This window comes from Chelmon rostratus, chromosome 3 (genome assembly GCF_017976325.1).
Source record: "Chelmon rostratus isolate fCheRos1 chromosome 3, fCheRos1.pri, whole genome shotgun sequence".
Classification (NCBI taxonomy): Eukaryota; Metazoa; Chordata; class Actinopteri; order Chaetodontiformes; family Chaetodontidae; genus Chelmon; species Chelmon rostratus.
The window spans coordinates 25,525,850-26,102,565 of record NC_055660.1 but is presented as its reverse complement, the minus strand read 5'-3'; the positions used below and the strand labels follow the sequence as shown (position 1 = coordinate 26,102,565).

The 576,716-nt window shown below is 43.1% G+C and overlaps 24 protein-coding genes and 2 non-coding genes across 51 annotated transcripts in view; 17 read left to right on the top strand and 9 right to left on the bottom strand.

Annotated features, from left to right (window-relative positions):
• LOC121604006 (axin-2-like) overlaps nt 1-16,708 on the bottom strand; it is a 17,594-nt gene extending 886 nt beyond the window's left edge. Inside the window, exons 1-11 of one of the 4 annotated variants that reach the window (XM_041933377.1) lie at nt 16,653-16,708; nt 14,029-14,972; nt 11,410-11,550; nt 8,560-8,662; nt 6,516-6,656; nt 5,493-5,914; nt 5,252-5,401; nt 4,916-5,149; nt 4,635-4,736; nt 3,883-4,008; nt 1-1,275 (exon numbers count right to left, since the gene is read on the bottom strand). The exon at nt 1-1,275 is cut by the window's left edge and continues 886 nt beyond it. In XM_041933377.1, the coding sequence (XP_041789311.1) occupies nt 1,149-1,275; nt 3,883-4,008; nt 4,635-4,736; nt 4,916-5,149; nt 5,252-5,401; nt 5,493-5,914; nt 6,516-6,656; nt 8,560-8,662; nt 11,410-11,550; nt 14,029-14,861 (2,379 nt within the window). In that variant the 5' untranslated portion in view covers nt 14,862-14,972; nt 16,653-16,708 and the 3' untranslated portion in view covers nt 1-1,148. The other 3 variants (XM_041933375.1, XM_041933374.1, XM_041933376.1) reach the window with 3 other exon arrangements.
• Nucleotides 16,709-148,804: 132,096 nt separating this feature from the next.
• Nucleotides 148,805-167,794, top strand: LOC121604441 (FERM and PDZ domain-containing protein 1). The gene is made up of 14 exons (XM_041933954.1): nt 148,805-148,923; nt 149,257-149,420; nt 153,549-153,651; nt 153,786-153,831; nt 155,129-155,233; nt 157,962-158,057; nt 158,534-158,659; nt 158,814-158,933; nt 159,615-159,751; nt 160,154-160,373; nt 160,516-160,698; nt 161,295-161,439; nt 161,544-162,872; nt 164,319-167,794. Exons 1-14 carry the CDS (start codon nt 148,805-148,807, stop codon nt 167,792-167,794), a joined length of 6,369 nt encoding a protein of 2,122 aa, XP_041789888.1.
• Nucleotides 167,795-172,640: 4,846 nt separating this feature from the next.
• On the top strand, nt 172,641-188,000 carry LOC121604118 (multidrug and toxin extrusion protein 1-like). The gene is made up of 16 exons (XM_041933534.1): nt 172,641-172,872; nt 173,638-173,739; nt 173,857-173,925; nt 174,072-174,220; nt 175,360-175,402; nt 176,757-176,801; nt 176,896-176,993; nt 183,661-183,758; nt 183,967-184,148; nt 184,893-185,001; nt 185,288-185,363; nt 185,817-185,886; nt 185,996-186,128; nt 186,225-186,319; nt 186,403-186,466; nt 186,597-188,000. The coding sequence occupies exons 1-16, from the start codon at nt 172,711-172,713 to the stop codon at nt 186,842-186,844; spliced, it is 1,743 nt and encodes a 580-aa protein (XP_041789468.1). The 5' UTR covers nt 172,641-172,710; the 3' UTR covers nt 186,845-188,000.
• Nucleotides 188,001-189,898: 1,898 nt separating this feature from the next.
• On the top strand, nt 189,899-197,159 carry LOC121604322 (multidrug and toxin extrusion protein 1-like). Its single transcript, XM_041933811.1, has 16 exons — nt 189,899-190,090; nt 191,360-191,461; nt 191,592-191,660; nt 191,874-192,022; nt 192,842-192,884; nt 192,967-193,011; nt 193,101-193,198; nt 193,785-193,882; nt 194,472-194,653; nt 194,808-194,916; nt 195,512-195,587; nt 196,194-196,263; nt 196,380-196,512; nt 196,630-196,724; nt 196,810-196,873; nt 196,954-197,159. The coding sequence occupies exons 1-16, from the start codon at nt 189,899-189,901 to the stop codon at nt 197,157-197,159; spliced, it is 1,731 nt and encodes a 576-aa protein (XP_041789745.1).
• A 1,421-nt stretch (nt 197,160-198,580) lies between these two features.
• Nucleotides 198,581-206,356, top strand: LOC121604444 (high-affinity choline transporter 1-like). The gene is made up of 9 exons (XM_041933956.1): nt 198,581-198,594; nt 201,652-201,836; nt 202,856-202,969; nt 203,180-203,335; nt 203,435-203,583; nt 203,817-203,960; nt 204,303-204,456; nt 205,415-205,632; nt 205,793-206,356. The coding sequence occupies exons 2-9, from the start codon at nt 201,653-201,655 to the stop codon at nt 206,354-206,356; spliced, it is 1,683 nt and encodes a 560-aa protein (XP_041789890.1). The 5' UTR covers nt 198,581-198,594; nt 201,652.
• A 16,281-nt stretch (nt 206,357-222,637) lies between these two features.
• On the top strand, nt 222,638-237,670 carry LOC121625905 (high affinity choline transporter 1-like). Its single transcript, XM_041964228.1, has 9 exons — nt 222,638-222,942; nt 227,244-227,453; nt 227,652-227,765; nt 228,760-228,915; nt 232,207-232,355; nt 232,808-232,951; nt 233,927-234,080; nt 234,271-234,488; nt 235,850-237,670. The coding sequence occupies exons 2-9, from the start codon at nt 227,270-227,272 to the stop codon at nt 236,417-236,419; spliced, it is 1,689 nt and encodes a 562-aa protein (XP_041820162.1). The 5' UTR covers nt 222,638-222,942; nt 227,244-227,269; the 3' UTR covers nt 236,420-237,670.
• Nucleotides 237,671-248,470: 10,800 nt separating this feature from the next.
• Nucleotides 248,471-248,544, top strand: trnai-aau. Its single transcript has one exon. It is a non-coding gene; the product is annotated as a tRNA-Ile (tRNA).
• A 296-nt stretch (nt 248,545-248,840) lies between these two features.
• On the top strand, nt 248,841-248,912 carry trnaq-cug. Its single transcript has one exon. It is a non-coding gene; the product is annotated as a tRNA-Gln (tRNA).
• Nucleotides 248,913-249,169: 257 nt separating this feature from the next.
• Nucleotides 249,170-252,987, bottom strand: exosc9 (exosome component 9). Of its 2 annotated transcripts, none has more exons than XM_041933876.1 (12): nt 252,832-252,987; nt 252,364-252,458; nt 251,935-252,054; nt 251,641-251,743; nt 251,410-251,547; nt 251,044-251,126; nt 250,812-250,944; nt 250,604-250,692; nt 250,332-250,478; nt 250,059-250,243; nt 249,796-249,868; nt 249,170-249,673 (listed from the first exon to the last, which is right to left on the bottom strand). In XM_041933876.1, exons 1-12 carry the CDS (start codon nt 252,895-252,897, stop codon nt 249,610-249,612), a joined length of 1,296 nt encoding a protein of 431 aa, XP_041789810.1. In that variant the 5' UTR covers nt 252,898-252,987; the 3' UTR covers nt 249,170-249,609. The 2 variants fall into 2 exon arrangements, with proteins under 2 accessions (XP_041789810.1, XP_041789811.1); XM_041933877.1 differs by having other exon boundaries at nt 249,170-249,670.
• Nucleotides 252,988-253,739: 752 nt separating this feature from the next.
• Nucleotides 253,740-265,608, top strand: clgn (calmegin). Its single transcript, XM_041933206.1, has 15 exons — nt 253,740-253,928; nt 256,548-256,814; nt 256,966-257,039; nt 257,207-257,265; nt 257,688-257,829; nt 259,404-259,485; nt 259,658-259,850; nt 260,242-260,431; nt 260,560-260,673; nt 260,791-260,947; nt 261,190-261,405; nt 261,581-261,697; nt 261,813-261,963; nt 262,110-262,261; nt 264,203-265,608. The coding sequence occupies exons 2-15, from the start codon at nt 256,548-256,550 to the stop codon at nt 264,275-264,277; spliced, it is 1,989 nt and encodes a 662-aa protein (XP_041789140.1). The 5' UTR covers nt 253,740-253,928; the 3' UTR covers nt 264,278-265,608.
• A 106-nt stretch (nt 265,609-265,714) lies between these two features.
• scoca (short coiled-coil protein a) lies at nt 265,715-273,744 on the bottom strand. Of its 4 annotated transcripts, XR_006006735.1 has the most exons (5): nt 270,002-270,117; nt 268,863-268,934; nt 268,680-268,760; nt 267,475-267,694; nt 265,715-267,338 (listed from the first exon to the last, which is right to left on the bottom strand). XR_006006735.1 is itself a non-coding variant. In XM_041933629.1 (4 exons), the coding sequence occupies exons 2-4, from the start codon at nt 268,879-268,881 to the stop codon at nt 267,552-267,554; spliced, it is 243 nt and encodes an 80-aa protein (XP_041789563.1). In that variant the 5' UTR covers nt 268,882-268,934; nt 273,598-273,744; the 3' UTR covers nt 265,715-267,551. The 4 variants fall into 4 exon arrangements, 3 of the variants coding, with proteins under 3 accessions (XP_041789563.1, XP_041789562.1, XP_041789564.1); XM_041933629.1 differs by lacking the exon at nt 270,002-270,117 and adding an exon at nt 273,598-273,744 and having other exon boundaries at nt 265,715-267,694; XM_041933628.1 differs by having other exon boundaries at nt 265,715-267,694.
• Nucleotides 273,745-294,659: 20,915 nt separating this feature from the next.
• Nucleotides 294,660-397,412, top strand: maml3 (mastermind-like transcriptional coactivator 3). The gene is made up of 6 exons (XM_041933760.1): nt 294,660-295,771; nt 344,336-345,082; nt 347,064-348,008; nt 391,437-391,703; nt 393,430-393,508; nt 395,070-397,412. The coding sequence occupies exons 1-6, from the start codon at nt 295,400-295,402 to the stop codon at nt 396,164-396,166; spliced, it is 3,507 nt and encodes a 1,168-aa protein (XP_041789694.1). The 5' UTR covers nt 294,660-295,399; the 3' UTR covers nt 396,167-397,412.
• Nucleotides 397,413-410,196: 12,784 nt separating this feature from the next.
• LOC121603816 (N-alpha-acetyltransferase 15, NatA auxiliary subunit-like) lies at nt 410,197-426,579 on the top strand. The gene is made up of 20 exons (XM_041933058.1): nt 410,197-410,341; nt 414,722-414,806; nt 414,908-415,012; nt 416,523-416,680; nt 417,441-417,575; nt 418,071-418,224; nt 418,490-418,609; nt 419,729-419,824; nt 420,094-420,200; nt 420,321-420,393; nt 420,697-420,866; nt 420,971-421,123; nt 422,231-422,359; nt 422,463-422,676; nt 422,834-423,027; nt 423,149-423,257; nt 423,371-423,469; nt 423,936-424,079; nt 424,637-424,734; nt 425,001-426,579. Exons 1-20 carry the CDS (start codon nt 410,288-410,290, stop codon nt 425,196-425,198), a joined length of 2,595 nt encoding a protein of 864 aa, XP_041788992.1. The 5' UTR covers nt 410,197-410,287; the 3' UTR covers nt 425,199-426,579.
• Nucleotides 426,580-426,663: 84 nt separating this feature from the next.
• On the top strand, nt 426,664-430,771 carry LOC121603817 (ras-related protein Rab-33B-like). The gene is made up of 4 exons (XM_041933059.1): nt 426,664-426,734; nt 428,116-428,591; nt 429,812-429,990; nt 430,114-430,771. The coding sequence occupies exons 2-4, from the start codon at nt 428,373-428,375 to the stop codon at nt 430,442-430,444; spliced, it is 729 nt and encodes a 242-aa protein (XP_041788993.1). The 5' UTR covers nt 426,664-426,734; nt 428,116-428,372; the 3' UTR covers nt 430,445-430,771.
• A 4,413-nt stretch (nt 430,772-435,184) lies between these two features.
• On the top strand, nt 435,185-449,007 carry mgarpb (mitochondria localized glutamic acid rich protein b). 4 transcript variants are annotated; one of them, XM_041933563.1, is made up of 7 exons: nt 435,185-435,348; nt 439,201-439,298; nt 439,956-440,028; nt 442,447-442,926; nt 445,159-445,965; nt 447,610-447,672; nt 447,977-449,007. In XM_041933563.1, exons 1-6 carry the CDS (start codon nt 435,276-435,278, stop codon nt 447,654-447,656), a joined length of 1,578 nt encoding a protein of 525 aa, XP_041789497.1. In that variant the 5' UTR covers nt 435,185-435,275; the 3' UTR covers nt 447,657-447,672; nt 447,977-449,007. The 4 variants fall into 4 exon arrangements, with proteins under 4 accessions (XP_041789497.1, XP_041789499.1, XP_041789496.1 ...); XM_041933565.1 differs by having other exon boundaries at nt 439,198-439,298; nt 442,507-442,926; XM_041933562.1 differs by having other exon boundaries at nt 439,198-439,298.
• A 428-nt stretch (nt 449,008-449,435) lies between these two features.
• Nucleotides 449,436-467,842, top strand: elf2b (E74-like factor 2b (ets domain transcription factor)). 8 transcript variants are annotated; one of them, XM_041964796.1, is made up of 10 exons: nt 449,436-449,826; nt 457,344-457,511; nt 457,677-457,899; nt 462,821-462,934; nt 463,424-463,612; nt 464,035-464,121; nt 464,227-464,422; nt 464,524-464,937; nt 465,062-465,239; nt 465,659-467,842. In XM_041964796.1, exons 2-10 carry the CDS (start codon nt 457,437-457,439, stop codon nt 466,262-466,264), a joined length of 2,082 nt encoding a protein of 693 aa, XP_041820730.1. In that variant the 5' UTR covers nt 449,436-449,826; nt 457,344-457,436; the 3' UTR covers nt 466,265-467,842. The 8 variants fall into 8 exon arrangements, with proteins under 8 accessions (XP_041820730.1, XP_041820755.1, XP_041820759.1 ...); XM_041964821.1 differs by lacking the exon at nt 449,436-449,826 and adding an exon at nt 452,843-453,067 and having other exon boundaries at nt 457,680-457,899; XM_041964825.1 differs by lacking the exon at nt 449,436-449,826 and adding an exon at nt 452,843-453,067 and having other exon boundaries at nt 464,230-464,422.
• noctb (nocturnin b) lies at nt 467,321-481,982 on the bottom strand. Of its 2 annotated transcripts, XM_041964864.1 has the most exons (6): nt 481,905-481,982; nt 477,489-477,766; nt 470,787-470,929; nt 470,510-470,663; nt 469,783-470,114; nt 467,321-469,694 (listed from the first exon to the last, which is right to left on the bottom strand). In XM_041964864.1, the coding sequence occupies exons 3-6, from the start codon at nt 470,919-470,921 to the stop codon at nt 469,176-469,178; spliced, it is 1,140 nt and encodes a 379-aa protein (XP_041820798.1). In that variant the 5' UTR covers nt 470,922-470,929; nt 477,489-477,766; nt 481,905-481,982; the 3' UTR covers nt 467,321-469,175. The 2 variants fall into 2 exon arrangements, with proteins under 2 accessions (XP_041820798.1, XP_041820790.1); XM_041964856.1 differs by lacking the exons at nt 477,489-477,766; nt 481,905-481,982 and adding an exon at nt 472,795-472,987.
• On the bottom strand, nt 479,288-481,504 carry LOC121626323 (coiled-coil domain-containing protein 175-like). Its single transcript, XM_041964776.1, has one exon. It carries the CDS (start codon nt 481,502-481,504, stop codon nt 479,288-479,290), a length of 2,217 nt encoding a protein of 738 aa, XP_041820710.1.
• An 897-nt stretch (nt 481,983-482,879) lies between the features above and the next one.
• LOC121604870 lies at nt 482,880-492,960 on the top strand. Of its 2 annotated transcripts, XM_041934513.1 has the most exons (8): nt 483,275-485,341; nt 485,459-485,556; nt 486,058-486,389; nt 486,575-486,639; nt 486,830-486,987; nt 487,095-487,610; nt 488,728-490,214; nt 491,573-492,960. In XM_041934513.1, the coding sequence occupies exons 1-8, from the start codon at nt 484,236-484,238 to the stop codon at nt 492,248-492,250; spliced, it is 4,440 nt and encodes a 1,479-aa protein (XP_041790447.1). In that variant the 5' UTR covers nt 483,275-484,235; the 3' UTR covers nt 492,251-492,960. The 2 variants fall into 2 exon arrangements, with proteins under 2 accessions (XP_041790448.1, XP_041790447.1); XM_041934514.1 differs by lacking the exons at nt 483,275-485,341; nt 485,459-485,556 and adding an exon at nt 482,880-483,169.
• Nucleotides 492,961-493,425: 465 nt separating this feature from the next.
• slc43a3a (solute carrier family 43 member 3a) lies at nt 493,426-500,387 on the bottom strand. Its single transcript, XM_041934202.1, has 12 exons — nt 500,198-500,387; nt 499,485-499,614; nt 498,324-498,370; nt 497,145-497,221; nt 496,922-497,014; nt 496,365-496,504; nt 496,140-496,261; nt 495,261-495,404; nt 494,591-494,698; nt 494,309-494,495; nt 493,758-493,881; nt 493,426-493,572 (listed from the first exon to the last, which is right to left on the bottom strand). The coding sequence occupies exons 1-12, from the start codon at nt 500,385-500,387 to the stop codon at nt 493,426-493,428; spliced, it is 1,509 nt and encodes a 502-aa protein (XP_041790136.1).
• A 6,679-nt stretch (nt 500,388-507,066) lies between these two features.
• Nucleotides 507,067-510,766, bottom strand: LOC121604602 (oocyte zinc finger protein XlCOF7.1-like). The gene is made up of 4 exons (XM_041934164.1): nt 510,476-510,766; nt 509,645-509,739; nt 509,314-509,398; nt 507,067-509,214 (listed from the first exon to the last, which is right to left on the bottom strand). The coding sequence occupies exons 1-4, from the start codon at nt 510,684-510,686 to the stop codon at nt 508,421-508,423; spliced, it is 1,185 nt and encodes a 394-aa protein (XP_041790098.1). The 5' UTR covers nt 510,687-510,766; the 3' UTR covers nt 507,067-508,420.
• A 2,112-nt stretch (nt 510,767-512,878) lies between these two features.
• On the bottom strand, nt 512,879-514,288 carry LOC121604688 (CD209 antigen-like protein E). The gene is made up of 6 exons (XM_041934262.1): nt 514,058-514,288; nt 513,874-513,969; nt 513,709-513,777; nt 513,484-513,626; nt 513,260-513,363; nt 512,879-513,142 (listed from the first exon to the last, which is right to left on the bottom strand). Exons 1-6 carry the CDS (start codon nt 514,233-514,235, stop codon nt 512,992-512,994), a joined length of 741 nt encoding a protein of 246 aa, XP_041790196.1. The 5' UTR covers nt 514,236-514,288; the 3' UTR covers nt 512,879-512,991.
• A 1,858-nt stretch (nt 514,289-516,146) lies between these two features.
• ctnnd1 (catenin (cadherin-associated protein), delta 1) lies at nt 516,147-543,179 on the top strand. Of its 7 annotated transcripts, XM_041934494.1 has the most exons (23): nt 516,184-516,214; nt 523,179-523,326; nt 526,954-527,028; nt 527,119-527,244; nt 527,493-527,779; nt 527,906-527,996; nt 528,200-528,390; nt 528,703-528,958; nt 529,776-529,847; nt 530,740-530,890; nt 531,081-531,282; nt 533,846-533,963; nt 534,466-534,622; nt 535,528-535,545; nt 535,841-535,906; nt 536,092-536,219; nt 536,953-537,103; nt 537,262-537,457; nt 537,620-537,813; nt 538,673-538,720; nt 538,908-538,990; nt 540,475-540,569; nt 541,002-543,179. In XM_041934494.1, the coding sequence occupies exons 2-22, from the start codon at nt 523,186-523,188 to the stop codon at nt 540,532-540,534; spliced, it is 2,811 nt and encodes a 936-aa protein (XP_041790428.1). In that variant the 5' UTR covers nt 516,184-516,214; nt 523,179-523,185; the 3' UTR covers nt 540,535-540,569; nt 541,002-543,179. The 7 variants fall into 7 exon arrangements, with proteins under 7 accessions (XP_041790434.1, XP_041790428.1, XP_041790430.1 ...); XM_041934500.1 differs by lacking the exon at nt 523,179-523,326 and having other exon boundaries at nt 516,147-516,214; XM_041934496.1 differs by lacking the exon at nt 540,475-540,569 and having other exon boundaries at nt 516,185-516,214.
• An 8,886-nt stretch (nt 543,180-552,065) lies between these two features.
• Nucleotides 552,066-555,794, top strand: timm10 (translocase of inner mitochondrial membrane 10 homolog (yeast)). The gene is made up of 3 exons (XM_041934096.1): nt 552,066-552,271; nt 554,554-554,751; nt 554,941-555,794. Exons 1-2 carry the CDS (start codon nt 552,201-552,203, stop codon nt 554,747-554,749), a joined length of 267 nt encoding a protein of 88 aa, XP_041790030.1. The 5' UTR covers nt 552,066-552,200; the 3' UTR covers nt 554,750-554,751; nt 554,941-555,794.
• A 97-nt stretch (nt 555,795-555,891) lies between these two features.
• Nucleotides 555,892-567,782, top strand: unc93b1 (unc-93 homolog B1, TLR signaling regulator). Its single transcript, XM_041934118.1, has 13 exons — nt 555,892-556,080; nt 557,281-557,397; nt 557,521-557,662; nt 557,820-557,973; nt 558,057-558,218; nt 559,823-559,952; nt 560,086-560,179; nt 561,127-561,251; nt 562,642-562,824; nt 562,967-563,240; nt 563,338-563,459; nt 563,592-563,714; nt 565,312-567,782. Exons 2-13 carry the CDS (start codon nt 557,281-557,283, stop codon nt 565,576-565,578), a joined length of 1,893 nt encoding a protein of 630 aa, XP_041790052.1. The 5' UTR covers nt 555,892-556,080; the 3' UTR covers nt 565,579-567,782.
• Nucleotides 567,783-568,840: 1,058 nt separating this feature from the next.
• Nucleotides 568,841-572,581, bottom strand: LOC121627788 (beta-crystallin A1-like). Its single transcript, XM_041966850.1, has 5 exons — nt 572,507-572,581; nt 572,301-572,419; nt 570,245-570,386; nt 569,871-570,013; nt 568,841-568,988 (listed from the first exon to the last, which is right to left on the bottom strand). Exons 1-5 carry the CDS (start codon nt 572,579-572,581, stop codon nt 568,841-568,843), a joined length of 627 nt encoding a protein of 208 aa, XP_041822784.1.
• Between the last annotated feature and the right edge of the window lie 4,135 nt (nt 572,582-576,716).

Sequence of the window (576,716 nt, the reverse complement as noted above, 5' to 3'; positions counted from 1 at the left end):
GTGTGTATCTGCAACTGTTTTCACCCCCCCCCCCCCCCCCCCCCCCCCCCCCCCCCCCCCCCCGTGCAATGCCTGGTTTACAAACAAAGGCACAACAAAAAAGATTGAGCTCTGTCTCCGGACTGGGAGAAATGGGGAGGGAGGGGGAGAACGAGGGAGAGGAAATACTAGTGTGACAAACTCAACGTTACAAACTATCAGCAGCATATAAGACTGGGATTGACCATCAGAATAGTGGAGGGAGTGCGCCTCGGACAAGACCACTGCTAAGGTTGTTAGTTTGGGTCAGACGGGGCTACAAGGCTATGGGAGGTGCTAGGCTAGTGTCACGTCCTTTGTGTAAAGTAAAAACAAACAAAAACAAACACTAAACAATATCACCACAGTATTCTCCCAACATTCAAAGCAGCTTGCCCATTGGCTGGAAATAGGGAAGGGGGGGGACAGGTTTAAGAAGAGTCAGGAAGGGACGATGGGGAAAGGAGTGGGTTGTTTTTTTCAATAAATACTTAATAAAAACTTTCAACTCATGACAAAAAGCATCTATGTATATAATACATGTATATATACATATATGCATGTATGTATATGCACATGTACAGACGTTTTTGTAACGATGCTGGAGTGTAACATTAAGAGCAGGTTGGTGGCACTGTATTCAGCACCTGCAAGTCCATTGCACTCGGCCGGGGAGCCGGCGTGAACGCACCATCAGTCTCTCACTACGTCACAACGAAACAGTCATCTACATCTTCAGTGGTTATATTCAAGAAGAGGTGGGGTCTCCCCCCCACTGGCCTCCAATCATCATCATCATCCTTGTATTGGTCTTTTAAAGTCTCTCGTGTCATTCCCTTGTGTTTCTAAGGCTGATTGGTTGATAAAGTCAGGGAGGGTCGGCACCTCCTCTGGGTTCGGCATACTTCATTGGCTCGTCTTCCTTCAATCACTCCTCTTGTGCTGGATATATTAACTCTGTTTAGCTTAATATTAAGAAATAGAAAAAAAAAAACAAAAAACAAAAAACAAAAAAGGAGTCCAGAGTGTTTTTTGTTAATTACAAAGAGTCTCTTGCTCAAGTTTGTAGGGACAGTTTAGCTTTTGGTTGGGCGGGGAAGGGCATTGGTCTGTTGGTAACAAAGTGGCTTTTAGTCCATCCTCTCCACCTTGCCCAGGACCTTGCCCTCATACATGGGCAACACGGTGGCATCCTCCCACACCTCCTCGAACACGGCACCACACTCAAACTCATCACTGGCTTTCTTGAAGTAGTACCTGAGGAGGAAAAACAAAGAGAGAGGTCTGTGATTAGAAAATGCTGCGCGTAGGTGTTCATCAAAAAAAAGAAAAGAAAAACAAAAAACCTGAACTCCAACGAAACAGAGTGGCAGCAGGAGTGCATCTGATACATTTCATCGTGTTTTAAACCGCTTTGAGGCACCTACACGACCACTTCCATATACAGGCTCGTGCACAACTCCCTTTAGTCCAAATCAAACACAAACACACACACTCTGAGAGCCAGAAATGGATCCTGCTCAAAACAACTTAGTCATAGCCTTCAATGCCATCCCTGCACACTTCAAAGGAAGAGCCTGACTCCACATCACACCGCTGCACAAACAGAGCTGAACCCTCCGTTTAAACACTCCCTGTGATAATTCAAGCTGCTAGAAACAGCCTGTGTGTGTGTGTGTGTGTGTGTGTGTGTGTGTGTGTGTGTGTGTGTTCATCCATGTGTGCTCGTCTCCTCATCCACTTGTTCATCTTGACTGCTGGCCATTCTACAGATGCCTATCTGTCCTGCAAGGTCTTATTAAAGTTGAAGGGTTAATTAGAGGCTGTCTTAAGGCCCCCTCCTCTCTTTCCTCAGCAGTGCCCCCTCCTCTCTGTGTCTCCGCAGCTTCTAATTGGGCTGGCTGTCAAATGAAGGGCCTTTCTGTCACACAGGTTGACATTTCAGGTGCCTGAGAGTCTGCCTATGACTGCAAGAACACACTCCGCTGCTTGCACACAAACATGCACATGCCCTATGTTTTCTCTCTTACACACACCCTCCGTCACACACACACACACACACTTCGGGCAGCTTTCCGATCACCAGCGGAGAACAGAGGAAAAAAGAGGGAACGGGAAGGGAAGAAAGCAGGGGGAAGCGGAGCACAGGCCTTCCCTGGCTCGGTGAGTGGGTGTGACGGATTGGATGCGGGCCGAGCCTGAGGGGCTTTATCCTGGGCGGGGGGAGGGTGGCGACTGCTCAGACGGTCTCCTGGAGGTCACAGGTCACCTAGCTAGCCCACTCTTCTTCTTCTCTCAAGCAGAGATAACTCCCAGGGTTAGCTTGGTCCCAGTGAATGTGAAGTCTCCTGGAGCTCCTAATGATTTCTCCTCTCTACTTTAAACCCAGCAAAAGATCAGCAGGAGGGGATTTAATGATAAGCTTTGTAATGGAAAAATGCCTCATTTTGCCCATGTGTGTCTGCTTTCAGAAACAAAAAAAGCTCTGTGTTTTATGAGCAATCGCTCAGCTTAGAGTCATTCAAACAACACATGTAAGGAGGGGTGTACAAAAACGTACATGTACAGTCTTATTTTCCTTGTTGATTGCAGTTACACACAAATGAAGGGGAGGCGGCGCTGCCACAGCTGCGGGGCTTTCTGCTCGAGTGTGCCGCGATGTGACAGAGGGGTGACGGTTTTATTCAGTGATATGGCATTTCAGCAAAGTTCTTCTGCGCTATCAGAGCTTTGCTGGGCAGGATTTTGCCTTTTCATCGGCATTAGTAAAAAACAAATAAGTGCATTAGCCATATCAATTTAATTGGCTGTTTTTTTCTGGGAGAAAATGCTACATTTTCACTCACAAATAGTTCAAAGTCATCACTTTGTTTCAGAGAGTGAGGCACAGAGAGACAGAAGGAGTCTTTCCATTGGAACATGTTTTATGTGGCAGGATTTTTCTCTCTTCACAACATCTGGCACCAATATCGTCTGGCAGAGCCACAGCGTACTGTTCTCCACTGTACCGCTGCCATGTCCAAATTAACCAACTCCACACATTCTGCTGCCATTGAAGCCAGACGCTTCACCCCCCCTCCCCCTCCTCCTTCGCTTGCTGAAGAGTTATGGGATAGCAGGGGTGCAATGACTTGTTTGCAGGCCTTCTTCTCTCTTGCCTAACAAGCAGATGTGGCTGTAACCTAATGTTGATGTCATGGGCATGCAGGCTTTGTGTGTTTTCAGTGGTGTACAGCCTACACAGCATTCGACCAGTTTCTTGATAAAGCAAGCCTGGACTTCTCAATTTAAATGACTTCAAACCGATTGGCTGTTTATATTTAAAATTATATGATAAGTCTTTACATTGTTCAGGAATTTCCCCTCTTCATCTGACACTGACAGGAGGTACTTTTGCTGCCTTAACTGCTATCAGTCATTAACAGAAGAAGGTGCTTGCGGCATTTGATTTTAATGCCTGATGCAATAGTGTGGAGGAGGAATTTGCAGGCCTCGCAATGGTCTTTGTGCACAAAATAAAATGTCCCAGGCTTCAAAGCCATATTTATTAAGGCTGCCTTACCATGGAAATCAGTACCAGATGTGAGAAAAAAATTCGCTCCAGAACCCCCCTCCTCTCCCCTCGCTCTGTAAGCCCTGACTACAGTGGATCAGCCCATTTTTTTCAACTACTGGGCTCCAGTATTTCACACTCCCACTCACCAGACACAGTATATACAAGTTCAATAACAAATGGACATACATACACAGATGACTAACCCTGCTACAGCACCAACACCAACCAAACAGCTGTGTAAAGCTATCTGTTCGAGCATGTGCTCCTGTACTGTGATCTGTGTGCTGCTGTCAGCTGCTCATATTTACCGGTAGTTGCCTTTCTTGCTAAGCTGTTCCTTGAAGTGTCCCAGGGTGAGGCAGTGGGTCTTCATCATGCTGCGATAAGGAATCTCCTCACCACAGAAGAAGTAGGTGACCACTAGCTCCTTCGACCTGAGAATGCAAAATGAAAACAGGTTTTAAACAGCTGTGCTTGTAGGAGAAGGGCTCCGATTGTTGAGTGTAGACAAAGAATCTTTGGAGTCTTATTAATTAAGGATGCCAAACAGCTGGCTCACCGAGGGTCGACCAATTAAAACTAAAAGAGGCCTCGCAGTCAGGTGGCTGTAGCTTAACATCAAACACCCCAACCCATTCAACAACAAATGTATGCAGGGCGCTGATAAATTTGAGTTACCAGGGGCTACTTAAAGCATCTTTGTTGGGTTCCAGTGGTGAGTGTGTGTGTTAGGAGACGGGTGGGTAGTTAGGATTCTGTATTAAAGCATGTTTAATCTTAAATGATTAAAAAGCGAGAGAAGAGGAGTTCAAAGACATAGCTATGCTGACTCACAACATCTCTCTTTGAAGGGAAGAGCGAGAAAATCTGTGAGGAAGAGGGTGAAAACACAAGCTTGGAAAGAGAGGAAACGCTCGAAAAAAGCGTCCGTGTGTATGAGGAATGAACTACAAAGCTAGAAAGCAATTAAGAAATAAATCAAGAAAAAATGAGTGAGAGAAACAAAGACAGGACTGTGTTATAGATTCAAAATGAGCGCAGTAAAAGAAGAGAGCCGTACTCGTCTGCTTGGAGTCCAGGGCTGGATAGAGGGCTGCCTCCAGTGGGGAAGGCAGCTGCTGGATGGCTCCTGTCTCTCTGAAGGCTGCTGGCTGCTGATTGCCTATCAAAAACACAGAGATCAATGACTGACGAATACTTACATCAATATGAAGAGAAACTACTGGACACCATTAAGAGTGTATTCCGATGTGGTCAGTCAAATGTGGAAGGTAGGGAATATGTATGATTGGCAGTTTTGGTTTTATATGTAGAGCTGAATGAGTGTCCAGGTTTGCCTACCTCTGTTTCGGAGGCTTGGAGACCTCTTCTAGTCTGCGGCAGGCCTCCTCTAGCTGTGCCAGGGTGTTGGGCGGGGGTAGGGGTGGCATGGCTGGGTCCTGGATGAATGGGTGGCCTGGGTGGTGGCCACGCAGATGAGCCCCACTGCCGATGCCGCCCCCACCCCAAGAGGAGTGAGTCCGGCTGGGCAGAGTCTTGGAGTCAAGTGGGTTGGACTTCTTTAGGCCTTGAGTGCTGTTAGGATAAAAAGGGTCAGTTTACAACAAGAGCCGGGAACTCAAGACACTCGTGTTGGTGGTACAGGTGATGCTGTGATGATTCCTGACAGACACTTACCTGTGTGGCTTGTGTTTGCCCTGCCTCTCACTCTCTAGGATCCACTGCCAAACATTCTGAGAGCGGTCGGTGGCATCTAGGGGAAGGCGCGGTGAGGACACGGCCTCATCGGTGGCCTTGACTGGCCGTCTGGACAAAGTGCTGCAGCGACTGGAGGAAGAAAGTAGAGCTGAGTTAAGACCACAGAGACAAAATTGTGGGGCTAATATACAATTCAGCACAACTCAGAAGCTACACTCACGCAGGGGTGAAGTCGGAATAATTGGTGCCCCCTGGAGGGCAGAGGCACTGCACGCGCTGAGCCGCCTCGGCCTCGATCTGCTCCTTGGTCTTGGGCCCAGCGTGGTGATGGTGGATGTAGTGGTGGTGGATGTGCTTTGTGGACTGCCTGCCTGTCATCAGAACCTCGGCAGCCCCAGGATACGCACCAAAGAAGGGCCCGTGGCCAACGGACACCATTGCACCCGTCCGATCTGGGGAGCTTGAGCGCGGTGAGTGCCGAGCCACACCTGGTGACTGGCAGCCAGGTGTCTTCAGGACACGGGACAGGTGCTCGTCCAAGATAGCCTGCGGGTCTTCCTCGCATTGGCTGCCAGATGGGAGCAGAGGGTGATGCAGGGAGGCGCTGCTGGCGAGGTCGCCACTCTCCTCCTTTTCCTCCTCCTGGACAGGCAAAAAAATATATATAAAAGTTAAGGCAATTGACAAAACATTCTTACACAGTCACATGTGGGAAAGGCAGCAGACAGAGGAATGTATGTCTCAACTTAGACCAACTTATATCTATCGTCCTCTGAAGTCAGTGAGAGCAAACGCCTGGATAACTTGATTTGAGTTTCCTTTTTGCCGCACTGTTATCTTCGCTAACAGGCTTTGGGTGCGCTTCATCTATAATGCAGAGTGTGCCTGTGTTTCACAAAGAGACTGGCACTACACATACTCAGCAAACGTGCCACTGGAGAGTAGCTAAGTACTAACTATTTGAAGGAACTTCAAGTGTGCCTAGAAACATAAGTTTGAAAGTTCCTCCAGATGAAGTAGTGTAGGACAGCGAGGAAAAAGGAAGTAGTAGCTAAACCAAGACAGACTTTCAAATCCCTTGGTCTTTTCCCTGTTCTTCGACATGCTAAAGCTGGCATAAAGGCTTTGTAGTGCAATATGGAAATCGTCCCAAGTTAACTTGGATAAAAGTTCCAAGTCGCAGCCATGCTGAATGTTGGTGGAAGTGTCAGACTGTTTAGAACAGGTTTATGTGCATCCGTACCTCTTGGATCTGCTGGAGCCTCTCCTCCAATGAGCTCATGGTATCCTGCTCTCGCTTCAGCTTCTCCAGCCGGGCTATGAGCTGGGCAGCAAAGGCTGAGGGCTCAACGGGGGTCATCTCCTTAGGCAGCCGGTGTGTCCTCTGCAGGGTAAACAACACAGTGGGAAGGACACTTTAGTGTGTGCATGAGTGTAACTGCTTAGTGTTTCTGACGGATGCAATATGTTGCATTAATCCACTGCCCTTGCCCTAATCCTATCTTGTTCCAAAAAGCCTGCTACTATTCCAAAAAGCCTAATCCAGATGCCCTTGCCCTCAAGCTAACCTGAACCTTCTCCGCCGCCCATCCCTCCCCAGATCTTCTCATGCCCAGTGCCCTTGGCAGTGCCAGGCTGCTGGGCGAGGGGGAGAGAAGGGGGTAGTGATGGCGGGGTAGCAGTTGGTCTCGCTCGGAGGGGAGGCCCCCTGCCTGCACCCTCTGTAGCCCGACCAAGCCATCAGCTAGGCAGCCTCTGAAGTCAGCACACTTCAAAGGGCCCTTGTCAAACATCAAACGCACACTAGGGGTGGGAGGGACACGCAGCTTTAAATCTCCGAATAAAAGCCAGATATCGACAGAGAAGAGAGAGTGAGGAGAGGAGAGGGGATGAGAAAAGGGAGAGGGGGACAAAATTAACAGCATGAAAAAAGAGGAAGAGGATTGAGATGTGCGTTAGTGAAGTGGCAATGGTGGTAGAGAGAGAATGAGACAGAGAAGGAGGGAAAAGAGGGAGGGAGAGGATAGAGGAGTCAAATACTGGGAAGATCTGAGGGGAAGTAGTAATTTATTTCCCGGCTGCATGCAGGGCAGCTCAGAGGTACTCTAGTCACATTATCCTCCTTTTTCTTTAACTATATGCACCGGCTTCTCTCTCTCCCTTTCTTACTTTTTTGTTATTTGGCACGCTGGCTTTCTTGATTTTGACTCTTTTTTTGTTGTTTCTCTCATGTCTTTGTAGACACGATGAAGGGAAGAAGAAGAAAGGCAAGCAGAGCTGCTGGCAAAGGAGCGCCAGCCCTGCACGGGGCCCCCGCTGCCTGGGGCTGGTGCATCATGGGAGACAGAGCCATCTCCAAATCAGGAGGGAGACATTAAAGGAGTGCAAGTGGGAAAGGAAAAGAAAGAGATTGAGAGGGAGAAAAGACCGAGAGGAAGAGAGAAAAAAAGGGGGAACAGACAACACTGTCAAATACATGCACAAACACACACACACACACACACACACACACACAACTCTTCCACATACACATACCTGTGTTTGGATATGAAGACAAAAGAATTCCACATTTCTTTTCTTGTCTCAAACAAATCCACCTCCTAACCTGTGTCAATCTGCTCTAACCCACTTCCTTAAACCTTCCCACAACAACTTCAGCAGGTCAACAGAATCTTGAATTCAAAGCACATCCACTGTATGACCCAAATACTAATGGGACCAGATATCAGGGTTGGAGAAGAGGGAAGTGGAACTGAATAGTGATGTGCCTCCTGCTCATCTGCAGGGATGTAGCTTTGGTAATCATTATCCAGTTCAAAGAGCAATCTTAAGGTAAATTTTACCATTACCACTGTGGCGATGTCTATTACCTATGCTATAATCACAGCTAACATCGATGCGGAAAACCCATAAAGCTATGACGCTTTGTGACATACTAAGGTTACTGAGACGGAATACAAAGACGAGAACACAAGTTTATATTTACAACCCTACAGAAGCTACTGGGACGGGGAAAGAAGGGGGGGCTTGAAACAGCAGCAGAAGAAGTGAAGTGGTATGCAAATCCCGCCTTTCATTTACCCTGGCTTTTATATGAAAACGAGCGGGGAAATGAAATATAGTATTCTGACACAACATGAGCTCTGAAATTTAAAATAAAATACAGCAGAACTCCTCGAGGGAATCAGGACCCAGTTGTCTGTCAGTGTGTGAAAGTTTGAGTTCAGCAGATTACGAAAAAAGGAAACCCTGAGACAGGAAGTAGAACTTAAGGAAGTAGGACTTACAGGAAAGTGGGGTAGCGTTATCTGGCCATTGATCTTGACACTGCGATGCATCTCTCGCTGGAGCTGCTTCTTTGTGCCCAGTTTGTATGGAGGGATTCCATCTCTGTTAAAAAAAAAACAAAGTTATTGCATTTATATTTGGGGGAAAAAACACTGTGTTGTGCGTGTGTGTGTCAAATGTTATAACCAAACAGCCAGTGGATGTTGTTTTTGATCATTTACTGCTAGTCATCAAGCAGGTCACAATACCTCCACACCAACTGTTGGTGCATTGGTGCCATTAGCCCATCTTTGTGCAGAAAGAGCTCTTACGAGGCAGTTCATCATTGAAGTGACCAACACAACACCACCCAGTAACCACCCACTAGGCACATTACAGCTAAATCAAAAGGCCCGGGGAGCCCTTGAAGCCAAGGCAACAAAAACACACATAACAAAACACACCAGGACAATGGGACAGATATGCTAAACATCCCACTGTGGGCTTCAAAAGAAGAGCCCCACTGACAAGATTACATCAGTCCTTGTCAACTCTGACAGTGGTTGTTTAAAAAAGCAGAAGACTTAGATCTGACCACAGTAGATAGTTAGAGTCGCAAACAGGCTAAAGCAGGCTGGCAAATGCTGCTTAAGTGCTGCTGGTTTTGTAGCTCTGATATATATTAATATGAAAATAGAGATGTAGCTAGGAATACCAGTAGTCTCTGGACAATTAAGCATTTATTCTGGGAATCTTATTCTCCATTTTTCATTCTGTGTCTGCTAGCTTTTCCAGTCAGCTGCCACTTAAGCTGGGCCAATTATCTTGGCCGTTTTGGCTGCTCAGAAGTGTCTGACCTAGCCCAAACGCTACTTTTTCTGCTGCCTCTTTGAAATCTCACACTCATGCACATATGCACCCGCTGCCATCTTCGTTTGGCAAGCGCTGTGCTGTGAGCCTCTGATCTCAGCAACATCAAAAGGCTGGTTTGTAAGATAAGGTAATGTTTGAAGTTGGTGCAGCAGCATTCCCCAGCGTCCAAGTAAATCCATAAATAAGATATAAGCAAAAAGAGAAAAAAAATCCCTCCACCCCTTCTTATATCCCCCCTTCCCAAATCCTCCTCTTCTTGTTCTTTATCTGGGAAATGAGATTCAAATTTGCAGTGTGCCTTTTAACCACTGTAAAAGGACACACTAGTCAAATTGTTCCCTCGAATGACATGATTTTATTAAAATCAGTTAGAGGTGGAGAGAGACGAGAGCTGGGGACAGGGACAGGAGAGATCTCTGTGTCAGAGACCTCGACGAGAACAACTAAACGAATGCGACTTGGACACATGACGCTGTCCAACGGTGAATCCATGTTTTCTTCTTTATTCATCTAAACAAGCTCTTCAACAGACAATTCAGATTGACGTTGTCAAGAAGAACGGACGATGGTGCCGAGCTGCCGATATCACCCATGTTACAGCGAGCCTTCTGTAAGTGGGGCCTAGCACCAAAATCAATGCTTCACAAACTGGACCCCTGAGACTACAAGCCATCATCCCTCAAGGCACAGGAAGAAACACAGGAAACTCTTCAAAAGTTAAACTCAACAGCCCAGAGGAACTTGGGTGCTAACTAGCACCCCAAACTTAGCGGCAAAACATCATTCCCACACAAAGCTTGCCAACTTCCCGATCACTAACTATGTTTTTATCAATCCAAAGTGTCCCCACCCGGACTAACCATGTGATGGCTGGTTGCATTGTCCAGGTTGGGGATGAGAAAACAGCCGTGGACTCTTTCATGGTTTCATGGGCCCTTACTTTATGGGGATCTCCTATTCAGTTGTGCAAGTCATTTTCAAAGCAGCCAGCCACCCTCTTATCCCCCTAAGCTCCCCTCACCTAACAATAGGCTGAAAGCGATTCAGTTAAGCCCTTTATACTCCATGCACTTTATTTTCTCACTCCCTTGCACTTCGAGCCTAACCACTCCTGCTATTGGCTCTGGAGGGTAGAGGAGAGAGGCTGTGGAAGGTTGGGTGGGTGGAGGTGATTTTTTTGGGGGTGCCCTAGCCCGGCCAGGGGGAGTTCCTCATGCCTCGTCCCAAGGTCTAGAAATGAGTAACCCCTGTGAAAGCCTCACAGACACATGATCTCAGCACGCCGCAGAGGCCAGTGGCAGGAAACCGACCCACCATGTGAGTAAGCCTCCTTTCATTTGGTGCCAGCATTTTTCAATGAGTTTGTCTTGAGGCCCGAATGGCCATTTCCCTCCCCCTCTCCTCCAGCTCTTCAAAGGGAAAAAGCGATTAGATAATATGAAAAAAACAAGTCTGTTGTGGCAGAAGGGTGGGTGGGATGGATACATTTCAACTTTGAGGAAAATGAGGCAACGCCCCCACCCACATCAAGACGCTCTCATTTTTTTCTCCCTTTTCTCCAGCCTGTAACGCATCAGAATAAACTTCAAAAGGTCTTCAGACATAATGACTTTCCCAGAGTTATCTCCCTGGAGGCCACAGTAACAACTACACATTAATAGAGTTACCTGGAGTCAATCATAGAGGATAATTAAAATACATTACAGACCATTATTTCGCAACAGTGCAGTCCCCTCGCCCCAAGAAAAGCTGAGTCTGTTGAACTAAAAGGCCAAATATTTTTCTTCACACCCGAGACTTTTTCCTGGAAAGGTGTAGACTGAACTCTGGTCCAGGCACGTTTAGATACTATGGAAACAATAAAATTTACAGAGCTTTGGCCGGGGTCAGCTGAATGGAAATGGTCCTTTTGAAGTTTCTACTTTATTTCCAAAGCAAGCTGGGTTGAAATAAAGCTGACTGACCAACTTTTTGATTTCAAGACCATAAACACTTACACGCTACTGTCTGTCATGGACATGGAATCGTCCGTCGTGGCATCACTGGAGATCTCGCTGTCGTTGGCACTGGTGGCGGGGGCAAAAATGTAGCCAGAGTTGACAAAGTAGGGGCTGGCAGGGTCTCCTCGGCGGTGGGACCTGTGAAAGACCCGGGGAAACATATGCCAAGTTTTAATGTGTGATGTGACGACAGGGAAGAATGTGACAGTTTAGTGCTTTGCTCCGTGTTTCCCTCTGTTGTTAATCAGATTTCAACAGCAAACGTGACGGCTCAGAGTTCGTTTGAAGGAAACATGAAACACTGAGGCCTGAGGAATGTGACAACCTTATTACAAATGGAGGTATTGCTTCTCTTTTAATTTCACCCCGTCCTTCATGTCCCTCCGCCCTAACATACAGGGGCTGTGTGTTTGGGGCACTGGGGGTGAAGTCCGGAGTGGGTGAAGCTTCGTTTTCTCTCCTCTGCTATCTCTCCACCCTTTTGTTTGGCCCAGGCCCGTGCTCTTGCACTTTTCCACTCTGAAACTCCACTCTCTCTTTCCTTGGAGTGTTTTCTCCTCCCTGCTCTCACACTTCTATCTGGCCCTCTCTCTATCATCCAGTCTGGGGCCCCTCCTTCACCCACTCTCCCCTGTTTTCCTTTCTAAAGTCTCTCTCTCTCTCCGTCTTTCTACTCTCTCCTGCTGTGTTGCATTCCTGTTTCAGTAGTGAAGGGGGTGGACAAGGAAGAGGGAGGGAAGAAGAGGAAGGGGGAACTTGAGCTTTAGAAAGGGAGGGAGAGGGAGAGAGGGAAAGGGGGAAGGAGGGCCCCTTTCTTTATGAGAATGCCTTCTGCCGGGAGTGCTGAGAGGAGAACCCCAGCATGACTAAAGCCGTAGGCCCCAAGCACAAACCTGACCTTTGGAAGGTCCGCGCAAAGAGTCAGGTATTTAGCACAGCTGGGCTCTCTGCCCCCCTCTCTTTCTCCATCTCTTTTCTTTCTTTCATGATCCCCCCCTTCCTGTCTTTCCCCCTTCCCCTCCTCTTGTCTCTCCCTGTCTCCCTCCAAAGCATGCTTAGTCTCTGTCAGACAGATTTTTTTCTCCCAAAAAGGAGAGATAAAAGTCCTGGATAGAACAGAAAGAGGAAAGAAAACACTGACACACACACACACACACACACACACACACACACACACACACACACACTCTATGGCAAAGTGGGATCAGCGGTTGAAGCTGCGGAACTGAGCTGAGGATGTTTTGTTGTTGTGTTTTTCTATCACTTTGGAGTTGAGTATTGGAGGTTTCTCAAAAAGAGGGGAAAAAAGGAATCTGTGCAGTGGCAAAATTAGTTCCACATGTTTGAGATGGAAATTGGTTGACCTAAAGAGATGGTGAGGGGCAGGGGGAAAGGGGGAGAGCGCGGGTGATGGAAGGGAGAAAGAGAGGGCTCTCTCCCTCTCGCTTTTCTTTTAAAAGAAAAACAAGAATGCAGGGGATCACACCAGGAAACCAGGAGATGCCCACATGTCAACAAACCCAGTGCTTATTGGTTCCTGACTCAACGTGGCCACTTTAAAGCAAACGAGTGACTGTGCTACGATGTTATCTGACATCTGCTCACATGAAGCATAAAATCCTCAAGGGAGTGTTTAAGTTGAGTCATTAGACTCGATCAACCAGTTTTTACACTATTATTAAAAATCATAATCCAGTTTCTCGTCTCGCTACATGTCAATGGTCAACTTGGCAGGGAAAGTGTGGATTATGCACAAATTGTACTTTTCGTACTAAAGTATCAAGACGTTGTCAAGCCTCTAAGTAACAATTGCGTCCAGATGTGAGGACAAAGTGGTTGAGTGAAAAACTTTTTGAAGTGCCCTTTGATGCAGGCTCATGCATAAAATCCAGTTTTTGAAAATGTTCCTGGCTTGAAAAGATTTCAGCTGTTGGACAATGTGTGGGACGAGCTCCTAAGATAAAAGCCCAAATGCTTTCCACAAACAGTTCTGCTTTCATCTCTGACCAAGAGAACAATATCTCCGCTTGGCAAAAGACTGACTGCACAAGTTCTTTTAACTCTGCATTAGCATTTCTTTGGGTTCAGGAGATTTTGTGACATTATACAGTAACTATATGGCTTAGTTGGTAGGGGGAAAAAAGAGAAAATCCAGCATAACTTTACAATAACATCATACTGTTTCATGTCGCTGTAACAGTCATGAGGCTCGGTGTCTGAATTTGTGCCTGAACCGGAGGAAGGGTTTCAAAGCACAGGAAACTTGAGCAAGCCAGCAGAGGGCTGCCTGCAAGACACCATTTACTTAAAAGGAAGGCTCAGATCCATTGATGTTTTGTACCCACCCCGCTCCTCCACCCCTCCAACCCCTTGACTAACTGCAAGGCAGGAGGGCACAAATATACAGGCATGTTCCTCTGAGACCCTTTGATCAAGTGCCTTTATCTCTCTCTTAGGCATTTGTGAAATAACTGCCAACTGCCACACATTCACTGTAGCTTAACTAATGAGGGAATGGTGATCAGGATGAGAGTGGCTAACGCTGCAAATAAAAACCAACATGCACTAAGATGTAATGACACGGGCATGCACGCTGGAGGTGAGCGCTGCTCTTACCTGCAACTGTTCTCCAGCACTTCGGCTGCTGTCCGGATGGTAGCAGTAGCCCTCAGGGTTTTCGCAGACAGTCCAACCACAGAGCCCAACGTTTTTGCCTTCAGGTCAGTACAACTCCACTCCTCTTCCTCCATGAGAGGAGGAAGGTATCCGCACATCAGCTTGAGGCTGCCGAGGCTGCCGTGGTTCATGTACGCCGCGTTCTCGCAGCCGGTGCGCACATATTCGAGGTATATGTCAGAGGTCAGAAACATCTGGTACGCGTTCTCTTCCATGTTGGACTGAATTTCCGTCTGTGCCTGGTCAAACATGGCAGAGTCTATTTGTTGTTTCTTAATACTATCCCTTATGAAGGTCTTGGTGGCGGGTTTCAGCTGCTTGGCGACAATGCTGTTGTTCTCGATGTACCGCTTGAAAATAACTTTGGCAACTCGCAACGTTTTGGTATCCTTTAAGTCCATTTGCCTGAAGCCGTTGCAGGCGAACCAAAAGTCCAAAGTGTCCACGCAATTCTCCCGCTCCAAAAAGGTCTTGAAGAGGTGCGCGCCGTCTTGGTCGCCCAGGAGAAAATGCAGGGACTTTGTCCACCGGACTAGGGGCGAGTCCGGGGACGCGCTGCCCTCTGGCTCCCCGAGACCATCCTCGTTCCTCCGCGGTGTGGAGCCGGGAGGCGCGGCGGCGGCGGGGGTGTCTTTAACCTTGTTCTGGGCTCTCATTTTGGCAGATCTGCTGGGGTTGTAGCATGACGCCTCTCCCTCCTCCCCCGGTACCGGAGGACGAGGAGCATCTTCTCGGAAGCTACTGCTGATGTGCTCCGTAAGCGCCCTGCTCATGGCTCCAGCTCCGGTTGCCGTGTGAGAGTGCCGTCGTGCCTCCACTGAGCTCCAGCCTAATCCTCCTCACTCTCTAAAAGCAGCGGGGGAGCTTCTCAGCTCCTCTTCACTCTGAAACACAAAGTATTGATCTAATCAAAGCCAGATCCTGCTGAACTTCAAAGAAAGACATCAAGTAAACAGTCCCTTTCAAAACCCTCGCCGGGTTCACAGAGAAAGGAAATATGAAAGGCTTTTTTTTCGTTTCATTTATCTATTTATAATCTAAATGAGAGATCAACTGCAGCCTACATTCTCAACGTGCATTGATCTGTCACATCAAAAAACATTTTACAAGAATAGTCATCTCGCACAGCCTCTCTCTTCACCAAAACCGTATTCTCACAACTGTGGCTTACACGTGTTTTCCTAACGAGTCCATGTCACAGGCTTCAACTCCAATTAATTCCCAATCTGTTTCGGACGACCGTACCCTACCCCTGTCTGCATCACACGCACAGACTCTCTTCCACTCGGAGCCCACACTTCTTGTCCTCACCATCCCAGAAACGTGCAGACGAGTGGAAATGCATCTGATCTGCACCACAACGACCTTAAACGCAGTAATGTATACGAGGGGTAAAAAGCCCCGCGGGAGAAGCCAGTCGCTCATGCGTAAATGTAAGCGATCAATCGCCCTAATATCTGCCGAAGAAGGCTATTACAGCACATTATTAAAGCCACAGCCCCGGCAACGTGTCTGAACCAGCAGCAACATGACAAAAAAGACTTGATATATCTGGAGCAAAACCTCAGCCAGAGGATGAGTGATTTTAGTCAGCGCAAAATCTAGAGACTTACCTGAAACGACAAGCGGCGAAAACGAAATAAACTGAGTGGCTGGCTGTTCCAAATGCAACATAATACTATATATACAGTATCGACAAGCAGTGTAACACTGCATCACAATAAAAGCGAGACTAAAATCCAATGGATGAGGGCTGAACAAACGTGCGTAAAACAACATACCATCGCAGAGCAGATCCAACCAGAGTAAAACACGTTAAAAAGTTGAGCAGTTACTCCATTTATAGCAGCCTAATACAGTCCAAAACTCTCCAAACATCAATCCAGCACATAAAGCGACGACGGACTATTTAAAGCCTGCGCCGTGCCACATGTGTCCTATCTCTCTGCGAAACAAGCGCTGCAGTTAGCTGTACCCTGTCCCATTCAACAACTGACCTCAGAGCAGGCAGGCTCAGTCCCTATGTAGATCACTAGGGGTGTCAAAATCTGGAGGAGGTAAAAGAGGCGGTGGAGGAGGAGGAGGGGGGGCTCTGATTGAAGAATACATCCCACTTTTTTCCCAGCTAGAAGACGCACCACCCGACAAATATTCGGTTTTTATCTGGGCTACACAAATTCTCTCTCTTTCTCTCTCTCTCTCACACACACACACACACACACACACGCACCCGCACACACACACACACACATAAGCTTCTTATCTATCTCACCGTATTTCTCGCCCACAAACAAGAAACATAGCCCGCATTTCTCAACTTCAAAGCTCAGCAGCAGCACATCAAAGCGGCCAAGAGAGGGGGCCTGTGGAACAGCTTTCCTACAACTTACCATCCATGTACCCGAGCAGCCTCCCTTTCTCAAAACGCTAAAGTAAAGTAGTCCAACAACAGGCTGCGCCTACAACCGCGCTGTTCTCTGTCCTGTAATGTCCTGTCACGTTGGACTATTATAACGCAGCCGCGCATGAAAGAGAGAAACGTCTCCCCCCTCCACTCCTCTCACCAGGTATGTTTCAAGAAGTCATGGCAGGCGGGAGCGATCCTCCGGGCTCTTTCTGAACCAACTGGGCTGAAGGTTTAACTGCGGACTTCAAAGTAAGGAACCGCTGGCCAGGTCCCGCAAGATACATAAAAAACACGGCGTCTCACCAGCGACATAAAACCAAATTAAACCATCTAGAACAGAGATAAAGGAATAGAAACAGCTACAGGTCCCGACAAATCTTCCATTCAGCAGCTTCCTGGTAGCAAACCCCTGCGTTTGCACGTGCATTGACGTTTAATGAACTTTTCTAGACGGGGAAAGGATTTACATGTATGCCAGGACCTTATCAAAGACAGGCGATCTCGAGCCAACTCCCCGAGGCTTCGGAGCGTCAGAAGTAAGTGATCCGCCGCGCCAATGGCGTTATCCCTCAGCCCGTCTGTTACTACACCAAGTTTCAACAGACACACACAACAAACAAAAGCGATACTTCTGTCGCCTTTGGCCTCTTCGAGTGACGGGAGCGAGTTCAGTGTGTTCGCCTGGCTGAGCAGAAGCCATTGTGAAACACTTTATAGTCATTTTACACTTCATCAGTCAGGTGGTATATGTTTATCTGCGAGATATGGCCTAATTTTTTTTTTTTTTTTTTTGTACGTTGGTTTTCAATGTATAGGAAGTCTGTGCACATATGTAATTCCACTAATGTTTCCTATTAATTACAGAATTACAAGCGCAAGGGGAGTGACAGCAAATCATTCGTGGTTAAATATAATTCTAAACAATGTCCACAACTACTTAAAATGTGTTTTAAACTTCTAGCCCCATTTGATAATCCTATAGAGTGTAACTGTCAAATAATTTACATATTAGTCACAGGCTTTTAGCCACAAAGATGTCATCCTAACACACTTGCCAGTTCCACATTCAGGGGAAATGGCACAGCATGACATTTTGATTGAAATTGGACAGAGAGCAAAGGCAAGAGCTGTTCTCTAGTCTTTTAATTCACATGACTCTCCTAATGTCATTGTGACAGAATCTTAAAGAGTGGGTTAGACAGTGATCCAATCCCATGGTACTTCAAAGGCTATATTGTCCCTTTGATGTTGGAAATCAACTTTAAAGGAGAATATAATTATATAAGTCAGAGGATTCAAATTCACAAAACTCTCATGATGGTACAGGACAAGGAAACTAATGAAATCCAACTTCTCTGAGGTCCCCGAGTGGTGATTAATTCATGTTGAGTTAAAAGCATGCTGTGCATCAGTTCCCATGTGGATTTACACTTGTGTCAGCATCCTTGTCCGTTTGTCCAAATCTTTGCACTCGGCCACACGGTTTAGGGTGACATGTAATCTCATCCAGGACTGGCACTGATGATTGCTGAGTAAGAATATTCAATGGCCGTATAGAGCCTTATTATTTTCATTTAGCTGCTCAATGTTTTCTCACTATATCCCGCAACCACAGTGGACACATGTTTCCAACTTGTACATTTCAGTTCTGACACATGCTGCTGAGTAATTTTAAGATCATCTAACAGTCAAAAATGTGCGATATAGCAGGCCTTTCTTGTTTTCTTGATTAAACAGAGGAGTCCAGTTGATCGCACTGACATCCTGCCAGCCACTTCCTGCATGCTGTGAGCTTGCCTGGTGATTGAGCCCTACTTATTTCAAATGTAATCTCTGAAGGAATTTTCACTGCAAGGTGTTATCACAAAGCCATATGATCGCAGACAGTACGGTCTCGTTCTCTGTCTGTCTCTGTGTGCGTGCACTTACGTGTGTGACAGTGTGAATATGAAGAGGTCATTCATAGCCGCTGTTTATACTGGAGGGCTCTGTAAGACAAACATTGTTGCCACAAATCCAAACAATTCAGCACCCACAAGGCACAAAAAGTGTCCAACACTTCGAAATGGGAAGTGCCCGCTGTCAGCGAGATGGAACACGAAATCACAAAACGGGTCTGCAGCGTTGGCACTGTGACGTTCAAGGGGCACTTGGCTGATCAGCGAGGCCCAAATTAAAGACATAAAACATGTAGCCATACTGTTATCTGCGCGCTAACTTCTTTAAAGTCTGCTTTGAAAAGAGAATTGAGATATAGAGGGGTTATAAAATGTAATTTTTGAAGTGCAGGACAATCTTAAAAGTGGGATATTCACATTCGGGATAAGATGTTATCTTCACTCAAATTAAATTAGGCCGCACATATCACTGATATCACAAGAGAAAAAAGGAGTCCACAGACAGTTTAATTTTTGCTGACAGGCAGGAAGCGTCGTTCATGCTTTCCTCAGTCTGCTTTTAATGACATGTAAAGTTCAGGCTATTCAGCGATGCAGGATGTCTTTGTTTTCAATGCATTTCTGCAAACAAAACTCCTGCGATCACCAAGGACGCGGCTAAAATACAAGCTGCTGACTTTTTTAAATTCATTTGGGAAGTGTCATGAGACACTGAACCCATGAGACCACACCTGTTGACCCTTGACTGCCCACTCTTGTGTTTAGCAGTGACAAAAGAGAGAGGGTGCTGTAAACCAGCCACAAGAAGCCCCTTTTTGATGTTGACCCTGCCCTGACCCCTTTGTTGGGGCCCTAACCATTTCACAGGAAGATCCAAACGCTTTAAAAGCACAATACAGGACGAGACTGCCACCACTGACTTGCTACGAAACCCCAATAAAACGAGGTGACCTGGAGGCTAATTGAGAGCTCGTGGTTGGGAAGAAATTAAAGGCATCTGGTGTATCACCAGAGATTGGAAATGAAGCTCCTCTTTACTTAGAACCTGCATTAAAGGCACAGAGAAAGTATGCATTTCACTGCTGTCAGTACAGGTGTCGCATCAGGATACACGGACCCAGACAGAGGATTTTAATTGTAGTGTGTCGGAAAGGCTTGTTAGAAAAAAATCTATCTATCTTTCTTTTTTTTCTTTCTTTCATTCTTTCTTTCTTTCTTTCTCCCTTTCTGTTAGTACTGTACTGCAGAAGTCTTTGATGGTGTATCATTAGTTGCATCAGTCAAACAGTAGGCCTGTGTTCTCCCTTTTTGTCGCTTTTTCATAAGAACTTTTGGATTTGCATCATATAACAGCCCACAGTATATGTTCCCACAATGCGAACAATAAATTCTGTACAGCCCGTTTTATCGCCCTTCCCTCCACTCGAATCCTACCCTTGTGCTAAAATAGCACAGAAAAACAGAGGAGAGGGTGGCTAATTGCAAATAACCCAATATTTTGGAGTTCAAAGGCTGTGGTGGGTTTGAGTGATAATGATGATTGGCTGAAGCATCACCATAAACACTAATAAAATTAAGTGCGTCGGAGTGAGGAGGGGGCGTGGCCAGGCGTCCCTTTGAACAGACCCTGTGATCAGTTCCCCTCTCAATTAGCGTATTGTCCACTTGTCCTTTAAGCTGGGAGGGAGGGGGCAGTCTCCCCCCTAGCTTCCCTTTGAAGTGATTATCCCTTTATCTCAAGCCTGAGCGAGGAATATCTTGGGGGACAATGGCAAATTAAAGCCCATATGGAGAGAAGCGTGAATGTCTGTTTGTAGGCTCAGAGAGAAACAGAAAAAAAAGAAGCGATAGAGAAATAAATAGAGTTGGGAGAGAGAGAGGAAAAGAGGGGCAAATAGCATCATTGTGTTTGCATGAGCTGAAGGGTGAGTGGTGGATGTCAACACTCATCCAAAAAAGTAATTTAGGGCTCGTGCCTGAGTTGACACTTGTAGCAGAGTGACTTTAGAAGAGCTAAAGGAAAGAAGACGGGAGGGTGTGTGGGGGGGTATCTGTCATGACAGATGGAGAAAGAAGGAGCGGGAGGAATGGAGAGATAGAAGGATGAGCATGAAGAAGAGAGAGGAGTGCAGTTGTCAGCAGAATCAGATGGCGGTCAGGCAGACAGGCTTGAAGAAGATACAATTAAAGTGTGGAGTTAAGACGGGCTTTGAAGTTGGACATGGTGCATAACACCCTTAAAGTTTGAGAAGCCAGCCATTCATCCGCTTGTTATGGCTTGTTAAGACCATTCCTTTAAAAAGGCCCAATTTGAGAAAATAAACTTTAATTTCAACTTTGGCAAAAGTCTAAATAAATCAAGGGTAACAACAATCAGGTGAGATTTTCAACAAGGTTAAAGGACTCCACTGAATGGTCATCTTTGTTAACCGGAGTGAGGGATTTGCTCAAGAAGGTGTGGGGGTGCGTGTGAGCACTGAGGATGAATAATTACTTTCTCTTCCCACTCTCCCTCTTTTTTCTCACAATCCTGTTTTTCGGTGGCTTAAAAGTTTAATAATGTATAGAAACAATGTCTGTGATGCTCGGCCTAATCCATTTGGGCTTGGCAAACCTTTGTGGTAACTGAAACCCTATCTGATGTGAGCAAATGTTTGCCGAGCCAGCATGTGCAGACAGAGTGTGTGTCTGATAATACAGCTGAAAAATAATATGAAGCAGCTTTCTGCACATTACACTACGTCATTTCATGAATGCAAAGAACTTTTAGTGTGATAAAGATTGTCTGAACACTGTACATACCCTAGTTTGCGCTAATGCGCTGAATGCTCCGTATAACTGCTCTCCCTGCAGTAATTCCACTAAAACAATTTCATGTGTATTAACTGTTTGTCAGTGTATCGTGCCTGACAAATCAAGTGATTCTTCTGATTGTGAGAGCGAGAGAAGTGTTCACTTTGAGCTCAGTTAGCGATCCTAAATGAGCATCAGACAGATGATACAGAAAAATGCTTGATATGAAGCAACAGTCAGGCCTATTAGAGGCTGAACAAACCTCGTTTTTGACCAATGCGGGTTTAAACTGACAACGACGCACTGCGGAGGTAAAAGAAAGGGCCTATTGAGCAAATGATTCAGTGCTCAGCTGTTTCACTATCGGAGAGGACGGCAGCATGTGACAACAGTGACACTATAAAACCAACAGACAGACGTGACAGTGGCTCATTGTTTTGTTCACAATCTTCACAGCCATCTGTTGTGATATCAACATATCCACATCCTGCCATTTCAGACACGTTCCAACAGAAAAGTGCAGGTGATTGCTATGTCCACACACAGTGTCAGGTTCTGTGGCAAAAACCAAACAATTCTGTGTGGTTAGAACTAACCACACAGGTATTTCATCACCTGTGTGAACTGATACACAGGATTGGTGTCTTTGTAAAACCTGTTTTCTATCCACATGTAGCCCTGCTCGCCTGGAGCCGCTTCCTACTGTTTGTCACAAAGCATCACAGGGCACAACAACAAAACTCCCAATCATAGGATTTGAGGTTGATGGGAGCATAAATACCAAAAGGGTGGACAAAATAATGCAAACGCCACACAAAGAGGTGGCTTGCAGATGAAAAAACCCAACTTTGAAGTAAGTGGACTGAAATTAGAAAGGCAGCGGCACAGGCAAATTAAGCTGGATGCCAATTAACAGTATGTGTCATCTTTAAAAGAGGACTGATGACTGACACTTTTGCTTTGCAAATTTTCAAAGGGGCAAAAAAGTTGGTGTCTGGATTATGAATGCGACTTTCACAAATATAGAAAACACAAAAATAAAGAGGCTGGAGTGTCAAACAAAAAAAAAAGTATTTTGGCAAAATATTCCAAATGATACAGTTTAGTAGTATACAACTACAGTAACCTATGTTTAAGTTTGGGGAAAAACTGGGTTATGGCAAATAAATCATTGTTAAGGTTAGGCCACTAAAACAGACATATTAGGAAAGGATTGTAGTTCTGATTTTAAAAAGTAGCATCAGTTGCGGTTTTGTGACAGAAGGCACACTTGTGTTTACAACACGCCATCCACCAGGCAATCTGCACAACATCACTGTCCACCTTGCTACGCACAGTGCACATGGTTTCCTGCATTGACACTGAACAAATTCCAAGCGTTGCTTCCTGAAACAAAAAAACTTCAAACTGAAACTTTTACGAAGTTGAATGACATTCTTCTGATCATTCTCTGCACCACCTGTTTTTAGGGCAATGTCATGAAGCAGGAAACACAGGAGTGAGCAATCCTTCCAACGGCTACAGTTAAGCTCTTGATCAATGCATTCATTCTCTAATTTTGCCAGTTTAATTCAATTACTTCAATAGCTGAAGACTTTAGCTTTGCTGGGCGAGACCCAGTTAGTGTATTGCTGTACAAAAGAGCATCTTTGTGAGTGTTCAGCAAAGTTTGTGGGGAAATCAGAAAACAAAGTCTGGTGATTCAGAGCTCAGACATGCAGAAACACGAGTCTCTGATTATCATGCATGCAGATGCAAATGGCCTCAGTGAAACAGGAGGGAACAAATGTGCTCTATAATAAAAAAATCTATAATAATTGTAGCTGTCAACTGGATGCTTTGGCATGTGCGATGATGACCTGCCAATCATGTGTGGTGATTTGTGTTTATTTATCCTAAATGTTACAGTACGTGCATGGCTCACTCTGCTCCGCCAGCTCCTAATTGATTAGATTTGAGAGCGGCTCTCCTATTGATTGTTTGAAACATGGCTCATTTACATAAACATGCTTATTCACACACATTACAGATACACTCTTTCTCATTTTTTCCTGTTGCTTTTGCAGAGCGTATGTGTGGAGGCTAATATGCATGAAAGCAGCATGTGCACGTCTAAAGGATGGTAAGTTTTACAGTGTTTTACTGATGTATACTGTACAATAAGCTTGATGTAACAGCAAAGTCAAAGTCAAGAAACACAACAACAAGACTGCTTGACTTTGGCAGTGAAGTTAACTAGTACTTACAGTATGCAGACTCTCTTGGTTTTAGTATGAGTCATACACATTTAAGGCCGTGCCTCACAATCTGACAGTCCCTCATACTAAATCAGAAACTACAATTACAATACAAAAATACATTCTCTCATTTGATGCAATTTTTTTAGCGGACAACAAGCATTGTACTTCTTTGGGAGTCACCTGTTACCAGCTTCATGTTTTTCAATTTGCACATGGTGTAGGCCTCCAAATCAAGACCTGTCCTGGTCATACAATGTGTATGTTTAGCATTTTCATGACAATCAGAAGGACTATGTCTGACTATGGCAGTTACTTCTTCTCGGGGTCACACTCTCTAGCCTAAAGGTTAAGATTGAGCTTTAGATCACAAGAAAGATGATTTACTTGAGACAAACATTGTGTGTCTGCTGATCAGTTGTGTTTACAAACTGTATATAAAAAGCTATCCCGGCCAGGAGGTTATAAAAAACCTTGCAACTATAGGCAGGACCGCAGTTTCTACAAAGAGTGTGCATGCATATATTACTGCTTATATGTACACAGCAGCGCTCAAGTGCATGCCCACACATAAGTTATGTGCATGCTTGCATATAATCTACTTCTGTTTGCCTTTATGAAGCTCTAAACATATACATGTGTGTTCTTGAATTTATTCTGCAAGCTTGTGATATTTTTACTAGCCGAAGAGTTAAACCCACCTACTGTGAATAAAGGAAGTCCCGGATACAGCAACAGAGAGCAACCGTCCAGGACCTCAACTCTGGCCAGCTGCATATTGTTCGTTTATTCCTGCGAGAGTTTCTAAATCCATAACTAAAACTAAGATAAAAGTGTTTTGACCCTATTGTGGGATGTTTCCCAGTGTCATGCAGCTACTCAGCAGGTGTGCAGAGGGAGGGTGAGTTTCAAAACACACTGCACAGCAGATAGGCAAAGAGGAACATCAACAAAGCACTGCTGTTATGCACCTCACTGACTGCTCTGACAACCGACAGGGAAAACATTCCCACAGAGAGAGAGTGAGAGAGAGAAAAGATGGAGAGAGGCTGTGGAGAACGAGAAGAGAGATGTAAAGAGAAAGACAGAGAGAGGAAAGAGGTGAAGAGGGTCAGAGAAGAGAGAGGAAGACACAGACAGACAATAAAGATGGATGACAGAGAGAAGAAACACATCTATGTCTTCTATTCATGTATTACTTCTTGTCTGTACGCCTTAACAACGCTGAATGGAGGATCACAATTTACGTGTCATGCCAGAAACAAGACAAGTGAAATTTTTAGGTGTCATAAGAAGGGAACGGCACAGAAAGGGAGGAGAGTGCAGGCATAAACACTAAGATACGACTGTGGAACAACGCCGCAAACACCTGTACAATCTACTGTTATCAGGTACAGCAGCTGTACAGCGAACACGGCATTCGTGAAGTCTGCGTGTTGAGGTTTTGACTGTGACAGAGATGTTGATGTAGCTCAGTTTGACAACATTTAACACTACAGTTTATGCTTTCATTTTAATTACCTTGTACTGTAAATGTACTCAGTAATACAGCGTAACATTACATTTTGTCAAGTGCAAAAAAACATATTTAGGTAGTACTTATTAAGAGTTTAACACTTGTAAACTCTAGTCATTAAAACTGAGTTTGTGCAGTTTGATCAGATTTGATTGACAGTCACCAAACAATCAGTATTTCAACTACTGGGATGTCCTAACAGTAGGCCAGGAGAATAAAGGCGACTGTGGGAGTGAGAGGGTCAACAGGGTTCACCCGGCCTTCCATTAATGAGGAGCACCACCTTGGAGCGGAGCAGAGGGGAAGGCCGCCAATCATCACAGCTCCCCCAGTGCTGCTGAAATGTGTCAACAAAGCAGAGAGAGAGGAGCGAGCGCCGCTGTTTGACCTCACACACCTGAAGATGCTGGGGTGGAAGGAGAAGGGTGACAGAAAGTAGGAGTGTCCCAACCCCCCTTACCACCACCGCCGCCACTCCTCCTCCTCCCTCAAAGAATAAAATCCGGTGCCATAAAATGTAAGAGCGGGCAAACAGCTCCTCCCCAGCTTGTCGGGTAGTTTGTTTTAAAGTGGAAATGAGGCTGATGGCGCACTTGGCGATTAGCCCCGCGGCTAACATGAAAGGAGAGGAAAAGACAGCTGCTAATTTTCTCCTTTGACCTTTGGCTCCCGCTGGTATTTCATACAAACGCTGATTTATGGAGGAGCCTAACAGCTCACTGCTACTGGAGGGATTACCGTAAGAGAGAGAGGGAGCGGAGGGGAAAGAGAAAAAAAAACAAAGCTGACCCCTAATACTCCCAGTATCTCGATTCATTCATTTAATCTTTTTGTTTCTATCTCCATCCTTTTTACTTCATCTGTCCTTCTCCTCTCTCCCATATCGCTTTGTCGATTTGCCTTTGTTTCTCTGTCTGCCTGCCTTAGTGGATTTCCAACTCTATCTTTTCCATCTTTATTTGCAGTCTGTTTCTGACTGCATCTGTCCTTCATCCTGTCCACCCCTCCACCCCTTCCTCTCGTGCTCCATCCATTGTGAAATAAGCATTTATGGCACATCAGGTATCTGTCCGTAGCTGCGTCCCACCCCTCTTAGATTCTCATTACAAGCTGGCTGTGGAAAAACAAACCCAGACATCCTGACGCCCTGTGGTGCAAAAGTGAGAAAGATGACACCCTTTTCTGAGCGGAAGCTCTTTCTCATCCACCGTGCAGTGCCCAGTTGTGAATATGAATACATGTTGTGTCCCAGCACTTTAGCTGCAGGGAGATCACATCAAAGTCAGTTTCATGCAAATCCCATGTATGGACGGCTCCCGTGTAAGGAGGCCCTGAAATGCCTCTGGGGCAGTGGGGACCCAGGAAGTGGAGATCCGGCAGCACATTCCCCTCTTGTCTCTCCGCTATTGCCCATCTATTGTTCGCTCAGTTTGCCAAAGGGGGAGAGAGCCAATCGCTGGAAAACCCCACTTCAGACATTCAGGTTGGATGTGAGCTTGAAGATCAGAGCACAATTTGTTCATGTGATTTGTCTTCAATCAAGGAAAAAGTTTGTTAATGCTGTTAAAGTGGCTCACTCTGCCCCCCCTTTGCCCTTCTTGTTTCAAAATGCCCGTCTGGACCAAAAAATTAATTTGTGAAATGATCGCTAGTTTTAGTGTTTGTTGCCACTCCTGCTGTGACTCTAACACACTGTCTAAACACGTCAGCCCCCATTTTAGCAGCTTCCTACTAATGAGCACAGACGCATCATTTCAGATACACCCATGCAGCAAGAAAATCACCATGAGTGCTGGAAACAGGTTTGATAATAATATTTTTTCCACTTTCTTTAATAAAATAAGACTTTAGAAGTCAGTAACAGACTAAACATGTGTAGTAATGTTGTAGCAACAGATGGAATGACTTGTTGAGATGGAGTTGTGCTTGTTGAAGGACTGGTTTATTGCTCCCAACCAAACAAATTCTTTTAACACTAAAATTCAAAACAAAGCTCAGTTTTCGGAGACAAAACACATCAGTAACATAGAAAATAAATAATACCGGGAAGTGACAGAGTCACAACAAGAGTAGCTCTTCAGCAGCCAGACACAACAACCATGCCACGACTTGGAGCACATGTGCAGCACGTTTCATGCAAGTAGAAAATCAGAGGAGATGCAACTGCTCTGCAGGCTAAAGGAGGAAACGTGTGCTCCAGCCAAGGTCGTGTCAGTGATGTGCGGAAGCTGTGACGTGTCCGCTGAACAGGAGAAACTTTTAATGGACAGTGGCCAGAGTGATTCGGCGCTGAGATGCTGTATCTTCTTGTTTTTCACTGTTGTTTTTCACCTTTGGCACACTGGTTTCCAGTTTGGGGAATTGTCCCAGATCTGAATTAAATCAACAAATATCAGAATAATCTACTGAATATAGTTTTAGGGTGGAATTTGGAGATGGAGAAAAGCCTTCAGTGCTGTTCTTGGCTCATCTTTCATCGAAGAAACACTCTCCGGTTCTGATGTAACTGGTGCTACAGCAGCATCTATGCCAACTTCTTCAGGAGCAGCTCTTGTTGTTTTCTAACGAACAGTCGCACTGTCGTCACACCTAAACCACGCCCGCCGGTAGCCTCCAGCGGCTCCTCACAGGATGCTTATTGGTCTGAACGACTGCTTCGCCACACACGCATAACCTGAAGCCTGGCAAGATGGATTCTTGTGTCATGTGATCTGGCGCAATCTTGATATCTTGCGAATCCACCTGCCTCACAAGTTAAGAATTTGTTTCTTTAAGACAATTAATTAATTAACTATTAATAAAATTGAAATCCCATACAATAATAACCTCAATGCTTTCTAACCTACGTATCAGGGTAATAACAGTGGGCCAAAATGAATCTTTGCAGTCATGCTCACACGCTGTCTCTCTCCCTCCCTCTCTCTCTTTCTCTCCACCTTTTGTTCTCACCCTCTGGGTTTCATTCAGAGTTCAAGCAGGTCATTAGCAGAGTGATTACAGTGGGAGAGAGGGCATCCATTAAGAAGATGCAAGTGTGTGTGTGTATGTCTGTGATCACCATGTGAATGTGTGCATGCATGTGTGTGCCGAACTGTGATCACAATGTGAGTGTGTGTGTGTGTGTGAGCGCGTGTGTATCAATCACTCCAGTGTGGGTGACTACGAGGAGCTGTTTGTCTCATAAAAGGGAAAGGGATCAAAAGGGCTGGTCTACCAGCTGGACCTTCAATCACACTGGGACAACATGACTTTAGAGCCCTGGGCAGCTGGAGCTCTGGGGACTAATGGCGCTCGTGTGTGTGCGTGTGTGCGTGTGTGTTTGTGTGTGTGTGTGTTTGTGTGTGTGTGTGTGTGTATGTGTGTGTGCTTGTACAGCTATCTTTGTGAGAACCAATTTGAGTTTTAGACCTTGGGAGTGAGGACATTATTGGAAAGTTAGGACATTTTGGCCAGTCCTCACTTTGGGACAGACCTTCAAAGGGCTGTTTGAGGGTTCAGACTTGGTTTTAAGGATTATGTTTAGAATTAGGTTTAGGTCGGGGTTAGGCGTTCAGTTGTGATGGTTAAGGTTGAGGGGTTATGGAATGCATTAAGTCAATGAGTGTCCTCATAACAATAGAGGTACAAGCGTGTGTGTGTGTGCAGGGTCCTAGCACATTTCCCATCTCCAAAATCCATGCTCATCCTCTACTTTAAACGATAATTGCGTGTATTGTAACTTATATTTGTAGTTTTGGCCATCATTTCTCTCACTTATGATAACATTGATAACATATCAATGCAGCTGTTGAGATCTGGCAACATCAGCACAACAAAGCCAGATGAGTCAAGAAATATGAGGAACAGACATCGTTGAAAAAAGACACATTTTAGCCAGATTATATAACCTCGCCTATTTCATCTGGAGATAAAACTTTACTTTACTTACTTTACTTTTATTGTTGATTCATCTGCCAATTATCATTTTTGATTCATTGTTTGTAGAGAAAATCAAGCCCAGAGGCCAAAGTGGCATCTTCATCTTTGTTTGTTTTGTCTGGCTGGCAGTGGTGGAAGAAGTAGTCAGATCCTTTGCTGAAGTAAAAGTAGAAACACCACAGTCTATAAATACTCCATTACAAGTAAAAATCTTGAATGTACTTGCAAAATGTACTATCGAAAGTAATTCATATTCATAATGTAGAATAGCTCTTTTCACATTGTTTTCCTATAGAATATCATATTATATCTGCTTGTATCACTAACAACTATTGTACGTATTGTATACTGTAAATATTGTATCTATGTAGTTCATCAAATTTCCCCAGCTGGGGATTAATAAAGTTGATTTTATCCCATGATTTAGTAGAGTATTAGTGTGGACTAGCATCACATAGACATATTCAAGTAAAGTTTGAATTTGTTAAAATTGTATTTGAGTAAATGTACTTGGTTACATTCCACTCAAAGCCCGAAGACCTTTCATTTGATATCATATACAACTAAGAAAAGCATCAAATCATCAAAATTGAGAAGCTGGACTCACAACTGAAATAGCTGCGCAGGAATGTTCTTTTTAATCAACTAATTGCTGCAGCTCAAGTTTAAAGTTTACCCAAGAAGTTGATCTGTAAACTATGATGGATGTTTACAACAGACAGGTCTCATTTTAATGTTCAACCTGTTTTTTTTTTAGTTTGTATACAACCTTTCTGTTCATCTGACAGCTTGTGGCCATTTCTCCACCATGTTATCACATTCTCAGCAACGAACTTGGTCACGTTGTTTTTTAGTGGTAGAAATGACGACCAGAATTCTAACAATAAGACCCAAGTTGAAATAAACTGGAATTGCCCATTAATTGTGTTCGGTAAGATGTTTGAGGATAACTTGACAGCCGGACTTTGACACTAATAGGGGATTCAAAACAGCCAATATGACTATGAAATCACTCCCAGGCTCTAGTCTGGGGGATGACCTTTGTTGCATGTCATCCTCCATCTCTTTCTTTACCTCCAACTCTTGACATTTCTCTACCGTACACCATCTACTAAAGGCAAAAAACGGGCAAAATACTTGACTTGTATATGTTCAAACTTAAAATCAAGGGGTTTAACAGTTCAGTGCAGTTCAGTGGGAAGTTGGAGGGAGAAATGGACTCTTTTGCCAGCGTGACTTCATCTATAAACATAACGTGTATTCATCATTCATGTACCATAAACAAGCTTTTCAAGGGAATGATGAACTGTCTGAAAGCAGGACTGACATAATATTACAATCAGTTTATCACAAACTCAGTCTGAACACCAAACCCTCCATTGACCCTTTGCTAAGCCCTAAGCCCTTCTCAGTGACTGCTGCTGCTCCTGTCAAGCATTGCACACATGGAGTTTACAGTGATAACGCTGGCAGATTTGCCTACTAAATTTGCAGTAATTGTTGAAAAACTTGGTCTTTGATTCCTCACAGAAGTCAACACAAACAGGCCTCTCATTACTAGCTGACATCCATGGATTTTGTCAGCTAAAATGATGACTCTTGTTATATAGAGTTTATAAGTCTACCTAACTAATGTGAGCTAATGCTTAAACGGTGTGAGTCAGCTGGGAAGTCCGTCTCCAGCTGATGTTTCCATGTGATGCATTTTAAGTGAGAACCCTGTAAAAAGGTATATGTGTCCAGTTGATGGCTGCGTATATGATATAATACTAAAAGGCTAACGCTACATGTGTGTAATGTATACAAGAAAGTATCACTGTGCTTTCCAGTGTGGAGCTTGTTTGCTGCATAGCATGGTATTAAAAATAAAGAAGAATAACACGTAAATAATAAAACATAGTTGGAGAAGCAATACAGTGGTTAGATTCAGGCTATACTACTGTCGTTAGGAAGCTGGTTACCCAGCTATGCCAACATTTGCATGTAACACTAGAGCAGACAAAGACAAAGTTTAATCCATTCCTCTTACGTTTGTATGTTTTAGATTTTTGAAAGTGTACAATGAAGACGCCACCCTCCAGACCTCACCTTCTTAAAGCCTCATGCACACTGCATCAACATGTAGAGAAATGCAAAGCTTGACAGGGCTGCTGGTGCCTAGTTCCAGTTACTGAGCAATGATTGGACAGTTGCTGTTCAGAGTAAGGGTTTGGTGAAGAGTGAAGGGTCAGCTTTAATCTGCTCATCGCACTTTAAAGACATGAATATGCACTTACCCATCGCTGCATGCAAGCTCTCCTCTTATGAAAATGTCGTGACCTGTAAGACATAAACAAAAAAGCTACATGATTTTCCAAGTAAACAAACCACACATTACAAATTTTATAACTTTTAGCAAGTTTCATGTATTTGTGCCAGCACAGGTTGTTCCCACATTCAAGCGCCCTTGTTGCTGGCTCTGTAACCCAGTGAGCTCCTGGATAATCTGTGATGCGGCACGGATTTGCGTGTTAAAAAAGTACTCGCTGCATGTTGTCGAACGAGCAGGAATGCGTGAGCTACTGCAACCAGAGTTCAGCAGCTACACAGATGAGGCGAGAGCTCAAAATCCTTGCACATTCTTGCCAAGACATTCCACAGACATAACTGAATATATTTCCTTCCAAAGCTCTAAAATGTCACCCTACTTGCTTTTCTGCCTGATATAAATCACCTCTTTGCTTCACAAAAGTGAGAGGATTTCACCTGCGTGTGTGTATGTGCAGTGTATGAATGTGTGTATACAGCTTGCATATGTACATACAACGAGGCGGCAAGATCAAGGCTGCAGGATCGGCACGTCTGCAGAGTGCAAAGATCTTAACAGGCCTGTTGTACCTGTCATGTTGACAGTTTTTGTCTGGGAGCTTTGTTCGGACCGTCCCTTGATCTCAGGCGACCATTCAACGAGCTGTGTTTGACATTTATTGTCTGCCCGTCAAACATGCAGATTTTTTTTGGTCACGTATGAACAATAAAAGTCCACTGCTACATGGTGACCGTTCATTTATAGCACTGAGAGCAAACGGGCTGGTTTCTCACATCCTCCTACTCACGCTGTGTTAGTCAAAGCAATGGCAAAGGAAAAACTGTGAAGTGAGTCAAATGACGCAATATTCATTGGAGACGATCATATTTCTACAGCATCAATGTTAAATGAATGTCTCATTTTGGTCAAGAAAATTGGTGATACTGAACTGGTGAACTTAACAGTTAGAAAATAGCAAGACATATTAAAGGAACTCAACTGCAACAAATCCTTAAAGTTGACCAGAAATTGAAATTCATTTCAGCTCTGAAATCAGTTTGTAGTTGTCTGTAGTGTTTATTCAGACTATTATTTGGTCAGTCTCGTTGGTAGTGTTCCCTACATTAGAGTTCTCCAGGGACGTGAACTCTCTGTACAAACTGATACTGTCATTGCGGGTAATTTGATCGGTACAATATCTGTGTTGGCGGACGCTAAAAACAGTTCATTGTATTACTTAAATTCCAACGACGCTGTTGCCTGATGCTTAGTCTTTGCACTCCACACTGAAGTTACTGGGCCACCTATTGCTGTGCTTTTTGGCAGTCTGGTCATTTGCCATCACCACTACTGGACCCATGACAGCTGATGCACTTTCTTATAATACAGGACGAACACAGCACTGAATGTGCAGCAACTGCAGGTGTTGAAATAACTGCACATAAAATAACATCGGGAATCAGTGCTAATGTTAGCAAGCTGGCAAGCTTGATGAATGATGGGTCCTCCAATTGTTAAATAATACTGTATAAAGGGACAGACGTCTTAAATCACTAATGCTATATTACCAACGCTATCTGGTCATGCTGGAAAAGGAAAGAATGCCTTGTTTCAGCATTCCCAGGCTGAATAGGGATATGACATGCTCAAGTTAGTTGCCCACCACAAAAGTTGACCATTCGCCTCCGAGAAATACCGGCCCTCAGATGTCATTCAACCGCTGTCAAGGGAAATGCCGACCCAGCTTAGATGCTGTTTCCACAAGTCCAAAAACAGTTTTATCCTCTTTTTAAAAATGGACGAACATGCACAATAACTGCAGCATCAAGCTACTTGGTCTCACACAAAAAGTGAGGAGAATTCAAATTTCAGCTCAGCTTTATTTCAACAGGGACTGTAGCAAATATTACAGTCAAATATTCTTCATTAGCTTATAATACGTGGGCCACCTTTTTTTTTTTTTCAATTTTTGGTCTATTTCAACATTCGGACATAACCGAGCTGGACTGGAACGTTGATGACCTAATAAGAAAAGCAGGATTGATTTTCTAAAGATAACACCAACAAATCTTTGAGGCATTTGTTTTTGATCCTCTGTCACACTGAAAGTAAGTCAACCTGTTGAGGACACAAGGAGTGGGTGAATCTTTGTCTTTGTGTGTCACTGACATCACCGAGTCTGTTCCTAGTCAATTCAAGGACTCAGCGGGTAAACAGGTTGTGAGACACGGTTTCAAAACCACAGATCAAAGGAGGAGGTGTGTTACAAATGAGGTGAATTACAGTGTAGGAAGGAGATAACCGGTGTGGCGACTGCACTCCTGCCAAAAACCTTTCTTATAAACTCCTTCAAAGGTGGAAGAGAGGTTGACGCAACGTCTAAATATGTTCCACTGTGTGTATATATAAGCAGCTCTATTGTTACCTTGTACAGTAGGCCTATGTCCAGTTTTAGTGGAGGATTGAGGGATTATAATATGTCTTCTATGGATTTAGAACATTTTTGAAGTCAAGGCTCAGACAAACCTTTCAAAGCCTGTTGTGTAATTTCAAAAATGCATGGTCACCAAAGCAAAACTTAGAATAGTGAGAAGTTGGTGGAAGGGTTTTGACCCCGCAGCAGTGATAGCTAAATGCATGGAAGCAGCTTGGGAATGGTTTCAGACACATTCTTTAGGCAGCCTTTTTTTAGTCCCTTTGGAATCTGAATGATATTTCAGTCAAAAGGCGAGAGCAAAAGCCTGTGGTTGTGTGGGTGAAATTCGGATACCATCCAATGTTCAAAGCCTTGAAATACATATGCCACACAATGTTAAAGCATTCCTTTTCACAATTTACAATGCATAAACATGATGGTTTACAGAGGCCCAGGGTGATTATTTGCACAGAGGTCTAGTTTCAGCTATTTCAGGTTTTCTTGAGGCTGCCCCACGATGCCGCCCCACAAAGTGATTCTTGAAAGTGTTAAACCACAGGCCCCCAGCCTTGGTGAACGCAAAACACCGACTGTTTAGACTCCAAATATCCAACACAGATTGTCCAGACAGCACAAACTACAAAGAGCGACTCATGCCCGTATGAAAAGGAAATAAACTATTTGGGCATTTATGTTGTTCTATGCCAAAAATGTTCTTGTTCATTCCTCCAATGTGACAGCGTTTCACACAGTTCTCAGTTTTATGAATGAGAGCGGTCTGCTTAACACCACGTCTGTGATTGCATGAAAGCAATGCAGCGTCTCTCATTAAATAAAGTCTGACAAGCTGCACTTTAAAACTCGACTTTGCTCTGGGTCATGCATTCATGGCATTGTGTTTCCGCACATACAGAACATGAACTTACTGTCAGCAGCTCTGATAACACAAGAGAGAATGCACCAATTTCTCATTTTTCAAAAGTTGTGAAAAACCTAAGCAGAGCAGCATCTCCACAAGGGCCCCACTGATGTATCATGAAAGACTGTGACTTCTCAGTTTGCATTTGATACGGTGTCTTTTTAGCAGCCACGCGAGAAAGCCAGTTATGGGAAAACTGCAAAAGGGAGAGACAGGACGCGCTCCTGGGCCTTCAGAAGTCTTGTCAAAAGCCTTTCCTTTCTATGCTTTGTCCCACCGATATTCATCTTGCCAGTTGAAAAGTGAAGACGGCAAAAACTTCGGGCTTGAAAAGAACTTTTCAACTTCTAAGAGACACCTTGCAACAGGACTGAGTATTTGAAAAAAGAAAAAAAACTGAAACAGTAGGAATGGAAGGGACTTCCAGACTGAGAGGCATGTTAAAGAATCAGATACCACGTTTGGAAAATGGAGCGAAGATGAATATGGCATTGTCCTCTGGTGAAAAGAGGAACCAGGCACATACAGAGTGTGTTGATTCTGGCTTGCTTTGTGTGCACACATCCCGAAAATCAATGTGACATATCCCAATAAACATATACTTAGGCTTTCTATATATTCAGTGTGAATGTGCCCCAGTGCATGTAGGAGACAGACACAGATAGATATAATAGAAAGAGAGAGATTGTGTGTGTGTGTGTGTGTGTGTGTGTGTGGTGATGTGCATATGTTTATGTATTAGCTACAACCATCAGTAACACCTTGTTAGACAGAATTCGCCTCAGAACTGTCGTTGTGCAGCGTGCTGTTAAAAGAAAAGTTTAATAAAGTCTGATCACCATTTATTTTATCTCAGAGATCAGTGGGGCCTTTCAAAATTTGCAGAGCAAAAACTTTCACTCCACATCTTTTTGCCTCGACTCCGCTCGTCTCTCAAAAGAAAGCTGACTTCATCACCGCACCTCGAGAGTTTGACGAAAATGAACGCTAAGCTCTTGAATCCTTTCTTTCTTTCGCTCAATGGCAAAATGAATAAATGATATTCCTCCCTTTAATCGACGCACTCAGCGATAACAAAGAGACTTTGAGACACTTTGAGGACACCTAACGATCAGAAGCATCAGGAGGTGCTCTTCGTTTTCGTTGACGGACAGACAGATCAAAAAGCAAGCCCCTTAAACGCTTCTACCCACTTCAGAATTATCTCGCCTTTTCCCTCTTTCAAGCACAAAGTGGGAAGAGAGAATGATCGTTTCATCTTTACTCTTTTCTCCAGTTTCAAAGTTATTTTGCCCGTGATAAAGCGCTCTGTATTGACGACTTCGAAGGTGCCTTGTCTCTTGAAAGAAGTGACATTTTATCTATATATAGTGTTAGAGTGTGCTTCAATTTAACTTCGTCTGGCGCGGAGCGTGTCTAGTGTTGATGTGGCTGACAGCTGCTGGTTGAAAGACACGGGGAAAGTACTGAAGATTCAAATGAAGTTTTGCCATGACGACAGGGGCTTGATGTATGCTAATCAATCGATGGGGTAGAAAATATGCTTGCTGGTGGAGAGAGGAAAAAGGAAAACGTGTGAGTGACAGAAACTTGTCAGACAGCGCTCACCGAGATATCAAAAAGTCACAAAGTTTGCGTCGCCACACAAGAGCCCAAATCGCATGTGGTATATGCTACAAAAGGTTTGACTTGAAACGCTTTGCATTTGATATAAAGGCAACGAAATTGGGACAATTCTCCATATGCTGTGGCAGCAAGCAAGATTCTTCTCTTTTTGACAAGGGAGGGGGGCAAGCTTTGTCTCTGTGACACCTACGGTGAATTCCTGAGAAAATTCTCTGTCTAGGTCTGTCGAAGCCTCCTCCATCGTTCAAAGGACACGGGCCATAGGATGTTGGATTTACATCACAAAAGATCCTGAACTATCTCAGCGAGTGGAGGTGTAACAGATGATCAAACGGACACATCAGATCAAACATATCAAGCATCGGCATCTAATAGAACAGATTCTGAACGATGGACAAGACGTCTGCTGTAAAAGACGCTCGGTCGAGGCTATAAATATTGTTTCGCTACAGTTTATCAGAGTTGTTTGGAGGCTTAGGAATATCATAGCCAGATGCTTACAAGTTTACCACCGTGAAGCTGCTCTCCAGGCTACCTGACACGGAGAGTTTGGGTAAAAACCACAACATCTGAGCTTCTGCTGTTCATTTCGGCTTTCAGCTCAGCGGCCGGAGCTTTCATAAACCAGTAAAAAATCCAGTCCAGATGTGGATCCCTATGGAATTCCAGGAAACGCACACTATCTCAACCAATCTGTTCTTCCAGGTGTATGTTTCATATGTGTCATACACAACAGGTTAGGATGACTGAGAGGGCAAAGTCAAACACCAGCGGATAATGGCGTAAGCGTGACTCTTGACTTCTCTCGTTTCATCTCTTCAATGTGGATTTATCAAAGCGTTTCTGGCCTCCTCTCTGTATGGAGGGTCTTAATTGCATGTTGTTAAGCCACTACATGTGAAGATTTAATCATGCGCCTCTGTGTTAACCATAAGAGACCCACATCATTAAGACCAAACAAACATGGGAGTGCCATAAAAATTTAAAGGCTACAGAGGAGATCGAGGACACACACACTTGTGAGCGTCAGAGCCGGGAATGCTCTTCCAAGCTCAATGTTAGAACAATAAATCCTCACAGACTAACAATCCTGCTCATGTACACAATGTTTGACTCAAATTTACTCATACAGAGTAGACTCACACACACACACACACACACACACGCACACACACACACACACAAACGCACGAGGCAGGAGGAGCTATGTTATCACCAAATGTGATTAACGCTGTAAAACGATTAACATCAGGGTATTTATTCAAATCTAGACATCAAACACATTCTTTCTTCTTTTTTATCTCCACAGATCACAGAAGTTACTGTCAGGGGAGAAAGGCGCCTTCCGATCAGCTCAGCGGCCGGCGCGGTCGGCCAAACAAGGCCCGCGCTTTCAGCACAACTCGCTCGCTCTCTTTCATCATTTACAGAGGGAGCGTGCCGCGCCAGCGCCGTCCTCCGCCAGGACAAGGCCGCTCCCTGTCAGGCACACAATGGACAGTAGAGCTGGAGGTGGCGGTGGACTCATCGTGACGGATGATGTCACCAACATCAGACCCTGACACTGCCAGACGCCGAGCGGAGGGGTCAGCGGGTCAAGAGCGAGGGTGGACGGCAGAATGGCAACAGCGACACAGGGCTGTCTGTGTGTGTGTTCATGGTACGGCTGAAAGAGTAAAATATATACAGTCATGTGCAGGAACAGAAGGAATGAAGGAGATCCAGACCAGACAGACAAAAGATGTGGAGCAGGGCTGCCATCTGATAAAGGAGTCATGTGAACTGTCAACACAGAACAGCAGTTTGGTCACCTCGTTCAACTGTGACTGCAGAGAAAGACAGTTACAACCAGGCCTCACAGCAACATATAGGGCTGCACCATGGCCTTTACTTATACACACAACGAGGCAGGAGCAGTTCAAAATGCAGTTTTCCTTTCCCCAGCTCCTCTGAAAGTTTAATTTCATAGTTTTGGAGATTTCGACCGAGAGCAGAGTGGGGTAAAATGAAAGTGTCAGATGCTCTCTAGTACCACAAAAAGCATTTTAAATTAGTCTATTAGGGGCTTCGGCTCAGCCTCAACTGGCATTTAACTGTGCCTTAACTGCTATTTGGAGGAGGTAAGGCCACTGGCCTGAAGCCTTTTAACACTTTGGATGTTTTACTCCAAGTTACAGGAGGAGGAAAGCTTCCCTAGTTACCCTTTGATAAGATAAGATAACCCTCTACTGATCCCTCAGAGGGGAAATTTGGATGTTACAGCAGCACAAGGACAGAAATGTACAGAAATACAGAGACCTTAGCAAGTGGATAATTAAAAGGTATACAGTAGAATGTAAAAATATGAATAGAACGTTATAGAAACTTTACAGAGTAATTCAGCTTTGCGGCTGAAGAAGCTGCATTCAAATAGAAGCAACGATGCAACATAGTTGCTGTGCTGCATGAGGTATGTCAGCTATGGAGACATCACATGTGTGTATGTGTGGGAGCATGAAAACAGTTTTAATTATGCCTAATCCTGGACTAAGATTATTTCTAATGGGAAATCTTCAGTGGAGATGCTCCGACTCAATTTCCATCTGGGATTATTGAACTCTTTCATTCACAGGCTTATATCTCAGTGTGGATAATCAGCCTTTAGTGTCTTGGCTTGCCATTAAAAAAGAAAACATGGAAAGATGATATATATGGTGTCAACACACACACACTGTTGTGCACGCACACATACACATACACACACATGCACCTGTTTATCTACTGTAATGTGGTGATACTGTAACCTTACTGGATGTAGCCTAGTGTGAATTTGAGATGTGTTCTTTGCTTTTTTGCTTTTTGGAAGGGAACATGAGGCCTAGGACGCCCATGTAGGTCAAAAACAAATCCTGCGCCTCAAGCTGGGAAGCCAGAAACTTCTTTGAGCATCTGAGGGAAAGGAGCAGGAGCACTGAGTTTCTTCCAGGTGCTGCTTTTCACAGTGGTAATCCTGCCACGGCGTGACTGTGATTTTTACAGAAAATCTCTCCAAACAGGGCCCAGATGGTGGGAGGTAGAAGCACACACATACACAGAAAGCACATTCATTCACAGACACACACACACACACACACACACACACGCACACAGGACTGTATACAGACACAGGTGTACACTTGTGCTTATAAAGTACGAAGCTCACGCACACACACTCAGACTAAAGGTGAGAGCTGACTTGTTGCTCCTGGGTGGTCTCTGTGTAAAGATAAGGGCAGGCAGGAATAAAGGCCATTGGTTACGTTGGGGCACACGTTTGGGACTGTTTCCCTTATTTTCCTCTTTTCTACACATGTGGAATGTCTGTGGCGGAGCAAGAGCTCGTTCCTTTCTAAGTTTAGCTGCGATTACAGAGAGTTTTCTTAATGACAATGAGTCAGGGCTGACGCTATATAAACCTCCTCCTCCTCGGCTCTATTTCCACTCTCATCAGCTCTGTTTGTGGAGGAGTTATATGTGTCCTAATACGGGAGACACCTCTGCTTTGTAGTGGTGTTGGTCAGGCGTGAAGATCCTGACAGTGGTTAGCATGCGGAGAATGTGGATATGGAGGACGTTTGAAATGAAGAGATAAAAGAGTTAATCTTCCACCGTTTCTAAACCGATTCCCTCCATAGCTCCCTATTTATGTACGAGGAAAGAAAGAAAAAAAAACTTGCTCCATCTCTCCCAGCCTTTCTCCATCTCTCCCTTTCTGTTTCATGTGGTTACTGGAACAACAATGTACATTCTGAGTGCTAGGCCTTTGATGTTGCTGCATTCACCGAGCCGTCTTAAACCGGAGGAGAAAAGAGAGGGCGAAAAAGACGCAGGAGAGATTCTGTGGTGTGCTTTTTCTCTCCCTCTTTCCATCTCTCTCTCTCACTGGCAAGGCATCTGACATCTCCCGGCAAAAGACAAATTCGGTTTCGCCTGTTAAGTCGTCAGTCAAAGCTGCGCAAGAGTTTTTTTTTTTCCTCTTTCCTGCTCTCTCTCTGCCTCTTTCTCTCCCTCTCCCTCTGTCTTTGCTTCATTTCCGTGGATGCGGTGTTGTGAAGGCCGCTTACACGCTTTTCAAACAATAACAGTTCACCCCCCCCACCGCAAGTTTCCTCTCTGCCAGATCCCTACACATGCCAGCACATCCTTTAGAGAGCCTTGAACCGACAACAAACGCTAAGCATTTTCACTGCCGAGAGAAAAGAGGGGCCCATCCGCAAGCCCCTGTGTAATTAAACTAGATCTAATACTGTTATATGTTTCTCTTAGTGAGAAGGAGCATTTCAGGGGCCACTTTCTCACAGCAGTGAATGGCTGTTTCCAGGTCAACACAATGCCCTGCGCTCAGCGGAATAGAGCTACAGGACGAGGGCATTGCAGGTTTTTAAACTTGCTTTTGCAGGCCTCAGAGAGCGAGAAGTGCATGATAGTATTGACCAAGAAAGAATGATGAACAATTATGCTTGCAATGATAGCATGTGCATGGATGCAAGGCTATGAAGGGCTTCAAAAACACATTGTCTTTTTTTTTTTAAAAGGAGGAGGAACAGGAGGAAATAAAGCATTTGTTGGGGACTACTTTCAGCTGCGGATTTGGTGCTCTAAGACACTCACTTATTCAGAATGAATGACTACAGTGGCCAAGTTCATGTCAACCAGTGCTAGAATGTGGCTCTTTTATGTGTTTTTACTAGTTTTTGGACAATGGAGCTGTATGGCACAGAGGAATAAGATGTATCAGGTTCTGGCAGCACAGATAGCATTTCTATAGGATCACTTCATTGTTGGTTTTGGTTTTCTCTGCATTTGCTGACAATAATAAAATTACAGACTATCACCAGCCTTATCCTTTAAGTAATCTGCTTATTCCAGGCTTTCAGAAGTAACCTCTAAAATGTCACGAAAATGAGAAAGTGGTTTCCTCTAATAGGTTAATGGTTTAAAAGGATCCTCTTACCGAGCCAGCTCTTTTCTAGCACATCCAGAATCACCCCACAGCCAAAGATTCCTGTCATGATGCTAATTGTACTTGAAATGGTTTCACCACCAGGGCCTTTTGCAACTCTCTGTTACATATCAGAAACAGCCCGGAGTGTCTGAAAACCAACATCCTTCCAGCGCCCCTGTCCATCACCTTGGCAGAAACACATCACATCTCAATCTGTCTCCGCTGCGGTAGTCCGCTCGCCATCGGTTCACCTCCACCCCGGCCTTGCTGTTCATACTGAAGGCGAGAGGAAGACATGAAAGAGACAATCAAACATGAGGCATCAGAGCTGTCACTAGCGCCTGCAGAATGCAAAGTGTTATCAGAAATACAGCTGAACCTGATCCTCTGGTGCGCTGTCCTTCCCACAGGCAAAGTTATGCTTTCAACTCGCTGTGGCTTTCAATAACACACAAACAAAAAATAACGCCTGCGTCGTCAACTTCAGAGATGGCTGAGTGTTTGAATATTCAGACATCGGAACACTGCTAATGGTGTGATATCTAATATCTGTTCTGAGTCATGCTGCTAAGGAAAAAGAAAAACAGAGCCAAACACTGAGAAAATACTGTATATGATTGTATTTTCACTTTACGGTGTCCTTACATGACTGTATTTTTAGTACATCCTTGTTAATTTCACCATAGAAACACTTGTATATGACAGTCGAGTGAAGTTGTTCACAGTGCAGTAGGCCTATTGCCTCTTTGAAACGCTGCACAGTGGCACTATTGTCACAATAAGGGGAGGTGTGAGGATATGCAGAGAGAATACCCAGAAGCCTCAAATACCCCACTGTCGGTGCAGATGAAAGGACCCCACCAAGCCAAATCACTTTATCAGCCTAAACAGCCTCTCTTATTGTGGGATGCCTCTCAGACGTCGGCTGCTGAGATGTCACACCACTAATTGAGAGTCACAACAAGGACCCTTGTTTGGCCCGTTCCACCGGTTGTGTACAGCTACTGTAATCACCACAATAATTTGGCTCCCCAAAACATCAAATGGTGGCGTGGAAGCTGCAGGAATTTGCATTGCACCCTTTGATCTGGGAGATTTAAACAAAGCGAGCTCTCACTCTGCGAAGGGCGTGAAGGTTACGATGCCCTGCCCTCCCTCGCCTGCCTGCCGGTCCCGCTCCCGCCTGAACCACCTCTATTGTTGTGATTATTTTGGCTACAAAAGCAACAAAGCGATAAAAATCACGCATTAAAGACAAATATAACCCAGGGTTAACGAATGCGTGTGTTTGTCTATTACACACAAACGGAGACAGACATCATCTTGGCAACGAACCAGCAACAGTCTGAACACAGTCTGTGGTTTACATGTTATAGGAGTAGGAGCTTTTGGGTGTGTAGTCAGTCGGAATTTATGCACATCAAAGCATCAATTATATATTATTCTTCTTAATTATGTATTCTCCAGTGGTGCTTTTAAAGAAATGCGAGCATCAGCAGGCTAACATGCTAATAATGACCACGCTAACATGCTGATGTTAACCAGGTATAATGTTTAGCATGTTCAACATCTTCCTTTGGCTTTTAGCCTTAAATCAAAGTCTGAGACAAAACCAACATTATTATCTTGGGGGAGATTTAAATGTTCAATCCAATAATGGTTTAGACATTTCACTAAAAACCACAAATGTCATCATGATGGCGCTAGAGGAAGAGGAGGAGAACTCATTAGCATTCGTCCTCCGTTTCATGGCAATCCATTCAACACTGCTGAGATCTTTCAGACTGAACCAAAGAGGTGGGCCGACCATCAGGCCAACATAACCCAAACAATCTGCTCATCTATAAATCAATAATTAACTGAGACACATCATGCAGCAAAATGAATCCTGCATGTATTCTTTAATCACCATGGTTACCTTCTTTTCTCCACGGCACGATACATTTTCAGCCTCAATTTTGAGCATAATTCCTCATTTACGCGGATAAAATACATTTACCATGCCCCGTCTACATTCCTTATCTGCTTCCCGACCAGCCAGACCCACCGAGGAGGAACACTTGACACTGATTCCACATCATTGTCTGTGAGCGACCTCTTCCTTTCCTCTTCTCCCTCTGTGGCCCCCTCAGTGAGATCTGTAAGCCCACTCAGCCATGCGTACTGACGTCTAATCAACAGCAATTAACCCTGGCCTCGTTCACAGGCCGCGGAGCTACGAGATAATGAAGATGCCGCAGTGTTTTTTGTTTTTTTTCACACTCTGCTTTTGTCACCCGGACGCTTCCCTCATGGCTGACTGACAATGGAATGTGATCGGCCAAGTCGGCGAAAGTGGACCCTCGATACCGCCGTGGCTGCTGGGTCAGGCTGTGATGTAGGAAAGAAGAGAGTGCTCAAAGTGGGAGGCTGTTTTGATTTCCAGAGAGGGTTGTGTGTAGAGTAAGATGTTATATACATGGGAGGATAGGAGCCAGTGCTACTGATGTGCGACGGACCTTGTTCTGGCTGTTTTAATTCCATTTCTCGTCCCTCGTTGCAGAGATAATGGAGTTCCTGGACCAATCCGTTGGCCGCATCTTTGGTCCTGCTTCAATCTCAGCCCAGACCTAGACAACAAATAGACACGGGACACATCCACACAGTGTTATGGTCTTTTGTTTGAGACAAAGGTATTTTGCATAACAGAGCTAGCGCGCAGATCTCAGATGGAGTTTTGGAAAGCACCTTGTAATCTTGAGCAGAAGGACGATTCAAGTGTCAGTCAATCTCCCCTGTGAAAAGCAGGCAGGCCGGTCGGAGCCTTCGATGCAAAAAATAGCATGGGAGATAGAGGACACCCCTGCTCTACCCCCACAACTGACCTTTGAAGAAAAATGTCTACATCAAATACGCTGAATTATCTATTCAAATGCCTGGAAACAATCTTTAGACAATGACACATCAATCAAATGCTCCCTGAACCGGGGACGGTTGTTTATATAAACGCTGTCCATCTGGGGGAGAGATCTCAGCAACGTTGCATCTCTTTTTCTGTGGGGAGATGGCAGAAAAAAGAAAGAAGGAAGTTCATAGAAAAAACTTAAAATTCTGCTTTTTTTTCCCTCCTCCTTTTTTTTTTCTCAAATCCCAGCGTGAATGTGTCGGCGAGCTCGTGGTATGCACCAAGATGAAAAGTAGAGGCCATCCCTTTGAAATCCTCCTCAAGTCAAAATTACCATTTCATTTCAACTCCAGCCAGGAAACGGAGAGCGGGGCCACTGCTAACTGCTTTGGGCATATCGTTATTTATTGTGTGTAAACTTTGGAGGAACATTGTTGCCTGGGAAAATGTGTTGTGTGGGTGGTGGAAGTGAGCAGTTGGAGCAACCACAAAGGGAGAGATCAGGCCTATTTTCTCTGTAGGAGGAACACATAAAAGTGAAAATAATGCCCATTATTACAGAAAAACAACATCAGTCTTCTTTGCTCATAATTTTCTAACAGCAAGCAAGCTACCACTGACGCTAAACAACCAACCAGTTGACCCTATTTAGGCAACAGCATTATCTTTTTTCCCCCCTGCTCTTTAATTAGTAAGTTTTCTGTATTAAGTGGGCCATTATCTGGAAGTAACATAATGGTTACATTAAGTCTATCATGTTGTTTTATTTACTTGGCTTTATTTACCTCTTCTCTGCAGGGGGTTAGCATTACCTGAGCTACATACAGTGGACCCGCTCACAGAGACCTGTGCTTTTAACACAGTGATGCTTTGATTAAGTCTTTTGAAGCAGCAAGACATCAAACGATTTTCGTCCTTAATTTGAGCCAGATAAAGCACCGGGAACATCTTTCCACATCTTCGCTATCTCCTAATACCGTGATGGCTGGGGGTTTATCGCTTCTTTGTCTTTCACGTTGACTTCACAGCACGTATTTGTTATGTATCCTAGTGAGTCACGAGGCACTCACAGTGGTGAGCCAAGCAATACCGCTAACACCTCGTCAGCTCGAAAAGCTGTAAGTGATACATTTGCAGGTTTGATTCATGTTTGTGGAAATGGATTCTAATAATGACAAGTTTTAACAATGCAACAGAAAAAAAAGAAAGTAAAACCCTTCTCACTCCACTTCTGCAGCACAATGATCTCAAACCTCACACAGACTCTGTCAAGCTTGAGCGGACACGTCTGCTGGTTTGCATACATCTGCAAACCACCTGCTCTTCCTGGTTCACTCATTAGCTTGACTGATGCTGCCCACCCTAAACAAGACCAATCATCTACAGCCGCACTAACGGCTCTGTCAGGCTTATTTAGGAAGTGCTTTGAGCTAAATGCTAAGGCATGCTAAAGTCTTTACAATGGCAAAACTAAAAGGCACCCTGACGGTCATTGCTCCTCAAGCGATTGCGTTTTTTGTTTAAGAAGTTCAGCAGCTAAATTCAGATTTTGTTTGTTTTTTTGTTTGCAGCCTTTTGCCTTTGTGTGATAGTACAGTTGAAGAGAGACAAAAACATGGACTGTGGGATTGAATCAAACCCGGCTGTTGCACTCAGGATGCAGCCTTAGCATATGAGGCACGCGCTCTACCAGCTGAGCAATCTGGGTTCATTATTTTAAAGCATTTATAAGATGAAAGGCCAAGTCAATAATCATGGTCAATAGTGAATGAGTGTAGTCGATCGGCATACTTGCCAACCTCCAGCCATCACGGCAACAGGAAACCAAAAGTAACCAGGGTATCTGGGGGTTCTCCCCAGAAAGTGGTTGATTTCAGATACTGTTTTCCTGCATTCGAGTGAATTTACGGAGTCATTTCGGTGTAGAAATGTGGAGTCGGGAGGACGGGGGGAAGGGGGCATTGAAAAATGGGGCTCTCAGGAGATTCTGGAGGGTTGGCAAGTAGTTGCATCTACAAACAGTAGCATTGTATGAAAAGTAAATGAGGGAGAAAACACATGTTCAAAGACAGTGGATCCCACAGGATGATTTTGTCCAGAAAACAAACAAACTAGAGTTTGTTAAACTAGAATAACAGCCTAGAAATTGAACAGAGGGAAAGAGCTCTTGGCTGAACTGTGCTGTTTGGATTTGATATTTTTTTCTGACTGATTTTGTCAGAGGTGCTTTCACACAAACACGATTCATTCTCTGACACCTTGGCAACTGAATTAAGGTATTAACCAGTGGTACTGTCTGATAAATAGTACATTTTGGATGACATTAGTACATGATGATGATTTGATGATTTGATTTTCAGATGTGTAGTACTCACCTACACATCTGAGTGGGTATAGGTGGCTACTGCGGGGTGTAATTAATCTAACCTAATCTGTCTTATTGACATTTAAAGTGATTTTTTAATGAACATTTCAGCTTGTCATACATGTGAAATGAGACATAACTCTCATACATGAAAGGTGTTTTTTGATGTTTGATGTTTCTGTCAACTAAAGCGACACAAACTGTGTGCTTAGGACCCTGGAAAGAAGCCTGATGTTCAGACTTTGTCCTGTGTGCACAGAAGGCCTATTTAACATTACGGCTCTAGGTTTTCATGAGTGGCTTTCAGGCTTCATCCTGTTTGGCTTTAAATTTGTTGCAGCACGCATGAGAGCGTGTGGGCAAAGCTGTATCATGTTAACCAAATGTAAAATGATGTTATATTATCAGACTTCACTTGTGATTTTGCATTACACTAACATAAAAACCTGAAAGTTTCAGAGCGACAGAGACACATAGCATCCTTGTAACCATAGTAACTCACTGTGCCTCCTGCCTGTGAGAGAGAGAGGCGTTGCACTGGGGCCAGAAGAGTTGCTGATTGAGATTATAACATGCATGGGAGTACATTTCAATATAATGCATTTGTGTATATTTCTCACTTTCCCCCTGATGGTCTCAATAACTACCTGCTGCACATGCACCCAGCGTCCTCTTTTTGCATGTTACTAGTTATGCATTTGTTTTTCACTGTGTGAGGCTCATGGTTAGTGCGTGAGAACTGGCAGCCTTGCCATGTCCACCATCTTAGTTTAGTGTGTTAGCATGCTAACATGTAGCTCTTAACACACACGAGAGCACATGTGGCTGATGGGGATGTCGTGAACCAACATTGCCATCTCTAGAGCCAGGCGATGTAAAGAAAAACAAAAAAACAAGCTGTTTATAAAGGAAGCAACAATCTAAGTGGCATACCTGCTACCTGTAAGCAAAGCATGAAAAGGAAACCAGACCAGATCCAGACCAGCAAAGAAGTCAGATGACGCCATCTGACCAATGGAAGAGCAGGGGGTGACGTTTCGAGTGAGCTAACCAATGCGACTGTGACCATATATCTGCAAAACATGACTACTTTAGCAACCAAATTGTCCAGCCCCACTTGTTTTCAGTGCTCAGGTATACATTTATCATGTACACTGATTTGACCATTTGTGTCAATCAATCAATGCATTGTTGTCAAAGCTGTTGCAAGTCTATGAATCACAGGCAAGAGTCATAGGCTATAACTATTGAGAGGCACGAATTAAACCTGTCTCATAAACAATGGATCAAATGTAATGTGAAAGGTGATGCTTGTAAGAACCCACAGATAATTACCACTACCTCTGTCATCCTGTTCAATCTACAGACGGTTGAACACTTTTTGACTGGTCACTGTTTTTCTTTATTTCGACCCATATTCAGCAGCAGCATGCAGCTGGTTTCAAAGAAAAAGCTTCTGATAAACCGACCGACCATGACCTCCCCTGTGCCCATCAGCAGACAGACGAGGAGAGCCAGCAGCTGGTGAACATGGGACTGCCTTTAGCAGCTTAAAAGCCAGATATATTCTGTTGTTGATGCAAGGTGACCAAATGAGAGCTGACACGAGAGTGAATATCAGACAAAAACATGACTTCAAATGAATGCTATGACATATTGTCCTATGAGCAATATAGCAATATGTGTTTCCAGGTTAATCTGCAAGTGGAAGTGGCACCCCTAGTGGCCAAAATAAAAACAGCCAATGTGGCTTTAAAGTTTGTTTGTGTGTTTGTTGGTTTGTTTCAGGATTAATTTAATCATTCCTAATTACCATTCACAGAGGATTCATACCACACAAAAACCTCACCACAGTCTGGCAGCCAGCATTGTGCTGCTTGAGTATAGAGCTACAGGTCAATGTAAAGAGAGAAACAGAGAGAGAGAGAGAACATGACACATATTAGCATTAAAATGTACCTCATCCTGTTCTTCTCAGGGAATCCACAGATTAAACCCATACCAGAAATGAACAAAACACATATTGTGTGAATTCTGTGTCAGTTAACATTAAGAAGAAAGTGATTCATACCATCATTCACACAGTAAATGTCTTATTCTTCACACATATGATAGCTGTGATCACAGTATTTAATAGAATTAAGACCACAAAGAGAGGGTGTGGACAGAGAACAGTTGATTCATGACCAGCGGGGAAGCAGCAGAACTTTGTTGACTGTGTTCTCGTCGAACAAAAAAGTACATCTAATCTTAAACATATGGCTGAAGCCGGGGATTCATGCATGACAGCGTGCAGAGTGTGGAAAAACACTGCTGTTGTCTTTTTTTCTCTCCCAGAAATCTACGTCCGCTCCTTTACGTCCAGGATGTTTTTACTCATTTCAGAAATGTGGACATTGCGCTACTTAAACTTTAGATTTTGGCAACGAAAAGACTGAAAAATCTGAAAAAAACACTCAGGTTTGTTAGAGAAAGCAACAAAATGTGACTGTTTCCCTTAAATACCTCGCAATGCATGACAAAGGGAGGGACTGGTAAGACCAGGCACTGACAAGGCTGCATGTGTGTATGCTGTGTGTTCTTAGCTCTATACAGCCCAACTGTAACACAGATGAGAACTATACTGGAAAGTCATAAGCAAGGGTCTGACAGAGAGGATATTTTGTGACATGCACGGTGGGAAAAGAAGGTTCTGTTCACATCCCTTGTAATTGTTCTGTAATTCAAGAGTCCAACAATCCCTCAGTAACATCGTGTTGGCTGTCCTCAGAGGAATTCTGCAAACGTGTCAGTTGAAGGAGCTGAAAAGCAAGCTGGGTGTTGCATATATATTTGGACTACGAGGGCTTGTTCATTTGTTTTATCTGTCCCACTTTTTATGTCCTCCACCTCAATTTATTTGTACTGGCCTCGGAGAAATCGGACTTGGCTGTGGCGCTCATATATTTGGACAAGGGCTGTTGAGGGTAGAGGGAAGTCTTCGACTAAACTCCGGTCAGGTCTTCTCAAACATTTAAACACAGTTCTGTCCGTGGGGGCAAGATGTTTACCTCAGCTGGTGCTTTTCCTGCTGCACAGGCTGCCAGCCTCCCTCGGATCTGCGCTCTGGAACGGCAAAAGACGAACATGGAAAGTCAGAGTGTGTGATAGAAAGGCGTAGAAAGAAACAAAAAAACATGGCAGTCGCAGGAAGTAAACAAACCAAGTGAGAGAAACACCGACGTAAGGAAAAGACAGATGGAAACAAAAGCGAGTCAGACTGGATCATCTTACAGGAAGCACCCACTCTGATACTTTAGCCACTGACCTCTTGTACACAGGGGTGGGGGTGGAGGCGACAGGGGCTCTGCAGGCCCCATCTGCATGCCTTGTCCCTGGCTATGTGGCCATGTGCAGCACCTGGCCCCACGCCAGCGCCCAACGCCCCTTTGTGGTGGCCAGAGTAGCCGGTTGGGGTCTGCCTTTGATCCCGGGCCAAGTATTCATCTCTAAAGGAAGAGGAAGAGCAAAAAAAAAAAAAAAAAAAAAAAAAAAAAGAGAGAGAGAGAGAGAGAGAGAGAAAGATAAACAGAAAAAGAGGGAGGGGGGGTGGAGAAAAAAAGTCAACCTCTGCTGCCAATTATTGGAAAAACATCAAGGTCTTTTCTGTCTGTGTAAAAAGAAAGAAGAGAAAAGAGGGAGGGGGTAGAAGAAGAGATAGCCGTTTGATGGCTTGGCTCTGTGTTAGTTGGAGGATTGTGGCGAGTAGAGGCGAGGCGAGGCAGAAGCTGACCTGCAGGAGGTGATTACAGGTGGAGAGAGGTGTTTGTCTGGCTGCTAAGACTTGTTTTTTGGTGTTTTCTTTTTTTTTCCTGGATGCCCTTTTTTATCTTTGCCTCTCTCACTATCTCTCTCAGACTCCCTCTCTTCCTCTTGTTGTTGCCATCCTTATCTGTGCCTTTCTTTCCGTTACCACCGCGTGCTGTTAAAGCAGTTCACAAGGACAAATAAAGGTCATGTCTTTGTCTCTGTCGAGTTGTTTCTGTCCCTGTCTGTTTGTCTGTCTGTATCTTTCTCTCTGTAGTACACACACACACACACATATATATATATTCATACACATACACATTAACTGTGTCACCAAAGCAAGAAGCGACCATAAATGACAGCCTGTGCGCTGAAGCGGCATGTCAGACAAATGATGAGGATGTCATGACAACAAACAGAAGAGGATTACAGTGTTGTCAGTAAGCAAGACACATTTTAAAGCCCGTGAAGAGCAGAAATAATCACATAAATGATGCAGGTTACACTTCCACGGCAACTCTAACTTGGCCTAACAGGCTCAAGGCTCTGTCTTTTATTCCTTTTTTTCTTATTCAGGCAGAGTTTGGCTCTATGTACATAAAAAAAATTCTGCTTCACATCACGAGTCAAAGCACATTTGCTCAGTTCAACGATACTCTATTACTATTGGCTATGTAGGCTCAAATAGCAGGGTTAAATTAATTGTTTGGTGTGTTGTTCTCATCACAGTATTTTCACCTCTCTAGACTGTGATCGCCTCCAGCTGTCACAAAGTAATGAATGGAGGAACATCTTAAACTTTAGGATTTAAAGGATCATTTTTATTCCGATTGTATGGTCCCTGTATGTGTGTGTGTTAAACCCCTTTAATCAGGCTCTCTGCACATTTCCATTTCACATGCTTATCCTGTACCTTAGAGAGCCATTTCTGCTTTAGCACAACTTGGGCCTCATTTTTGTAGTTTTGGCTATTATTTCTATTACACTTGATGCTATTATACTCACTCAAAGTATGAGCTGGGAACACGTCGCATCGGCCCACGCAAATAGATGCAAGTTTGCATATTGCCGTGATTTGACAATATTTGAGAAAAAAATGTGTGTGTGTCGCCAGGCTTTGCAGAGCGTTGTTTAAGGAGGACCAGGCTGAGTGGAGGGATAGAACTACTGCTTGCCGACAGACAGCTGCTGCCCCCGGGGAGCTCTGGCGGAGAGGCCGGGGACGCAGCTCTGATCATGAGCTGTTTGCGTGAGGACAGCTCACAGTTTATTTCTTAAACTTTCGGGATTAAAAACTGGAATTATCTTCACTCTTCACTCCCCTGAACCTGTCTGCAGCAGCGGGCCGCGGATGTGCCGACCTCCACTGTCGGGTGCTGCGTAATTAGGCTGTCTGTCCATGTTGACTGCTGACTGGAGGGGATGTGTACTGCACTTCATGAAGTAAGAGAGGAGGGGGGGGGGGGGGGAAGAGGGACTGCAGGGAAACAGAGCCGGTGTCTCTGGTGAGTGCTGAGTTCAGTCGGAGGCTACACTGAACACACACACACACACACCATCAGATACAGTCAGTGCCTGCTGTATCTTGCTATCTCACAGCTAATGTGCACAGGTATTGTGATTGTTTGGGGCGAATAAATACAAGGTTCGATCAGGTTGTGTTAACTCGTGTCTCGCCCTGCTGAACTTTGAGTGATGGCACCATGTTCCCAGGTCTCATCAATGAACTTGGTGAGTACGATTTTAATTAAATAGACACACTGACAAAAATGGTTGTAATGGACTAAATAATCCTATAAAGCTATGAGATGACTTAGAGTTTCCAACAAAAAGGAGGTGATGCATTTGAAGCCTGCAATCGTATTCATAAATACAGTACACAGCATGTCCTCTGTATGTCAGACAGACACTGCTACATGTTAGCAGCAGCACACTTACTTTTACACCCAGCTTGTGGTCAGGCATTTAGTAGAAGGGACCTAAACACTGTTCATATGCATCACTTGCCTGCTCTCCTCTGCCTTCGTCCTTGTGGACAAAGGAACAGAACAGACAATAGCAGATGCATTGATCACCAAGGACGAGTTTCTATCGCTCTCTTTCCCCTGGCCTCTTCGTCTCCCTCTGTCTCTCTCTCTAATTTTCCTTTCATGGCTGTTTTTCCCGCCGTCTCCAGAGACCTTCTCAGTCGACGAGAGAAAGCACAAACTGAACATTAAGACGCCCCACAGCCCTTTAAACACTTGTCATTTGTCCTTTGTATGAATCATGGCTAGAGTTGCTATAGAGACTGGTCTTTTTTTGTATTTTTTATGTACCAATCCTTGTTTCATTAAGTTTGCTGGTGAGACAGGGAGAAAGCGGGTGAGGAAAACAGACAGCGAGCGAGAAGACCACAGTCAATTATGAGTGCGGGGGAATGATCAAAAACGAGCCGTTTAAAAATCCAATTTGCCACGGGGGTGTAAGATGAGAGATGAGTGAAGGACGGTCAATGCACCGAGGATCTCTGTGGACATTGACCAACATGCAGCTCTTTTTTTCTGGGAGAAGACAGATGAAAGGGAGAGTTTGCTTGGATGTTTAGTCCACAGTTTAATCATGACGGATGAGTATGATTTTTCTGTAATTAGACTCGTATTTTCAGCATGATCTTTCTTTGTCTGTAAATATCTTTCCTGTATGTTTCCACATCTTGTCTCGTTGTTGAAGTGCATGCAGTGCGTGTGATTGCCTGTGTGAGTGCGTGTTCATTAGACTCCCAGTACCTGCGCCCAGCCATGGGCGTTTAATTCAGCGAGCAGGCAGGGGCATTATCACACACTACCATCACTAATCCCCATGGAATGAAACACCGATACTTTGATGTCTGCCAAAGAACACTGCTGTAGTATTTGGAGGCAAGACCGCGCATCACGTACAAACCATAATTAACAATCTATAGCTGGACTTGAGCCAGGCTGAGCGGTGGAGGTGCAAGGAGGGCGGGAGAAGAGAGAGAAGAGGAGAAAAAGAGAAAGACACTGGTGGTATAGAGCCAGAGGCAGGATGGTACAGCTTGAAAGGATGTGCTATATGTGTGTATGCGTATATAAATGTACATATATGGGGGTTGAGGTCAGCAATGGAGTGTAACTCAATACATTTACTCAAATATTGAACTTTTTTCAGCTACCTTTACTTGAGTATTTCCATTTCATGCTTATTTATTAATACAAAATATAAATCACACAAAAGATGATAAGTATTATATGTACGATTGTGGATTAAGTGACCAGCAGTATACTGTATAAAGTGATAAAATTACCCCCCCTGCATTACTAATTCTAATCCAGTGTATATATGTAATATTCTGGAATAGTCCATTCTGCACAGTGAATAAGATTATGAAGGAAGGATTTTACTTGTAGCAGAATCTTTTTACACTGTAGTTTAGTTTTGCTACTTTTACTCAAATGAAAGTTCTGAGTACTTGTGGTTGAGGTAGCTTGAAGACATACGGTCAGTGCCTACCAATGTGGAAGTGTTTCTTCAGTGATCAATGCTGGACTCACACTGACACACACACACGCACATGCTGCAACAGCAGTGTTGTTGTCTCAGTAACAACCTGCCCGGAGCTCAAAGAACAGAGGACGGTGAAGTGAATCCCGCACAACAAAATGAAGTCGAGCGGCCGGTGGGTATAACACAAACCCCTGGACTCTCTGTGCTTGATGAGGACACAGAGTGAAAAATCCAGGCCCTCCAACGGCAAACGGTGCAGAGAAAAGTCCCTCAAACACACGCGCACAAAGCAAGATTCCTCACGCCACCTACACAAATTCTGGTGAGAAAATGATATCACTGCGTGCCAGTGTTCATCACAACACGTGTGAGCGCACGCGTGTGTGCAACACACACACACACACACGCAGACTATAATACATACACCTCGTGTAAGAGGATAAAACACCAAAAAACCAAAGACTTTCATCAAAGCAAGTGAGAGAGGATGTCAGAGATTTTTTCTAAAGATGAAAGCGAGGGATATTCTCTCATTTCGGCTCATCTCTCCCTCTCTCACTTTCAAAATCCTTGAAGTATCAACCATGTTTCTACGACAAAGAAAGAGAGAGAGAGAGAGATTGAGAGAGAGAGAAGGGGGGTAAAAGTTATTTACGTCCTACGCTGTGTTATGTGGTCTGTCACTTCTCATTTTCTCCCAGGGCTGTCCAACTGGAAGACTTCAGTCAACTCTCTCCAAGCCTGTATTTGCTGAGGTAATTACAAAGTGACAGCTTCAAATCCTCTGCCACACACACACACACACACACACACACACACACACACACACACACACACACACACACCAAATATGGGTAAATATGGGAATATGGCTCTGTAGCCTTTCAGATTCTGAGCTCAGTCAGGAAAACCTGAGATGTGCATCTCTCTTTTCATTCTATCAACAACCAACATAACTGCATAGATGACCTTTAAATGTTCCATAGTGCACTCAGCAGAATCCCAAAAAAAGTATTCAGTGATCAATAATCCTGATAATTATATAAGCAGGAAACTGAGTATAATGTCGATGGAATTTTTGCTGGCTATCTGCACTACCCGTAAAACATATAGCATGTGGCATGCGAGCGCACACACTCAAACACGTCCACCTCCCATATTCACTTAGAGGTGATTGTAAGAACATCTTTGATCTTTTTTTCCTTTCTTCTTCAAGGAGATGCTTTGCCTGTACACGTAATCCATGACAGACATAATGTGATTTGGTAGTATCTCTAAATGGCAGGGAAAACCAGCTGACAGAAATTAATAAGTTACCGCGGCAATGAAGGAACCGGAGGAGGAGGGGTTGGGAGGAGATGGTGGAGGTGGTGGGCTAACCTGGCAGCAAAACACACAGATCATCAAATTATCTTTTGAGGCATATCGTCATGGTAAAAGTCACACAGGCGCGGAGCTCAACCTGCCCTATCTGCAGCTGCACACGACGCCGGTCTGTCGTCTCCAGTTTGGATCATTGCTCCAAAAAATGAGGACGGTGGAAGTCACACGCTCGATGCTGCGAACAAGCCGGCGACCTGTGGGGACCTCCGTGCCTCGCTTCTGTCAGCTCAGTCCGGAACTACAAGAGGAGGGCTTCCGCTCGATACTCTGAGCTCAGCGTCGGGCCTCGCGATTGAATGGGAATGTCCATTTCTGTATGAATACGGTATGTGTGTGTGCTGCCCGTAGGCTCTCATACAGGAACTGGAACTTGAAGCCATGGCTATGCAAACATGTGCATTGGTGTGTGTTTAAAGGGCACTTTCACTGTGAAGGTAGGAGCATGCTTGAAAGGAACTTGTTGTACGATGTGTCATTTAAATACATCCAAACACGAAAGTGACTTCTTGGTAGAGATAAACATGGAACAAACCAGTTTATTTCATCATAATCGGCCAATCAGTGGCTTCACTCCCTAACGTGAGGTACATAGCACAGAGCACTTTTCCCTTTTTTGGTGAACTTGTGACCACTTGGTCTTGATGGAGCTGACCTGGAGTATAAACTGCTCTACATACTCAGCAGTCAGTCATCGCAAAGGAGTGGAGTTGTGACAAACACGTTTTAACTGTGTTAACTGTACTGCTCAGGTCGAGTTCGCTTCAAGTAGTTTGCTTAAAAATGTACTAAAATCAATTTTTTTTTTCCAAACGCAGATATGGACGGCGAAACCTTACCCAAGTCTACCCGGACAAGGTTGTGTGAGATTGTTTCCAGTCAAACCGCGGTACAGTCTGTGTGCAGTCACAGTGTAATCCATTCTCCCTCTGGAAGAACTCTAATTGGCCCGTGTCACTACAACATCATTAGCACGCTCTTGTAGATGATAAGCAGAGAATGGCTTTCAAGCCTGACTCGTCACAGTTTTTGCTCGGATGCAGACGATGTCACTTCCTCGCCGGCCATCCAGATGGGTCCGCTCCCATCGGTCATGCTCATGTGGCCCCGCCCACCCCTACATTGTTCTCCATCTTCCCTGCGTAGCCCAGCATCGTTTCCTGGCAACAGGGCTATGCAGCTGCACTTTGATGGGGAAAGCATTACGTAAATGTACCACAAATCAGAAAAAACAGTAAACAAGTCTGAGAACAGAGCAGCGCGGTTACAGGGAGGGGGGACAGTTGAACTCTGGTACATACACTATCTGTAGGCTTAATTGCATACATATATGTCCACACCTGTGTGTGTGTGTGTGTGTGTGTGTGTGTCTAGTTAAGCATCTGTCTCCTGTACAAGTCACAACATCTGGATTTGGTTTGACAAGTACAGAAGACGCACAAATAAATAAACTAATGATACGCCAAACTTTATCTGTCTGCAGAAACATTTAGAAAAGTAAAAATATCTGGATCTGGAACATTGCACGGAAGTTACTTCACCATCAAAAAAACCCCACAGATTTTCAAGGTGGCAGTGTTGTTCATGTCCGGTGGGGAGAAGTGGGCCAGATGTGGCTTTATGGCTTGCTGCTGGCGTGGATGTGTGTGTGCGAGCATGAAGAGGGTGAAACAGACACACAGACGGACAGACAGACAGAGAGACAGAGGGATGGAAAGCAGAGAGAGTGTGAGGGAGGGAGGTATGTCATGCTCGCCAAACCACTCAGCAAGACTCTGATTTATTTGGCGACTGCTAGATGGTGGTCTGAGTACAAGAGGCCACCTACACCAGTGTCTGACCTTCGACCCAGTTCGACTTCTGGAAAGAACTCAGCTGTCCTTGATAAATCTACACCCAGACGGGAGGGAAGAGCTGTTTTGGGGGAGAGCATACACATACAAACATACCCACAAGCATGTGCTTGCATTTAGACCACAGCAAACACAGGTACAGGTGTGTGTGCAAGCTCACAACCACCCACACATGTGAATGCAACACTATCAAACATCAGATGAGGTGGAAAAAAACTTTACATTATGGAGACAGATGAGTGATGATGACTTTTGCTTGTGCTTTTAAAGCCCCTGTAAACTGTATTTCTCAATACTAAATAACCAAAAATGAAAGTTTAACACTTAAAATTTAATCAGAAGTGTGTGGGTGTGGTTTGGTCAGACCTGATGGAGAGTGGGGCAACACAAAGATACACCCCGCCATCTGTCGTCAGATTTTGTTTCAAACGTTGCTCAGCTGCTCCACAAAAGTTTGTGACGTCACCTTTTTCCAAAGTAGCCACGCCCACTTCAACCAACCCAGGAAAGCAAAGACAAAAACACAAATACAGAAGTCCATCATGTGAAACCTGCAAAAACTATTCTAACTTCAGCAGAACTTTGTGTTTCCTCATAGGATCCCATTGCTGATTCAGAAAATAGACTATTAGGTCCTTTAAATGGTCAGTTTACCAAAATTGCAGATATCTGTTGCTGAGATTTGTGCATCCAATAAAAAGATGAATGGTATTTCGTTTGAGGTTCTTACAGCATCGAAAATGTCCATGTATTAAGTTCACCAACACCTTTTTTTTCCAGGAGGTTTTTCTGCAGAATGCAACAGTTTGAACAGAGACTAGCTCTTCAGTGAAACGTTGTTCCTGTTCACAGTCAGGTCTCAGAGATACAGTTTCTGATGAGGCGAGTAGCAGTGGATTTTTTTTTTTTATGTCAATTTTCAAATCTCGCTCTTTCCATTTACCTCTATTACAAAGAGGTGGAGGTAGAAACCTGGACAAATAAAACTAAAACTATCTGTATGGAGAGCCACCAGTGTTCAGTGAGAAAATCTGTAAAAACTGAAATTTGGATAAAAGGACCCTTTAATGTGTTTTAGGCCTTGTCCTCCTACTTTTATCCTCCATCTCTCATTCTCCGCTTTCCCAGATGATTCTGGGCTGTGACCTTGGACACACACACACACACACGTCCATCTGCTGGACTCTCTCTCTCTCTCTCTCTCTCTCCCCATTTCTTGTCTCTTCCTTCCTTTGTCATCCCTATTGTTGTCTCCATGCCTTTGAAACTTAAAAATATCCCACCCCGATTTTGTTCTGTACATTTTGTTACCATGGTGATTGCCATGTAGAGCAAGTAAAATGAGTGTGTGTGAATGTGTGTGTGTGTTTGTGTGTGTGTGTATGCATGTAAAATGTGTGTTTGTGTGCCAGTAGCGGTGCTATCAGCCAAGCACAGATTCTAAAGCTATTTTCTGAGGAAACAACAATAAAAGGAGAACACCCACCATCCCCTGTCTGTCGTTTCTCTTCCCCTTTTCTCTCTCCTTCTCATCTTTCTCATTCTCCATCTTTTTTTCTGGCCCTCCTCATGCTCCTTCGTGCCTATCTCTGTCCACTGCCCCATTCCTTTCTCTCTCTCTCTCTCTCTCGCCCTTCTATCCACCCCCTCCCTCTTTGCACCAGCCTTCAAATACCCTCTGTCGCCCTGTCGCACCTCATGGCAACAACCAAGAAAGGTAGCGAGGAGCAGGAGCAACCTCGTATCACACCAATGCGAGTGACGGACCCACCATGTCACGTTTTGCCTCCATGGTCGAATTAGGAATAAATATGCAATGTCTGGTTAGACACTCAAAATAAAACTTACTGAGACATATTTCAGGTGATGGTTGCAGTTTGGTTTGGGCATCAAAACTACTTGGTTACATTTGGAAAAGATCATGGTTTGGGTTAAATTAACTACCTTAATTACATATACTAGTTATCTAAGTTACGTAAGTGTATGTTAAGTACCTGACCTAAGTTAAGTATAAAAATTACTTAACCTAAGTGACGGACTTAAGTACATTCCTTCATACATAACAGAACTTTGATAACTGGCATACGTATTTTTTGGCCTCACATGACATGACATGAACCCCAGTCTCATGTGTGAAAGTCCTGCGCTTGACCCCTACATCCATCCATCCCCACCTCTGCCATACTCAGACTTCTGCCTCTCTTTATGTTATGTTTGTCCATTATTGCCCGCTGCTGGTAATGCACCTTCAAACACACGTGTACTTTTCATGCCTTGGCAAGGAAAAACATGACTCCTCTGGTGGAGTGACGGGTCTATTACATGCCGTGGCGTGATACTGGACAGGGGGAAAGACAGAGGGAGGATGACAGGCATGGTCTTGTGGGAGTTGTACTGGAAGTAGTGAGACTGAGCGAATGGCCGGTCTCATCTGGCCGGCACATTGCAGCCCGCTGACGACAGCAGCATCACATCAGGATGTCGGCTTTTCACCTCATCACCACCTGTGGTCTGAGAAACCAACCCACACCATATTGTGGAACCAGTTTTAATGAGGGGTGCTCCTCTGTGTGTGTGTGTTCAACATTCCTACTCTAATTGTTGGCTTTCTGTGTGTTTATTTGCAAGCTGTTGTACTTGTGATGAATGGGGATTCATATTTTATGCTCTGATGATCTATCCTGTACGCACATATTTCAAGGTCTATGAAATATGTGCTTGTGTAACTATTTGGCAATGCTTCAGCACACATGCATCACTAAATGTGTACACACACGTAGTGATGGATAGATATTCCAATTTGTGTGTATTCTTGTGTGTCATCAGATTCGATTCATGTTATTCTGCCATGTGATGTTCCCTCCTGTTTTGTGTACATGTAATCATGCACATATGCAGTTTTCTGTGTGTTTGTCTATGTTTAAAGGCATGTTAGAGTTCATTCCCATTGATCAAGGGAGCAATAGTCTTTTAATGCAGGGGTGGTCCCCATGTGCATCCACCACCCTGGGCTGATCAAGGGCAGAGCAGCAAGGGAGGAGCAGCCAAAAAGGCCTGGTGGGTGTGCTCATCTGACTGAGTCAGCTTATAGAAAAGCTGGATCTCAGCAGCCTATTACACCTCGGCAGGGATTACCGAAACCACACAATGATATTGATTGATACATTTCTTCCTGGTTTCAGTCTGTTAGGTGATAATATACACCCTCAGGGAGTTATTTGAGACACACAACAAAGTGCTGAAACAGATTGAGAGAGAGAGAGAGAGAGAGAGAGAGAGAGAGAGAGAGAGAGAGAGAGGGAGGGAGAGATAGAGAGAGAGAGAGAGAGAGAGAGAGAGAGAGGGAGAGAGAGAGAGAGAGAGAGGCATCCACCAAAATACAGGAGCTGACGTTACTGCCTTGCTGTATGGTTACTGCCTTATGTAGATACCTTGCTAGGGTATTAAATGATAATTCTTCTTCTATTTTTGTAATTTTGACCATATTTATAATTAAATAAATATTAATTGTGCTCACAGAAGGAATGGCTGAGAACTAGGAGCAGGATGACTTTGTTCAAACTGTGGTTAGACAATCAAACTTGTTAACAAACCAACAGTTAAAACGCATTTATTTTGAGGTAAAACTTAACTTTAAACTATGATGAATGTTTACAATGAAAAGTTTAAGTAATAATTTCACAATCTGAAAAATAACTTCCCCATTAGCCACCATCTTCGCATTGTATTAAACTGGAATTATTCTTTAAACCTTTGTTAATGTTCAGTCTACTTGAGGACAGGACGTCTTAGCTGCTAAATGCTCCACTGTCTCCATCCAGTTTGTCTGTCAGTCCTCTGGTGTTACTCTGGCTTCATCAGGGTTCTTTCACTGAAAGCTGCTGCAGCTGGAGATGAATGAGAGCAGTACAGAACAGTAAAGTTGCCATAAAGCGAAAACAATGAGCTCAAAGTTGAGAAAATTGAGCGTCACGGAAACGATAGGTTCAGGATTCATCCCTACAAGGGACATGTTTCACAAACATCTGTGCTGTGCAAGCTCACACCTCACAAGAGCACAAAGTTCAGCTCAGTGGTGATCCTACAAAATATGATGCATTCCTGTAGATTAAACTACTCAAATTAGAACAATTTTAAACAACTGCAGCAGTAAAATGCAATATATCTTAACGCAGCAGAAATATTAATCTAAATCACGACTAACTGTGAAATACTGACAGGGACCGTTTTTCTGCACAATCAGTACTTTTGCTTCAGATAATTTAAAGTACATTTTGCTGACAATGCTTTTGTACTTTTACTCAGGTAAGGTTTTCTGAGTACTTCCTCCACCACTGCGACTTGTTGGGACACTAAGGTGGGTTGGACTTTGGAGGAGGAACTGTCAGTAATTTCTCACGATCGTCATTTACTCGCAGATATTTCCGGCTTTGTCTCATATTCGCTGCCGATGTGGCTGATGTTCGGATTTGTTTTTTTTAACCCAGTTCAGGCACAATTTGCATAGCAATATGATACTTTTTCTGTTGGAATCAGCACTGATTGGTTTATAAATCTCTGCCCACTCACACTAGCTATGCCGGCACGCTGGGCGCTGTAAAACACGGTGTGTGAGCGTTGTTAACTCTCGCAGGAGCTGACGATGCTCACGTTCATTAGTTGCAAACTGATACTTTCAGTTCACCGCTCACCCAAAACATGAGCTTTCACATTCATGCACAACACTGATAAACATAGTGACTTCCCTCCCTGTCAACATAAAAATATGGACTATTGGAGCTTTAAGAGAAAAGGCCAGACAAGGTGAAAAAATCAACTGTGGCCTGGCTTTTTTTTTTTTTTGGCATATATGAAACAGGAGATAAAACCAGGTACCCAACTGTAGAGGAGCAGCAGGCAATAATGTGGCTCTGTGCTGTCAGTCCCAGATTGCCAGTCACATTTAAGACAGTGGATGGTGGGTGTATTCTGATAAGCTTCTTCCAGGAAGTCCTGTGTTTCCTTGGTTAGTAATTACCTCTCCTGAAGACTGACCAGGGCAAGAAATAAACCTGGGCGTGTGTGGACTGGGTAATGGGAGATCGAGAGGGATGATGGCTTCAGCTAGTGGTAGAGGTGACTCACACACATACGCACACACACACATAAGCATGCACTCATGTACACATAGAAACACTATTCCTCAAGCTACCTATCTAGAAGCGGCGAAACAGGGATTTGGGACATGAGCTTTCTCCATAGCTAACTGATAAACTCCTGTTAGCAAGTCCTGCAGTCAAATACAGTCTCTAGCCTGCGTCTATGTGTGCGCAGCAGATGTAATGCATCCTCATTCTCTGCTTCTCTAATACTTGTAGCGCTGTGCAGCCATTAAGCTACTGGGTCTGATCACTTCTGATACCGCCTCTCTCTCCTCCACCTTCCCAATCCCCTCAAACAAACTTGTTTTAATGAAAATACATTCCTGAGTTTGGCGGATTTAGCGGATTTTCCTCCCACTCTCATCTCTCCTTCTCTCTCCAGGATTTTTGGGGAGGGAGAAAAGTGCTGAAGCTCCAGCTGGAGCAGCAGTGGCAACAGCCCATTTTCAGAAGTGCTGACGCCAGAGTGCAGAGCATTTCTGGGTGCATTCAAGGAATGAGGAATGCATCTCCAACCGGCTTAGAGAGAGGCAGAAAGAGGTGTGGAGGCAGGGTGTGGAGAGGTAGATAGAAAGGACAGGGGGAGAAAAGAGAGAGGTAGAAATTAAAGGAGATGCAGGGTGGTCGAGAGAGAGAAAGACGAGGAGAGAAAAAAGTAGGGAAGACTCCAAGTCATGCACTGTGTTGCACCTTCACCACCATCATCAATGCAGCTCTGTTGTGGTAAACAGTCGGGGACTCCCCTGTTGTCAATACCAGGACAACAGCAGACTACTGTATCCTGTTTGTAGACACTGGTACTGAGCGGAGCACAAACCCTGTGTATTTGTCCTGCTTAATGCAGGCAGGTCATATTTTTTTCATTTTGTTTCACTATGCTCAGCAGAAAGAGTGTGTGAAAACTGAAATTCATATTTGGTGGGTTATGCACATCATACAGAATATATCACAATTATTCAATAGGCTATAAGGGGTGACATATGGTGACAAAATGATGGGGACCAGATCAACCCACAGACATTCCCAGACCACGAGAATCCACAGCAGATGATGTCTGACACACACATGGTCCATGAGGACAGTGACTTTGATGGAAACCATTGCAGCCACACAGCCATCATCATTTCCTGTGCACTGATTGGCTGTACGTGCACCTGTGATGCATTTCTAATTACTGATAACATGCCTCAAAACCCTGTGAATGCGCCAAGTGGGTATTCTGATTTTAACTGAGAAAAATAAAATGTCCCATAATAAGCCAATGACAACCATATGCCTTTTGGTCGGTTAATGCGAGGAGTGACAGCAGCTACGGAAACGGCGACACATCGGGCCAAACCACAGCTCTCTCCTTCTCACGGCTGCTACACACACTCCCTCGCCCTCTACAAAATCCACAGCATCCATCCATCCGTCCGTCCGTCCATGCATGCATGCATGCATCGGCACTTGCCAAATCCTCAAAACCTCACTCGCAGGGATCGACGTGTTAAAGTGTTGACCTCCTACACAGCTGTGTGTAGCGGAGGAAACTCTTTCCAAGGATTGGTGAGGTAAGCCTGACAGGCCAGAGGTCTGTCAGCGACCGCCTGACGAGGATTAAGACCCTGGGAGCTGCCACTGATAAGACTGGCTTCACTAATTGAAAGCAAAAGGTTCACAAAAAGGAAAATGCTGTGGGATCAATATTTCAAATCACAATGAACTCAAAATGTGAACATTTACAGAAAAACGTGGGTAGTTGGAATGAGAAGAGGACAGAAATAAATAAATCGAAGAACAACATGATTAAAAGAGGCACTTACGGTATACACTTCATGCAGATATAAAAAAAAAACACCAACTTGCAATGAGTCGTATGAGGATTGGTGATTGTGCAAATGGGAAAAGGAGAGGACACTGAACATCACTCTGTGTCTCTCACTGTTGACTGCGGTCCATAGAGTCCTCCACTTCTCCAGCTGTCCCTTGTCATCCTTCAGCGTCCTTGACTCCCCACTTTGGGCAGCTCTCGGCCCCACGAGAGCCCTGGGCACTGCCAGCTGAGCCGCCTTCTCGGCAGCTCCCTCCCGTTGCCGGCCAGCGACGCCTTGCTTTGTACCCTGGAACAGACAGGAAGAGCACATCACCCCTGAAGATAAGCATGGGAACATTTCATCATAGGGAGCACAGGTGACAACAGTGGTCGAAGACAGGTAGATATATTCTATTATTCACAGCCCAGCAAGGGCGTCAGATCTCCCTGGCGATCGCTACAGAGGCCGGTGTCAGAGGTGACATCAAAAAGACAAGGGCTCGGTGACAGCCGCCGACTACAACCACTGCTGAGGTAATTCCCAGGTGCCCCAGCAAGGGTGCCTACTCTGGAGGCACCGGTGGGATCAGGAAAGGTCACCTGGCAACACAGGTCAAAGCTTTGATCCAATCAGAGGAAAATCCAGCAGGGAAGGGCTTTTATGAGTGAGGGGTAGAGGGAATGGTTGGCTGTCATTTTGTATTTCAGAGGCGAAACATGGAGCCAAAGGAAGGCAGGCAGCAGCCCCATCATTATTTAATACACAGCTCGCTTTAGATGCTCCTCGACTAAAACACAGGGTGGAAACAAAAAAGGACCCATGATAACCGTTATTATTAAACTGCATATTTTATGAGGCCCCTCCCGATTAGAAAGTCAATTGCCGGTTATGTATTCACGCAGGCAGTGAAAAGGCACTGAGAGAGTGACCCTCAAGCTTGACCTCACATGCTTTGAACTTTTTCTCCTCAGCCCCCCCCTCCCGTCTTTCTCTCTTACTCCCTCTCTTTCTGCCTGCACTTGGTCCCCGGGAATGAATGCTTTGATTCGGGCCGTCCAGCTGCATAAGTAAACCACATTACATTTTAGGAATGTAAATAGCAGAAAGTGCTTTTGTGAAAAATTCATTGGATGCTCCCGGCTGGACCACATAATTATTTAGAGAGCATATTTAAATACCTCTTATAATTATGGAGGAATGCACGCAATTTCCCTTTCAATGTCCAAACCGGTCATTTGGTCTGGAGATAGGAGGTCACAGAGACTGAGTGGGAAACTATAGAAATGCTGTGCGCTATAGCAATGAACCGCGGTGAGGGAGGTGATCTGTTCGAGAGTTTCAACTGCTCTTTGGACCCCAAACAAGAGTCAGTGTCTATTACTGGAGTATCATATACTGTACATCCACGCAGCATTCGGCTCCAGGCTGACACAGCTGCAGACAAGCCATGATATCATTGCAGTTGAATACCATTTGTCAGCGTTTTAAGACACAATTTGTCAGAACTGTCAGCACAACGCAGCGTCACCCTCCTCATTGGCTGAACAGACATGTTAAGCTGGAAGACGCACATGCGTTTGCGCACGTTAAATAAGATTCCCGTAAAGATAACTCTAACACACGCATGATGTGCTGAGCTGTGTATATTTTCGCTAAGATCAAGTGTATACTTTGCACTGTACGCCACATCTGCCATATGCAGAAACACGGCTGATTTCAGATCGGCTGCCATCGCTCATCACTTCCTCCTCTCTGCAAACTTCACACACAGACAGGGCTGACTTCCTGTCTGTCTGGAAGATTGCCTGTCTCTGGGGGAAGGGGACATGTATCTGGAGTGACGGGGGTGCTCTGGCTCTGTGTGTGGGGGTATGTGCATTCGTCTGTACAGCAAAATATACATTGATTCTGCTTTGCAAAAAACAATCACCTTCACACATCGAGCTGAATCCCTCCTCATGTCCTCCTCGTGTCCTCTACCATACATTGTGTTGTTATGCAGACTAACAAAGGTACCGACTCTGAATCTCCCCCACCCCATGATCAAATGCAACAACACTGACAAGCAAACATCTCTGCAGTGAACACACAACATCCCCAAAGGTAGGCTGATATGATGTGAGTGAATATGTGGATATCTGTGATCTCTTTCTCTGTCAAACATCAGTGTTTTCTCCCAAGACAAGAGATTGGTGACAAGACGCAAAAACACACTCAAACAATAAATGGTGTTATTGAGGACTTGATTGAGGAATAACAATTAATGACGAGCATGCAGCAGGACAAAGATGCTCTCCAAAGACTAGCCTGCTGTCCCCCAAGGGACAGAATGGGGCTTCAATTAACTGACAGGCGGACGTATTAGAATTTCTATCATGGGCCTTGGTGGGCTGGTGAGATGCAGGACTACAATGCTTTGAAAACCAGTGTGGTTTCCCCATCAAACACGTCCTCTAGGTCCTTTGATCTGCTGGGTGGTATGTGTCCTTGGAGATACGTGTCTACTTCCTCAAAGCTCTTTGTTGCCAGCACCTCATTTTCCTGCACTGAGTTTTAGTGCTGCAGCAACAGCGGGCTCAGCTGCATTCACTCTCAGACAACAGAAAGTACACATGCACATCATGTGACACCAGGTGATTGTAAATATGCATGATGAATACACCAGTGTGTGTGTGTGTGTGCGCGCGCGCGCCCGCATGCGCAGTGCAAAAACATGCAGCTCATGAATACAGGTGATATGACCATCTCAGAGCTGAACATTGAGTAGCTACTTTTGCTGAGATAGACACAGAAATGCAAAATCTCATTTGAACAAACCACATTCGTCTTGCAGAGTAGCTAGTCCTTTAGCTTTGATAAAACCACCAAGCTGGACTGCTTCCTGACCTCTGAATTGCCTCCCACATCTCTGATTTGTTTAGCAATTCATAGAGGTCTAATGTTGTGCGCAAGGATGGCTTTTCAGACAGCTGTAGGAACAACGGACCAATCAGAGCTTTGTGTGCAGGGTGAAGATAGCTAGCTTCCTAGCTACATCCCTTAACATAGCGAAAAGAAAAATTGCTATGAAAATTCTGACCAAATTGGACGACATTGGCACAGCTGTACGGGTTGCTGTGGTTCAACTTACACACAGAGCAAGGCCATACATTCTGTTTGTATTCTGTGACTCCAGGAAACCCTTTCAGAAGTTCAAAAAACTAACCCTGGATGGTCTAATGGAAGACACTATTGCGATGCATTATATGTATGCACATAATGTAGGATAAAATGTCATACTAGGCTCTTAAATTCAAGATGTCTCTACTCCTGCTGTGTTTCTTTTGACCACTCCTTTTTCATTTATTCATTCATATTCATTTTTTTGTAAATCTGTCTCTTTTGAATCCTCCAACTTTATGAAGTGCAATACTAATAATAACCACAATACTCCCTTTAATAGTGGATAGGATAGTGTGGCTTTGCTTTTCACCAGGCTTTGCAGTCTAATTACGACTAAACTGAACATTGTCCGCAAATATGCCGCCATCCAGGATACACATCCATCCAGCAATGATAAGAGGTGAAGGTTATGATGATGCCAATTTCACTAAAGAGCCAAATGGCAGAGTTATTTCTGTGCTTCTCTGAATTTCCAACGAGGAAATGGATAGGCTGAGTTGGTGGGTAAAAAATCTCAAGAATGGTCAAAAAAGAAGAGGATAAGAATATGAGAGAGGGTGGAGATAACACAACGCTACATTAATGTGTGATTGTTCATGTTCTGTTTTTAATCTGTAGCATAGTTAGCCGCTTTGTAACATGGACCTGCTTCATGCACAGTATTTCATTCTATGCTCTGCATTAAGCAACTCATACACGCTTACGTATTTAATGCAAAGGCCAAGCTAGACCTGCTACCATCACCTGGAAAGTATCAGGAGTGATAGCTTATGGGGCAAAAGCCAAGCGGCCTCCTTGCCTCTCCCAGAAACCCCCCACATGATCGCGGACGTCAGCAGACATTCTCACCAGCCGGCTCTCCCTTGAACTGCTGGGTCAGTTTCCTGTTAGGCCCCGACACAATATGCATGAATGCTCCATCTCGCAGCGCTGCCTCCCTGTGAAGTGGTGTTCAGGTTACATTTCTCCCAGCTACAGCCCTTGGCCCTCCCCAGCCACAGCAGATCTGTAAACTGTTTACACTTCACTTCCCACACCTGGAAGAGGGCCAAGGCAAACCTGGAACAAGGCCGACGAGAAGGAACCAACAGATAGGGCCTTAGATTTCAGCAGGAGAGGAGCGATTCTGTCTCAGGCTGGAGTGGAGTATTGACTCACCACCAACACCGCCTCATTCTCTCTTCTACAGGAAGAATAGAAGAAGAAATCTGGACTGGAGAAAGATCCATGTGTTCACCAGTCTGCAGGGCCACAAAACTAAGACGCAGTGTTCTCTCAACACACAAATGTCTCCTCACATTCAGTCTTCTCATAAACAATTTTTCTCACGTACAGCGACCAAACACATGTTAGATTTGGACGCTTCATTCATGCTGACTTTTTGGATTTATTTGGACACAGCAGATGTATGGGTTCTATTTGCATACGATGGTTGTTTTCCTCTCGACTCTCTTTCTGAATGCGATTAACGTTTCTTGGAATCACAGTAGCGAATCCACGACTGATACACAAGTGCTGCGGTATACGTCACTGCTTGAGTCCCACTGGGGATATAGCTAACTTGTGCCTAAGCCACACACCGCTTCTGCCATGTCAGTTTTCATGCGCACCACACCTCATGGAAATGCAAGTCCAATCCCTGTCATACTGTGCAAGTGTGATGTAAGTCTAAGACAGAGAGGAATCCTCTGCTCCCCTGGTGCTCACGGTGAAGCTCTAACAAGGAAAACAGGCAACAGAAAGAATAAGGGAGGACCCACTGCATGTGCTCTATGGTAATCAGAAAAAAAGTGTAATGTAACAAGGGCAGGGGACTTCAGAGGGTCAGACACAGATATAGAAATACACTGCAAGCACAAACTTAAATAGATCTATCTTACGAAGGGATATTATGCAAAAGTGTGCCATGTGAATAGCAATTATTATGTTTGATGATTATATTTACAACTGGACCAATGAAAGAGATGCATATACATGAAATCTACTGGGGGGGGGGGGAGGGATATCAGAGAGAGACCTACATTTTGTGTACAATAAAGCTCTCATGTAGAGAGATGAGGCTGTTTCCTATAAAGTCATCTACAAACCATACTGCAGCCTTTAACCAAGCAGTGAGGGGAGGGGTTACATCAAATCTAGTGGACTGTCTCAAAGCCATGCTACTTAATACAACAAAAATGGAAAAAATATGTCAACCACATTTACAGTATAAGCCTGGCCCAGTCTATTAATTGCCCCTGTGTCCAATTTGCTGTCTTCTTTGCAAGTGACAGTGGCAAAGAAAGGCATTTTCTATGACTGGAATTAGGGGAGGATGAGAGAGGGAGACATAGAGACACAGAACAAGAGAGAGAGGGAGAGAGGGAGTAAACCGTAGCCCCGAACTAGCATGTCCTGCAGTGACATGTATATTGAATACCAATCAGAGGCATGGGGCTTGCCAGCCCCGGCGCAGCACTCATTTCCAATGCACACACTGTAGCTCAATCAGTAGGGCCCTGGCGGATAAAAAGGGATCGCTTGCCTGGCTCTCTGAATATTAGCTAATGCCACATTTGCAAGTCGTCAAGAGCAAAGGGAGAGTGGGTGAGTGGGGGGCAAAGAGAGAGATGAGGGAGATATGAAGGGGTGGAGAAACAGAGGGATATGGGAAGGGGAAGATAAAGATAGACGTAAAGAGAAAGCAAGAGAGGGAGGAGAGAAATATTTTAAAAAAACTGTGGTCCGATTGGGACTGTAGAGAAACAGAGATTATTTCTTGAAATAAAAAAGCTGTGAATGGCTTTGTAGTGCACGGGCGATGGAAGTGATGCCTGGATGGGGATTATGCTCTTTTCATCATAAAGCCCCATCTGGTATACTAGCAAGACCACGTCTGTCCAGGCCTCTCGCCCTTTAAAGTGCCGGCTTGGGTTACACATCAATCCAGTCCAATTGCAGCTGTGCCGGGAAAATATGGCAGACCAGTCCTGCACATACATGGCAACGCACACGCTAGCATGCGCACACAGACACACACAACAAAATGCTCATCAATTACAAAAATGTGTGTACATATGCAAATAGACAGATGGATGAACAAGGAGGCAGACTGAAGGAAATACAGACAGAGAGATCTCGCTCGCTGACAGACACACACATACACCCCTTTTGCCCCCAAGCGCAAAGTCCCACAGAAACAATGGTAAAACACACAAAAAGGACAGCTCTGTTTTTGAAGCACGCCTAATTCTAACTTGAAAGAGCCAACCATAATTAAAACCAATGGGCAGCAATGCGAGATAAATGAATAGCAGAGCATTCACCAGACCCCTCCTCATCTTTTAACTAAACCACTGGTCCGGTGCCTGACAGATGTTCCAGCTCCGTTTGATGTGTGCATGTGCATGCCCGTGTGTGTGTGTATTTCTGCAATTGTGTGCGTCTGCACTGACTGGCAGGGCATCATCATTTGTCATTTCCTTCTACTCTTTTCTTTGGAGATCCATCATGGCCACTTACATACATAAACCCATCATGGGCTGATTTTCATAAGAACCAGATTTGCTTTTACTACAGTGGCTGCATGTGCAGCACATACAGTCAGATATGCTCTATTACAGTATAGAATGGCATTTGTTGTGACGATATCGCACCTTCTGTAGTTTAGAGTTGTAGCATCTTCTATCGAGGGATCTAATTAAAATACATACATATAGAGTATGTTCAGGCTTTTATCATCTTAACATTAGGCTGTTGGCGCATAAACCTTACATGTGTTTTGGGAATCCGTGAAATGGAATCATTAAATATTGAAAGGCGTACAGAGTTTAAAGAGCAATTAAATTGTTCTGCAGGGATTTATACGATGTAGAAAGCTGAAAACTAAATTGAATCATTAAAATTGTTTCACAGCTTCATGCGACGACAAGGAACTTTCAAATTGTGTTTATTTGGAGCCCCCCGTGGACAAAACCGCTATGAGCACAACCGCCTCGTGTTGTGAAGATCTCGATCTGGCGAGCACGTGAAGTCACTTACCAAACTTTTGAACAGCTGTTTGTAGGATGCAAAGCAATGAGGTAATGTCTATTTCTGGCTCTGTAAGTGATATGACGATGATATGACACGTAAAGGAAACTTCGTTTTAGTACTGTTCATACATCTAGGTAACGTGTAAGCCTACAACTAGCAGATTCAGTAGCGTTGGTAAGTGTGAGCTAAAGTTGTCAATATTCCTCACATCACGTTGCAAATTCTGCTTTTCTCTCGATCTGTTAAATGACCAACCGGTTCTGACTTGTTCTCACTTGAGCCCTATCACTGTCCCTTTTAGCTTTTTTCTTTGTACTGTGGTCAGTTCTTTTCTTTCTCTTTTGGCAACCAGACCTGGGAACAGGCATTAAGAAGAACTATATAAAAACAACCAATCTTCTCATTGATGGTTTGTTTGCTTATGTAGGTCACAGAGAGGCATTAGTATTAAATTGAGACTGTTGTATAACCAGTTCAAAACTCCTTGTGGTACGTTTAACTCCTGACAATAATGGAGATGGATTTAAATCAAACTACACCACCAGATCCTCCTTTTTACATACTTTCTTTAAAGGGGATGAGATTTGACTGATAGGTCAGATTTCTCCTGCAGATGTACAATCACTCTTTCTAGAAGAGACATCTGCCTTGCGGTCACAAATGATATTAGATGTCCCACATTAACTTGAAGGACATGATTCACTTTCTAGCTGTGCTAGACCTTTAATTCTCCTGTCTAAATTGGCTGGGGAGGACTGTTCTTCATCTCTAGACCGTGTCATCCTCACATTGGACCTCATCACTGGAAGAAAGGCCCACTATCATTATCTCATGATCTGCCTATTCCTAGGCGTTCCTAGACCAATAGGATATGAACAAAGAGGATAATATTACAGCTGGATGAAGATAAATGGAACTCAATTTCACTGGAATTAAAACAAGCTTTTGATTCATTTGAAAAAGAAGCGATAATAAGGAATTCAATTTGATTTGTTTGGCACTGAAGGTGGTTTGGGCTCTCCTTTGACCATTCTGGATGAAGAAATTAATGTAGCTTCTCTCTCAGTGCCTTCAGAATAATGAACAATGGAGAAAGAGAAAAAGAGATTGCGATAGGGAGGAGGGTAACGTTATGACTCTATTGAAAATTGTGCTGTTAACAAATTGGTGGGCCTCAGCTGTTTTCCGAGACTTCAGCCTCCAGGTGCATTTGTCTGCCTGTTTGTCTGTCTCTTGCTTCATTGTAATGCTTCTTTCAATGCCGGACTCTCAGTTGTATCCGGACAGCCCAAATGACAACGCTGCCGGCAAGAGAGAGGTAGTTGACGGGAGAGGAGTGAATAAAAGGAGCCCAAATCACCGCTCCCCCGCCTCCTTCCCCTTCCCCTCCTCCCCTGTCAGCCAGTCTGGACAGCCCGGGGGAGATCAAACCTGTTTGTAATCCCGCTCTTCCTCTTTATGTCTGTGTGTTTACAACCTGACCACATTGCTGCTGTACGCGCTCTCACAGCTCTGTCTGTGGTCCACGTCTCTCTCCATTAAATCACATGTAGCAAGGTAGTAAAGAAATGGGATGCATTCATTGTCCTTGGCTGACAGCTTCTCAGAGAGACACTGCTATTTTTTCTGCACTGCACTGACAACTGACGGGCAATTAATTTGCACCAACCACTCCCCCCATCTTCACATGGTCATAATAGACATTTCCATCCCAGGGCCTGGGTGAACAGTTTGCTGCATGACTGTCATCAGATGGTTTGTTCTAGTTCTGGTTCCTTCTTGGGAGGAATGCAGGCTGGCTGTTAGGAATGACATTTTCCTCTGGAGCAGTCCGGGGGCCTTGTTTCTTTTTCGTCCATGCTCGGGTTCTTTTCAAATGCAGTAATTTGCGGAAGGGGACCCCAGCCATAGATCACAGGATCTGGATCTGTGGGGTTGGTGGGCAGGGGGAACGGCCTTTGGGGTGCAACCCTGGAACTTCTTCAATGAAAACCGCATGGCTTTTAATGGGCAACCTCTGGGTGGTCCAATCAACCTCAACATGACATTTAGTGACACGTGTTTCTGGAGATTGATTTCAGCCTACGAAGCATCAGCTTACGATGCCTCTTTCTTAGATGTTTCAAATTGTGATTTATCTGGATGACAGTGGCAGCTGATTACATGATGCCATAAACGAATTCCAAGCAGGTTGTGTTGGGTTCCCCAAGGGCCTTTGTGGTTTCTTTGACATCTACATCAACCCCGCTTTTAATGCATTTTGGATCTTTGGTAAAGCCACAAACAAGAATCGAATAAACGCTTAACACATTTGAAGGAAGGAATAATCCTGCATGTGAACGTGTCTTTAATTCTTTCCTCAAAACACATCATTCATGTTCAGTCTACACCATTCACAGTGAACACGATGCTCTTTACAACTTCCCGAACCTCAAGGTCAGAAAGTAAACAGGACGGTGCAGAGCTCACCACATCTGACCCCAGTCACCAAAATGTTACTAATCTGCATCACAAGAACAGCAATCATCTCACTTCAGTGGTTTTCCTGCTACAAACCCTCTCACCCTGAAACAATCTGACATCATTGTCCGCAGACTCGCTACAACATTTGTGGCGTGTACTTTCAAAGCAATGGGAAAACCCCTTCCCTCCAACTTGGAAGTGACCGTGAATAAGCGACTTTTCACTGGGTTAGCTGGTTTCACATGGAAATTACTGTTTCTTGAGCAAAATTATGTCCACATCCATTGAGCTGCTTCAATGCATGAAGTGGGGCTCATTATCAGATCTTAAGCATTAATGAATGTATATAGATACATAGTTCAGTTCTAAACATGTATATTATTAATACACAGTCCATTAAATAAATACTGTCAAACAAAAAATTGAAAAATTTTGAGTCTCTCTGTGAGTAAATTCTCAGGGTTGCTATCAGCAGTTGATTCTACTACTTCCATCTTGGCTGCCCTTAGCTTGAATTGCAGTTGACTTGGGGTTGCACAAAGGTTAAACAAGACAAGCTGAGATGCTGATTGCTATTGTAAATTACATAATGGACCAGCAATCAGCTTGTAGCGGTGAGCTTTGTTTGGCATCTTTGCCTAAATCCAGTTTAGACCATTACGATGATGAAACACACACTATCTGCTGAGGCCAAATGGCTTCAGAATGTCACATCAAACTGGCTGACCAGGCCTCATATAGAGTTCTTTCATGTAATGTTCACTTTCTGGATTAAAAATGCTGACCTGGTGGAAAAAGTGACAGCCTGTCTGTGTTTTACTTTAAGCCTGGTATCACAAGTTCCAGACTCCATAACGCTGAATTTGCTGTTTTACCTTCAGTATGGAATCAGATATAGGGGCTTTTGCTGAAAACTGGAATGACAACTGACTATAACATGTAATATAGTCTGCTTTATTCCATGAAATACTTCCAACCATTATGTGTCTCATACTTCATCCCATTGTTAGTGGCTGAAACATCCATCCACAACAGAATAACCAACATTGCATAAAGCATTTTGTCAGTTGTGCTCACTGTCAACGAGGCCCACACTTACCACAGATTTAAATTTCTCTGCATTGTGTGAAACCAATAGTCTGTTCTGTGTTACGAAACACAGTTAAAGAAACTGGCATGAGACAAGAACATGGGCAATATTTTCCAGATATGCAAAATGTCCTCACAGAATAGAATATACTTCTACGTTATCAAATGGGCCTCGTCTTTAAAAAATGACAAAACTATTGGTTCACCAGTCTTTTGAACGCAATGACCTCAAAACTATCCCGCTGGGCTGATCATCTCACTGTGGAGCCATCACTTGTTAAAATGTTCAAGTAAAAGAACATTTCAGAAAGAAAAAACATCCAGCCAGGAGCTAATAAAGGTGGTTTTTCCATGCTGACAACCTACATTTAATTCTCAAGTTTGAGGAGTCAAACACAACCACTACTGGGGGTCAGTCTGTCGAATGGCATCCCACAGAGACCCCATCATAGAGGGACTGGAGCTGAGCGAGGGAGGGGTAAGAATATGGTAGAAGAGGTTTGGTGCTCAAATCAACTGCTTAAAGGAATAAATACTAATCATAATCATTTTATGAACAGGTCAGCATTTGGAAAAATTGAATCAATTAATTGTAGACAGTTACAATTCGATAGGTTGAAATAATAAGCTTAAGAGGATGATGACCATAATGGCTACCTGCAGTGCTTGGAAAAAAACCAGAGCGCGCCCCCACCAAGCCCTCCATCTTTCATGGAGTTACAAACAGCCCCTGCTTCTCCTTTGGTCAGCCGGCAGCAAAATGAAAAGAAAAATCCTCCCCTGGGTTTGAAATGAAAGGCCTGAATCAAACTAACACCAGGAGAGTTTTTCGTTCACTTTGCTACCTGCAGTTTCTGTATATTAGCCTCTTCTACTCCTAGTCCACAACCCGCAGTGAAATGAATGCAAAATTACATTTAAGTTAACGCTACATGACATTTACCCTCTTTTCAGATCATTTCCCTTGCTTTTTGTTGTGGTTCTTGCGGCTGTTGCACATTTGTAAAAACCACCTGCAGGAGTGATTTGCCAATTTGGTAAAGTGCACCTGAAGCTGTCCGATAGCTACGAGCAACATCCCGAAACACCATATAAGCCACATTAGTGGCAATGCTCAATAACTGCGTGCTAACAGCAAAAATAAATAATGCATTAATACTTTGTATTGATAGTAGCAAAGAATTGCAGCTCTAACAGCATCAGACATGACGGAGACCCCCTACCTGGCAGCCCCTGTATCCACGACCCCCGCTGTTTGTGTATTGTCGAACCATGGCAGCCCATTGACAGCCTCCCCCGGATTGCCAATTTCCCGTTGGTGGTCCAGGGTTTCGCCTGTCCTTTCTCAGCATTGTGCAACTGGAATAGGTGCGTCCTCCCCTGTTCACGCTGCGGTTGTAGCTCCACGATCTGATTGGACGGCGCTAAGCGAGACTTCATCAGGAGAACATCCCTGTCGTCATGACAACTTGCCAATATCCCAACAGGGGTGTGTTTGTGGGAGGGTGGGGTGGCAGAGCGTGGTTGCATTCTTGCCTCCGACTGGAACACGACAACGATTCATTTTGCATCATCGTTACCTCACTGTTTCCTCCTTGTCAGTCCTAGCAGGCTAAGCTAATCTGCCCAGTTTGCGATCTCGGAGAACGGATGGGCCGCTCTGCCACAGTCTGTGAGTGTACAACCAGCTGTCCCATCAGGGTTTCTTAGCCCAATGTCTCGCACCACAGGATACCAAATCAGCTTAAAACGATGGCCATAATCACTACTCCGCCACAAGAGATTCAGGCTCATGATAGCGAATAAGAGGAGGGACTTCTAAAGCCAACAAAAAAGTTTGGTGTTCAAACATTTTATGCTAATAATTTCAAATCATTCACGAAAAAAAAAAACAATAATTTTTTACCTAGGGTACTGCAGTTTGGGCAGGTTTGTTTGACACCATGAAACCAACTTGAGATAAACTTTGAGAAAGACATTTCTATCCCAAAATGGCCTTTGTTATTGTACGCAAACACTTTCCACCCGCACCCTACCCGTTAAAATCTGAGGTTACAACAGGCTAAAATGACTGTTGTATGAGTTTACCGTCCTGCTAACAACATACAGTTTAGTCCAAAGAAAGAAAAGCAAATCCCACAGAATCAGGCTGGAACAGAGCAAAAGAGATCAACAAAAGACGGAAAGAAGAGAGAAAAGAGGGGGAAAGTGAGAGGAAAGTAAAAGCAAGGCATTATCTTGTTGTCAGCCATGCTATCAGCGCCACAAACAGATGAATGTTTGGCGGGTGAGACACCTGCTGTGCTGCTAACCTGCTAGCCCGCGATTAGCGCAGAGCAGGCGGCTGGTTCCCAGGGTTCTTTCCCAGCTACCTCCTGCCGAGCTTGAGACGTTGACCTTGGCCACTGCTGGAGCTCTCCTCCCCTGCTAGGAGTGAATGGCGGGCTGGGACGGAGGGCCCTAGCCTCCGCACTCCTTTGATTGCTAATCCCTCAAACATTGTGCACCACCCGGCACCCTACCTGGCCTTCTAGCTGGAGGCGGCTTGGTGGTGGCCATTGAAAGTAGGTGATGAATGGGGCATAGCTGCTGGAAGCCAGGCTCCCTGGGTAGCGGAGGAGCTCTGCAGGGCCCACAAAGCTGCTTAAAACAGTCCAGTGCGGTTCTCATCTGTTTTGGTGGACTTCAGAAGAAAGAAGGATGCCCCCACTTAGTCCTTGGTATTTTAAGTCTTCATGACTGGACAGCATTTTCCAAAAATAGCCATATTAAAGAGTACTCAAAACATTCACAAAACATAAGAAACGTCTCGCACAACCCTTGGAGTGTGATACAAGATACCGTCAATAGATTTTCATATAAAACTATTACGTGGAAGCACAAGTACGGAAACACAAAAGCTGACAACTGACAAACAAAATCATAATACTGCTGCTAACCAGTGGAGCCGGCAAAAATTGATCAAGCGTGGTTTGGGAGAAGACGTGGACCTCTTAAAGCGACAGCATCCTTTTTACTCTGACCACCGCCCAGCATGGGCTGGAGCTTGAGCGTAAACCCGTGTCAGCGTATCGATAATGTGTAAATCTTTAGCCATTTATTCTGTGAGTAAAGTCACTGCTTTGACCATTTCGATTGTGACTATCGCAGGATATAATCTATGGAAATTCTGAATGACGTTCAGAAAAAAGCGACTTCCCATGAAAACTTTTCAAAAATATTCCTCATGACGGACTAACAAAAGCTGGATATTGTATGGAATTCACCATGACAAACAGGAACTAATACAATAACACTTCTCTCAGGGAAATGGCGGTAACACTCGATTCTGCCAATTCAGATTTTCACCCCAGTGACATGGAATCCCGAATCGCTCCCAAATACATTTCGGAGGCGGCAGCAGAAAAGAAAGAAGAAAAAAAAAGAGCGATGCCACAGAGTGAAAAAATGAAAATACAAACCTTCCCATTGTAACGTCAGCAGCATGTTCAGGAGAGACTGCTGGATGCCAGACTCTTAAGGGGACCGGAGCTGAATTCAATGCCTCTTGTCAGGGGAGCTTGATGTGATTATCGCCCCCTGCTAGGGCAGGGATAGTGAAGTTGTCTGGCGCTGGCAAGGACGCTCAAACAGCACTGCGGGATGCCCTCTCGCTGTCCCCACTCCAGGAACATCGCTCCGGACGCAACAGGGGGTGGGAAGCATCCACCATCTTCACCAAAGTGCCTGTCTGTGTGTACATGTGGCTGTGCGTGCATGTGCGCATGTGTGAATTAATGTTGTGTTGACATTATTTTTCTGCAGTTCCTCACTGTTGCTGCTGCTGATGCTACAGAAGCAAATGGGCCCCTTTACTGCCCCAGAAACCTGTGTTTAAGGTCAGAATGCTGCTGACTGCCCACTTATGGGCTTATAACTATTTAATGCATTACGCCTTAGTGTGTGAAGCAATTTTAAGCGAGTCCCTTGTGCGTGTACATATTTGTGTTTGCCTGTGAGAGAATAAAAATCATTGTTTGGTCCGCCTTAGGAATATTCCCCTCCCCCTTCTCTCCACTGACGAGTCCATCGCTCCCGGCTCGTATCGACAGACCCTCTGCTGACTATTGATCTATGAATTTGTACAATATGATAATAACAATATGTCTTTTTCAGTAGTGGGATCATGATGTGTCTGTTTAATTCTTTCCATCTCTGGTGTGTGTCTCTTCTCAAATGCCAGTGCAACATCAGTCAAATACAACAGAGAATGCATCTGAGCAGCGGCTTTGCACTGAAAACTTGAGGTCTTTTCTGTACGCTGCAGTTTTTCTTGTACTACTACATATATATGGATACACCACTCTAGGCTCAAAGCTATACAAGACTCACATTTAACTTAGAAATTATGAGAGCAAAATGTAAACAATGCATAAATGAATTGAGGGTAGAAAAGGCCTCGGGATAATTAAACTCTCTCCTAAGGACATGTTTATGCATGCAGAAAGGAATATGAGTACCACAGCTGGCATAAAAAGACAAATCAGACCACAAAGACAGGCTGTGCAGCATGTGACACAGTGACATACATATCAGATTGGAGTGGTGGATTTCCATGTGCTCTGACCACCCAGGCATGAGATCAGGAGAGCGCTGCCTTTTGGGTTATCAGGGCATTTCGGCAGATTTCCCCACATTGTACCACCCACCCCACCTCCCCCTTTGCTTTCTGTGCTGTTCCCCTGGAGGCAAAGGGGGCAAAATAAGACTTCAAAGCAACTCCAAAATAGTCCTGACACAAACTCATTTCCTCATGTTACATGAAGGGGGCTGGCAGGCTTGCTAGACTGCTCCGACTGGTATGTCTCAGCCTCCTACCCTGCACTACCTCATAACAAGCAGCGGTGACGGGATGCCATTTTGACAGAGCGATTATGGACAGTCTGACATTGACTTAAAAGGAGCCAGATGGAGGGGGTGGGGGGAGAATTTACAAGGGCCTATCTGTGGGTCATGCTGGGCTCAGATGAGATGAGGAAATGGGAGCTCATTTAAGGGGATGCTATTAGCAGTGAAGGACCACAAATGACTGCAGCTTGGAACTATATTAAGCCGAAGCAGCGAAGGGTGGGATCGCCTGCACATTCAGCTGTTAAAACTTATTCCTGACGTTTTGACCTCAAAAGCTGCTCGTTTGGAGGAGCAGTGTTTGTATTAAAAACACAGGTTAAAGGGTAACATATTTTAGCATCCTGCTGGACAGTTTTGGTTTTATACACTCTTTTGACATAACTGCATGTTAAACTTCAGCCACTACACCAATAAAACGGAGGTTAGTAGAATTTCATTTGTGTTGCTTAATAGGAAGTAGATCCTGTGCCATCTATTGACGGATAGGTTCCTCTCCACTGTAATGTATGGCGCCCTCAAAATACACTGCAAATTGTACTCTTTCATTTTGCATCGACAAGCTAAAAGATTACTCCGCCAATTTAGCATTTCACTCCCATAACACTGTCGGACGTACACTGGACAGTTTTTAAAAATTAACATTGATTCGACTGAACACATCTTTTTCATTCTTCTTCTTCCTGGTGCCTACGTTACCCACAACGCAACACAGCCGGCTACAGCTTGGTCAGAAATTCAGGTGTGTTACACTAGTCGTGGCGAGTGCAGCATGGAGCCACTACCCTCAAGCAGCAGTACAGGGTGGCTTTCCTAACTCCACACCTCCAGATATTTTCTTTTTCAAACTTGTAGTCTTCAGGCCCAACCGACCCCTCAAGACCCTTAAGTAGAATTTGATGTGTAAAATTGTTGGAGTTCCCTTTTAACATAATATCTTATCTTGACCATTTTCCTGATGTTCTCTGATTTTCACGATCTGAAACTGAAACTGAATCTAACACCAATAGGTGTAAGTGGATTTTTTTTTTTCTTCTGTTTTTTTTTCTGTTTTGAAGAAACACTCATGCTTCTTAGGGAACATAGAGGGCCCTTTATGTGGTGAGGAGCATTGTACAGTCCAGGTGTGGAGCTCAAGGTGCTGGATGGAGATTTTCATGCGAGGGAGCGAGGTTTGCATCCCATCGCAAACAACCAAGTTCATATTTGCTTTTTAACTAGCCCGTACCGCGATCTTCCGAACTTTAGCCAAGTGTTAGTTGCCAAAGTCTGACAATTGTTTTCATAACCATGATTCGTCCCTACCTAAATCATATCATAGCTGCCATGCACGGATATCGTAGACAGCAGGAATTTGAAAAACTGGCATTGTTCATGGTTGACTCTTCAAACAAATAAGATTGAAGGCAAAGGAAATGAGCTAAGTTACATACTGAACAAATAAAAGGAATTACTTCCTGTTAACAACCATTTACAAATACAAAAGCATAAAATGGTTGTTTGTGTGTGTGTATTTGCATGTGTGTGTGTGTGTGTGTGTGAGTTTGAACACATGGCCCAAAAAGCTGTGCAGATTTACATGGCCCTGAACTTGCCTTGGCTGAAAATCAATCCAGAATTTGACACACTTATTGCTCAGAAATTATAAACTGGCTTCAGATCTGAAGTATAATTTGGAAGGAGAGTACCCTCCCTGGACCTCTTCCCATCAAAGGGACTTCTTCATTTAAAAGTTTCTAAATGATTTTAGTCTTTTTTTCTCACCAAGTCAGGCAGGCTCACAGTGCAGTGGATAATGATATTCTGTCACACGGGCTGCACTCGATGGTTAGGAATGAATCTGTAGCTCGGAACAGATGCCAAAAGCAAAATTCGGCCAACAGGTATCCAGCTGTTGCTAGGGACTCCCTTCTGCTGCGGCGCCCAGATGGTGATTGGTTGGTGCATTTTGTCCAGTGTGGATGGGGCTGCTGCATTGTATACATGTCTAACCACACAGGCAGTGAGATAATGCTTCGGATAGGATTTTAATAGGGAGTTCTTCCTTCAAAAGAAACCATTTACCCCCAAACAATAGAACTGCTTTCTGCATATATTACTCAGAGTCATCTGCATGATATATTTCAATCACTGAGTGAAATGAGGTAAGATTATTAATCAAGATTAGGTGATACTAATATTAGATAAGTCCAGGATGTAATATAGCTCATATAATGAAAGTAGGAATGAACCTGGGTAAATTCACAAGATAATAATTGGCACAAGCGCTCAATCTGCTCAGAAAATTGATGCCGTCACATTAGCACAGCAGCACCCCCTCCACCATTACCTGCTACATATAAACACACCCAGATCTATGCATATACATGCCTGAGTTAGATGGGGAGGGGGAAGACATTTACAGAGTTATTATTCATAAAGCAGGAGTCCAGGAAATAATGAATGATGAATAAATGAATGTGGAAAAAATTGATCTCTCGTAAATGTCGTAAATTGCAGCCAGGCAGAACTGAGAATTTCTACATCACTCCGGACTAAATATAGATTCTATGAAAGCTATTGACTTTTTCATTGCTTCAGGATACATTGATTTTTCTCTTTGATTGTGTTTTCCACAGACACAGGAAGAGGAAAAGCAGCTTCAAACTGATGCGCAGATAGCACAGACGTTTCCACAAAGAAAGGATCCAAAAACAGATACCTGGCAGGACGGAGCAGCCGAGGACACGCAGTGAAACGCTGCAGAGTTAGAGGGGCGACACGGACCTGTTGAGCGACTCTTCCTCCCTCCTGCTCGGCTGCCAGGAGGAGGACACTTGCTTCTCGCGCGCAGGGTTTTGATCTTTTTGCATCGGCATCCGTTTCCACCATCTATAAAGGCCATGAAAGAGAATGAGTAATTCATCTATCTGTGTGCTATGCGAGTGTGTTAGGCTTGACCTATTTCCGCTGCGCTGACATGAGGTTGGCATTTCAGCCTCACAACTATAACTGCAGACGCCGGTGCATAGTTACATTCCTCATGTTGAAAAAGTTAATGTCAACAGTCATTTGAAAACACTAAATCTGTACATTGCAGCATTATCTTCATAAACTTTTATTTATTGTGAGTATGCATGGCACTGCCTCTCTAGCTATCACCGATCCTGTCACACGCAGACACGACATGCTTGTTTGTTGCTGTAAATGCTGTGCTTGCGGTATGAATTATTAGCGGGCATTTTTATCCTCCAGCATCAGCATCATTATGCAGTTTTATTTGATGTATCCTCGTGAAAGGAAATACATTTTTAAAAAAGAAAGAAAATAAATGACAATCAACAACGTTAGTGGAGCAACGAAGAGCGATGGTGGGCCGTCTGTATGGAAAGAAACACAACATCCACAACCGCGTTTAACAGCAATGTTATTTTCAACATGTTTTTTCTGTTGTAGTTCTTTTTAAGATGTTGCTCAAACAGAAAATTGCCCTATAGAAAACATCTGAATACCCAGAGCCAACTATCACACAGCATGGAGAGAACAAAAAATGAGATGAGAAAGTGAAAAACTCCTCAGCTTGTTTCTATTTGCAGCACAGTGGTGATGGATTTAGTTTTGGAACAGTGGGGTCATGCATTTTTAACACCTGCATCACAGTTATGGAGGAAGTAGTGATTAATACCGGCCCGAAAGTACCTTAATTGTTTTTGCCATCTCAATCTTTTCTATACACACGTGCACATGTAGCCAGTTGTTCACCTTGAGAACAGGAAAGAGGAAGCCTCCATCAAAGCTTTGATGTGGGAGTTGAGACTGAGGGAAGTTCAAAGGGCATGTTGAGGAAGAGAGAAACAGAGGGAGTGAGCGAGAGATGGGGGGATGACATGGGAAGACTCTCACCAGGCTACTCCAGGGGATAGCAAGGAGACTCTTAATAAGGACACCAGCTAATGAGGTCCAGGGACATTCGATACACACAAATGCTCTGAACGGTCTCTGTAACAGCTCTTCTCTGCCGTCCTGATATTTCACCATCGTGAGCAAAATGACACGTTCTTCACGATCTTATGAGAAACAGGTTCTGGACTTGAAATAAAGACCTCTAATAGGAAAAGCAGGGCCATGTGAGGAATATGTTGTTGTTTACCAGCGTGCAGTTTCCTTCATAGCGCAATGTTATTCAAAACAGGATGCTTTTTGAAATAATTATGGAGGGATGTTTGCAATTTCATCTGGCCATACAAAAACAATCCCTCTTTGCAACCAGATGGAACATATCAATTCAGAAGGCTTAAGGATGGAAAATTCACTGTCCCACTTCTTTTCTTTCTTTCTTTTTTTGTCAGTATCGCTGCAGTAAAAGCGTGGAAGATCTGCGGACATGATCGGGAACTGATTTGGGAAGTCTGGGATGTCAGTAGGAATTTCTTTTTTTGCATTTGAAAGGTTTGGCTCCGGGGTTCTGCGCTAGATCGCCGACTCAGGTGGAAAATATTAAAATTGTTTATGATTTTGCTAATGGTTGAGATGAACTTGTGTATGAATTTCGCTTTTTGGCGCCACGGGATGGAAACTGATTTAAAGAACACGTTGTTTCCTCCTTATCATTCTGAAAAAAGCCAACAGGGAGAAGGTGTGGAGTGAGAACCGGCATTCCTACACGAAACCCTCATTAAGCCAAGTGTAGAGGGAACGACTGGTTTAGATTCATGGCCATTCCCAACCTCCACTCAATTGGTGCATCTGAAAAGACCTTGTGATAGAAACAGCAAGCCGCAGGAAATTGAATGCAGCTGCATCACTGCTGTTTGTTGGAGTGTTATGGCTCCTTTTTTTCTTCTGCTTTTTCACACTTTTTTCAGGAAATGAGGGAGAAGAATTAAGCCCTCGCCTTCCTGATCCTGGGCTGAAGTAAAGGTTTTCTGCATATACTGTAAATCCAGTGATGTTTTCATGCTTCTGATTGGATGGTATCATCTGCCCTCCCCCCACCTTCAGCCCTCTGCGGGATTTTTGCAGAATGTCTTCGTCAGCCATTGGAGGGAAAACCAGGAATTTCGCAATCACAACCCGGGTCTTTGGAAGTGGATGTCAGGCTCAATCAGTGGTGCCTAAGTTTGATCTTCAGAGAAGTCGGAGGCAGCTTCAGAGTGTGACTAACGCTGCTGACACATTTCCCCGTTGCCCCCATTATATCTCAACCAAACCGCTGGAAGTCGACTTGTTTATGTCAGCTTTCACAAGTGGAATTTTTCCCATATCTATATATCCCTCTAATGCTCTTTTTTTTCCACTGGAAACAGATGATTCTTGAAGAATGGCATAGAGAGGGAAAAAAAATGCAAAAAAGACACTTCCATTTTGTGAAGTGTGTGTTCAAATTAGCTTGCATTTTTAAAGCCCTCCTCACAAAGCGTGTTGTCATCTCGCTTGATGTTTGACCTTCACTGCGCAGGATGACGCACGCGCAGAGTTTGACATCAGACGGCTGTTTTCACATTCATCTGCTGAAGGGGGAACGTTCCTTTGAGCTCGCCTGACATCATAACCAGTATGGAGGCCAGTTGCAACTTACACAAGGCTGATGTGAAGACCTGAAACCTCCGGCACTCCTGCTGAGAACCGACTTTTTAGTGGAGTAGAAGCTCTTTTTTACATCAAGTGGTAAACTAAAGAATCACATATGCATAGAGTCTGCTTGCAGGCAGAGGGAGTACATGTGCTTTTGAGAAGTTAAGAAAAACTTAACTGATTTTTTGTTGTGGAAAAACCATTTTAGACACAAATTATTATTCAATATTTCTCATAGTCTTAAAACAAGTCTGGAGGACCTTTAAGTAGTTTTCTTCTGTTTTTAGACATTCTCAAAACTTCAAGTAAAACTGATCCCTTCCTTTTTATTCTGAACATTCAGCCAGTTGGACTTAGTTTGCTTAGGTTTAGGTACCAAAACTTCTTGTTCAGGTTTAGGAAAAGATCATGGGTTAAAATAGGTACATTACTGTTATGTATGTGATGTAATGTACTTTACTCAACATTGACTTTTGGCTTCACCTGGGCATGAACAGTCCCCCATCCATCCACCCCACCTGCCTCCAGATATGGATTTTCTTGCTTTTTTTACTAAGTCACCTGACTTCCTCCTTTGCTCCCATCATAATTACTACGCCCTCTAGAGGTCGCCGCCTAAGAATAAACGTAAACATGGATCGTAATAACCTGCTTGCACATTCGACCTCTACAGATGCTGTGCTGGTGAAGATGGGCTGGATAAAATGGATTTTCTCATCCAGTAAAGTCCATCAGAAATTAGTCTGAAAGTGAAAGTATTCATAAGTAAATGCCACTGCATAAACAATGTATGCAGTTTTACACAGAGTTTTCATCAAAGTGTATCATAAATAGTCCGTCCAATCAATAGACTGGAAAGTGAACAGCAGCAGGACACTGGGGATAAATATATCTTAGCTTTGAACCTTGATTTGCCATTAGTCCATGAAAGGACAGAAGTCCTCAGGGCGTGAAAGGTCGTGATGTTAAAGTCGACCTCTCTGTGTCTGTCTGCACCCTCACAGTTAAGGCCTGGAACTTCTTCCTTCCCACCTGCTGCTGCTCGTCAGCTCCCTCACCGCCCAGCACACACACCTGCCCCATGCGGTTTCACTGCTGCTACCTACCTGCTGAGCGAACAGCTGCCCACACTTTCTGTAAAGCAGTTACTTCCCATCAACTACCTAAAGCCGGCCCGGTGGCTGCGAGTGCCGTCACGTCATGCATGTCTGGAGTGGCTCATTTGAGCTTTTATTTTTGGAGTTAAGTCAGTTGAGCTGGAACAGTGCCGCTGAAAGAAGCACCAAGTCACCACACCAATACTGGATTCAATGTGGGTCCTGGCCCTGGTCCTGGTGTACCTTTGCTGCTGAGCACTCTTTTCTGTTTATAAAGCATCCCGATTGGCCGGGAACAACCACACTGACCCACAATGCTATCACTAGCCCCCAACATCATCTAAGCTGTTACCACGTCACAGTGAACTGAACGGCTCGCTGTTTAGACAGATGGTGCCATTTCTAAAACCTGTGAACAACTTTCAGAAAGTTCTACAGCTCCCTGTTTTCATCAACAGCCGGAGTTTCATGATTACTCAGCCAAGCTATCAGAACAATAATGGGGGGGTTTGCTGTGTTAAATGCAGTTCAGTCAGTTTGAACACTTCCTGCAGCTGTTTCCATCCAACCACTCCAGGCTTTTACTGTGAAGCAACTGTTGCCTTTAACACCCATTTTTACCCCTGGTCCTGTAAAAGGGTACATTTGGATATTTTACCGCTTTCTGTGGGCTGATCAGCTGGAATGTTGCAGAGGAAAAAGGAAGATGCAACCACAGCTGGCTAGGTGAAGACCTGCTGGTGATTACTGCACGTAAGGATTGAACATATATGAGAGGACTGCAGCACTTTGGTACTAACTATCAGTGTAGTAAAAAGCAAGAGTGTTGTGGTTAGGGTGCTATATGGGCGTACACACTTTCCTTTAACTCTGACTACCACAGCATTTTCTCTGAAAACAGCTGCCTGCTGGGGGTGGAAACAAGGTTGATGAGAGCGATCAGAGCGAAGCAAAACAATGAGCTGAAACACGATGGAAGTTCTGTAGAGCAGAGGGAAGAGTGGAGGTAAATAAATATGTCACTGTGAGCACCTTTCACATTACACCTGCCCTTTTTTTCCATTGATGGTAGGAAAATGCAGATTCTGTGCAGCTTTAACTTCAACTCCCTGAACTAAACTTTAAACATTACAGCTGTTCATATAGGATGAAAATGATGTGTCTAATTTGTGTTATTGGCGGTAAAGAACTCACTTAAACTGAAACCAGTTTGTGCTCATTTGACAAAATGTTAACCGTGTGTCGCACAGAGAGCTGGATAGTTATTGTTATTTAGAAACTCTGGTGGAACAAAATGAACCCAAGGCAAAACACTGTGTCTGCTTACGCTTATATGCGAACACACCCAACTGGTATAAATCCGAGAGAAGGTAAAGAGTCTATCAAAAAAAAAAATAGTTTCTTAATTTCAGCAAGCCAGTGATGAACTCGTTCACCTATGTTACAGATTGCAATCAGATGGACGCCATATGACAGGATGTTCCAATAGATTCATATTGTTGTTTTTCCTAAATACAAACAGATACAGTAAATAAACAGAAGACACATCAAAACTGTCACAGCCGCTCCAGATGACTGTTGTGTTTTCAGCAAATATTGTACATCTGCGATGATGCGCCGACATCCGTCAAACAGAGGGCTCGCTGTCACGACTCAAGCACTATGTGGCTTTCCCTCTGTGTCGACTTGGCTTTGACGCCTCAGTTCCTGTTGTCACGGTTAAAGCACACAGTGCAACACTACCGAGCATTGTTTTTAAAGCAAAACAGAAGTCTTTCCATACTGACACCTGTCAAATTCACTGCTGCATATCCAGAGAGTGTGCAGTGGAGAAGCTGTGAGTACGGCGGGTTTAACACTCATCATGCCAGCACTGCCTTTTCTCACACCTTAAAAACTCCATTTCATGTCTCTACCGCAGGGAATGTGATTTGGTGTATGATTATGAGCGACTTGAAATAAATGCATCAGAAACTGCGGATTCTCCAGTGTTTTTGGTGTAACCTGCATTGGAAACATGATACACGCCTCTTGCTTCTTCCTGCCCATGAGAAAATACATGAATTCAGCCTCCACAGCACTGAGGCCATTAGCAGTGTCAGAGCAGCACAAAGAATTCAAATGTGAACAATTAGGAGAAAAGATGGATTCTCAACCTGAGATGTGAATCTTGAAGCAGCTCTTCATTCTTCCTCTCACATTTAAATCAAATCACGTTGCATGTGGAGTGCATGTGCTGAATATGCAATACATCACACATGTAGTAGATGACTAAAGCATCGACAGATGAGAGTGAATTATGTTTGCTGAGGGCGTTGCTATAGAAGTTTAGCTAAACTTCCCAGTAGTGTCGGGGACGTAGAGTCGTTGCATCACTTTCTTCCCTTTGAAACAAACACAAATGATTGTTACACACAACTCACCATCTGTGGAATGACCCAGCAAATCATTTCAAATGAATTTTGATAGCAATGTGTGGTCTATGGACAGGAATTAAGGGGAAACAAACAAACTAAAAAAATGTAGTTGTTGGAGAAAAGAAAGATGGTAGGAAGGTGAGAAATCACACACTCTTTATTTAATCACGCAGTGTCATTGACAGTAAGATCTATTTTGCAAGAGAGACCTGAGAACAAGAAAGAGTACTATAAACCCTGACCAGAACATATAATATTAAAATCACCTCACCTCCTGACCCCTTCTGAACTGTTGCCCATGTATTGGTATGCATGAAACTGCCAGTTTATTAGATAGTACTAATTTATTTTATTGCAAAGATAAAATAAAAATTGTTGTTCCTCAAAAATTACACCACAAAAAAATGCAATAGAATAAAATTAATCTGAGTAGCTTGTAGGTTTGCTGTTGGCCTTTAAAACAAAAGTGTTGCTTTATTTTAACTGCATCCAATGAAGAGAGGCCTGACACAGCTACAGTTCACAGTGGCCTCCCAACGCTGGCCGTCACTCATCACGCAAAGATAACATTCAGTTATATTTTGTTGTTGCTATTGGAAGCATTTTAAACTGATGTGGACCAGGCACTGAGTGCTGCGTGCTGATAATCCCGAAACCAGTTTCAACAACACAAGAAGAACGGAGGTACAGACGAAGCACAACCTCAGTGAATCTGAATGAAGGACTGGCTTTTGTCAGAAGGGATTTCCAGGATCTCACAGGAAACATGTTTAAATTTCAGTTGTGGTTGCTTTGTTTGTGATTTGTTGATATTCATTCAATATTATTAAAAGGGGATATGTAATCATCTGTGTTTGAACGGCCGCCCGTGGACAATCATTCAGTATTATACAAGGCAAAAAAAGTATTGGTTTTGTAAAGTACAAGACAGGAGAGACTGTAAATTCTCATTCCAATGATCCATGGCTTTTTCAGTTATAGGGAGTTTCATAGTCAAGCAAAGGAAAGAGCACCCTCAACCTTTCAATTACAGCCCATAATCATAACTCAGGGCCACGACAGCTCTGTCCTCCTATATTTGGCCGTGGTTTCTATTTATCCTAATGCCTCACTAAACAAACAACATCTCACAAGCTTATTGATGTGCCCAAACATGTAAACAGATGGACCAAATCCAGTGAAACATTATATATAGCTCCTTCTCATCTTCGGTGACATTGTCACAAAGAATAGTTGCCATGCCACTTCTCCAATGTGGCCCTCCGGGGGCAGAGCCTGTCTCTTTTAAGTCCTCCTTAATGCTTTTAATGCACTGCGAAACAGTAGAAAGCAACAATAACAGGAAACACTGCCAAGAGAGAGGGAGACAGAAAGAAAGACCATCTTTCAAGACCTTTCCTCGTCATCCTTTTTTTCTTTGTAATTTTGGTTTCTCTCATGTTTGACATCAAAGATGTTGAAATTGTTTTCCCCGATGTTGTGTACTCTGTAATTATTAATCTGCCTTGCAAGATGACTGCCTTTGGGGCAAAGTCAGACACAAAAGGCCCCTCTCTGGATCTCTGATGTGGAGCAACACACTAGGAAGAAAGGAATAAAAAATAAAAAGGGAGAAGAAAAAATGTGCAACGCTGCCACCAAACTAAAAGTGTGAACTTTCAGACAATAGTTGTAAACTTTGAAAGACAGAGAAAGAGAGTGCCATAGAAGGCTGGAAAATGAAAAGCTCAAAGTGAAGCGTGGAGGAAAAGGAGGTGAGGCGAGGCTTTAAAGGTGCACTGTTGTTATGACAGTGCCAGGTGACGGAATAGTGACTAGGTGCAGTAATGAGGTACTCATTTCTTCCAGGCTCACTCAGCGCCGACACTCTTCTTAACACCTTGAACTGATTAGTCACCATTCACAAAACTTCAGCCTGTGGATTGTGTGGATGTGGCAGCCAAACGCTGAAAGACTGTGGCAGCTTCACACTGATACATTTGTACACAAGATAACGGCAGCCTTAACTGCTGCTCCTAATCTGTTACTATAGACTGCGAGTTCCCAGGACGTCCGGCTGTACCACAGCGTGAAGCGTGAAGACAGCGTGAGCAGGAATGATCTGCATCAGCTGGGTTAGCAGACAGCAGTGTTGGGCACGTTTGTTGAAAAATGGGCAACACCTTACATTAAGTGTCCATATTTAGCATTTACAAGCAGCATACAAACATTTGGTGAAAATTGTTTATAATCCACTTAAATTTAGTTGTACACAGCTATTGGGGCATTTGAAAGTATTTGGTAAAATACATACCATATTGTCATTCATTACCTTACAATTAGATAAGATAAGATAAGATAAGATAAGATAAGATAAAACTTTATTAATCCCGAGCTGGGAAAATTTGGATATTACAGCAGCATGTAATAGCAATTGAAAAGAAAAATAGCAACAGAGAAATTCAAAAAACAAAATAAAAGTTGACTAAATATATGTAGATATTATACAAGAGACTATATAAAAGAAAAAAAATTAGAAAAAATATATTAAAAATATGCATTGCGGACATGGACACCTACAGAATAATGTGTTATAAACCATTTACATTAGTTGCTAAAATGCTAAAACAGGGAATTTAAAGTAAAGTCTTCTTACATTGTATTTACTGAATGAGCCGATCAGCAGCTAACATTAGCTTAGCACTGGTGACTGGCAAAGAACTCAGCTGACGCCTTACCAACCAAATGCATGCAAAGCTACAGCGGCTAGCTGGTGGCTAAGAGGACACAGCGTGTCAGTAAGACAACTGGCGTGAGCTACCAGCAGGTAGCTGGGCATCTCTCCCCGTGTTTGGTAGATGCTAACAGCCACACCTCCACAACCTGCGTCATGCTAACACTTCCTGCAGCAGTCTGTCCTCTGAACGCACGCAGGAGATGCTAGCTGTCAGCTCCTCTCTTTGTCTGTCTCTGTAATGGACTTCCTGGTTCACTTACATGACCTGTTCATTAAAAAAGGAAGTGCACATATTCGACAAAATGTCACCAAGTAGCATGTTCATGGCCAACGCTGCCGGGTAGGTTGTCACATGATCAGGCGACCTTGACAGTTGACTTACAGGTCGGTTTCTATTTGTACCTCCATCGCCCGTGAGTCACTCTTTGCTTTACAGTGTCTGTTTTTGAATGCTGCATTATGTTATGTTGAACGTCTTATGCCTTTCACAGTCAGTCTTCGGCAATCCAAGCCAAGCAGTTTTACCTTGCCTGACTGTGCGTAGCGCTACGGAGGAGGGAGAGCTGACATGGTGGCTACACTGAGGTGCTGATAGCGAAATCCCATTAGCTGCCCTCCCACTGACGCCAAACTGATATCAATAGGAAGAGCCAGAGCAGGTGGGTGGTCTGTCACTCTCTCAGCGCTCACTGGCAGGAAGAACCTGCTCACACACACACACACACACACACACAGCTGAGAGAGTGCGAACACATCGCCGCTGTTGTGCTGTGCCTGTCACTGATAGCGTCTGAGTGTGTGGAGTGGCATTGACGGTGGCGGTGGCGACGGCGGCGGCGCTGGGGTTTTGTGTTTGTGCACGAAGCCCACAATTTAATATGATGGACAATAATACAGAGCGGAAATAAATTCACTTTCTAGTTTCAGCCAAAGCAGAGGTGGAAGGAGACAAATAGAAATAAAAGAGCGACCGAGAAAGAGCCACAGAAGTGAACAAACCATTAAAAAAGGAGGAAAAGGGGAATGCCAGCTCCCTACGTGGCCACCAATTTAAAATGGTTTCTGGTCAGGGGAAGTGGCAGGAGTGGATGCCCAAATTAGAGAGGTCCCGGTCGGATCTTAGGAAACCCTGTTATCCTCAGCGTGCCGGCATTCCAGGGAGCGAGGAGCATGGGAGCGGGAGCCACCCGGACAATGTTTGGTTCAGACAAGATGGGAGGGCCCTGCTTCGTGGCGGATTTTCCAAACCTCCGAAACCACAAGGCACTTGGAAAGACAGGGGCCGGGAGTCTATCGATCACAGCCGGGCTGTTTGCTGTTTGCTGTCAAACACGCTGCCAGGGAGGTCCCCATCGACAGTCGAATGGAGTTGTCGCTCACAGAGATGAACGCGCTCCTCGACCTCATAAAGTTTTCTGATCAACATTTACACAAATTCCAAATGAGGCGCTTGGGTTGTTGTCTTTGGCGGAGGTCATGCTTTTGGATAACGGCGTCAGTTTTGATAGCACAGTAAATTCAACAGGCTTGCCCCATATTAGAGCGGCACAATAAATTGCTCTGCATACTGTTGAAACTCTACTTTCATTTTACCTCCTGTAACTTATTAGGCCGCTGTGTAGAAATGAAAGCAGCGTCGGTTCTTCTTTGTTAGACCCACTTCCTTCTGTTAGACGTATGAATGCGCTGCTTATCATCGTGAGTAAGTGGGAGTGAAATGTGTGTGGTTTAAAGTAAAGCGCATGAACATATGGAATTATATCCCTGATATAATATATATATATATTTATTTGAGCGTTTGTGGAGAGAGATTCATCCAGAGTGAACTCATCCAGATGGTATGACATTCAAACCAAAGCCAGATCAAAGCAAATAAAGGAATGAGAGAGGACTAAGAGGCAGACAGCTACGGCACAGTAAAAAGAAGAAAAGCGAAAAAATAATACAAAAATTATATATTCATTGCCATCAAAACAGGCTTTTGCTTCCGCCCCGCGAGACTACAGACTACCACTGTCAGCTCTGCAAGGCTCTCGCTTCAAGGCCCACGTGTATGTATGCACGCATACATTAGCCAAATGACAATCACAGCTATAAACAGGAGAGGAGAACAAAAACCCACAACAACCGCCTCTCATTGTGCGCCTGACAGCGAAGGTCAGGAGAGTCAAGATGAAATGTGACGCAAGCATAAAGCGACGAGACAGCTCGCCACAGATATTATATATCAGATGAAGAGCCGGGGAGAGAAAACAACTCCCCTTGTAATGAACCAAATCTTCTTCCTCTTGTTTACAGCTGAAGGGCCTTGATGTACCAGCGGAAGGGGATGAGGGCTGGTAATGGCGAGAGGGGGTGAGGCGGGTGGTGCGGGAGGGAGGGGGGGGTGCAGCGAAGGGGGCTTATGTTATCTGTTAGGCTTTGCCTGTCCAGTGCATTACGAGTCCTGCATCGCTCATTTCATGGCAAGTGTACTGGAACAGATTATCACCGGCTGGAGAGAGAGGGAGAGCGGGAGAAGGGGGGGTTAGGGGTGGCCAGGCCTGGTTTTGTAGTCAGAAGATGAGCAGCAGAGTGAGCAGCCTCCAAATCCCTGATTATGCACACCCCTACAATTGCCTCACATTATCCACCGATTTATTTACTTTATTTATTTACTCTGGCATTCAGCAGGTTTCTCTCTCGCTGTCCACACTCAAAAATAATTTGTGCTGCTGTACAGAAAAAAAAAAAAGTTTTCTCTGTCTGAATAAGCAATCTAACTTTTCTACACGCGCCATCAAAACCACTGAGACTGATTCATTTGCTTGGATTTTGGAGTTGCACCATTAACAGATCTCGCGCTCCTTCACTCTGCCGTACTGTGTCCGCATCGCCTGATTTTCCCCAAGACATTCCTCAAGAAAGCAAATTTCACCAAGGCATAACCTCAAAGTGCCGCGGAGCGCAGCATTGTATTGTGTGTTGTATGTTTTGAGGCTCAGAGGTTTACGATGGCAGGAGCCACACGGCCAGCTCAGGAGGAAGCCATTTTGTGGCTTTCCTCGGCATCTGTTGATCCCCGTGGACGCTTCCTGCCTCTTGAGTTCTATGAAAGATGAGATGACGGCGGACCACCAGGGGAGGACGGGATGCCTTTGCCCCAGGAGGCAACAACTGGAGTCATCTGGTGGCCTAAACTTGGCCAAAGGGCCTGGAGAGGTAATACAGTTGTTTGGGGGCAAAGGCGAGGATGACCTTTCACTCTGCAGCCATTCCCAGTCAGAGCCAACGGCTGTCCCGTATCTCAGATAACATGTCTGTTAGTCTTCACAGGCTAAACACACAATGCTCGAGTGCAGGACATCCACTGCTCATGCAATGAAGCCATGGAGTCTCCATGGTGACGACGTCAGGGTTTTTAAGAGTTTGGGTCGGAGTATGTGAACCTGGGTGAGCGGGGAACACCATTGGAAGATTTTTGAAAAATATTTTTGAAAGCATATCTGACCTTTGGTGCCGCTGCAGCATCACGAGAACTCTACGGTGGCGTTGCGGACCGCGCGAGCAGTTTGTCTCCCAGCTGGACCTGTGTGATTCATTTGTTTTCTTTTCATTATTGTTCAGCTTGTGGGATCCTCTAAAAGAGACACATGAGAGACAGAGCTCGTAAGGGAGAGGAACAGTTTCTGCATTTAATAATATTTCAACTGCTCAGCTATTGTCTGACTGCTTTTATTAGCTTAAAAACACAACAAGCTTAGAAACACTACACTTCAGTTTGGGATAAGTTGGGTTGTGGCTTTTTAAATGAAACGAAATGATGTGTTTCAAGAAGCCTGCAACCAGACAATCTGCCGAGCTCATGTTTTATTTGTGAATTAGTCTGGTGTTGAAGCTAAAATCCAAATACAACGCAGCTTTTTTTCTCGTTTTGGAGCTAAATTCACACCTCTCCGCTCCACTCTCGCGCTCTGGCTCAGGTCAGTCCTCACAATGTGCTCAGATCAAACATTAAAAAGCAGAGAACCTGCTGTGATCGCTTATCCCAATGAAAGCCGACGTTACTCTCTTGTCTCTATAGAATATGTTTCGTTAAACTGTTGTCTCAACGTTTTCCACTGACAAATTAACTTCTTATGAGAGAGTTTTCAATCAGTTAAAGGAACAAAGGCACTTTTTTCTTCAAACTCAGAGGCGCTCAGATGACAGGTAAATCTAGTTTTTCATGCCTCTACAACTGAAATAAATTAATTCATGAATAAACACAGTGTAGGCGTAGGACGTTCCCCTTAAACTGATGTAACATGCTGTGTGAGAGTGTATTAAATATGGTCCAGAAGGTACAAATTTAACATAGGGCACTTTTTGTATAGATAGATAGATGGATACTACAGTATTGGAAATATGGTGAGCTGATGTTTTAGATTGGTATCAGGGCCAATCCAGGCATATTTAATGGATGGAATCAGCTAAAATTCAATCCTTTCTTACTGGATTCTGCTGAGTTTTGTCCACCTCAGCCTGCTAATGTTGCGATGCCGCACTGCTTAAGGACAGCCAGGCTCTGTAGTGCAGCATTTCACTGCATATGCAAGACAGAATTTGAGTATGTGAATGTGAAAAAATGAGTGAACAGATTCACCAAACTCCAGCGCTGCTCATCATATATGTAGCACGGCGAACACGAGGGGCTCGGCTGACGTTGTCTTTTCCTAAACACTTCTCCTTGACCTCAGTGAAAAACATCATGAATTCAGGGAAAGACGTGAAGGAGAATTCATAAGGATGTAGGAGAATCTGCCTGCACTTACATCGAGCTACGCAAGTATGTGACGGCAGATTAGTTACTGACGTGGGTCTGCCGTGGTGAAACTACAGTGTTCTGAAGATGGAATACTCAAAGCACATCTTAGATACTTCACCCTGTGTGTTCCCACTGTGGTGCTTCATGCAAACGTGGACAAGCTGGTTTAAAATATTACTTCATTACCAAGGTTGGAGTTAAAATTAAAAAAGGAGTACAGGTATGTAAGGGGCAAATAAGGGTGCTGAGGGGGCCGCGGCACCCCCGAAGACCAGGCATCATCAGCTTCAGAACCACGACTCAGCAAACACCTTGAAACGCTGACTCCAACATGCTTTGAAGCCGTAATGGCTGATAGAGGCTGTAGGTGTGTAACGTGACATGTTGATTGTTTGTTGCCATCACGGCCGAAAGGTGCATCGCTTTAAACGTTGCTGCCTCAATGAATTGTGGGATGGCATCCTTTCCTTTCATTAAGGATGGCCCCGGGTATCCTACACCAAAGGAGACATGAAAGGACGATCTTATCATGGAGCCCACTTAGATACTACAGGGTCGTTTCTCTCAGTTAGAAACCTTTCTAAGCAAAAAAAACTAATTGACTGGCCATGACATAATTTTCCCAGTCAAGGTGAAACTCAGTCATTAAGAGGCTCGTGAAGCTCAGGTGTGTCACCTCATTCCTGCTCCTGTGATCACTAACATGCTTCCTCGATAAGCCAGAGAAACTCTTTGTCTTTTAATTAGGATTATTTGATTGCAGGGGTAAAGCAGAGGTAAAGCAGAATGCACCCTGAGATGCCAGCAATTTCTTGTTTCATTTGCACAGGGTCGGAACGGTCCAGGAGTAGTGGCAGTGGCCGGGAAAGTCACAAATGCACTCACGTGTCCTGATGTAGAAACAGGCTTGGCCAACGATGAATGATTACAAAATGGATTATATATAGTCCCATAATAAGCTCCACATTTCCTTGCCATTTAGCTCTGGTTTGGTGGTTCGGTCCTGGTTTGTGGGCTCAAAAGGAAAAGCAAAATGTGACACCGCAGGGGGTCATTTGATTTAGTGCTACGATCGACCAAACATCCTTTAACAGAGCTTTAAAATCTCCTTACACATGTGTTTAAAGGCCTGGTAGTGTGGTAAATAAAGCTTGCCTCATAGGCTCGCATCAGCCATTGTCACGGCCCTCTGTCTCTTTTTGTACGAGCACCCACCACAGGGGTGTGCCAATAAGACAGCTCGCCTCTTTCTTCTCCCCTTTCCCCCTGATCTGGCCGGAAGACAAAGCGTTCAAAGGAGAAGAAAGGTTCTTATCTGCGGCGGGGAAAAGGTTTTAACCCGAGAAGCCAGAGCAAAGAAACTCAGAGGTTGTTCAGCTTTTTCCCTCTCTCTCTTCTTCTTCTTCTTCGTCTTGCTGTTCCCCTCTCTCTCTCCCTCCTTTAGTGTTCCTGAGGGAAAGGCGCAGTGGGCCGCATATTTGTGTTGCTGTGTGCCCACTTTATACCACGCTCCCCCGCCGAGCGAGGCTACGCAGCATGGAGTGAAAGGCCATGCTGGAATGCCTATAATGCACTGTGGAAACTGTGACTGCTTTTGATTTAAATGGTTTCAGATGCGCCTTTTGGAGGTGCACAGTGAGAAACAGCTGGTTGCTGCGGCTATTGATATGCACAAAAAGAGTGTCGAGGCTGTTAAAGCAGCCCCATCGGCTAGGCGGGATCTTGCCAAAACATGGCTCTTATCCTCATGTATCATGTTTTGTTATGTAGATGGAAGTTGTCAGTAGATTATCATGATACTGATGTGCAGGAGTCCTTTCATAAAAGCGACTACCCAACACCCTGAACTGATACATATTATACTGTCAGATTACTATATGAAAATTACAATTAAGCTTTGAAGTGCGACAATGAGCGGCAGCCTATCTGCTGCTGAATTCCTTTAAGAGATTTCTTTGAAAAATCTTCTAAAAGACTGTAGATTGCTTTTGATTAAATGGGTTTTTAGTAGATATCCCAGAGGGGGAAACATCACATAATGGCCACTCTGAAACGCATCCTAGCAGGATTCTATATTCCCAATGCACTTGAAGGCACAGTTTGAACACAAGAAAAGTTTGTCGCTGAGTTTAAACCTTCTCGATGAGCACAAAAACAAGAAAGAAAGCCTGTGAAGTTTTTGTTTTTGGGGGGTTTAGGATTCAGTCGGTGGTGAGCTCCAGTGAAGTTCAATTTCCTTCCGGGTCCTTTGGCTTTGTCCACGGTTGGACTGACCCGATGTGATCGCTCTGACTCACGGCGTGTAACGCTGGGATTTGGAGGAAAAATAAGCAATCTGCCACAGAGAGAACAGCCATCCAGGACATAGTCCCACCCCATCATCTTTGATGGTTCTCCATCTCATGCTGCTCAGCTCAGCCAACGGAGCTCAGTCAATTTCAGCTCCCGACTGAGCCGACACGACTGAACACAGAGGAGAGGTTGAGCTTATTATCACCTACGGTACTGAGCATCTTATGAGATCTTCTTTAATGTTCATATGGCATCTTAACACAAAGAGGAGATACAACACTATGAAGCTATATTTGTCTTCAAATGAAAGGCTGTATGTACGAGCGCTCACTTTCAAGGACAAAGAAAACAGATTTGTTGTGTTATTTGTGTGCGTTGTGTGATTTGAACTCACTGTACTGTAAGTCTGCAGACATAGCAGCTGTTCTAAAAATTATTACACTTGAATGCAGTTTGTCTAAAGATACCTCTGTTTGATTCTTAAAACAATTGTGGTTTGAAATGCAGCGTGATGGGTTTAGAAACAAGCTGCTGCAGAGCGAATGACCTAAACCTTTAGCCTGATAATCACACAGAATCGCCTTTTAATTTCTCTTCATTCATTTCGCCGGGCAGCGTGTGTGGAGGGGAGAGGTGCTTTGTGTTGTTTTGCCCCAACCAATCAGTGGCAAGTGACATATGATAACATCATATTCAGCTGACATGGAAGCGAGCTTGACATCCATCAAAGACACATGTCCGTTTAAGGGTGTGTGTCTGCAAGTCAACAACAACAATGGCGTCAATCTCATCCACGATTGTTGCCATTGCTTTCCAGCTAGCGAGCTATGTAGCGAGATGACATCCCCATTCTGATTCCTGCCTATTTGACCGATTGGTCGATGTTTTGAAGCATTGAAGCAGCCATAATTGACGACAATATCAGACCTATTTGATCTGCAGAACAAATCTGAGACGTTGGTGTACATTTGGAGGTCTGGAACAGTCTACTAGAGCTGCAGTAACAAAGAAGAACATATTTCATTGTAATATCTGACCATGTGAACGTGTTTTCCAGAGTCACACAACAAACCTGCTGTTTTCCCTTTTTGTCTCCTCAGAATCATTTCACACTGTTCCCCTCTCTGTTTCGTCTGGCACACAAAAGTAATTTACTTCATGAAGAGGAACTATTGTTATGTTCCGAGCGCTGTGCGAGAGTGTTAGAGCTAAGCGCACATATACCCGCAGACACACACACACAGACACACGTACACAAACCTCCCTTGCGTCTACCTGCAGACAGTGTGGAGAAGAGATAAGGCTGCATCAAATGCGCAACGCAGTATTGATTTCCATGCCAACCAATCTCACCCAATCAAAAAAGGTCACGCTGTGTAGAAATCAAAAAGAGGCCTCTTTGTTTCAGAATTGCATGCTGGGTAGCCTTCAGGCAGACAGATCCAGTGAGTGAGACAGTTAGAAGCGTAACGTTTTTCATCTGTGGCTAACCACCTCGTGCAGCAGGCAAAATTGGAAAACAATATTGATATCTGACCAATGTAATGGCTCAGATACCAGTGTGAGAAAAGGCAATTTTTTTTGTCTCCTTTCTTTTCAGAAAAGTAGTCTGGGCTCACTCTCATGCATGGCGAAAGAACACCCATTACACACGGGTGTCGGTGTGAATCTGGTTTTGTCAGCCCCGTGCCATGCCTTCCAAACTCAATCTGCAGCCTTTGTCCGTCTCTGCGGTTCAGCGAGACACGATAAACAAGGCAACAATTCAAATCTATGGGGCCGGTGGGTGGATTTCACAGCCATCCTATGGCTGGGCGTGATGACGGTCAAGATGGGGGCTTTGGAAGGCGTTTTTGATGTGTTTGTTTTGTTCCGTGCTGGGTCGGGGTCACCCCTACATGCATTAATGAGCTGATGTAGCGTTTGATGTTGGCCTTCAAATCTCCTTTGGTTCTCTGGCCCTGGTGTCCACCCCTCTATCCTCCCTCTTTCTCGTACACAAAAACACTGGATACTCACTCATTTACATCGCCGGTACACTCTCCTATAGCACTCAGCTGATGGTGAAATGAGGAGGATTGTGCACCTATGTTTGTTTTCTTTGTTTGTATGAAAGAGGGAGGCGGAGACGGAGTATGTGACTAGTTAGTGTGTCTACATGCACATGTTTATGTGTGCTGACAGGATGACGGTGATAATAACAGTGAGAACAGCGAATGAGATGCCATGAAACTTTCTCCTGACAAAAACAGAATGATTTTCGCCTCTGCTTCTCTCTATTTTCTCCTCATGATTATTTCTTCTTCTTCTTTTTTTTCAGCGTGTTTTTTTCCCACTCATTCGCCAAGTCCCCCCAAAAACCCCCATTTTTGTTCAGGCAGCCAGCACGGCCTTCCAAATGCACAATTGCTTTCCTCTGTGAGCTCTCCTGTTTCCCGGTATGCTAATTTCCTGTGATGATCAGAGGGACGCAGGGATAAAAGTACTGTGCTTTAAGCACTTTGTAGTTTTTATATTGTTGCCATAGTAACATGAAACTGGAGGCCAAATCAATGTGGCTTCTCTCATTTGCATGGAGAAATAGAAACCTTAAACAGAAACCGAAGGGAAAGAGAGAGGGAAGAGTAAAAAGAGGAGTCAGTGAAAGGGAAAACAAATGCCATCCCACACTGCAGAGCATCACCCTTCCTTCAGTACATGCTAGTTTAACAAGAACAACCTCTATTTATGCATGGAAAACACTTCCAGGCCAATTGCTTATTAAAGTGCACTTGCAAGAAAAGAGAAACAACCCAATACCTTCTACTATCTGAGAGCTTTTAGCCGGTCTGTACAACACGCCCATGCAGCTCCCATTCTGCACTTGATATGCACCCTGCATGCTGCTCACTCCACTTTGAAGTTGTTCGCAGGGCTATGGAGCTATGATTATCCTGCCCCTTGCAAACCATCTACTCCGGCTCTGAACCGTGTGCTGCCGACTGCAGGAGCCACGGAGCTACGGCCGGTGCACTGTCCAAGCTACTCCAACCAACCGCAGCCCCGATCCCATTCTGATTCAGCTTGTGAATGCCTAATTAGTTGTTAATTAGCTCAGCTCCACCGTACACCGCTCGCTCTATCTCGTCATTTATCAGGTTCCCAGACTGGGCAGCTGTTAATGAATGGTGTAATTTATGCAGCCCAATCTGTTTGTCCTCTGAGCGCAGTGCTGCGTAAAGACTGAGCGTGTGCACATGCATGCAGTGATTAGGAAACATCTTACTGCGCTATCAGAGCGGCATGCTCAAAGTGTCTGCAGGTTGCGCAGACATACTCTCTTTCTCTGGATATTAACACCAAACCCTTCAGCCTAATTACCATTCATACAGGCAGATTGGAGGTGGCACCAAATACACACCTTCTGTCAGCGGTCTCCTCCCATTCATCTATCACTACACCCAGCTGACTCCAGGGGATGTTAGTTACAAAAAACAGTTTGACTGCGCCCGCATCAGCTTTATAATTCATCACGCAACAGTTGAGGTTAGTGACAGAAGGAGGTTGATGTCAGATCAGCGTTCGACAGGCTCCCACCCATGAAGAGAGCAGGAGGGAGGTAAGAGGACATGAGATCAGGAGGTTCTGGGTGGTATCTGTTGCAGAACTCTACTGGATCTCATTATCTCTGCGCATGGTCAAGGAGTCGTGCTTTCTGTTGGTTCTGGCATCCGACAGAAAGGGAGGAGCAAGAAACTCATTCAAATTCAGAATCCACGGGATAATCTTGTAGATATTAAAAAAGAGAGTCCTCTGGCCTAACATTAGCAGGGATCACATGCTGCATATCCCCCTTCAGGTTACAGCCAGGGGTTAAGTCATTTCAAAGAGGCAAACTAAAGCAGGTTTGGCTGCATCCCAAGGAAACGTGGTGTTCATAACGCTGGCATGTAATTACCTCCCGACAGCCCTCTGACTCCACTTAGCACTGGGCTTAATCTTTATAGGCCTTCATAATGCATGGCAGCCATTAGTCACTGCACGTAGGTTGTTTGTCATCTTGCAGCAACATGGAGCGCTCAAGCAAACGACAACAAAGAGAGGGGACACAAGACTGGAATTCTTACAGCAATAACAGACTTTCAGTGATCCCAAGAGGGAGTCTCTGGGAATTTTGTAGGGACTGAGACAAAAATTTGCAGTGAAAAGGGTTTTGGAATGGAATTCAGAGATGAAAGCCAGACCCCCTCGCCATACTTCACACAAGGGGCCAAATTACAGATGACGTCGACATTGTTTTCCGCGGCCAAACAGATTAGCCTTAAATGAGGCCCTGGCTCGGTGACTGTGGAATCCACTCATCAGGCCCAAGTCCACGTGGTAGCCTGGTGTGATATCTCTCGGGCAGGAGTCGAGTAAACACAGAGTAAACACTGACATCATCTATGGGAACCGATCAAGTGTGACATCAGTGGGAAATGTTCAAAAGTAGTGCCCAGCTTTAGGGTGGAATCTGTGTGTAGTCTTCTAACCTTAAAGGGAAGAGTCGCAGGCTGAACAGAGAAAACCGTTTAGGATTTCATTGATACAGAGTAGTGATTCAAACATTCACGTTGTAGCCATTCTTTTGTAGGTGATAGGAATTTGCTTTCAAAAAACAAAACAAAAACCTGAGGACATTACAGTCACAATGAGACACGCGACAAGCATCATCACAATAAAGTGTTCTCATTTCATTCTGTCATACATGATAGTAGCCTGGAACACACAGAAAAATAGAAACTGAGAGGAGAAAGCTTGATGCAGTCGAGGCTGGGGGGAAAGAATAGTGGTGGGGACCAGAAGTTGTATATGGATGGAAAATACAGCTGCATTTTACACTTGTGTTCAATGTAGCCACGCATCCCTGACTACCTCCAGAGGTGGTTTGGCCAAGTGAATCACAATCCGTCCTCAGTGCATCTTGTCTGCATTTCCACCTGGATCTGATTGCCCTCAGATCATCCAAAATGCATTTTAATGCGAGATGTAAAGGGGTCATAGTGGATTCAAGAGAGAGAGACTGAAATAGGACTGTACACTGATTTGCACTTTCGGCTTGTGTTTGCTGATGACGTATTATCTCTTTTTACAAGAAGTAAGAACACAGGACCAGTCTGAAGAGTCTTCACAAACAGATGAATGAGCCTGTGGACTGAAACTATTAAAATGGATGTCTGTGGTCCTTTCAGTCAAAGCGTCTGGCTCTGACAGTCCACTGCTGTCTGGGACAGGCAGTAGTTTTTGAATATGCATGGCAATCTATGAAGGTGGTGCAGGTATTTCTTTATTCTTTGAAGTCCTAAAGATATGATTTTTTAATCATGTTTTAGTCGCATAACCAAAAATAAGTAACTGAATAAACCCCAGTTGGAAAGAAAAAGAGTTTTCCTTTAAATCAACCATATGAAGAAGGTGAAGGGTGTGTGCAGGTGTCTTCATTCGAGGGAGAAGGCAGGTGTGCTTGCAAGCGCTGACACACACATTCACTCCTCAGTTACAGCTTAATTGACGCTGCACCCCTGGACATTGACCAGGTGTTGCCTTCATGCTGTTCACATACCTGTCTCCTCTCAGCCACCTGACTGAGGAGAATGAAAGCCCTGATTAATTTAGGCTGTAGCTTCCCTTTTAAAACCAGTCCGCCGCTCGCTTTGATCTGTTTGCTCTGCATTTGATCTTTAGTGGGGCTGTTAACAGCACCGCTGAATTAGACCGTTGGCCCCAGACGAAGTCCGTCCTAATTACCGTCCCCTCTACTTAACAAAGGCCCGGGGCCTCAGGCCTAACCAGTACACCTTCTTCAACAGACACACACACACACACACACACACACACCTTCATGTTCAGAGCAAGGCAAAGAGTGAGGCCACATGAAAAACACATCTGATGTTGCATCTGTAAATGTCTGTATATTTTGATTCATTACCGTTCATTTCATCAGAGGTTTGTGTTTTTTCCTCACTGCATCGTTTTTATACCTGAACTTGATTTTTGTCCTATTGCTTGTCTGATAATTTCATGGCAAAAACCCATGTTACTGATCATGAATTAATTGTGACATTCTGATATATTTATGCAGAAACAAGAAGTACCAGTTCGTATATAATGTCCATGTCCACACGCTATGTCTGCCGAGGTGTGTGTGTTTTTCACGGTTTTTCAGCAATTATACCATTCAGAGGCTGTTTCTTCCACTGCTGAGATCATATATAATTTATGTGAATGCATGTATACAACATCATGCTTCTACTCCATTGAAATGTAAATTCTATCTGGGCTGTCCATAATGAAGCCATTTGGGAATTTCCTTATTGGAACTCTTACCATTTCACCCGGAGGTCTAATTGTATTTCTCTATAGGCTGATGCAAACAGAAAGATAATACAACATGTTATTCAGTTACAACATCATCTGAAAATCGAAACCTAATTTCATGCCAATAACTGTGATTGTCTGCTCGTACACCTGTGCCTAGACCAGATCTCCTTCTTTAGATGAAAAACCAGTTTCATTGCTTTAGGAAAAGTGTCAGTTTGAAATAGCTGCTGCTTTCGGGCCGGCTATAATAAGCAGTCATGGCCTCTTAGTTGAAACCTACACATGTGAATCATGAGTCTTGCTCACAGATCACAGGCATGCTCTGAAGGCCTTTTACATCTAATCTGATTTTCTTTTTCAAACGTGGCCTTTGATGACTCTGCAGAGTAAAGTTGGCAAATTCCCACAAAACATCATGAGGGCAGTTGAAAAGGAGTAGCACACTCAGACCCACATTGTCTGTTCAACAGAAATCCCCCACGTTCCTGTGTGACTCCCACGAGCTGAAGGCACAGGGGAGAGTGGCAGAGCCGGTGTGGAAGCACAAACTGAAAGAATTAACTTCAATCTAAATTCTGAATGGAAATTAGATAAAAACTGTGTTACTCTAGTTTTCAAAAAAGACCTGCAACAGATATTGTCTCATTGCCCGACTGTGAAAAGTATTTCTCACTTTGCAGCCGACCCTGGTGACACTCATGATCATCAAAAAAAAGTGACTGAGATCATAAAAGACTTATGAGCAGAAGAAAAAGGTATCCAGGTTTGGTGTTATGAACAGGAATCCACAAGAACAAGATGGTGTGCGCCGTAATAGAATAACAGATTAAACTTTTGCCCAGAATACTGCAACAAGCAGGTCAACCTGAACAAGTTAAAAGCTTGTATGAGAGGCTCTGCCTGCTTATCCTCGGTGCTCTCTAGCTAATGTGCATACATGCCTGTAACTGATGCTTTGAAGCTGCACTCATCAGGAGTTTTATCTTAACAATCAAGTCAGATGACTCACATATTCTGCAGTTTCCCTCAGCTTCACAGCATTTTAGCAGCTTTTAGCGAATTGTTTTGGTTTCGCAGCATCACAGATTCACTCTTTGCGTTGTGTCCACAGCAGCTTTAAATGCCATTTAGCAGTCGCCTTATTTGATATGTAAAACTGATGAGCTACAGTAAATCCTAATATGGCTTCGACACAGTTATTGAGATTAGATTTAAGATCAACACAAAGAATAAGAACATTTTTGAGCCTAAATATTAGTGCCACACATGTATGAAGAGTGAGTACTTGTGTGGTGTACATGCTTGAGGTAGCTCTGCACCATCCGTCAGCACCTGCTGAAGCACTGAAACGCTTTGTTATTAGGATAGATAAAGACATTCCTTACTCATTGTTGTTTTGTCTTGGGGGGAATTACTGTACGTATTTCTTTTGTCTTTCGGTAGTAGTTGGTAATTTCCCTCTTGTGGTATGATCGTGAAGAAACACTGCCGTACAGGTATGAAGAACAGACTTACTGTTGCGCATATTGTTCCTGTCAGTTCTGCCTATGCTTTCTGTTGCCACAGTCGAGTGTGCCTCAGAGCTCTTTGTGTGGGTAATGAGGAATGCACCGTATGGGCATATGGATGTGATAGATATACATCCTGTGAACAAGGAGCGCATGCATAGCCTCGCACACAACTGCTCACAGGGGTAGCGCTTTGGAATGCAGAAGGTGGAGGTTTATACACCTGACGATGAAAGACTTATTTGATTAAGGCTTTTAAGTTCAGAGCCAAGAGTTGATGTTAATGGATGGTGGTGATGGAAGGCGAGCGCTGCTCCCTTTAAAGGAGGTTTTTTTTTTACAACCTGCGCCGTTCTGTTTCAGTTATGACATCTTTTTACACGCTAACTTAAGATCTGATATTAGAACAGAGGGCAAAGACGCGTGGTCAGACAATATTATCAGTTAGGATTTTTTAAGTCAGTGTGAGCAAGAAAGCTTTACGCACTCCACTAACGCATGCCTCGAGCACAAGCAGCATGCTTGTTCCTACATGACATCATAAGAACTAATTACACACATCACCAGTGCTCCACATATTTGAGGAAAAGGCTTCATCAGGCCACCAAAATGTATGGCAAGGAAGTACGAAGAAGACTCTGAATTGATTGAGGCTTATTTTTTCAAAGTTTTTCTTTGAGTTCATACCTGACCCCCCACCTAGTCCTTGTGTACGACGAATGTGTTGCTCCCTTGATTAAACCACCTTGTCTGCATGCCCTTGAGGAGCTTTCTGCACTTTCAACTCATCCTCATCATCACCATCCGCATGTGACATCACTGGCACTCTTGCATACCTTTGTTGCGTTTCCCTCCACGCTTTAATTCACAGCCACAAAAGATAGAGGAACCCACAGCATACCATCCGGCGAGAAGAAGAGCGCTGAAGAAAGAGCAACGCAAAGGCAAAATAAACAGATTTCAAAGCACTTTTATATCAAGACATCAAACGTCCCATGCGATGAAACAACATGCCGCAGCCTGTTTTAATTGACACATTGACAACCTCAAACTTATGATAAGAAGAGGCGAGTGGGGGCAAGAAGGATGGAAGGAAAGAGGGAGGGGGGGAGAGAGGGGCTGAGGAATGAAAGCGAGATCAGCCTAAACTAACAACAATAATGGAATGATAGAGGGGCTTAATTTTGCTTGACAGACGGCGCTTTCATCAGATTGTGTGCCTTGAACTGCACCTTGATTAATTATTAAATAAGGCGGCCCGCTCTCCAGCTCTGGCCCTTATTTGATGCTCCCGCAAATGTGTTTCTGCTGACAGATAGAGGTCCACTACTGGCCCCTGTTTACACATACCAGAATAGAACAGCAGGCAAGTCCCAATACTGTGTTAAAAAAGCATGACTGGAGCTTTGATGATATTACAGCTGCCTTAGGGAAGTTTTTACGTTTTGATTTCAACCTTACACATAGATATTCTTCATCGCAACTATGTTGACTATGTTGATTTATTTGTTTGCATATGTACATATGGGGAGATCTGAAATCAGTAAACTGTTTCTTATTTTCTCCAGCTTCAGTCACCGCTCACAAGGTATTAAAGGATGTTTTAATCACAGGCTGCAAAAAAGCATGCGGTCCTACTCCATATCCACACAGGAGGCAAATACAGCACATTCCCATTATGGTTGACTCGCTGTTATACTGCAGTGCTCGTGGTGGACAGTGAATAATGAAATAAACACACAAGTAGGGTTGGTCACACACTCACACACGACACAAAGTTATAGACGTGATCAAAAGAGACTTTAACACTTTTCAAAGCTAAACATCCTTGTGACGCTAGTCAGCACAGTTATGTATCAACATGTGTGGTATCAGGGCGTTCAGTTCCTAATTTACAGCCGTAAACTCATCTGCTGTGACTGTCACATGCTGTGGTAGATACATACAGTATTCCCTCTTCTAATGCAGACTGCTTTATGGCTCACGAACCTCGAAGCTGAACGCCGTTTGGCACACGTGCTGCACCACAGACGTGCACAGATGGAATAAGAGGACGATTTATGAACGCCCATAAATAACATCAGACTGCCTACGCTTTGACATGCTAATAAATGCTCCCTCCAAATCAATGAGACATGGGAAACAACAACCCAGCCCATCACTCAACGATTCAAAACCTTGTGATTTTCCCCGAAATGGTCACAGCCTTGTTCTCGCGCTCAAATCTTGCCCTCGGCCTCGATCGGACACAAGATTAGAGAAACAATGATGGAGTCCTCGTCCACCTTGTCTTTTTTCTCCCTGTCCCCTCGGTTTGGGAGCCCTTGTGTGCGGCCTGCGTCTTTTCAGCTCCTCTTGTTTGGTTTGGGCATATCTCGCATAGCTGCGGTCTTGTTAATACTTCCCCCAACTCGGTGCATCTGGAGAACGTCCTACACACCTCCTCAGCTGTATCACACACTCCAAACAGTGTCCAACTTCACAAACATATACAGTAAAAGACATGCAGTGGATATGCAGAGGTGCTCATAGCTTTGTCTCACTGACAGCAGGTTTGTCCTCAGATAAACTGTCTAGGCCCTGTTACATCTTCTCCTGCTGATTCCAGGTCTGAGAGGACATCTCCTGCCCATAAACTCACACCCACAGACTGAGGAGAAATTAGCACATATAAACAAGTCTTCTCAGAAGCAGAGGTAGTAGTATTCAGTAAAGCCTTTGATCCTGCCTTAACTAGATCGCTTTGACAAGTCCAATTTATGGCTGCCTCTCCCCACAATAGCTCATTGTGTAGAGAGCTGGAGATGATCTAATCACCGCTGCCCTCAGAAGTCTGAGTGAGGAGATGAAGAGGAAATATAGTGGAAACATTGTCATCCATCACTTTTGATGTGAAAACACATGATGGCTTCGCTTTATCTGATTTTTCTTCCAAATTAGTAAGACCAAATGAAATGAAGCAGATCAAACAAGATGAAGGAGTCATTTAATTGCATTACACACCCACTCTCCACTTCCTGCGGTGAACTGTCCTCTCCGTCTGCTGGAATGGACCTTGTGATGAATAGATGGAGAACAATTCTCCTGCAGATGATGGTTTGTTGAATGGTTCACACGGGTTTTATCAGTTGTTCGCTCCCCGTTCCACCCCTACAAACACAGCCTTCCCCAAAGACAGATCTCTCACACAGAAAGTGTCTCACACACACATTTTTCCAACTTCAAAATAAACCTGGTTACCAAAAGACAATCGATGTCCCCTTATCGTCAGCAATCCTGCACAAAGTCCCTTCGCTCTGGTGAGAGTTCAGATGTCAGCTACACACCCAGAGACAAAGCCGAGCACAGATACTGACTCGTGCCAACCACTATCTATGGCACCGAAAAAACAAGGCAGATTCTGAAATGCCACCTCATGACTTTCGGGAGGAGCTAATCTATTCTATTTAATGTAGTTCAGAGGGGCCCCGGCTCCGCACTGAAGACACAAGGCAGGATTAGTCCTCATACAGCGGTGGCAAGATGAAAGGAGATAAACCACTTAGCCTGGTTCTTGGATGACTTTATATATTTATTTCCCTCAAGTCTCTTCCCAATGTTTGAAAAGGGATTTAGCGACGAAGACACTTAAGTCTCTGGAAGTTAATCTTTTTTTCCTCTTTCAAATAAGTTGTGGATTTCTTTTTTTTTTTTTTGTGCGCTGTTGAGTTTTATGAACTTTTGACAGTAGTTCAGGGAGGGCTGACAGACAGAATTCCCTGTGCTAACTACGGCCTTTGTAATAGTAACAAAAAAAATCTTAAGCACTGCCTTAAAACTGTCATGGGAGTAAGTTTTTCTGCTGTTCAATCACAAACACAGTATTTGATGCAAACGGCTTTGACATTTGAATGTATTTAATAGGTCACTGAGTGCGTTTCTTCTCTCTGAGTCACACCTCTAAATAAATTTACTTGAATAACCCTCATCATTTAGATGCAGATTTCCCTGACCCCAGAACGTGTTGCACAGCCTTGATGTCTGGCTCAGAGTGTGACCCGTCTGCTCTCCAATATCTTCCCACTCCTCTATTGACTCTGCAGACCCCGCACTCCGAGCCGAGCCCGCTGAGGGGTGCCGACCCCGGGCTCTGGCCCCCGCACATGAAAGGCTCCTTATGGAGGATGTTAATATTTGCTCAGGTGCATCTCGCGGGTCTCCCTCTCTGAGCAGAGACTGCTCCGAGCATATAAATATATCAGAGGCCAAAGGGACGTCTGGTCACGCTGTCCCTGTGTGTGTGAGAACAGGGAAGGGGAGTGGATGACAGTGTGTGCTGTCGCCAAACACACACATACACACTCATATACATAGACTCCACCCCTCCTCCAGGCTCCTCCGGTCTATAGCCTGTATTTGAACCCCCTCGTCTCTCTCTTTCCTTTCTTCTTGGCGGCCTTTGACCTTGGACTGCCCTTCGGTCAGGAAGGACATGGACAGGACAGCTGGGGACAACAAGAGCCCTGTCCCAACCAGATCCCCTCCTGCCTCCTGCCTCTTCATCCCATGACCCGTGAATCGCCTTTGAACTTCTGCCGCCCGATGCTGAGGCCCTCCTGAGACGCCAACTGTTTACCCAACAATGCTACAAATAAGAGCACAGTGGCAAGATTAGATATAACTTTCCCCCACCCTTTGTTTGTGGCGCAAGACCCCCATCTCACATCTGCACCGATTCCATCTCAGTGTCACTGATTACGGCGGCTTACAGAATGCCTGGGCCCCATCTCCCAGCGTGGCTTACACTCCTGTTCTTTGGATGTCAGGTTGACTTGGCTCGCCACGACCGGCTTGTTTACGCCGAGCTCCGCAAATGAGATCTAACCCTCTGCAGCCTCTGTCGTCAGCCAATGCAGATAGGCAGACGTGGAATCTAGAAACTCCAGCGTCACATCAAAGGAGCTGGAAGCCAGTCAGCCCCACATCTGTTGAACAATCTGACTGCGAGACCGATGTGTTTCGTAACCGGCTCACTGACAATACACAGAAGACCTGCAGAACTGTTGCTGCTGCTGCTGCTGCTGCTGCTGGAGCACACATAAACAGGCCCCAGTCAACATGCAATACATGCCTGGAGTTTGGGATCCCAGGCAATCATGGAGTCCTGGTGCAGGGTGTCTTTGCTACAGGCTCCAGCAGAGCAGTGGCTTTTCGAGCAGTCCAATGCTCTTGACAAGGTTGCAAAATATAAACATTTAAGCAATAATAACTTATATGGAGTATTGCAGAGTACAATCATGACAATCAACAGCAAGAACTGACACACACACACACACACACAGAGATATATATATAGGTGAGGTGACACAGATTGTGTAGTTTTCTCAGAGCAAGGTCAGTAAACACTGTCCCAACGGCAATAAATTACTGTTGCACACTTTTTATCACAGTTCTGCATATCATGCTTTTTACTTTTCCCCAATGCCAGTGGCAGAAAATCCATTAATGGCGTGACTGTTGGTTCATCATCGATGTGGAAATGTTTAAAAAAAAAGTCTTTCGCAATGACTTTGTCTGTCCATCTAAAGTCAGCGCCGGTCCAAGGACGTGTGCAGAAGAAGATGTCATTCTTTGATGGCATTTTCCTGCATTGCTTTTGAATGAAGATAACGTTACTGAGCAAAATCAAACATTGAGTGTTAAATTATATAATATTGATCATCTGTTCTTATCAGCTGGGCCCAGTGCCCGTCCTTCCTGCTCATATTGTCCACTATGCTGGTAATCATTACTTTACCAGTGATAAAGATATATTTCAGGGCATTCATAGTGGAAGTTTAAGGTTAAACCAAAGCACAAAGAAACAGAAGTTCCACTTTAAGGGCATCTACTGCAAGGCTGGATTACCAAGCAAGCACAGTGGGCAACTGCACCAAACCTTAAGGGCCTCCTGTTCACAGATGGTGTTTGTGGTCATTTCATCAGTTGCAAATGTGTTTGGAAACACTGAATGCAACACTAAAAAGTGCACTGTAAGCTGAAAAATGCAGTTTGAAAGCCTTTCAGTTTATCTTCTGTTTGGTTACAATCTGTAAGATTTTTAGCATATTAAGCACAATTTCGATACTATTTATGGATGGCACTCATTAAATGTATTTACACTCATTAGTTACCTCTATATATAGTAGTTTGCATTGTCACTGGCAGAGTCCACCATTCCTGCATTGAATACATACACGAGGGATTGACCGGAAAGCCTGCATTCACATCATCAACACAAAGTGTTTTGTTAATTTGGTTGAAGTGACCATTTAATTTGTCTTACACTGTCTTAGTCAGTGATAAATAACATTACAGAATAATTCATTTTGTTAATGATGAAGAGTTCTTTTATTTCTCATTGGAATGTTTGACCTTCACGGCTCGCATGAATATAGGAAATAGTACATTACATAAGTTACTACTTTATGCAAATGCATTCTGGGCACTGAACGTATTGTTTTTCCCCATACCACTGGATGAAATGCCATAATGGGGTACATGTGTTGTAATTAGTACAAACTACACCCTTCAACTTGTAATCAAATATTCTCTTTAACATACTGAGGATTGGAGTGTGGGGATTTTCCGTGGGATTTTCTACCACACGAACTGATTTCCAGTTAATGAGGATACCACTCAAGAGTCAGAGGTCTAAAAATATCTTTACGAGCCCTCTTTTCCTGCGCCAATTCAGGTGGCTTGTTTGTGAGGCTGACCTTCCACTGAGGGCACAAAATACGAATACAACTTTTCTTCTCCCTCTCAGTTGTCTCAATTGAATTTAATGGGCACCCTTAATAATACATAAGAAATGACGCTAAATAAAACCTTCCTCCTTCCTGGAAGAAAACCACCACAGCTGCTCCTCAGTCGGCACTAAAACTGGGTCGACTGACAATAATTAGTAAAGTGTGGATAGGAGGGGGGGGCATTCTTGAAATCATGACAGGAAGGTGAAGACTGACCTCGTCAGTGTTATCAGTCTGATGTGTCATCGTGCAGGGACAAACATATTGAGTTGACTGTAATTAACATTGACTCCCAGGAAATTACTAAAGTGAGGGGACCATCTGTTCAGCAATAAGGAGGCAATTAACATGACATAAATGAAGCTGATAAACGCGCAGTGGGAGAATCTATATCCATTAATATTAAGACAGGGCAGTCACTAATAGATAACACATGACATATGACCTGGCACAAAAACTCCTACTTCTACTGGTGAAATGCTTCATTACCCAGAATGACTTTCAACCACCACAGAAACCAGTCATAAGCTTGTATGCAGCACTGGGGTGTTAGTGGATTCAAGTTGATACTGATGACCAAGTACGAGCAAGAGGGTGTTTCCAGTCAAGAGTCCTGCAGTGTTTATTCAAACCAGTTGAAACTGGAATCTGCTCATGCTACGCTGCATTTATCCGCTTTGTATATTCTAACTCTGGTGCAAAATGATGAATCTGGCAAAAAGCCGTCACTTTATGACTGCTGCCAATTGGGGGCAGCAGAAACGACATAACGCTGTCATATCGGTTGACAGCATTTTGAAGGAGACTGTCCTCCCAAGAAGAATGACAGTGCCAGTGTCCCAAAACAATGTCCTCACAGTATATCTATCTATCTATCTATCTATCTATCTATCTATCTATCTATCTATCTATTTAAGTGACAAAGCCCTCTAGAGGCTGGAATAATTGTGGCAGGAGCAAAGAGGAGGTCATGTGATGTTAGAAGGTGACAAAGTCTGTGTATGGAGGTCGGGATGAACGGATGGGTCAACAAGACACTGGACTTTCTGTTCCCTGGGTTCAACTGATATATTTTCTATTTATTTTATTTAAAGCGTGACCACATTTATTTCATAACCTTAACTGTGAAACATTAGCGTTTATGATTGTAACAATGACCTTTCTTACACTTTAATGTAATTTTAACCCAAACCACCATCTTTCCCTAAACTAAATTAAGCTGTTTTTATGCTTAAACCTAACCAAACCTGAACCTTTTGTCCACTGACACCCCAGTGCTGCATACAAGCTTATGACTGGTTTCTGTAGTGGTTGAAAGTCATTCTGGGTCAGATCACAAACCTGAGATTTTTTTCAGCTTTCATAGATTAGGGCTTGATGGACAGCAGTGTGATACAAGATATAGGGTGGTCTGTGCTGGGAAAAATAATAGGAAAGAAAAGATGATTGATGGTGATGCTGATATTATGACTCCATAGTTATCAAAGATCTGTCTACGTGATGGAGCATCTCAGGTGACCAGCCATCATGAAACATAAATGCAAATCAAATTTTTTAACAAGGCAGAGGTCACAGAACGAAACAAGCTCAGCAGGATAAAGCTGACTGTCAGGAAAGCTCGCTGACATATTGCACGTCACAAAGTCTCCTTGTCAAATATTCATCACATCCCTTTTCCCTCCCTGTTTCACTCCAGCTTCAATAGCAATAAATACATTAGTGGGTAAAAGAAAATCAAACCGGCTCCCGGAGGGAGCATGTGAAGCCTCACAATCTCCATGCTGTTTGTACTTGGGAAGAATCAATTAAAAATGTACAGCTGCCACAGATTTATTATTCATAGGCACATCTTTTTCAATTCATCGATGAGCCGACACATGTATTTGTCAGGCGGGTAAATACATCAGCACCGGAGGAGGAGAGAGGAGCTGGGCTCGTGCAGGCAGTGCTCAACTTTGTGATAGATTTGGAGAGTTGCACCATCGTCTGTGTGTGTGTGTGTGTGTGTGTGTGCGTGCGTGCGTGCATGCGTGCGTGCGTGTCCTTCTCCTGCCTTAGATTTATAACCTTTTAGAGAGTAATGAGTGTCCTTTTGCTCAACATAACTTTCGAAACACTATTCTATCTGTCTCCATCTGCCTGCAGTTCTATCAAGTCAGTATCTCCTCCCTCTCTTTCTTACACTCTGTTGATCTCGCTCTTTGTTCTTCCTCTGTCTGTCTGTCTGTCTCTCAAACTCAGAGTGCCTGTTCAGGTGTGCGGGTAAAAACATGGATTATTGACCGGTGCATTTTTGAATTTTTACAGATTCTTACCTGATATTTTATCATTTCATCCTTACCCATCTGCCTGCCAGTCAGGTTGCTGGTGCTATAGATCCCTTATGGCTCAGCCAAAGAAACCATTGAAGCTGTGCTATGCAACCTCTCCCCCTGCGCTTTGCTTATAGGATCCACAAGCAGACCTACAAAGACGCAATTGAAGTGAGAGTCAAGTCAATCTGAGCTCACTCACTGGCACGCACGCACACACACAAACACATGTGGGTGTTGCGTCTTGTAACATCTGAGATTCTTCAAATGTGCTTTTAAAAAAAGTTTCTCGCCAACCACATCAGTAGAGGCGAAACTTGTGAAAAGGGCTGCCAAGTAAGACACAAACACACACACGCATGCACTAACACACCTACCTTCAGGTTTCTCCTCCATGAGAAGACTGTCCTTTCTTCCTCCTCCTCCTCCTCGTCTTTCTCCTTATTGCATTTTTATTAAAAACATCAATCTGCGTGATGCTCGCCTGACATCTGTTCTGGTGAAAGTTGTGGAGCCTTAATGGGGGATCAATAGAAGGAAGATTACTCATGCCTAGGTGGAGGGGTGAAGAGTATAGTTTAGCAGATGTTCCATACAAAGATAAGTGACGTCTGTATGTGTGTGTATCAATATAAGCATGTGTCTGAACATGTGTGTGTGTTGTGGTATGTGTGAGATAGCAGATATAGAGGATCCCTGAGGGAACCCTCTTCCTGAACAGCTTCATCCTTCAGGCAGAAAAGCTTTGGAGGAAGCATTTCATACCTTTAAAATCACAAGCTTTGAAAAGTGAACGACTGATAGGCAGCAGCACTGAGGCTGAACTAACACCTTCGTTTAGACTTAATGTGTTGCCCTTGTGGGGCAGGATCTCTCCATCACGTCTCCGACTAAACCTGGAGTTTGTGCACACATCTTTGCCCTTCTGCTGTATAAATGTTGCTTTTATCGCCGAGATGTGTTGCCTCTGAGATAAGATGAGATCTGAGATGACTTTGTTGAAATTCGCAAACCAAAAGCATGGGGGTGGAAAAAAAAAAGCTGAGATGTTGAATGTTGTGGATATTCTCAGCTCCTTTCTCTGTGGATACAGCTGCTGTCACTTCACTTCTCCACCCCTAGAGGGCGAATTCAGCTCTATCTTTTCTGAGGATGTGCACAGGGTCACAGGATATTTTACTGCAGGCTGGGACCATCAAACATCAGCTGTTAAATTTTAACTGCGGCACAACAGAACATTTAAATGTAAAATATGCCATCAACCTCTTGGGTAGGGATAGAACAGTTTTTTCCCAATACATGACTTGGCTGTTGATGATCCTTCCCTCATCAAACAGCCTCTTTCCTCACATTCAGTAGGTGCACTGATGGGTCTGAAAATTTCAACAATAGCAAAATTATTGCAAGACAGATGGAAAGTAAAAAGAGTGAAAACACATGATGACCTGCTAAAGCTGCTTTCTGACACAATTCCTTCTGGCTCTTTGCCACAATTTCTCGCTGCTCCTCTCCACATCTGGCGGTGGAACATAAAGGGGTTTTTGAAGGCTGGAGATACTGTAGGTTACTGGATGTTCCTCCACCTGCAGGTTGCTTCAATCACTCTCTCTCTCACACACACACACACACACACACACACACACACAGACACACAGTAAAACAAGCTTTATCTGGTTTTTTAAAAGCACATCCCAGACACAGGAGGAGCAGCTTGGATGTTTCCAAAGGCGCTGTTTTAGAGAGACAGCAGGAAAGGTGTGAGGAGGAAAAAATATGTGGTCTTTGACCTCAAAGGAAGTGATTTATACAGGACTATAAAGCAAGCCCCCAGGATCAGTGCTGGACTATGATTTCTGAGTAGTGGCCACAGCCAGAATTGCAGGTGTACAAGCCCAAAACTACTTTTTCATATACAAATTACTGACTCTTTGTAGTATCACAATTTAAACCATTATGCCCAACAAAAATCCAAGGTGCATCAAAATGCCATATTAGTACATCATTATTTTCAGACAACTCACGTGTTTAGGAAGGAGTCAGTAGGAAGTCAGTCAGAGGAGAACTGTAGTGCACAAGATCTGTGGGACATTAAAAAAAACACAGAAAACTGAGGAAACCTGAACACCTTTCTCTGCATAATGCACCCAGCAAAGAACTTCCATTAAATGAATGGAGAATGCAGTATCCAGTTTTCTTAATTAACACTACTATAAAGTCAATTTATTTAAAGTGACAGTGACTTCTATGGGTACATTTTTCAGTATAAAACCTATATGTTGTATATTATGTTGCTGTTAATATGACAAAGTGCACATAAATCTACAACATTTAGCCCTAACATCTTTTGCACAAAAGCTTCTTAATCGAAAGAACTGAAATTTTAAAATTAGATACAGAAGCAGCTTAACAGCCAATACTGTGAGATAATGTACACAAAGCATATATGTATCAAGAAGAAGTAGTGTTTTCTTATACCTAACTGTTCTGCTCAGTGTGTGTGTCCTTGTTCTCATCAAGTGGCAACTGAATGAACCGGCTGAATTCTGCAGCCTCTAGTGACCGATTTACGTATCAGGTATGTACCTGATTGACAGGTATCTCAGCCTATCACGGGCCGCAGTTGATCCGAGTAAAGCTGCCACGATACTCTATCAGAACTGCTTGTCCGACACAACTATAAACACTTTTTTTGCTCAACATGTTCATACAAGATGTCGTACTTACTAGTTCTTTTTTAGCATAACCCGACCTTTACCCCTAATTTGGCTCAAGTAACTACCACAATGGCAACAAATGCATAAATCTAAATCCTAGTTTATGCTAATATGAGGGACATCACAGGCTGTACATCCATGCGCATGTCTGTGCCAGCTAACAAAACTGTATCACATTATTTTACTAGAAAAAACGGTTGGGACACACACTCAAGGAGGTATAGTTACTCATCAAGGTTTATTGGTGGCAATGTTGCACTTTACATCATTACTGTTCCATGCAAAGCAAGTTTAACTATATTTTCCATACACAAATTCACTGAAAGTACTTGATATGCAGTTTTAAAACATTACATCCCAGCCCCTCCAAAAAATATAACTGCAGCATATCAGTAATATTGGCTTTGAGGTCTTCACAAGTCCAAAGGTTCAGGTCTGCTGATGCAGTGACCAACACAGACCGCCAGCACGAGCAGTTACATGACGTGCCACCAGTTAACCTGCAGCCTTGGCCCATAATAGTACAAGCAGATGTGATGTTTCCCTTCACTTCACACTTCACAACCTCTCATTTTTTTTCTCCTGTGACGACTGTGATGCTCTCCTGACACTGAAGCATCCTGATCTGAAGAGTCCAGATGTAATGTTCTCAAATGCCTGACTGGGTACATTGTCATTAGGTGTGATTTACATGTACATGAATGCAGAAATGCACCCTCACATTTCACTCACCACAACCATACACACACACACCTACACACCAAGGCAATTGTAGCAGTATTAAGGAAAAAAAAATTGCCCTTTTTAGCTTGTTTTCCTTTCGCAGCATCAACCAAAGACAGTAAAGCTGAGAAATTCATTTTCCTGTCTCTATCTCTCTGTGTCCTGCCCTTGAAAAGGAAGAGGACAGCCTCAGACAGCCTGGGAACGGCTAACTACTAGAGGATCCGAGCAGCGCTACATCAAAGGCCACCCCATTTGCACAGCCGCTTACACACACCCACACATACACAAACACCGGCTTACATATTTGGGGTTGCTTTCTCTGAAGTTCATTACGAGTGGCAGAAATATTACCCTCTTTGACAGCGTGTGTGTGAGTCAACTACAAGAGAGGAGAGTTCAGCTCATACACAGTTCAACTTGGCCAAAAAGTTGGGGGGCTTTGGAACAATTCCTGCATTATCGTTAGTTTCCCCCTTATTTCTGGTTTGCGAGAGCGAGTCGACTGCCTGCGTGTGAAAATGTTTTATCCACAGATGCTCCCAAAAATGTGTTGTGTACAGTAAATAGCTTTCACAAGTCATTTTCCGTGACTGGTGGTTGAAGTTAGTGTAACAAAACAGCAAAAATCCTAAGTAGATGGATTAGTGGACATCTCCTCCCACATCCTCTGATCTCTTACTGCAGCCTCATGAGAAGGAAGCCCCTTTCCACAGTCATCTAGTACACTTAATCTGAAGTGGCAATATTAGAACCCTGTACCAGTGCCAAGACAAATGCAGCTAGCACACACAACTGGCTGTTCTCAGTGGTTCCTGGTGTACCATGTCGGAGAAGGGAGAGGGGGGATCCTACATGAGCGAATGGCTGGAGGAGAGTGGAAATGAGTGAGGGAGGGACAGGCAGATTAACGTGAGAACAGAGGAGGAGTGTAGCATGTGTGGGAGGGACAGATGATGGATACAAGATGTGTGAAGATCCTTAGGCAGGATGAAAGAGTTTGAGGAGTCATATTGAGTTATTGGACTAAGACTTTGAGCAATATGATAATAACAGCAGGGAGTGCAAGAGTGTAGGTCATCGTGACATCATTAAAAAGGGGATTAATGTGCAGTTTCACCTTAAAAGTTAAGGTGGAAATGGACTCTAATCTCCCTGTGGCCCGTTGTTACTTAAGTAGGCTGGAAAGGCTTAATTTCAGGCCAGGTCTGGTCAAAACATGAAATTTAAGACGAGATGAATCGGAGTCAATCAGGATGGAGGCCACGGTGGTTAAGGTGGACGGAGAAACTGACTTTGTTGTAAAGTTGAGCTTGCATTCCTCATCCACGGGCGGTTGGATGCAACTCGTCTCACCACATGTTGCAACCATTACATGATGTCATGGTGGTACAATTTCCCACCAGCGCCTGCATGTGTGAGAGGAAGTGATGTCATAGGCTCAGGCTGAGCCCTGCAGATGGCACTCTGATAGACCAAGGAAGATACTATCTAAACCTGTGTGTGTGTGTGTGTGTGTGCGTGTGCGTGTGCGTGTGCGTGTGTGTGTGTGTGTGTGTGTGTGTGGTCAATGTAATACTCATGTTGTGGGGACATAAATCTGTTTACACAGTCACATTGTGGGGACTCGTCTTCCTTACGAAGACAAAACGCAAGTTAAGGTTAGGGTGATTGTTAGGGTTAGGCAAGTAGTGGTTATGGGTTGTGGTAAGGGTAGGTCTGGAGGAAAATTAATGTAAGTCTATGTAATGTCCCCAAAAATGATGGAGGCATGACTGTGTGTGTGTGTGTATGTGTGTGTGTGTGTGTGTGTGTGTGTGTGTGTGCATGTGTGATTGTGGGAGATAAAGTTAATGAGACATGTCTGATACACAGATCATTGGGTTGATTTCTAAAACACTATCCACCCTAAGAATCTCTTTTTTCTAGTTTTTCTAATCAGTTTGCTAAATTAGTTTTAAATGGATCAATATTTCTATATTATTTGGATGAAATGACAATGTGTAATGTGAAAGGGCTCCCTCATAGTGACAAACCCACAGAAAATAACCAGCAGAATCTGCTTTTCCTCTCAGTTCTCAGGAGCTCTTTAGCTTTTTTGTTTTGTTTTTATGGTCCAAAACGTTAACTTTTGCTTCACTGCTTTCATCAGTGTCATTTCCAGCAGTAGCAGGCAGCTGTTTTCAACAGAACGTTCTGGTAAATTCACAGTTCACCGTGCTAAATGGCAGACTGACAAGGTTAGCAACCAGCATTAGCAGCTATGGAGGCAGGTATTTCCCTCAGAATCTGGTGGAGACCAAAAACAGAGCTAAAACCAGAATGAGTATTATGATAATGTTGCTTTTTGTCCGATAAATGTGCTGTTTTGCTTATTTGGCAGATACGATTAATGAGGTAATGATATAGTTATGAAGTGCTGCCCCCAAGTGGTCCAAAAATCAATTAATGGAAGATTAAGAGCTTGGTATATCCAGTCATTCTGATGAACACAGTGTGATTTTTCTTTATTTTTCTTTGCATCGCTGCCAATAAGATTCTCGTGGCTCCAAAGTATTTAATATAATGACTGGCACTGAAACAAAATAATATAATTACTACATGAATACCAACTGCAAGCAATACTTTCAAACATTATGGTACTTATCACACCTTATGTCATCTTGCAGCTGAAAATGACACACTCCATAGAGATCTTAAAACTGACCAAACTATTCATCCAGTGTTTTGCTGATAATTTATTTGATCTTTATGTAGCGAATTATTAAATTGTTAAAGTGTTAAAATAGTGCTACACAAGGGAAGATGCAATTATCACTGCCTGCAACCCTTTGCATTTCCATACTGATGCAGTAAATTGGAACTAAGCGCTACCACAGCAACTCATAAAACAATATACACAACCTCAAAAATCCCAGGTGTTCATTTGTTTGCATTTCAAACACATCTCTCTTTGTGTGTAAACTGGTTAAGCGCTTAATCACTAGTTTCAGGGGAAGGGAGAGAGGAAATGGAGTGGGACGGTTAAAGTGGATTATTTTGCGAAAGGGAAAAAAATTGGGGCTAGAAGAGGGAAAAATGGAGAGGGAGGCAGTGCAGCAATCGATGGTTTTTTCCCCCAGAGCTCCACGGGGATTTGCGCTGAGTGATCTGAAGTGGCGCCCTGCTGTGCAAACCTGAGTGCTTTGACTCCACATAAAACCATTCAATCACAGAGCACCATGTTCTACTAAAAAGCCCCTTATGAGATCATTACCAAGGATGAACAAACAGGCACTAATGAAAAAGCCAGAGCACTTTCCTTGTGTGAAGGGTATGGAAAATAAGATGGAAATTAGAATCCGAGCTATAGTCACAGAGTCACGAGTTTGAATTGTGTGTTTTTTTCCTGTTGCCAAGCTAAGAGATGTCAAAACTGATGTCCTGCAGCGACATATTTCATCTGGAAGAACCCAAACTTTTGTGCTATCACTTTAGGAGACACTCCACCCATTTTAAGATCAGCTTACTCATCAAGGGTTGCATTACTCAGGATGTGGAAACAGTTGCATGTCTTCTGTGTGTCTGGAGGAGCTTTAAAAAGTCTGGGAAAACAACCCTGACGATGTCATAGTGATGTCATCAGGGTTCCTGCACTTTCATCTTGGAGACTGGGGTTGCTGAGTCTGAGTCTGTGGATATTTTATCAGGTAGGAAGGGTGCCAATTTCCTCCTCTAAATGAGCCATATATATTTATGTATGAATAAATCTGTTGGGTGTCCCTTTAACCTGCTGATGTTCACAAGATTAAGTACAATTTTGGGTTGATGCAAGTGCTTGTGCTGTGTTAATGATGTAATGTTTTAGTGGTATTACTGATGTTTAAATCAATTCGTACTTAGAACAGAATCAACAAGGATGGTGTGAAATGCCAATTCAAGTGCTTTGAAAGCCTAATTTGTAATTAGTATGGCACTTCTACTGTATACATTTACAGGTATACAATAAAAACAAATCATTCAGCATTATGATCACATGCATTCTGCATTTACTTAACTTGCACTTTCAGTCTTCCAGAGAAAAGTTCCAAAATGCTACTACATCTGCTGTGTGTGTTTAAATGAACATTTCTCAATACTGCGTGTCTGAAATCAAACTCAATTGCCTGTCTAAATAAACAGATATAATCAAAAGACAAAACCATAACATTTAACAACAGACATGTACAAACTAAAAAATATAATACTTATAATAGGAACTGATTTCGGTAATATTCTAATTGTTAAATAGTATAAATGTCAAAAGCTGAAGTGCCAAACTGTCTCAGGCTCCAGCTTTTAAATGTGGAGATTTGTTAATTTTTTTAATCTTATGTGATAGTAAAGTGTCAAGAATTTCAGGGTTTGGGACTGTTGGTTGTTCAAAACAAGTGATTTTAAGATGTCACCTTGGGCTCGAGAAAATTGTGATAGTAATTTTTCACTATTTTCTGACACTGTATAAACAAAATGTTTGATTTATTAATGGAAATGAAATGATAAGTTTAATCAATAACAAAAAAAAAGATCATTAGTTGCAGTCCTAATGGGGAACATTTTCTGATGTATTATGTGCTTAAACATTACACCAGTGAAATTGTGTGTGCCCTTAAGCATCCATTTGCTGTTGGGAACCTGCCACTATTGTCAAATTCATCACTACCTGAGACACAGGCTAGACCCTGCCAACATCAAACAGACCAGGGGGCCCATTACAAATGAGCCTCAACAACTCTCAACCAAAACAGAATTCTTCTTTCTCTTTGTGGCACCGGGGACCTGAAACATGAAACCCGAAACGGTCGTATTGACAGGTCCTCCTGTTAGCACAGTCAGAAAAACAGTGTTAGGATAATGATGCAATCCATCAAGCAGGAACAGTAACAAGGGGCAGCCCCTATGCAAAGCGATACCACTGTGTTTTAAGGCCCCCATAATGCACCTGCTTGTTTCCACAACACAGGACAACTCCCTTTTGTGAGCCAGTGGCTCTTTTTACATATTGACCTAATGGCTCCCAACTCTGACTTGGCTGTGGTCATACTCAAGTAGAACGGAAGTGCCTCATAAATCACAAACATGTCCAAACGGGGCTGCTCAGGAGGCATCTTAACTATCAAAGTCCTGCTTTTATTTTTTGTGTTCTTGTTGGAATAGCTTCTGATTTCCAGTGTTATGTGAACAATTCTTTCATCGTGCCTAATAACATTAGGCCTGTCCCAGAATAAACGAGAACAGAAATTGTTATAAGTCAGCTGCCAGTTGTCGTGGACAGGTGACAGAAAATTTCTCAAAGCTTGAATAACACTACGTGTCTAGAGCACCGAAAGAAATACACATGTCACTGGTGGATTAAGTAGCCATGCCATGCACAAAGTCCTCCAACTGCAGACGTAAGCTGGGTGGAACCACATGAAACGGCCAGCAACAGCAGCAGAAACTATATCACAGGTCTGCCAGTAAAGAGTTCTTGGTCAGTGTACAGTGTGCCCTGTTTTAGAGCCACATGCGCAGATGAAAAGCTTAGGAACATTAAAGGGGTTGACCACCTGTCCCAGTCCTCTCTCTCAGGCCTGAATGAGACCACAGGGAGATCCTCTTCCTCGAGCACACCACCTGCTACCACTACCTCCCCTTTAATGTTGGGCAACTCTTTAAAGATCCCACAATGGCACTTTGTAAGAGTGCCCAGTTCGGCATGGAGACTACTTACAAAACCACATCACACTGTGCTGTGACTTGCTTTAAAATACAAAGTAATAAAGAGTTTACAATTTCTGAATTTTTGTGTTTTGTTCCCAAAAATTAACCTCGGTGGGATATTATGCCTTGTTGAAGCCGTTCCTCCAAATAGTGAGAAATAAAGCAAATAGAAATATCTGTTGCACAAGTGACGATGGTTTCATAGTTTTTCATATCTCACCTTAAAGGACTAGTGTGTAAGATTTTGTGGTGCAACCCACTGAGCAGCCCTCTAGAGTCAGTGTTTGGTTTGTCTGTTCTGGACTCTGTGGAACAAAACCCACTTTGTCTGTAGATATAAAGAGCTCATTTTAAGGCAAGGAGACAGAACTATTGTTATTTGCAGGTGATTACACACTAATGAAAACATAACTGTGAATGTTATATACCATTCTGCCATTTGATCCCGCTAAATCCTACACACTGGACCTTCAAGGACATATTTGGTCACCCTGCCAATATTCACTCAATGTAAATTTTGTATATTCAAGTCTATAACTAATTTTTCAGTTTTAGCAGGAAGAGGAATTTGCTAGCAAACAGTTCCCTCATTAAAAATCCAGCAGATACAGAGCAACATTAACAATCATTTGAATTTCTGGTCACCTCGCCAATGTAAGTCCGGTTTTCACTCGCCGTTTGGTGCTGTTTTTGGTCTCTACCAGCTCCAGTGGAAAATGGCTCTTAGTTGCTGAATGCTCCACTATGCTCACCAGCTAGTTGCTAATTCTGTTCGTTTGGTGTTTCTTGCTAAAAACAGCTGCCTACATGTGGCCGAACACAGCACTACGAGAGCAGTAAGACTGAACCAAAACAGTAAATTTGTGGGCTGGAAAAAACCAAAACAATGTGCTGAAAGATGCAAAAAGTCCTGCAGGACTGAGGAGGTCTGTAGGCTCAAAAAACTGTGGGTTTTTCAGTACAAGTGTCCACTTTTACATTTCATGCAGTGATTTGATCTGTTGTTAATATAAAGAAGTTAAAATTCTGCTGTCTAACCTATATTCATGACTAACAGTACTTGCTTCACTAATTTCTAAAAATATTTAAGTGAATCTGCTTGATTATTAATGCATGGAGTCCTTTTAAACGGACAGTTGTAAAGATAATCAGCATTAAAAGAATGAGTGTACTATAAAAACAACACTTGCAGTAAGTGTATGTATCTTGTAAGAGAGGCCGAGGACTTTGGCTTTTGGAAACTGATATGTGGGTTGAAGCTTTGGTACATGTATGACACGTAGTGTGAAGAATGAGATGAAAATAAAGTGCTGGTTGTGCAACTGCAGCCGTTAGAAGTCAGCTCCGTGGTAAAAGAAGAAGAAACAAAAACTGTGAGCCTGTTTCATACAAAGATCAGCCTCCCTCTCTGACTCTGTCTGCCTCTCTTTGCTCAAGGCAAACCTTTTCATCTTTAGTACCCACCCAAACAGGCATCCATGACACTTAGGAGTCCATTTAACTCCAATGGAACCATAAAGACTGCGAGTAGGAGCTGATCTCTCCACTAGAAGTAAATTACAGTAATGACGAGCAGCGTGGATTATATAAGATGTCTGATGGATCAGCACATGCCCTTTGATGGAAGTTTATCAAACTGAACACAGTGCAGCACTAACAGGAAAAAGAGGGAGGAAAAAAGGAGTTTTATGCCAAGTTGTACTCAGTGTTAGATTTAATGGTACAAGTCAGAAAGAGTTACATCAAAGGCCACTTTAAACAGTGGGTTGTTTTTTTCTTCTCAAATAAAAGACAAACTGTCATCATCATTAAACTTGGCCACAGATAGTTTTTTCTCTGTTTTGGATAAAGAAGAAAAGGTTCATCTCTCCTCCATTCCTCCCACTGCCATGTAGGTCAGTGTCAGTGAATCAGATGTAACATATATTAGGAGAAAAAATGCAGAGCTGCAGCCAGACCCAGACTGGCCATCTGGCAATTTTGGCAGACGCCTGAAGAGACAGTCCACTTTTGAGCCATTACTCACAGAAATGATTTAATGACGGATATTTGTAAAATACTGTACTATGAATGTGATGGGGTGTTTCTCTGAGCACCTCCACGGGATTTCATTGTGAAATCAAAACACTTGGGTGCACTCAGAACAAACTGCTGTCTTGGATCAAATTATTATGGTGTAACTGCAGATTCTTGTTGCTGTTGCGCATTTGCTTTGGAGAAAACCCTTTTACTATGGGCAACAGCTGAAAGAAAAAGTCCTGATGAAGACTGTGAAACTGTTCAATGAGAGTGAGAAGTTATATTGCACTGTTTTCTTTCATTTTAAGTCTATTAATCAGAATTAAATATAGCCTCTAAAATTGGTCTCCTAAAACCTGACCACTGTATATGGCATCTTATAGGGCCAAGCATATAGTCAGATATGTGTTACATGAGTGTTAGACTTGTATGTGACATAAAAATAGCCAAAAGTTCCTTCAAGAGTGGGGAGACATCAAATTTGTTCCCATTACAGTTTCAAGAATTTTGCAGCAAGGTTTCAATGTCTCAGCAAGCAGTTGCCCATTTCCACAGGGGGCAGACCCAGTATTCACCTCATGAATGTAAGTGTGAATAAGGGAAATAGTGCTTTATCTGCAAAATGCTAATCTTGTCGCTACCTTTGTTTTAGTTTTTGGTATAGTGAAGTAGCGTACTGTGGGTTTTACAGCTTTTCCACTGACGGCGGCAGCCTGAGGGTGGTGAAGGTGAATCAGAACGGTAAAGCTGCTGGCCATAAAACCAAAACAATGAGCTGTAAGAAGCTAAAAAAAGCTAAGGGGGAACTGCAGATCCAGGCGATAGTTCTCTGTGGATTCGTCACTAAGAGCCAGCTCTTTCACATTACATAGTTAACAGAAAAAAGTTGATTAATGCAGCTTTTTAACACTCAACACAATGGAGAATATACAGTTAAAAGTCTGATGTAGAACTCTGCATATGTATTTGGGTGCACCTCTTCACACACTGTTGTCTCACAGACCTGTCTTGGCTGCATGATTTATACTGTTACATTGTGATGTTTCCTCTGCTGGAGGTGCACATGTGAACCCAGTTCAGATCATCAAAGGAGGTGCAGCCTGTTCCCATGCTTGTTCCTTGGGTCTTGCTATTAAATATAAGAAGATCGGGTTAAGTGATCAAAGACCCTTGGTTTCTGGGGCTTAAGTGTTGCTCTATTTCATCAAAGGGTAGCAGTCTTTTTAACCTCCACTACCTCAAGGTAACATTAAACTAGCAGGTAATGGAGCTTTGCCTTTCCTGTAAATACTGTACGTGCCCTTTTCAGTGGGAACCAATATGAAAGAGGATATAATAACAGAAAATGGCAGCTTCTTTTCTCACATTCCTCCAACCTCCGACAACAAAGGCACCTGTCTCTTTTATCTGTAAAAAACAATACAGACAGACTTCAAAAGCATATCCGGCTGACACTTGGTTTTCCTCTGACCAAAGTGTTTATCAGACAGGCATATTATCAGGCCAGTCTGGGGCATTGTGTTGCCAGTAACCCGCTTCCTCCAGCCCCTGGTTAATTGTCACGACATGTGTCCTTCCAAACCACAACTTGGGAGCTATTAGTATCAGCTTCCTGTTGATGATGTATTCACATGGCGCTGTGTGGCACTCATTTCAACAGAACAGCAGTTAAACACATTTGTTTTGTGTTACTTGGCTGGGTAATAGATCAGATATAAATGAACAACTGAACTCTCTGATGCAAATAATAATCTTATGCACACTTTGAAGTTTTGCTGCAGGACAACAAAGTTTCTCATGGACGATAAATAGGCACGCTCTCATGCAGGAAATGGCACCAACGCTGTCCCAGAGTTCAGATCTTACTGAGGCCACCCATGTTACATTTATGATATTGTGTGTCACTCTGGATGACATCATCATCCTCAAAATGGCATGTTTACCAATGGCAGATAGATCAAAGTCCTACAAAGACTCTAAGGTGATAGCCAGGTGATCAGGTGCTCAAGGTGCTCATGTGCTTCTCCAGCTCGGGCTGTTTCATGGTAAAGAATGCCTGTTTTACTTTATCCATCTGCACGCCAGCTAGATCTTGACCAGATGGGAAGGAAAATGAAGTTTTCTTCTCTCATCTCGTCTCTCTCATTCTCATGTGTGTGAGAGAGAAAAGGCCTAACAATGTGCAATGAAGACAGACAGTCTCCTAAACATAAGGCCAGCACGTGTTGCTGTGCCGCACATATAGCTGTGTGTCCAACTCGAGCCCTCTTAGTATGTGCAGCAGCCACATCATCAGTCTGCTAATGCCACTCACTTTGTCTGTCTCTGTACAGCGTCACTACCTACAGACTGGTAGGAGGGTGCAGGTTAAACCAGCCCGTTCTAACCCCCATCACTCTCACCAAGTGCGTATAGTGCAAGTGATGGAGGCTACGATGAATGACATTTTGTGAAGCAGCTAACTAAGATGTTGAAATGTAAAGCACTGGTAGCATAGGAGAATAAAGTTACCCAACATGGATCATACTAGGACCGCTACAGTGAAATTGGTGCCTCAGTCAGTGCTGGAGCGCCATTAGATGTGCTTGTAGGGGTCAGAATATTTGCAGTCAAAATTCAATTTAGCTGAACTTTGGCTTCAAAATCTGGCGGAAAATCAAAGCAGTGCATGCCACTATGACTCAGCTGAAGCACTCTTTGGCAGCCCCACACCGCATTGTTCAGGGCAATATTGCACTGCAGGGTAAAAGGCGTCGGTACGTTTCACACAAAATGCTTGTCAGATTGTGGATAAGCGTTTGAAACTCCACCCGCCACACCATTTTTTCTCAAAGCATATTGCATATTAATAATGATAATGATTAGGTGGTAGACTTTTGACCAGTCATCTGGAAAAATATATACTCACTCCACACGCTTCATCTGCACTAATGAACACCTTTTTTTCCCTCTCTGGACATTTAAATGCTTTAACATGAAACATACCTTTGCTTTTCTTCCAGCTGTATCATTGCTGCGGGCCTCCACTACACTTTTTCAGTCTACTTCTCAGTCCTGCTGCCAGCTGGCTGGGAACCCAAGTCATGCTCTGTGTATTGGTAAATATTCCATACAGCTCTTTGGCCACGTTATTTCCTGACAGTATATTTGGTAACTTCACAGCATTAATCAGATGTCCTTTCAAGCTCCACTGACCTCACTTTGTAGCCAACAACAAATAACATGCACTTTTATTACTTGCTAGACATTTTGTATTTTTCCCCTAATCCTTTCAAGTTTGTCCTCAGCAGCACTGTATGTGCTATGATCCGTCTCTTCCTCCCTCCCTATCCCTCATCCCTCTCTTTTTCTATCTAATCCCAGACGAAAGGGAGTTGGACACTCATTCCAAAAGTTGGATTTGTAAATAGCTTGAACCACATCTAAGGGAGAGATGGAATTAGCAAGAAAACACCAACTCAGAGCAGAGCAAGGGACAGAGAAAAATAACATATTGTTCAGTATTCAGGCCCAGAAATCCTTTAATGCAAGTCCCATACAAGAGGTTGTGGGAGACAGAGAAGTACATTTTCAACAGGGGTTAGTCCAAAGAAAACCTTGGAGCCATGCACAATTTGCATCCTCACTTAATAAGACATTTTGTTTGTTCTCTCTTGCTCTGATGAAATCATCAAAGGTAATTTGATAGCTTTTTGTCCCATGATTGATCACTGACATAAACAATAATGAGCAAGAAGTGAAGAAGCATTCAATGTGGAAAGAACTCTGACAACAAAGTGACTCAAAGTGACCATCGCAGCACTTTCGGACTCAAAACTGTCTCTTTCATGTGGGTGACGTGTCCTGCCCGCTTCTCCAGGAGACGCCAGCGAGGCACCATGGTCCGATTAGGGAGCTGCTGGCAAACAATACCAGGGCCCAGTGCCATCTCCAGCTGCTTCCTCTCCACAAAGGCCCTCACTGGAAGTGGAGTGTACTTATTTATTCCTCTTTTATAAGGCTAACATGAAAGCCAGAGCTGTTTATGTGTGTTTATTATGACTTGGGTTCACAATATGAACCTTTAGGAAGACTCCCTCAGAGAATCAAAGTGCTGGTATGCGTTTGATGCTGGACCCAAGCGGTCTCGAATGCTGGGATCAGCTGGTTATTCTGGGTCCATTAGCTCTGCTGACATTCAGGCATTACGTGGCATGACCTCAGCATCTCCTTAACCCAGTACATTTGGAAAATCACGAAGACAAAAGGCAAAGTGGCACACTGATTCCTCTAAACCTGATAGTGACGACGCTTCCACCATTGTTGCACCAAGTACCTCCACACTCACTCAAAAAACTTGGCCATATCCCATGCGCAGCCCTGTGGGGAATGGCAAAGCCTCACGTCTGCAGCCGATTAGGGAGAGAGATTAAGGCCTGCCAGGAGAAACCGGGCCATTGTGGAGGTGTGGGTACTGGGAGAGATGGAATGAATAAAAGACGAGTTCAAACCAAATCAGGCCTGCTGGGCTTATCCACCATCAGCTGCAGAGTGGTTGGAGCTTCCTGATAAAGATGCAAGGAGCCACGTTGAGAAGAAGGAGGAAAAAAATAAAACGCTGAGCCATTAAGTTTACATAGGTTTCAACCCCCACCACCAACTGCTCACATGCTATCCAAAAATCTGCTCGCCCTTTTCTTCTTTCACCTTCATCTCATCTCTCACCCGATGTGATGGCTGCTTTGATTCTAGAGTCATGCTGGTGCCTTAAGCTCTTAACCAGCCAAAGGAGATTTTTCTGTCCTTATTGTAATTTACAGTAAGATGTTTCTCTGCATATATTGCATTCCTTCCCTGATGAGACCAAATCCATTTATGCATTAGACTCACTACTGACAGTTACATTTGGTCTCAATAACGTCTTCATCTGGAATCCTTTTCATCTTGGTTTAGAAAGAAAATTTATTCAATAATGTTAGTTTTATGATGTGATATCTACGGGATATTTTTGCTGTCTTTAAATGTTACTGGATGGCACTTGACACCAGTGGGCACTATGAGCATGTAGGGTAGAGTACGTTTCAAGTTAATGCCTTTTTTTTTGCATGATTCAAGATGGTGCACACAAGCGTGTTTAGACTGTTGAACTAAATCAGAGAAAATCGTCACATGGGTGAAAACTGCTGTATTTTTTTATCTTTTAGTCTTCTGCATCCAAAACAATGATATCCATGATAACATTATCAAACTTTATGTGGTGGCTAATTGAAATTTACCAATCAAACAACCATTCACAAGTGTTTATCTGTGCCCTTTCACCATAGCAGGCCCATTAAGATCTTTTTTTTTACTCTACTGCTAAAGATGCTGCTGCATGGGTCTAACCCTGAGCTTTTCTGACAGGCATAATATGTGGCAGGTAAACATGTAATATGTAGATGTACTAGAAGATTTCAAATGGTCTGTGTAGCTTGGTAATGTTTGTTAATACTGGAATGGAACAGACCCGTTTTAGGTTGTGATTATGTGTCTTACAATCTCTAATGTCTCCACTCTCCACTTCCAGTCAGTCTCATTTTGAATCAGGAGTAGTTCCACCATCTAGTGGTTGTATCTGAAACGTATCAGCTTTCTTCGCTCGCAATGCAACAGTCTCCAACATGGAACATAAAATAGCACTCATGTTGCTTCGATGCTAACACAAATAACTCCAAGCCAATCATTTGAAGTTCATCCATACTGTGCTAATGATGCTAATAAGGCTAATGACAAAGAGGATCCTCTGTTCCCCTTTCATGTCAGCCACGAAACAAGAACAACATCTCCCTTCCTTAGGACAGTATTGAATGGATTTTGGCTTCAGAGGGTCGCTCAATTCACTTTGAAAATCTAGGGGTTTTTTCATCATGAGAGAGGAGGCGACTGGAGCAAGTGAGAGAAAGCGGGAAAAGGATTGTTTGGAGTCAGAAACACATTTCAAAGGCTTCCCCAAAAACAGCCTGCGAAATCTGAGATGAAACCAGCTAATAAAGCGCCACACGGCAATAAATAATGCAACAAGAGGAAACAACATGAAAGATCTTTTCATCTCCATATAGAGACGAAAAGGGAAAGGAAGCAATGAGAATGTGTATACGCTCAGCTCTGTAGTCAATACAATAGTTTGTTGGACTTTGCTTTGAAACTTTGGTGCATTCGGTCAAGAGGAGAAATGTATTTCTTGTTTACCGTCTTGTTGGTGTGCTCAATTAATGTCACAAAAAATGAAAAAAGGAGAAAGGAGAGCAAGATGTTTTCATGAGGAGCATCGTAACCTTTGACTCGAGTCTCTTCTGCAGTGTGAACTGATCTCATGCGCCTCCTCTAGTGCTCTAATTTTCCCTTTATGTTTTGTAAGATTAGTGTTGAATTTATTTTTATTTCCCCTTTCTTCCATCAATCCATTCGGATAACATACTATCTTTTGCCTCATTTTTGTACTAGAATATACTTCTACTCGCACTGCAGCCCATCTCTCAAGTAAAAAAAAGTAGAGCCAATTCGTATGGCTCAGTACAATCTACAGGCCAAAAAATCCCCTCGCACCCACCCAAAATAGTTCTGTCCACCAGCTGACGGCCAAGGACAGAGATCAAACCGACCACAAGGCAGGGGGGTCGAAACAAGAGCAACAAAAGGTTTCCTCTCCTAATCTCTGTTAAATGAGAGTAGACGTGTGGGCTTCCGGGAGAGGATAAAGGGGCTTGAGTAGTGACTGGAAGTGGACTGTGTGGTTATGATATTATTAATAAAGTGCTAAAGCTGAATTTGTGTGTGTGCGTGTGTGTGCAGGAAAGTGAGACAGAGAGACAAAAACAGAGAGGAGGCAGCAGTACAGCTGTGCAACACTGACATCTTGAGGCCAGATGTGCAAACTGAGCTTTTAACTTCAAGTTGGACTACGACCCTGTTACGCTTCGATTTTCCTCAGAGGACTGCTGAACACCACAATCAACATAATCCACCTCACAAACATAAAAAGAAGAATGCATAACCCTCTAAATAATTGTGATGTTGTCGCTGTGTAGTCTGCTCTGTAAATTCAAATCACGACTTGCACATTCTTGACACATTCATTTACGACCACAGATTTTCATCTGATCATCACTTGTGCAGATGGCCAGGTGGTATCTCTGTATGATGGTATACATGTTTTACCACTGTATCATGATGATGATGGTCAGTGGGGTGATATATATGATAGAAATAACCAGATAGTAATGTGTTTTTGGCTGATCTGCCAAATGATGTGATAAATCATGGTACTTCATAACAGTGATAAGCAACTCCAGCTCATTGATTTGCAGTTTTCCCCACATTGCCCATCCCTTACTGCTACTGTGCAACTTCATTTTTGTTTTGTTTTATTTTGTTGTTTGTTTGTTTGTTTTTTACAATTTTTAGCAGCCTTAAGGTTAGACAAAAAAAATCCAAACTACTATAGATCAGTGGAAGCACAACCAAGCTTGACGGAAAAGTGTTTTCTGTTTTATGTATGTGCAGTTACCCTGTCTGAAAACCATCTCATTCAGGATATTGTCTGCATGAACGTCTTCATATCTGACTCCCAGATGCTGAGTGTGAATGCAGTGTGAGTGAATAACAGAGAGTGATGGACATACTGGTGTACACAGGAACCTTTTTTGAGTTTTTTGATCAGGAAGAGAAAATGTGCGTACAGTGTCTAATGTATGCAACACATCCTATTGTTCATCTTTCTTGTCTTTTTTTCTTTTTTTTTACAACTTTACAGCACTTTATACACTTTATTTCACCATATTAAGAAAACAGTTACAAAAATAATAAACTGGCACAAAGTGAACCTCGGCTGTTGGGGTGCTTGAGGGTGTGGGGCCCTTCCCTCCTGGGTAATCCTGTCTTGACTAAGTAATGCATTAGAGCACGCTGTAGTGCAGGCATCTCAAACCGGTTCCATAAAGGGCCGCGTGGCTGCAAGTTTTCATTCCAACCAAGGAGGAGCACACCAGGCTGGGATCAATTAATCAGCTGATCTCAGTCTTCAGCTGATAACTAAGTGATCCCTTGATGTTGATTGGTTGGCCTGATGTGCTCCTCCTGGGTTGGAATGAAAACCTGCAGCCACGCGGCCCTTTATGGAACCGGTTTGAGATGCCTGCTGTAGTGGATAGTTGTGAGTGGCAGTAAAACATTAACGCCAATAGGAGGCGACAGAGCCCAATTAACGGTCTATCTATCTATCTATCTATCTATCTATCTATCTATCTATCTATCTATCTATCTATCTATCTATCTATCTATCGTTTGTCTGTCCCAGGTGATTCTACATGTTTGTGAGCTGACCATGTGTAGTATTTTAGTTCCTAACAAAAATAAGATACTATAGTCTGTACCGGCTCTTCCGGTCTTCACGTAGCACGGACGCACGCGCACACACAAATCCGCACAACAAGCGGAGTGAGAGAGGCGCAGGTGTGTAAACATCAGCGAGGTCTCTGTCTCCACTGTTTGTCCTGTCTTTACGAGACGAGCGCTCATCGCTATTAAAACTTTATGCGCGTGTTTGTGAGAGTGTGCGTGCGTGTGTGAGAGAGAGGCTGTGTGTGTGTGTGTGTGTGTGTGTGAAAGAGAGCGAGAGAGAGAGAGAGATTATCGTTGCTTAAGCCGCGTGCGCCTCATCCATCCGCATCTCGCGCGCTCACCTGCGCGAGGACTTTATCAAACGCAGCTTTTTAACAGGGATCTCGAGCCACGCTCCTCGTGCTACCTAAACGCCAGGTGATGTGGATTAGCTGACTTCTCGCTGTCTGAGGAAGGTGCGCCTTTTTTTTCTCATCTTCTTGTTTTTTTTTTTTTTTTTTTTCGAATTTGTTCCACATCCAGGACGGTCGGGACGGCTCGCCCTGCGCTCAGGAGAGGATTAGAGAGGAGATACCCGCCACACGGTAAGGTCCTTACACCTCGTCTTTACACAGCCAGTCAGACTGAGAAACAACGAGACATAAAGTGTAAAAATAGATTTCTGTCTATAGAAATTAGATTTGTTTCCCTCCAGTGCCTCGCTGCAAGCTAGCAAAGCGAACCACGGGGCTTTGGCTCGACAAACGCCAAACATTTGTTATGTATTGTGAAAAAAAAGGAAAAAAGGAGAAGCCAAAAATTCTGCTCGAAAGTCTTTATTATTCCTCCAGATCACCATTATCCAGTTTTAGTGTGACAGATAACACAACGAAAACAAGACTGACAGGTTAAGCTTCCCAATGTCTGCCCCAAATAAGAAAAGTCACATCAACATTTATCATTAGAGCCTGACATGTAATGCACCACCTGCTGTCAGGTGAGCAGGTAACACCTGACTGACTCTCCCCAGAAGCACTCAGCACAGGTGAAAGTTACCACCCATTCACAACTCTACCTGTTTAAATCCATCTAATCGTATGATGTAGGAGGGCTGCACATGAAGGGGTGGAGGCAGGTTGATAAGAGGGATTTTTAAGCTTAGTAACACCCTGAGAGGTGGATTGTGTAGACAGGAAGATCAGGAAGGTGGCTCCAGTAGATGTTTCCCTTCAGTCAGATTCGTTACAAGCAGACTGAGGTATTCCCTGGCTCTTTCCATTCTCTTGATTCAGCTGCTGCTTAAGAATTGATGAACAGGCTAACAGTATGTCATCTGTGTGAAATCAAAATGTTTTACTAATGCATCGCTGCAACCAGAAACATGCGCACCACAAACAAGCCCTCATCATGTGCACGCAGGCACACTCAAACACACACGATGACATGCATTTTACAGTAAGATGTTGCTCTAGATATTTTGCTGCATCACGCCTCAGCCTCCTGAAACACAGCACGGTGTGTTGACGTGCTAATAAATGGCACGAGCTGCTGCTGTGTACGTGGCTCCACTCCATCTGCATGTGCCCATAACTGCGGGTGTGTGCAGTGTATGCATGTATCTGTGTTTCATGAAGAGGCATGAGTACAAAGTGAGTCCCGACACAGTGCAGAGTGAAACAGAAGAAGAAGAATATGAGGCCAGCTGCGTTCTGAAGGCCCTCCCAGGCTTTACTAATTTATGATGTTATTTTTAGGCTCGGCTACATTTTTGATGCTTCGTATTTGTCAAGTTTAATACTGAGAGAAAACTCGGGGTGTGTCTGTCAACCTCTTTGTACGTAGCCGCATGCACACAAACATACAGCACACACACACACTCCTGCACACATTCAGGCTTCCATGTGTGCAGGTGCTTTATTAGTAATGGTAATAGAGATAATTGGTGTAGCACTTGTCATAAACCAGAGTTAAAATAGTGCTCGACGTGAAACTGTTCACACTCACCCAGGCACAAGTGCACTGTTCAGCTTCAGTCCCTGATGTAACCAAATCTCCCTCAGCTCCCTCTTCAATGTCAGAGCCTCAAAGCTTTACACCCAGTGGTAAAATAAGAAGCGGCGTCCGATTTTGTTATTTCTCCAAACCAGAGAGTTTACTAATTGAACTTTCGACCCCAAAACTCAGAGTCTCACTTCAAATCGTGCTGTATCTGGGCTGCTTTTGACACCTGAATTTTGTAAGAGGTAAATCCCTTTAAAAAGCTGCACAACACATTTGAGGATGTGAAGGTGTCTGAGCCACAGGAGTCCCCCCCAGAGAGCAAAAACTGGTCCAGCCACAAAGAGAAAGTTTAGCTTTCCCTGACTTACAACGACACAATGGTGAAGCACTAACTGATGAGGACCTGCGCCAATGAGGTCTGAAGGGTTTTAGGTCAGCCGTAATCTCCTTTACCATATAGACAGCACTTTCAGCCAGTTTGGCTTCAGTCTGAAACTCCTTATTAAAGGGTTTTCCGACAACAGCAGAAATAGTTCTATAAGCGGTTTTCAGGCAGTTGGCCCATCACAGGCTATCCATCAGGTCTTATTGGATGGAGACAGAAGGTAAACTGATACCTGCCTGCTGATTCAGTAAACTGTCTATTATTACAGGTTTAACCTCCATAAACTGATGTGTGCCGGGGTGTTATTGGGAATTTGGGTAAATCTACACAGTATGAAGACATAGGAAGGAAAACACACACCTATTCTTCTGTGTACAAGCAGATATCAACACACAGGAGGGGAAAGCTGTACACTCATCATTGTATGTCTAAAGATAGGTGGGACTGATGACATGTACGTAAAACATATTTGGCTGCTGTCCAGTTGTCTGTCTGCATGCTCTTAAGCTACAGTATCTACAGTATACAGTATTTATAAACCCTAATGTCCACTCGATACTGGAGATGATCCGCTGCCAACGATCCACCGGATGTGTGAATGAAGTGTTCCACTTGCAGCTCCTCTCTGCTTTCTTTACAGGCTGCCTCTATTTTTGCTGAACCAGCTCACTTCTCTGAGGAGTGAAATTCACTTGAAAATGTCTAGAAATACTCATAGTTATAGACCACTGACATCAAATTATTCTTCCATTACACAATATTCAGGAAATACAGACACAAAGTAAAGGTAAGATGTTGTGTTGTGGAGCTGTTATCAGCCACAGAGTGTCTTTTACCAGAAATCAGCTGTAAATCTTTACTCAGTATACTTGTAAAAGACAAAAACCCTCAGACCAAATACACTCCAAACAATGCTGTAAATGGTGCTTCTGGAGAGCAGACTGAAGACGCTCTGCTTCCACAACACTATCAGAGGATATTTGAGCAGTGGACACTGAATGCCACACAGCCACATCCAGCGGACACAAGGATCAACCAGCACCAGCACACTCGCCTCTGTTCTTCACAGGCTCCATTTGAGCATCCCAACTTGACAAAGTAGCCAAATGACTCACGGAAGTATATTTAAAGATGGCAGCTATAGTTGTGCATTTGGCAGAAGACATATTAACTAAACCCATTTAAAAAACAACAACAACAAGACTGCATTATTGATCTTGAGTTAGCAGACACAGTCCCATTGCTCACACGTCAGTGAATTAATTACCAGACTAAACAGTAAAGCCAGTGGCTGAATATCTGTGTCTCACTGAGACAAACTTAATGATATTTAAGAGTAACTAATGGCACTTGATGGCTTTAATGTCTGTCTCTCTCTCAGTAGGATGGAAGTAACTGGAGATTCATGATCTAAAGCTGTTGTTATTAGTTGGTTTACAAAAGCATTTGTGAATTGAATAAATAGAAACAGGGCTTGCAACAATATGTGAATAAATATGATAGGACCAGTATTACCTCGTATCCTGTTTTCATATATTTGCCATAAACATCCATTGAACCTTTTGACTGGGAGGAGATCGACGATAAAGTTCCCTGAATCAGCGCCTCTGCTCCCTGAGGCTACACACTCATTGTACATTGCAATGAAATATGAATCAGCGAGAGGAAGGCAACATATCATCTAAAGCATTATTCACTGAAATAACTAATATGCTTTAATGTAGATTACATGTGTTGTAATTTACCTGTTAGCATGTTTGACTTGAGACAACAGACTCAAACATGCATGCAGTGTCATCCAATCACTGTTTGTGTGAGGCATTTACATGAGAAGGTCATTAGGTCACGAGGATCGTTTGCACACGTGCGTGTGTGTGTGTGTGTGTGTGTGTGTGTGTGTGTGTGTGTGTGTGTGTGTGTGTGTGTGTGTGTGTGTGTGTGTGTGTGTGTGTGTGTGTGTGTGTGTGTGTGTGTGTGTGTGTGTGCTTGTATGTCAGTGTCTGACTGTGATGTGAGCTGCTAATTGGATTGTGTCCCCTCTCTGCTGCCCTGAAGTGAACATACAATGTTTTTGGTCAAGAGGAGAACAGACGGGGAAAAGAAAAAACATGACAACAGAACAGATTTGCAAATGAATGAATCAAAGATAGAACATTGACCAAGAGCATCAACAGACACATGCAGCACAAAAGAGGCAAATCCGATTTCTCCATTCATGGATTCCTGCTTATATTTCAAAGGTTTGTACAATCAATTCCAATTTATTTAAAAATAATGTGCTGCAACACTTCCAGCACAACTTTTACATTTGTTTTTGAATGTAGACAATCAAAAGGCTCTCCCAGGAATACAGTTGAATTGATGTACTTTGCGTTTCATTAGCCACTCTGCATGAAGAGATTTACAGCGAGTAAAACAGAAATGTGAGAGGAAGAAAATGAAATTGGCTATTGTTCAAACAAGGTCGAAAGAAAGCATAGAGAGGTTTGTTAAAAAGAAGCAGACTACTGCTCATTTTATTTTACTTTATTTTCAGGTGAGTCTCTAGATAAGGAAGCTCAAAGCTCCCTCATACAGATCAGACATGGCCTAGCTTGTACAGAGACCCAAACAGCTGGATGTGTCTCCTGATTGGTGCGTTTCAGCCAAACAGATGCTACACTCTTTGACTTCGTGGCTCTACTGGAATCTTATTTTCAAAAAAGTCAATAACTTTATTATTCCACTCGACGCAAATATGATTTCAGAAAAAACTACTTGAAACATTCACCATAACGTACCCTTTTGATATAATCAGATCATCTAGGAGACTGTCTGTGTGTTGAGTAATATAGAGATTGTTATTACAGATTGACTTTCAATTGGGAATTACAAGTGAAACATCCAGAACAGGGATCACCCTCTCTCTCTCTTATTGACCAGGGGAAGCATTTATCCTGGAGCTGTCACACAAAGCTCAGTTGGTAAACATAACAGTGGTGTGGTCAGTTTACAGATGATACAGTAGCTCTGGGCGATGGAGACAGAAGTCCATAGCTACCTTCACACCTACTGTACAGAACAGTGCACCCACACAAGTGTGTTTAATGATGATTACAGCTCTGCTCAGGACTGTGTGGGCGTGTACAGACTGTGACTGATTGACATCTCTCACTGTCCTGTCAAGACATATTTCTGTTATCATTCTTATTGGTGCATAGGCTGTGTCTAGAATCACATACTAACATACTATCCCTACTCATCAAATTGAGTATGTGGTGCGTTACAGTTGCATAATATGTGGCTTTTGTGTGTGCAAGAAATACCTGAATTTGATTAGCAAGAATTTCTTAGTATGTGTTGTGAGCTCACTGGACATACTCAACTGCTCATGGTTCAAGTCTCTTTATTAAGTTTTATTATGTCTTCAAGCATGAAGGTACCCATTTAGATTCCCACTGTGTTGTCAGTTTATCCAGATAATGCCTGCATCACATCACTGTCTTGCTTGAGTGTGAACAGTGTGCTAATAATGGCGTATTTAATCATTCATTTAGTGGGTAATAAGCAGAACTTACTGATGAGTACGCAGGAGGGAGCAGGTTAGTATGTGATTCTGAACACAGCCATAGAGCCATCATATCTCCACCCAACTCCCAGTGAATAGAGGTCTCATCAGCCAGGGTACTAGAAAACACCTGTGTGTGTGCACAGGGCCTTTTATCTGCTGTTACAAAGGTTTGTTCTCTTTCGTTTTGAGTGGAGCGCATCACTTTTGGCTGATTCTCACACACATTTGATGTCTCCATGCATCCAGAAGTGGACATCTCATGAAATGTTTCTGTAGTAGAAGGTCAAGAGTAAAATAAGATGAAATACAGAGTAATCGAAGCATTTCTTTTTAAGAAAGTGGTTTATAAGAATGTTAAGCTGTACTCCTATTATTGTGGAAAAATTGCTTTTGCATACGCCTCCTCCACTGCTGTGAATGTGGTGTATTGTAATGGTCTGTGCTGATGTATGCACTGCACCTTAACTTTTGTACATTTTCTAAACTTTGACCCAACTGCCCTGACCTTCATGAGCACAGCCACTGGCTGATGGCTACTGCTCAAAGATGGTGGACTAAGCAAAAATTGAATTGTTTGAACAAATCATTACCACACAGAGACCAAACTAGAAACATTAACTGGGTTTTTATATTATGGCTTCAAAAGAAATCAGTCATTACTGTATATGCAAAATAAACAGACATATTCCCACACTTTGAAATAATGGGTTCTAGCTCTAAATTGGATTTCTACATAATCCAACATAATACACATAATCCTAATACAATGACAATGCCTGTCAGAATGTTTAGAGTTCTTGACATTCAGTTACTGTGAGCTAAATGAGCTTCTTGCACAAACGCTGCTCAAAGTGGGATAAAACACTGGGGACTGATCCCAAATAATAATTTGACACCCAGGTGTGACACAGATGTTCTTTCATGTTCTTTAGGTTTCACTACCGGTTATACCATCATTGTCTTGGTCCATTTTTCTGTCAGTCACATTTCCCTGTCTCATCTTTTCTCTCTGCGACCCCGTGTTTTCTCTCTCTCTCTCTCTCTCAGCCTCCATGTCTCTCTCTCCCCCTCATTCTCTGTCTTTCTCTGTGCGTCGGTATGCCTGTTAGTTGTTCCTGGTAGAGTGAAGCGGCTGCATTATCTAGATACATTATTGATGCACGCAGCACTCTGACTAACGCGCACACACACATGCACCCATACACAAACTCCAGCCACTCACTCACATAATAAAAACATACGTACACTCATAAAACACATTGTTGCACACAGACACGCACACACACAAAGCATGTGCCTCGATTTGTTTCTGAATGTGAGTGGATGCAACAGAGAGAGGGGGGGGGGGGGCGACAGCACACGTGCATGCTGTTACTTTATGGGTGACAGCTGATTCAGCCCAGCTCTGTTTTTAAGAAAAGATGAAGCAGTTCCCACTGTTTGAAACCCACAGGATGGAAATGAAGTACTGCAGTGTCAACCACACACTGAGCTAATAGGTTAGCATCGTGTACTTGCTTAACACCCTGTAGCACTTTAGGAGGAGCTGAAGAAACACGGGAGCTGGAGGAGACAATCAGCCTTTAAAAATAACTAAAGAGCCATCAAAAAAGAGATATTCAGAACAGCGGGAAAGACAACAGAAAAGAGAGTGAGAGCACAGAGAATTATGAAAGAGAAAAGTACTGAGCGGTGACAATTTGAGTGGCGGGGAAGGCGGAGGTGAGGGGAGCGCGGGGGGGGGGCGGGAGAGTTCCCAGCATCTCTTTTCCCAGGGCTTTGTAAGGGCCTCATTAAATATGGATGGTGTTTGGAGCAGAGCAGGGGCAAGTGGGACTCCACAAACAGCACAAGCAGCCCAGGCAGGCCCATCCTGCTGTGCTGGAGCCCTGCTGTCGTCTTCACCTCGTCTGTCTCTCCATCTTCCTCCTCTGCTCCCTCGACTCACTTCACTGGCTACAAACCTTTTCTTCCCCTCCTTTATTTCCAGTTTTCTGACCTTTCTCTCTCTCCTCCGTTACCTTTGTCTGTCTATCAACCGCTCTGATGACAAAGAGTGTATTATTCCACTGCTTGGCCTGACTGTTCCTGCCTTTTCCCTTTGCTAATTTTCTCTCTTTCTCCCTCTGATGATTGTTTGATTAGTACATGTGAATGAAGGGGGAAGGAACCCCTCCATTCTTCTCTCTTCATAGCTTTCCATTCATTTTAGATGAAAACTGTATGGTGCATGACTGATCCTCCTCCACTATCTGTCTGTCTGTCTGTCTGTCTGTCTGTGGACTTGTCCATCCAGAAATCTGACTGTTTCTGGCAATGGTAAATGATTTGAACTCTGTGATTCAGACTACAGCAATGTCAAATGCCCCACAGCGTATCCGAACTCTTAATTCTGATGTTGTGTTTGCCCTCAGGAGATGAAGACACATCACATCGGTCCACTGCAGCAGAACGATGGATGGAGAGAAAGCAGAGTGGGACTGTAACCGGCGCCTTCATGGAGCCCTGATACACAGGGCTGAGAGCAGGTGTGTGTGTGTCAGTCTTTCTAAGTCAGTAAATGTGAAACAGATTTTGTTTGTATGTGTACACGTAAAGATGACAAGATTAGAGGATTAAGAGAGTGTGGGATAAGGAGGCAGTGAGGCAGCGACGGTGAGAGGGAGGCGAGTAGAGAACCACAGACAGACAGTGTCTGTGTTATAGTTTTAGTCTGTCTGTCTGTTACCTTAAACAGACCTGTAAGGTTGCAGTGAAGCTCAGTCTAATCTGGCTCAGCGGGAGTGACGCACAAACTCCCTGTCACAGCCTGCAGACACACTCTGTAATCCCATTTGCCTGTTCTCTGTGTTAGTGTGTATCTGTGTGTGTGTGTGTGTGTGTGTACATTCAGAGCATTATACAAAAGGTGAGTTTCATGCTGTAAGTAATGAGCTGTATAGGCAGAGAGCATGTCTGGGTGGATGGATGGATGAATAAAGCAGAAGACAAGACTTTGCGACATGTGTCCCATGTGGGCTTCGGCTGCTAAAAGACTTGGTTAAACTGGTTAAACTTTCAAACAGTTACTGCATCCTATCTCATGCTTCAACTAAATGTTGGCCTCAATATTTTCGACCATGATCTTTTGTAATCGTTATCAGGTGGAAAACACAACCATAAAAACTTCACTTGACTGTGAACTTTATACAGATACAGTGCATTCAATAAAAAGGTTTCGTCATTTAAAAAAAAGATGAGAGAATTGAGTAAAACGACTTTTACTAAAACTGTAATATACATATACTACACACACACACACACACACATATATATATATACATATATATATATATAGAGAGAGAGGCTGATTAATCTCAGTGTAAACTGAAACTTTACTCAAACAAAGTTCTGTTAATCTGTGGTGAAACGCATTATATCAGCAGCAGACATGGCTGGGACAGCGACAACCTGCACAGCTCATTATTTTTAATAATGCACATGTGCTCTCTGCTCTTTCCACCTGCACATACTGTGATTATTACCAGTGTGATTATTACAAGAACATGTATGTGAACACACTGAAAGAGAGTTAAGTGTAAGGTTAGGGCAAGGCTAGAATACACTACGCTACTTTAGTGTATATCATACTACATTATTCCTCATACTAGTAGTTTTTTGTGCAACCCAGCAGTTTTCCCCTGAATTCACCTGGTTAGTTTGTTTCATAAAAAAACAGGTATTTAAAATCCTTTTGTGCATTTGTGAAATGCAAGGACACACAGAGAGAGGAGTATAGGTAGAGGAAGAAGAGATGATAAAGTAAATGAATGAATGTGCAAGAGAGCTCTTACGTGTGGGCAGTGAGGGATAATGTATCAGTGGTGCTGCAGCCCCACCAGTCAGCTTGTGTCAGTGTGTGTACTTCTCTGCAGCAGTTGTTACCCTGCCCATCCCCAGCCTCAGCATTGAAGGACAATCCATCCTAAAAAAACACCTCATTGATGGGAGATGACATTAGAGTTTCCTAAATAACACACCCCTCCTAGGCTTTAATGAAATCTATCATTTTAGAAAATAAAGCAGAGGTGTTCATTCTCACTCTGAGCAGTGAGTTGTTATAAAGAAGAGCACAGAGCCTCAGTTTGAGCCCTCACGTCTGGATGGAAGAGCTCACCACCTGAACCAGTGAACCATTTCCTAGACATGTTGGGATATTTCCAGTGCAGCTACAATGGCATTTGACAGGAGAAAAAAATCAACTACAATAGACGTGATGCTTCACACGAAAATCACAATTGTACAGTTATGCAGTTTTTTCCTCACCTGTGTCTGTTTGGTGTTTTGGTCACTTATTGTGAACCACACTAGGTGCAAAGTAGATGTTCTTGGCATTCCAGCAGCGCACCACAACTAGATAGGAAACAATCTGGGTAATACTGACATACTACTTTTCAGTGTTGCTGCATTTAATTGAATGTATCATCACAACAGTAAAATAATAAAAAACAAAACCTTTTTAGTTCCACCTCAACTCTTTTGTGTTGAACACTGGTGAGTCTTCCAGTTTTGTCTGGTTCCTTTAGGTTAATTTGCAGCTCAAACACTGGATGGGCCGAGACCACTTGAAAAGGAGGGTTTTAGTATGTGAATTCAGGGCAACCTGAACCAAACTCAAGACTGTGTGATAGTACATACTTTTAGCATCTATTCAAAAACTATACTGCTATTAAACTGATATTGTCCATTATCCATGCGCTGACTGTGAGAGCTGTCAAGGACATTGTTTAAAAGAATTCTGAAAAATTATTTGGCAACCATGGTAACACATATAGGTATCAGCACACGGTGTGTTATGGCACTTCCTCACTAAGAACTGCGTGAAACAAAGCACTCTCAAAGCGACTGCTCCCTCCCACTATTACAGTACAAGATGTCTGGTTTCATCTTGTTTCTAGCTGTCTGTCATTATGTAGCACATGTGAGGTCCAGTTGCAGACTAATGATGCCTCAAACCCTTTTTTCCAGAGATCAATAGATGCATAAGGTGATGTAAAGTATGACTCGTCAGACTCCTCTTTGTATCTTAGTTTGTTTGTAATAAGTCAGTTTCATCACGACCAACGAGCACTTAACAGCATGTCATTTTGCTCTTTGGTCTGGTGAGTGAACTGAACTTCAGCTGTTAAGGGCCGTCCTTTCCAAATTCTAGCTCATGGCTCATCTCTTATCCAAAGTAGGTGCCACAGTGGCCAAAAGAGTAGAATATGCCTAAAATCCCATCTTTCCATTATGGCAAAGCAAAATTGACTGCAAGAATCAGCCATAGATGCACTGAGAATATTCCTGAAAAGTGTAAGTTTGCGAAACGCGATGTGTCTCGTGATTGATGTGAGAGTGAAGTACAGTGTAATATTCCCGGCAGCCTCTAATGTTACACCTTAAAAAGATCTGCCAACATTTCCTGTCTTCATCTCTTCTCTTAAACGCTGTGGTTGCGAAAAGGGAAACGCTGTGCTCTCTCAACACTTTTTACCACTGAGCTACTTCATCATTGTAGTCAATCAAAGCCATTTAGGAAGGAAACATGTTCAGGGGATTAGAGGGGATTAGATGTGTATGAAGGCTTTCTCACTGTGTTTGGCCTTTGAAATGCACATTTGGCTAGAATTCATCCCTTGTTTTTTTAGAAGAAAATACATCCAAGATTTCAGAGATTCAGCGTCTTACTGTTTCTTTGTTTGTGTATGTATCGTTTTCACTGCTGAGATCACCATACTGGTGAGCTAGTTGGATTATTGCTACTGTAACAAACCAAAGCACACCTCTGCATTGTGTCTCTGTAACCTGAGAAGGGAGATACTGTGAGCGAAGCAAACAGGAAGAGAGAGCTATGGAAGAGGAGTGAGGGGCAGATACTCAGGGTTGAAAAGGAAGAGAGAGAAGCAGTGGAGGGGTATTCTCACACAGATGGATGGATAATGTGCTAATGACTCAAGATCCCCCAGGAGACATTGCTGTCTGGTTGTGTCACCCAGCACTTTCATCACTCAGCCCTCCTCCTCCTCTCTCACCTTCTGTCATACTTCTCTGTTTTCTGTCCTCCTTTCATTCAGTTTTCTTCTTTTGTCTCATCATACTGTACCTCTCCTCTCCTCTCCCCTCCTCTCCTCTCCCTCCATCCCCACGCTCTCGTTTTCTCTAATGGACGGTGATGCTAATGCCCATCATCAGCAATGTCCGTCTGGGGGAAATGCCTTCCTGCCTCTGCTCACTGAGGGACACTGCAGGCCCACTGAGCTCATTCACTCATTCATTCCATCCATCTATGAACTCATTCAATTATCAGCCCATCATCCATTTTCACTCATTTATTCTGTTTTGAGCTCCACCTTTTTGGCCATTGATTCATGGATCACTTGATAACTGTAACTGATTAATTCATTCATTCACCGTTTATGTTCATTTCCATCTGTTTTTCAGAGTAAGGTGATTCTACATAGGACTACATAACAGAGTACATAAGTATCCTTTTCCCACTCACAGTCTAGTAGATTCAGCCTTTGATGATGTGAAGGGGATATTAGGTAACGGCTAATGACCAAGTCTTTGTCTGACTGTCTCAGTCATCAGATTGTGTGTGTGTGTGTGTGTGTGTGTGTGTGTGTGTGTGTGTGTGTGTGTGTGTGTGTGTGGTGAGTGAGAGGAAGACTTTGAGAGCATATACTTGTATTCCGCAGTAATGTTCGGGCCCTTTGACGAACCTCTGCTACATTACTTAAGCAAATCCATAAAAGCGGTTCAACAGTAAACCACTCACTATACTCACTAATGTTGTTATGGAAATGTAATGAAATCCAAATGATACTTTCCTCATCCACGTGATTGTGCGTGGTCCAAAAGGCCACATAATGTAATTGTTGTTATCTGCTGATTCTGGATGCAGCCCCAAATTTATGACTGCACACACTATATGCATGGACTGCGTGTCCATTTCTTGTTTACTTATTTTATTATTTTATTCATTCAACTGCATTTAATTAATTAATGATAAATCAACCAACTATTTTGACAATGAACGAATATTTTCCTGTCATTTTTAAAAGCAAAAATTCAAACCATCCATTGATTTCAGCTTCTCAGATGTGAGAATTTCATGTTTTCTTTGTCATATATGACATGATATATAATGAGCATTAATATTTACAAACCTTTTATTGACAAAATCATCAGTCAGTTAATCGCGAAAATATTTGCCACGTTGATCAGTAATGAAAGTAATCATTAGTCACAGCCCTAAACACAAATGTGTACGTGTCAATTTTTCAGTATATGCAGCCCTTCAAGGACCACATTAATGTCTGTAGGCCTTTATGAGTGTGTGTGCGCATGTGTGTAAGATGATATGGCATTAGCTAAAATATTGCCAGCTTCCACAAAGACCCATTAGCTCACAACAACAGGTCCACGTATTAGCCTGACTAAACCCTGCAGACACCAGCAGAAACCCATGTCCATTACATCCAGCTCACCAGCCACCGCGGCCTGTCAGCAATCATTTATGGTGACCATCTGCCTCACAGCAAACACAACAGGGACCAATATAAAAGAGATGCCATCATTATTGATAATTAGGAATTAATGATTTGGATTTTTACTGAGAGTTGAACAACATGCAAGCAGCTAGCTCATAGCCCGGGCTAGGAGCCTATTAGGCTGCATGAAGTCACAAGTGACATCATTTTTGGCCTCAGCCCATGTCTACCACCCAGACGTCCCACTGCCAAGGCTAGTGTGTGTGTGTGTGTGTGCGTGTGCGTGCGTGTGTGTGTGCGCGCGTGTGTTTCTGCTGTGTCTCTGAATCATTGCATTTTGCAATTTATTTTCACTCCTGCGATTAACCTCATCATTCAACAACATCTTGTATTCTGATTGCAAAGATCTGATGGAGTTGGATTTTACATTCTAGTCACAACACTGAGTGACACACATTTCACGTCCCCAGCTGAGCTTTTCACCATTCAGGTGAATCTGGTTTTGATAAGTGTTTTTGGAACCAGAGCTCTCTGCTTCCTGTTTCATTTGCTTATATCTCCTGGTTGGATTTGTGCCTGAAATGTTTCATTATGGTGTTTTAGCAACGTAGACTATTTAATCAGTTGTATAACTCCTTTGCCCCCCGGTAGGTAAATGGAGGTGCAGGATAGGAGCCGCTCTCCATCCCGTAGGACCAGCCGGGTGGAGCAGGTTGTGGGACGATGGCTGAGGCGGTCCCGAGACTTAGGCAGCAGGTCCCACTCTCTGAGCAGGTAAACTTCTGTTTTTGTCCTTAGTTTGATTCTCCATTTAATCTTACCTGCATCTCTCTTGACCGAGGGAGGGGCCATTATGACAATATACAGTATAAATGTAATAAATATATCATAGGAAGTCCACATTGTGCACCCACCAAGCCATCTGTCTTCGCTTTTTTCAATGGAATAACAAAGAGTTTATGCTATGTATATATTCTTTCTCTCCTTACTTTTATAATATACAAAAATATAAAGTTGTGCACCACAGAACTGATCCAGGTGTTGGAGCAGAAATGCAATACGTAATATGCGAGATAAGATTAATTATTTTTGCTTGCTCCTCTCCAGAGACCGAGTTGCAGCGGATGGGAAGACAGCAGAGTCCGGTGGCTCTGATCAGAGGAATTACCCCTTCCGCTTCAACATCCAGATTCAAAGGGACCCGGACCTCAACTCTCATGGCCTCACTCTGTCCTCCCAGACCCCCATCCTGGTGCAGGAGGTCACCCCAGGTATGACAAATGTTATGAAGTGTAAACATAGAAGACGGAAAAAGCAAAGCAACATTGCAAAGGTCTGCATCTGCATCTTAAATTAGTGCAGACAAAATATGAATTAGTTATTAACAGCTAAGCCCCTCCTTCCCCCTCCTGACTGTTCTGAGCAGTTATAAAGCTGACTTGTTAAGCAAGCTGGCCTCATATTATGTATAAACCTTGTGCTTCTATCATTTGTCTATACACAGATAACACTCTTGTCCCTAAAACCAAGGCAGCACTTCACGCAGCACATCATGAGGAAATACAGACTCCTCAGTATCAGGGAGTTTGATTTTATAGCTGACACTACATGTTTAGGTGTCTAGTTGTTACCTCTCATCCTCCTTCATCAACACCAGCTCAGGCTCCCTCCCCTCCAGAGATCACATTCTGCGTGCCAGTTTCCTTTGCCAAGGTCTGCAGTGTTTTGGCCTGCTTTGTCACTCGCTCTTGCCCAACAAGCACAGCTGCTACTGTTCACATTGTAGGTGGTGAGTCCCTATGGCAGCAGCCCTGAAATAATCAGTCCCACCCATGGGAGGCGTTGGGGCCATGCAAGTGATGTTCAGTCAGTCAACTCCATCAAGTCTAATGAACTGAACCACAGCTATCATTGCTTGTAGGGACTGAAAAAGTGTATTAGTAAAAGCATCTATTTAACCTACGTAAATATTATTATTATTATTATTATTAGTGAAGTGCAGGCTTCTGTTAAGAGCTTTGCTGTTGATGAGGTTGACAGGACCGCCCTCCTTTATTGAATTATGGCATATCATAATTGGTAGGAGGGTGTTTAAATCAAATATATTCTGGTCTTTCAGAAACAGAGCATTTCTTTTTTGTCTCATTACGTCTTTGCATAGAGCAAGGCTCCTCTGCAAATGTAATAGTGGAACTGTGCCAGACCACTGCAGGCCTCTGGGCAGCATACAAAACAAACTGTATAAAGCGGAAACTCCAGGGAGCTGATGCTGTGTGCTCACACTGCATACATGAGCACAAAATCGCATTATCAGAGGAAGAGTATGTGGCACTAATCTAATGATGATGATGATTGGCATATTCATCAATAATGAAAATAATCATTATCTGCAGCCCTAAACACAAGCATGCGTGTGTGTGATTGTGTGTGTGTGTGTGTGTGTGTGTGTGTGTGTTTGGGTGGGAATGCAATATTACTATCAGTGTTAAGCATCTTCACTGTAATAAGGAGGCAAAACAAAGGAGGAGCTTTTCAAGGAGAGGGGCTTTTCTGCCCTTACTTGAGGCTCTCAGGCAGCGCTTTCTCACAGGCTGTGTACTGTCCTCAAAAACCTTTTCCAGTCAAATGCCTAATGTACTTTCTGTTACGCAACAGATGAGAAGGCAGGGATTAGGGCTGTGATTGGAGCCTCAGCAAAAGAGATGAGAAATGCATACAGCTGTGTGCCTGGGAAGCTTTATTCAGGGTGAACAAGTCATCATTTAAACTAATTTACAGGGATGTAAGGGTTTGTCAGCAGCTATGCATGTACTGTCACCTCTGCCAGATCACATGGCACAGCACCTCCTACTGGTCACAATGAAAAGCTTACAAACACATGGTTGTATGATTCTGATTTGCTCACACATATAAAGTACACTGCCCAATCTCCATTGATTGGCTGCTGTAGCTTTGTCACATGTAAAGGAGAGCTGCAGTGCTGCTTACAGTCCCTCAGTAACTTTCCTAAAATAGAATCATTCATCATCATGTACAGTATCTTGAATATGATCTACTTAAATGCATCATAGTTGTCATCCAGTTTAAGATCAGTAACCTTTTAAAGCTAATGCCAACTCATATGCTATGCACAGTAAACCATTCAGAGATGATTAAAATTGTGTTGAGCCAAATGTGCCTCCAGTATGTTTGCCCTGCAATGTTTATCCACCGCTCTTCTCATTGTTTGCAAAGCGGTTTGTGTGTGATGTGACCATTTCAGAATATGGCATTTGCAACTTGCTAGATAAGTCTAACCTTATGAGGTTCAAGAATCAAGTCATCATTGGCAACACAACACAATAGGTAATCACAGTGGGTAAAAGGGCAAAATAAAACCCTTGTTCCACAAAAGCTGGGATGCTGTGTAAAACAGAAACAAAACAGAATGTGATAACTTGCTATTCCTTTTTGATATAAACTCAGTTGAAAACAGAACAAAGACAGTATATTTAATGTTGACCTCATCAACTTTATTAACACATTTTTAACACATTTTCAAACAAGTTGGGACAGGAGCAACAACAGACTGGGAAAGCTGTGGAACGCTCCAAAAACTCCTGTTTGGAACATTCCACAGGAAGACAGGTTCATTGGTATACTACATATTACATATTACTCCATGGGCTCAGGAACACTTCATAAAACCGTTGTTGGTAAAAACAGTTGATTTGCAACGGACTGCATTCTGTTTTTATTTGTGTTTTTTACAGCTTCTCAACATTTTTGTAATCAGGGCTGGAGAGAACCGCGTGTTCAACACATTTCTGACTATTAATCCATTAGACAGTTTCAAAATCTGTCTCAGTTTTGTAAAATCAATCAGTAATATTGATCTTCATTCCCAATGAATACCTCATACACACATTCCCACAAAAGTTTTATGACTGACATCTGACTAAAAGTTAAACTATTACCTTCAAAATCATTAAAAACATACCGTAGACTTTCAGGTACAAACTGTATGTTACATGGTCCTTGTATGTATCTGTACTCTGAAGTGCATTTTGCTGCTGAGCTGCAGAGCCACAAAGATCTGAAATCCTCTGAGGTCCAGGGGTAGATTACCTTGCTTTCGCCTGTCTGGCTCAAGCCTGCTCTATCACCATCTGCTTCTGGTGGTCCCCCACACACACACACACACACACATACACACACTGTTGCTCATGTCTCCAGTGGCCCCACTAAGGCTTGGCTCAGTGTTTCCTCTCCCTCTGTCTCTGTGGCACATGATTCAGCCTCTTGACAGTGAAATACGAATCCTTTATTTAAAAGCATTTTCAGAGGTGTTGGTGTCACCTGCATCTGTCTGTGTTAATTTGATATAACATCAAGTAATAACTTGTGTTTTAATTGAATAGGTCAGTATTGGAGAGTTACCTGACGTTGCACAGAAAGTGAATAAGCTGAGGATGCTGTTGGTGATTGTTATGTGGAAGACGATGGCAGGGAGTGGTCTGTGGAAACATTGAAAAGTGTGACAAATGTCTATGTGTATAACAAACTGTTATCTTTCTTAACACAGTAGACATAGATTGCACACAGTTTATTGTACATTTGAATTTTTGATTTCAAACTGTACCTACATGAATTCACGCATGCTGTCCATAGTCAGAGCCATGAGTTTTCCTGGGCTGCTGTTTTCAGATTGCTTGAATTCCAACTTGTTTTTCAACATTTGTCTTGTGGAAATGACACTGACTTTGTGATGGTGCACAAAAATAAAATGTGCTTTTCTCCCAGGATATTAATTGCTAATAAATAGATAAAATATTCATAAGGATGATTTTAAATAAGAAAAGAAAGTAGCTTGTAAAGTTTTGTATAAATAAAACAAGTCTAGAGTTAGATCTGTCAGTTGTGCGATAAAATAAAATCTGTTCAAAATATTCAACATTTTGGCACAAAGCACAGGAAACATCCATTGCTGTGTTCTTCTGGTGGTACTTCTGGAAGAGCAACTCAAAAAGGTCAAGGCATGATATTTGATTTCTTGAAGAAATAATGGTGTTTTTTTTATTATGTTATTGTATGTATGTATTGAGACAGGTGAAGGAAAGCTGATGTTGATGCTGAACACTGAAATAGAGTCGAGGAAGGTGTTAGAATGCTAAATGAGGCAGAGATACAGTTTACAGTTGTTGGATACACCCTGAATTGGATGCACAGTCATTAGATTGCTGCAGTGGAACTGTTTGTTCGGTTTGGAGAGCTGTGTGAAAAATTATGCATCAGTGTGAGATGAAAGGGAATCACTAGAATACAAGCTCCTGCCTGTCATTAACCCCATTTGCAGCATGAATGCAGGCCAACTGAACCACCCTCAGGCATGACAACACAAGGACATTTTGTGTGTCCAGGTGGTCCTGCAGATGGCCGGCTCGTCCCTGGCGACCAGCTTGTGAAGATCAATAACGTCGCTGTCGATGACCTGACCCCTGAGCAAGCTGCTGAAATAATCAGGTCCACACCGACGGCTGCCTTCACTGACACACACACATACTGCATGCTTGATTATCGGTACATACACCGCAAAGTGCTCTTTAAAATGAAGCTACGTCACGTCTAACCTTACCACCCTTTGCTGTTTGTTTCAGGGAGAATCAAGATTCATTGACAATGACTGTCCTCAGAACGATGCTGGTGAGTGTGCTGTATCTAACTAACCACACACACACATGCACTGATGGCCACTTAATTGGATGATGACTCATTCACTTCCTGCAGTATTTTAGATGAACTTTTCGTATTTCCTCCTGTGAATACAGACGTGCACAGGCATGTGTGTGCACACATGCTTGCATGCTGTAGATGAACAGTGTCTCGATACACACGGGATTTTAAAAAAAGCTGTTGTCAACAAAGACATTAATCAGCATGTCAATGGGGCTTGGGGTCAAGCATCATTGCTAACAAGCTTCCTGTCACCAAGGTCCCACCACTACATCAGTGTTAGCAGTGACAGCATGTTGCACCCTCGGAAACTCCCCCCACAGACTCCGATAGACACACACTCTGTCATGATCTCTCAATCTGTGTGTGTGTGCGTGTGTGTGTGTTGGTTGTGTACCTCAATCTGTGAAGGTGATGTATGTGTTTGGACTAAGGTGAAGTAGATCGGTAAATAAATGGCTGTTCCTCAGCGATTCTCATCAGCAGCTCTGCTGATGGAAGCACTTTTAGCATCTGATTCATAGCCCACAGCTCCTCCAAGAAATCACTATTGAGCTTCAAGTAATTGTTAGTATTGGCCAGAAAATATTTATCTCTGCCATGCTTGTTGATGGTGACAAAACATCAAAACAGTTCTGAACCAGAAGATTTTTACTGTAATCAGTGATATGAGTGCAGGATGATTGTTTGACAGGTTAATCCATTGACTGTAACTGGTTTTTAAGTATTGAAGGCAACAATGTGCTTATCTTTGTTACTGAGCGCTTGTACCTAAGATGAATATTAATGCATAATGGACACCTCCTAAATGCACATCCCTTGATAGGACAACATGTATTTGGATGCTTGTGTTGTATTGAAAATGAAATTGTATTACTGTTACTATAATCATACATTTTTAAAGAGGGATACACCCAGCGTATAATAGCCATGTCTAATAGTCTCTTAGCTTTAATGTCAGTAGTGATATTGAAGTTGACAAGATGATTTTAAATGCTTTAAGTTTTAGTGCAACCTGTTGTAGTGGTCAACCAAAGATAGTCTATGTATTTATTGTCAAGCTATTTGAAAAAATAGTATGATTGGTTAGGCCTCTGTTTGCGTTCTTGGATGAAATGAAAAGCAAAAGCAACAGAACGTGCATCCTTTCATTTCCCTTATATGAACCACTGTGCTCCACTGAAAATATACCTTCATCACATTCAGTCCTGATTCAATTATGAAAAATACTATAACAGCTTGAGTTACTGCTTTGCATTCCTCCCAGGGCCCAAAGTCATCATTCATCACACCAGAGAAGAGGGCCAAGCTGAGGTCCAACCCTGTTAAAGTTCATTTTGCTGAGGAGGTGGAAGTCAATGGGCACTCTCAGGTGAGTGAGAACATGGGATGCAGCTATGCTGCACGCTTAATACAAACAAGTTACAAATCAGCTTTAGATTTCCCATCCCTCTCTTCAATGCTAGTTGATTGTTGTTGTTATCTGTTTGGTCGTGTTTCCTCAGCACAGTTGATGTTCATCACAATCATTAACAACTTGAAACCATTATGTTGAATATGAAACACCTCAAAATTTTTGTACAAATGTTATTGGCTGCTAGCTGACAAAAGACGCTCAATCACCACACACTATGCTTTTTGGTTATTGGACCTGAACTTATAAACAACTTGTCTTTGTTTAAAAGAAAACTCCACAGGTCCTGTTCAATCCAAACTGCTGGTACAACAGACAGTGCTTTAGAGTGGTATTTACATATTATGGGCGAACCTTTGCACAATGAGAAGGAGTGATGTTTTATACTTGGTCAGAAAAATTCCATAGTGTATGCAGTTTTTCTCTGAGAAGCTTGGCTCTGGTTGGTCAGAATTTCCATCCTGCCAGCGGATGTGAAATTAGCTGGATGAGGAAAACCGCAGAGGCTGAAGTGCCCATTACTAATCACAGAGAAAACACGGATCGATACCTGCCTCAACCTCCAGTCCTAATGTCTGTGATTACAGAACAATAAGTCTCAGATTAAGGAGAGCGGTAGAAATAGAGACAGAGGGAGATAGGGAGGACACGGTGGGGATGTTGTTAGCCACCATTAAAAGGAAGAGGAAACAAGAGAAATTGAAGATGGGAGGGTGACAAGGGAGGGGTTGTCTAAAATGAAATGAATGAAAGCTTTCTATTTGAACTTCAAGCATACATCAATGTTGCATTATATTACAGTGTCAATATAGAAAAACACTTTCCAAAATGGTAAGAGAACAGGGATGTGGCAGGGAAAGATGACTCACCACAGTGAGACAGAAACAGGCCAGAGGATGTGATGGGAAGAAATGCTCCGGGAGAAGAGCTGAAAATGAGACGACAAGGCTAATCTCTCTGCTTCCTTGTGTAAGCGTGTTGCAATGTGTAGAGCTATTCAGCTTTGTTAATTTGGCGTCCCAGTAATTCAGATTTGTGGAAAATTTGCGAAAAAAAAAGGTTTTGACACCTGGCTGAGGTGGAAGAGTTGATGTATCGATAAAAACAAAATGTGATTAAGTGTAATGGTAACAGGCATGGCAAATATATCATGACGTACACGAGGCATGTGACTGAAGCATTCACTGATGCTCCCAGTTAAGTGGTGAAATGGTGAAATCATCAGCTCTGAGTTGAATGATGAATGAAGTTCCTGAAATTAATACATCAAAGAATGTAATATTTCCATCATGTTTTCTGCATGGTTTTCCATCATTTTAGGTTTGATTGGTTTTTAATTAAATCTCATTGTGAGAATTAGTGCCAATAGTTGTTATATTCACATAACTGTAGTAGATGGAAAGTTAGTGGTTATTTTGCATTTTGCAGATATTCTGGAAATCTGTGCTACATTTGACCATGAATATCAGGGCAACGACAGAATTACAGTCCTCACATGGTCATTTTTATTTTCCCATAACATTAAGCCTTGTTAAAAACCAAGGTGTGCTATTTGATGTCATCCTTGAAGGTACAATATGTATGATATGGCCAGAATTTTAGTTTGAAAGGTTCAACAAATTCATGTGAAGAAGTATGGCAGAAGTCAATGTAGGTGGTACAGAAGCCCCGGCCCATCCTGTCTCGTAATACTTTGTGCCCGAGGCACGCCATGGTTTGTTGTGTCTCACAAGCTCTTTTAGCTTTTTAGTCTAAAAGTCAAAACAACCTAACAAAATGTCAAGAAAGGAAATGTTCTTACACCTATTTTCCATATTAAACAGAAAAATATATCTGTACACCTTCTGAACACGGCTAACAGAGCTAATGAGCTAACAGCAGCTAGTAGCTCCAGCCAAAGAAAGCTACCGAAAGATAATGGCGAGCAGCAGTTAGTGGTTACTCTGGTTACTATGGTGATGCCCCCCATGTGTTTGAAGCAACCTTTGACAGGTGACAAATTCTTACACATTGTATCTTTAAACATTTATGGGTTTCTGAGCTTCAGAAACACAGAATCCGTCATACGTGCTTTATTTTACTGACATTTAGTGAGAGCATGAAACTGTATGAAATGCAGCAGCTAGACTTGTAACAAAAAATATGTCTTAAATTGGCTTACAGTTCATCACAAAATCGAATTTACTGTTTTACCCATTACTTTTAAAGCACTTTGTGGCCTGGCCTCAGACTATATCACTGAATTACTGCATGCAGTAAGTACTGTATGCAGGCAGGACCCTGCTGCCTGTTCCCATGACAAGATTTTAGACTAAAGAGGACTCAGCTTTTGCTGTTATTCTGGGACAAACTAGCCTACCTGTCAAGCCCAGACAGAAAATCATTATCTCCTTTAAAATCACTTCTAAAAGCTGTTTTAGAACTGTTTGTGTGTATGTATGTATGTATGTGTATGCAGGTTGGTTCAGGTCTATATGAAATACATGTGTAACATGTTTGTGTATACTTGTCTTGTTGAAATTCACTTTGTAAGAGACAGGGACACAAACAGCCCTCTTTCCTTGATCCGTCTGGTACAGTGTCTGTGCTCTTCCTGGCTGTTACTTATACTCCTCTTGAATGAGCAGGTTTTGCAACACTTACAGTTTCACATGACACTTCCTCTGACCCCGTGTTCACTTTTCAGGGCAACTCGCTGCTCTTCCTGCCAAACGTTCTGAAGGTGTATCTGGAGAACGGGCAGACCAAGGCCTTTAAATTTGAACCGAGCACCACAGTCAAGGTACTGCCCTAAGTTACAGTCTTCCATATTAGTGTCCAGTCCTGTTGTCGTTACACTTGATAGTGGAGTTTGTGGATTCAGAGGTGAGGCTGAGGTTCATGACTAGTCTGTGTGATTTTTTACTGATGCACACTGTCAGAATATTTAGACTGTAGGAGTCAAGTCAAGGAGACAACTCTATAAATGTGAATTAATGTAATGTAGTGTCAAGCCTGCACTACTCATACTTTGACATAATCATATAACATTAAGTCAATATTTGGGTTGAATTTACAGTCTAATTTCAAAGCCACAACTAATGTGGGTCAGTCACTCCTTCAGTTTTTTAGCAATATCAGCTTCCCAGATTTGCCAACTACTCAGATGTTCCTGTGCTTCATTGGGACCTACAAACCTCAGCAAAACTCTCGTCAGCAATTGTGTTTCCAGATGTTATAAAATGTTGTCTCTCAAGATATTTTTTCTCCGTCCATCAGGACATTGTGATGACACTGAAGGAAAAGCTTTCTCTGAGCCGTATTGAACATTTCTCCCTGGTCCTGGAGCAGCAGCACAGCATTACCAAACTACTGCTGCTACATGATGAGGAAATGATACAGCAGGTACACACACACACACTATAATATCCACTATTTTACAGGCCTCCTCAGTTGGACTTATCTTCACTGCAGCTCTGTTTGGAAGTGGGCTTAATCTCAGACCGTACTAAAATATATTTGAAGCAAAGTGAGTATGTGTGTGTATCTGTGTGTTCAGGTGGTGCAGAAGAAAGAGGCCCATGGCTACAGATGTCTGTTCCGTGTTTGTTACATGCCCAAAAACCTCCAGACGTTGCAGCAGCAGGATCCCACTGCCTTTGTGTACCTCTACCTGCAGGTAGATTGATGACCCCCAACTCCAGGCTTCAGCAGTTAACTCTTCACTTTAATAATCAGTTGTGATGCTGTATTGGGTGTTAGGGATTGAACAATAATGCAATCAGCTGCTTTGCAAACTTCCGAGCAACATCAACAGAAGAAAGGGTCCTCAACAAGTCCCCTGACCTATGAGTTGATGTTAACTCCAATAAAGAAGCACTGTTACGCAGTCAGTCTGTTGGTGCTGCAGTGAACACATTTCACTATAATGTAAATCAGCAGACTGAAAGGTCGGCTTGTTTTGAAGTGCAGTTTTTCATCAAATCCCACCATAGTTTTATTCCTGCCCTGTTGTCACTTCAAATAAGGAAAACTTAAAAAGCAAAACCTGAATTGTAAATGCACCATGCTGCATGAGTGAAAGAACCTCTGCTCAGTGCTGACTTTTTGGCTCACCCTTATGAAGGAAAGCCATGACATCCTTCCAACAGTAAGTTCCTGTTAATTTTGAAACTAAGTTACCTCCTGTGGATCTGGGTATTTTTGCTTGCCTCAACAACAAAAAAGTAAATGCTGCAAATGAGTTAACCAACTACAGATGGTCCTGAAACGTGTACAAAACGTACCAACGTAATGTAACAAACAGATTTCTCCAAATGAAATGTTTATCTTTACCGTTTTCACTGTCTTTGTGCGTTAGGGAGTGAATGATGTGCTGCAGGAGCGCTTTGCAATAGAGATGAGGTGTAACACCGCCTTGAGACTGGCTGCACTGCACATCCAGGAGAGACTGGCGAGTTGTGGACAGTCACCAAAGACCAACCTGAAGATTATCACGTGAGACACACACACGTATTTTAAATGATAGTTATGACCACTGAAATAAATTGTAACACATTAACTTACTCCAAGTAAACACCCTTGAGCAAAGAGGGAGAGGTGGTCTAATGAATATACAGTATATACGTATATATATATATGTATTTTATTTTTTATTTTTTTCAATATTTCACATAGTTACATAAGTTGTACAGAACAACTGCAGTCTTGTAGCACTCAGCCATCAAGCATATGTTTCAAGATTTGGAAGTCATTTTGTAGTCTGCAAGAAAAAAATAGTTTGTGATCGCGGGGATGCGACTCCATTTATATGCACTGTAAATTCAAATCGTTCAGCTCTCTATCAGTGCTGTGCACGCGAACAGACCCTCTCAGTGTGGGTTTCTTTGTTTGCTCCAGGAAGACGTGGGGCATAGAGAACTTCGTGTCATCCACCTTGTTGAGGAACATGCGAGAGAAAGATCTGAGGAAGGCCATCGCCTACCATATGAAGAAGAGCCAATCACAGCACGATCCCAAGCAGAAGGGCCTGTCAGTCGATCAGGCAAGGATCAACTACCTGGAAGAGCTGAGTGATCTTAAGTCATTTGGAGGGAAATCCTTCAGTGCCACCATGATGGTTGGTTTGGACTGCCTACTGTATATTTCTACTCATCTTTTGTTGAGATTTGGTTGATTGAAGTCAATATTCTCATTCTCTATAATTTCTCCTCCTCCATCTGTCTGCCCAACGACCCCTCCCCTGCCCTCTCACACTTCAGCTCCAAGACAGGGAGTCAATGGTGACCTTGTTGGTGGGGGCACGCTACGGTGTGAGTCAGGTGGTCAACCACAAACTTAGCATCCTGTCCACCCTCACAGAGTTCACCAGCATCACACGCATCGAGCTGCTGCCTGAATCCGACAAGGTCAGCCTGGTCAAAATATACCTGCAGGACATCAAGGTGAGAAGAGCAGGAAGACAGACTACACACACATCATACACCTAACACACACAGGGCGAATACTGTAAACCTCGTCAGGAAGCACTTTGACTTTGAAGCAACTAAATCAACATTGCAAACACTGCTACAAAGGTGGGTCGTATGAGGTTGTGTGCCAATTAGCATTATTTATTCACCCTTTGTTGGTGCAGTTGGTCTTTTTCAAGACACTGTCTTGAAATACTGCTAACTAGCATTCGACTTAACATTTCTGTGTTTTCAAAGGTGATTTGTTACTTCAAAAGTCTTTTCCTGACTTTTTTATTACTATTCTTCTTCTTCTTCTTCTTCTTCTTCTTCTTCTTCTTCTTCTTCTTCTTCTTCTTCTTCTTCTTCTTCTTCTTCTTCTTCTTCTTCTTCTTCTTCTTCTTCTTCTTCTTCTTATTATTATTATTATTATCATCAATATTATTTCAGAATAAAAAGAAGGAGAATATTAAACCCTTTTGGGTACAGCAAGATTGCTGCATGCTAAGTGTTCTTCCACTGCTGAACTTAGCATCCCCTCTCCTTGCTTGTCTCATTTCAAACCATCTTGTCTCCTTTCTCATACAAAGCCCATCACATTGCTATTGGAGTCCGTGGCAGCCAAAGATATGTCCTGCCTGATAGCAGGCTACTGTCGAGTGTTTGTTGACCCCAACCTCAACATCTTTCCCTGGATAGATGATGCCAAGAAACATAGAGTGTCCGCTGAAGAAGGTGCAGAAAAAAAACACACACACTAACAGCAATGTGCAGTTCTGAAAATGGCACATACATCCAACGGCACACCATGTTGTATTCATATTGATGCATGTTTGCAGGTTATGTGTCGAGGTGTGGCAGCGACTCGGACAACTCCTCAGACTTGGACATGGAACCACTGGTCGCCAAGGTGTCTCGTGACGAGAAGCCCTGCCCTCGTGTCAGATCCTCATCGGACCCAGAGGGAAGAAAAAGAAGAGACAGAGACAGAAGGAGGAACAAAGACAGCAAGGAAAAAGGAGATAAACCCTGGGGGGAGAAAAAGCAAAAGGAAGAAAAAGATGTTGACACTGAAAAGGAAAAGTGTCCACTAGACAAGAATAGAGAGGGAAAGAATGAAGATACGCAGCACAGGGAAGAGACAGAGAGAGCGCAGGATGGTCAGCAGATACAGATCGAGATCACGGACAATGATTTGGGGAAACAACTGAAAAAAGTGGGAGAAGAAGTTAAAATCGGAGGCGGAGAAGAGGTGCGAGCTGCAGAGGAGCAGCCATCTGTGTCAGAAGCATCAGATTCTTGTCAGTCTGACTCTCGTGTCCTCACCAGCCCCTCCAGCGACTCCCTTGACGCTTTGGAGGAAGACGACTTAATTTCATGTTCTTCTTCCTCCATCCACCCCAATGCATCATCACAAACTCACGCCCATGTCCACTCTCCCCTTCAGCTTCATCCTTACTCTCATAAGCCCCACCTCCTCGCCCCTCCACCACTTCACTCCCATCCCCTTATCCACCTCGCAACTCACGGCAGAGGAGGAGGGGGCTGCAGGAGGTCGGGCGATGGAGCTGATCCCCAGCTGCTCGCACCTGTCTCCCCCTCTCAGAGCCTTCACCATGTCCAAAAATGTTCAGTTAACCCCTGCTCTGATGACAGCTCGCTTTGTTTCACTGAGCTCTCCCGCCTTGTGGACTTCCTACCGAGCCCTCCGGAGGCCAGCGAGGATGATGAGGATGAAGAAGAGGAGTTGAGGAGGAGAAAGATGTTGAGAGAAATGGATGAGTCTGTGAGAAGAGCAGGTGAAGGCGGAAGTGTGAGCGGGGAGGGTAGTTTTAAAGAGCATCCACTATCCCCTTCCCCTTCCTCCCCCTCCTCCCACATAGACTTTGTGTTTAACTTCGACCAAAGTGACGCTCGCTGCTACTACAAACTCTGCTCCAACATCACCCCCGACAGCGCTCGCAGCCTGCCCTGCCCTGTGCATCATAATGAGAAAGAAGACTGGGAGGGGGTGGAGGGAGAGCCGGTTCAGGCAGATGACCTGGAGCCTATCCCCATCCTTCAGCCACCTCCTGGCTTTGGAGACAGCAGCTCTGACGACGAGTTCTTTGACGCCAGAGATCGCTTCACCTCGCCTGAAGACCCAACCTCGGGGGCCATGCCAAGAGGTGATTTGGTTTTCATTGTGAGACCGATCAGATGACATTTTCAATCCCTGTGGAGTGATGAAAGCACAGGGGGTTAATTCTGCTTTGCTGCCATCTAGTGGTTAAGTTGTTACTCCACAAAAGTGATGCAACATTCCATTATAGAGCAATGCAATATAATTGACAGGAAAGCAGTAGACCAACACTTGTGACCACACCTACTGTGAAAGTGATGCTGGATGTTGTCCACTGTCTATGAACATTCAGACTACAGAGCCTTTAGACCAGGCATGTCCAAATTCCATCAAGGGCCGTGTGGCTGCAGGTTTTTGTTCCAACCAATCAAGAGGTCACCTAATTATCAGCTGAAGACTGAGATCAGCTGATTAAATGAGTCCAGCCTGGTGTGCTCCTCCTTGGCTTGAATGAAAACCTGCAGCCTCACGGCCCTTTATGGAATAGTTTGAATTAAAGTTAAAGATTAACAGTTGTTCCCAACATTTTTGGCATGGGGCCCCTCACAAAAAGGCAGTGTCCTGACGGGGACCCTTTATCAAATGATTCACATATCTAACTTTCACTAATTTCACATAAAAAATAAAGACAAGTGCAACAAATTAATACAAATTTGTGCAAAAGAACGTTCTTCTTTCCTGCCCCATTCATCATCTCACAACCACTCCAATTTATCCTGTGATCTTTAAGAGGTGTCCGACCCTTAGGCTTGGAACCACAGGATTTAACAATTTAATTGTATTAAAAGTAGGTAAACAAGCTGCATCTCGATCAGCTACAACAGCAGCTTACACATTAATGCTACAATATTTACTATGTACTAATGTATGCATATTAAACATATTATACATATTATAAGTTACAGGGGATTTTTCTGCAGAATACGTCCCTTTACTTGTGATACTTGCAGTGCATTTTGCTGTTAATAAATTAAAGTATTTTAGTTTCCTTCATAGAGACCTAGTACTCTGACATGACAAATGACAGGTGTTGAATTTCCATCTTTGCTACAGCCTGCAGGCTGCATACAGCCCCAGCTGCCCCCACAAATAAGATAGGCCACCGTATGTAGCCTGAGGGGTGAAACCCAGGGCAGAAAAGTCTCTTAACAGTGAGAGAAAAGTGATTTTAGTCAGCTAAAAATAAGATTTGGAAAAGTTGTCTCCCCTATTCCCAGTGGAAACAACACCCTTGGTGTCCATGGTGCCGTGCAACTCATTATCAAATAAATAAAGTAGATGGTGAAATCACAAAAAATGGTTTCAATAACAGTTACCCTGCCACTCAGCTCTTAGATAAACCTACAAGCAAAAGTAAAGTGATACAGAACAAGAGGTTATTTTGTCATTGAGTTTATTTGGATTACAAATTTGGATAATAGTATGTCTACTCCATGCTTCTGTGTACTGTTCACAAGTTTGGCTGAGCCTTTTTTTTTATACTATCTTTCAGATATTTGTGCAGAGATGAAACTGGACTTGCTCAGCACACTCAGCCTCAGTGACATCAGAGTCTCTGTGACTGATCCAGACAAAGATGGAAAAGCAGAAGAAGACAGAAAAGGAGGAGGAGATGAGGAAGGAGGAGGCAGAGAAACTTTGTTCCAACTCAGAAAAAGATCCCGTAAGCGCCGTTCCTTCATGGAAACTGATTACACCTCTAGGGTGTCATATCCAGAACCAGATCCAGAATCTAGGCAGGATCTGGTCTCTAATAGGCTTCACAAGAACTTTTTGGCAGAAGCCAATGATGCGCAGATGCTGAGTTCAGATCCTGAACCTTCAGAACAAACCCAGAATCCCAGTCCTACAGTTTCCTCCCTGACCCACTCTGAAGGGGAACCAGCTCAGCTCGAGTCAAAACCCATCCTGTCCAAACCACGCCCACATGGACCTGGCTGTCCTCGTGGTTTTGGGACTCATGAGCAGACCAGAGACCCACAGCCCCCCGCAAGAACAAGGAAGCAAGAAATGGAGATGGAACCTGATGCAATGGAATCCAAATCAGTCACAGATCTGGTGAAGGCAGCATCTCCTACTATCACCGTTGTCCGCTGCCGGGTGGATCCAGACGGGAAGGAGTGTGCTGATCGGAGAGGCGATGGAAAGGAGGAAGGGGAGGGACAGAAGGGTGAGGGGACAGAGGAGGGCGCAAAGGAGGAGAAGACAGGTGTGTCGGGAAATGGACCATTCACTAGTCATATGTTTTTGCCAGAAATAACTGAGGAGGGAGATAAGGGGGAAGAAGAGAAGAATGAGGGGGTGAGAGGCTCCTCATCCAGTTCAAAGAGGCAACTCATAAATGCTGAGAGGCAGCCAGAGGCCAACACACTGCCTACATGTCAGATAGATGTGAATAACAAGAGTAGTAATGGTCTTTTGGGAGCCCATGCAATTGCAATAGAGCAAAACTCATGTGTAGAGGAACATGTGCTTGAAGGTGTGTGTGAAAAGTCAAATCGTCCATCGTACTCACCACCACCGCCTCCACCCTCATCCCCTCTACCTCCAGTATCAGTTGTTCTCAAATCCCAAAGTGACTGTTTGGTGAGGGAAGAAGGGAGCAGTGGAAACACAGGAACTTCAACGCAGATATCTTTATCTAATTCTGAAGAGATGCCACTCTGCCACCAAAATCACACAAACCAAACACAATTACATTTAGAAGTCGCCACCTGTGTTCATGAGGATGAAGCTGTTGGTGTTATTAGTTCTAATATGACTACTAGCGATGAAGTCACTGACAGCACCAATTCGGATAATGTTTTTGATGATGATGAAGTTAGTAATTCCTTAAATTCTAGTTCAAGTGACAAGAAATATGACTGGACTATACCTACAAAGTATAGCTTCAGTGCTGATTCAGTTACAGCAATTAAGGGTGACTCTCCAGTGACTATTAAACCTCATACTGACACGGAAGCTCGGACAAGAATTCATTCTGCTAATTCTGATTATGCTCGTACTATAAACTCCATCACTGCAAAGCTTGGAGCTGCAACAAGTGTCACATCTCCCACATTTAATTCAGGTACTACATTGAAAAGTGTGGAAATACAGGAAAGTGCTTCATGTTCGAATCAGAAGGTAGACAGACGCAGAAGTGATTCCACCATACCCAATGCTGAAGATAAAGATAGTTTAGCCAGTCCTATTTTAGCAAAAGCTAACACGGCCACAATCCACAATCTCTCCAAAGACCCTTCCTCTCCAACTCACTTCCTCTTCCAGACCTGTTCCCCAAGCATTATGGGTCGCTTATCTGCCTCCACACTCAGGGGGAAGATTCAAAAGTTGCCCCTGTATTTATCAAGATCCCAGGAAACCCTTAACCAAGCTGGGGTAGGGAATGTAGTTCAGAATCCTGCAGAGGACAACAGTTGGGACAATGTCGAGATCACCATCACAGACGTTCATGACGTCACGCAAACAGTAGACTTTGATATGGGCACAACTGCAGAGTCAGTGGATTCAGACGATTCGGATACAACGGTTACAGGATCAGAGGTGGATGGGGAGTTTTTTGTCGAAACAACCTCAGCAAAGAGTTTTCATTCAGTGCCACAAGTGAAGGAAGTAAGCTCTCCATTGCCTGTCCAGACTGAGCCCAAATCCCAACACCAAAATCAGCTTCTGTTCACTGGAGCTATCAAAAATACACCGGGACCAATAACAGAGCCTCCAGCCTCCATAGTGAACAGCCTCCAAAGAGACACTTCAGGCTTAAAGATGGACACTCCTGGTCCTATAAAAGATGCTTCACCTTCTGCCCCCCCTCCAATAGTGGTGACAAGGCAAAATTTAAATGGGCCAGGACTCCCTTTTCATAGTCAGTCACAGAAAGTACGACGGACCAGTAGCGACAGGCCTTTGATGGGTCTTTGTAAGCCCACTGGGCAGAATTCAGACTCACCACAAACGCTCTCCTCTGGCTGCAGGGTGTTTACCATCTGTGAGGATCCACCCCAAATAAAGACCCCAGCTGAGGTGGGGACTACCCCACCCTTGAAGTCTGAGTTTGGCTGCAGTTCTGTGCTTGCATCTGGATGTGAGTCAGTTGTGGAAGGGATACAGATTCCACTGGATGCTTGTGGCTGCCCAGCTGTCTACACCAACTGCTTCAGCGGCGGGGACAGCTTCGATGAGGAGCTGACAGTCTACGAGTTCTCCTGCCGCACACAGAGCAGCGGTGTGACTCTGACCTCTGGAGCTGGTCTTCCTCTCATGACCTCTCCACCTGTTCCATCCTTTCTCTCCACCTCCTCCAACCACTCTCCCTCTTTCCAACACCCCATCCTTTTCTCCTCCTCTACCTCTGAGCTCAGCCCTCTCCTCTCACCACTCTCTGAAGCCGCTGACAGTTTCCTGTCTCAAACGCAGAAGGACACCATCAGTCGGCTAGGCCAGCAGTGCTACCCAGAACCGCCAACAGGCTTCCAGTTACTCCGCGTAGATGTGGACCAACTCCTTTCCATTCTGGAAAGTGGCGGTGCTGACCGAGCTGTGGCAGGCCATGGAGGTCGCCACCCAAGGGACACCTGTCCCACCCACTTTACAGAGAACAAGCGGGTGCTACAAACAGAGGCACGGCGGCTGATGTCAGGCTGCCAGAAGGTGGTGGGGATTGGTCAGAGCCCAGAGGAGATGCTTCACTCCCTGGCCGACAGTTTCCGGACCCTGGTGGAGTTGGCAGGCATATGCCTCTGGTTCTCCGGTTGTGACAGGTGTGACCGGAGGAACGCCGAGGCAGTTGCAGGTCTGGCAGATGTGGCCCGCTCATTCAGGGACTTCTGCCTGGCAGCGGAGCGAGCCAGCAGCAAACGTAGCTGCCAAGACCTGAGCACCAAGCTGTTAGCCAAACAGTGCACCGCGCTCACCGCCTCTGTGTTCTGCCTCACTCAGCTGTTCCGCACCCTCACTGCACTATGAGTGGACCACAACCTCTGAAGTCTTTGAAATGACCTTCAGGTAAGGTGTGGTGTTTAACCTCAGGTAGGTGAGGTCACCAGTGAGGCCACAGCTGCTGCAGGTGTGGGCAGAGTGTGACCCAGGACAGTCATGTTTAGGATGGGCAGTAGAGTGTGAGGTGAGGTTACCTCAGAAACACACTGGTGTCACAGAACTCCATGACAACTCAAATGATCACATCAAACTCAACATCACAGAGCCAGTTTGAGATCGTTGAGGCGCATGTGGTTACTGACTTACTGCTGTGCACTTACTGGAGCCACAAACCAATCAGCACCAGACTGTAGAGTGGTGCTGCAAAAGCAGACCCTGCTTGCATTCCAGTATTGAGGAACTGCTATACTTGAATGTATTCTATGTTATCTGTTATATTTGTTTATTTATTCATTTATTTAATTAATGAGTTACTACAGTGAGCAAGTAAGGAATGTAAAGACAAGGAAGGAAGACATTTGGAAATGTTTACAGGCAAAGCTTTAGACAGAGGAGTAGTGGTGTGTGAGAGTAGTGGGCCTTTTACACACATACATAAGCACACAACCTCAAACACACACAGCGAATCAGTAGTTGATTCCATTCATACACAGGCCTTTTGTTTGAGTGACCATGTGAAGATAAGAAACTCTGCAGTTTTCTGATGCTTATATATCTTTACATTGACAGTGAGGACTTCTTTGAATGTTACTGTTTACAAAACCAAAAACTAGAGTGGGAAATGATTTCGTCAAATCCTAGAAATCAAGCCTAAAGCTGTGTTTGCCATTTTATAAATCTAGTAGCAGAATGCTGATGTATACCCATTATGTGACTTTATGAAACAGTTTGGATGACGTACAGTCCTTTGCACATTCAATTTGTTGTCATTTTGCACAGACATTTGGTATGATTTATTGAAATGTAATACATTTGCTAGCTTTTCTCTCATTTATTTGTTAACACTCTCTTTCTCCACCTCCAGTTAAAACACTGAACCCTCCGGTGCATGGTGATGGGGCTGTCAACCACCAGTCTTTTCCATACATGTATTAATTTTTTACATTTATTACTAACATGTCCATTGAAAACAGGAATCTACATTCTATAGGAGACTTAGACACTTCTGAATACATTTTCATGGTATGTTCTATAGTTGTATGAGAATTTTAAGAATCTTAAGTTTCCAGCAATCTGCAAGCTTTACAAGATCATAAAAACCTGCACACCTCTTTCTGAGCTTTGGGGACAGTTAGGAATGACTTAGACGTCAATGTCCCTTACACTAAGTGCATTATTACTGCAGATCTCCCAGTATGACCACAAACAGTGGTAAACCAGTAACTGGACATGGGCACATAAGGCCAAAGCAGTGCAGGATTAAAGTATGCAGCGCTGTTTGCTATCTGTATGTGTTTTTTCAGCTTCTGATTGCTACATTGAGTGGGAGGGTCTCAGAGGACATCTGTTGAACTGACCCAAACATTGGTTGACAGCCCAGCGTTGAAGTTCCTTGAACTCAACACATTTGTCACAAAATCATGTACAACACTGACTTACGCAAAGCTTTTTATTGTGGATAAGCTGTTGTATGACGGCATTTTCACTTGGAATGTTTCTTAAAATAAAAAGGACTGATGCACACTGGACCTGCATGTTCACTGGAGAAATTAAAGTTATCTGAAATAATTTCACCACTGCAGTACTGGGAACACAATTTATTGCAAACAGTGTTTCTATATATATTTATAATGGCAACTGAAACACTTTATTTGTTAACTTGTCCTGTTTTGTTCCCTGTGGTTGCAACAGAACATAATTTCCTGTATTTTATTCCCAATTTGCAGCAGAGAAGATCTGAATTACTTTTACCTTGATCTCAATGAGAAAACTGGCCCAAACAAATGATGGAAACCCGTTTTTGAAATCATCATATGTGCTCACAAAGCATGCTGTAATAAGCCATAAAATGCATTGTTGTTTCATCAGGGATTTTATCTGTGATTGACTGAATGATGGCGTCTGCTCTTGCTTTGTAATGCTCAACCACTATTAAAAACAATGTCAAGATTTTGTCTTTGTGAGTCCTTTCTTGCGCATCCACTTGTACCTTCTTTGCTCAGTCAGCTAAACTGCCATCTAGACAGGTTCATTTACAATCACTCTTTTCTCTCAGCACAGCCACAAAGTCTTTAGTCTCCAGACAGAACTGGAAAGAAACTGAAACATTTTATGTTCATTCTCTTAGCTGTTCAAATTCTTTGACTTTTGTTGTAGGACATTAAAAAACATTAGTAAAATAGAAATTACACACTATGAGGTACAGTGTTCCTTACTGTTTTTATGAAGTGATACAGGCAACCTGTAGAGTTTCATGGTCCAACATGAGCAAAGTCAGACTTTTATTATCCTTTATAACATGTTTGCAAAGTCAAAAAGGAGTATTCTTCTATATGGTATAAAGACATACAGGGCATGCAATACCGAACTTGAGCCTGTAGAACAAAGCTCCTCACAGGGAAACCCACTGAACTTGGTGCATGTGTTGTTCATGGTAAATCATGTTTCTTCAGGTTTAGTGAGACTGCAGTTGATACATAATTTTTACACCCATGACACTATGAATAATTGTCAGTATGGTGGAAAGGAGTCAACCTTTTAAATTGCATTCAATTATTTTACCACTAGAGGGCAGAAACATTTAAAAACAAATCCAGCAATGACCTGTCCAATGCCTTCACCAGAAAAGCGCTGGTTCCTCAGTCAAATGATCTACAATTACACGTCAACTGGGCAAATTCATCTGCTGATGACGGTCATGTAATATGACTGAAAGCTCCAGAGCCGCTTCTAAATGGACCCTGAGATAGTTTTTTTCTACCTTCTGTGTGTTTGACAGAGAGAACGTCCAAACTCACAGCTGGCCGATGGATTTGATTCCAGAGCCTTACTGTAGGGTGGCACTGCTCACCACTGAGACACTATCCACCAAACAGGACACATGTTTCCAACATGTCTTTGCATGTGCCAGCAATGTACTGTAATATATCTTGTGCTAAATAGTGTATGCATTATGTACCAAATGTAATATTTTAAATGTTAAGTGTAAATTTCTCTTTGGAGATTAATAAAGTATCTATCTATCTATCTATCTATCTATCTATCTATCTATCTAAGAAATATGCACCTCTGTGAGGATTTGATTGCAACATTATGTCTGAAGTCCAACACACACAGGATTTCAAAATTATAGCTTTTTAAGAAGAAACTTAATTTCATGCTGGTTACTCTTGATGTTGACTATACAGTAAACTGGTGGAGAGAAAAGACACTGACAACATGGTGTAGCAGATGCATTTTACTGAGCTCAGCACATACACATGTTTACAGCAAAGTCCCGTCTTATCTTGCCTACATTAGTTTCTATACGTTTGTGACCGACACCCACTTATTCTGAGACGATGTCCAGCAAGGGACATCAGTTCACTTCAGGTCATATTCCTAACAACTGGTGTTGTTATGGCTAATGTGGCAGGTTATCATGACCTAAGCCTTCCTGTTATCTCTCCAAGGTCTGAACATTCACAAGGTACGCACTATTGAGTGTCCTGGTATTGCAAGGGCATCTTATCCTTAGCAGTGCATATTGCATAAACATAATCTCTCTGTCAGCTTGTGAACCCTCATATAGAAGGAAATTAATAAGTACATTAGTGAGTACAAAAAATAACATGTATAAACATTCATAGCACATTCAGATTACTGTTAATAAACTAATAATGATCCTTTAAGCAAGCATTTTATCTTGAGTTTACCCAGACTGAGAGTTCACAGCGAACAGGAGCGAGAAACCCGTTAGCTGCCTTAGAACAGGACATATCTCCCCCAGCCGACCGTCCTCATGGACATGATATGAACATTCAGCTTCATCAACAACGGAAAAACAGAGACATTGTCTCACTGATAAATGTGCAGAGAGGCTTGAGGCCTACTGATGACTTTGTCTAATAAGTAAATCATGTATGTTTAAAAATAACATGAATCAATGACTGAGTAAACAATGAAATTAATGAACGAAATACCAAAATGTGACAGCATTTCAAAGCTCAATAACTATGATGAACAAGACATGGAATCATCTATATGGAACACATGAAACGTGCCTGCTACAACTACAAAATTATATAAAAAAAATACAACAACACAAGAGTGTTGCATCCCTCTGAAAGACTTTTTACAATTTTTGACTTTTCAGAGACAGTTAAATCTCTTTTTTGCCTAATAATTATGCACACCATGATATAGGGTGTTGATCTCCTGAGGCTCCCTCTGTTCCCACCATTCCACACCTGTCTGTTGGGCAGGGCGGGAGTGGAAACAGGTGGGTGAGGTGAAGCTTGGCCGCTTGCTCAGGCGACAGAGAAAGCAAAGTTGTCATCTGTGATCGGGACTGAGATGATGAGGAGGACGCGCGGTACCAAAAGGCAACTCAGATAAGTCATGGCAGTAGAATTTTGACAAGTTTAACAGACGTAAATCTCGCGATGTTATCGTTGCCCTTCAGTGTGGCGACGTCACGGCTTTGAAAACAGGAGGAGAAGCAAAGGCTCTGCACTGAATGGATGCTCCATCAGTTACACCGCCCGTGTGAGACCACACACCGCCACAGCCCTGCTAGAGACTGTTGTTAAACATCACGTCCTCTTTTATCATAATGTCCTGATAACATACGTCAGATCCGTCACATCACATCCCGTTACAGTACGAAGCGCGAGGCGACCTCGGCGCACTGTGCTCCGAAACATCAAGTGTGATCCTCCTCTGGCACATGCATTGACCACATTTGCTTGACGCTTTTTCTGAGAGCACATGTGGAAACCAGGCCTGGTTGTCTGTTTTCGGGTATGGACGGTCTGATAGAACTGACCGGAGCCTCGGCAGCAGCTGAAGCGGCTCCCTGCGCTCTGGGCTCCGGCTGCGGATCCTGCCTGAAGCGCATCCGGCGCTGCGTCCCGCAAGACTGCCGGGATGAGACCGTACAGCTGGTTAAACTAGCGGGTCCTGTGGTGAGACTGAACGGAGCACATTTTCTCTACTACTAGATAAACTCTAAAGCTATTGTTTGCCACCTCGTTGAGTAACATAAGTAAAAGTGTCACTGTCGCAGTGTTTCAAACTCTTCGGACAAAGGAGTAACAGAAGGAGGAACAGAAACTATTCTCAGCACCATGGAAAAGGAGGAGGCTATAGATTCATTCAAGCAAACACACATGAAAATCACATATAACAATTCCAGCATGTTAAACCAGAATTCACCCATCATGTAACTAAGGATGACTTTGTCAGGCTGTGTATGCTGAGCATGCTGATGTCAAACACCACTGGTCTGGGTTTAGGATTTTATTTTCTCAAATCAACATGTGTATTCATGTAAAACACAGTGCAAAGCTGTCTGTTTTGACTTTTCTACCAGAAGTCCAAATGCTAGGACAGTAGTGGTGTTGGTTACGTATGCAAATGAATCCAAGAAGGCCTCAGTGCATCACACAATAACAAACCCCCATGAAATATGGTGCATAGCACTGAAGGTAACAAGGTAATCATTTAAGCCTAGTGTGGGCACAAATACACCAGAGCTGCTTTACCGCAGTCAGACTAACATGTAACCAAACGAAAAACCTTGAGCTGAGCGCTGACTCTCTGTTAAAGGAGATCTGCTCCAGGCTTTAGGCTTTTACATGGCGTGGTTTGAAGTGTGTTTGAAAACTTGTGTTTCAACCAATCTTTAATACAAACATGTATTTTTTTTTTTTTTGTGATATTACTTGCAGGTCATGTCCCAGTTGATGGTCTTCATGATCAGTCTCGTCAGCATGATGTTCTGCGGTCACTTGGGGAAAACAGAACTAGCAGCGGTATCTTTAGCAGCTGCGGTGAGGCGACCGGCCCTATCTTTGTTTACGCTGGCGTCCCAGCCTGTATGCTGTTATTGCCTTCTGTAAGCTTGCCATTGAATTTTTATTGATTGTTAATGTTTCTGCCAATTGCAGGTGGTTAATGTCTCTGGTATTTCCATTGGCACTGGTTTGTCAGCAGTCTGTGATACCCTCATATCTCAGGTAGTATCATCACTAGAGGTTCTTTCACCGTAAGCTCAACAATGAGCTTCTGTATCAAGTTTGTTTTCTTGGCCTTTTCACACCTTTGCTTAGTAGTGTGATCGGTGTTGTTCAACTCAGCTCGTTTGTCTACCTGTTTGATGCAGACGTATGGGAGCGGTAACTTGAAGCGTGTGGGTGTGATTCTCCAGAGGGGGATTCTGATTCTGCTGCTGGCCTGTTTCCCCTGCTGGGCCGTCCTCATCAACACTGAACCCCTCCTGCTCGCCGTCAAACAGAGTCCAGAGGTCGCCAGGTCAGTCCTGATGGGGAAGTATTTTTGCATAGAGGCGAAGTCTCCATAGGAGCAGAGCAGAGGGGAGGATGGAGTGTGTGATTGCATTGTTAACAGCTAGACCAGAAACAACAATAACATGTTGTTATTGGCATGTCTTAATCGCTTGTGGTGATGTCAGCTTGCTGCACAGGAGCCTGAGTGATATACTGCAAAGCAAGTTCGACATAGCCAGGCTTTCCTTGCATTAGCTGGCTCTGCAAAACCAGTCAGAGATACTGCGTATCACAACGGTGGTTATCAGCCTTCTTTGTTCATCCAGGTTTTCTTCATCAGGCTGTGTGCGTGCTCCCGTAAGAGGGGGCGTTTGGTGCGTATGTACGTCAAGTCTGCACAAAATGGACCAATGACATGCCCTCTGCTTTAGTCAAGAGGAAAAGGACGTTATAATGGAAAGCCATGAAGAACATCAAAAAATTATAACAGCAAAAAGCAACACTGCTGCTGCAAATAAAGCAAGAGAGGAATGATGGCTAATCGTGTAAACGTAGTAAGTTAACAAACAGCTTGTATTTTACAGTTTAATGCACTCTTAATGCCTCCCATAATGTAACAACTGCTCATTGTTGATCAGATTAAGTTGATTAAGATTGAAACAGCATATTTTAACATTATACTCAATAGTTGCATTTAGGTCTGACACTGTCCCCTGGTAAAATAACATGGAATTCACTTTAGATGTCGGCCAAATCAAATTGCAGTTCATTTTATTGATTGAATGTTATCCGTGGTAAATGCCAATAGACTAAAGTATTCTATCAGCTGCAATACCAGCCGTATAAAACAGACTGCCGTTTGCTCAAAACGACTGATTATCAGAAAAGTTGACAACTAGTAGCTTAATCATTGCAGCAACGTATTCCTTCAGCTGAGAATCTATATCTCGTCGTCAGAGAATGTCGTCAGGAAAGAAATTAGCAAGAGGATGGCAAAGGTAAGGTGTACAGCATAAGTTACCGTGGCGATCTAGCCACTCCAGTACATCCCTCAGGGCTGTTGTTGATTCCTATACTGTTTGACAATACATAGCCTTATGATTATAAGCTTGACAAGAGATGATAAGTTTTTCACGTACACATTGTTTGTCTTTCTGCATGAAGTCTCTCCCAGCTGTATGTGAAGATCTTCATGCCTGCTTTGCCGGTGAGTTTGGTGCCCTTTGTTTTTCATCAGACAGAGTGTGGCTGAAGGGAGGGACTGGGGCAGATTTTATGACACCATTTTTATATTCCAATACTATCATGATACAAATACATTTTGATAAAGTCAAATGAAAAACCATTTGTAGACAGCAAAATGGGAATGTCGGTTTCTGTAGTATTGAAGGCACTGGAGAAATCACAAATCATGATCCTCACAGCAGCCTTATCCAGGTAAGAGAGTTATCTGTGTAGAAGGTAGATGATGCTGTCATCCACCCCAGTGCCAGGTTGACAGGCGAATTGTAGCAGGTTCATTGATGAATTGACCAGGGGGTGGAGATAGACAAGGAGCAGCCTCACCAGGTCTTCGTCAGTTGTGATGTCAGTGCCACTGACTTATAGCTGGTGAGGTCCTTTGGTTGCGGAGTCTTACAGCTGTGGCACTCCCCCCACCATCAGGCTCAGGTTGAACATGTGATTCATTAGTTTGAACATGTGTTGAATGTGCTCCAGTACACAGGGGCTGCTGACGATGGGGGTTGCAGCAGGGAGGACTGGACAGGGGGAGGGGCAGATTACTGATGAAATCTGTTGAAGAAAAAGTTCAGATCATTCCTCCACTTTTGGTTGTCTGCTCCAACTACTCCTCCATCTCCCTCCTGTTTTTTGTCTCTTCCTGATCCTCTGCCACAACTTTGCCCCTTCTTCAGATCCTCTTTATTTCCTGCCTCAAAGACCGTCCTTTTCCTTGAGGAGCCTTTGTGTCAGGAGTAATCCAGGGTTTGTTGTTGGAAAACCACCATGCCTTCTTCATGGGTATGGCATTCTCACAGAAGATGATATAGTCTGTTATAAAGTGTGTGAGACTTTTGAGCATCACAAAGTGCTTACCACAGAATTGTATCAAAACAGTCTATCAAAGCCTCCTCAGCCTCGTTGAACCATCATTTCACTGTATGTGTGACAGCTGGCTGCCTGAGAACATCGGGTCTCTCCTTGGTAAGCACCGTCATGCTCGGATTTCCAAATGCGATTGGACACAATGCAAGCGTTTGTGTGTCCTCAGTGCAGTAAAGTTAAAAGAGTAGTTGCATGCCTAAAGTACTAAAAGAACACACTAAGTTAAGGAAACTAGAGTAGAAAGCTAAAGGTAAGTGAGAGCTGCTGCAACAGGCTGCCTCTCGTGCAGCTATCCAGTATATTGTTATATGATGTAACCCCATGTTCAACAGATCTAGATTTCAACCATGTTTTTGTCAATTTTTACTTCATCATTACTTTCAAGCGCAAATTTGCTCCTTTGCTGTTCCAAATTAACATTGTTGAAATTTTACTTGTCTGTCTTTCCTCTGCAGGCAGCTTTTATGTACCAGCTGCAGGGGAAGTATCTTCAAAATCAGGTGCAACACTACTCATGTGAAACTGAATAATGATTGAAGCACAGTTATTAAAATCAACATTGAAACCAACATTACGTTATGCTGTGGTTTTCAGGGAATTATGTGGCCACAGGTCATAACTGGAGGGATTGGAAATTTCCTCAATGCAGTCATCAACTACATCTTCCTTTATCCTCTAGAGTTGGGGGTCGCGTGAGTTTTTTATCATCATAATTTCAGCATGTGTTGGAGATGAAGTCTTATGTCTCTCACTCAAGCATTATCAAAGTGTTTTAATTTCTGCTAATGGCAGCTGTAATGAATGTGAAAAGGGTATCATTTTAGTCATTTACTTCTAGCTGTCCCAAATACTTGGTTCCAGAGTGACATATTGGTAATAGTTGAAATAAATTCAGAAATGGACAAAAAATGAATCCTCATGATTTTGGTGAAGCCCGGTCTTTTGAGAAGGTACCCTTAACTTCCCGACACCAAGTTCATCACATATGGATTCATTGGATGTCTGAAAAAGACAAATCCGCCTCAGCTCGCTCTCTCTGTGAACATAGCATGTTAACACTGGAAACATTGGCACACTAAGTTTGTGCCTATTGCGGGACAGCTGGACACTCGTTTGTGTTAAGACATCAAAATACACATTTACATAAAGGTATTGCATCTTACGTCCTTCTAGATACCAGCTAAATAAGCTAGATGTGTTTTGTGTCTGAGCACTGTACACATGCTGACATTTTACATGCTAAATTAATGTTAGCATTTCATCAAGTCTATGTTAGCAATATGCTGAGTGCAGCTGAGGTGGACATACACTGTAACCAGTGGGTCAAAATTCAAACTCAGCTTTAACTAATAGCACTGCACATCGCTGAATCGCCTTGTAGTAATTGCTGGAAGCGAGCTACCGTGTCAACTGAAGCGTTTTTTCTGGTGGTCTTCTGAACACAGCCATCTGGGATTTCAGCAGAGACACTTTGGTTGCTATGGTACACAATATCCACAGAAGTAATGGTTAATTTATATATTGCAGATAGTTTGAGTTATCAGCAAATAGTGAATGTAAAAATGTTTGAATGTTGATGAAGTCAAGGCTGAAGCACGTAGGGAGAGGGGACGGGCAGGCCGGTGTAGGTGGGTCCATGAGGGTTTCTGGGTGAGGAAGCAGATCAGTGAGTGCCATTGTTTGGTTCAGCAGCAGAAGTTGGGCCTCTTTGTGGTATTTGTCCTGCGCCTCCTCCACTGTGATTGAATGGCTTTGTAAAAAGTGGCAGTGATGAGTGCAGCATTAAACTTGAAGTTGAACATTTGTCTCTCTGCAGTCAGGAACAATGCCAACCTTGTGGTGCTCAGCGCAGCACAGACACTCAACGCTTCGTCTCGCTGCTGGCATTTGTAGACTAGTGTAAATATGCTGCGCTCCCATTGCAAACAAATTCTGAACATATGCTGACCTCAGAAAACAGTGCTTTGATGGACAGCTGTGATTTTCCTGCTTTGAAGAGTCAAACTGTCTTGATAAAGAAACAGTTGTACTAGCAAGGTTAGCATCAGGTCAGCAAGATTTATTCAGAAAGCAAAACAACATATAAAGTATGATATGGACAGACTCTTGAGAGGAAAAAGACAGAAAACTTCTTTCCCCCCAAACAAATGGCTTGTCTTTTCATCTTTTTATCTCAGCTTTGTGCAATGATTGTTACTTTAACACCTCCGGTAAACAAAACTTCACTTTTCTCGCCCCCCGAGTGGTAAGGATCTAAGAATAACCTTGAGTTTAATGAGGGCCTGCAATCTTTAATTGACATTGATGATGGCATTGCTTCGATGGTAGACTTGGGGGCTTGTGTGGTTGTGTTGTATTGGAGTGAGGTTATTTTAAAAGATGTTTCTCATATTCTTTATTTACATACACGGATGAAAAAAAAAACATTACAAACACCTTTCTACATAATGCAGTCATTAACAACATAAAACATTACAGACAAAAATAGGGATGCACGATAACTGTTTTTTAAAGCCGATACCGATAACCGATAACTTTCAGCTCCTAAAGGCCGATACCGATAACCGATAACACACACATATACCTAACATCATGACATTAATACCACGAACAAAACCAAAATCAGTTTTGACTCTTTAAATGAAGAGATATTTATTTTTCCAATGAAAAACTATTGGTAAGCCTCTCAAACATGTTCTTAAAGCTATCAAACAAACCTATTTGATATCTCACATCAATTTAAATAAGGTGCATTACTTACTGATATAAAAAATAAAGGCCCCTTGAAATGATGCAAATACATGCATCAGGATTACAAACTGAAAAAGTGTATTCCAGAAGTTTACAAAAAATAAATATACATAGAAAATTAATGCACTGGCACAAGTTAGATTCAAACATTTCTATTTAAACAAACTAAAAAAGGGCATTCCTCAATGACAACAAAAATAATGCACAGTGCATATTGTACTGACAGAGGTTAGAAGACAGCGTTCTTAAATACTCAATTCTGATTGGTCAATCGCGAAAATTCAGCGGTGTTCCTAACAGTAAGAGACTAAAGGGGCAATCCCTTAATGTACCAAGCTCAATTACAAATCGCCAGCTGATTTGAGTGGCATAATATGGAGCATTTTCCGTGCATTATTTTTAATTTGTTTGGAGAGGACCAAACACTTGGCTGGAGAATGATGTCCCCAGCAAAAAAAGACGAGAAAAGTAAAGAACAACGCTGGACCGACACAAAAGACTTGAGGACGCAGAGACTGACCAGATTGAAGCTGACAGACATGAAAAAAACACCAAAAGAAACACAGCATGGACGATTGGTCTGCTAAAAGACTGCTGAGTGGAGACAAAACTGGAGACAGATTTTTTAATGTCTGACGCTGAAAGCAGAAATCAGCTGATGCAGGACTTTTATCCATCAGTCCGAAAAAATAGCGGTAAACCAAACTCTGTCTCCAGCTACGTCTCTCTCAGGTCTGGGATATCCCGTCACTTCTCCACATTTGACATGATTTCGCTGAATATCTGTAAAGAAACGTTTGCGTCTTTAGCAGGCCGGGCGTCCTCATACGCTTTCCAAACTCCGTCAAAGCGGTGGTTATGTTTCAGGTGACTGATCAGGTCTGATCACACACTGACATGACACACTGACATCACACTGTGACATCACATCACACAGTGACATCACACACTGACATCACACGGTGACATCACACTGTGACATCACATCACACACTGACATCACACGGTGACATCACACAGTGACATCACACACTGACATCACACGGTGACATCACATCACACACTGACATCACACGGTGACATCACATCACACACTGACATCACACTGACATCACACACTGACATCACACACTGACATCACACACTGTGACATCACATTGTGACATCACACTGTGACATCACACACTGACATCACACTGTGAAATCACAGTGACATCACACTGTGACATCACACACTGACATCACACGGTGACATCACACTGTGACATCACATCACACACTGACATCACACGGTGACATCACACAGTGACATCACACACTGACATCACACGGTGACATCACATCACACACTGACATCACACGGTGACATCACATCACACACTGACATCACACTGACATCACACACTGACATCACACTGTGACATCACACACTGTGACATCACATTGTGACATCACACTGTGACATCACACACTGACATCACACACTGACATCACACTGTGAAATCACAGTGACATCACACTGTGACATCACACACTGACATCACACACTGACATCACACTGTGACATCACACAGTGACATCACACACTGACATCACACGGTGACATCACATCACACACTGACATCACACTGACATCACACGGTGACATCACATCACACACTGACATCACACTGACATCACACTGTGAAATCACAGTGACATCACACTGTGACATCACACACTGACATCACACACTGACATCACACTGTGACATCACACAGTGACATCACACACTGACATCACACGGTGACATCACATCACACACTGACATCACACTGACATCACACGGTGACATCACATCACACACTGACATCACACTGACATCACACACTGACATCACACTGTGACATCACACACTGTGACATCACATTGTGACATCACACTGTGACATCACACACTGACATCACACACTGACATCACACTGTGAAATCACAGTGACATCACACTGTGACATCACACACTGACATCACACTGTGAAATCACAGTGACATCACACTGTGACATCACACACTGACATCACACACTGTGACATCACATTGTGACATCACACTGTGACATCACACACTGACATCACACACTGACATCACACTGTGAAATCACAGTGACATCACACTGTGACATCACACACTGACATCACACTGTGAAATCACAGTGACATCACACTGTGACATCACACACTGACATCACACACTGACATCACACACTGACATCACACACTGTGACATCACATTGTGACATCACACTGTGACATCACACACTGACATCACACACTGACATCACACACTGACATCACACTGAAATCACAGTGACATCACACTGTGACATCACACACTGACATCACACTGTGACATCACACTGTGAAATCACAGTGACATCACACTGTGACATCACACACTGACATCACAGACAACACTGTGACATCACAGATCACACTGAGTAACCACGGTAACAGGGTTTAACATGAAATATTTCCAGTTTAGCGGAAGTGAAAACTGACAGGAAGTGGTTGTAACTTCTTTACATTTGATCTAACAGCTCAGTTTCTGTTTCTGTAACTCTGCCTCCAAGTAATCAAAGTAAAAAATGAAGTGCTTCTTTTCCAACATGTTAAAATAAACCTTCTGGACGCTGCAGCTTCACATCAGAATTAAAAACTGACTCAGATTCACTTTGTTCATTCAGGTTTGGCAAACAAACAGCTGTGAATCCACAGTTTTTGATCAGCGTGTGTGTTACTGACTGCCCGATTAAACCCAGTAAAAGCCACTCACCGGTTAGCTATGCTGAAAACAGGATAGTCGTGTGGGTGTCCTCTAGAGGCAGCTGGCTTCATTACTGATGCTTAGCAGCTACGTCTAATGTTTGCCATGTCCATCTTAGCTTAGCTTTTTAAGACTGCATGCTAATATTTAGCTAATTAGCAAAAGGTGCAGCTGAGGCTGATGGGAGTGTCTTTAGTCCGGAAGGTATTTGCTCCCTAGCACTTTGGTTTATGAGCACTAAAACACTGACCTGATGGTGGCACTGATGAAAAGGATCAATTCACTTATTAATATTCATCTTGAGGGGAACGTGAACTTCTGAACCACATTTATTAGTCATCACACATCTGCTGAGATGTTTTAGTCGTTTCCATGGCGGCAGCCCAATTTCGCTATAGCTGTAAAGAAATAAGTTTTCCTGCCGGCCTGCGCACAGTGAGAGGCGGTTGCTAGGCAACGTGCATGTTTACTTTCAGAGCCGATGCGCAGTGAGAGCAGTGACAGGCGAGAGTAGACACATTTTAAATCAATAAAATATGTTTTAATCAGTATTTTGTGTCACACTATTGAATTCTTTAGTAGTGAGCCATGTCCTAAGCGGGATAACGTAAAGTGAGCTGTTTCCTACGGAGAAGCGTCGCGTCGGGCTTCTATGTCATCCTGAAGGAAGATACATGATCCCTTACTTAGACTTATCTTTGTAAACAAACTGAAGAAGGGCAGTCCATAGTGAGTCAAGCACCATCACGTCCATGATTAAATCTTCAATAACCTTAGCCCGTGGGTCATCTTTGGCAAATTTCTTGGACTTTTTGAAAGCCTCGCCGACGCGTAAGTCCCGGTGGCTTCTTTGCAGCTGGCTTGCTAACGTTAGCGTCTTTAGCAGGCCGGGCGTCCTCATACGCTTTCCAAACTCCGTCAAAACGGTGGTTATGTTTCCGGTGACTGATCAGGTATTAAAGCTTGTGCCATTTCTCGCTACTAGTGGAACTCACTTGGAACATTTGTTACGAATAACCAGCGAACTGTCTCCTTCGGAAACTTTGAAGAAGTCTGAACTCTGTTTTCATAAGCACGCTGTGCCGCATGCTGCATTCAAGGTGTAACGTACATCCCCCCGTTCCCTCGTTTGCCAGTCGTTCTTTCGGCCTATTTAAGTTCATGTTTCTATTTTTTGTGTGTAACATGTGAAGAAATACTGCGAATGTTAATTCAAGTCAGCAACTAGCAAAATTATGACCGAGTTAACGAGTTGTTTTCTGGCATGAGGGGGTGTTCTTGATTTTTCCCAGTGAGAAAGAGTTTTTCTGATTATGCTAACGTCACTTGAACGCCGCATTCACTGCAGGCCATTTGGGTCTCATAGTGGGAGCGAGGCATTGCCGTGCTGACAAAAACACATATGTTATCCGGGCTGTTCGTCATGATATCGGAGTTATCGTAATGACGTCATAATTTCCTGTTATCGGCCCGATAATTATCGTGCATCCCTAGACAAAAATGATGATAAGAATCAACACATCTGTGACATTGAGTTAACTATTATTCTTACATATATTATAATTATTTCATATAGGCATTATTTATTCCAGGGTTGATGAATTGCATTAAAATGTAGAGAGGTTTCTATTATTCTTGTCAATTGTTGTAATATTATTTTGTAACAATCTTAATAACTGTGCAAAATATATATGAGGCATAGTAACAGCTGTCAGCAAAATGTGGATACAAATTTAAAGTTATTTCTACTTTTTGTTTTCTCTGTTCTCTTTCTAAAACCTTTTGGTTCTCCATGATGCTACTGAAGTGGTTCTGCTGCAGCCAATGCTATCTCCCAGTATTTGTTGGCTTTCTTCCTGTACTTTTACATCTGCTGGAGGGGTCTGCACAAAGCCACATGGGGAGGTCAGTTCTTTTTAGTTTTGCTGCGTTTGATGTTAAAAATGCGTTTGGCATCATTCAGTCTCTGCAGCAATCATTATGTCCTTCACTTTCATCCTGTTTTGTCATTTATGTCTCCTATAGCGCATTAATTGATTATCTTTTATGAACGCTCCAGTGTCTGATATTTTCATACATTTGCAATCTAAAACTACACATCTTTGACCCACAGGTTGGTCACTCGACTGTCTGCAGGAGTGGGGTCCCTTCGTCAAACTGGCCATTCCCAGCATGCTCATGATTTGTCTATCATGGTGGATATTTGAAGTGGGAGGCTTCCTGGCCGGTGTGATAAGTGAGGTGGAGCTGGGAGCTCAGTCCATAGCGTACCAGCTGTGCATCATAGCTTACATGGTAACTTCCCTTGTATTTAGAGATGCTTGTAGTATTTTGGTGATTGCTCCCGTGAAACAATCATTTAGGAAAGGGAGCTTTTGAATTTAGTTAGTGATTCTTATTGGTGCACCGAAACATGCATATTTTTCTAACGGATACCCACCCACTTTAAAGAGTGAGAAGAAGCCAGACAAAAAACAGAAATGCATGTGACATAACCAGAACTTGCAGAAAATGTTCATGTTGGACCCAACTGCTGATAGTAAGAAGCTAATTTCATGGCCTTTAAAATAGCTCATTTTGGTCTTCATTTTGATCTAGAAATGCTGATAAAAATCTGGATTTTGAGCCCTCCATATAATTGCATTTGAATGCTCACTCTATGTTTGGTTTTTCCTGTCTTTAGCTCAATGTCTTCCTGTAAATTGCTCTGTATCTAAGTACATTGTGAGCAACTTAAAAACTGCAATCAATTTCCTTGTATTTGTACACATTGCTGGTTCTGGTTCCTTTGCAATAGTTTTACAGTGATGAAAAGGCCAGGGGCAAATATTCATGCCCCATGTACTTTTTAATGCTACAGCATGGAAAATGAGAAACAAACTTAAGCTCATAAAAGATGAATAGGTTTTTAGTTCTTGTATTGCACTTTGTAGGGGTGGCTGTTTTGTGTATTAGATTGTGCTCTGCTGGCTCCCAGTAGCCTAAAATAATGTGCTTACACAGTAATAATCTATATCTTTAAGTGATTTTCCTCCATAGTGCCCTCTAGGATTCTCTGCTGCTGCCAGTGTACGGGTTGGAAACGCTCTTGGTGCAGGAAACACAGAGCAGGCCAAGCACTCTTGCAAAGTCCCCATCTTTTGTGCATGTAAGAACCAATGCATACAGGACATGTAGCCTGCATTAGAACTGTAGAAATTCATTCAGATAACCGGAGCACATATTTCACTCGGGCCAGTGGTTGTGGTAGTGAAATGTTAACTATTATTATATTGTAGTAAGAATATCTTTGATACATTAGACCTGGAGACACGTGCTCTTGTGCTCAGTGTTTGTCTTTGCACTTGCAGCATGTCAGCTGCTCTAACAAATCTTTCAATGTTTAACTTAATTAACAGCAGGTGTTGTTTTTTTGCTTCTTTTTCCCAACACAGTCATCGTTGCATGTTTTTTTGGAGGCAGTCTCAGCATCGCCAGAAATGTTATTGGATACATGTTTACCCCAGAGCAGTAAGTAAAGTCTTTGATGAACTCTCGCTGTCATGCACTGACTGAAATAAAAACAATGAAGTTCAAAATCTTCATGCTCGCTCACAAACTCTGAGCTGTGATCGGTTATGTTTAACAGATCTTTGAGTTTGTTATTGTTGACGCTGACTTTAACGCTGTGAAGAAAGCTGCTCATCCCATTTTCTGTCTTTTTCAACCCCTGCTAATCAAACAAAAAGCTGTATAGTGGATGACAGTGTCTTATTCACATGCATTTTAAATTTCAGCAAGCTCTTAGTGTCTCTCCATAATATTTATCAGTTGGCATGGAATAATTTATAATGCAGTTCCCTCACTAAAAAATAGTTCTGTCCCGTCTTTTATTTATTATTCATAACTATGTTTTATATTCAGGCGTGATTGTCAGTATATATTTTTGTATCTAACTAGAATGTCTTTTGACATCTTTTTTAGTGACATTATTCAGAGAGTTGCTGATGTGATGCTCATATTTGGTTTCATGCATATTGCTGATGCCACTGCGGTGAGAAACAATGCACAATTAACTTTTGCCTACATGTCTGTCATTAAGTCCATTTTATACAAACTGATGTAAAATGGGATTTGACCACATCTGTGTTTGATGTCGTCAGGGGGTGGCTGCAGGTGTTCTCAGAGGAGCAGGAAAACAGCTGATTGGTGCTCTGTGTAATCTAGTAGGGTTCTATTTCATAGGCTTCCCCATTGGTGTGGCCCTGATGTTTGCCGCCCACACCGGGATTGTAGGTAAAACCGCTGACGTGCATTACTGTGTTTTGTGCATCCTAGTTGTCAACTGACCTTCAGAAAAGCCGTTTAAACTCTTTTCCCACTTCTGTGTAGGACTATGGACAGGACTGACCATTGGTGTGGTCCTGCAGGCGATTGTTTTTATGACAATTCTGTGCAAACTTGATTGGAAAAAGACCACTGAAGAGGTGGGTAGTTACATCGCTTTGTATTGAGATGTGTCTGAAGTTAAAACATGCCATCAGCAACTGTTCATGATGTTCCTGATCAGGCTCTTGTGAGAGCAGGAGTCCAGATGACAGAAGAAAAAGACATGGTTGAGCTGGAACACACCGGTGAGTTTTAGACACCGCCTTAACTTTTCTACTCTCCCTGTCTACATCAAACTCCCCTGCTTTGAGTCTTGTGAGACAGTTTTGTGTTAATATTGGGCCTTCCTTCCCCAACTGTGCCTCATACCTCTAGACACAAATCAGTGCCAGGCCCAGGTCACCACTACTCCGTCCAGCTCTGTCAGTGCTGAGGAGCATGACGCTGACCTGCAAGTGCATCATTCAGGCCACAGTCCACTACTGCCCACTACCACTACAGTGGGACATGTTCTGTCAGTAAAGCAGCTGGTTTTACGGCGTGGCCTGTCATTGCTAATCATGATCTTCATCCTCGTCGCTGGAATTGTAACCAGCAACTTGCTGCTTAAACTGTTCAAATGACTCATCCTTTAAGCTCAGAAATGTTTTTTTAACATTGAGTGTCAAAGGGCTGCTCATCATCAAGAATCAGCTTCCCAGACTGCTGCATTGTGCAGCTTCCAGTCACTCTCAGCCTCATGTCTTAGCTTGCTGGTCCGTCCCTCACGTTCCCTCTTTCTGCTAATGATGGCAAGCCAAAGTGTATTGTCAAAGAGCCAAAGAGAACCAAATGCTGTATTTTTCTCAACTAGCAACATCAGGGATAAAATGCAAGTAAATTATGGACTTACAGCATGGAGGGCACTGCTGTTCTGGATACTGGATGCGTAAGTTACATGAGTTATAGTTTTGTCATCATGTTAGCCATAAGAACTTGTTAAGTTTGTGTAGTACACTGTATCAATGCTTGTTACTGTGAGACTGTTGCTCAGTGCTGTTTCATGGTAAAATCTGTTCATTCCCCTGTTTGTTTTAAAAGAGAACTCTATTGATTTAGCACTGGACGGCTACATTGTCAGACTCACAATATACAGGCCACTAGCCTCATGCAGAGATGAGGAGGGGGCTACAGAGGTCTGGTAAGCACCACTAGATTTTCTTCATTTTCAGACATAGACCCAATCGACATTGCCTGCATCACTTGAGGGAGGTTATCAAATTTCATGCAGCTCAAACTTCAAACATGTTTACATTTTAGAGACATTTTTATTCTTTAGGCGCTAAGTAAAAATATAGTGTCGAGATTCACCATGTAATACAAATCAGCGCAAATCACACTGAAACGTGTGGAGTTCTGCAGGGTTCAATCTTTGGACCCCTTTTATTTAATGTGTAAACTCAAGTTTAGAAAAAAGTACCAACAACTTTCTTTATCGTAGTTATGGTGACCCAAAAATGTCTTACCTGTACCGAAACAGTAGGTACTCATCTTAACTTACTGTCACTGAAAACTAAAACATATCAGAAACCTTGACACAGTCATGGATTCAGGTCAGTGGATTGATTCCAGGGTTAAATGTAGGCAAGCTGCATTTAGCTGCCTGAACATATCAGAGACACCATATAAATCAAAGTGAGAAACATCTGTTTGCTGTTGCTTTAACTACACTTTAGTGTTTACACATAAAGATCTGCTTTACTTTCTTTGTTTCTTGAATGGTCTTCCATGTATATTGAAAAGCACTTTGAATTATCATGTCTAAATATGTATGATGATAAAGATAATGTTTTTTGAGTAAACATTTGATTCTGCAGTGGCTAATTTGTTGTTATACCTGGCTGCTATTAGGTGTCAGTATGAGCAAAGCATTGCAGCTGGGACACCTTCAGCTCTGAGCTTCTTTGCCAAAACATTTGTAAAAAGATAGGTGATGGGTGAGATAGAAAGGTTTTTCATAAAGAAGCCTTAGAAGTCAGGTTTATTGTGAAAGGCCTGACTTGAATGAGACTAATAAACAAGTTTAAGGTGTTCTGATAAGCCATCTGAAGGTAGCTAAAGTGCCAGACTTTCAGACATGTAGAGATGGCCTCTGTGCCATTTAACTCCCCAGTCGTCTCAGTTTGTTTCCGTGGTTTCCTTGTAAGTTATATAAGTCCAGTGTGGGAGTGCGATTCTGTCATGGCTCACTCTGTCATGGCTGTTGAAAATTAATCTACATGTGAAAGATGCAAGACATTAACTCTGTGTCACGTAGGAAGGACCCGGGACAGGTTATGTATTATAATTAGCCTTTTCTAGCAATTTAAAATCTGTCACTTGGATTATGCTCCTTAGTTTGTGCAAGTGACAACTGTCTCCATGTGGTGGAAATACTGTGTAAATATGCTCAGATTGAAGTATTTTTGGACATGTCTATATATTTTTTCATTTTATTTACATTTAAAGTGAGAACAAATGGTGAAAATGACTCTGGCACTATTAGAGCCATAGGTCTACAGCATTTAACAGTTTTATTGTAATTAAAGTAATCATTACTCAAGTAGCCCAAAGCTAATTTTGTTTTCACTGAAATACTTAACAGATGTTCTAATGTCTAAGGTCTACATTTTAATTAGCACATAACTGCAGCATCTGTGTGTGCGTCTCAGATGATGTTTATTTTGCATGTGCTGCATTCTGACTGTTCATACTATAGCTATAAGGACTAACTGATTTCACTGATTAAGCCTGAAGTGAAGCTAAGCCTAACCAGGGTAGTCTGGATTCAGCTTTTTATTTATTTATTTATTTATTTTTAAAACTTGGTTATGCAGTTAATGTTTACAAATGCCATTGATATTTAATACTAGGGCCTAAGTCTATTTATATGTAAAAGTACAAGAGAGGCACTACCAAGGGCTGTGACACACACAGGTGCTGTTGCAGACAGTTGTGGAAGGAGTATTCAGACCTTATATATTTACTTTTTACATAAAATTACTGTTAAGTGTTATCATTAAAATATATATGTATTAAAATACAAGAATTCATGCGTTCTGCATGGCCCATTTCATACAGTTATAAATATATTACTGCATTGTAATAAACGGTGTAAATCACTGCTATACATACACATAACCTATAATATATCATTATTAGTTTGTTTATTTTGTATTTTAATAATAGATATCTACCAATAAACGAATAACTACAGGCATTAAATAAATGAAGTGGAGTAACAAGTCCAATATGTGCCCCCAAAATGTAGCAGAGTAAAAGTAGCATCAAATTGAAATATTCACGTAAAGTCGGCTACAAGTTTTAAGTAAATGTATATTTCCATCACTGGCTACATGTACTTATACACGGTACAGAGTACTATGACATATTCATTGCAAAATGTTCGTATAATTTCTTTAAACGACGGGTGTAAGTCTTAAGCAAAGTACAGCTGATAGTCTGCACTTGAATGCAACATTTGGCAGTGGCGCCACAAAACTGCTGCACGAGGTAGTCGGCCTCGCGGATGAAGAAACGTGCGTAACCCCTCCTCTGACTCGTGACGTGGTGTTCAAATATGGACTGCACTCTCCTCCTGTCACTTTGTCAGTGTCAGGGTGAAAGCAGCTAGTCGGGACACTGCGGCTCGCTCTGTCATGGACGCTTCCAGTAAAACACCGGTGAAATGTACAGAGGGGCTGAAAGAAGACTTGAAGGCGGGGGAAGCGGCTTCTTCTGCGCGGGGCTCCGGCGGAGGCTGCGGCTCCTGCCTGAGGAGGATGATGAGCTACATCCCGCCGGAGTACTGGAATGAACTCGTACAACTTTTCAAACTAGCGGGACCAGTGGTAAGAAGCACGGCAGCGCCTCGCGCTCCGTCTGTTATGTAACTTCTATTTGTGAGTGCGGACTTTTAATGTGCATGTTTGAAGGGTTTCACGTGTATCTCATTGTCTGCTTATGCAGGCTGATAACGCAAGCGTCACCTTAGCTCCCTTTAATTTCCGTTGTCCATCTATAATCATCAAACAGCACAAACATAACCAGGTAAACCAGAAGGCTTGGGGCCCCATAAGGGTCTGGGGCCCCAGAACACCAGTCAGCACTTACACCTCTTCGTCACATATGATGACAGTCTAATTACTTAGGGACTGTACTTAAACCAGGCTATACCTCATAAATGAGCTTACCTATTTAATTGGCTTACTTAAACTAACTCGCACGCTGTTGTCACGCTTTTGACAGGTGTATTTAACTTGTATCATATGATTATAGTTTTACTTTGTTATAGTTAATTACGTCGTCTGTCAGTGGTATTCCCTAATTTCTGCATTTCTCCATTGATATTTAGTAGTTTTTTTTTTTTTGGATCAAATTGGAAAAAACACACTTTTAAAGTTGTCGAGAAGCACAACAGCACATCCCTTAGATACTTGTTGTATTTGGGCTGAATATATTTTTCATGCACAAAATTCTTCATTAATCTGCCACGTTTGACGCAACGGAACTCCTTCCACATTTTCAGACTTCATTCGATCATGAAAATATTCAGCTCAGTTGGAATATTATTGCTATTACTTTTCTTCATCCTTACTTTTGATACTTTCCAAGATATTCATTGGGAATGTTCCTCATTAAATAATGGATCTGATGTTCAGGATTCACACATTTTCAGTTTATTATGCATTTTCAACACTTCTCTACTCATTTCAGCTAGAAACTCCATTGAACACGTTCAAATATTCCACATCTTTTATGAATTATGAGATTTCTTCAACTTTTCAGTCCAACTCATACTAATTAGACTCTCACTTTACAGACTATTAATGCTCCTCGGGCTGCTTCTCCATACAAATTAAAGTTGGCAAACCAGTTTAGCCTTTCAACAAGCCATCAATATTCCACATAAACATTATTTGTATTAGCAATGCAGTTTAGAGTCAGCTTTTCAACATCCGGCATTCACACCACAATTTCTCCAGAAATGGCCTTCTCCAGTTTATGTAGTAATGAGATCTCTTATTTTTATTCTTATGATACCTCGTGTTTTTATGTACCTGGCATTTATACAAAGAAGAACACGAGTAAAGGGTATTGTATTTGTTTTTGTGTTCCAGATCATTTCCCAGTTGATGATCTTTTTGATCAGTATCATCAGCACTGTGTTCTGTGGTCACCTGGGAAAAAGTGAACTTGCTGGAGTATCATTATCAATTGCGGTGAGGACACTTGCTCAAGTCCTTTCTGTGCGTGGACTGGTTTCCCAGCCAGCCTACCAGAACTGGCATTTGCAGTATCATTTAATATGTATGATTTTCCCTGAAGTCTTTTTCATTCTTCTTATTGCAGGTGGTTAATGTGACTGGTGTTTCCATTGGCACTGGACTGTCATTAACCTGCGATACCCTCATATCTCAGGTAGTCCTCACCAGAGGTTCTTTCACTTTATTTATCCAACCAAGACAAACAAAACCACTACTGCTGGGTTCCCAGGTTGTCCTGGGGTCTCCTTTAAAACAAATCAACAAAGAGCTTTGGTATCAAGTTAGTTTTCTTTGACCAGTCCTGCCCTGGTTATTGGTATGATTAGTGTTTTCTAACTCTGCTTCTTTATTGACCTGTTTCCTGCAGACATATGGGAGCGGTAACATGAAGCGTGTGGGTGTGATTCTCCAGAGGGGGATTCTGATTCTGCTGCTGGCCTGTTTCCCCTGCTGGGCCGTCCTCATCAACACTGAACCCCTCCTGCTCGCCGTCAGACAGAGCCCTGAGGTCGCCAGGTCAGTCATGATTTATGCCCAAAGCAACAGACACTCTGAGCAACTCATTTACTGACTGTGCTGGACTCATCTAGGCTTAATAATCTGTTTATACTTGTAGAAATTTAGAGATGAATAACACAATAACTTGGCACTGTTAATTATCAATACACAGTAAAATGTGCCAAAACATGGGTGAGCGTTCCTATGCAAACATTACAAAGGAAGCTGGTATTCATATTAAATGTTGCCTTTAAATCCTACTCTCCTCCCGAAACAACAACTCACCGCTGTTTATTTCTGCTAATTGACAGATTTGCAGTCACCTCTACATTAAACCTGCGTTAACTCCATTTTTGACCACTTGGGGGCAGCAGAGAGAAGATGTAAACACAAAACTGTCACCTTTTAAGTACAGATAGAAAATTTGTCAGCAAGTAGTTACTTATTTACACATCCAGCAGATACGGAGCAACATTAGCTTTCAGTTAGAGTCATGTTTCTGGCCGCCTGATGAGTACAAATCCAATTTTCTCTCTGGGAGGGAAATATCTGTCTGTAAATGCTTCATTATGTTCAACAGCTAATCACTAATTGTGTATGTGTCTGTCTGCTGGCCAGGTTGCTTCCATTAGTTTTTTAGAGCTTTTTCACTGAAAACAGCTGCCTTCTGTGTCTTTAAACAGCACTATAAGAGTGGTGAGAGTGAATCAAAGAAATAAACTTGCTATACGAATGAAGTTATTATTATTATATTTTATAAAGCCATTACATGTGCAATCATTTGTTTCAACTGCACACCTTCACATACATGTTTGTTTGTTGTTTTTCTGCATGAAGTCTCAGTCAGCTATACGTGAAGATCTTCATGCCTGCTCTGCCGGTGAGTTCAGTTACTTTTAAGCTCTAATTTGCATACAGTATCCCAAAGTGACACTAATTCAATTTTGTATTTCCTTTTTCAGGCTGCCTTTCTGTACCAGCTACAAGGGAGGTATCTTCAAAATCAGGTACAGCAATTCAAACACACTGATGTCAAAGTTAATAGCTGGACCATAATTTAATTGATATTGATACCGGGTTGTGCTGTGGTTTACAGGGAATCATATGGCCTCAAGTTATAACCGGTGCAATTGGAAATGTCTGCAATGCACTCATCAACTACATCTTCCTGTTTCGTCTGAATATGGGCGTTGCGTGAGTTCTCCAACATCATTTTGTAGTAGAGCGTTGTGTATTTATGAATATGTTACTAACACTCAGTTATGTCAGGAGAAACAGTGGTAGTGTGTGTTCATTTCTACTCAGAGTGATTAACATGTCATGTCACTAAACTGAAGTAAGTTGAGGTGTATTAAATATGTTATATCCATCACACTGAGTGAACAAAAAATGTTTTTATTAATGTTTGTCAATCAGTCTGTCTGTCCTAGTCTGATAATACGACTATAACAGAACTACAAATGTCTCAATTGAACAGTGATTCAGTTCAACAATTATTATCATTTGTCAGCCGCACAAGTGTCATTTTTATCACTGGATTGTATTGTTGGATGACATTTTACAGAGGCATATGTTTATCTTGTGTGTTAGTATTTAGTAACATCTTTTATAAGCATCTGAATGCCATCTGCACACAAAATGTACATGAAGCCTAGTTTTATAACCATGAACAGTTTTGTTAATATCTGTCACAGGCAAGAACTTTCCACTGTTTCTTCCTTCCTGCTCTGCTTTAAAGTCTGCATTATAATTATAATTTGTTTTGTTGTTGTTGTTAAAGTGGTTCTGCGGCAGCCAATGCTATCTCACAGTACTTGCTGGCTGTGGTCCTGTACGTTTACATCTGCTGGAGGGGTCTGCACAAAGCTACGTGGGGAGGTCAGTCGTTTCCTTATCTTTATTGAGATATTTGACCTCAACAGGAAATTGATTAAAATGTGTTTTTTTATGGGGTTGACTGCAGTGATTCACTTATTCTATCCACTGATTTCATCCTCTTCCCTCATTCAAGTCTCTGGTCTTTCACAACTTCTTAACTGGTGCTCCACTGTGACCTCTCCAGTGTAATGTTTGACAAAATTTGTTAATTAGTTAAAACACTCCATAACTGTGTAATGCAGTGTAGAGAAAATGTGACAGCGGTGATGCAGCTGACTCGAGTTAGGACTTAATTGTCTGAAGGCTGTTAATGAGCAATTATTTGGTGGTAGTAAAGTCATTCTGGCCTTTTTGTAACTTGAACAAAGGATTTGCACAATTATTAAATACTGAGTGAACCCTTTAAACCTTGATTCCGTTTAAACATTAAGTCCATATTGTGATTTCTAAAATACACCTGCAGCCTTTAAATAATTTAAAATAATAGCCTCATATGGATAGATTTTGTCATGCATAGATCACATGTCCTCTCACTCTCATTGGATTTAGCTCTAGCACAACCTACATCTTATTGATCTCTGACCCACAGGCTGGTCAATGGACTGTCTGCAGGAGTGGGGACCCTTCATCAAGCTGGCCATCCCCAGTATGCTCATGCTTTGTCTGGAGTGGTGGTTGTTTGAGGTGGGAGGATTCCTGGCTGGAGTGATTAGTGAGGCTGAGCTGGGAGCTCAGTCTATAGCGTATGAGCTGTCGGTTGTTGCTTACATGGTAACTCTTCTAAATGTTTTTCCTACCATTAATTATGTATTAATTGTAAATGCCAACCCTGCTTATGTGCTATCCATTGCTCCAGTGAACATATGGTTAAGGAAAAGTAGCTTTAATGCACTTTTAGTAATTACTTATTTATGTTTTTTCATAGTTCCCTCTTGGACTATCTGCTGCTGCCAGTGTACGGGTTGGGAATGCTCTTGGTGCTGGAAATATAGAGCAGGCCAAGCTATCTTGCAAAGTCCCTGTGATTTGTGCATGTAAGAACCAATGCATACAGTACATGCCTGAAACAGCTTTTCACATGGGCACGACACAAAAACCCCTCTTAACACTGACAGCAACACAGACCACATCAAATGAGATTCAGAAAAAAATAAGCAAATGCTTTGTGCACTGCATGCCAGTCACTGCAACATGTTGTGGTCTATTTATCTAAAAACCATACAGCATCAGAGTAAAAGTGACACTGACCCGTTGATGGGGTGATCAGGCAGTTGTCTGGGTCATTATTTTCTGCACCTGCAGAGGGCAGCTCTGTGTTCTCATGAGGAAGGAGATGAACTGAACATTTTGACCCATTATGAGAGGTCTGAAGGAATCTGAGAGAAAGCAACCCACAAATGGCAAAATCGGTCATAACACTTGGCATTTAAAATGAATTGTTGAAGCCAAAACATCTACAGTTTGGATGACTAAACCACAGCTTTGAGCTGCAAATTCTTACAACTGAAACCATGAGGCCATTCAAAGTGCTCCAGTTTCTTCTGTTCACTTTGTCCCTGCTACTTTTAACATGTTAGTTGGACACACTTTTCATGCACAGCTGCTTTTTGTTGCTTTTTCTCATGGCAGTCATCATCGCATGTTTTGTTGGAGGCAGTATCGGCTTCGCCAGACATGTGATTGGATACATTTTCACCTCAGAGCAGTAAGTCATGTCTTTGACACGGTGTCCTTCACGATCTTGCACTGGCAGAATTATTCGGTTTTGTGTATTTTAGTTGCAGTCCATGTGCCATAGCAGGCTTAGTTTCATAATGCTGTCCAGACTGTTACACATTAACTAAAGTCAACATCTTCATGCCAACTCACAAACACTGTACTCCTTATTGGCGATGCTACATCAAACACTGCAAAAACAGCGATTCGTTCCATTTCTGCAGAGTCTGCCGTACACTGTCTGTCGGTGATTACACTATTTCCCATTTTTTAGCGACATATAACATTCCTTATCCATAGAAGTCATTTGAAAAACTTTCAAAAAACAGAAAATTGAATCTTTGTAAAATGTGATAATTTGCGTGGAGTGGCACGAGGGTTACCATGTTATTATGTTGTGTTTCTTATTTCATGATGAGTGGGACGGTCTTGTTTACATGCAGTGTCCTCAGCCGTTCACTCTGTTTATCAGTCAGTTGGAGGCACTTTTATATACGATCACCTCACTAAAGAAGTCAGAATCCCTCTCTTGTCCCTCCCCTCGCCAGAACATGTTTTGGTTTCCATCAAGAATGTCTGTCTGCATGTTTTTCAGAGACATTATTCAGAGGGTTGCTGAGGTCACCTTCGTATTTTGTTTCACGCATCTTTTTGATGCCATTGCGGTGAGCAACAATGTAGTATTCAGTATTCAAGTGTACTTGAAGTGTACTCAGGATTTAAGTCCAGTACAGACATATACAGGATGCGATTTGACCGACTCTCTGTTTGATATCCTCAGGGTGTGGCTGGAGGTGTTCTTAGAGGAGCTGGAAAACAGATGATTGGTGCTCTGTGTAACCTGGTGGGATACTACATCATTGGCTTTCCTATTGGTGTGTCCCTAATGTTTGTAGCAAATATGGGCATTGTAGGTAAGAACAGACCATTAATGTACAGTTCTATAAATATTACTATATGAAGCCTTGTCTCCTGCCTGTCAGCTATTGTTCAGGAAAGTCATGGAAACTCTTCTCTCATCTCTGTATAAGGACTGTGGACAGGACTTACCGTCTGTGTGTTGATGCAGTCCGCTTTCTTTGTTGCATATCTGTGGAAACTCAATTGGAAGCAGGCTGCTGAGGAGGTGTGTGCATACATCCCTTGACCAATCAAAATTCTACATTTTGTTCTGAGATATATTTTAACAACTCTCTTATGTGACTGCTCAGGCTCTTGTGAGAGCAGGGGTCCAGGTCAAAGAAGAAAAAGAGATGGACAGAATGGATAGTACAGGTAAGGTCTGACCCACTAACTCAAACATCCTGGTGTTACGGTACTTTGTCGAAACTCAAGGTTCTCCCTCATACCTCCAGACTCTAATCAGAACCAGGCTGAGGAGGATCACACATACCAAGAGGTGCGTATTCCAGACCAGAATAAATCCACTACAACGACAGTGGGGGATACTCTGTCAGTTACACAGCTTGTTTTACGGCGTGGCCTTGCGGTGCTGGTCATGGTCGTCATCCTCATCGCTGGAATCCTAGCCAGCAACTTCTTCACCAGTCTGCTGAAATGAGTCTTCCGATGATTTAAAGCTGGAAGCCAGACTGATGAGTGTCAGGAGCGATATGATAAAGTTCCATTTAACTTTATTTACATGTGAACACTAAATCACCTTGTAGTGTGACAGGGTGACTCATGCTGTCAACGCACAAGGATCAGCGCTGGAGTCTGCAGCTCAATGCAAACTTTACATATTCCATCACTGGACTCTCTGACAGAGAGCTGATTTAAATAAGGTGATATGGGTGGATAAGGGTCTTTCATAAGACAAAGAGACTGGTATATTTTCTGAGGAGTTAACGGACAAAACCAGGGCAGACGTGATGATTCAGGCTTGTAAACAAAAAGAGGCTTTTGAATGGGATGCTGGTGTTCTGTTTCTATTCATGTTTGAGCAACAGCAGGCAGGTGTTTGCCTGCATTACAGCCACAACAGTTGATGAATGTTGACACGGTACTTTATGTCATGGCTTTTACTGTGATGTTGTTCAGGTGCCACCTTGTGTCCCTTAGAGAGAGAAAAATTGCTGAATCAGCTTTAAATAATAATTTGTTTTAGTTTGTCTCTGTGTCCAATCACTATTCAGTAGGTCAGGCAGAGTTCAAAAAGAAAATTACAACTTGTTTTGATTTTAAAAGAACATTTTGAGATGTTTATGCACTGTGCCTTGGGTTGAAATATTTTGTATATGTAAATGGATATAAATTGCACTGTAAGGTGGATGTATACTTATAGGCATTAATATGAGGTAAATAGTGACACCACATGGCCCACAATGGGTCAGCTGAGTCTTTGTAGTATTATATGACGATAGTATTCCTTATTTTGTTGATGTTGATGCCAAGACCAAAACATAAGAACTGATATTTTTTTATTCAAGTTCACTTTAAAGACAGTGCTACTCTTTGTGTCTTGGTCAGTTGTTGTAGATGTTGTTATATATACACTATATACATGAAGTGTAGATGTAATTGTTCCTGAATCAGTCTGTGGTATCAGTATGCACAGTCATTTCTTTTAGTGTTCATCTCAGCAATACATCCACTGCCCTTTCTTTTTTTGTGGGAATGCTGCCAAATACCAAATGCTGTAATCAAGGTAAAAATCAACAATACCAAAGAAGTTATTCAAAGTACTTTCTGTCAGTAGTATTCTCATCATTGTTATCTCTCAGTATAAATAAATAGTTAAATGATTGATATAAACCTGTTGTATCTGTGCATACAATAAACTCAAAACTCAAGACAGATCCACTCTCATTTTCTTAAGGCTGATAACTGTTTATTCTTTTAACCTAAAAGATTATGAGTGTTATGGTGCTATGATAATCCAGATGATGGCGCCCTTCATTGCGTGATTAACTTCATTATTTTATATGTAACGGTCTTTATTCACAAACAGAAATTTTGTCAATCCATCCCATAGGTGTGTGTGTGTGTGTGTGTGTATAGATATATATAGATGTAGAGATATAGATAGATAGATAGATAGATAGATAGATAGATAGATAGATAGATAGATAGATAGATAGATAGATATGAGCAGCTACAGCCAGTCCTGCCTCAGCAGCTTCTCAAGTAACACGAAGCTAACCAAGCTACCAGGACACCAGGCGATGGAGGTGAACATGTCAAAGTGATGGAGGCTAAGCTACACCTACAGCTATTACAGAACCCATCCTACTTTGTCATTTGTCCCTGTCTGCTAGTTTATCTGCTAGTTATTGCGTGTTAAAGGGGCTGAATACATTTGCTGAATAGAATTCCTCAGATCCTCAGTGTTGTGTAAAAAATGCTAATTCGCTAACGCTAGCTAGGTGTGGACCAATAATAGCTAACGTTAAAATGTCAGTGTTTTAAGCTCTTAGCTGACTTATTGTGGATGTATCAGGTCAATGTTTGCAGTATATGCTAATGTCAGTGGCTCAGATAAATTACCTAAATGAACTAACACCAAAAGCAGTCGTAGTAGTCAATGCCAGTAACATTAGGCAACATTAGCATAATGAACGAAGCTCAACAGTGTCCATTGTTTATTCTGAGGAAGTTAGTTAGCTACAAGTTGTAAACATTTGGTCCTCATATTGTAAATGCAACGCCGTATTAGTCCATGTTCAACAGCTAGCTTACATACTGTGTGACACCATCTAACCCTAAAAAACGTTTGGGTTTGAATGGGTTGAAAAACTTTTTGATTCAAGTTAATGTTGTAGCGTCTATGTTGTGCTTTAGTGGTGCTTTTACTGACCCCTGGTGGCGGTTGTAGTGGTGTGCCAGCAGGTAGACCTGCATTTTCATTACTGATTAATCCGCCTTTTGACTATTTTCAGTATTAACCCTTGTACGGTCTTCGCGTTTGGGATCCTCTGGTATCCCTCGGGTCAAATTGACCCGGGACATATTTGGGGTGTTAAAAGCAAGTACAAATCAAAATTTAATTTCATAACCCATTAACATACATGACCTTTATCTCAATTTCATATAGATAGATAGATAGATAGATAGATAGATAGATAGATAGATAGATAGATAGATAGATAGATACTTTATTAAACTCCAAAGAGAAATTTACAAACAACAGAGACAACATATGTGTTTATTTATTGCAATCACCCCTACGAGAACACAATTAAAAATGGAAGTTTGATTTGTTTTTTGGAATTTTACTATCCACTGTTACTGTCAAATCATGCATACCTCTGAAGAAAAGAAAAGAGATAATATTTTCATCTACATTTTTTTTTTAAGAAAACTGTCATGAAGTTGAATTTCAACAACCACTTTTATCTCATAAAATGCAAATGAAGAAGTGAGGCATTATCCTTGCAACAAAGGATGTTGGTGAGTAAAACAATACCATACCTCTTTACAAAACACATGCCTCACAAAACTTAGTATGCGTGCCACAAGTGGCCATCGCAGTGTTCTTCTTTGACAGCTGTCGCAGGCCAGCAGCTTGTCGAGGTTGTCTACTTCTCCTTCCTATTTTTGTGGATTGTTCCAACCATTGTCATCTTTCTTTTGAGAAGCTCCTGTCTCAGGTTGTGCGATGTGAAAAAGTTGTCACAGGTAATGTTGTGACCACTTATCTAGCACCACTCGTGTTCCCTGGTTTCTTTCAGCAGCTCCTCTTTCTGGCTTCCCTGTATAAATCTGCATTTGCACAAGATGCAACAGCATCACAGGCATCCCAGATTTTGATGCCATACCTTGCTGGTTTTGAGGGCATATATTGCCCGAAAGGGCAGCGGCCTCTAAACCCCACAAGTCGTTCATCCACTGTTACATTTGGCCCAGGGTTGTAAAGGCGGGGAAGCCGGTCCACCCACAAGTCCCAGATTGCTGCCAACTTGTTCCCACAGATCTTGATTCCCAGTTGTCAAACCTGATGACTCTTGAAAATACATGGAAGCTCCTCAGAGACATTGTGGCTTTAAAAATTGCTCTTCCTGTCTCAGCATCCTACAGACTTTCAGTTGACTCTCCTCTTGACCTGTAGACACCAGCAAGGATGAGGATGCCAAAGTAGGCATGCGGATGCATCATATCCACCTCTTTCCACTGCTCACCAAAAACACGTCTCCTCTCAAGATTGGTCATATCCAGAACAAAGATTAGACAGAGCTGAAAAAGCAGAAAATCCTCACATTGGAGAAGCTGGAACAAGATCAGGTTTGGCGTTTTTTTGCTTGAAAAATTACTTGACCAATCCACCACTAGCCACAGTACACCTTTCATGTGGTGATGAGTCAGTGTTGCGGTTCTGGCTCTTCACTCACTGCCCTTGACTGAGTTGTTGTTTAGCTACTGTTGGAAGAATGCAAAAAAACTTACATCATCAACACTAGGTAGCTCAGTAAAATTGACTAGATTTATTCAGATCCTCTTTATCTACTGTGCACACAAGTGAGCATATGTGTGTGTGTAAAGATATATACAGTAAAATGAGCGGGCCCCCTCTTGCAGGGTGGGGGATGTTCTAGAGGGGATCTGTCTGACCCACATTGTGCCAGCAACAGGTGAAAGCAATAAAAGCAAGGACAGAGAAGAAGGAAACAAGCAAGTCAACACTAAATGAAATGAAAATGGAGAAAGATGGAATCAAGAAAGGGAGAATAAAATAGAAATAGAAAAGTGAATTATACTCTGATTTGACCCTGTTGTCCTGACCTGTCCTGGTTCTGACCTGGCCGCTCTCTGTCCCACCAAAGATGCCCCTTGGAGCCTTTTTTTCCCTTCTTTCCTCTCTCTCTCACCCCCCTCTAGGATTAATATTAACCAATGAGAATTAAGTCTTTGCTTTGGACATGTATATCTTATCTCTTCCTTGTTTGCTTGTGTACTCGCAGGGTACGTTACCTCTGGTAAACTCAGAAGTGCTTCCTAAACATGGTTTTCAGGTTTCCGATTGTGACCTTTGCTCTTGCACGCCCTCTGTCCACGTACAGTATTTGTCATTGATTCAGCCCATCTGTCTGTCAGTGTGCCCTGTAGTCGCTGACCACCATGGCTCTGAACATCCCCGGTGTGGTTGCTGTGGTGCTGTTCTATATCCTGATTCTGGGGACAGGTGTGTGGGCCGCCCAAAAGTCCAGGAAAGCCGAAAGAAAGAGCCATGGAAACAGGACCGAAGTGGTGCTCCTCGGGGACAGGAATATCAGCCTGCTGGTTGGGATTTTCACCATGACAGGTATGTTGTTCTGTGGGGTGTTGTGAAAATATGCTGAGAATGACTGTAGTTATTACTTTAATCCGGTTATCTCAGTATCAAGTTCATTATCTCATTATTTTGAGAAAACAAAACTGTTTCTGCTAACAAGTTTGTTAGCTCATGATCCAAAGAAGAGGTTGACCAGGATCTCTATCTCTATCAAAAAAAATACTGTATTTCCTTGGGATCCAATAATGTCTGAGGGGCCAGATGAGTTGGATTACATGTTATTCAAGACATGGCCTGGGATTTCATGATGAAAGGCACAAATGCAGCATGTTCAATGCATACAGGGTGCAGCCTACTATTTTCATTGTAGTTGGCTGTGTGAATCAGTGTCGGATCAATTGCTACAGTAGCATTAACCTTATGGACATCTCCTCTCAAACATTTAAACCAGTGCATTTTTATTTCATTGCTGGTCAGTAAAATATAACAGCAGGGTAGCCTCTGTGCCACTTTCACTGTAGCTCACTGTTCTAACCAGCACCAGGTGCAAAATAATGGCAAAGTTTCAAGGCCACATTTTGTTATGTCATCACTTTCATTCCAGTTTGCCTGGAAAAGTACTGCAGCACATCAAGTAATGCATTTGGAATTGCTATGAGTACATCAGCTTCAATAACCAACATTATCATAAAGAAAGAAGGAAAAACCATAACACAGTGTTAGCCGTCTTGGTTAAATGTATTAATCACTTTGAAAAAAAAACAGAAAACTGTAAAACAAATTGTCCGTTGTAGCTCTTAGTGCATGTAAACACAGACGAAAACATCAGACACCATTTTGGTTTTACACTGTTATTTATTAATACAGATGCGGTTGCAGTGTGGATCATTGTTTTTAACCACATGCTATCTCCCACTAGTATGCACAGAAACCACTGGACTTCCAAAGTATTGGAGACATTATCTGCCTCCTGCAACATTTGGGCCCCTATATATTCACACTTCTAACTGTGCAGATACTGTGTGTGTCTGTTTGTCATTCTTCTGCAGCTACGTGGGTCGGAGGTGGTTTTATCCTCGGTGTGGCTGAGGCAGTTTACACTCCTAAAAAGGGCTTAGTATGGGCTCTTATGCCTATACAATACTCAGTGTCCTTCATTCTAGGTAAGTCATACACGATAGAGGCAGTAGGCTGTGCTGATCGTGATAACAAATATATGTTTATGGTTTCTGTGTGGCTCTGTATGGATCTGTATTATGTGCAGTTTACCAAACAGCTACAGTACAGTACTTACACAGTACAACACAAAGTAGAGTTTTTAATATATCAGATTGAATACAGCATAATGGTTAATATCTCACCCACTGCACAAGGTGGACTTTTCTTTGCCAAGCCAATGAGGGACAAGAAGTATATCACCATGATGGACCCATTCCAGATAAACTATGGCAAAGTACTGAGTGGTGCTCTCGTGCTGCCCTCTCTGCTGGTGGATGTGCTGTGGGTGTCCTGCACTCTGCTCGGCTTAGGTAAACTTACATGCCTAACAACAAAAAAAACATATATTTTTAAATTAGCGGACACAGTCAAAGCTTTTGAATTGCTGTCTTTGTGGGTTTCTCCGACAGGAGCAACTATGAGTGTGATACTGGACTTGCCCTATGCCTATTCTGTCTGGATCTCATCAGCTGTGGCCATTATTTACACTTTGCTCGGAGGCCTTTATTCAGTGGCCTACACTGATGTCATCCAGCTCTCTCTAGCTTTCCTCAGTTTGGTGAGTACAGTAGTTTAAATGTACAGTTTAAATATGTCCAGGCTCTGCAGGTGTGTATATTGACATCTAGTATAAAGCCAAAAAAAAAGAAGAAATCTTAATCCTGCTATAAAGCTTCAGACTTCACAACCTTTAACCTCTCAGTGGAAAGGGAAAAACACAGGAATTTAAGGCTGTCCATAAACCATCTGTATATCTTCAATTGGATGATCTCCATATTTATGTATTTGCAGTGGTTGTGTGTTCCCTTCCTGCTGCTCAACCCCTCAGCTACAACCATTGTCCAGACTGCTTTCAACCACACGTTCCAAGAACCCTGGGTCGGCTCTCTGGACCGGGACGACATCTGGATGTGGATCGACGACTTCTTAATGCTTGTGAGCTTAGTTTGCTTTCCTGGTTCAACCCATGAGCTCAAAGCACAGCTGCATGTGGTGGCACAGACCCCCCACCATCAATGCCTTTACATGCATGCCCTTAAGTAACCTAAACTCCTGAAAGTCATGTGAATGAGACCCTGTTTATGTAATTTAGGAAGGAGATTAAAGAAATGTTTGTACTCAGTATTAGACATGTGCACAGTCATGTTTCTTCCTGAAAATTGCCTTCAGTCTGAGGGAGAAATGGTCAATACCTGTATATCAGTACATTTCATTCTTCCTCATATTGCCTTGGTCCTCAACACCCGTCTTCCTCCTCTGCTTGTGCTCCTCCTCCAGGGTCTTGGCAGTGTTTCGTTTCAGAGCTTCCACCAGAGGACGCTGTCAGCTTCCTCAGCACAAACAGCCCAGTTGACCTGCTATGCTGCTGCCTTTGTCATTGTCGTACTGGGAATCCCTCCTGTCTTGGTTGGGGCTGTCGCTGCCTCCACAGGTAGGAATCAGTTTAGAGATGACAGCTCTTTAAAAGAGACACTTCCATTGTGGCCAGGAGCTGTTTGTATTTATGGTCAGTCATTTTGTAATATGACACTGAAGACAGCATAAGATTATATCTTTGTGGTAAATGCTGTTCATATGTATCTTGTATTGTCCTTTTCTTTATTTTACAGATTTTCTATATGTAGTTTGATGAAATACTGAATGTGAAGTGTTCTTGGGTTCCTGTAATTTGATGTGTTTCTGATTGTTGTTGCAGCTTGTGGCTGTAGTCTTAAGATTTTAGGGGGATTTTTCTTCATTTGAAAGTAATAACTGAAAATATAATTAAGTTCAATTTAAAGCTGCACTCATAATATTATTAGGTTGACAATGGATCAAATGTAATATGTGAAAGAGGTCACTCATAGTGCCAAATCCCCAGAGAAATATCTCCCAGCTTTGTGGCTTTCGTCTACAGAGGATTTTGATGTGATTCACTCTCACTGCTCCCAACAAGCCCATTTCTTGTCGCAGCCAGAGGCTGTTTCCAGTGACAAAACTCTGATGAACCAGACAGAGACAGACAGTTGTGACTAGTGAATATTTAGCATTTAGCAGCTAAAAAGATGACCAATATCCTCAGGAATATCAATTTGGTGGCAATAAATATGACTCCAAATGAATGCAGAGGTGCTCCATGTCTGCTGGATGTGTAAATAAGAGACTGTTTGCTAACTCTTTTGCCATTAAACTATCTAAGGTATATCACTGTTGCTTGTCCACTGTCCCCAAGGTTAAAATCATCAATAAATGAAACTTTGAAAATACTCCATCGTCATCTATGTGATAAAAACTGTGCAATTTTAATATTGAATCATAACCTTAGATATTATTTGTAGAGCTTTATGGTTCTAAAATTGTGGTGAGGAAATTTAAGAAAAAAGTATTTAACTATTATTGCTCTTGTCCAGACTGGAACCTGACGCTGTATGGCTCTCCATCTCCATACGTACGTGGGGAGCATACCTTTATCCTGCCCCTGGCTCTGCAGTACCTCACTCCATCTTACATCTCAATCATTGGAATCGGAGCCGTGGCCGCTGCTGTTATGTCGTCCACAGACTCTGGCCTCTTGTCTGCGACGTCTCTTTTCTCTTCAAACATCTACAAGAACATCCTGCGGAAACAGGTAAGGACTGTTGATGGTGGCAGCTCAGTGTGTCTCTAGAGATGAGGGTTAGGATGCCCCGTCATTTTCCAATTGTTAAAAACCAGAAGCAAATCAAAAGCTATCCGTTTTGGAAAACACAGGTATGTGAATCTCCTTTTGTATGACTCCATGTTCCTAGGCATCAGACTATGAAATGCAATGGGTGATCCGGGTCACAGTGGTGGTGGTGGGTCTGGTTGGGACATCCATAACGTTCTACACCAACAGCACGCTCGTCCTCTGGATTCTTGGAGCAGACATCTCCTACACCCTTATATTCCCCCAACTGGTCGCCGTGCTCTTCTTTAATGTGACAAATGGTTATGGTGCCTTGATGGGTTACATTATAGGCCTGACTGTAAGGATTTTGGTGGGAGAGAACGCTGTAGGTCTTCCTGTTGTTCTTCATCTTCCCGGTTGTGTATTGGAAGATGGCATCTATGTCCAAAAGGCCCCTGTCAGGGCAGTGTCCATGCTCTGCACTTTGGTAACCATCCTAGTTTTTTCCTCGCTGGCTTTGTTCATGTTCAACCGCGGCCTGTTGCCTGAGAGGTGGGACATCTTCAAGGTAAAACATGCTGTTGCTGTATCACCAGCGGGGGTCCTCACACAGAATCTCAAAGACGAAGCTGGAAGTGATGCTGAGTGTGACGAGAACAGAGATGGAGTAGCCTTACAGCCAATGTTGCAGAATGGATCCTAACCGTTTCCCTTTCGTTTTGTAGAGTTGCAGGCCTGAATTTTCTCGTGTTCTTTAGAAATGCGGATATTTAGAGAAACCGCACATTTGCCTGTATGTTAAACTGCTAACTGCTAGTAGTTGCTAATGAGGTATTTTACTTTGTTTCTCTGTTGTATCTATTGTTTTTTGTAACCAGGTTCCACACAAAAGTGACCAGGTAAAAAAGCAGATTACTCAAAAATGTAGGGTCCTTAAATGGCTAAATGGATTAGATTAGATTACTGTTTACTGTCTACTTTAGGAGGAGTTTGTTGTGGGAAACAGTACACATGTGCAGTCATGCTACAGTTAACACAGTATTACACCCAGATCTATTAACACTAGACCATACACCAAAAATCAAAACATAATGTGCAATGAATAATGGATGAGTATGAACATCGAGTATTAAAACATGGTAATCATCAGATTACATAACCTTAGTGGGATTTACCCGTGCAGATTCGGTTTTGTCTGCTGAGGTTTTGAGATCAGTCTTTGAGATCAAAATCTTCTTTTACATTGTTTTCATCTTAGTGGCAGGACCAACAAATGGCTGCTGTGTCATTCTGTCTTCACTAAAGCATGCTTTTATTTGAAAGGTCTAGATGTGGCCGGCTATAAATAAAGGACAAAAATTCAGTTTATTTCTGTGCGTGTAAAAACTGGTTGTTGAGCTTTTAAATCAAGATGAGCACAATGATAATTAATGCAACTTCTGTCACATCTCTCTCTCTCTCTCTGAAAAAAAAAACAAAACCCAAACTAAAACCCAACATGCACATACGCTCGCACAAACACACACACACATATGCACATCTAGTAAAGACGATAGAAGTAACTAAGAAGAGTTCATCTCAACCACATGTCAAGGACACAAAAGCTCAAAAGCTAGCAGTACATATCATCCATATGTGATCAATAAATGAAGCGTATAGAGGAAGAAAAAGTAATATATATGAAATTTAAAATATATGAAATTTAGTCAAACTGAGTCCAGATATTCCTAAAAGGGATCCCGAGATTCTTCCCATTTCTGTTCACATTTTAAATGATTAGATTGCAGCTTCTCCATGTGAATAACTGAAACAAGTTCATGCAACCACTCTCTGAAGCACGGTGGAGTTGGTGTCTTCTTCAAGATTCAAGATTCAAGATTGTCTTTGTAGTCACTGAGCATAACATGTCAATGAAATTTGCATTGCAACCCCCATGTTAGAAACAATAAGAAAAATAATAAAATAAAATAAAGATACTAGAATAAAATATAAATATAAAACATGCAGATAAAAATTTACATAAAAGCAATAAAAAATATACCAGAAATGAAATATACTAAGACAATAAGAATATACTAAAATCATAAACAATAAAATATGCGAACAGCTGCTGAAATATACTAAAATGTATATACTGAGTGCAAAATGGCTGATCATTTAGTTAAGCGTGTGTGTACTTAAATGTTAAGTACACAGATGGTGCAGGTGGAGGTAGAGGTGGAGGTGTAAAGTGCGGTGTGCAGTGGCTCATAGTGAGGGGCTGCTGGGGGTGATAGCTCTGACAGCTCTGGGGAAGAAGCTGTCCCTCAGTCTGTTAGTGGTGGTGCGGATGTTCCTGTACCGCTTTCCTGATGGAAACGGTACAAATAGTCTGTGGCCCGGATGGCTGGGGTCCGTGGCGATGGATCTCGCCCTCTTCCTGACCCGGCCTTCATATATAGAGTCTAGGTCAGAAAGGGGGCGGCCCACGATGCCCTGTGCAGTTTTTACCACCCGTGCCAGTTGTTTCCTCTCCTGTGCCATGCAGCTGCCATACCACACTGTCACACTAAGACAGAGGATGCTTTCAATTGTGGCCGTGTAAAAGCTGACGAGCAACCGAGAGGAGAGTCCAGCCCGTTTCAGTTTCCTGAGGAAGAAGAGCCTTTGTTGTGCCTTCTTCACCAGGCGGGAGGTGTTCATGGACCAGGAGAGATCAGATGTGATGTGGAGGCCCAGGAACATGATGTTGTCCACACGCTCCACCACTTCTCCGTCCATGAGGAGGGGGGTGTGATCCGTCTTTCTGGACCTCCTGAAATCCACAATGACCTCCTTGGTCTTCCCTGTGTTCAGCACCAGGTTGTTGGCTGAAAACCACTGGGTGAGCTGGTGTATCTCTTCTCTGTAGTGGGTCTCGTTGTTATCTGAAATTAGACCCACTACTGTAGTGTCGTCTGCAAACTTCACGACTGTGTTGGTGGGGTGGATGGCAGCACAGTTGTGAGTAAACAGTAGCAAATGTGTTGTCCAGCAACGCAAAGGTAAAGGCACGGTCGTGGCAAAATGCTTTATGTATCGAAATACTGTGGACTTTGCAGATATTGTTAATTTGAGTATTAATCTTTAGTGAATTTCTGACAACAAAACTACGTTTTATTGATTAAGTAGAAGAGGTACGATTTGTGAAAAGGAGGTGAGCCATATGGCTTTATTAAGCAATACATTCCAAACAATTTGAGCAAAAGTTTAGGATTTCTTTAGATTTTGATACATAAATATGTAATATAATCCTGAACCTTAACTGGGCAGTCCTATAAAAATGTTCACTGTTCACTTCGGGGAGCCAGCAATTGTATCAGGGTGGCTGCCCTGTCACCACCCCCCTTGGCGGTACCCCTGACTATACTAAATAATTAAACACATAAAGCACACTAAGCTCTGCATTGACCGGAACTGCTTCTCTTTGGTGAGATGTCTGATGTCAGATAGTGGTGATGATGTGATGTTGATGCTACTCTCAGCTGGTTTTCCAGGTTTGCGTCCGTCAGTCTTGCGTGGAACTGAGTGTTTGCAACTGCTAATAGGTTGTTGCCTTACAGCTCAATGATTTCATGTTGTAGGTTGTCAGACACATCAGCTAGTTCCACATTAAACAGCAGCAAGTATGTTCACTTGTTGTCCTGAAACCTCTCTCACACTCAGCAGGATATTCAGATGTCATAGCAGCTTTTGTTCTTGCAGGGTAGAAAAATGCAGTGTTTCCTCTTTCCAGGTTTCAACTTTTTAACTATTAGCTCGCTCACCACAGAACTGGCCTCTCTAATGCTGTCTCTGTCAGAGTGTGGTCTTGTGAAAGCTGATTGTTGGGCATCCAAACTCCACCAAAGACCATTAAGTTTATCAAGCACATTTGTCCTTGTAGCTCATCCAGTTCAGCATGTTTCAAGCTGTAACAGCTCTTGGCCTTTTTCATCACTGTGAACTCGTCCCCACAACCTAACTTGATGACACACTGATTTGCCTTTTGCTCCAACAAGAAACCAAAAGTTTGTCCATTTCTCTTTAGGAAAGTGCGAAACTCCACATCTACCTTCATTTTGTTGGGAGGCGCCATGATGCTTGATATAATATCATCTCCTCTGTGTGTCTTGGATTCCAGGACCACTCATAAAAATGTCCTACTATTAGTCTATTATTAATCTTATTTTCTGGATTGCTGAAAAAAGTAATTGCTTTTTTGTATTCAAGAATTTCCTCATGGGTCTAGTATAGAGGTTCCATTCCCCTGCAGTATGTAAATCATTGGCGTGCAGCGTCACTAGCATGCTGATGTGCCAGCTGGTATACACTTCATGTCAAGATGGCTTCTTATCCAAATTGCCAAAGGTTTTAAAGCTGTATTAAATAACAAAGGGGACAGGCAATCCCCCTGTACTACACCTCGATATAGACCACATGGCTCTGATGAGGTATGATTTGTTATGACTGAAGATTAAGGAGAGCGATAAATCATTTCAATCCAATCCACAAAAATCTCCCCAGTTCCAAACCTCAGCGTTTAAAATAAATGATGCCATTCGATCGTGTCAAAAGCTTTCTGGACATCCAATGTCATGAGTATCATGGCTGTGTTTTTACCCCATTCAGAATACAATGTTTTCAACAGGTGATGCACATTATAAAAGGAAAGCCTGCCTGAGATAAAACCAGCTTGATCTGGGTGGAAAATTGTTGCTATATGTTTACTTAATCTGCTGGCCTTAATACTTTTGATAAAACTTTGTGATCAGAATAGAGCAACGTGTAGAGCATTTCTCACTGTGTCTACTTTCCTTGTCCTCATAACCTGGCCTCAGTCACCAGGTGTGTTCGTTGGATTGTTTAGGAAAGTTTCAAAAGTCAGGCAGCAATCTGTCAGGCAGTTTGTGTGAAGCATACTGGCACCAACCGAGCTCCAGCTGACATGGGCAAGCAAGTATTGAAAAGCACTCCATGTATCTTACCTTAGGCCCCCGTGCCTTTAGGTATTTTTTTGACTCAGCCTGTCCAAATGACCAATGTCATCAGGCTAACTTGGACTCTGAGGGAACAGTAGATGATCATTGATCATGCTGGGCAATATTCATCCTTTCATGATAAATGAGGCAGGTTCACTGTTGTCCTTGCTCATACAAGTCGCAACTCCAGCTTACTTGTTGTGGTTTTGTCAATGACTAATGTGCACAGCATTCAGGTAGGTTTGTCATGTGTCTGCATCAGCACCTTTTGGTTACTAAACCTTTGCATCGATGCAACTCTGCTTTACATTAAGGCTGATACTGATCTTTATTTTTTTCTAATAAATAAAAGTTGTTATTGACTACTATTATTACTATACTGTAATAACAGTAGAGGCATTTACCCCCCGTGTACTATACAGACACCGATTGTCCTCTTGGAGTTATGTAATCATATTTGTTTTCCCAACAAATCATGTCAGTGAGCTGGATTTGCTCTTACATTAGTGCAACATAAGCTTTGAAGGGAAGATAATCTTCAGCAGCTGGCCTTGTGCTACTGTTGGCTCTGTGATTTTTAACAGGGCTGATTCAGTCTGCAGCAACCCAGTATGTAGATGATGACTGTGAACCTGCAGTATTAATCACTTCAGGGAAGCCCTGTTGGCTTAGCCGAATAAACTGTAAGGAGAATATAAGTTGCTTAGTGACATGTCTGGAGTTGACCTTTTGTCAGCATGAGGTTGTCACCATATGCTTCTGACACAGACGGATCAGGTTGTATGGGGCCTAAAAAGGCCGCTGACTTAAAATATGGGTCAATCTATTTTGGAACAGGAAGACTTGGGCCCTGATCATAAATTTAGACAAGAATCCCTGACGCACATTCTTCTTTGTGATGAAACTGGTATGATGAAGATCCCAACACCAACTATGTTACCAAAGCTGTGGCCCTGGGACACTACAGACAGCTGTTATTTAACAAACAACTTTAAACTTGTTTTCTTTTTATTTTCATGCCATAAAATGCCAAAATGTGTTGCAGCTGAGGCTCAGGAGGTAGAGCGGGTAGGCAGCTGATCACAGGGTCAGCTGTTCAATATGTGTTAGAGTGCACTCGAGCAAGACAGTGAACTCCAAATTACTCCCAAATGTCAGGCCAGGACCTTGCATGGCTGCCGTTAGTGCGTGACTGTGTGTCAGTGAATGAGTGAGTGGACTCTACTCTTACATTTATTTTCAGGGGCACTAAACACTTGATTCCACTATTTCTTTTTAAGGTTTTGAAATTAGAAGTGGGCTTTAAGAATTTCATCTAATCTGAATCCAGTAACTAATCCTCTTATTTAATCTGAATCCTGTTTCACTTTTGAAGCAGTTTCTGTTCAGTGTTCATCTTTTGAAAGTCACTAAAATCACACACCTTATTTTCCTGAAGGTACTTGCTCCTAAATCCTGAAGCTCCTTATTCAGAACTACAAGATAATCCGCTTCACTGATTCATATGATATGGATGACATTCTGACCCCTGAAACAGTCGTGATGCATTCAAAATGCGTTCAAAACTGTACAGAAGCTGGTTTCCGGGGACATCCGTAGTCAGAACTCAGATGTCGTTCACGCTGCTGCACCCAAATATTTTTTCACATTTGCACTCTCTAATTTTCACTTGGGTATGCGAGCGAGGTGTGGACACTGCAGAGCTTTGCATGGATGTCAGTACAAAACTTGACAGCACTCTATCCAGTGGTTGTTGAGATTTTCAGTCTGGACTGGTCGACCTGCCTGACAACAGACGCCAGTTTTCTCTACCTGGAAGTTAAATGTAAAAAAAAACTGTCTCTATAGATCAGGACTTGTCGCTGCCTCCTCCTGCTCCCAACAGCAGCTGTAGCCAAATCACAAAGTCATGAAAGTACTTCACTTAGCTTAAGTTCAACTATAAATCAGCGCTGGACTGCAGCTTGTCTCAACCGCTGCTATCCAGCCGCTGCTTACCTACGATTTATATTCCCTGCGGATAAGCTGTAGTTTCAGTTTAGGAGCAGTGGATAATATGGATTGTGGATTGTTAATGGATAGGAATAATAAATTAATCTGGGTGTGATCTGAAGTGATCCTCAGCCAGACTCAGCATCTGTCCTCTCCCCACCCCTGCCTGTGTATCTTTATTTTCAGCCCCAGCCCTGGCTCTGTGAGCCGTTGCCAACATTCTGCCTGTCTTTCAGTGCCTATGTGTGTTTGCCTCGTCCAGCCTCCCTGTCTGTTGACAGCTGCTGAAAGACCTTGCCCTGGTAAACTGCCTTTTAACTCGTATCTGCTGTGCATCACTGTCCGCAGTGGAGTCCAACTTCCAATGTGAGCTGCCTGGTTCGTGACAAGTTTAATGAGTTAAAGTAATCTGTATCCTATCTTGGACTTAGGCCCATCTTTCATCTTGAATAATTCAGAAGGTGCAGTGAAGTGTCTCCTAACAGGTTCGCTCTGCTATGAGCTGATTCTCTTTTCTAGAAACAACCACAATTATTAAGATGAACTTACATGATTAATTGAATTATTACATGTAAACCTGACATTGCTGGATAATCATACCAGAACAAAACATACTTCCTTTTCACTCATTCAGAGCGAAGTTCAAGCGAGGACTTTAAACTAAATGCTGGTGTGTTTTGGTGATGGTCCTTTTCCCATCGAGGTGGTCTGATGGATGACCATCCAGAAAAAGTTTTTATCCAAAACCCCAAATAAACAGATACTATGGAGGTTTGAATGTAAAAAAAAAAAGAAAGAAAAAAAAATCAGTTACATTTGCCAGCAGTTTTTAAGAAAATTATATCGACTCTTTGCCAGGTGGTCGCATCCCATCATAGTTTGATGGCACAGAGGAAGTTTTTAACTTCTCCAAACTAATTTGGCAAATTTTTGAGGTCTGATATCCTGTAGTGTGACAGATTGTCACTCTATGGCAGGTCTGGTCTGGTCATTGATTATGGGCAGGTCTTTAATCATCTTTCTGCAAGTAAAAATGCAAGTTCATGTAGGCTTTCACAATGAAATGCAGAATGACACAAAGGCAATCCTTTGAAGTACAGACTGACCAATTTTCCAGTCACAGAAACCACATGCACCCATTGCAGCCATTTAACTTAAGCCATCTAAAGCATACTTTTATTAATGTTTAGGTAGCTAGCATTAGCAGCATAGCTAGCAAGCTAGTAATAACTTTTCCTTGATTTAGGTCACTCGGCAGATTGAAGAATTAGCTCATTACCAAGCTGAATGCATTACTAATGTAACCAAAATAACTGTAAAAATCAATTTCCAACCAACAAAGTAATAGCCAAGATGTACATCCTCATGATTGCCTCGTCACATGACATTGTTTACAAAAACGTAACTTTATTCCGTTGTTTAGCCGGCATGTTCAGGAAGGGAGGGGCAGGTGTGGCCATTTGTTTTTGGGTTTTTTTTTCCTGAGGTGCCGGTGCTAGTGTGACATCTAGTGGCTGAAAGTCTCACCTATAGACCCTTTAAGGTTTGTGATTCAGCTCCGTCTTAGAACAATGGTTTCAAATATGTGTGGGCATTGCCGAGAGAGTGGAATGATAATAAATGGGAAGCTGGGGTCGAAACAATGAATGGGAGCCCTGTCAAACACCAGTTAAACACTGGCGAACAGTGTTTTTTGACTTTGCTACCATTGTGTCTTCAAACACAATGCTGCATTGTGGGAAAATGGACCAGAACATGACATGCAATGTTTAAGTAAACTAAACTACAATGACAGAATACCAAAAAACAAAATCTAAGAATATGCATATTGAAATAAATATTTATATATAGATACAGATGTAGATATAGATATGTGTGTGTATGTACACACAAACACACACACACACACACACATATATATATAAAACAATATTAAAACAAAGCATTAAAGCAAGGCAAGAAAGGAGGAATTAATGGTGCAAGCAGTGACATTAAAACAGCTAGAGGTTACGACCGTATAAGCATACTCTTTTAAATCAGACTTCCACAGAGGGCCACATATTAGTGGACAGCGATATCCCCGTCTGTCATACCAGCTAGATCACCCCTGGAAAAGTCCTGGAAAATGAGTGGGAACCATGTAGTATTCTGATGTAAGAGAGGAAATACACTACCCCCACACTCACACATTAGAGACGTCATGGAAAAGTACTCCACTGTGAGTGCCGTGGCGGAGTGAGCCAGCTGGTTCTCTGTGTTCACCACTGACAGGTATCATGCTGCTGCCATTATAAAGTTATGTTAGCCATTGGTCTCGCATGCTCAAATCTAAATATGGCCAAATAAAAAAAAGGGGTCATATCATGTTGCAGCCCTGTAAAGCCCATTGGGAAAATGTATGTGGCATTGCATGAATGTGTGCAGTATGTGCCAGGTTAGTACAATCATCGTGTCAAATTCTGTATCTGCAGTATATTTATTAATGTGCCAACTACCTTCTCTTTCCACATTAATGTTCATTGTTAGGTGTGTCTGCCAATCTTTGTAGTCGGGAGGGCTGGACAAACGTTTAATTTACTTTTTTAATGTGTGGTGTAAAAGGCAGTGTGTGAGGGTGGGTGGGTGGGTGTGGGTGTACATTAACTAAGAGTGGACATTTCAGTCAATATTTGGCAACAAACAAAACTGCCTCACATCAGACTGTAATTGTGATAAAACACTGGTTTCAGCGTGCAGACACAGTGTCTGTGGTTAATTAAACAGAATAACCACCTCAGCAGTGTGAGGCCCGGCTGCAGTGTGTAGGCAGAAGGTTTTTGCCATCATTTGGCTAAAATTCGATAATAATCTTTTAGCGTATTGAGATGTAAGTGGTCTTAGAGAACACTAGACGACTGTACCTCCTCTTGGCTCTCTTTTCAAGCTTTAGAAAATGGTCATTTCAGAGAGAGGGTGTTCCGATTCAAATGCAAATGAACGTGCACGTCCCTTCAGACGGTGAAAGCCTGATTCAAGTTTCCAATTCCAATGTCTAAGACCTCTTTGCCTACAAGGGTGCACGGTACAAAACACATGTGTGAACATGTCCCAGCTCCACACAGACCTTTGGCTTCATTATGTGCACTTCATGGTGCTCAAATCAGGGAGTGGCAAAAACGCATGATGGCAAACAGTGGGGAATGACGTTTGGTTGGGGACAGCGTGTGGTGCACTAGCCTCTCATTCCACCGCAAGATGCTGTTGCAGCAGCCTCTGAAGCTTGGGGCGCTCAGCCCTGGGGGGGCGTCTTCGGGAAGACCAGTTGCGACGAGAGGGACTGGGATGGTATTGGTGAGGCTCGCGCCGTGGAGAGTATGAGGTTTCGCCGGGCAGCCAACTCCCTCCGCTGCTATTCAAACTTGTGGTGGGAGGGGCTCGGCAGATTGATGCAAGGCAGCAGAGAGAGGTGGAAGGTTTCGCATAGGTTTGCACAGGTTTTGTCTGCTGCAGCTTTAACTGTACTGTAAACAGTAAACATCTTATATGGGCCACAGCTTATAATGTTGCAATACACAGCAACCGAAACGATGAGCACTTTCATAGTCAAGTAGCAGCTGCAAAATACTGAACATTGAAGCTGTAGTGGTTTACTTTATTATATATTGGCAGACATGTTGTTGCACCTCAACAGCACTCACAAATCAAAGGACAAATGACAAACAATCCACGTCTGAGAGGACAATAAATCATTTAAGCACTAATTTAATTTGATCATGATCATTTTCAAGTCATCTAATAGCAAAATGATAGCAGCAAAATCCAACCAGTGCAGTCACAATAAACCTGCCTACAAACACCAGCAGAGCTGCCTTGCTGCAGGTTGGGATGGCCTAACAGCTTGGGTGTTACACACAGCTTTTACACCTTGCTGCTGCCCTCTGCATGCAGACTTTGATCAGTATTGCACTGATGTGAGTTAGGTTAATAATTTGTAATTCAAGAATAAGCGTGTGTTGGCTTTTTTCCTGTGTTAATCTGCTCACAAACTGTTTTAGTCATAAATTATACAGCACATAGGTACAGTATGATGACATGTCAGCACTGAGTTGGTCTTGGCGCTGACTGCAATCCAGCAGCGAAGGCAGCTCAGGTCGCCTCTCTGGACGCAGCACAAGAATGTCATGAGACCGAAGTCATCGTTCACATCATCAGGTGACAAGGTACAAGAGGTACTGGTCCAATTAACCTCAGTTTCATCTTTAGACCTCTATGCCCTTCCAAGTCAGAACAGTGTAGCATGTTTTCCAAAAGTTGTTAGAAATAGGTCAGCTGGTTTTCTGTTTGTTTCTCCACTAGACTAGCTTTTTGTCCAGACAGTCTCATTATCAATGGTCTTGATGTTTGGCCTACATAGCCCTGTAGTCTGGCTGCCATTAGCTGCTCTGCCAGCCTTGTGTAGCAAATAACATATAATTACAATGGCTGCCAGTGGTGGACTGTCCTTTTTTTTGGTACTGGTGGTTCCTTTTTGTTTATCTTTGAGGGAAACCTGAAGCCCATTCCCTGCACTGGCTTTGGCAGCAGAATCCAACAAAAACTACCCCTTTGTGGCGAATTTTTGGGCAACTCAGTGCACATAGCACCAATTAGCTCTGCTTGTTGGATCCCAGTGACAGACAGAGTCAGAGACAGGGCCAGGACTGTTTTGTCTTTTGGTGGCTGCAGGGCTGCCGCTAGATGGCAAAGCGAGTTGCGAGCCAGCTACAGCAGGCTTGCTTCAACTCTGCCAACATGACATTAACATTATAAAATAAGAAGGAATCCATGATATCCTCCGTGTGTAAACAGGAAACTTGTTTGGCTTTCTGACAGACATTTCACAGACCTGTTGAGGCCCCTTGGCAAAGAGAGGAAAAGAAATCATCAGCCAAATCCTCCCCTCCACTGTCCATAATGACTTTATGCAATCGTCCTGTAGAGTGGTTCCCAAAGTAGATACTGTAGCACCCTGGGGTGCCTTTAGGATGGGTCAACGGTGCCTCAAGATTTACCTGGATAACTTCTTGTTTCCAACATTATATATGAGTTATCTGGCTCTGTCATCCCTGATACAGATGAAAAAAAAGAAAAGAAGAAGACAGAAAACCTCCTGTCACGGAAGTCAGACCCGCAGGTTTTGCTCTTTAGTATAATTTAATAATATTAAATCTCAGAGTGTTAAAAACCAATAAGCATCTCATGGTGGCATGACGAAAAAAAAAATGTCCTTTGAAGGGGATCCATGTTCTAAAACAGCCTGGAAACCACTGTTCTAAAGGGGAGGGCTCAATCTAAAGTTATGACTTTGTGTACCTTCAAGTTGGAGTTGGTATGCCGAAGCTTGTAAAACATACAGCATTTATTTAAAGTGTAAGTTAAATAGGTCATTTGCACACACACGGTGTATAAACACACACAGTGTAGCACTGTGTTGGTCAGAGAAAAGCACACAAGCTTTGGTTATGACATGTCAATCAAACTTTTAAAGGACTTTTCCGTGCCAAAGCTTCACATGGAGACATGTACTTATTGTCGGCTAAACTTTAACATGACTTAAAATGTAAAATTTTAAAATGTAAAATCAATTCATAAATAAGAGCAGAAAGTGCTGACACACGCTGATAAACAGCCTGTCAAAACAGCCAGCTCACAGGCTGGAACAGGTTCTGCTTTGACAAAATGTCCCTGGATTGTTTTCTCCTTCCTGGAAACAGTTTATGAGCTTATTAACATCAACAGCATGCCTCCCACACACACACTGCCTGTCCCCCCTTTCACACACACACCCACACACACACTTATCCTCTATGGCCCCTGTACATTATGTCTTATCATGCTGCCTACTCTCCTCTTTCTCATCCACTTTTGATCTCGATTGAAAACGTCAAGTATTCATAAAGATTTAGGAAACGACAACCACAGAGCCAGGAGAATCCAATTGCACTGGACATTGTAATTATGTGACGGAAGGGAATCATTAAAATTCCACTGGTGCTGCGTTCAGGTTTCTTGATGTGGATCTTACTTTGACGTGGAAATGATTTTATCTCGAAGCAAAGTCTAGACATCAGTTGGCATCAGTTATTTTCCTGCTGCTCATGTCGGGGTACACAAATTGTAGGAATTGTTTATCAACCTACTACGTGTTTCCTGGCTTCACTCTCCTCTCCCATCGCCATGATCTCATCATCCAAAAAGGTTTCTTGTCTCTTTTGGCCCATGATTATTCCTGACTAAGCCTTTATTTGTGCTGGATGTATACAAGGGGAATCTGCAAGGCAGGTGCTGTTAATTTCAGCTGTTTTTTTATGCTCAGCCTCTTTTATGAATCGAATGAAACCACATCATTAGAAATTATTGTGAGCTATGTTTTAAGGGATAAGCAGACTCTAAATGCCACACAGGAAAGAGTAGACAGGAGTGAAGTAAAGCAATTTAATGAATGTTCAACAAGCAAGGCACTAATGAGTCCAAACAAGTGCTGTGTTCACTAGAGCTGAGTCCAGAACACTACTGAGCCGGGTTTCCCGGGGGGGCACACAGACGAGGTTCAGACAAGGTGAGATTTGAACACCTGTGCACAAACACAAAAAGAGAGTCAGGGAAGCTGGTCACAAACAGGTAGCGGACTAACAGAACTGGTGGACTGACAATTCGACGAATACTGTATAGGCAGGTGGGTCTTGATTAAAGCATATATGTATATATATTTTGTTTTATTTTATTCAGTTTCAATTCAAATATTTGTATATATGTCATATGTGTGTATAGTATGAAGGGGCTGCAACGTTTGATTGCACAACGGTGTGTTATGAAATGACAATAAATGAACTTTGATATTCGAGGCCAGCTGTAATCGAAGTAGCAAATATCTCCGTTAGGTTGCCAGAGTGGCACTCACAAGAGCATGCATCGTGTTTTTGTTGTGGTTTTAAGTTTCACTGCCATGGAGATGAAATGTTGAATGACTTCTTAGAATTGCCAAGTATGAGATGACCGGTGCCATGTTAATAGGAAAACAGAGAGACGGCCATGTTACAGTATACCTGCAGATCACTTCACATTGTTACTGTGCTGGCTGAGACAGTGCCGAAATGAAGGTGGAGCTTGTTGGAGCTCTGTTGCTATGTACAAACGTGTATATATACTGTATATATGTATAATACAATTGTAACTGTGAGCACCAAGTTCATCCATCTTATTATCTGCTGACAGGACATTCTAGACAAATACTTGGTAGAGGAGGCCAGTTTGCAAATTTCCCTGGTCTGACCAGGACCTCGGCCTGCTTGGATGAGGAAGTGGGACAGACTTTGAAAATTTAACAGATTAGCTCATTAGCCTATGTGCAACCATTTCTCATTTGAACACCATTCAATCACAGAGACAGCTGTGTCCAAAATCTCACACATTGTTATTTACCAGCCACCAGGGCAGTTGTCCAGTTTCACTGATGAAATTGGACATGCTGTTGTCCTCCACCCCGCTGCATGACTGTCCACTCGTAGCCTGATATGAGCTCCACCTTGATGAACCACAATCAAATGACTTGATCTCTCTCCTGAGCCAGATTGTCGCTCAAATTGAAAAAGTTTCTCAGCTTTCCCCTATCATGCCACTGGGCGCCTGTTAATTCTCTGTAGTGCAGCAGAGCGCCAGGCTGCAGCACCAGGTCCCATTCACAATGAACATCAACCTATCACTGTTCCACCTTTTGAGCCTGTACGTGTATGTGGCCCATAATAGTGATTTTCTTCTATTCTGATAATTTTCAGTTATGATTACCTGTATTATTATTATGTAGTGATAACAGTTGTACACAATCGAGTCAATTATTCTTTATTCTTTATTTATTTGTATGTATGCATTTATTTTATTGCAACTAATGCAACTATTATTAGTAATTTATTCTTTTATCTATTTATGTCTGTATCTATTTAGTCATTTTTCATTCATATATATTCACATATATATATATCCAACATGATAATCAATATCACAAATTTTAAGTTGCTTCAGTGTCTGAATGATATCTGTTTGCCCTCGCATTTGAAATAAGCAATACATTTAAGTTCATGAAGTGAGTCACAACAATAAGCATCCATAACATACAAATAACATTTGAGGGTAACATCAGTATAATGTTGATGGAAATATGACTCTAAACTGGTACTTTTTTTGGTACTGGTACGTTTATCACAATATAACATACTGTAGCTTTAAAGCAGCAGTAGCAGATTTTTTTTTTTTGAACAAGTAGTGAACACGACACTGACATCACTTATACGTTGATAAGACGAACTTGTTGCTTGTTGTTGAACAGTTGCTTATTTACACTTTTAGCATCCCATGACATTATAGTTACAGGAAAACAGACAGACTGGAGATAAGGCTGATTCCCTGTGGTATTTAGTTTTGGGTTGTTTTTTTTCAGAATTTGGTCTTTTCTCTTTTTTTCATCTGTAAAAATCAGGATGCTGTTTTTTGATCTCATGACATTTACCAGGGTATAAAAATGCTACATAGACATAAATAGATGTTCTATATAGATGTTTCTGGTAGTTTATATTCTTGTGAATTGCTCTTGTTTTGTTAGTTGTCATTTTGACCTATTTTATGCTGGGTTGTGCATTTTATCTCTATTTATCTTGAAGGCTGGCAGCTGAATGGTAATTTTCCCTGAGAACGGCTCTCCTGTTGCTCTGCCACTACAGAGGAGGCAAGAATTCACACACGTTAGGTTTGTTGAATGTGAAATGGTTTCATTTTTCCCCACCAGTGTGAGAAACCGTCTGAAAATATTTGGCTTGAGGCTGCGTGTGTGTGTGTGTGTGACCAATAGCTGATACTTGGCTTCGCGTGGACCCTACAAAGACGCCTTTGCAGCTTTCTGTAGATCTCGGCAAACTTTGACATCCTCAAGTTCAAAATTAAATCGTTTTATATTGGGAAGTGTGCTCGTCGGCAAACATCAGCACAACACTTTTATTTTTCTGTCTATTTATAACCAAACTCATGCCTGTTTCTTCACTGCAACTTCTGCTTGCTACCTTCTGTCTGGCACATCCCACGTTAGTTACGAAATGCTTGATATACTAAAGCATATGGAAAGAACAAGGGAAGCTCTGTGGAAGTCCCGGGCAAGGGGGCAGTCGTGTACGCCCACACTCACACATGAGCACACACCAACAGAACTGAAGAAAAAAAACAGCGTAGAGAGGGAGATATTTTCTCCATGTATGCGTGTGAGGATCCTGTCTGGCGTGCTGTGAAACACAGCAGGTAGGTGAGATAGAGAGGCGCAGTGAAAGAGGTTTGATTAGAGAGGCTGCAGAAAAGGACAAAGTTTGACAGTGGCTGGGGAAATTAAAGGTATACTATGCAGGACCCCCCCCCCCAAAAAAAAAAAAAAAAAAAAAAAAAACTACCTATGGACTCATACAAAAGTAACACCTCTCATTCATCACTTATGACCCGGCATAAGTGTGTTATACATAAGTGTGCTGCAGAGACCCTGGTCGGGATGCACACAGGTGAGGTCGGGACTAAAAAGGTAGCAACCAGGTGTTAGACTCTAAGCAGTACGCATCCAAGAGGAAAGGACAAAAATGGTGGACACAGAGCCAAAAATGTACGTTTGCAAACAGTAACCGACAATTCCTGCATAGCGTCCCTTCAGAGAGGAAAAAAAGGGAAAAGAATGATGCTTGAGGTAGAGACAGGCAGAGCTGGACAGCAACAGTAATGAGCTGATCACAAGCAGCTGGGGGTGCCAGTGCCACCCTACAGTCATCCTCATGTGGACCAAAGCTAAACAGGGACTGGATCTGCCCCACATTCTGAACACAGCTAATTGGCTGAGGACACAACCACTGACGCACCCAGTAGGCGGCAGTAGGGGTAGCCTCCCTCTCCTTTGTATCCTGTGTGACCCCTCCCACCTTGTGAGGTTTAAAACCAGGGGACAAGTGAGTGCTGATTCTAGAGAGTTCCATCCTTCCTCACTGAACCAGCGTCATGAGCTTTGAATCAACTCCTCTCCCTCTTCACTACAGAGCACTTTGTTAAAAAAAAAACGCTTTAAAAACCAGATCTGACATAGACTTTTAAGAGACTGAAGATCAGCTGTTGTTTCTTTTTATTGCCCTCCATCTCTTTCACTCCCCAACACTGTGGATGAGTGTCGCATGAGTCTCTCTCCTCCTGGACTGAATTTACCACCTGGCCTGTTCTCTGTCCTGTGAGAATAGCCTCTGTTCCCTCTTCACATCATCACTAAGACACGTACTGTTAACCCTAGGTATGTATTCAACCATTCAATGTGCTTGCTTTAGTCTCCTGTGCTCAGTTTTTTTTCTTTCTTGTCTTGTTGTTTACTTTCTGTAGATCTTTTTGCGTATGTTTGCTTGTACAGTATGTGTGTGTTTTTCATTGAGAAAGCTATTTGAGCTGGTCAATTTGGGATACCAAGTGAGAGTGCATGCCTGTCCTAGAAATAGCACTGAGGGACGCTGCTGCAGAGCCAAGTGGGCTCTTAATCAAAGTCATCATCCTTGAGGGTTCTTCTGGTTTACCATTTGTGACTTCACCTTATATATATATATTTGCAACAAGCAATTGTCATGTATTTTTACCAAGAAAGTCACTGTAGATGCATCTTTTTTTGCAATTTTCCGGTTAGGGTTAGGGTCAACGATAGCAATGTTCACTGTTCCTCTGTATTTGCTCCTTTCAGCCCTTTATCTGTCATTCCCATTCCTCTTAGTCAAAGTTGTCGTGAGGGCTGACCCATCCAGCCTCACCTCCTCGTCACAGCACCTTGAGTGAACTAACGAAATGAGAAGAGATCAGCTTTAATCTGTCTTTAAAGTGATCTGTCTTTCATGTCCCTATGGTGTACTTTTAGCACATCCTTTTGTTGCCTACCCAACCTTTGATGCACTCTGTGTCCCATGATGGTGAAAATCTTTGTTAAAGGGGTTCCTCTGTGTCTCCAATCCACCAGAGACCTTAATAGAGTACCTCTATAGAATAAGTAAATATTTACAGCCAATATGTTAGAAAATACTTAATGTTCTTATTAGTTCAGTGCATTTAAAAACCTATGGAGCAGCATTAATGCAATGTTTACAGTAACTGCTACAGTATCTCCTCTTTGCTGTTGTCTTGGTTCTTGTTCTGCTTGTTGCGGCTTGGTGAATGATTTCTCAGAAACGTTCTAAATCAAGGCTGTGGCTGTTACCGAGAACTAATCTTGTGCGTGGGGCACAAATTCAAATTTTACTCATTATGACTAAAGAGAGGCGTTTTAACAAAGCAAAGGGAAGCAAAAGGATCTCTGTGTTGGTCCCTCCACTCTCTCTGTGAAAGATAACACACTTGTGTCCGCAGCAATGCAAGGTCACATTTCAGTGGCGCTCTCCATCTACCTGAAGTCTTGTAGCCTTATAGCTTGTGTGAATGTGCACGTGTGCAGATGTGTAGATTTGTAGTGAAAGTTACGAGTTACACTCAGTTCAGCGCTCTCCGCTAACAGTAGATGATAACGTCTTTTAGTGCTCTCTACATGGCCAGTTTGCAGGGGGTGGAGATGGAGAAGAGTCGGTCTGAATGGAAAAGTACTGAGAGGCAGAGAGATGGGAGGTATTGAAGGAGGGGTGGGGGTATTCGTAGAAAGAGTGTTGGAGCTGCACCCGTGCCAAGACACACTTCTGCACCTGTATGAAAGAGAATACCACATGGGATATTTAGACAGAGAAAGCCCTCATGTCCAAAGATACTGTGCCTGTTTCCCTCAGCCAAAGGTTGCATTCAGTCCCTGGAAAAAGGCCTTCAGGTGTCAAACCTGCAGTATATCTTCTGTCAGCATTCGATTCATTCAAGCGTTGTTGTGGGAGAACTCTTCGTACAGAGTCATGCTCTTCTGAATGGTCCTTTAAACTCAGGTGACTTAGCACATTGACAGCAAAATAAGTTGCTTGAGTTGAGACTGCTCCATAATCCAAACGAGTTCAAAAAGTTCAGCTGTCTCAAAACATTAGTTTTTTTTACCAGGTCATTTCACTGACCTTTCTGATTGAATGAGGAACAGTTAGCTTTTGTTGTTAATTGTCAGTCTAAACCTGTTGTGACCAGAAGACCAGTCGTAACCAGCATGAACAAAGCGCACAAGTTCAAATGGCTTCTCTGACTCATAGATGTACACTGAAAGCTTAGGAAACTTCCAAAATGCCACTGACAAGCAGAAAGAAACATGTTTTTTTTACCCACAGCAGGTCTGCCAGGTTAGCCTGCTGATGACAGCTGGCTGGCTGCTGAAGAATGTCTCATACGGCTACACAATGTACGTTATCTTACAGCAGGGTATGTTAGGAATGGGCTGACCGTAGGCGGTCCAGCTAACATCACTAGATGCACCTCAGAGACGTCTAGAATGAACAAATGAAAAACCAAAACATATGGGTTTGATTTCTTACACTAGTGTGGAAAGAATCAGAGGCAGAATCAGTCAAATCTAAACGATAAATGACTGTTTGACTCACCGTTGTCGTTTGCAGTCTGGAGTGGAGCCTCACCCTTTCTTTTACTAACCCGACGAGTAGTCGTCAAGGCACCCTGCACATGCACTTAAATATATTTGCTTATTTTATTCAATTTCATCACCACTTAGATATGATTATTTAATTCTGCAGCCAGTTTTTACAGTCTGAGCAGTACTCGAGCTGCTAGACAGAAGAGTGTATATAAATTGAGGTTAGGGTTAACCTTAAATATGGAACATATTTGATGTGTTCATTACATGTTAAACCTTGTCCTGCAAAGGAGCGTGTATCAACAGCTGTCAGATCATAAGGAGCTCTGAAATATGACAGGGAAAATGTTGGCGCTCTCATAATAAAGACATTTTTTGCAACCATTTTTTCCCCACCCAGTGTTCTTTGTATGCCACAGCGTGCAGATCTTGGTTTTCATTGAACCTATGTGGCTAAATGCTATAATTTAACATAAAGGTGCAGTTTGAACTCTGCATTGTATCAGTGGCTGTAGCAGTGTGCACACACACATGCAGAACAACATATAGGCCACGTGAGTGAGCTTTTCAGGCTTTTGTTGACTTTGGGCCAGAGCCGCCCCCCTCAGCCCCTCACCCGTTCCTTCCACGGCCTCTCATAAACACGTGTGCGCTTGCTTCCTACTCGTATTTCTCAGTCCATTCCTTTCACAAACGTTCCCTTTTTGCTCCATCTAAGTCACATATGTCAGACTGATTCCACAAAGGGCCGTGTGGCTGCAGGTTTTCATTCCAACCAAGGAGGAGCACACTAGGCCAACCAATCAACATCATGGGATCATTAGTTATCAGCTGAAGACTGAGATCAGCTGATTAGTTGATTCCAGCCTGGTGTGCTCCTCCTCGGTTGGAACATAAACCTGCAGCCACACGGCCCTTTGTGGAATCAGTTTGACATGCCTGATCTAAGTGGATATGCATACATTCTGTCTTCCATTATGATCCGAGCCAAAGCTTGTGTTTTTCAGTCCGATGGGTGAGGCCCATGTCTTGTTGTTTGATGACAATGGCTTGTTTATGATAAATGAGTTTCTGTCTATAATAAAGGAAAAGCTTTTCTAAGAAACTGCCTTACTGTGTTATTTTGGAGGGAAAGCTGTCTTGAGTCTTGAGTCACTTTACCTGGACCGCATTAACACAGCTGATACAGTGTAGTGGACATCAGCCATGTTAATGTGCAGAGTGTGTGCACGTAGGTGCAAACCAGCAGTTCAAGATTAACACTTTTTTTTAGAGACACAAAGATCATCTTTAATCCTTTAGAAAACCATCTGTCCAATGCACAGTTACAGTGACCACACACATCGACACATGTGTGTGTGCACACTAATGTGACTCTAAGCTGTGTTCACTTCCCAATGTATGGGGTCAAAACTCGGGCTGCCCAACCACTGAAGACGGGGGACAACAACTGTCCGCCATCTTTGTCAGTGCTGCCAAGTATTATGGTGAGACCCCCTTCCACTCTCCGACTCTCTATCTGTCCATCACTCATGCCCTTGCCTTCGTTTTTCCTCCTCCTCCACCCCAGCTCTTCTCCCCGCCCCGTCTCCTCGTCTGCTAAGCAAGCAGACCCGGATCATCTGAAATGCTGCTGCTCCTCCTTTCTTTTTTCCTCTGCAGCTTTTTCTTTCTCCACTTTTTTTTTCTGTTAGATGTACAGAGTTCCTTTTCCATCTCACTCGCCCTCCTCTGTTCACTGAGTTGATACATGCTTTTCTACTCATTGTAGTTTATCATTTGTGCTAAACAGCTTTCTGTGCATGATGAATCTCCCTTTTTCTTTGTCAGAATCATCTGAGATGACACTTTTGTGTCATATTGCAGTTTGTGTAAACTTGCCTCCCCCGCCCCCGTTGTCTCACAGTCCTACAGATACAGGAATAGAATATGTATTGTCATGTGATATTGTTTTATGGATTTTGACCTGTTGTGATTCAAAGAACCATTGCAAAAAACATGTGCACATTTCTTTTTGGAGCAGTTATCAACTGCGTGCAATCATGTTTCTTTATTCTGTCTCTCAACAGGAAAACACACGTAGAAGTAGTTGAAGATGGCTCTCAATGTGCCGGGTCTGGTGGTGATGGCAGGGTTCTACCTGCTGATCTTGGGCACGGGCATCTGGGCGTCCATGCGCTCCAAGAAGGAGGAGAAGAAGTGGTCAGGGGATGGCATAGAGATAACACTACTGGCAGGACGCAACATCAGCCTGCTGGTCGGCATCTTCACTCTGACAGGTAAAGCAGTCAGTCTTTCTGATGTGTTTCTGGCATTAAATATTAAGAATGATAATTTGTGTTTTGGGAAAAAATATTGCAAGTGATAAGTGATGTCTAGTAGTTGTTTGGTATGCATGAAGAAATCAGTGGAATGCAAACGCTATAGGTTACAGCTGCCTCATGTTTCTCCTTTTATGTGTGTTTGTCTTTCTGCAGCTACATGGGTGGGTGGAGGCTTCATCCTCGGTATAGCTGAGGCCACATACAACCCAACACTAGGTGCAGTGTGGGCTCTCATGCCTGTGCCTTACGTCCTGACCTTCTTCTTGGGTGAGTCGCACCACTGGCCCCCAAATGTTAAGCCATAAACCACGCAGCCTCAGCCCCGCCTCTACAGTCTTCACCGTCAGCTAATTGCCATCGGAGCCAAAGGAATTGGATACAACTGTGCTGATGAAATTGAGTTATTGGTGCATGTTATCCTCACACTAGAGGATGAAGTTTGTACATGGACAAAAATTGCATCCCCTGTTTTACACTCAGTCGCTAATCAAAGCCATGTGAGACAGTGACACTCGGGTACTGGCTGAGCAACTGTATCAGTATCAGCATATTAGTAACAAGCATCTATAGGATTAATACTTTCATCATAGCTAACTAACATAACTAAATCAGGAAAACTGTAAAATTAACTTTCCTAAAGTTTCTACACACAGTTTATTAAATCAGTATTAAAATGAACTTCACAGACTTTGGTTCCAAGCTTGTTGTTGACCAGTAACGCAGCTACCAAACTCCCATCCGACTCCACACACCAATAAAAGTGTCGCTCATGTTAAAAATAGGACCATGAGAAATCAGTTCAGGATTGTAACTTGAAGCAACAGGTGCAACGGGATGAGTTCGCCCAGAGACTTAGATTGCCCAGTTCTGAATTCACCAAACTGACAAACTCGGTGGTTTGTCTGTGAACATTCGTGACAGGTGAAATAATCAGCACTCAGGCCCCAGTGTCACAATGGCCTGCGTGGTGTGAGAGTAATGGGAACTGGAAAAACCTGGTCAGGAAGTATAACATTCTTTGTTCCGTTCTTGTCTATTGTTCACCAAACGAACACGAGTCCAGCTGAAGGTGTTTATTGTGTTATCTGGAGGGAACACTCGTCTTATCTTATTGTTCACACACACTCCTTCTTTCCCGTTCACCCTCTTCCTTTGTCTCATTTGGGTTTTTAAATGACAGAAATGTTGCCATGTTTTAAAATTGATGGCTTCATGATTTCCAGATTCTGATTTTATGCTAATTCCTTCCCTTCTGCTCCAGGTGGCTTTTTCTTTGCCAAGCCTATGAGAGAGAACAAGTATGTGACGATGATGGATCCCTTCCAACAGAAGTATGGGAACGTTATGAGTAGCGCGCTGATCTTACCCGCGCTGGTTGCCGATGTCCTGTGGGTGGCACGCACACTTGTCAGCCTGGGTAAGTTACTTCACACTGTTAAATTGTCTGGCACTATGAGATGTGCACACACATACTGGTGGAATCATGCAGGCACGTGCAGATCTGGGTACACAATGTGCACAAACACTAGAGTAGAAAAACAGTTGGGGGTTGATGTTTTTTTTGGCACCAACTCAATCATGTCCGAATGACAGATTACTGCAAGAGGGCAGGTGAAGAGAAATAAAGGGAGCACATGACAACATGATAAAATCACCTCCACAAACTACAGTCAAAACAGTTTTGTATCAGATTATATTTCCTTGTCAGGTGTTCATGTTATCCTGACCACACATTATATTTGGCTGCTGTAGTTCACTAGATCAGTAGATAGACAGCTGCACAACAAGAAGTATATATGAACCAAATCTGTGAACATGACTGTTTGCTATAACAATTGTTCAATCATAAGTTGGTAAATAAGGCATGGCTGGACTGTCCAGCTGTGGGTTTCTGTGTGTTGGAGCAGTGTCTATAGGGTGCAGTAAGAGATACAGTCTGTAATTTAACAAGATTTTTATTGCCTTAACAAAAAACACAAGAGCTAAAGGGTAAGGACTGGCTGGAACAGTGTGCTCGATAACTCCAGTGCAGCCGTTAGCATGTTCAGCTAACTAGTACCTACAGGCGGGACTGATGAGTACTTCTAACCAAGGAGCACACCATTAACTGACCTATTTGAAGAGCAAAGGCTCCTTGTGAGTTAATTATGTAATGATACTGTTATTTCTATTGAAATTTGCCACTATTAATTTCACTGTTTCTCTAATCTGTAAGTTGTGTGTATGTGTGTGTGTGCGTGCGTGTGCGAGCGCGAGCGCATGCGTGTTTGTTAATGCCCTTTGATAGTGGATGCAAGTGTGCATGTGCTCTGCAGTGTGAATGTGAGAGAAAATGTGCGTGTGTGTGTGTGTGTGTGTGTGTGTGTACATAATGTTTTCCTGTGTGTATTTTTAACGCTGTTTTCTTTTCCAGTGTTATTTGAAAAGGGGGGTTAAACATCGAGCAGCCTGTTGATTGTGAAAGGTGATCAATTATTTAAAGCAGATTTTCCATTGTTTGTGCCAAGGCACTGGCTGATTGACAGAGGGTTAATGCTACATGCTGAATTATTATTATTTTATTATTATATTTCTGTGTGTAAAAGGATATTTAAAAAGACTTCAAGGGAAACAGTGAAATCCATGACAGTGTTTGAGTCACCAAGGTAGCAGTGTACGCTGTGCTGATGCTCCACAAAAGGACTGGTAGGGAGGCAGGAATGCTCCTGGGACGTTTCTGTCCAACCCTATTAAACCAATATAGAATCAGGACCCCTCACTAGTCAGTAAAACCTCCTGCTGTTGTTTCTGGAACAGTTAAGAATACATCCCTGATGTGCGCTTGCATCACACGCACACACACACACATAAACACTTGACACTCTAGAGTGTATGCACTGATAATTTGAGCTACAGGGGCGTTGTTGCTGGGAGACCATTTATCTGTGTGTGTGTTGTATAAACTGAGCTTCATGGTCTGCTTGGGTGAGTGTGTGTGTGGTGGTTCAGAGCCAGAGAGGATTTAATATTAAAAAAAAACACTTTCCATGTGCTGTCAGTTAGCCATATAATATCAACAGCACACAGTCATGGTCAAATTTCTGCCGGGAAGGAATCGAGGACAGGACAGAAAGGTTGCAAAGGGTGTGTTTGTGTGTGTGTGTGTGCACGCTCACACATGCACGAGTTTTGAAAGTGAGACACGAATCTAAAAGGGACACAGGGGTATTTAGGCAGCGCTTTCCCTCTGTCCATCCCTGGTGCTGTCCAGTTAAGTCCCAGAGGCCTCTGAATCCCATTCCACATTTCCCCTCTCTAAATTTAGCACGGGGGGGGGGGGGGGGGGGGGGGCAGCACAGCTCAGCACAGATCACAGAATGTCTGGAAAACAGACCAAGCAGGAATTATTTACAGTACAGCGATGCCCCACCATAGGGGAGGTTACGGACAAACAAACAGATCTGGGTGACCTGTGTATCCAGATATATCCAGATCAGGTGGAGACGTAGCTGAGATGGATTTCAGTTCACACATGGCATCAGAATGCATCTCCACTGACCACCTGCGGTCAGAGTTCATGGTAACTTTTGTTTGATGAGCCGAGGTTTCTTATACAAAGTGAACTTTGCGCTTTGTTGTGGCCGTGTATAGATTGTGTCACTGACCACCTCTTAATGTATTCCCACCTGTACCTAGAGCGTATCTAACAGGATGCATTTTTGTGCCAAGTGTGAACAGGCGGTTAACAACTGTTTTACTAAACGATGGGTCAGTGTGTCTGTAGACAATTGACAAATCGGCTGGAAAAAAAGTTTCCGGGGTTACAGATCAGATTTCTAAAATGTCAAACACACGGGGTGGAAATTCAAACTGAAATGGTGAAGTGTGCATCGTCAAGATGGTGCAAAGGGTGGTGAGTGGCGATCGAAGGTGCCGATCTGACACTTCTCTGTTTAAGGGCATTGTTGTGGTGTGGCTGCAGGCTGCGGCTGGGGGGACCCTGGCAATGTGGCAGAAGAGACGGTGAAGGTAGTGACGTTTTGCTTGCCTTGTTTGAGTAACAAGATGTCTTTTTCTTTATTCACTTGTTTACATTTACTCATAAACGTAGTTTTCTCATTTTTACACCTGTGTTTCACTACTTGAAGACACTTCTCTTTACCTTCTTGATTACGAATAATCAGTAATAAACGGGTGATAATTTACCCAAGAGGGTGAAAAGGGAACATTTCGGTGTCACAATCAATAGGCTGCTTCTGTTACGTGTTTCTGTACAGTTTTGTGATAATCTCATCATTATCACTTTTATGTTGGCTTGTTGCTTTATCTAAGCTCTTGGATGCTTTTTGAAGCTTTAAACCAAAGCCACCCATGCTTAATGATAACTTTATTCTTGACTTAAATAACTGGAAATGTAATGTTTTTGCTTGTTGGTAAAAGAGTAATTAGTTTGTCTAAGTGATATGAACAGTATAACAAGACGATGTCACTGGCTTCGTAGTACACCTTTAGTATTAGTACATAAAAGTGGATGCATGTATATGTGTGTGTCTGTGTGAGAGAGGAAAGATTTAAAAGCAAAAGAGAGACTGAGAACCTAAAGAAACAAACAGTAAGCAGCTGCATGTGTCTGTAGCAACAAACACCTGTGCATTAGACGACTTGCTGACACTGAGCTCTTCGTCTCCGTCAGTCCTCTGATGCTCATCGCCCTGCTGTGTTGTTCCAGGTGGAACGATGAGCGTGATCCTGGACCTGTCCTACGTCTACTCCATCATCATCTCCTCAGTGGTGGCCATAATCTACACACTGCTGGGGGGGCTCTACTCTGTGGCCTACACAGATGTCATCCAGCTCATCCTCATCTTTGTCAGTCTGGTGCGTAACATCCGTCGACCCCCTCGCACAGCGGCCATTTTGAACAATCAGTTTGGGCTGTTTTGGAGCTGAAGGGACATCATTCAGGTGTCCTATCAGTTGGCGCAATCAAAAACACAGAGGAAACGCTAGCTGATTAAATTACCTGCTACGTAAAAACATGTACTGATTTCACTAGTTTATCTGACAACTATGAAGACCCAAATGAGTTCTAGAAGCTCGGTGACTTAGGGACAACTCGATGAACTACTCCAGCAGACAAGCTAACCGCTGGCACTGCAGCCAGCCAGGAACACACCCTTTTTATTTCCCATGTACTCTGTCGTTTACGCCCTTCAGCATCCTCTACCTCCAACTCTAGCTTCAGATTCCTGACGTCCAGTGACCGACTGAAAACCTCCCCCTCTGGGCCCATAATCAGCTTAGCTGTGTCCTTGTGTTTGTGTATACAGTGGGTGTGTGTTCCTTTCCTGTTGACCAACCCTCACTCTTTGGACATCTCACTGACGGCCTACAACCAGACCTTCCAGGCTCCCTGGGTCGGCACGGTGGAGCTTGATGAGGCTGGCAAGTGGTTTGATGACTTCATGCTGCTGGTGAGTGCAGTGTGTCATTACACACACAAACAGAGCGAAATGTCAGAATACACAGTTTATGTAGTATTTACTAAGGGTGTAGTAGTACACAAAATTCACAGTTTGGAATGTACAGGGCCGCGGTTCATTATGTTTTCGGTACAGCAGGGAAAACAAAAAGATGTAGAAAATAACATTTTTGTCATTTATTTTGAAAAATGGAAACATTCAACAGGGGCTTGTTGTCCATCATCTTTACTGGAGCAGTTAAATCACTCAACTACTGACATATAGTCAGCGAGAAAAAATAGATAACAAAAATAAAAGACACAGAAGTCAGGAATTCTCCATCACAAGGCTCTGACCTGCTGATAAGTCCTGAAACTGGCACTTGTTTCTGCAGGGCACTCATGAAGGCACATTATAGCAGGGCTCAAACACTTTGACCACATGCTTAAATCCTGTATTCTCTACAACTGAAGGTTGTACAACTGCGTATCTGCAGCAATAAACACTCCTGTAGAATTCAGAACCATCTTAGTCCATTTTCGCCATAATTGACTGGGAAACCACAGTGCTCCCATACAGTGAAGCTGCAGCCCTGCATGAGTTCGGCTAATCTGGCTAACCGGGCTAAGCCGGCTATGCTGCAGATGATAGACAACAACTGGTGTGCCAAAACTATCCAGGTAAAACTAGCTCTCTAGAGTTTCTGTTCCGTCCATGCGACATAAATAGACCATAGTAACAGTAATTGTTTGGATTGCAAGACTTATCGGGAAGTTGCACCATGAACGGCCTGTACCGAGCAGTCCGGGACAAATACGCTTGCTGTTACATCCCGGTACATTACATAATTCCATCACATCAGTTAAATTAAATGGGCTTATTTCATTAGATGAGCAAACAGCCAAGCATAACAACAACAAAGTCAAGAGTTGTGTTGCTGTACAAACTGCTTCCTGTCATCATGCCTGAACTGTGTGTTCATGCCAGGCTCTGGGTGGGTTGGCCTACCAGGCATTCTACCAAAGAATCCTGTCCGCCTCATCTTACACCCAAGCTCAAGTGACCTGCTTCGCCTCTTCAGCCTTCTGCCTGGTACTGGGTATCCCCTCTGTGCTGGTGGGGGCTGTGGCTGCATCTACAGGTACACACTTGACTTACTACTCTAGAAATTACTTAAGTCAGCTTTCCTTATCTTAGCATCTGCGCTGGGTTTTCTGATTATCCGCTCTGTTTATTAGATTCAACCCTGTTTCTTATTGGATTCATTCATTCCTCCCTGCAGTTTCAAAACATTTGTCTTAATTCAAGTATTCTCCTGTTCTTCCGTCCAGACTGGAACTCAACCAGCTATGGGTTGCCCACCCCATATGAGCGCGACCAGGCAGGCTCCATCCTTCCCATTGCCCTGCAGTTCCTCACACCCCCCTACATCTCTGTCTTGGGCATCGGCGCTGTAGCGGCTGCTGTCATGTCCTCCATGGACTCTGCTCTGCTGTCCTCTGCCTCATTGTTTTCCTCAAATATCTACAAGAATATTATCAGGAAGCAGGTGAGAATTTTTGAGACATACTGTATGTCAGCGGTGTGTCTCCATGAACAACAGCAGTTGCAGAGAGCAATAACTACAGAAACTGTGAAGTTGTATCAGGAAAGTAAACATTTTTTAGCCATTTAGTCTGATCCAATAATTGTCACAGACCAAAGAAATGTAATACTGCACTCTTATTTAAATACATATATGATTTAAGGATAGCTTAACCACACCAGATCGTGTGAACTAGATTTTCGTTGTTCTTGCAAATTTTACAGGCTGTTTTTTATTACTTTGTGAACGGCATATTTCTATGGCAAGCTAATATTTATATACTCAAACAGATAGCAAGCCAGCTTCTGGTCTTTGACCAAACCTGTATGTACTGACTACTGGGCTTTCCAGGGCAGAAGAGTCCTCTATGAAACCTTATGTTCAATGACAAAACTGCAGCAAATAGACTCTATCAGTTGTATAATGTATCCTGTTGCTCTGAGAGAACCCAGATGATGTCATCAGGGTGTGTCATGTGCCACAGGCAGATGAAGTAGTCAAGACAGGGTAGTTTCTCAGTCCGTGAAGAAAATGTGATGGAATTGCTTTTTTTCTGGAGAGCTGACGCACATTAACGCTGGCAAAGAGAACACTGGCATATACTTACAGATGGTCACATGTCAAAACACCACTAGTGTTTGTTTCCTGTATCATGACCTCTGCTGCTTCAATTTGGACCTTTTCCTATTTAATCTGTCTCTCACAGGTCATAGTAAATTTGCATGCAATGTTGTTATCTTCCTTTGATAATCTTAAATCTGCCTTTATTTACAGCAATAATCTACTGAAAATAAAAAGCCTATAGTGAGCATCATGACAAAATGACTTGTGTGGGTAGCTGTACAACACTGACAGCCCAGAGACTGTATCTCTATGCTGTACTCTCATAACATAAACTGGAGGCAGCAACAAAGTAGCTATTGACTTTTAAATACTGTACATGCTGTACAATATGCCTACTGTTTCAGACTGAGTCTTGTTTATGATGTTTGCTCTCTTATAACAATCATCTACTTCATTATTTCAGAGGAATGTTCTACATAATGAGCCTGTTCACTGTTGGGTATACAGGACCCTCATATGAGGAGGGCCCACAAGGATGCTAGAATGAATATTTGTGCATGTGAGGATGGGAATGGCCCATGAGCCCATAGAGAAAGGCTGTGTGCAGGGTCCAGAACTGTGTGTACTCCTGCTTATAGTGCTGGCATTGTGTCTTTGTCAGGGTACCAGATGATCTTTAGGTCCTTACGTTGTACAACAAAGTGTAAAGTGAAGCTTAGCTCTCTTTGTCTTTCTTGTTGTCATTCTTTCCACTCCTTCAGGCGTCAGACCGTGAGATGCAGTGGGTGATCCGTATCTCGGTGGTGGTGGTGGGTCTGGCTGGCACTGCCCTTACCTTCCTGGACAGCAGTGTCCTGGTCTTCTGGCTTGTGGGTGTGGACATGTCCTACACCATCATGTTCCCTCAGCTGGTCTGCATCCTCTTCTTCAAAGTGTCCAATGGCTACGGAGCCATCATTGGCTACATGATGGGAATCGTCATGAGGGTCCTGAGCGGCGAGCCACTCATTGGCCTCCCGCCTGCCATCAAGTTCCCCGGCTGCCGGCTGGACGACGAGGGAAAGCTAACCCAGTTCTTCCCCTTCCGCACTGCCATCATGGTCATTTCGCTTGTATCCATTTTGCTCTTCTCCTGGTTGGCGTCCATCATTTTCAACAAAGGTCTGCTGTCTGAGAGGTGGGATGTGTTCAAGATCAAACGCAAGCAGACATCCACAGCCGGCGGCCCAACCAGTGGCACAGCCAGTGGCACAGCCAGCGACAGGAGGACCAACTCTGATAACGAAGAAGGCTCCGTGGCCAAACAGTTACTGGACACCACCAGCTGCTGAAGAGGCTCAGGAAGATGGAGAGAAGATGGGCACTGGCTGGAGGCGGGCATGTTTGTTCATCTGCTAAGCAGGAGTTCACACAGGGGGAACAACGGCAAAGGCTGGACGTTATGTGCAGATTCTGTTCAGTGTCACAGTGCATTTGTGGCGCTGACATTTACTTTCACAGAGTGCAGTCTGAGCTCTCTGGCACCCTACTTCAACAAGACATTAACCAGCATAGAATATAATAAAAGATGTTTACATACATATCATATACATCAGTGAAATAGAAGCAGTCCACACAAAGAAGGCAAGTTCAAGCCATTTAAATCAACTTCCATTTCAAAAAACACAACAGGATTTTACGTTAAACGTATACAAAAATACAACTTATACCTCTTATTACTCAATAAAGAACAGACTTGTATTTTTACCACATTTTGAGGACTTGAGATTCCACCTTGAGGTTTCCTTTTTGAGAGACCTGAATTCAACTTTATGGAAAAAAGACACTTGCACAAGGAATTAAATTTGTCCCAAAAATTCAAATTAATCCATAAGATGATAAAATAAGTTTACAATTCACATCAACAAAACTTTATTATCTATTGAATTCTGCCTTCTGTAAGAGAGAGTGCATCACGCAACAAGCCACCTGCTTCATCCTTTACTGAACAATGATGGATGGAGCCGGGTGTGTCTCACCATGCCGTACTGTGTGTGCACCTCGCTTGTCTCTCAGCGTGAACCTCTGTTAATGATTCGCAGCTATGTGCAGCGTGACAGGGCTCTGTTTCACACCTCGAACAAAGAAATGCTTCCCTGACGAGTGCACACTCTGCACTGTTACACGGTGCATTCGTGAATTTCGTCATTGAACAGTTTGACTCTGATCTGATCTCTAGTTAATCTGCTGCCTCGAGCTCTTCCATACAGAAATGGTAATTCTTCTTGGCCTGCGAGTTAATAGTAGATAATCCACTTTCAATATTCTTACTCATACATACTGTCAACGCTTATACGCTTTATTTTACACGGACAGACTGTGCTGTTTTCTGACTTTCTGTTTTCTTTTCATTCAGTTTGAGATTATTGTCTTTTCCCACACTGTGACAAAGTTTGAAACCACCCAGCTGTGGATGACTTAAGTCTCCAGTGAAATGCTGGTGGCTTTGTTGTGCAAGCAGTGTTGAAAATCACAAAAAAAAAACACCTGGACAGCAGTGACAAAAAAACTATTTCACTTAATAGTTTTGTCCTGATAACTAACTTAATTGACCTGTTCTTGTTGTGAATAGCAGCAGGGAGGGACATCGCTGCAGAGCCATATCTCCCAGCATGCATCAGTTAGTGTGAGCCCATTCCCCCCATGTGCAATTTACTCACGTCATAAACAACTGAATGTAGCCGTTTTCTGCAACTGCACAGAGAGAGCGGCAGACATATCCCTCGTTTTCCTCCCCCTCCTCCATTTCCTTCTCCGTCCATCCGTGTGAGGTTTGTGCCTTTCAGTTTGTCAGCGACTTTGGACTGTTTTGGGTTTTTTTTTGTTAAATACTGTCTGCAAAGCTGTAGTTTACAGTGGGATCATTTTTTCCTCTGCGGTGGTGAAAATGTTTGCAGCTAAGATTCTGAGAATTTACATGAAAGTTTCACAACAGTGCAAATTTTACAATCTTTTAATAATTAGATTTTATTAGAAGAAGAAACTGTTAAATAATCATTGTTTTTTAATGTATATTCTGTTGTACTGAGCCTACATGGTAGTTTGTGGTGCAAAGAGATTCCTGCAAATCAGTGACAGTCAGAAATCCTTCCTCTACCACACTGTCACCTTTAATATCACTGGAAACTGGTTTCACTCCGCTGTCAGCGGTTATTTGCTCGTCATTGTAAAATGGGTGTGTGCTCAAACTGTTTAAATACCTCATTGATTGACAATGATGACTTTAAGTAAACAAAACTTCACCTATGATTCTGACTTCTATCCAAAGCATATTGTATGAATGATGATTTCCAAAGACTGATTGCACAGAACAAACTGGACACATGCAGGACACAATGCATCCATCTTTTTATATATAGTGACTGTGATTTCTACCTGTATTATACTCTTGTACTGTACAGTCTAATCATGATTTGTATATTTACACTTTTTATTTTGTATCAAAGTTGATCGCTATGCATTGAGTTGTAGAAGAGAAATGTGTATTTTCAAGTTAGCAACATCTCAGTAAAAGAAATTCACCTTGAGTTCTGCAGAACAATAAATGTAATTTCGCCTTCACACGTGTTCAAATCACTGTTCATTTATGTCAGCCGTGATCATCAACAGGTGTGCTTTGTACACCTCACAGGAAAAACATGCTACATATTGATGAGTGGCAGTAATAGCCTTTAGAACGAACACTTCAGACGTGATTTGATGGAGAAAACTTCCCAGCGGCAACACTTTGATAATGGAGCATATGTATTTTCATCACTTTTTGAGGAAAGATGTTCTTTTTTTCCATGTTGGGTTAGTCAAACACCATCTATGAAAGTCCTGGACAGTTGTTCTTGTATTGTATTTTCCTCTGATATGTATTTGGTTTTATACTATTATGCATGTTGGTTGCCATGAGCTGCGTTGTTTGAATACTGAACTTTTGTGAAGGCTGTTCTCTCTTGCCACTTGGCAAGGCCCTACTTTGTAATGGATTAATGTAAATCCCCATGGGGTGATGTTCTGTCAGAATAAAGGCTGAAACCAAATGACTGTGACTTTGCTGTCTGAACCACCTTAGTGCAAAGTTGACTCAAGCTGTAAATATAAACTGTTTTTCCAAACATTCTGAGAACTTTACTGGTGGATGATGGGTAAACTGCAGCCAGTAAAACAGAATAGAACTGCTGGACTGGGCTGTTTGTAGAGGGATATAGGTACCTAAACAGGTCCTTGTCCAATCGTTCAGAGCTATCAGACTGCACATTATCTATGAGATAGGAGACTGCCCCAGTATCCAGATACTTAGAGATCTTATTTCGATACAGCCAATCAAATCTTGCACAAAGCAGTAACATCAGGGTTCTACCAAAGCCAGAGCAGACAGCGTCCTTCCTATCTAACTTACAGACATGAACACACGTCTCATCCAGCACGTTAGCTTTTTGAACTAACAACCAAACAAACAAACATTCACCTGGAAAAAGTGTGCTGTTAACTTCACTTTGCAGGCTAGATGGCTCACTAGCTGCTCAGCTGCAGCACGCTGGGTCTGGTTATGACATGTAGATACAAGCAGGGGTGGTCAAACAGTTCAGTTCATACCCTGATTGAGGAGTCAGGTACGCACAATTGTTCTCCTAGGATGATGACATCATCCAATCAAAGCCCACCCCAGCACCTTACCCTAACCTTCTATGTTTAGAACAACGTGAGGTAAAAATTTGTGTTTACTAAATAAAAAGCAAATGCATAAGGGTCCATTTCTTTCATTTCTTTGGAACAGACAGTAGTGCGGGTGTCACAGACAAACAAAATTGTCCATACACTATTTTCATCATAAAAACAAGAATGATTTCAAATATTTCTGTTACACTTTAACAAACACTTTCCCAAAAGGCAATAGGTCACAATAGGCCATAAAAATATCTCTATGCTATGATATTTGAAAATTCAAATAAAAAGAATAATAAGAAATAAAACATCACCCAAACATATTACGTCTGTCTTATCCACTGGTGTTTATCAGCCAGGTCCTGCTGAGCAGTGGTGTGATGATGGTGCAGGAAGAACTCCACTGATACAAGCTTGAGTTGAGGAGAACTTTATTAACAAGCAGTATCAGATCAGACGCCGGCCATCCAAGAGAGCTTCAGAGCCAGATCAGAAGACTCTGCCCTTAACATACAGACAACACAATATATAGTATCGCGTTTTGTCTGGCTCCACCCACATCTTTCCTATCTCAAAGACCAGATCACGTTCTGTGAATTGTCCCACTGAGTAATGTTCTCCTCTGCTGTTACAGATTATACCTGTCAGCCAATGTCTACCTTCACAGGGGATTTACATCCTGATAGGTCTCTATGTTTACACCACCACATCTGGTTTCCCTCTTGCTGATCCAACCCTGAACTCACATACCACAACTGAGAGTGGTCTACATTTTAAACATCAGTTTACCTCTGATCATGCCAAATCTGACACATATGTGATATTTCAGTCATCTGATCATATACCTCACCACAACTCTCCCTCCATTGCTGTTGTAGCTGACTGGGAATTGTTCCCAAACGATGGATCTGAAAGGACGTTTTATCTGCACACACCATACTCTTCATGAGGCTGCATGCACCGTTTATTGTCATACAAACTTGGAAATGGAGAAACATGTTGATATTATTTCTGACTAAAAAAAAGAATGACTAAATGGATGATTCTTCTGTAATGACTGGGTGATCAGGTCCGCCTACGTACACCTAAGCACCAGAATATCAGCTTTCTTTTCATGATTTCCAAGGGTTTTTTTGTGGTGACATGGTTCTAGGGACGACAGTCTCTGTCTGTCTGTCCACCAGTTTGATCCAGACTAAAATGTATTTCCATGAAATTTTGGACAGACATTCATGGTCCCCTGGTGGTGCATCCTAATGACTTTCACTTTAGCACCACCAACTCTTTGACATTTGTGCTTTTGAGTTAAATATTTGGATTGATTGTTGCAAAATTTAGTACAAACAAGTTCCCCTCAGGATAGGCTGTAATAACTTTTATTTTCTAACCTTTCATGTAGCTTCATCATCAAGATAAAATCTGACTTTGTCCAATCCTTCGATTTGTTACCAAATACTTTCCCTCTCTAATTTTCAGCTGTACTTAGTGCCAGTTAATCCATGTCAGCATGCTGACTCTCAACTGAATTACTACATTAAGATAATAAACATGATAGACATTATACCTGCCAATCAGAATGCTAGCATTGTCATTGTGAGCATATTACCGTGTTGATGTTAGCACTAACTCAAAGCCCTGCTGTGCCTGAGAGCTGGACTCTGCAGCTGCTAGACGTATGGTTGTAGACTCTTATTTAAAGGCTGGCCCAGTAAGAAAGCAGCATACCACCAGCATTCAAATAGTTTAGTGGGTTTCAACGGAAGTTTGGACTCCAGCTCCTCTTTTGTGCTCTTCTGCCAAGCTGGCGAGTGCACAGCACGTTAGAGGGAGGAGCTGTGTTTTCACTGTAAGCCCCAGAAGAGCGACATTATTTTATTTCTATTCTGAGAGGTGATTTTTGCTGTGGCAGTCCAAACAGAAACTGTGGTCCACCAGAGCAGTCAGTGTGCAACATTCCAGAGGCCAGTGTTAATCACCACACTGTGAAGGCACGCAGTCCAGCGCGCAACATTAATGTCAGGTCGGTGACAGTTCCTGGTGAAGGGCTCCTCTCGGTTTCAGTAAGTAAAGGCAAACTTTCAAGAAGACAGCCGCTTTCTATAATTACTCTCTAGTAGTGTGCTTTTAATTCTGTGAACGTGGTGGGCAGTCAGAAAAGCATTAGAACAGTGATAATGCTTCATTGTTTTAGCTCTGTTGTCCAGCACACTGAAATTTAATGTAAAACTGTGAATACAAGGTTAAAGTGCTGACTTTCACCTTCAAAGCTGTGTTTGTTTTCTTTGGCCAACTGTTGTACTAAGTCTCAAACTGAGTATTTTGGTTTGCTTCCTGGGAGCCTGAGATGGAGATAAGTACTCACCGTGGCTCACCGTGATATGAATGCAAGAATGTAAAGGAGCCTGGCTCCTTGCAGTAGCTAACGTAAAGTCACAGGTGACACAACAAAGCTTTACAAGGCTGTGGCAAAGCAGTGGATCTGGTTGTTTTTTGCTTCAACCAGACGGTGGGTCCTAATGCTGTTTGCCAACTGCTAAACTGAGAGAAGATGAACCTTGACAGTTGGTTCAGTTCAGTCTGAATGGTGACTTCACAGAGGACATGGCCTGAGGCCTTGTTTCAATGGTTCCTCAAATAAGCTTTTCTAGCTACAAAAACATCTCAGCTCTGGTAATGTTAGCAATTCCCTATCTTAGCTGTGGTTTAATGGTTAAACTGGCGCTTTTAGTGATTTAATGTGAATGTCCTGTGAAACCAGCTCAGTTCCAGCTGAACTGCTGCAAAACTGCAAAGTATGTTGGAGCAGATCTAAGGAAATCCGATAATGCACAGGTGAGTGAAGTCCATGTGATAATTAGCTGTATAATCTGGTGTTTTCTCATTCAGCAAATGAAAAAACCAAAAATCGTCTTTAGTTTTGCAGATTATGTTACTACATTTTGCCATTTCACTTTTTCGCAAATGACATAATTATTATTATTATTATTATTATTTTAGATTACTGGGTAATATCAGCTACATTTTCAATGCATTCCCATTCTTAGGGCCTTTAAAATAACAATATGTTAATGTTTCTGTGGTATACTGGCCAATTTAGGGTTCCTGTGAAGACTAATTTCCACACTGGACAGGCTGGTCCATTCAGATGTAGTGACCTCTAGTGGTTCTAAAATCTACACTAAGAATAAACCACTGCAGGATGTTTTAACTGGCATGTGTTGAGAAAAGATCCATTTGGATTAAGAGATAGACATCATGCTTATAACAGCAAAAAACCCATCACAAGGAACCTCCTATAAGTGCATGTATTACCTTCTCTGACACAAAGACCAGCACTTTGACTGGTGGCCATCAACACCTCAAACAGAGCTAATAAAGTAGGATGCTTAAGTGCAAATGTTCTCGTATGACCAAGTTTCTGGCCCAACAGTTTGGAACTTGGACGACATTTGAGCTTGGGCCTAAACAACCAGCTATGTGGAGTGGCTTCACCAGGCATCGCCTACGTGACTGTTCAGTGGGACTGGCTGACTGGCTGACACTGGTGCTCACTCTGTTGGGTGGATACTGGGTTCTTCCTCTGTGTGTCTTCTTCAGCTAGATTTTGGCAACCCGAAGTCTCACTGATATGATTATTCTGACATTGTTCACTGTGAAACTCTGAAGGGAAAAAGTCCACGGGGCCGTGGTCCAGTTTTCAGACAAATAAGATAAGTGGACTGAGGGTTTTTCAGTTTTCTTCAGCAAAGAATAAAGGGCTATGAAATAATCTCAGCAGTTCTTTGATTGATTGGTGTGATGCTCTATTTGGCCACAAAATATAAACCTTTGTTTTAAAGGTGACTCTGACGTAATGAAAGAGAACATCACTAAAAACTCTCTGCAACAAAATTGCTTTCTACATCTAATGTACATCTTATATATTCAAAGTGACCTCTTGTTAAAAGAAAAATACTTAAAGCTGTTGATGAAAAGGATCATACTGTTAATCCCCTCACACTCTATTTATATCAGGTGGATGAAATCAAACTAATTAGGAGGAAGGAGCTCATGTTTCAAAACAAAGGATACTGTTGCTCTTAATTATAGCAGGTCCTTAGCTGACTGCTGTATCTCCTGATAGCTTCCCCGAAAAACAAATGTCACATAACATTCAAAAATTCTTTCAAGGCCTGGTTGACGGATAGAACTTCAACTCAAACTCTACATCATAAAGATAATAGTTAGAAAAAAAGATGGCCTGGCCTGGGCAAGAATATACATATACATTATACATTATATAAATGTATATAATGGTAACATCAGAGAATTGAGTCCTAGTACTGGAGTGTAAGTTATTGATTGACAGGCATAAACATTAGTATTGTGTGATGCAGAATGTTAAAATACTCAGTAAGCTGGATGCCGTTTAGCTAAATAAATCTTATTTAACGAACTAGTCAATTAATTATTTAGCTGCCTGACATGAAGGAATATATTACATTAGCTTGCTAGTCCTTCAGCATGGGCAGTATACTGTTTTGAGTCAGCTTCATGCAGCTAATGTCTATTCATGCTGACTCACAGTGACTTTATTACTCTGCTATTTTTATTTCTCCATGAGCAAAGGTCAGGCAACCATGTCCTTATGGACCAGACAGCCATGAGGAAATGTTATGGCCGGTCTACTCTTCTCACCTCTACTTTTCTGGTTTTCCTCCAGGCTCCTTTCTGGTCCTCTCATCTGAAAAAGTCATTTCCTTGGTGTCCTGTCTAAGTGATGCCCCTGTATCCCTGTTAACGGGTCTTCAGCAGCTGGTCTGAAATGTCACCCACCCTAGTATTTTGAGAACTGGCATCCAAGTCTACAGGCCAGGGAGCCAGGACTTCTTCCTGGAGAGGAGAGAAACACAATGATGCTCTCCCCTTCAGGAAAAATCCTTGTGGAAACGATGCCAAAACAGGCCTTATTAGTCACATTTAACCGGACCTTGAAATGCCATGGAATTTGTTCAAACACAGTCTTACGTGTTCACATGATGGGTTGTATTGCTGCCATGTGGTTTTACAAGTTTTTGCTGGTTTACCTAAAATTGTTTTCTCTACACTAAACATTACACTGGTGATTTTCCAAAGCAAGTTGTGAAGTGGTAATTGTAATGTGTTTTTTCAGCCTTGACATCAGCAGCGTTTAGGTTTCCATTCATACTACATTTGTAGTCTGAGCAGTATGGACCAGTCACGTTTCAGGAAACTTTGGTTGCATGCAGTCGGTCCGTGTGGAGAGCATTGCACACATCAGTGTATACTGACAGCAGCAGGAAGGAGGGACCTGGGGTGAAACAGCCTTTCACTAAAGGAGCTGACTGGTGCTGAGTGTGGGACATTTTGTCCATCCGGGATGATATCTTAGCCATCATTCTCCTTCCTCCTACCACTTCCACTGTGCACTCCAACTTGTCCCTCAGAAGTGTGGGCTATATGGTGTTGAAGGCATTGGAGAAATCAAAAATCAGGATGCTTTCCACAGCTGCTTCACCATTTCAAGATTCAAGATTTGAGATTCAAGATTTCTTTATTGTCACTGAGCATGACGTGTCAATGAAATTTGCATTGCAACCCCCATGTTAGAAACAAGATAATAAGAAAGATAATTAAATAAATTTAAGATACTAAAATAAAATAAGCCAACATGCAGTAAGAATATTTGCAAATGCAATAAAAATATACCAGAAATGAAAATATACTAAGACAATAAAAATATACTAAACAATTAACAATAAATATACCAATGAAATGTACCAAATATACTATACTATACTATACTATACTATACTGAAATATACTACATACTACATTTTCCACATTGTCTGTCTCTAACTTCTCCTCAGCAGCAGATGAATTGTCTGCACTAGCAGAATTAGCAGATGTCAAAAACCCTGCCATTTTTTCTGTTAAACATTTTTCACCATTATTGGATGCATATTGACCAGTTTGACTGTAATGGAGTTAAAGAGGCTAAGCCATTTTCTCCCTTCATGTTTTTTCACATCATTAAATGTGGTAAGTTGAAGCTTAATTGACAAATTTTGATTGAATTTTGAACCGAAATTGTTACCTCAGATCTAAAAGCATTCAAATCACTTAAACAAAGTAGTTTCTCCATTATCAGTTACTCAGTATCTTTAAGGCAGTGGCTGTCCTCTAATTTCTTAAGTGAAGTCAAGTCAACACTGCACTGTTTTTTTTGTGTGTTTGTTTTTAACATAATTCATTCCAAATCATGCTTGTATTTTTTTTTTTTTACATACACTTGTGTGCATTGAAAAACCTGTAAAAGAAGTTTTGTTAAAGAAATAGATGCCCCAGTGATATCAGGTCTCTGCAGAATTAATCTTGCTGTGTTAATTATAGCCTTTACAGCACTGCACGCTTACATGATGCACTGTGGTGGCTCTACTAACAACTCTGATCATCAATTGAGTGGTCAAATAACGAGTCTGATCACACGCAGCATCCCTGTATGTCATTTAATATGCAGAGGAGGCCACCGTGGTCCGTGGCTTTGTGTGTGGACCTGGTAATGGCAGTGATGAGGCTGGTGTGCAGCCTCTGCTTTGTCCAGTACTTTTCCATTGACTGCCGGGCGTGTGTGTACAAGTGCCTTGTGTGCCTGTGTAAAGAAAATAAAGCTGCACCTGCTGTACTTTATCAGCCAACCAGAAGGAGAAGAAAAAACTCTTAAACTCCTGAACTCTTGGGAGGAGACACATTCAGAGGCTTACACAGAACTGTACGTGTACAAATTAGGCAGCATTACTGAGCAGTTAGTCATGCATATCTGTTAAGAGGGGACGCCCGTGCCAACTCTGGCACCTCAGTGCTTGATATGGCTCCCACAAAATCTGAAGCAAAGGCAGAGGTGTGGCTGAGTGAGGGCTTTCGGCTCCCTCAGTGCAGAGCCATTCATGTGTTCCCAGGGTCCTGTCTTCCCAAGCTGCAAGGTTTCGGGGTTAGGGTTAGGGTTTTGACCTGAACACAATAGGAGGGTTAATGTGGATTAATAGAACATTGAAGAGGGGAACACAGGACCCTGGAAATGTACAGTAATGCACAAATGTGCACAAGATCAATCACAAATAAGAACATCCAAAAATGATGACACTGTAATATACTGACATTCATCAGATTTCCAAGACCTTCACTTCACTTTTTTAAGACAGCAGGCCACTCCACACTGTAGATAACTGTGATACCACTCCTCCTCTGTACACAGCCATATGTACATGCTCTGGTAGAGCTTAAACGTTTGTTGATGATACACTGGTCTGATAAGAGTCAGTATAGGACAAGAAAAACCACCCAGGCTTGTTTGGGTGTGTACCATACACATTTCCATGTAATGCCTCAGTGAGGAGTTAGCAGCGAAGAGATGTTGAAAGTAATACCTTTTGTTTTTCATTCCTTCTGTTGTATTATCACAGATACGTGTTGTCAATATACTTTGACCAAATATTAAGACACCTGCTTTTTATATGTTCACTTAAGACACATTTTGGTTCCAAGTGTGGACATCTCCTGTGAGACCAAGAGAATCCTGAACCTTCAGACCAGCAGTACACCTTAAATTAAATTGAATTTGCCCCGGTGGGTGTTTGTACTGGCAAAATGGCATATTAATGACACAAAGAAGAGCCACAGGTGTTTTTAATCACTGCAAAGTTGTCTTTTTTGCACAGCCTTGTTCATGCAATACTGTCACCCGCGATTGGACAGCAGCTGTCATATTACAGTTTGCTTTCTATCATACAGTGAACACAAGAGAATGTCACACAATACTGCCTGAATGCATGGTGCACACTTCTTTCTAGTTTTGTTGTCCTATGATTATTTAATGGAAAATGACTACAAAGAGATATAAATCATTCTAATTCAAAATTATAATCAAACTTAGAGGATAGGCTTCATGCATATAGGACATCAGTTTCTGGTAATGAATATAGAGTCAATGCAAAATACAAAAAAAAACAATCAAATAAAGAAAATTGACAATATTATTATAAATATAATACAGCTGGACATAGTCAAAGACTGTGTGTATAGGTGTCTTTGGAGACATCTAGAACAAAGTGTCACAAACTATAACTCCGTTATCACCTTGACATACCTGTGCATATTCTTAAAATTCTCACTGAAGGAGGATATGAATTCTGTTCACCCTAGTGTCATTGTGTGGTGTTTGTGTATGTTTTTTCTGTGAATTGGTTACATGGTGTCATTATCATTACATATTTTAATTTGTGTACAGTGTACAGTGCTCCTACGCTGGAATATTACACAGACAAAGATTCAGATACAACTTCAGGCTTTTGGGACCTATGGGGATGTGTTTACCTTTGCAGTAGGTGCTATATCTGTCATCAGTAATATCTGAGATCAGTTGGAAATTATCCGCACTTTTACAAGGTTAACATTTGGTTAAAGACTGCTATACTCAATAGTTTTATGTTAATAGTGCTATGTTTGGAAAATAAGGCCTTGCATGGGAAAAAGACTGGGGGAGGTCAATCTCAGGTCAGTGAGTCTTTTTCACAGTTTTCTTTGTTGTTCTCTAATTGAAGTGGCCTTAAACCCATCATAATATCTAATACGATATTGCAATGATCATATATGATCTACGACTTAGTGGGTGCCGTTTTTGAGTCGAACGTGGCCGGTTAGCTCAGTTGGTTAGAGCGTGGTGCTAATAACGCCAAGGTCGCGGGTTCGATCCCCGTACGGGCCATAAACTACTTTTGCCCACCGTGTTATACCTAGTTCGATGATATCTTAAGCAGCTATCCAGTTCGTATTTTTCCTGTTCATTACTTTCCCTAGTATATATGCTAGCTAACAAAAGCTAATTTGGTCCACTATAGCGGAGACTAGTTACTGTTCGGAAATCTTTTAACAGTCTTATGAGTAGTGACAAATTATAAATTGTTTATAAGCTTTCTATCTGATCGTGAATACAATATTTAAATCGTCCGAAACGTATGTATGTATACTAGTATTTGCTCACGGTTTACAAATGTCTGTAGAGGTTCCATGGTGTAATGGTTAGCACTCTGGACTCTGAATCCAGCGATCCGAGTTCAAATCTCGGTGGAACCTAACTTTACCACGCACTTTTCTTGGGAATCCACTTTTCTAGTAAGTATTTCACATACTCAACATTTTCAATCCGTCCATATGTGTTTCACGAAGTGAGTATTATTTGCCATTCCACGCTCAACTTGTGCTTTCTGGCACTGTAAACACTATAGAGAAGAAAAAAAACATCTTATACTGGCAGTATAATGTTAGTTAAATGTATGATTGGATTCAAACTAGAAACCTTACAAGAAACAAAGACATGTTTATATTTTACTTTTTATTTCGGTTACACTCACCCCCACAGATCAGATTTTTCCTTCGAAAAATATATAATTGTTCAAACTGAGATGTAAACGTCTGCAAACATCCAATCGTGGCTGAGAAGATTTTCTTTAATCACACCTATCAAAAACATCTGACATCCTTTCATCGTAAAAAACAAGAACAAAGTTACAACTTATTTTTTGTACATTTGTAAGCATGGTCTGTTTCTAAATGGATCTGAATGGCTACAAGCAAGAAGTAAACTTCATGTTCTGCGAGTAAGAAGCCAACACTGGGATGTGTCTCAGTACTGTAACATCAGTTTGATCCCAATTGTCAGCTATAGCATGAGGGAATCAGTTTAGCCAGGACAGGAGTCTTTATTATGAAGAGGTGCTGCAGTCGCTCACTCTGCTGTACATATGTAGATCTCTTACTGCTCAAGCGGAGTTCATTTTTTCTGTCTTTTCTTTGATGTTGCTGCCCCCTTCTGGCGGGTGCTGAGTCCTGCACTTCTGAGAGCAAGAAAAAGATGTGAATTAAAAAACAACCTGATAATCGTTGTGTAAAGAGTGCATACATCCTCTGTTGCTGACTACAACGTCCAATAAATAAAAGAGACAACTGGTGCACCTACTTGGCAGCTGGTGTCTCCGGATGAAGAATGACCACTTCCTCCTCTTCACTGTCAGATATCTCAACCACATCTCCTGCAAATCAAAACAAATTCCTAATACCTAAGATTACATAATATTTAAAGATGATTTATTCATATGATTCCTGTCAATTCCATCACTTCTGTCTGATATTTTATTTTGCTTTCACTTTTAAACTACTTTACATGAGTTGATGCTCATTCCTGTCTGTCTGTCCACCTATATAACTGCTAAATGTATTAACCTCCTCTGCTCTCCTCCTTTTCATGCAGTTCCTCTTCCATCTGTGATACTTTTTCCTCCTGTTCTTCACCACTGTTGTCATCATCTTCCTCTTCCTCCTCCTCCTCCTCCTCCAGTCCCCAGGTGCTCTGTAGCCCCTGCCCTACCTGACCCACACCTGGGACGGGCACCACAGGGGAAGGCACACTGGTATGTAAGTTTAAGGAACAACAGTGGATGTAATATAGCAAGCTGTTGGAAGATGGTGGTGTGATTCAGGCTCAGTAAAGGATACGTGTGAGGCAGGGCCTCGGCTTTCTGAACGACGTCTTTGGCTCTATCTGACACATCTGTCATCTCCACTGGAGTCTCGTCCGTTTTTAGTGCTGTGATTCGCTCCTGAGGCATAGACTCCGCAAAACCACACCTGCCACCTGCTTTTCTGGAAAATGTAAAACCACAGATTTTATCTTCTAACGACAGCACAGATAAAATTGTGGTACATATGTCCACTTCCACAGTTTGCTGTGGAGCACTGAAGTGTGGTTATGTGCTGTTACTGCTCACCTTGCTTTCTTGTCATTCTCCAGGGCTTTGTTGATGAGTTCTGTGATTTCAGACACCTTGACGCTGGCTATTTTACTGCATCTCATAACCTTGAACACCACACAAAAAGGAAATTGGTGATATGGTATGGTGGTATAGTGATTTTATTTTTAAGATAATTGATCTTTATGCCTCCAAAACTAAGCAGTATCATCTAGACTCCATTCACCTGCTCTTTAAGCAACATGATGCCCCCGCTGGACTGGATGGAGCAGATTTCTCTGTGTTTGTTCATGGCGATCATCAGCAAGCCATCCATCACCCGCTCCTCCCGCTCAGAGGGGTCCACCAGCAGGTAAGTCCTGCAGAGCGAACAGGAAGTAGAGAAGAAAACGTTCATCCAATCCATTCTCCTTTGCACAGACAATGATTCTGTCTTGTACTGAGATGTGGTTCTTTACCCTTGTTGGAAGAAGGAGAAGCTGACACTGATGGGCATGTGGTAGATACTCAGAGGAATGGGGTCTCTCTCCTCTGGACTGTACTGAGGGAGCACAGGAACAAACACAAAATTACAAACAACACAAAGTTTAAAAGAAATGAAAACCCTTCTGACATGAGCTACAACAGAAAAGCTGTGGTGCATCATAACTGTTGTTTTGACAATAACAAGACGCGTCAGTGAAAGCAAATCTCCTACATTATATCATCTGTAATCGTCAAAGAAATGCACAGAACAGAGCAGTTTTGGTGTTGGGGTCATCACACGTTTCCCGGCAGACTCAGCGAAGCGGAGACACCACCTGCTGAGCTTTTCGCTGACTCACCACTGTGACTTCATCCCCCTGGATGGCGACGTCAGGCCGTCTGAAGTGGCACAGAGCGGTGATGGCAGCAATGCTGGCAGCATCCATCAGGTTCCCGTCGTGATTCAACATGTGAACGTCCACTCTGATCTGCCACACCTGAACGCAGACACACACACACACACACACCATCACGGCACTGGAGACGCTGCTGTGCTGCTTTTCTTGCTTGCTTGCTTGCTTATGTTTTACCTTTTCTCCAGACACCACACACAGGGACTCAGTATCAATGCACTTGGAGTTCCTCAAGCATCTCTCCAGCTGTCTGTTTAGCTTCACTGACAACTCAGACTGTCTGGAGAGAAAGAAAACAGCACAGATGTTTTACACTCTCTGCACAACAGTCACCACATGAACCATGTTTCAGACACAGTCCTGGTCTAACACGTCCCTGAACTCCATTCTCATTTCTACAGCAACACATAAGCTGTCAGATGTTTTAGTAGACAAGTGCATACAAGCATGATCTCTTTAGTTCTTTCTCACCTGCCCTGCTCAAATGCTGGCGAGGCCATGGGCGACAGCTCGATGTTGAAGAACATGATTCCCTCGTTTGGCCGACTCTCTTTAGGAGGCACCAGCTCACACGACACCTGGGCCATGACCCTGAAGAGAACAGCACATTCTACTATCACAGAAAATATACGAATAACTTACGATGTTTTTCATGAATAGGAATGTTTCGTGTGAATTTCAGTGCCTTGTTTGAGAGGCTCTCTTCCCTTTAACCTCCCGAACCCCACAAATCCTTCGACCTTTACAAACTCATTTACAGAAAATAAGCTTTCATGCTGTAAAATAATGTTACAGCCAACTTTAAGGTTAATTCAGAAACACTTAGGGGGAGATTTGAGGGGAAGGTGAAACCTTAATGGGGTTACTAGATAGAAAAAACATATGTGGCTATAGATTCACCTGGTTTTCCCAAGCTCTACAAAGCAGCATCCATAGTCAGTCCCAAATGTGATCTTGATCTTTCTGTAGTCGTAGGTCTGTCGTCCATCCAGGCGCTGCAGTGAGAGGACAGGTGAGACTCCCACAGGCCCACAGTCCGCGACATCTTTCAGAAACTACTGTGTTTTGTATTGATTCCCCCCAAAAGCACAAATCCATGAGCCGAAGCCTCTACACAGAGCCACGTAAAGACACCGAAACCTTTGCGTTTACAATCACAGGACTTTGTGAGCCATGGTGTTTGAATGCAGGTGATCTTCCAATTATTGGATGAATCACAGAGAAATGTTCTTTATTTTATATCAGCAATAGTAAGTTACCTGTAAGTGTCCAAACACACTATAGGTGTCTTTCTGTGAAACATCACTTTCTGCACCAGTTTCATGAGTCAGTGCACAATGTGGACACACAGTGCGGAATCCAGCTCACCTTTTTCTCTGCGATGGCTTTCAGCAAGAAATCCCGCTCACAGTTAGACAGCGGCGTGTCCTTCATTCTGCGGGACTATCAGGGGTTGGTTAGAGTTCAATAATTTAATTCACAACTGCGGTGCCACTGCTCCAACAGGCATGTGTCCACCGTCAATGTTGTCTGAACTCTACCCCGGAAGTACATATAACATGCCATAGTAAAAGTGGCGGAAATATATTTGCTTTAATTTGACCCCTTTTTGAATTATTCTGAATTGGCCGTTGTGATAGTCTGCATGTCTTTATTTGATATAAACCAAATCTTCATTGGCAACTGTGCCCGCGAAGCATTTTAGTACAATTTACTAAAAATCTGCTTTTACTTTGCAACCCCGCTGCAGAGCGAGTTTCCGATGCCTCGTAATTTGGGGCTTTTCAAGTAGTAAATATTGACAGCAAGTACCTTTATTATTTGGGGGCAATTTTGAAATATGAATGCGTATAAGATACCCGTATGCTTTTGTTGGAACACTAACAGAATGGATCCCGTAGCTAAGGTAGCTTTGGGTGGCTGTGTTTTGAAGTCAACCGACAAACTGCCATTTTGTCCTGTGCATCATGCATGTTTATTAAAAATAGTATTTCATTACAACAAATTATGCTCAGTTATAGGTAAAGAAAGAAGTTTAAAGAAGTTTTAATGGTGTGAAAAGTATTGTAGTTGTTTCAGCAGCACATTTCATTCACTAAAAACGTAGCATGTAAAAGAATAGTTATATGAGTAGAAACTGAGTAGTGTGGAAACGTCGTTTTCCTATAACCGTCTGCGTCTGTGAAGGCACCATTCCCGCCCGACATCTGCAGCGTCGCCTCGCTAGCGCATGCCCATTTGCAGGGACACGCTCGCACTCATCAACCGTGCACCGTTATCCGGGCCAAGCTGTCATCTATGTTCCATCCTCTTCAGCCGACGACCGTGTTTTTTTCCCAAGCCTACACGGCGAGTCTCGGTGACATTGTCAGAGGGCCAAACGCACAAGATATTTCCTCGTTTTTTTCAGAGTGGAGAAGCAGCTTTTTTGGGGGAATTTTTCTGCAAGTACAAGAAGGCGAAAGGTTTGTTTTCGTGCGCTCATTCATTCTCTCCATCCCTCCCTGTGCGACATCACTGCTAATTTAGCAAGCTAACCGTTGCTATCTTCTTATTTCTGAAGTCTAACATTGTCAGCCACCCTCAGCATTAAAATCTTTTTTTTTTTCGTTTGTGTTCATAACGGCAGTCCATGTTTAATTAATGGGCCCCCTCTATAAGACTGTGAATTTAGGAGCTAAGCGTATGTTATGCTAATGTTTGCTGTTGGTGATAAGCGCGCCGTCCAGCTAGCTAGCTAGCGGAGCAGGTGCTGCAGCCGAAGCCATTCATCTAAAACAGTTTGGACATTGCAGTGTTCGGTGGCAGCCATGTTAGCTCCACAACCCTGTCCTATGACCTTTTCTCTATAGTTCCGAGATCTGCTCTGTTATGAGCTCATCTTATATAGTGATAGGAATAAAATAAGAGTCAAGCGAAGGTTGGTAAGCGATGTTACCCCAGTGCACTTGGGACTGTAACTGTGTTACAAAGGAGAACTGATGCTTAATGGGAAATAGATTTGCCTGTGTTGCTGACATATAGACAGAGTAGCTAGTTGGAGAATGGCCTCTTTATCGACACACACTGAAACTTGGATAAAGGAAATTCCGGCCACTCCTTTGCCGACACATGGCTGATAATGGTGAGCTTGTCTTAATGGATGGGGGGTTGAAGTGACTTGCCATAGACAGTGGCAGCTGTTTGGAGATGTACCTGTTAGTCACAACTTGATTCAATCTCTGAAGGGGGGGGGGGGGGGGGGGGCGCGCTTACCTATATTCCTGTTGGACTGATAGCAGGGAAGATGTTTGTGCAATGTCATGCATTTCATTGGCTACTTGCATGTTATGTCTGAATGCTGGAGGTGTCTGAGCTCCACATTTCTGTTGCTGAACCCTGTCTGTATTGTCAGAACACAAGGCTAAGCTGTGTAATAACTGCAATATTTTATTTTTTTGTATCTGTATAGGTTTATCTAAAAGTATAGGTTTATCTAAAAGTGATGCATCAACCTTTTCCGCCTTCATCACCTCCATAAAGTGGTAACCGTTGACCCATTTCACTTTCCCTGACATACTTAAAGGACATGTCATGTAGAACAGGAGGGCTGCTGGGTGTCACGCATTCAACCAATAGATCGTCAAACAGGTCATTTTACTGTTGTCATGATGCGCTCGCTGCCAAAGCCATGCCCACTTCTGTGAAGTAAAAGTCAGGGTAAATGCTCCTCTTCATGCTGAAGCAGCTGAAACTTACTAGTACTATGCCTCTAATAGGCAGTTAGTTATTTTATGGACACAAATAAAAGTCATTGGTTAGAATAGAAAGACAAGGCAAGGGCTTGTCTCTTCAGTTTTGACTCCTAATGTCGCAGGCTGAGAACAGCCTGCGACATTAGGCCACCTCTGACTCATTGTTGTTAGAGACAAGAAGCCAATCTATCGAGGGCTCTCAATACTCCACTGATATGAATACAACCGCTTAATAGCTTGACCAGATTTTGTGAAGCAAAAAAGTGTACCTACTTCGGAGACACTGTTGATTTAAACAGCTGCATCAGGCTTCTGATCTTTTTTAACCCACACATATTCGTATATTCTCAGATCAGAATCTGCTTTTTCTTGGCCATCTCTTCCAGTATAAAGTGTGGCCAAGATTTCTCACAAACTGTTGTGTTGCTTTAAAACCGAAGATGCAATAAGTGAGCAACATCTTGACGCTATTCACAATAAGGTAGTTCTGAATCGTGCTTCTCATTAATCATCTCTCCCTTATACTTGTCAGAATCCTTTTGATCCTCCTGCGCTCTGATGTTAGCAAATAGAGCAACAGCAGTATGGGAATTAAAGTTTATTAGGATTTAATGAAAGCGTGCTGCTGTGCTGTCTGTGGTGATGCTTTTCAATTGCTGCTGCTCACAACAAGAGTGAGCAGGTGTGGCCTGATCAATAGGAGGTCATTGAATCTGTTGTTTGCTGTGACAGATCTCTGAATTGCACCGTTATTCAATAGGATATCTTTTAAGGTTTCGAGTGCTTATTAGGACACACACAAAGATTTTAATCTGATGCATTTGCTGCTACAAATTAGGACTAGTGAGGATGTTTGACCAAGAGGACATATTCGACATTCAAAGGGCAGATGTTTCTGGCTTCTGCATACAAGGAGCCTGTCTGTATGATTTGTCCGTTTGAGATGCATTACAGCAGAGAAGATGCAGATGTGAAGGTTTTTTTTTTTTAAGGTAATATTATAGTGAAAAAAAGTGAGATGAGGATGTGATCTGAAGACACAAGCCCCACATTAAATATTACTGTGTACTGATGCCACTCTTGTTTTTCCTCCTTCCTTTTACACACTTGTGTACTCTATTTATATCATTGATGCCCCCCCGTGCTTTCATATACACATACACACTCCCCATTTCTCTCCATAAATAACTATCTCACTCACACCTGCCTCTTTCCTCTCCTTCAACCTCCCATAACACCCCCCCCCCCTTCCCCCCTTCCCCTCACTCTGTTCTCTGTTGCTCTTATCACACACTCTGTTCACCCTCCTGTAATCACCACACCACCGCTCCTATTTTTTCCCTTCTGCAGATGAAGCTGGACAGGGGTTGGATGTGGTGCCTGTTGCTTCTGTCCTCCCTGGCTGTGGCAGCTGTGGCAGCCCAGGACAAGCAGTTGGAGGATGATGTTTCAGACGCCAATGAAGATATGGGCTTGGACGAGGAGGAATTAAAGGTTCTGATGGCAGAAGAAGAAGAAGAAGAGGAGGAGGAGGCAACGGTGATGGATGAAGACCAGTCTGATGAGACGGCCACAGCAAGTGGGAAGGCTGGAACTGATGCAAATGTTTCTTTTCAAGTAAGAAATGGGTCACAGTGTATGTAAATCACTGGATGAAGGGAAAATGGCATTTATATATATATATATATATATATATATATATATATATATATATATATATATATATATATATATAGTTGTAATTTATGTTATGTTTTTTTTTCCCCAGGTAACATACAAGACTCCTATTCCCACTGGAGATGTCTACTTTGCAGAGACGTTTGATGATGGATCACTGGTCAGGTATAGCCCACAGCGTAAATGTTTGATGCATACTAGGATACATGAGCCTCCAATGGCGCTGGGTGACCAGGATGAACTGAGACCGTCAGTGGTTGTAGTGTGTTTGTGTGTGTGTTCAGCTTTTCTCGTGTGGAAGCTAAGAGTTTTGTGATGTTGATGTTCCACAGATGGCAGCTGTCAAAGACGGTCAAGGGGGATGCAGATGATGACATTGCCAAATATGACGGTTTGTTGCTTTATTCCCTTTCTACTAATTCAGACGTATGATTATAGCTTAAACAGAGGCAGAACTTGCTGTTCTCATCCATACCTCACATTTCTCATGTATCATGCAAATAAGAAATATATTTACAACCATAGGTCACATTTTTGTAGTTTGGGCCACCATCCTTCTTAGTTATGATAACATTTCACTAGGCAGCGTAATAGCTGACAAGTGAGGTCACAACACCTCAGCTTGAGACAGTGAAACAGTGTCTGGTGATGTTTTGTTGACAGCACTAAAGTCTCGAGCTCTGAGACCCTGCAAACAAACATCCCAGCAAAAAAAACAAAAACCAACAAAAACCAAATCAAAACCCACAGCATTGTTAGCATGACCCTTAAAAAGGTCAGGTTGTTGAATGTCTGTCCCTCTCCTCTCTGTAGGGAAGTGGGCTGTGGAGCAGCTGAAGGAGAACAAAGTTCCAGGAGACCAGGGTCTGGTGCTCAAGTCCCGGGCCAAGCACCACGCAATCGCAGCAATGATGGACAAACCCTTCGTCTTCCAGGATGAACCTCTGGTCTTACAGTGCGTTCAAACATGTACACAGGGGCGGATTTAACAAATTTGGGGCCCAAGGCAAAGGCAGGCATGGGGCCCTCTGAAATGAGAAGACAACACACAAAACAACAGGTCAATTAAAATAAACATTTTAACAGAATACGCACGCACTTTTTCTACCAGTAGGTTCTCTGATAGTGGTGAAATGTATTAATAATAATTGTAATAATATTAATAATAATAGTAATATTTACTCAATTGCTAACGTAGAAATTTGAGGATTTCAAGCAACTTCAATTTTGTCTGTATCTCAGAAGCAAATACTGCACTTTCTACTCCACTAGTGAACATTATTTACATTGCTGGTTATATATTTCAAACCCTTCTTGCTCATTGGAAACCAACCATTTGTGATAAACTTAAAGTCTTCCTTTGAGGGTTGACTTCTTAAGCCAAAACTCATCTTGGGCCAGCTGGAAAATGCATCATGACAAGGCTTAAAACAGGCTGCATGTCACAGGAAAGACTAGTGAATATATGACAATTGCTTAAACTGTCTAACAGTAAATTAATTCATTTAAAATGAGCTCAACCTTAAACATCTACAGCAGTAAATGATAACACATTAAAGCAATATTAATGAATATAAAGCTATAACACTGACAGGGATTATTTTAATGCAGTGAGTAGTTGTTAATAACTTCCTTAAGTTACATAGTTTCTATCATTTTGAATGCATAACTTAGCACATTAAGGACTAAAAACAACTGCCAAAATTACCTGTAAAACCTCTGGGTGATTTTGAAGTTTTCCTTGAAATTCAACACGAAAAAAAAAAGCCTACTAAATAATTGATTTCTCATCCTCTGTAGTAAATAGAAACGAAATTCAAAGCTGACTACAAAATGACACATAAGTTTCCCGTCTTCAATGGGATAAAGAAATACTTATTAATATAGCAGGGGTGGGGGGCATCACTCCTTCAACAGTTTTGATACTCACTAGTTGTTCATCTCCACACGTCGACAACGGACCCTCCCCAACAGGTGTCGACGTCACCGTTTCACTTGCCGGTTGTGGGTTCCTGCTGTTAGCTGCTGCGGCAGTGAATAATGCACTCACTTTGGGGGATTTTGAGAGCAGCTTTCTGCTTTCCTCCTTTTTTCTCCTATTTTCAGCACTGCTGGGGTAACTTCTTTTCATCTTCTCTTCTCTTCGCGCCGTTTGTTTTCATACGTTTTGCCGCTGTCTTACCAGATCCTTTCTGCACATGCACAATAAGATGGACTGATCCAATGTAGTGGAGACTGAAGGGGGGCCCCGAGACACACATAATACAATAAGCATTCTGCTGGCATTTTAGCGAAAGGATTTTAATCAAAAACATAATTAATGTGTGCAAATAAGTAATAACTATATTAACCATAAGTGTATGAGGAGTTTTATGGGGCCCTAGGCAACTGCCTAGTTTTGCCTAATGGTAAGTCCGCCCCTGCATGTACATGCATGGCTAAAATGTGTTACTTGCATTTTCAGTCAACAAAACTGTAAAATAATGCTGCCAAGACTTGTGTAATTGTTTTGTTGTGTTCTTGTTGCAGGTATGAGGTGAATTTCCAGGACGGTATTGACTGTGGTGGAGCATACGTCAAACTGCTTTCAGACACTGGCAGTCTCAATCTGGTTGGTCTACATGCTGTCATTCTGCATTTATCGAATTTTAATGTGTAAAGTTTTCATGTGTACAGTAAAATTGCACTTGTGTACGGCAGAAATGGCACATATAGGCCACATGCTGGGCATTTATATCCAAAGCATCTTACACTGGAGCACCTTTGTTTCTTCTGCAATTCAGGAGCAATTCCAAGACCGTACAGCCTACACCATCATGTTTGGACCGGACAAATGTGGCGAAGACTACAAGCTGCACTTCATCTTCCGCCACCAGAACCCTCTGAACAAAGACTTGGAGGAGAAGCATGCCAAGAGGCCCGATGTCGACCTTAAGAAGTTCTACACCGACAAGAAGACTCACCTCTACACTTTGGGTACAGAGAGAGTTTCTAAAGACTGTGGGCCATTTCATCAGGCACATTTGTGTAATCTAATGTAATCCAGTACAACAGCTTGTCATTACCTCTGCCTTTACCGAGATAATAATGTTCAGTTTTGACTGACACTGCAGGGAGGTATTAATTTAACTACCACCCACTATGACTTCAATAATAAACATACAATTCATGGCAGAGCTGTTGTAGTGGATTGTACACCTAATGAAGTGGCTGGTCACTGTATATGTTTTTATATGTCTAAAATGTGTCTTTCATATGTAATATTTTACATACCAAACTAAAGCATGATGACTTCAACTTCAGTTTTACATGCACCTGCTTATGTTGTTGCGCTTTTTTAAAAAGACACATTTGTCCCCGTTGTCAGTCCTGAACCCAGACAACAGCTACGAGATGTTCATCGACCAGTCTAGCGTGAGCCGCGGCAGCCTGCTGCATGACGTGGTGCCTCCAGTCAACCCGCCCAAAGACATAGATGACCCAAATGACTCCAAGCCGGAAGACTGGGACGAGAGGGCCAAGATTCCTGACCCTGAGGCCGTCAAGCCCGATGACTGGTGACTACAACCCGCATACTAGTAGACAGTACAGATTTTGTTGCAGATTGGACATGTTTAAATGTACCTCAGTGACCTTGTCATGAATAACATGGGTTTGTGTGTCTGTCTTTTTGTTTGTCTCTCAGGGATGAAGATGCTCCAGCAAAAATTGAGGACCCTGATGCTTTGAAGCCAGAGGGCTGGCTGGACGACGAAGCAGAGTTTGTCCCCGACCCTAACGCTGAGAAACCAGAAGACTGGTAAATAAACACATTCACCACCCAAACAAACCCCTAACCATCATCTGAGTGGTGTTACAGTGTTTACACTGAGAAAATGATGGTCGCTGTCCTCTGTTTGGCCTCCTCTGTGTTCAGGGACGAGGAGATGGATGGAGAGTGGGAAGCCCCGCAGATTCCCAACCCGGCCTGTGAAACGGCCCCTGGCTGTGGGGAGTGGAAGCGTCCCAAGATCAACAATCCTCAGTACAAGGGCAAATGGAAAGCCCCTCTGGTGGACAATCCCAACTATCAGGTAACTATAACTACACCAGGTATTATCAGGCTGAAGAAGGTGGCTTGGAGTTTTATTTTACTGCATCGGTCAGAAGTTCATTATTTTTGTATTTACTCCTCTTAGTTTTTATTTTTTTAAAGCCTGAATGACAACATGCACTGCACACTGCCAAAAGACAATTCACCCTCTGTGTCACATAAGCACCTCTAACTTGTAACTTGTCTAATTGTTTGCCATCACATTCTTCATCTTCTCCCAAGGGAGTCTGGAAGCCGCGTAAGATCGATAACCCGGACTATTTTGAGGACCTGCAGCCATTCAGGATGGCACCTTTCAAGGCTCTGGGCTTGGAGTTGTGGTCAATGACCTCGGATATCTACTTTGACAACTTCATTATCACCTCTCACAAGGAGGTGGCTGACCGCTGGGCCTCTGACAGCTGGGGGCTGAAGAAACTGGTGGCCAGCGCTAACGAGGTCAGTGTGATGTTTCGTAAGGGCAGTGGGAACATGGGGCAGCATCTAAACAGACACTTACATTGTCACTATGTGCATGTAATTTACCACAGTGCTGTCCATTTCTTTGATGGAAGGGCTCACAAATGCTCACCCTTTTGCTCTTGCTCTCTGGTCTCTTGTTTTTCCTCATCAGCCAGGGATTTTTGCTCAGCTGATGATGGCAGCAGAGGAGCGACCGTGGCTCTGGGTGATCTACATCCTGACAGTTGGCTTGCCTGTAGGACTGACTGTGCTCTTCTGCTGGCCAAAGGTACTGTGCACCTGATGAGTTCATTTAATGTGTGTTTCTGATCCCCTGTTAATGCATAAGCACACCAGAAACCTTCTAAACACAACTGTGATCCCATCTCCTCTTTGTGCCCTAGAAATCAGATGACGACTACGTGTACAAGAAGGTGGATCTTCCCCAGGCTGATATAGAAGAAGAGGAGGAGGAGGATGAAGAAGAAGAAGAGGAGGCAGCAGCAGATGAGGAAGACAAAGAAGCTGAGGCTACAGAGGGAGCAGCAGCTGCAGGTTAGAGGGTCAAACACAGGTCATCACACACCCTTCTGCTGGTGCTGCATTGACTGCAGTATTGTACTTTGACTGCTACATTGTTCTAGAATTGTACTTCTTTGTCCTCACTGTCCTCATCACCTTTACTCTCTCTGTCTCAAAAGCAACAGAAGAAGCTGAGGAGGAGGAGGAGGAGAAGGATGGAGCTGATGCGGAAGGTGACAATCTAGAGGGGGAGGAGGAGGAGGAGGAGGAGGAAGAGGAGGAGGAGGAAGAGGAGGAAAGCAAAGCTCCCGAGAGAACAATAGAAGATGAGGTTAGTGTCAGTGTGAAACATTTCACCACCTACTTTCTCTTCATTTCATTCCATGGTATCCAACACTCATCTGGCTCATAGATGTCATAGATTAAAGCCAGATAACAAAATACAATAAAAAAAAATTAAAAAATCCCTTTTAACTGATTTAAGAAAACAAATGAATTACGGTTTGAAGCTTATGTTTTATTAAGTAACACATCAAATCAGTACACATGCACTTTCACAGCAAAAGTGTGGCTTGGCAGCCATACTCAGGCTAAACTAAGCTCACTTATGTCAGGTTAAGAAATAAAAAAGGTAAACATTTTTATAGTTCTGTATCAGTAAGATGATATCTGTATTATCTGATTAGAGCTGACTTTGTACTGTTCATCTCTCTTGTTAAACTATTCAGACCTAAGTCATTTATTTCCACTTGTACAAGACTGTAAGATTAGTTTATCAGAATGTGTAACAGTTCCAAGTCGTTTTCATTAAGTCTTCATTTATTTCCAAGATTATAAACAAAATGACATCAAAGCAGCCAGTTTACACACAAGAAGAAATATTACTCTTACTTCCTAAAAAAGATCAAATATTTTACTATCAAAACCCACATTTTAAATTTAAGCCAGTATCCTGTTTCATAAATCCATGTCTGGCATTTGCAACAAACCAAACCAAAATTTGAGTTTTTAAGATTTTAATTGTGGACAGACCTGCGTCACCGTGCGTTAGGAGGCCTGGTTTTCCTGCACCAAAATGGCAAACCTAACAAATGTAGGAATTGTGGGAATTGGTGTTGGATGTATGAACTGACTACAACTGCCAAGTAGAATAGCGGTGCACCATCGATTCACCTTGTACACATAACCTCACCTCACGCCAAAAAGCAGCTTTGGCGACGCCCACACTAATTTGAACAGCCAAAAACGATCTCCATCCAGTGTGTTAGCACTGTTTCAGACTGTCACACACACATGCATTGCAAAGCTGTATCATTCATTTTTCATTTTTAACAGCAGAACAACCAAGGGTCCCAGCTGATCATGAATTCTGTGCTTGCTGCACGCTATTGTGACACAAGAAATATGACTATTAACTACTAACTCCTGGCCTCATGAGGGCGAACTGGCACAGTGTCTGCAGGTCCTCTAAAGGTCTGAAGTGTTGTAATCTGGGGTGGATGGATCAGTACCTAAAGCATCGATACTACTAAAAGAAATCTTGTTCAGAGTATTGATACGAGTGTTAATAGGACTGATACCATCAGAATCAGTCGGATCACTGTCACTTCAGATCATAGTCTGGACACAATATTCTCATTCGAGCTGCACTTCTGTTTTTCTGCTGTTGTTGTGTGCAGCAATCACCTTATTTATTCAAAGAATTTACACAAAACACATTTGTTACTTCTAAATCATGATGCATGGCTTTTCCCTTGTTCCCACATAATAGTACATTCATCACTTTTTTGAATCGATATTGGGGTTTTTGACTTGACTCTGTATTGGATGGAAAGCTCTGGTTATAATTCATATTGCCTATACTAAACACCTTAATGCAGTATGGTTACAAGGTGGCTGTTTGGGGGATGTATTGTTACAGGGTACAGAACACCTCACAGACCCATAAATGGCACGCATTCATTTATTCCTTCATTCATGCTGTCACACTGTCTCATGTGGTCCTGTAGACACCACACCACACTCAACAGGATCAGTTACTCACCTCCCTTCTGTTTAGACTATTTCATGTCTCCGACATTGTGTCCTTGTCCTAGTGAGAAATGTGCATGGTCAGGCAGTGTGGCTGCTCTTGGTTTCATCTTCAGTCATTTCACTATTAAGAAGCATTTCATTCCACTTGTCATTTAAAATGTCCTTAGAGTGATGTATGTCTCATACGTGAAATCTGGCCTTTTCTTGCTCTCAACCTCTCTCTAATTCTGGGCTGCAGCTGAAGGATGGAGGAGACGCCACCAAAGAGAGCCACAAACAAGCTGTGAGAAAGAGGAGGGTACGGAAAGACTGAGGAGGAGGACCCCCACGCCTACTGTCTCCTTTCTCCCCCAGTGTGGAGGAGGTGGAAGGGCCATCTCTCCTGCTGCTCGCCCCCTCTCCGAGCGGAGCAGCACGTATTTCCTCCAAACCACCTGGTAGCCTGCAGTCACCCCGGCTGCCCCAATCGCATCTCCTCCATGCCTCGGCTCCACCCATCACAGGTCCACAATTCCCCAAACCACACCCAGTATCACTCCTCGCCTCGCCTCGTCTCTCCCTGCTGTCTGCTCATTGAACTATCAGATGAATCCCCTGGAGATTTTGTGCATTTAGCTGTTTTTCCTCCTCCATCCTGAGCCTCCACGCTTCCGTCATCCTTTTTCTCTTCTCCAAGCCATTGCTGTCAAAATGCCTGTCAACCTTTAAAGCCGCCTCTTCCGCCTCTGTTCCCGTTCACACCGTCTCTACTGTCACTCCTCTCTGAATATATACCATCATAGATCCACCAGTCTGTCTCCTCCGAGAGTGAAGGCAGCAGAGAGCCTGTGTGCTGCTGTCGACTCCAGTTGTTCACACCATTTTACAGCATATCTTAGGGGCTTACATCTCAGAAGTTAGACTTTATTCTCGCGTCCTTTGTTTTAAAGAACATGTTCGAGGACACAGTTTGACAGAGTTCGTTGAAATATTTCGGATTTCAAGAACTGGACAGCAGGCTGCGAGGACAGGCTGCTTGAGATGTTCCTGCAGTGTCAGGACATTTCAGCTGACAAGTTGCCTGAGCTTAGGTTTAAAAGTTTACCTCTTTAAAAAAATGGATGTTCTGTTTAGATTTTAGGTAGTTTGTAGGGAGCATCAGTTACTTTTATGAGTGTATTTTAATAAGTTATAGCAGTTTAAGAATGAGGTTTAGCAATGATAACTATTTATCGGTTTGTTTTAAATTTGTTTTATGCCAGTATGAATAAAGATTTAATGTTTTGAGTGACTTGAGGCAGTTTTCTTAAATATATGCCACTGGTGTGCTTATTCTGAGCCTAGGTAAAGTTAACTATGATCAAAGCTGCTGAGGATAACACTGACTCTAAGATAGGTAATGTGAATGCCTTGGCCATCAGTTGTCAATAAGACACTGACCTGTGTCTCATTCAGTCAGTACACAGCACTGCTTTCCCAGAACATTTGACTAGCTGGAGTTCAGGTCTGAGATTGTTGCCTGGGAAAAATGTTGACGCTAATTTATTTGTTTTATATTATTGTCTCAAGCTTTTGTAGTTTATGTTCTTGCCATATGCTGGCAGGTATCCCTGTTTACATTTGTTTGCAAATTGTACATTGCTCTTGAAAATAAAATTATTTAATACAAAAAAACTTGTCAAGTCTGATCCACTGAGGCAAACTCGTGTCACCTCTGGCGGATAATGTTGGGTAGTGTAGGTGACAAAAGAGCCAGAGGAAGGAATGATCTTTACCTTTGATTTTTATTTCAACAAAAACGTTTAAAGGCAAAGGTGCAGGGTGTCTACACACACACAGCTGGTAGGGTGTGTGTAGATAGGGCATAATCAGCATGCCAGACAGAAATTAATGACCTAGTACTGTACAACTGTTAAAAAATATCAAAATAACCTCAATAAATTACAGCATATACAGTGTTCATGGCCTTCCGTAAAGTGACCACTTCCTCCCTTGTCAGACAGCACCACAGTCACCTGATGTTTACACATGGATTACTGCTTTCCAGACACTCCACTGGAGACTTCTATTTAAAGGGAATACTCGTTTGTCCAGATTACGTTACTTTCCATCTCCTTCCACCTTCAGTCCTTTTGTCTTTCTATCTGAGGCAGCAGCAGCAGTGATGGGGGACACACCCTCCACTCTGCTGTCCACTGACCACATCAGCACATTTACGGTCAAACCCATCCTCCAGCAGCTGATGTATCCCAGGCCTGGCTGAGTGGATCAATAGCACTCAAGGCCTCTTTACTGCTTTTTTGTCTTGCAGTTAAAGGCGAAAGCACATCTCTCTTCCCCCCTCTACCTCCCATACTGCCTCCTCCTCATGTCATTTGGCCCGTTCCGTCCCCTCCCCCATTACAGGATAAGGACACAAACTGTAATAATGCAGGGTTTGTCTCTGACAGCTCTGCTGCGTTTATGACCCTACCATTTCCTCTGACACAATCACATCACAGTTTGGGCCACATCACACATCAATGACATGATAAATGGAAAGGGTTACAAATACTTTTAAGAACAGAAAGAACAATTTGCATCATTGTGATTTAAAAATCAACCACTTGCAATAAAAACATCACTGATGTTAGTTAAAACCCACACTTGGATGGAGTGCTAGATTACACAACTTTTAGTTTCTCTGTGCTTTTACCAAAACTGTTTCTGAGCCATCGATGGTACTGCAGATATATGTATCTAGTATCTACCTCCTACTGCTACCAAGTTCTCCAGAGATTTATGCAGTTCGCAATTCAGTGATTATTGATTTAATGACATCTCGTCAGACGTACTAAACTGTCAAGCAAAAAGAAACCCATTCTAGAGGTGTAATACTTGTACATGCGATCCAGATGCATTTTTTCATTCTCAGTAATACTGTTCAGTTTGCCATCTTTTAAACTGAGGAATACAGTCGTGCTTTACATATACAAGATGACATCCGAGACCTGCCAAAAACTCAGATCCAGCTGACGTAGAAAATACTTTACAAAAATAAATAATAACATAAACCAGTGCTGAAAACGAGGCTCAAGGTCAAACAGTATTTGTAATATTTTTCTGGTTTGTTTTCACGTACTTACAGGTCAGTTTGAGACGGGGGCACTGTGTCAGAAAGTTGGGAAAATACACAGAAAATTAGAATAGTCCTCAAACAGAAAACCAAGCAGGTAAAACAGGCTCAAGCTATGAATTATTTTACAGATTCTACTTTAACAGACAGCATTAAGGAGAAACTCAAGGTACGACTGACCCTTAACCACAAACTGATTCTGGTTCTGTTCTTGTGTTAGCGAGCAAAGGGTGATGTCTACCTCGTCTGTGGTGTGGAAAGGACACTGCTGCAAAACAGACCTGGGCAACAATAACATTTAATTAGGGTCCGCAGGATGGGTTCAGTTTATGTTTTTGATTATTACCTTGTTAGTTTTGACTCAGCTAAGTGAGACCGGTTGGAGGAAAAAAGCCCAGGTCTGCTGAGAAAACAGAGCCCTCTCCATGTCTCCACGCTGGGTTTCCTCCCCCCAGCTGCCAGTCTGGGACTTCAGCTCTTTCCCGGGGGTACCTCACTTCCGTTTGCTCTTGGTGTCGGTGGTCTGGAAGACGCTGGAGGCTGACATGAGGTTCTCGATGTACTGACCCAGGACCTGGTTCTCAGACTTTAACTTCAGGTTCTCTTCCTTGACTGCGTCCACCCGGGCTGACAGGTCTGGAACAAAAATAAAGAATGGGAAGTTACAACACAGAAGTCATGAATCCAGCAATGTACCAGCAATGATAAGAAAGAATATGACTCCTAGCATTCAAACACAAATGTGCACACAGCCAGCCGGTTTACCACTTGAATTCAATTCATTCTCATTTTTGTTTGGGCACAAATCACGATGTGTTGTAAAAACTGATGATAATTGTAATTATTCATCAGCTAAAGCTAATTATTAAACTGGATGTCCATGGTCCAATTAGTTTAAGTATAAAATGTAAAAGCCCATAGCTGTATGGAATAACCTGCATTTGTCTGAAAGGAAAAAGACACAGGATAAAAGACTGTGCACACTCAGGTTGGTTGGTGACATTTAGTCAAGTGAAACTGTTTTGATCCTCAGGTTATGTAACTCTGCAGTGTTTACACGTAAAAAAATGATTTCACCTGCAGGTTTCACAGTGGGGTTTTTTTCCCATCAAAAAAATATCTGAACTCTTTCACAATCCAAACTATCACCACTTGTGCTGGGAAAGAATCTGCCATCCACTGGACAAAAGCTTGTGTCTATGTGCATGTTGTTTGTGAATGCAGAGAGGAGAAGGAGAGAGGCAGTGTGACGGAGGTAGAGTGAGTGCATTAGCACGGGACGATATCAAGACAGCGGAGTGGCTGAGATGAGGAACAAAAGAGCAGGAGTAAAGAGCAGCAGCACAGGGAGCAAGCAAGCATCCACCGTTTTAAAGCTTCACACTCAGAAGATGAATGAAAGACACGGAGGACATATGCATAGGAGTGAGAACAGGTTTTCTGCATGTTAAATTCAAGACTTAAAAGCCTTCGAATGTCAAAGGACTTCCAGTAAAGATCCTGATTAAAACAACTCGAACATATGGACAGCTGCTGCTGACTTAACTAACCACGAGGGCCAGTTCTCAACCTGGAGAGTAAAAATGAAGTTGTGTGTGTGAGTGATATGAGTGTGTGTTACCTTCCAGTGTGTGCTGAAGTTCCAAAACCTGATTTATTAACCTCGTCCTCTCCTCCCTCTCCACCTGGTTCTCCATGTCACCTGAAATACACACCAACGCTCTTGGCATGCAGTTGCAACAGATTGTCTCCTGATAATTAACGATGCAAACCTCAGACAGAAATTGTATCATACAATACGCACCATCTATGTCACAGTTCATGATGAAGAGCTCGGTCTCCTGTCTAGAATACAGGGCTGCAGATCCACTGTCTGCTGTAAGAAGAGGAAAAAGAACAATGTGAGCTCTGTCACTATTTATAACAATGTTAGCACATGAAGACTGTTTCAAAAGCCGGCAGTTTCCTCCTGTTAACAGCAAATACTGGCGCATCAGGGGAAGCTGTTCAGCCACCCAGATGCTGACACATCTGCTCACGTGATCGATCAAGTTGATCGCAGGTGATGGCCTAACAACAGTCACAAATATATGGTATTTATAAACTTGACAGCTGTGCAAACACAGGTATCATTGCCTGCTGAGGGTGGGGTTATGGGTGGTGATGGTAGCAGACACCGCACCCAGGACCAGGCTGTGAGATGATGCCACGCAGACACGCGCGACTAACGCCAAATAACATGAGTTTGTTTGTGGAACATCAACGTTAGTCCATAGCATCAAATCTCACAGTCACAGTCGCAGTTGTATTATCGGACACCCGCCGCTGTTTACGTTTCTTATTCTATTCTGCCCTTCCTTGCTCATCATGTCGTGAGGCATCTTCCCTCGCCACTTGCTGGTCATCGTTAGCTTGGCCAGACTCAGCTGCCCCCCGAGTCCGATAACCGTAAACAGACTGCGCCAACACCAGATCATATACCGGAAACGTGTTGGCATCCATACTAAACTTGTATATACATTATCACATGTAGTATAACACCGAAGGCTCATCAACGTGGAGCCTGTCATGAACTTTTACGGCAAAAATTGGAAATAGTAGAGGACGTGTCCGACAATGGACGCGTGTACATTAGCTATGTAAGCTAACTATCCTAGTGACTGGCTGCGGTAACGAAGCTGCAACACAACTAAATGCAGTGTCTCACCAGAAATAACCAAAACTAAACATGAGACGAAAGAGTCGGTCTCATATTTAGAAGGGACTCTCAGATAAATACATTTTATAGCGCTAAAATGTCATCGCACATCGGCCGGAGTGCTGCTACAAGCTAACTGCTGCCGATAGCTAGCTCGAGCTTCGAATGGAAGCGCTTAAAGCTTCCCGCGGGTTGGCAACTCAAACTGCTCTGTTACACAAAACAACCAGCACATTTAAACTCACCCACAGCAAGAAAAGTCTTCTCCGTTAAGCGGAGTTACGCTGTAAACACGCTACAGCCTCTGTGGTGACGAGGAGGACGATGGTGATGAGAGCTGGTGCTTCACCCATCGAAATCGTCACCTCGACGTCACTACGTGTAGGTGACCACACTGGCCGACAGGGGGAGCAAATCCTGCATACACACACATGCACACTACATGCACGCCGTTTCTTGATAAACATAGACACACACTTGCTGCAGTCCTAACAGATGCTCAGGCATGCAGTCATTCCCCCTGGTAGCAAATCACATACATACGCAGACAGTCATAGCAGCAGTTGACAATGACAAGCTGACCAGCAATGTCATCCCCACCAGACCTGTGTGTGTGTGTGTGTCTGTGTCTGTGTGTCTGTGTGCATCAACCTCTCTTTTTGTCCGTCTGTATGCCTGCATGGAGTGGCTGCCGGTCGGTGTGAACAGGAATATATGCATGTCTGTGTGAGCTTTCCTTGCAGCCTGTGCCTGCATCTCTGCTCGCTCTGAGGAGTCCATATGCTGCTGCTTGTCAGCCAAAGCAAACCCGGGGGACGCTGCTGCTTCAGCCAATAGTCTTCTACGACCAGTCCCCTCTCTCCATCTTTTTCTCACCCTCTCTTTTGCTCTCTCGCTGTGTGTGTGCTTGCGTGTGTGTTTTTCCCAAACCCTGTGAGATATCACTGGGTTAAAATGCCAAAACTGTTGTCACTCCAACTACTAACATTTCTAAATACGTATTTTCCAGCGCTTTCTGAATGACAATTTATCAATAACAAAACTGAGTGAACACTTCAGAAATTCAAGCTCTAATCAATTTGCAAGTGAAGTTTTAAGAATCTGCAGAGATTTGTGAGGAGAGCTGTTTTTGAGCACTGAGTCCTCAGGTGAGCTTCAGAGAAAACCACAGCTGCTGGAGGTCAGACCAGTCACAGAGGTATGGAAATAATCTTAACTCAAGGCCCGCTGACTCGCTATTTCTGGAGCTTTCAATCTCATCTTGCATCTGCTGAAGACGCTGTCGCCATGACGACTGTCAGCTATCATCAGGACAGTTTTCAACTGAGGAAGATCCATCATCAGGTGAAGGCCGTGAGAGAAGGTCGTAAACTAGTGTTTGGACTTGGTTTAAGATTATTTTACCGCAAGTTTCCCACTTAATTGGGAACACTTTGCAGAGCAGCAGGCCATGTGGTCATTATTCATGAAATTAACACATTATGAGATAATAATAAATGCTAAAATATAGGCTAATGCAACAGCAGCACAAGAGGAATGATTACATCAGGGAGCTGACTCAGTCAATTACACAACAGTGTCGATATAAACTTTGCTACCATTAGCTACCATAAGCTATTGGTCAGACCAGGCCAAGCAAGGCTGTATAGGCAAAAAATGCATAATCTGAGCGAGGGTTTGTTTTACTGCTTATGAAATTTACTTTTTATTTGTGATAGGAACATCGTAATTTTTCTTATTTAAAAAGTTTCGCTTTAAAGTGGCAATATTAACATTTTTATAACAATGTCTCTTAAGACAATGTGTCAATATAGAAGGGGTCGCTAATTCTGATGAACCTACAGAGGACCATCACCTGAATCTGCGGCTCCCCTTGGCTTTACTGAGCGTGATGGTGAGTTTCAGCTCATTGTTTCGCTGCGCTAGTTCGCTGTCAGCGCTCTCATGGTGTGGTTTTCAGCCACAGCAGGCAGCTGTTTTCCCAGAAGAGGCTCCCTGCCCAGCACCAAACAGCAGAGAGACACCATTAGTGAGCGGCTGGTGAACATGGTGGAGCTTTGAACAGCTAAAGAGATGATTTTTGGTGGAGGAGTTGGTGGAGACCAAAACTAGAGATAAAAAAAGAGTGAATTTATTCATTGATCTGTGGTTGTATTCATAAAGCTTCATAAAGAGTTTCCTCTCAGCGTTAAGACGAGATCCTGGTAAAGATGAAAGTTATTCACAAAGCATCTTGGCCCTTGAGAGAGCTGCTAATGTGAAAAACTGCAAGGAGCAGGGAGGATGACTTTTAGCAGGCTTAAGAGCCTCTTATATATTTGGTGGAAATATTCTCCACACACTGAATGATTGTGAGTGAGGTAATGAAACGACACAAATTACATGGTGCAGGGATGATGTTTGTGGTTCATCTCATTAGAGATGCGCTTCACAACTCCCACCAAACACAGGAACGCTATAATGCCTTAATGCCAGCAATCACAGAAACTGATGAAAGCTGGGCCATTTTCCCTGTTAATGGGCCCATCAGAGCGATCGCATACTAAAATTAGCAGTGTGATAACAAATGTTAGCAAATAAATAGAACAACTAGCCGCATGTGAACAGGTTACTGTGCACGTGGGCCTATGTATGACTTCCAGTTTATTCAACAGAGACGATCCTTACATAAACTAGTAATGACACCATGTATTAATAGGGTGAATGATTAGGCCTCTATCTGTTCTATGCTCATTATCAAGAGTACATTTTTTTTGTATCCACCAATCACCTTATAAAGGTATGCGTCATACCCAGCTACAGGGTCAACCACGCCTCCTCACTAAACTTCCAGTCCCTTCCTTGCTCAGAGTTGCTCTGAGAACTTTCCTAGATCACTCCTAAGCAGGACTCCTGGCTAGAAGTTTTAAGTTAGGAGCTTTCTGAGATTGTTGTCAGAATGTTTGTTAATGTGGGCCGTAGCTCAGTGTGTAACAACAATTTATGGCTCAAAGGCTTCAACACAACATTCCAGTATCTGGCTGCTGGGGTCAAAATGGATTACCAGCCAGGTCAGCACAGGGGCCCAGACCCACGGGGGTCCCAGATTCACCGTCTCATTCTGATCATTTGGATAATTGTGCATTTGTTAGGGAATTTGTACAGGACTCAGTCTCAAAATGTGGTTTTATAAACTGCATTATCTCATTTTATGCTCATTTGGTGCAAAAAAATCCTGTTTCAATCAATCACACTTCATGTGTGTTCCAAATTTGAGTGTTTTTTAGTGGAGATGCTGGTCACTCACAAACTGACCAATAACTGATAGTTGTTGATACACTGCTGTAGAGTTGTGCTTGCAGGGAAACCGTGAATTCACAGTAAGGATTTAGATCTCATGGTAATTTCTCAACACTTAGTTAAATGCTTCTTGGCCTCATAATCAAATGTAGTTAAAGGACAACAACTGTGTGTGTGCACACACATGTCAATCAGGTACAATGTGCATTGAGGACCACAAAAAGAGCGATGCAGCGTTGGTAGGAGCCACACCTCAGTCCTGTCACAGCACAGCACAGCAACATAACCACTCTGGTTTTACAAGCTGTTTGTTTCTGCCTCACTGATCTTTGTTCAGTCACAAAGTTATAACACCTGTTTTTCTGTCAGTCATAGAGAGCACGTTCCATATTTACAATGTATCTTTGAAGAGTCAGGCTATCTATGGCAGTTTCTCTATATAAAACATATAATTTCACAGAAGAGGACTAAAGAACCTTCAGCTGGTTCCTCAGCTGCAGATAATGGGGAACTAGACTGCAAGTGAGGGTCAGAAAAGAGCCAAAAGTCCCTTCAGGCTTACCTGTGTCGTCCGCCAGAGAGATGTTAGTGAACGTCCCGTCATCCTCATCGACCTCGGCCTCCACGGCCCGAGTCTCCTTTTCTCCCTCCAGCTTGCTTTCCTTTTTGCTTTTAACTCACACAGTCATTCATTAGTGTCTGAGATCTCCAGCACTGGACACTTTGTTTCTTTGTTCAAACTTAGCTCTTGCTTCTCCTCTCTCACTCTATTCTTGTCTTTTGGCCCTCCCTCCACACACACCTGCTGCCTGAGTCATTCACGTCGTCACAGTTACCTGCTCTACCTGACTGGTGGCTCAGGTTACAGAGCTGTCACGGGAATGGGTCGCCATGGCGACCACTGGACCAAACATGAGATGGACCGCCCCGGCAGGAAAACTATTGGGGGTCAAAGATTGAGTCCCAGCGTGTTCACGTGAAAGGAAGGCACACACACACACACACAGGAGTGGAGGCACGCACTTGGTCACACATTTACCTCGAAAGTGAGAGTGTGTGCTGTTAATGAGGGTGTGTAAATACAGTCAGATGTTCCATCTTTTGTTTGATCAGCTGTTTTTCTTCCATTTTGCTGAAACAGCAGAACATCACAAACATGCAGTGCTCAAACACACAGTATGAATAATCGAGGTAAGAAATATCAGTCACTTTCCATGATTATTTGTATTATTTTCACTGAATTAGACGCTACCTCAGTGCAGCGTTGACCTGTCATGACAGGAGGCAACATGAATGGGAAACCAGTTCCAGTAGATGTGTGGGAGCAGCCTGCACTCTGGTGGTTAATGCTGAACACTGCAGGCCAGTGACGAGCAGCAGACACTCCACGTTCCATCTGTGAGCAGCCTGCAGTGACTGTGCAGTTTACACACACATACAGACGGGTGACACATTAAAGGAAAAACCTGAATAAATGAGTGGAGGAACATAACGGCTGCAGATGCTTCCACACAGGTGCACCGCATGGAACAATTATTCAATTAACACCCAATCGTGTTCTGTGGCATGAATGAAAATGCTGAGCAGTCCCGGTTCTTTCTGATTTTGCATCAACATGGCAAGAGCAAAAGATCTAAGTGACTTTGAAAGAGGGTTCATTGTCAGGGCACAGACAGCAGGAGCGTCAGTCACAGAGACAGCTCAACTGGCTGATGTTTCAATGGAAACGGTCTCTACAGTGACATCTGCATTTAGATCTATGGGAAAGACGTCAGTAAATAGGGTCAGAAATTGTGGTCAACACAGCAATTCTTGTGCATTAGTGCGAAATGTAAGGAAAACAGAGGTGCAGCTCTTCCTCAGGTGACTGAGAATGTCAATGCAGGATGTGATCAGACTGCGTCAGCAACAACAGTCTGTCAACAATCACATGGAGAGGGATGTCATAGCAGGGTTGCACTGCATAAACCCCTCATTACAAAAAATGAATGCACACTTCAGAGTTCAGTGGTAGAAAAACCATAGGCGCTGGTTTACACAGATGTGGAACAAAGTGTTATGATCAGAAGAGTCATCCTTCACGATATTCTCCACAAGTGGGCGTACACCCAGAGAACAGTGCAGGGGCCTCATTTGTGTCCTTAGATTTCTCCTTGATCTTAGTCTTAAGATCATTTCCGACAGTGTGCTTATGTTTGATTAATTAAAGATGCTGAGCATAAAAAACGTGCTTAAGTAGGTTCTCAGAATCTCATTTGCAGCCTGCGCACCTGTGGTCTATAAATCTTAAATCAACTTAAATTGATGGCACCTGCCTTGCAATTTCCTCTTATATACTGGCAGCACAAATGAGGGTTTAGTCAGGAATAGTCATGGTCACGTCTTCCAGACAGAAAACTTTTTAGCAATGGTAGAGGAGAGTGATTCTGTGGATTAAACAGTGGTTTGACAAATAAAGCCAACACACACAGCTTGGAAGTGTGTTGCTGCTGCAGTGAACAAGGTGGGACAGAGAGACGGGACTGTGGCGGATGTTAAAAGCACACATACACACATACACATCCCAAAAAAATCGGAGGGGTCAAGTTGCATAAGAATTCAACATGAAAAGATGAATTGGTGTGGTGTCTCCAAAAATAACGACTGTCTGTTAATTCCTCACCCTTTCAAATGAAGATTCCGATCACATTGTTCATAAAGCTCATGTAAAGTATGCATCCCAGCTGCAGAAGCCCCACATAAGCAGCAGGAAAATCCCTGATGTAGAGTCTAGACTTTGCTTAGAGATAAGATCATTTCCATGTCAAAGTCAGGTTTTAGAAAAGAACTAGTTGTACATGGTTTTCTGCTCAAGTCATATTTAAGATCAAAATTGATTGCAAATCCTTTTTTAGCCCTGGCCTGAATGCTTGATCCCTACAGTGAGGGGATCCAGTGGCTCTGTCATGCTGTGGGTGGCATTTTGATGACATGCTTTGGGCTCTCTTAAAGGGAAGGCAAAGGAAGACAGCATTGTAAGCTGGAGACAGGTGGTGCCTCAAACCCCCTGTGCAGTGAGGAGTGTGAGGACCTGTAAACAGGGGAAACCAGCAGCCAATCAGTCAACACATGTCTGAACACAGGCGAGTAAACTTCTCAGGACGGGACTCAGCAGTTTTCACACATTTGCAACAAAAGAACCACAAGCTACACGCGTAGGCAGGAGTAGCCCTCGCTGAACAGAGGAGGGGGTCTGAGACACCCCCTGTCCTCCGCTTACAGTGCTGTGTTAAAAACTGAACCTCAGCGCTTCATGGATGAAGCAGCTTGCTCCACCTCACAAGGGGGAGGAGGGGCACCACCATAAGATGCTGGGAATACCATCTCCTCTGGCGAGCACACTTCAGTGATATCTCAGTAGTCATGTGACTTTTACATCTCAGAATCATGGGCTATGGCCTTTGCCGTCATCAGATCTGAACCCAGTTAAACACCCGTGGGAGATTTTGGACGAAGTGTTCGACAGCGCTTTCCACCACCGTCATTAAAACTCTAAACGAGGGAATATCTTTTTCCCTTTTTAGCAGAGCTGCAGCGACCTGTACAATCAACGCCAAGGTGCTTCGAAGCAGTTCAACACCTGACTGAGACACTTCATGTTGGTTCTTCCTTTAATTTGTCACCTGACTGTATACAACAATGAAGAAGACCTGATGCTTTCCTGGCCTTGCGCTTTATGTTAAAGTTAAGCCAGTGATATTAGACAGCATGATTATGAAACATATTTGAGCAAGTTAAAAAAGTAATAATTTTTAGAGTTAGTTGGTTAGATATCTTGACTATATTATGCAGCAATGGTAGGTGAAAATACTAACAAATCCAATCTCTACAACAAAATGTTCAGTTTAGATTCTTGACACAGTAGTTTGTAGTCTGCAGACAGGTAGTAATCACATAAAGGTAGTGCTGATGTTTCAATCACTTTGGGAAAAAAAGAAAATATCAATCTTTACGAATCTTTGTCAAAGCTTTGTTACCATTTTGCCAAAAAGCCATTTACTGAATAACAGCGATGAAGGGTGATGCTGAGACGACAATTGCCTCTTAAAGATTTTGGGCAAATAATAGTGAAGAGGACTGGAAAAAAATGTTGTATTATTATGTTAATGTTTGTATTATTATGTTAAAACATAATAATACAAAGAAGAGATGGACACTCGGGCAAGTCAAAATCGGGTATTTGAGTCTAGCCAGCAGACAATAGCTACTTACTTACTCTGCAGATAGTATGAATTACAGCAGTGTGTGTGGTTTTATTGTCTGACAGACAACGTGTCAGCATCTGCATTTTTCTGTGTGTGTTTGAATGTTTACGTCTGTGCATATGCAAGTCCTTTGGTGCATCTGTGCTCGTGACTAGCCGAGTGTCTGTATGAGCTAGTGTTGTGGTGTGTGTGTGTGTGTGTGCGCGTGTGTCTGCAGTGGATTCACTCTATAAAGCCGGGAAGAAACTGACATTTATGGGACCAATTTCACGGGGAAGGGGCAGCCCTGAGCGCACAATTGTCGGCTGATAATCCAAAACCCTACCTTCAAACTGCAGCCTGATCAGCTCCCTCAGAGCCCCGCTGCTGATCACAGATCAGCTTGATCGCTCGCACAGTTTAAAGAACGAGACTGCCAACTAGACTTGGCTTGTGACACTAAAGCAGCGGTTCTACCCAAAACACCCGATAATGTTCAAAGACGAGAAGAGAACAAAGGTTCAAAGTTTCCAGGCTGGTGGAGGATGATGTTTCATCGTTTAGATAAGAGTGGGGTTCTGAGGGAAGGAGACAGGTGTGTGTGTTTAGTAGTGTAGTGTGTGAATGTGTGTGTGTGTGATGGTTAGTGGCCAGTGTTAAGTTCTAGCACCTGCACCGCTCCAGGCCCCAAAGACAGTTTGACCCCTACACAACCTGGAAGCAGTCCACTGAAGTACACCACACACACACGCACACACACACACACACACACACACACACACACACAACAGATTGGTTCTGACATAGAGCGAAGCCACTGACAGAGTGTGTGACCTTTATTCCTGCCCCTGTTTGTGTGTGTCTGTTTCTTTCTATTTGTACATTGGATGCACAAGTGTTTGTTGTTGAAATCTGCAACCAGTGTGCTCTTTCACTCCTTTTCTTTGTTTGCGTGGTTAATAATTACTGTGCAGTGACATCCAAGAACCAGAGCAAGATCTGTAGCAGGATTAGCTGCATCCACAAGTTTAGAGAGAGAGAGAGGCGGGTTTATTGCTGTTCTCTCTCTCTCTCTCTCTCTCTCCCCTGTGATAGTCCACAGACCAGATGCCCACTTTGGCACCAACAATCTGCCAGTGTTATGCTAGGCATGGGGCATACACATACAACACACACACACACACACGTGCACACACACACGTGCACACACACGCACAGGGAGGAGAAGAGGCTGTAAAAAGAGCACTCGTCCATCTGTCCATCTCCCGGCTGCTCTGGTACTGAGCACATCAGCATGTTTGTGTCTCCCCACTGTGTCTTCAGTGTGTGTGTGTGTGTGTGTGTGTGTGTGTGTGTGGGCATGTCTATGAATGAGTCCAGTAATGAATCTCTGCAGAGTGGAAGCTAAATTCAGTCCTGTGGAAGAAGAAATTGTTTATTCTTCTTTCTTTTCTTTCTTTTTTTTAACAATTCAGTGATCATCTAATTCAAGTTACACAATCATTTTCAGATGCACTACAACTTGCAGCTTTACTTCATAAATTGGTGTTATGAAGCCTGTCCCATACACAAACTCATATGCACCTTGTGTGAATTGAACCACTAGTTGAATATTTTTAAAATAACCATAATTTTGGATTTGTTTTTATATTATTTTTTTATATCATAGGTATTTTGTTTCACACGGTCTTCTGATGATAACATCTTATTACTGACCCATCTTCATCTCTGTTCCTCCCCGATTGCAGTCTTGATTACCATAGCAACATGAAAGTAACCTGTGGTTAAAAACCCTTTTGTTGCTCAGGAAGGTTTTGAACCAAGTTACAGCACCCAGAAGGATCTCACAGGCAGCCCTCACCAGAGCCGGTTGAATCCTCTGAAGGAAAGGTGCTTTAGTGCTTCCTTTCTTATCTCCTTCAGCATAGGATACCCTGGACCATCCTTTACGAAAGGACCGTAGATAACACTGTCCCAAGATTCCTTGAATCAGCAACATGATTGCTGCAACCACTGTAAGTCGGAAGCAGACAGTTCTGGGTTGGTATTCAGCTTCCAATCTAAATGTGTCCCGGTATGTCTGCTCGACAAACCCTGAACACCCGCAACAAACCGGTGTTCGTGCGGCAGGTCTCCGAACTTCACATGCATATTAGCACGCTGAGACAGGAGGAGTCGGCTTGTGCCGTATGCTCACAGCACCAATCAGCTGGATGGAAATGGAAAAGTTGTTACAGCACATTAAATGAAGTATAAAAAAAAACTGATGAAAAGGTGATTCACTGTGTGCGCCGCCATATTGCTGTGACGTCACGTGTGTCAAGTCTCCAACTTCGAATTCTGACTTGAATGACTCTCCCATTGCACCACTCCATGTCGGAGGTGGGTTTTTTTCCAAGTACAATGGATTGCGGCATTAAAACAACCACAGCAGACCCACGCCTATAACATTCAACATCCTATAATTACGTTCTCTTCGCACTGCAGCTGTCTTTTCCTAACTCCTTATGAGTCCTCCTTCACATCTTCTCGTGACCTCATGAGGTTTTCCACTGAGGTCAAGAAACATGTAGGAAAATGTAATTTTTTGGACTATTCGACCAGACCCTGGGATGAATTTCAGGGAAAATAAGGAACTCAGTTGCAAGCGGTGCGAGTCATCGGGAACAGAGAAGGAGAGGAGGGCCTTAAAACGCAAGTTGGGGCCCAAATCCAAACTACATGCACAATGCACTACATCCAAACTGACCTTTACATATACAAGACGAGTGCAGACAAACACCTATCAAACTGGGATTTTGCAGTTTGTTGTTTAAAGTTGTCAAAAATCAGACAAATTCAATATGCACAGTGGCATCTTTGATTGTGCTGAGTTTTCATTTTCCCGCTGTTCAACACTACACATGAAAATGCTTCGTATTAAAATCAGTATGTAGTACAGAAGTGTGACATTGTTAGAGAAGAAGTGAACAGACTGTCCCCTCTGACCTCTACGGAAAGCATGAACATGTTGCTTAAGGGTCTTTAAAGGATGAGTAATGTATGTTTTTGTTCCTCTTTTGAAGCATTTACTAAAGATTTTGTTCTTATTAATACATCAGATTCAAATTTATTGATTCGTCACATTCACCTTAGGGACTTTAGGACAATTAGAGTAATTATTCGAAGAAGGTGTAGGAATTAGAAGTCTTAACTTTGAATAATTTTAGCATGCACAACGTATGCTCTCTGTGAAAGTTGTGATCTGTGTTTGAAAGTTAAGTTCTGCTATTTCTGATTGAAAGGTTGATTTGAAGAGATTTTAATTGTAAATTAAGATGTGATAGAGTTGTTAAGTGGATGGATGGAGGGGAATAAATGCATACTTTGGACATCAGTTTACAGCCTGTATATTCATGGTTGTAAGTATACTGTAAGTCGAACAAGAAAAGCCCACATTTATGTTGGCAATTACTTTTATAAAAGACAGACAGTCTAGTTTTAGACGACAGACATTCATTCTTAATGTATTCACAAGCAGATATAACACTGCGCTGTGCTGTTACTCTACTCCAACAGGTGATAATGTGTGAAGGGTGCTGTCAAGCTGTCACACACACCCACACATACACACTCAGTACCACCATACTGTTTCCTTAGACTACGTTGTGTTACAGAAAGGGTCACCATCAGCTCACCAACGTAACCAGCTTCCCTTACTCGTGTCCATGCATGTGTGTGTGTGTAAGCCTTTAAAGGTAGTGTCCATTTGTGATGCTAAATGTGTGTGTGTGTGTGTGTGTGTTTGTCCCGCCTTGCTGCTTTATCCATTGACTAATTGAATTGCTCTAAAATATTCAGCAGCTTGTGGGCAAACAAGGCATTTGAATGAGGATCAGTGTTTTGTGCCATCATCTGTCTCTCTCATCTTCACTGGTCCTCTGATTTAAAGTGAGCAGTTCTATCTATCGATCTATCTGTCTATCTATCTATCTATCTATCTATCTATCTATCTATCTATCTATCTATCTATCTATCTATCTATCTATCTATCTATCTATCTATCTGTCTGTCTGTCTGTCTGTCTGTCCTGTTCCAGTAAAAATCCAGTCCAGGGTTTGCAGGCAGCCATGAAAGGCTACAGCGTTAGTTTACGATCTTCACCATGCATGTTTCCCTGCCTTCACCTCCCCTCTCCTCTCCCCCTTTCTCCCTCACTCTATTCTTCCTGCCTCAACCTCATCCCACTCACACATACTCTGCCGGGGGAGCAAACACACGCACTCTCTCTCTCACACACGCACACACACGCACACACACTCCTGTAAGAATACTTGAGTGAGTGGAGTAGTTGGCTGCACTCTGAACTGCCATTTCTTTTGACTGTCTGTCTGCCAGAAACCACAGGACAGAACGGAGCTGCAGATTGTCCGCAGTGGAGGATTGTAACAGTCACCAGCCTCACCTGCTCCACCGTCTACCAGAATAACACGCTGACACTCCATAGTAACGATGAAACTGTGTGAACCAGCAGCACAACACAAGTGTTTTTTGTTGCATGGGAAAGCACGTAGAACAAAGACACAGAAGACAAACAACTTTAACTTTCAAGTAACTAAATCAGTGTTACAAACACTGCTAACAAACACTATTAATTTGCCCACCAGTTAGCAGCATAAACACTGTATACGTCCATCATATCCCTTGTGGTTAACAATAACTCATGACCACAGTGCATCTTCAGTACAGTGTGTTTGCACTCTGCAGATGCTGTCATGATTTTGTCATGGTTCCCTTACAATAAATAATGTTGAAGTTGTTTTGACCAGCACACCTGCAATATGACATGTTATTTTGTAAAATCATATGTCAAATTGTTGACTGCCAGTGTTTGGAAATGGGATTGCTTTGCAGTAATAAAAGTCTTTACAGTAGTGAAGAGTTAATTAAAGGATTACTCCTGTGATTTAGCAAAGGGCTTCCATAAAGTTGGGAGAAAGGGAAAAAAATAGCCCACATGCCTGCTGCAGCAGCCAGGATATGCTGACTTTTAGCAGGCATTCAGGCTGAAAACAGCCCTGCGTTAAAGCACAGGGCGTTGTGCTGGTAGGGTGTTGTTTAAGGTAGTAGTCAGACAATGCAATATCAAGTGTGTGTGCCGGGTTAAACACTGCACTCAATGTACTTGCATGGGAAAAAAGACAAAAGTAGTAAGTGTGCAGAAATAAACAATAAAAAATGTATACAATGAAATTTCCAGTGTGCAGGGATTATTGTTAAAAGTGACAGTGAGTGATGAATGCATTCTCATTCTTCATATGATCCTGAAAGTCCAGTTTGAGCAACAGATGAGTGTGTTTAAAGGCTTCTCCGAGGCCAAAACACTACAGCCATATGCAATAGATTTACAACCCTGAGAAGTTACCATGGCGGCAACTTGTTTTCCGTCACAATGATCACAAGGAAAACAGCAGAAATATGACATTTCATGTTACGAAGCCATCCACCAGGAACGCTTCCTTCCTTGTATGTGATTGGCCGATGCAGCGCCTTGCCTTGCCGGCTGCAGCAAAAGTTGAGCCTGGTTCAACTTTGGTTGAAAGGTTTATACAATCCTGATGACACCATCAAGGTCATTTTCTCCCTCCGCAGCCACAGATGATACAAGTACAAAGGTTTTCACAGCACAGAGAACCCAGATACATTTAGAGCCCCCTGTGAGTGGGTTTACCTTCTGTGTGACTGAACAATATTGACTGGTCTATTAATTTGTGCTAAAGTGCTTCCACTTTTAATGTATTTAATTTTTTTGGCGTTTCTGCTTTTTTATATTGACAGCAGGAGACAGACAGGAAAAGGGGGGGGGGGGGGGTGACATGCAGCAAAGGGCCCAGCGAAGACTCAGCCCTGATGCATGAGCCACCTGAACACGCAACGTGTCCAGTTCTCCACCTATATGATCAGACAGAGACACACAAACATGCACACATGTGCACTCAGACCCAAACAAATGCACCCTTTAATCTGTACACAAAGATGTCTCCTGGGTGACACTTCCTTCATCTCTGCAACCAGTCTCACCAGAAGGATGGGCTGCCTGCATGGCTACTGGCAGGTCCAGGGTGATGTTGATGTGAAGACAACCAATCACAGTCTGTTCTGAGATGTTACAGGTGTTAATTCTGTGCAGGGTGATCACAACGCAACAGACTGAAATACAGGTGTGATTGCACTGGAGAAACAAGAGATCATCCAAATTGCACCTGGAGGTTGTTGGTATGCATTACCACTCTGGATCACATTTATTATCCATGTAAGCAGAAACATGCTCATTGGTGTACACAGAACCTAAATCAAACATGCAACTCAACTCCTGATAAACGTCAAAATATATCCTATTCTTTAAAATTGAGACCAGGGCCACAAGTTAGCCAGCTAATTCTAATTTAACACCAGGAGTGAACTGACCTGTCTGTTTAAACAAGATATGTGGTTTACTTGTTATTTTACATTTTAAGTCCCTAATTGCAGGATTTAAAAATGTCTTTGCCATGTTAAAAACACTGTAATCACATGAAAATTATTCCCACAAAGCTTTTAAACCTGCAGTAATTGATTTCCCCCCCACTTGACGCCAAAAAGAAAATGTGACCTTTAAAGTTAATATGGCAAGCAAACAGTTGCATATTTACACATCCAGCAGATACGGAGCTACATTAGTCCAACATTCACTCTCCTTTAGCTCTGTTTTTGGTCTCCACCAGGGAAATATCTGACTGACTGTATCTGGTAAATGCTCCGCTCTGTTCTTTAGCTTGTTGCAGGAGTGTGCTGTGTGTTTTTACAGCTGTGTGCTGTAGTGTGACCCTTCACACATAGTCATTTGATCCATTGTTAGAATATTGTAGAAATACTTTGATTATAACTGCTTAAAGTTTTAACTAGGCTGAAGGAGTTGATGATTTACTCCCTTTGCTACATTTTGAGCCCAGTGTCTTCACTCGCTCACACATTTTGATTATCTCAAAGTGAAGGATGCCTGTGACATTTGGATTGAAAAATCTCAATAAGTGAATGATTTTGGCAGCCACCTTGTTTTTCTGTTTTTGCATAGACCAAGCAGTCTTAGTTAATTGTTCTCTTTAACTTGCGTCACCATGACATGGCAAGAAAGTGTCAAATAACAGTCATTAAAGGATATTCAGTGAGTATTCGGTGAGTCAGTGTGTGTGTGTGTGTGTGTGTGTGTGTGTTGGAGTTATTGACATCAGTCTGTGGTGGTGGTGCTTCTCCAGCTGACCTGTGTGGACACGGAACGTCTCGATGGTGTCATGAAGTCATAAAAGCACCCATGAAGTCATGAACACATATTGTCCTCTAAATTTAGAAGTCAGACTGTCACATTGTTATGTGTCGCTGTCTTAAGTGTGTGTGTGTGTGTGTGTGTTTGTGTCTGTCTTAAATACTAGTTGTTTTAATACTGACATGAATTATATGATTAAACAGGCTTGATTTGTTCCAGTTATCATTCAATTTTCTCATCAATTCAACATCATCTTTTAATTTTCACTCTAAGGTCTGTCCCGTGTGTGAGTGTATGCGTGTGTGTGTTTGTTTTACATAAAATCCCATGTCACAGTATTGTTTATGGCAGCCATGTAATCCTGATCATTTCTACACGGGTCCGTCAATATATCAGTTTCATATGCAAATAGTGCCTCTGGTTTATATAGTGTGTGTGTGTGTGTGTGTGTTCGTGGTTGTAAGCATTTGTGTTTGCAAAGGTATAGACATGTGTGTGTGTTTTTGTGTATATATACAGGGTTAAGTAACTATAAACAGAGGATTGTCAGTCATATTTGTGTGGGTGTGTTTGTGTGTGCGTGCGTGTGTGTGTGTGTGTGTGTGTGTGTGTGTGTGCATGGTGCTTAAGAAATTAACATATTTTGAAAGGAAAAAAGATGTTGTTCCTTAATGAGAGAGGGCATATGCATCTCATTATGGCATCGTTAGCATAATTACCCAGCATCCTTTGTGATCATGACACACACGTGGGTGTGCGTATGAGTGTGCGTATGTGTGTGTGCTTGTATTGTTTACTGGGGAGATTATATTTCTCTGCCTTTTTATTGTCATTAACAGTCCACCCCCACGTTCTCCGTGCCTTACCTTTCTCACACTTGTTTTTTCTTCATTAATGCGTCTTTTCTTTCTTTCCCCCCGCCTGGAAATGATTTGTCTCTTCCAGTCTCTGTCTTGTTTCAGTGGAAGCCTCGTTTCAAACTGTTTTTCAAATCCTCTCTGTTTAGCTTCTCACTCTTCTGAAACAGCTGATCAGGCAGAAAACAATATAATTCTCCTCTGCAGGCTTCACAGCGAGTGCGGTCACCACTTCACGTTTCCCAGCCAGAGGTTTTAGAGCGTCGCGGCACCGTGCACTGGGAGTAAACACTGTGGTAATGTGTGTGTATGTGTGGGTAACAATAGCATTCCTGTATGAAAAGCAGCAGTTATTGCAGCACATTAGAGTCTAATGCCAGGCCATGGACACAATGCAGAGAGTGCATATAGTCTGTGCTCGCCTCACACACACACACTTGCTCATTTAATGTGCATAGGCTCATCATATTTTCTAATAATATACTTTTTAGAACACAGTGCTTTGTCCTAATTGATTTCTGGCGGATTTAGTTTTCTTCTTCCTCAAAATCTTTTCTCCATTTCCCACGAGAGTATGTGCAACATGATGTGAGACATCAAACTTAATATATAAGATGAGACCTGCTAACTTGCCATAATGGTACGTACAGACAAAGACTGGTCTAGTCTGGAGGATGGATATGTGCAACATCTTCATTTTCACAGGTTTCATGCAGTAAATCCATTAACAACTTCCAGGATTTTCTCACTCTGGATTTTAAAGTCTGTATCATGTGTGTTTTCTGAGTTGCACCCTCACATGGAAAAAGTGCTCCTGCAAAAATGCTGATATAGGAGTAATGTGTTTTTCATGTGACGCATATCCATTTTTGAAAATCGAGGCCTGCTAGTGCAGGTTTTGCTCTGGAAAGGACGTATCTGTTTGAAAAAGGTAAAACAGTAATTCTCAGAGTGACCTTTTTACTCTGTGTTGAGTTGTGCTTGTTTCTATTTCTGAGCTGCCATTTATTGCCTACTGTAAACCCAGCACACCTGGATATGTCTCTTATTAACTGGCACACTTCCCAGCACAAATGGGCAACAAGAACAGAAATATGTACATGGATAAGAACAGATTATGTGTCCATGTTAGTAATACAGTCAGCTCAGACAATGGGTGTATCTGTCTAACTCCTCAGCACTGTGTCAGCGCTGGAGAAAAGTCTGGCTGTGCCATTATCACTCTGGTATAGGGGGGAAAAGGCTCTGGCTTGTTTGTAGTTTAACTTTAAACCAATTACATCATATTGAGCGTTGCAAAGCCCAGGATGCACAAACAGTGCCCTTGCAAAATAATTTGTTTTAGTGGAACATTTGCACATCGGGATGTGAGCCCTGGCAGTGAAATGGCTAAATGCCTGCAGGAAAAGGTAACAGCTGCTAGTTTATGTCCGTACCATTAGCGATGAGGTTAGGGTAACCTGTCATTTTCAGTATAGATCAGCTCATAGGTTGCTAGTTGGGAGTGTGTGGACTGACGAGGATTTTGAACAGTAGCACACTGATGGCGGAAGGGCCTGCCCCGGGCCGCCTGAAATATACCCACAGTACCCAGTGAGTCAGCCTCAGACCCAGCAGGTAAAAGGTCAAGTAATTTTAGCAAAATGGCTAGATAGTTAGCTGTACTAGTTAATGCTAAACAACCAATTTAGCACTAAAAAAATGCAATTGTTTCTCTCGTAGTAGTAGATGAGGACTTACTGCTATCAATACACTAGGTTTGAGCAATATCTTTCCAAAGGACCGTTTTTACTAACTTTGGCAATCTCCTCATCGTTCAACAGGTGTCACCCAGAGATCAAAAAGGACTGTCAGGTTTGAGAGAACAATGTGGAAACTCAGTGCAGATGGAGCATGTGCAAAGCATTTTACTATGTACCCGTATTAGAGTGGACATCTTGCAAGAGGGTGGGAAAAAATGTGGGTGTGGACAGCAAAGAAGCGACTCCCTCACTAACTACCATCAGTGTGCCCTTGAGCAAGGTTGTCTCTCACATCCCTCTGTCCTTCCTGCTCCTTTTATTCCTCTGTTTCTCACCCCTCCTCCCCACTTCCATCCAATCCTCTGCCCTCCCTGTGGCTCATCAATATATCAACCACCCTGATTCTCTCTTTATCTCCCTCTCGGAGGCAGTGCCGCGTACATTAAATATTTAGAGACAGACGGTCTAGTGCAACAGCCCGGCAACCTCTCCACTGACGGAGAGAGAGAGGTAGAGCGCTCTCTCTCTCTTTCTCTCTGCCACTCCAGGGAGGGGAGTCTCCGGAAGAGCCCGAAGGGTAGGAGAGCCCCGTGTGCCCTGTGGGTATCACTGAGCGTGTGTCGGGGGTCATCGCAGGGTGAACGGCGTGGTCTGAATGTCAACTCGCTGTGGAGGTCAATGCGGCGAGCGCAAAGGAAGACAGAGAAGGCCACATGGAAAAATAAGAAGAGGAGGAGATGTGTGGTGTCGGTGTGGGAGGAAATCTTCAAATTGGTTTAAGCGCATTTTTCTTTTTTTTTTGCTTTGTGGATGTTTGTGTTTGGTCTGAAATTCTTTGATTGGTTTGTGATGTAACAAAGAGAGTAACACGCAGCATACAGACACACAGACACCGTTGTTTGCCCTGTTGATTCTTACAACGCGGAACACTTCCTGCCTGCTCTCAGTTCTCAGCCGAGAGAGAGAGAGAGTGTGTGTGTGTGTGTGTGTGTGTGTGTGTGTGTGTGTCCATACCTTTTGTGTAAACTCATTCTTTACCTCCCACTCTTGAATTTGTGAGCAGACAAACCCGCATGACAGTGAGAAAAGAGAAGAAATACGTCTCTCCCTTGTTGGAGAGCAAACAACAAATGAGCTTTTGTGCTTTTGTGTGAATGCACAACGCAGAGGCAGATCTAGTGAAAACAGCCATTAACATCTCTTAATAATCACTTAAACTTCTCAGAAACAACTCTCCTGTTTAACAGGGATGACTGGCTAACTGCAAATGTTAAAAGCCATCTGCACTACTATGATGTCTTCACACAGCGTAGCATAGGCGTACACTAATGCATGACAGAATGCTCTGGCTGGAGCTTTGTTCTGGTGGGAAACCCGTATTTTAACTTCACAATGGCTGTTTTAGGCAGTTGGATGCTCCCCCGCTCCAAAATTCTGCAAACATCCACACCACCCACTCCCACAATGTCAGTGTTGACAACTTAAATAGATGAAAAGTAAAACCATCTCACTTTAAAACAAATGTCAGAAGAGAAAATCTGTCAGTGTTATGTAGCAGAGGAGGAGAAGAAACAGAGAAGACTGGAGACTAAAGTGGTGATAGCAAGTACTTGAGAATGGGGTTCATTTGTGCTGTGTGTGTGTGTCTGACATAGGCTACTTTTGGGGACAAATTTCAGACTAAAGCCCAGTTCACCAGGGACAGTCTGTCCAGTTGGGAACAAAAGTTGTGTCCCCAATTGGAAAACAGCTGATTTTTGTCTCAGTGGTTATGGTTAAAGTAAGTCTACAGGAAATTATTGTAAGTCTATGTAATGTCCCCAAAAGTGACCAAGGTCAGTGTGTGTGTGTGTGCTTGTGTGTGTGTGTGTGTGTGTGTGTGTGTGTGTAAAACAACATTCCATTCATTCCTGAAGCGCTAAACCGGCAGCACCAGAGCACCAGTTGGAGACACACACACACAAAGACACACACATTTATGGACACACTGGACACACAGCCGAGTCTATTTATCAAACTGCGCTTGTAGAGCTAGCAAGGCAACGTGACGCAAAGTCGTGGCCATGGTTTGTGGTGCACAGGGGAGTAGAAGAGGAAGTTACAGTGATAAGTCACTGTAACTTCAGTCAGCCCCAAGTCAAATATTTGCAAAACATGAAAACATTTTGTCATAAATCTGAACTGAGTAAAAAGCAAATGAGGACAATCTAATAGCATCTAATAATTTATAACACTGATCTTAAAGGACTTTTTGGTCATTGTCTAACCCAGTGGAACGTGACTCACGCATTCTGGTTTCGTTCCCAAAATTGTATTACTGATGGTCATGAGAGGAGGGGCAGGAATCAAATAAAAAGCTGGGCATCTCTCTGATTAGAGGATTGCCCAAAGCTGATTTAACCACATGTAGAAAACAGAATAATGCTGCACATGCAATGCGATACAAATAGTAGACCAGTTAAAATACCTAAAACATGCCCATTCGTAGCCAAGCTAGCGATGTGGCTGTAGGGATGACAGTGGTGGTCTGTTGGATCGTCCAACAGTTTGGTCCAGACTGAAATCCCTCAACAACTATCGGATGGATTGCCTTGAATTTAGGTACAGACATTCACAGTCTCTTGTGGATTAATTCTACTCACATTGGCAATCCAAATGATGATTATGACCAAATACCTGCAACACTGATGACATTCCCACCAGTCTCAGCTGTATCCATATTTAGTGCTAATTAGCAAATTGTAGCATGTTAGCATGCTAAACTGAAATATTTCTGATCACCTTTCTAGCATCAGTATATTGACATTGTCACTGTGAGCATACTAGCTTGTCTCAAACTAAGCATATATGATTAAGTTGTTGTTGTTGTTGTCACCACGGCAGTCCTTGCATACTGTAATTCCCTGTAAATTGAATGCAATTCACGTACTATTGGTTTCATATTACGGTTTCAGACAGGCTAAAAAACCTCAAATATTGTTTAGCATGCTAAATAGCATGTTGGTAAGGAATTTTGGATGCAGCCTGTGGCTTACTGTTGGCTAACGCTCGTAAAAATATGTGACGCAAACGTCAACCAAGACAGTGAAAAAAGCCAAATTATCTACACCAACAACTTATCCAACTAGCTCATTAAGTACCTGAAGGAGTCGTCGAAGTTGTCGATCGTCCACAGAGAGTTCAGCTTCTTCTGCGCTAGCTGCAGACGTGCTAATGCTTTGCTTTCAGGCCATCAGACACGGAACATTCTTCCACTTTTGATACTTTAGATATATTCTCACGTTGGAAATGTTGCCCTGGCCTGTTTTACATTTTGCATTAAAATATTACATTTGTTGTTTACATGAAGTTTTGAAAAGTGTAACGTGACTGCTGTGACTTAAACAAGCTGCAGGGATACATACATACATACACTCAAAATATTGTCAAAATGTATAACACATAAAATTAACATTAACAAGCTGTGAGAGGTGAAATAGCTATTTGGAAACTGTCTTTTCTGTGGGCTATCACAACTTTGACTGTCTAATTCAGAGGTTTAATTAACATGAATTCTTTCAGTTGGTCATAATGCAAAATGAAACTCTTTCTGTACCTGTGCCCTCTCCATTCTGGTGTCTGTACTATTTGCCAAAAATGGTTTTGTTAAGAGTCAGTTTTAAGTTTGGACAAATAAAGAGTGGACTCTTGTTCCTGACGGCTGACAGATAATGACTGGTAGCTGGAAGTCCATGCTAAACTCTGAATCATTATATCGCTGTCCTGCCAGTCTGTGAAGCTAGCATTAGCTTCAGATGCTACATTGTTGAGCTGTATGGGGTTGTAAGCCAGATATCAAAACTTGTCAGAGGTAACTTACCAGCTGTTTGCCAGTATTATCATTAATGGACAACAGTTAACATAAATTTGCAGGGTTACCACACCGATTCATTTGACATGTTACAGGTCTGGAAGAAGTGCCCTGACACTGCATGAAAATCACTGGTGGAAGAATCAGCTGTTGAATTTCAACTCCACAGCCAGTGGCAGGAATCTGTAAGGTCCTTTCTCAGTCAAAGGATCATTCTCTTCTGAGGTGTGGTGCACAATCAGCACGTGGAGAGAAGCACCAGCGAGTTGTTTGAGCCAATATTTTGCTCAGGGCGAGTGGAGACGTCTCCTTGCTCAACCCAGTACAACAACTATTGAACCAAAGCCTTTCCTCCATCTAAAGCCCAGAGAAAGCCAAAATGTTCCAAGAAAATCTTCATGGCTTCAGGTCTGGCATATAGAGGTGATGAAATAGTCAGAAACAGTGTAGTAATAATTTGCTTCTGCCACTGTTATTCTCTCCCTGCCATTGTCATGTCACCATCACACAGGAATGTGAGGTCCCTGTTCTTATACGTTGGTCTTGTAGTTTTTGCTGTTGTGGTTTTGCACTTGACCGATCACAGTTTACTTGGGATGTTAAGTTGATCAAGTTTGCTTTTCTGTACACGTTTCCCCTTCATTTAGCCATAACTGCTGGTAACATATGACAATTAAAAACAAACAGATTACTGATAGAGGAGTTTGGTTCAGCTAACAGTTCACTGAACTGTCTGCCTTAAAAAGCTTAACTGCTGAACTGTTTTAGCAGTCTTAAGATAAGTTGTTTGTAAGAGCGTTTTCAGTGTGCATTTTAAATTTGCACGTACAAAAAACTCAAAATATCACTTTAAAGTCATTATGCTTGGCTGAGGGAAAAAGTTCATGTATTGATAAAGGAAAAATGCAACAGACGTAGCAAATAAATCACGAAGCATGTGGCTTAAACTTTAACAGACAAATCCATCACATCTGTGTGGGGTGATGAGGAGACTGCAACCTGACTGTACTTCCACACCTTTTTTTGTTTGTTCGAGCTTTGACGGGCGCTTCTTTTATCACGTCGTCACATTGTTGCTCCGTCTTCTTCTGCAATGGCTTAAATATCCCCTGGCTGGAGAATTAGAGGCACCAACTGTTGACGTTGATACACTCAGGAGAGTTGTTTCTGAGAGTTTGCACTAAATTTGGATGGAGAGTCCGGTTGTGACAATACATACAAATACAATACAAAGTAAAAACTCGGGGTTAATCACTGCTCACAACTTATAGGCAACAGACAAGGTACTGCTTCTTATTAAGGCGGCACAAGCGAACAAGCTTGGAAAAAGTGGCGTATAATATCGAAGTGGGAGATTCCTCACTGAAGAATCTCAACATGATGACCTTCTGGTTTGAAAACACAAAGAGAGCTGCTACCCCACACATGTTTTTGTTCGACGCGTAATGTCGATCACTGGTGCTCACGCAAGAATCACCTCATTGATAATCTTTTAACACTGAAACAGGAAACAGAAATGAATCACAGCCAGCGGAGGGGACACATAGAGACACATGCTGTGGATGTTTGAGTCGCCCTGTGGATTGTGTGAGTGTGTACACATGGGAGCGTGCAGGTCCACGTCTCTGTTGGCCTACAGTATGTGTGAGGGATGAATGGCTGTATGTGTGTTGGTGGGATGGTTCGAGAGAGACAAGGGAGCACATATGGCCCGAACAGTCGGGGATGGAACTCAGAACTCCCACATGACATGGCGGATAAAAATAAAAATGGGAGAGCGAGGCACACACTGAGAGACGGAGCAGGAGAGAGAGAATTGGCCTCTACTGCGACATAATCAAACCACATGTATCTGCGAGGACAAGATTAAGTCCATTTGTGTGCACGTCAAAGTGTGCGTGCGTGCCTGTGATCATTCTTTTGTGTTGACTTGGTGACTAGGAAGAGGAGTGTCATGCAGTGTAAAAGCACCTGTGATTCACAGCATTACCTTGTGTTATGATCATCGGTCACATGATCACTGCACTGGAGATCATATCTTCTTGTGAAACTATTATTCAAATGTTGTCCTGTGCGTGTGAATAAGATGGTTGTTATGAAGAACAAGCAGGACCTTACAAGAGCTCTCATTTGATGTGAAAAAAATCTTCTTATGTCTTATTTCCTTTTCTTTTTTCTTGCACCTCTCTGTGGCAGGAGTATTTTTAACAGCTATTATTAACACACAATGGTTCTGTACTTCTCTTTATCATTGAGGTCTTTAAATGGAATTGAAACTTATTCTACTGTTGAACCTTTTGTCAGTCACGCTCTATAGAAAAATCACCTAAATGCCCTGAAATGTAAAGTGCATAACACTGCCCTATTTTGTCTCAGTCTGTGGTTTAACAACAAGACTGCATATTATTCAGTACTTTGTATTATGAACTGTATGCAGATTATTTGTGATCGCAAAACCATGCATTACACCCAAAGAAGGTATCACATGAGCACACCAACCAATATCTTACATGTGAGCTATTGTCACTTAATAAATTCGATGACCAGTTCCTGCTTAAATTATTCCAGCTGTGATTCATTGGCCACAGAAAAGTATCACTCTACACATAAAGAATACTCACATCCTTCCCTTGTGAAGGTTTTTTCTGCAGTTCCGCAATTTTGCAGATATTAGGCTTCTGAGAAATGATCTCAATAAATATGAGAGACGATGATTTGTAGTTGTAGTGGTGCATGTCAAGTACACACAGGAGCATTATGACATGCTGTGGTGCATTTTATTGAAATAACTACAGGTAGCAGGTCAGAAAATGTTGTCTGAGCGCTTCACAACTAAGCCCAAAATGTATAATAGTATTATAGTACCCTGTTAATAACGGTAATATTATAGTAAAAGCATCAGTGTAATTGATTACAGGATGGATGGTGCAGACGATGGTGTAACTTTGTAGGGTTGCTGTTCAGCTCATGAAATGTTTGATCTTTAATACACACACGCACACACACACACACACATGCACACACGTATGGAATTTTGTAGAACAAATGTTAACCTGTGTTCTGCAATAGATACTATTGAAAAAAGAAAAAAGAAAAAGTCCATTCTGCTGGTGATGTGTTGCTGTGTTACGAAGCCCATTATTTCATTTGCACTGTTATTACTTCTGTAGTATTGGGACTGTGCATGTATTTGTTGCATTTGTAACATGTAAAACAAACGAACAAACTATAGGCCTAATAATAGCGCCCCCCCCCCCCCCCCCCCCCCCCCAAAAAAAAAAAAAAAAAAAACCCTGTGAGAAAACGTGGTAATAAAGTGATAAACTACCAGTGAGTAAATAAGCTATTTGTTTGCTAGCTATGAAGCTATCTGAACCGTACACGCGAACTGCAAACAGATTTCTCTTGTCCCGGATTGCTAACTCGGGTTAAGGCAGTGTAAACTTTAAATACGACACAGCACAGGACGCTGTCGGACCAGCTCGGTCCTGTCCGGGCTACACGCTCTACTCCGTTCCGGGTTTTCCGAGTGTCCATCAGCGGGCTCCTCACAGCCTCGAGCTGGTTTTTACTCAACTCCTGTCCTGATATCACTCCGCTGGCATGGTGGAGAAGCGGACCTGATTATTGTGATGGTGGCAGGCGGCAGCCAGTGACTACAGACTTCCGCCACTGCTTCCCATATCCGCGTTTTGCGCCGTCTGGGCTACTCGAGTCGCCTCACAACCGGACTACCGAGGGCGCTTGTGCTCTTTCTCCCATCTCAACAACATCTTCACCGGGATTTCTTTCAAACCAAAACCATATGAGATGCAAGTTCACCGGGAAACTCCGGAGCCCGTTCGGTTCAGGCAGCAAAACTTTTTCTCAAAGGACACCACGGTGAAACGACGAGTGGACTGTTGCTGCTGCCGCCGCCGCTGCCCCTCCGCGGGACGGTTTGTGTGTATATGACCTGAGTGCTCATACCTTCACGGTATTGTTGTTTTTCCGGCGGAGTTGTTGTTAGCAGCGTGGCAGCGGCTTTATTGTTGAATTCAGTTCGGGGCTGGCTCTGGTCGCTCTCAGGCTGGGTGTTACTTGTGTTTTCGGGAGCGGTTTGTTTGGAAACAGAACCGAGGAGGGAAGAAGAAACGGTCACTCGCGAGCTCTTAGCCGTATGACTGCTAGGCTCGCAGCCCTTTAAACCTCCCCGGTTTTTGCTCGCTTAGGCGGCTGTTGTCGGTCGTATCTTCCGTCCGCTGCCCGGCCGGCTGCCTGGGACCCTTCGCCTGGGAAGGCAGCGAGGTAGAGGACACTAGGTGGTGGAGGTGGAGGAAGAGGTGGCCGGAGGAGGAGGAGGTGGTGGCGGTGGCGGTGAGCTTGACGGGGAGAAAAGTTCTTCCAAAATAGCAGCCACTCGGCCCAGTGATGGGGGACTTCGCCTCCCCCGCTGCCGGACCCAACGGCAGTATCTGCATCAACAACAGCATGAACCCGGCCACCGGGAGTGTGGTGGCCGCCGGGGCGGTGGGCATACCTAAACACAGCACGGTGGTGGAGAGGCTGAGGCAGCGAATAGAGGGCTGCCGGAGACACCACGTAAACTGCGAGAACAGGTACCAGCAAGCCCACGCCGAGCAGCTGGAGATAGAGCGCAGAGAGACGGTCAGCCTGTACCAGCGGAGTCTGGAGCAGAGGGCCAAGAAGTCGGCCGGCGGCAGCAGCAAGCAGCCGCAGAGCAAGCAGCCGGACCCGGACTCTGCCTCGTCTACGGAACAGAGGAATAACACGCTCATAGCGGTAAGGACGAGCTCTCGATCACGGCCAAGACAGCCCTGAGACACCCCGTCACTCACACACAAACGCATCACACACTTCGGTATACACTCCCTCTTTCATTTCCCCTCCATTTCTCTGCCCCCCCCCCCAAAAAAAATTCTTGGACCCCTTCAAGCTGCAAGCTGCACTACTACTACTTGTTCACCACTGTGAAAACTTGTTGAAAACACGTTCACTGAGCGCTGGCAATTGCTTTGGAAACACACACTTCACTTTTTCAAACCAGAGTGCCAACTAGTGCTTTTGTTTACAAAGACACGCAGCCTCTAAAACAGGCTGCTCGGTCTCCAATGCTGCAGGATTTGGAAATGACAAGCCTGACAGCTGATGTTTGATCGTTTTGCAAGATCAGTGCCGCTTTGTGCTCAAAGGAAGGTTAAAAGTTTGGAAGGTGCTGCTAATTGTCAACTTGAGATTCCCACCTCCGAAACTTTTAACTAACTTCTGGAGAATGGCTGCTTTTTTGCACGCCAACGACTTCTCCTTTCTTGTTCTTTGTTTTTGGGCGCAAATTGTTCTGCAAGACAGGCAGTATTAGCGTTGCAACATTGCTTCCTTGCTCTCGGCAGTAGCAGTTTATGCTTCAGCCTGCTCTGTAACCTTTGTAACATACTCTCAAAATCAACAGCCAGTCTTCTCCATGGTGCTGCAAACACTCAATCACAGTCACCTCCTCACTAAATGTGTCCTGCCATCAGAGTTGAAAGTTACTTCAGGTGGCTGCCATACTGTAAGTAACTTTTAGAGATTCATTCATAATTAATGCAAAATAATACAGTGATCACATCACACATGTTAGCGGGAGGCTCTACTTCTACCACAAAACTGCATGTCTTGTAAAAATAATGCAGTGATGCTTTAGGAAATAACAAGTACTGCATGTCCAACAGTCAGTATAAAATCACAGTTGATTTTATAGGAATGCTACAGTGATTTTCTGTTGGTAGGGGGCAGTGGTAACATATGGAGGATTGTTAAGTGTCCTATGGATGTCATATGAGGATCTTGGTTTGGAGGTTTTATTGACAAGCAGGTCTGCCAGTCAGATCTTTAAATGTACAGATAATGGCATGCTTGCGTGACAGAGATGGAGACAGGCATCAGCAAACTGTGTAGCGTCCCCTGTTCACACCACATCTCTTGTGTGGCAAGACCAAAGGATACATGTCGGGAATGTCAACATTGTTATCCCTTTTGTTGCTGCAATGAGCCCAGTTCCTCCCCTTTTGAAATGCAAAATCAGTACGTCTTTAATTTCTGAGACGACCCCCATCATTATTTAAGAGAGCCACACAAGCCTGACCAGCTACAGCTTTGGAGAGCAGCAGTGATTTTAATAGTGTAGGACCTCCCAGCGGCCCTTGTGGACACTAAACCGAACCGCCCATTAGATGGCCAGCAACAAATGCTCAGAGAATAGAGGGATTACTGCTTAAAGACACAGGGGCATCCCTCAGCTCTGTCCCTCTCTGCTCCTCTACCAGTCACTGATGGTGACACCTCAGACGCACACACACACACACACACACACACACACACACACACACACACACACACACACACACAGCATTCAATAGCTAAATTGCAGAGAGCTTGGTGGTAGTACCCTTTTCATGCTACTTTGTAAGTTTTTGGCATTGTTCAGGCATGGTTTGCAGTGGAGATGAAAGGAAATGAGAGAAAAGTCTGCCATCCCTCTCCTGTTTTTTCTCTGAAGAACAGAGCTGCAGCTAGATGGCTGTATGTAGTCACTGCAGAAGCAGGCATTCTAGGAAAGCAAAGTGTGCTGTTAATGTAACTGCATACATTGCATACACACGTACATGCGCAAATACCCAAAGGGCCTTAATCTGTAGGGGTTATGCTATAGACTGTTCTTGGAAATCTGCTGTGTTGAGAATGTGTGTTTGAAGACAGTTTCACTGCAGTGGCAAATATGGTCATATCATGATTTAGGTGGATACGAAGCCTCCACAATGTCAGGCTAAAATGATGCAAATGACTCTGTGCCTGTCAAGTGTGTGTGTTGTTGTACTGGTTGGTTTGCAGTGTCAGTATGGTAATTGTCAGTTTGAAGAATGTCAGGAATGTCTTCAGTGTACAAAAAGCAAATAGAGAGAATATGTGAAAAAACAATATGTTTTGCAGAGAGAAAAGCAGCAAGACAGTGTTTGACAAATTGGCAAGACGCTGGCTATCCATGTACTCCAGATTATAGTTCTAAATTGGAAATGATAGACTTGTAATTCAATGGACCATACTGTTTTATTGTGGTATTCATGAGAATTTTGTATTGTCATGTGTATCCCAGTACACTGTGCCTTGGTCTAATGGTTCTCAGACACACCCACGTTGTGGCAGGGACAAGACTATAATTATGGAAAGTGTGTGTTTGTGTTTATAGGCTATCTATTAGTGAGAAAGGAAAAGAAGACACTGGGAGCCCGTCCTGTCTTTCCCACCATTTCTTTGACATTATTCAACGAGTAAAGTAGCGAACAACAAAACATTCAAAGCAGTAGCTTTGGGTAAAGGGGGCCTGGCATGTGATATCCCCAGTGTAACCACGTACAGCCAGAAAGCGAGGAAGCACTCATTGGTTGAATATCTTGCTGATATTCCCTTGCACAAGATAGACACCTCGAAAGCTTGCAATTGTCTGATAATGAGAGGGCTGCTTGTGACACGACGCGCCCCGTTTCCATGTATCACATTTCACTAACACCGGGACAGTCATGGATTAATTTACAAATTAAAAACTACTACACTCTTGACACTGTATATTCTCTGGATTAGTTGTCCACCCAATGCTGTAAGTTATGGGCGAGACAGACCGTGTCCAACTTGCAGGCACATTGTAAAAGCTGATAATTACAGTTCCTAAGGGGATATTGAAGGGGTGTTGTTAGCTTGCTGGCCATTGCACGCACGCACACACACGCACGCACACACACACACACACACAAAGTGGTCCGCAGCAGTGGTTTCCATGACACTAAGGGTCAGTAGGGGTGCTGTCACTGTCAGTAGTTATGAATCTAAAATCTTCAAGTTATTAAAGGTACATAAGCACCAAATATACAGAAGAGCAGACATGCATGTGCACATGTGTCTGTTTTTACGACACTGGGTGTCTGCATAAATGGACGCATTTATGCTGTTGCAGTCAGTGCATATAGTGTATATAAACGCTGCACTGCACACAGATGTATGCACAGACATCCATGCAGAACTTTGCAGACATGGGAAGACAACAAAAATTCCTTCCTGCAGGCCTTCTTGGCCATTTAGACACAGAGCAGAGAGCTGGATTTATAGTTGTGCATTAAGGGGTAACAGTGTTGCTACAGAGGCTATGCAGTAGGCTACATCACAGGTGACATGCTCCAGCTCAAAAATGTAACGATAGTTATGGCGATACGATGATACCATGTGGTGAATGCAAATAAGTGATCAGTTAGCTTGGGTTTTGTGTGTCTTCTGCTTTAAATGTCGGATATCATTGGAGGCTGTGGATTGTGAAGACAGCACGAGTTTAAGACAAGAAAAGCCTGTTAATTTTCTCCTTTTCAGTAACATGCAATAAGGGCCACCAGCAGGACCTACAGATCAAAACGCACGCTGTGGGTATCTGCAGGACTATTAGTGATTAGTGGAGGGAAAACACTTTGGTGTTCGTGTAATATTGATAAATTAATGCCATTTATAAATCTGCATCAACAAAGTCCTTTCTTTACAATAAATGAATAAATGCATAATGGTGTTAAATGCAAGGCAGTATTTGTGCTGTGATGGGTTCGTTGGGCCATATCTGACCATATATTCATCGTCCTTCCCTTAAAGGTTAACTGGTCGTTTGACTTTTTGCACAGGAGACAGCAGTGCAGTAGCTCTATGGGGCTACAATAGCGGCTGTAAATTTTGCCACTATTATTTTCGGTTTGGGAGTTCTAGGTGAACTTGCCTTAGCCGTAGGTGTGCAGCAACGTTTTTATTTGGTAAATAAAAGTGGGAAATTATTTCTACATTTCTGGCCAAGGCTAGCACTTGTTCCACCAGACTGCTGCCACACCACCAATGTACTTGGTGCACTTAACTTCAGCCCAGCCTGGTTCCATGTGGAGAAACAGTCTTGATGTTCTTGTGGTTTGGGAGTTTCATCTAAACTCCTGGAAGCCAATGCTGTATGCGAGGTGTGTCGGAGGCTTTGGAGCGGACCTCATGTCCAGAGGAGTGGGGTTTTCTCATGAGTATGCAGATATGTAAATCACATTCTCCCTTCATAAACCTCTCCTCTCCAGGCCAAATGGTGACAGTTGAAACTGAAAACCAGTGACACTGAAAAATATCTGACAGCATCAAAACAAACTGTCATCGGAAAAAGACAGACACAAAGAAAAAGAATAGATTATCATTCAAAAACAAAAAAAAATCAAAACAAAAATGGAATGTTTTTTAGTGTTTGTGCTTTAATTTCAGTGCCTTATTTTATTTTGAGAGAAAATTTAGAGTCATTGTTTTAGCCCCATACAGCTCAGCATGAGCTTCAGTCATGACTCTTATTTTTGGTGGTCCAATCTTAAATGGACATCAGAAGCAAACAGAGAAATCGTTCTTCAGTAATCTTTTACTGATAGATATCGTCAGTGTGTGATGGACGTTGCATTGATGGTCACTTGGTGCACTCGTTGTCCCAGAATGACTTTTGACAACAGGAACAGGTGTGAGCTTGTTCATTCCATGTGTTGGTATACAGAGAATTGGTGACGGCAGTAACAGCCACAAAAGACAACACGTCCTCTGGCTGTTACATTTGGGCCTGTTGAGGTCACTGTTGGTGCAAAGATTTGCATGTATTCTTCTTGTTTTTACTTTCATGTGTTTGGTAAATGCCAGAGTCTAAAATTGAAGATAGCACGTCGATACTCAGTGAGTGACACCAAGTCTTGAATTTTGCTTCCGTTTTTTTCTCTGAAATGTGGTCTGCTGTCCAATGTCATTGTGGCTGTATTTAACATCTTATCATGATAAGACTGCTTTTGGCTATTTATGTAAGGGCATAGACAAACATGAGAACATGTTCATCAGTAACTGTCATTTCACTTTATTTTTGTACGCAGGCAGGTTTCTTTGTTGAGATCCCGATGGAAGCACACGGGCTGCTGTGCAGATCAAACCCGCGACCTTTCGGTTGCAGGCACGTGTCTGACCCGAGGGACCACGAAGTTGCTTAAAAACTGATTTGTGACCTGCACAATTTGACAAAACATCCAGTCAGATCTGATTACCTAATCGCCAGCAAGTTTACAGCTGCGAGGCAGAGGTGCACAGCGAGGGGCTCGTTAGTTCCACTAAAGCACAGTAGCTCAGGACAGTCTGTCTTCAGCTCTGCTCGCTCCTTGGCATCCACCTCACAGAGGAATGTCTCACACAAATATACACACACACACACACACACACACACATACTGTTGTCCTGCTCAACTTTTGGCAGCAGAGGCCAGAGCGTGGGCGGCTGAGTTTTCATGAATCCGAGGCCTTCCCTCTTTCCCTTCCTCTCCTCCCTCCCTCTGTTCACCGCTTCTCTGGTTTCAGCGTTAGCACAGCGCTGATGTAGCGTAGATGTGTCTTGGTGGCTATAGCATTGTTAATGTCAGCTGGGACTGTTGCCCAAGTGCTATATTTATACCACTGAGTTGGCACAGAGCTGACACTCACCAGTACGTGCGTGCACACACGCAGAGTGTGACGTCGCCGCACAGCCGTGACATCACAGGCATGCTCTCTTGACTCATTATGTGCTGCTTTCACTGACCCCCTCTTTTTTATCGACTGCCTTTCAAACCCTTTTCAAACTCGCCTTTATCTTTTCTGCTCCTGTGTGCACTTTATTTATATATTTTTTTCTGCTTCCTCTCAGCCTTGTCCCTCAATTCCTACACACACACGCTGGATGTTTTTAATTTTGGGGTGGCTGCGACCACATTCCCTTCCACCCACGCTTGTTCACATGTTCTACAGGAACACACACACGTTCGGCGCAGACCCTTGAATAAGTGAAGGAGCAGATTCCCCTCCGTTTAGGCTGTTGGAGCAACGTCAAACTCCTGTCCCTGTTTTAATTACATATAAGTTAACATCTTTTAAATTAATCACATAGCAACAAGTAATAGTTAGTGATGCTGTTCTGTCATGCACACACACACACACACACACACACACACAGGTAAAAACCTAGTCCACCTGTTAAGAAGGTTGTACGTACATAATCAGTGATGGCTCAACAGGGTATGGCATGAGGCCTTGTTCATGTTTCAGTCCTCAAATATTTGCGCAGCTAGTTTCATGGTGTTTTTTAATCCTCTCACCTCCTTATGACTGTCATATTTTCCTGTTAAACACTTGGTTGTTTAAGCTTCTGTCTGGGTTCTTACGATTGCAGCAGAAATAGTTAACAAAAATGATCAGCACCTACTTTGACGATCAAGTAATTGTTTCAGTCAACTTTAAGCACAAATTGTGACTAAATGCTAGACATTCTCATGTTCCAGCTTCTGAAGGGGTAGGATCTCCTTCTCTTTGTCTTATTTAATAGTAGCATGAATAACTTCGGGTTTTAGACTTGAGGGCTGACAGAACAAGGCATTTTGAGATGTTGACTTTTCAATGGTTAATTGATTAAACAAAAAAATGATCAGATTAACCAACTGCATTTTATTTATACAGCCCAAGATCAGAAATCACAAATTTGCTTGAGGGTTTTACAGCCTGTACAGCACACAGCTCAACCTATCCTTAGACCCTTGATTTGGATTTGATCCTTAGACCCACCCAGCACGAAAAGACCAAACAAAAACATTTATTGGTCAAGCTCTATTAGACATTGTTAGAATAGTAGTCCAACAACTACAACACGAAGCCACTGGCCCACTGAGAGACTTGCGTGCCCTGAAAAAATGTTTCAAAGTAAACGGACAACCACTGGGTGTCTTTGGTGCTGTTGTCTTATCTCTGTTGGTCGTCTGCTGGTCCTGTTCTTTTGTTTGGATTTTGTTAGAAGGCTGCTAGCTCGCTCCTCTGCATACAATGGGCAATAGGTAGCACAGCATCAAAGAAACACTTGAACGACAGTTTAGATTTTACATTATTGATACTAGAATGGTGGGAACCCACCTTTGTTCCATTCACCCCTCATGCACTCAAACACACAAACAGTAAAATGGTAAAATATAGATGAGGTTGTTATCAGAGATGCTGGTTCCCTGATACACCGCTTGTCTGTCTGTCTGTCTGTCTGTCTGTCTGTGTGTGTGTGTGTGTGTGTGTGTGCGTGTGTGTGTGTGTGTGTGTGCGCGTGTGTGTGTGTGCGTGCGTGTGTTAGAGATTGCATATGTGGCTTGCATTCGTCATAAATGTGATATTTGAGTGTGTGTGTGGTGGCACAAAATTTTGCTCCCACAGTCATGACTGTGCATGTAACAGCACATCGACATAATTAATCTGTTTGTACTACACACACACCGGCACAGAGCTAAATTACAAACAAATTTAATTTGAAAAGTGCCAGTTCGTTTTGGCTGTTTCTTGAGTATCAGCATTTTGGGAGGTAAGTGACATTCATTCAGAGTCCTACATCAGTGGACATAAGTACAGCGCTTAAGTAAATGCACTGTTGTAGTGATGCTTGTGTTTTAATGGGGACACATTTTTCTGCTAACACTAAAGCTGTTTTTGAAAAATCAACAATTTTTGCACAGAGCAAAAGAGAAGATGGCAACTGAGGAAATATCACATCCCCTTTGAGTCTTCAGCTTCCTGTTGGTGCCAGGCAACAACCCAGTGACCTTCCTGTTCCTAGTTTGTCTGTTTAAACTCAGGGTCAATCAGAATCCATGTAACCCCCCCCCCCCCCGAAATATATATCCCTCCTCCATCCTTTCCCCTTTATTCCTCCATCCACCCATCGCACAGTGACCTCTGCTCGTTCCCAGCAAGGATCCTTTTCTTGTTTTCCTACCTGCTTCTCCTCCTCACTCTTCCATTCCCACCTCCATTTGACCTTTTATTTCTCCTCTTCGTAATCTTCCCTCCCTTCTTTCCTTTCGATCATTCACACCAACCTATGCGTTTCCGTCTCTCTCTCACTCCATCTCTTTGCCCCTTGTCTCTGGTGATCCCTGGTTCAGTCTCAGCTAGCAGGCTTAGCACTCTAAAGCTCTCTCAGCACAGGTCGGTGGCAGGGAGAAATCCCGCACTAAGAGGGAATTACCAACCGCACGGACTCGAGCAACACACACAGACACACATACACAGGCTGTTTCTGTATAGCTGCAGATCTGTGCAGACACACACACAGATATCTGTTCAATCGCAGGTAACAGGTCTGTTTGAACTTCAACCTGATGGTTCTTCATACAATCGCTGTGCACATATTTGTCTGTATTCATGCGTGTCTGTGTTTTTATGTTATATTGCACGAAATGTTAAGGCCTGTATCATCTGCCTCTTCCCTCCTTCGTTAAATGACATTTGTTGTTCTTTCTAGGGCTGGCCAGACCCCCCGCACCTTCCTATTGAGCCAGCATCATGAATTTTTTATGAATGTTTGCGTGTGCAAGTGTGTGTGTGGGGCCCTCAGCTGCATCAATAGCCATTAGTGCAGCAGCCAGGGTAATTGTGCCACAGAGGCTGCAGTACAGGAGGAAAAAAAAAACACATTATCTGATAATACTGCAAAGGGCAATACGGAGGAAAAGATGGAGCGAGGACACAGTGGGGCACAGCAGGACAGTGTGAGGGAGGATATTAACTGTGTGGTCAGACAGTTAGCAGCATGGTTGCTATGCTACTGTTTGGTAACTAGTTTACTCCAGGTGATTTCAGACTGGAAGTCTTGTGGCACTGCAGCAGTGGGACCTACCAATATGTCACTGATTGTCTGACGATTCTTAAAATTGGCTGAAAGTACACCTGAAACCGACATCTGGCTGAAAAAAGGGCACAGAGTTGGATGTTGTCTCTGTCAGCTGATTTATTTTGTCTCACAAATTGCTGGTTTGGAAACACAGTAACAAACAGTAAATTGGAATAAAAAACTTAACATTGGGTCCACTCCCTACCCCAAAGTCATTTTGTTGTTGAACTTCATGCTTCCCCCATTGTCCTCCAGGGTTGAAAATGGATTGTCAACTTAGTGTGGTGGAGTAGTCAAGGGTTGCAGCAGGTGTGGAACATAAGTGCTCAAAATTTTAAGAAATCAATATCCAGTGGTTGCAATATGATACAAAGTGCTGTGAGACACATCAGATGTAATCTGTGGAACTTGAATCTTGTTGTTGTGGGGAGAAAAGGGTCAAATCTGTAAAATTTTAAACCAAATGATCCACAACCCACACACTCTCACTAAAACAGGATCACATCCAGTTAATGGTTTGTGTTAGCCTTCCCTGTGATACGCAGCCAGCGCTGCACTGCTCAAACAGTAACACAAAGGTAAACTCGAGAATAGATAGAGCAGAAGATGTGGAGATTTAAAATGTCCAAACCGACGTACTGCTCCCTCATGACTTCTTTTCTCTGTGAGCACTGACTCCACGTTTCATTCACTTGTACTTGTTGTGGTTCATGATGAGTTGAGCTGAATACTCTGTCAGCAGCCTGTCTGTAGATCACTTCCTGAATGGTTCCTAAAATAGAAGCAACAATGATCACAACCAAGGAAACACGCCAGCTGCTCTTTTCAAAACCACACTCACTTTCTGCCCACTCTCCTTAGGGTTGGGTATTATAAGGATTTGACCAATAGCTATAGTAGTATTAAACTCTTAAAGCTTATTGGAGCCCTCATTTTTGGTTGAATTGCAGAAATTCTACTATTCTTCTTCTTCAGTGGCTCAGTATTATTAGACTGGCAATGGAAACACTACATTGTCTTGCTGGAAAATTATCTACAGTTTCCCAAAACAGTAAGAGAATGCGGGGAGGTGTCATCATGATGGGACATATCTGCCAGTGGTATCAAAAATAAAGGTACATGTAGGCAAAAAGTCACACTACCAATCCATTAGATACAAAGTTAATTCACTTGTTTAGCTGAAGGAATAGTTTGATGTTTTGGCATAAGAGTTAGATGAGAAAATCGATAGCACTCTCATGTCTGTACGGTAAATCTGAAGCTGCAGCCACCAGCTGCTTAGCCTGGCATAAGGTTGCAGGTAGCCTGGCTCAGTCCACAGTGGAAAAATTCTACCACTAGCACCTCTAAATTTGACTAAATTTGACAACTAACATATTGTTAATCATGCGTTCAGCCAGTACAAAAGCCAAATGTTAATTAGTGAACCTCAGAGGTGCTCGGAGGCTGATTTTGTTTCCTTTGGACCTCTCCATTCTTTGTGTAAAGCTAAGCTAACTGGCTGCTGCCTGTAGCTCTATGTATATTTAAGAAAGGATATGAGAGCACTGTCAATCTTCTCATTGACCTCTCTGAAAGAAAACAACCAAGCATATTTCCCAAAATTTCAAAGTAGCTTTTTGCCTTTATGTGATGGTGCAGTTGGAGAGAGTGCCAAGGGCCTGGGCTGCAGTCGAACCCCAGGTGCTCAAAACATAAGTAACGTTTGTCTGTTCTGTTCTCATCTGCTCTGATAAAGTTTGCCAACACCTGTAAATGCTTTAACAGCTCTGTCATGATAGCAGTGCAGAGAATGTAAACAGACAACGCTGACTGTCCTGCTGAGATAGCGACCATGCTGGACTGTAGTGGAGATGCTTAAGATGTTATTTAGCAGATTAATATATATGACCCTTATGACCTGGTATGTTTTTTCAGTTCAGACCATTTACAATCGGTATCTGGCTGTCACTGAGAGCATTTTTTTTTGTCTTGGTGTCTCCTTGTCTGTCTCGGTTGTCTCTTGCACTTTCTATGCCCTCACTTGTTCTTTCTTCTTGACACGTAATGCCTCTTCTTTTCCTCTTGTCTTTTCTTCACCTCTCAGTCTCAATTTTTCATCTGCTCTCCTCAGCTTAATCTTTCTGCCTGCCATTCTTTGCATATCCCAACATCTTCTCGACCCCTGCTCACTGTACCTCTCTGCTCCGGGTCTCTCTCTGCCTTCCCTTGTCCTCTAGCAGTAGACTATGGACTCTACCGAGAAGACAAGATCTCGGACGTTTCCCCTCCTCTCTGCTGTGACAAACTGTTCATGTTGGTGCATCACACAAACCACTGGAACTCAGAAGATGAGTGTCAAGTAGCAAAAATAGCCAAGAAAACTACATTTCCCTGAAGATTCTGAGCAGATTTGGGTCAGACATGGTATGTGAGCTTTACGGAGTTAGCAGCTTAAAGCTCAGATGAAAGTCTTTGGTGATAATGTCCTAATAGTCTTCCATCTGTTCAAAGTTGTAACAGTTTTAAAATGCAGACTTTCCACTGAACGCAGGGAAGTGCAGTGATTACACTCTTTTCAGGCTCAGTAATTGTCACTTTCCCCTGTTCGTGAAAATGGCAAGTGTGGAATTCTTGTTTTATTTTTGGCTTGTTGACAGTTAAAGAGCCATTGAGTTTTTTAATGGATATGTAATGACTGCTGCACAAAACATAACAAAGAGAGCCCCTCGAGGATCTTAACTGTCATCCAACGGAGATCCCTGGAGAGACAGAGAAGTCCTAATCTTTGTTATGCGCATACACCAAATATTTTGGAACATTAGCAGTGTATTTTCCACACCATTGCTTTTCCAGTTCATTACACCTGTGTGCTAAGCAAACCGGTTTGAAAAAACAACAACAATATGATCCTTGCAAATGTAAGCTGCTTTCTGTGTGTACATAGACAAAGAGATATTCTGTTACTCGCAGTATTTAAGCTGAACTGGAATCAGACTCTGGAAATGGACCCCGTAGCTTCGATGACACGACTGTTCAATGCCTACTCAGCAAGGGCCATTTAGACTAAATACTGTAAAATAAATCTGTGGTTTCAGTCTTCATTGTAAAGCAGCAATCAGATATTGGGATTTTGTATGCCTTGGATCCAAAAACAATTTAAATAGTGGACAGTGGAGTTTCCACATGTGAAAAGTTAAGCCGATGCAGAATGTCATTTGTCTGCATTCTTTCTATTGGCCAGCAGGGGTTGACTCCACTGGCTATAAAAAGAAGTCCAATTGTATGTACGATTATGAGAAAATGACCCTACTTCAGTTAACTTATTACCTCTGTAAACAGTTTCCTAATGAATTTATGTTCATGTTGTAAATTATGGCACCATTAATACTAATAGTAGTTAATAGTTAACATTAATAAAATAGATGATAAAGCAGGGCATGCTTTAGCACATAGCTACCTAAAGGCAAGTCACTACCACTGCATGGCCTTGGCTTCTCAGTTAGAGCCAATCAAGACAGAGGCATAGCAATGCATATACTCTTGTGCCAATACGGACACAATGCCGAACTTGAGGCCTCAAAATGGTTCACAACCAGTGGGTGATGTCAGATCTGATGAAGAGAAGGATCTGCCTCTTGTGCTGAGCAACTTTAAGACACTCAGCACTCTTGTGCTGATGATAATGTTATCTTACTAAAATATTTCAGCACATAAAGGTCTGCTGACATCTAAACTAACTAGTCACACGATTCAGAAAATGGTAGGGGAAGTTTAGATATTAGCCTAAAGCGTTAGCTGACTGACTGACTCATTCTCGACTATTTGTACTACCTTGATCTGGTTTGATGCTCTGTTGACAACACAGTACAGTCTGGGAAAAAATGCTTAGTGCACAGTGTCCACAGCATGACACTGTAAACAATAGATAATAATTTTATTATCCTAAACAATGAAGAGCTGAATGTATCACAATGCAAGGTGCAGGGATTAGAAATCTTCACTTCAGCAGGAAAAAAGATGTTCTTTAAAAACGTTTTTGTGAACAAAGACCTGTAGTTCCTTCCTCCCAGATGGGCGAGGCTGAAACAGATAGTGAGCAGGGTGGGGTGGGTCAGATATAATTTTACCTGCCCCTTCGTTATGTGTTTGTTGTAGACTGATTGAAGTGATGGCAGTGGGGAGCCGATGATCTGTTGAGAATGAGTTGAAGTTTTTTGCGAATATGAGTGTCTAAGCTGCCGTTCCACACCATTGTGGATGTTAGTGAGGGCAGTTCAATGACTGTTCAGCTGTCCAGGCTGGTGTTCAATGAATCCCAGTTGTCCAGAAACACCAGCACCGTTAAAATTGATGAAAATATAATTGCGTGACCATTAAAACAGTTGATTCGGCTACCCAAAATATATTTTGAGGTATAGAGAATGGATTGATTATTAGTGTGTGGTGGTGATGGTACAGGCCAAACTCTGCCATCTTTGATTGTGACATGATCTCTTTTTAAGTATTAGTTGCTTAATAAATTCTTACGAGGGATTAGCAATCCTTCTATCATCTCTTGTTGTTCTAGGGAATTGTGTTGGATGTTGCAAATAATCAGCAGAGATATTGGGTCTTTTTGAAATTCTTTTTCCATCAATGTTTACCTTGCTCCAGGGATGGCAATGGCTGTCACTACTTTGGTCCAGAGTGAAATAACTCACTTGAAATAACTTACTGGCAGACATTCATGGTGCCCAGAGAATGAATCTGACTGACTTTGGCAAGACAGATTTTCTTTTTTTCTCTAGCACTACCAGCAAGACAATGTTTTCACTCATCCAGTGATCCAGTGCCAGGGGATTGGCACCATTTTGTGGAACCTTTTGTTTAACAACCAAATACCTGAAAGACTAATGAGAATCCCAACAGCCTTCTTTGCCTTATGTTAACACACTCACCTAAGATGATAAATGTTGTAAATATTATACTGACTAAACATTAGCACGTTAGCATTGTCATTGTGCTTACCCCATGCAGCCTCACAGAGCCGCTAGCGTAGAAGTAGAGTTGGTCTTGTTTTACCTATAAACAGGTTCCCAATATACAATACACATACCATGATCGATACTGATTAATATCGCCCACTCCTACCTATGGTCACATTTCTCTGTGTGGAAGTTGAAAGTGGCTTCAGGTTCTTTCTCATCTTGTTCCTCTTGACTGTAGCCAGCATCATGATCAGGTTTCAGTTCAGACAAAGTCTGAATTATACATGTAGCTGAATTATAGTTCTATCTAAGCTTTACCCGTTGTCTGTCATAGCATCCAGCAAACTACATCATCTGTGTTGTACGTTCATTCCATATATCACATAATCACGTAATCAAATTTACATTCAATTTGTGGAGCAGAAATGATGCTGTTGGGGATTGCAATGGAATGGGTTTGCTAGAAAGGGAAAGCTAATGCAGCTGGCATTACTGGCAGGTAGAAGATGATGCTAAGAAAGAAGAAAGTGCATGAGGTCATTGAACGTGTTTAGATAAATTTCTGAAGATGTGCATGTACATAAACTCGACTGTAGCCCTGTATGTACCCACAGAAACACCTAAGAGGAAATATAGTGGAGATGCTGTTGCATGACACAGATAAATCAGCTTTCTCTCTTCAGCTTTAAGGCCAGCCAGATGTGCCCACTGACATTCTGTACATCTGAAAAAGTCTCAGCAGCAGCTTTGACTGCTTTGGACCTGAGTGGTCAAGACGGCCACAGACTCTTGTGCATTTTCATACTGCAGCATAATCTGCTCTGATTATCAGACTCGAATGCCCCAAGCACCAAAATGATCCAGTTGAGGGTTGTGCTGCAGTAAAATTGTGTGGAATGTGACCTAATCTTTCAGCCTCTGGTGTGTATGATAAGTAGGAAGGTAGAGAGGCGATGGCAGCATTTTGATTTTGTGTTATTTTTTTTGTGTAGCCATGTTTATCCGTGACTCTCAGTTTGACAAAGTCACGGAAAAGCCACAAAGAAAGGGAAATGTTATGAAAAATGAAATGTGACTCCACTGTTAGCAAGATTTTTTTTCTTTCCTGAAGAGGGCAGGTAAAGGAAACAGACTTGGGGATCCGGCAAAGAAATGGCATGGAGCCTGAGTTGGCACAGCTGCACGTACACATGAGCTTCCCATTACCCCCCCGCCTACCCTTTGTATCCCCCCCCCCCCCCCCCCCCTTTGTCTGTCTGTCCGTCTACCCCCCCCCCCCCAATGGCTGTTTTTGTGGATTGTTCTCCTGCCGTTGTCATAGCGACTGTGATGCAGACAGCCCGAACAGGCTGCCTGTCTGCTTGGATATGTCAAGTGTGTGTGTGTGTGTGTGTGTCTGTGTGTGTGTGTGTGTGTCTGTGTGTCTGTGTGAGTGTGTGTGTGTGTGTCTGATAAAACGCCAGAGTGCTCTCGGCTTAGAGAGGAAGTGTTTGGAGAATTATGTAATGTCCTCTTTTTTAAAGGGGGAAAAAGTTAAGAAGAAGACGAAAAAAAATCCTATCTGTCCATCTGCATGTCTCTCTGTGTTCGTATTTCTCAGTATACATACAAAGAGAGTGTAGTGTTCATGAATACCACACAGTTTGAAGCAGGGTTATTTTCCTATGTCTAGGAAGCTCAGTGTAGATATTTTGCCTTTACTGTTTCTATACCGTCTGTTTTGTAAATTGGACGCAGTTTTTAAACACGCACTCTGTCAGGCTGTGGAGGGTGTGGGGGTTGACGCGAGGCTCTTTGCGTGTGTGTAAAGTTTCCACTGAAGCTGTGGGCTCTGTGCCAGGAGCCCCCTGTATAGATGGAGGGGGGGGCAGGAAGGAGGAGGAGAACAGTGGGATGGGATGGGAGGAGAAAGCAAAAGAGTAGAGTGAGAGGGTGGGATGAACTTGATTTGGGGGTGGGGGGGGGATTGGAGCGAGAGAGGTTGGGCTCGGTGCCGAGTGGGAGGTGTGTGAATCCTTGTGACGCTGCATTCTCCCAAAGAGAGCCCTCTTATTGGACAACATAAGGGGGTCTATAAATAGGCCCCTAATCTGCGAAAGAGAGGGCTAAAAATAGAGGTAGAGAGATGCAAACAGACAGAGAGAAGGGGAGGAGAGTTTGCGATGAACAGTTTGATGATATAGAGTTGCAAAGAGTTGTAAACACAGAGCAAGAAAGTTTTGAAAAGTCTGTCAAAATGTGAAAAAAGGAAGAGTTTCATGTTCAAGGCCCGGAAATAAGATTTGCATCAAAGAAATTACATAAAAATAAACAAGAACTGCTCAGTCCTGATACAGCTTAGTCCTACTGTCACTTTAAGGGGTCAGACCAGTAGTTTTGCAAGTTTTAACCCATTTGCTGCAAAGTGAATGCTCACCCCGTACAGAACAGTATACTAACAAACTCAACATGCTCCCGATGATGTCAACACATCGTGACTTTTTCCTTTCCTTTATTCTTGGTCACGCTGTTGCAAACTGAGACTGACAGAGACTGCAAATTGTAACAAGCAACATCTCTGTTTCTTTTAGGGAGCAATTATTAAACACATGTAAATCTTCAACACAGAGGCACCAGTTAGGTCAAATTTACCTTCAAATGACAGCCACTCAGCTTTTTGTATGTTATTTATTGGATACACTGGATATACCTTAACAATTGAAGAGCTGAGATAATTTCTGAACAGACTGCACAAGCCTGTTCCCAGGGTCAGTTGATGGGTCCTTACCATTTAGCTCCATGTGAGATTTGTCAACAAGCTTTAGTTTATGATTTGTGAGTGTGAAATCCAAACGTGACTTTCTCTGACAGTGTATCAGTATCCTCCTCCATCGTCCTTGCTTTTGCTTACTTTCCGTGTGTGTGTGTGTGTGTGTGTGTGTGCGTGTGTGTGCGTGTGTGTGTGAGTGCTCATAAGTACAGGAAGTGAATATGTTTTTTAAGATCTGCACTTTCCGCTTAGTTTTACCTGCTTTCAGCACTAAAAGAAGAGGTTTTGCAGTCATGGAAATATTTTTTTTATATATTTTTGATAAACGAGCATGGATGTTGTGAAACAGATGATGTCAGTTTAGTGATTATTGGAATTAAAAGGTTGCTAATCACTTACTGTCACGCAAGGAAGAGTTTTTAAACAGTTGTAAACAGTCACTGCTTATATGTCACATATCTGTGACAACAATAAATGAAATTAAATGTTCAGTGTGATGGATCGTCTGTGTCAAGGAAGATTTATGTCTCTACAAGGTGCTGGAAGGTGAAGAATGGTTGGCTAGTTAAAATACAGGTTTTTCTTTTCAATATTATTTCCATGTGTACACATGTAAAGCCTGCCTACTGAGCACGTGTCAATGTCGTTTATTAGTGTTTTAACACAAAATCAACTCGGCAAGGGTATTTGTGATATTATGATGCGCTGAGGGTGGTCCTTTATTTTTAAAACACTGACCATGTCCCTTCTTGCTTGTGAACATATCTGTAATTTTGTCGTTCTGTCTTTCTCTTGCGGTGTCTTTTTTCCCCACATTCTTTCTCCACACCGCTCGGCCACGCACTGATTTAATGTTGGATTGGTGTGTATATACGTGTGACCGGGCAGAGATCAGACCTTCGGTTTAAAAGCAGCGTTGTTTCCACTGATTTATTTCATCTTCCATTTTTAACACTGGCCTGATACTGCGGGCCAATCAGCAGGCCAGGCCTCTGGAAACTGTCCTGGTGCTCCCGATGGCCAGTCCAGGCCTGGTTGGCGTTGCGTAAAAGCTTCAGATACTGTGGTCTAAAAGTGAAAACTGCAAGAAGTCAGTGTGAAGTTCCTCCCTGATCTTCAACTCCTAACATAAACTTCTTCATGTCCTCTAATCTCCTCTTCTCCACCCCCACCCTTCTTCTCCCCACTCATTCATAGCTTTCTCAAGTCTCTAATTATGTTCACTCGCTGAGTGAGTTGGGAGGGTGGGAGGGTGGGAGGGGGTGTGTGTGTGTGTGTGTGTGTGTGTGTGTGTGTGTGTGTGTGTGTGTGTGTGTGTGTGTGTGTGTGTGTGTGTGTGTGTGTGTGTGTACTCTACATTTGCCCGCATGTTTAAGCCTGTAATTAGTGCTCTTTGAGATGACAAAAATTCTGAGAAAATGTGCACGAACGTGCCAGCGGAGAGAAGCGAAAATGGGTGGTGGGGGGCACACTACAGTTCTCTTTAAAAATAATCTTTTTCTTTGCTCTCTGAGCTTTTTGAGAAAGGTCACAGAAATGTTGCAGTGGAGAAAAAAAGGTAATAATTTGTCATGAATTAGTGCATGTCTATGTTGTCGGTCAGGACTTCAAAGACAATGGCTGGCTAGTTACAGAGACTATTGGACTTGCTGTGAATTTGAGTATAATGAGGCTATATTTAAAGTTGTGTGTGCCAACTTGTGCCTGTGTGTTTTAGAAAGTGACTCATCATTTGTATTTGTACACGTACAGTAACCTTACACCCAGCCCAACCCAGTGAAGGACCAGAGCAACACTTATTATTCCCTCTGCCTCTCACTGGGCCTGTTTGTTTTTCACTTTTGCTCATGAATGTTCATTTCTTGTTTTGTTCTTGACTTTGCTTTTTCCTGTCTTTTTCATTCCCCTGTTTTCTTTCTTCCCTCGCTTTCTGCCTTATGCTGTTCTCTCCCCCCTTTAAAAATGCTTTGCATACTTTCTTGATATTTCCTTCAGCCCCCCTCTGTGCAGCCCCTGTTGCAGTCGTGTGTCATATGGTCTTAACACCAAGAGGATTGTGTCTCAGTTTCGTCACAGGCAGAGTGAAACCACTTTGTCACTTCCCCCTGAGCTCCAGGTCATATGAGGTCATCCCAGCCTCCATTATGGCTCCAGTACTGAGTTCAGTAGCCGTCCACACAGCCTGCAACTGGCTGCACTCTTTCAGTAATGGTCAGTAATCAGTTAATTTGTGGTTTTGATTTTCACACATTTGGATTTTATGTTGTCGGAGTGATCCTGCTTTTTGTGAACAGGTGGATTTTATGACTCTCAAGCAAGGTTTTTTTTTTCCAATGCATCACCATTCGTTACTGCAAATCAAATTGATTTTATTTTGAGTGCAGAAAACTAGGAAAGAAAGAAAACTATTTTTAGATGAGATGTGAAATACAGCTCTCGTAACGTTCAGAAAATTGTCAAAGGAGCACATACTGTATTAGAGGGTGATTCATTGAAAAAAAAAATCTGAATTTCCTTAATATAACAAAATACCTCCGTACACACAAGAAAAAATCATTCCAAACACTCAAAAAAGCATGCCGGGCCAACAGGTGGCGATAAAGTCTATCGACGATACAGCAAGTAGCATTCTGAGATCGCAGTGAAGGAGCTTATTTTCCTTTGGTGGTAGTAACTTTGAAACGCAAACAATAGTAGCTAATTATTTATTTATTCGTTGTTATTTGACCTCTTTTCTTCACCTTTATTCATTTAACACCTTTATGGCACATGGACTAGCAGTGTTAACCAGACGTAAACACAAAGCAACTATGGGCGAATTTCAGTAACTGCGTCATTGTTTCCCAAACACTACATTTTTCATGACCACATGGATACACAGTTTTATAAAATCTGCACCTCAGAAGGCATTAGAAATCTTTTTTGTGACCTAAAACATTTGTGTGTGGACTATGGAGAGGCCAAAACATAGAGGAAAATATGTGTTTTCAAAAACATCCTTATACATTAATACATCGACAAACATTAAACAGTTGGTGCCTGCTGGTGTGTCTACATCAGGATAAAAACATGTGTGGGTATTGAATTTAACCAAAGATGCCTCAAGATGAACTGCAAGACTAAGTTCTGTGCTCAGTCTTTACTAAACCACAATATGTAGTCGTAGTGTAGGTCTGATAAGCATGGAGAAGTGCAATGCAGTGCAAGTGTTGTGAATATTTGTCAGGGATGTTCCCTGACTTTAATCTGAAGTTTAAACTTGGACTAGTCGACTAGTTGAAAAGTAAAAAAACAATCAGAAAACAGTAACAAATTAAGCATTGTCTGAAACGATGTTGCATACACTGTAAGAGCCATTTGAAGTTGTGATGATATTCTTTAATAGCCAAATAGCTGCTGCAATGTGCTGCACTGTGCGTCGTGCATCAGGGTTTCTGATTTTAAAATCCCAGATAAATGGGAGAAAATCCAGTTGAATATTATACGTGTTTATGCATCCTGTTTACCCATTCACAGAAACAACAATTTTACTGTCGTAAAACACACTCCATTCAAACTTGACAGAAACTAAATGAAACTGAGCAAAGTTGTCTTGGTTCATTGTTACGCTGTTCTAACAATCACCGCCATCTCTGGTTTGGCTGAAATAAACCCTTAGTCCATTGAGGTAAATGTTAAAATTTTGCAGGAGGGAGGAACTTCAGGGAAGCAGTGGGGGAGGAACACTTTTCACTGGAAAGTTTTAAATATTGGATTTCAACATATTTTCTTGTTAAAAAATCAGTAATTACCGGATAATGGAGACCATGCTGTGCACATAATCCTGTAATTTAAATGTCTTTGTGAATAAAATAATACTAATAAGTTTAACCTTCTCGTATTTCTGGTGCAGACTAGTCGACTAATCGCGCACATCCCAATTATTCATTGTCATATTTTTTGTTTATGCTCAAAAACGAGCGAAGGACCAGAAGGTAGATGAAGAAACAAGAACAATCTGACAGTCTGGGTGCCGTGGTGGTGTCAGGGTTTGGGCTGGCGGTCCCTAGTTTGGCTCCAGGTGTCGTCCCCCCATCGCTCTCCCCTTACGTCCTGTTATCTCTATCAGTCTATCTAATGAAAAAGCATGGAAATAAACTGTAATACACTTATGTTACACAGTGAGAGCTTGTTTTCCAAGACTTTTTAGGCCTTAGAACATCATGTGTTGTATTATTTCATGATAGGCAGATAGAGGTAGGGCTGGGTGTCGAATCTCTACTTTAATGGTTCCCGACCTGAATATGTCCAGAATTATTTATCAAAAGCTGTCAAAGACTGAAGATGGCGTTGAATGTCTATTCAGATTGGTTGTCTTGTTCATTTTGATCTGATCCTTCCTGATTTAAATACATTTCTGCAAATCTAGGCTGTGTTATTTGTAGGCACAGATCTGGTGTTTCAACAGTTAATATCTGAGAATATCTTTTGTTAAATTAAATAAAAACGAGAAAAAGTATGAAAAGAAGCTGATAGTTACCAACATAAGCCGTTGCATTTCTTGTCATTGTATGTGTGACACTCCTAAATGATATCCAGGCTCAATCAGAGAGGACCAGGTTGGTTAGTGTTGTGTAAGCATCAGGAAGGTGATGGCCAGGCCTGCTTTTTCTTTGGTCATTGAGCCCAGAGAGACGATCTGTGAATCTTTCTGTTGTGGTCAGTCTCTTCCATCCCCGTGTTTCCCTCTCTCTCCTCCTCTGACTCTCCATGTCTTTCTCCGGCTCACCCTCTCTGCCTCCCCTCTCTGACTGTCATTCCACATTTATGACCGGCCTGTGATGTGTACCCAAGACAGATGGGGCACGGCAAGATGGCCGCTGTTGCCCTGGCAACAGAATGGAGACCGGGAGGAGAGAATGAGAGATTTTTTTTTCTTTTTGCTTGGATGTTCAGGTTATCGGGGAGATGCAGAGAATACGTGAAGAGGGCAGCAGGGACACACAAAGACTGTTTGTGCTTCACTTTCTCCGTAGCGTCACTGTGGACATCAACAGTAAAAGATCAATCTGGAGTTGATGATCAATATCTTTCTGTGTAGTGGATATCTCACTTGGTATTTAGTGTGACAGCAGTCTGTTTGTTCATAAGCGACTTGACACAGACCCACCAATTTAATGTCCAGTGACATGGTTTGTCTCTGGGACTCCAGGAGCGTGCGTGTGTTTGTGCGTGTGTGTAAGGGAGCATGGGTTGTGGTCTTTCACTGTCTGTCTTGATGCGGTGCTGGATTAGAGGGGTTACATAATGCGGAGCTGAGCTTCAAGCAGCATACGCTAAGAGGATTACCACAAGTCTACTAAAGACACTGGTCCACACACACACACGCACACACACAGTGCTACAGTGTGGAATTCTAAACTTATAGTGTCCACCTGCATGTGCAGTATCTGTGCAAACACACAATCTAATACACAACCTGAGTCATTTGTTTGGGTGCACACAGACTACACAGATACAAATAGTGACAGACACACTCACACAGAATACCTCTGACTCCTCTTATGCAATAGTGGGCTTCTCATCTCATCTCATCTCATCTCATCTGTTCTTCAGAGGGCAACAGACTTTGGTTTTTATCCACCAACCCCAACGGCCAATGGTTTTCAGAAAACACTAGAAACCACAATTTGAGCATCTGCATCTGAGGTAGTTCACAGTAAACGAGGGACGGTAAAATTATAGCCGGTTACCCAAAGAAGAAGTTCAGTTTTGCAGTACACAAACCAACCAGCCGCTCTTAAAGCTGACTAGCATGTGGCTAGTGTCACATGTACAAGTTACTTTGTGCGGTTTTCATTACAAACACACATGGTGTCGTTTTACTGTCAGTATTCCTCCCTAAAATTGCTATGTGTAACCTTAAAGCTGGAGAACTTGAGCAACATTTGCGAATCCCTTTTTGAAAAAATTAAAATTGACTTGGAATATTCTTCTTCTCCTCTCACGTTGGCATATTAGGTTGCTGCTATCGCCCTCTACAGTCAGCAGAAATGTTAAATTCCCCACGCTCGTTCCTCTGCCTCTGTGCTGATTTCCCCCGCCTCCACACACACACGCACACACACACAACCTTTGTGTATTGTTTCATGTCTCTGGGATCCCTTGTGTAGTGTAGTTGTGTATGTTAATATGATCAGATATTTTGCTTCTTTGCACACATTGACATTTGCATGTTTGCACATTTACATGCACACCCACATTGATGAAGACAGGTCTACTGTAAATACTGTAACTCTCACCATTGCTGTGGTTGTTGTCGCCATGGCTACCAGACCTGTGAACTTGTTCTATCAGAGTCATCCTTCTCCCCTCTCATCCCCTGGGCTTTGGGGAGCAGGTTTAGGCCTTGAAAGGAGGCAGGAAGGATGTGCTCTGTGTGTGTGGATGTTTGTGTGTTAGCTAGCTGTGTAGCACCTTTGTTGGCTTGACTGGTGTCTAATTTTGGTGTCAGTGGAAAAGTGCTAAAAATGTACTGTGTTTAACACAGTTAACACTGTCTAACAAGGGGTTATGTGTGGGACCATTTCTTTGTCGGTTGCAGTAACTTCCTGGAGTCTCCACTGGTTGCCTGATAAGTGTAAGCTGCTAGTATACTCAGTCAGAACTACTTGTCAGATGGTCAAATAGCTTCAGAAATCCTCCATACATGGTCACACATGATGGAGGGGACTGTGTCCAAGAATTTCTGTAACTTTCTGAAACTGACGTTTGAACTTCTCTCTTTACTATTTATGTTGTTATGTGAACCCTGAAGTGCAACACTAAGAATGTGTGAAAATGTGTGCTGTTATCCCTGTATTTAAACAATATCGCATCACCGCCCTCTCTATGATGGCCACTTCTTCACTGGCCATCTGGAACAACTCCGAACACTTTTGATGTGGCTCGACGAGACACCTTAGAAACTAGTTCTGATCAAGCGTAACCGGACTACTGTCTTGTTCCCAGTTTTTACGTTAAGCTAAGCTAACTAGCTGCTGAATGCAGCTTCATATTTACTGTGATGACAGGAGAGTGGTATTGATTTTCACATGTCTTTTGACAAAAAAGTGATTATTCCCCAAAATGTTGAACTCTTCCTTCATGTCAACTAAATCATGATTGATTCTGTGTGTTTCATGCTCTATAGCCGATGAGCTGTTTTATACTTGCATATTATTTCTCTACTCCAGCAGTCCAGTTATTAGGGAGTTTTAATGAGGAACTGAAATTAAGCTTGCTGCAGACTGTATGCGAGGGTTTGATTTGCTTTACAGTTTTACAGACTACTGCTGTACTGTGAATCAACTGAATTGACTCCAGTTTGTGGAATTTGTCCAGCTATTATGTGTGCAGTACTTGGCGGACTAGGTCAGAGCTTAGTAGGAGTGCATGAACCAATCATACAGAGCTTCTACACTACATGTGTGTGTTTGTGTGGCTGAGGGGATAAAAGACTGTAGCTTGGGGGTGGGAATGGCTGAGTTGGTATGGTTGACAGAGAAGCAACAAGGAGGGGGGCCTTGGAGCAGCTCAGGCGTTTTATAGATTCGTAAAAAAAGAGACCCTGAAGGAAGGAAGTAATGACAGACCAAACCCTCCCCCACCTCTGTGCATGTATACACACACACACACACACACACATGCACACACACGCACACTCTCCATTTCCTGCAGTAATTGACCCATCTCTCTCCTCTGTCCTTTATCCCCTCAATTAGACCATCTTTTACCCACTTGCACACACACACACACACACACACACACACACAAACACACGCAGAATCGCACGCATATACAATTGATGACCGTTCTTTGTCACACCAGATGTGAACAAGGGAGGCAGAGAGTGAGTGGAAGAAGAGAGAGAAAAAGAGGACTGGTGAGTGTGTAGAGGAATGGGTAGAATTTAGAGGGAGGAGAGAGGTCTCGAGGAGGAGAGGTGTGTCTAGGGAGGGAGCAGTGACACTTGACTCTCACATTTTTGAAAAAGTGACATGCATGCCGAGATTTATCAAGATGATAAACGTGAAGCAGTCATGACAGGAAACAAAATTTGTACCCAGCAAAACTTTGAACTTTGTCTATGTGTTCGCTCCATCCACGGCTTAGTCACACATTATTCATATCTCACCTGGACTATGATCTAACTATTTACGTGTTGAAAGTTTTCTTTTAGTAATATCAGATTAACTTCGTAAAGTTTGGCATGGAAAAACCCTTAAATAGCCGGAAAAGCACAAAGCGGTGCATTGCTGCCACCATCTGCTAAACATGTTGGTGTTGTGATGAACACTAGAAACAAAATATGGCCGATGACACGCTCTGTTTTTATGGACCTGATCACACACTGTTGACTACAGGTGGTTGAACAAGCGTTCAATTGTGATTTGACAGTCACAAATGCCATGTGTTTTAAAACCAACGAAAAAAAATAGCACTGGGGTCGTTAATGAAAGCTCCTTTTATTCTTGTACAGTCACATCTCAACGAACACATTCCTATGTGAAAGGTTTATTGTATATCAGTCTTACACTATTGCCTTCTTGATTGCTCCATCCTCTGCCATCTTAACCGTAGAGGAGTACGATAAAATAGTTCTTGGTGAAAGCACTCAGACAGCTGCAGCTCTGCTTGGGCACTGACACGCCAGGCTGTCTGATCAAAGCCTCTGCTCACCTCACTCCTTCTGTTCAAAGCACACCGTTTTCCTCTGCAATGAAGCAGCATTACCAACATTTTAGGTGTGCTCACTTTTAGTTATCACCAAATAAAGTGGTTTAGATAATCGGGCTAAACTGTTTACAACACGTCTGATCCTCTAATGGCTCTTTCTTGCCTCATCGGACTCACCGAAGCAATTACCTAGTGAGTACAATGCTTTCATGACCACCAGAAATGATAAATTACAAACCTAATAAACTAGAATGATCCTTTATTGGGTTGGAACAGCTGACTGCTGCTGATATTCAGCATACTGAATCAGCTGCGAACTGTCTCTGATAAAGGCCAACTAACGCCGACAGTGCGGTAGAAATTATGAGCGATAGTCAGCCATTCTGACAACCAGTCAGAGTCAGTGTGGCTTGCTTTGACAGTTGGTTTAGTACAAAGGAAACACTGCTGTGAGTGTAGTTGAAACAGTGGGGAAAGTTTAGAAAGTCTTTTGAAAAAATGCATTTGAATATTTCTGGTTTGGGAAGTTTGAAAATAGCAGATTCTTACTGATGAAGAAAAAGATATCATATGGTTCACATACAACTATAACTACATATTTTATGTCGCAAATCCATGGCCCAATTGACAGTATTTTGGCCAAACATGCACTATAATCATCGCATCCAACCAAGAAACGGCGTAGACAAAAACAGCATGCACATATATCTATTATACGTATGTTTAGAGCCGTGAGGATGCTTAACAGCATTACTTCAGTGCTTTGAGTGAACTGACACTGTGGCACCTCCTACAGGCAGCAAACATGTGCTATGTGCCAGGGTGGCCTGGTGGCAGATGCAGTGCCATACATGCCTTTTTAATGCCACTGTTCACAACTTGTCTATACTAGAAAGGCTTTCCATAGTTTGATACATGGAACTTAAAAAGAAGAAAACAAGCTTCAACTTCTTCGTCTCCTAATTGGCTGTGTTGACAGGATTCATAAATCTTTCCTTTCTGGGTTTCCATTACTTGTCATGGTGTCCCTTTTTTCAGTCCTCGCTCTGTGGGCTGTGTGTCTGTACAATGCCGAACTATGTTTTTCTCTCACACATCTGCTCTCGGTTGCTTGTTGCTTATATCACAGATTTATTTTAGTGACTTCAGATGTGACAAAACCTTTCTCTGTGGCTCTGTTCTTCTTGTCAGGGTTAAGTTTGGTTAGGATTTAGTAGGTTTACTTCTTGGCTCAGGCTTCCAGAAGTGAGAGGACAAAAAAAAGAGGCTGGGTTGGAGTTGGAGCGTTGAACTTTTGTAGCAGGTAACATTTGTCACTTAGTGAACTTTTGCTGCAGCTCCTCTCTCCTGACTGCATTTCCTGTCCCTGTGTCTCGGTGTGTTGCTAGTTGATACCTTGCTTTCCTTTCAATTCCCTCTAGTGGATCTTCGTCTCTCTATTCTTTTCACAAATTACTCACAAGCTTCTCCCTTTTTCTCAGCCTCTGCTGGTCTCACCCTCATTGTCTCTCTCTGTATCTCTCTCTCGCTCTCGCCCTCTCTCTCTCTGTCTCTCTGTCTCTTTCTCTCCTCTCCCCTCTCCCCTCTCTCTCTCTCTCTCTGTCTCTCTGTCTCTTCCCCCTCTCTCTCTCTCTCTCTGTCTCTCTGTCTCTTTCTCTCCTCTCCCCTCTCCCCTCTCTCTCTCTCTCTCTGTCTCTCTGTCTCTTCCCCCTCTCTCTCTCTCTCTCTGTCTCTCTGTCTCTTTCCCTCTCTCTCTCTCTCTCTCTGTCTCTCTCTCTCTCTCTCTCTCTCTCTCTCTCTCTCTCTCTCTCTCTCTGCGCCCAGCCAGCCACAGGAATGTATCTCGAGGAACGCCTGGCGAGACGAACTGGATCAAACGAGTTCAGAGCAGTGCTGGAGCCCGGCTGTCTCTTGCTCTTTTCCAGCTTCTATCTCTTCGCCCGCTCTTTCGTCGTCTTCCATCGTGCTCCCCCTCCTGTTCCTCTGTCTCCTGTTCCATGTTTTCCCTGTGCCCCCCCCCCTCAGGTCTCCCTCTTTCCTCCTTGGTTTTCCTGCAAACCCTTTTCCCTGTCGCTGCTCTTTTTCTCCACTTTGCTCTCTCTTTCCCCCCCTCCAGTCTCCCTCACTTTGCTTCTCCCTTTCTCTCGTCTTTCTCCTCTATTTCTCTGGCACGATAGAGAGACAAAGAGATCTTTTGAATGCCTTCGCGTGTAGGAGGTGGACCTCAAGGGAGGGGATCGTGTGGATGTTTGAACTGTGTGTGTGTGTGTGTGTGTGTGTGTATGTATCTGTGTGTGTGTGTTAGACTGTTTATGTGCACATATTAGAGCCCTTTAGCCCAAAGCTTTAGTTATAAGAGAGGGGAATGCAATTTGATACAGACACACACACACACACACACACACACACACACACACACACCTTATTCACATCAGACAGTGAGCCGTGTTGCTGCTCTCTACCCTGTCTGTCAGTCACTCAGGCGGCACTCCTAATTGGCTTATAATGCCCTTGTTACCATAGAGGGACCCTTTTGCCCCTTCCCCCACTTTTGTCTGTTAGCCTGTTTGTTACTCTTCAAAATAGGCAGTCAAGCTCGGGGGTGGGTTACTATCTGTGTGTGTGCGTGCGTGCGTGCTTGCATTCATGTGGGGGTTAAGGGGCGGGTGCAGAATCAGGTCTCCCCTAGGGGCACTTGCACGGGGATGCACTCCCTTCTTTGTCTGGGGGACAGTAGAAAGCTGTGTGTGTGTGTTTGTGTGTGCACGTGCCTGTTCGTAAACCTCTAGACAATCATGATTTTGATCTCTGTTCGCGTGCTCAAGTTTGTATGTGTGGATTAACAAATGTGTGTGTGTGTGTGTGTGTGTGTGTGTGTGTGTGTGTGTGTGTGTGTGTGTGTTTGTCTGTTTACAAATGTGTGTGTATGCATGTGTGCACACAGATAATTAGTGTCTCATTTGTGTACCACACTGGTGACTCCTACCAGACTCCAAGGTCAAAGATCTTCCTGTCTTGAGTCCTGCTCACTGCATTTGAGAGAGTAGCTTATTTGCTAGCTAGATGCCAGCAGATATTATGTAGTACTTTGGACTAAACAGGGTTGTTGCATCAGTGTCATTAAAAGTGGTCACTGCTGACTTTACAAACTTAATTGATGCGACTTTTACCAACCCAAATATACTCTTATCCCAATTTTCAGGAAATTAGTAGTCTGAATGTTGTTAGGATATAAGTAAAGGAGAAAAGTATCATTATTATATTATAAGATTCACTATATGATATTCACTCTGTTTTTAGCTCTGTTTTGGTCTCAATCAACTCCTGAGGGACATATTAGGCTCTTTAGAATTTGACTTTGTCTGCTGTTTGGACATGTAGTTCACTGTGGTTTTCTGCCTGCTGCAGCTGGGGTGATGAGACTGAACCAAAACAGTTAAGTTTGGTCTATAGTACCAAAACAATTACTTAAAAGAAACCAGAAGAATGAGAGGATTATAGCAAGTAGTTGTACATTACATTGTGGTATAGGTTTTCTCTAGTAACCAGCGTTAACCTTTTTAGAGTTATACCTGAGCTTAACCTTGGTGAGGAGCTGGATTGCAGAGCCAGTTTGGATTAACCCAGGCTGACCCAATCATAGCAACGGCAAACAGGATTTTGGTTGCTCTGGTTGCTTTGTAGTGAAAGCTTTATCTACAAACTGGGAATTCCTCTTTCTTTGTCTCTGTCTCTCCATCCCTCTCTGTCTGCTTTCCTCTCTCTGTGTGTAATAGTCCAATGCCTCTTTAAACCACATGCCGCTTGAAATAAGGAAGTGGCCTGCCATCGTCTCATTGGCTGCTTCAGTGGGTTGTGGGCGGGTTATAGTCTTTGCGACTGAACAGGGGATAAAAGCCGAGGCGGCTTCTGAGCCGAGGCAGGCTGTGAGTTTCCAGATGATCTTCCAACGGCACACACACACACACACACACACACGCTCACACACTCATGTCACTTTTTTCACTTTTTGGGACATTACATAGACTTACAATAATTTGCAGAAGACTTACCATGACCACAACCACTACTTGTCTAACCTAAACCTAACCTTAACCCAAGTCTTCATCCCAAAATGTAATGATTTATGTTATGGGGACTAAGGCAGGCAAGTCCCCACAATGTGATTAATACACGTCCACACACACACACAAGAAAAGCAGCAGTGTGACAGTTCAACAGGAGTGAGTGAGCTGTCTGTGTGGGTGAAGAGAAGGAAAGACAACACAGATAAAGTAAATGTAGAATAGACATGGAAGGAGGGGCAGGATAGCTAGCTCGGATGACGAGCTCCAGGTAGGATGTGATCACTGGCAAACAAAAGGAAGTAAAAAGGATGAGAGATGAGAACAAGATGTGAGACAGGGGAATTGGTGATGTGGGGAGCACAGCAGAGATGGGGCATTGGAGTGAAAAGGTTGAGATGGAGGACATGTGGCGCTGGAGGACAGCAAAAAAAAACCCACTAAGAAATGAGCCAGGCAGGAGGAGAGATGTGCATGTCACAGCCAGAACGAAAGAGAGGGAGGACGATGAGTGAAGGGAGGAGGGAGAAGAGGAAAGGTACATGTGACAGGGAGAGAAGGATAGTAGAGGAGGGAGGGGAGGAGGAGAAGAGCGGCATATGTCAGCTGGAGAACAATAAGAGGCGTTCATGACACATCTCCAGGGCTATTGACTCGACATGTTCCTCCTAATAGAAGCTAAAATAATTAATAACTTCCTTTGTCGCTTTCTTTCTCTTTCTCTGTGTCGCACACAAGCACACACACACACACAGAAACACACGTCGACTCTTCCTCTCTTGACATACTCGTTGGTGGGTAAATGGTGAGCAAAGAACTGGTTTTCTGGCTCATTCTGTTGTTCTCTGTGGCTATAGACGTGAATATAAACCTCCTGACTGCTACACACCACACACACAGTACAACATAACCCGTGTAATCATGCACCAATAACAGACCCCCTCCTCTGAGAAACACACACACTGTAGTCAGATGGATAGACAGATCCAGAGAGGGAGAGTCCTGTTCTAATGTTCACTCACATGAATAAGTGATGGTGTTAAGAAGCGACAGTCTGGGTGGGAGGGCGGTCGGGCAGTGGGGGGTTAAGACAGTGTGTGTGTGTGTGTGTGTGTGTGTGTGTGTGTGTGTGTGTGTGTTTGGTGTGCAGATACACACACACACACACACACACACACACACACATGCATACATACACACTTGTTTTTTGCTTGAGCGGTTCCTCAGGACCCCAGAACCAGCGCTGTGGAACAAAGCCTACCGCTGGTGTTCCTTTTTGTGGTGGTGTCTGCGTGTCTGTGTGTGTGTGTGCGTGTGTATGTATGTGTGCGTGCGTGTGTGTTCATTGTGTTTCATGGCATGTGTGTGACATGCGGATGTTTATGGCCTGGGGGCATGAGGGGAGAGAGAGCGAGTAGGAGGAGAAAAAGGCAGAACTACAGATAGGGAGGGAGGGAGGGAGGGAGGGAGGGAGGACCAGTGAGGAGAACAGGGAGAAAAAAAGAGAGAGAGAGGAGTGTATGTAGTCATTGAGATGTTGAAAGCGAGCCGCAGGCAGCCTGTGTGCTCTCTCTCTCTCTCTCTCTCTCTCTTTATCCCCCCACACCCCTCTCTTTCTCTCTCTCTTTCTCTCCCTCTCGCTCCTCTTTTTGAGCCTGGAGAGTAGATAAAAGCCGTCCTAGTCTTGAGGACAATAACGGCCATCACGGCTTTGCTGCAGTCAGCGTCGCCTACCTGCCTTCTCTTGTCTTTGTAGCATGAGAAAGTGTCTCCAGCGCCAGCTTTATGTTAGCACCCACTGCACACAGCCAGTGACCGTCTGTGCAGGCGCTGTAGTGCTTCTCTCTTAGCTTCGTCTTGTGTCACACCAAACCCTTCTGCTCCTTTGTGTTTGTCACGTAAGCTCCTCTCTCACACATGCAGCTGCAACATTGCAGGGCACTGTATCTGGGTAAGCACTTTTCTTTGTTCACACATACTGTAGATCCCCTAGAAAAAATTCTGTGTCGAGCCTGTCTGCCCATCACAGTACTGTTGTGGACAGACAAGGCTTTTTTTTATTCACCATGGGGGGCAGCACAGCTGGGAAACAGCAGAAAGATGAAAAAATATGGACCCTACAGAAGAAGAAGGTTGTGAATTCTCACATATGCTGTTCAGAATCATAGACTGTATAAATACTGGTGTGTCTTAAACCTGCCTCCTTTCGAATGGCCAGTAGTGCAGGCAGTAAGCATATGGGAAAATTACCTTACATCTCACTACCTCAGTAAACAGTTTCCTAATGAGTTTATGGTCTGAATTGCTAGTTTCAAGTCTTCTTTAATACAGCATGATGTTCATTTTGTAAACTATGATCCCATTAAGAGTAAAATAGACTATGAAACAGGGTTAGGGTGTGGCTACCCTGTGAATGAGAAGTCGCGACCCCGGCGTGTCTTCGGGTTCTCAGTCAGATCCAATCAGGATAGAGGCTTAGTGTGTCCGCCCCAGCTTCACCCACTCGTCCAAATACGGTCTCTTCTTTCTCCAAAAAAACAAGACGGTGACGACCATGATGCCAGACTCGAGGCTTCAGAATGATAGTCCACAAACCAGCGAGTGAAGTCATGGTGGGTTTACACTTGTTTAAAATTATTCATATACCTGACACTGTCTCGAGTCTAACCGTAGATTGCGTCACCGTGGTGGATATGTGAAACAGCCTAATGAGCTCACTGAACCCCGCCATGAATTTTTTTTTTTAAACATTATTTATTTATAATTTGAACAAAGCCAGTATTTCTGTTGAGCTTAAACATTCCTTTGAGTCCATCGTTGAGGATTCAGAACTAAAAATAAATAGTTAGATGAATAACAGATTATACAATCTACAAATAAAGCATTTATTGTCATGATGCAAAAATAAACAAAAGCTTCCACCTTGGAGGTATAGATCCTTTTAAAGGCCACAGTGTTAAGTGGGAGCTCATATCATGGGTCACGTAAAGTATGTTCACGAATGTAAATCCCTCATTTTTGACCATTTATATTCCTCTGTTTTCTCTGAGTAGCCTGTTCTTGATGGGTCTAATCGCTGGTGTTTAAGTCTGTAGGTACTGTCTGTGCACTTTCTTGGATGGGGATCCTTCAGGTAATAAACATTCCAGTCTACATCAGCATAAGTGTTCAGGTAGATAGCCTCAGTTAACAATTTGCATCTCCAGTCTGTTTTGTGTTGGACTTTGAAGTTTCCCTCTGGAGTTTTTGACCACTAGTTGACCTGTGGAGCAATGTTTTTGCAAGTGAGTCCTCATTTCGTTTATGTAGTCCACTTGCATGTGCACGGTATATATTCCTCACCATTCCGTTTTATGACATTTGGTGACATTAAAGTGTGTCAGTGTCCTGCAAGATAGCAAACATGTATATACACAATACAAAGCCATAAATTGGGTTTTTTAAATCTTTTTTGAGGAAGAAAATCCATTCAATACATGTGTCAGGCCCTCGAGGACACACACACACACACACACACACACACACACACACACACACACACACACACACAGTGCATTTCGGTGAAAAACACTGAATGTAAACAAAACTGTGTTTTTTTTCTGTCTCATCCATCATCTGGTTACTTCAAGGAGCGCTCAGCAGTCCCATCTTTCTCTCTGATTTTTGATACCAAAAGAAACAACACAACTGCATTTGTTGTGTTCAGCATACGCAACCAACCCTGCTGTGCCTACTCTAGGAAGTGGGTTGTCCGTTCCTTTCTCAAGGACTTCCCTATGATTATTTAGGAGTATCCTTGTTTCTGTGATGTGATTTTTGGATTGTATGCTGTCAAGCAATTCAACCTGTTGACAGAATATCAAAGCTTCTCATTGTGTTAATCATTGAGGGAGTGTTTCTATTGCTTCATTTTTTTTATAGTTTCTCTCACCCGGCCTTAATTGTAACCACTTCTGTGTTTTACCTTGGAATATTGCTTTTTGTTGATACTAAAGCCTTAAACTACTCTGTGCTGACTGTAGAAAATTGCCAGAGGATATTCAACAGAAAATAGGTTTCCATGTTTGAGCCATCGTGTCGTTCATACAGCAGTTAGCAACTTACAGTATAAGCCCTGTGGCTGGGTAAGAGGTGTATAGGAAAACTGAAGAGAAAAAAAAGCAGTAAGTAGCTCCACTGTAACAATACAAAACACAGAAGACAGAAAAATAAAACCAACACAGCAAATATTACAACACCAAACACCAGTACTGTGGGCATTTCACTTGTAGTGGTCATTAGTAGAACAGTATGTGTTATTCTGAGAAACTCAAAGGTGTGAATGTGTTTACAATAAATATATGAATGTGAAGCGGGGAAGCAGTGTTGAAGAACATATATTTTCACTCAACCTTCTCCACATAAATACAGGTCTGCACAGGAGTAAACTTTAGAACAACAGTAATTATTTGAAGTGGTCATAAATTGTGACTTGATTTGGGCTTTAGTCGCAACTCTCAATCCGCTGACATTGTGTTGTTGGTGCATGCTTCGTTGTGTTTAGGTGTTGTGTTGGTGTATACGTAAGGTTGACCTTCCCATCCTGCGAGCATTAAACCCCTTCAGAGCTACACTGTGTGTCTGCTTTTTAATTGTACGGTGATGTGTGAGGATAAGGCTTAGTTTTTGTGTTGAGTGTGCACACAGTGTGAAAGTCTGCTGCACTTAAAATGCGTGTAACCCATATCATATTTGTTTGTGTGTTTGTGTGTGTGTGTGTGTGTGTGTGTGTGTGTGTGTTTGTGTAGCTACATTAGCAGATGTGTTTGGCTGGAAGTCATTTATATGGTAATGATGTCATTTACCTCTGAAATGCATCTTCCTCAACACTGCCAAATAGGGCTTATCCATACTGGCAAAGCTGTGTGTGTGCGTCGGTGTCTGTGTGTGTTTGTGTGTGTGTGTGTGTGTGTGTGTGTGTGTGTGTGTGTGTGTGTGTGTGTGTGTTTGGAAGGATAGTGTGGGGGTGGAACACCTGTATCCTGTAATATATCAAGATGAATTGTATCTGCATGTGTGTGTGTGTGCGTGCATGAAGGCACATGTACCCTTGTGTGCGTGTGTGTGCGTGTGCATGTGCAGGCACGGCGGTTTGGTTACCCTGTGTTGATAGGAATGTGAAATTGCCATGTTTTGGGGAAATGCAGAAGTCATTTGTCCAGAGCGAGTCAAAGCCCGCAGCCACCCAGCCTCGCTTTTCTTTTGCTGATGAGCAGCAGTGGGCACACACATATCACTTATTTATTTCTACGTCAGTGTTAGGAAAAAAATTACCTAAATGGGCAAGATGCAATCCCAAACTCTCCTGCAGATATTTGAAAATTTCATAGCCATAATGATCATGGCGTCACCATCAGATATGGAAGCTGCCACCTATACCTGTTTTATATACAAATACACAGGCACACACACTTAACTGTTGCAGCCCTGGCGAGATAATGAAGACGTGTGTGAGCTATGAACTCTCATTTTTATGATGGACAGACAGCAGGAAGTGATCCTCACTGCAGATTTGAGCCAACGAGCCCCAGAGCAGCACTTACCCTCATTAGAACACCAGCACGCCTCCATCCACCCCCGTAACTTGTTCCTCTATGTGCGTTTGTTTGTATGTGTTTGTTCAGGCTGCCAGCCTCTCGCTGGTATCTACAGGACTGGAATAACCACACAAAGCTTTCGCTTTGGCGATAACTATCATTAACACGCTGATTACAGGTCTGAGCTTCTTAAAATAACACATACGCACTGGGGCAGTGGATCAATACTCGCATGCTGGGGTAATGATGGGTCTGCCTGCTCTGCACAGATGAGAGGGATGATGCATAGCTCGGGACAGGATAGATGGAGAGACATGTGGAGAGAGAAATGGAAGGGGGGGGGTGGATACTGAAAAAAGAGTGGGGTAGGGAGGTGGAGAAAGATGAATAAAGAGTGGTAGACATGGAGTTTTAGAGGACGGGTAAGTCTGTTGGATTTGGAATGAAAAGTGCAGTTTACATGAAGGAAGTGAGAGTGACCACATGTAAACACAGGAAACACACGCAGAAACAAAAACTACAGCACATCGTTGTTGTTGCATTAAATGAAGATCACTCTGCCATGAGATAGGATCAATGGGATGAAAGAGTGAGAGAAAAGGAGAGGCAGAGATGGATGAGGAGCTGTATTGTAGAGGTCTTGATGGATTAGTCTTTCTGTCTTCTGGCTCCTCTCATGATTTCTGCCCAGAGGCGGAGTGTTGAACAAACACACTCAGACACACGCCAGTCATGGACACAGAGATCCATTCACAGTTTACACTGGCAGAAGAGCAATTAGTCCAAATTATTCACTAACTTAAAGCAGTAATACCATAATGGAAAAATAGCTAATGGGAAGTTCTGCTTTGAAAATATTTCTTAACTATTTTTACTGTATGTCTTAACTCAAAGTATATCACTTAATTATAAGACTGTATAAAATACATAGAAGTTATTGGTAGTAAAATAACTTGAAAAGTAGAAGTACTCATTCTTGCAGGCTGTTAAAGGCCCAGCACAGCCTCAGAGGTGTTTTCAATGATTCTTGTTGATTGGTCTTGCTTTCGTTGAAGTTGGGAGGAGCTCTGCCAGGAAAATCTGATGTTACCAAACTACATGTGCCTATAAGAATGAGTTTCCAGTCAGACCAGAGAGTAGCACGGCAAAAATCATTTCTGCATCCTTGCTCAATCGGTAGTTCTGGAGGCAAGGTGACAAGAGCTGTGTCCAAAATCACTCCAGAGTTGCTATGCACTGCACTTCATTTACCATCTGTCATTTTATTCGAGTGTAAAATGTGTATGGTTCTCTCAGAAATTCCCAGAAAGCAACTAAAAAGTAGCGTCTATGACTTCAACACTACTTTCAGCGTAAATTCCCAAAACACGAAGCGTTGCATTTTATGGATGTGAAAATGACAGCTGTGCCACACCGCAGCTGTCAGTGATGACACAAAATGACGATGATGATTCATCATCGTCTGAAATCTCAATTTCCTGCTTGCTGCAGAGTAAACTGCTGTCTATTATATAGTGAGAAGAGAATGAGTCAACGAGGGAGTGATTTCGGACCATAGCGACTACTTGTTGGGCTAGCTAGCAAGATGTGGTAAGACAGCTAGTGAGTGAACTGACAACATGCTAGCCCATGCCAGCCACAATAGCCAGCAGCTAGCAGGTTTACAGCACTGTCACTAACCTGTTGAAAGTAATCAAGTATAACCACTGATAGATTAAGCACTTTCATCCAAGAGATGCATTCCTCTCCCTCAGGTCAAGACCTCAGGTCCCTCAGGTGTGTTATATTCACATGTCAAACAAGAATTACCTATTGAAGTACATACATTTCACTCCAAATGTCACTGTCATTAATGTTGGCCCTGTCAAGAGTGGATAAAAGTGGATGTTGTCCCATTCCAGCAGGTGACACAAAGTAGTAGATGAGTCAGGGAGATGGCAATGGCGACAGTCTGTCCCCATGTCTACTCAGGCTAAATCAGTAAAAACACTGTGTGGGTACACAGAGGGTGTGAAGTGGCTTTTAAATACTGATGCATTCACCTGTACGAAAACTAGCTGCTCTACTTCTCATAAGCAAAGTGTAATGTGTTCCTCTGAAATGTGAAGCTGACAAAATGCTAGTGTGCAAATGTAAATGTAATCTCCTTCTATACATGTGAGCACAGTCTCAAACACACTGTACTACCTGTCGTAATGACAGTATAAATTATCTTTGTGTGTGTGCGTGCGTGTGTGCGTGTGTGTGTGCGTGCGTGTGTGTGCACGTGTGTGCGCGCCTGCGTGCGTACTTGGATCTTGCATTTGTTTCCTGAATGCACGCATGCCAGGTTGGACTTTGTTCTTTCCAGGTCTACTCGAAATGTGTGTTTAGGCTGTGTAAACACATGCACATGCACACATACACAAACACGCGCACACACACATACACACATTCAAAGAATTGCACAGCGTCGAGCCAACAGCAGTCTACTACTGCATGACCTAGTTATGCACAGAGAAAAATTAGAGAGAGGAGAAAGTGATGGCAGCCAGGAGAGAAGTGGAATGTATTTTATTCAGGCAATATCCTGCTGCTGTCTCATCTGCTGATTTATCATGGTGCAAATGATAAAGCTAGTTGATCCATTGATCAAGTATTTGATTTTTAAAACGTGTTAAATAGAAGTAGAAGTGGAAGAGTCCTGCGGTCTGGAAGAGAGAGGAATAAGGAGATGGGTGTCGTGACTCAAGTTAGTGGGATGTAGTCTCGTGTGGCCATCGATCCGCACGACTAAGGACATCTGGAGCACAGAGCAAACACACACACACACACACCAGCTCAATGGGTTCATTCCTCCCAGAAAGGCTCACACACACACACGCACACACTTCCCCATTCAGCATGTCTTCTGAACAACACACACACTCAACACACACTCACACACTCTGACGCGTGTGTGCAGCCAGTGAGATTTTGGTGTTGCTGCCAAATAGCCATCAGGGCCCCTCCACTCGCTGCCACAGTGATCTGTTACCATAGCAGCCTCTCTCCCTCACTGTAGCTCTCGCTCTCTCCCTCTCTTCCCCCTCAGCTCAGAGGCAACTGTGTAGAGAGGGAAAACTGGTGAAAAAGGGAAAAAACAGTCGTTCCTGCTACTGAGCATCCATAAATCTGTGTGTGTGCGCGTTTGTGCACCAGTCTGCCCTCACGACAGGCTCTGGCAGAGGCAGAAACCGACTGGGCTTCGACGCAGCCAATCGCGCGCTCGCCTTCTGTGGCACATTGCCCGACATAGCCAATCAGAGGAGCCCCTCTGAAATGCACAGTTATACACCTACAGTAGGCTCATACACAGACCAATACTAATATTACACACAAACATACTTGTTTTTGGCTGCAGATGTCATCCTCTACATGTGCGATAACTGAATTGGCTCCATATGAAGGAAGAAAGGTGAAAATCCTCCCACTCATTTTCCACCTGCCTCTCTCATCTTTTTCATTCTTTCTCTTGTACATCGCCCCCTGTTGCCGTCTTTCTTCTGCTCTGTCGCTCTCACGCAGGCCGTCTCTCACCTTCTTTCTGTCCCTTGCTCTGTGTGTTTGATGTTGTCCATGTTGAGTTTAGCTGGCCTTTCTTGCTTTCTCTTTTGTTGTGTCCAGGGAGGACAGGTGTTGGACACAATCTGTCCCTATCGCTCTCTCTCTTGCACACACACTTACACAGAAACACACACACACACACACACATACATACACACACACAGCTGTCAGGCCCCTCCTGGTGACCATCTGGCCATGAAGCCAGGAGTCCCCCCCCCCCCCCCAACCCCACCCACACACACACACACACGTACGTACACACACATACACACACATACACACAGTCACACATTCTTTCCCTTCTTTCTTTTCCTCTCTCTTCTTGTCCATATCTACAGTCAGGGCTAAAAACTTGTTTTCATTGGTATCAGTACCTAGTTAATGACAGATTTCATTGCTTTTGCATGATATTGACAGTATAATAATATTTTGTATTTATACAATGGTATATTGTAACAATGACTGGCCACCTTCCAAAGTGAACAACAGATCAGAGGAACTCAGCAGCCTCCACAGGCAAACCAGTAGTATGTCCAGATCAAGATTTTTGGCCCCTTCCCAAACAGTCATTTATTACAGAGCATCTGCCGATATGGACTCCCAATCCAATATTTACATTTTCGCACATAATATGGCTGAACACTGAGCACACTTTGCCTCGTATGGGCCAAGGTATATGAATATTAGCAAGGCCAAAATATCTCTGAATAGCTGTTCAAGCTTTCTTTTAATGGTTACTTTTGATATATTGTATAGTGTCCCTTAGAGTTTTGCACCATAGACACAGGAGAGTCATTTGGAAGGTGGGGACAGGATTTGGGCAGCCTGTATTGATCCTCTGTTCGAATAAAATACTGCAAGCCAGAGACGACTCCCCATTCTTTGTACTTAAGAATGGAATTGTAAACTTGCTAACTATCCAGTTTGGGTACTTCAGGTTTTCCCTTGAATGGGGCTGACTTAAAGGTCTAGTGTGCAGGATTTATGGGCATTTATTGACAAAAACGCAATATAACATTCATGGTTATGTCTTCATTAGTGTATAATCACCTCAAACTAATCTGTTGTGTTTTTGTTACCTTAAAATGAGTCCTTTATATCTACAGGGGGAGTGGGTCTTCTTCCACGGAGTCCGCCATTTTGTGCCACCATGTTTCTACAGTAGCCCAGAACGGACAAACCAAACACTGGCTTTAGAGAGAGCCTTTCATGTTTTTCTCAGCCACTGTAGGGGATTGTGAGAGGAGGACTGCTCAGTAGGCTGCAGTCTGCAACCTCACTGCTAGATGCTAAATCCTACACAGTGGACCTTTCAGTAAGCAATTTCTAAATACAATAAATGTTTTTGGCCTTTTTTTCCCCACGTTTCCCCAATTTACAGGCAGCTTCATCAATGTTAAATCCACAGTTGACCTGGATGGAGTGTAAGACAGACATGTTCAGCTGCTTCCATTACTCGTGGCTAGTTTTCACCTGTCACTTGGGGTCGAAGCACCTACAAGGCTAATGCTCTCCCACCCTGATCCTAACCCCATCCTGGCAGGCGCAGGGTCAAGAGTGCTGGACCAAGGACATGATGTCCATTGATTTCACACAAATGAACAATGCCATTTGTTCGAGAATAATTCTTAACTCGAGTTAACTTGTGAGTTTCTGCAGCTTAGCAAACTCAGTCTGCAGACTCAGTGGTCTGCTGGTATTGTAGTCACAAAATTTAGCCTCAATTCAGTAGTGTAAACTAGAGTTGGTCTCAAGCTTAGATGATACTTACTGTAATCGACTTACCTGTTTTGTAATGTGCCAAAGGAAATTGATGCTGTATTTTATTTGGCTTTAAAAAAGAGCATTAATAGTGCAGTCAAAAGCATGCTATACTAACCTGCAGTCCTGTGCATTTCTCAAAGCCTCACCAACAGTCAAACTCATGTCACGCTACAGTCAGGTTACATTTGAACAGGAATGTACTTAAAAAAAGATATCATGAAATGACAAATTGTTTCTGCTTTTGGGTTTTGTAGGGATATTTTTCCACCTCTTTCATGTGTTTTTTTTTTAATCTAGGTATGAAAAGCTTTTTCTAATAGGTGGTTTCATGCACATAGCCACTGCCTGATTTTATAAAGCTAATGGGTTAGCAGTTGTTGCTGTGCTCTGTTTCATGTCAACAATCATCTCGTAACAGTTTTTTTTCATCACCAGCGTCCCATTGTGCAACGCAACTCTGTAATTTCACCATCAGATGCAAAAAAATACCCCACTAATCATCCTTTAGCACTGTTTAGTTTTGTGCATCTCTTTCCCGTTTCTCCTCCTCTCTCTCTGGTGTATAGTTTTTTCGGAGTTGCTGGCCGAGCCCATGTTGTTGAGTAAGAGAGGGAGGGGGAGGAAGAAGGGATGGGGTGGGAGGGGGAGAAAAAGAGACGGAGGGAGAGAGTGATAGAGAGAGAGAGAGAAAAGAGAGAGGGGGTGGATCTGTTGATTTACTAAAGACTCAAACACGACCAGTCTCCCCTCCTACACACCCACTCACACTTCCTCCCTCTCCTCATCTCTCCCCTTCTCTCTCTCTCTCTCTCTCTCTCTCTCTCTCTCTCTCTCTCTCTCTCACCCCCCACCCCCTCCTGGCGTGATGGTACAGCTCCAGAAACAGGAAGGAGCTGCGGCTCTATAAATAGAGAGGAGCTGCTCGGCCAGGAACCACACACACACACACACACAGTTTCCCCTCTCTCGTCCCCTCATTTTCTCTCTCTCTCTCTCTCTCTCTCTCTCTCTCTCTCTGTTGCTTCTCTCTCTCTGTCTCCGCTTGCCCTCTTTATTACTTACACTTTATCTAGAAAACACACATACACTCAGATATACACACATGCGGAGATGCACACACAAACACACACATGCGTGCAGTCCTTGACTCGGCTGATAATGAGTTGTGCGTTAAATACTAGTGGTTTGTAAATGTGTCTGTTAACACACTGTGCCGTCGCTTACTCCATTTTTCTTTTTTGTCCATCTTTCGCTCTTTTGCCTCTTTCGCAAACACTCACTCTCTCCCTCACACACACATACACATTAAGGTCTCTGTTATTGAGTTGGGGGTGGGGGGGTCTGGGGTGGATGGCGTAGATGGGGAGGAAAAAGTGATGGTTTTCTGTGGCCACTAGGTTTTTATGTCAGGTCAGCAGGTTTGAAACTGCTGATGACACACGTACATGTGCAAACTCACACTCTTTCTTTTTTACCTCACACACACACATGCACAGACACATTTCACATATGATATATATGAGAAAGCTGTGATAAACCACACCACAATAGTGCTTATTTTGTGTGTTTGTGTGTGTGTTCTATCTTCCTCTGCTGGGTGGTACTTCACTTGACTGATACCAGCTGTCTGATATCAGGCTAACATTGCCTTAACAACAACATCTATTTAAATACATTTCTCTTTTTATGTAAGTTTTTTTAATATCCACAATTTGGCAATATATGGCAGTATTGTTGAGTTTGTTGGACAGAACATGCAGCCTTAAAGAAGTGAACACTTAATATTCCAACTCAGAGCTGTGTCATATTGTTGTTCAGTACAGTTTTTATTTTGGCTGCAGGATAAGAAGCAGTACGTAAATCTGCCAATGCTCCAACTGCAAAATAAAACTGCATTCATTCGCAGAATTTGGAAAAGGTAATATTTAAAGCTTTATTGTTTAAAAGATTAGAAGTGCGTGTGTATTCAAATCAGGGCTGTATAAGTCCCCTGTGTACAGGAGGCAGACTGGCAGGCGCTTTCTTATACTCACACACATACACCCTTCTCCGGGACGGCGGCCAAATGGTTCTTTTGTTTGTACCTTCCTCTTGTCACTTGGAGTTTTCTGTCCTTCACACACTCTTTGTTTTGGTGTTCTGTCCATCTATTGCCCAATGTTCGGGGATCTGGTCAGGGAAGCTAAACAGTGTGCATCCTAAAAGGTTGACATTCAGCAATAAAATACGACAATCTTGCAATAATCAAAATAATGTGAGAGTGGAGTTTTGCACAGGCCAGGAAATTGGGCCAGAGTAAGAAGGCCAAAGCCAATGTTTTACACTTTAACATGCTTCTTAGTTTTGGTGTGAGAGGAAGACAAATATTTTGGCTTTTTCCTTGTTTCCAGCCTTCATGCTAAGCTAAGCTAACCAGCTGCTACATATTTACAGTACAGACATGATAGTGATATTATCCTCCTCACCTAATGTTCAGCAAGAAAGCAAATAAACATTCCTATTCCTTTAAGGCCCGAACCTTCAGTCTGCTCACCGACATGGCCCAGAAGCCCCCAGATCTCTCCAAAATAGTGCTTTCCAACTCAGACCAAATTGCAGACCCTTTATGTCAGGGTCATCCACAAAGAGGCTCCTCTGGTGAGTTTCAGTGACTTGCTCAAGGACACTTCAGCAGGATGGACGCTTGCTGACGTGTGCTTAAAACAGCGTCCTTGAGATGAAGGACAGAATCTCTGACGCTCCCGCCTGTATTCCTTCTTGTTTTGGCTTCATAGCTTCCCTTTTTGTTTCACTTAAATTATCCGAGTAGTAATTAAATAAGAAGTCCGTATGTCTTTAAAGCCTGCCTTTCCACACAAGTGGAGCCATTTTAAAATGGATGTCGGACTCTGTTTTACTGGAAGCCAAGATCAAAACCTTTTTTCACTTCCGCTCTGGTAACATGTAGAAAATAAATAAATTGTGAGATACAAACACTGACTCTTCACTGGCATCTGCTCCTGGTGTCTTTTAAAATCAGTCAAACAGTGAGTCACTGAAGTCATCTTGTTACAGTGTCACTTTCCTACATGAGGCATGTAGTCATGCTGCAGCTTGTTTGGATGCTGTTACTCCTAGACCCTGCAACCAAACAGCGGCATTTATTGGCAGGTTATGGTTTGAAATAGGTGAATTCGTGCTAGAGCTTTTTGACATAACCGCCATCAACACACACACACACACACACACAGAGAGGGAGAGAGTGAGAGTAGCAAACACTTTTATTTATTAAAGACCTGTTTGATTTAATTGACTCATTTCACAGTCTAGTGGGCCAGACCAGGAACAAGCACACACACACACACACACACTCATAAGTAAGGTACATACTGGCCTGCATCGGGACACCTAATAAAATTTGGACAATTATGACTGATGTTTGTGGGTGCTTGCTACCTGTATCTGACAACTCGATTATAGCCACTGTGCCACTGTTAGCTGGTAGGCTCACTAAACTTAGTGGATGGGACATACAGAAGGTTTTATGCTAAGCATTAAAATTCAGTTTGCTCCTTTGTGATGCTTGGATCAGGATTTATCTGCTGCTCTGGACTTCGTTCTCAGCAAGAATTCCGTGGATCACACATACTGATAAAAGCTTGTAATTTTTTTTGTAGTTTTTCACTTGCCAGCCAGCAGAGAGAGCCTAACTGTACACCGGCTCCCGTTCTGAGACAGACAATGCTTAGAAAGTGCACGCGTGCCACGTTCGCATGTGTCTGGTGAACTTTGGTGCTCATGTACAGTGGTCATCAATGTGTAGCCACTCAGCGTGTCTTTGTGTGTGTGTCACATGGCCACATGCTGCCTATCATTGGCAAGACTGTCCCCTGCAGTCAGTATAGAGAAAAGAGCGAGAAGATAATGTGGCGGCGAGGGAGAAAGGCTGGGGAGAAGAGAGGATGGTGAGAAGACGGGCTGCATAGCATGCAGAAATATATTGCTTAGAAGAGTCAATTGATTTTTGATCAGGTTTACAACACCTTCTGTGGTGAATATTAGGAGGAATACAGTCTGTTTCTCTGTCTGTACAAATGCAATCCTATAGACAAAAGGTTCCTGCTGTTCAGAGGCATGTCTGCCAGACACCTCCACATTTAGTTCGCAACATAAAAAGTCCCCATATTGTGGAAGTGCTTCGACATTGACGTGTTCGTATAATATTGAGACTTTGGTTTGAATTCGATATGATGCTCAACCTCAAGAGAGGGAGTAAGTGAGTGAGAAGAGAGGAGGAGGAGGAAGGAGGAGGATGCAGCGCACAAAGCAGCAGAGCAGCAGGTTGCTATAACAACAGCACCTTAGTGGTTCCATCGCCGTCTCTCTTCTCTCCCTCCCTCTCCCTCTCTGATCACCCTCTCATCGTTTGCTCCCCGCTGTCATTTGGCGAGCTATGCCTTTCCATCAAGCCACCTATCTCCTCCTCCTCCTCCCTCCACTACCTACCTCTTCTCTCCCTCACCCTCTCTCATCCTCTTCATCTTCATGTCCTGGTGGCTCCTCCACTCAAAGCAGAAAGACCGTCTACCTGACAAATAAATCCCTTCTCCCTCTTTGTGTGTGTGTGTGTATGTGTGTGTCTCTCTCTTTCTTACCTTTGTCTCCCCATATCTTTGTCATTGTCTCTCTCTCTCTGTCTGTTGTGGGAGTCGACAGAGGAGCAGTCAGCAGGTGTTTGTGTCAAAGAATACAGAGAGAGACGCAGGAGGGGAAACAAGCAGCGCTCTCTTCCTTTTTCTCTCTCCTGTCTTTGCTCTTTTACATCCTCTCGTCCTTTTTTCTCCGATGCTCTTTTCCCTCTGCTCTCGCTAAGCACTCTAGCTTGATTAAACTACTTCAAAATTCTTTGTCTCCGACTCTCAATATCTTCTTCACTCCTCTCCTTTATCTGTTTCTCTCTCTGACACATGCAAACACTCACTCCTCTCAGTTCAGGTATTTTATTGCCGCGATTGTCAAATTAATCGCAATATTGCCAGTTCCGTTCTCAGTGCACGTCAGGCATATTACTGTAATTCAGGGTTGTAATTAGGTTGCTAATTGTGCTAAAAGAAACAAATGATTAACTACAGTTCACATAAAGTTTCATTTCGTTCTGGCTCGCAGTTTTGTCATTCATCCTGCCAACGTTCCCTCCGGCTATGGCATGCTGACTCATACAGCACTGAGCAGACAACCACAGTCCATCTTTTGCTTTCTGTCTGGATGTATTTCTCTTTTTCTTTGTTTCTGTCTCTATATTCAGGATTTTATCAAGAAGGTTAAACCGGTCGGGATTTTTTTTTTTTACAGATGGATGTGTACTTTGTGTGTATGTCTGTGCTTGTGCGTGCACGTGCCAGCGTGCATGCACACACACACAAACTATTGCACCCTCCCACCCTCAGTGGGAGGGTGCAATAGTTCACACCACCTGGATAATTATGGGAGTTTTTATAGGTGGGCTTTGAAAGGCGAGTCTGTTATTATCAACATGAGTCACTGGCATTTAGGGAAAGCCGGTAACACGCGCACACACACACACACGCACACACACACACGTATGCACACTCAAACACCCATACACACACAAAACCAAACCTGCATGCAGGAGACCTGAATTATTTAAACCAATTGATTGCAGGACCACACACACACACACACACACACACACACACAAACACAGAGTTGATGAAGCAGTGTCGTGACAGTGGAGATGTGTGTGTTCCTGTGTTTTTGTCAGCTGTTCCTCTAATGGCTACAGCATAAGAGTTCAAAAGGAGTCACACACAAACACTCTCTCTCACACACACACACACATACTGTAGTTTTGGCTGTCAATACTAATAGTGTTTATCATGCCATAAAGATAATTAGGCTGACTGTCAGTCATAGTGTAGAACAGAGTGGGAAGCCAACCTGACAGCCCCACCCCACACACACACACACACACACACACACACACACACACACATTCACACACCAGTAGACCAAGAAAGTCAAAAAAGGGTGATTTGTGTGTTCTGTGTTACGGTGCGTGTGTTTTTGTGATGTGGTGTGTGTGTCTCTCTGCCAGCTTGAGTGGGTCCACCTCAGGGTCAGAATACAATCTGAATATATTTTGTCTGTTGTTCCATCTGAATAACAAAGAGCTGAGCGTGCAATCGCACACATACATGTATCAGTGGTGCTTCCTTTGTGCATGTCTGAGTCTTTCACATGTGACAGCTGAGAGCGTGGATTTCACAAAATATTTCAGTGCTTCTCAGCTCGTCTTTACACAGAAGACGGTTTGGTTCTATACATGTAACCTGCAAACTGCTCCAATCAATGTGCGCTTGTGGGGCTACGCATTTGTATGCCTTTGTGCAAGTGTGAATGCGTGTGTGTGTGTGTGTGTAAATTGACTGAAAGCAATAAGATTGATGGAAGAAGAGTTCAGTCAGATCGTACCATTGAAATAGATTTTTTTCAGAATGTTATACCATGTTTCTCCTTTCTTGGAAATTCACATATTACATTATCATTACATGCTCTTTGTAGGAGCATTAATGCATTTTGTTTCAACTCTCATAGATTTTTGTATTATTGAACTATTTAATTTCACTTCTTTTAGAAAGTAACCTGCATTTGAAAATATTTAACTACATTAAAATTTTGCCACGAGTGAGCAGCCTAATCTGCTTTTAAACTCTTCTTTGATGGCCTCTTCAGACTTTATCTGGGGTATACGTAGAACAAAATGAAAAAATAATACCATAACTCGATACAGTTAAATGCAAGCCTGTGCCACCAATTTTAACTCATCTTTTTTGAATGAATCCTAAATTTTGGCTTGGATTTGGGTCAGAGCACAAAGTTTGCACCTTGGGTACCTTTCATAAATGAGGTCCCTGCTTCCCATCCGTCATTTTAATAGCATCTACTATTTCTCTGCCAACTTCATTAGGGTTTGAAATGAGCAGGAGTTAGGAGTAAAATTGAGATTGAGAGTTTATTAAATTGCATAGAAACCTCAAAATTACAAAATTCATTTTTTTTTTCCATGCTTTCATGCTTGATTCCGGTCACATATTATCTGATTATCTACCCTGTTTTCCAATGTTTTTTTGTGTCCAGGCGACTAATGGAGGCAACAATTTTGAAAGTTTTTTCATAATTGAATAAGAGCACAGCAGCCGCAAAACACGCTGCAATGTAGTCCCTCCCGGTGTTTCCACACCATCAGTATACATCCACTAAAAGTGTTTTTGCCACTGACAGGCATAGGTTGTTATAATAAGTGTCTGACGACATTATGGAAAGGATCCCTACAAAGATACCTTCTTGTGAAAGAGTGAGATCCGTTTTGTTTAATCAGAAACCGCTGTTGTATTGCTCTCGCTAAAGCCACCAGGTTCCATTCAACAGTAAACAGTAGGAAACAGTAATTTTATCATCACCAAACAAACTTCATTCAAATGCATCGAAAACTTACCAAAACCCTCTTGGTTTGTCTTTCCACTGTTGCAGCATGTCATAACTCTGGTTTGGTTGAAATAAGCTCTTAATTCACCGATTCAGGAGAGGAGGGTGAACACCAGAGAAGCAGCAGAGGAAACGTTCCATACGAAAACTAATTTTTTTACATTTTAAATATAAATTTGAATTTAGAATATGTTGATAGTGAGACTGGGTGGACTGTTTAGGGGCTGCCTACAGTAAGATTTAGATGGGGCAGCTCATCCACCCATTGATGATGCTTATGACGTGGAGAGTACTACCGATGGAACGAGCTGTTCTTTTGATCTTTCCTTCCCTCCTCAAAAGATGAATCTCTCGGCTTGCTGTGGTTGCTCATGGAGATGGCTTCTAGTCTTCTCATTGCTTTGCCCCATGTTTTCCTTCGTGTGCCCTTCTGTAAGCATGTACTCTGTCTCAGAACTCATTGTTATATGACCATTATTTCAGCCAGATTGAATCTGTTCTGAAAGTGTGATTGATTTGTCTTGGTGATACTTTGATTTTCGGCACACCTCTTGCATTCTCATGACAGTTCTTGATATCTGTAGAGAGTAAGCAGCTTTTGCCTTATTGATTCGGTATATTCGGTAATGTTGCTTCCATTCTTGGCACCCTGAAGATCACAGAAAAGTTTTCATACTGCTTACATGTCTCACCTCTGGTGCTCCTTCAGTCCTAATCCATTTTCTTTTTCCTGTTTGTTACAGCTCCAGGAGACTGTAAAAAGGAAACTGGACAGTGCACGATCACCCCTAAATGGAGAACAGAATGGCATCTGTGATGGAGGCAGCTACTCACCGACTACCAAACGGGTACGGAAGGATGGCTCCTGTGGTTTGGACTCACTAACAGGTCTCCCTAACAACAACAATAACAACAATGTACCACCCATCTCTCCACTGCATCACCAAATGGACATTAAGCCCATACTTGGCGGGCCCAACACTTCCACCGGAAACAACACTACAAACAGCAATGGCAACCACATAGGCCAGGCATCAGACGAGCTGGGGAAGAACGGTGGCAGCCATCTCCCAGACATGAAGCTGAATGGCTCGCTGCCAGACCTGGAGGACAGCTTCAGCCTCCTCAAAGACCTGAAACAGGAGCCACTGGACGACGGAGGAGGGATGGAGTCCTCTGATCCCCAGTCTCTGTCCAATCAGAACAAACTGTTCTCTGACATCAACCTCAATGACCAGGAGTGGCAGGAGCTGATCGATGAGCTGGCCAACACTGTGCCAGAGGACGATATGCACGACCTCTTCAACGAGGACTTTGAAGACAAGAAAGAGGCAGAGTTTGGCAGGCCAGTGAACAATCAGACACCAGGCCCACAGGAAGCAGCTGGGAATACAACGGCACCTGGAGGCGGGGCGGCGCCAGCAGCAGCCCTCCCTCCTCCTCCTCAGCCGCCACAGGGAGGCCCACAGGTTCCCATGGGCTCACCACAGGTCAGTGCTAAGAGGGTCAACCTGATACCCTGTGGCAGGGGTGTTTAACCTCTATCTCTGCCATAAATTGTGAGCATCTTGGATGATTCAGTCACATATTCATAGTTGTTTGATGTTTATATATATATATATATATATATATGGACAGAATTACAGTACATTTTATCAGCATGTTAGTCACTTAGAGTACCAACGCGTATTGCTTTTATTTCTTTTAATAGACACAATAGATCAACAGCAACAGTTCATAAACCATGTATAATCTTCAAGCACACTACAAATGACGGCTTTTCATCTATTCCTGATACAAGGATTCCAGATGATGAGTAGAAACTGCCATTGAAAGTTTTTTTTTAATCAATTCTGATTTCCTTATTGTTTCAGCTTTTTGATCCACTTTCTTCAGTATTCAGTTCATTTAAACTGACTTTTAGATTGATTCAAATTCATCGTGTTATGCTCACAGAGGTATGTCCTTCACGTTGCTGTTTCTCAATTTCTAAATCATGAATAACTCTGTGAGCTCTGCAGAACAAGAAACAAACATGCTTACAGGCTGTGCAGTGGTTATAATATAGTTTTATAAGCTAGCTGTGAGGTATTTTGGTCTGAGACAGATGGCTTCCAGCCAGACTAAAAACATCTCTAAAGCTATGAACAGATTTTCCTGGACATTGTAAGGACTTTACTTTTATATCGGCATCACTCACCACTTCCTAAATAGTCCAACCAGGTTGGTAAAGACAGAAAATATCAAGGTGGTCGAGGTGGGCGATATGATCTAAAATTTATATCAGACAATTTTTTGTTTATAACGGTAACGGTATTATATCATGGTATCACAAAAATAAAAGGGATACTCCACACAAAACATGATTCTACCTCTTTTCACTCTATCAGCAATATAAGGGGACATATCTTAAGAAAGAAAACATGATTTATAAAAACAGATTGGCTCCAAATAGGAATGAAAATGAGCCGTAGGCCTACATGTGTTTTGGAAGGAGTAACCTGTCCCATAATGTAGGCTGATTAGTAAATGCAATGTGATTCGTTCTCAGAGTTAGATGAGTGGCAGGATTAGGCATCTGAACAGCATTTATTTGGCAGAGAACCCAAAGTATATTATATAAGTACAACAGTCAGTGTACCATGGGGCAGGTCCATCAAGTACATTTACATACAGCAGCTACAGACACACATACAGACATTGTATGCAGCAGAGGAGGCTTTCCTGTAACAACAAAACCAGCTGAGCTTGTGTTGCAGTATGTGTGGAGATAAGGTTAGGACAAAGCAGTTTCCCACATCCAGCCTACAACTCTGGTTATTGAATTGGCTTCAAATCAGGCTTAATGTTCACAAAGTTTCTCTTGACTGTCTCTCAGTATTTAATACTCCAGCATTGCTCCAGCTTGTGGGTTTACAATAGATGCTACTAGCTACTGTGCAGCCTACAGGACTGGCACACCTGAATCTATAAGAATATCTCAGGCTATTTACTTAACCCAAGGTTTATTTTTGCAAAGCACTCGTAATCTTAGGTCACACAAAAGGCTTGAGTTTAAAATGCCTTCTGTCAGATCAGAGGCTGGCAAAGGATGTCGTTTCTATTATGGTCCTTGGTCCTGGACCAGTCTGCAGGCCGCACTCAAACTTGAGACTCTTGTCTCGTTACATGATTTTAAAGTCAGAATAATGGAAGTGGTCACTGCTATTTTATCTAGCTGCTGTTACTAACTAAAAAACACATTCCTAACTTAATGCTGCCTTGTTTATTGCACTTATGCAATGTATCTTTGATGTGTACAATGTGACTTCCTATGTAAATATATAGGGGTGTTTGAACTTTGGAAAAATCCAGGCTAGCCATTCCCCCTGTTTCCAGTCTTTTTTCTAAGATAAGCTAACCTTCTCTCGGCATTGTGTTGAACTATTTATTTAAGAGTGGGATTTTTTGTGTTTGGATAACTCTCCTCAGGTCCGACCATCATCGTCAGGCCCTCAGTTTGCCACCACTGCCAATGGAACGCCTCCACAGCAACCTTTGCAGCAGTCTCCAGCCGTTGCCATGGCATCAGGTTCCCCATTGCACAATTGTGTGGCTCGCTCCCCTCAGACCCCGACCCAGGCTCAGACGCAAGCAGTCTCTAGGCCGGGGAATGGATACATGATGAACCCAGGCCCAGGGGTCAGTCAAGCGGGCACAGGCCCTGGAGCGGCTGGGGTTGCACCTGGTGGTCAGCCTGTAGGGCCAGTGACACCTGAACTTTCTCCAGCAGAGCAGCTAAAAGCAATGGCTCAGCAGCGTGCTAAACTGCTGCAGCAGAAGCAGCAGCAGCAACAAGCAGCTAACTGGTCCCCTGCAGGTGCTCCAACTAGCCCCTATAACTCTGGTCCCTTTAACCAAGACAAACCCAACAGCCCCATGATGTACCCACCGCAAGCCTTTAACACACCACAGGGCCCTCTAGTGGCTGGGATGGCCCCCAACAATGGGCCCAAAGCCCCCATGAACAACTACCTCCCTCACAACCACATGGGCATGATGGGCCAGCAACAGCCAAACAGCATCAACCAGAACACCCTGTCCAAACAACAGCAGCAGCAACAGCAGCAAACAGCAGCCATGCTGTCCTATAACAACACCAAACCACTGAGTCACTTCAGCGGTAGCGGGGTTGATCACATAGGCCAGAGGATGACTCCACCCATGGGAGGGAACAATCAGGTCAAGAACCCCATGATGCCTCCCTACATGGGTGGTGGGGGAGGCGGCAGCCAGGGCGCCGGGCCAGGGCAGACCCAGGGGCCAATCCCAGGACAGACAGCACACCTGAGTGAGGAGCAGAAGAGGATGTTGCTGATGAAGCAGAAAGTGTTGAACCAGAACATGCCCTACAGCGCCATGCAGCCTCATGGACAGGTAAGAGAACCGTTTGAGATTCAGCTGATGTTAATTTTTAATCAGTGTGGCTTGGCGTTACACTGGTGCAGGTCATGTGTAGTCAGTGGTGTTGCCTCTGCATTGCTCTAGGAGGAAGGTTTCCTTCAGCTGCAGTTTGTCTGTAGCTTGAGCCCAGAGTCATTCTTCAGATGAAAACAGAGAGCAGTTATTGAGGAGATGAGTGCCATGTTTAGGGGTGGTGCTGTTAGAGCACACTTAACCCATGACCTTGGCAGGAGAACGAAACACCCTACAATTTTTGCTTGTCAATCCTTGAGGAGCTATATGACACATTGGCTGTCCACTGGAGGTTTCCTGTAAAATACACAGAAAACTTGGACTCCCTTATGCGTACGGAATTCCCATTAGCAAGGATTGAGAAATAAAGATATAAGCTTTTTTAAACAGTTGACCGGGACATATTATGGAAAGTGGGTTGCTGTTTTATAAAACCTTCCAGAGGTGCAGCCAGGGAAGGTAAAATGGCGGTAGTTGCCCCAGCAACAAGCCATGGCTGGGAATAGGCATAGGAAAATGGCCTGTCGAGAGTGTATTGATGCTTCTGCAACACTAGCAGCACTGATAGCCTCCCCCCACTCCTCCTTCCCCAGACACACAAGCGCATGCACTCACACACCATGCCAAACACCAAAGCTAAACGGCTCCTTAGCTCATATCCCCAATCTGTCACAGCTGACTGATGGCTGAGATTGGACCACTAAGCCAAGCTAGCTGCTGTCATTACCGAAAGCCCACCTCAGGCAGTTTGTTTCCCGAGCCCAGCGACCAGCACTACCCACTCTGAACGCTCTGGTGGTTAGCCCGGTGTCAGGTGTCCTTAATAATCCACTGGACGGAGGGCGTCAGGGAAGTGTGGGTGAACTGTACTTCGACAAATAAACACCTACACAAGTGAAACCTCACACTTCTCATGGCGTCGCTCATTATCTCAGGGCTGTTGCATTATGGTCAATAGAAAGTGTGTCTGCCGGTGTGTACATGCCTGTCGATGATGCGCTTGTCAATGCTGTCTCCTTCTACCTGTATCTCTCTGTCTCTCTCACTCTGCCTCTCTTGTGTTCATGATATGGCTACAGTCAGTCACCTCCTCCTCCTCCCCTCTGGTGATCTCTGCGTCTTCTGTCCTGCTCCTCCTCCTCCTTCCTCCCCCTCTCCTCCCCCTCTTTCTCCCTCTGCCAGAGACACTCAGCACCAATAAAGGAGCAGATTTATTAATATGGGGCCTTTGTGGCTGCTGCCTGGAGGGCTGTGTGTTTGTGTGCGCAAGTGAGTGAGTGCGGGTCTGTGCACATGTATGTTTGTGTGTGTTTCATAGATTTGTGGGGGGGTGGGTAGGAGGGGGAGGCGAGATTTATTTGAGTGAGCAGAGGAGAATTGGAGACCGGGGAAGAGAGAGGAGAGGGATGTGCAGAGAAGAAAAAGAACGACTTAAAGGAGAAAGGCAAATGCAGAAAGAGAGAGATTTATTGTTGAGTGAGGATGGAGCATATTAAAAAGAAAGTCAAGGGCCTGGAAAGGGAGAAACAAGAGAGCAATGCAGAGTCTCTGAGTGTCTGAAATGCAAAATACTCACTGTTCTACACGTATGTAGCCTGACTGTAATGACTGTAACATTTATTTTTTGTGAACAGTCAGTCTCAAATAACATCATCAAATCAACTGTAAAATATAGAACAGAAATCATAGTGTGCTTTTCTTTATTTCGTCTTTATAGTCATCACTGTATCGTATATATATATATATATCGTCACTATGACGTCATCAGGGTTATCTTTGCTTGGAGACGACAACATTTTTATCAAAACTCAAACTAGGAGTCCAATGTGTGAGAGAAAAAAAGGTTCGGATAGTGTCATAAAAGGAGCCATTCAAATTGCATTATGGGAAGTGATGTTTTGGGAGCTTGATCCATACGAGGGATGAGAAGTTAGGATATCTCAGGTTTCGCAGCGCTAATATTGGTGATATATTTTTAAATTTGCATTAAATCACCTAACTTTATTGAAGTGGTTTACAAAATGTCTGGAGCACTCTGTGGAAAAAGATTTCAAAACTGAAGTAACCTAATTACAAGCACCGTTACAGAGGTGGGTCGTATCAGATTGAATGCAACTGGCAATATTCGTCAGCCTAAAAAGAGGTCTTGGCAATCAGCTCTTTAATATTAGTTCTCAGACCATCTGTGCCCAAATTGTAGGCGCGTTGGACAAAAAAACTGCAAAATTCTTCAGTATGTCAAGGTGAGAAATCTTGAAAATAATGACAACATATGCCAAATGCAACAAACAAGAAGGTGCTACAGTTCTAAGCTGAAACGAACCAACAGGAAAACACTAATGCTCTTTTATTCCCCCACATTAGATCTATGCTTAGTCTTTATGTGTATGCATGTATACATTCTTTGTTGTACAGTAATTTGTGCTGATATGTTGATGTCCCCAGAGACACCCTTAGTAATGATGTTTGTGTTAGGGTGAAGTGATACTAGCTGCGTTTAGATTCTGTTTTCTTTGTCTGCATCAGCGTATGTGTACATTAACCTTTGGCTTTGTGTGTGTGTGTGTGTGTGCGTGTGTGTTTCTGTGGTCTCACAAGTGGTGCTTAAACATCACTGTCTCTGTGCTCCATCCTCTCTCTGTTTCTGTCTGTGTGTGTGTAGGCTAATCCAGTTAGCAGCTGCTCAGGGAAACTTCAGCCTCGCTCCTCAAAAGCTCGTTAGTCAAGCTTTAATTGTTGCTGCCTCGCTTTGCATATCGCCATGACGCTAATTTATGCCCGTTGTCGCGGTTACCGTCGCCACAGTGGTGGATGTCTCAGTGGAAGCAGCAAGTGGGGGAGCAAAGGCGCGTGCATGAGTCTCTGGAAGATGTTTGTGTGATTTGTCTACGTGTGACAGATGATGTGGTCGCCGCACTGTGTGTGTGTGTTTGCGCGTGTGTGTGCGCGCGTGTGTGTGTGTGTGTGACACAGAATGATTGTGAGGCGGATGTGGCTTGTTGCACAAGTCTACGTGCAGCTGTGTGAAGCTAGCAGCGCGGGGGCGGGTCTCCCGGGTTATCTGAGTGATGATTGGATGAGAATGGATTGACAGGTGTTGGCCTCAGAGGAGGGCTTCTGGTGTCATACTGATAAATTGGGGCGGGAGGTTTGACTATGTGTGCATGTGTGAATGAGTGCTGTGTGTATGGAAGTAGGAGATCACGGTGTCACACACTGACTGCAGTGCAGCAAGGAGCTGACACCGGTGCTAATAGCCCTGTGAGTCACGACACCAGCCCACTCACACGTATGCACACATGTACACACACTCACAGTCACACACACACACACACACACGCTCACAGACACACACAGACACACACATTGAACCAATAAACTGGCTTTGAAAAACACCCACAGGCATGCATGCTCTCTGGCAAAGCCCCTCCTGCTTTCTACCTTCTCCGCCCCTCTCTTTCTAGAGGTAAAGCCCCTCATCATCCTCTCTCCTCTTTTTCATCCCTTTTTCCATCCTCTTCTACTCAGAACCTTGACCTCCACAAGGTCTCAGAGGTGGCAGGCTTAACAAACACACACACACATACAGAGGCAGTTTCCCATAGGGTGTCTCACACGCACTGAACCAGAGCCCGACCAATTCATTGGGCCGATATTATTGGCTGACTTTAGCTTAAAACAGATGTACTGCATCAACATCGTAACCTGTTTTCCTGAAGCTTGTCTCACGTAAGTGAGTGTCAGTAAATGATAATTGTCTCTTGCTCCAAACTACCATTCAAACTACCATTCGCATTGTGATAATTCATATATGTCACGCATTGTACAACAGTGCTGTTTGTTTTATTAATTTATTGGAATAAATTCTTATAACAGATATCCATGGTGTCACTTGTAGCTGAAAAGGTTGCAGGCATCATGCGTTGCATTGCATGGTCAAGTTTTCCAGTGAATCCGTAAATGAGCCAATCGTAGTTCTCTTTGGTGATGCTAAAGGAAGAAAATTGGTGGGTTGCACTGAACAAGTAATCGTGACGCCAAGCCATCTGAGAAGTGATGTGAGGAAGCATTTTGAATTCATCACCACGGAAGGAAACCATCTTGGAGACAGTTATGGTCACTTGCTGCCTCTTAACAACGCAGCCGCCTTTACAGTAACGTTAGCATGATAGCACATCCAGAGTTACCTGTTAGCCTGTCACTCAGTAAGGCAGCGAAGCAACTTAGCTGAATGGGACAATGTCAGAAAATGTAGTTCTCATTCGTTCATAGTTTGGGAAAACTGAGAGATTTATTTTATGCATTTATGTAGAAAAATATATTTTATCAGTTATCAGAATTTTTTGACTCCCAAATATTGATATCTTTATCTATGTCTGGGTCTATAACAAACCACATGGTGAAGGATGAAGGGGGCAACAAGGAGAGAGACAACACAGCCCTTTCCTCCATCTATCCCCACGAGCAGGAGATATTACCTTCCCGCCCTCCCTCCCTCACATACACACATTTTATCTCCTGCTCACTCTGTCACCCCCCACACTCTCTCTCTGAGTCGCACACACAAGTGAACGCTGCTCACTCTCACTCTTCCATCTCTCTCTCTCGCCCGCTCGCTCTCAGGCACACGTGTCAGGGCTTGAGCTGAGCAGCTCTCAGATCCTGTAGAGAGGCTCTGAAGATGGACAGAGTGGGGGGGCAGGTTGTGAAGGGGTGTTTGGGTGGAGTGAGGAGGTGGAGAGGTGGAGGGGGCAGAGTGGAGACTGCTGTGTGTTTGCTCTCTCTCTCGTTCTCTCTCTCTCTCTCTCTCTCTCTGACCCTCCTGAGATGCTTCCTGTTAAGACAAACACAAGACAAACAGCTCTCTCTCTGCTCCTGCTGTCCATTTTTCCATATCTGTTCTTTTCGCTTCCTCTCCCCTCTCACCTCTACTCTTCTCATCGCTTTTACTTTCCTTTCCTTCTCTTTCATTTCCTTTCCTCTGCTCTCCCCACATTTCCCTTCCTTTCTTTCCTTTCCCATCCCTTGCTTCATCCTCACCCTCCCTCCCTCGACCTCCTCCTTGCCTCCTTAACCACTCTTCCTCTCCTGTGCTTAGAGGGAGCTGTTAGTGCCGAGCTCCACTTCACTACTTCCGATCAATAATGTGTGTGTGTGTGTGTGTGTGTGTGTGTGTGTGTGTGTGTGTGTGTGTGTGTTGGGTTTAATGCTGTATTGTGCGTGTGTCTGATACAACAGTAAGTATGTGACTTAATATTGTTTGTGTGTAAGTTATGTAGCATTTTATACAGGCGTGTGTGTATGATACACACCGTAATCATGTATGGTAGTGAGTGTATTATGCAAATGTCTGAGAGATAAGAGTGGGCACATAAGTGTGTGTTTATATATCTATATGTCTCGTGCGTGTGTGTGTGTGAGAAAGAGAGAGAGAGAGGTGTCGGCAGCAGCAGCAGCGGGAGGGAAAACAATTCCCAGGGTCCCCCGATTCCCCACCACACCACACCACACAACACACAAACACACACCCCAACAAAGCTGTTTGGTTCACTCCGACAGCGCCAGAGCAAACACACTGAGACAGACCATCTCCACCCATTCGACACGCCCTGGGGGTGTTAATACAGGGTTGGAGAGGAAATATCAATACTCACCTCCACCAACAGGCTGCTTTTTCAGAGGAATGTCACTGTATGGTGGAGTATTTATTGCTAGCGTGAGTGTGTCTGTTATCAAGCCCTCTCTAATATTAACCTCATCTGCAATACTGACCTGCAGGCCTCACTGTGTGGGAAACCAGTCATGACATAGTGTGTCTGCAGGCACATGGTGTCTGAGTGTATGTGTATGTGACTTAAAGTATGTGCATATGTAGAACAGCAACCATAGCCAAGCGTGTATGTTTTTTTGTGCGTGCGTGTGTGTTGGAGGGGGGTTGGGGGGGGGGATCATTCTTATGCTGTGTCTGTGGGCCAAAGGGAGGGAGGAAGGGAGATGCAGTCAGAAGGCTGCATACTAAACAGACTGCTGTCACCCCGCCAGCACCTCGCACACACACACGCACACACACACACACACACACACACACACACACACACACACACACACACACATAAATGCATGCTTGGTTGCTCTACCTCTTACATACACACTCACAAACAGTCCAGACACACACGCACACATATACAGGCGCACACGCCGACACGCACACACACACCTCATGCCAGCTCAAACTTTGGCTGCCTTGCTCGGTTGCCGGTTGCCATGGCAACCATTGCCCACAGCACCTTGCAGCCCAAATCAATGGCAGCTCCAAGATGAGGGTAGGCAGGGGTAGCTTGTGTGTTTATGTATGTGTGTGTATGTATGTGTGTGTGTGTGTGTGTGTGTGTGTGTGTGTGTGTGTGTGTGTGTGTGTGTGTGTGTGTACATGTGCGTGCTTTTGCGTGTACTTGTTTGTGTGTGTGTGTGTGTGTGTGTGTGTGTACACGCGACAGCTTGTCTCTGTCCAAATGTTCCAGGCTATAAGCAGGTTGTACTTGTGTATAGTTTAGTGATAAATATGGCATAAGGCTGAGCTGCAGATTGCATTAACAGCGCACTATCAATGTTGTACAAATTGGATGGAAGCCTAGAATAAACAGAATACAATTTTTGGGACATGTTGAGAGAGATGGAAGGGAAAACAGTTGGCTATTAGAAAGAGTATGAGGTCAGTCCATTAATTTCGAGTAATAATGTGTTTGTCCCAACTTGCTAATCACCTTGTTTGTGTTGATGACTCTAAATGTGGCCACCATGCCAAGTGACACACGCACACACACAAAGACAAACACAAGGGACAACACAGATGTGACCCCGCCCTTGTCCCCAAAATGCACCCCATCCTCCCCATCTGCTCAGTCAGATGCTAACACACACACACACACACACACACACACACACACGTTGCCACTTAGCCTGAACACCACTCACCACTGTTTAGTGACACGCTCCAGCACATGCACACGCGCAACAAAAGCAGCCCGTCTTGTAAAGTCGTGCGGTTCACCTACGTGTGTCTGATGTGAGTCTTTGCATTCACATGCCAGCCCTTCTTCTCAACCCCCACCTCACCCCGCCTTACCCCACCTTACTCATCCCACAAATCTATCACTCTTCCACTCCTCATCACTCCTCTGTGTGGGCTGAAAGAAGGAGGGAAGGAATGGAGGAGGAAAAAGCGAAACAGAGAAGGCAGACAGAGGGGGTGCAGGGCAGAGGGAGGTGCGGTAAGGCTCTTTGAGGATTAGGTTGAGAATTTTGACTCTGTCTTACAGAGGAGAAAAGATGTGGTGGTGGTGGTGGAGGGGGTAGATTGACTCCTTGGAGCAATTTACCTCAAACGGCTCCGACACAGCTAATCCGCTCTTAAAGGAGCCTAATCCAACAGTCTTGTACCTGATACTGAGAAAAGAGAGAAAGGAGAGTGGCAGAGGGAAGACGGGAAAACTGAGAGAAGAACGATGCAGGGTGCAGGAGAGAGTTTGTGTGTGTGTGTGCTAAACTGTGCGTATGCGCAGAAAAAAATCTGATTTGCCATGTTCAGACAGGCAAAATGTTAAATTTTCAATCAAAAGCAATGCCGGATTAGATATCGATTTCCAACGCTGCACATGCTGGACAGCCGAACACATCCGAGTGCACCCTTGTCTGCTCTTCAGCAGTGTCAGCCAGTGATAGTCCTCTGAGCTGCTTGATTCGACTTTTTGTTTTGAAAAGCTTTCATATTTGCTACTGAATATGTGTACAACAGGAAGTGAGAGAAATCATGTCTGAGTTGTGAGCATGGGTGTTTGATCTAAAATGAAGTAATGCCAGGGCATGTGTCAATGACACTATTACTTATCTTTCCCATTAATGGTTAAAACATGATAAAGGCACCATGACACTTAAACAAAAGTACTTTATTAGTATGTCATGATTGTTTTTCATGTCTTCGCATTAGTATTTGTGGAACCTTTTTTTTTTGCTTTACGTTCAAACAAATACTACACTATGAATGGCTTCCATGAGGAACTGTCTGGTATTCCCATTTGAACAATTCATCATGCCTCATCTCTCTTTATGAAGGCACCCTGCCTTCAAGTGTGGACGTTCAGAGCCGATATAAACACTTTTGCTTTCCGAAGCGGGTGGACGATGCATTATACAGACTAGCTGGTTTTGAGTACCCCCCTGGCTTCGGGCTGTTAATAGTAGTTGGTGGTGGTGCGACACAAAGACTGCCAAGTGATGATAGATGGAAGGAGACCATAACATTGCCATGTACTGGATGCTGCCATCTTACATTTGAACAACATTTCTGTCACATCCAGTGGAACAAAGTCCAATGGCCTACATGCTCCTCTTGGAAGTTAAAGTTGATCATTTTTGTTCTCTGCAGTATAAAGTCCCAAAGTTAATAATAAGCAATGCACGAATTAACAAACACACTCCAGCAAGCAGTGAATTGGAAACCACGTCAGTTTGTGCTTTGTATCTGCATTGTTGGTGTTTTAGCTGTTTTTTACACAAAAAGGAATAAATGCCAGAGCTAAAATTACCCGTATGATTATGTTTCATGCGAATCAGAGCTTTCCAAGCTAATTCCAAGCCACTAATTTGTGCCAGTTTGTGCTGAATATTCAACTCTTTTTGTATGTCTGTGTTTCATTTTGTTATGTCCTTGTGGTTTCAGATGTGCTTCATTCTTAAAATTCTGATACTCATACATTATTGCTGATGTAATACTACATTATGGTCTCCTCTCAGTTACACTACAGTCCAGCGCACAGAGAAGCAGCACCGCACTTAACTCCCATATTAGCCCACATGTCAAGTCTCTCGTTTCACCTGTAAGATTCCCGTTTTAAAGCCTTTCATTAGCTAATGACATACTAGTAAGACTTGCTAACTTTCAGTTAGAAAGCTTGTCAGCTCAATCACTAATGGGAAAGTAATTTATTTTCAGTTTATTCAAGAGACATGTGGGATTTGTGCTGGGAGTGTTTCTGTTTTTCCAAGGTCCAATGCTCTCCAGTTCAATATTTTGTTAGCACATATTAACCCCCCTATTGTGTTCAGGTCAAAACCCTAAGCACATATGTAGAACTACTGAACATAGCATAAGAATGACTCTGTTTAGGCCATTGACCAGTGTCAGCTGACTAAAAACCATGGCTTTTTTTGTGGAGCAGTTTATACTCCAGCAGAGGAGGTTGCATAAAGTGGATGGTAAAATACAGCTATAAGCTACAATAGCTTCCACCAAACATTTCTGCGCCAAACTTCACCAAAGTTTAACCTGAAGCAAAAAATTCACACAGATTTATCTCATGTTACCCTGCGTACATTGGCACCGTTTAAAAGCGCTGTCTTACACAATGAGGTTCAGCATGTCGTATCATCAGTGTTTAGGGGGCAGGCCTAGTTTGCTTTTCCACTGTTCCACTGCTCTGCACAGCTGCTAAAGCAAGCAGCTAACACAATACTGAGCATGATCTAATGTAACAAGCACATAGTGCAGTTAAATATGGTTTGAAAACTTTAAGCGGCTGAGATGGCGAGACAGTGACAGGGAACGAGGGAGAAGGAGAAGGAACTGGATGATTAAATGGTAAAACAGAAGGAATAAATGAGCTGAATGGCATGGAGGAATTGTGAGTCATATGTTAGTCGTGCAATATGGCACGGAGGAGCTGAGTGCACTGGAAAAAGAGAACTGTGCGAGGGGAAGACAGTCGTCGTGCTGATTGAGGGTAGAGAATGTGCACGTTAGAGAGGGATGGAACCTGATCACAACGTGAGAAGCATCTCATGGTGCTTAAAAAGGGCAACATGGATGTAGGAAATGAGAGTAACCTACATACATGTGTGCAAATGGTTATGAAGAGTGACAGCAGCACAGGCGGAGACCAGGAGGGACAGATTGGTGACTGAGGTGATGGAGATGGAGGGAGTGTTGGTCTCTCATTAGAGCTCTGAGGCAGGCTGTGGATCCAGAGGCACGCACACACACACAGAAAACACACCTTGATATGTGCTCTTGGCTTATGTCTCTTCTTTCTCTCTGTTTATAGAGATTTGCTTCATGGTGTTAGAAAGGAGTGTCTGTTTCTTGTGTCTTTATTTTCTCATTTTTCTGCCCTCCACTCCTTTTCTTCTGCCTCCCTCTTCATCCTGTCACTTCCAGGTAGTCGACCCCCCCGGTATATTACTCTCCACCTCCTTTCCCTTCTACCTCTATTCCACCCATGCTATTTTCTCCCTCTGTCTTCCTCTCTTCCCCCCATCCCCCAACCCTTCTCCCTCTCCTGTGTGCTGTGTATTTCAAAAAAAAAAAAAGAAGCCAAATAAACTTGAACCCCAAGAAGGTGATTGATGGTTGCGCAATGCTCCCTCTCTCCATCTCTTTCCTTTTTTTCCCCCATCTTTATTCCCACACTCCCTACCCTCCTCCTACCCTGGCTCGCTCTCATTCACGCACACATACACACAAAGGCCCATGCACACTGTTTGTATAGTTTGATTAACTATTTGGGTCTACAGGATACAGCGATGCTTGTGTAAGTGTTTGCTACAAGCTACACAATGCTTTTTAGATGTTTCTGATAATAATAATGACATTTAGCTGACGAATGATCCACAACATTTTCACATAAATAAATGTTTGCTTTGCTACTATCTGTCAAAATTGCAGTAAAGACAACTCTACTGAAATCAGCAGAAAATCTAAGAAACTAAAGACATCACAGCACTGGACATGCTGTTTGATTTTCACATGATCTCTGAGATCAAAAAGTTGCCAAATAAAATACAAAAAAATCCCCCTTTTCAGTAAAAACTTTGCAGAATAATATTGAAAAAAGAAAAATGAAAGCAAACTCTCTGCAGCTTCAGATCGAGGATGTGACATTGGCTGCAGCCTCCAGTTTCTAAGGCTTTATAAGACATTCAGATATTACAGAACTGTAGGCTGAAGTGTAGGATTTACTGTCTTGGTTGTTACCTGAAGACAGAAATGCATTTCCTTGCTCTATTTGCAACCATTATCGCTAATGTACCATCTCCAGCTTCAAGATCAGACTCAGCTGTACCAAGTATGACCTCAGCTTTCTTATCTGAATAGTTCATATCAGATAAGATAAACTTAAAATGTATCCCTGAGGGGATATAAGACTAAAACAACAGCAACAAACAGAACTGTAGTTATTGTAGGTTGAAAAGCTGTATAATGGGCATTAAAAAGTAAACTGATTTAAGATGTTTCTCTAAGATAGTTACGCACAAGTGTTCCTATGCCTGATTTTGCATAATGCTTCTTGCAGGTTTACACGTTTACCAAACTAATTCAGATAATATTAAAGCCTGGATGTTTTCATCAGTTCAAACTCCTATCACACAGTTTAAGGTTAATGGCACTGATATAGGTGTGCAGACCCTTTAACTAGGTTGTCTGTGATTACTGACATAACTCATCCTCTACAATATGACTGATCAGTGGTATGCTTAAAAAAATCATCATGGCACATTATTGGTTGTCTAATTAAGATGGTAACAAAAACACTAAATCAAAGCTACAGATATCTGACAGCGCCTAAATGATCCCAGCCCAATGTACAGAGCCACAGACTATTAAGACAGGTTGCTGCTAGCCTTTAGCTCTGAAGGTTAAGATGTAACACTTAAAATATTTATATTGATGCATTTAAAGGTCTAATTTGGTGATTTTGACTAAAGCTCCCTAGAAGCCACTACCACATGGAGCTGCTGCTAACAGAACTACAGACAGTTAAGTGTTTTTTTCCCCATAGAAAACTGTGTCTGACAAAGCGAGGGAGGCAGTGTTATCAGGCATGGCACAGGACACCTATCAGGGGTCCTATTGTCTCATCTGCCATGATAGGACACCAAAAGAAGAGAGAGAAAGAAAGATGGACGAAGGGGCGAACAGCGTGACACTTAAGACCACTGTGTTGACACGTGTGTTTACCTGAACGTAAACACACGCTTAGAGAAAGAGCACAATCATTGTATGCAAAAACAATTAAATTTTTTGGAGTAGTGGTGACAATGTGACTATTTAATTATATGATATGATGATATTTACAGACCTCTGTAACAGAAATACTCTGATTACTACATACCAGAGGCTTTAGCTCCTCCCATCTGTTGTTTCTCTTATAACGATTTTTCTCAAGCTTCCCAACATCCCGTCCAGTTGCACAAATAAACACTCGCATCCTTACCAGGAAAGATGTGCTGTCACGCTAATTCCAGGACACATTCATACACACCTACGCATTGTAACTTTACACACACACACAGAGCGGTGAGGTAGCCCCAGCCAGCCAAAGATAATTCACTTTAGACACAGAGTTTCGATTTGGCGGCTCTGAGCGTCAGTCTCACATGCTTCATGTCACTCTGTGCTGCTCTTTGCTGCAGCAAAATCCAATTGCCTGCTCTCTCTCTTTGTGTGTGTGTGTGTGTGTGTGTGTGTGTGTGTGTTTGATAAATGTGGTTGAAGATGCTATTTATGTCTTGTGCTCTGCATATTTCAGGGTGTTTCAAGTTTGTGGCTGTATAGATATTAGGTGCAGGTGGTGGGATATTGGGTGGATGTCTGCACCCCTATCAGCAGCTCTAGTTTAAAAGCTAGATTCTCCTGGTTTATTTCATATGCATCTGTAAACAATCTGTAAACAATAACACATGTGCAAGCCACCACCAAAGATGTGACATTTGTGAACAGCAATTACACAACATTGGGTTTTAGTGGCCTGTGAAACCACATCTGACTGGATCAAAGTGTGGACAGGGAGACTAGTCCCACATGGTATCAGCATCATGTCTTGAATCCAGTGTGAAACAGGACTCGCAGCTTTTTGTTTCATATAATATTAGCCATTGTGTCACTTTTTAACAGTTTGAAGTAAATGTGATGTCAGTACATAAAGCGCGATTTCCTCCTGCCGCTCAGTGAGCACTTGATTTAGGCCACTATACAGTGTAGGACTGCGAGTAGTGATTATTTTCACTATCAGCTATCTCCTGATTATTTTCTCGATTATTCTTTGAATTACTTGGCCTGTAAATCTCAGAAAGTAGTGAACAATGTCTGTTACACTAGGACAGTTTTTTATTCATCTATAAAAGTAATACCTCACTTATAAAAGCTTCCATGTGGTTTTTTAAGTCATGATTTAGAAATGCAAAAATCCAGGTCACTCTGCTGAAATGTCTTCATTTTCAAGGTAACTTCAGTCTATATTCGAGCTCTTCGAGGAGAAACATTTCAGACATTCACTACTGACTATATTTAAACAGGAAAATGGATTGATATCCAAAATGCCTCTTACAATCCTCCTCTGAAGTCACCAAACTGCAATTTCTGCAAGGACTGTTCAGGAGTCGGGGCAGAAATGTTTCCTTCTTCACTTAAACTACAGCACTAGAAATAGTGCTGTCTTACTTCCTATAGTTTGTGCTTGAATTCAGCTGATGGAGCTGAGTAGAAGCTGTGTTGATACCAGCTTTAACCAGATGCAGGCATACAGTCACATGATTTTGCTCCACCTGCGAGCAGTGTAAAGCATGTACTTTGTGCTGCTGCCATCCTCAACACAATGAGACCGGTTGAGGAACGAGATCTCACCTTCCCTATATATTCTCTGACCTTCTTTCCTTGTCTACCATCACTTTGTTGAAGGTATGCGCTAAAGCACATTGTCATTCTCCTTATCCCTCCTTTTCTCCCAATGCCATCCCTGTCCTCTCCCCTCCCCCCTCCATCCCACTCTCCCTTATTGTAGTTTTTGCGCAATAAGGCAGAAAATCTGCTTACCCTACACACAGGGATGTTTGCCAGTCTCACACAAAGTTCAAACTGCTTGGGAAAGCACAGCTTTACCTGCGCCATCAACAGCAAACCTGTGTGTGTGTGTGTGTGCGTGTGTGTGTGCACGCGTGTGCATGTGTGTGTACAGTAAACAATACCTGTACAGGTTTGTGTGTGTATGTGGCTCTGCCTCTGTGTTTACCTCGAGGGCAAACACCTTCATGTGGGAACAAGACGAGGGACTATTAACACCTTTTACTGAAGATCCGGTTTAGTTGATTGACAGTTCAGCACAGTTAACTTCCTTTTTCTAACACAGCATGCCATTACATAAAGTAGTGCCAAGTCCTCTTACCTCTTTGCCTCTTTTATTCTGTATTGTTGGGCTCTGTAGAAAGAAAGTCCAGTTATCGTGCTGGGTTGTAATGCAAAGTCATGAAAGATCTGCAGACAGAGAATAATATGATAAGTAGTAAGTATGTAGATAGGGTGCGCATGTGAGTGTTTGTTTTTTTCAGAATTTTTATTGTTTCACTGAGCTTTACATCTTTGTCTTTTGGTCAAATCAGTACAGGCAAATTCAAATCAGTACAAGGTAAGACAGCACCATAGTGTCATTTAGGTGCAGAGACGACAAAAAGAAATAGAAAATACCAGAGTACCCATTAAAGTGACAATAGACAAACAACGTCAGAATTCAATGCCAAGCATCCTTAAATAAAATCAAGCAGTGGAAGTTATGTTCTGTCATTGTTAGCAGCGGGAGTCCTGCCTGTCAGCAAATTGACAATGGGGAGTACACCAGACAGCTCCCACATCCCTGGTGGTCCCAGGATCAGCACCTCGGACAGTGGCTGTGACACACATGTGTTATAAACGATGCACCTGAGCTGAAGAGGAGCAGGACTGTGATGAAGAGTGCCGGCTGATGGGGTGCTGAGCAGGCCTACTCACAGCAAGCAGCAGGGGTAGGGATGCATAGATTTGTGTCGTGATACTTCCACCACGGTAAATGTATTGCTTGCATGGTGGTAAATGTGGGAGGACATTTGGATATTCTGTAGTTCAGTTCAGCAGATAGCCAGCCACCTTTTCCAAATGTCTTTCCAGCACAATACTCTGTTTTACTGGTTCAATAGTGATGATGTCTGGTGAGTTTCAGAATCCTGCGGGAAGCAAAACATGCACTCCCCCTCTGGTTGACGGCAGAGAAGCAGGGGTAGCTTTAAATCCAGAAATGCTAAATACCTGCATTACATCATTTAATACATGTTCGGTTATGTAGGCTAATCCACAGCAGCACTGTCCGCTGGTATAGAGCCTGGTTCTGCTCAGCAGTATCCAGCTTGCTGGCTGCATGATAATAGACTACAGATCATGCTGACAGTATCATTCAGGAGACTATTTCTGGGCATTAGAGGTTATATGTGTCTGTTTTGAGAAAGCCAACACACACACATACACACACACTCACACACCCATCGACAGAAATACGAGTGAGCTACCATCAGTCTTCAGTAACTGTTTTGACACCTTGGCTCTTGGCTGACTGCTATTTTGCGTCACACACAAGGGCATTTGGGTCTCTTTTGGCCTGTTTTGGACACTGGCGCATCACAGAAATGCACACACACACACACACACACACACACACACACACGCTTCCATGCATGTATCACAATGTCATCCTTAAAGACCTGAAATAGAAATGTTGCAGTAGCAGCTGCTGACCAGGTGTCACGTGGCTGGAGAACACACACGCAAAGACACACAGTGAAATGGGGAGAGGAGTTGACACCAAATGAGGTTTAACATCATTTAGCTTCACATCTGTCATAGTATGTATGGACCAGTGACCACAATATATTGCAAAACGAGGGAACCTTATCCCTGTTTCTTACCCCAACCCCTGAGGACGCACCATTAATCAACACACCGGGAGCATTAGCTTCTTTCATGTGGGGGTTTAAAAGGAACCAGTTAGATGACATACCTGCCTACCACAGTGATTCAGATTAGCTTTTTTCCACTGCAGCAATTTTTCCAAGAATGAATTCAATAATTGGGGAACTGTTGTTGGCCACAGCTCTCACCCCTAAATAGGTGAAAGTCTGTCGGACTGTGTTAGTAGTTTTTGATTGGTCTCAGTCCATGAAGGTGGAGCTGGTTCTGCTGAGCAGCAAGGCATTAAAACAAAATAGTAATCTTTCTGGGACCATTTGACATCGCTAGGTCAGGTACAATCTGCGCACCTCTACATCTTTGTTGTCCTGCTGATTGCCGGATGTAGATGGAAAAAGATAAATCATTCATGTGTGTGTGTCGGACAGTTATTCCAGAGTCACTGCTCACCGGACCACTAACACATCTATTTGTTTTCCTACTCCATTTCACCTTGACATGGACGGCAGGCATGGGTTTATGACTCTGTGTGTGTGTGTGTGTGTGTGTGTGTGTGTGTGTGTGTGTGTGTGTGTGTGTGTGTGTGTGTGTGTGTGTGTGTGTGTGTGTCTCTTTCAAAAGGCAGGCTGGTATATGTTTCTCCCTCTCCTGTGGAAAGCAATCTCCCAGGTTGAGCTCATAAATCAAGGTGGGGGATGAAAATGGGGATGAAGACTGTGTGTGTGTGTGTGTGTGCGTCCATGTGTGTGAGTGAGAGACTCTTTCACCAAGCTCATACCTGTCGTTAGTCGCGGTGTGCGCATCTCCTCAGATGCTGTATTTGCTTTGCTTGACGTCAACATAGTGTCGGCCTCCCTGTCGATGACGTGACCGATCTCTCATTCCCTCCTGTCTGGCCTCCCATTTCCTCCTCACGGTGGGATCAGACCACAGGGCGCACCATTGAAAATGAATAGCGATTTAGGAAACTAATGAGCTGTAATGGACAATGTGCCCTCAGAGCACCGGTAATGCAGTCACTCATAAGGCAAACTCCTCCCATTCCCCTCCTAAGTGTACGATGAGAGAAACCTGTGGTGTGTGTGTGTGTGAGGGAGTCAGGACAACGTCTGGTTTTGCTGATGACAAGCTCGATGAGGTGACCTGCCTGCTTCATCTGTCCTCTCTCTCTGTCTCTCCCACTCCCTCTCTCGTCCTGTTGACTTTGTATTTCAGATATAAAAACACGCAGTTTGACAGTCTGAGGTGAGCAGACACTCAATGACGTGAAACCGCGTGACTTGATTAAACTTGACAAGATAAAACATGTGTAAACACGTCCATGTGTGCAGACACCCCGTGTGGTATAAACAGAGCCGTGGATCCGCTGTCTACGTCCTCGTTTTGGTTTTTTTTTGTTGTGTTGTTTTTTGGTCGATACCTGCACCTTAACCCAAACACCAGCAGCTCAGCGCGACACAGTTGTTGAATGCTCAACCTGCTTGAATGTGGCTATTTGAAATTGGAGTAACTTGCCTCACATCCTCCCAGCCTCTCTGTGTTCACTCACACTTCACTTACATGTTAGCCGTCTGTCACTTCTTTCTCTCTCACACAAACACACACACAGTTGCTGTTGTATTCCTTCTGACCCATGTTGCCTGCTTTCCTTGTTTCACAATGGCTGTTTTATAGGTGCAAATCACGTGGTGACAAACGTTTTCGCTGCAAGTGTTGAGCAGCCTAACCTGGCTTGGCTTAATGGAAAACCACTCGTGTTTTGTTGGCCCGTAGCCCTTTTGGGTTTTCTTGTGTCTGTGCTGGTGTGCTCTTCAGACAGCAGGTTTGCAGCAGTGCTTAGCTTGAAGGATGCTTGTGTATGGTTTGTCTGGTTTAATACAATGTAAGCTCTCCTGTCTCACCATTGTCAAGGAGTCTTAGGAGTGCTTCTTATCCAAATGCTACACCACTGAGCTGATTAGAGAGGAAGCCTGTGTGTGTGTGTGTGTGAGTGTGTATTTGTATGTTTGCGTGTCGTTTGTGTGAATATGTTTGTCTATCTGCTTTTACATCATGTTGGCTCAGTGTGCACGCGTGTGTTTGTGTGTGAAAAACCCCATTCCTGTAACAACTGCAAGCCCTGTGCCTCATTGTGTGTGTGTGTGTGTGTGTGTGTGTGTGTGTGTGTGTGTGTGTGTGTGTGTGTGTGTGTGTCTTTTGAGGCTCCTCAAAAGCTGCCTTTTTCTCTCTCATGTGGCTTCTCGGGTATGTTTGGTATTTCACAAAGCCTCAGATCCTCCTCTCCTCAAAGGGGGGAGGTGTGTGTGTGTGTGTGTGTGTGTGTGTGTGTGTGTGAGAGAGAGAGAGAGAGAGGGTGGGGGGTGGGGGGGGCAAAAGAAAGATGCTGGCTAATACACATCCACAGACACTCATGGATCTTTTCTCTGCCTTGTGTTCTTGTGTTGAGGGGGGTGGGGTTGTAAGGGAGTGTGCATGACACTGTGATTAACACACACATTCACATACACACACACACACACATGCTGTGGCTCTGTCGCTCCAAGTTCCTTTCCTTGTTAGCGTGCATGGTAGGGATTTCTTGGTTGGCTGGAGAGGCAGCGATTGTGTGTTTATATGCACATATGCTGTGTATGTGTGTGTGTGTGTGTGTATGTGTGTGTTCGTGTGAGTGTGTGTGTAAGGGTGTGAGTGTGTGTGTCTAAGGAGACCAGGATGTAATTAGACACAATGGCAGTAGCTAATGGAACAGCTGCCTCTTTGTAAATGTTGCTTGCTGCTGCCATGTGGACGCACAAACTCACACACACACACACACACACTTTCTGTGACCCACCAGCCTCTCAGGGCACCTCACCGTGTCTTGTCCCTCATATTTTCTTCTTTCTTTTTTCCCCCTGTTGTCTTCTCACCTCTCTGTCACCTCTCCTATTTTCCTTCTTCTTCTGCCCTTTTTTCTCCTGCTTGTTTTTTAACTTTTCGCCTTGCTATTGGACTCTCTGATCTCTCACACAGAGTGCTCTCTCTTTTCAAGCTCCCTTCCTTTTTTCCTCTTCTTTCACTTTCAACTGCTCTCTCTTTCTCTTGCCCTCTTTTTCCCTCTGCCGGTCTCTCTTTCTTTGTGTATGCTCTGTTCCTTTGTGTGGCACTATGTCTCTATCTCTGCTCTCTCTGCCTCACTTTTCCTTTTTCCTCCCTCCCTCCCTCCCTGCCCTTTTCTTGGCTATCAGACCATTTTTCCAGCAATGAGACTCGTCACCCCTCCCCCTTTCTGTCCTCTCTCTCCATCCCCTCCCTCCTCCTCCTCTTCCTCCTCTTGTGGCAGAGCTCCTATCAGAGAAATGATAACACTACGTCACTCTGTAATCTGGCAGCGGAGAGGGCTGCAGCAGCGCACACACACACACAAACACACTGAGCTCTCTACTTCCTCCATTGCTGCCGTAGCAAAGACCGAATCTGTCTTGTTTTCCATCTATCATCCTGTCCCTCCTTTTTTGTCTCCTGTCCACCCTCCTGCCTCTCTTTCACTCTCTGTACTACAGACCTTGATGTGTGCGTCTGTGTCAGATAGTCACCACAGTCACCTTCGACGTCACGCTGCTGTAAAATCTCCATAGTAACGTGACCTTGCCCATCGCAGCCCTCCATTTCGTCCATGCTTCCATCTTTCATCTCTCCTTCTTTCTGTCTCGCTTTCCTTTGACAGGCAGCTGTCTGGTCCAATTGATAAGGAAGTAAATCTCTCTTTGACCTCGTTGTGGGCGGGCCCTGCCGTCGCTCTACCCCTGAGAGAAAGCAAGAGGTGGAGGGGGGGATAGAAGGGGTGGGGTTGTTTGTCTGCATGTAACAAGAGGTCACTAATACACACACTCAAACGTATTCTCCCGTTGTACCTTCACTGAACCTTCTATCATCTCTCTATCTGTGCCATTTAGGAGTAACTACCGGGAACGCTCCCTGAGTGTGCTGAGAAATGACTTTAATTGAGCCGCGGTTTGATCGTGATGTTCTTGCCACTGATTGTTTGTTAATGCCTGCCACTGCCATGTCACCCCGGTCTGGAACTGCACAAACAGTTCCTGCTAAAATTGCACCAACTTGCCCTCCCCCATACCCTGGCTCGATCTCTCCCTCTCTGTCTGTCACTCTTTCCTCCTTTCACTAGTCTGCTTTATCTTTCTGTCACCCTACCACTCCGGCTCAGCTAAGGTGTTTTTTTTTAGAATGGCTCTGAAAGGATCATTTCAGTTTACTCCAACTCTGGTCTCATTTTTGTAGGTCAGGCCATCCTTTAGCAATTATAACAAGTTCATTGAGATGTGGGAATGTGGCATCATCGCTGAAAAATGACAATCATATCGGTTTTAAAGGAATAGTTCAACATTTTAATGGATATGCTTATTTGCTTTCTTTAAAAGACTTCTTTTAGGAGATTGATCAAAGATTGAGATTGACACAAGTAAACCAAGGCGAACAAACTGCTAGTTTACAGACCGATTTCCTACTTGCCATAGTACTCTTGTCCAGTAAAGGATTGTCACTGACATTTTTTAACCAAATGAATTGGTTTAGATAATCTGGCTGATCTGATGGCGCATTTATCTCCTGCCTGATGGTCTGATTGCTGTCGTTTCCTGTTGGACTTTGTTGTAGCAATGTTGCTTTGTTGCCAGACCTCAGCGTTCACTTTGTGGAGTACATGTTTCCATAACTTGTAGAAAAGGTGGGAGATGCTATAAATCACACCCCAGTTGGAATACACCAGAGTTATCCTTTAAAAAAAAGCTGATGTCAGTGCATATGTCTCAGTCCCAGACGAGTGGACACAGGAAGTGTTGTGAATCTGTTTCAGTGATTGTTTGTTTGCAAGTTCTCCTTTGTCCTGTACCCACTTGTGAGGACACACACACACACACACGCACACACACGCACACACATGCACACTTATTCACAGGAACGCACTGACAAATAAAGGTCATGTGTAACACTCCTCGCCACACCTATAGCAGCTGTTCTGATATGAGCACACAATTACCTGGTGGCTGATGTACCCCAAGCTGTGTGTGCTGTCATTTGAGACATGAGTCTGAACAGCCCATATGCACATACTCATGCACGCTTGTGCATAAAGCAACAACATGGTGGGACCCACGCCATCAGCTCATTTCTTGTGTGTGTGTGTTTGCACCCATGTGGGCATGCCATAGGAAGTGGGGGTATGTTTTCATTCCTGTTACCTTGTGTTTTTTTTTTTCATCCTTCTCCTCTACTCCCTCCCTCTCATCTTTCCTGTCCCTTCTCTCTCTCTCTGCCTCTTTCCTTTCAATACGTCCACTCCCTCGCTTTTTCAACATTCCTCCTCTCCTTCCTCCCCTCGCCAGCCTCCCCTCTCTCTCTCTCCCTCCCTCCCGCTGCAGAAGGTCAGGGATATGAGGACGAGCAGAGAACCACATGATAGTTTCCCTGAGTGTTTGAGCTCTGAAAACTTTCACATTCACCAGCAAGTCAATGAGTGGAAACTTTTCATACCGCAGCATTGTTTCATTTTAACCACAGAAACATTGTAAAACTCTCATTGGTAGCCTATTGTCTCGAGTAGAGTCTTTTTTTTTATTTGCATGCGTGTTAGGGCCTGTAAAATGTAGAGGATAATCATTGTCTCTGAATATCTCCCACCTCTGGTGCCTCTCTCTGTCTTCCTCCACTAGCAGCAGCAACAGGGGAAGCAGTATTATTCTTCTCTGGAATGTCGCATCGAGCTAAATTTAGAGCCTTAGTTTCCGTTCCTCCTTCTCCTACCCTCCCGCTCCTCCTCTCCTGCTCCTCCTTTTCTCCCTCCTTGCAGATGAGACTGAAATAGCCGGCGTTGTGTCTTGAGACTCACCTGGGAATACGGGCCTTAAACGCTCCTGTCGTTCTCCACCTCTCTCCAGCCTGCCAACTTCTGTATCAGAAAACTGGGCATTGACACTGACCTTGCAGTGTTGTCATATTCATGTGACTGTGGCCTTTTAATACCTGAGAGCATGTTTTCCTAAACTACTTCTGACTTTAATACTGACTTGGTATGTGTGAGTGCAAATCAGGAAGTAGGCAACAATGTTTGTTTCATGAACTGTCAGCATTAACTGTTGGCTTTTTTAGCTTTTGAGAGAAGGCGATTAGTTGTCGCCTCATCTCACACTTTCCCATCCAACCATTTCTTGAAATTAAAGTTGCATTTCTTTCATGTGCATGTTAAACGAGGGGTAAGTAAAATTATTCTAGAGGTGTTGATTGGTGCATTTTTTGTTTTTACTTTGAACAGAGCCAAGCTAGCTGTTTCCCACTGCTTCCAGTCTTTATGTTAAGCTAAGCCTAACGGTGAAGGTTTAATGTTCATTCTTGACCTCAGAAACAGCGGTTCACAGAATAATCTCTCAACAAGGTTTCAATTATATCCCCTGATCTTCATTGGAGTTCAGAGTTTTTCAGTTGTCATGGAATTAGAGGTGTTCAAATGTTTTGTCTGAACACTTTCTGACCGTCATGTTATATGATTGAAAGCTCCTGTGCAATCCCTAAATGCATGTTGGGGTGAGCTGGCTTTGTCAGCTAGGCCAAACACTTTTTGAGACTCCAGCTCATTACATAACTCTCCTCATCTCACTCTTAAAACTAAAACAAACAAGCATATTTTCAAAAATTCGGGCCAGCCAGTCTACATGTGTTTTGTGACTCGGAGATGTCTTGCACCCATGTCCCCTGAGGAACCCTGTAGGGGGTACTGCAGGAGTTTGTGGCACCGGGGCTTTTGCTGCAAGCGATCTGGTTCTTGTATAACCAAAGTGAGAGCTGCGTCTTTATTCTCGGCTCCCTTTGGGTTGGGAGTGAGTTGCCGCCCCAAGCAAAGGAGTTTAAGTATCTGGGGTTCTTATTCACACGTGGCGGTAAAATGGAGCGTGAGATCGACAGGCGGATTGGTGCGCCGTCAGCAGTAATGTGACCCTTGTACCAGACCGTTGTGGTGGAGAGGGAGCTGAGCCGGAAGTCAAAGCTTCCGATTTGCCAGTCAGTATACGTTCCAACACCTACTTACGGTCATGAGCTTTGGGTAGAGACCAAAAGAATGAGATTGTACAAGTAGCTGAAATGAGTTTCCTCCGTATGGGCTCAGCAGTAGAGAAAGGGTGAGGAGCTTGGACATCCGGAGGGAGCTTGGAGTAGAGCCGCTACTCCTTCACACTGAAAGGACCCAGCTAAGGTTGTCCGGGCATCTGATTACAATGCCTACTGGGCACCTTCCTTTGGAGGTTTTTCAGGCATGTCCAACTAGGAGGAGACCCAGGGTAGACCTAGAGCTTGCAGGAGGGATTACATATCTCATCTGGCCTGAGAATGCCTCAGATTCCACCAGGAAGAGCTGAAAAACATTGCTAGGGTGAGGGATGTCTGGAATACCCGGCTTAGCCTGTTGCCGCCGCAAGCTGGCCCTGGATAAGCGGAAGAAGATGGATGGATGGATGGATGGATGGATAAAATGTTGGAGTAGTAGTAAAAGGCTGTTATGTGAAAAATCGCAGCCCTCTCATCTATTTCATTGAGGATACTGCTGTGACACGGCGGAGATGCGGGTGCTTCTGCAAAAAGACGGGAGGTAGTCCAATGACAAAACCTAAACCGGGCTCAACTTTTGTCTGGATGCAATGTTTCATCATTCTAGAAGGGCACTGTGTTGGCCAGTCAAATATGTCAAAATTTACATTACTGGTAGACTACCTTGTACCCTGTACTTTTACTGCATAACTCACAAGATGGACGATAAAACAGTTGCCATGATAACTTTCCACAGTCATAGAATTTGATTTAATTGTCCAGTGTTTTTGAATCTGAAAAGCCTCAAACCCTTTTTATCCATTGCTCAAACCAGCTATGGATTGCGAGCTGCACATTTGGTAAGAATCATAAACAAAAAACATAAAAGAGAAAGGGGAACCTGGAACTCCCATCAGCCAATTATTATACCTGCACCCTGATTGGTCCTGATCTTAAATGGCTCAGTGGCAGAACGTGACATGTCTATGTTTAGGTACATGTATAACCCTTGGACACGTTCTTGATTTTGTAGATGTGTGGCTTTAATTGTGTTTTGCTCCATGCTATGTTATGTGTATTTGTATGTCTGTGCTTGTACATGTGTAACAATTTATCAATACAGCCCCTCTCTTGTAGCCATTACCACTGATTCATGCCTCACTCTTAATGGTCAAATCATTAACATTATTTAAACCACAGGCTGTTGGTGGACGTGAGTGTGTGCGCTTCTCTCCCTCCATGTTAGAGGAGTGTTCATGTGCTCACGTTATATACTGTTTGTGTCTGTGTGAGTGTGTGTGTTTCTCACTGTCCTCAGGCCGCTCTAAGTATTGATCTCCATATGGTCAATGAGCAAGGCTAACGATGCTACAATATGCCGCTCTCGCCCACCCCCAATCAATCTCAGCAGCCACAGCACAAATGGCCCTCTCTGAGAGGACCTGACGCATTAGCCCACCTTGGCCGCCATTAGCCAGCACTAATGAACACCTCCAGGTTGGAAACACATTGTCGCTAGTGAGGATTAGCAGACAGGTAAGCATATTTTGTTGCTGTAGCCATGAAAAATCTTGTTATCCCTCTGTGTTGGAGGGATGAAGAGGATGTGCTAACAAGCTCACATAAACATTCGTAAACTTGCGCACACAATGTGAGCGCAGACACACACACTTGAGTTGTTAACCACCCCATCATTGGTTTTCTAAAGTAGAAGGGTTGTGTTGTCATTGATTTCTCTGCAGCAGAAACTCAACGCGTAACATTAGTCTCCCAGGACAAACACACAGACACACACACACAGACATACATGTATGCACACAAAGAAATGTGGAACATATCAATACACTGAGTCAATAATCTGGGATATCTCATCTTTTTAAAGAAGCATCCATTTGTGCCACAGGATGCAAGGAAGGATGGAAAGTCAGAGGCAGGGAGCAGAGAAATGATATGTAGGGATATCCCTCTTTCCTTCCACAGTGTGTTCTTCTCTTCCTGTGTCTCCCGAGGCTCAGAGAGAACCAGAAAAGCAGAAACAGAGAGCAAAATCAAGAGAAAGAGACACGTTACTGGTGGCATTACCTTCACCGTTGGTCCCTGTAGATTTCCCTATCATTCACTAACACCAGCACGGCACAGTTAAACACTTACACGCTCAGTGAGTCATTCACTGCACTCTTTTACTTCCCCCGCCCCCCTCTTTTTCTCTCTCTCTCTGTTTTCCTATAACTGTTTGAGGTCTAAATCCCTCCATACTCAGCGACTTAACCCCTCTCTTTCATTTCGCCCCCTTCACTCGTGCTTGGATCTGCCAGTAACCATTAGCTGCACTATGTCTGCGTGTGTGAATGTGTGTGTATGTGATCAGTAAACTAATGCTTTGTCGAGTGCCACGTTCCTGGCACGTGGCGCACCTCACTGCCGAGTTAAATGCAAGAACTGCAAATGAGCCCCTAGCATCTAGGCAGAAACACACACACACACACACACACACACACACACACACACACACACACACACACACACACACACACACACACACACACTTCCTCTTAAACATTCGTCTTGCCTGGTCTCTCTTACTCACACACGTAAAGCTGTATGTATGTTAATGAACCATCAGCAGACACATTTATAAGTCCAGTTGTGCACAAACATGGCAAATTCCTGCCAAAACCTCACAGCAGGGACCCAGGATTTTTACCATGTGTGCCTGTGTGTGTTCACATGCTGAAGTCTATCATGTGTGCTAAAACATATGTACTCCAATGCACTCTGCTAAATACTGCTATTACAGTAATATGGCAGGACCAGCCTTTCGGTTACAGCTTTTTCCACCAATGGGTTCCACCAAAGCAAATTGCAATTTGCAAAATGTTTTTAGAAAAAAGTACGGAGGAAGTAGAGCACAAAATCAGTTAACTAAAAAGGCAGGAAATTTAATAAGACATGTAGGTCACTTCTTCAAGTCAGAGCAACATTCAAAACATTACGCAAAATGCAGAAAACAGCCCCCTGTGTTACAGAGACAGGGGGAACGATGGCTCGAAAGACCTATATCAGAGCTTACGGTGATGTTAGAAACTTTTTTTGGATTTACCCAAGATGGCTTTTTGCAACAGTTTGTCTTCATTCTCAGATGTTATTCTCATGTGCAAGTAGAACATATTGTTTTAGATTAGGAACATTAAAGCGTAAATCAATCTTCAAGGCTTCAAGTAACCTATTGTGTTTTGAATTAAACTTCTGGATGGTGTTAAAATTCCCCTAAAAGTCTAATCTTTTTTTTTTTTTTCTAATAGTATCATATGTGAGGTTATAATGCATATTTATTGCCATTTTGCTTGCTTTGTTAGCAAACATGAGCGAGCTGGAAACATTCAACAGTAAGCCGAAGGGGTGTTTCAACCAGCTCATGAAGGTAACGTCATGTTAGTTAGCTAATGTTAGCTATCTGGAAACATTAAATAGCCAGTTCATGTTAACAACACTTGTCATTTCAGTCAACAAAATCAGCATCACCGTTGACAAAAGAGAAGCCTGCTTTTTTCTCCATCTGTCTGAACTCAAGGACCCATTCTTTCAAAAATTACTAAGAATTTCCAGTGGTAAACCTGCCACCATTGTGTACTGTGTGTGTGCCGAGCGAGATAGCAACAGGGATGGGGGATGGGCCATAAAGAAGGGTCAGTTGTAAATCTGAAGAATATCAACACATTACCTAACAAGGGCTATATGAAAGAATGTCAGAGTATGAGAAGAAATCCCATTTTATGCTTAATTGAAATGTTAATTCACAATTCACTTATGGCGAGAGACCCCCAACCTAAGCCTAACCTAACCTAAACCTAACTTTAACCTAAGCCTAACCTTAACCTTTAGTCTTCACCCTGAAATCAATAAATCATTTAATGATTTATGTTATGGGGACTTGCAGTTGTGTCCATAAGGAGGGCGAGTCCCCACAATGTGACTCTGCAAACAGATTTATGTCCCGACAACAATAATACATGTCTACACACACACACACACACACACGTTTCTGTCTTTTCCAAGTAACACTTATTAGACTACAGTCAGTGTTTAAAGATGGCTTCCCTTCATGGATATGTCAGTGTGTGTATTATCTGCAGTGGTAAGAGCCTAAACGAGGCTTTTTAATTGTTAGTTTATGTAAAAGCTGCTCAATGCATGGGCAAACAGACGTCACAAGTTTCTCCCCAGGGGTTTGCTCTTCTCTCTCTTTTTCTTTCTCCCTCTTGATGGAGTGGTTTCAGATAACTTTGGACCCACATCACTGCCACCTACTCTCCCCTTCCGTCACTCTCCATTCATGCGTCTGTTTGCCCCCCCCCCCCCGCCCCACCTTCATCACTCCATCTCTCTTTTCCTTCTCGCTTCGCCTTCCTTCTTTCTTCCCCTCTGGTCCCTCCCACCCGGGCCATCAGGGTAGTGTGAATCCTTTGGTAAACGTCTGTTGCCTTGCAGAGCTTGTCAGTAAAGCCAGAGCTAATTAGCGGAATCACAGAATAATTAGTTTTTCTTCTTGTCGTTTAATTCCCACCACCCCCATCACCCTATCCCTCTCTTCCCACCTCATCAAAGTTTTTCTGCTGTCAACAGTCAACACTATCACTGAGCTGTCCTTTACATTCCTGCATTCCTTTACCTTCTAACTCATTTTCTCATGATTTCTCTCTCTACATATACCTCTGAATGTCTTGATGCATCTCTTTCCTCTCACAAACAGTGCCTGTTTCCCTTCTACATCTGTCTCCTCTCTCCCCGTGGAGTGTTTTCCCGCCTACACCTTTTTCTCTATTGAGGTTTCTCTTGCCGTTGTTGACTTAAACACATGGTCGAGCTTGTTTTCTCACTCCGTGCCTTCCTCCCACTCTGCTTCCATCTTCCCCTCCCTTTTTTTTCTCTCTCTCCGGCTCACTCTTGTTTGTCCCTATAGCCAGTGTTTGTTTACACATCTATTTCTCCCTCTAGGTTGGCCGACAGTCCACTCCTTAAAAAATTTCCCCTGTATATCCCCTCCTCCTCACTTCATCTCCTCAGCGTGACCGTGTGCGCCCTTCCTTTATCAGCAGCTTTCCTTCCATCCCTCCTTGTGTCATTCCTCAGCCCACCCTTCACTTGGTTCTCTACCTTCCTCCTCCCCACCAAACCACTTCTCGATAGGTCTTGTTTTGTGGAAATGATGAGGCGGCAGGAGGAAGGGTCTCGGATCACAACAGAGGTAATTGGCTCTTTAAGGCTCAGTTTCGTGTGGAGAGTGCTCCGGTTTAGTTTGGCTGAGCAGCCTCACTACCATAACCCCGCAACGTTTTGTCAGCCAGAGAAGGTCTGCCATTATCTACACAGGTAGACTTTCAAAGAGGTAAAATGTTAGCACAAATAAACAGATGGATGCTCTTTGATGAGCAATGCAGTCTGCTCATGCTTTGTGCTTTGCTCTTACCACACAACTGAATTCATTATAGACACGCATACTGCACACTGTATGTGTTATATGCAATAGTTTTTCACTTTGTATTACTGTTTTATGAAAGTCAAAGCTTAATTAGTCAATATTTTGACATTAACAATGGATCACGTGTCTATATTTAATGTAAGGTGGTTGCAAGTTGTAATGAACCCACAGACAATATCACCAGACTCTTCAGCTCCTTTCTCCTCGTTTTGCCTGTTTTTAGCTTGTTTTTTTGATTCTGTGGCCCACAGATTTGCTTTTAGTTCATGAAGTAGGCAACTGTTGGCAGCAAAAATGCTCTGATATACCAACTGTGCACTACCTGCCCAACCTAAAAGTTAGCAACTAGCTGGTAAACATAGCGCAGCTGTGACAACTTAATGAGGTAATAATGCATCAGTGTTGTTTTTGCAGCTTTTTCCACTCCCCCAAGTGGTCAAAAACTCAAGAATTGCAGCTTCAAAAAAAATATATGGTGGTATGATAGATGGCGTGGTACAAAGAACAGAGTAGCATCTGCATAGGTACTGTAAATTTCAGTCGAGAGTCGAGATGTCCTTTATCTAAATGCCTTTATCTAAGGCCTTTTCACTCTCAGCCTACGTGGGTCCACTGGTTCCAGGTAACCAAGACAAACAGCTGGGTCCAAATGATCATAGTCCATCTAATCGGGTACTGGTAGAGTCTTGTTGTGTTGCTACACATCTTAGGTCTGTGTATCAACCATGTCTATGTACGTTTAATAGCCAAGAGGATTGAAGTGGACTCACTATCAGCTCTGACCACAAAGTATGTCACCGTCATTGGGGAAGAAGAACTTGAGGTTGTATGTTTTTTGGGTTTAGACAGAGAGCGTACAGTATAGCACATATACTGCTCTGACCACGGTTGTTCATTAATTAGTGTAGCATCACACTGCTGCCAGTGTGGGTGTTCTCTTTTTTGGGTGTGTTTTTGGATCATGTCTAGTTATCCTTGGGACTATCTTGGCCCCTTTTACGTCTTTCTGATTTATACATGTCAGGTTTGAGTAGATTTTCCATTGGTTGATCTGTCTTTTTTTCCATCCTACCTGGAATACAATTCAACAGTAGATAATAAATATTAAACCAATAAGTTGTCACACTGTCCAGTGGTGATAGAGTAATTGAAATGATGGTTGAAACTACAGCAAATAATGTTATAGCCCAGGGTGCACAGAACTTTGTTAGTTAGGTCCTCACATGCGTACCAGGAAGTGGTGTTACTCACCCCATACATAGCCCATACAAGCATCTGCTTCAGCTTCCTGCACGGTAGATGATGAAGATGCACCTCTCAGTCCCTGGTTGAGCCTCAGATTAGCCGTCTCCATCCACAGGTCAGCAGCTGGCTTTGGGTCAAATGTCTCTGTGGTCGCGTTTGACAGGTTAATGTGCGTCAGGGCGGAGAGACGAGTCTGCGACAGACGAGACCTGGACTTGGTTTTTGTTGAGACTGAGAATCCTTCTCACATGCTGCACTGCTCGAAGGCAGCGTACGAGACAATTTAACCACCTTGTTGATGTTGGAGTAACAATCTGGATTACTTGTATTTGCTATTTGGACCAAGTCATACAGAGAGGACGCTGCAGAGCGGTTTCCTGCTTGCTTTGAGTGCGTCCATTCTCTCACAGCGGAGTCTCTGTCAAGTTACAAGGTGGTTTTCGTGATGTCCTTCAATCCATCGAAGGGCAGCCCTCAAAATTCAGCGGACTGCTTTGACTGCTAAGAGCTTTGCTCTTAACTCCATACTGACAGTTTGTGCGATGCTCTGCATTATCAGTGCCCCCCCTTCACATGAATGATACGCACCTCCGACATTCACTCCGAGCCACTTCACTAAAACGCAGTCCTCGGCATAGAAGACGTATAGGATGTGCCTGTTCAGCCTTATGAAATGCTTGGAGAAAAACATTACACACAGCTTGTCATTGCTCTGCATTCAACTTGTTTCACCATTAGCAAGTGGGCGACTGGACTTCTCATCTCAGCTTTTAGCAATAGTTCGTTCCACATTTGTGTGCTCCTTATTCTTATTTGTTAAACAAGCAATGGATGGTTGAAATTATTAGAGCCTGTATAAAATGCACCTGTTTTATCTGCTAGACGTGGATGTCAATGTCATATCTTGCACCACATTTCAGCGCACTCATCGTTAACTTCAAGCCACGGCACATCTTGGAGCTACTTGTCATAGAAAAGTATTTTCTTCTGCTTGTGTTCAGGCTGACATTTCTTTGTAGGTGCTTAATGTCTGTTAATGTTTTTTGGTCATCTCTCACTGTGGGTTACTTCACTGGGTCAAACGTGACAACAAGAAACACACACCACTGCCTTCTTCTTCTTCTTTTGTTGATTTTTATGGTGGTTAGTCTCCGTAAGTGTTGCATTACCACCATCTGATGGATTGTATAATAAATTCACAGTGCAAATTATTTACAGTGTCCACATTATCCATGTTATTCATTCTATAGCCCAGACCCAATTCAGACAATGCTAGCAAGTTAAGTGTGACACTACTAGGCTTACACTTTTGCTGCAGAAAAAGACTAACACTTTTCCACACCCTATTTTGAACCCACTTGATTATTAGAACAGGTGTGACTTGACAAGCCAATCAATATTTGTCATTACCAGACTATGGAGAACATCTCAAGCCACAGAAAATGTGGTCGCATGGGGTTTGAAGATACATACAGGTGTATAACAGGGAACACAATGGATACCAGCTTCAAAGATTATTGAAACAGCGTATTAGCTCTCAGCATTTTCAATCTGCACACACACTGTGCATTTGCACACCTAGAGACACTCACAATCACTTAGTCCTTTTGTTCAGTCTACCACTATACCTCTCTCTCTTTCTCTCTCTGTGTCTTTCTCTCTCTCTGTCCATCTGTTCTGCTGAGTCGTGCGATCAGGAGAGGGTCTATACATCACCTCTCCACCTCCCTTGGGACAACGCAGTGGAGGAGGGGAGAGAAGGAATGGGGAGAGATCGGCATGGTGTGCTTTCTGTCTCTCTCTCTCTGTCTCTCTCTCTCTCTCTCTCTCTCACACACACACACACACACACATATAAACACACACTCAAACCCCCACACCAGCAACAGCAGCTGTTAGCAATGACGGCAAATTGTTTTTCCTGCGCCTATTTGTGGTACACTACTGATTGGAAGGTCCTTTCTCTCTTGTGTTTGTGTGTAAGCACAGTCACATCCACGTGTGTGTGTGTGTGTGTGTGTGTGTGTGTGTGTGTGTGTGTGTGTGTGTGTGTGTGTGTGTGTGTGTGGGATTAGCGTTTTGGCTGCATTAGGAAGAGACTGAGACCAACTCTTAGTTTAATGGAATTTCCATTTTCTACTTTTTGAGAACATGGTGTTATCTGATGACGGATCAACACACTCATTGAGAGTCACATAGACGGAGGGAGAGAGAGGTAAAGAGACAGGAAGAGAAAGTGAGAGACGAGGACAGCAATAGATAGGAACAGAGCGTGTGATTGATGAAGGGAGGGGTATCACCAAACAAGCAGAGAGAAAGAGACAAACAGCGAAATAGAGAGAATTTAGAGAAAGACACAGTAATGCACCGAATGTGGGAGGGAGGGAGGCAGACAGAAAGAGAGAGATGAGTAGAATGCAATAATGTGATAAAGCAGCTGAGGAATGGAGGTTTTTCTACACTCCGACGCTTTTAGTCCCATTTCTACTTTTTACGGCAGATTTCATCATATTACCAAAGGCCATTTTGGCTCTATTGTGGATAATAGGCTGCTGTGGAATTATTGCAGATGCTGACTTAGATAATGGTCATTCTCTCTCTTTCTCTGTCTCCATATCTTTCTCCCTCGCTCTGTCTCCCCTGCGTGAGAGAGGGAGGGGTAAGGCAGGGGAGGTAAAGGAGGAGAGAGATTAATGGCATACAAAGATGGGCAGAGTCGGGGGCGATGGAGATAGCTGAAGGTGCGGCGCATAGAAAGGCAGCTAAATGTGTAAGACAAAAGGAAGTAAGGGTAGGTTGTGCACTGTAGATAGCGTTTGTGTGCGTGCTCAGACTGATTTGTGAATGTTTCTTTCTAATACAATAAGTGGATAAGAAAATTGGATTTATTCCTCATTATATCCCTTCTCCAGAGCGCATAAACCAGCCAGAATTCTGCAGAAGATGTATTCTGAAAGCCTACAGTATGTTTAAAAAAACAACCACAAGTAATTGGTGAAATGTCTGCTTCTTTGCTGCTGCTATCTACACAATATCTGCAACTTAAAAAAAGAAGCAAGCCTGAAAGTAGAGCTGCAACGATTCGTCAATTATACAACTAGTCAATCGAAAGAAAATGATCTGCAACTATTTTGGTAGCTGAGTAATCTTTTCAGTAACACTTGATTCTCCACACCAGATTCTCAAGTGTGAGACTAAGCTGCTTTTCATGGTCTTACATTATAGTTAACTTTAATATTTTTGCGTCTCTGGTCGTCAGTCGGACAAAATGAGACATTTGATGATGTCACCTTTGGTTCAGGAATTTGTGATGGAGCATTTTCACTGTTTTCTAAAGTTCAGACACCAAACATTTACTAACATAACTTACTTGCAGCCCTACTTGTGAGCAGTGGGTCACTGGTTCAAACCAACAGATTTGTGGCGAAACCCATTGTAGTGCTACTTTGTTAACTGATCTATTAGTTGATCAAGACAAAAAATAGTAATTGATTACTTGTTTCAGCCAATTTCTAAGCATAAATGGGTTAGGGGTTAGGGTTAGCAAACCGCTTCTCAAATTAAAGTAAATATTTCAGGTTTTCTGTGTTTTTTCTATGATATTAACTTAAAAATATTTAGATTTTGGACCGTTGGTTGGGCAATAATTTGAAGTCACCTTCATGTTTGAAATGGCGAGTCTGTCCTGTCTGTAGATCAGAAAATGTTTTTGTCATTTAATTTGGAGGACTATTTCATGATATTATAAAGACCAAAGAATGAATTGATTAAGATAGAAAATAATCAATCAGTCATAATAATAATCATTAGTTGAATGGGAATGTGATGAGGGGGGTAGTGACTCTATGACGTGCAAAAGTCTGTGTGTGCGTTAGTAGCTGCCCTCCCAAGGCGTGTCATAGAACCATAGACAGTGCAGCATGTACATATATGTACAGTAAAGAGTGTACATATATAAGCTCACCGCTACGCTCGACTGTCTCACCGGAATGAGGTAGGATAGAGGGGAAAGGTGGGGGGTAGTTGGAGGGGTGGAGAAATCAAGATGGAGGTAGGGCGAAGAGGATGGAAGCGGAAGGGAGTCAGATGATGTGAAGACGTGAGGAGAGGGGGAGGGAAATGGAGGAGAGAAAAGAGCGCCTGAAGAAACACAGGAAGCGAGAGATGGAGAGACTGAGGAGGAATGGCAGAGGGATGGAGGAAAGGGGGAGCCTATTGCCCCGAGACTACGGCAGAAAAAGAAAAAGAATGAAGAGAGCGGGAGAGAGCAAAAGAGTGATAGCCTTACAGCAGCACCTAATGGCTTCTCTGGAGAGAGGGAGAGGGAGGGAGTGGAGAGGAGGAGAAGGCATAATGAGGGGGCTATGACAGAGGCAGAGATAGATTTAGAGAGGTAGATGGAGGGAGAGACAAAGAGAGGTGGAGGTTATACAGCCGTTCAGTAAAGATGGAGTCAAAGAAAATGGGAGGAGAGAATGAAAAAGAGGAAAATGGTAAATGGTGAGAAGGTAGGGTGGGGGGGGGGGGAGGATGATAGCCTATGAGGCAGGGACAGATCCAGACGTTAAATGAGCAACAGCGAGAATAAAGATGGATGAGAGTGGATGTAGGAAAACAAATGCGAAACAGGTAGAAAAACAAATGAAAGCAGGGGTGAAGTCAGGAGGAGGAGGGGGAGGAGGAGGAGAGAGGCGCTGCTGGGCAAACGAGGCAGGCGAGAAGAGGAAGGATCAGCCCTCGGGTGAACAAAGAAAGAAGGAATAAGGGGAAGATAGATGTAGTCAAAGAGTGGACAGAGAGCAAGGGAGGAAGGGCGGCAAGGGGTGGAGAAGTGGCTAGATGGAGGGATATGAAAAGAGATAAAAAATAAGGGAGGAGATGAATGAGAGGACAGTGGAAAAGGAAAGGGACTGAAGGAGATGAGGAAGGGAGGGAGGGAGAGACTGGGAGAGAGCAAAAAGAAAGACAGGAACACAGCGCGTGGTGAGACAGTAGAGGTGGAAATTGAAGAGGAGGTTGTTCAGAGAGATGGAGGATGGCTGGATGGATTAAAAGGCGGTTTACTGTCACAGCGAGAGAGGGAGGTAAACAGAGATGAGGGGATGGACGAGTGGAACGTATCTTAACCTCCGTTAACGGCCGTGTTATAGCGCTGATCGCAGCTGTGAATAATTCAAACCCTCTAGTTGGGAATTCTCTCTGGGAAGAGCCTGAATATGATAACCTCGCACACACACTCACACACATCAGGACACACTCTCAACACTGTTTGATTTCCTCTCTCTTCTCTCTGTTTATTGCTACTTCAAGCTACAAGCTTTGCATATTACCTTCAATACGCATGTATGTGTGCACATACGCACAGTAGTAATAAAGGGTGTGATGGAGAGACAGAGAGAAAAAGAGAAGAGAAAGAGCAGTCAACCTGCTGTGGCAGGAAGCTGTCACTCAGACGCACCATTCTCAGCCGCCATGATTAGATTACACAGACACACATCGGTCTCTCCCTCGCTCTCGTGCACACACTCACACGATTCTCTTTTTAAAAAACACACGTTTCCATCACTCACTCGCACACCGTCCCAGACATGGCCTCGCTCCCGTGTGCGCACGTGTGTCTTTAAGGTCTCCATGGCGACCGTTTCCAGGGTGATTTACTATAGCACCTGGTCCCTCTCAGGGTGGTACACTCGTCTGCTCGCCACAATCACTCCCCGGCCACCAGTGATCTCATCCCTTTGCTCCGCTCACACTCCCTCCTCCTCGCTTGTCATCATGAACATGATTTACTCCTGTCTTCTGTCCTCTCGCTGCTCATCATACTCCACTGTCTGTGACCGTTTCTCCACCTCAGTAATAACACTCCTAAGAGGGAACTTGTGTGGAGCTCAGAGTAAAGCAAACTCTTCAGAATAGTGCATAAACTGTTTTACGACAGTAAAAAGTGGGGCTGCAAACATTTGTTCATTAATGATTGAAAGAGAATGAATCCACAGTTTAGATAATTGAATGCTTGTTTATGTAAGCCATTCTACAAGTCACTTATCAAGCAAATTACATGACATTCCATCCAATATTTGTCAAGAAATTTCACCCCAAACTACAAACATCAACCTCACAGTGGCATTGGCGGACAAGTCAGTCTCAGTAGGATTCATCCTCTGTGGAACACGAATGTCTTTACAAAATTTCACGACTATCCATCCAATAATTGCAGAGATGCATCAGTCTGGACTGAACTAGTGGAACGGCAGTTCCACACTGCCATTCATTCAGTCACACTGTAATTGTGGCTAAAACTGTGAATGTGGGCCTGTGAAATAACCTTTAGGTTTCTGAGGTGATCTTTTGGTTGCCATCTTGTGCGCTGTAGAATCTAGTCGCTTAAAGTGGAGGAGCCTGTGTCAAGCTGTGGTGAACTTAGCATGAAGGAGGCTGAGAAAGTCCAGGTAGCTCCAAGCTATGCCATGCTATTGATTGAACAGTGAATTACAGAGGAGGCAGATTATCTGTGACATCTATTTTCATGTCGATATTCCTGCATGCACCAATTAGGAAAAGTCATTTAGGGATCATCACAGGACAAGTGTTGCAAATGAATGCTATGAAATGTGTCATTCATTTATAGAGTGATTATTAAATGTTTACCATATCTAACAGTATAGACAAACATAAACAAATAAAGTTTTTGGTGGGTAAATAAAAATTTTGGGGGGCCATTATTTACCTTCGTTGGCTAGTGATAGGTGAAGAGGCAGACAACATGGAAAGAGAGGGGTACGACCTGCAACAAAGGCGTTGGCTGGAATTGAACCAGAGAGTTGCGGCCATGTGCTGTAACCATTCGGCTCCAAAGGTGCTCAGTAAATTTTGATTCAAAGAATGTCAAGCTACATGATTGCAAACAAGCATGAACTGACATCCCAGGCTCTACGCTGTCTGTGGCTGGCATCCTGTGTGTGCAGATAAATCCCTTGGTTAAGCACAGTGCCTCCAAACAGCATTCATGCTGCAGGGATTCATTTACTTAAATTGATCCACTCCTGCATGCCTACATGCATTTCACAGTATCCCTGCGTGGCATCATGTTGGTTCAGTTATGGTTAAAGGATGATCCCCAGAAAACCTGCTAACCCAGTCCATTGTTTTTGAGTCTGTGAGGGGAATTTTGCAAAAGTAAGGGGTTTGTGTGTATTTCACTTTGACATTTCCCCTTAAATTATGTGTGCGTGTGTGTGTGTGTGTGTGTGTGTAGATTCAGAAGATTCAGAAATAGGCCAGTTAGGGTTTAGAGCAGAGAGATGTTAAGAGATTAAACAGACCTCTGTGGGGAGCAAGACTCCTCTCGAGCAGTTTAAATATAACTCTCTTCAGGGAGAAACTGAGTAAGTGTGTGTGTGTGTGTGTGTGTGTGTGTGTGTGTGTGTGTGTGTGTGTGTGTGTGTGTGTGTGTGTGTGCGTGTGTGTGTGTGTGAGCGAGCGTGTTTGAAGAGGTGGGGTTTGGGTAGGTGAGTGGATGTGTTCTACACAACTGGTGGCTAAGAATCAAACCACTGGCTTCATACTTATCCCTGTTATTGTGTGTGTGTGTGTGTGTGTGTGTGTGTGTGTGTGTGTGTGTGTGTGTGTGTGTGTGTGTGTGTGTGTGTGTGTGTGTGTGTGTGTGTCAAAGTGATGTCTTCTTTACCTTTGGCGCTGTGGGGATACTTTAATACCATGAGGTCTGGCTCCCACCATCTGTTCGGGGTTAGCGTGCATGTGTGTTCTTGTATGTGCGTGTGTCATTACGGTTGTGTCAGTGCTGCATAACACTAATGTTTTAACCATGCACTCTAATACACAATGCATGTTTGTTTTTTCTACACTACAAATTCATTACAAATCCTTAACTCAGAGTGAAATGCCCTGAATCCAATGTCCTGCACCTCTGTATGATGGATGAAGATGGCAACATAATCTTAACAAGTTGTGAAGACTTAATTTATCGACTGCCTTTTTCAGATTATAGCCGTAGACGAGCACACTGTAGACAAATTTCTGCCGCTAAGCAGCGCAACTACTTGATGATATTCACATTCTTGCAGATTCCAGTAAGCAAACTTGAAAATGTTCTATCTGATCTGAGGCTGAACTGGGAGGCAAGAGCACCGTGATGCCTGACAGGAACAATCCGGCTTCTTATCTGACTTTAAGCCATGTACTTTCCTGGGTTTAGTCCTGTGGGTTACAAAACTGTTAGCCTTCAGTGTTAGCCTAATACTCGCATGCACATTAGCATTGTATGCAGAGTGTTCTGATCATCTGTGTAGGGCATTCAGTTGTGGATTAGTTAGCTCTGCTAGCAACTCATCTCCACCCTGCAAGTTATTAATTGAAGCTCTGAACCAGGGCGACATACAGTGAGGGGCGGGTTGAGGTTGAGTGTGATGCTTAAAGACTCTTGACTATCACACACATGAAAACCAGTCTGTGGCTACCTGGGATTTCAGTATATTATCACAGTCCGATGTGTGAAGAACAAGCTAAAATATCGTCATAGTAGAGTTTTCCCAGAATGAAAACATGCACATTTTCATTCATTTCATCTTGTGTCTCTTAATTGCGTTGCACCTCACAGTCACATATGTAGACATTGTCCTTAGTGTGTGTGATATTCAAATTCAAATTAACATAACTTTTGTGTTTTGAGCTGTCTGTATTTTGGCAGTTTTGATCCAGAAACCATTAAGAAGTTCACATTTGTTATCCATTTCCATGCAATTATACATTCTAGGTACTAAAGATAGGTTTGCAAAATAGTATAAGCTATCTATAATAAATGCTGTACTGTATACCGTGCTGTGTGCACTGACAGAAAATAAATATGACAGCCTTTATATTCTGCTTTGTATTTATTCTACATTCACCAATACCTGGAGCCCTTGGAAATGGACAATGCAGAAAATCCCCTCCAGCAGACACTTCCTGTGAGGTATCCAGTCATATTACCACCAGTGCAGTGGTGTAAGTTAGTAACGACAGGCCCCAGTGCAGCCTATTATGACCGGCCCTTGAGCTCCTCAGTTAAGAAGCAAACACGCACACACATACGCACCTCCTTTTTTTTTTTTTTACCGCATTCACTAGACCCATCATGAGAGCCAGCCGACCTGCCCAACCAACAAAACTAGATGTTAATCAACACCTTCACCCAATCCGACCTGCAAATCACCAGCTTTATGCATTACAGAAGCACAGATATCAGCGCGACTGTCAGGATCGCGCTGCGATCTGCTTCCTGCACTCTCCAAAGGCTGATCCTGCTACTGGAGCAGATACTGTCAGACTGCTGCTGTTTCTCCCCCACACACACTGATGGGAAGGTTTAAATTTGACATCAAATTCTTACAAATTTGCTCTTCATTGTTGAACAACAGCAAATCAAGTAATCCTCCATCTGAGACATTCAGTATCTCGTATCGTAACAGTGAATTTGAACAGAACATCGGTCCACGTGTGGAGGTCTGCACTGTCTGTTTTTAGCTGCTGTTTGGCTGCACTGTGTAGACAAAGAATGGAGTTGACAGTTTCAGGATTTAAACTGTTGCGCTCTGAGCAGCATCAGCAGCGGGCAGTGAACTACGGTGCCTGTGCACACAGCTGCAGCAGCATGTATGTGAGTGTGTTTTAGAAAGAGAGATGGACAAAAACAACATATTAGCCAGCAATCATCATTGCATCTGTATAAGACAGAGGAAATAAGAAAATATTCATTCAATTGAATCTTTTTTTTTATAGTTTCCTCATAGTTTTTATGGTATATGTAGAATTGCCTATAATTTTGTTATACTTTGCTTGCTACTGACGCTGCTGTCAAAGGCAAGGTCTTACTAGCTAGAGGCCCACTTGCTTGTGATATGGGCCCCTATACAGCACGGGCCCCAGTGCGATTGCACTTTAGCTCCGCCCCTGCTCTGATTTGCATATTTCAACACATCTCAGACATCGCCAGCAGGGTCAGAGTGCAAGGTCAACCAGTGTGAAGCTCAAGGACACTCAGACATAGATAAGAACTGGCTGTGAATGAGATCAAACCTGTGACCTTCAGGCTGGCCACCCTAATCTCAGAGACACGGCTTCAACTGACTCGACAAACCATCGACTGCTGCAACATCCGCTGTTGCTCCAGCTTTGCTGCTGAGATGTACTTCCTGTTCACTTTCTCAGTCTGATTACAGCCGTAGTCTGCGTAACAGTCTAATGAGGCATCTCCTCATCCATCCAGCCCTGACTCTCTGTTCCTCTCTCTCTTTCACTGCTCCTGCTCTCCTCTTCTTCACACTCCCTCCCTTCCTTCTCTTACACAAGTGGGTGACAGATGTGAGCCACTCTGGAGAGCACACAGACACCCAGCACTCTGCTGCCAGGCGCTGCTCCTGTGTGTGTATATGTGTGTGTGTGTGTGTGTGTGTGTGTGTGTGTGTGTGTGTGTGTGTGTACACGCATGCTGTGCAGTTGTGTTTCACTTAATGTCTTTATGCATGAACTGCAAGGCATCATGTAGTGCTGTAGTTTGTAGTCTGGAGCAGGTGATTTTATCCTGATTGGGGAGTGTATGACCATCGCAGCATATGCAGATAGACCCTTAAACGCACACACACGCACAGTGAAGACAGTAGACGCATACAGCATTTCTGTTCCGTGAGACGTAGGAATGAAACGGACCGTCTCCCCCACCATCTCGCCGCCACACTCTCACTTGCACACATGCACACACACATTTCCGCTCACTTCACATGTAATGTAATCACCTGGGCTCTCCATGCTTCCTAACCCAATAAAGCTGACAGCCTCCACCACACACACGCACGCACACACACACTCACAAACAAACACAGAGATCCTGTGGAACAACCTGTGATACATTCACCTCTCACCTTTCCTTTCAGCCTTCATTCCTTTTCGCCTGGTCTTTCCTGCGACAAACTGATGTATCTGTATCTTAGAGTAGCTGTTGCAGTTTCAAACTCCAGCTTCTCTGTTCCTCCTGCAGCTCACAGCTAACCATTGAGTCTCATTAGCCACTGACCCTTTTTCGTAGAACAGCAGGGAGTTTAAGGACTAACTTGAGCCAGTCCAGGGTGCCAGGATGAAGCGTCTGGGGAGTGGACAGAGAAACAGAGGCAGTTGAATCGAAGGGGCTAAAAGAGAAAACAGACAGACAGGCAGACTTTGCTCTTTGTTACATTATTCAACAACATGCATGAGTTAGGACGGAGAGGGCAGAGTCAGAATGGAAGATGAAGTGATAAATAGAGAAAGAAGAGGTCGAAGAAAGTAAAAATGTAGGATAACTGTGTGTATAGCGTGTGTGTGACTCGTTGGGGTCTGCCCAGCGTTGTGGAGAGTGACCAGGCGCGGCGGCCATAACTGCTCCTCCGAGCACCATCTGCTCCTCGCCGCAGCAACTGTTGCCAGGGTACCTGCTCTCCTCTCTTCCCCCTTTATCTCACCTTTCACTCCTCCTCTCTTTGCTCCTCACCTCCCATCACGTCCTCTCCTTTCTCCCCAAACACGACCTGCTCTCCTTTTCTCCTCTGTTCTTCCTCATTCTGCTCTCATGCCAGTCTTCTTTCCTCACACATGTTTTTTTCCACTTCCCTTCAATTAATTAAATTTCCTTTTTCATTCTGAAGAGGATACCTGCTTTCTATTCAATAAGCTTCACTGGCGTGACATTCAATTAGTTGTATATTAGCAACGCTTCAGCAAAGTACTAATAACACTGAAATACTACTGATACTACTGCTAATTCATTAGCTCTTTTTTCATCCTTTCCTTCATGAGTCTTTCTCTTTGCTTGCATATACAGACTGTAGTTTTCTGTCATTGCTTTGGCTAACTGCTACCGCCACTCCTGCCCTGTAACACACACCATTTCCACCAAAGTCTTTAATTCTTTTCCTCTCCTCCTTCCTTTGAAATCCATCTCTCTTCCGTTCCTTCCTGGCAATGGTGTGGACATGACTCAGGGCCCCCTGTCTACAGAGAGAAAGAGAGAAAAGCAGAGAAAGAGTGTAGAAAGGAGTTTGATGTTGGGGTGTTTAGAGAGTAGGGAAGAAAAGAGGTAGAGTGAGTGGGGGAGAGGGAGAGATCGTAGATCAGAACCGTCATGATTGAGCCATCTGCTGAGAGGAGGCCTGTGAGACTCAAACACACATACACACACACAGTCCATGCTTAAAGATCACCACTGCCACCCGTTGGTCATTTCCTGACAGTACGCCTCTCCTCCCCGTCTCTGCTCCGTTCTTAAATCGTCTGACCGCCCTGCTGCCATCCGCCAGGAACAACCGGAGATGAGACACGTAGCTCTGAACATCGATCAGTCTGGTCTGGCTGTCTGGTGAGCCAGTCTTAAGCAGCCGATTTTGTTTGCTCCACAGGGTTTTTTTGTGCTCTAATATATGAGGTTTATCTCCACCTAACTCCTTTCTAAGAAGAGCGGAGCCTCAGTACGGATTATGAGGCTTTGGCTCTTTCAAAACATATTGAGTATAGTGATGTGTTACAGACTCTTGCCAATGCTATGATGCGCTACTGTAATCCTGCTTTTGCTGTTTCATTCTTGCCCTGCAGTTAAATGTGATTTGTTGTACACTGTCTGCTCCTCTGTGTGGCTGTGGGTGGCTGTGTGTTGTTGCATTTTTATGTGTGCAAACACTCGACTGGCCTGAATTGTTCTTTCCTCTCCTCTCAGGCCTTTCCCCTCTCTTACTGTCAGCCAGCCTAAACGATGTCCACTCTCGTTCAGCTGTCTAACCTTTAATAGATTTATAAACGCTCCCCTCCCATTGGCCAGAACAGGCCATTTCATCCTATTATAGATTAGCATACGGCTGAGTGGAGGAGGAAGTGCTCTTTATATGCTAATGAGGAGCTAATGTATGCAGCGAGGACCAACCAATGCCCCATTGGGAGGACTCAGGGTGGCCCGACGAGCTGAATCTTGAAACAGTCCTGTCTTTATCTTGTTTTTCACTCTCATTCACAGACACCTGGATTGTGTCTTTGTGGGCTATTATACAAAATAATGGCTGACCACAGTTTTATGTCCAAAACAGACTGTGCAAAGGTGTCACTGTAGATGCCAATGACGCAGCGAGTGTATTGAATATGCGTTGTATGACATTCACTTGTGATAAACAACAGTAAAGACGTTCTGAATTGTTCTGAAGTTTCTGTGGTTTGAAATGGCTTTTTTAGATGTGGAAACACTAATTTAACCGTTTTCTGTTCAGCTTTAACCTTTTAGCAATGCAAATATTGAAACAATGATAGTCCAACATTTTGGGAAATACATGTAATTGTATCATATCTGTATTGTAGATATGAAGGTACTGCTATCATTCATCACATTCAGTTAGCTTAGCTTAGCACAAACATAATGGGGGAAATGGGGAAATGGCTCTCCTGGCTTTGTTTGAAGAAAACAGAATTTGTCTAGCATACCTAAAGCTAACATGTTATAGCTCATGTATTAAAATCATACAAAACTGAAGTGCAAAAATGACAATTCACAAGTTTATGGGGCAGTTAATGTACCAGGCAGCCAGTGGAGACTGTAACAAGATAGCGTATAGCTTAGATATAGTGCTAAGCTAAGTTAAGGCAGCTGCTGGCTCAAGCCATGTAACAGATTGATATGAGAATTGTATCTATCTTCTCATCAAACTCTTGGCAAGTGTTTTTCCCAAAATGTCATTCCTTGAATTTGCTCATTAGTAAGTAATTGACTGACTGCTCAACAGTCCATCTGACCAGTCTGTCCTCCTCTTTGTCTGTACAGGAACAAGGAGTGGTGGGAATGTCACGACCACCGGGCGCCATCCCGCCTCCTCACCCTGCTGGTGGCGTGGCCTCAGGTGTGGGGCCCAACCAGGGATCAGGTCCACCTCCTGGCTACGTGGGGAACCAGCAGCAGGCGGCCATGATGAAGCAGATGATGGCGATGGAGCAGGAGAAGAGGGTGCAAATGCACATGATGGAGCAGCAGAAACAGCAGCTCTTCAGAGAGCAGAGACAACAGCAGCAGCAGCAACTGCTGGCCGAACAGGTGAGTTTATATAAGGCAGTGTGTTCATAGCATAAGGTTAGTGCGATGGTGTGGTGAAAATGGCGAGGATGTATGATTCATCTTTCATGCATTAATTTGTGTGTGTGTGTGTGTGTGTGTACGTTGTTCATACATTCCTGTGTATTTGTTTGTGTCTGCAGCTCTAACAAGAGCAGCTCATCCTTACTGTTGTCTGGTTGCATGTATAATTACCCTCAACCAGCCCCCTCTTCACTACTTCCTTTTCATCTCTGTAAGCGTGTGTGCGTGTGTGTCTGTGCGTGAGTGTGTATGTGTGTGTTTTTGCCGTGCCGCCTGCTGTGATAATGTGGTGTTTTCTTTTTATTTTTCTCTCTGTGAGAGAATCAAGTGTTAAAGAGTTCTGAACTCTGAAGTCACCACCCACTATGTTGGTTTTAATTGGATCTGCAAAAACACACACGGACACACAAATATAGGTGTCTGGAAGGGAACGCGTCCTGTTGGGGTTTGTGTATGTTTTTAACTGGATATTGTACCTTCATTTAAATGAGCAACATCTCTGCTTTCCAGGCACACATCCAGCAGCTGCTTTTTATGCTGCAAGGACCAGGCTTCTGTTTTTCCACTTAATTTTCTGTACCTGCAGCACAACTATGGCTATGACAGTGTCAGGGTTGCCTTTGATTACTTATTTGAACACTGATTAGTGATGGTGTTATTAGTGTTTGAATACATCATGTAGTCACTGTACAATAATGTAAACCTGAAAGCACGTATCTTTCACACTTCTACTGTTCCAAACATGTCTCTTACCTCTGCTGTACCAAAAATCTGTCTGTCTCTACCATGCTAAGCATCTGTCCACTGCACTAAACATCTGTCTTCAGTATACTAAACACCTGTCTTATATCTGCAGTACCAAACATCTGTCTCAGTTCTGCGGTACCGAACATGTCTTACCACTTCTATACCAAACATCTGTCTGTCTACCATACCAAACATCTGTCTCAACTCTACTGTACCAAACATGTCTCTGCTGTACCAAACATCTGTCTCATATCTGCTCTACCACAACATCTCCCTCACCTCCATTGCACTAAACATCTGTCTGACCTCTGCTGTATCAAACATCTGTCTCCCTTTTGCTGTACCAAACATTTGCCAGACTTCTGCTGCACCAAAACATCTGTCTCACCTTCACTGTGGCATTTGTCCGAAATAAATGATTCCAATGATTGATCAGATTCAAAAATTAGAATTTTGGTCAGTCCCCATATTGTTAATGCACGATGGTCACTCAGAATGTCAGGGATATTATGATTTCGACAGCGCACTTTTTGGAAGGGTTAGGGTTAGGGTTACTCACAGCACAATGTTAAGGGGCAAGAATCTTCAACAATCTAATACGGAGAAAAGAAGGCTTTGCACGCTTGCAAGTATTTATGTTAACAAATCAGATAAATATGTTTGCCCCGTGAAAGTGTAGTGACAGAAAGCACAGCTTTATTGTTATATACTAGCTTTGGAGCTGAGACTTCAGTGTGCATTTTGTAACAGTATTTAATTGTGTTTAGAAAATCTGTTATGGTTTCTGCGAGACCTTTTCTCTTGTCTCTATCCCATAATGATACCAAATCTTGAATTTATGAAATAGATATGAAGGTGTGTAATGCATTTCTAATATTATAGCTATATTATTGCTATGATATTCTTAACAATCGTGTGTGCGCGTGTGTTTGTGTAGCTCCAGCAGCAGCAGCATCTCCCTAGACAGATGGGCCAGGGCCAGAGGAATCCATACCCTCAAGTCAATCAGTACCAAGGTGAGACACACAAACGCACGTATTCATTTCATATGTGCATCAATACTCGTAACATGTGCCAAAACACAAGAATGGCTGCACTCCAACAGGTTTTCTAATAGACAAGGTAAGACCTGACCTAGATTATTCCACATTTTATTGATGACCATGTTAGTAAATGGATTGGTTAATCTGTTTCTATTTCTTTGCTGATCATCCAGATGGTTACACAAAACAGGCTTACAATCACACATGCCTACTTGGTCTGCAACAAGTATGGTATACATCGCAGAGTGCCAAGACATTTAGACATTCAACAGATTTTGCAGTTCACTCTCTGGCATATTCAGAGACAGATAGACACACAAACACATAAGAACATGTATGCAAACAGCAGCGCTGACTGAACATCACCCTGAAACCAAACCTCGTCCTCTCTGTCTGTCTCTGTCAGATACATCAGTTGGCGGTCAGATGCTCTTCAGCCTCTTCCTCTCTCTCTCTCTCTCTCTCGCTCGCTCCGTAAAAAAATATAGAATATTCCTGCTCTGCCTGTTACCACGGCAACTTGTCTGTCCTGGATCCCCCAGAGTTCCGGTGAAGTCAGAGAGATGGATGAGAGGAGGGAAATGGGAGAAGCGGGGGGGGAGAGAGGGTGGAGGCTGGTAACAAGAAGAATAGGTAGATGGTCTGGTAGGTAGAAGGAGAGGTTGGGACGAGAAAGAAAGAGAGGGAGGTGAGTGGGTGAGAGGATGGAGAGATGAAGAAATACACGGAGAGGGAGGAGGAGGAGAGTCAAGTCGAAAGCCATTTATAGCCATCAGAGAGTCTGTCTGCAGGTCTAGGAGATAATGTGGAGAGGAAGAGGGGGCTTCAGCATGAAACTCTGGCCTAGAAATATACCTGTTAGTTAAGCTATCCTGCAGCTTTTCAGAAAGCAGTGAGTTCACTCGCATCACCTGCAATCAGAATGTAATCATACTCACTGTACTCATTTATATTTACATGAAGCGATGTGTGGAAGAAATCTGGCTGTTTTGTCATGTTACATTACCTCCAACTCTGCTCACTCCGTACTTGCTCTCAAGCCTGGAGAGAGTGATCCTCTTCGTTCGTCCTCCTCAGTTACAGTCACAGTCTGATCTGTGAGGTGAGGGATTAGTGGAATGATGTCAGAAGTGGGTTTATTAGAGGATTTAGAGCCATTTCCACGCTAGCAGACCTCCTCTGCTCTGCCACTACTGAGCCTCTAATAGGAAAAAGTGGGAAAGTGAGGTGCTGGAGCTCTAGTGTATTTAGTTTTCTCTTCGTGTGGTTGGATTTGAAGCAAATTGGGAGGGAAGCATTCGTTTCTGGTGTAAACAGGTTGTCACGAAACATAAATCTTTGCCTTACCACTGACTTATTAGATTGGTCTTATGTGCCATTTGGTGATTTAACTGGATCTAGTATACAGGCTCCAGAGCTCTTTTACAAAAGTCCAGCTCCTTTGTGATTTCTGTCTCCATATGCCTGTCTAATTCTTTCCCAACTCCATTGTCTCTGTTCTCTGGTTTTAAGTCCTCTGATTTCTCTCTCCAAGGTCCTCCTCAGGATCTGGCATCCAGGAGCCAGGCTCTTCAGAACATTCGGGCCGCCCGTCTCCTGCAACAGCAGCAGCAGAACCAGCAGCAGATGGTCCAGATGAGTTCTGTTCAGGGCCAGGGGGGATCAGTGGGACCCCAAACTGACATGGGCTTACCCTACGGCAACCAGGGGTCCAACCAGGGTTCCCTGTACGGGCTCAACCCCTCCATGAGCCAAATGATCCACCAGCAGCAGCACCAGAGCCAAAGTGTCCAAGCCTCCATGGGTCTTCCACCGCAGCACAACCCTGCCGGAGGGCCACCGCGGCAGGCAGGTGCAGGTCCTGGGGTCGGAGGGATGCCCGGAGGCCCCGGAGGTGGTGGAGCTGGAGGGTATGGAGGACAGGGGATGTTAATGAACTCCATGACCCAGCAACCCCTCAAAGGCCCCCCTAACGCCAAAGCCCAAGCACAGAGACTGCAAAGCATGCTGGGAGCAGGAGGAGGAGGTGCGGGAATGGCGGCGGGCGGCTGGCCGCAGCAGCAAGGACAGAGTCTGCAGGCCATGGGGGGAGGAGTCGGAAGGACTACAGGAGGAGGGGGAGGAGAAATGGTGGGGTTCAGCTCTGCCCAGGGTTATGGGATGCAGCCGGGTCAACCCCCGCGCATGGCCAAGCAACACTTTCAGGGCCAGGGGATGAGCCAGGGAATGGACCCCAGGGTGGGCAACCCAGCGGCCGGTATGGGCGGCCCAATGATGGGCCCTCACATGGGCGGTCAGCCCAGGACCAACCAGCCACGACCCATGGTCATGAACCAGGGGATGAACCAGGGGGTGATGGGCCAGGGGATGTCTGGGATGGCAGGGTTCGGACCAGGCCCTGGGGGGCCTGGAATAGGGGCAGGGGGAGGAGGAGGTGGACCCTACGGACCAGGGGGAGTTGGGGTTGGAGGTCAGCCACCGGGCTACCAGAGGACAGCCAATCAGGACATGTCATCCTATGGTTATGGGGGCGGGCCCTCAGGGGGAGGAGCTTTTGGACTGGGCGATGGCTCAGGGGCGGAGCTGGACTCAAGCGATGGTTGGATGGAGGAGTTTTTCCCGAGCCAATAGCCAACGGGGAAACTGGAGATGAGTTTTTACTGGATGAACTAAACATTAAAGCAGGACAAATGTTAAAACCTGAGAAAGTAAAACAAGACGGATGACATGATGTGAACTGGCATGTTTTTGTTTTGTAAAACATGAGCAAGGTTATAAATGAGTTCTTGTGTTTTCTGTGTGCGTCTGTGTGTGTGTGTGTGTGTGTGAGAGATGGAGAGAACGATCATTATGTCTCGTGCATATTAATGAAAAACCAATATAGAGATTAAAAGGTGTGTTTCATTAGTTTCCTTTTTTTCCTCCACGGAATGATTTTTTGTCATGTTCCAGTGTTTGAAAGCGAGCCCCGTTTACACAGCAGCGCTTTGAGCCCGAGCTTCAGCAGGGGCTGATTGAACACCGCAGACTGATGAAGGGGAAGGAAGACTTGTTCTCAAGACAGCAATTTATTTGTGTTTGTGTGTTTGTGCCACCCAGCTCAGTGCTTCAGATCTCTCAACTATGTGAGGAGCTGAAGGGAGTAGAAAGCACTCTCAGCGCTCCCATTTCCTTTCTTAGATTTGTGCCCCCCCATACACACACACACACACGCACACACACACACAAATCTGTCTCCCTCGTGCTCTCTCACTTTGTTCTCTTCACTTGATCTCTCTCTCTCTCTCCCATCCTCCTTCCCTCTCTCCTCCCGTCTTTCCCACCCTCTCTCCAGAGACTCCTTCCTCCCTCTCAACACTCCTTTCTCTGTTTAAATTGTGAACATCATAACAGAACAAATGATGTTCTTCTATTGTGCCACACAAGCACACTCTGCCCTCTAGTGCTTTTGCTAGGTAACCGACCTAGGAGGCGTTTTTACGGGGGGGGGGGTTCATTTCCTGTGCGTAGCTGTGGATGACAGGTATGCATGCAGAGGAAAACAAAGAGAGTGAAAAGCAGAGAAAGAGGGAGAGAATAGGCAGCTAAAGCAAGCACTAGGACTCAAAAGCTCATACACACACAAGCACACACACGCGTATACAAACCAACAAACAGACAAACAATTATCAGCCCGGGAGGATGAGCGGATGTGTGAGAGGCAGCTAACAGAGCTAATATTACATTAAACCTTCTGCCTGTGTGACACAAACCACATCACATGCATGAGGCTGACACAAAGCAAAACAGTCGCTGGGCACTGAATGTATTCAAGCACCGCAAGTGACTTCTTCTTTTTAAGGAAAAAAAAAAAGCTAATTGAAAGCCCACCCACATTGTTTTGTTCGTTGCCGTGTTTCAACTCTAACAATGATGCTGGCTGGTGTCTTTGTCGATTAAAAGGAAAAAAAAAAAGTTCAAATTAGTCTTCTTTTAGTTTGTGTTGTCTTTTGATAAATCTGTTTGTCCTCCCGTCGCAGCACAGCCTTCCCTTCCATTGTGACACAGCTAGTTGTCAATCACCGTAGCCCTGCTTTACATTGTGGCTTTTCTTGTACCGCAGCTGTAAACGCCCTTGCTCCAAACTAGAACGTAACTGTGCTATACTGTAACACTACTGTGAAGAAATACGAGTTGTCCCCTTCCAGCGCTTTACTAGGAAAATGAACCACTGCTAAGCCTGGAGTTTGTTTCGTACTTCAGACAGCTGATTGGGCCTAAAGGGTGATGACAGTTAGCGCCAGTTAGCATCAAAGCAATCAGTGCTTCCACGGAAGTCAGTGTCTCCCCTTCTCTGAGCTTACTAGTAAACTGTAGGCTTTACTCCAGGCCTCATGGCTTTCATTCATCACCAACAAGCTGTCCACTCTTTTGCCCTAATGGTTGAGTAATAAATATGTGTCGAATAGGTTTTAATACAGTAGTCGTTGGTAACACCTTCTTCTCTAACTGTTCTGTAATCTTGGTTCAAAGATGAATGAAAGCGTGTTTGTCCGTGCATTACTTTGTATTTAGCTCATCAGAGTGAAAATTTGGAGGATGACGCTGTAATCAACAAACCAAAAAGCCTTCTTCTCTGTAAACTAACTCCTTGCCATCAACGCATTTGTTCTCATGGTTGTTGATGTTGTATAATTCCAACCCTTTAAATACAAACTTTAACCACCATGCCCATCATCCTGTAAGCGTTGCTGCATTTGGTAGCACCCATGAATGAGGTTCTGTACTTAGATTTTGTCATGTTTGGGGAAGAGGAGACCTCCATCTCACTGCGTGGAGTCTGGAGGTCGACGGCAGACACGTGTTTGGGGTCGTAGCATCCCCCGGTTTTATCAGGGGGAGATGGTCAAACACATGAAAACCCTGCGTCAGTGTCTCGACAAACTCTCGGATTGTTTGCGCCTTCCTTGTGCAGGAAATGCGGCGGAGCACTCACTGCTTCAAGGGCTCCACTGCTCATGCTTCCAAAACTTTTAATACCTCTCCAGTACTCCAGGCAGGCTCAAATCAAAATTCAGAGTGCTGGACTGGTGAAATGGAGGCAGTGTGTAGAAAACACCTGAGGTTTACCACTCCTAACTGGAGGCAGGGAGGTAGAGAAACATTTCTGAGTCAGTGTTCAGGTCACAGCCTTTGTGACCTTTTTGTCTTCTTCACAGAAAGGGTTCATGATATGGTTTGAAATCCCTTCAGGAAGAGAAAGGAAGCTTCCTCCAAATATCATTATGTACCCGGGACCAAGTCTGTAGACAACATTTTAACAAAAAATTGTTGTTGTTGATGTTTCTTGTTTTATTTTATTTGTTTTGTTTTTTTTACTGGTGCTGACATATATGTGATTATGAGAAAAAGTATATAAAAGATAATGGCTATTTGTAAATATGTTTTTACAGGTTTAAATACATCAGATAATACAGTCTCTGTAAAGAATTTACTGTTTGTTGGAAAATAGAGAAGTATTTTTATTTTGAAGTTTTTTGGTTTCACGTTTAACCCATCTGAGCTATGCCATTGCACTTCAGACAATGTCTTACTACTAATTTGTATTGTAAACCTCCTCTCTTTTTGGAATTTTTTTCATTTGTTTTTTCTAGTTTGAGATTTGACTCTGGTCTTAAGCAGTGCTTATTTCTTTTTATCCTGTACAGAATTCTGAAATGTTAACAAAAGAGAATTACAAAAGACTTTTTTTTGTTTGTTTTTCAAAAAGATACAATAAAGAGAGAATGTTCTCGCTGATCATATTAAATGAAAACTTGGCGTTCATTGGGTTCATTTGTTAGTGCACAACCGTGGAGCTCCAAAATGGACAAAATGTAGTAAAAGGTTAATCGGACAAGTCAAAAACATGAATACCCGAATACAACAAAAACAGAAATGAAAACATTCAGCAAGTAAAGGCTAGTTAGCTGACGCTGAAAACATTTAGATGAGTTTGACTTGATAAGAAAATATATTAAATTACTCATCTACAAATTGTTAAAGACGACACAATAAAGCCGAAGACTTATTTCCATTGCCCAGACGAGAGGAGTGCTTAAGGATGAAGATAATGTTGTAAAGACAGAGGGCGGGAGTCTGGGAACTAGCTGGACTGGACCAGTCAGCCAGCATGGTGCTCAGGCTTGGAGAAACTTGCTCATGTTAAAGCTACTCAGTCATATCCAGCTGCTGCTGCTGCTGCTATCAGCAGTTTAGTTTCCTGATCCACCAAAGCTTTCACTGTTAATGAGACCTGGCTCAACGAGATCGGGAGTGAAGAGTTGATAGAGATGTCCATTGAACATGTTGCTGAAGGCTGGCTGGCGGAGGTGCAGATCTTTCAAGAATTTCCTCATCTTTTGAATATGTTGCTGCTGTCTGTAAATCTGTATCTCCTACACTATTACTAACACTGTATCATCCTCCTACACTCAAACATGGCTTCTTTGAGGAATTTAGTGAGCTGCTATCCAACATTCGACTGCATTGTCATCTCCGGGGACTTGAATTACAGGGCCTGCTCACAAAAAAAGGCTGCACGCTTGACCAGGTTATCTCAAAGGGTCTGAATATCACAGCTAGATCCAAAGCACAGCAATGTAGTCAGGATCACAACTAAGCATTTTATCCATGAAAATGCAGTAGGTGTGTTTATCAGTCAGTATACTGACATGGTACCACCCTGCTGGTGGATAACTGCAGCTGTGTTCTCGGTCAAACTATTGATAACCCACAAAAAACAAAAAGGTACTCATAACACTAAAAGCTCCTTGGAGGAATGGGATGAGAATGCTAAAGAGAGCCTACTGGAAGGCTGTGTGTAAGTGGCAGAAGACTAAGCTGCCACTTCACCTCAAAATCTTCAAAAAGGCACTAAAGAGCTACAATAAAGAAATGACAGACAATCCTACATTTCATTACATGATAACCAAAACAAAGCCCAGTGTCCATTCTCTACCACTGGCAAACTGCTCAACCCAACAAGCTCAGTTCCTGCTGAGCATCTCTCACCAGTCAAATGTCATGAAAATATATAACAGTTTCACCTACCAATGGATCTGGCCTGTCTGTGCCCCTACATCATCATAGCACCGTGGACACAATGCATACTTCTTCATCTACTACCTATAATGATCTAGGAACTGGGTCAATGCTCCCTTGATCCAGTTCCCACATTTTTTTTTCCTTTACAATCAGGAGTCTTCCCCTCTGTCCCTCAACCATGCTATTACTCCACCAACACTGAACAAGAACAACTGAGACCCACCTGTGATTAGCAACTTCACACCAATCACCAATATCCCTTTTCTTCTGATATGACATTTCTGCCAATAAATCTGCCTAAATCCTGCACACTGGATGTGCAGATCTGTGCTTCTGTGTTTTTCCCTCTTGTCTCCTGTCTGTCTCTCCCCTGTCTGTCTACTTGAGTGGCATCACAGCAGGGCAGGGCCAACAGGTTGGGCCAGCCTCCTCGCCTACTGAGCACAGCTGTGCTCAATGAAGTGATCAAGACCCACCTGCCTCCACAGTATTTAAGCACCAGGATCTCAACAAGCATTTGCTAAATCGTCAGTCTACCAGTGTGGTAACGGCCTAGACCTCAGATTTTGCTCAGTACTCTTTCAGTTTGTTGCTTGCCTGTGATCAGTCTTCCTGACTTTCTATTGTGTTTGTGCTCAGGTCTTCAGATATCACCTGTTCTCGCCTGCACCCCGTCAGTCTGCTCTCCCTGTGAAACCCGGACCAGCTCCTTACTGGACTTTCTGGGCCTTTGTGAACTAGTTTGGACACTGTTAACAACATTTTAACTTTAATTTTCGCCCCTGGGCCCCACAAAAGTCGATTCTTGGCCCCTTACTGTTCAATCTCACGTGCTGCCACTTGGTTTCATCACACAGAGGCACAATATATCTTACCATATGCTGATGATACACAATTGTATATTTCACTCTCGGACGATAACTTCATACTTATAAATGACCTTATCAGCTGTATCAGTGTCATTAGAGACTGTATGAACCAAAACTTTCTGTGGGTAAAGACAAGACTGAGATCCTTGTGATAGGTGCTGGAGGTCAGAGACTGGAGATCCAGACTGATCTCACTGCCCCTGAAACCCAGTGAGCAGGTTAGAAATCCAGGTCTTTTCCTGGATTCAGAACTCAGAACTCTCCTCTGTGCTAGATTCCTGTAATGCTATAGACACTGTCGGACGGCTCCAGCTCACTCAAGATGCTGCAGCTGTAGAACTCAACTCAACTTCCAATGAAATACACAATTGATTTTAAAATATTGCTCACTGTCTGGAAATGAATTGTCCAGCTCCTAAATACATCTCTGGCCTGCTCAGTGCTTTCAAACCCTGAAGAACCCTCAGACTGTCAGACGCTGGTCTCCTAACTTTAGGTGCACTAGGTGCATTCAGCTAGTTTGGCCCCACTCTCTGAAATGAACTGCCTGATGATACAAGTTGTACCACAACAGTGTTGTCTTTCAAAAGCTAGTTTAAGACCTGCCTGTTCTCTCAGGTCTATGGGTAGCCAGTGCCTCCATCTTTCTGTCTGTCTCTCTGTCTGTGTGTCTGTCTCTCTCTCTTTCTGGTATGTGTAGGTGGGTGTTTACGTTGGTGGGTGGGCAGGTGATAAATAATTTCTACGAATATTTTCCTTTATATGTATTTAATATGTATTCCTGTCCTGTTTTTTATTCATATTTGTTGTGTGTGAAGCACATTGATCGTACATACTATGAAATGTGCTCTATACACACATTTGATTTGATTTGTTTAAAATTTCAGACACTGATGGAAATTAGCTTATAGGTGTAGCTAGCTGAAACGGGTGGTGCTTTAACCACCAGTGTTATTAAGATAGCTATCCACACATAGCCTCCCCCGTCTCTACTAATCTTACACAAATGTGCACACACATGCAGGACAGCTGCATTTGGACATGCATTGACACGCACATGTCATCAACATACTGTATGTGCACGAGGAAATTTGATGAAAAGGAAGTGTCTCGGGGGAAAGGGCTTTTCAGTTATTTGATAGATTAGTTCGAGGTTATTTTAGATTTCTGGGCTCCATACACAGTGACACAATGTCTGCGAATACACAACATTAATACTGACCCGGTTAGCTGACAAGGAGTCATTTTATTTCATTTCAGGGTTGCAAGACTGACTGAGACAAATGCATACACATGCATGTAGCGCCTAAAACCAGACTGACTAACGGCTGCTGTAATGTTTTGTCTAACAGGCCTGATTTGCATAATTAGACTTGAATATGCTAAAGAGAAGAGCCTTAATTCTGTCTGGCAATAACAGTGGCGATGAATCATGAGCTCCCTGTTGTTGTCAGCAGGCAGACAGACAGACAGACAGACAGACCACATGCAGGGCCTGGACCTTTATGTTGTAATTCATCTTCTCCACTGTCCGCCCCTCTCAAACTCTCCCCTCCTCATCCTCTGTTGGCCACGCCCCCTTTCCTCATCTCTCCTCCTCATCGTGGCCACCTTCCTCTACCTTTCCTCCTCATATTGCAGCTGCATCTTTCCTTTTCCCTCTCCCTGGCTGCCTCGTTTCTCTCTCTCTACCCCCACCCACGAGCACCACACACACACACACACACAAATATCCACCACACTCCTGCTTCCCAGCTGACATTGATAAATGGAGACTAACAGAGATGACAACATCATTACTCATGTTCAGTAGCGACGCCACCTAGGACAGAGAAAAACGAGAGGAAGAGGGAGGATGAAGGACAGGACAGGAGGAAGATGGGGAGTGAATGGGTAGAGGAGGGGGAGGCTGCAGTTGGAGGTGTTTGCTACAATCCACCCCCGAGCACACACCTTAACATCTCCAGAGAGCACAATGTTGAGGTGTTCATTACTGGTGTGAAGAAATAGAACACCTGTTGATGGCGGCGGCAGCCTGGATTGAAACTCATCAGTTTCCTACACAAATCCAATCAGACCAGAGTAGCTGCAGGGCTGCAAGAAACAACAATTCTCTTTATCACTAAATCTGCTGCCCCTTTCAATTAATCATTTATTGTGTAAAATGTCAAAAATAATGACCAATGCCTATCGCACAATTCCAGGATTTCAAGGAATTTCAGCCAACAGACTAAAAAACACCCCAAATATACTTTATTCTACTTATTTATTGTACAGGAATTTATCATAGAATCTTTTATTATCATGTGTTTTTTATGAAAATCACCAACTCACATTTGAGAGGCCAGCAGGCATGATCTCAAGAGCAGTGAGGTGAATATTAAAATGAAATAATAAAATGAACAAGACTTTATAGCCCCTGAGAGACTGTAGGCCTCCTTCAGTGATCCTTTGAGCTGAATGCTCACGTGACACGACAAACAGGCTGATGTTTAACAGGCACAACGTTTATCATGTTCACCGCCTTATGGCATGTCCAAAAATCCATACAGGCAGGTAGTATACAAAAGAATCAACATAATTAACTGTTCAGTACGAACAAAACATGATACAAAACGTGTGTTATGTTGTTATCTTTGTGGAGCTGTTTCACCACCATTCAGAATTAATTGCAATTTTTTTCCAGCTCAGAAATCAACTGTATTTAGTATTCGTGCTGTCTGGTTTGAGTATGCATCATTTTTAGACTTTTCCAGCGTGAACACTGTATACTCAGACCCTGCTCAGAGTTATGTAGTATGGATATGGGGCACACTGTTCATTTACAGCATGTCAAAACATGCTGAGATTCGATAATTAGCACTAAACACAGCACAGGCGAGGCTAACGGAAATGTCATTGGCCTATTTTTGCTGGTATTTGATTCTAATGCAAAGTACTGCACACACTGAAAGCTGGACCCAGAGATTGTGCTACATGTCAAGTTAAGGGATCACCAAAGTGATGACACTTCATCCTGAGGGGGACGTGAAGCAAATTTCATGAAAATCCATCCAACAGTTTTCAAGCTATTTAATGAAAAAAAATATTTCACCCACATGGTGAAGCTAGAGGAAAAGTCAGAGGATCACTAAAGTCAAAAGGCTTCATCCTCTGGGAAACATGATGTCAGTACCATATTTCATAGCAATCCATTGAGTAGTTGTTGAGATATTTTAGCCAAGACCAAAGTGGTGGGCCGACCGAACGACTGGCGCTAGCGTGGCTAAAAAGCTCGATCACATCTGCAGGTCAAAAGTGATGCTGCTGAGGGATATTTGAAGCAAAACACGTAATTTCTTCAGCATAAAGTCCAACCCAGCTCATTTAATTACTGCGGGGAAGGTGGCAGGTAAATGTGTGTCGTGAACAGACACACAACTGTCTTTCTTTCTCCTCGGCGCTCAGGAGATCACCAGCGCCGCGGACAGCGAGCCAGCCACAAGTCCAAGTTAATGACAGCCAGTTTCCTCCTGTAGCCAAACACACACACACACACACACACACACACAAACACACACAATCAGCCTTGCACACACTCCAGAGGCACCGTTATGGGCTCTAATCAGAACGACAAATGATGTGTCACAAAGAGTGGGAGATGAGTTAGAAGAATCATTCACTCTCTCCCCCTCTCAGAGAGTAATAAGGTGAAGAAATGTAGCTGAAGAAATGTGGAGTAGAAAGACATATGGAGAGAGAAGGAGAGACCAGGGGATGAGACAGTGTGGAGTGAGAGGGAGAGAAGTGTGTGGGTGCGTGTGTGTGTGTGTGTGTGTGTGGATGTGTAGTACTCATGTTGTGAGGACATCTTTACACAACCACATTGTTCCTTATGGGGACAACATAAATGACGTAAATCATTACATGTTAGGGTGAAGACTTGGGCTGAGGTTAGGGCAAGGTCAGGTTTAGATTAAGGTTGGCCTTAGTGTTCAAGTAGTGGTTATAGTTAAGGTAAGGGTATGTCCCCAGAAGTGAGGGAAACATGGTTTTGTGTGTGTGTGTGTGTGTGGTGTCAAGTTGATGAATGTGGTAGCAAGAGCCATTGTGGTGGTGGAGGAGTAGGAGGCCACCAGATAACAGCAGAGCAAGGCCTAAGCTGTCTCACACCATGAATAAACCACCATGAAAATCTGTCTCCCTCTCTCCTTCACACACACACACACACACACACACACACACACACACACACACACACACACAGATTTCTCATTACCTTTGGATGACTTTATCTTTCTGTTTCATTGAGTAATTTAAATGGAAAGTATCAGGCTGTGGAATATGTGCTCTATATGCTGCCCCAGCTTGTTTAAGATAACCTGCAATGTATGTGTACTGTACATACTGTTCACACACACACACACACACACGCAACTGACCACTCTCCCTGACAACTTAAAATAAGTGCACAGTTTGCTTGCTGGCAAATGATGACCAACAAACTGTGTAGTTGTGCGCAGTGATGTGGTTTCACTGCTTTTCTGTTGATATGGCGCCCTCTAGCGGACGCTGGCAGGAACTGAGAACAGCCTCATCCTGCTCGCTCTACTGCTGGGTTTATTTTCTCACCTTATCACAGCTGCCTTCAGTGTGGAGCACTGAGGATGCTGTTCAGAATGTTACACCACACTTCAACACGTAGTCTTTAGCTGTCAGATAGTGCAGTTTATATAAGTTTATATAAGCCTCCTCCTCTGCTTCTCCATAAACTATACTGACAGTAGCTGCTAACGCTTCCAGGTCCATCTTTGAGTTTAAAAGCTATTTACCTTTATTCTTTTTTCATATTTAAATCAAACGTAAACCACAAACAATAACTTTTACCAGTTTTTCTCACCTTTCCTTTAATTTACCTTAAAATAATACTGGAAAATATTACATCGAGTGGAATAATGTTGATTTTAATTTGTAATACAAAATAGAAACAATAGGAAGAATAAGAACAATAAAGGTATAAATAAGAACAAAAGGAGCAATAAATTACAACTGTGCAAACCACAAAAAGAATTACAAAAATGTAAAAAAAAATAAATAAATGAGGTATCCAATGTACAGTAAATCAAATCAATGATCAATACAGTCATGTGATGCAGAAAAGATGTATTGCTTGAATATACTTCAGTGTGAACAGTGTGCTGGTGATGGCACACTTATCTGCTCATGTAGTAACAAGATGCAGTACACACTGACTGAGTATGCAGTCGGCAGTATGTCAGTATGTGATTTTGAACGCAGCAGAATAGATCCAGTGTAAGTTTTGTAGAATAGCAGTGCTCTGGACAAACGGCTCCTCCAGGCTGCAGGTTGGCTTGCACATTTTCTGATCACTCCTCTTTTTGTAACTTTGCGAAGAAAAACAGAACACGTGTCTGACATCGTTTTGACAACAACCAGCTACACCTGGCTGATATTCCTCATGTCACCGCAGCCCCACCTAAATTGGTGGGATTAGTTCTTGGGTTCAGTATGTGACATATGAAAGCCTGGCTGTCTGATCTGTGTTTGTGATGCTGTCATTGGTCCACTGCAGTTGCAAGGTGGAAATGCTCAGCCATGGCACTGATTGCTTATTTCACACCTGACATAAAAAAAAAAAAACCACCACGTGGGCACCATGTAGTATATAAATACATCATGTGGGCACCATGCACTATATAAAAAACATTGTGTGGGCAAGTTAACAAGGTTAAAAATTTGATTTCACTGGAGGAAGTCTTTAATAAACCGAATGATGTAAACAGAAACTTCATCTTAACCCTGACCCAGCTTCAAAAAAGTGAAACTCTCAACCTTGTGTTTACAAAGGGTACAAGAAATGTCCATGTCTGTAAATACAGTAGTAAGACAATTGGCAGGGTGAATTTTACGTCAAAATTGAAATGTACTTCCTTGGCCTTGTTTGAAATAAAGTACTTATAAGGTCAAAGCCCTCCAGTTTATGTTCTCCTGCAGAAAAACGTGCCTCTATGTACGATTACATTCTTTCTTTGAAAAGCTCTGTGAATATGCGTATTGTTAGACTTCATGCATGTTAGTTCAATTCCATCCATTAGTACAGCTGTGTCATATTATTCTCACCGTAACTTCAGTGGTTTGAATAAATTCATTTGAAATAGCACAAGTTAAAGAATTCACTTCTCTGAAAAGAACTGGAAAACTGTGGACACGCATGAACCATTCATAGAACAGCATATAACACATCCATCAGAAGGACTGGGAATAAGACTGAAATCTCTTCAAGAAAGAAGAAGGATTTGTTTCTGATTGATGAAGTTTTGTGAGGTGAGAAATTATGGACAACATATAGAAACTAGGAGGACTTGCTGATGGAAGACCTTCTGTTTTAAAACTGGAAATTACAAATGTCTTAAGTTTATGTGATTTATTCTTTCTAATAACATCAAGAAAAATTCGATTTACTTCTGTAGCTGTTGTATCATTTACAGATGCAGATGAAGCTGGATTCACAAAGTGAGATGGACCCTCTGCTTTCTGGAGGTGAACTCTACCTGCAGCCCAGTCTCACATCAGAACAGACAAATCTCTTTGAAGCCAAACAGTTTGGATCGTTTAAAGTCATTTTGAGAAATCTAGATGTTGATTTTTGGTCATTACTATTCCCAAATACTTAATGGAATCCTCTCCAGTTATTGATCTTTCCAATAACAGAATCATCACAATCACGCAGCTGTAAAATGTTTCCTCGTGTTAGACCTGGAGAATCAGTTAATCACATGAATGTGAATTTCTGTCATTTACAATACGAATTCACAATCACACAATGACTGAAAGAAATAAAAAAATGAGACATAGGGCAACCCCGCCTTGCTGCTCTATTAATCTGGAATCTTTTAGAGGTACTAAAATTAATTAGAACCAAGCTATTAATATCTTTGTAAGACGTACTTACAATGTCAGCAAAGTTATTACAAAAACCAAATGCCTTGAGGGACTGTGAACGAATGTGTGCTCAACGGTGTCAAAGGCCTTGAAAAAGTCCAAAAACCAAATAAATGCCTTAGACTCAACTTCATCTGCATAATCCAACAAATAAGATTAGTCTAAAACTGATATGTCAGTTTTTCATCAATCCTGTTTGAGTGTAATAGAATCCAGCTCGTTCCTTAATCTGTTACTAAGGCCAAGATCTCATAATCTATTGTTAATAGAGTGACAGCACGCCAAGTATCTATTAATAAAGGGACCTCATCAGATTTGGGGATAGGAGATGTGATGTCTTGTTTCATTGCCATCTCTCTTTGGCTGATGTAGTCGTTCTACATACAGATGATTAGTTCCCAAAGGTGTGTTTAAATAAAGATGGACCACTGATTCCTGGAGATTTGCTTTTCTTCACAAATAATGCAGCTTTAAATCTATGTGTGGCTCCCACTATAGCTGACTAGTGGGAGCCACACATAGATTTAAACTCTTCATCAGCTGAATGGACATTCGTGATTTTTATCCAGGAAACTTGCACAGGCTTTGTGTTAAATATGGATTCATGCAATGTTCTCCTTCATTATGAGGGCCAGTTAATGATTTCCTTTTTAAATTTATTTTCTGAGAAGAAGAAAAGTCTTTTGTGTTCTTCTTCCCTTCATCTATCCACTTGGCTCCAGACCTAATGAATAGACCTTTCACCAGATATAAACATTTGAGCCAGCTGTAGCTGCTGTCCTTCAGTTCAAGTCTTTCTTCCAAAGTAATACTTTCTTTTGTCAGCATAAGGTCAGGTTTGTGCATCAAGTCAGCTTCTTGCATACTTTATTTAGTTCTTAACTTCTTTTAACAGCAACATTAACATATATTTAATAGCATAGGATTAATAAAATTTCCAACCTTATATTCAAAGAACATTTTTTCCATATTGTGCCATCATTGCAGAGTTTCTCAGATAGTGTGTTATTAGTGTCTTTGAATGAATCATAATTTAAAAGAGAACTGTTGAATTTCCATCACTCTCATGCAGATATCACCTGGGTCGCACCTGATTTCAAACCAATTTGTTTTTGGTCTGATAATGGGGCACAACAGTAATTTACTTCTTTTACAAATTGAAAGGTAGAGGAAGAAGCAATAAATAAATAAATAAATAAAAATCAGTTACTGCGATGTGAAGTTTGGTTTGCCTGGGGTTTCCCTCATCAGAACAACCATTAACATCATCTCTATTCTCAGTTTACGATGACCATGTATGACATGATTTTGTCATATTGCTGCTAGTTTGAGTGTGGAGGACAATCCATGTCCAGTGTGAGGTGGAAACTTTTAATACTCCAGGGAAAAAATGCTGAGACTGGACTTTTCAGTGCAGTAGCAGACATCTTCTGCCCAGCACTTAAACTTTTCAAATGAACAATATTTGCATATTGCTAAATTTGGGGATTTTTTTCAACTTGAGAGAAGGACCAGTAAGTGCTTTACAAAGGCAACAGGACTAGATGTGTACCAAATTTAGAAACAAATAAAAAAAACACTAATTATTATTGCAGTATTTTTATATGTCTTACAATCATGTCTGGAGGGAACATTTAACTCTATTTGCCTTCTGGGATCTGTCGCACAAAATCCAACCGCCGCCATTTTGAAAGGTGTCGGAGCTTCCGTCACCACGTGAGGAGGAAGCGGGTGACGAGAGGAGACGGAGCAATCGAGCGGAGCGGCTGAGGCAGGCGAGCCAGAGCCATCACTCAACTCTACTCGTCTTGACTACCTGGGCTAACTTTAGCTACATGTGCTGAGGTCGAGGGGGAAGCTGATCTCAACTGCAACGATGCCGACAATTACTTTACCGCCGAAAGAGAACGCTCTCTTCAAGAGGATTTTGGTGAGTTGCTTGTTAAAGAGATGCATATCGATAGCTGTGGTTCATACTGACAGCTGACGAATTTTTAAAGATTCATCGGCGCCGCTGTGTGTCAGTGTAGCTCTCCGGTAGTTAGCGTTAGCATCAGTTTGTTAGCAAAATGGCATCATTGAATGGGTTAGCTGGTCCGGCCCTGACGTGCGCTGTCACTGTAACGTAAAGCCAAAATGGTTGTTCTTGACTTTGTTGTGATTCTGACAGATGTGTCCATTGCGATAAATACAGCACTAACGTCACTGAACACACTGTGGTGATAGTTTAAATTGCCGGACCTGGCTAGTTAGTTGCGGTAGGCCTCGTCGCTTGTTTAAGACAACAAGCAACAACCAATCGCTTAACGCTAGCTAGTCTCCACGATGGCTAACCCGCTAGCCAATGTAACGGTCACGTATGCTGTTAAATTAGCTTCTCATGCTACTTTTAAAAGTGTTTTGGCATTTGTTTGTTGTTTGCTGAAAGCACAGCAAGTGTCTTCATCGGAATGTAATTGTACGTTTGATTTGTGTCAGACGTGGGTCATGCAAACCAGCACACTAGCTGGCCATTTGACGTTAGCTAATCGGCTAACGCTAGTCAGCATCTGTTGGAAGTCTTGGGTTAGCATACTAGGTAATTGTCAGTCTTAATTTGTCAGTGTAGGACCCCGGACTTTACACATTACCATCAGCGGTATATATTAGATTAGGTCAAACTGGTAGTGCTTGTGTGAAAACGAGAGGAAGTAAGGGAAGGACCGGTGTGGCTGTGTCAGCATATCTGTAGCTGCTTCAGGCCTGCTGTGCTCTGGCAGCTAGCTAGCTGACCACCCATCCATCCATCCATCCATCCCTCCCTTCCTTCCATGTTAAAGTCCTTGTGTCGCCCCGCTGTTTATTTGCTATCTCCACATAGTTCTATATTGGCCAGAGGAGTGGTTGAACAGGTGTGGATGAAGTCTAGTTAATTTTTTTAGTAAATACTTCTCTTGCTGAATATTCAAGTCCTCTTCTTGTGTCATAACTTACTCACTGGATGTCAGTGTGTGTTGTTCAACATCTCGGCATGGGCGCTTAGCTACATCCTATTTAGGAACTGCGTGGAGTACGTGGGTAATGGCCAATTTAACGTCACTATCAGGTTCAGATAAACATCATTGTTTAAAAAGGCAGGGGGGACTCTGCTGGGAGTTAGCGGATTTTTATCAGCACACTGGCATTCAGTCACTCTACCTCTGGCAGGAAAAACAGACCTGTGACCTGCACCTGATCTTGAAAAGTTGGAGCCTGTGTTTGCTGCATACCTCAGAGGGGGTATTGCTTTTCCTTGCACTGCTGTTGTGCATTCACTGTTTAATTGTGTTGGATGAATTTTTGTTTTTCTGATCTCGTGCTTAATAATTGTATAATTTACCAATAAAAAAACTTAAATCATGGTACATTTTCTGTGGAGAATTTGTGCAAAAATCTGTTGTGAAGAGTAGCTAGGATTAAGTTTAACAGAAAATACTTGTATGTACTGTACTTGCTACATAAACACGATATTGTTTTAACTTGTGCACACGATTATACGACACTGCAGGTTCAGCAGGCTTCTGGTAGTCTTAATTTCTGCAGGTGCATCTGTGACGAATAGATGAGTTCATACTAGAAAGCATTTATCAGAGGTTGATGTCACTTTTTCTCAATTAAGCATCATTGTTCAACACTTGTCTGTGATAAAATGAGCTGACCCTTGGATCTTGTTCCTAGTTAAGAAGAATTCTGAAAGCATTTGGTCTGGTTGAAATTGTTGTGTGACTGAGAAAACCTAGAATAAAATTACTGTCATTAACCTTTCTGCACTGAGGGTATGATATGAGATTTGAAGTGGTTTTCTCTATGGCTGTAGTCAGGCGTGGACCACACCCCTCGTTATTTTGCTTTCCCAGACGGAGTACCCAAATGCATTATTAGAAACTGGCAGGACTCCAACTTGTGCATGGCACTGGAGTTGAATGAGTTTCTGTTTGTTCTTTTGGGGTAAGGGGAAACACCTTTCCTTGCTCATTAAAATCGCAGTTTTCATCAATACTGCATTGCAGTCTTGTTCTTGCATGAAAACTTTTCTGCAAATATGTTGCATTTGAGCTTGCAGGGCAATGAATTGCAACCAGGCGCTCATTTTTCCTCCTAAGCTGCATCAACAACATGTGTTACAGGCAGAGGAGTAAAGTTAAAAATACAACTCTTCATGTTCACTTCACAGTCATGGATAAAGAAGAGCAAAGAATTGCTGCCTCGTACCTTTTCAGACTTGTAAAATCCCAACAAAAAAAGCATCTAAAAACCACTTTGTGTATTGTCTTGGCATGTGATAAGCCTTCAGACTAATGAATGTAATTCTTTAAACTGGACTTCCAGGTATTTCATTTATTTTCACTGATACCTGTAGCAACACGCCCACACCAAAGGGGAGCCAACATGCTGTGGGACAGGTTCAGTTTAGTAGGACTGAGTTTCACTGTTGAAGTGTTTTTTCAGAGGTATTGTGGATAGTATTTGTTGCATCGAACAACGTAGGTGCCAGGACCATTAGGCAGTCAAACAACTATTGTTCAGTATGATTACAAATACTCCTTTTTCTGAACGCTTATGCCTGTCATTGCCCTAACGTAGCTGAAACCCAACTCCATTTTAATTTAATTAACTTCTAAGATAATAAAGTGGGTTGACACCATGGTGCTGTGAAAAGTTGTAGTAGCATAATGAACAGTTGGCCTTCACTAATGTAAACACTTGCAAGTTGTAACCACAAGAATTTTTCTCATCACTATATTCCCTCCAAAATGATGCAAGTGTGGCATCAGTGCTTTGGAACAAGCTTTTCAGTTGTTCCCCCCAAATCTACATTTGCACACCTTGCAGTGAGCCCTGCAGCTTAGAGCCACTGCTCTGACAGATTCTCTCTGTAACCCAAGGGGCCCGAGTTATTTTGGGCGTGGAAGAGAACATGCTGCATAAGCACAGCTGGTTGTGTTAATGTTGCTAAATTTTACATTAAACATACAGTACAGTATGTGGGTGTACGAGCATCTGTATACTTCCATAACGCATGATTGACTTTTTGAACGGACACTTCTAGATGCTGCAGACAAATTGTTGTTGCCTGTGTCAGATCGTGTTAAAAGTATGGTGTCACAATGATGAAGGCAATGGTTTCACCATATAATGGAGCTGTTACAACAAATGTCATATACCTCCAATGTTGTTCCTTTTTCCAACAGAAACATACTAACCTGTCTCATTTAAAGTCTGACATTATTTCTCTCAATAATAATGAAGGTGACCTTACATATCGCCTCGCAACGTTGTGAAATTCATTCTGGTGACTCAGCTTACCTTTCAATCTAGTTGAACTTGAGGACAAGTTCTAAGCTTCTGTGTGTTTGTGCACAAAGCAGGAGCTCAGTTTTGTTTGCTTTTTTCAGGATAGAGACAAGGAGTTATTGTTAAGGACCCAATGCAAAGCTGAGACCTTATGCATGGCTGTCATTATGTTGATTGTGTAATAATGAGGCCAATGAATTACTGAGCAGGACCAAACATTTTCACTGGTTCAAGATCATCTTTTTATCTGTGTCCAATTACTCTCCATCAGCCCATTAACAGAGTCTTTTCACGCATATGCAGCTGTTATGTATATGCATATGCCCCAGTATGCACAATATCGTCTCATTGTTCCTCACACAGTACACTCAGAGTACAATATGTAGATGAAGTAGCACCATCCAGCAGCTGACAGGTCATGAGCCTGTTTCTTTTGTCCTCTAGCCCCGACACTCTGCTAATGTTGTAATCCTCCACGATGTTCCAACAGTGAGTTACTTGTAATTTCATAACCGACCTTGGCACCAGCATATGAGGTTGACGTCATCTTTTTTCACCATTAGTAAGGTTGATGGTGAGACAATGAAAGGCCATCTGCCAGCTTGACTCTTCCTCTCTCTCTTGCTCTCTCTCACTACACTCACTCACTCACACACACACACACACACACACTTCCCTCTGGCAGTCAGTGATCAGCTTAAAAAGAGAGGTGGTGTAGCGTTGATTGTGCAACAGCGTACCTAAATATAACTTTTGGGCAAAAAGCTGGTAATTCCTTTAAGGTGGTTTAATACTTATGTGTCTTAGTAAAAAGTCTGTTAAAACGTTTAAGCTTAGCCGTGTGCAGAAGGCTAATAAATGTTAACATGGAGAGTTGTTTGAGAATAATCCTGGAATGCATTGTCTGATAATGTTCTGTTGTAATTTTATCATTGCTGGTGAACTTATTCACTTATTCTCTTGACCTAATGTGATTTCCGTATCCTTCCTTTGACAGCGATGTTATGAACACAAGCAGTACAGAAACGGACTCAAGTTCTGCAAACAAATCCTGTCCAACCCCAAGTTTGCCGAGCATGGAGGTAAGCAGCAGATGTGTGGATGAATGGATGGAAACATACATGAAAAGGCTCTCCTGTCATGGTCATGTGTTACTGTCTGCTGTGCTGTTGTCTCCCTCCAGAGACCCTGGCGATGAAGGGCTTGACCTTGAACTGTCTGGGGAAGAAGGAGGAGGCCTACGATCTGGTGAGAAGAGGCCTGCGCAATGACCTCAGAAGCCATGTCTGTATCCTTACTTACGGTATGGCACACACCATTTGTGTGTTTGTGAAGGAGGTATGCTCTTGGTTAAGCTGTTGTCATTGAAGACTTTTGGCCAAGCTGAATGGGTAAATGTGTGTCAGGACAAGAACTGCAATGATTAGTCAATAGTTGTCAACTTTAGAATTTATCTGCAACTATTTTGATAATGGAGTAATTGGTTGGAACAAAGAAAAAAAGCCAAAATCCTGATAAATGCTTCTTAAATGTGAATATTTCAGGTTTCTTACTCCTCTGTGACAGTAAACTAAATATCTTTGGGTTGTGGAAAAAACATGACATTTGAGAAATGTCATCTTGGGCTTTGGGAAACACGGACTGACTTTTTCTAGACCAAGCATCTAATTGAATAATGAACAGGTTAATCGACAATGAAAATAATCGTTAGTTGCAGCCCTGTATGGGACATTTAGACGACAAGGACTGTACTGTGTAACTCTTGCTTTATAGTCTAGTCAGCTCTCTCTTTCTCGCTCTCTCTCTCTCTCTCTCTGTCTCTGTGACTGAAATCTGTTCACATTACCTGCAGATAAGTAGTATCTCTGCCTTAAAGTCAACATCTCTGAGCAGACAACACATTGCTATCTTTCTAAGCTTCAACTGTCACTCCTTATCTTGAGAGTCTGTGGCATTAACTTGTCTTGTTTATGTAGTATGTGCTTTGTATATCTGTATACATTCCTCAAAGTGTTTTGTTGTAAAAAGGAGGGGCTTGACAGCAAAACATCATTTTAATTTATAGTTTGTGATTTTTCTATGTTTATGTAATTTACTGTCATCTCTTCTCTCATCTTGCTCTCCATTTGTCTCACTGTGTCTCAATACTTTTTCTGTGCTGTTGGATAAAATAAGGTATTCAAAACTTGGCGAATAAGAATTGATTAGTTGGTGGACCAAAAATGAGTCATTTTAGAATATTATCAAGTGCAAACATACGTACACACACAACCTTTCCTGGTCCCTGGTTTTTCAGATGTAAGTCAGGTTGGCTTCTGGGGAATTTTGTTTTTTGTTTGTTTTTTGTTTTGTTTTTATTATTTTCTGACCTTTTTGTAGACTAAACAATTAGTTGATTAATGGAAAAAATGACGAATGTAATCGTTTGTTGCATCTCTATTTAATGTCAGCATTGTCGTATCTTAAGCAGTAATGTGCTGCTAACTCTAATCTATGACGTTTTGCCTTCTTATTGTTTTTGTTATGCTATTATCTTGTTTTTATTTTGTGTTTTCTCCCTCTTCATTCAGAAATTAGTTTCAGAATGTGGCTTCTTCAAGAAGCTTCCATTTACCTGTAGGAAAAGTTTTTAAATAGTCATCATTAAGTCAGGTGTCTGCTCTAACCAGGAGAGGCTCATTTGGCCCCGGTAACCTCACCATCTCTGTGCTCTTCTGTATGCCTTTGGAATAGTTTGGTAAGATCAGATTGTATGGAGGAGATTATTTCTATCTTCCTTAACTCCACATGTGTCCCAGGCTGGCATGTATACGGCCTGCTGCAGCGCTCGGATAAGAAGTACGATGAGGCCATCAAGTGTTACCGCAATGCTCTGAAGTGGGACAAAGACAACCTGCAGATCCTGCGAGACCTGTCCCTGCTACAGATCCAGATGAGAGACCTGGAGGGCTACAGGGTGAGGACTGACAGGAGAACCATGAGTGGATGGTTTCTGTCTTGTTAAATAATAATAATAATATATTCTGAGATCATCATGATTAAAACCCATTTTCAGTCATCCTGACCCACTGGGAGGGGGTCTGGGCGCAGGGTCGGCCGTAGAATAGAACACCTTAATGTCCATACCTGGTTATGAGAAGCAAATTAAATGAAATATGGACGCTTTTCTTTTTAATACAAGAATAAAACGGACTTGAATAGTCTTTGGTAAAACAACTTTCCAGAATACACTCCCATCTGCCGCTTTGCCTCGTCCAGGGCGCAGCGTGGCACTGATTTGGAGAGGATGTCGCCTATCAGCAGGCGCGTATCAGGTTGCAGTCAGTCTTCACAATGTAGAACAGCTCTCCAGGGACACAGCCTGGGATTTAGCTTATGTAGCGAGAGGTATGAAATGGCAAGATGAAAGTCTGGTTGAGAGGATTAAAAATATGGATGAGAGGCAACGGGGGAGGGGCTGTGTGTATTAGTTGTTTTTTGTTTTTTTTAAAGTTCTGTCTGAGCCAGCTAGTGACAACCTTGTGTCAATACCATGAATCAGCAATTTTTTCCCACTGCCTCTTTTCTTCCTAGTTTACCCTCCCAGCTAGATGTCACATTATGAGTCCTTTCTCACATATGAGAGTCATCATACAGTGAACATGAGTGAAGTTCAGCCTTTTTTCACCCTGTTGGTTCTGATGTTGAGCACAGCTAAACACTTTTCGTTTCGACAGGAGACACGGTACCAGCTGTTGCAGCTGCGTCCGGCGCAGCGGGCCTCCTGGATCGGCTATGCCATCGCCTATCACCTCCTGGAAGACTACGAGATGGCTGCAAAGATCATTGAGGAGTTCAGGAAAACACAACAGGTTAGAACCAATGATAGTTCAGCATTTCTAGTGCAGCCATCATACATGAACTGAGACGTTGACAGAGAAACTGATGTAACAAAGTTTTTTTTGTGTTTCGTGTACAACACACCTCAGTGTAAGATGACAAGCTGGATTACTCTTGTTTGTTGTTATGTGGTAGGTGTCTGACTTGCTGATTGATGCATCTGAGTTATAGTACATGCTTGGAGGCCAGTGAGTCCTTCCAATCAACAGGGTTGCATCGGTCACAACCACAATAGAGCTCACTTTCTGTCTCTGGCTTTCTCCTGATAAGACCAGTCTGCTTCCTGTCTTTGTGCCATCTATGTAATACAACGACTTGGTGTGATTAGGCAACTGCACATATGCACCAAGAATGAGGCAGAGTTTCCTGAACTGCGTAGCTACAGAAGTCCACCCAGCAGGGCCGGTAGTTTTTCATTGTTGCTTGTAGAAAATGTTGATTTCACGAACGTCTCTTTGTTTGTCCAGACATCTCCAGACAAAGTTGACTACGAATACAGCGAGTTGCTGCTGTACCAGAACCAGGTGCTGAGGGAAGCAGGCCTACACAAGGAGGCCCTGGAGCATCTGTCCAACTATGAGAAGCAGATCTGTGACAAGCTAGCTGTGGAGGAGACACGAGGTGGGTCACTGTGCTCCAAACTTAATCTGGAGAAAAAAAAAAAAAAAAAAAAAAAAGCAATGTCACACTGAAGCCAAAACCTTGGAAACTCCTTGTTAGCCATTGTTGGCTCAACATGTTAAAGACATGTATAGTAGATACTGTCAGAACACAGCCTAGCCCCTTCATTAGTACAACCTACCCTTCTTTATGGTCTGAAAATGTCTTCTTCTTCCGCTCTTCGTATATACCTTGACACCAGAGCTCTTCACTCATGTTTCTACAGGAGAACTACTGTTGAAGTTGGAGCGTCTGGACGAGGCAACTGAAGTCTATCATCGTCTGCTGGAGAGGAATCCAGAGAACTGGTCCTATTACCACGGCCTGGAGAATGCCCTGAAACCAAGTATGACACTGTGCCTAGTCCACACATACAGTATTAAGTAATGTACATAAGTATTTTTCCAAACAGATTTTTCTGTGTGTTTTGGCCTTTTGTCCACGCGCAGTTTTAGCTCACTGAAAATGGAGTTTTTGCCAAACTCCTTCCCGGGTTAAGATATTGAGAAACTATTTTGCAATGTTGATGACGGGGAAACCAGAGTTTTTGGCTTGCGATGTGTGTGAGTGTGCGTTGTTGTCTAGTTTGTTAACATGAGGCGATTTTATGCAACGGCAGATGTGGCCAAAGTAGTGCTGGTGCTAACCGTGCTAACAGGACTTTTTGCATGGTTACTCATAAATGTACAGTTACTCATTCACTTTATTTGAGGAACAGAAGCGTCAGAATGTGTTGCAGAGGTCACTGCTACGTAATCCAACACTGTGACGACACAAACCTCGCTGCCAATGTCGCTGGTTTCGGATGTGATTCGGTTGTGATTTTTCATATCCTGCTATGGTGAAAGCATGACACGCCTTCGCCATAGTAGGATTTGTAATTTAGTTGTCGGGCTGCTAGTTGTGGGTAGCCTACCAGTAATATTATATCTCCGCCTGTTTGTTTGTTTGCTCTTCATAGTGCTTCGATTGTGGTTTTGTGTTTTCATGTGAAAGGAGATATTTTTCATGTGTGGACAGGGTTTTTTTTTTTTTTACATCTTTTAAATTCATTTTTTGAGAATAAAGGAGGAAATTCCCATGTATGTGTGGACTAGGCATTTATCCTTTCCATTAGAAACACCAGTATCATCATCGTTTTCCACTGATTAAAATATCCAAATTCATTGATCGAGTTACAGTTGTGAGCAGGGGGGTTTCAAAAAATAGTCAACTATCAAAACCATGAGTCAACACTGCATCATTGTGGATCAAAAAAATGATCGCTTTTTTACTGAGTCAAACAGTATGTTCAGTTCAGACAAGCTTGCAGAGGGTTTAGTCCAGTCAATGGTTAATGAGTGAAAACAAATGTCCTCCAATGAATCGACTGGTCGACTTTTTGGGAGTAATTGACTACTAAAGTGCAGCACATGTGAATGCCCTATTGTCAACACCACTGAATTTTTGTGTTTATTTTTTCCAGGCAGTGTAGAGGAGAGATACAAGATCTATGAAGAAGGCTGGGAGAAGTTTCCTAAAGGACTGGTTCCTCGTCGCCTGCCCCTCACCTTCCTCTCTGGTGTGGCCAATAACGCGTCTCCTTTCAACTAAAACAGTGACCTCAGTCAACATTTCCATCCATGACGTAGGAATAAATGAACTAGCTAGTAGCTGTATTAAGCTTCAGTTGTTTGATTGTATTCATGCTATTTGGGTCACCTGTTTTTTTGTTTGGTTTTTTTGTTGGTTTTGCTTTAGTTTTTTAATCATTTTTGACCGTGAATGAAGTTAACTGTGTGACAGAGTTAAGTTTTACGATCTTCTCCATCTTACCGTATTTCTCCACAGGTGAGAGGTTCAGAGAGTGCCTGGACAGGTATCTGAGGATGAATTTTAGTAAAGGCTGTCCGCCCGTCTTCACCACCCTAAAATCACTTTACAACGACAAAGAAAAGGTGACAGCGCTGCTGCTGGACATGTCAGACGACTGATCTAAAACTGAATCACTTCACTTCACAGATGCATACTTCACACTACAGATGAGATAATCTGCTGTTTCCTCTTTGTCTTTGCAGGTGGCAATAATAGAGGAGTTGGTTGTCGGCTACGAAACCTCATTAAAAAGCTGTAGAATGTTCAACCAGAACGGTGAGGAGACCATTTCTAAATCAGAATGATGATAAAAAAAAATTGTTGTCTTTCTAATCAGCATGCAGTGTAGCTTAATGCTACTACCATACTCCAGCCAACAGTCTTTGAGCAGCTACTTTGTCAGAATACAGTAGAAGAGTAGCTGGTGTTTCTGTTCATACAGCGCAGCCAAACAAACGTTTGTTGTTTTAATTAAGATGTCAGTCAAAAATAATTGCTTTCATAATCTGATCCATTTACAAATCTTTTGTTTACGACCCTGAAGATATAAACTGACACAGTCTCCTTGCACTGCCACAGATGACGGTAAGGAGGAACCACCAACCACGTTGCTCTGGGTGCAGTACTTCCTGGCACAGCACTACGACATGATTGGCCAACAGACACTGTCTCTAGAGTACATCAACGCAGCCATCGAGAGCACTCCTACGCTCATTGAACTCTTCCTTATCAAAGCCAAGATCTACAAGGTAACATATGCCACAGATCTGTGTGTGTTTACTGTTGCAGCTGAGGAGTGTAGAGTTGCCATGCTCTGGTCATGACTGTTGTATTGACCTTTATGCTCCTGCAGCATGCTGGGAACATCAGAGAGGCCGCTCAGTGGATGGATGAGGCCCAGGCTCTGGACACCGCTGACAGATTCATCAACTCCAAGTGTGCCAAGTACATGCTGAAGGCTGGCATGATCAAAGAGGCTGAGGAAATGTGCTCCAAGTTCACACGGGTGAGGAAAAACTGTGCGTGGGTGTTCACACAAGCACACACTGGCAGCTGACAGGCTGAGGAAACTGTTTGAAAATGTCAAAACAAAATCAAGTTTCAATTTCCTGTTGAGACCCTCATGTGTCAGTATTCTACAACCCTAAATATCTGAGGGTGGAATTTCTTCCTTTACAGATCAGTCACTTATGGTAGATTCACACAGGATTAAAAAGACAAGATGACTTTTCCAATAACAGCAAGTCACTTATAATATATTTAGGAGGCAATAATGTGAGGACCCCAAGTAAGAGGAGCTCTAGTGTTCCTTTAGGTGTAGTGTGTGTTTGAAGTTGTAAGATAACTGCTGTCTCTGTTTAATGTGTGGGTGTTTGTTTATGCGTATGATTGCAGGAAATGGAGGCTGAGATGAGTAAGCTAAGACACAAAACCAAGTGAATCATAATGACCTATAGTAAAGAAGACATTTCACTTCAAAGGCAAATGTCTTAGAAGTGAATCACCTTATTTATATAAGGTGCATAATTTACCTAGAATTTATAAAACTGACTCGAATCCTTTAAAAACCAGTCAAGTATTTGTAAGTTACTGTATATGTGTTTATGTGTAAATACATTTGATATGTTTAATTAGTGTTTAAATGATCAATCAAACCAAAATCTTGAAATGCTTTGTTTTTTTTTTGTTCTACTATATCTCATAGTATTACAAACATTTTTTTTTCTCTTTTTTTTAATTGTATTAATTTTATGGTAGCAGTTTTAGGTATAGCTGCACAGGTCCTTACAAATTATAATATGCTACGAAAACCCGTATCTCTAAAGGATCCTCTATGTTCTCCTAAAAGTCCAATTATGACAACATTATTCTCCTGGTGCCTTTCATGAAAATAACAGCCATATCTGCAAATACGTTCACACACAGGGTCAACTGAAACGAGCCTGGTCACGGGTGACAGCATAATTCCAGAAAGGAATCATATTAGCTCTGCAATAAAACTGAATGACTGTTCAACAAATGTATTTGAAGCAGTTGACATGATAATTTAGCACATTTCCTGTTTTGTGGTCTACTTTGCTCACGCATGTCTCTGTGCTTTGCCTTCGTCCAGGAGGGAGCGTCAGCAGTGGAGAACCTCAACGAGATGCAGTGTATGTGGTTCCAGACAGAGTGCGCACTCGCCTACAAGAGCATGAACAAGTTCGGGGAGGCTCTCAAAAAGTGCCATGAGATTGAAAGGGTGAGCCCTTGTTATCAGAACATTTCATGTTTGAATGAGACTCCTTAGCTACCCGCATTAAATCTGTTTATGTTTTTTATATATGGATCTCCTTTTTTATCAGCATTTTGTGGAGATCACAGACGACCAGTTTGATTTCCACACCTACTGCATGAGGAAGATGACGTTACGCTCCTATGTAGACCTACTGAAGCTGGAGGACGTTCTCCGGATGCATCCCTTCTACTACAAGGCTGCCATGACAGCCATCCAGATCTACCTGAGCCTCCATGACAATCCCCTGACTGACGACAGCAAGGAGCTGCAGGCCGACACCGGTGAGGGCCAGTTTGTCTGTGTTGAGGGAGAACCTCATGGAGTCCCATTTGTACTCGTGGGTTTCCAATATACTGCATTTGAAATGCTCGCCTGGACAAAGAAAAAGAGGAAATAAGTACATTTTGTCCATCTTTGACGCCCTACTCTCTTTTGTAGCTAATCTCTCGGACAAAGAACTGAAGAAGCTGAGGAACAAGCAGCGGAGAGCCCAGAAGAAGGCCCAGCTGGAGGAGGAGAAGAAGAACGCGGAGAAGGAGAAGCAGCTTAAGAACCAGAAGAAGAAGAAGGAGGATGATGATGAAGAGATTGGAGGACCCAAGGAGGAGCTCATTCCTGACAAACTCGTCAAGGTTAGCGTGAGAAACAGAATCACAATCATAAAAACTTTGTCAGAAGGCAGTAGGAATGTTTGAATCAGGTGAGGTGATGATTTGTCTGTTGTGTCCCCTCTCCATCACTTCCTGTTTACAGGTAGAAAATCCACTGGAAGAAGCCGTCAAGTTCCTGATGCCTCTCAAACACCTGGTCAAGGACAAAATAGACACACACCTTCTGGCCTTTGAGATCTACTTCAGGAAAGGTTGGCAAGCACACTCATTTAAATCATACGTCACTGTCCTATCAGTAGTTTTTACCGTCCGTTATCTTTGGTTTCTGCTTCACACAGATTTACAATCCGTCTTCTCTTTTCAGAAAAGTACCTGTTGATGCTCCAATCAGTGAAGAGAGCGCTGGCCATTGATCCAGACCACCCATGGCTACACCAGTGTCTAGTACGCTTCTTTAAAGGAGGTATGAGAGCAAGTTCCTCATTAATTCCTCATTGCATCATCACCTTTTAGGGCTGAACAATGAATCAAAAGTTTGTAAGTCGCAATATGGCCTGCTGCAATTTTCAAATCACAAAATACCATTTCAATCGTATATTGTGGTGCAGTAGAGATGTCCTGGCCTGCGCATCAGATTGTACAGACTTGAGAAAACATGTTTATTTCTTAGGGATCCCTGCAAATAAATCACACAATAGTTATTTATGTTTTTGTCAGTGAAAATGAGAACAATGATATAGAAATGATCATTCCCTCTAATATCACAAATCATATTGCACTTGAAATGTCAGGCAAAATAATCGCAATTGGATATCTTTTCAAACTTGTTCAGCCCTGGTGCCTTTGTTCTTTTAGTCATGCCCCCTTTCTCTGTCTGACTTAGTACCCCCCCCCCCCATCATTGCTCACATCTCTCCCTCATCTTTTAGTCTCAGAGAGCAAGGAGCTGCCAGAGGTGGTCCGGACGGTGCTGAAGCAGGAGATCACCCGGCTGTTCGGAGACAGCAACGCTAAGAGCTTCAACCAGGCCTACCTCAGCAAGCACTCAAACTCCATACCACACCGACTGGCTGGTAGGCCACACGCAGTCATTGAAGGATAGCTTCACATTTAGTTAGAGAGGGTTTCTCCATTTGTCGTGATGCTCCCCACTGTTAAATTCTCACAACATGAGAGAGCCTCTCCCTCTCGCTGTTCATTCTTCTTTCTGCACTGTCTCCTGCATGCCTGTCGTGTTGATGGCACTTTGCTTTTAGTGAAGAATAATGAAGAATCTGACTCTATGTTTCCAGCCTGGAGCTGGTGCTTTTGTGCTGCACCTGACAGACATTCTACATCTCATCTTTGGATATTTCCATTCTGAGTTCTGTTTCCTGTTTATCTCTAATATGCAGGGTTGAGCTTCCTCTGCCCATCAGCAAACGTTCATGCACCACTTCACCACTTCTCTCACATACATTACACTGTCACAACTGGTGTGTTTGGTTCGCGAAAGAAATTTGGTTTTCTCTTTCTCAAAATAATCTTACTCTCAGGTTCCCACAAACAATCTTAACCGTTCAGTCAGTTCCTCCTTTGGTTTTTATGAGCTCTGTCTCTCCTCTCTCTCACTCTTCTCTCTCTCCTGCAGCTGCTAAGATGATGGTGTATCTGGACTCATCGACAGAATCAAAGGCAGCAGAGCTGGCCACTGCACTAGATGAGTCACTCGACAACAGAACCATACAGGTATGCATTCATGGAATCACGCAGTGTGACGACTGTCTGGTAAAGAGCTGGAATTCATGCTATCAATGGTAGTAACAGTACATTGATGCCACAGTGAAAATACTTCAGTGTAGTCCCTTTACTGCTGAAAAATAATTACCTTATTGATATGGTACACAGAGTATAGGCCATATTTCACCTCTAACTTACTGTAAATTAAAGAATTGAAGAAATATGAATCCAAAAAGTATTGAGCGTCCCATTTTCCTTTTTTCTGCCCTCATCAGATCAGCACAGAGGTCCTGGAGTGTCTTCGGAGCGGCGTCCTGGGCGACTGTAAGGAGCTCGCGGAGTCGTACCGCACCGAGTGTCACAAGCTTTACCCCTACACGTTAGCTTTCACGCCCCCCGGATACGAGGAGAACACAAAGATCGCCAACGGAGATGTTTCCACGGAAACGGAGGAGCTAGCCAATGAGATGTGAGCGCGACAGAACAACAGCGGATGAGAAAAAGGAATTGGGCCGAGCACAGAGCCTTGCGGTACGCCTGGCAGCCATTTTGTAGAGCCAAACATGGGAAGCGAAAATTTGGGTGTTTCGTTCGTTGGCTCAGCTTAATCGGGTCTGACCTGGCATGGCTTGGCTCTCTCCCACATGGTGAAATCAGGACTGTGTGCGTGTGTGTGTATGTGTGGAGAGCATGTGTGTGGTTGTGTATATTTGTGGGAAAGAGGGGGGGGAAGAGGAAGATAACAGAATGGCCATTTTACTTTTTTTAATAGAGCTGACAACCATTCTGAATATGAAAATAAACAATAGTTACTGGCAAACTGTCGGGAGAAACTGTGACGGACTAACACGGACTATCTGTTTCCTCGGAAATGACCAATAACGGTGACAGCAACCACTCGAGTTTGACTCGGTGCTGCTCCGACATGCCTTTGGCATACTGTGTTCCCCTTATTTTAAAAAGCTAATTTAAATGAAAATAGGACAGGACTGTCACTGGGGGACAGGAGGCTGAGCTGAGTGGATCTGATCTGTGACAGATCTGTAGGAAGCTGAGCAGGAAGAGTTACTGAGGACCCGAAGTAGACACTGAGGACATCCAGCGACCACAGGTGTATCTGTATGTGCTGTAACGCCCTAGTAAACCGCTGATCTACATGTGGCAGTGCCGTGGAGTGTGTGAGGAAGGCCGATCTCTGCGGGAGCACAGCACGAAGAAAGTCTCCTCACTTGTGAACAGTTATTTGGTCAGACTGTGCTTCCCTCACCGTTCTGGTTCAACTTGGGAATATGTAATCCTCTGTCTGTCATTATGGAGCACCTTGTAGCACAGCTTAAAAACTGTAAAGGTCGTGTGTTGTGCTCCATTTCAAATACACTGCTACTCTTAACGTTTTTACATAGTTCTGAGAGAGTTGGATAGATCTAAGCAATACCCTAGACACCTTCCTGTCCATAATGGATCACTGACACTCTTTTTGACGATAATGATTTCTCGATCTGGTTGAATTGGTTACGCTGAGCTTCCTGGTAGAGTCACTTGTGTTGTCACTGTTAGGAACGGTTTAATCTGCATGTACACAGGGACTAACGGTCAAAGTGGAAAGGAGCCTCCAGTCCATCCTACTTCAGAGGGCTCTTCTCTGCTGAATAGAAACGGCTCCTCTACAGGTCAGAGTTCAGCATCCAGGCCCCTTGCCCGAGGTGACAGAGGGCGAGTCAACGTATGAGCACCTGGAATTTGTTGTTTTACTTTTTTTGTTGCCCCCTTTTTGTTCCCTCCAATAATCTCTTTTCTTCCCCTTTTTCCTCCACTTTGGGTTCTAATGTGAAAGTTGAAATCTGAGATGGTGATGTATGATATCTCTGGATTTTTGTATTAAAACCAAATGAAAGAAAACAGTGGACTTCTTTGCTTCTGTATTTGTTTCCACAGTGAACCTCACTGAGCTGCTGCTGTGCTTTTAGTCACTGTTCTAGGGTCAGACTGGGAGAGCTGGAATGGATCAGGTCAGACTCGGAGCATTGTGGGTGAGGATGATGTCACACTCTTTATCCTCAGATTAGCACTTTTCTGACATCAGCCATTTAAAAATTGGCTTCAAGTAAATTACTGTTATTACTGCGAGCAAGTCCCAAACAAAGATTCGTCGCTGTCATTGTCTCCTTCTCGGGTCTTAATGGCATCATTTACTATAAATTTCAGTTTGTTTCTTGGCCTCCTGTTGCAATATTTTATGCCAACACAAAAAAGATCTAACCATGGGTCAGAGTTAAAGCATGTTCCTGTCTGACTGCTCAGGCACTTGTGAGCATGAGTTAATAACTGTGTTATTTGCTCATTCATATATTTTGTGAGTCGAGTGACCAGAACTCTTCTTTCAAATCATTTTTTTGTGGTTGCAGGACCTGCCTGTGTCTAAACATTGGTGCTGAATATACAATGCAATGAAGCATGCTGCCTGCTGAGGTGCACTTAGTCACATCATGCCTCATGTTTTACTTGTGGGTCTTCTGTGTGGACTTGCAAAATGACCACCACACCTGAAAAATGTTAACTTTTTAGGCCTGTGTATAATGAAGGACCTTTAAATTCTCTGAAGACAATGTTGTGCCCACCACTGCAGTGTCCATTCAAACTAAGGAGCATCAACTGCTCTCACATATGATGGCTCTCCTTGACTCTGTCATCAATATTCTCCACCCTGAGCCAATGTTGTCAGGAGTTTAGCAGGACTGAAGACAGAAATATGACTGTAGAGTAACTTTACCAGTAGGGGGCAGCAGCAGCATGTTCCACGACAGGACAGCTGAGTGGATGAGGGAGCTGCTGAGGCCATGAGTGGAGCTGAAACAGAAAGGAGTGCAACAGACACGAAGCTGGATTCAGCATGTAGGAAATCTCTGTTCTATAATAATAAACAGAATTCTGTGTCTAGCAAGCCTTCTCAGAGAGGTCATAGTGCAGTGTCCATACAAACTGAGGAGCATCAACTGCTCGCATATGATGGTCATTTTCTTATCTTTCTTACTATCTGTTCCAAACATGGGGGTTGCAATGAAAATTTCATTGACATGCCCAATGACAAAGACTCTTGAATCTTGAATTGAATCTTGAATCTAGTGGCGATCCAGACATTTTTGGCTGTGAATATATTATCAGAAACATTATGTATACTCTCCGGCCACCCCGTGGCAGCACCACTGGCAGGATTCACATGAAGGAAACGGGTTTTTTTTGTTGTTGTTTTACAGATGAAAAGTTTGGGGGATTTGTAACAAAAGCACGTGTGTCAAAAATCTTTTCAGACAAATCCATCTCGTTTATCTGCATTGAAACTGAGGCCAGATGCTCGTGCCTGCTCTCATTTGATCAACTCTCCACCCTCAGACAATCATCACCATGCTGCCAAGACAAACGTCAGACTCACTCTCCTCCTTTCATTCACGCTGCTCGCCGCCGTGCGGAGTTGTCAGGGGGGCTGAGCGCGGAGAGGTTCCTCTAAAACATCAAAAGAAACTGCATTTTTCCTGACAACGTCCAGCTGGATCTCTGTTCAGACCTGGTGAAGCTGCGTCTGTGCAAATATCCCTTGGAGATACTCGGAGCGCGTTTGTGCGCTTTGTGTCTGGTGAGTTGACTGCTACATGGAGTCTTCTCTTGAGTTTTCCAGCTCGTTGGGCAGCGTGTCCTCACTGCTGACACGCTGCCGGACCTTTAAACTGCTGGTGATCGGAGACTCCGGGGTGGGGAAGACCTGCCTCACACACCGACTGTGCGCCGGGGAGTTCCCCCGGAGAGTGGAGGCCACCATCGGCGTGGACTTCCGCGAGAGACAACTGGATGTCGATGGAGAGAAAATTAAGGTAAGAAGTTTTTTGCATCTCTTAAAACGAAAGAATGACAAAGTGGACTGAACAGACTAATTGTGCGCAGGACGGTGCCAAACAGCTATTTTTACGCACAGTGACATTTCCAGCAGGTTCTTTTGTTTTCAAATGTTAATAAGCTGACTGCTACGGACGTTATGCACGAAATGTTGGCTCTTTTAGGTTGTATGTTAATCATTTTTAATTTTACAATGAATTCAGTGCTCTTCAGGGGCCCAATCAGCCAGGACAAACTAAACAAAACCTTGAGAAACACCAGGGAATCCGTGCGTAAAGAGGCCATAATATTCCTTGTATACTCCTCCAGCGTGTCTGTGCCTTTTGACCCTGACTTTATCATATTTCATGCTGCATTTTTGTCTCATCTGTTGCCTCTAAATGCCCATTTGCCATGTCCTGCACTGCAGTGTGGCTGTGCTGAATTCACACAGAGGATTCTGGGGATGGCAGAAAATCAGCAGACCTGCTTGTGTTCACAGAACAAATGCGGACCCCAAATCACTTTGAAGATGACCTGCTTGATTTTAGTGGCATGTCAGCTGTTTGCATCAACAGCCTCATGAATTCATCTAGTTCTCCTCTGACTCTGAGTCCGCATGTGATGTGACACAGTGCTGTAGGTTTGATTTCAGCCCCATCCTGTAAACAGGAGAAGGGACTGTGTTTATTCGATGATTCTTAAAACTGTGGTAGTTATTATTGCTGCTGTTTCCTGAGTGTTTTGAAATGGCCTCATGACAGAGGAAGTGTATGCCAGTGGTGACTGAGGATTTGTTTATTACTGAAGGGTAGAGTAGGTTTCAAGCTTTGTATCCAGGTGTTTTTGGGATGTTTATGTTACATGTCAAGTGTATCAGCTCTTTCAGAGAGAGAGTCACATGACTTGAATTGACATTTAGAACTTGATTCATCATATTCAAACCAGAACAAAGTCCCCGCAGAGAGATCTGACCTTCCAACCAGCCGATCAACATGTTTATTCCTTTTCTTTGTTCCCTCTCAGTGATGATTCATGGCATGCCTCTGTGCATGCTTTTCTGCCTGCTTTGGGGTATTTCAACACAGGGTTTCTTTTCCTGTCCGTGCCTCCTAACTCCTTCATTTCCTCTTTTTCGTTTGGACCACCTCCCCCTCAGCGCCAGCCTATGAAGTGCCTGACTTTCACTTTCTGCTCTGGTTTCCCCCCTCGCCACCAGCTCCAGCTGTGGGACACAGCGGGACAGGAGCGTTTCAGAAAGTCCATGGTGCAACACTACTATCGGAACGTCCATGCCGTGCTCTTCATATACGATGTCACCTGCCCTGCCAGCTTCAGTGGCCTGACGTCCTGGATAGAGGAGTGCAGGCAGAACTCTATCGGACAGGAAATCCCCAGGTAACTGCATGAGCTCTGTGTTTGTACGGCGGACAGGAGTCCAGTTCAGTCAACATCCTGCAGCCACATTTCTCGTCTGTACAGCTCTTAATCTCCCCTTCCTGCTGCCCGTTCTCCTCACAGGTTCCTGGTGGGTAATAAGAGTGACCTACGTGACCCCCGCAGGACCGACGGCCAGGTGAGCCAGGAGCGGGCGATGAGCTTCGCCAAAGCCCACGGCATGATGTTTTTTGAGACGTCGGCCAAGAACCCGCCAAACAAATGCGTTAGCGGTCAGCGAGGTGATGGGGAGCTGCCGCATCAGCAGGATAAGGTGGAGGACATCGTTGTTGCTGTTGGTGCCAAACTGAAGCGACAGAAGAAACCTTCAGCAGCAAACGGCCCGCCGTGCAGTGGCTCCTTTAAAGTCCCCAACAAGAAAAGACCGGAGAAAGAGCTGTGGACCTGCTGCTGAGAGCCAACTGTGGGCCTTTTCAGATGGAGCAAAGTGACTTTTCAGCTCTGTCCAAGTGTCTGATTGTGTGTGTGTGTGTGTGTGTGTGCGTGTGTGTGTGTCTGTGAATAAGAGTATGACCGTATTGTGCCTAATGTTCATTTTTAGCCGAAGAGCAAAAATACTAAACTTCTACTTTTGAAATCAAGTTGCTGTTACTCCCCCATAGAACTTTTATTTATACTCTTAAATATGTGAGATGGCCCTCTTGGAAATGTTGTGTATATCTGTGATTTTATTGTTTACAATAGCTGCAAAATAAAAGACATCATTTAGCGGAAGCTCTGATCCAAGTGACCTTTTGGTGCAGTGACTGTGTGTGTTTCCAGCATGTGTGGTCTCACTGGGAGCCAACTGTGGCTGTGCTTATAGTGGCTTTAAAGGGTTTGAGTTGACTTTAGATAAATCAGCTGATGTGGCATCAGTCGGATAAATTGGAGTTTGCGGGAAGAATCTGTTTCCCTATCATAATTATGGCTTGAATGTTGACATGAATGTCAAACTGGGAATCACAGTAACTCCAATATGATATGAATGTAGCAGGAGTGTACATGGTTTGCATGACCTTCACTTAATGGACCTAAATTTGAGCTGCATCATGTGGACACTACCTTGATGTCACGGTGGAAAGGGGCCTTTAAAGCCACGGAACTCCGTGAAATCTTCATACTTCATCCAGGAGTAGTTTTGCACGACATAGCATTGCACCTTCAACAAACTGCATGACTGAGCCTGTTTGGCTGCTTTATATGATGACCTGCGCAACAAAAAATGTGAACCTGAATTCTTGTGGTTTAATGAGAATAAGTGGCAAATTATGGACTAGTTTTATTGCTAAAGCTTGAAAATTTGGAAAAACTAGACTGAATAATACGTACACACAATGTGAGATCAGTTTATTGAATGCATGTCAGGTATGAAGGCATACAGAATATACTATTCATGTTTTCCTGTAATGTGTATATTTGGTCTCACACCCATGTAAATGGACATTGATAGTCTGTCGGCTGAGCAAGAACCCCTCCCCCATCTAAATGTTTATATATTTCTATTTAGTTGTATATATGTTTCAGTGTAATGTAAGTCAGATAAAGGTCATTTGAAAATCTGCAGGGAGGTTGCGGCGTGGTTGCAGCCGTGGCAGAGCTAAGTCTATCTTTGTAAACTAAGTGTGTCGTGAGGGCTCCTTTAATCTTGGGGTTAAGACAGAGATTAAGCAAAAGATGTGGTAGGAAGTTTCAGCATAGTGTAATTCAAGTGATCTGGGATAAAACTAGACTTCTGCATCTCCTCTTGGTTCTCTTTTCAGGCTTTAGAAAATCTAGCCAGTGACGAGAGACTCTGGCCGATCACAGGTGATTTCTGAGAAAGGCTTCAGATGGGGAAAGCCTAGTCTCACTTAACCACACCTACCTCCACACTTCATTTTAGAGTGTTGGAGAAAGTGAAAGTGAAAGCCTTATTCAGTGGTGGAAAATCCTGCAGGAAATCCTGCAACTTGTGATAAATTCCCTACACCTCTTTGGCCACAAAGACGAACAGCACAAAACGTGTGTGAACGGGTCCCGGCTCCACTGAGAGCTTCAGGCTCATGTTCGATGCCATGGCGCTCGAGTGGCAAAGAGGCACGATGACCAACAGTGGGGAATAACTTCCGAGGCAGCCCAGTATCAGGGTCGTTCATGAGTTGTCACGAATTGAGATTTGTGTTTGTTGTCAGTCAGCATGACTTTCACATATGAGACCAGGGGTCATTTCCCATGTCAAAATATTGTTTTAAGGAAGTAGTTATTTGAAGCCAAATCATAATCTCTTGAACCAAGCCACATAGTTTTGGTGTCTAAATCCAACCAAAGTGTGACCGTCACTTGAAATGTTTCTCAGCAAGCTTTATTTTGAAAGTCTGGCCTGGCATTTCATATGGTGGTGGACGCAGTGCAGCCACAGAAGATACATCCAGCTGAAATGCGTTTGAAAGCCATTCTGAGTGTCAGGAGTCCTATAGACTTCATTTCATGACTATTTCAACAAATGCTGTGAGACTGTTGTTCGAGGGGTGACAGTGGTGTGTGTGTGTGTGTGTGTGGTGTTCTAGCCTCTCCACCTGTTAGACGGTGTTGCAGTCGCATCTGGGGCTGCAGAGTGTTGGAGGGGTGTGTTCAGTCGTTGCTTACTGCAGGTTCAATAAACAAAAAGTGAAGAGACTCTCTGTGACGCAGGAGCCAAGGGGCCACCCCTGGGTGAAATACCGAGTGTTAGAGAGTCCCTTACAGTCCCAGTGTGTACAGTTATTAAAGTGCCTGACATTGATGCCCCCAGTAGAAGAAAATCAAAACGAAAGCACAACTCTTACCCAGCACCTTCTTAACTTCCACAAAGTCCAACCTGGGGAGGAAAATGGGTGCTCATAGCATCAGATAAAATAAAAATCTGCATTTTCCTGGATTGTCTCATTGTTTTACGAACGTAATTTTGTGCCATTAGAATAATATAAACCATGCTGAAATCAAGTGAACATCAAAACATGAAGTCACATTAAAGTCACAGTTAGAACATTTTTAGCTTATGTAATGTTAACGCAGTGAAATGGAAAAGTTTTGCCAGCTGACATTCAAACACACACCTAGAGGCCCTGATGTTGCTCCACTGGCAGGGAGCAGGCTAGTTGTTCCCAATCATTTGGGTGGATAAATGTATGTCTGTGCCCCTGAGTGTGGGGTGAGTCATCAGAAGTGTAGTTCAGCATGATGCAGGAAGAGGAAAGAGATGGACTTTGATATGTAAATACTAAAAAACATGTCTCTTTGAACATCTGTTTGACAAACTAAGAGATAGCAGCACAGTTAGTGCAGGGACTCAGGATGAAAGCTCTTTATCGCACTGTAGCTGTAACACGCAGATGAAGGGAAGTTTAAAATAATGTTGGCTTCAAATAGCTTTGAACCGTGAAATGACTTCACCTTCTTCACTGACTTTGACGGGTCTCTGTCTGTCCTGACTCAGTACGCTGTAATTTTAATGCAGTGGTGTCACGATAGAGCACAATCACATCCCGCCAGAGGACCGTGTCCAGATGGACGAAACGTCATGCAGTCATGCAGTCATGGCCATTTGAAAGCGTATCACATGTGACCGTGCGTCCAATCGATGATTCAGAGGTCATCACATGCTTCTGCTCAATGGTGAAGGCAGCACAGCAGAGGAGCGGCCAGCTGAGCGTGTGTGCACATGCAAGTGTCACACTGACGCAACATTCAACAGCCAAGTGGTAAATGACTTCCTCTGGACTCAGGAAAGACAGATAATGTGAAGAGGGGAGAGCTTCCCACCGCACTTTATAGAGAAACTTTTTTTATTAAATGCACTTTACTCATTAAGTGGCCCACTTAAAGGGGCAGTCCACCAGTTGTACACATCAAGCTCAACTGACTGACCGTGGAGAGGAAAGGATGGTGTGTTCCTTCTGGGGGAGCTTTCAGTGAGACAATGATCCCCGGAGATGCCATCAGGGTTTGGGTGTCACAACCTTTGAACGAAAGCCTGTACAGAGCTACAGACTGGGCACTTTGACAGACATGGAAGCTATAAGGGAAATCAGATTTAATCATGCACATGTGCTCATGTTCTTATCCCTTGATGATGCTGAATTCTGTTCGATGTAAGCGAATGAGTGAATGAGCGTTGGGCCTGAATGGGCCTGAATTCCTAAACTAAGGCACTGCTGCCCACCTGGATGCCATCGTGGCCATGCAACAAAGCCCTGCAAGCTGCTATAGTGATGTTACACTAGGATTCTTTTCAACAGCTCTTTGGTGTGAATGAAGGGAACTGACCCATGCTCAGTAAGAGTCGTTCTTTTTACTGTTGTGCCCATATTTTACCAACCGTGTCACATGGTTTGTTACACAGAATCATCTGAGAAGTTGTGCATGCAAACTGTTTGGAAGAGGACAGGCACTTTCAAAAAATGCTTTGAAAAGTTAAATAGTCTTGGTAGACAAACTGTCAGAGAGGACTGACTGGTGTTTTACACTGTGATGTGTTGGGACATGTCGTGTTAGTGTCCGGTTGCCTGTTTCACCACTGGAGGGCGACAGAGCCGCTGCACTGTGCTTGTGAACAGTCCTGGATCAGCTGCACTCGACTAAACAAATGCAGCCTTTCTCAAAGTCACTCATGCTTTAACATAAAGAGAGCAGCAGCCCTCCCACTCTCTCGTCTGCGCATCTAGTTCTGGCTCTGCCGGTCTGAGCTGTGCACGATGCAGGCTCACAATAGCTCGGGGACAGCGCGTAGCTCCTTATGCAACCACAGTGCACCGTCTCTTTCCATGCAACCACATGGGGCTGTAATCCACTTGAAACCAGCGTGAGAGATGTCTGATCCTCCGCACAGTCACAGCAGTCAACATGATTTCATCTCATTTTAGGAGAGACTTAATCGAGTGGATTATACAGCATGTCATATATTAAAAGAAAAAAAGAGAAAAGTCCAAAAACAAGACTAAAAATACCGTAAGACGGCTATAAATCCATAACATAACACTGGATACTAGGAATACTACTGCTAAAGTAACCATCAGCAAAACACAGAACTTTAGAGATCGCACATGAGCGCACTCGCCTGCAGGGGGCGCTCAAGTAAACTTTTTTTTTTTTTTTTTTTGAAAGTGGGTGTCCTCTTTGCAATCAGCATCGGCAGCAGCTGAGTGCTCCTCCTCAATCACCTTTAAAAACCTGCAGCGAGCACACGGACACGCACTCGTTTACCTGCAGCTGAAAGCCGAGAGAAGATGTTCTGCAGACGGGCATGGCAGAGGCTCGGGCCGCTGGCACGGAGGGCTTTCAATCCCGCATCCAGAAACGGTGAGTTAGGTCGCCAGTTCATAACTTCTTAACGTTTTGACTTGATTTGTCGTCAAGCTAATTAGAGACATTAAAGACCTCAGTCTCGTGCGTTTACCGGCACGTGTGCATTCAAAGTGCTGATTTAAGCGTCTTCTGAATGACTGTCTCTCAGATTGTGAAAGTGTCCACAGTGTGCTGACTCATATGAATGACTTTAAAAGTGAGTTTCTGGAGCATTTCTGCACGTTCCTTTAAATCTTTCCATTTTATTGCGTATGTGGAAGTATGAAGTCCCCATAAAGAGATCCATTCGTGGGTTGTGCAGTGCTTCAGTCAGAGGGAGGTGTGTCCTGCTCTGGGAACATGCAGTTCTTGCACATTTTGTTATGAAAGGGCGCATCTCACACGACTAAAACCCCTAATTTTAGGTTTTATAAACAAGTTGCATCGAGCGCACTTGATTTTGAAATGCAAATATTTAAGTCTCAAGTGTATAGTTGGGCATAAATAACGATTTACCAGCCGTCCTTTGCCATGGTCACACTCTGTCCCAGGTTTGCCTTTTATGAGCTGGGCCTCACGCACATCAGCTACAGAAGTTTCAGCCTCCACAGTGTGAGAAACAAAACAAACAAACAAAAAAACACTGCTAAGTAAATTATAGAAGATTTACAACTAATAACTCAACACAATTTTGCTGACACATTTGTATTTTAGACTTGTTTGGAGGGTTTGCATGTAATGTGAAGGAGATGGAGACTTGATCACTCTTTAGGACCTTTTCTCGTGCATCAATGCCTGGATCACCCTCTACTTTGGGATCTGAGCATGTGGAATTCAGCCTGAGGGTAAACTGCTGCTTCAATTTCCTGTTTAAAAAAGGAAAAGCCAGGCCTTTGGTTGTCCTGCAGGTCTGCATATTCTCCCTCATACTCTTCTCTCAAGTTTGACAATCTACACATATCTGTATTTTTGCCATCAAAATGTGTAAATGCCACGTTATCCCCCTCCAGTCTTATCTGTACCGTCTATTGTGCGCCTGCCCGTCCTGGCAGGGGGATCCCTCCTCTGAGCTTTCTCACCCTTGAGGCAAATAGTGACTGTGATTCTGGGCTAGACTCGTTCTGCCTCGGTGAGCAGATGGCAGTTGACGGAGAGTAGCAGGAGAGCATACATTCAACCAGCCTCTACACGCATGTGTCACTGCCGACGTAGCTGCAGTGTTATCTGTTGCCTGACATGTGTGTGCATTTTCGCAGGCTTGAACCAGGCAGGGATTAACTGATTACTTGTATAAATAACCTGTACTTGGCCTTGTCACTGTGGAGTGCTGCTGTGTCATGCGTATTAGGAGGCAGGACTTATACTTCCACAACAGGGCTTCTGTATGTTCTGCTCTGTTTTGGTTTCATACAGGTTTTTAAAATGTATTTATGCATTGCTTGAAGTGGGCCGGTACTCACCGATACGCAGCACTGGCACATCTTTTTCTTTGGTCTACTGTGACTTTTTTCTCTTGCGCTGGCATTTCTTACAAGCCCCTGGTACTTTTCTGCCCTCTAAATATGCTCCATATCAAGTTCTCTGGGCTCTTCATAATGGCCAAATAAACTGCATTACCCAGGGGGCATTGCATGATTACCCGTTCTCATTCCTGCCTGCTTTTCTGTCAGCGGCTAGTCTTAAGTAACATTACATCAACCTTAGAGTAATGTTGTCCCGGCTCCAAAAGGACAACAAGAGAACAGAGTTGGACGATGACACAACAGACTAAAAGCTAGTGTGCAAAGTCAGTTATTTTCACTCAAATGATTGAAGTGGTTGTCACTGTGGTTAAATGCATGCGTGTTGTGAACATCAATATCTTCTAGTGTCTTTTATACAGTGCAGAAATTTAGAATGTAAAACTTAATGCTTGGCTGATATCAGATATACACATGGCAACATGTGAACAAGGGGGAGCACTGGTACCACGATGTATCTTTTAACAGTCTGGTTTTTGTACAGGTTAAACAAACGAGATGTAACGTGTTAATTTGTGATTTTGTTGCTGTTTGACAGAACCAGGCCTGCTGGTTTCCTGTCTGGCTAGTTTCTCCTCGTTTCCAGTCTTTAAGCCAAGCTCATCGAACTGGCTGCTGGCTCCAGCTTCATATTTAACAAGTTAAAAAGTCTCTGCAAGAAAACAAGTGTATCGACCAAACTGTGGAACTATTCTCAAATATTAAAGGATTTAATTTCCCCCTTTGTTCGTGATGGATATTCAGTGTTACAAGGACATACTAACCCTGCAATGACTCTTAAAGGTACAGCAGGGTTTAGTCACATCTAGCGGTGAGGCTGAAACCTGCTTGTCTCACTCTGGCCTGTGGATGGCTGAAGGAAAAACCCGAAAGGTGCCATGTAGAGCCAGTGTTTGGTTTGGTTTTCAGGTGATTATACACTAATGAAAACATGACAATGCATATTATATTAAATTTCAGCCAATAGATCCCCCTAAATCCTACACACTGGACCTTTAACAATGGCAATCTTGGTCATCACCTTTTAAAATTGATATGGGGAACTTGTTAGCAAACTGCTGCTTATTTGCACATCCAGCAGCTACAGAGCAACATTAGCATGAATTTGACCGCCTGGTGAATGTAATTTTTTTTAGCTCTATTTTTGGTCTCTACCAGTTCCTGAGGACTGTTAAATTCTCCATAGTGTCCACCAGCTAGTCAAACTTCTATGATGTTCCAAAATCCAAGGGGAGCAGCAGATTCGGCTGATTCTAAGCAGTACGAGCAACTCCTTAAATGTTGTCAGATGGTTTTCACGTCGTTATTTCAATTACTAAAAAATATCCTTTCAAGAGATATAACTTTAGGATTTGTTCTGGACCTAACTGAAGTGAACATTTCCCTAATAATTGATTTTTAGAAATGTAATCTAGGAGACGGTGACTATTGCTTCCTGACACAACACAAGCTCTTATGTATTATTACTATTTATTTGAGTGAAAATAAAACATTCAAGCTGACTTTGGGTCAGAGTACGTTGTGTTCTTTCAGTGCTTCGGACTCAACTTGCTGAGTAAACCTTGTGTGTGCACACAGTGTAAATTATGCCAAAGATATCGTATGTACCGTAACTGGATGTACACACTCTTGGGTGTGTGTGTGGTCGAGGTAGGAAGAGATTAGGCTGAGGCTGTGTTTGGGATGCAGGGTGGTTTTATTTATGGCCTCCTTCGCATGCACCACTGGCAATCCTTTAAACACCAGCAAATCTTTTAACATGGCACACAGGCTGCAGCCAGCCACGCTTCCCTATCCACAACACCACCAGCCTGTGTGTTGAGCGACTAGTTCAGATGAATTCAAGTTGTTGGTGCAGAGCTAAAATGGTCAAACGGGAGGTGTTTCAGTGTTTGTGTGTGCTGGGGATTTAATTTAAGGGACAATTCTGTGTTTAGCTTGGCTGCTGCTGCTCAGTCTTTCCATCTCCTCTACTACAAATGACCAGGGCTGCATTGTGTAACTGGATTAAGGGATGAAGGCATGTTGACGCTATCAGAATGCACTGGTCTTTGGGCCAAGTTGAACATGAGACAGACTAATGAGACCGTTTCCTGAATAAAAAGCCTACAAACTCTCAAGTGTATAATCACTTTCTCTGATTTTTTTTAACTTATTCATGCTAATTTTATAAAACAAAGCAAATTTTCTGTTCAGTCAGTAGTTGACTGACAAATGTGCAAATAACAAGCCACCTTAGTCCTAAATTACAATCTATCCCACATTTCTGATTTTAGAAGTTTCATTAAATGTAATGTCAGGTTTTCCAAACTAACCCTGGACCCTCTGCCCGTGTCTCTCCCAGCAGCTCCAGTGCGACACATGGCCTTTGGGGTTCCTGGCGGCTCCTCCAACACGGCATACCTTGTTCTGTGTGGGGGAGGCCTCACTGCTGCAGCCGTCTACGTGAGTATCTGAGGTTTCTCCATTCAAGGTTCACCTTCAGTTTTGTGGGTGATGGCCTGTAAGTTTACATTATTACCCTTTTGACTTTCTGCTGTGACTTCTTAAAGGTTTACAATGCAAGAATCAAGATCTTTATGTGAAGTAGCCTTAATTGTTAGACAGAAAGTATTAGTCTTATATTGCCACTCTACTGGCATGTATTAGTACTTTCCATACACTGAATAAACATAACTGTGGGTGCACATCATCTTCCAGAACACAGGATATTTGGGTCCATGAAACACCAGTGCACCTGCTGATTCCAAACCATAAAGAGCAGCACTGGCTACTTATGATTGTAGTTTTTCAGTGGGGTCTCTTGGCTGGTGTTAACGGGCACTCTGGTAACATGCAGCCTCAGGACAGACTGGACTGTGCAGCAGACATCACCACAGTGCAGACACTGGACGGGACATAGAAGGTTCTGTGTGCTTTCTCCACACAGCCATTGTCTGTTTACTGTCAGGCTCTTGGCAAAGTGCAAGTGTGTATCAGCTGTTTGTTCGTGTCAGACAAAATGTCTCAGTAAGGTGGAATTTTGTAACACTGTTTTATGCTGTTATCATTTGATTTGTGCTGGAATGTACTGCATAAGTGCATATCTACTCTCTCTCTCAGGCCTACAAGACAGTCAATGGTGATAGTGAGCGCCATGAGGACAGACTCGCCAGCATGGGCTCCACAGAAAAGGGTCAGTTGCTTGCACACAACACTCACTCAACCTCCCGAGCATAGCTTCGTGCAACCCACAGGCCCTCAGTACAAGACAACACAAATTCTATGGCTGCATTTTCTTATTAATGCTACAGAAAGTCCATGTACATGAACACAACAAATAGAGATGACAATGCCTGGCCCAGGCAGCAATAACACGGGTGAACAAGCTTATCATGGAGGTAACAACCCTCAGTCCTCATGGGGGCGATGTAGAGAGAATCAGAGTTTCTATGTTGACAGTATACAGTTTTACATTATTACATTCATATATGAAGAGGTGACAAAAATCACAAATATCATTAATACACCCATGATACAGACATGAGGATCTCGAGCTTCGTCGCACTCGTCAGCCCTGCTTGTTTTGAGTGGGAGTGAATCCAAACAGGTGTCAGCTGCTATAGCGCCCCTAGTGGCAGCACGCGCTAAGATTTTGCAGCTAGTGCACTCCAGGATGCAGTGACGCGTGAAATCGTCTTTTATACTTGGAGGTGTCTTCCTTCATGGATTTGCCATGACCATGTTTGTGCCCAAGTGTACAGCCATGCTAGCTGCTTTGTGAGGCTGTACATGTCGACCATGTGCTAACGTGCTCACAATAACATCGCTAACTTGCTGATGTTTAGCAGGAAATATGTTTACCATACTCACCATCTTAATGTAGCAGATTGGCTTGCTAACTGGCACTAAACAGTACATGGTATTTTGTCATGAAGCAAATCATTGGACTAATTTTTGACTTAATGTGCCTGCTGAGAGGTTAGGGGATCACTAAAGCTATTACAGTTCACTCCCTGGGGACCATGAGTGCCTGTACAAAATTTCACTACGGCAGCCTGTCCAGTTATAGTTGAGCTTTTTCACTTTGGACCAAAGCGGTGGTCCGACCAATACAGTCATCCCTAAAGCTTTGCTGGTAGCATAACTAAAAATCCAGATAAAGACTCATTTTAGACAAAGCCAAAACAATAAATCAACCAGTTTGATCACTTTTACACAAGCATATTGTCATTTTGTTGAGGCATTTCAGACAGATCCCATTTTTCACAGATCACACAGTTCATGCAATCTTTTCATTCATATTTTTGAATCTGCCACCCTAAAAACAGCCAGGATTTAATTGGGCAACGTGTAATTTGCTCAATTTGGGACCTTAATTTTGGTTAATGTTCCTTTGTGCTGTTGAATTGAATAACCGGACTATGGTTCTGAGAAACAGGAAGCAGAGGCCTTCTGTAGTTCTGAGATGGTTCTAGCTTCATCACCCAAATAAACATGGTGGACTGATCACACTCAATAGCTTTATCTTGCCTGTCTGTTTTGATCTCTGTCTGCAAGTTATTTGTCTATTCAGCCAGTTTGAGCCTGGAGACATCATGGCTCCACGCCCAGAGCAGCGACTAGTCTGTAATTGGGATGAGCTGCAGCTGCCACTGGTTCAGTGTACATTCTGCCTGGAAGTGTTGTTTTGGCCACAAATGGAGCATAAAGCTCTGCTCCCTACAGCGCTGGCTTTAAACTGGCGAGTGATTGCATTATGTAATCAAGCAGAAATTTCCAGGAAGTGGTCAAAGTGATGCATATAGTGATTGTGATCAAGGATCATATTGTCCTCACACAGTATACTTCACTGAGTATCATAACATTGCAAATTTAGCGTTCTTGAGCTGTACAACACACCAATCAGGTGGGTCGTTTGATTTATTTGGCTACTTCAGATGACAGCCACTCTGAAGATGGGGCCAAAGAAAACTTACTGTTATAATGGACCTAAATAGATATTGGCTATGACTTTCAGTTTTTTTTTTTTTTTTTTTTTTTTTTTTTTTTGCTGTAATACAGAACTCAAATTAGTCTCTTCCAACACACATGGGCTTAGTTAATGTCTAACTGTTGACTGTTGTCTAATCAGTGGCCGGAGTAAAATACAGAATGCTGTGTTCCACCTCTTTCTCTGTAAGGATGTACTCTTTCAGGAATCTGTATAAACCAAAATTGAATCGCTTGTTGGTTGAGACCAACAGCCAGCAACCAACCGTTTGAGTGAGGTCAGCAGTTATTTCTGTCCCGAGGATGACATGTTGGGATTAAGGATTATCCTTCACTTTACTCATATTATACTGCTTTACCTTTTTTAGACCTTTAAAGACGCAAGCTCTGGACCTTCAACCTCACGTTTCTTGTTGGGACAAGTCTAAAGTCAAATGGTTCAAAACTGATAACTGTGATATTATTATTTACGTGTCTTAACACCTGAAATCTAAGGTACAATGAACTGCTGTTCTTCAGATTAGTTTGGGTTGACTTTTCCTGATGCACATAATGAACAAAGAGAAACCAGTCAAGAAAGGTTGCTGTTATTAATTTCTACTCCCAACCTCTTAATCTTTAGCACCAGAGGCGATGGCACCAGAGGCGATGGCACCAGAGGCGATGGCACCAGAGGCGATGGCACCAGAGGCGATGGCACCAGAGGCGACGGCGACGGCGACGGCGACGGCGACGGCGGCGGCTCCAGAGCTGACGGTGGCGGCTCCAGAGGAGGTGGAGGCACCAGAAGCTGCAGCTGCCGCAGCTGAATCCACCACAGTTGAGGAGGTAGCACCAGCCGCTGAAGTCGTCGCAGAGTCTGTCCCCGCTCCTGCAGAACCGGTAGCGGAGACCGCTGCCGAACCTGTCGCAGAGGCCGCGTCTGAAGAAGCCGCTGTGGCCTCTGAGGTGGTCGTAGCTGAGACTGCTGCTGAGCCAGCAGTCGAAGAAGAAGCTGCTCCACCCGTAGCGGTAGAGGCGGTTCCTGAAGCTGCTCCAGTCACTGTGGAAGTCGCAGCCATGGAGGACACGCCCGCAGAGGCCCCCGTAGCAGAGAGCGCTGGTACGGCAGCAGTAGATGAAGTCCCTCCCGCTCCCCCCGCTGAGGCAGAGACTGGCTCTGCAGCCCCTGAGGCTGAGGCTGCCCCTGCTACAGCAGTGGCTGCATAAAGCTGTGATACTTCCATATTTCTCCCAGAAAGGAGGGTGGTGTCCCACCTCTCTGGGATTAGGAAAAAAGGACTCATGAACCCCTATTTTAATAAATGGGGGGGGGTTAGTTTTCACTTCCAGTTGGTTAATGAATACCAGTTAGGGGTTCATCAGTCCAGTTTTCAGGTGCCTTCCTTCCCTTACCTCACCCCAACCTTCAGACCCAAACCAGAACATTTGGCATTAGGCTGTCTGTTTAGATCCAGTTTCTATAGAAATTCTTATAACCAGAGCAAATCCAAATTACGATGTGTCAATGTGAAGTTTGACCAAAAACCAGTTTGCTCCTCTTTGCCTGGCTGCTTTTTTACTCATAAAGACCATTTTCTTTTTCTCTTGCACATTCAAATACTTTCATTTACATTACTACAACCTCTCTGCCTACATCTGCAGCAGCCTGCAGCCATCTAACTGACATCATTTCAGTATACCTGCTTTGTTTGTACTCTTTAAATGTGAAACTTAAATGTTTGAGGGAACACTCCAGAAAATTAATGCACCTCTATCTTTGAGCAAGTTGCCATTATGATTAATACAGTTTAATGTTTGAAGAATAAAACCTCACTGGATTGATATAAAGACAGTTTCTTTTTTTGTTGTTGCATTTTTAGCACTACTCTAAGGTTGATTGTTTGAAACTTTTTTTCTAATGTTTGCTTTTATCAGATTCTGCAGGTGGTAAAAAAAATGGTTAAGAATGGGTATCTCATCTGCTTGTTTCTTTGAATATAGAATGTGACATGCAGTAAATATTGTAATAACTGTATTGTAGGTGTAGAAACTGCTGCTTCCTGTAGAAATGCCACCTTTCCTGAAGAATCCCAGTGCCGTGTTCATGCTCCTGTGCATTCGAGGTGGAGAGTTGAAGACAGCCATGCAAATGTTTGCTCTCAGCACTGTGTGCTCCAGGATATTACTTGTTGAGCATGTGGCCACTCTTGCATAGATCTGTTTTCACTGGAATTAATCCATGATCAATCACAGAATGGAAACACAAGGGAAATCCAGTGAATACATATCACCTAGGTGTCTGTAAATATTTGTGTAGAAACAGTTATATTTTGGAAGGGGTAGAAAAGACGTGCAGGCGACACTCCATAAACTACATCAGAAGGATGTGGCAGGTCCTGTTCAACAAGTTGACAAAAAATAAACTAGATTCATGCAGCTTTAATTTAACAGACTTGATTGATAAGCCACAGATTTCTATTAGCCTTTTATTTGGAGTGACAGATCAGTTTAAAACAGTCTCAGACAGGTTAAGACTAATCCTAGATTACAGTACTTGTTTTAGGGTGTGCTGGTAGCTCACCAGGGTGGGGTGACAGACAGGCTAATGGGACGTTGTTGATGGCCGCCCAGGAATGTTGACTAACAACTCACTAAAAAAAAAAAATGTGAATGACGTCGAATGTGGGAATCCCCATACTCTAAGAAGCTGACTGCTTTTCAGGTGCCGTGTTTCATACTTTTTCTCAAAAGGTTACAGCAGCAGCAGGAGCTTGAACTGGGCAGGTAGTCTCCTGTAGAGTATTTCCTGAACCTTTGGTGTCCGTAGAGCATCCAGTGATAGACGTCAGCTCAAGGTAGGTGCAATTTATACAAAACGGCACAGCAAACCACTGTGCACACCAGAATTAATCCTGACATTTCTGAAGGCCTGCACATGGCTCATTGTTCACAGTAAGGTAGATTGGAAAATAGTTTTCCATGATGGCGTTCACAAGGGCTGCAAAAAAAATATTTTTTTGGCCAATTAAGAGCATGGAATTTCAAAGACTTTTCCGGAGCCCAATGGGATGCCTTCAAATGTCTCATTCGGTGATTCAATTAGCTGAAATTCTTCCAGCATTAACATACACAGTCAAGGTCATGTGTAGGAGTGTGTTGGTCTCTTCAAAGATAAAATAACCTGCATGTTGCATCGAAACATACACCAGTCATGCTTCATATGATACCAGGCTCTAAATTTTACTGCACATGAAGCTCATTTATACCTCTGTTAAAATGTGTGAACTTGTATTCTATAGAGTATTTCAAAACACTCTCAGCCACAACCTCCTGTCCTCCTCCTGTCCTTCAGAGTCTATGCCAGATCTGCTCACAGCTGTGAAGATCTTGGCTGGCTCCACAGTTGAGATTGCAGCGGCTTCTGTTGGTGAGACCAGTCTGGTGAAAGCTGTCCGGAAAGTAGAGGAAGATGGAAAAGTTTTGGACGCCACACTGGAGGTGGCAGAGCCAGAGGTCCTGGAAGCAACTGCAGAGGTGGTAGGCGAGGAGGCAGCTGTTGTAGTTAACATGGAGGAGCTGAAGTCTACAGAGGCTGGTGCTGATGCAGAAGATGCAGATGTTCCAGCTGCCGAAGAGGAGACATCTGCTCCTGTAGCAGCAGCAGCAGAGGAGGAGGAGGAGGAAGCAGCTCTTCCTGAGGAACCTACAACTTCAGCCCCGACAGCGGAGGAAGGTGGTGAGGTTGAGGCTGAAAATCAGGCTCTGGCCCCTGCAGCTGCTCCAGAAGCTGTCTCCTCTGCAGAGGCCTCGCCTGAAGATGCTGCTCCTGCTGAGGAGGCCACACCAGATGAGGAGGCCCCCATCGCTGCTGAGACAGCACCTGCTGCTGAGGCGTCAGTGGAGGAGGAGGCAGCAGCCGAAGCTGCAGCAGAGGAGACGGTTGAAGCTGCAGCAGTTGTGGACACGATTCAGCTGGCAGCGGCCTCTGGGTCAGAGCTGGAGGTACATGAGGCCAAGCACTGCCACTCCTGCCACTCTGCTCCATCAGCAGCAGAGGAGGTGGCGCCACCTGTTGCTTTGGGAGGGCAGCTGGCCAGTGAGGAAGCCCTGGATATAACACATGAGGCCAAGGAGGCAGTGTCACTGGTGGAAGGACAAAGTAAGAACATACTTTAAGATGTTTTTGGACACCCCATACCTACTTTAGTATTATTTATAATGTATTAGAACTTTCTAAAAAGCAGGACCCCTCCCAAAGTCCCCAAGGTTGAAATAACATCTAAATATGGAGTAAGAAAATAAAAATATGCTCCCTTCAGCAGACAGTTAAAATACCCTTTTCTTCCTCCCTGACAACTTGCGTACCATCCCTGAGTATTATCTTCATGATCAGCATTCCCAATGCACATAATGTATGTTTAAATGTGACTAAGACTTAAAGATTTATTAGGGTGTAGGGTGAGAAACAGGTGTCCTTTGATCTGAAGGACAACATCGTCAGACATCATAGACCATCATGGGGACACAGTGGGCACCACAGTGAAACAGTCAGACTAGATTGCAGCACAGTAAATTTTTGTGACTTGTTAAACATATGTGCACCTAATACCAATCATATTATATATTTTAATTAAGGTGTGCCAGTGACAGGGTTCTGGTATTGTACATGCTGGCTCACTGACATGGCTTAATGATACACTTGAATGGAACTGAGCCATTCTTAACATTATTAGTTCCAGTTGTGCTTTTCTGTAACTGAGTTAATGATGGACATAGACTAATGTGTTTCAGTCTAAAAGGCTTACAGACACTGTCAGCTGAAAAAAACATTGTAGAGTTGCTACAGGACCCACTGGCCACCTTGCACAGAATCAGTATGGAGTTGGGCAGTTTCTTAGGTTGACTTTCAGCCTGGTTTCCCTTTCTTGTGAGCTGGCATTAACCTTCAATGATAGCTTACAGCAAAGACCAGTATGTTTCAGTTGCACAGTACAGAAGCTGAGAATGTAGCAAGTGATTTAAGATGAAAATGTCAGATGGAGCAGCCATTGATTAATACATCAGACTGCACCTCCATCTTATTTAGAGTATTTATATACATCTTTATTATACCATTCAAACACCCACCAGTGTGGGTAGTTTCTTCTCCAGTTCTCCTCTGCCAACGAGAATTCGTATGTTTGTAGCCTCCTGGACACTAACATGTCTGCTTGATGGTATGCAAACCTACGCCTTACAGTAAGAAGCCATAATGTATCAATACCTTCATATCAAATCACTAGTGCAAACTTTCTTCAAACAAATGGTAAAAGTTGATAAAAACTTCATTTTGGTTTGCTCCTAAACTCACCCCACAGAGCAGTGTGTGCATGTCATGGTCCACTTCTTCTGAATCTTATGAAGTCATTTTCTCACAATCAATTATCTTGTTACCTCGAGAAGTCAGCCTATTTTGTAGTCGAGATAATGAAAAAATGAGCTTTGTTATTTTAAGATAATAAAATTATTGGGCTAACTTGCTGTCTCAAGATAACAGCATTAAAAACAGAATCGCAAGTAGGAAAGCTCTCAGATTGTAAGGATTCTTAATTGGTGGTTTATGAAAGCAGAACAGGCACAACAATAAAAACACTGTCAGTACACAGAAGTGCATTTTAATTGCTCTTTGTCAGTTCGGGCTGCTAGTTTTCTGTATTCAATAAATCACAAACACAATGTGTGTAAATTACCACCTTACTGCAAAAACAATATGACCTTCCTTGTACTTGGCTCTGACCAGATGTATTTCTGCCTATATCCACAGAGCCAAAGATGTCTATCTGGACTGTAAAAAGCTGCTCAGTGATGTAATAGTACAGTTAAGAAGGTAAACAGCTAAAAGCAGCACAGCTATAAACACAGCTGTCTGCATAGAACTAGAGACAGTAGAATGGACATCCTCAGGATAGGCATCATTGTCAGTGGGCCACATTTGAGATGCTCAGAGTTGAGGTGGGCAGTGTGAATCACGTACACTGTTACTACACTTTTCTTTGCTCTTTGTCTGATTTAGATCCTGCTTAACATGTCCATTCTACTTATTTAAAACTCTAGGATGACTAAAAATAACACTGCCATGTAAACTCATGCATGTGTACCATACAAACTAGTGTTGTGCTTGTTTGTTGCAGCCACAGAGACTATGGCAGTGGTGACAACCCAGTCATGACATGACAGCGTGCCTTCCGCAACAGTCGCTTATCTGTCAACCGAGCCAGGACGACCGATGGAAACAACACAAGGAGAACAAGCCACGGGCTTAACTAGCTAATGGTTCTGTTCTGAAACGTTATCACAATTTTTTTTATGTTCTCTTTCTGTTTCTGATCAATGTGTGTTAGTGGTTGTGAAATGAATCCCATTACGTCTCTTGTCCTGTAGGTGCCACTGTTGCAAAGCTTTTCATGACCAGTTGAACTGAACAGAAGTTTCTGTAAAGGTGTTATAGAAGGCAGTGAATGTGGTTTGTTGTCACAGTAATCTAGTAATAGACTGCTTTTCATAGATATTGCCAATTTCTACAAACTGTACCAAGATTTTTCAGTTGGGCTGCACCTATATGTTTTCCTTATGCTGATTACAGGATATGTCATTTTCTTATTCTATCATCTGATTTGGCATTAAGACATGCATTTAAAACAAATGCAGGTGCAGACATGACTATCTTGAAGTATTTAAGTGTTTAAAGGCCATTACATTTTTATTGTGCATCTAATTTGAAAGTGATGCATTCATAGACGAAAACATTGCAATATTAGTGAAAAACATTGCACCAATGCTGATATTGGCTTTTTGAAGCTGATATCCATAGTAAATCCGTATTTTGGTGCAGATCTATGTTCTATTTATTTTAGTGTTATTGTTGTCGACATTTGACCCTACATTTGACCCCCTACAACAAAAGACTGATACATTATATATAAGTTCAAACTGCTATAAATTGATTTGCACCCTTTAACTTAGATGATGTTGAACAGTAACATGCTTCCAGCTGTCTAAGAGTAGTAGATGGATGCTTTGTTTTAAATATATTTTTAGGTGCACTGCATAAATGATCATATATTAACTATATATTATATTAATATATTCAAATAGTTAATATACCCGTTTTTATGTAATTAATGATGTCTCTGTTGTCATGATAATGTGCTCACATAGACACTTCAAATAAAGTGATGCATAAACACACTGAACGTAGTTTTGCTCTTGTGTTAAATAGTGATATTAATCAACACGGTAATGCAGTGTGCTGTGGTGAATGGCAGCGCACTAACCATTTGGCGGAGACATAACTCCTAAGCGTTTCAGGAGTTTTTTTTTTTTTTTTTTTTTTTGGCATAAGGCAAGTTATCCCAAACTTAAAACCAAAGAGAAGCAAGAAAATTAATTCGTAATACAATGGCAGGTTCTTTACCCACCGCTTATAGCAGGAAATTGTTTTTTCAAACAAAGAAATAAAGTTTACAAACAAATCACAGTGAGATGGATGAGTTTACTCTGGTGAGCTCTGATTGTTTATGGCACGGCGTGACGTCACGAGTGTTATTTTCCTGCACGAGCGGAGAGTAAAACTGACAACCGACAGTCTCCATTAGCACAGGAGCTGTCTGTCCTGCCCCGACGCCCGCGTCTGTAGCCACTGACTGCTCCACATGAAACACCAAGGGCACCCAGGTCTATCCTCGTTCGTCTGGAGGTTCCAGCACTCCCCACCGTGAATACAGACAGCTAACGTTAACGTCGGGTTAGCTAGCCGCACCGTTAGCAGGGGGACTCTCCAGCCCGTCGACAGCGGCAGCGGGATCAGAGGAAGCCGTCCGAAGAGGAGGAGGAGAGGTTACTGGATGTCACACACAGATACGCACACACACCCACACACCCCCCACACGCAGCAAACTCTCATTAGCCAGCCAGCTAACGTCAAGTTCCTGCCGGTCAACTAAGTTGGTCACCAGCAAAGAGCGAAGTGAAGAGTTTGACGGTGAGTGAGTTGATCTGACATTAGCCAGCGTTAGCCACACGGGTTGTTGTGTTTCTTTTCTGTCAGCTTGTTTTTGTCACAGTGCTAACTTAGCGTGCTATCGTTAGCTAAGTTCATGTCAGTGTTCAGTTTCTGTTCCGTTTGCTTCGTGCGCGCGACGTGTCGCCAAAAATGACGCGTTTTATACCGCAGACTTTAACGAGCAGCTCGGCATACTAATGGAGCTAATTAGAGCTGTATGTAGATGATGCCAGGTGTTGGCTAATAATCCAGTGATGTGGTTAGCTGCACCGAGGAGCAAAAGTATCATTGCTTTGCAAAGGTAAGCAACAGTGAATCCGCGCTGTCCCACCACAGATGATTTGACATTTGTAAGCATTGCAAATTGCTGCGTTATGCAGTGAGGGTTTGTACTCTTAATTAACTTGAGACTTGAGACTAGCCTCGCTGCTTTCCATGTCAGGACGCATGACCGTAAACATACAACACATTGAAACTGTATTGGCTTTGTAGGAGAGCAGTTAACCCTGTAACCTGTAACCTAGTATGAGGCGGTGATAAGCAGGCCATTGATTCTGGTGTCATGCTGTAGCTTCTTCCATTTTCTTCTTGCTTGTTGAAATAATCGAATAGATAATAACTGATGTATTTACTTTTACTCCTAATACTACCTTTCGACATAGAATTTGTTTTATTTTGGAAGTGTGATTTGGAATATTTGGGAAGTGATAATACTATTTATTTTCCTTGTTTATGTTTTAACTACTAATTATTTAGTTCAGAAAATGACAAATGTCTGTCAAACTTAGCTAGGTTTCAAAGTGTCTTAAGATTGCTTAGATTCAGTTAACGTTCTGTCAGCCACCTAATCATATAGTTATCTGTGCATAACAATTGAACCTTCAACTTGTGTTTGATGGATGAGAAAACACAAAACATTCATTAGTTTTCTCTTTTAACTTCTTCTTCCCTGTGTGCTTATCTTTGAAGACACTGTAACTTAGCATCATCTGGTTTCCTACTGTAACACAGTATTCTCTTTTAGGTTCTGATCTGCAGTATGGTTTAATGGCTGCTGGTATTTACAGCTTTGATTTTGTGTGTGGTCAAGTAGTGTCAAGTTCTCAGAGGTCTGACCCCGCTGTCTCCAGTGTGAGCTTTACTGACGTGTGTGTGCTTTGTGCTCGTACATAAATGATTGACTAGCCTGCCTTTTGCTCAGCCAGTGTATCCTGCAGTCCAAGCTAACATTGAACTGTTGTCTGAAGGTTTCCACTGGGCGGCCTCAGTTGTGCCTGAACGTTCTGTCGAGGTCTGTCGAGGACACAGATACAGACACTGTGTGCAGGCATTTGTACCACAGAGATGTATGGGGGGTGGGGGGCATCAGTGAGTCCCAAATGCTGGTCTTGAATGTTCTGTGTGTAAAAGGGAATACAATCACTGGGAGGTTGATGGTCACATCATTGATATTTTATTGTCACTTTGTGATTTCCACAGGAATTTCTTCATAGGGTTAAGATCAGCTCTGTAATAATCACATTCTTTAAGCCTTACAGCATTCACAGCATTCAAAAAAAAATCTAGCAACATATTATAGGATTTTTGAATGAAACATGCACCCAATATAAGAAGTAATAGATCAAAATAAACAACAACAGTTGGTCCCATCTTGTCAAATACCACCACATGACCACCACTAAGGTTTCATGCAGTAAGCATGTCTTGTGGGAACAGCAAAGCAACTTCCTCGCTTAATGCGTAAATTTTTCATGACACAGTTTGACAAAAGGATAGTTAACTTTGTTCATGTTGATATTTTAAATACCAGCAGGCAACGATTTATCTTTCCAACAACTTTGCAATAAACAATACTTTTAGATATCAGTTAATCAATTAATTATTAGTTTTTCATTGACTAGAATCAGTCAGCTATTGATCACAGTCTCCACAGTCTGAAGTGTCGACTTCAAATTGCTTGGTCTGTCCAACGGTTCTAAACCAAAAGGTCTTCATTTTGCAATGACATAAAACAGAGAAATAGAAATCTTGATTGGCTAGATCCTTCATATATTTGGCATTTGTGCTTGATAAAGGACTTAAAGATAACTGAAGTAGTTAGCAAATAGTTTTCTCTCAATCAGTTAATTGATAAATTTACTCCTTGTTTCAGGCCTAATATAATGTAAAATGCTCATTTTACCAAACTTGCACATTTTGTGTTTTATTTGTAGCTCTGCGAATGTCTCATGACGTGCCAAAGCTAAAGATGTAATCTAGAACATTTTATGGTGTTGGAAATGTGAGAGTGTAGTGAATTTAATTTGGTTGTGCTTCTATGTCAGTGTCGGGATATTAAGCAAGACAACATTTTAGGACAAGCTGTGAAAGTTTCTGGCATATTTTGTCAACAGATGATAATACACCATGAAAATGTAAATAATGCAATGGGAATGTATGACCCAAAAACGCTATCTCACAAGGCATACTTTTCCAATCATTGAATGACTAAATGATTAAATGTGACACTATAAAACTGCAGAGAATTTATAACACTACTTCATGACTGTATCATTGTAGCAACTGAGATTTACTGGAACGTGTGTGTGTGTGTGTGTGTGTGTGTGTGTGTGTGTGTGTGTGTGTGTGTGTGTGTGTGTGTGTGTGTGTGTGTGTGTGAGAGAGGTGGAAGTCGAGTCAATCCTGAGGTCATACTTGCCGTGTATTTTCTGGTTCTGTCATCTGTGTGCGTGTGTGTTGGTAGAGGGCAGGGCACAAGGCAGGGCGTTGTATCTTTCTTTACCAACAGCCCCAGTTACTTGGAACAAAAGCTCTGTTGTTGAAAGATCATGTGACTCTGTGTGTGTGTGTGTGTGTGTGTGTGTGTGTATGCGCGTGTGTGTCCCACCCTTGTCATGTGATCTTAGCTCAGGGCAGGGTCTGAGAAGTGCTGAGTGGCTCTGAGAGGTTCCTTCCACCCAGGCAGCAGGCAGGCAGTGAGCATGCAGGCAGAGAGAGAGGAGGAGACGGATAGACGGATGGATGGATGGATGTTGGACAGAGAAGAGGTGTGAGAGAGAGAAGGATTTGATATCTGATTTCTGTTGATTTCTCTTACAATGCCAAGACAGCACCAGTCTCTTCTGTCCATTTTCCTCCTTGTCATTTGTGGATTTGTAAGCAGTAGCCAAGTGGAAATGCAAGCCTGCATTTTGAATCACATCAACTTTTCTGTGGCAAGGCAAGTTTTGACTTTTTTTTCAATGTGTTGTGTTGAAAACTGTCAGGATGACTGTGCTCTATCTTGTGAAGTCTCGCGGCTGCTACTGACTCACTGTGAAGTGGAAAAACATTTGTAAAAGGATCGAGCTGCTCGTCTGCTCTCCTCCTGGAAATCGAAAGTTAAAAGTGAACTGAATTGACGCATTTACAGTGAGACATGTAGCTCTAGCTGTTATCCTCTTTCATTGCACCAGAAATATTTTTAATTATTGGAATACCAACATGACTTGTGGCAAACTGTAAGGAACGCAAAGGTCAGACTGACTGCTGTTAACCTTTGGACCAACGAATTCCTTTGCTTGTAATGTGACAGGTATTTGATGATAATTTCTGAATATAGTAGTTTGTTGAATTTGTAATAATGCAGCCTTGACTCATTTATGTTTGAGCTGAGAAGCGACAAGGAGCCACGTGTTCGCAGTCATCCAGCAGGTCCTGTAATACTTGTTTGAGTCGATGCAACCTGCCTGAGGGACTCCCAACAGATCTTGTGTGTCTTTGCTTTGTGTGTGTGTGTGTGCCTGCGCATGAGATTATCTTTTCAGTATCTTAGTATGTGAAAATAAAGACAGGATAGAGAAGTAACAAAAAGAGAAAAATTAGAAGAATAGCACTAAAGAGATATAATGCAAGAATATTGGCCAGGCTGATTCATTCTGACATATGCTGTCATTTTAGTGCTAGATCATTCTGTTGACCAAGTGAACACATACAGGCACTACACACAGGACTCTGCACTTTGAGCCTCCCTTTCACTCAACCTTTTTCTGATTGACTTTCTGATGAGGAGTTAGATGGGCTCGGTAGATTACAAAAGCCCAGTGTGTCTCAATTTCCAACTCTTGCATAATAACCTCTGTCAGTTTAACAGCTAAATAACAGCACGTAGTGCAACACATGAGCACACCTTTCTTTGGTTAGGCTATTTCTGTGCCAGAGAGCAAAATGCAAGAAACAACAGGCGCAACAAGTTTCCATTTAGAAGGGAGCTGATTCTCAATCTGTCCTGATTTCCTGGTACTCAGGAGCAGCACATGCCAGTTATATGCCCTTCTGTGAGACCCAGGGATGTGTCACATGTTAAACAATACCCCTGCATGCACACTGCAAATCTGAATCAACCCAACCCCTCAGAAACATACAGCTCTGTAGATGAGTGTCTGCTGTATGCTACTGAATAATTGAACAGAGGATTTCTCCATCTGAGCCGATATCATGTTGGTCTCAGTAGCACAAGGCACACCAGCACAGCATGGCTCATCTATTATACAGCAGTAAGAGTAACTGAGCATGTCCTCAAGCACACCATGTTGGAGGATGTATGGTCAGAAGTTTTGTACAAAATTAGAAGTGCTCTAGGTCCTGCATGAATTGAATTTACATTGTGTACTGCTCATTTTGAAAAGTGTTTCATTTTGCACTAAAAAATGGAAATATTGAAGTGGCAGTGAGGAAGAGTTATTTCTAATCCTTGTCTTTGTGTGGACAGAAGAATTTGAAGAATTTTGCGCAGGATTATGTTTAAGCAGAGGGTGGGCTCTGTTGGCTGTATAAGAGGGCAGATGTACTGTGAGGAGTTTCTTCAAATTTGCAAATTTCTCCTTGGAGATAAATAAAGTATCTATCTATCCATCTATCCATCTATCCATCTATCCATCTATCCATCTATCCATCTATCCATCCATCCATCCATCCATCCATCCATGAAAAGTGTCAAACCAACACGTCTAAGGCAGAAGTGTTAAGTACTGGTTTAAATGTCCACACTTGATGCAGGGGTGAAAGCCTGCTGCCATAGAGAGGTCAGGGATGTGAGCAACAAGTAGAAATAACGATGCCCACTTTCTGCTCATTCATGGTGTTGCATTTGATTTTCCACATCAGAAATGATGGCAGTAGTTGTGTGAAGATTGAATGTGGAGAGCCTGCAGGAAGAATTTCAGATTCTGTCTACTTTGTCACCTCACCATTTATGGCATGAAGTGCACCAGGCCACACTCCCCTTGTTACTGTTGCTACATATGTTTAGCTTTCTGCTCACACACAGTTTTTTGGTTGAAATTCTTCGTAATATACGAAAAAAATGAGTCCTTGATTTCTGACAGCGATTAAAAAAAGCAAGCCTCTCATTTCTAGTTGGCATATGTTGATTTTTGTTGGCTGAAATGACAACTGTTGCTATTAGATTTTATCATCTTATCACCAGATTTTATTATCTTCAGCTGTCTTCACTATTCCGCTGTCTGACAACCCTGTAAAGGGATCTTAGATATGCACTTGTCTACATATGTACATGATATTGTGCTAAAAGACTGGAGCTAAAACTGCATGACCCAGAGAAAAGTCAGCATCCTCACCAGCTGAAGATTTGAAGACTTGGAAATAAAGAAACAGCATTGTTAATGCACTATAGGGTAGAGATAGTTCGTGCTAGTATTATGTAAGTATGATAATAATATTTTTTTATTAGAACCCGTAACCCACAAACTAATGTAGTATGACTTGCTCACTGGCCTTGGAAGTAACACTGGGTTAGGTTACTACTGTTGTTAGCTAGTTAGCTTGACATGCTAGTGTTTGTAGCTTACTATATGTTTGAGGAGACACGTTTGTATTTTTGGAAATGCCAAAAAAACCCCACCAGCCTCTATGGGTGTGCAGTATGGCCAAAATCTTCTATCATGATAAGATAAGAGATAAAATAAGATAAAACTTTATTTATCCCAGGCCGGCAAAATTTGGGCATTACAGCAGCATGTAGTAGCAGTGGGAAGAAAAATGGCAAGAGAGATAGAGAAATTAAAAAAAACAAAATACAAAATATGGTATGTGATCTTGTGTCACAGTAACAGTATATATCACAGTATAGTTGTGTTTTACTTGTTGTTTATACTTGTTATGTAAATTCAAATGGTTTAAAATAACCATATCATACTTTATCACATGTGATTATTTTCTTCTTGTATTTGGAAACTCCATACAAAAAAACAAAAGCAGCTGCCTCACATGAGACAACACAAGACTCAAAACAGTAAAACTAACTTTCTTTCAAAATCAAAGCTTTAAGGTTCCAAATGAGAACGCATTCTCACTTACTTGAAATACTTGTTTTAGGTTCAGGTGATGGGTGGTGCCTGGGTAGAGCTTGCAGGAGGAGGGCTCATCTGTAATGATGACTGTTTTTGCGTTGATTTCAATACTACATGTGTTTGGACGTATCCACAATGTCAGCAAAACAGTGGAAAGTAATATCCAGGCGAGCAGAAAAGAGTACGAGGCAGCTATACTCCATGAAATGTCATCTGCACGCCACTCTATCATGTGGTACATACCATATGACTCTACCATCGCATGGTATGTACCCTCATACAGCCCAACCCAACCACCCTCTATACTCTTTATATAAAGAATATCTGCTTTTATGCTAGTAAGAATAGGTTTGTGTGTCTCTGTCTGTCTCTCCATGCGTCTGCCTTCCCTTTCTATTATGTCCTATTATCACCCCACAGAGTAGCACAGGACAGGAACTTAGGCCCCTGTGGTGCTCCAGTCTGCCCTGCCTAGATTGTTCACTGTGTTTGGGGGATTGATTTCCCGTCAGTGCATTTCTTCCTGTAATAGCAGACAGGCACTTCCTGCAGGATACAAGAGATCTGCGCCTTTAATGAAGTCTTGATCTACAGTTGGGACGGATGGAAGGTGTAGTTGTATAACAGATAGATGATTTTTATTTTGTAAAGTTGTTAAAATCTTGAGTGAGCAGTCAATATATGCCATTGCTGGATCAAAGCGTTCTTTTCTTTTTAGTAAAGCAACTTAACTTCACAATACTTTTAAAAGTTTGACCATTTGGGAAATGTCAAGAAAGCATATATATGTATTTCACGTCTGTACAGTGAATATCATGCCAGTTAGCTTAGCCTGGGAGCAGGGTGAAATCGCTCCCCTGGTAACAAAATCCACCTACCAACACCTCTGAAGCTCCCTAAACATTGGCAAGAAAGCGAATAAGCATATTTGTTGAAATGTCAGACTCTTTGTTTTAGGGATCCCTACCAGAAAATGCTCAAGCACAGTCATCTAGACAACAACAACTGTGGAGGACAGGCCTGACACGGGGAAATAGGCAGACTTCTGTCATCATCAAACTCACTCTTGTCTAAATCTGGTCATGTTGTATTGCTACATCACAGACTTCACTGTTTTTAACAAAGCCCCACCCCTCTTCTCTCTAGGGGCTTTTGTTCACCAAACTGGTGGAGGCCACCAGACGGAGTTGCTGTGGCGAATCTCTGGCTGTGACTGCTGATCCCTGAGGAGCATGAGTCATGACCTCAGTGGTGCTGGTCGACACTGGTGGGATGGTGGTGGAGTATGTCACAGCTGAGGAGGACCCCCAGCAGGTGGGTCGTACACAGACTAAGCAAGAAATAATGCTGCAGTAGCAGTTCACAACACAATCCTGCCTTCTTTTCTCATTTCTGTCGTATCCTCTTGAAATATAATTGAATCTTCTGATTTTTTTTGACTGTCCGGCTCTCTTCCCTCCCTCAATCCCTTTACCCTAGCAGGAAGAAGAGTGTGAGGTGGACCTGGAGCTTGAAGGAGAGGTCGAAGGAGAGTGTGAAGCTGAGGCTGAGGACTACCCAGCAGTCATAGTGGAGGAGGTACCCGGTGCCAGCCTGACTGAGGAGCAAGGTTACTCAGCCCAAGTGCTGGTATGTGAGGATGAGATCTACCTGATGCAAGAAGTGGGTGATGAGCAGGAGGTGGAGACAGAAGGGGAGGCAGGTGAGACACAACTATTTCTGAATTCTTTAGAAATTGAATTTAATGTTGACTCGTAACCTTCCTTTTGCCGCTGTATGTCAGTGCACCAGATGACTATCAAACAGTTACGAGAAGTAACACACCTCACTCCCAGAATGCCCAGTGCAAACCTTGATCATGACATAACCTGTTTTATCCTTTTATCTGAGGTGCTGAGAACTTAAACTCATGTTTGCTTTCTATATAATGTTACCATTGCTGATGCACAGTTCCCATTTCTTCTGGGTCACCAAGGTTTTAAATTATTAGACAAATAGACAAATTTGACCTACTGTTACCTGCTGTTGTATTCACATTTGGGCTGCATGTTCTAGAAGAAAGAAGTTGGTTCTGGATGTGTGACACATTAATGATTCCAGTTTTACTTTAACCAACTGGCTGATAGTTGGAGCTTACCGTGAAGATCCATGCCATGGTTCACATTTACACAGATGTAAAGAATTTTGTATTTCAAGATTTTCAGCTGGTGCCACTACCAGAGCTGTTAGTCAGTGGAAAGTCAACTAAAAAAAAGGAGGTTGGTTTTGCCCTGACTATGTCCTACTACTGAAGTTAACATTTAATCATTCTTTGTACTACACCTTCCAACATAATTTTCACTCTTTTTTTTTCTCAAATGCTGATGAAATGCTATTTTGGCTTTATTCACCTCTTCGTTTAATTGGAACATCTTTGCTTTCTCTGTCTCTTCACTCCTGACTTCCTAGCCTGACATGAATTTTTAAGTGAACGAAAAAAAGTTTTCTGGTATACTACAGAGGTTGGAGCATGTATTGAGAATTGTGTGAGTTCCCATGAATGTAGTTCCAAGGTCCACATATTGGTTTCATAAATTTACGCTTAGAAAGTGTTGCTATTGTTCGTTGGGGTTTGGCTGAATTTGGGCATATTTGTCATATGATTCTGTTGCCAGCACCAGCGTCACTGTCGGAAAGTAGGATGTGAGGGTTACAGGCCTCTGTGTTCACACACTGCCACCTTGTGGATATTGGATGCAACTATTTCATGGACAGGAAAGGCATCCAGTATTCTCTCTGTAATCATCCATTAATTCCTTATTAATTGTGACCAGTCTCCAATCCAGTGCAGTGTTCATATATGACACAGACTGAAAGATGGAGTCAAGATTATTCTGACCTTATGAAAGCTTTATTCATTCATACTGTCCCAATTGTCCCAATTGTCAGGAAATGTTTCTGCATCATATCTTTATTTTATCCTATTTTACACGTTCTGTCAGCTTGGATGTCATACATTTTTTAAATATATATACAGTATATGTACGTAGTTTGCTGTAGTTTTAAGCCTGGTTCCAAATGAAAAATGTGCTGTTAAAAGATCAAAGATGAGGTGATTGATTTGTTGGAGTACGACTGAAAATGGAATGGTACTGGGCACCAACCACCATGGATAGCTGGAGAAACTACAGTGTTCAAAATGGCCCACTATAAATACATAATTGTTGTCTTTATGTGTAATGCCTTAGTTTGGGTCTTTTTAATCTCAAAGAGACAAAAGATAACGCCTAATAAAAAAAAACATTATAGAGATTTAAAAAGAAAGTTTGAAAATGCTGTAGAAACAGATACTACACTTCCACAAAAAAGTTTTTCCACTACACAAGTGCAAGCTGCATGTGCTGCACATTAGTAAGAAGCAATCCTGTATAGCTGTCAACCGAAATCGAGTTTATCCTAGGAATTTGGGTCATGTCTTGCCTCAGACATCAATTTCTATTTCACACAAAGTTCTCACAAACCTGAAGAGTATTTTGCACTTGTTTTTTTTTTTTTGTAATGGTTATTTATTTGCACTTTAAATTATTAGGTTAATCTTGACTGATATATATTAATTACCATAATCTATACTTAAACTTTTACAATTTACAGTAGAATTCCCCAAATGCAATTAACTATTCCAAAAGTAGTCATTTAAATTATGGAATTGATAAGGACCTTTAATAATAGATTAATAAATTCATTGTTGGTGCTTTTGTCTTGTCCAGAAATCACAGTTAAACCAGTGATGTCATTCTAATCTATAGTTTCAACAGCAACAAACATTTACAGACATTACAGAACATGTGGTATAAATTGTTTTGAAATGATGTGGGTTAAATATACGGTCTTGTTTAAGTTTACGGTTCATGTCGTTGGTCAAACTGCAAATTTGTTCTGGAATAATTCGATTTTTTTGCTCAGTGACTTTAATCAAAATCAGTTGTCACGCTAGTTTTATTTTACGTAGTCACTACGCAAATGAGGGAGGGCGAACGAAGGATTTCCTGTGTCGGCGGCGGAGGGATACCTTTCTGCCGCCGTAATGTGTCTCGTTGAATTTGAGGAGATTTCCCATTAGCGGCGGAGTGATATGAGCTAGTAGCTTCCTATACAATTCAGTGAGAAGTCAATGTGAATCTGCAGCAAGGGGAAAACATGGCGACTTCACAGCATGAGGGACACGCAAATCAGCTCGATCTACTCATCAGAGCTGGTAACGTATCGTTATGTACTTATAACCTCGACCCGGGAGCTAAGGTTAAGGCACTGGTTGTGTTTTTAACCTCGACCGCTGCGCTTCAGTCCGCTGAGTAGTGTGGTGAAGTAATGGAGGGCAATCAGGAAGTGATCACCTTGGTAGCAACCTGCATGGCGTTGCTACACGGTTTATCAAAACCAGTTTAAGAGGTGAAAAACTTTCGCAGGGCTTGCCAGTCTGCACAAACAGTTAGTTATCTGCACGAAGTGTGTTTTGCATGTTGAAGCAGATTTTTCTCTTCGCAATGTGATTTAGAATAACGGTTTGCAAATCGGCGCTGCACAACCAGGAAGTGTAAAGATGTTGTCTTTCCTACGTCTTTGCCACGCTGTCTGGGTCGGAAGGACATGTGGGTTTATTTTTACTAGCACAATTTTGGTACACGCTGTCAGATATCAACTCTGTTACTATTATGATTGACGTTTCTTGTAGTCTTTTACCACGGCTGGCTTCAGTTCCGTCCTTTGTGGGAATTGTGTGCAGCAAGTCTTCACACATTGTCCCTGAGTAATAGTCCAATAGACCTGAAAAGTAATGGTCTTGGTATTGTAATTTATCTTTGTTGTGTGGTGAGCACATTGTGCGCGTTTCCAGGGCAAGGGGTTTTTATATTTTTGTTTCATGGCTTCCGTTATCATGTTGTGCAGTCTCTGAAGCGTGGGATGGCCTGGTTCACTCACTTTCTTCCCTGTAGTTGTTTCAAGTGCGGCTTCAGCCATCGACCATACTGACCTGCAAATACTCATTTTGTGCAATTCGCTCGTTCGTTAACCTTGTTCATGATGAATGGTGTATATTTGTAAACGCCGCGTCGATTCTACTTGTGTTAAATAGCAAATTTCAAAGTATTTTTGTCCCATATCGATGGCGGAAGCATTGCGTATGGGAGAGGGCGGACTGTTTCCTTGAGTGACTTGGCCGGTAGTCCAATCGTGTGCGCGCTGTTTTAAAACGCCAGCAGAAGTCCTATCAGGTTTATCCGGGGGCGGGCTGTTAATAGAAGAATGAGCCAGTAGGATACGAGGCGGGTGTTGAGTGACAAGAGGATTTGTGAGCTTCTTCGAAGAGAACTGGAGGGAAAGGATGAGGACTGTAAACACGGAAGTTATCAGAGTCAGCACTACTTTTTGTCGGACTCGCTGCTACTCTTGGTGCCGTTATTCTGTAGCATAGGTTCGTAATGGGCATTTTACTCACTTATGAAAACATTGAAATGCTTTTATTATTTACCACCCAGACATGATGCGCATTTGTTACAAAATCGGTGTTAATGATTTTCTTTTATTCAGTAATTAAGCATATATCATCATATAACATTCTGGATAGACAGAAATGGTCAAAGTGCCTATATGTGGTTATGTAGGTCAAGCCAAGCTGCAGCTCTCTGACCTCACACCTTTTTAGTGGTCTTATTACAGCGTGGCTGCCTGTTTTCAAGGGAAGCTCTGTAGGCTATAGGGTCTCTGTGATGGCTACTGACATGTCCTGTTTGTTTATGGGAGGGACTGAATGAGTGAACAATCTAAAGATAGCCTATTTCTCTTCCTTATGCAGTGCCTGTTGCCTCAGTGAGATAGCCAAACATGGACAGGGCACGGTGTAACGGCATCTCGTGTTTCCCACCATTGATTGACAACAGCAGGTGCCCTGGGTTCCTTCTCAGGGTCTCAGATGGAGTCATGTACCATTTCCTTTACAACAGACCAAATCCCATTTTTGATTTAAATAGCATTGTGTCTTTTTGTGCCACGTCTTGCCAATGTTTGATTTAGTGAGTAAAGACTACATTTAGGGTTCTTCTGGCAGCCTGTCAGTGACATTTCTGCATGCTGCTATTGGAGGGCAGCTGTAGGTGTAGTTGAAGCATTTTATTTGGCCTCCCTAAAACTTTTCTGATGTCAAGCAGATAAAGAAGACATTTCATTCTTTGAAGGTTGTGCTTTAGATCAAGTCATACTGTGAATGTTTTGTCTACTGAAATTACCGAAATAATGCTCCCAAAGCATTAGCTTTTCACTAGGGGGCGCCATGTAGTTCTTTGTGTGTGTGCAGCGTATGCCACACTGTGTTAATAGTGCAGTCTATATGAAAAACAGTGCAGTAGCATCATTTTGTTATAATGTGTTTGGGGAATTATTAATTAGACCACGTAAACATAGAAATTGTGGCTTTTTAGCATAGATGTGGGAGAGGTGTTATAGTGTCCTTGAGCAGGACAGCGGTTCTCCCACTTGGGATTCATAAAGTGTAACTCTTGTATTTAGGCAAAACAGGCTCCACTGAGCTCAAGAAGTAATTTTATTTTTCCTAGACTTTATACTACTTCTGTGTGTGTGTGTTTCAGTGGAGGCCTCTGTCCATGGCACCAGTATCCACTGCTCTGACAAGACCTTTGAGGCTGCAGAGGCTCTGCTACGCATGGATTCACCTTCCAGCCTCAGAGAAGACCGTAGCCCAGGTAACACTCTCTGACTAAATGGTTAGAAATGGTTACACCTCAAGCTGATATTGATAAAGTCTCATTCTTAAAGCAGTGTAATTGTATTCAACTGTATGGAGGAGTGTGGTTAAATACATAAATGTGGTTGATCAGATATTTTCACTGCTTTGTTATCTATGCCATAGTTTGAACATGCCGAAAAGTAATGTATTCTAGATTAAATGTTTCCTAGGAACCTTGGAATTGTACAGCTCTGTTTCCTTTATCTTTGTTACAAATCCAACACCGGAGGCACTAGTTAATCAAGTAGTCTCTTGCTGGTACTGTGAAGCTGGTGTAAAGGACAGAGGTGATGAAATAGACATTTTATTATCTTTTACTTTCACACAAGGAGCTTTAATCCTTAATGACTAACAACATGTAATTTTAACCACACTGTAATTAAAACTTCACAAAGCAGTTACAAAGCACAATTCCAACTCTTCCCTCTTGTATTCCACCACACAGAAGCTTTTGTCCCGCCTTGCGTAGCGACGCCGGACTTCCTTCACGCTGCCATGCGTCCTGACATGATTGCAGAGACAGAGGTGGAGATATCAACAGAGGAGTGCTGTGAGGAGGAAGATGTGGAGATGGTCACCCTGCTTGAAGAGCCAGAACCAGAGCCCGGCCAAGAGCCTGTCCGGAAGAGAAGAGGTAGACAGAAAGCATATTTGTTTTTGCACCAACACAGAATTCACTGATGTAGTGAGGAAAGTGAACCCGGTTGTCCAAAGCTGTGGAAAAGCTTATGAAAATGTTCAAAACTTTATTTCATGCAGTTGTAGACCCCCACTATCTGCACCATATTGTGGGCCGCAGGGAGTTAAGCTTTAAAAAAGGAGCAACTTTGTCTTGAATGTTTTTTAAAGCAAGTTTTAAATGGAAAACATCTGGCAGCTCTGTGATTAACCTTACCTCACAAGCCAGGCCACAAACCTCAAACCAAAACCTTGAGTTACACTGTTAATTACAGTTACTGTGTATATCCAAGAGCACCATCTAATGGTAGACTGTTACTGTTGGATCGAAAGCAACCCCACAAGTCAGTGATCTGAATGAAATGTTTCCTTTTACAGCTGGAAGGAAGCCAAAGACGCATCAGTCAGCTATTTCCAACGGCTCACCAGACCTTGGCATCAAAAAGAAATCAAGAGAAGGGAAAGGTACGTGTTACTAGCCATGCTAAACGTAGATGTATGTATGCATCTCTTGCCATTTCAAAGTGTAAAGCACAAATAAGCAGTGCATTCAATTAGCTTGATTTCCAGCAGGGAGTACCACCTACCTATGGGAGTTCCTGTTGGATCTCCTCCAGGACAAGAACACCTGTCCCAGGTACATCAAGTGGACCCAGAGAGAGAAGGGCATCTTCAAACTGGTTGACTCAAAGGCTGTGTCCAAGCTGTGGGGTAAACACAAGAACAAGCCAGACATGAACTATGAGACCATGGGACGGGCACTCAGGTGAGGAGTGTGTGGTTGTGTGGGGAGAGTTCAGATAGTTTGATCAAATTTTGTTTTTGGGAAGCAGCATTGTGACTCCTGGTAATCCTTTTTTTTCTCAGATATTACTACCAGCGTGGAATCCTCGCCAAGGTAGAGGGCCAGCGGCTGGTTTATCAGTTCAAAGAGATGCCCAAAAACATAGTCATCATCGACGATGACAAGGCAGAGAGGCCCGCCACTGACAGTCTGATCGGGTCAGAAACTGTCACATCCTACGAGCGTGTTATGCCTTCGCCAGACATGCTGCTGCAGGCGACCGAGCTGCCATCCTCCAAGAAGCCCAACATCCTGCGAGGTGGGAACAGGGCCAACCTGGTCCACGCTCCTGTCGCCACAGGCAGCAAGACAGCGGCAGGGGGTGGTGCAACAATGGCAGCAGGGTTACCGAGGATAGTGAGTGTTTCAGGATCAACAGATGGAAGTCAGACCCAGCAATCTCACGCGGCTATCATCTCTAACGCCACCGGGCCCAGGTCAGACCTTCAGTTTTACCTTAAAGGGTCTTTCATATCAGCAGGGCTAATGCAAATGCTAGTGTCTTTCCCCAAAAGTAAGTATTGATTTGTGACACTGCGCTGTCCTACCTCTCGTATATAGGACGGTGCGGGTGGCTATGCAGGTGCCTGTAGTCATGACAACATCGCTTGGTCAGAAGATCTCCACCGTTGCTGTGCAGCAGCCTGCAGGAACGACGGGGCCAGCCGGCCACACCACCCTCCTCACCAACACTTCTGCTGTCGGTGCTGCTGCTGGTAACACCAACTCACAACAGAAGGTGTGTGCATGTGGCTTTCTGCATATTACAGCAAGGGTATCTGCACTACTCCAGGAACCAGGAAGCCTGTAGCCCATAATGTGCACAAACCTACAGAACTTTTAAACAGTGTTAATTGTTAAGTGTCATAAACAGGAATTATTGTTACACTTCTGGGAAATACTGAAAAATATCTGAAATGATAGTAATTCTCAGCCGTATTACCCCTACAGATTTTCCATTATGCTTGCATACTTTGGCAGGTACGCTTGTGAAACAGGTGTTAAATTGCACTCTGTAGTATTAAAAATGTCTTGAGGTTAAACTTGCAGAATCCTTCTATAGGCTTATAGATATAGTAATTATTTACATGTAACATTCTAGGTTTTAAGTCATTCTTTGTTAACCTTTTTTTTTTTTTTTTTTTTGGGTGCGGACAGGTTGTGATCCAGACTATTCCCACCATGGTCCCAGCCACAGCAGAGAACGGAGACAAGATCACTGTCCAGCTGGCAAAGATCATAACAATTCCAGCCCACCAGTTAGCCCAGTGTCAGCTCCAGACCACCACAGGCACAAACAAGCCCAGCATCGGGGCCTCCCCAGCAGGCATCAGCCTCCTCGGAAGCCCCCTGACCGTCCGAGCTCTGGCACCTGTCAACGTCGCCCCAGGAACGCAAGTGATGAGACTCACTGTACCAACGCAGACACAACAACAAACTCTAGTGGTGTCACAGCCGGGTAGCGGGGCGGGGGTTGTCACGGTATCAACAGCCAGTCAGACGGTGACGACACAGCCTCAGCTCATTAGCGGCATCATTAATGGTTCAGAGCTGGTCCTAGGAGCGCCCGCAAGTGGAGCAGTGGAGAAGCTGAAATCCACAGGAGTCCAGGTCCAAGCTGTGCAGGTGCCAGTGGCAGTCCAGCAGAACCAGATGAACCCCAAAACTGTCCAGAACGTTCAGTCAGAGGCCGTGGACGCTGAGGTCGTTATCAAACTGGAAACGCCTGACGTGACGATAAAGACAGAGGAGCCTGAGTGGTGAAATGCACACATCTACCGATATCCATCTTTTTCCTCTGTCAGAGAGGGTTAGTTTGTACATGTCTGACGTCATTTTTACTCTTGTAAAAACCAGCAGCAGTCTGTGAGACTTTAAAGCCTCCTGAAGGCCTGTTTTTATTCCTGAACCTGTCCTCACATCTTCCCTGTTGCTGCCTAGAACTTTTCTGAACGAAGCCTGTCTCCCTCAGAACCACACTGAAACCTCTGAGTGCTGCATAGGGGGTCAAACTGTACTCCGTAACAAAGGAATCCACACAGACTTCAAAGGAACTTGTTGGGAAGGTTAAAGGGACCAACTTTGATCACTACAATTAATGTCTTTTAAATAGAACGCTGTCACTGACTCAAATTGGGAAAAACAAAGACCCTTGAAGATACAAAAAAGATGAAACACTACGAATTTGAGGCAAATAATTACAAAATGTGAACTATCAAATTAAAAATCGATACAGTGGGGGTGTAATGAAGCTTTTGTAAAGACCATTTGTTTATAATTTTGCCTCGACAGATGCTAAAACCAGCAACTTGTTTTTTTTACTTCCATCACTGTGCAAATCAAGTGTGGGTGGTGCTATGAGTCCTAAACGAGTGAGAGAAAAAAGAAAGTGGAGCTGCAAGAAGCTCCAGTAAGGAATGATGTCGGACAGAAAATGGTCCTGTTTGTACATATATACAGTATACATATATTATCTACTATACAGTTTACAGAGCTAAAGTTAACAGAACAGCCTTAGGTTTTAATTTTGACTTTCTTTTCTCATGTATTGTCTGAACAGTAAGCTGAAATTTGTTTTTGTGTTTCCTACCTTGTACCAAGCACAGTATTATGAAAACTAGGGGAACTAATATTTGTATTCTTCTTCTTATTAGTTCCTCTGTCTCTACCAGGCTGTTAAACGTTCATTTAGATTAAATCTTACAGAAGAAACAGCAACATGTTGTAGGTCAGTAGCCAGATTGCTTGCAGTACGTCCTCCAGCACCTAGGAAAATCTCTAGGCTTGAAATTCAGACTTTGACAAAAGGATCTTGGCTATTACTCAGTGTATTTTTATTTCCTTTTTGGACAGATGTTTGCTCTTTTCACAATCTTACACAGTCTGGCTACATGGAAATGCAAAGAAATATGACTGAGCTGATGCATGTGCTGAGCTGTACCATGTCTTTAAAAAAAATCCAAATTGAAAAAGGAATGTATGGAAACCCAGATCTAGAATGCAATGAAGCAACTAATTATAATTATTGAAAAAGAGGCAGTGAAAATGACAAGTTTATGCAAAATGGCTGTGAGAAATATCAAACCACTGTGGATCCAAGGTGAGGTAAAACAGAGGATCGATTTGCCAGCATACTTTTTTTTTTTTTTTTTTACTGCTGTTTTGGTCCTGCCCCTGTACTTATTATTTTTTTATATATAAAGATGGAAAATGGAGAGAAAGATGTTTGTGTTCAGACAGAACTGTTTGTATATTCAACATTTGAAGTATATTCTATTTTGCTGTACTCTTGTTTCAAAGTGTATTAGATTTTACTGAGCTATAAAGACATTTGAAACCTGACAGTTCTCATTTTCATCACGGTTCGTATATTTATTTTTTACATTGAGACATGAGGTTACTTGTAAAATCAAATTTGAAAGGCAGTGGCCTGTTTTTTTAAGTAGTGATAACATTTATTGTTCCAATGAATCAGAAGCACATCGAGTGCAGACTTTCTGTGGTTACTTTGCACTTTACATTCTTAAATCCAGATACTTGAGTTTACAGAACTCACTGTTTCATCGATAACACAGACGAAGATAAATCAGGGTATATTCAGTTCTGGAACCACAGATGGAAAAAAAACATCTTTTAAAGTGGTGCAAATACACAATCATCAAATATTCTCTTTGGTGGATGGTATTGAAAATGTTTCTAAAAGTCTAAAGTAGCTTTTGACATTCTAGGTTATTGGTTCCTGTGTTTCTGTATTACATGCAAGTCAATCAGATCCAGCATAATGCCTCAACAGATGGTAAATGAAAACAGGGACATGAACCTGAATGTGGCGTGCTCTGACAATGTTTCAGGACCAGTACCTGGCCGTAGGGTGGATTTCATTTCCCATCCTAGTAGCAAAAGTTCTGCCAGTTTCTGAGCTGTCTGTTGGTAAAGCATGTCTAGTTAAGTTGACCTGTTCCCAGGAGAACCTTCACAGTTCATGAGCAAGAGACCAAAATTATTGCAGCACATTTACACACTATCTGAGGTTGCATGTTTGTCATGCCAGTTATTGTATCACTGATTCTTATGTTCACACAGTAGCTGATTACATTTAGCTCTGAAACAAATGTTTGAGCTGTCAGTGTGATGGTCAGCAAAAATAGTGTTCAATATTCACTGTGGACTATTCAGCCACGCACGCACGCACACACACGCACACAGCGACAGTGCCTGCTCTCAAATGACTGCATAGTTGTTGTAGACTTGTGATACTAGCATTTTAATGACTATTTGAAAATGTCATGACCCATCCATAGCTGAAAGGATCCCAGAGCTTGAACTAATTTACATAGCATCACTAAATACTACTCGATAATTTAGTACTTTAAGTAATTTGGGTGAACTGACCCTTTAATTCACAGATGTCCAGGTAATGAGCAAACTAACGAGAGCTTAGTCAGAGAGAGTAAATGTACGTAATTCTATATTGCAACAATCATCAAATGTAAACCTAACACAGATACAACACAAACACTTTGTCAGTCACTCTGTAGTACATTGGCAGTGTGAAATCTGTCTTCGTCCTCTCTCTTTCACGCCTTCTTGTTAAGGGAAGCCGACCAGGAGCCAGTCTTGACTGCGTCTCATCACAGCATCGTCCCTTCCTGTGTGCTAGTTGTTCATGTCGTTGTCACTCCTCCTTAAAGCTGAAGTCACAAACCAGAGAAAGATGGTCGGACGGATAGCTAAAGGACGGAAGCCTGTTTGGCCCAATCTGTCCCTCATTGGGCATGTCCAAAACTGAGTCTACTCTCAGTGTGTCCTGACTGTACCAGATGTAGTCCAGAGTGGTACAGCATTCCCCTGTAGGCCGAATCTTCCATGTTGTGTACTCCGGCTCAGTCAAACCGTCCTGACTGAGCTTCTTATAGGCCGAGTCCAAACCAAGAGTTGACGCCGTGAAACGTCGGTACACCTCCTCAGTTGGGATTGCGTTGAAATCACCACATATGAGCAGAGGAATGTCAGCAGTAGGAGCACCCGTGGGCCCGTTGCCGTGTTTCTGGACCAAATTCTGGATGTGTCGCAGGAGGTCGGAACCCTGGGCACTGCGGAGCCACTCCCAGCCAGAGCGTGCCTTAAGGTGGGTCACGGCAACGCACAAGCATCTCCCTGTGCTCCGACAGCGTAGCATCATCACCACAGCAACCTGTGGCAAGAGAGCAGCATTTTAGAGGGGCTCATGAGTTGGTTTTTATGTGTCCATGTGTGTGCGCCTTTAGACAGATTCTACCCACCTGATTGGTTGGAATCATCATGGCAGAAAGCCGTATGTTCGTGCTGTCCAGGAACTCAAATCGCGACTGATCGAAGAACAGCGCGCAGCCGTCGGGTCCGTTGTTGCCTTCCACATCCAGGCACGGCGACCACGGCTTAGGGCAAAAGTTGCTGCTGTAACCCATGCCTGCCAGAACTGGCTGGAAGGTGTCAAAGTAGTGGTCGACTTCCTGCAGACACAGGATATGAGGTCGGTTGGTGAGGATCTCTTCTAAGATGAGGTACTTCCTGTGGGACCAGCTGAGGGCCTCCAGGGGACACTGGACAAAGCTGTCAAGTCCTTCGCCCAGAGCTGAAGGACAGGGGACAGAGAAGATCTGACTTCAGTAAAGATTTAAACTCGAGTAGCTAAACAAGACTCCAAATCAGGATATCTCCGTGCTAAAACCAAAACAATGAGCTGAAAGAGGTGAAAATGCTCCATGACCTGAAGGAAACTGGTACAAGAATGAATAAAAGCAAATGGAGGGAAGGTTGAGCCCTAATATCTCCAACTTAACTGTGTGTTACATTACCAGGAATAAGGACTGGCACACAATTTGAAAGAAATTTCTATCATCATATCTCACTGGACATGACACATTCCTCCACACTTTTTATAGAAGTGTTTTTGAAATGAAAACGTGTCAGTAGATACATCAGAGTGTGATGTGATATTAGGCTGTTGTCAGGCTAAACGCAGTCTACCTTGGGCCAGTACGTTCCATTGCATCACCCTGATGGGGCTGCTGGGGGCGCTGTCTCCGTCATTGAGGTGAATGAACTTCCTGTGAAAGCGAGGCGGTCTGTCCCTGAGGGCCTCCTCACACTGTCGAAGCAGCGCCACTGGATCGGACCCCTTCTGCTCCGGCAACACAGACATGATATTAATTTCGCCTCAGGATTCAGATTACTATACGTACGTATCACGTATATATATCTTATTTTGTGAAACTTGCACTGTGGAAAGAAGAGAAGGGGGCACCTGACAGAAAGCTGGATCCAGTTTTGAGTCTGCAGGGGGGTGGGGGTCCAGATGGGACGGAGGGAGGGCGAGAGGAGAGCTGCTGCTGAGGCTCTGAGTCAGGGTGCTGTACAGCCTGGTGGCTCCTCCACCCATTGGACACACTGCGGACGAAACAGACAAAGATGGTGACGTTTGTGATTGAGGGATTCTTCAAACTCATCCGCAGGTTAAAGGCAGGTGGTGCTGTTTTTCAAGTTGTTTGTTGACCTTCAGCTTCAGATTCAGAGGCGAGGGCCTCCACTCTCAGCTGCTGAGTCCCTGCTGTGTTCCTGCCTCAGTGTGACTGCATGGGTGCAGCTCAGCTCGCCTTTCACCCCCCTTCAACATCTGTCCACTCACGTATGAATCATTAACGCAACCTAAAAACATCACTGATTGTTTCCTGGCAACTGCCACAGACTGACACTGAGTATTAACAGTTTTAACAAATGAGTGACAGTAAATAGTTTGCCACATGTCCACTCTGTAATCATCTCTGTGTGCACTATCTCGGCCACTGTGGTGACACAGTTCAAACCTGCAATAGCTGATTGTTTTGGCCGCTGTAAACAGAACACACTAACCTTTTCACCTCTTCTTGGCCAATGTGTTAGCAAACAGCTGATCTTTACACATCCAGCAGTCACCAAGCAACGTTTGCATTTCTTTGGAGTCGTGTTTCTGTCCACCTAATTGATGAAAGTCCAATATTCACTCCTCTTTTAACTCCCTTGTTGGTGCTAATCAACACTTCAGGGAAATATCTGGCTCTTCAATGCTGCGAGCTGCTAACTTTGACTGTTTGCCGTTTGGTGCTGGGCAGCTGATGAACAGTGGGGCATGTGGAGCTTTCTCTCTGAAATCAGCAGCCAGCTGTGCCTGAAAATGCCAGCCGTAACAGTGAAGCTGAATTAAAACTTTAAAGTTGCACGCCAGAAAACCAAAACAATGAGCCTAAAGAGGCTAAAGCGCTCCACAGAGGTGAGGAGAGCTGCAGAGTTGTAATTCTCTGTGGGTTTGTTGCTATGAACGACACTCTTCATATTACGCAGCCATTTAATCCAGAGTTAATATAAAAATACTGGTAATAGCTGCTTTAACTGCCATGAATACACTCTCATACTGTTGATAATAAGCACTGTCATGTGCACACACACAATCACACAGAACACACACACACACACACACACAGGCACCATCTGCTCCTCTGCTTTCTACCTCCATGAGTATTTAACTAGATGGCTGTTTGTGCGAACTTTGAACTGCAGCGGGTCAAACCAAAATGGGTCAAAACTCACTGGTAGTTTTGCAGAGAGAGAACAGGTTTGTTCAACTCCAAATGCATTGAATTAAATGGTCTAAACAGCATTAGGTCTTCAGCTGTTGTCAATTTCAGCAAGAACATTACAAAAACCCCAAAATTTGTTATTTTTTTACGGTTTGTGCGTGAATTTAAAAATGTAAAAGCAGACTTATCTTATTTTAAGCAATTTCATTCCAGCCAGAGTCCTACTTCTTTTAACAGTTCGGGCTCTGCAAAGTTAATATGCAGAAACTGAGACTGACCTCTGCTCTGTCAAACTAATTGTGCCTAGCTCTCCTCAGCCCCTCTAGACCAGAACTATATGACTATAAAAGGAGAGATCAGAGACAGTTTGACCACTGATGTTTGGGATCTGTCTAGTTCCCTGTGCGAGTGAACGACAGCAGAGCCAGCGACCTCTCCTGTCTACATATGAAGCAAACCCCGGTGCACAGAGATACACATAAACAGACCTTTAAACTCTGTCGGACATCCTCCTTAATTATCATGAGGGTCCGCGTTTCTCCATATACATGCCGGCACCAGCCAGGTGATTAAATCACTGCATCACCTCACTGTAAAACCTTCCACCACCAAAATGACACCAGTCATGTGTATACAGTAGACACTATACATCCGAACATGACCTCATATATAGTAAAATAAAGAACAGCTGCCTCTTACCCATAGTGTCCATCACTGTCCACAGCTATGTCCGCTCTGCGCTGGAGTAAATTGTCCTTTCTAACGCTACGATCACAGATACTGTATGTTTGTGTCAGCTGATTGAAGCTCCCGGGCTACGCTCAAAGTTTTTTCACTACAAAAAGAGACAGTGACAGATGTGTTTGTCTCCGTGCTATTGTGAAAAAAGTGACTGCTCACCGCTGCCTATAAAGAGACTGAGAGAGAGGAGAGAGAGAGAGATTAGGAAGTATAGACGTCATCAGGCCATATGGAGTATTACAGGTCATGTGCTGTGAGGGAGAGAGGGACACACTGCGCAATCCACACTGCTGCTCTCTCACAGTCTCACACACACACACACACACACACACAAGCTGAGTGTGTGGCACATATATTACTGATAGATATATTGTATTGGACTATCTGGAGAATGCTGCACTCTCACTTGAACATTGAGCAAAAAATATGAGGATCAGATGGAGTCAGTGAGGCAGTTTCAATGGTCCACAGTTTGCGCAACAGCATGTGTGCTGAGTGCATGCGTGCACACGTGTGTGTGTGTATGCGTGTTTTGCAATAACAGCTTCCTCACTTTGCATGTTGTGACAGCACCCGGGTCAAGTTGATCACAATTTATCGTAAGTAATGTTACATCACTGTTCCGTGTTGCTTTCCATGTACTGCATTGTACTTTTCCAAATGTAACTAAATGTAGTAATATTTTGGGCTGGAATTGAATTTGTTCATTGAGACAGAATAACTACAGTATGACCAACCTGTGGCTCAAGGGCTCACTAAGTGCTCATGTCAAAAACGTGATCCAGATTCAGATTTTGATCCAGATTGACTTTTTGATGGATTGCCATAAAATTTCATCGACACTATGGGATGACTTGTACTGACTCTGGTGACCCCCTGACTTTTCATCCAGCACCACCAGGTGGTAAAAGTGTGGATCCTATGAAATATTACAGATATTTGCGGACGGATCCTGCTGACGTTGATGATCCCTGACTTTTCTTCTAGTGCCACCATGAATATGGCATTTGTGGTTCTGAGTGAAATAGCCCAAGAAGTATTTGATTGATTGTCCTTTGAGTTGTTTCAGTTCTTCTGATTGCCTTGGTAGCAGAATGATTCCAGCGCACACTGGGGTTTGGTTCCAGCCAGCGACCTTTGTTGCCATGTTATAGCCTTGACTCTTACTTTCCCGTCTGCCTTTGCTACCCAATAAAGACAATAGAAATCTTAAAAACTGGAATTACATCATCATGGTTGAAGTTGCAGTTTACATCCATGCCTGTCCAGACTCATATAGTATATGTACTGAAGACTTTGAAAGAAAACAAATTCAAAATTGAAGGATATTTGGGAAAAAACATTACATATGCATTCTATCCTGTCATGCAACACTGAGGGGACTTCGACTGAATGGAAGGTTTAATTATTCTTCTGTTGGACCCAAAACTATTTCAAATGTACATTATAATATTGATGTCTAAACTATACTATTTTTATCCATGTTAAAATAACCATTATTGAAGGAAAGAAGAAAATCATCAGAACAGTGATTTTTGAACAATTATGTGTATCTGCAGGTTGTGAACAATTTGAATAAGGCTGTTTTATATGAATAATTTGTAGAAACCTTAAGAGGCAAAATAATCCAATAATTCACGCAAAAAACTTTCAATTTTACATTTTTTTCTGTTAATCATTTCATGACCCCCTCAGATTTATGAAAGGTCCTGACCCCCAGCTTGAGAACCACTGTTTAACGGCATGGAAAGCCATAGAGGTTGTGAACCAGTGTGAAGTGTTTGAAGTACAGTCTGCCTTCACTGATCTTACAGGTTATTGCCTGTGAACGCTGGTGTTTTTAATGGCAGTAATCAGAGTGTACAAACAGGTAAAATACAGATGTGAGTCTTTTGTTAATCAGCATAATGGATAAAAACCTAGATTTTGTTTTCCCAAACAAACCCACACTTGTGCGAAAATGTTGAAAGAAAATGTGAAAATGGCAGCAAAGAGTGTCTGAGTCTAAATCAGTATTCTGCAGAGACCTCAGTGAAACATCCACCTGTTCCTCTATGAATATAAACGAGACAAACTCCACTACACTTCAGTGCTGCCGTGATCAAAATAAGTCTGATGTTTTATGAGCAGAGACAAAGCCCTGTTATTCTTCTCTATCTAGATCCCTTCATCCAACAGAATGGAGTCAAGGAGCACACGCTTTCATCTTCCACTGCGCAGCTTTGACGTCAGCGTGTCAGCCCACAGGTGAGCAGACACGCTAACTACGAGCCCTGCTGGCTTGTGAGTGATGACTCACGTCTGTAGACGCAAGACTCAAGGCTGTGAGTCGCTACACGTTGACTACAAGTCACGACACATTGTGGTCGGCAACAGCGTGATACTGAAATGCATGATTTCTACAGCATGGAGGTTTTTAAAACAGCAGGAAAAGAAATCGTTTTCCACAAGCCACAAACGTCCAAACAGCAGGAAGGAGCCTTCACTGATAATGTGTGTGTGTGTGCTGCTGTGAGGGCAGTGTGACTCATATCCTGTAGACAATCTCTTGTGCGTCCGGGCAGAATAATTTACTGTAGTGGTTAGATTAAGGTGCATGAGATGAGAGCAAGGGAGAGAGATACTGTGTGTGTGTGTGTGTGTGTGTGTGTGTATGGGAGAGAGAGAGACAGACAGAGACAGAGAGAGAGAGTGTGTCACTGTATCCTTTAGTGGCATATTGACATTTCCACACTGAAGGGCAGCAGCGTGATTTTATTATAATTTGCAAGTGATTTGTGTGTGTGTGTGTGTGTGCGTGTGTGTGAAACAGCTTCACTGTGATGGTTCAATTTGTGATTTTAAAGTACCACTCCTGTGCATAAAGAAAGCACTTTGGAGATATCTTTAAATACAGGTGCTACTCTATCAGACAGGTCACACATTTTTTGTATGTATAACATTATCTTCAGGTTATATGGAGTTAGAAATGTATGGATTCAGATCTATGGTCATGCTTGTGGCTGTCTGCGGCTATACTTATACGTGCTTCGGCCTCAATCCTAATGTCTTAATGCTGCCATGCTAATGTTCAGTTGGTACATATATTGTTTATGTTCAGCATCTTAGTTTAGAATATTAGCATGCTAGCAATCGCTACTTAGCATTGAGGACAACGCACAGCTAGGCTGACGAGAAAGTCATTTGTTTTTTTTATGCTATTTGGTCAGTGCTGGGCAAAATTATGACATGTCAGAGGATCACCAATATTATTGCAACTCATCTTCTGGGGAAAAGATACAATAAATTTCAACAGGTGGACTGACTGACAGACTATATTGCTGCTGGCATGGCTAATGAAAAATTTGTATTTTGTTGGGTGACTTTAAACAGTTTGTTTACATTTGTCATACACTGTAAGGCAAGACTGGGAGTGAAACTGAATCACATATTAACCCTGCACGTAGAGACCCAAGAAAGCCTGTTGTTAACTGCCAAGATCCACAGTTCTCCCAAAATGTTATCATCTCATTTCAACACTTCCTTAAATCTTACACTTAAAGTTCCACTGTGTAGGATGTAGGTGAATCAACTGGTAGAAGAGTCTGTCAATAAGCGCCACCACGTTTCTACAGTAGCTCTGAACGGACAAAGCAAACTCCGGATCTAGACAGTGCCTTTCACATGTTTTTTTCCTCAGCCACCGTGGGGGAAGGTGAGACGAGGGCTGCTCAGTTGGCTGCAATCTACAACCTCACTGAGAGATGCTACTACGCTCTAGTGCCCAGTGTGGGCCTTTAATGTGTGTGCAGATGTATGTGTGATTATGTGTGTGTGTGTGTGTGCGTGTGTGTGTATTTGATATCTTGCAGACCATAAAGCTGGCATCATGTATGCTATCTAGTTTGTCGTATTGAATTTCTACTTTACTCTCTGACCTTTAGACAGGCAAAGCTGAGTGAACACAAACTACAACATAAAGGAGCTCCTCAGTCCACATTCAGTGAAGTAAAGGTGGTGGCAGTTTGTTTTAGCTGGGAACAAACATACACATGAACCCCTTGTGCCTCTTCTCGTGGTACAATATGAGACAAAATAGGTTACAATGAAAGAATCACAAGAGCACTCTGATTATACTTTATCACATGCAAAGTGCAAAGTACATGTCAGTTCTGGCTCATATCACCATTGCTAACAAGTGGTCACAATCCATTGAAGGCATATGTCTTCACAATGTTCTTTTCAGAACTTAAAAGTGGTGTTTTCATCTCTGCTGAGAGCAAAAATTCAAACATTCAAAGAGTTTTTTCAGCTTTCCCGCAGCATGTGTCCTTCAACTGAAGATAACTGAATATATCAAGTCACTTCCAAGTGAAAGCCAGTTACAAATAGGCTTTGTGATACAGCCTGAGCAGAAGGAAATGCACACTACTTGCTTTGTCTCTTTTGCAGCACAGGGAGTCAAATCCCCAAAGCATCCAATTCCAAAGAAAAAAGGAAATTCCCATACATACTTATCACCTCTGCCCTGATGAATAACAATTAATAATCAATGCAGAGGTGATAAATGTTTTGGAATTATGATACGGCCCGATTGTACCATAGATCTACACTCTCTGTAGCTGCTGGATCACATGGCTCAAAGTTTACTTCACGTTTAGCTAATGTCTTACCTTCTTCACTGGAATAAACTGCTGGTTGTTCTTCGGCTCCACTTGTTCAGCTGCCGCCTTGTTTTTCAGCTACCTTGCTCTGCCTCTATGTGGCCCTAACAGTGTGTGACACAGACGGAGGGAATGTACCTCTCTGTGCATGTGCCTGCATGTTTGTGTTCAGAGGGAAGTTGCTTGACCCTCTTGCTGCAGGGCAAGGTCACAGTGGAGAGAAGCCCGGTCTCTTCTGCCATCTGCTGGTAGGAGCCGCACAGGGACCAAGTCCTCATGCTTTAGGTCTGAAAAGAAAGAAAAGCTGTTCGTCATTATTCCCTGGGTTCAATTATTTACACTCTAATACTGAATATGGCTGCTACAAAAAAAAAGATGGATGTAACAGGCAGCAGTTACAAAAAGTGACTTTTCAAAGTTTGAATTTCAGCAATATTTTTTCTTCAAACTTGTCAATAAATAATTTTCTTCTCAGTTTTCCTTTCCAATTTAATTAAATAGGAAAAAGCAGGACCAAAACACAGCTGGTGACAGCTGGCTCACATTCTCTGATACAAAGAAGAAAAGGAACAAACAAGCAAGTAAGTAAATATATACACATGTAGCATAAAGGAAGAACAATCTCTATATCTATTGAATAACTGAGCATCACAATGGCAGCAGAAAAAAGTAAAAGTTGTGGTGATATAATCTTGTGATGTTATTTGCAGATTTGCAACAAAATGATGATTCTTTAATAAAAGGAGAATATCTAGAAGAGAGACTTAAGCTGTTTGTTCAGTTTCGTCATTGTTTTTGTTTCTGTATGTGGCAAAATGAACTTGATACTTCTCTAATATTTTACCAGCTTAGTCTCTGCACAGAAAGTGAACATTTAAGTTTGGAAAGTGGTTAGCAATGCTTTCAGGTGGGCAGGTGGGAGGAGAGACCCACAACACAAAGAGGTCACACACAGCCTCTATTCAAAATGAGATCTGAACTCATTGTATCTCCATAAGCTGCCTTATTATTATGAAAGATCACACATACTGATAACTGCTATTTAACTGACTTAGTGCATTCCAAATTGTGATAACTTACTGGAGCCAAATTTTTGGGGCAAAAATACAAAATTACTAATCAATTGGTAAAGGATTCATGTATAATTTTATACAGCAGAGATTCTGCTGTCTTATCAATAACATTAAAGGTGGATCTGGTCTATTCAGTTCCAGGACATCATAAACAATATCAACACCCTGAAACTGAAGCAGCTACAAATTCAGCCATCAGTGATTATCATTACAATTATTATTTACACCTGCGTTTGACCCACTGTGACATGTTAACATGTCTCCTGTGAAAAAGGCGTAGTGATAATATAGAATCAGAAATGATAACAGTCAAAAAATATTAAGTGCAACTGAAATTCTACTCTTGTCCACCTTTATATAAACCATATTCAATTTTCGTATTGCAAAAATTGACTTTGGTCTCTCAAAATAAAAGACAGATTATACACGTGTGCTTGACAAGTTAAGAAGTTGTGAAAAATGTCTCAAGTTAATAAAATAGCATCTCCACTACAATATGTCCCAGTTTGGATGCTTTTTACTGAAGTCTACTTAGTTCTGTTTGAGATTTAATTTTATGATCTGGAACCTGCATTAAAAATACATATAATAGACATGACTTCATATCATCTTATTGCTGTGAACTTTATTTCAAGGTTTCATTACAAACTAGTATCATCTCTGAGGATTCCAGGCATACATTTTATCTGAACGGACATTTAGCTGTTTGTGACACAGAATCAGACATTTATCAACTCAGCTCTGCTGTTCTACAGCCGTTTTATCTCCCAGTCGTTTGCTAAAGTCTAACATTTTTTGGTGTAGGAGTGTGCTGACGTGCCCTAACTGTTGTCTCCTGGTCTTCAGACAGTTAACTGTGGCGCTCATCGACACCAGCAGAACACCATCCCTGTTCTGACAGTCCTGAGTTACCAAGAAATCCTGTCTCCACGCTCCCTGCAAAGTCTCAAACATGGCCTGTATGTCCTGCCTGAACTGGTGAATCTCCTGCCAGTATCTATCTTTGTCCTCTCTGGCTCTGCTAACAGCTTCTGTCATCTGTGTGATACAGAGAAGCAGCCTGCTGTTCTCCATGCTGACCTGCTCCAGTTTCACTCTATTGTCATAGATGCTCATCTCTGCAGCTCTCAGATCTGAGGCCTGTTTGCTGAGACCTTCCATGTAACTTTCTCTGATCTCCTCCAGCTCGGCCTTCATTTCCTCTCTGGGCTGAAGCAGAGAGCTGGTTTTCTCCTTCAGCCTCTGAATAGACAGCTCCAGATCGTTCCTCTTCCTCCTCAGCTCGGTGGTCAGCGCTTCCAGCCTCCTGTGCCTGGATTTCTCTTCGTCCCACTTCGCTTCCACCTCCTTCAGCATCTCCTCTTTCTCCTCCACCTCCCTCTGCTTCTCCTCGTTGCTCCTCATAATGCTCTCGGTCTCTGCCGTGCATTGCTCTATTTCCAGATGGTGCTGGGTCTCTTTCTGTCTGTACTCCACCTCACACTGGGTCATATGGCTCATCAGCAAGTCGGCATCTGCACTCTTGGGCTGCCGCTGCTGGAGCGCAGCCTCCTCTTGTCGAAGCTCCTGGTATCTCCTCCTGACGCTGCGGATATCGGAGGTCATCTTTGCCACATGCTCCTCCTGCTTCTTCTTTGCCTCCTCCAACAGCGTTGTTACCTGCCTCTTCTCCTCCTCAAAATGACTGACGTTCCTCTTCTCTGTGTCCACGTCACCACACATCTCTTCCTGATTCCTCTCAAACATGTGCCTGTTGATTGCGTCGGCCTCCAGGAGTTCTGTGATCTGCTTGTCCATCTCTTTGATCTCCTTTCTGTGTTTGACTATGAAGGCAATGCGCTCCTCCAGCTGCAGCCTGGATCGCTCCAGCTGCTGTGAGATGTGGAAATGCTCTGCTTTTACTTCATTCTCTTCCTCACGCTGGTGCTTGAATCTTTCATATATTTGAGCCAGGGAGTCTTGACGGACTGATCTTGATGCTCGACCCTCCTCTATTTTATCTTCCATTGTGGCAATTTCCTCTTTAAGACGCTGGATGGCAAGGCTAAAGGCTTCGCCTAACTCACACAGCTCTTTCTTCAGCGTTTCTCTCTGTTGTCTCAATTCCTGATGCTTTTGGGTCTCCCCCTCCAGCTGTGTCTCACACTGACACCGAGATGCTGTCAGTCTTTGCAAACTGCTCTCCAGCTTGGCCATGTGAATCATGAGCTCGCCCAGATGGCCATGGGTCTCTCGCTTCTTGTCGTTAACTCTGTCCAACTCTCTTCTGCTCCTCCTGACCGCTTGTTTCTGCTGCTTAATTTTCCCCTCGACCTGGTCCACTTCTCCAGACAGGTTATCTTGCTTCAAAGTGAACGCCTCTCTCTCCAGCGCCATGTTTTGCTGCAGTGTTATTTTATCCTGCTCAACAGCGGCGGTGAAGGACTTCAGCTCCTCGATCTGCTCCCTTGTCTGATCCAGCTGCATCTGCAAGCCATACTTGAAGGTGATTTGATCATTCAGTTTAGCAACGATCTCTTCATGTTCGGCCTTCACCCGCTCTCGCTCTGGGCACAGCGCTTCATTTTGGCTCAAGAGGGCTTCCTTCCTCTTTACAGTGACTTCTTGTAGCTGAGAGACTGCACTGAGGTCTTTGTGTAGCTGCTCAATCTCCTCAGCATTGGATGCCCGGGCCGCTGCTACGTCAGCCATGATCTCCCGGCTCATTCTTTCTCTTATATTGTTAATTTGATGTCTTAGTTTGCTGTTTTCTATAGTTTCCACTTCTAAATGTTCATGAGCAGCACGCCGATCTGCCTCCAGCCCAGTGATAGCAGCAGTTATCTCTGCCAGGTGGAGGCTGGCTTCAGGTGCGAAAGGTATTCCGTCCTCTTTCAGCTGCTTGTCTAGTTCCTTTAAATGCTCGAGAGCAACCATGACGGCCGGGAAGTCGGGGACCAGACAGGAAGCCATTTTTATCCGTGTGTCCTTTGTTTAAAGTGTCTGTGTGCTCGACGTCGTATCTGCAGTTCTAAGTTCAGTTTCTACCACCGACAATTTGTAAGTGCGGTCGCCATGGCAGCAGCTGCCCCACCACGAAGAAGACAGCATGCTACGGCAAGTCACAGAGACCATAATGTTGTTAGCTGTGGCTAACCATAAGCTAACCGCTAGTACGTGAAACCGAACAATTGTTGTCTCTGATATTGTAACTAACAGCAGGAAAATTAACCCAAAGGTAGGTTTAGATAAACAGAGAAGTCGGGTGAACTTTGCATTTGAACCACACAAGTACGCGTGTCATTCTGTCCTGAAAAATATAATTTGGTGATAGAAATGTTGGAAGCTCATCAGCAGCGGGTTTAGTACTCACCTGAAAAAACTCCCGAGCAGTCACGTAGAAATAACCTCCGTTTTCCAAAATGTGTGTAATTGCTGAGCTGAAAACACAAGCCAGACTCACCCTGTATGACAGCTAACGCCAAACTGTGGGTGGCAGCACGAGGTTTTACGAGACGTGGTGTTGCCAGATCTGAAAGTTTCACGTAAATTACAGTAAGTCCGTGAAGGGATAGGGAGGGTACGAGATGTGGGTCTCTGATGCCGCATAGGTGCAATGTGTATTTTTCCTATTCGTAAGAGCTTAATGAGAAGCTTCAGTTGGAAGAAAGATGGCCCAGTATTTTCATATTTCGGACATTTAACTTTCAGACATTCTGATGCAGTCTGAATATTTGTATTATTTGTATCTGTCATCCTTTGTACTGTTATGAAAGCTACTGAGAGTGGCCGGACTCTTTGTTAGAGTATTGGCACATGTCACAAAACTATGAAGATATTATTATTATTATTATTATTATTTCAAATAGTATAGTACTCAAATATGTTCACAATTGTGTGCTGGTCATGGTGATATGAATGAAAGTCTCGTGTTTTTTCACATACCAAGTTTTCATCATCATTAGTATGACAACGTTGCATACAATAAAAATAGTGCATTAAAATAATTGGTGTAATTTCTGTCTTGTCGGGGTCAGGTTTTTTGATATGACATAATCAATAAGCAGGCATAGCTAGGGTGGCTGACATGGATAGGGATTTTATAGTAGGACTAGGTTGTGAGACATGGAGGATACATACAGGGGTGTATGCGCAAATGTGTGTGACAGATTTTTTTTCAGTAATTTACATTGTCTATTGTTGGGCCATTGTCTGGCCCATACTCCGGAGCAAAAGGGGGCGATAATACACCAATACGATGGATGCCAACCACCGTAGCACAGGAAGAAGAAGATGCAGAAGCAGCAACAGAAGACGAAGAAGAAGAAGAAGAAGAAGAGCGGTCTAATTTTCAGCGGACAACCTGCAGAAAAGCAGATATAGGCCACAGCAATATGGATCTTATCAGTAAACCAAGAAGCAAGTCTCTCGTGTGGATGTATTTTGGCTTGAAAGCAGATGAGAAGGGACAACCTTTGAACTCTGGCGAGGCAGTGTGTCGTTTATGCCGAAAAATAGTGCTTGCAAAAGGTGGAAACACCACGAATTTGAGAAGTCATCTGAGACGTCGACATCGTGCAGATTTCTTCGAGACCACCACTTCCTCCACGACATCTGGAGCTTTGTTTGAGGCTCAAGGTGATTTACCGCCAAATCCAGCGCTTTCACTGCAAGAGTGAATCTGAAGTATGCATCACATTTGAGTGCAGTGGCACTAACTTTTCATCCACCCTACTATAACTATCAAAATGTAATTGCAGCAGGACACTGCTGTTGGTTTCATGAATATGCTTTGCAATGGGGAGCAGTAAAGGTGAAAAAATAGTCCCTGACACTGATGCTGTTTTTGTATATGCACACTTATTAATTTATAACACTTTAGAGCATGGACCACGTGATATGGCAACCCTTGTTTATTGCTGCAGCATAGACATTATGACTATTTTGTGTGTCGCATCTCTGAATGTAACCTTTAATTCCGACTACTTATTCTGATCATATTTTACACATTTAAAGAATATATATAATCAAAATAATTCGTTACACTCCAGCGTCGTTTAAGTAAAACCGGCCAGCAAGTTTTTAAGTCAAACCGTCTTTTTCTTCAAGCAGGTGGTTATCTAATGTCAAGTTGTTTCTTACATAATGTAATTTCCATGTCACAGTCAGGGGCACTCATAAATTGTACACTATACAACACGGAGAGTTAATTTTCACCACTTTTTACAAACTAAACTTTCAACCACCAAAGGTACTTGTACGCATGCGCAGAGCGAATACGACCCCAAGGCTTAAAGTCTGTTTTACGGCAGTGTGATGCCCCTGTTGTTGCCATGGTACCGCCTAACAGTCAGTTACACATTCAATTATAAGGAAGCTTACGAAAGAATGTTTTGTTATTTAAGTAATCATTTGCAATTGATTGTGTTGATATTGTCCCGCTGGTATGATATGTCGTGAATAACGATAGTTATGCGGTTGATGCGATGATTAGCCAGTTAGAGCCGCCATCTTTAGCGTTTTGAAGTCCCTCTTCTAAATCGACTGACCCCGACTCCTCAATACAAGCTGATAATGACTGTGGTATAATCACCGTATTGCACCGTAACCTGACTACTTCAGCCGTATCACTCCGCTTTGTTTACATGGCCAAGTCCTACCGCCTGGGCTCGCTTCATTTCACGTTTATCACAAAGCAGATCTGATGGAGCTAACAGCTAACATTGTGAATGCACGCCAGGGGGATTCTTGTGAAAATCTGGATTCGTTTGAACCTGTTGTGAGAACTAAGCAGGAGCTAAATCTGAAAGAAGAGGATGAGTCACAAGAAGAGGAAGAGTGTGAGGTAAATGCCTCTGACATTTTTAGACATGCACTGGTATCAGACTTGGAACTAGATGAACTTGAGGACAGCAGGACTGAAATAAGTAAGGTTACAAAGAAGCAGACAGCATGGGCTGTGAATTGCTTCATCGGCTGGTTGAAGTCCCAGGGGCTCCAGGCGGACCTGACCACAGTGAACAAAACTGAACTGAATGGGCTGCTGAGACACTTCTATGGATCTGTGCGAAACAGCAAAGGAGAGCTGTATGGGATTGCTAGTTACGTTGCACTTAGAGCTGGACTTAACCGTTACTTCAAAGAGCCTCCTGTCAGCCGCTCTCTGTGCTTGATGAGAGATGCTGAGTTCACCTCGGCCAACAAGGTATTCTTGGGATTGCTCAAAAGAATCAGGAAGTCCGGTCGAGACGTTACATCGCACCATCAGGCACTGTCCCCTGATGACATCCGCATCCTCAGACACTCGCGTGTGATGGACACCAGCACTGCAAGGGGACTTCTGAACAAAGTCTGGTTTGATATACAGGTGCATTTTGGCCGCAGAGGGAAGCAGGCCAACAGGAACCTAAAGCCGGATTCATTTGTGATCAGAAAAGATGAGAAGGGACTGAGATACTGCACTTTATCCTTTGTCGACGAGGCAAAGATCCTTAACGAGAAGGACAGATGCTCTATGTTTGAGAAGCCAGGAAGTGAATTCTGTCCAATTACTTCTCTTTTAAAGTACCTCAGCAAGCTCCCATCCAACGCAACTGCCCTTTTCTTGCAGCCTAAGAAGGAGCTAACAGATGAAATGTGGTACAGCCACGTCCCCCTCGGAGTCAATTATCTGGGCTCAATGCTGTCTCGCATGTGTAAAGAAGCTGGCACATCAGTCATCTACACCAATCACTGCATCAGAAGCACGCCCTGTTATCAACTGTGTGCAGGATTGGAGGGGAGAGAAATTATCCCTGTCAGTGTGTGCAGGTAGGATGTGTTTATCCACCTCTCACTACCTTTATTTATTTATGCATCCCATAGTCTTATGTATCCCATTGCACCTTCTGAAATGACCTAAATGCTTTTATATGTTCTGTGCAACAGGTCTGAAAGCTCCCTCCAAACTCACAAGATACCATCCCTCGGGAGCCACAAGCAGCGGACTGAGATATTGACAGAGAGCGAGTCAGCCGGCCCAGCAGGTCTGCCACCAGACAAGTGGGCACCCCTAACAGAAGTTCACTCAAGCACACACATTCTGCACCCCTTCTGCTATGGATTCATTATCGTAATAATCACCGTCTGGACAAAATGTGTCTATGAATGTCTACAGAAAGTAAAGCATGATACTGGATAGAAGATGCTAAAGAAACGTACATTTTCCTTGGTCGTGGAACAAAATAAAATTTATCAAAACAAACTCAAAGCTTCTGTTTTGCTATAAATAATTGCTGTGTAACATGTTGTGTGTTTAGTGTAATGCTGAATAGTAACAATCACATTCTTATGCAGTAATGTCCTTAAAAGGTCTATGTCCTGTGTTGCTTAAATCCATCATCTGTTTTGTGACCCAAAACAGCACAGACACTGTAAACATGCCTCCTCCACCTCTGGACTGTCAATAACAATATTTTTCCATCATTCCATTTTTGTATGTACTGATTTCCATATTTGACTAATTCTCTGTTTTTTTGCCTCTCCAGGTCTGGATTTAAACCATGATGAATTATTCGAGGATGTTCCATTCCTCCAGACCGCCTCAAACCAGAACTATGTCCCAGATGCTGTGTTGCCTCCTGGAGAGCCGTGGCTCCACGGTGGCCCCTCCCGGGCGGTGCTGTCCCTGCCTTCCTGCCTGTGCCTGTGTAGGGACCTTGGGTCTGGGATATCTGGTCCTGGATCTTCTGGCGAAGAGCAGGTGGACGAGCTGAAGGTTTACGCCAAGTGTCACCTTCAGCAGGGAGTCATGTTTGGGCCATTTGCAGGAGAAGTGTGCAAAGGACAAATGCCAACCAACCTCAAATACGTCTGGGCTGTAAGTAGACAGGTTTGATTAGATGTAAAGAGGCAGTTTGAAATCAAGTTATGGCAAAAAGTGGAGCTATTTTGTGCTGCAATCACATTTCAAATCCACTCATAAGCCATGTGATTTGTGACTTGTGTTGATAACCCACAGAATTGTTGGCCATAAAAATAGTTACACATTGCTGTCATCTCCAGATCAGGGATGATGCAGCTTTTGTCTACATCGATGGTTCTGATGAAAACAAATCTAACTGGATGAGGTGAGCAGTTCTTACTCATTCCAGTGAAATTTACCTCTCAAAGAAGTTTCTTTTGTCCCTTCTGCTTAATTTTTTTCATAATTCGTCTGGCAGTCAGTCACTTTTTATTTTGTCGTTCTTTTTTTTTTTTGCCACAGCATTTGTTTGACAGAGATAGTTACATGCTATACGTGTTTGCTCCATGTTTCAGGTATGTAACATATACCAGCAATGAGGAGGAACAAAACCTGGTTATCTTCCAGTTCTACCGTCACATCTACTACAAGGTTTCCCAGCCCATCGCAGAGGGAGCAGAGCTCAAGGTCTGGATCGGCAAAGATTACGCCGCCTTGCTGGGTCTGGGGATGGGTGAGTTCACTTACTAAAGTATGGAATGATGAGATGCCGATCCTTATCAGTTTACTTCCACATTATTCCACAGTTGCTTTTTTTTTTCTCTCTTGTGCGGGATGCAGGTGACAATGTGAAATGTGAAGCTGGCGACAAAGAGTCGGTTCTGCGCCTCCTGCAGGACGTCCAGTTGGTCACACTCCCAGAGCCCAGCAGCTCCTCCCTTTGGTCAGACCACAGTCAGTCACAGAGCCCCATGCCTGTGATCAGCGACGTGATGACCGTGTCAAACCCAGACGCAGCTATTGATTCAGGCATGACTTCAGCCTCTGCCGTCCCCTCTTCCTCCCTGATTTCCTTCCCGTCCCCCAGCTCTCAGGCATTTGAGAAATATGATTTTATCCCTGGAACTGAGAAACTGCTGAGTAACCCGAACGCCACACAGAGCAGCCCATGGTACTTTTTTGGGTTCGAGCCGGACCCGACCGGTCGGCCTCTGGACAGGAGCTCTGTGGTGTGTAAGCTGTGTGGGGAACACGTGGCCTGTGGAGGAGGAGCAGCAGATCTCCAGAACCATCTGACCAACAAGCACCACATCAGACCTCGTGACATTAACAAGGACCGCTGTCTCCTGACAATGGGTAACTATTGCTGTCTACTGCCTGTTTGCATCACACAATGCAGAACTACAATGTTAAAGAAAAGTTTTTTTTACAGATTGAACCTCGTAATTGCTGCTGTCTTTGAACATAGCAGCATTTCCAGTCCAGCAGAACAAGAAGTGACCAGTCAGTCAGTCAGTGACAGGCTGTAAACAAACCAAGAGTTTAGCCAAGTAATTCAATCCACTTTATTTAGAGGTAAAACTAAAAGTGCACAACCAAATTCTAGTAAGAATCCCTCATGATTTTGGAAAACTGAGCACAAACAGCTATGGCAAGTACAGCAGGTCAAAGTTTTTGGTTAATCCGGGGATTGTTTTCTGCCTGACTCTTCATGTTTTTGTCAGGTCAGACTTCTTTTAATCTTCTAATCTCAGCAGTTCAATTTGCAAGCAAGATGTTAAAATGACCACATGGAATGATGGCCAGAATGATAAGAGTAAGAGTATTCAGCAGCGTTTCTCAAAGTTCACACCGCAGTCTGCATCCAGACCGAACAGCAAGTCAATGCTGGCGAACAGCCACGCTGGCTAGCTGTGAGGCCGAGCTAGTGCTGACGCCATCATGGCAGTGTGCTCACAATGACGATGCTAACATGATGGCGCTTAGCAGGTACACTGCTTACCATGTTCACCATTCATTTTTGTGTGTTAGCATGAAAACATGTAGGCTGATGGGAATGCCATTAGTTTTGAAAATCTGATCATAAACTGAAGGGAAACCTCTTTCACACGTAAGAAAATGGCTAACATCATAATGAAGGTAAACGAACATGGCTATTGTTTGTACTCGCGGCTGTCAGGCTAACATGTTAGCATTGAGCATTGTAGCATCACTTCTCTGCCGTTCTTGTGCGGCTAGCTCACTATAGCTTTAGTAACAACAAATAAAGAAAAAAAAATCTTCTAAAACATACGAGCCATTCCAGCTGTAAGAACCTCTGGTCAGAATGTGAGTCAGAAAACAAACAAATGTTGAGGTTTATCCAGTAAACTGGCATCTGATGTAGTTCAGAGCTGATCTGCAGCTTAAACAGGCTTTGTGAAACATGTGAAACTGAGGAAGCTGATTCAATTTTTTTTTTTCTCACAATAAGGTCAACAACACTTTCAGCCGGTGATGGTTAACAGCAGTACACTCCCCCTGATTTTGTCTGTTAATGTGACTGACGCCATCACCAACTTTCTCATCATGGATCTCCAGCCCCCAGCTCTGGTAGAAGGGGAAGGATTCAAACAGCTGATCAACACCCTCCTCCCCTCCTACAAGGAGCTGCCTTCACCGTGTCAGCTCGAGAACCTCCTGAAAGAACACCATATCAAGGGCAAAACAAGCCTGGCTCAGCTGCTGAGGAGGAAAATGGGAAGCGGGGAAAATGAGGAGCTGTCCGACTACACCGCTCCCATCGAGTTTGAGCCCAGGAGACGTGGGCGACCTCCCAGCCATCGGAGGGAAGTTCCTCACTTTGTCACTTTAAGTGTGGATGTTTGGTTCCACAACTGGCAGGGCAACAGTGAGAGGTACCTCACCCTCTGGGCACATTACATCGACTGTAACTTTCATTTTCAGAACCTGGCCCTGGCAACCCAAAGACTGACAGAGAGCGGGGTGAGAGACTGCAGCCTGGGAGCAGTAGAGGCTCAAGTTAAATCGATGGCCCAGGAGTGGGGAATCTCACAGCCTAATACGGTCTTGCTGGGAGGGGAGGGAAGGAACAAGATGAGGCCGGGTCCACTGAAGAGGAAGAAAGCTGGAGAGGCTGCGGGAAGCAGTCCTCACCCGAACTCAACGACATTTCTTGAGAGGGACGACTCTGTGTCACCCGAGGAACTCCGTGGCTGGGCGCATGGCTTTTCTAACGAAGGACTACCATCTGTGCCATGCTTCTTCAGCTCAGTGCAAGGCTGCATTGAGGAAGTGATGGCGCATGCCGTCATCTCCAAGACCCTCAGCCAGTTCCAGGGTATTGTCTCAACCCTGTTCTTGCCACCTGCTTTAAGCAAAGGTTTGTATCAGCACCACGGACAGAGTCTGTTGCAGACCCTGACAAAACAAGAACAGGCGGAGCTGAAGTCATGGACGCACAGCCGGCCGTCATGGAATAAGCTGTACTCTCTACTGAGCATGCTCATCAAACATAAAAGCCTTTTCTGTGATATGATTAGAGAAATTAAAGTTGAGGGCTTTTCTAAAGAAGACACTTCTTCAGAATCCAGTTCATCTGGCAGCTGTCACGCGAACTCCACCTCCAACACATCCTCAACAAGCGTTCTGACTTTGCGATCTGAATGGAAGGTTCTGGAGGAGCTGTGTTTGGTCCTCAGACCTCTGGACGTGGCATGTCGAACTCTCGCCAAGGAGGCGTTCCCTCGTCTGTCCCTCATCAAACCCATTCTCACCGGCCTGCTCTCCCGCCACCTCGTGTCACGGCCGGGGGATTCGTCATCCATCCTGAAGGAAGTGAAGAGGATGATGAGGCGGAACTTGGCAAGCTGTTACAACCACCCCGTTGTCAACAGGGTTCTGTGCGTTGCATGCTCCCTCGACCCCCAGTTTCATGGGCTGGGGTTCATGGAGGAAAAGGTGAGCTGTAAAGTGAAAATAGAGAGAAATGCTCACTAAACTGGTTTTCATTGTTAACGTCACAAGAAAATGGCTTTTAGGATGACGTCTAACTGATGTGTTTGACAAACATTATGCTATCTTTGGTAGTGGTGGCTGGGGTAGGTGAAGCGGTGAGGAAATGAGATAAGATAAGATCAACTTTATTAATTAATTATGTGTTACAGGCAGCATCAATAAAAATAGCAAAAAGCAAAGGCAATGGAAAATAAAAAATACAAAATAAGAAACTGACTATGTATATGTACATTTTATACAAAAGACTATAGAAGATATATTGCTAATAGAAAGTACTTTAGAAATACTGGAAAAGAATTGCACAGGGATTCGAGCAAAAATTGCTCGTAGTAATGGATAAATTCAGTACAATATTTACTCTATTGCACAGTGGATAAATATATATATATATATGTGTGTCACAGTGGAAATAAAAATATATATGCACAGTGTAGTATTTAAGGAAAAAGGGTGTCTAGAGGGTGTCCAGGACAGAACCAGCTCTTCTAACATGACTACTCCTCTTCTCCTGACAACACAGTGCATGTGCAGGTCATGAAAAGGGATTTTGTTTTTGAATGAAAACCTGTAGCTGCACAAAGTGAGGTATTTATTTACCAAGCTAGTTAACAAGACATTCAAATGATGGCAGCTAACATCAGAGCAGACAAAGGCTAGAAATGAAGACACAACCCTTCAAATGGTACGTTTACTGTGGTTGGACAGTCTGGTTAAGAGAATGGTCAGGATTAGTGGGGAGGGAGGGTCGGGTATTGTTTGAATGCCAGAATTACTTTATAATACCTTACTAGAATAGAAACTTGTTTTTCTAAAAACCCTTAATCTAACAAAGAAGCCAAAGCTTTATTATTACAACCACAAACGACACAATACTACAATACTTTCCATCCTTAGAAGCCACATTTCTTCACTGTTAAATTAGCCATACAAGAGGTTTGCTTAAATAAGATACAGTCAAAATTCAAATATATGGACACATTTTGGCTTGTAATAAAACATTGAGGTTTGATGTCCTGCCCTGTGAATAGCACTTACCACTGTAAAGCATAGTCACACACATGCAAGTCTGATACTGAACACTTCAGTAAAACCAGTGTTTTTCTTGGTGTTTCCATGCACCACTGGCCAGGAATACTGAATTCCATTCACTTTTGAGGTTGTCTTCTTGGTCTTTTGTCCAAACACTCATCTATGTACTTGACTAATCCCTTGACTAATTCCCAGTCATAGTTAAATACTGTGTGAAGCAGAGAATCCTCTGGAACACAAATTCAATCTTCTTTGTTGTGATCATTTTCAAGGAGCAGACAGCCACTTTTGATTGGCTGAAGAAGGAGGCTGTCAGGATTGTGAAGGAGGACAGGAGGAGGAGTCAAGGAAAAAAGCAAAGCCAGAGCAAGAGAAGCCCCTCGCCGGGTTCACCAGAGTCTGAGAGTGACTTCCTGCGGAGGAGCAAGCGCCTCAGAGAATCCCGCCCAATCAACTTTAGAGAGGTGGAGTATGAGGATGACGAGAGTGATGTGGGAGAGGCTGATGAGAGCGAGTTGGCAGATCCTGGCTCTCAGGGCAGCCTCTCTGGTATGGAGTTCCTTCTGGGAGACCTGTTCTGCTCTGCGCCAAGGAGCAGGCAGAGCTCCGTGGAGGAGTCTATAGATATGGAGATGTCGGTCTTCAGAGCCGACAAGGGGACTTCTCTGGGAGTGGAGCCCCTGCAGTGGTGGAGGACGAAGGCAGTTCAGTTTCCACTGTTGGCCACAGTGGCCCGGGCCTACCTGGCTGCCCCGGCAGTGGCGGGTAACGCTGCACAGGACTTTGTGCAGGAAGGCACAGGAGGCTCATGCAGGAAGAGAGCCAACATTCCTCCAGAAAGTTTGGACTCAATCTTGTTTCTGCACCACAACCACATTCCCACCACTGAGGGCGGGCAAACAGCAGTTAAGAATGACGACAAGAACACTGGGACTGAGAAAGTCCCATAAACACTCAAAAAACATTCATACATTTTTCACAAGTCCTGAATTTAACCCTCTCAGCTACATGCACACAGCTGAGAGGGTGAGCACACCTCATCCAAAATTCAGTGCGTTCCAAACCTTTAACCACAGTCCTGACACAAAATTAGCCTGCTGGATAAATAGAGGGGCTGCACAATATCCCCACCTCGACACAGACAGGTGCTTTTGGACAAAGTACAAAGTTGGCACATGTTTCTAGTTGAGACAAAGGATAAAGACAGAAAATCACTTTTGTACTGTGTGTGCTGTAGCTTAGACTGTTACATTTAACTTTGTTGTGTGTATTAAGTACCACGTAGTGCCGAGTGCCTTACCTATTTTGGATACAGTCATGCAGTAGATTGATGAACGTTCTCCACGGTAGCATTAAGTGAAACTACTACCTTTGATTTTGCGTTATCACTTGTGTTTTTTATGTTATGATCAGTCCATTGTGAAAGAAAACTCCAAAGACTTACAGCTTACTTAATGCTGCTTCTTTTTAACAGTAAATTACTAATAGAACTTATGTTTCAAGTAATAATAAAAGTGTGAAACGTTTTAGATCTGTACTCTGTTAACACAATGGATGGAGCTCATTAGCACAATGTATTGTCTTGGACTGTGATAACTGTTTTGTTTTTGCTGTCTTACTGTAAATATACTTGTCATGAAGTTTTTAAAAATAAAATATGTTACCGTTTGAGCTAGTCATGTACTATTTTGATCATAGCACACAGTACAGTGGTATTATTTGTGCTTTACATTGTGCACTGCTAATATAAATACATGCAGACATATATGCAATATACAGCATATTACAGCTCAGAAAGTACAGTAAAGTACTCCACTAAAACGTAGCCCTGTCAATAAATTATTTACCTTTAGGTTTCTAATTATCGTTTTTTTTATTAAACCATTAATACATTTTGGATTATACAAAACATAAAAAACATGTATATGTTCTCACAAGCATTAAAAACAAGTGGATTTATTTGTGATAGCAAAAAAAACCCCACACAAAATACTGTAATCAGTTTTCTAGTTTAAAAATCTGAACAGGAACAAACAGTTGAGATGATTATTTTCATCTCCAAGAAAAGCATTGAACAACCTGAAAAGTAAAACTTCTAGACCAAAATACATATTTATCCCTAGACCTATAACTTGGCTTCAGTCATTTTGGAGCCATTAGCCTCAGTTTGCATGTTGTCCTCTCTGCGTCGAGCTACTTTCCTGCAGTGGATGAAGATGTAGAAAGGATGGATAAACACCAGCACGGTGAGGAGAGTCAGAGCAATGTCCACCTGTAACACATCAAAACAACAGTTTCATCACACTAGTATTTAGCTTTAGATGCGGGCACACTGTACTGTGCACTTTAAAATGAATCCAATGACTCATGGTCCTCAAAATGTATTCATGTGTTCTCCAGAGGGATTTGATATTCATCCAGTGGTTCTTCTACAAAATGGCTTTTTTGAGCACTTACAAAAAAGGGGTCTCCATCCAGAGGTCCTTTGACCAGGGTGAAGCAGGGGTACTGCAGCAGCGAGACAGCAGCAGACATGGACATCACCAGGCCATACAGCTTCCCAAAGTGACAGGCTGGAAAACTGAGAGGGACACATGTCATAGGGTGACAAAAGCTCGTTATAAAGTCTATGATCGGTAATTAGTAGCCCTCCAGTCATTACAACATGTTGTTGGGTTGTTTTTGAGACTCTATGTGCATCTATAAGTGAGTTTTCAGGCAATAGTGCATCTTAAAGAGATGCAAAGAGAGTTGCTGCCACAACTGAGACAGCCTCAAACACTGAAAAATGATATCATGTTGGAAGCATCAGGGTGACGTGTGTGTTGCCAGATACAAGAAAGTCACCTCTGACTGACAGACACTAAACTGTAAGTTTAACAACACAGTGATGACAGAAATGACTCTGAAATGACCAGTGAGTCACATCTATTCTGTTGTATAGTGCGTCTTTTATTTTGTCCATCCCTTTGTGTGTGTGTGTGTGTGTGTGTGTGTTAGTTACTTACACAATGCTAATAAACGCAGCATGTCCCCCATAGAGGAAGGAGCGACTGGATACTTGCAGGACAAACGTGAGGTACTGCAGAGGGAGGACAGGAATGGAGGCGCACACAGAGAAGAGGAGGCACTGCAGGGAGGTCAGGAACAGAGACAGAGAGGAGGAACGCAGGTCGGCCTCCTGCTCTGTTTCTCCTACAGGAGGAAGAAAGGGTGAGAAGTAACCTAATGAGCAAAGATGTCCTGTTGCAAACACACATATGCAGTTATAACATGAGTCCTTGATGTACCAGGGGCCAGAGGCTTTCCCTTGTGTCTGTCCATGATGAGTCCGTTCCAGGGAGCACACAGCAAGCCAAACATCTGGATTATGGCAAATGCATTGGTGTACTGGCTCACTGAGGGAGGTAACAAAAAGGGGAGAAGAAGAAAAAAACAGGAGTTGGATTTGGATGATGATAAGATAAGATAAAACTTCATTTATCGCCAGTCGGGGAAATTTGGGCATTACAGCAGCATGTAATAGTAGTTGAAAAGAAAAATACAAAATAAAAAGTATATATATATATATATATATATATATATATATATATATATATATATCTGTACATATTGTACAAGCAAGATGAACATTTTGATTATATAAAAGAAAAACATATATGTCGAAAAAATATATAAAAAATATATGCATTGCCACAATAACTGTGGAAAAAAGTGGTATGCTGCCTTCAGATTAATAATAGTAATAAATAGTGTCAATACTATTGCACAAAAGAATAAAATATACAAACAGTAAAAAAAATGTCATATTGCACAAAATGTAAAGGATATGAGTGTATGCTGGCAAAAATGCCAAGAAAAAAACAACAGATTATTTTGCAAACAACATCATGATAAGAGGGGATAAGAAGAACACTTCAATCACGATCAGTTAAAGAGTCAGTGACTTTTATGAGTTACCCAGGTCGGGGTCATCGTTGGCCAGCCGGGTGAGCATGGGGTTGAGCGTGCCGATGAAGAGGTAGTGTCTCAGCTGCATTATGGACAGCCACAACACGTGCCACAGGAAGAACCAGGACAGCACACAGCTCCGGAAACTCGCCACTAAACGCGCAGAAAGTCACATGAAGTCTGAACTTTAAGTCCACGGGCTTCAAAGTTGTTCAGCAATTTTTGTTCAGTGTTTGGCTTTTTCTGTTCAGTTCACCTCTGACATCAAAATCAGCCAACACCTCCTCGGCTTGGCCAGTTGAAAGTACAGAGATACTTCTAAAACAATAACGTCCATTAAAGCTGCAACGATTAGTTGATTAATCAGTTAGACGACTGACAGAAAATGTATCTATTAAGCTATTCTCATAATTGACAACTAGTGTCAGTAATCTTTTAAGCAAAAAAAATGTGAGGATTTGCTGTTTCTCTGTAAAATGTGATAGTAAATTAAAAAACTTTAGCTTTTGGACTCTTTGCTGAACAAAAAAGCAAACTGGAGAGATCACTGAGGGTTCTGAGACATCGTGAATGCCATGTATTCACTTTTTTTGGGGATGAATCCATAAAATAACATTCACATTAAATGATACTGAAAATAATCATTAGTTGCAGCCCTAATGTCTTTTCAGTTGTAGCAAACAAACACCATGTGTGTGTCAGAGTGGAAAATACTGTGTTAAAGTGTTTGGCTTTTTGCTCGTATGATCTTGTTTGTCTATTTTTCTGCATAGGCAAATAGAGAGATCATTTTAGTTTTGAATGCCATATTCATAAAGCTCCACTTTTAATATGCAATCAACGTGTGTGCAGTTTTATTGAGGTGATGTCAACAAAGATGATAAGCACCTTTCCTTGAGTCTTTTGTTTCCTCAGGTTCTGGTGACACGTTTTCCCCCGCGCTGGATGTCCTGTCCCTCATGCTCTCAAACTGCTCCACATTGTAAGTGTTGGCCTGTCCGCAATCCAGTCTTTACATTGAGAAAAGTGAATGTGCATGTCATGTCTCATCCGTGAAGATGATCTATGTGACCTAGTTCAGTAGCTGCTTCAAAGTCAAGCTCATCTCCTCACCCGTAGGTGTAGTATTGTGGCAGAGGGTAGGGGATGTGGGTTCTGGGCATCAGCAGGAAGGTCCTCAACAGGTGTATAATGCTGCAGGAGGACAAAACAAGGAAAGAGGTGCGGACAGAGATTCCCTGTTCATACAGTACCTGGAAAGCAGAGGAAAGCATCTTGGTTAAACTTAGAGGAAATCGATGATAGAGATTTTATAGTTGTTATACATTTCAACCCACAAGCCAAACTGGCTTTGACATTACAAAAAGACTAAATACCATGTGTTTTTTCTGTTGTTTGACGAAACTGAACTTCATAGACGAACTGGCAAAACTAGAAGTACTGCTTCGCCATTGTATAAAAAAAGATTTGCATTGCCTGTAGTAATATGTGATCTCACTCACTTTAAAACAAGCCCAGGTGAGAATGACCGGAGGTCAAGTGCAACCTACAAATCCTGCAATGTGAACACTCTGAAAACTGCTGGATATTGTTTCATGATATCTACCATGTAGTAAATGATTGCAGATGCTGGCAGAAGACACTGTACAAACATGGCTGCACTCCCTCACCTTGACGAGGAGAAACACAACAGAAGAGGAGTCAAAGGCACCATTGTAGAGGGTGATGATGGTGGAGCGATGAGCAGGGAACAGGTTGCCCACCTTCCCGACACAGACACACAGTTCAGCCATACAAACTCATGATTGGGGATTTCGAAGTGTTTGAAATTGAGTTTAGTTTGGACACACAGTACGTTTCTATGCTGAAATATTTATACAAAATAGAATCTACCTGCATGTTAGTTAGAAGGAGCAGAATTCCTCCCACACAGATGCAGCACAAGGCAGGAAAAAGCAGCTCTGAAAATGCTACATGACAGTAGAAAACAAACTTTAGCACCTTCAGACAAGTATAGAAATGACTCCATGGACTATGCATTCAGGAGATAAGATGACTGTAAACGTATAGCCTTCCCCTTCACTTGGTTAGTGCTGGATTCCAGAGTGACACAATGGCCAGAAAAGTTGGCTGTTTGAACACTAATTAACAGCTGAATCTCTGCCAAGTCGAGCAAGAAAGCTACACCTGTTTGGTCCTGTGGTAGTAATGTTAATGCTATAGACAGCTAGATGAAAGCAGTGAAATGAAGAATAAAACATGGGTTTGATATGACGAAGGCGTGGATTATGTGCTGTATTGTGATCACCTGGGTTTACGCTATGCTAATAGCTGCTGTGGTTTTTCTTGTGCTAATCAAGGAACCATTTGAAGTGACTTCTCACGGGATGGGAAACCAGATATCCCAGCTATCTGACTATTTGTTTTACTAAGAGAGTTTATTGTGAAAAACATCTCCTTTTGCAGGTGGTGCACTGAAATTGCTTCAAAACGAATCAAATTACCCTGCAGAAGATGCTAGAGTCAAGTCATGCTAGCTAAACAGCTAATTAGCTAATAAGCAAGCTAACCTCTGTGCCAAATTAATTTAGCCATTATGGTTGTTAAGTACATTTAAAAAAGAAATGTTCCATGTTTCCACATAAATAAGTAATGGAAAATGTATGTAGTTGAAGTGAAGGGGGAAGAATATTCATGTATGTTAAAATGGTGGGAAAGGTACATATAGGTAAATATCATGTTAGCCTAAAACAAATCCAGAGCAATATTACAGGTTTAGAATGTGAACAGTGGGTTTGTCCCAGTGTGAAAGGACTGGAAACCGTGGAAACAGGTATGATGGCATGAGGGTAAAAGGTGAATCCATTCATCATCCCATTTCTCTAATGTAAACTCTATGTTCTCTATGTTATTTATGTTGCCAACAACAACTTGAAATATAGTTAGATCACGAAAGTTTAGTCAGCTGTTTGAAATGGTCACTTTATTGTTTGATCTATGTTGTGAATGCTGTGTTGTGTGTGTGTGCGTGTGTTGGTGTGTGTGTGTGTGTGTGTGTGTGTGTGCGCCCACCTGGACTGGAGAAGGCCAAAAGCAGTGTTCCAGTCGTGTACAAACATCTGGCGAGAGAAACATGGCTGACTTTAGAGCAGCTACATCAGAGTCATCTATCCACCAAAGCATACATACACCAAAGCCGATTTCCACTGAGCTTGAGCTCGCCTGCAGCTGCTTCAAAACGCAGCAGCGAGACTCCTCACTGGTACCTGGAGGAGAGACCATATCACCCCTGTACTGGCCTCTCTTAACTGGCGCAAAGACTTGTTTTTAAAGCACTTCATGGATTGCCATCGGTTACATCTTGGAAATATTCATCCCCTATTCGACCTCCCGACCTCTCAGATCTTCAAAACCTGTCAAAAGACTCTCAATCATCATCATGAAGACGTGACACTCTGACTGCTGTTTCTATGCATCTTATTTTGTTGCTTATGCAATGACATAAGTGTTGTGGTTTCATCAAAATATCCTATTCTTTTATTAATTTGCTCATATATTCTTATCTATGTCTGTGTGTTTAATTTGACTATTGCTGTGTTTTTATTCCCAGTTTTATTTCGTGTAAGGCAAATATTTTTAAGTACACTATGAACTCATATTTATTACCTTTTCTTGGACAAATCTTCATCTGAGTAGCAGATGAAAAGCTATGATGCTTCTATGAGTTCATGAGCTTCAACTCATTTTTATTTATTTAAAACACATTATCTAAGTGTTTTTTCATGGTTTTTTTACCATGACCATAGGGGGCCCTGAATGACCCTTTTATTTTACTTTACATTCACATATTTCTTTTTCATTAAATCATTAAATCATTGCCTGAAGAATATATATATATATATATATATATATATATATATATATATATATATATATATATATATATATATATTCACCCCTACCCCCTGTCTTAGCAGAGAATGGTTTGACCCCTCTCTGGCGCACTTAAGGCTACGCTACATACGTGCCGTGACCGAGAGCAATGAATAAGTAACCTAAATTGTCAATGTGTAACACAAACACTCTAGAAATCAACATTTTGTCCAGTCTCATAAAAGAGAGAATAGAGCAATAAATAAGTAAGCTAAATTGTCAATGTGTGACACAAACACTCAAGAAATCAACATTTTTATTCATATGATGGTGAGAGAGAGGAGAATAAGGTGAACTCACATTGCCAGCAGCCTGGTCACCATGGTGCCAAATCGATCAAACAGGTAGCCGTTGACTAGAGTCAGGAAGTTGTTGAGGAACGAGGCGATGGTGAAGACCAGAGAGAACTGCTCATCCTGTCTACTACAGTCTGTCAGAGAGATTAAAGGAGAGAAATGATCTAAATTCTGAACAAACTGGACCTGAACATCATGAACATTCATGAAGTCACCCATGAATGCCCCGTCATTGTTCATACAGGAAATGCACATTGAAGTGAAAGCAGAAAAAGGGGCAGAGTTCTAGCTCATGTGTAGACTGACACTTTTGGACCATTGGCGTGGTGAATAAGTATATATACAGGTACTAGTATTTATACATGTTAGTTCTGTTTAAAGATATCTGTGCCTGTAGTTTGTTAACATATCTCTTTGGCACTACTACTCCCTTAAAAAGGGAGTAGTAGTGCCAACATCTAGGTCCTCTTCTCTGGGAAGTCTATTTTTGTCTGTGTTTTTTACTTGGCTATATCCTAAGTGAGGTCTCTGCCCTGTATTTCCGAGTTAAAATAAAGGTTGAATGAATGGATTTACATCCATGTCAGTGCTTTAAAAGAGCATCCAGTTTAACGAATCAACTAATCCGTCTTTTTTGAGGTTTACCCAGCAGGGATACTCGGATAAGCATCCCAGCTACGAGATCACCTCTCAAACTTGGACTCCGGAGTTTCTCACCTGTAGTGATCGTGGTGTCGTTGGTTCCTGGGACACTGACACACAGCTGACTGAAGTAACCATCCTCCTTCAGCACAAACATCAGAGAGGCGAAACCAAACAACACACCAGCAAAGCCCAGACACTCCAGCATCCCAGAGGCCAGAGTCAGCCTGTAGCGCAGCCTGGTTCCAACCTCGCACCCCTGCATGCTTCTCTCTCCTTCTCCAGGTCACCAGCAGGCTGATTTCCAGTAAGACTTCCCAGAGAAGTTGTTGTCTCTTCTTTTCTTGTAGGTTTTCTGTTCCTTTAATTCCTCTTGAAGGAGTGTTTAGAGTTCACCTCAGCAAGTGCAGGACAGTAAAGGTCTCTGACGGATTACAGTTTCTAAGATGCAGAACACAAACAGGTGTAAGGTGTTTTTCATCTTTCAGATACAGCCCAAACAACATACTGTTCCACGCCTGCGCAACAGATGATCGAGCCTTGAGCAGAACTGGTCAGGCATTGTCAGAGAAAGCCTGGAGCTTCTCAAACAAAATATGGATAATGAAATAGCTGCTGGGACACTCACTATGACACCACCCTGAGGCAAAAAAGAGACATGAGAAGAGACATTTAAATATATTTTGATTAAATAAATTTCAAAGAATAGTTTAAACAGAGGCACCAACTCCCTCACCCTTAACTGCAAATAGTGTCACCTGATAACATTAGTCTCGATCATTTCATTTGATCAGTTCCTTGTATGGGCAGTGGGGGAAAGTAGCATGAGTAAGTCCATTTATTCAAGTACTTTAGGTGAAATATTGTACTTTTTACTTCACTATATTTAGCAGCTATACATTGCATACTTACATTTAAAAAGCTGCAAACACAATAATAATAATAATGCTATAATTATTTTAGAATATACAGTATTATAATGTTGTAAAATAGTATGAAAACTTTGAAAGGGACCATTCTGAATGTAAAGTATCATGTTCATTTTTTGATACTTTAAGTGCTTTTTGCTGACATTTCTGTACTTTTACTTTAGTGCAGTATTTTTAAATTGTGGCAATTGACAATAAAGGACTGCTTCTCTTGTCTCTGGATATAGTTATAACTTAAAGGATACATATTTAAAGTTCATCAGATGTCCCTTATCCTTTTTCTGTGTCTCATGTGCAACTCACAATGCAACGTGCGGACAGTTGGGCAGTTATCGCCAGGCGGTGCTGACCGTAATCCAGATTAGTTCACATAATCTATGCGCACTGACACCTGGCACAACGTGGAGTGGACACAAAACCGCAAGAAATTAGACTCCTATAGTGTGCTAGTCCCATGGTCTATTGAGAACTGTCAGTAAACGCAACATGAACGGACATTTGATGTCATACATATGAGTATAAAACCAATGAAGGATCCATATCTCTGTGTGGAAACGTTACTCACCTCACTCTTGTAACGAAGCCCGCTTCACTCCGCCAAAACCTGCTGCATCATTTACATTTGAAATGTTTCCCTTATTATTTTTTATATGGTCCAAACATGCGCTCCAGTCCTCCAGTGCAGGGACTCTGCAGGACAGGGATGCACCCTGCACCGAGCTGCGGTCTGTCTGTCCAACGCGCAGAGCCGCGCCTCGCTCTCCCCGCTCGGCCTGAGCTCCAGCGGTAATGACAACAGGTGGACACACGGCGGGAAAGCACTTTAACATATGGGTCTCTATTATGTCCGCAGTAATTCCCATTAACTGTTTAATTGTGATTCAGAGGCTAATCTTCCGGATTATTCAGCCTACATGATGATAACATTTATTTAAGGCCCTGAATCCTGGAGGTGAAATATATTAAACTCTAAATACAATCCAAACCCACTAATGGACCAAAAGACACATGCTGGCACCTGCAGGGAATATTATGATGCTCTGTTTAATGATGAAAACAGTGTATTTATGATGATGGTAGCATTAGAAACTGCTGCCATTATGGTTTATTTTGGATTTTTCTTTTTTGTCATCACCTTTGTACTAAATAAAGACATTATTCTTCCAATTAGTTCTCACAGCCTCAGTCATTTCAGTTCATCATGCAAATGTCTGCTTACCGACAGCATGTGCAAACTTTTCACTACTCCTGTCTGTGCCTTAATCAATTCAAACTCTGAGCTGACTCAATGTAAACTCTGTATGGTCACTAAACACTGTAAGTCAGCAGACACCCTTACTGATTCTTCATTATATTTATTGGGATTTTTGTTTCCATTCAACAAAACAAAACAAAACAAACAGTGTCTACAAACACTACACACGCGACAAAACAAACACAAAACAAATACGACAGCTCCTACATGAGAGATGAACATGTAGCATAATACAAGCTACAAGGTGGTGGATCAGTCTTTCAATGGATCAGTCTTTCAGAGCGCAAATGTTGCTAATAGTAGTCCTTTTAATAGGATAGATGAAAGGTCTGGTCCAAGAACGGACGTTCTGTAGAGCTGGTCCACACTATGGATGTATGACATTGGTAAGATATTCTAAAGGGATCAGCTCAAAAATTATTTTGCGCCAGCCACAGACAGAAGGACTCTTGTCACTGACTCAGTGCAAAAGAATATTTTTCCCGGCTGCAAACGTAAGAATATTATACAATCTTTTATTAACTGCTGTTTTCAAATTGTCACTTGGAAGACCTAGAATGAAGGACAAGGGGTCAATTTCTATCTTAAAATAAAAAATTCTCTCAATTTCACTTATAATTTCAACCCAATGTCTTTGAAGTTTATGACAGGACCAGAAGCAATGTGTTAAGTTCCCACATCAGTTTTACACTTGAGACACAAAGGGGAAAGTGAGCGGTTGAAGAGATGTCTGCGGTGACGGGATATGTGTTATCTGTGTAAAATCTTAAGTTGTATTGCTCTTGTTCGAGTGCAAATTGAAATCTTTTTTGCATGAGACCAAATGGTGTCCCATTTTTCTTCATCTATGGTCGCAGACAGCTCCTTCTCCCACACAAATCTGAACCCCCGTGTATCAGTGGTAGAAATACCATTAAGTACACGGTACAATGAGCTTAGAGATACTTTCAATTGTTGTTGAAACAGAATTAATCAACAGATGTTTTAGGGTGATCAATAAGAGTTGTACTATGAATAATATAATGCCTTATTTGCAAAAAGCGAAAGAAATCTCGCTTAACCAATTTGTAACTGTTCGTAAGTTGTTCAAATGACATAAGCTTGTCATCTGAGAAAAGGTCACTGAGAGATTTAATGTTCTTATTAGACCATTGTCGAAAACCAGGGTCTGCTTTTAGAGTGTTCATTGTTACAGGATTTGTACAAAAGGCTTTAATCTCTTTAAAGTTATTGAAAAATAGTGAATCGCTTAGGCTGCATTGTTCTAAAGCTGTCTCGATATCCATCCAGATGGAGGTTTTATTCTTAACCCAGTCGTTTACAAATCTTAGATGGGCACAAAGTTGATAAATTTTAATATTACGTAAGTCCAAGCCACCCATTTAACTTGGTCGATGTAATATTGCCATCTTGAGCCTAGGTCTACGTTTGTTCCAGATAAAAGAGCTGAGCCATCCATTTATATCTTTCAACACCCTTTTAGAAAACAAAACAGGGATCATTTGAATAGGATACAATAGTCCATTCATTTTGACCAATGAGTCAAACAAAAGCAAACAAAAACAAAGTTGGCTTTATATAGTTGATCAAAGGATGGGGTGATGAAGATTCCCAAGTACACAAACCCATTAGGAGACCATTTGAAAGGAAAGGAAGGTACAGTAGTTGGTATTGTTGAAAGCATACCGAGGGGCATAACTTCTGATTTAGCCAGATTTATCTTATAACCAAAGAAACAACTAAATCTGTCAATCACATCAATAGGACCTGGTATGGATGTTTCAGGGTGGGTCAGAAGGATTAAAACATCATCTGCGTATAAGGTTAATTTATGGCACAGCTGTCCGACCTCTAAACTACATATTGTGGGTGTGACCCTTATGGCCGCAGCCAGTGGTTCTATGGCTAAAGCAAATAGGAGGGGGGATAAAGGACAGCCCTGCATCACCCCTCTGTGAATGCTGAAATAATAGTCCATTAGTCAAGACCGCCGCCTGTGGTCTGGTATATATAATTTTTACCCATTTTATAAAGTTCTTCCCTAAAACAAATTTAACCAGTGTATACAGTAAGAAAGGCCATTCAATTCGGTCAAATGCTTCATCTGCATCGAGAGAAAGCACCAGACCGTTAATAGAGTTTTGTTTAAAAGCTAAAATAGCGTTATACATTAGTGACTGAGTTCCAACCTCTTATGAAGCCTCAATCTGTCTTTAAAGGTGGCACTGTCATGCCACAAGTCAGTTCATAAAATTTCTACCTTGCTAGATCGGCCCCAGTTAACTGTAAGTGAGCCTAGGAGCAACAGCAGCTCAGCCAGCACTATACCGCACAAACTCCCAAAGAGGGGCCTAGAAGTGAGGCATGTAAACATCATGAGGTATATGATCAGATCAATCAAATATCAAATATATGTCAGATTAAGCATGATCAGGGGTAAACTGATGCTTAACCCTCGTATTGTCTTCCCATCTATTATGCACCTTTTGTCTTCCCGGGTCAAAATTGACCCGATCTGGTTTGACTGCTTGTAAAGCATGAAGTATAAAATAATCATCAAATTCTGTGTTGAACCTTTTTAGTCAACTTGTTTCCAACACATCAACATATATTTTACACTTTTTTTTTTGTCATTTATGATATAATAGATGTAATTTATAAAAAATTACACTTCATTTTTGATAAAAAAAAAAAAAAGAAATTCTGATTATTTGACTATGGTTATGATCTGAGGCACATAAATTGATGTATTATCATGTCAAAGTTTAGTCAGGACACTGTTTTGAAATGATGTAAAATTTTTTAATGGCAGCAAATAGTCACACCTGTTGTCCTCCCGGGTCAAAATTGACCCGGTGTGGTTTGACTGTTTATAAAGCATGAAGTATAAATGTGTGTGTGTGTGTGTGTGATTATTGTACTAGAAAGCACAATAGTATGATCCATTATACCACTTATTGTGGCCGGGTCAAATGACCTATGCTATAAATTTTAATAAAACACACATAATTCAAAGAATATAGTCATAATTAATTTTACTTGCAAAGAGCATAGCATGGAACCATCCATGTCATTTTCAAGCAAATATATGACAGAAAACCATAGTTATGATATGCAAACACTTGAAAACGGGTCAAAATTGATCCGAAGACAACAGGAGGGTTAAATGTTAAACACTCTTAGTTGTGGTATGTGAGGCCACGCAGGGCCACGGATAGTCAGATCAGGAAAAGGGACACCAGGGGTGGTAAAATTTATAGAGGGGCTATCAGGATGTCAACCTCCTATAGAGGTAGATATAGATTGTCACAAAGTAAAACATGGCTTAGTGGGACAATGCCCAGAACATGATCTAGTCTTTGAGATAGGAAAGACTTAGGTGGAGTTAGACAAACCGTAATGCTATATATTGTGTTGTCTGTATGTTAAGGGCAGAGTCTTCTGATCTGACCCTGAAGCTCTCTCAGATGGCCGTCATCTGATTTGAAACTGCTTGTTAATAAACTTCTCTTTAACTCAAGCTTGTATCAGTGGAATTCTACCTGCACCATCATCACACCACTGCTCTGCAGGACCTGGCTGATAAACATCAATCACCTGTCACCTGTTGACACGATCACCACAGAGTTCAGGACCGCTTCTGGAACCAACATTAGCACACAAAAGGGATGAGCCAATGTCCACTATTAATTGCACTCGGGTGGTGCAATACATAGTGAACGAGGCCGACTGATAATCCTCCTCCATGGCCTCCCCGAACTTTTCCCATATTTGAGTTTTTGCTTCCACAACCACCCCAGGCTGCAGCATGCTTGGCCTGCCGGTACCCATCAGCTGCCTCAGGAGTCCCACGAACCAGCCACGCTCAATAGGATTCCTTCTTCAGCTTGACGGCATCCCTTACTTCCGGTGTCCACCACCGGGTTCGGGGATTGCCGTACGACAGGCACCAGATACCTTACGGCCACAACTCCGAACAGCTGCGTCAACAATGGAGGTGGAGAACATGGTCCATTCGGACTCAGTGTCTCCAACCTCCCTTGGGATCTGGTCAAAGCTCTCCCGGAGGTGCGAGTTGAAAACCCCTCTGACAGAGGGTTCCGCCAGATGTTCCTAACAGACCCTCATTACCCATTTGGGCCTGCCAAGTCTGTCCAGCTTTCTTCTCCGCCAGCGGATCCAACTCACCACCAGGTGGTGATCAGTTGAGAGCTCAGCCACTCTCTTCACCTGAGTGTCCAAGACATACGGCCGAAGGTCAGATGACACGACAACGAAGTCGATCATTGACCTCTGGCCAAGAGTGTCCTGGTGCCACATGCACTGATGGATATCCTTATGCTTGAACATGGTGTTTGTTATGGACAAACTGTGACTAGCACAGAAGTCCAATAGCAGAACACTGCTTGGGTTCAGATCGGGAAGGCCGTTCCTCCCAATTGCGCCTCTCCAGGTAACACTATTTATAAGTTATGTATTTATATATAAATAATTCAGGTGGCCAGTAACACAACTACAATTGAATGTTGCTCTGTTGAGCGAAACAATTTTATATATTTGAGTTCTTCTGCCCCCAGAGGGTTAATATTGAACAATGAAGCTTTAACTGTCACAGTAGCTGTTCTTGTTTATTCAGATGCTTAAAAGGATAGTCTGACATTTTGAGAAACACACTTTACTTTTTGCCAAGTGTTACACGAAATGATACATAGTGCTATTAACGCTATTAACTCATAGCTTGGCAAAAACACTGGAAACAGCTTGCCTGGCTCTGTCCACAGCAAACCAGCTGCTAGTGGTAGCTTCATATTTACAGACATGAGAGTAGTTGTCACATGGGTGAATACAGTCAAAAGGGGCAGGACTCAAACACAGACAAATGCAGGCAGATGCGATTAGTTCAGTGATTTAATGGGGAAGTGCCAGAAGTCAGGCAAAGGTCCAAACCAGGAAGACAGTCCAAACAGGCAAACATATCTTAAAAAGTAAGATAAAGAATCTAAGTCCAAGGATCAGGGACAAGGTCAGTCAGACAGATTGACAAGACAATCTTTTTAATCCTTTTTTTTTTTTTTAATTTATCCTTCATCCTTTTACAGATGGCAGGGTTCCAGGTCCAGAAGCTCAGAAACCAAGGCACAAAACCACAAAGACAACTTTGACAATCTATCAGAGCACTGGTGGACATGAATCAGTATATGTACTCTTGGGATGATTAGGAGAAATAGGAAGCAGGTGAGTGAGGTAGGGGAAGGTCAGGCAACAGCAGAGCTGATGAGGGAAAGCAGGAACAGGTGAGGAGGTGGGAAGGGAAGGTCAGGTGACTTGGACTGGAGGGAAAAGGATTAGGACTGGACTGACACCTGTTTCGAATGGGGATTGTTGAATAAACATTAAGATAAAGGGGTTATTGCAGAGCAGATGAGGGGTGGTGGAAAAGTCTGAGGGCATCTGGTGGATGGAAGGAGAAAGGCAATGATGGTGGGAAAATGCATGTGAAAGGAGGAAGAGAGAGGTGATGGATGGGAGGGACAGAGAGGAAGAATGAGCAAACACAAGAGTAAGGCAGACATTTTGACAGCTCTATTATCTTCCTTGTGTGACTCTCGCCAAGAAAGTGATAAGAAAACTTCTCAGAAGTCGACCTTGAAATGGCATTAATTTAGCTTGGGTCACAGGAACAGAAGCACAGTCCTGACATGTTATTGCCTTGTGAAGCTGTTATTGCTTACATGTTAGTGACTTCATTCAGAGTTGTGTTTTTGATCTATTTCCACTCTCCTTTCAACTCTGTTTTGGTCATCTCCCTCTCTCTTTAGCTGTAGTTATCCGGCTCTTTAGCTGCTAGATGCTCGAATTTTTTCACCAGCCAGTCACTTACTTTGTCTGTTACTTTGTGCTGTGCAGGGTTTATCTGCTGAAAGATGGGTAAGAGCAGTAAGACTTTGATATATCATATCTCATAAAAAAACAAAATTTAGAAACCATTCAGATACATACAATATTGACCGATGAAGCTTCAAAGAGCTAAAACCAGTGCAGAGCCTGTCATGGACACAAGAATGATGATCCACGCACTCTGATGCCCATGGCCACATGTAAGCACAGAAATGTTCACCTGCAGTGGGTCTTCATGTGTGCACTGAGGTGGGCGCTACGAGAAAACTTGCGGCCACATATCTGGCAGGTAAATGGCCTGACACCCAAATGCAGCAGCTCGTGGCGCCTCAGGTGGCTCCGTCTGATGAAGCTCATCCCACACTGCCCACAAACCTGAGTCCTCTCCCCTGTGTGCGTGAGCCTGTGGCATTTCATCATGCTCAGGAAGGGGAAACCCTTTCCACAGTAGTCACATACGTACTTGAAACGCCCAGCTGCCTGATTGGCCCCGAGGGCTGAACTATTGCAGCTTCTACTTCCGCTTTCAAACAGGTTTCCTTGGTGGCCGGATGCGTCTCTGTCTGCGGTGTGATGCCTGCTTAATGATACGTCAGGGATGTCCAGTGGTCCTGATGTGTGCTGGTTTTCTAACGGGGGTGAGCTGCTGAAACATGAGAGTGCCGGGGTGTCGGGCAGAGTGCCGCCCACAGGGAACGCTCCGCAGTCGGTGTACATTTGACACAGAATCCCTTGCTGGAGCTCAAAGCCCAGGTTTACATCGTCACCTGGAGTCTGAAGGTCTGGACTTTCTGATTCTCTTTTAATATGAAATCCCAGATCAATGAACTGATCTCCGCTTGGCGAAATACTCAACTGACATTGAGTCTCCACAGGCTGCTTGTAGTCTGTGTGTAGATCTTTGCTGTCCTCTGGAGGTTCACTGCAGATCTGCAAGCTCTGCCCAGCTGCATCCTGATGCTGAGCACAGTCACCCACCCGAGAACAGGGGGTTGTGTGTACAGGAGGAGCTACTCCAAACAACAGCAGAAGCAAAAGATCATTAGAGTCACTACATTCATCACAGTCATTAGAATGATTATTATTTTAGCAGCATACTGTGTGTTAACCTCTCAGCTCTGGTTGTTCTTCAGGAGTTGCCTCACATTTGACAGTAACTGGCTCAAACTTGCAGTCTGCAAATCTTGAGGTTCCCTGTGGCACACAACAGCATATAAGATGGTGTTAACTGTCACAAGACATTTCAGCCGTGAAGGTGTTGATAAGTTCTGTTCACAGCCCTAAATCTCAACTGAAAAAGCGATAATTGATCGTACAGTTTGACGTCATGATATCTGAAGTCTTCAGGCAATGTCTCTGTTATGTCTCTGCTTGAATTGGCTACAGTGTATTCCTCTCTAGTCTACTGTAGGCCTGGATGGTCTACGTGAAAGGCCTCACCTCCTCTTGCTCCTCTGCAGCTTCTTCTTCATTCCTCCATCCTGTGTTGCTCTCTGTCTGATCTGTGTGCAGCTGTGCTCCTGCTCCATTGTTTCCTACAATTTGGCAGACAAGCACTCCGCAATCAATCAAAACGTGCATTCCACAACAAATAGTGAGATGACTTTTTTTTTGTCATTCCAAAATGAAACTAAAATACAACCAATACACTGGACATTTAAGGCCAGCAGTACTCAGATTAAGAGGTAACATAATATCACATAATGACAGTATGGTGCTATGACGGTATTGGTGCCTATACACAGTAGCAGTGTAGCCACTCCAATTTGTCATGAATGAAGTAATGGACGGGTCACGCCTGAAAGAGCTGCTGAGGATACATATTCATGTTCTGTGACGAGAAGAAAAATCTCTGAGCTATGGCCGCGCACACACGCAGTGCTGCTCCACCTGAATGACCCTGATTTCTTCCACAACTGTCTAATGACAAGACAGACAGTGTGTATGATCTGTCCAGAGCGATGCTTCCTCTCACAGCTCACACTCACTGCCCTCAGGACGGTTCCGTCTAGTCCCGCCCTGCTGTGTTGTGATTGGCTAGTACGCGTTACCTCGACGCGTTCTTCTGATTGGATGCCAGCCGTGGACTGGGAAAAGTTTGCCTGGAAGGCAATAAAGTCTACACTGCGAGTACATCATGGCAGGGGAATGCAGTCCGAAGTCAACGCTGTCAGAGTGTTTGTATGCATTACTGCGGACTGAGGAGGGATGGTTGTAAGGGAGTATGGCTGCTGTCTGCATCACTCACACTCACTCACACACACAGCTTACCGTCCTGAGACCTGTGCATGATGCCGTTATCAGGACGCTGCAGCTTCAGTTCCTCCCTCAACACGGTGTTGTCTTGTTTCTCCCTGCTCAGCTCCGCACGGAGGACGGCACTGTACTCACACACTAACTGCTTGATCTCCGCCACGGCGGAGACGAACAGTTTGTCCATGATGGAGGACAGTTTGAAATGAAACGCGGTCATTTCCTCCATGGCCGCAGCAGTCAGCCTGATGTGAAATATAATAACTTATCAGTGCTTGGTTTTTAAGCCCGGCAGTGGAGAAGAGGAGGCTGGGGTCTGCAGGATGAAAAACACTTCCTACTGACCCCTTTACCGTAAATGCACATGTGTTGCGCAGCAATAACGTAGCTGGCAAAACCAATACAAATTACATACAATACATTAGTTTGCTTCTTCTTCTACTGAGTTTTACGGCGGTTGGCGTCCATATGAGTTGCATTACCGCCTCCTACTGGGCTGTAACAGCTTCACAGTGCAAACAACTTGCACTGCCCAAACAAAGTGATGCCATTCATGACATTGTCCATTCCATAACCCAGAGCCATTTGTCTGAGATGGTGTAAATCCTTCCCTCGATGTAGCGTCTAGATCTTCTCCAGATACGCTCACAACATTCAAGGATCTCCAGACGGAGTCCAACATCATCTCAATCCTCTCTGACTTCCCATATTCCCATATTTATATTGACATCATACTTACTATGAATAATATGTTAGTGTGTGACTCCAAACACAGACACGCACTCGTGCCAGCAAAAGGATTTCATGTTGATGCTTTTGTTCTCTTTGCAGAGCAAGTTCAGTCTGGAGAAGGACACACAGTGGTAAATAATAAAAACTGCAAAGATTGTGGTTGAGGGAAGTGAAAGCACACAAAAGAAACATGCCCGTATGTATTAAAGACCACCAGCTATGAATTGTGCACATATACTATTCACTGCTGACATTTTAAAAGCAGGGGGGTCTCATCCTTGTTGTGGGGTTAGACAAGCACCAACATCCAAAGCCTAAAGAGTACTCCACAACATGGTCAGACCCATGATGGACAGTTTAAAAAAGATAAAAAATCAATGTAGTGCAACCAGAACCTGGCACCTACATTACCCACAATGCAATGCGGCTGCCAAACAGTTAGGTCGGAGATTCAGGTCTGTTATTCAGTAAGATATAGCAAACAGCTTTAAGCAGAGGTGTGAAGAGGGCTCCAGAGGTCTGGTAAGCCAAAACCAAAAAAAGCAAAAAGTAAAGACAAAACAAAACTGTACACTTCCTGCTTAACACCAAAGAGCAGATGGAGAAAGTTAGTAACTAGCCGGTGAGCATAGTGGAACTTTTAGCAGCTAAAGAGCCAGATATTTGCCTCAGGAGCTGATAGAGCCCAAAAACAGAATGAATATTGGCTTGCAGTATGCTTCAAAAACAGATTTATACAGAGATTAAACTGTTACAGCTGAAATTTTGATCATTTTGATTCACCACCCATACTAGGTGCCACAAGAATAGCCAGGATAATGCGCAGCTCTACAAACTAGCCAATGTTTTAGAGGAAAAAAGTGACAGCAATGCATTCTGGGTTACTGACACTCTATAGTAAACTCCAGCTCTTTAAACTTGAGTAAATGACACCAAACCTGACCTTTCCTGCCTGACTTTCAGATATCAAACTCCACTTCAACTCTGGAAAAAAACCCACAACCAAATGATCCCATACTGACGCAGTCCAAACATGAACTATCTGCTTGTTAAAAAGTTTTAGGGTGGATTTTCCCTTTAAACGAATCCCTTTAGAGTTTTGAGATCAAAACCTTGCTTTGTAAGTCAAGAAAAACTTAAATTACCAAACCTTCCTCTTTCTTGCGGTAACGAGACACAACAACACGGAAACACAGACATTTCTGTGTGTGTGAAAGACAGATGTAACACTGTTTCCGATGCGCAGCATGTGAGACGATAGCATCTGTTCTTATCTATCTTATTGGGTTTGATGGATGACTTTGACATATTCCACAAAACAAGTCTCGGAAATCCTGCTGTGATGCACGTAAAAAAACATTTTTCACAATTTATTCTTAATATTTCATTTCTTTATTGCGACAAAAAAAATCATGACATAAGTCAATATCAAAATTCCAGTCTGCATTTGTATTTTCAAGCTAGAGTAGCACATTGTCTCCTAAACCGACGATAAAAACTTAAGTCTATTTTTTTTACTTTCTTTTTAAAAATGGCAGGGAAATACTAACTATTTAAAAGAAAATTTAAAGCATCATGTGATAAAAGTGTATAAGCTAATACTGAAGTATCAACGCTAAATTTCTCTGGCAAGATGCTTTGGTAAGAAAAGTACATTCACCTTCAGACACACTGTGATAATGTTGGAAATGAACACACTTGATGTACTGACCCTCTTCCTAACAGTCTTACTCATGCTGCAGTTTTCACAGAGAAAGCCCTCTATGAATGAGATATAACCACATTTAGGATAAAAAATAATGTTAGAAGTGAGACACTTTTTCACAGATCCAAAATTGTAGATTGGCACAGTTATTATCATTCCAGCTTCTCTGCTGTTTGAACCAAAAGGTTTCAACACAGTCCTCCTTCACTCCTCCAAATGTCCCACTGGGCTCCCCATGTTTCCAAAACCTGTTCAAAAATGGAAAATCAAATGACCGGCTGGAGTTATTGTTACAGAACATGATGCACAAAACACTGTTAATCCACTATCTGTCACATAGCATGGGAGACAAGAAAACGTCTTACTCTGTGCTGTTCAGAACTGAACCATCTACCCACGTCCATGTTCCCTCGTCTTCTCTGTCAGTCAGACCAATCCAGGATTTGCGGTTTAGGGAATTGATGAATACCTGCAATAGTACCCAGTGTTGACAAAACAGTGAAAATATGGGTTGTTGCGACAGTATTAATCCAACTGCACACCCTGCACTGAATGATAGGGGGCATCGTCCTTAACTTGTTTCTCTTACCTGCTCCTCTTTGCTGTTTACAATGACCAGATCTGCTGCTCTGTCTTTGCAGTCCTGTCTGCTGTCCTCCCAGCTCATTCGTTTTGAAGAAATGTAGTAAAAACTGTTGTTGAATGATGTACATCCATCCTTACAGAAGTTATCTGCAGCATAGACAATTTGAGAAGTATGAATGTTGAATTTCCATTGCAAACACATACAAACACTCTGGGAGTCTGCACTCACCGAGTTCAACCAAAGTCTGCTTTCTCTCTTCAGCCCAGCTCTCGTTGTGGCTCCGCAGCTTGATTCTGCCTGCAGGGGACAGTAAATTCACACAGAGAAACTATCCTGATCCAGCGTTTATTAAACGGCACAGGAAATCTAAGAACAAGAACAAAATGTATGTGCATTTCTTACAGTGGAGGCCAGTGCCTATGACGACAGCCAGGAGGAGAACACAGAGCAGCACCAGGCACACAGTTACAGGCCTGACCAAAGTCCTGCCTGGGTTTAAAATGTCATAGGAGGACATTGTAAATCATCATTCAAACAGCAATGGGACCACTGAAATGTGTATGTGTGAGTTACTCACATGGCTGTTGATGCACAGCGCTCTGTGTTGAAGCTTTGTGGTCGCCGTGGATGTCCGAGCTTTCATAAATTATAACTTCCCTCTCCTCTGCCTCTTCACTCTCTCCAGTTGTGTTACAGGCTCTGTCTTCCATTTGCTTTTGTTCACCAGGATCATTGTCATAAATGCACTCGTCCATCTCTATTTCTTGATTTTAGTGGGACAATTTAGGTGGTTAAACCACCGAATAAGATGTTGTGTTCTGTTGTTCTGTCTAGTATCACACTTCCCTGTATGCTGTGACACCGTTTCTTCTCACTTCTGTCGCTGACCCTCACTGGCAGGATGTTTCATTGCCTGTGTGGTACTAGAGTGGAAGTATCTATAACAACATCAGGTTCAAGTCATTCCATGCACTTCACCTCGCCATCACTGACATTTCCTATGCTAAGCAATGTAAATCAAACAAATAGTAAACCTGAAAGAAAATCGTAATTAGGCAGCTTTAGAGAGTTGCAGTTTACACAATGAAGTATGCTTATGACTATGCTGTTTTTGCATACTGCACTAAAACGTATATGTGACCCCAACCCTAAAAATAACCAGCATGCTTACTGCATGTTACACAGAATGGTGTGATGGGAAGTGAAAAGCCCCAGGCGTGATGAATGTAGGCCTACAGAGGTGAATCAAGTCATGGCAAAACGACGAGCATCAGTTCATACTCTGTGCTGTTTGTCATTCGTGTCACATCACGCTCTTTTATTGAAAATGTTGTGACAATACATCCAAATATGAGAGGCGGTGGGTATGGGCAGTAGCAGAGGAACCATTTACCTCTTTAGTTACAGTATAGCGCCACTTTCTGCCCGTTTGGGGGCCTAGAAAATGATTCTTAAAGATGATACCCCATCTGCCTGCTTTGTCTGTTTAGCTGTCTGTAGCTCAGTTACATTGATATTCTTTCTGGGAGTGTGGATAAATGTGCACTACTGTAGTGGCAAAAGTATTCAGATCTTTTACTTTAATAAAAGTAGTAATGTAAAAATACTGCATTAAATGTTAAAGTCGGCATTATGATTTTTACTTAAAGAGGAACTCCATTAGTATTTTTTGCCATGTACATATAATTACATAGATTATTGTGGTCATATTATGTGTGCATGTTATGTTATGTCTGCTTTCTCCTCAAAGCCTGTACAGGATCTGTCTGCTTGGATTAGAAAGAATCAAAAGTACTACTAATATAGAATATGACCCCTTTGGGATGTTATATTAATATATAATACTATATTGTAGGCTTTCCTGATTATTATTGTTATTATTCATGAGGTGTCAATGTGTGAGCAGCTAAGCGTCAAAGCTGGTCAAGATGGAACTTATTTTTAGAGGTGAAGTGAATAAATGATCAGTCGATGAGTCAATTTCCAAGACCAGATAACTGGCTGCAGCCCTACTAAGACCAGATAACTGGCTGCAGCCCTACTAATTTTAACTAGGTGACTGCTTGGTAGTTTAAGCTATAGCATGATCATATGTTTTGCATTTGCAACTTCTCAATTATTGTATATAGCTGTCAAATGTGATAAATGTGCTGGGGCCAATGTTTCCCTCCGAAATGTAGTGCAGTGCTTGAGTAAATGTACTTAGTTACTTTCCAGCACCAGTGCACTGTCTCCAAGACAAACAGGAGCAGCTGCTATACTGGCCTTTATTCCGCTCTGTAATAGCACTCCATGACCGCATGGGGGCAATGTCGGAACTCTTCAATTTTAGAGGCTATTTCCATAAGAGAAATAGTGTGAAGTGTTGTGTTTAAGGGCTGGAGGATGAGAAAAAGACAGAATGCTGAATGCGTATGGAGGAGAACAGGCTTAATTAATTACAGCATAAACTGTGAATGAGAATAGTTTTTGTGGTGTGGAGGAAGGTGAATTAATTTATCGATGTATTTTTTTTTATAAAATAGTGATTGAATACTTTCAATATTCCTAATAAAAAAGTCATATTGCCTGTATGCATACCTATATTTAAAAAAACGCCCCCCTGAGCTGCTCTGCTCTCTCCCTGTCTGTTGCCTCCTATGCTGCTCGCCCCCACCTCTTCCCCCCCAGCGGAGAGGAAGAGCACAGACAAGTGAACAACAAGCCAAAGCAAAGAAGATAGGAAACTGCAGAGGTGGGTGTTTTCTCCGTCCTCACTGTGAGTGCTCTTACCCCGCGGTGGACACTTTACTTGTGCGGCTGTGAGGTATTTGTCTGACCGCGCCGAGGTGTTTTTGTTGTCTCATCTCAACTCACTTCTCGGAGCCTGCGGGTCGAGGTTTGGATCGTGTCAGCGCAGCAGCAGCGGCGGCACTCGGCTAGGCTAGGCTAGGCCTGAATCCACCTCGCAGACACTTATGGACTTGGAAAAACACGCCTAACATTCTCCACAGTCGGTAATGGCCTGTCTTTTGGTGTTTTGTGCTCGGCACAGCTGGTTGGGATTTGTTGTAGGTGGGAAGAGGTGTGACCTTTCATTTGGTGAACTTAATTGTTGTAAACGCAGCGTTAGCAGGCTAGCCACCGTAGCGCAAGCTAATTTACCTAGCATCGGTGTATTCCATTCGCTAGCTTGATTAATAACTTATCTAGAGTGAGCCTTGGGGAAACTTTAACAGAACTTATGCATGATATCAAAACAGCCGCAAATATAAATTATCCAGCCAACGTAACGTTATCTAGCTAACAGCAGTTTATTTCATGAATGGTCTGGTTTGTGGATGGCTGGAAGATGTACCGTTGTAATGTTAGAACTTTACACGTTCAGTCGTTCGTGTTTTTCTGCCTCTGAACACCAAAACAGCGTAATTTTACCGGACTTTTCCTCCAGTTTCCCCAAGCTGGGAGGGGGGCATTCAGGTGAGAGGACAAGGAAGCGATCGGCCAGTCCGCCGCGTTACAGACCGTAACCGGAGTCAAAGTCCAGTCTCGACCTAGAACAAACGTTGCTTATCAATTTCCTGTTGTACCTGAGACGCCCACTGTCTGTGCACACTAGCTGCGTGGTGCTTTTCAGGACACTATGCTTGCATGGTGAGTGCCTTTTGCTAGGCTGGCCTCGACTTTTGTTAATTTTTGCGTGTTGAAGGTCTGCTGCGAAAATACCGTTTTATGTTTCAACAGCTGTTCTGATGTGGTCGCCAGGTAGAGGAAGGAGACGGGATTTATGGTGGTGGAGGTGTTGAAGCCAGATACAAAAGTAAGAACCTGTTGTGTGGGTCTGGGTGTGTGGGGTGTGGTAAGGTGGCAGGCGTGTTTGTTGCTTCATTATTCAGTTCCTAGCATAGAGGCTTCCAACACGGGACACCTTCTCAGCTTTCACTCCTCCGTGTGAATGGATGCTGGGTTACTCAGAGGGACCAGGCTCAATCTGTTATAGTGGGTCACACTTGGAGTGAGATTGCTGGTTTCAGGTTGTAGCTGTGGTCTTAGGTAGTTAAAAACCATTGCACAGTAAAAACGGACAGACCAGAGACACATTTGACAGCTTGTTTTAAGAAGCTGAATTGTTGATTTGCTTTGGTACGGTCAGCTGATTGGGTGAGTTTCAGTGCAGCATGGACATGCCTATCATATTCCTCTCAATACCCTGCGGGCATGTCTGCTTTGACCTGCTGGAACAAAGATGGAAAAGATTTTGAGCAAGTTTGGACACGCTGTTTGCTCAGAAATGTCCCTTCTGTAAAATGTAAAAAGGAGGGGGAGAAAATCAGAAGTTGGATGTTTCTTTTGCTGCCTGGAGTTTGTTCCTTGCCATGTTGTCTGTGGGGGCTAAAGTCTTGCTGCTCAGCCAGTTGTTTTAGCCAGGGCTATCATTTGTGAGCCGCGGTAATGACGGGCTTTCTGAGTACACCACGGGTGTGTCCCTCTGACACACAGAAGCTGGGGTTTTCTTGCATTTGCTCCTCCTCCCTGTCTGTCTTCTTTCTCTGCTTCCAACGGTTACACCTGCAGTCTGTTTTTATTTGAACGGCGAGCGCGTCAGCATGCTTTCCATGCAGGGGGTGGACATGTGAGAGGTATGACGATACACACAGAGTGGAATCAAAGTGCACAGATTTCTCGAGCTGTAAGGGTAAGACTGTCACGCAGTACCCTCCCTCAGTGCTGGCGGTCTTGGAAAGGTTGAGTATCAGTTTGCACTTTTATGGTCCTCACCACAGCAGTTCAACCAACCAGCTTCCTTGTTAAGTGGTGGTCACACTGTGATTGCAAGTCACTAGTGGTAAAGCTTCACCGACTGCTGAATGTTGGGTTTTATTTGGTTTGACCATTTTTCACATATTGACCGGGAATGTTAATTTTGTCGTGTTTTTAAATGGGTTTTGAACTATTACTGAATTTCTCTGTTATGTGATTGTGATAACATCTTTTTATTGACTGAAGTTGAAGTGAAGACTGAAATGAAATCCCTGCTGTGATGTAGCACTGGCTTACATCAACAAAATCAAATATGACAATATTATTAAGTTATATACCATGAAAGTTAGTGTGTGAAGTTTTGCATGTGTAGCAAGGTTTTTGTAATGCTTTAACAGTGGAACCCAGTCCCCCCCATTCCATTACTAATTGATTACTCTTCAATGTGATTATGTTATATGTTGATTAACTGTGGCAACGTTGATATATATGACATATTGTGGTACACCAGTGTATCGATATGACAAAGCACATAAAATCATGAGCCATATAGTCCCACAATATGTTTAACTCAGTGCCAATACTAATAATATGATGGCATTTGTGATAATGCCCTAATAAATTTACCCTAACTTGAGGGAAACTGTTTTGCCAAGGCGACCTGGATAATGATGGGTCTCGTCTTGAGATCAATCTAGCTAGTAGATTATGACCTAGTCAATAGCCACAGTTGTTAAATATAGGCATTTGTTGTATGAAACAGGCCTCTGCTCTTTTTGTAAATCCCTGCTGGACACCCCATGTAGAGGATATTGTTCCTGAGGTCAAAGTCATTACTACTTGGGTGTGATGGCCAAGCAGGTAGTGGCATTTGTTGTTCATTTCATACAGCAAAATAATGAGTAGATTGGTCAATTGACTGAAAAGTGACTGACAACAATTTGATAATTTGATAAGTAATTTAAGTTATCAAGAAAGAAGAAATATTAAACATTTACTAGTTCTAATGCCAAGGTTTGCTTCTTTTATGTCATTGTAAATTAAATAATATCTTCAGACTGTTGATTAGACAAAACAGGTAATTTGACGTCAACCTAGGCTCTTGGAAATTGTGATGCTCCTTTTTCACGAATTCCCTTGACGCTTGATTGACTAAGTTTTTTTTTTTTGTAAATATTTTACCTAAACTAGAGGTGGGTGATGACATCATCTATGGGGAGAAATGTATTTCTAATGTAGGCATGCTAGCCAAGAAGGTAGAGGCATTTATTCTTCCTTTCACTCAGGTAGAACAGAAATCACCTGACTGTAATGCTGCATTTAATACTTGGAAAGGTGACACATTATCATGAAATTAAAATAAGCAAATCCCATTCGATACCCAGCCTCATATCTGTATTACATCCAAGTAACCTCTACCTGCATTAAGGTGTACATGTACTTGAACTGATCGGTCTGTTGTTTGGCTCTTTTTCGCCCTCTGAGTTACAGTCACCTGCATGTTTCCTTCTTTACTAAGAATAGTAAGTCAGCGCCCTGTAGATTAGACAGCTGGCCTTGTGGAGGTCCCTGAAAAGTCTGCGTTGAGTATGACTGAATGTGAGTGTGGGTGGGCGTGTGTGCATGTGCACTCTCTCTGCAGCTACCACACTGTCCCCACATTGTAGGCCACATTGGAGAGGGGTGGGAGTTTCATGGTTTCAGGTCAGGATGGCAATGGCGGTAGTAGTTGGATGTGGGCCAAGGCTAACACACACCACATACACCGAGGCCAAATCTCTGTGTGACCATTCAAATGAGGCTGAGTCAGCGGAGCGGCTGGCCAAGCCACAGCAGCATTTTACCATAGCTTCACCTCAGCTGTGTGTGTGTGTGCGTGTACACATATATGTGTGTATACACACATGTGTGCGTGTGTGCAGACTTGAGCAGAATGTGTGTCAGCCTGCCACAACCACCAGTGACTAAGTTGCTGAAATAGCAATGGTAGCATACAAAAATGAGGGTATACACTGCCATCACAATAGTCCCAGGGCACAGAGTGATAGGCCGACAGACGGGCCGTGAGTCTGTCCCTCACAAAGTTTTTACTGAGTAGTGGATACTGACAGTGTGTGTACATCTGTGTTGGCTCAGGATGGTAAGTGGCTTACCAGTGTAATTCCAGGGCTATCCCATTAGCAGATACGATTTAGCGTTGCTGCTAATGGCCTTACAATAGATTAACAACTAATGTCCAGGCTGTAAGTGGCTCAAGCCATTTAAAACTCTCTCACAAGCAACTGCTCCCTGCCACAAGAATGTTAGTGGTGGGGACATGCATAGCTGTAGAGGTTGTGTGGGTCTGTCTGTCTGTTGCATGGTGGCACAAGAGGCTGCCTTCCTCTGTGCTCTCAAAAAAGTGTTGACGTTTTGACAGAGCCACAAAGAACAACCCACACTGTGGTATGTTGACTTCTCTGATGTATGGTGTCAGTGCTGCATTGCCAAGTTGAAATCTTGGTCCCTAATGTAAAACTTGATGGCTGCTATAGGCAACCTTCATGACACATCAAACGTTTGTTCGAAGCTTGCTGCCACATTTAGTTTACCTGTTGGGATCTCAGCAGAGAGCTGATGCTGTCGAGTGAAGTCAAGGTTTCAATTCAAGTTTTAATGCATTCTTAGCTTTACACAGGGGTTCAGTAGACACACTTCAGATCATTTCAAGCCATCTTTCAATTGGTGAGCATTATCCAGTAAAGAAGCACTTTGTCGGTTTGCGGTCAGACATCCTGATTGGGTCAGAGAAAGTAGCGGCGCCCATTCTCTCTTTCCAGGATTGAAGTGTTTGGCTTGGGAAGAAAAAAATGTTTTTGTGAGAGTCAGATGAGAGCAGCACAATGAAAAAGTGAAGGGCTCCCTTATTAGGACAGCTTCCAACAGCTGAGACAGGATATGACACGCTAAATCTCACTGTGGAATGTATGACAATGGTGGTGCGTGTGTTTTTGTGCAGCTTGTGTGTGTTTCTGTCCAAAGATACGTTTTTTCCCCACGCTAATGGTAAGAAACAAGGCGGCATTAACTTTACGAAAACTTGCCACACCTCTGTTTGAATATTTAAGGATATAACCACCTTCAAACACACACACTTCCACCTTTATTTAGTCTCTGACCCACATACACAATCACTCTCCTGCACACAGATGTGTGCGCACACTGACGCATGTGCACACTCAAACCTAATACAGGAGTCTTTGTTCTCTCAGCCAGTCCTGTGTGCGCAGACAGAGAGCAGATTTGATCTCCATGAGTCAGTGAACTTTGAAGTAGAAAATGGTTTTTGCCCTGGCTTGGAGATGAGCCACACTCATGTCATCCCGTTATTAGACAGACACAGTTAAACCAATCTTCCCCATATTCCTCATTCCTCCCTCACCAGCATCCCTGCTGAGGAAGTCTGACAAAACACACTTTGTCATTGTCCTAATTTGGGCCGGAGTCACGTTCACATATTATCGTGCTTCTGTAATTTGGGCTTAGGTCATCTGTGCCATGTGTTTAGGCTCATTATCTTCCAAAAGTCCAGGTTGACTTAAAAACAAAACAAAAAAACTTTTTTCTTCTTCTTTGCTTTCTTTATCAAAAGCCCTTTTTTTATTGCTGCACAATGGATAATCATGACTTATTGCTTCCACAATTAACAGTTATGTAATTCATTTATTTTGATTCTGTTGTGTTTCCCATGAAATTTCTGCTGTCAAGCACTCCCTGTACATTTGAATAATCATTAAACTCCCTATGTTAGAAAAGTTCTACAGTTCTACCAACAGTTCTACCAGAGTAAAAAAATGAATCGACTCAATGTTTAAGATGCTATCTTTTCTTACGAATTTGAATGTGAATTGTTGTTTTTTTAATTGGCTGAGATCACCATAGTTGGAGGTGAAGTTTGCCTTGGAGTCAAAAATTGTGCCCTTAAATATTTAAGCACTGCATTTTAACAAGGGAGAATAATGCTGAAAGAGTGAAACTCAGCTGTGAAAGTATAAGCAGGAGCACAAACCCACAGAAAATGACTTATGTATTCTGATGTTAAAATGATTAGTGTGATTTATAGTTGTTTTCACAATATTGAGCAGAATAATATGAATAATATTTTCTGTCATCATGCATCGATATTTTAACTTGCAGGGAATAGTAAGTATAGAGACAAGTGAGAAAAAAAGCGACCTGCCATCTTTTCCCCTGCTGCGTAGAGCACACCCTCTCAATTCAAAACACCTTTGGCTTTTCTAATTTGGTGGAACTTGATGGTGTGATACTGGCTCTTGATAACTCCTCTGAATGCGCTCACACATTTGTTTCCCTTTCCCTTCCTCACTTTGTCTGCATCCTTGGAAAGAAGAAGTGCTAACAAGCTCCACACGCGGCAGCTGAAAACGCGCTGTGATTGTCTCTCGTCACGTATCTCACGTCTTTCTATTTTTAACCCTGCCTAGCAGAAGGTGAAGAAACAGAAAAAGTGGCGGTATTTCGCTTCCATCTCTGTTCTGCTGATGCTGGTCCCACCTTGAGTTTGAACTGAATAATCACTTTTGGAGATGAATTCTCATGTGAGCTCTTTCTTTCTTTCTCTTGCCTGCTGTTTGTCCTCGCTTTGCTTCTTGCTCTTGTTCTGTCTGTACTCACGTTTTTTCTGTACCTGCTTCGTTATCTCCCCAGTTCTCCCACTTCCCCCATTTATCTCCCCCTGCTTAGCCAACCTGTGTCAGCTCCTGCTGCTTTTTAACCTCTAAATATCAACTTCATTAGCACACACTACGGGACCAGGGCCCCTCTGTCTTTATATATGTATACTTGGGTGATTCAGCCTGACTGTGTGTCTGCTCTTTGATTACATCCTGGTGTTGGTTGAATCTCTTCCACTCTCTGGTGTTGATCCTGTCCTGTCCTGTCCTGTGCTCTGCTCTCAGCGTGTGAATGGAGCAGTGTGCGAGTACGGCCTCCCTGCTGGCCTCGGTGCGGGAGCAGGAGAGGCAGTTTGAGATGCTGAGCCGAGCTCTGGAGGAGGAGCGGAGGTCGTGTGCCGGCACCCTGCCCCGCCCCCTCCCCAACATGCAGGTAACGCGGAACACCCCCCCGCCCCCGAGCCCCCTCTCCTTTCCACCCTCCATCTCGCACTTTTCCCATCAAAGTCCCTCGGATTCACCCTTGATCCGAGCGAGTTCATCCAGTGTCATCTTCATGGTCACCCCCATTCCATCTCTGTGGACTGGCTGGATGGCAGCAGAACCTAAACCAAGCTTTGGGGGAGGGAAGGGGAATTACCTCCTCGTGGGGTTAAGTCAAGCTGGACATTTAGCTTGAATTATGAAAGTTAAATGTTGAGTCAGATAAAGCGACTGAAGCTCCTTCCAGTATAGCCCTCCTGAAGACGTAATTTACACCCTCTGTTGCTACTCACCGCTTTAGTTCACGCATTTTTCCATTCTCCATTCCCGAGTAACTGTCCATGTCTCATTCAAAATATAAGTCCTTCCGTCATCATCATATCGTTCCATCTACCAAGCTTAACAACCCAGTGTTAACCCACCATGTTTGTCTTGAGTTGTTCATTGGAGTTTGCATGCAGAGCGATGTCTTGCTTGACATTTGGTTGCTGTGAGAGTTGTGAGTGTACCTTTGTAGCCACATAATGTCAGCCAGCTGGTTTATTTCTAATTTATTGTTTTTTATTGCTGCTATAAGGAAGATGTCCCTCAGCTGCTTTTTCAATATGGCAAAGGCCATTAAGTAGGGCAAAGGTCCAGACAGCCCGTTGCATTACCTTTGAATTCTTAAAAATCTTGATTACTGAGTGTGCTTCATAGCTGAAGTGTGTTGTGTTGTGTTCTTACACACCCTCTTCATCATGCGTGAGTCAGTCACCTGGTTAAGAGACTGCACAGTGACTTCATGCTCTGAGTTTACATCACAGGCAGACTTGCAGACACACACACGTACACTCGCTCAATCTTTTACTTCTGACACACTCGGTCATTAGCGTACTCGAAAAAAACTGGCATACACACACCTTTGGCATACACACACCCATAAAAAGACTGGGCTCTCCTGCTCGCTCTCTTTCCCTCTTCCGATTTTCGCTCTTGAATGTAGGTTGGGGCTGAACAATTAAGCGAAATATTATCAAAGTTGCGATATGGCCAGGTGCAATATCCAACGCACGGGAGCTGCTATTTTTTGATAGCAATAAAATATGTCACAACATACCATTCTAAACTAAGTACTGTGCTCTTACAGAGATGCCCCAGCCTACAAATCCTTTTCTCCAGTTGTAAGGAAACATGCTTGTTTGGTACAGACCACATGAAAAATCCCGTAATTTTCCAGTTTTTTTCAAGTGAAAATAAAATGCAAAAATGACCATTCCCACTGAAGTTGTGTCTCAAACCCTAATAACTATATCTGTCAAAATAATCACAAGATAATTTTGATTTTTGCAAACTGTTCAGCACAAATGTAGGCACACATTTAGCCGGGACAGATCCCAGTGCCATTCTAGTGGCTGATAAGGGGCAAATATATAGGTACTGTGTGTTACAGTGAGACCAGGACAGAAATGTAGCCTGTGCTGGTTCTTATCTCTGCTGTGAGTGTTTACATAGCCTGAAGGCTTCGGCATGCCTATGCCACTCTCCCAGGCAGCGCAACAGGACCTTCGTTTTCAATGACAGGTTCCCACATGCTCTCATCTGCCCGGCACTTTCGGCTCTTCTCTCTGACAGAGTCCTTATCTGAACTAAAGTGTGTGTTTATATGCAGAATCTGTGTCTTCTGTATTTGATCTGGGCAGAGTGGCACTTTAAAGGGTTGTCATTGCTCCTCCCGCAAGTATTACTTCCAGCTAGCAGCAAGTTTTGTCTTTTTTAAAATTTGAAAATGCAACATGAGACAACCATATTCCATCTCTGAATCACTGTTATGCAATTCCTCCCCCCTGGCTGTGCCCCTTTACCCCCCTAGTAGAGAGATGAAACTGCATAGATGGCAGTTGAGATACATAGAGCCCCCATGTGGCTGGAATGGGAAGTGCACCACACCCATGACCGCTCCTGGCCAATGGTGGTGGTGTCGATTCACGAGAGAAGTTTATCTCTTTGTTTGTCTCTTTCTGTGGGTCATTAATTCATTTCATTACTCACTAATTATGTCATCTGTTCAGTCCATTATCACAGTTCATTCACAGGGCTTTCCACAAGAATAGGAAGTAGCCAGCTAGGGGGTTCAGGGGTATGCCAGTTTTGGCCATAAAAGCCAAAATTTGGTGGTCTCTGGCACATTCTAATGCCACTATTCCATCATATACACTAATCTTAATTATTACATATTTTAATGAGTTTGCCTACCTGATGAATGTAGCTAATTATTGTAATTATTAGAAAGTCTGTAAATAGCTATTAATCTTTAAAACCATGCTTATTCTCGACTAATCAGAAGTTTTGTAATTAAGAATCATTCGACTTACCTAAGTATATTTTATTTATATTCATTTATTTATAATTTATTTATGGTTCTGCTGGCATATATGGAAAATGCCGCACTTTCAGCAGACTTGATATTGCGCAGTCGTCAAATTGTTCCAACCAGTGTTTTCCAAAGTAGCCTTTCTAAATCAGATGTCCCCTGTCTGCAGTCAATGCAGTTCTTCTTCTTTTGCCATCAATTATTTTGCTAATATTTGCCAAATACTGAAGACAATGACGACGACGACGACTACTACTACTACTACTACTACTACTACTACTACTACTACTACTACTACTACTCGACAGGACACAGCATCTCAACTGAGCACACACACACACACACACACATATTCATACAGAGCATGTGGGGGCGGGACTGATACAGACAAACGATGTTTCTTCATCATCATGCTCGCATTGTTTTTGAAGTGAAGGTTAGTAGTCGTAAAAATGTACACACATAGCGAATTGCAACTCGTTAGGCAAAACTATTTTATTAGAATTAAAAATTGATAAAGTAGCCCGCTGGACTTAAATGAGGAGTCAGCTGTTTGGCCGGCAGCTGGCACTTATGGAAAGCTCTGCATTCATTCATTTATTCATTCTTTCTTTCATTTTTCATTCAAGTTTGTTGGATGATTGTGTTCCATCCAGCAACCTTGCTTGTGCTCAGGGCTGAGGATTGCAGTCATGAAAGCTTCTGTACGTTTGTGTTCACATTCATGATGTTTACATACCTGTGGAGTTCATGTGGTGCCATTACTCCATGCAGACTTTATTTTGGCTGAAAGACACAGCAAAGTACAAACCAAAGTGCTCAATCGTCACAGACTTTCACTCTCAATTTTTCAAAACACCATACTTGTTTTGTTTGCAGTTGGCCCACCAGCACATAAGAAAAAAAATATAAAGCATGGTATTTTTTCAGCCACGATGCAAATTAAAGTGCCTGAGTTGACAAGATGAAGCTGGGTTACATTAAAATCAAAATGAAATTGGACGACAATTGCTGTTGTCACTTTTTTTTTTTTTTTTCATTCATTGATGATTTTTCATTGGGTCAGTATTGTATGAGTAGCTCGGGACTCTGGATAGCTGGAAAAGTTCCAGTGCTCAGTCAGTGGTGTGATGTGTGTATGTGTCCATAAATACATATCCCCCGTTTCTTCTAAGCAGTCAGTGTGTGTTGGATCCCCTCATGTGTGTTTCTTCCTTAATGCAGAACGGCCGCATTCCTTGTGATGCAGACATAGAGAGGCTGACACTGAACGAGGGTTACATCAACGGGTCACATCACGTAAGCATCTTTGGACCCCCCCCAGTTTCACCTGTTTAATTCTTAACACAGTTTACTCTAAGATATCTAATATGAAATATGTGTGTGCAGTTCAGGATGGAGCCTGGCCAGGTGGTGCAGGAGACGTACACGGTGGAGGAAGACCCCCAGGAGTCGCCACCTGTTGTCTCCCTGGAGACCAATGAAGATGGGACCACGCGGCGCACAGAAACCACGGTAACATGGGTTGATGGAAAATGGAAGATAAAACTTTTGCAATTTTTGCCACTAAAAGACAGTAGTGGCAGTAGAACCCTCTTTGCGTTGCGTGTGTCTGAATGGTGTCAGAGGTCAGGTTCTTTGGGACATTTCCCTTTAGATATCCTCGGAGTAACTTCAAAGTGTGTCTTGCACAGTGACACACAAAAGCTTGTGAATATTAACTATTTAATCTTGTGTACTGCCTTCCCTTTTTGCTCTTCAAGGTGAAGAAAGTAGTAAAGACCACCACCACTCGCACAGTCATCCCCTCCGTATCAGACACACTTTCTCTGGATGGTGGGGGTTCAGTGACAGGCATGGGGGGCTACACTGCACCCATGGTCTACAGGCAGGGACCTGGAGCTGGGGTGCCCATGGACTACCCCACTCACACTGTGCCCCGCAACTACCACTACGGACCACCAGGGGGATATGACGACTACCGCACTGGACCCCCATCTGAAACCTACGCAAGCCTTAACAGGGGAGTTCGCATGGATGATCGCTACAGGTACCATGTTTGTTGAAATCCATCTTTATGTTAGCCCTCTCACCTCGGATCCAAGCCATCAATGCTGGGTAGACATCCCTCTCTTCCTGTTCTCACCCTCAACCTCCCTGTCCCTCCCCTCTCTAGGCCGGTCCATCCAGATGGTTACAGAACTCTGGATCCAAGCTACAGAGCCCACAGCAGGAACCAGCTGGACCCCTATGCTGCTCAGCCACAGGTTTGTTCAGTGGTCCTCTATCACCTGCTGTGATCCTTTCCTTTAAGGAGGATTTCAGCTCGGTCTGCTTCAAGATTTTCTTGCTGAATTTGGTGATTTTCTTCCACACTACATGTAAAGAATTTAAAGAACAAATTTACAAGGCAGAGATCAGCAGCATACAGTTTGAAGCTTGTATGATTTTGGAGCCTGTCTCTGTGTAGGTTGGCCGTATGGGAAGTGCCATGGAGCTATCCTCCATTCCGAGGTTTGTCCCAGAGCCGTACGGTCTGGAGGATGATCAGCGCAGCATGGGCTATGATGAGCCAGACTATGGATTGGGACACCCCATGCATTACAGCACCGTGCCCCGCAACCACCATGCATTCCCCCATGGGCCCCCGCGCAGGACTGGGTAAGTTGAGTGTTTTTGTTGTGACTCATCTGTGTTTTAGGGATGAGTAACCCCTAGCTCTGTATGTATGCAATGTGTTTCATATTTGAGAGTGACATTTATGTGCGTCAGAAGTGCAAATAATATTGTTCCTTCCACAGTCAGATATATTTTATAGAAAATATGAACGTATTTAACTTATTTAATTGTTATTGTTTTGGTTTTCGAATCACCACTGTTCTAAAAAAAAAAATCACGTCTTTCCTCTCTGTTTGTATGGATGGATGTTTGTGTCCTCCAAAAATGTGTCCATGTGTTCTCATCCCTCCCCAGGAGTTACGAGGGCACCTTGGATGGTGACATGAGCGGCCCAGGGGACATGTACTACTGGGGAGGAGGAGCACCCCTGGCCCAGGGTGAAAGAGGTAGCATGGCTTCGTTGGACAGCACTCTAAGGAAAGGCCCCGGCCCCAGTGGCTGGCGTCAACCAGAGCTGCCCGAGGTCATCGCCATGCTCAACTACAGGCTGGACCCCGTCAAGAGCAACGCAGCTGCATACCTGCAACATCTTACCTATAAGAATGATAAAGTAAGACATGCTCATGGCCTTGTATCTAGTGTAACTTGGAGTAGAATAGACTTGAATTAAAAGTAATTAGTTGAGAAGCGAGGTCAGAGCGACATCTCTCAGGACTGCAGATAAACATGTTCTCTAGGAATGATAGAGACATGTATGATACAAGACATAATAGAGCCACACGTCTACCAGAGTGGGAATAAGATGAAGAGTTGTTGGATGGGTAGAAAACTTGATTTCAGGAAGTGAAGAGTGTAGACCTTTTTTGTCAAGGTTGGATATTGGATATAGAGCTGGTTTTTAATTGGTACAGGCACCAAATGTAGAACTTGTTTAGAAAGATGCTTTTTTGATTTTGCTCACTTAGCAGCTCACACTGCACCGCTGTAATCTGCCTTTTTCACAGCTACATCGTGCGACTTTTATGCTGACACTGCACAGACTGATTGACTGGCCCTGATGTGGCTGCTCACACTGAAGTCAGAGTGACAGTTCCAGTAAAGTTCATTCAAACAATACGAATGCGACAGTGCTGGCAAAAAGAGAGAAAGGCAGCGTTACTTTGTGCAATAACTCTTACTGCTAGAATTGCAGTTTAAGGGTGTTCCAGGATATTTCTTTTTTTCCAACATGCTGTCCTCTGTCCTGTGCTTTGTTTTTCTTCCTTCATGTTCTGATTTAATTTGTGCGTACGTCGTTGCATCTTTTACTTTTTTCATGAGTGACGTTGACATGTTTGATTTACTGGCCTGTTTTGAAAACTTAAACTGGCCTTTACTTGACCCCCATCCACATCACCATTGACGTGACATGTCCTTCTGCTTTCCAGGTGAAGTCTGATGTGCGTCGTCTAAAAGGCATCCCTGCGCTGGTCTCTATGCTTGACAACCCAAACAGAGAGGTGAGTTTGCTGATTTTCTCCATGGCTTTCTCTTCATTCTTTGCTGAAAGTGTGTTATGATTGAAGTAGGTGGGGTAAAAGCAAGGCTTAAGGGATGTAGTGTATTTCTTATGTAACACCAAAACATTTCATTGGCCTGAGACAAGTTAAACTTGAGACACACCACTAATACCGATCAAAAGGAAAATAGAAATAAGCATTACATATTTGACTTCTCCTCAAATCCTGTAGGTCAACATTTGTGCTAAATTTGGTTTCGGCCAAAACATTCTGCGGTTTTTCTATGATTCCCTTTCATTTAGCACAAGCTGTGGCAAAGTTTTGCTGATGTTTGTAGGGGCATTACCAGACAAACCACATCATGCATTCCACTCTAGAGGCAAAGAAGCATCTTAATTTCACATTTCATGCTCTGTGGCCAATGACAAGTTTGAAGTCGGGTGTGTGTCGGATGACTTGCTCGCAGGAGAAATGGGTCAAGCAGAAACTGCATCCTCTTAATGCTTTTAAGTGCTTCCAAAAGCTCTGCACACTTTATCTGACTGTCTGTCTGTCTGAAAGGTTGAGATATAAATTAGGACAGAATGTAGTGTCACAGAAACAGTCTCAACAATTTAAAACAAGAAGTGACATGCAATATTGATATAGGATGTTCATGAACTTGAACTGAAGTCAACGTTGCTTTGTAGTGAAAATATGTTCATAATGTTGGCAAATAATTTTCCAATTAATTATAGGCAATTACATTTTAGGCATAACTTGCGTAGTACAGTCTAACAGTTACAAGTTTTCTACTACTACAGTAAATCCATGTTTGTGAAATTGGTGCTCTGTAAGTGATACTCCATCATGACTAACAGCTCAATAAGCTGTTTTTGCATCTTTGTTTTAGGTTCACTATGCAGCCTGTGGAGCACTGAAGAACATCTCGTATGGCAAAGATCCAGACAACAAGATTGCCATCAAGAACTGTGACGGAGTGCCTGCTCTGGTCAGGCTGCTGAGAAAGACCCGTGACCAGGACCTAACTGACATTATCACAGGTTAGAGGCACATTGGAAACATACAAACTGTGTGAACATGACTTTGGCTGTTCACGAACCAGGATTGAGACTTTGGTAAGATTGATTGGTTGAACTTGTGGTGAAGTTTCATTGGTTAGAGGGACATTTGGCAAGAGTGGAAGTTGGCTTCATAGTGAAATATGGCAATTCTGCATTTTTTCTTTCCCAGGGACACTGTGGAACCTGTCGTCCCATGACTCTGTGAAAATGGAGATAGTGGACCACGCGCTGCACGCCCTCTCCGACGAGGTGATGGTGCCCCATTCAGGCTGGGAGCGAGGGAGCAACGGAGCAGGGGGAGGGGAGGAGAACTGCAAACCCAGACATCTTGAGTGGGAGACAGCCCTCACCAACACAGCAGGCTGCTTGAGGTATGAAAGGAAGGAGATATGATGATGAGGAGATGGCAGGAGGGAGGGTTCATGTTAACAAGAGAGGGAAATGGAAACATGCCAGCTCAACAGACTGACAGAGCAGTGGGATGTAATGAGGGATGAAAGGAGCAATGGCGAGTTAACAGGAAAAAACAATCAATGGGTCTCAATGAAGAGAGAGGAAATAAGCTACAGTATGTTCATGTGAAACCTTTCATTCTACTAATAATCCAAATGATGGCACAATCATAATTACAAAGGCCTAATGTGCTGCTGTCAGTCAGAACAAGGTGGCCCATTCTTCATGAAATGTAGAGCCTTTTCTAATCAGTTGTAACAGTTAAAAGTATGCCACAATTTCTGCTTCTGATTGCTTTTCCAGTTTTGGGTAATGTACAGTAGCTGCAGTTAAAGTGCACTTGCATAAAGCTGCTCTCTCAATTGAAAGCAATGAACCAGTAAGCCCTCCATGCAGGTCAGTCATATTCAAAGGTTTGTCATGAATGATGCATGTGTTTTATTGAGCATACCAGATGCCTTTTCTCTAATTATTAGTGCTTATAAACAGGATATCTTGTTTGATGTTATATAGTGCTCATTAAAACATTTTAAGGTTAAATGTCAGTTATTTATGAAAGAAAAAAATGACTGCTGCCTCACAGTAACTCTGCAGGATCAGGAGAGGGTGAAGAATGGAATTTCAGAGTGGACACTGGAGGGGGCGAGCAGAGGACAGCGGGGCATTGACACATACAGTGTAAACAGTATGTTCTAGCCTGCCGGCCTGTTATCTGTGCATTCCCCTTGACCACATGGTTAATTACAGTGTTCATTTGCAGGTCTAGAAAAGTATGCGTGAATAACTTTGTAATCTCGAAGATTTTGAGTTCAAGTTTGATATTTGCAGAAATGGTCTGGACAGTATTGCTCCCTCCAAAGCCGCCACCCCCCCCAAAACGCATGAACACACACTGCCTCACTAGTCAGGAGAGGGGGGTCATGATGAAAAGGCCGGTTCTTTTAATAAACACATCAGCAAACAAATGTCACAGTCATACAAGCAAAACAGCAGCCGGTCATGTGCAACAAAGACACAGGCAGAGTGTGTGTGGGTAGGCAGGTACGTAGGTAGACAGGCAGGGAGGCTGAAATGATTGGATGGGCTAATTACAGGCCTGCAACAGCCACAGATACCAAATTTAATTTTTAATTTTTTGATTGCTTTCAGGATTTAAATAGAATTTCAACAAATAACAAAACTGCTTGCCAGCTTGAAGGGTGACTTGAACAAACATACAGTACTTGTTGAGGCCACTCTTAACACATAAACATGCAGATGTTGCTTTTAAAAGATAAACAATTATTCACCACAAATGTTAAATGTTAATGTGGATTGCCTGTAGATTGAATACACTGCACTACTTTATATAAATGTGTTGAAGGTAGTACACTTGTTGCACCATTTTCTTCCCTCCTAGATTGTTTCATTTTTCTACAAACAAAAACTTAGCTGTCATAATTAGAATAATATATAATAACTGTAAAGCTCCTATTGAACACACAAATTCCATACATATAGCTTTAATAAAAATCTCAGGCATAGGCAATCTGTATAGAAACTTTTACCTGAGAGCAGAGAAAAGAAAGTAGTAATAGTGGTAGTCACAGACCAGAGAGGCAAGGCACCAGTTAAATTACTGTTAATGATTCATCCCGAGGGATCACATGAGTGCCATCAAATTTAATGACAACCCAAAGTGCCATCCATAGAGCCAACATGTCAGTAAACTCACTAATTTCACCTTCCCGGCCAATCTTGGTGTAGAGGCAGCGGGTCTAACACTGATTAATCTTCCTCTGATTGAAGCCCTCACTTTCTGTTTAGAAGTACAGTTTTTGTTTCACTCTCCGCCCGCACAGAGAGGATTTACTGCCAGCACCTGACACCAGGATCATATAAATATAGCAAACTTAAAGCTTTTCTTTTTTCACTTTCTTTTTTCTCTTTTTGAGAAGTAGCGCTCTTCTCTGCTGCAGCCCTGATTTGATTTAATCTGCGTGTCACATTATAAATGTTTGCCTACTGCGGCATATAAATAAACTTCCTGAACTATGCAGTGAAGTGAAATCAGTGCCCCCTGCTGTGGAAGGGAATGTGTCCTGGTATTGTGTGAGAGGGCGTGTCTGCCACTAAGAAAAACAAAGCGGCACAAAAGACCAAGGCTGAATATCATTCCACAGAGTTTTCTCCCTCATGTTCCTTTCTTTATGTGTCTTCTACATCAATGAGTGAAGGACTGGTTCTCACTTTCCATCCATCCAGGCATGTTAGATCTCTAAGTAGGACTGAGTCAAAGGGCAGCTGAATGATTTGGTCCAGAGCTGTAACTTAATCTCACTAAACTCTCCTGCCTTTAAAAACCAGTGGATTTAACAGGAGTTTCATTCAGTCACCTCTTGGGGGTGTGCTCAAGGATTGTGTGCTTGTCTTCACACTGCTAATCCTTATTTCGTTTTACATTCTTGTCTCTCCGCCTCTCAACTTTCTGCCCCTCTAAAGAAATGTGAGTTCGGAGCGCAGTGAGGCGAGGAGGAAGCTGAGGGAGTGCACAGGATTGGTTGATTCGCTCATGTACATCGTCCAGTCCCAGATTGACTGTAAAGACGTCGACAATAAGGTAAGTGTAACTCAGACATATCTGACATCAAAGGAGAACTCCACCAATTTTATATAAAGTCTGTTTAAAGGTGTTGGGGAGTACTACTCCAGATGTAGAAAAAAAGTTGCATGTGTCTATAGAGCTGCGTGAAGTCTGATAAATGTCCTCAAGTGATGCCACTTAAGTCACCGTCAGGTGGGACTAAAGACGACAAGCTTGAAACTGAAAAAATGTGGAAGTGAGCTTACCAGACGTCTAGCAGCTTGAGGCCACATCAGCCGCCACTTACATAACGCAGCGTTTTGAACCTTTATTTTAATTAATTTAATGAGTGCAATGCTAAACTTGTGGAGTGTTCTTTTTTTTTTTTAAGACCAAATGTAATGACATCATTATAGCAAGTGGGTGTATGATGCACTGTGCGTAGGTGATGTGATGCCTTTACAATGAGCAGAACGTGGCAGGTTGGCTTCACTGCTCCTGTTTTCTCCACCCCGCCGTTTTCCCACCATCGTTGCAGTTGATAGAGAACAGTGTGTGTCTGCTGAGGAACTTGTCCTATCATGCGCATCGCGAAATCCCCGGCTGTGAGCGCTACCAGGAGGCCGCACCCCTCAACCAGGGCCCCGCCCCCTCCAGCCAGAAGGGCGGCTGCTTCAGCTCCCGCAAGAGCAAAGGTCTGTGTCAGAGCGAGAGAGACATGTACGCCACCTTTGTTCTTGAACATTTGCGGTGATGTCACTGTTGACAGCAGTCTCTCGCTGGATTGATACTAGCACGCGCACACACACACACACGCACAAACAAAACCACTCGCTCACAGGAATGTTAACTATTTCCCCAACTGCAAGAAAGCTCATCCTCTCTCCTGCTGCACTGTTTGTGTTTCACTGAGTATTGATTTGTTTTTTTTCCCAGCTACACGCCCCCTTACGACTCTTTTCGTGGCTTTACCTTTGTTATTACAAAATCATTTCGCTGTAACAATGAACATCTGTCAACATTCATATAAGTCAGATACTGCATATTCTCCCTGCTAGTTGTCTTTGTTTTCGCTATTTTATTTTTATTTGGATATAATGAGGCAATAGAAACAATTCATGAAGGTCTTGACCATCCATACTAACAGTACACATATGGACATGTTAACAAAAAGATTGGGTAGTTGATTTATCGACTAATTGTTTCATAAGGTGAATGCTTTTCTGTGTGTATTATTTCTCAGGTGTATTGCACAGAAATGTATCACGGCAACAAAATCTCAAACTGATACTGTACAGTTCTGGAGTGTGTGTGTGTCTGTATAAAATGATTACGCGAGCTTCTGTGTTCTTTGATGAGCTTTATTTAGTCTTCATACCTGGCATGACACATGCTGATTTCTGTGTGGTGGCAGCAGTGCTGATGGGATGTAAGCAGGTGTTAACTGGGTGGCTCAGTTATGGCTGCTTTCCTTTTACTTACTGTAAATGCTCTCTCCTCCTCCTGTTCTGTCATTCTCTCCTCCCTCTCCATCCCTTCTTTCTCTTCTCTCTCCTCCACCCCCCCCCCCCCCCCCCCCCCCTTTCGAGCTGGGCTACAGATGAGTGGTTTTCCAAAGGTAAGCTTTGTATGACTGCACTTGCTTCTGCTGCCTGTTGCCGTTGTTGTTGTGGTATTAATAATAGAGTAGCTAACAGGTCGATGTAGCTGTCTTAGTACTAACATGCACGTCTTCCTCTCACTGTGCAAGAGTTGTAGTGAAATACCTAACATGCAACCCAGTTTTTGGTCATTGCACATTTCTAACCAAACTAGAACAACATTTCTAACAGTACAAGTCATTCTCTAAAATAAATATGTCGTATATAGATTCTGTGTGTCTCTAAGGCTGTCATGTTAATGTTTGATTCCAGGTAGGAAAGATGAGGATGCAGCTGCAGACATAATAGACATTCCAAAGAGAACCACACCTGCTAAAGGTAACTGTAGGCTCAGTGGACAGTTTAATGTATCCTGTATCATACAGCAAAAAAAAAAACAAACTGCATCCCTGTTTCTTCTGTTTATTTTCCCATCAATCACTCTTGCTGTCCTTACCTGCTTCTCCACACTTCCACCCCTCCTCTGCCCTCTTCCCCACTCTCCCTCTCCTCCTTTCCTGTAGGCTATGAGCTGTTGTACCAGCCGGAGGTGGTACGCATCTACACCTCCCTGCTAAAGGAGTCCAAGAACCCCACTGTGCTGGAAGCCTCAGCTGGAGCCGTTCAGAACCTGTGTGCTGGACGCTGGACTGTAAGAACCGCTCTGCGTTACTCTCCTATTCTAACTGGGAAACATAGCTCTTACAGCATGCTACAGGACCAAACAGAGCTTGTAATACGATATTGTAATGTGATCTTAGTTTGTTCGTCACTATTGGGAACAGACCAAGGCAGTAGTACAAAGAGCTTCCTGAGGTAATGATCATGTGACTTGGCCTTACTTTCCACTACTTTGACCTTGTCCTGACCCTAAAATTCCACTACAAAAACTTAACTGTCATCCCCTGGGTTATTGTTAAAGGAGGCATGTCCAGTCTTGAATGACACTGAGATTAAGAGTAAGCCACATGTAAAATTCATGAATGGAATAATCAGGAAAAAAATAATGTTTGAATACTAGTTGGTGCTTGTCTTTGGGAAAGATGCCTAATACCATACTTACCTACTTCTAATATAAATACAGTGTAATAATGAAGGTTTCTCTGCACTGGATTATCAACAACAAAATGCTATAAATGTACTGTATAACTGTATCGCTGTCTTCATGCAAAACAAAATAGTTTTTTTAATGGATATATTTGAAGGTAGATTCTTGTAAAGCGGAACCACTTGGAAATTAACTATGAACCGTTTGTTTGTACCGAGTCTTGGTAAAGGGCACAGGAAGACCCTGGAAGAGAGACAGTAAACTAAAAACACACTCTATCAAAGGTAGAGAAGCTGGTCCCTGATTTAATGGGGGAAAAAAATGTGTGTCTGTTTAGTATGGGCGCTACATCCGTGCCTTGCTGCGCCAGGAGAAGGGTCTACCCATAATGGCTGAGCTGCTGGCCCATGGCAACGACCGTGTAGTCCGCGCCATGTCTGGAGCCCTCCGCAACCTGGCCATTGACGCACGCAACAGAGATCTACTAGGTGAGACTGGGAGCACTCTCTGTGACTGAGTTAGTTGTTCTTCCCAACAGTATTTAATAAAGAGTTTTAACCACGTGGAAGGATTTCTTGTATCAAGAGGACGGTGTCAGTAGTGCGTTTCAAGGTTAAGAACTCTTCTTGTGCTTGCGTGTTGTCAGGTAAACACGCGGTGCCTCACCTGGTGGCCAACCTGCCTGGTGGTGGTCAGAGTCAACCGGTGCGAGCTCTGTCGGAAGAGACGGTGGTGTCGGTATTGAGCACACTCCATGAGGTGCTGGGCTCCAGCCTGGAAGCAGCAAAGATCCTCAGGGCCTCACAGGGAATCGAGCGACTGGTGCTCATTAACAAGGATGGGTAAGGGTTGATCGAAGATATTTTGGGATCGTTTTCTGTCTGCGAGTTTGAAGCCTGTTAAAACCGCAGTTTGAATTACTTGCCTTCATGATGCATCCCTTATAAATCCCATCATCTTTTTAATTCCCTCTCTTTGCCTGTCCCGTCCACGGGGATCATCAGTAACCGTTCTGAGAGGGAGGTACGTGGGGCCGGCCTGGTGCTGCAGACAGTGTGGGGCTACAAGGAGCTGAGGCGCACTTTGGAGAAGGACGGCTGGAAGAAGACGGACTTCATGGTCAACCTAAACCCTCCCAGCAACAACACCAGGGCCAACGGAGGATATGAGGACAGCACTCTGCCGCTCATAGACAAAGGTCAGGAAGTGAAAAGGAAATGCATGCATGTAAAGTGGACTGTTGTGCAAGGCCACATATCTCCAAGTTCAATGAGTGAAAACAAGTCTTCAGCGTGCCCTGTCTGTAGGTCCCTTTCCAGCATTGTTTGTGCAAAAGCATTATCAGCGTTTTTAGTATATTATCGTGCTGATGTGAACCAAAATGAAGTCCCAAACACACAGTCTCATTGCTTTTGTGATTGCTCTGATTTATTTTGAAACAGTTTTTTATGGAGGGCATGAAAAAGCTCTAATTCCAGTATTTTTGCTCAACACAAGTCTTTTATTTCACTTAAGCTCCACAGAGCTCTGCTCCAAATTCTACAGATTTAAATGTGGCAGTGTATCAAAGAACCAGCACTCCTTTCCAGTCTCTCGCTGTGTTTCTGTGTACTGTAGTTGATAAGTTTCTGGCTGTTTGCAGAAGTTGCAATTAATTCTTACATGTTTGTCTCAACCTGCTTCATGTACAAGACGTTAAAGGGTTTACCACAGTGGGGCATTTTAGATGATCCCGACTCGGGTTGTTAATCACTACGTTTGTGTTTTCTTTTTAATATTTTCAAAAGAATTTTTTAAGCTCGTTGGCACTGATTTTCAAGTTTCCAAACCCCACCCATCACACAGACACACAACTAATGCTATACTGTATATTTGCAAATACTAGCTGGCTCATGTCTGACACTTGAAACACTTACAAAACACTCACACACCTACACACTGTTCTATCTTTGGCAGGACTCGGTGTGGCTGTCGACACTGCCTCGCTAAGAGAGCTGTAACATTTAACAGCACATATTGATGCTCATTGTTGTTGTTTTTGTGTCTTTAATGCACAGGGGGCAAAGGGGACCGGGAAATGATTCCAATGAATGACTTGGGACCAGGCAAGTGTGACAACAGAAAATGCAAAACACACACACGTACACACACACACACACACACAAACAAGACTGTGATGTTGGCATGTGTAATAGATAAAACTTATTAATGAGTTTTTTTTTTGTGAGATCCTTGCATTACAAACACACACACACCCACCCCTCTGGTTTAACCAATGTTTCTCCTATCCAGATGCCTACTCCACACTGGACCAGAGGGGGAGAAGGAACACTCTGGATAACACACTCGAACCTGCTGACAAAGACGCAGTACAGGTAAACACTGGCCACATGCTCACACACACACACACACACACACACCCCTCCCACACACATAATCCTGCATGACTGCACTTTAATGAGAATTACTTAACTCCTTTACTCCTAACATGAACTCTGCTGCATACTTTCTACATCTCTTTACATACCTCAGTATAACTTCAAGAGCTTGCAACAGACAATTTGTAGAAAATGCTAATTTGTGAGACTATGAATGCAGACTTGATAATCATCAAGTCATCGAGTGTTTTTAAAACGATCTTTCTGTTGAGCAGTCCGTCACCGGATGTTACTTAATCTTCATGTGCCAATACTGTGTAAAACCTCTGCATCTCTGAAGTAATTCCTGGTCCTCAGGAGACATCAGTGCAGAGTCTGTCAGGAATCGAGGCTAGCTGTTTTCACCGCTGTGCTGAAAACACTTTTAACCATCCCAAAGTTAATGAAAATCAAAATGTTTACTTGGCTAACTAGATGTTAGTGAAAAGAATTTGCATTCATAATACTTTTACCTCCAAACTGTACTCAGCTGAAGTACTTCAGTACATTTATGTACGGTAAATTTGTTGTGCTGTCACGTTAAACTACAGTTAAACTGCAATGTAGCATTATCAGGAAAATATAGGGTGCGTCTCCCATTGATATTGAATTTACTGAGTTTAATCATAAAGGATTAAGTCACATACTAATTAGCCAGCTGGTGATCGTAACTATAGTAACAGCATGAGAAGATGCCCGCCGCTGTAGTTAGTGCTTGGTTCAGTTTGTCATGTTGCTGGGCGATAGTTAAACATGCATGCATACAAAAATCCCTGGAGGCGTCCCGGGGAAGATCTCTGTTCATCCCAAACACATTTGACGTCCCCGGGACGCTGTTAGTCTCGCGCCCTGGTCTGTGCCTCCCATAAAGCTGGCTGATGTTTTTTGGATTGACTACGCATCACCACGCAGCTAAAAACATGGAAATTGTTGTTGAAATGAAATGGTTAGTCACGTGGAACACACACACAGGTTTTGTTGTTCTGGATTTCAGGATGATACACAGACAGATGTCCTCACTTCCAGCTAGAAATGTTACCGTGTGAATGGACATGCTCTCTCACACACCCACAGACGGCATGTTGGTGCATGTCTTGTTAAAGCACTGCGTGTTGATCTGTGTCTTGCACATGATTTCTCACCGGTGCCCCCCCCCCCTGAAATATGATCTAACATTAAACTAACCTTTTGTATTTCCCTCCACTTTTTTCTCCACTTTTTTCGTGTTCTGTCATGCGGTTCTTTTTTCCGTCTTTTCCATGTTTTGTGTCTCTTCACCTTCTCAATTGAATTTTCACTCTTAACCCTCTTATTTCTTTATTTACCCTGTCCTCACTCTGTCTTGTCTCTCTGTATGTCTCCTTTGGTCTCCTCCTCCCTCTCTTTATTTACCACACACTCCTACGCTCTTTCTTTTTGTCTTTCTCTTTTCTCTCTCTCAGGGAGGGATGTATGGGGAGAGGCAGGCCTCTTTGCCTCTAATGGATTCTTACGATGGTTAGGCTACACCCACTGTCACACTGCATGTCAGCGCATGGTATGTGTGTCCCACCGGCTGCTACTCTCAACTCACTGCATGGCCTAATATCTTAGTTGTGTATTAAGAACTGTGACTTTGTGTGTTTGACAGTGAACAGTGTTGTCAATGAGCTTCCATTGTACTGTATTTGGACTGTTTTTGCTCCCCCTGCTGGTCAAAAGTGTCAGTGAATTTTTTTGGTTTTGTTCTTTATCCTGAGATGTGTTTTTATTTTCTTTTTCTCTCTGCACAGTAAGTATAATTTTTATGTAACGTGTGATCTTTAATGTTGTTGCCAGCAGTCACTATTGTGTATTGTCTTTATTTTTTAAAGCCACTGCTGTGAATCTGAATTTGAGATGTGCCATTCTTCCCACCCAGGCATGAATCTCTTAGATTAGCTGCCCCACATGATCAATTCCCACACTTGTGCCTCCTTTTCTCTTGCAGAAAAACTGATTGTGTGCATTACAAGACGACAGCCTCCTCCCACCTACTGCCCATGCTGAACTGACAATGGGGGACCACTACACTACCGATGGGACTGAACTCCATCCTAAACACTCAACTCTTCTGTCTCTCTTCGCTCTTTTGCAGCTTCTCTTCTTTCTCTCTTTGTTACATTCCTCCATTGCAGCTAACAAACTATTGAAACCACATGGAAAAAACTGACATGGATCTACGCTCCCTGTGGACAAACTGGACGAGACACTATGACCACTTTGTGCTCTGCGCATGCTTGCGCTCCAAAACACTAACCACTCGATCAGATGCCATGGCCACAGCCCGACATCTCCACGCAACAACGCTACGACTTGCCTGGACAACACTAATTCTCTCTGTGACAAAAAGCAGAGACTGTGGCTTCATCTGAGAACTTTTCTATTTCTTGGAGGTTGGAGCGTAGATTTAGACTAATTAAACTAATTAGAACTATGAGGATCAGAACACTTTTTGGTGAAACTTTACATAAATGGCTATCACTATGTTTCGAAGATATTGAGGGAATGCCATTTTTTGTTCTCTCTGTCTCTCTCTAATGTGAAATGCTACAATAACAACAACAAAAAAAATTCCTACCATTGACAACCAATGATTAATGATCTAGTCAGATATGTGTAAAGCTTCTGCTTCTGTTTTGGTAGTGGCTATTCTTCTTGCTTTGCTCTGTACCACAGTAATGCACATGTGCCAAATTACACTGCTACTGCTGCAACTGCCAATATTGAACGCAAGACTTTTTACAGCCGCTACACTGAAAACTGTCATCTGCTTTGTTTTGTGCGCAGTTTGTGTCGGTGACAGTCCATCATCAAGATGCATGGGGATGCTGCATTTTCTGTATTTGATTGTGATCCATAGATATAAGAGTGGAGGTCCTAGTATGGACATTCCTACAGACAGAAATAGCGAAATTATTTTCCAGCTCTTTGGAATAGACAATATAGTCTGTCTTGTGTTCCTAAAGTGATGTTTCTGTTAAATGTAAGCCCTTAACTTTGTAATTCTTGGGAGAGATCACAGGATTAAGTGGGTTCATTTCCTTTTATCTACAGGTCTGTAATCTTATGAATGAATGTGTACATACAAGACTGTCTCCAAGAGCATCTGTGTGGGCTAACTGGAGTGCCTCACTCATTCAGGATCGGTCTGATGGGTTTGTCCAACATGACAGGGTTAACCAATCAAGGTGTCTTTTCTCAGTGGGTAACTAGTTGGGAATACTGTATATGGAACTCATCAGTTTTCTATTCCACAAGATAATGGAATATGTGAACTTGTTTGTATGTAAGAGTTGATTCTTGTCATTGGGATTGATTTTTTTATAAGGTGTAAAACTCGAGTTCTGTACAATTCACTGCTACCCATAGCCTACCTGGCTTTAAGACTACAGAACAGTACATGGGAGAAGACACAGTATTGTCTGTTTTTTGCCCGCATTTCTTAAGTACAGCGCTCGTTCTGTAGAAGAATGCATATTAGTGCCGAGTGAGATGTAGATACTTACTGAGTGGATGATTAAAAGAAGCACTAGGGGGGTATAATGTGTGTTTTTTTTCCCTCTTTTTTTTTTTTTAAAAAAACCTTTCCTTTATTTGTTTTCCATGCCAGTTAAAACACGACAGACGATGCCTCGTTTTCTCAAAGTAACCAGTTGCCTTCAAGAGTGGACTGACTAGAAGAGCTGAATAGAGGAGAGAAAGGGTTTGTGTTAGAAAATCTTAAGGAGGCCTAGACCAGAATCTGCTATTAGGTTAAGTGGAGAAAAAAATAAAAGCACATTTAAACTATATGTACAAGAGAATATTTGTTAATTTTAATGGTTTTATGTATTTTTTATTTTGATTTGGGTTTAATTGTTTTGGGTGCTCTGGGTGAAAGCATATGCAATCAGTTTTTATGTTTTGATTGAAAAAAATCAGTTCATGTCTTAATTAAATGCAAAACAAGTTAGCTAAATAAATTCCTCCAACACAGTCATCAGATACTCGAACACTAATGGAAAAATCTGATTCTGGACTACACCATAATCTCTTTGCCTTGGCTCTTAAAGTTGCACATTCTCATTTATGAATGAATTATGTAACTAGCAATACTGTTTTTAATAAAAAAGAAAATGATTTCTCAGAGCCTGTTTTCTTTTGCCTCTTGTTGACACTTTTCTATTGAATCCATGAGGAGCAGAATGTGCTTTTACAAACGGAAACAACATTGGTTGATCATGTCGAGGTAGTTCACCTCCTTGTCATTTGACAAAGCGGCCAGTAGGTGTCACTATTAGCGACTCGCTATTTCAGAAGCGACAGTAACGGGGAATCATTTAATTAGTCGGCGATTCTCAGTTTGAGGCTTGGGGTTTAATGCTAGCGTCATTGTTTTAAATGCAGATCAAGCATCCAAAACATCTGCTTGTGCAAACGAAAAATACTGGTAAGTGTAATGTTCATGCTAACGCTAAGCTGCCTCACTTTAGCGGCGGTGTGTGAACTTCAGGGTAACGTTACAGTTAGCTATACTCCTCAACTTCACATTGAGCTGCACTGCGGTCTGGCATTTCAAAGGGTGTTAATTTAACTTCATTCTACTGGACTACATTACTAAACTATGTTTGTGAATGAGGTAGATATAGGTATTCATCTGTTGAATGTTTTTTTTTTTTTTTACTTCTGCTAACAGCGTGGCTAGCTTTTAGCTAACAGCTAACGATGAAAACATCTTTAAACACTTCGATTGTTTAAAGTCATTTAAGAAATATATTGAAGAATGGTACATTGTGGTTAAAATAAGCTGACTGAGAATAATGATAAGAACATATTGAAGTAGGAAAATACAACTCAAAGTTACCCTCAATTGTGCGAATGTCAGATATGTAGCTGTAAGGAAACTAACATTCCGCAAGCGCAGTTCTGCTCCCGCAGGTGCGGCGTGACACGCTATTATGCATTTTCAGAGAAAAGTTGCCTCAAAGAGGTAAGAACAAGAACTATAGCCTGTAGAGACATTTTGTTCACAGATAAGGTTCAAGGTGCTTCACAAAAGAAATTAAAATTAAAATTACAAACGTGTAACACTCTCAGGCGTTAACATGAGATGATGAGAAGTTAACAAGTCCGTGTTAAATGAGCCTACCACTGGTACCAAAAACAATAAGTGTACTTTTGTATGTGTCTAAAAGACACATTGTTTAAAGAGTTTCAACAGTAACCATATTCCTTCTGTCTGTTATCTCCACCTGTAAGGCCCTTGCTTGCTCCCATTGTCCATATGGACATGCAGAGGTATCGGTGGCCAGGTTATGAGATACAGCTTCTTGGAGAGCTGCAGAGACAACAAAACAACTCCCAGTTCTGTGATACTCTGTTGCAAACTGAGGGTGAGTTGTATAACTGATTGCACTGTTGAAATTAAGTCATGTTGTTTGTATATATATGTATATTATAATAACGCTGTATGTAATATCTTATACTATTTGTTAAGGTATCTCAGTCCCAACCCACAGTTGCATCCTTGCAGCTCTTAGTCCCTACCTGTCTCAGAAGCTGACAGCCTCCCCGTCTCCTCCGTCGGGCCAGAAGCGGCAGCTCCAGCTCCAGGCTGTGAAGGCCCAGACCCTGCTGAAGCTTGTTGGTCTTCTGTACTCTGGGGAGGTGGAGGTAAAGGGAAACACAGAGCAGAATGACCTGCTGTCTGCAGCCCTCCAGTTTGGGATCACAGACCTTATTGAAGGGCATAAATATGTGGGGATGAAGGTGGGAGAACCCCAGAAAAAGACTTTTGGGAGATGCAGAGAGAGTTATGAAAGCAGGAAAATGCAGGATGCACAAGTACAGGCCTAGATGCCTGAAAGGGGAGCAACCGATTCTGCAACCGAAAAGAGATGTTGTGTATCAACAGGCACACAGACTGTTAAAGCTGGTGAAAAAACAGTGGGCAGTTCTTCTGCTCACTCCAGCCAAAGTAAACCTCTAGCCCCAGAGCCTGCATCCTCCGTAGCTAAAAGCTTTGATTTTTCTTTCATGTTGCAACCCCAGAACATCACCCTTGATAGACATTTTTACTCCACTTGTTTTCCACCCATTTCCAGCATGCCCATTAGAGCACCAAGCGATGGAGTGTCGACTTTAGCCCAATCCTCTGACAGCGTAACAAACCCTACATCAGCTTCAGCTTGTTTCAGCGACTTGATCTTCCACAGCTCCTACCAGCAGTCGTCTGAGGTTGGGGACAGGATTGGGACAGGACTGGGGGATGAAAAAAGAAATGCCAAGATGGCAGACAGAAGAGAAAACACAGAGCAACCAAGCCACGCCAGCGGAGATGAGATGGTAGGAGAGTCAATAGGAAACTCTATAGAGAAGAAACATGCACATGTCACTGTAGGGATGAAGAGCTTGTCAAAGATGAAGATGATGGAGACCACACAGATTTCTATCAAGGTAAGAAGTAGTCCTGCTTCTTCTGAAGGAAAAGATTGGAAAGATTTCTCTCGTCGTTGCATGTGGACACAAACCCTAAAGCAGTTTCAGGTGAGATTAGAAATTATTTTGAACCACATCAAACACAAACTTTTTCTGCTTTGTGATGAGTAATGTTTATCAGGCCACATTTCCAAATAAAGCTGCCATCGCAGTGGGTCGCCATGGGTAACGATGCTGACCATGAACCACAGCGCCCCCTCAGCCATCATCTCTGTACTGTCTGTATTAACAGCTTAAAATGCTTAGAGAAAAAAACGAAAATGCTAAATACAGTACAGTGAGTGAAAAGCTGCAAAATCTCCAAATGCCTTTGGGACAGCAGTCACAGGCGGGCATGTTTTTTTAAGTGAGGCTGCTGTGAGCATGTTACTGAAGTTGTGTCATGAAAGTTTTCATCTCATATTACATTCAATGCAACCAGTGTGTGACCTTTTTTTTTTTTTTTTTTTTAAACAGCATGAGGCTATTTATCTACTATAGAGGTTGAATCGACATCCTGTAGTATATGACTCATTATCAGTCAAGCAAATGTGTCGGTATGACGATCACTCAACTGCTGTTGCCTAACATTTGGAGTCATGTTTCCATTTCCCCTCGGCTGTAAAAATGACTTGTCACTTCTACGTTTCACAAACAAAGACAAGAAAGGAAATGACAATTTGGGGATTTTGTGTCATGGCAGGATTGTCACACTCCCGGCAATGATGTGTTCATGTTGCCTTCATACTGTCATAACAAATGTGCAGGAAGCCCACATTTTTTTATCCTATGTGCTTTCATCATCTCTGAATTGTGCTTCTTCTGTGCAGGTGAAGCTGAGGAGGAGGACCAAAGGAGTGTGGGAGGTTGTGAGCATTCAAGACGCAGATGAGACGTTGTCAGTCCTTACCTCCCTGAAACAGGTAGATAGTGTGATGATGTGTTTCTATACAGTCACACTTGTTGTCTGGTTCTGTTGGACTTGATTGGATGTTTTGTCGGCAAAATGGATCTATCACAGTTAGAATCACTCAATCTGCCAGGTGCAAGAAATACTCATTAGTTTGTCTTGGTGCTAGGTGGGAGTGCAGAGATGGACTGAATTCACAGTGTTGACAAAACATAAATTTAAAAAGACAGGAGCTCAGATTCAATCAGATTGCCCTTTGTGATCAAAAGGTACAATTTTAATGATAACTGAACTTTTTCTTTGAAGACACTTTGTAACTACAAAGCTGGGTCAAATTAGCCATTTATCAGTACTGTATTTGTTTACACTAATGATGCGCCAGCTGTTTGCCTACAATTTGGTCTCTTTGGACCAAAGACATGGACAGAAATAGAAACAGAAGATTATAAAAAGTCAGTGTGTTTTTGATGGTTCTGATATGAACTGAATCTTATTAAACTAAACTTGAATAGTAGGTCACATGTCTTATCATCTTTCACAGACTGACCTTACAAACAGCGAGCCCTCCTCTGTCCAGACAAGCCCAGTTCATAAACCAGAAACCCCAATTCTTCAGCCAGCTACCATCAACTCCCCTGAACCGCCACCTCACCCCAACACCAGCTTTGACTCCCAGCTTCTCTGTAGCGACTGCTTCACCCCAAACCAAATCCATGACCCTGAGTCAGTTCCACAGCCCCAACCTTCAGGCCCTGGCGAGGAGTCCGACGAGCTGATAGAGAAGCTGTTGGAGGACATTATGATGGGCCTGAATATCCTGCCAAGCCTGGAGAGGGAATGCAAGGAGTCCCACCACCTTCAACCGAGCCATGACGGCGCACCGGCCATTTGCCAGGTCCCAGTTACAGAGAATGACCGGCCACAGAGTCAGATGCATGGTGCCATCACTGCAGCAGGGTCACTTGGTCAAATTGGTCAGTCTTCAACACATACAGGTATTTAGATGCATTTTTTTTCATAACAGTGTTTTTCCACTAACAAGGTGTGTAGACTGCTGTTGTTACGATTACCTTATTGATAAATTGAAGGTTAATGTGTCGCTAATCAGTGGCAGTTGGGTAAGATAGAGCGGTACTGTAACTAAGTGGCCATTTTTAATCCAAAGAGGGAGAGATTTGGTAATTGGGTAAAGAAATCTTTGACATGCTTTGACTGTTTCTTCTTTATATGTACAATTCTAACTTTGTACGTGTGTGTTGAATTGTTGAAGTTATTGATTTCAGATAAACCTGTTCCCATTATCTATATATGCCTTTTATTGGTGTTTTGAATTTGATTCCAGTACACTTTTCACTTTTAGAATTACAATGGACCTGTACAAAATCAGTTGTCATCCTGTTTATATTCCAGCACTTAAACTTAGCCTGTTGAAAAATTGGCATCACGATTTCCCCACGTCCGATCCGATATCTTCAAATTGCTTATTTTGTCTGAACAGTCCAAACAATCCAAAACTAGTCCAATAATAGTCAGTTTACTATCACATGAAATAAAGAACAATTCCCACAATTAAAAAGCTGGAACAAAGAAATGTTTATGTGTGAAATATATATATATATATATATATATATATATATATATATATATATATATATATATATATATATATATATATATATATATTATATTTATATTTATTTATTTATTTTTTCAAAATTGTAAAGTTTAGCAGTTGCTCAATCAGAGAGAGAAGACAGATTTATCTTAAATGTTCCTTCTGTCTGTGTAATTCCTCTCAGTTCTCCTCTTCAGGATCACTTCTCATTTTATCACATCAATAGTCTCAGTCACCACACAGCTACTATCTAAAACCAAACACCTCAGCTTTGTTAATTCAAGCTGGATTGATGGCAGTCTTCCACCAGTTGTACAGATGGCATTTGTTGTTTTACAGCTCAGAACCAGCCCAGCTGCTCAAGCCTTTCCTCTGTACAGTCGGATGCTGTGCTCCTCCTGCAGCAGCAGCAGCAGCGCTCTCCTCAGTGTCACTCATCCGTGAGCCAGCGAGATGGAATGAGCTGCCAGGGCATGCCACTGTCCAAACATCAAAATTGTCCATATCCTGAAGCACCCATGACACGATCAGTCACACCCCCATCTTTCTGCTCCAGTGAGCAGAAACTACATTACCCAGCATGCCAGGAACCGTCTTCACAAGCCGATCAGAACTTCCTCGAGTTTTTACCCCTGGTGAACAGAAATGAGGCACTGTCCTCGCAATCTTTGTCTTTACCTTGTATGAATGATTTGAGGCTCCCTCAGTGTCTCTCTCCATTAGAGCCATTTGCCTCAGCAACAAAACATCAGCCTATCTTCAACAACAACAACTTGACAAACCATAGCAGTAAAATCCTACCACAGCCGTCTTTGCATGGGCGACCCTGGCTCGCAGAAAAGTCCGGACCACTGCTATTTCCTCTCAGTGCCATCGCTAGCAGAGAAATTAAAAGTGCGTCTTCACCACAGGACACAAACAACAGCTGTAGGGCCGAATCTGATACTGTGAAAGAGGGAGGAGCAATATCTGCTGGTCATCAAAATGCAGCAGAGGTAAAACCTGAGCACAGGGAGATGAAGGAAAGTTTAAGTTGTATACAAGGTGACACCAAAAGGGGTGCTGCAGTGCCTGAAAGGAGGAAGAGGAAGCGCACAAGTCATCCACAACATACTGCTGGTACTCTTTTGGCAGAGAAAGATGTGAAAGCCAGTGATGGAACAAAAAGCCAAATCAGCCCGAGTGTTTGTTCGGTCACTTTGTCAAGCAACAGCGTGCTTGAAAAGGCGATCAAAATGACCACCAGTTCTCCAAACATGCCAGACACATTTTTAGGAAAACCTGATGAACCGTCAACCATCACAGCAGGTCTGAGAGAGAAAATCAGAGGTGCTGGGGATCTCAGTGCTGACCAGACTCGGATCAGGACTAGGGGCTTCTTGAAAAAAATTCAAGGAACCCCAATTAACACAAGCCTAGAAAAGTATTCATTTTTAAAACCCATGGCCTCTAGAGCTAAGATTGTGAATGAACAAGGAGTCTCAGCCCCCAGACGGAAACGAGGAAGGCCTTTGAAAACAAAGCTTGAAAAAAGTCCTCCTGCCATCAGTGAATCAAAGAGCCATGGTGTGAAAAGTGAGCAGCAAAACAACAACTTTTTGCATAAGGAGGAGGAGGAGGAGGGTGAAAAACCAGAGAGACGGTGTAAAAAACAGAGAAGGAGTACAAGTGAAGTGGAGGTAATTCCGCTGAAGAAGACCATGAGTGATGAGAGCACTGGCAAGGCTGAGGCAGACAATAATAACAACGGTATAATCCCAGCAGAGGGAGAGCTTGTGATGCTCAAACGGCCACGGATGGTCATCCTGCAGGAGTTTAAAAAGCTGATCAAGCGCAAAAACTCAAAAGCAGTGAAGTCAAAAGAAAGCCAAGACAAGGAAACAACTGCGAGAGATGTTGCACTTGTAGAAAGTGAAGCGAAGGCATGTGATAGCAGATGTGGAGAATTAATGAAGGAGACGGAAGTGGAGACAGACATCACTCAGCCTCAGAATAGGGACAAAACGGAAGACTCTCATGTCATCTTCAGTGTCACATTTGATAAAAATAACAATCAGATTTTCAACAAATCCACAGCCACGTGTGGCAAACCAAAGCGAAATGACACAAACAGCTGTATCAGTGAGGGGACCAGTTTGTCTGGTGATGAGCGCCGTCATCCGGGGATTCCCTTCGATGCTCTGGGAGAAGAGGTGGACAAGTTAGCTGCTGAGAGGGAGCAGCCACTCAAGGATCCTGATGATGGTAAAGTGTTTGTTCCCCTCATCGTTTTTGTTAATTGGCAGATTCCAAAGCCCTTTTTACTGTGTTCAGTGAGTAAAAATTAGTTAACAGTAATATGGGAAAAGCCTCAATCCAACTACTGAACCATTGAATCATTCTCATTTAATTTATTCTCACATTTTAATTTATTCTCACAAGTGTCAGAAGTCCTTACTTTGGCACCATCTTGTGGTCACAGCAATAACTGCAGGACTCTTGAATTGAAGAATTTCACACGAGTTAGAGTACAAAAATATTATCAGCAAAATGGACTTCAGGTATCATCAGTAAAAGTAGTGGCTTGTGCAGTAAACAGTCCCTTGTGACTGATATGTTATTAGATTGCTGATACTGATGCAGCAATGTGTGAGCAGCATTTTACTGTTGTAGCTACATGAGGTGGAGGTAGCTTTAGCTACTCTATGCACAGGTAGGTAGAAAAAACAAAGTTCTGATCAATCTGTTTCATTTTTTAGGAGGTTACTCAGATCTTTGCTTTTTTCTGAAACAATCATTTAAATGAGAAGTTTAGAGAGGAAAATGTCTCTTCAGTGGAATCGCTAACAACTCACAGACATCTGAACAACAAACCTGATCACACATTAGTTTTTTGTAAGGGGCCACAAGCCAGAAAGGCTCTGAAAAGTAACTTGTAACTGCACTTGTCAAATAAATGTAGTGGGACAATATATCCCTCTGAATTATAGTGGAGTAGAAACATAAAATAGCATGAAATGGTCATTTGAAGCACTTCAAAACTGTACTTCAGCACAGTACTTGGGTAAATGTAGTTTTTTACTCTCCACCACTGACTTGCTGACATTTTTTGTACCTGTGTGTGTGGCGGAGGTGAATTGATTTTGTCTGTGGTGCTCCAAGAATAAAAAAAAGACCTTTGAAATCTCAAAAGCAATTACTTTGGATAATCCATCTGACTCCCATCTTTTCCAGCACGGAAAGCCTGTGATGCAGGAGTGTCACATACAACACAACAAACTGCTGAAGAGGTCTCGTCTGACAGGGACACCCACACACCACCTCAAGACAACAAAAAGCAGTTGGACGACAACTTGAACCCCCAGACCTCTGTCAGAACTGCTCCACCTCTGTCGAACTCTGGCCGGTTCAAGAGCTCAGGCTACAGTCAAACAGAAGAGGAGGAGGAGGAGGAGGAGGAGGTGGACATTCTGTGCTGCTCCCCAGACAAAGTGCCTCAGTCCAGAGAGTGTGAGAAAGGTCTGAGCATCATGGACATAACTCCAGAGGAAGAAGAGGAGGAAGATATGGATGAGATTGATGTGACTGGAGATGAGGCAGAGTAACCTTTGTATAGTTTTTACTATGTTGTGTGACTAGTTCAGCATTTTGGTATGTCGAGCCTGATGTTCTCTCTGTTCTGGTTTTATGTACTGTATCTTCACAGAGATGCCAGATGAAGATAAATAATTTGCCGTAACAATATGTATAAGAAATTTTTATGTCCATCCTTTTCTGTTCTGTTTTGAGCTTCATTTAGTTCATATGCAAGGTTCAGATGGATGTTTGGTTTCCATTAAAAACATACACTTTGATAAACATTTAATGTAAATTACACAATTATGGTTTATGAATAAACAGTCTGTCTTTTCATGCATGCCACAAATGGTTTTTTTCTTTTTCCTACCAACGCACCACTCGCAAATGCGCCAGTAGAGGGCGCTGCTGACCAGCTCTGCCCTGCGTTTGAATCCAACTTTATTGACAGCCGGACTGTGAGCGGAGACGGTACACACGTGCTGTCTTGCGGATTTGAAGGTTAAAGAAGAAGCAGCGGGTAGGTTTGCTATCGTCTGTCCGCAGGAGAGGATCACCAGGACGGCGTGTTTGTGGTTAAAGCCGGGTGTAAGCAGCACCGGAGCGGAGACATGGATCCCATGAAAGCACAGCAGCTGGCAGCGGAGCTGGAGGTGGAAATGATGGCTGACATGTACAACCGGTAAAACCAAAACGAGCTATTCCATTAAGCTAGCTAACCTCTCTGTCAGTAATGAACGGTTTCATGGCCTTCATTCATACTCTTCATCAAACTTGCCGTTATGCGGTAACACACGATTACATAAAGGTCATCTACGCTCGGTGAACACGTAGCTATTGTATCCTCCTTGACGGGAGCAAACCATACATCTGAATATTTAACATGACTATATGAGCTAACGTACAGTACATGTGACAGTATGTCAGTGATGCTCATTTCGGCCGACACTAAATGCGACTGCACTTAAAGCTACATATTTTTCTGTGCAAGACACTAATAACTGTTAGCTAGTCATGTTCAGTGTTTGTAGGTTGTTACAAAGTCCCAGAATGTATTAGCTGAAAGCACAGTAATTAAACACAACTTTAAATTGGTTTAGCTTCAATACAGACAAATGTAGCATTGACATCTGCTCAGTTTGTCTTTAGTGCGAAAGCACAACGCTAATCCTCTTCAGAGCTTCAATTTACAACTAATTTCGTTACGATCAGTTTTTGATTCATTCATTAATCATCTGTAAAATGTGATTAATAAAATTCTGTCTGTTCCCCTCCAAATGTACAGAGTCCAAAGTCTTGAAAGCATTTTAATTTATTACGATATTGCAAATGCACAATATTTATTTATTTATTACTAATTTTAAAGAGAATTGGGAGAATATGTCAAACATATTTTAACCTAACAGTTGAATACATCTTGTTGCTTCCATTACAGTGCAGCAGTCGACAGTACAGAAAGTTGGATGTCAATGAAATCTGTCCAAAGTTGGCTACTAATAACAGCTTGTTGGGGCTGGAGGAGATTTAAAAAAAGCCTACTCACGCTGTGTTGTGTCAAACAAATGAGTCAAGCATGACGTTAGGGCTTTGACAACTGAATGATTTAAGGTTAAGGTTTGTACTCACTTGAACAATATTGTCTCCATCCAACTGCAGTACTTGCATATAAGTGCATATAAGCTTATAATAAATACTCATGTTGAAATCTGTGGCCTCTGATATCATAGAAGTTGGAGGACTTTGAAGTTGAGGAGGCTACAGCGCTAGGGTTGAAGATTAGAAGATGATTAACATAAGGAGTTGGATCAAGAACTGAGTTCAGGGGAACTCAATGGACAATTGAGGATGTGGAAGAGACGCCGCACAATAGCAGCTGAGTTACAGCTTCAGCTTGTGGTGCGGTCATGTCTCTTGTCTTTGTCACGTCAGATATTTTGACTTCTCCTAGCAGAAAGAGCACAGCTATCAACAATTTGAGTTCACCTACAGAATGTCATTGAGGTACCACGACCCTGGAACTGTCTGACATAAATGCAATGCAGCCATCACTAATGATAGCAGTAACGCCTGTGCTTTTCTGCCATGCCGTGTCAAAGTGTCTGCTATGAAAAAGGCCTTTTCAAATATGTTTCTCTGGCACATGTGAGGGATTTTGTGCCCTTTTTGCATAACTGGACTGTTCTCTCAGTGGACATGGTGACTTGACCAGCACAGGCGTTCTAACAACAATAATATTGTCTGTATTCCATTCAGGTTGTCCAGTTTCAGGGTCTATGTATTGTGCATGCTGGCTCACTGTCACGCTATCCTGTCTTACTGGGACAGTAGAACAGAGCTATCATTAACATTTATGATACAGTCTCAGGCAGTTACAGGCATTCATTGCTAATTTCAGGCATATACATTATCAAAGATTCACTCTTCATGTCTGATTATTGAGTATTGTCCCTGTCAAAGAAACGAATAAAATGAATTCACGTCAGTCAAGCTCAAACTGGTACAAGATGTGTGATGGCATCACGTTGGCCTCAAGGACACTGATGGGATTTTTTCAATGTTGTCTGATGTTTTATAGACAAAACGTTTAATCGCTTAGTCAAGAACACATAAAACAAATGGTCAGAGCCGTTGATAATGACAATAATTGTTGCCGCTCTAATACAGTTAGAATATATATAATGTAGACTACGTATTGGGGCTTTAACAGTCTAAACAAATTACTTTGTCTTGCAATGTTATGCTCCACATTTAGAAGAGAAGAAGAAGAAAATGTAGTGATTCCTGCAAATGGAACTGTATAGTTTTACCAAGTGACACTGATCATATGTGAGTCTTGGTGGGACTTCATATTAAGGTGCTCAGGCACAATAGAATAGCCTGGTAAAAGTGTCTACACTTGGAGTAATACTGATCTTCACACAACGTTTTAAAAAACGACTGTCTCCTGGCTTCCTCTTTTCCCAGAATGACCAACGCCTGCCACAGGAAGTGCGTGCCACCACATTACAAGGAGGCAGAGCTGACAAAGGGCGAGTCGGTGTGCCTGGACCGCTGCGTGGCCAAATACCTGGACCTCCACGAGAGGCTTGGCCGCAAGCTGACCGAGCTGTCCGTCCAGGATGAGGAAATGATGAGGAAGGCAGCTGTGGGGAGCGGATAGAGGTGCTGATGAAGGGAACGAAGTGGAGCGCTGTGGGGGGGATTAAGGTTACGGGATGGGGTCGGCATAGCTGGTTTCTCTGAGATGAGAGACTTGCGTTTTAATGAGTGGGTGGGTTTGGTTGGGGAAATGAAAACATGTTAAATGATTGCTGTTGAGGGTCCACTGAGAAACTGCTTCCTCCGCTGCAGCAGAGGAGGAGACGTAGGATGGGGCTGGAGGAGGCACCGGAGCACTCGGTGGAAGGACAGCACGAGGACATCTCCCAGCCTCTCCGGATGTGTCCGACTAGTTTTACATTCAGCTTGGCCTGCTCCTCAAGACGTCACCGGAAAATTACCTGCAAAGGAGAAAGACCCGGGACATGTATTATTATTTCTATGTCATTCTCTGTGATTGTTTTTCTCTGCTTGGGGCACAAGAAGGGTGCTGCCTCTACTGCAGATACTCAAATACTTTGTTGGTATCTACTGTCTGCTCCTCGAAGCAGAGTAAAACAAACACTAAGACTGATTTGCAGTTAGTCTTTGTTTCCAAATCACCATCTGAACTCAGGTGATTATTATTATTATTATTATTATTTTGTTCGTTTTGAGAGAGCGTAAGTCAAAGTAAGTAAAGATGTTCAGGTAGAGACACATAGTTCACAATTACAAGTTGTCTGTCATGCAGACTAGGTGGGTTCTGTACAGTAGATCAGACACATGGATCAGGCCATGCACTGAATTATGTATGCAGTATCATGACACTATGCACAGTTGAGTCTTCCAGGCCTGCATGCTGCTGTGTTGGCTTCACCTGTAACAGCTCAGATGCTGACCTGCAGCCAGGCCTGCGTGGGGACATGGACTGGTGTTGAAGATGGACTTTGCTCCTCGGTCGTGCTTGTTCAGACTGTGTCTGCTGTATACTAACGGACCATGTTTTGACTGTGAACCTCTTTTTTTCTTTTCGTTCCTGTGTTAGCCACTGTGTCAGTGACGCAGCTTTTCATCTGCTGCGCAGTGTTTGGTTTTTATGTGTTACTCTAATAAAACATTGTCATACTTCATGTGGCGGGACTGATCTGTGTGGGACCTGAAGCGGTTTCAGAGAGGGGCGTCTGCAGCTTTAAGACGAGCCGCAGCGGGCAGGAGGGAGGAGGAAGTGAAAACTTCTGACTTTCGTTTCCTTCGCGAAACTTTTATTTATTCCTGCGCCGTTTACGTCGGAAAGAGGAACTAAAAGCTGCAGAGCCGGAACGTGACAGAGGGACACAGGTGGTCCGCGCGCTTCTGTCTCTCAGGTGAACTGACTCTTCTGCCCGCGAGGACCCCCGCGCGAGGAACACGGTAAGTCTCTGACAAACAGCGAGGAAGAGGTGTGGTCAGGTAGGTGTGTAACACCTGGCTGTGTGTGTCTGAGGAGCTGTGAGACGAGCCTGGAGTCTGTGGCTGATCTCCGGTATCAGAAAGTACAGCTCGAGTCCCTCAGACGCGCTTTTATCCCGCGAGGGCTAACAATAAGTCTTACAGGAGGGTTAAAGCGACATCCAAAGGCCATTCCGAAGTAACAGAGGCCACACAGAGTGGACAAACAGCGATATCTGTGCTGCAAGGCTCACAACAGTAAGAACATGTTAACGATTCAAGCCTGACGTTTGACTTCCAGTCACGCAGCGTCCTACCACAGGAGACATGTGTCTGCATTCACTGTTTTGGAGAACATGTGTAGAGTCACATCCTCTTTTATAACAATGTAGCTTATGGTTGTCGAGTTAAAATGTAGAGAGGAAAGCTCTGAGTCTAGAACAATTGAAATAGACCAATCTACGCTGTGCATCACTTAGATCAGTTCAAATCAGCATGATTTAACATACAGAGAACGGTCGTGTTTTCCCATTTTATTGTGTGTGCCAGACATGTATTAGAGATATGTGGAGGAGGCAGCTGCAGATTATCCCGAGTAAAGGAGAGGGTCCAAACAACATATAACTAACTTTTGCTTTTTTGGAGAATAAAACAAGAAATTCAGCACCTCTTGGTCCCCCACCCTGATAACTTTCATACAGTCCCTTACCTTGGACAGATGATGCTACTACTATTCCTACTACTGAAATGTAATAAACATATAATGACGTAGATTTACAGACCCTAAAAAATGAGCTGTGTGTAAGTAGTTAGAGATGTTAAGAGAGTGTAAATTGGATGAATTGTTTTATATTGACCCTCACGGGAACCCATCATCTTATACACTTGTTTCTTTGCAGTCTTCATGAACATGTTATTTCTTTCATCTCATAGAGATAAAAGTGCACAACTTAAAGGATTAATTATACTGATGATTCTAATTTATCCAGCCTCAAATGTTAGCTTAAATCTATAATTGATTTTTGTCAAAACGTGAAAAGCATCGACATGTAGTCTCATTAGTATGTACAGTAAGCGATTTAACTCTAGTCCCCACAGGTACCTCAGAGGAGTAACAAAACAAACAGTGATTGGTTGGTTGAATTGTCTGTTAATCAGTGTACTGCTCCTTTTGGCCACTAGATGGAGACATGCAACAGAGAAGACGTGGCCGAGGATGCTGGCCTGCTTGCAGCTCAGCCTCATGGCGCCCTAAATGAGCTGCTGAATGTGGGGCAAGAAGGCAACACACAGGGCGAGGTGAGCCTAAAAAAACCTTATAACACCAGTCTCTGTGATTCTGGTGAAAGATAACACACGTCTCCATGAGTGTGATAAAATCCCACCATCTTTGCTAACTACTTTTTCCCTGTCTTTCCTCAGATGGAAGAGTTTCTTGGCCCGCAGGCAGAGTACAATGAAGAGGAGGAGGAGAGGAAATACTACAGGAGGAAGAGGCTGGGAGTCATCAAGAATGTTCTCGCAGCCAGTTTTGCAGCCATGATTGTGTACAGTGTGTACATGGGTGAGTTTGATTGGAGAAAAGACACTGAAAGGACAAGGACACACACAGACAGGCAGAGTAGCAGAGACTTTGACGTGTTCTTTTAAATCCATTTGTGTGTGTGTGTGTGTGTGTGTGTGTGTGTGTGTGTGTGTGTGTGTATATGTGTGCACCACAGGCCTACTGCAGATGCAGCTGATCCTCCATTATGATATGACATACCGTGAGGTGAAGTACAGCAACCTTGGCCTGGTGGACATCGACCGGAAGATGCTGATGGGCATCAACGTCACTCCCATCATAAGCCTGCTGTACACCCCTATACTCATCAGGTAGACACACACACACAAATGAAAAAAACCTTTGTTTTTATCTTGCTCTAGCTATAGATAACCCAGATTTATCTCTCTGCCAGGTTCCTGGGCACTAAGTGGATGATGTTCCTGGCTTCGGGAATCTACGCACTGTTTGTCTCAACCAATTACTGGGAGCGTTACTACACCTTGGTTCCGTCAGCCGTAGCTATCGGCGTGGCCATTGTGCCGCTTTGGGCCTCTTTGGGAAATTACATCACGAGGTAAGAAACAGGATGTGGGTGGGTTGGTGGGTGGAGATGTTTCATAAGGTGCAGAGGCTTGACCCTCATTACATCACAGGCACACAGAGCGTCCTGAAGGTCGACCAGCGTAGTTAGCTGAGATCTCAGTGGATAACCAGTGTATCAGCTCGTTGCTCTCGCCCTCACTGCACCAAAAGATACCTACGTTTCTACTTCACTGACTTAGTTGTCACTTACATTCAATTATGCAATGACTGAAGATAACTTTTTCACCACCGTCATCCTCAAATGTAAATACTACCTTAATATTGACCATTTCTTAGAACCATCAAAGCTTTAAAAGTGAAAGTAAATCTGTGACATAACCGTCACCCTGTGGGTCTCAAGAAAAATATATGAGTCAGGTACTTTCATCCCCATGTAAACCAGCAAAGGCAGAGCAAAAAGCGTTTTTAAAAAATAAGAAAAACTCTGATAATGGTGATTCATAACTCGTTATGAAGTAAATGTTGATTGCACACACTGCAAAAAAGGGTAGCCCAAATATAAGATATAAACACTAAAATTGAGAAGAAGATTACTTAAAACTAGTGTCTGTCCATGCAGCAAGTAAATTTTACTTGATAAGAATTCTTGAAATACGTTTTTTAAATCCAGAAATAAGTTATCATGGCTAAAAATAAGATTTTAAATCTTGGCAAGTGTCAAATAATTTGCAGTGCAGTGGGTATACGTGTTTAGATTGGTTCACTATAAACCTTACTTTCGCTAAGCAGTTCTGTCTGCGGCTGTCTACGATCTCCTGGAAAAATGAAGGCTGGATTTACAGCACAAAGTCAGGCCGACTAGATCGATCTGCTTGTTCAAATGGAAATCAGCGGGCAGAGAGCATGTTGACGTTCACTTGTCTCAACGCATACTCAAGAATTTCCATCTGCTTTCATTTCTCCATTAGAGACTAAATGATGAATGAAGTCGCTCTTTTTCTCTGAATGTTTCCTTTTACTCCCTGTCGCAAGACAAATAACACACTTCAGCACTTCACACTTCAGATCTTGTTGTGTCACAAAACTCTAAAACAGCATGATTTGCCGCTTTGAGTGTTTTCACGTATGTTCACAGAGAGGCGTAGCGGTAACAATAGCCCATATTGTTTGGTTCAGTGCAAGGCTCAAAGAGCAGTTTGCCTGGCACGGTTTTGTTGAAATTCTGTTGAACTGTGCAGGTTGTCAAGCTGAGATATTTTTTTGTCAGCACATTTTTTTTTTGTTTTGTAAAGCATTGTTTTTTTGATCCCATGCTGCTGAGAAACCCGGCCCCCTCAGGCCCCATTCAGTGTTTTTTATTCCAGTTTCTCAAGTATATTTAGCTGCTTTATAACGTTGAGTGCAGGAGAGAAAAGAAAATGGATGGACTATGAATTTTACGTCCTTACACCCCGACTGTGCACTATTCATGGGTCTGTCATGTGATTGTGTGGACCTGCCGTACACAGGTGAATACATACACACCCATGTAAGCCTCAGATGATCACACACCTGATTGTACATACAATGTATGTTGTTTTTAATGAATGTGTCTGTGTTTGCTGGTGCGTTCTCCTCTCACACAATCACATGCAGGATGGCGCAGCAGTACTATGAGTACGTCAACTACAAAGAAGAGCACGTGCAGGAGCAGAAGAAGCTTCCTAAGGGAGCGTGCCACAGCTACATCATCGTCTTCCAGTCAGTCTTCAACATCATCTTCCAGGTGAGTCCTCAGCCATCTTCTGTTCACTAATGCTTCAGTGAGTAATGTGTCGAGTTTGCCATCAGAAAGGACGTTTGCACAACTGCAGAAACAAATGAACACCAGTCCCTGCCTTCTCTCTCTTCCTCATCAGCTGAGTTTTGTCTTCGCCGAGTTCCCCATGCTGTTCGTCCTCAACGGCTACCTGCATGGCAACGATCACATTCTCAACAATGTCAAAACTTGTGGTAAATCGCACTGCGCCTCCACTCATGAATGGTCACAGTCAAAACAGGGCAGGACAACAGCGTGTCAGGATTCAGGCTATTCTGTCCAGTGAGATATACATTTGGGAAATACATGCTTCTTGCCAATGGATGGGCGGATTGACACCACTCGCATGTCTGTGTGCTAAATATGAAGCTACAGCCAGAAGGTAATTAACTTAGCTTTGCACCAAGACTGGAAACAGCTAGCTCTGTCTAAAGGTAACAAAATCCACCTCCCAGCACCTCTGTCTGCTTGGATGTGTAAATAGGGAACTATTTGCTAACATGCTCACCACAACAATTTCAGTAGGTCGCAGCTTCGCAGCTTCAAATGAATGATTGTCTGTATTTCAAAACAGCCCAAGTTTAGACAGTGAAATGGCAGCTTTATTTCCCTGAATAGAGTTTGTTTAAAAGGAAAAACAAAAAAAACGACCAACAATACTGAAAACAAGGCTCCTCGGTTCTCACTGTCTTGCATTGCTCGTGTCTCGTGTTTCATAGGCTTGCATGACGTAGAAGAGCATGTGCTGGTCTCGCTTATACCTTTCGTCCACAAGTTGGACTCCCAAAGCTGCTGTGAAACCAGCGAAGTGCAACACTTCTGCTCAAGCTGAACCTTTTTCTGCCGTGCTTATCACGGAAAGAAATCTCACTTGCGGCGACTATGCTTCCTTTTTATTGTAAGCTACAGTAGGAGGAAACAGAACTGTACAAAGGTTCACGCCATCACATGCCTCACTGATATCCTCAAAATACAAGACCAGGATCGCACAAACATCCTAGTTTTCTTGTAAAGTTTTTTCAGTGTACATTTCAGCCTGTGCTGCAGAGATGCAGTCTCCTGAGTTAAACATACCGGGCTGAGGTTGTCTGCATTCAACCACCTCCTTTCTAATAGCTGAACCCTCCTCTTCCTCTGCCAGGAGCAAACATCAGTGGAGTGATCCCGGGCTTCAACACCACCGTGCTGACCAACCTGCCTCGCTCCATGCTGCTCATCCAGGTGGAGAGTGTCCTCATGGGCTTCGCCTTCCTCGCCATGATCATTGTAAGATCCAGCCTGCCAGTCGGGGGCAGCACAACACAGTGTAAACAGTAATCCAGTGGAACAACTCAGCCATAAAGTCTACCTTTCCAAAGATCACAGTGTGAAGAAAGAAAGAAGTTATCATTAAGGTTGTAGTTTGCAGTGGACTGCATTATACTGACAGGTGTTTCTAAGGTTTGGTCCACCCCATTTGCAAACATGAGTGGGAAAGAATATTACATTAGGAGCTACTATTGGGAGCAGGTTTGGTTATTAGGATAGTTATTGATACACATAACTGTATCAGTATGAATAAAATTATTGCTCAGACCTAATAATAATTGGGCACCATCCTGAGATCAGGGATGCAGCAAACTGTGGATGTAGTTTGATAAAAGGGTTGTTCACTTAAAATGTCAGTGTTTAAAATACTGTCTTTGTACAATACTGTCCATTTAACCCCAGCAATATTGATTGATCGACAATCAAAAATCCTTCAATCAATAAACATGTATTGCCCAACTACAACTACAACACAGGCAGCCGTAACACAAGAAACTACCCTGACGAGTGTATAGGCGGCGAGCGTGTGTGTTGTGTGTGTGTGTGCGGGTGAGAGGGAGAAGGCAAGATAACTACTCCACCTGAGGTTCAAGACCACGTAGCTTGACAAAGAGACACGAGAAGCACAATAGAGGACACGTTTACAAGTCACAACAAGATGGCGACAAACAAAGCTGAGTTGTACTACCGCTGTCTGTACCTCTAAGATATGTGTGTGCAGGCACGTGGATGTGTGTGTGGGTTAGTTGTTCATCCACGTGGTAAAGTCCCCACACACATCGCTGAATGCCATCCTCTCGGAAAGTTTGAACAAGAACTGTCTGGCACGAGCTTGCGTAGAATGTGTGTCAGAGCTGTTTAGACTGTGAAGGTGCATCGAACAACAAAACGGCCAAAGACGGCAGACACAGCTTTAAACTGGAGCGAATGAAAATGTTTGGGACACACTTTCTTAATTTTGTTAGATGATTGACTTCGAGCCACAAAGCAATAAGCACATGCACAGTGCTTCACAAGCCCAGCGTGCACTGGGCAATGATCTGTCACAGTGGTCGTAAAAAAACTTAGAAAACACTCTCCAAACCCACACCGTCACACAAAATCGAACAATTTAGAAGGCTGCCTCGAGAAACGGATCGTTGCTGCTAATACTGCTCTCTGTAATTTAAGAAGGATACAAAGGCTTTCAAGATGCTGCTTTCTTCCCCGCTGTGTTTGCAGCTGGTTATTTTGTCCGACAGTGAGCTGGAATGAGCTGCTCAGAGCAGGAAACGTACAAACCAAAATCATTCAGCAATCATTGTAAATCACTCCAAATAAACCGATCGCTGTTTGCTGCTGCCCGCAGTTCCTTGTGCTGTGCGGTGCTGCCTACCGTCCGACGGAGGAGATCGACCTTCGCAGTATCGGCTGGGGAAACATCTTCCAGCTGCCGTTCAAACACCTGAGAGACTACCGCCTGCGACTGCTCTGCCCCTTCTTCATCTACAGCGGGTTTGAAGTGCTGTTTGGGGTCACTGGATTCTCCCTGGTACTGCGCTGCCGATGAACCTTGTTGACCAGCACAGTAGCTTTTGCTTGCATTGCTTAATTTTGGTAGCGTCTCTGGGTATTTTGAAATGCACAATAATGAAACAAGACACGCAAATATGTATACTTCTTCTCATCCACAGTCATATGGCGTCTGCGTTTTGGGCCTGAAAAAACTGTGGCTCCTTATAGTCGTCTATGGCCTCTCCTCCTCCGTCTTTTCCTCCCTCTCCCTTTGCCTCCTGCGCCTCCCACGCTGGCTGTGTCTGGCGGTGGGTGCTGCTGTGCATGCGGTGCTGCTGGTGGTCCTCCTGGCGCTGCCTCTGCCCCCTAACAAACCGGAGTATCTGGGCCCCCTGCTGGTGATCTCGGCGCTGTGGGGACTCGGCACGGCCCTGAACAAGACGGGCGTCGGCAGTAAGTGACAGCTGTGGTTGAGGCGTCTGCACGCAGCCTTCGCTATCTTTGTTCACACGTGTCAGCATGAACTCCTCTGTGTGTGTGTGTGTGTCAGCGCTGCTCGGTATGCTGTACGCCGAGGAAAAAGAACGTCTGGACTTTGTCTACACCATCTATCACTGGTGGCAGGCCATCGCCATCTTCATAGTCTACCTCTGGTCCAACCTGCCAATGAGGGTATGACTGTGTGTGTGTTTAGACACTGTTTAATGTCTTTGTGTCTCAAATGTTGTACCTCTGAGAAAAGACTCACCATTTCTATGCATGTGCCTTTTTTCCTTTCTTCACACGTCTGTCCCTCTGCCGCAGGCCAAGCTCTCCATCCTGTTGGCCACTTTATTACTGGCCTGTTACTGTTATTGGGTGATGGAGCATCGTCTGGCCAACAAAGTGCCTTACAGACTGCCTCGCATCCCTCGGCCACGGCACAAGGTAACCAGTGACATCCATTCATGCTGTCAGATTCGTACATTGCGAGGAGAAATTCCCTTTCTATTGAAGACAACTGTGGTAAAAGAAATATTTTAGTCCATTTGATGTAAAGAAGCAACTAGAATCACTGGGTGAGCAGATTTCTCTGGAATGAATGAGCAGCCACGTTTAACGAGGGCTTTGTTTGATGTTCTCAAGTGGGTATACAGTTCAAAAATATTTTATGCCATCAAAGCTATCGACAGTATGTGTTTGAGGACATTTTGAACTTATTGTTTGGTCTGGTAGCGAAGCACAAATTAGAGGCGCTGTTTAATATACCATGATTTTTATTTAGAACGAGGTTTAAACTGGTGACCAACGGCAGCACTAAGTTCTAGGTGTGGTGTTATATGCTTTTAATGGCTGCCTGCCAGCCAATCAGAAACAAGCGTTTTCACAGCAGTAGCATAACTCCTGCGATCACACCAGCTGTGTATTTATACTTTTCAATGGCCTTGATGGCATAAATTGAGTCTGCCACTGCAATGCTTCCTTCAGTTGATTCATTTTCTGTTTGAGCCTGCTGTATTTATGATCTGACTCTTTTAATTCTGCTGTGAAGTTGTTGCATTGGTCTTAAGCTTGAATTTGGTTACATATGCAGACTTGGGAGGGGAGCTTGCTGGCGAGCACCTGGTGATTGGGCGTTGGCTGCATGTCACGGCTGTCCTGTGGGCCGGCCTCTCGCAGGTGTAGGCACTGGGGTGGGGTGCGTTGTCAGCCAGGCGGCAGCGGAGGCAGGGACCTAGGCGTGCCGACCCCTGGCATCACACAGTGGTTTTAAGGATGTGGAACATCACCTCTCTGGCTGGGAGAAGCCAGAGCTAGTGCAGGAGGAGGAGCTGTACCAACTAGATATAGCTGGGCTCACCTCTACGCACAGCACTGGGTCTGGATGGAGCGAACAGCAGTCTGGCCTAAGTTCAGCTGGGGTACTTCATGTGAGCAAAAGAAACCTGGATGGGGTTGATTGGGAAGAATCGCACGCCTGATGATACCGTGTTATTGGATTGGGTGGCTCAGGGGTCTCCTGAAGCAGCAGACAGATACTGGAAGCCAAAGGTCACCGAATCAAAAGCAGAGCTTGGATCAGGCTGTGTTAATCTGACCCTGACTGGGGATATTATATGCATATATGACAGTTTAACAGTCACAGCTTTGCAGAAGATCAAGTCTCACTGCCCACCAGACACAATTGTTCCGTCAATTCTTCATGACAAAAGTCATTTTTCTGGAGCAAACAATGATTTTTCTAAATCCAGCATATAAATGCTTCAGTCCCTCCAGGAATGTCTCTGATTTCATGCAGAAATAAAGTTTGTTGGGTGTTGAGATTTGAACTTCTGCAGACAGTACTTTGTCCTGCACTCCACCAGCCCTCTATGGAAGAAATCCTTCAGCTCTGCAGGAGTGAATAACGTCTTATTATAGTCCGAGCTTTATCGTAAAACATTTAACTGGTGACTAAAAGGTGAGTGAGTGCAATCACATTTTAACTTAAAAGCGACTGAGTTTTTCTACTCAGTCTTGAATACAACATTGTTTGTGCCCGCAGGTCAAAGGGTACCGCTACCTGGAAGAGGACAACTCAGATGAGTCAGACTCTGAGAGAAGTGAGGTGGATGACGAAGAGAATGAGGAGGAGGAGGACGAGGAGCATGTGGTGGAGGAGATTGGAGCAGAAGACAGGGAGGAAGAAGGCCAAGAAGCAGGGGTCCAGGGAGCTGACTCAGACGGAGCCAGGCGGAGAGGGGCCGAGGGTCAACGTCGCAGACGGGACGACACGAAGGAGGGGGAGAGGGAGGACCGTGAGGGAGGGTGAGAGAGGAGGAGAAGGAGGAGAAAAGAGGGGAGGACAGATCACAGATGTACAGAAGCGGAAGAGAGATGAGATACGCTGGATGTTGTTGTGTTCATGACTCCATTCATATTTTTACAGATATTTACACTTCATATAATTCTTATAGACACCAAACAAAAGCTCTAATTACATATTCGACTATAATCACAAGAGTGATCCAGAAGAGAGGCTACAGAAACTGGAAATACTATGTGCTATTTAATAATCGGTACAACAATCTTAAAAGGTAGTGCACACCTGATAAAACACGTGTCCTACTCAGAGTACGACAAGAACAACCATGTTTTTTCCATTGCGGCGCAGTTTGTGGCTCATATTTGCAAAAGATGTTGATAATTATAGACGGCACTGCGATTGCTTTTGTGCTTCATCTAGTAGAAACCATATTCTGAGGCATACACTCTGGTTTCATTTTATAAAGAGCACTTATCTGAACAGAAAGAGCTGAAAATGACAAAGAAAAGAGGAATTGATTTTCTGAGTTCATTCTCAGGGTGAAGTGTGTTTTGATGGAGTGATTTTTAGAGAGTCTGGACCTGCTGAATGTGAACAGCGTAAGCAGCCCTAGCTATATTTCTTCTTCAGTCTTTATGTACCTTCAACCCCTTCATTTATGCACATTTCAAGCTGACTATAGCTATTATCACACATGTGTCTGTTACCTGATGTGTTTCTTGTGAGAAGTTAAACAGGATGTTTGCATAAGTTTAATATGAATGTGAGTGTATGTATGTTTATGCTTTAATATAGCTCAGTATCCAACAGATAGGGGCCACCAGTCCTTTAGGGCCAGTCCCACTAAAGTATGCATTTTGGTAAACAGTGACCTTAAGTTATATATTACAGGTACTAATACGTTAATTACATTACTAAGACTAGCTATGTGTTTTAATAAGTAATCTACAGGCATTCAGCCACGATAGCTGAACGATGTGAGCTAAATACTCACATAGTTCTCATTACCTGCTGTTAGCATGCTGGCATGCTTGCGGATATGTGCTAAATAGCACTAATCACTGAGTACCGCTGAGGCTGATGGGAATGTCCTTAGTTTTGCAGGTTTATGGGCAAAAACCAACAAAAGTATTGAATAAATTAAAATTTCAACCTGATGATGGATGAAAAATGTATTCTGAGGTGAACATGAGGTGGACATCTTGTTGTTCAGACATTTCGCTTAAAACTACAAGTGTCAACCTGCTGGTGGCGCTAGAGGAAAAGTCAGGTGATAGCCATTAGGATTGTGTTTTAGTTTGTGATTGTGTGGTATAGTATGTGATAGTCATTGGGATTTATGGCCTGATGACCATTAATATCTGGACAAAATTTCACAGCGATCTGTCCGAGCGCTGGTCCAGAAACCAACATAATCAAAGCAAATAAAGTCAGATTATGCTTTGAAACTGCACACGTATCAGGACGTCGACATGCCATTAAAAGTGTATTTATTTAAGGCCTCAAAACGTATTAAAAGCACTTACACACAGTTATTATTAGAAATCATATTTCATCATGCTGCAGCTATGCTTGTGCTGAATTCCTGCTCCTAATAGGCCTTTTTCATGAAAGACATTTTGACGGGTCACAGCAGAAATGCACAGCTGTACACAGGAAGACAGTTAATGATGGCTGGATTCCATTTAGCTGCTTCACTTTCAGGCTGCTGGCTCACTGTCACACTGTGAGGGCTTACCGCGACAGCTGAACGGAGCAGAGCCGTTGTTAATGTTAACAGTGACAGTGACGTCTGCGGTGAAACTGGCCTGCTAATCGCAACATGTTTACGAATTTGGAGGCCTGCTATTGGATGATTTAGTGATTGTGAGGGAATGTGTAGATGTCATTATGTACAAAACCTATATGCTATCCTTACTGTACTTTGCTGTGTGTAGCTGTCACTTCACCCTGTCTTTTGTGTTGCTGACCATTTCCAGTTTCAAGTCCTGTCCTGTTCAGTTGGAAATCACCTTTTTCTATGTTTCGTTTGAATTGGTTTGAACAAATCTGCTTGATGTTGCAGTGATCCCTGTGAAGTTGTTCAATAATGTCACGTCATGTTCCTCTCTTAAACCCTGTGAACTTCTTTGTTGCTGCGTGTATTCACATAATTACACTTTGTACTTCTCTCTTGATCCCACCTGTACATACAACCACAGACTGTTGAAGTTTGCTGTCGTCTGTTACTGTGCTTCTCTTAACTTATCACCATGGAAACTTTATGTCCAATGCAAAGAATAGCAAGACTAAATGAATTGCTGATTGCAGTGTACATTTACATACCCACACATTCACAACGCCTCGTTAAAGTGTTGACTACATAACTGGAACCTGACCTTTACTTATGCAAGAGTAGAAATACTTGAATGAACTTGAAAAAGAAAACAAATTTCGGAGTAAAAGCATCAGAAAATCCAATTTACATAACAAGCATCCCTTTCTAGTGTGAAACTACTGATGTATTACCTTTAAGTAGTAGGTTATTACAAATACTTTAGGTTGTAGATGTACTAATTTAAAGCATTATTTCCTTGTGCTGGTTTAACTTTCTGCAGGAACCCAGATGCTCAATGAATGTGGGCCCTGGACTAAAAGACCAAAACTAAAGTTTCACCAAATAAGAAACACTCAAAACATTGTGACTGTACATCAAAGCTGAGCCTTTGTACTGCAGTAAAAGTACTTTGCATGCATATGAAGGGCTGTTGTTGTGCATTCAGATACAGCAGAATTTGCACCCATAAAAACTTTGGTGAGGAACAATTTTTACTGTCACAGTTTCACACACAGACTGGTGTGTGATTAGAGTTTATTGTTCAGTGTCTCTCGCCTTCCCTGTTCTCTGGGCACCAAAATCGCAGCTGCTGTTCGTGCTGAGGGACTAAGGTTCACACTGTCTTCTCGATGAAATAATGCCAGACATTTCTCTGCAAACGTGCACTCACACTGGAATTATAGAAAGAACTTCTCAGGTTCTCAAACTGAGCTTTATTTCACTTGTACTAAGACAAAATGAGCATGAACAGAAATATGAAAATGAGCTGGGGTAAAGAGGTAGCTGCTACGTCACTGATGGTTTGCGTTGTAGTTGCAGTCCTGACTCATGAAGCCTTAAACTCAGAACCAAACCTAATGTTCAGGCTTTAGCTCATAGTCAGGCCCCTAAAGCACAGCATCCAGGTGTTAGCCTGAGCCGTTACTGCTGCCCGTCCTGATGTGCTCCTTCTCAGTGCCTGATGCGTCTGATGGACTGGATCTTTGGAGTCTGGCAGTGGGAGCCCCAGTTCCTCCATTGCTGGTAGTCTCCGCTGTGTCTTTCACACTCCATGATGTACTGCTGGCCTCTGTAGCCTGGGTACTCATAGCACACAAAGCTGAGGAAAGTGAAAAGAGGGGGGACAGTCGGTAAGTAAGAAGAGCTGAGTGACATTTTTATGTCTTTACATTAAGAAATTCCCCAGTGGTATTTGATTTAGCCACCATTGGGAAAATGATTCAAAATACAGCCTGGCTGATACTGGATTTCTGAGGCCAACACCAATATTTGAAAAGTAAATCTGAAAATGATGAATCATTTTACTTTAAGAAAGGAAAGAAATTGTCACAATTTCAATGGAGACAGTGTTTCCACACTGCTGCAAATATTAACCTTCAAACCAAAATGTTTCCATGAATACCCACTGTGTACAATCTGTAAAACACCACAGATGATAGTTGCTCTCTGAGGCTGTGCTGCTCATTACACTGGTTCAGCAGGTTAGCATGCTAACAGCTATTTAGCACAAAAACACAAAGTACAGCTGAGGCTCATGGGAATGTCATTAGTGTTGTAGGTATTTGGTCATAAACTGAAGCACTGGGCAAATCAGAATTTTGACTGGATGGTGGCGCACTATTTGAAAAGTCAGGGGATCACCAAAGTTACCACAAATCATGTCTTCATCAATGCCTGCACCAGATTTCATGGAATCTGTCCAGTAGTTGATGAGATATTACAGTCTGGACCAGACCAGTCGACAGTGCCATCAGTAAAGCCATGCTGCTAGGAGTGTCTTAGGATAATGGCATCACAGTTTGGAATATTTCACTGACTTTGAGAAAGTGGTTACTTCATCCTGTTGCATGCTTCAGCACTGAAAATGGTTTTTCACTCTTGCTTTTCTTTTTTCCTCTTTAAAGCCCTCAGAAGCTTCCTCATGATGAAGAGCTACCAGTCAACCTGAACTGGAACGTGTTGGGACGAAGCACTGACTTACGCTCCACACTGCACGTGCATGGAGCCCACCTCAGGCACGATCCAGCCCATGGCCTTCAGGGAGGGGTAGTCGTCGCACAGCTCGGTGCTGCGGCCAGTGAAGTTCTCCCTCTCGAAGATCACCATACGGCTGCTGTGGTGAGACTGTGGAGGGGGGTGCAACAGAGAGTCCGCGTTAGGCCTGTGAGACAGACGTAAAGAAGAGCCGACATGTGGCACTGACTTGTCTCATGCCTATTTTTGAGCTGTTTCAGTCACACGCTGTGTGGCTCACTCTTCACTCCCTCCCTTCTGCCACTCACCATCTACTCATTCCCATGAGCTCTTTCTCACTCTTTCACTCCCACAGCCCTCCAACACTCCGCAGGTACTCACAGCGCAGTAGATGGGGCGAAAGGACATGAAGCGCTCGGTGTGGTAGGACAGAGAGCCACTGTAGGCGTCCCAGTTGGGGTACTCGCCCCTCTCCAGGATGAACTGCTGGCCCTGGAAGTCATGGTGCTCGAAACCCACCCAACTGGACACATGAGGGGAAGAAACGAAACAGTCAGACTGGAGGGAAAAACGGTAAATGTCTGAAATCAGTCTGAACATAAAACAGACAGCTGACGCTAGACGGGGTGAGAGGAGTTAAAAGTAGAGAAGGAGAGAAGGTGCAGAGTCTGCTGAAGGGAAATTAAGCCAGTCTGGTCCCTCTAGTGGTCAGTGGACACAGTGCACCTCATGAGGAGGGTCATGAGCAGCAGCATTATCACTACCCGGTGTCCTGTTTTAATTCGTCATTTTTTACAAGGTCCCAGATGAGACAATTTAATCCGTACGGGTGATGTCCACCATTTCTTACATGTTCTCACAAAATGATGAGTGAAGCTGAAAAACTCACATCAGCTTCATGTCAACTTTCTGTGAACTACAAAAAAAGTTTCACATTGGCCTCCGTGCATGTTGGAGTTTTTTTTTTCGCTGATGGCTCCCAACGTCAAGGAGTTTGACAATTTCCTCAACAATCAGGGCAGCACAGTCTGTCAGCTGAACTGGCAACATGACACAGGAGAACAAAACAAGGCGTTTCAAGGTTTTTGACAGTTTGGCGAACCATCCGCTCAGTTTCTACTTAAAAGCTTGACTTGATATTCAGTGATTGCACTTCTGCGAATACAGTTGCACTCAGCGATACTCGCTTCTCTCCAATTTTTGTCCTCAGAATTAATTAATTAGTCAGAATAAACATCCTGCATGAATGATTCTGAGTGGTAAATCCTCTAGATGATTTAAAAGAGCTCAAAAAGGTTTTCTAACGGTGTGAGGAGTCACCAGCAGAGGGCCCACAGGAAGACACTGCACTCTTCCCAACAGGAAACAGTGTTATGGAAATGTATGATGACACGCAGTTGGCAAAAAATAAATAATATGACGCGTTGATTCACTGTGAATATAAACAAATGCTGTGACGTTTTCCTGATGTACACATTAAAATCTGTTACAGAATAACACAAAGTAAAATAACAAGTACAGCAAACAGCAGTTGCAGTTCTGGAAAACAACAATAATTAACCATGGAATTGAATTAACTAACCAATTTCTTTTGATAAATAGAATGCTTAACAGTATATCTGATATTGTGTCAACATAATTATTGTTGGTAACCATCATTGTTTTGGTGATTTGACATGAGCGATTTCTGTTTTTTTTTTGTTTTTTTCTTTCCACTGTTTTGAGTGGGCGGGTCTTCTTTGAGAAAAGGTGATGTCACATGCTTCCATATACCAATCAGAATTAAGCAACATAGGAATCAAATTGTAATGTTTGCGAGAGCCAAGTCAAGAATGTTATCATGTTGTCACAGGCTTTAAGATTGAAAGTTAGTTAGCAGCGTGAAAGCTGGACAGCAGACAGCAGACAGCAGTACTGATGGTATGTACCACACAGTTCTCAGAGCAGTTTGGAGTTTCAAAAAGTTTTGTGCGCTTTTCATCGCAGGGATCTTGACTCTGTTCCTCTAATATGCTGTATGAGAAAAGGAAGGGTCACACCATTTTATCACAGGTATAAAAACACCCATGTCCACTGGTGACCAGTGATAGCTGCTGACCTCACGTGCCAGGGTTGAATAGCCTCCACAAAATGAACCTGCAGCGGTACCAATAGCTTTCAGGTTGATTAAAAGGCCGCTTTAACTCCTGAGGTGAGCGTGAGAAGACTCCTTCTCGGATGCCGTGGCAAAACGAGGCCGACCTCCCCACAGCTGCTCATGCTGGGTGTGCCCCGCATGGACGACAGAGTGACCTCAGAGTGGGAGCCTGGACACTACATCCTCTCTCATTATGTCTCTGCCTCCGTCACACACACACTTACATAAACACACACACACAGACACGGAGTCAGTCAACTGTCCACAGAGACTTGCAGGCGTACAGGCTGTGTGACTCACGCTCCACTCTCCACTCGGATGGAGCGGATGTTGTCCAGGCCGCAGTCGTGGACGTTGCAGCACTCGGAGGTGAACTCCAGACATTTGCCCTGGAAGTGCTCCCGCTCAAACACAGTCACCTGCAGGGGAAGACGGGGGGGACGGGGGGGATGAGTGCTGTATGTGTGCAAGTCCGTGTTTATGAGTGTGTGTCTGTGTGTATTCACCTTGAAGAAAGGGGCTGTGCCCATGCTGGGGAAGTACATGGGTGAGGTCATGTGGGTTCTGGTGATTCTATTCATCTCTGAAGTTGAAAAGAGAACAAACAAACAAACAAAAAAAAGCCCATGGATCAGAGAAGGATTTAAAAAGTCAAATATATTCATTTTGAGTGAAAGTTGCTCCTGTAACTGAACTTCAATGGAATTTGAACACTAAACATTTTTTGTAACAATGTTTCTACTAAAAATGAATAATAAATTCTACTTTCAACTCAGCCAAAATGCTCTTAATGACAAGCTAGCATCCAGACCGTGCGGGTTAAACACGCATTTAATCCGCGAGGCCCGGCCCGTGGGAAAGCGCCGTCATTTTCCCGCCCCTGCTTACCTGGACTCTCCTCGCGCTCCTCACACACCAAATCCTCTTTCCACAGACTTTTGTCTGAACCTGGCGCTTCGGTTTTATACCGGCGTCCACGCGGGGGACTCGTGCTCGCGCGCGTGCGCCTGTTGCCCCTCCATGCTGATGATGTGAAAGAGGGGTAGTTCGTCAGTGTGAAGCGGGCCCGAATTCAGGGTGATACTTCCGGTTACGGCCTTCAAAATGAAGCACTGCTGACTAATATAACACCCGTGAAACTGTGGATTAAATTGAAAATGGAAAATATAACCATTCACTTTTATGCTGTTGAAGTTAGCAAATTTAAATATGTTCCACTGGGCATGGTTCATAAAAAGTGCAAGACTGATTCCATTTTTGAAGCTTTATGTTACAAACAGGTTTTCATAATTGCTTTGGCCAAAATAGGTTGTTCTAGCACACTCTTTCTATTCACCGCTGCTTAGTCCCACAACAGCAGAATCAATTATCTTAATTAATTGATAAAGAAAGAAGTTGCTGATGAGTTTACAGCTATTAGCTTAAACAACTAGCCAAATTGACACAGTAACTCTTAAGAAAACATTCCTTGGTGCCAACCTTTCAATTGTGAGAACTTGTTGCTTTGTTGCACTGATTCATAACGTCATAACTTTAAAATAAAGACATTTTGTAGACTAAACAGTGTATTGATTAATTGATTAGTGGCAGACTGTAATCAAATCACATAATGAAATACACCAAAAAGTTGAATGAGCCTTCCTATGAAAGCCCAACATTGGTGCCATGATGTTGGGCCCTGCAGTTAATCAATAATGAGAACAATAATTGGCAGCAGGAAGCCTACTTCAGAACTACTAAGGCTCTTATTTTGAAGGCAGATGGGGAAAAGGAGTTCCGGTATGTTGCTGGCTAACTGTGATAACTTGACGCAGGTGAGAGTGACCCTCATGCGCTTCTCTTTGCTCATGTTTGTGCGTAAAAAGCGGTTTACACGCGCGCTCATCGCTCTCTCTCTCTCTCTCTCTCCCCTTCTCTCCCCCTTTCCCTCTTTCTCCCCCCCTCTCTCTCTCTCTGTATCTCTCTCTCCCTCTCTTTCTCCCTCTCCCTCTCCCTCTCTCTCTCTGTCCCCCCTCTCTCTATCTCTCTCTCCCTTCCTCCCTCCCCCCCCCCCCCCCCCCCTCTCTCTGTCTGTATCTCTCTCTCCCCCCCTCTCTCTCTCTTTGTAACCCTATGCGGCCTGTCGACTCAGCAGATCATATACAGCGCAGGCACAGAGGTGATGGTGGGGAATGTGGCGCTGTTGTTGGTCTATTCGTATAGGTCAGCAGTGCCATCGTATAGAGCAACAATGGCCGGGCTATAGGCACAGAATGAGGAGGATTTGGAGAGCCATCCGGCCAGCACGTTTCAATGGTGACTCCAAAAAGTCGAGGAAATTGGGGTAGAGGAATTCAATTAATGATGATAACCAATAATTAATAATAGCGGTATGCTCATGCCATTCTGTTCAAATGAAAAACATAGCTAAGAAAAGCGATTTAGGAGAATTTCCCTTCAGAAACACTGAAAAAGAATAACTTTGCGACTATGTTGAAACAGGTCAGTCCATGAAGCCACACCTGTGTATATATATGTAATATTTTTGCTCTGCTGTCTTCATTTATACCCACTAGTCTATCACTTAAATCAGCATCAGGCCACAGTTGCCACAGTAACTCCCCAGACACTTCATCTGGGCCTTGGCCCTTGACACTTCATCTGGAGAGCACATGAAGAGGCTGGAGCCAAGATCCTCTCGACATGTTCACCGTCATATGGGCAGACGCACAAACACGCAAACAGACACATATCTGCAGAAGCACATGAAGGCGTTGGACCCGGACGCCAAAGTCCCGGCTGGCATCATGTAAACAGAGGTGTGCTTTTCTCCCAAACATGCAGATGTCTTATCACTGTCTGCTGTGTAACTGAATGTTGCAGGGTGCAGGGTTATGCACTGTAATAGTAACCCTGCTTTAGAGGACTACCTTTAACTTCATGAAAGATCCCCAGGATGCTCCACTCTGAAATATTTGCCTCTGACTGCGGCCCACACACTCACGCCAGCTTTCCAGACACATGAACTATGTGGGATAAACTTTCCTGAAAATGTTCACATTTATCACACCTTCACTAAATTTGAAGGTGTATTTCACACACTTGGAGGTCCAGCAGCCAGGCTCCAGATACTGATTAACGGACCTTTCTGAAGGGGATGTTTAATTAGAACACTTTGAATATGTCATTGACGTTTGTTGGCTCTATTTCATCTTCTGTCGTCAGATCAGCTGCTACACCGCTAAGCATGTATGGGCTGATTTTATACGAGGGGTCAGTGCACATTTTGTAGTTTAGATAGCACTGAAAACACTGCTCACCTTCAGGAAGACCACAATGATTTAATAATGATGTTGTGTTCCTGTCATGTTTCCAGCTGCGCCAGATGTGAATGTGAAAAGCACCTTGTATTATTTATACAGGGTAAAAGATTCTGTTCCTGGACTGTAACCTTTATGCATGCTGCAATGCAAATCGTATATGCAGTGAGTGATTTCAGAACTTCTCCTTGTCAGGTACCCAGTGTCCAGAACGGCCTGGAATTGTTTGGAAAGTCCCTCAAGTTTATAAAAGAAGACACTCCAGGGTGTTAAGATTTGCTGCTTACAGACGCTTAACTCATAAGACACGTTCCTTTATTGACATTATTTTTTGTTGCTGTTGTTAGGAACGTGAGGCTTTTGAATCGCTGCAGATGTCTTCCTTTTATTGTCTATTCTCAGAGAGTCATCTGAGCTACTCTACGCTGGGAGCGCCTTGGTAGGCGAATGGTTACAGCACAAGCCTCACACTCACAGCTGTTGGTTTGATTCCAGCTGGTGACCTTTGTAGCACATCATACCCGTCTCTCTCCCCATCTCCTGTCTGTCTCTTCACCTGCCATGATCAAACAAAGGCAAAGACTGCCCAAAAAAATCATCTTAAAAAAACAACGTCTTTATGTTTCATGCTGCCATGCTTTCCTCGTTTGCTCTGAGAAGTGTTTTATCAGCTTGAATGTCAGTTTGGATGGTAGACCATGACTGAATCAGTCAGTGAATCTGGTCCAAAGTGAAGGACCCCAGTCTATCCTTCTGTCTCGACTCAGGAATGCATAAGCAAGATGCGTCCCAGGATGCCCATTTCTTTTCCCCTCGCTGTCGGCCACTTCCCGTTTACTACCCTCATGTGTCTCTCAGCCGTGACTGTGGACGCCCGACAGTGTGTGATTCACCCCATCACTCCGGTGGCTCACTCGAGTGCAAATTCCAAGATGAATGAGGCCGACCACTGACTCCATGACAAGAGCGGCCCCACCTCAGGATCTCATCTGTGAACGGCTGCAGCCATTATTTCCTTCCTGTCCTGGCCTGCATTCGTCCGGCTGGCTTGCTCCCCCGAGCGCACTTTGGAAGAAGCATCTCATGGACTTTCCTCTTGCAGCTGACACCCACCACAACATTTTACACACCCACGTGAGGACCGAGGCAGATCTCTTTCATTTAATAGTTTCCCCCCACTGTGATGAGGAGAGAGATCCAGATTATTGTCCGTGCACACTCTGAACCACTTTGCTCGCCCCGAGGCGGAACAGTCAGGTTATTGCTTCTCGCAGCTTATTGCTTCTCCTGTTATTATTTGTCCCAGCGCCTCTTGATTACAGCAGTGGAGGGAACATGAGCGAAGAGGTCTGACAGCCTGTTAAATGTGAGCCTGCTCAGCCTTGGCTGTGATTAGTGTGGAGCTGCTGTGGGGTTG

What these genes read in the sequence shown, in the direction of transcription:
- LOC121604441 (XM_041933954.1), top strand. Translation starts at nt 148,805, where the DNA reads ATGGAGGTGCAGGATAGGAGCCGCTCTCCATCCCGTAGGACCAGCCGG. An exon ending in CAAGCTGCTGAAATAATCAG is followed by an intron (nt 153,652 to 153,785) that starts GTCCACACCGAC and finishes TGTTTGTTTCAG; the next exon opens with GGAGAATCAAGATTCATTGA. An exon ending in ATGAGGAAATGATACAGCAG is followed by an intron (nt 158,660 to 158,813) that starts GTACACACACAC and finishes CTGTGTGTTCAG; the next exon opens with GTGGTGCAGAAGAAAGAGGC.
- LOC121604118 (XM_041933534.1), top strand. Translation starts at nt 172,711, where the DNA reads ATGGACGGTCTGATAGAACTGACCGGAGCCTCGGCAGCAGCTGAAGCG. An exon ending in TCTTCATGCCTGCTTTGCCG is followed by an intron (nt 175,403 to 176,756) that starts GTGAGTTTGGTG and finishes TTTCCTCTGCAG; the next exon opens with GCAGCTTTTATGTACCAGCT. An exon ending in GGTTGAGCTGGAACACACCG is followed by an intron (nt 186,467 to 186,596) that starts GTGAGTTTTAGA and finishes TCATACCTCTAG; the next exon opens with ACACAAATCAGTGCCAGGCC.
- LOC121604322 (XM_041933811.1), top strand. Translation starts at nt 189,899, where the DNA reads ATGGACGCTTCCAGTAAAACACCGGTGAAATGTACAGAGGGGCTGAAA. An exon ending in CGTCTGAATATGGGCGTTGC is followed by an intron (nt 193,199 to 193,784) that starts GTGAGTTCTCCA and finishes TTGTTGTTAAAG; the next exon opens with TGGTTCTGCGGCAGCCAATG. An exon ending in GGAAGCAGGCTGCTGAGGAG is followed by an intron (nt 196,725 to 196,809) that starts GTGTGTGCATAC and finishes GTGACTGCTCAG; the next exon opens with GCTCTTGTGAGAGCAGGGGT.
- LOC121604444 (XM_041933956.1), top strand. Translation starts at nt 201,653, where the DNA reads ATGGCTCTGAACATCCCCGGTGTGGTTGCTGTGGTGCTGTTCTATATC. An exon ending in CTGCACTCTGCTCGGCTTAG is followed by an intron (nt 203,336 to 203,434) that starts GTAAACTTACAT and finishes TTTCTCCGACAG; the next exon opens with GAGCAACTATGAGTGTGATA. An exon ending in CTCTAGCTTTCCTCAGTTTG is followed by an intron (nt 203,584 to 203,816) that starts GTGAGTACAGTA and finishes ATGTATTTGCAG; the next exon opens with TGGTTGTGTGTTCCCTTCCT.
- LOC121625905 (XM_041964228.1), top strand. Translation starts at nt 227,270, where the DNA reads ATGGCTCTCAATGTGCCGGGTCTGGTGGTGATGGCAGGGTTCTACCTG. An exon ending in CGTCCTGACCTTCTTCTTGG is followed by an intron (nt 227,766 to 228,759) that starts GTGAGTCGCACC and finishes CTTCTGCTCCAG; the next exon opens with GTGGCTTTTTCTTTGCCAAG. An exon ending in ACGCACACTTGTCAGCCTGG is followed by an intron (nt 228,916 to 232,206) that starts GTAAGTTACTTC and finishes GTGTTGTTCCAG; the next exon opens with GTGGAACGATGAGCGTGATC.
- exosc9 (XM_041933876.1), bottom strand. Translation starts at nt 252,897, where the DNA reads ATGAAGGACACGCCGCTGTCTAACTGTGAGCGGGATTTCTTGCTGAAA. An exon ending in AAGCCATCGCAGAGAAAAAG is followed by an intron (nt 252,459 to 252,831) that starts GTGAGCTGGATT and finishes CTCTCACTGCAG; the next exon opens with CGCCTGGATGGACGACAGAC. An exon ending in AAAGGAGGAGAGCAGAGGAG is followed by an intron (nt 249,869 to 250,058) that starts GTTAATACATTT and finishes TTTGATTTGCAG; the next exon opens with GAGATGTGGTTGAGATATCT.
- clgn (XM_041933206.1), top strand. Translation starts at nt 256,548, where the DNA reads ATGAAGCTGGACAGGGGTTGGATGTGGTGCCTGTTGCTTCTGTCCTCC. An exon ending in GATGATGGATCACTGGTCAG is followed by an intron (nt 257,040 to 257,206) that starts GTATAGCCCACA and finishes GATGTTCCACAG; the next exon opens with ATGGCAGCTGTCAAAGACGG. An exon ending in GACTCACCTCTACACTTTGG is followed by an intron (nt 259,851 to 260,241) that starts GTACAGAGAGAG and finishes CCCCGTTGTCAG; the next exon opens with TCCTGAACCCAGACAACAGC.
- scoca (XM_041933629.1), bottom strand. An exon ending in ACTTCAGCACACACTGGAAG is followed by an intron (nt 267,695 to 268,679) that starts GTAACACACACT and finishes TTTTTGTTCCAG; the next exon opens with ACCTGTCAGCCCGGGTGGAC.
- maml3 (XM_041933760.1), top strand. Translation starts at nt 295,400, where the DNA reads ATGGGGGACTTCGCCTCCCCCGCTGCCGGACCCAACGGCAGTATCTGC. An exon ending in GGAATAACACGCTCATAGCG is followed by an intron (nt 295,772 to 344,335) that starts GTAAGGACGAGC and finishes TGTTTGTTACAG; the next exon opens with CTCCAGGAGACTGTAAAAAG. An exon ending in CCATGCAGCCTCATGGACAG is followed by an intron (nt 348,009 to 391,436) that starts GTAAGAGAACCG and finishes TTGTCTGTACAG; the next exon opens with GAACAAGGAGTGGTGGGAAT.
- LOC121603816 (XM_041933058.1), top strand. Translation starts at nt 410,288, where the DNA reads ATGCCGACAATTACTTTACCGCCGAAAGAGAACGCTCTCTTCAAGAGG. An exon ending in TCAAAGCCAAGATCTACAAG is followed by an intron (nt 420,867 to 420,970) that starts GTAACATATGCC and finishes ATGCTCCTGCAG; the next exon opens with CATGCTGGGAACATCAGAGA. An exon ending in TGAGATCTACTTCAGGAAAG is followed by an intron (nt 423,258 to 423,370) that starts GTTGGCAAGCAC and finishes TTCTCTTTTCAG; the next exon opens with AAAAGTACCTGTTGATGCTC.
- LOC121603817 (XM_041933059.1), top strand. Translation starts at nt 428,373, where the DNA reads ATGGAGTCTTCTCTTGAGTTTTCCAGCTCGTTGGGCAGCGTGTCCTCA. An exon ending in TCGATGGAGAGAAAATTAAG is followed by an intron (nt 428,592 to 429,811) that starts GTAAGAAGTTTT and finishes CCTCGCCACCAG; the next exon opens with CTCCAGCTGTGGGACACAGC. An exon ending in ATCGGACAGGAAATCCCCAG is followed by an intron (nt 429,991 to 430,113) that starts GTAACTGCATGA and finishes TTCTCCTCACAG; the next exon opens with GTTCCTGGTGGGTAATAAGA.
- mgarpb (XM_041933562.1), top strand. Translation starts at nt 435,276, where the DNA reads ATGTTCTGCAGACGGGCATGGCAGAGGCTCGGGCCGCTGGCACGGAGG. An exon ending in CCCCGTAGCAGAGAGCGCTG is followed by an intron (nt 442,927 to 445,158) that starts GTACGGCAGCAG and finishes CCTGTCCTTCAG; the next exon opens with AGTCTATGCCAGATCTGCTC. An exon ending in GTCACTGGTGGAAGGACAAA is followed by an intron (nt 445,966 to 447,609) that starts GTAAGAACATAC and finishes CTATATCCACAG; the next exon opens with AGCCAAAGATGTCTATCTGG.
- elf2b (XM_041964796.1), top strand. Translation starts at nt 457,437, where the DNA reads ATGACCTCAGTGGTGCTGGTCGACACTGGTGGGATGGTGGTGGAGTAT. An exon ending in GGAGACAGAAGGGGAGGCAG is followed by an intron (nt 457,900 to 462,820) that starts GTGAGACACAAC and finishes TGTGTGTTTCAG; the next exon opens with TGGAGGCCTCTGTCCATGGC. An exon ending in CAGAGAAGACCGTAGCCCAG is followed by an intron (nt 462,935 to 463,423) that starts GTAACACTCTCT and finishes TCCACCACACAG; the next exon opens with AAGCTTTTGTCCCGCCTTGC.
- noctb (XM_041964856.1), bottom strand. An exon ending in TGGATCCAGCTTTCTGTCAG is followed by an intron (nt 470,664 to 470,786) that starts GTGCCCCCTTCT and finishes TTGCCGGAGCAG; the next exon opens with AAGGGGTCCGATCCAGTGGC. An exon ending in ATGGAACGTACTGGCCCAAG is followed by an intron (nt 470,115 to 470,509) that starts GTAGACTGCGTT and finishes CCTGTCCTTCAG; the next exon opens with CTCTGGGCGAAGGACTTGAC.
- LOC121626323 (XM_041964776.1), bottom strand. Translation starts at nt 481,504, where the DNA reads ATGGCTTCCTGTCTGGTCCCCGACTTCCCGGCCGTCATGGTTGCTCTC.
- LOC121604870 (XM_041934513.1), top strand. Translation starts at nt 484,236, where the DNA reads ATGGAGCTAACAGCTAACATTGTGAATGCACGCCAGGGGGATTCTTGT. An exon ending in ACCTCAAATACGTCTGGGCT is followed by an intron (nt 486,390 to 486,574) that starts GTAAGTAGACAG and finishes TGTCATCTCCAG; the next exon opens with ATCAGGGATGATGCAGCTTT. An exon ending in TGGGGTTCATGGAGGAAAAG is followed by an intron (nt 490,215 to 491,572) that starts GTGAGCTGTAAA and finishes ATCATTTTCAAG; the next exon opens with GAGCAGACAGCCACTTTTGA.
- slc43a3a (XM_041934202.1), bottom strand. Translation starts at nt 500,387, where the DNA reads ATGCAGGGGTGCGAGGTTGGAACCAGGCTGCGCTACAGGCTGACTCTG. An exon ending in GTGACCAGGCTGCTGGCAAT is followed by an intron (nt 498,371 to 499,484) that starts GTGAGTTCACCT and finishes TTCTCTCGCCAG; the next exon opens with ATGTTTGTACACGACTGGAA. An exon ending in GGGAAAGCCTCTGGCCCCTG is followed by an intron (nt 494,496 to 494,590) that starts GTACATCAAGGA and finishes TTCCTCCTGTAG; the next exon opens with GAGAAACAGAGCAGGAGGCC.
- LOC121604602 (XM_041934164.1), bottom strand. Translation starts at nt 510,686, where the DNA reads ATGGAGGAAATGACCGCGTTTCATTTCAAACTGTCCTCCATCATGGAC. An exon ending in CTGCAGAGGAGCAAGAGGAG is followed by an intron (nt 509,399 to 509,644) that starts GTGAGGCCTTTC and finishes TGTGTGCCACAG; the next exon opens with GGAACCTCAAGATTTGCAGA. An exon ending in AGAACAACCAGAGCTGAGAG is followed by an intron (nt 509,215 to 509,313) that starts GTTAACACACAG and finishes TGTTTGGAGTAG; the next exon opens with CTCCTCCTGTACACACAACC.
- LOC121604688 (XM_041934262.1), bottom strand. Translation starts at nt 514,235, where the DNA reads ATGGACGAGTGCATTTATGACAATGATCCTGGTGAACAAAAGCAAATG. An exon ending in TGGCCTCCACTGTAAGAAAT is followed by an intron (nt 513,778 to 513,873) that starts GCACATACATTT and finishes TGTCCCCTGCAG; the next exon opens with GCAGAATCAAGCTGCGGAGC. An exon ending in TCAGTTCTGAACAGCACAGA is followed by an intron (nt 513,143 to 513,259) that starts GTAAGACGTTTT and finishes ATTTTTGAACAG; the next exon opens with GTTTTGGAAACATGGGGAGC.
- ctnnd1 (XM_041934494.1), top strand. Translation starts at nt 523,186, where the DNA reads ATGGAGCAGTGTGCGAGTACGGCCTCCCTGCTGGCCTCGGTGCGGGAG. An exon ending in CGCGGCGCACAGAAACCACG is followed by an intron (nt 527,245 to 527,492) that starts GTAACATGGGTT and finishes TTGCTCTTCAAG; the next exon opens with GTGAAGAAAGTAGTAAAGAC. An exon ending in AATGAATGACTTGGGACCAG is followed by an intron (nt 538,721 to 538,907) that starts GCAAGTGTGACA and finishes TCTCCTATCCAG; the next exon opens with ATGCCTACTCCACACTGGAC.
- timm10 (XM_041934096.1), top strand. Translation starts at nt 552,201, where the DNA reads ATGGATCCCATGAAAGCACAGCAGCTGGCAGCGGAGCTGGAGGTGGAA. An exon ending in ATGGCTGACATGTACAACCG is followed by an intron (nt 552,272 to 554,553) that starts GTAAAACCAAAA and finishes CTCTTTTCCCAG; the next exon opens with AATGACCAACGCCTGCCACA.
- unc93b1 (XM_041934118.1), top strand. Translation starts at nt 557,281, where the DNA reads ATGGAGACATGCAACAGAGAAGACGTGGCCGAGGATGCTGGCCTGCTT. An exon ending in TACACCCCTATACTCATCAG is followed by an intron (nt 557,974 to 558,056) that starts GTAGACACACAC and finishes TCTCTCTGCCAG; the next exon opens with GTTCCTGGGCACTAAGTGGA. An exon ending in TTGGGAAATTACATCACGAG is followed by an intron (nt 558,219 to 559,822) that starts GTAAGAAACAGG and finishes AATCACATGCAG; the next exon opens with GATGGCGCAGCAGTACTATG.
- LOC121627788 (XM_041966850.1), bottom strand. Translation starts at nt 572,581, where the DNA reads ATGAATAGAATCACCAGAACCCACATGACCTCACCCATGTACTTCCCC. An exon ending in GCACAGCCCCTTTCTTCAAG is followed by an intron (nt 572,420 to 572,506) that starts GTGAATACACAC and finishes CTTCCCCTGCAG; the next exon opens with GTGACTGTGTTTGAGCGGGA. An exon ending in TTCGCCCCATCTACTGCGCT is followed by an intron (nt 570,014 to 570,244) that starts GTGAGTACCTGC and finishes CCCCCTCCACAG; the next exon opens with TCTCACCACAGCAGCCGTAT.